The following is a 484369-nucleotide window of genomic DNA, read 5'->3' as shown; positions in this document are numbered from 1 at the left end:
GAAGAACAACTTCTGCTGCTTTGCAAAGATCATTGCCTGATGAGAAACTGAGTGTTTCTTACAGTTAGAAAAAGCTCTTTATAATGAATCAGAACTTGCAGATATTGCGAATGGCTTGTTTACGCTGCCTTACTGCTTCACAATATGATACATGGAAAGTGAAAGAATGGAATGACATCCTGTGTTGAGATGTATCCAGGAATGGGCAGCAAAACAGGAAAATATCTTACCAAAGCAGAACCAAGTTTCCTTCTGCTGGAGTTAAGAGATTAAAGAGTTACTTGCAGAAAAAAAAAACATAAAATAGCCAAGTGGCTCCAGATTGTCAGTGTTGTGCCAGAGGGCCTTTCAGAGCTTAGCGTAGTGGATGAAATCACAGATAAGGGATATTGTAACAGCACAAACCCCAAGATGGTGAAGTTTCCTCACTTCAGCTGCTAATATATGCTGTGATTGGCTTTATCATGGGTGTCAGTATTTGCTGCGACCTCTGCCCCTCTGGTCACAGCAGTGGCATCTGCTTGGGCACTGCATGTGGCCTTAGCCATGAATTGAGCGGAATGGAAATGAATGTGGCCAACAGCTGAAGTAGGCACATAGGCATTTTCCTGGATTTTTTTTTCCACAAGGGAAGTTGCCACAGATTTTCCTTGTGTGGGTATGGAAGGAGCTTGCTTGCCATGAGGGGAGGCCAGTGGGTGCACCCAGTTGATGTTGTCAGAGGAGTGAATGGCTAAGTGATGGATTCAGCCACCTGGGCATTGTCATGGTAATTGGCTATAACTCAGTCGTATGCAGTATGGATGACTGCAGTGTGCCTAAACCAGGCATTATGTTGAATAATTGCATAAGCAACAATAAGGAGATATCCTTCTTGGGGTGGATCAAGGAGGAACCTCTGTAATAGGTGAGTGTGAGGGGCCATACCAAGGTTGGAGGAGAGGGGAATTAGTATAATATGATAGGAACCTAAAGGTTGTGATAAAAGTTGTAACAGTATTGTTAAGCTTGCTAGTGTTTGTTGATGGATGGCTCTGCCATGCAACTTGTTTAGATAGGAGAAAGAGCTGTGTCTCTGAACCAAGGAGGTAAGCTCTGCTGAGTCTTTGTACCGGGGAAATAGGAGGACCTGCTTGGAATTGGTCATTAAATATGTAACAAACTTCTGGGAAAACTTGCATTTGTGACATAATTCTGAGAAACTTCTCTATTTATAGTGTAAGTAACGTATATAAACTGAAGATCTTTTGTGTAAGCTACATATGATAGGAGGATTACCCCCATGCATCCAGTGCTGCTATTAAAGAATGTCTGCTTTCCAACACGCCAACTTGAGTATTGGATAGTTTCCTGGTTGACCATCTTTCAGTATCAGTTGGATTCTGATTGTGAAGGTTGGAGTAAAGTGGAGACCCTGTGGCCAGGCTCTGTGATAATATCACGAGGTATTTTGGGTTGAAACAACCACGTTATACAACTTACTCATAAAAGAAGCGAGAATATATTTATTGACGCAATATAAAGTAGTGATTTAATAGCAACAAGATTTGAGATGGCTGGCTACACTTGATTATTTACTGCATAGATGGAAGAGTAAACACACATGTAGGAGACCTTCCCTCTGAGTCACAATATTCAGAGTGGACCCCCTTGCTTTCTAAATTCCTTGACTTATGGAACCAAGGAGCCTAGGTGCAGCCAGATCCACCTAATCCCAGACTTGGACAACGGTTTATGTCTAAGGGACTAAATGTGCACAATCAATCTAAAGTGCAATGTTAGTGAAGTTAACAAAGTCTAAAACAAACCCTCAGTTGTTTACTGAGGGTCTGCGTTGGCAAGATGTACAGGAACTCTGCTCACGTGTAACCTCAAGAGGCATCCCTACTCAAGGGGAGATCCTGTTAAGCAGCCCAAGAAGCCCTTTGAGCTCTCCTGCATGGCAGTGGCTGCACACTATTTCTGGGGTAAGGTGATTGATTGGCTTAGTCATAGTCTGCTTATCAGACCTGTGCTCAATTGGTCATCAGCTTTTGAACCAGGTGTCTGCTATCATCAGTTCTTTCAGCCTCCTCCAGCTAGAGGCAGATCTGTGGTCGTTATCATTACTGTTGCTTGCTGCCAGGTTGAGGTAGGCAGTTACGGAAAGGAGAGCACACTGTCACACAAGGATGGAGACTTGATACTATGGAACTGGTAAACTGCTGCCTTGTTGCCCTGAGCCATCGGTTTTCTGGTTCTCTGTCAGAAACATTCTCTGAGTAAACTTTACAAACTAGAGGTGTGTTTGTCTAGAGTCACTCAAGCGCCACTTGAAAGAAAGAAAATAGTATAATATAGTATAAGAGGAGAAAGGGGAGGAAAGGTATCTTTACTGACTTCTGAGATCAGCCATTGGGTTGAGCCTCTTTCCCTTCCTATAATTGCACTGGGAAAGACTTGTGCATGCAGTTATACCAAGTGCTTCCCTTGGAAACTTCAAATCTCTATAGAGTTATTCCATTGTTTAACACGTTTGTGATCAGTGGTATTACTCACATTATTGCTATTTACACATGCTCTGCAGGTGGTGTATTTATCATCTACAGTTCAGAAGAGTTTTGTTTCTGAAACTTCTTTTTCTACAGCATGTGACTGCCTCTCAAATTTCTCCTGGCACATCCTGCCTCCAGGGGGACTGTGTGGTGTTCTTACTACTCCAAAATAGCTTCAAGGCTTCTAACGTGGATGTTAGTGGAAATCTTATCAGTTACAGACAAAATGACCTGCTAGACTTGAGGTAATCCTTTTTGTTGGGATGACAACATTGGTCTTCAGCTATGTTGAAATGGAGCTCAGGATTTCTAAAACAAATAGGCAGGGTAACTTTCTCTTCATGTTTTATTTATTACTTCCTGTATTCAAAGTAGCAGAGGAAATGGAAGAGCTGAGGTAGTGGGCTAGAGGATGCAGGACTTAAAAGGTTAATAGCGTCGCTTAGTTTAGAGCAAGGCAATGCAATCAAAGCCCCTGAAGGGAAGTTTTCTCCAGTCAGCAGAAAAGGGACCAATGAGAGAACAGTGGAAAAGGGAACAAGCATGACAAGGAGTTGCAGGGGCATGCAAGATAGGGGAAGTGTTCTTATCTGGGACAAAGGTCAGAAGGACATAGCAATGAGGACTACTGACTTCATCCAAGAACGACCACCAGGTGGGGAGGAAGATGTTGAGCCTTCATCCAACAACAACCAGAGGAGGCTACCGCGCATCTGCCAGGGGGAGGAACAATATGTAAATGATCCCTTGGGAAAAAAAACATGCAAATGAGTTCTTGGAAATCTGATGAATATTTATGAGCTTGGCTCTTAAATATATAATGCATCTGCTTGCGGGAGTGCAAGTTGGGAGAAGCCATTCCCCTTGCACCCAGCGCGTGTGCAGTGCTGAAATAAACATACCTGCTTTGTAACCTTCTGTGGGTTATGGAGTCTTATTCTGCAAATCAGAGCTACTTCCTTTCATAAACAATCCGGCATCCACGAGCAGAGCAAGCTTCTGAAACAATTAGGGCTGCTCACAGCTTAAGCTAAAATTTAATACTCAGGCATGTGAAGGCTTGAATAAATCCAGTTACCAAGCCATGTCTGCTCTTCTGGGCTCTGTACTCAAAGCTTAAGAGGTCTGTTTGTTAGCGTGAAGAGCTGCCTTCTGATCCTGTGTGTATAATGTGAGGGAAGTGTTGGGATGCCTTGGTTACAGCATGGTGGACATCATGAAACATAACACATCTACTTTCTTTAGTAGCTGTTGCCTAAATCTACTACTACTATAAACTACTCTGTTGCAGAGTAGTTGATAGGAAAGTAACATTCTATGCCAAGTACCTTCATCTGTAATCTTACTGATTGTTGTTATGGACTTGCATAATTTTGTCTTGAAGTAGTTGATTAATTGTTATTAGAAAGCTTGATAAACTATCTTGTATTGTTCCTCTGAAGTAGCGCCAGGTTACATTGCAGAAGCAACTGCTGTCAAGCAGGGAGTGCCCTATTTGAAGGATTCCAGTGACTCGTCTTCCTTGCAACCCACCAAGTGAGATGGGACATCTGCTCTAGCGATGCCCTTACCATTTAGCCAAAATAGGTGCATTGATGTTAAGTTAGCAGTTTAGTTACTGCCGCATCTGATTATAGAAATAGTAAATATTTGCTCTGGTTTGGCAATTCAGTTACTGGTCTTTCTTGGCACAGAAGTTCCCATGCTGTGATTCTGGGGCCTCTTGCTGCATTTGTGTTAACTTAGTGATGTGTGAGATTTTTCAAAGGTCTTACATGTCATCAAACTACTACGTGCTTTCCCTGCATTTTCTCCGTTTAGGTGTTTTCTGGCTCCAGTTTGCAGGGCTACAGACTTCAAGTTATAACGTTCATCAAATGAAGTATTAAATCTTGGAATACCTTATTTGATTCAGTAGATCAAAACAGTAACTTTTTTTGTGTGTGTGTGTGTGCTTTAGGCTTCATTTACGAGAACTACTCTGAATGAAATACCTTGTTTTATTAGTTTGTGCCACAATGTCAGAGGCGGATGTTGATGGGATGGTGTTAGACCCCACCAATATCCTGTTGCATTTTGTAGTCTTGTGACTGATGGCAGCAGAGGGATGGTGTGACAAAATTGTGTCTGATGTGCAAGTGCATATGATGCAAAGGAATGTCATTGAATTCCTCTATGCAAAAAAAGTTGCACCTATTGACGCTTGTTGACACTTGTTAAATGTTTCTGGAGACCAAAGAGTGGATGTGAGCGCAGTGAGATGGTGGATGGTGTTTCAGCAGTGGTGACAGTGATAGTGGGTCACCTCTTCTGGTGCAGGTATTGACAAGTCAGGCATGCAGGCTCCTGTTCACGGCTGATGAAAATGCAGAACTAATGGTGGTGACTGTGTTGAAAAGCAGTGTGTTAGAGGAAATTCTCAGCTACATCAAATAGTGTTATTGTGGCTATTGTAGTTTTAATGGCAGTAAATAGGAGGCATTACTTTTGGAGTGATCTAAGTGTTTTTGGCTAGTGTTTTCTCCTAGGGAAGGATCTCCTAAGAATAAACAATAAGGAAAATTGCCAGTGGAAACTGATTTTTTTTTTTTTCCCCTTTTTAAATCATAAATAAACTTAGTGTGTAAACTAAGTTTAATAGCAAACCAAAGCAAACAGATTTCCACTGAGTGTATTCTTTTTCCTCTTGAACATTTCAACTTTAGTATAGAAACTCATTCCAATTCAACTTGGGAATTTGGGCCAACTATATAGAAAGCTCTCAGATCTCTCTGCAGGTGGAATGTGAGTTTTCCATGAAGAGTGATTCGGGGACATTGGTTAATGTGGAGACCAGAGGCACAATTCGGACTGAAAGATAAGTCTATGTGCAGGTACATCAGTTGCATAACAGGGAATTTAATGAAGACATGTTGCTGTTACTCCTCTGTTCACTGAGAATCTCTCCATTTCCTTTCTTTGTACCTTCACTGGAAAACTGGCATGAACCCATGTGTAATATTTGCTGATGATTTTGGAGGCTTGGGGTTCAGAAGAGAATATAGGAAGTGAATTGATGCAAGCACATTTGAGGAGACTTCTCTTTGTCTTCTGGAGTCTTGTTCTGATATAGATCTTATCAGACATTTTTCCTAAGGCACGTACTTTCTGCCAGATACCACTTTATAAATGGCATGTTTGGATATATTAAATTTACGTAATATTTTTAAGTTGTGGTCTGTTGTGGACTGAATGTTGTCATAATCCATCTAGCGAACATGAACCCAGTATTACTCATCTTGGTCTTGGCAGTGACAAGAACTCTTGACTAGGTTGTGCACTGCATGTAGTCAGTTTCTCCTGTTTCCTGCTCAGTGATGCCTTATTTTTGTTCACGCATCTGAATCGTGCTTGTTGTATTAAACAGCTTCAGCAGTATTCAAAGAAGTGGTTGTTTATCGTGTGATTATTTATCAGGAAATGTCCAGTTGGATGTTGTTGATCTGTAATCTTAGCTTGAGTACAGAAGCCTGTATTTTCACCTGAGCTGCATACCTTAGTGTAAACACTGCTTTAATACTGCTGTTAATCTTGAAGGATTTGTGCTGTTATAGTGTTTTTTTAGTTTCTTCTCATAAGCAGCTTTGTTTTCCAGTTTCATTTTGTACTGATGCCTTTTGAGAGCATGAAGTAAATGAGTGAAGAGCTTACAGCTATCTCTAAATCTTGAAAATAACACTTGGGTAGTTCAACTAGACAGTTCTTAACTTTCTGGCTTTTACAGACTGCATCTGACTTGTGCTTCAATTCTAAGATTGAAACTGGGAGAGACTTTTCAATCTCAGAGCCATGAAAAGAAAAAGTAGGGATAATGGTTGACCTCAAGGAAATTGTGTGAAATGTTTTGTGGAGAAATTCAGTCTAATACTCAGTGTTCTTGCCTGTGAGTTTCCTTTTTTTTTTTTTTTTTTGAGTATTTTTCTTTTGCTTTGGAGGTATTAGCTCTGACAGATTTGAATTTGTCATTCAGAGGTAACGGCTGTACCCAGATGGGCTTATTGATTATCATTATACGAGGACTGCTGTGAAAGCAATGCCTCGTTTTATTGTTCTGCCCTACCATGTCAGGTTGATGTTGGTGGTATGGCAGAAGAGGTTGAACTTTCCCACCAGTATCCTGTTAGGTTTTTTTGCCATGTGAGAGATGGCAGCAGAGGAGCAGGCTGACATGGAAGTGCAGCTGAAACAAAGGGGTGCCATTGAATTCCTTCGTGTGGAGAAAAAATTGTGCCCACTGACATTCATCAGTGCTTGCCGAACATTTCTGGAGATTAAACAGTGGATGTGAGTGCAGTGAAGTGTGGTGTGCTTCAGCAGTGGTGACAGCAAGAGTTTATCATCTCCACTGGTGTAGATTTCTGCGAGCATGGCATGCAGGTCTTGTACGTTGTCAGAAATGCATTGCTAATGGTGGTGACTGTTGAAAAGTAGTGTTTTGTAGTGTAGAATTTTCTCTATTAAATACTGTTATTGTGCTCTTTATATCTGCTGTAGTTTCCATGGGAATAAATCTGAAAAAAAAACCCTCTGAAAGCTACCTCCTATGTAAAATGAAGAGTTAGACTGTATCCTGTCACCTCCTGAATGCCTACTTGGCAACAGGAGTGATGATGTCTTGCTCACGCTTCATGCCTTCAAGCTTAGTAGGTGAATGGCTTAACTTCTTGAATTGAGGCTGTTTTCCTTGTAGGTACATGTGCTGTCAACAAGCGTTATAACTTGTATTTCTCCAATTGGTAACTGACTGCAGCATCAGAGAAGAGAAAATGACATGTGCAATGAAAACAAGCAGGGTACATTCTTACAAGAGATCTTTAATGAACCCATATCCATTTTCTCCTTTCTTTTGTCACATTTGAAGGAATAATTGAAGCTCAGTCTTGTATAGAAACTGACCAGTATTATATTCTGCAGGATCCTCTCCTCTTAAGCATTGCTTAGTGCATCTGCATGAGATGATACAGTATTTTTCCCATCAGATTTCAGTGTAAATATAGGAATATAGTATTACATTTTTAATTCCATTATTCAACCTTTCAGAATAATCTGAGGGTTGTTTTTTTTTTCATTAAACAATCAATACAATTGTTAACTGCTGCTCTGTCTCCTGTAACTTAACTGTGCTCTGGGAAATTATCTGTGCAGCTTGGCATAAATAATGCTGATGTCCACAGCATGTTCCAGTGGAGTTTCTGTTCTTTGTAGCAACTTAAGTTGAATGGTTCTGTTTGTTATGGATTTTAAATTCCTTCTTGGTAAGTTGATGTAGGTCTTGATAGATAAATTAAAGTTTTGTTCTTGTTTTTAGAATTTCAACTGTGGACTTCAGAAAAGGAAATCAAGAAAAGATGGACTGGAATGTAAGACCACTCCAGAATGCAGATGCGCAGAATAACCTGCAAAGTCAAGAATCCTGTTACACTCAAATGCTTTCTAATGCACAAGCTTTTCCTCAAACAAATGCACTTTCTTCTGAAAATGCATGCAATTATGTGGGAAATAACCAAGTGTATCTACCAACTGTTAATGCTGCTTTACCAGGAACATCTGTAGCCATAAAAAGTTTTCTTACCTCGGAATACTCAGTCAATCAGTCTCCACCATCCTATGTACCACCTGCACCGACACTTCCCAATCAGACATCACGTGCACAGGGGGAGATGACTCAGAGCTCTTGGCAAAACCCTGGTAGGCTTATTTCTTCCCACAGAAAGCTTCCTCTCCTGTCTTCTCAAATGAGCGGTGGAAACAGCGTGCCCAATGTGTTTCGAGGACCTCATTATGCCACCTCAAACAGTTATGCTGTTTGTTCACAAACGTCACAGCAGCGTTCTCTGAGAACTATGTTGCATCAAAGTAACCGTGAATGCATTAATTCTTCAAAGTTGGGGTGCGTCCCGCAGTATAACACAAATACCTCTGCTTCTTCTCAAAGCATTTCTGTACCTGTCAATCAGTCACCCGGTCAATATCTCCATTCCCAGAATAACTGTTTATCTTTTGGTACATCTGGGCAACATGTCCAAAACCAAATACATAATTCCGGTAATCAGATTCAGTTTTCACAGTCACTGAGTCAAAATACTGCCACAAATGTACAGTTGCCACAATATGTTCCAAGTCAGATGGGATCAGGAGCACCCAGTGGATGTTCTGCATCATCTTTGTTGCCTGCCAGCTATGAATCAAAAACTGTAGCGCAGCCTTTGCTAGGTGCACAGCAGGCAGTACACAGTGTGTTTAATAAATACCCTCTCCAGAGCTGCCCGTCAGACAAAAAAAATCCTTCTGGTTTTAACAGTGTTCAGCAATATTCACTGAAACATCAGCTGGGAGAAGTCAGTCAAGGGGTTAGGAATGGCTGTAATTCAAGTGGAAATGTGACAGTAAACCAGCTCTTTGACAAGTCTGCACCCCCCACCGACATCTCCTCAGAATTTTATGATATTATGCAAGGAGCAGTACCTTTTTCTTCAACGGATGCTTCGCAGCCACTGTGTGATCCTGTTTCAGTTCAAGAAAGGCAGACTACTAGTTCAGTGAATGTGCCTGCTAATTCTCAAACTTCTTCAGCAAGAGAAGATAAAAGAAAAATGACAGGTGACAATCTAGCTTGGGAAACTCAAAAACTGCAAGTTATTAAAAGAAAATGTGCTCTGCTTGAAAGGATGCACCAGTATAGAAGAAAATTTTTGACTTCAAAATGTGACAAAAGCACTTCTACGCTTCCTCCGAGTTACGAAAATGCACTCTCTAATCGTCTTCCTCAGATGCCCAAGCAAAGTGTAGTATCTTCCCTATCACAGGCAGTGAGGACAGACAGTCAGCAGCACTCTATTTTTGGATCTTCTCCTGAAGAAAGAAATGACAAAAACATAACTGGTGTTGACAACAGAAGGTTAGAAGGGACTCACGGTAATCATCAGGTAGAGCAGGGAAGCCTTTCGTCAGGGCCCCTTCCCATTCCTTCCCACAGTGAACTTACAGCTCTATTAAATAATCCAGAGAATTCTCCCATCTTGGAACAGAAGAGTGCCTTGGCCTCTTCTCAGAAAACGCTGACATCCTTGAATGATGCTTCATGTCACAGTCAACCAAATAGCTGTAGCAGAGATGCAACAACGAGTGTGGAAAGTTATCCTGAGAACTCAGCATTTCTTCAGTTCGTATTGAGCAGCACAAATATGTTAAAAGAGAAGAAAGCTGGCACTATTGCTGATAACATACTGACTAATCTCCTTTCTAATGAAAAACAGCAGGTAGATTCAACAGGCTTGGGTGGGAACTTATTAAAAGACACTAGTGAGAAAGGTGATTTGGTATCTACGGTCCACACACACACTCCTGTATCAGGAATGATGGAATCTAATGCAAATAAATTCAGTGGTGATGTAGCTCAGAAAAAAATGCAGTTTTCTGAAAATCCATGTTTTAAACAGAACAGTGGTAATTATTCTCTAGAGGAGCTAACTGCATGCCTGGGCTTATGGAAGAAACAAGGTTCAGAACCTGTGAGTGTTCAAAATAGCCAGTCAAATGAAAACATTGCAGCAAATCAGATCTCATCATTACCTCACAGCCAAAACACAACAAATAAGAGAGAACAAGGTGATCTTCTGGTTAGCACAGATGTAACAGTCTTGCCTTTAACAACCACTTCCATAGGACAAAAACATGACATGTTAAGTTGCAATTTGATAAAAGGTTTAGAACTCCAAATTGCAGTTGTCTCTCCTTTGGTGCTTTCTAATGAGAGAGCTCAGAGTGAACAGGTAAACAAGTGTCCAACATCTGCAGATAAAACCTATCCAGTGATTGACACGGGAAGCATACACAGCATGCAAGAAGAGGGAAAAAATGTGGTAAATACAGATAAAGGAACAATAGAAAGTGTTTCTTCATCATCTGATGACTGCATTCTGATACAGACGGACGACCCGTGTTTACAACAGACCAAATCAGCTGATGGAAAGAGAATAGTAGAAAACAGTATGAATGCAAATGATTCATGTGGTGAAAACAAAAGGAAACTCAGTCAAGCCATGAGAGATGCTGAAGAAAATCTACAGAACAAACTTCTTCCTGAATCGGGTCAGAGTTTTCCTAGTAAAATGTTCCAAGAATATATAAAAGACCATGATGGCAAGAAAGCAGTGCTAGGGACACAAAGTAATACTCCCTCAGCTGTGATAGAAGAACAGATGTTCCATATTGCTAGCGTATGTTCCCTTGTTGAAGGTGATAAATCATATAATCCGCAAATAGCGAGCATGTTCAGCTCAGTCCCTCAGACACGTGCACTGAACAGTGGTGCCCCATCAGAAGAAAATGCGTCTGACCCAAGGCAAAAGGAACAGCTGATGAAATTGAATAAAAATGACCTGAGGGAGAACACTCCGCAGCGAGAGACCTTGCTGCAAAAGGCACTGCGAGAATCATCATGCTACATTAGTGAAGTAGATGAGATTTTCAATAGTGCTATAACTAGCCATTCTAAGAAAGAAAGCAGTGGCAAGCTTGCTAGCACAGTTTCTACCTCAGAGCAAAAAAAGCCAGTAAATACATTTTTCAAGTATCCTGAAAATGACTTGGGAATTCTTGCTAGTATAAACCAGGAGTTAGCTAGAAATTCACTGGATTCCTTGGTAAGCGTTACTGCTGAAACAAATGCATTCACTGTTACAACATGCAGCAGAAAAGAAAATGTCACATCCTCTAAAAAGAGCGTAGAAGAGCTACACGTTTTTGGAGTAGAACCCATTACGTATCTAGATAATCAGCTTACTGAACTTATGAAAGAGTTTCCATTTGGCATTGAAGGGGCTGATATTCTGACAAAAGAACCAGCAAGAAACAATTCTGTGGCTGAGCAGAGGGAGAATCAAGCTCAAAAAGAGGCTCATGTTCCTGCCAAAAAAGCTGATTCAAAGAATCCAGTAGATCAGCTACAAATTGCACAGTTAAACTCTGGTCAGGTGCAGGAGTTACTTCCTGAAAAGAAGCCATGTTCCTCTACTGAAAACAGTGGAGTACTGAGTCAACTGTCTGAAAAGTCTTCAACCCATGAGGGCAGCCTTGAATGCAGTGTTCAGCCCAGTCAAAGTCTATGTAAGGAGAAAGAAAACCCACAATCCCCTTCCAGCTCTGGAAATAAAGAGGTTTGTAGTTTAACGGGTTGTCTGTCTGTGTCGGGTGAAATGTCACAGAGCTCCTGTAAACGTAGAACTTCTGTTTCAGATAAAAATGCCGAGCAACTTTCAGAAGCTGAAAACACTAACTCTGCAGGAAGACAAGAAAGCAACAGTAATTCTGATGCCATAATGAAGAACAACAGTGTGGGAGAAAACCCACCAACTTGTGAAAATGTTCAGAATAGCATTCAGAAGAATAAAAAAGATGTATGCAAATACACCTCTGTAACTAATGAAAAATCCAAGACGAACAACGAACACAAACCACTTTCACCACAACTGGAAAAAATTGGGCCACTTAATTCCTCTGCAAAACAAGATGTTAATCGTTCAAAAAGCAGTAATTTGAAGGAAGAGATGCAAGAGTCTAGAAGAGCTCCATCGTCAAAGAAAGAGTTTCATTGTGACAAAAAAGGTCATCATAAAGTTTCAGAAGGGGAGTTGTCAGAGAAAGCTGGTTGTAAAGATACAGATAATACGATGAAGTCATCAGAAAAGAAGGAGAGAATTTTCAAAATGAAGTCCCTTTCAAAAGATAAAACCAGAACAGATTTGGCCGTGAAATCCCAAAGAGACCTTCATAAATATACAAAGTCAGAGAATGTTGCAGTTAAGCACAGTGAAGACTGTAAAGGACAAAAAAGAAAAATCTGTGACAAGAACACGGGTAAAGAACAGAACTGCAAGAAACGAAATGTAGGAGTTAATACTGAAGGGAAAGCAAAGTTATCTCCAGAAATAAAACGTGAAAAGCTGAATAGTTATCAGGCAGAAGCTATGAAGTTCCCAAACTTTGGCATTAGAGACTTAAAGTCAAGCAACTATACATTTTCTCAGCATAAATCTGTAAAAGCTCATCCGCCACAGGAGGAGTCATACAAACGAAAGAGGAAGGACAATATGATTGGAAAAACAAGCTCTAAAAAAACAAAGGTGGAAGATGAAAGTCTGAAACAGTCTGAAACAAAGAACTCCAAGCGGCATTCATATGATCACAAGATAAATACCGACAAGGCTAAAAAGCTGAGTGGGGAAAATGTCTGGAAATCTAAGAATTCATTAGCAGATCGCTCTGTGCTTAAACTACAGAGAAGAAGGGGTCTATCTACCATCTCCAAAAACCACCTTTCTAACAAAGAGAGACATCTTGATGGTCAAAACAAAGACAAGTGTTCCGAGAAAATGTTTTCTGATAAAAACTTGCTATATTTAAACAGAAGAACAAACAGATTAAAACTACATCTTCAAAAGGAACCGAAAAAGCACTACCTAAATAGAGTTGCGTTTAAACGTACTGCTCAGGAACGCATCTTTCTGACAAAGTTGGAGACATCACCTGTCAGGCCTGTCTTGCATGTAAAGTCCAAAGTATCACAACGTAGTCTAGATTCAAAAAGAGATGCTTCTCTCTCTGAAAATGAGAAACCAGGGAAACGGCAAGTGCTTGAATTTAAGCTGTGTCCAGAGATACTGTTCAGAAATTCAGCCACTGATGATGAAAGCTTAGCTGCAAAGAATTTTCTGGAAAAAGAGAAAACTACTGTGGAAGGTATGATGAATATGCACCTCTTTTCCACTTCAAAAGGAATATATGTTTGTAGTTCAGATTAGGTTGAGAATCATGAGGTTTTTTTGACTGCTGCAGCATTTTCTTAGTCTTTGTAACTACTACCATATTTGCTACAAGTTGTCTTCCTCCTCCTACCTATCCCAATCTTTATGCATTTTAAGCAGTGCATAACATGTGAGGCATATATATGTCTAACGTGGAATTTGATTGTAAGCAAATAAAAACAAATCTCAGTTTGTACTTAGCAACTCTTGCAGTCATCTTTGTGCCCAAAGAAAATTTCCTTTTGCATGTGTAGTATATATGTTATAGCCTAATACTGAGTAGAGACCAATGTTTGTCAAAAAGGAACTTCAACAAAAAACCTTCTTAATTTTCTTCGTAGGTGTCAAGAGTAAAAAAGAAGATTGGTTAAAGTACGATTCAGTGAAGCAAAAAAAGTTGAAGGAGATCTTTACAGGTGAACTGGCTTTTGATTGTTGATTTTGAAATAAAAGTTGAATGCTCTCTGCTTGGTTTTAAGTGTTCCTTTAGAACAGCCATTTGTAATGAACTATTTCCATCGATTCCTTAGTAACTCTGCCACCAAAATGGGTGCTGTTGAGTAGACATCCAAGTTTCAAAGACTTGTGGAAATCTTTATTGTCACAAGAACACGTTGCTGGAGATAGTAGAATTTTCTAGTGTACATGTGTGCACTTGAGTCATAGGTAGCATTGGTGATGAGATTTACCTAGAGCTGTAAATTGTGGGCAAAACCCAAGCTGGCTGTTGGCATCTTTTGCTTTACCCTGCTTCTCTCCCTGTCTTTCAGCTGAGGACTGTATTCCACTTGATACAGCCATAGAAATACTGGAAGGAGATGACAAGGCTCTTCACATTCCGATGAAAGACTCCAAACAGATGTTTCAAACCTACAGGAAAATGTATCTGGAAAAAAAGATGGAAAAGCCTGGATAGCACTCCTGTATCATACATCACACTTGATACCACTGGAAAAAAAATGCTGACATTAGAATTCTTTTTCCGGTTTACTTCGTATTTTTGCATAAGTGTTCATATTTGTTCAGCAAGTTATCAGCAAGTTATTATTGCAAGTGGGAATTTATTTCATGTGTATTTATTGCACAATTAGGCTTTGGTGCTGAAAATGTCATTGTCAAATGTTGTACATCTTTTTGGCATATTTGACTTTTTTTTAAATACAGGAGATAGCAGAATCTTGGGGAAAAAAAAAAAAAAAAAAGAAAAAGAAAAATTAAAAAAAGACCCTCAAAGTCATTTAAGTAATCATGATCTGTTTTCTTTTCTGATTTTGGAAAAATTCAACTTCTGATACTTTCCATTGCTGGCAGTGGAAAAATATTTCTACTAGAAAGGGATTACAAGAATTCTCAGGCATTACATGTTTATTTTCTATTTATGCTAGTTTGATTTTTGTTCATCTAGCAAGGCTTTCAGTTATTTGTAGAAAATTTTTTTGGTAAACTTGGAATACAGATACAAAACCCTTAAGCATGAAGGTAAGGGAGTACCGTGAAGTGTTTATGCTGCTACTCGGTTTTCTTAAATATATTTTTGTAGAAATTGTAGAAGTTGAACTCTGAATTCTTCATCTGGATGCAGTGCTGTAAGCTCACAGCTCACTGAAGAATCTTCCCTACTTCCTTGCCTCTCTTTCTGCTTTCTTTATACGTGAACAAAAAGTACAGCGGTTGAAGTGCACGGAGTTTAAATTCACTTCTGTCTGACTGTGATGCTCATTTTGTCCAGACTGTAATTAGTTCTTTGTTTATAAAGTATTAGCTGATGTTTGACTAAGGATTCACTGTGACATAAGAATTATATTTGTTGTTGGATGTCTTTTTTAAAGTGCCTTTTCAGTGTTGTTCACAATTTTGAATTGTATTCTTTTTTTTTTTTATTTTAGAATTGTTCTAATTCTTTTTATCTGTTTAAGCCTTTGTACTGAAAGTAAAAATGCTATAGATATTTTACTGACTGACTTTTTAATACTTGAAATAAACTTTCAAAGGCTATGCCTAGTCTTTTTTTAGTTTAAGAAGTATATAGTTATATTTCTTACAGTTATCTAAATTAGCACTGTAGGTAATCTTGTAGATCAAACACAGCTTTAAAGTAAGTTTCATATCTTCCTCCTTTGAAAGGTTTCATAGTTAGAAACGAGAGCTGGACTTGAGTCCAAGCTTTTTGAATCAATGAAACTAAGAGAATGTACTTAGATTTCAGAAAACACAAGAATATTTTTCTGTTCAGTATTTTTTTCTTCCTTTTCTGTTCTGTTTTGAACTAGCATGAAAGAGCCTTCAGTGTTCAGTCATGAAGAGGCATGCTTGTAGGGATCTTGGGTATAATAATCCAGCAGAGCATGAACTGGGGAAAACAAACAAACAAAAAATACCTAAAGCAGCTCACTTGCTGTTTCTTCTGGTCCTTATACTGGTATACAAGCCATGGTAATAAAGCAAGTCCTTGATCTCAGTCAAGCAAGATGTTGAGATCCACTTAGATATGGCCACTATGAGAAAAACCAGTGCTCTGTTGTTTGAAGAAGATTGACACATGTGAACATGAGGGCATTCAACTTGCACTGAAAATACCCATTATGAATGTAATGCGTGGCTGTTGTCATATGTTTCCTGTACCTGAAAGAACATGTAATATGCATATCAGCAGTGGGGCTGTGTTGTGCAGATCATAGATCCTGTTATGTCTCTGGGAACACCAATAGACTTTGAGGGTCCTGCTTGTCCTTCTGTGAGCATCCACGCTCCTACTTGTGTGTCCAGGAATTCATGTAAGCTCCAGCCTGAGCCTTCAGTCCTTGCCTAAGTGATGTCCAGGAAGTACCTACCTCTAAGTCGTCTCTTTTAGCCCGTGCCTGGACATGGAAACTGCCCAGTGATCCACACTCTGACCCTTGACCTGTATTCCTGTGTGGACTCAGACATATGTTCTTACATTGAAGCTGCCTGTCAATCACTGGAGTATGTTTGACCCGTGATCTCCTTCACTGAGTCTGAACCTGGCCTGTGAATTGAGTTCATGGCTTTACCTTAGCCCTCCATCATCACAAGCTTGTCTGATGACCTGGCTTCACCCTGTTTGCCATCCCTGGCCTGTCTTGCTTGCCTTGCTTGGCTACTGGGGGAAGAGTGAGACTTCTGCCTTGCCAGTCATGGTTACTCACTTGGTTCTTAAGGAGCAGCTGATGCTTGTTGAGCCCTAGCAGATAAAGAACTGTAAGATGTGTGTGGGCAACATCCTAACCTGTTGGTATCTGTCTTCACTTCCCACTCCCTTTTAGGAAACTCAGTGTCAGTAGGCAGGGCTGCCAGTTCCACCATTCTTGCCTTTGTGCAGTAATTATTGACTTTGAAGATCACTGTTCAAGACATGGTGGTCTACAGTCTGGGAACCATTTTAGGCAGAAGAGTGTCAAGAGGGGCTCCCCTAAAAAGATAGGCAGTGAAAGGAAGAACAGTGAAAATGTGATCCTGCTGCTCAGTGTGCAGTGGGCCTAGTGATAAAGGACTTGGGAAATACCTGCTGTTTTTCTGTCTTTACTGTCAGATCTGTTGTCAGATCTCTCTCGTCACTGAGCCTGTGCAGAGCCTAGTCTGCAGGAGTGAAGAGCTACCTGTTAAAGGAAAACAGACCGCTCAAGCCCATTGTTTGTGCACATGTCCATGAAACAAGATGGGATACGCCCAAGGGTGATGGGATATCGGCCTAATACCATTGCTGGGTGGTTCTCTGTTACCTTGTATGGCTTGTGACAACTTTGCTGGATGGAGGTTCCTGATAGTAGAACAAAGCAAGTGACGTGTGTTACCTGCGTGTTACCCGTTTTCAAAGACAAGAAGGTGATCCAGGGAACTGCGGGAGCTTGGTCAGCATGACCTGTTTATTTGGGAAGATTATAGGACTATCCTTGATGCCACAACTACCTCAGCATGGTAAGGATAAAGGTATTTCAAATAGTCAACATGTATTCACAAAGGATAGATCACTCCTGACCAACCCATTGGTCTCCTATGATGGTATGAATTATTCTATGGGTAAGGGAAATGTAGAAAAATGTTTTTTAACGAGTGCTTCTTGACTTGGTTTCTCATTGTATTCTTGGAGCCAAGTTGAAAGGTGATTTGGAGAAGTGGCCTGCATCGTGGCTGGAAGATTAGCTCAACGTTTGGCTCAGAGAGATACTGTCTGTGATTAGTGCCACAGAGTCCAGCTGGCTGCTGATTATTACTGGCACTACTTAGCAATTGATACGGAGGCTGTAATTGCTCACCGCTTTAGTTAATGATTTGGAAAGCAGAATGTAACAAATCTTTGCAGGTTTACATGGAGAAATGGAGTTCGCAGGAGCCTCAAGAAGAACTGGCGGTGGAAGCTCAGGATTCCTCTCACTTCTAACAGGGGAAGCCATAGATATTTACAAGATCTGGCTTCTGATGGTGTAACGTGGTAGAAGCATGTAAGTTAGGCCTATTGAGGTACAGGCATTGGCTTGCTGAGGTATACAGCCATACAAAAACAGGCAAGGAAGAGACTACCAGGCTTGTCAGAGGCTGCAAACTGCTTGTTGGCAGTTGATGTTCTGCTAGTAGTGTGTATATATGTACAGACTGAGAGCACAACTGAAGAGCAGCCCTGCTGAGAGGGACTTAGAGGTCCTGGAAGATGAAAAACTTAACATGAGGCTGCAGTGAGCACTCGCAGCCTGGAAGGCCAACAGTACCCTGGTCTGCATCACCAGAGGGGTGGCCAGCAGGGAGAGGGAGGGGATTGTTCCTCTCAGCTCTGCCCTCATGAGGCCCCATCTGCAGTACTGCGCGCAGGCCTGGAGCGCCAGCACACAGGAAAGCCACGAGTGAGGTGCATTTGCAGTGGAAGTTTACTGTTGGTGTCCGAGGTAAGTCACATTTCACTCTTTCTCTCACATTCCTCAGAAAAATTAAACAATTTAACAGTGGGAAACTGTATGACTGAAGAGATTACCCTGTGGGACTTTAGTATCTAACACAATATTTTACAGGGGTCCTTGCAGGTGTTTAAGAGGTGTTGCTGAGGATATTAATGATCTGCTTGGCAGACAACTGGCACATAGAGCTGGACAAAAGGCCCAGTCAACTGTAGGCTAATATGTGTAAGTGCGCAAACTTTCTTATCTAGAGTGGGGGTGAATCACAAAGCAGGTTCCAAGGCAGGGTCTGTGAGCCGTAGGGCTCTCCCTGTGGCTGGTGTGTAATGGGCATCACGTTGTGGTGGTACTGCTGTGAGACATCCACACCAGTGTCTGCATCCATAAAGCCTGAAGTTTGCAATGAGCTTGGAGGTTTATCCCTTCAGTTCTCTATCTCGTCCAACACTTCCTGCTGACAAAAGAAGGTCTGGGCTTTTAATTGGTGTACTCAGATCAAAAAGATGATTGTAAATCAGACTTACAAAGCAAATGAAACTGTTAATTTATTGCAAGAGTCAAAATGCTCATGGTATTCTCACCACAGGACTCACCATATACTTTTTATCATCCTTTGCCTGATCTGCCTTGGGAAAATGACATGCTTACACAATTTTACACTTACATACAAAGCATGCATACAGTGGAGCAAAATTATAAGTCCATAGACATTTCTTAGCAGTGCGTGTCTTATTCCATTTGTACATTCTATTCATGTAACTTTGACTTGTCCAATTTGTTAGTGTTTTAAAAACTCAAATAACACTGGCAACCATAATGGACGTGGGTGATAGAACATTGTACTAAGGAGATAGTGATCCATGGAATGGCTCACTGCTGTGTGGAATGTTTGTCTACTAAATAACCTTGGCAGGTGAAGCACAGGCATGTCTGTGGTGCAGAGAAGGCAAGGGTATCTTTCTGCAGATCCCTGTGCACCTGAGGCTTTGGAAAGTAGCTTTTTTCACACACCAGCTGTCTTATTGTATACTCAGTCGTAGGGTTCCTGATCCTTTTGAACCTAGGACAGAGCCAGTCACTAAAAAAACATGTGAAAGAAAATATGCATGACAATGAGCTAAGCTGAGGAACTTGGAAGAACTTTACCAATGCACTTGGATTTGACAGTACTTTCCTTCCTGGGTGTTATAAGTAATCATTTTTCCTGCTGTTATCTCATTAGCTGAGGGCTAATTGGGTAAGTGCTCTGCTTTCCAATCAAATGTTTTTGATGTCAGGCAGGTGGGCTATAGCCAATTAGACTAGTATTTCCATTACATTCCCTTACCTGTTTGCTTTTCTTTCTAGAAAACATGCTTCCTGCTCACTTTTCTTTCTTTTTTTTTCCTTCTTTTTCTTCCTTCTTGGACTTGCTGAATTTTCAGCAGCTGTTGTGACCTTATTTCTTAAAATCTTCTTATCTTCCTAGGCTCTAATTTATTTTCCTCTGCCTTTGGGGCTTCCAGTCTATTTTTATTATAGCAGAACTCCTGGCTCCAGTGCTATCAGCTCAACCATGCAGATTGTACCTCATGTTTTTACTTCTGCATTTAATTCAATTGCTTTTCTTTCTTTTGATTCTTTCTCTCTCTTTCTCTCTTTCTTTTGATTCTTTCTCTTTCTCTCTCTGCGTTTGATGTCTGTTCATCAGCGCTGAGACTTGGCAGGGAAAAATGTTTCCCTACTTTCAGTCCATTGCGATGCAGGTTGACACAATGTAAGACGATTGATGATCAGTGTGTGTTTGAAGTTTGTGTTCTCATGGGCCAGTGCTTGGTGGTGTTAGTGGAGGCATGCAGTCATTTGGTGCAGGTCCATCTTCTGGACCATTAGTCCCACACAGACCATCACGCAGTGCTGTGCTTGATCTCACAGCAACATTGGAACACTTCAATGGCATTTCTCTCCTTCCAGTGATCCTGGAGACTCAGAGACTCAGAGTAATACAGATGTTTCAGAGCTACCAGGAGAGGAAGGTCTGCCCCCCAGGGCAAGATACAGGCTGTATTCCTATGCTGGGTCAACGCTTCGGCTTGCAGTGGGGGCATGCCCCAGCCGCCTGTACCACAGCCTTTGGCCAGATATCTGCAGCTGCATAACTATATCAAGCACAAAGGGGGGAGTTCTTATCTGCCATAGGGGCATGATGAGAGTTACCTTAGCAATGAAGACTAGAGTGTTGGCCACAATGTCAGTAGGCCATGTACCAATTACTGGAGGGACTACAAGCCTCCCACCTCCCCCAGAGTGCAAGTAGGTCACACCACTTCAGTCCTACATGCACCTTCCAAGGCCATTTCATTCTGTGGGTACCTGGTTCCAGATTCTCAGGGGCAGGGAGCAGAAGGTTATTTTCACTGCTGATTTGGGGTCTTACCTGATTATCGGTGCCTGTAATTCAGCTCCTAAGTGGGGAGGCACATGTTGTTTGTAGCGTTTTCAGGGCACTTGGTCTGCTGTCTCTAGGCCTTTCTTTCAGATCCTGCAGGGTCTCATAGAGTCTCTTTGTCCACCCCTGCAGGTCTGGGCACTATCCTCCTTTCTCTGATCATCAGCGCTTAGAGGATCTACTCATAAATATGCTCCCTTAAAATAACATCAAAAAATGAAGTAATCTTGCCATAGCAATCCTTGTGCAGTGAGCTACAATTTGGGAGCCAGAAACTCATCTTTGCAACAAAACAATCTCTCACTAAACTACCAGGTCTATTTCTTCAGATCAAAACATGACTATAGCTATTAAGGAGCAAAAATCTGCTCTGTATGTTAACTGACTCACGCTGCCTTTTTCTTACCTCCCTGTTAGATACTTGCTGTAAAGAAATTAGCCTGCCATTTTGATTTCAAACCGATAACTTCCATAACTTTTGACTCTGATGAGAATCAAGCATAAGCCAGTGAAGAGAATTTTCATTTTGTTTGAACTGAGAAAACTAATGAGTCCTTCCTTCCTCTCACACTGTGGTAAAGACAAGGAGAACTCAGCCTTCAGACAGCCCATAAATTGACAAATGTGGGTTCCCAATTAGCCACAAGAGATGATGTCTTGCACCCATCAGGGAGCAATGTGGGATACAGTTAGAGTGCAGAATTTGCACCTGAGAAAATATGGGTTTGAATAGGGAATACTGTAGAGGAGTCACTGATTGCAGAGGTGAGTGAATGTCTCTTTGGAGATGCTGGATGCACTTTGTTAATTCTATGCTACTTATATTGCTGTTTATACTGCTTTTCTGCCTGCCTGGTTTCAACTGCATTGATTTAAAAATGCTTTAGACATTCTGTTCTGAATCCAAGGCACTGCAGAAGCAAGATGCAGTGTCACCAGAAGCAAGTAGAATTCTAGGTAAGGAGACTTTATGGTAGAATACATCTTTAAACCAAAACAAAATTGTTTGGCATAGAGAGCCGCTTGCTTATGCTTGGAAGCATGAACGACTAGAATGGGCAGCACCAGCATAAGGCTTAAAGGCTTTGTTCAGTCAGTAGTGTTCTCACAGGAGGACTTCAGGGAAAAAAAGAGAACAGTACTGGATTGAAAAGAACGGCTATGATGCAATGGATATGAATGAAGTCTAAGATGAATGCCCTCCTTGTGCGTACAATCAGTCTGCAAGTGACAAGAAATAAAGAATGCTCTTCCTGGACCCTGGTGGGCGATACATTGTGGGTCACCCTGCAAATTCATTTTCTAGGACACATATTTGATGTTATTCTGTTTGACAGATGCAGCAGACATGCTATGTAGGGGATGGAAGTTTCCCTAGTACGAACCAGCAGACCCACAAAGTAGCTTGTGAGCAGATGGCACAAGTGTTCTCTAAAGTCTTGTTTTCAAAATTGTGACTAGGTCTGGCAGCACACTTCGTAAGAAATAGTTCACAAGAACTGTCCATAAATGTTAAAGTGTAAGAGGCTCATGTTCCTTGCTGTACCCAGTTCTTGGTGCTAGAGGAAAAGACAAATGCTATCTTCGCACGGTTATCAAGAATCTCTGTCAGAAAAACAGAAAATATAAACAATTATCAAAACATTAAAAAAGGAGAGTCAAAACCAAGACAATAATTTAATCATTTAAGGAAAAAACTGCTTTACTTATTTACTGTGCACTATCACAACTGGTTTGCTGAGGGATATTGACAAAGGGCAAATAGTATGATCTTATCAACATGGAATAATTAGTTCAGTGGCAGTTATCCTCAGGATATGTCAGAGTTGTTATGCATTTCTAATTTGTAAAGCTCTGCAAGCAAATGTCCTTCAGTGTAATTTGCAGTTTGGGCTCAATGATGCTGCATTCAGTGCAATTACTGTTATTTTACACTGCTCTATTCAGTTCCAGTCCCCAGTGTATTAACTTCGTAACACTTTGGCCAGTATTGGAATCTCTTTGAAAAATGGCTGGGACTGCTGAGTTGGCCACTGTCCATTCAAGCAGCTGTTCAGAGTGAAATAGCTGCAAGGAGCAGCATTATGGCTACAAGAAGCATCTACAGGGAGCTGCAGGAAAAACCTGAAAACCATCTGCTCCTTAAAGTAAGCAATCTGGAAATCCACAGAAATATCAAATGTTCACATCAAACCTCTTACTGTGGCCACACCAGCATGACCACAGACCTGTATAACAGAGGACTGAACATGACTGTCTCTGGTCCTGTCTCTTTTTCCTGTGGGCATCACCTGCAACTATGTACATTGCTCTGGAAGTACTGCCTCCTATTAATTTCTATTGGAACCACAACAGATACAAAGAGAGAGCAAATTCTCAGCTACAAAACACTTTTTTTCAGCACAGTTGTCACCATTAGCTCTGCGTTTTTGTCAGAGATGAAGAAGAGCCTGCATGCTGCCTTTGTAAATATCTGCACCAGAGGAGGTGACCCACTGTCGCTGTCATCCACTGCTGAAGTGCACCGCCTTGCTGTGCTCACATCAACAGTTCTGTTTCTGTAAATGTTTATCGAGTGTTGGGGAATGTCAGTGGGTGCCATTTTCTCCCCACGGAGGAATTCGATGGCACACCTTTGCTTAATGGACTTCCAGATCGGGCACCATTTTGCCAGGCTGCCCCTCTGCTGCCATCTGTCACATGGCAAGAAAACTTAATGGAACACTGTCAGGAAGGTTCGACTGCTGCTGCTGAACCACCAACATCCATTTCTGACATTATGGGCCAGTGTAGTGACATAGGAGGCATTACTTTTGGAGCAGCCCTCATACAATATGGGCAGCATGGCAGGAGAGCCATCAAGAAAATCTTTCTATAGGAAAACGTGATGTTGTTCTGCATTTCTGCCCTGCTTCTCACAGAGCTGACTATGGTTGAAACTGTTCAGAGGTATGAGTACTTCAAGGCAAATGTCATCTCTGATGTGACCTTCAGTAACAACAAACAAAACTTAATCATGCATGAGTCTTTAAACCTTACGTTTAAAAATGCTGTTACAACAAAGAGATATTCTCTGTATAGAAAAAGTGAGGGAAAGAGAGCATGAAGAAAGCGCAAAAATCTGGCATGACATAACATTGCAGGTAACTATATATATATACACACACATAAAAAAGGTTGGTTTTAAGGGGTTTTATGGTATTAATGTTGCAAAGCATCATTATGTTCTGCCATAAGAGTAGATATTCAGTTTAAGTCACCGTTGTCTCTACATAGACACAAATAGGGAGAGCTTCACCCTGACATAACAAGCAAGATGAAGGAGATATTTAATAATTGTGGTATCCCAAAGAGATTCGCACTAGATTCATTTGTGAACCCTTGGTCCACAGTGCTTTTGGCTTGTGTTAATTTAGCACTGAGGTGAGGTTTCCATCCATAATGTATAAAGGAAGGCTCTCAGGGAAAAAAACAGTAAGATGAGAAGTCCCACTGCTCTCTGTAGTGGGTGAGTGTGGGTGGCTTTAAGCATCTCTGTACTTCTGGAATGTTTTGTTCCAAGTGAAATAAGAATCTGTAGGGACTTTTTCTGCAATGTTTTGACAGCAGTCTCCCTTACTGCTTTGGCCCATGTGTTTGGAATGGCCAAATGTGTATGTTACAGTTGACAATGGCTCAATGTATGGATGCTCCCTCCTTGTGGCTGGTCAGAAGTAATTCTGGGATTCCATGTCCCAGTAGAAATGCCTGCTCTCTTTCTGCAGTCCTCTTTTGTGGTTAGTATGAGCATTCATGGGTCGTTCTGATGTGGATACAATTTGCAGAACATTGGCTGTGGCCTCCAGGTGAACCCATGCTAGATCTGGTGGTAGACAAACTGAGACATGTGCCCTTGGGCCATAGGGTTCAGGACAGGCCTCATGCGTGTTTCATGCAGAAATGAGTCCTGGAGTTCTGAGTCATCACAATCTTGTGTAATGCCAGCTAACCAAGGAGGAACTGAGTTAACTGCATGGGAGAATCCAGCATGTGATCTATGGAACAAACGGCAGCTGTGGTCAGTGGGGTGCCCACCAAAAAGTTCTGGGAGGAGAACCATAAGAGGAAAGGTGTGTCAAAAACAGGAAAACTGTGGATAAGGCAAGTGAGGTATCAGTATGCCTGAAGCAGCAAATCAAGTTCTGATTACAGAGTATCCTCCCGGCTCTGTGGTGACCATCTCCTTGCATAAAGGAGATCTTCTGCCATACATCTCTTTCCCAGGGAACTAAGTGAGAGATGCTGGTTGTGCCAGAGCCAACAGAAGGATGAGTGGAGCTCCAATTTAGTTTGTTGCAGGTACTTGATAACTTCTATATATTAATTTGAATAACAAACTTTCATTAGTAACTGAGGTAGCTGGATTAACAAAGTTTGTTGACTTAATTTTTTAGATTCTGCCGTTTTCAGTTACAATATCACATTACAATATATTACAATATTACAATAACTCATTAGCTTTGGTTAGCCCATACACATGCCAAAGAATCTGCAGCCCATTGAGGTCCCATGCTGGAGCGTAGGAAAAAGGTGGAGGGAAGGATCAGCAAAGAGGCACTGGTCTCACCCACCACACTGCTGGCTGCTTCACTGGAGGGACTGAGTGTGGTCTGTGGTGGCAATAAGCAGAGAGGAGAGGTGCCTGAGGTGACTGAGTGACTGAGTGAAGTTGAGCGTGAGAATGAGGGACAAAAAGTTTTTCCCTTATGTGTGGGTTTATTAGTTTATTTGTTGTTGTGTTCATTTGTTTCCTACACTACTCAATTATTTATATTAATTTGTAATAAATTATTTAAATTCCCCAAGGCAAGTCTGTTCTGCTTATGATTACAAACATTAGGTGATCTTACCAAGTTTTCTCATTCTCTTCTTTGCTCCTTCCTCCTCCATCCTGCAAATGGCTTAATGAGGAATGACTAAGCAGTTGTGTACCTTCAGCTGCTAGCCAGTCAACTCACTACAGGATTAAAGAGGAAAATAATTCCTCCCTAAGGGAGCAGTTAACTTTGCTGTAAGGGTAGTGCACACGGATGTAAAATCAACCCCTTGCCCATGGGCAGGATGTTGCATTACCATGTAGTCCATGTCCTCCAATCCTCAGCATGCAGTAGCTCCCAGGATGCCCAGACATTATGATACCAGTGATCAACATGGACTTATCTATAGCCATAGCAAAGAGGCTGATTTTTCCCCCAAAGGGAAAAGACAGAAGAAGCACAGAAAGAAAAATCCTCCATGGGATTGTTTCTGTTCAAGGGCTGTGAAACTTGTTTCACACACAGAGCTCATAAAGCCCCCAGTAACATCAGCTGTAGCTCCCACACTCTGAGCTGGTGTTTTCACGCCCTTGAGAGTCCGTGTCATGCAGCTCAGGAGAAACCCTCTAGCAGTGACAGGAGATGGCAGTTTCTATTTCACAGCTATCTGTCCCTTTTTCCAGCAAGCAAGGAATCTAAAAGAAATACCATTCCTTGGTTTTCTTCCAGGGCTGTGTTCAACACTCCTTACCCTTTTTTTTTTTTTTTTTTTTTGGCTGGTTCTCCTGCTCTCCTTCCCTCCTCTTCCCCTTCTCTTCCTGGCTTAGCGTGTAGCCCTCTTCCACTCACTCTCACACACACCTCTTTTGCAATTAATGCCAAGGAAACCTCTACCAGCTCATTAACATAGGCTTAAATGCCCTAATATTGCTGTGGTTGAGGTATCCTACTGCATTCTGCATCCCTGTGTGAAAAGCATTTATGTTTTTACTGTTATCATGCCTAAACCAGAAGGGTTTAATTTTGTTTTGGTTTTGTGGTGTAAGTAATGCCTGTGAGCTTAGTTTTTTTACAGTAGAGTGAGTTGGATGTTTAGAACTCTATTTATTATCATTATTACTTATGATATTTTATGGAGGTAATACTTTCACTCAATTAGACTAAATCATATCAGTAGGATAAAGCACAGCAAGACAGAGCTCAAAAATGGGACATATTAGAATTGAAAAGGACCAAGAGTGACCCACAAATATTGAAGTGTATCTGCTTGTTTAATTGGTGTCACAGTTTTTATGGGTTACCCTGACCACAGGCATGTACAGGATCACAACAGTGGGTTTGTAGGATTTTGCAATACACGACAACACAAAGGTTTTTGTTCCTTGAATTTCTTTATTCCAAACTGTTACAAATTATTACCAGTAAGTACACAGTTGTCATTATTTACTACAGGCACACATTATCATATTGAAGTATTATTGGTACGGCACTCAGCACAGTGCTCCAGGACTGGGGTTAATCACCAAAGGGAAGTCTGCATGGAGGGTCTGGAGTCAGCCAGATGTCTGTGGCAAGAATCTGGTGTGACTGGGGACCTTGTGCAGAGAAGCTTGCTGTGGGAAGATAGCAAGTTGCTTTTATATCTTTGGTGTCCATACGTAAACAGGCGTTGGAAACCATTTCCTTGAACAGTTGTTGCTGCCTTCAGCTTTCCTAGAAGGTCATTTCATTATAGCAGTTTCTTTCTTTGTTCTGCCCCTATCAAGGATGCCCTGAGCATCCAGCTAGGTAGATACCCTTCTCTGAGAATATGTTTCTGTTATGACCATGTTGCCTTTGTAGCTGTTCCATCTCTTAGAGACTTGGTTTTTGTATTCATGATAAAATTATGGAAGGAAAAATCTGTTCTGCAATATTTTTTCTTTCGACCTGAGCTCTCCTATTCTGGTGGTCCCTCCAAAAAAGAAAGGGTTTCTATTAAAAGCTCTGTGGTAGGCTGGGTTAGCCATTGTTTTCAGGAGTCCAGCCACCTGCCAGCAAGGCCAGCAAGACTCAATTTCCAACTGTCATTTGGAGCTCTGAAGTCATATCCAGCACACATATGTAGCATAGATTTCTGCATTCCTTATGTTCTTTATGCATTATGTCTTTCTTTACTAAAAGTAATCTGAATTCTTGAAAATCAGTTCCTGAAAAGGCCAGGTTTTGGTAGAGTGGATCGCCTGAATCTTGCACTCCCACATTAGTTTGGGAGCCAGTGTATCCAGCACTGTTTTTCCCAGATAGCTCAATCTTCATAGAATCACAGAATGGCTTGGTGTGGAAGAGATCTTAAAAATCATCTAGTTCCACCCCCTGCCATGGACAGAGCTGCAAACCACTAAATCAGTCACAGGAATTGATTGAACAGGGCTCAACCCATAGCCCGTCTTGTAGACTGTGGAACAGTCTTTTCTCAAGGTTTTTGGAAAGGATTATTAAAATGGCTATTTGATTGGGAATTTCTATTAAAAATAACTTTGGAATGGACTCACACAAAAGTTTTTGAGAGAGCCTCTGATGTGAACAGAGAAGTATATTTACAGAGAAGAAAAGCTCATCTAGACTTTCAGGTGATTATTTATAAAGCTGTTATCCTAAGCAACATGTAAGGTCTTTCTCTGTTGTATGTCAGTGGCTTCGCATTCCTCCTTTACAATTTCCAACAAGTAATTTTTCCTTCTTTCTCATCTTTGGTAAGAAAAAAATGCAAGCAAGGGAGGATCACAGGCCCTTGGTAAGCAAAATTAGGTGTTGAGACAAAATGGACAACTAATAAAATTGCAGAACCAGCATAAACATAATTAGCATTTCTTCCAATGAGACAGAAACTGGTCAAATCACTGACTTAGTGTAACTGTAAGTCTGTAATAGAATTGCTGGCCTGGCATTAATATATTTAGCTAATTGCTGACTTAACAACTAGCAGACTGTAGGGTGGATGTTGTACAATCGTTGTGCTTAAACCAGCTGCAGAGCAAGAGTGAAGGGACTGGATATCTCTGGGTCAGCATGGGGAGCTGGCTCCACAGGAAGGCGGCTGCAGGATGCAGATGGAGTGACAGTTAGTCTGCAGGATGGATTCAGAGCTGACTCCCCAGGGATGGTGAGCAAGCTGGCTGCATAGATTAGGAAATACTGAAGGCTGCAGGTCGCTGAAACTGAGAGGATAAAAGGGAAAATCAAAGACCAAGAGGTGGGCTCAGTAAAGAAGGATTAGCACTGTAAGACCCTGCTGTCTAGAAGTCAACAGCTAGAAAGGCAAACGTGTCTCACCTTGCGTCAGCCTGGCACGGAGAACAAGTATGGAGCTATGGTGTCATGAGCACAGACCCTAAGGACCAAGCCTTATTGAACTGAGAGGATTTGGGATTCTGGAAGAGCTTGACATGCTAACACCACCACTTTGCTAGCATTCATCTTATTTGTATTTTGCCAAGTTTATTATAGTTACATACTCATTGGGTTTTAGGCAAAAATAACTGGCATAATTGTATGCCATAAATTCCTTCCCTGTGTAGCGCTTGACTTTATTGGGCAGTTCCTCAGAGCAGAAGACTGCAAACAGTGTGGAGCTGGAGATGCAGAGATGTCGTGTGAGGTAAAAGAGAGGTACTGAGTGTGCGTATCACTTACAGAAAACCCATAAGGGCATTTATTCTGTCTTTCATGGACAAGAAAGTTACTCCTACCTTACTGTGAAGAAGTAGAACAGAGGGAAGAAGAGTTTCTGTAGTTAGTAGCTGGCAGTGGGGTTTGGAAATTACAGTAAGACAAAAAGGGATCGCTGTGCATTAAAATGGAGGGAGTGAGACTATCTTTAAAAGGTGATTCAGAAAGGAGCAATCCCAAATGAACTGGGTGGGAAAAGGCAGAAACCACACAAGAGTTAAAAATGAAGTATTTTTGTTACAGCATGTCCAGGGAAATTACAGTGTAATATTAAACCGAGCTCTGGATATCACAATTAAGTCCACTAGATGACAGTATGGAGGTTGCTTTCAGTGTTACTGAAAGATTCATTCTGTTCATCACAGCCCTATTTGGTGTTATTTCACTTCTGTGCTACAAAATACATGTTTGCATCGTGCTCATGCTCGTGCCTAGGGAGTTCATGTGTGTTCATGGAGGGAAGGAAGCCTTGGTTGGTGTTGACAATAAACATAACATTGGTATGAAAGAAGTGGCTGTCACCTTTCCAGCACTGGTGGATTTTTTCCCTAAGCACAGAGATCTGGTGGGTAGGATTAAACTGGGGCTTGATGAAGGAATGTGAGCTAAAGGACAGAGGGACAGCCATTGTGCTGCGCTTCTCAGCCTTGCAGAGAGCCACGCTGTTCCCTGCACTCTATGTGCTCTTCCCCTCCAAGCACTCCTGCAGCCTGCAGTGCCTGGCCCCATGGTCCCCCAGGAACCCCCTGGCTCAAAAAGCTGGAAGGAAGGGACCAGAAAGCAGCAGAGTGACAAGGACTAGGTGTACCTACAGTTCTGACTTCTGCAGTTTTTGGTTTTATGTGAGGTAGTGGGCAAAGCAAGGTAAGAACACACAGCACCACAGCAGGTTTCCTTCCATAGCACTGGTTTCTCCACAGAACCTCTTTCCATCTAAGACAAGGTATGACCCAGCATGCAGATGTTATCACTGTAGCTGTAGAATGAAGAACTACTAAAAGTAATGACTATTTAATACTCATCTGGGCTTTACCATACCAATTAAAAAAAACCAAAAAACCACATACAGAAAACAACATATTAGAACAGAGTGTATATGAAGCACAATCAGCACAGACTAAGTTGAAGTGAATAAAGATGAACAAGTGTAATGTCATTTTTTAAATTATTAAAACAGTTATGAAAATATACCATCAGTATTCAGGCAAGATATTTGTTGGTTGGTAGGATTAACTTTGTTTTAAGGCAATAGAACAGATCCTTACTGCTTCACCCTCTTAAATAGCCTTCATTTTGCTGGACACCACACATCTTCATCCCAAGGCTGTCCAGTCCCACAGGTGGCTCTCTATCCATATCTGGTAACATGAATGGCCTTCAGTCGTGCTGCCGCAGTCTCTTTCTCCAGTAGATGACTGTGACGTCCTCCTGTGCCTCCCTGGGGCAATAGTGCTGCTGGGGACTGCCATTTTGTGGCTGGGGTAGGGCTCAGATAGTCATCCCCTTTCCATTCCATCTCTTTCCTACTGAAAATGTCTTGGCTTGGGACATATTAAATATTGATCTGTTTTGTCATTTCTTGTGGTGCAGCTTACCATGCACTGGAATACCAGAATCCCTCAGTTCTGTCTTAGCTTGATATTTATGCTTTGAAACTGGCATTTTGTAGCTGTCCTGGTGATCTTATAACACAGAGTTTTAGAATTTTCCACTTGTTTGCTAGAGAAACTTGACCTTATATGGGATAATGTGAAATTCCTCAGGTAAAAATGAACAGATTTTCTTTTGCTCTACTTTTTCTTTCAGTTTAGGAGAAGATTTGTCAGTCCAAATTTCTTCACTATCCTTTCTGTGACATGAAAGAGGAAAAGAAATACTGTGAGAGATCTTGCCTAACAACTGCCGATCCGTGAGTCTTCTTGGTTTTTGGATCAGGCAGCTGTATGCAGGATCGAGGTGGAGATTCTTTTTCTTCCAAGTTAACTGCATAGAACAATTTCATGAACAATTATTTCAGTCTCTTTATCATTAAAGGCTGCTTTGAACATAAAACTATTAGGATGTCCTTTATTAGATAGGCTCACTGCAGCTCTCTTTCTAATGAAATTTTTGCTTTATGACTTGCCCATGGAGTTTGGGCTCTTACTTTAAATCATGAGATCGATTCGCTGTTTGAAGTCAGTTTATCGGACCGTATCTTCATGAAATTGCCTGCCAGCAGAGAAGCCTGCGCTATGAAAAATTAGGATTGAAAACAAAGTAACCTTGTAATTCTTCAGACTCAGAGATACTTAGGATTTTTTTTGTGCAGCCATTAAACTGATGGAGTGGGGTGGTGCAGCCCCTGGGCCACTTCGCAATCTCAAGATAAGCCGCTATTCGTGCTTTGATCTTTGCAAGGAGGGCAGTGAGTTGGGGCAGCCATGCCCTGTCTGGGAGTGGAATTCCTTCTCCTTGATCAGTGGCCTGGTCTGAGAAATATGGCAGTGGTACAGATTGGAGAGCACTGGAACTGCACCAATGGGAGTGTTCCAAGATTACCTCAACTAATGATCACCTCGCTAAGTGATTGCTTCGTTCAGCTGAGGCCAGAATGGGAAGTGTTCTGGCTGAAGTCAATTATCTTGAAGTCCTTAGGAAGCGAGAGGTACAAAGGCTACAGCTCAGTGAGCTGTCAGTGGTCTCAGGATCAGAAGCCAATTGCAGGCATGAAAACATCAACTGTCAGTTATACACCTGGGCTTCAGCTTGAAGGATGTTAAGAGGAATGGAAGGGAGGAACACTATGTAGGGAATGAGTACTAGGGCAGAAGATTTTCAAAGGCAGGAGCTGAGTGCTTCACACTTTTGATGAGGATCAGCAGTGTGACTTGGGGAATGACCCATCCTTATCTGCTAGGCTAGCATGGCCTGTGTGCACCTTGCATGGCAATGCTTGGTGTAGAGACATCTAGGAGAACGTTGGTCTGGGCGAACATATAGAAACAATACACTGCAGAGCTGTGTGGAGAAGCAAGCCAGGACCCATCTTTGGCTCCCAACGGTTGTCTACATGTGCTACCAGGAGTACATCTGTACCTTGCTCAGTTGTGTTTACTGAACTAAACCTCTTCCTAAAATACGTCTGCCAAAAGCAAGCAATGCTCTGGCTCCTCCTGAAAGGGGAAATGAGTGAAGGGGCTGATCTATAAGCAGCCTGGGATTGCCACAGCCTTCTTGAGAGATTCATCATATTGCAAGCTCTCCCTCCTCTTATTTTCCCAGTGAAGTGCCTGTAAATACCAACAATTGCATTTATTCTGTAAGTGGATTGTTCAGGGAATATGATAGGCCCAAAGTATGACACTATGAAGCAAGCCATTGTTACCAGTTTGTAATGGTGTGGGGAGTAATCAAGTCTGTCTTATAAAGTTATAGCATAAAAGGCTTTCTGTGTGTACAATTAGAATCAATTTAATAGGATTTTATAATTGAAATAATAATAAAAATAATCTTGGGATGATGTTATGATAGACGCTTTAGGAAAATTATTTGTCTTACTCTAACTCGCTTGATCTTACCCCCAGTGAAACAGGCATCATGCGAAGCCAGGGAAACCTCAGGGCCTTACACATTTGAACTGCTTTGAAAATGGAGCAGGCCATGCCTGTAGTCATGGCTTGCTTTACTCTTGTAAGCAAATACAATGCAGCAAACCTTAATTTACAGCTCTGTGATACTGTGCATGAAACATGTGGAGATGTCAAGGGTGTCTTTGCTCCACTCAGGACAGCAGTACTCACACAGAAGATGGGCAGGGAGTGTTTAAATGTGATAAAGACTTGACTTGTCAACAATCCAACAACAAAAGCAGGAAGAAACACTAAGCAAGAAGTGTGTTTTGGGATACACCCATCTCTTGTCACTGTGCACTTTGACAAGCAGCTCCCCAGCCTTGTGTTGGATAGTGGAAGCGTGAGTTGTGCTGCTGAGCTGTATGAGGGTAGTTTGGGATATCTGCAGTCCTACAGTAAAGGGTGAAGTAGGAGAATTTGACACGGTAAGAAAATTCTACACTGTAAAACCTCTTGGTGCTTGCAGTTCAAGAACTGTCACACTAAGTACTTCCTCAACGTGCTTAGAAGTATTTGAGTACTCTGACATTGCAAGGAATGTTTTATTGTAGTGCTTCAGAATGACAAATTTTGGGTTACTTGAAAAAATACTGAGCTTAACTTCAGCTTAAGTATATTCTTCCATGAATTTCACCAGTTCCATGTACAGTCACCAAGACTTTTTAACTACACAATATCGTCAAAAGAAGTTTTCATTTAGCAGTATATCATAAATGAGTATCCAGAAAATCTTGTTTTCCTGTATAAACATCTCACTTTAAATAGTCTTCTCTGAAGAAAAATAATTAATGTTAATTATGCATCAGCTCTTCATACAATATGTAGTCATCTTTTGTTTTCTTTTAATTTATCTGTAAATATATTGAAGTTTGTTTAATAATACTGCATATTCCTTGGTGCTGGACCAAGGTGAGGACCACTCTATTGTTGTTTATGGAAATAACTTTGTGAGCTACAGTAGAAATGGCAGTGATGCAAACTACATGAGACAAGCAGCACTGTAACACAGGAGTCCCCTAAGAGAATCATCTACCATAGAAAAGGCCATCAAGGTCACCAAGTCCAATTATCAATATGAAATACAAAGCTCCATCACAAAACTACGTCCTGTAAATATTCTAGTGAAAAGAAGACTATAGCTACTTGTGATCTCTACTTGTGAAAGGGCTGAAGGAATTTTTTCATTAGTGGTTCCTCTGAGACAAATTGCAGGCAGAAATGCTGATGCTCATCTAATCCAACTCACGTGGCAGGCTTCAAGAGAGTTGGGAGTAATTTACAGCTAGAGCTGGATGGAAAAGTAATCAAGAAAATGTAATAAAAAACAGCATTAGTTCTGTCCTAAACTGGAATGTAAGTAGAAAATATTTTCTCCCCAAGATTTTGATCTAGAAACATTAAAAATCTGCAACAATGCAAACCAGCCTAACATTCTTGAAATTTAATAGTTTGCTGTAGTGGATGTAGTAACACAGACTAAATTCTGGTGCAACATCACTTAAAATCAATTTGTTGTGACTGATCACAGATCTTGGCTCTATAACAAATGCAAATAATTTCATTGTTTAATAACCATGTGAATAACTTCAAGATTAAGTCATTTTACGAAAATAGGGCTTAATTTAAAAAATACACCTTTTCCAATATTTTGAATTACATCTTGGATGTTTCCTGGTCAGACATATTTTTCAGAGTGCTGTGAGAGTCCCGTGACCCATATAAAGCACCATACATGTTGTTAAAATAAAGACCACACTGAATTTTGCAGCACACACTGTGGCAGGGAAGCCAAACCATTAAGAAAAAATGGAGGCTTGCATTCTACACTGTGATTTGTGTTGTATAGCACAGTTGCAAGTTATTACAGAAGTGCTTCAGAATGAGAAATTTTGGATCACTTGAAAAAATACTGAGCTTGACTTCAGCTTAAATACGTTCTTCCATGAATTTCATCAGGCAATTATTTCATTTCAGGACTCTTACTGTAAACTGAAGATTTTCTTAATGGAATATTTTAGTTCTTCAAAAGTTGCTTTTATGTCAGGAAGTGAGTTAATTATTCATTGTCCAAAAAAAAAAAAAAAAAAAAAAAAAAAAGTCCAGTTAATTGCTCTTGTTGAAAATACGAGGCCTGCTGTAACAGTGTGCTCCCAGTCCAACTTTTATTTCTCCATAACTCTGGTCAAGTGATGACTACCACTGATAGTCCTGATGGATGTAGCTGGTCTTGATGGCTGCATCCAGTTCAAACTGTATTTGAAGGAAATGTGACAACACAATAGCCAGTTGTGATGGTCAATGTCCAGCTCATGCCAAATCTGGAAGAGTAAGATATGATTGAATCAATCAACTTACCCCATAAATAGTGAGCAGCCCAAGAGCCCATTGAGCTTTCCTATATGACAGGGGGCTTCACAACAGGATCTGCTCTCAAGTAGGGACAACTCTCAAGGTTATACCTGCTGCAGGGATTCCTTATACTTGGCATCAGGAGATTCCCTGTCAGGACAGATCCTAACAGAGTGGTCAGGCACTGGAATGGCTGCCCAGGGAGGTGATGGAGTCACCATTCCTGGCAGTGTTCAAGAGGCGTCTGGGTGAGGAGCTACGAGAGATGGTTTAGAGGCTTGTGGAAGCAATGGCAGTGGGAGGATGGTTGGACTAGATGATCTTGTAGGTTGCTTCCAACCTTGCGATTCCACGATTACATGATTCTATGATTCTGTGATTCTATGATTCTTGGTTAGCGACTAATAGCTTGCTAATTTTTCTAGGCTTTGAATCGTAGAATGGCTTAGGTTGGAGGGAACCTTAAAGATCATCTAGTTCTAATTCTCCTGCCATGGTCAGGGTTGCCAACCACTAGATCAAGCCGCCCAGAATCCCATCCAACCTGGTCTTGAATGATTGTTAATACTATATCTGTAATTGTGCACATACAATTCTTTAGACATAAGAAGTTGTCTGAGTCTGGAACTAGGAGTGGATTCAGCCACACCTAGGCTCCTTACCACTGTGGTTAAAAGGAATTTAGAAAGCAGGATAGTTCCCTGTGAACTTCATAATTCTACAGGAGAGTCTCCTCAGCCCTTAGACACAAACTGTTGACCAAGTCTAGGAATAGGTTTGGATGATCAAAGGGCTGCAGCACTTCCCTACAAGGACAAGATGAGAGCTGGGGCTCTTTGGACTAGAGAAGGGAAGGATCTGGGAGAACCTTATGGCAGCCTTCCAGTACTTGAAAGGAGCCTACTGAAAAGCTGGGGAGGGACTTTTTATAAAGGCATGTAGCGACAGGACAAGGGGAAATGGCTTTAAACAGGAAGAGGGTAAGTTTAGACTAGATATTAGGAAGACATTCTTTACTGTGATGGTGGAGAGACACTGGAACTGCTGCTCTCATATGAATGAATTATAAAATTCCATCTGCAACATCTGTTGTCTTTGACATTATTTAGGTTTCATCACAAAGAAGGAAACACATGTCCATGGCCGCTCTAAATTGTAATTAAACATTGTCCTTCAGTTGACCCAGTTAGCAGGAACTTCTCTGTGTGAACTGAAAAAATCAAAGTGTTTCAAGTCATGCATCTGAATTCAGAAACTTTCATGTTAACTATACTATTCTACTGGACCAAAGATATCAGAAATATGTTATTTGCAAAGCTGATTGTGCTTGATGAAAAAGATATACCAGCAAAACCATAAATGGATATAGTGAACTACTTTTAACTAGAACGTTAGGGTTTTCTGTTGTTAAAACTTCCTGAAGAGTAAATTAAAAAGAGTTGGTTCAACTAATCAGAATAATTTTGTCTTCTATTTGTAGAACCTATTAAATTATCTAAGATTGGAACAAGCACAGCATGATGTGGTAGGGGACAAAATTTCGTAAGGAAAGTCATCTGATAAAAGAAGATAGGGATTATTTTTAAAGGGAATTATTTGATGAGATAGTAAGAAGTCAGAACCTAGAATCAGGTAGAATAAAGCTGAAGAATGCTACCTAGAAAGGTGAGAAAGGCTGGGTAGGATGCTGAAAAAAGCTGAAGAAAGGAGGTTAGTGCAGGTCTTGATGTTTCTTCTTAATTCTGTGATCAGTCTGACTTTAAGAGTTATTCTTGTGTTTAAAGATTCCTCTGAAGACCCAATGAATAGCTTGCCCTATCATCTACTGATAAACAGACAAATGAGACATAGCCTGGGGTCTTCTCCAGCTGTGCAGAAGGTGCAGTGATTGTGTGGATTACCCAGTACTTGTTTTCTAGGTTGGACAGCTGACGTGTCTTGGACATCATGTTGGACGTGATGGACACAATGCCAAAGAAGAGACAGTGCTATTTGCACATGATATGAGACAATCAAAATTCAGGCTCAGCATGTAGCTTCTGCAGATCACCTGGGGCTTTACCAGTTGAATTAAAGTTTATTCATTTTGGTATGAAAATATGACAGTAGATGATAATTGGAAGAGGAGGCTGCAGATGGCAAAGAACTATTAAAATCCGCAAATCGTGCTCTGTGAGCCTGCTCTGAGTTTAAATATTTTACTGTAAATTAATTATGGTCTTGCCATCAAAGTGAGAAGATGGGAGTATTTATGGAAGGGAAGCAAAGTGATGTAATCTAAAAATAAAGTAGTTTAGGCTGAGTATAAGAAAAAAAAGGGGACAAAATCTTCCAGTAATCTAGCTCTAGCTTCCTCATCTTGATGATCATTTGACTCAGTTTGTTCTCCACTGCTGCAAAATATTATAAGATCAAAAAGCCTGACCTATATGGAAGTTTCTGTTGGAAAATGAGACGTGATCACGCAGCTTTTCTGATGCCAGAAAAGTTTAATGATAATCCAATCACAGAAACATAAAGAAATGGAATTGGAAAACAAACAAACAAACAAACAACGAAACCAAACCTCTTTGAGGAGATCTTCCCCCTTTCCCAGCCTGTCTTTCAAATATGACAATATCTGTTCTATTCTGGCAGTGTTCTATGCAGGCAGTGAGGCTATTGGTCTATGAGGGCAGGAGAATCCTTAGGGAAGAGGCTACTGGAATCTATTAGGATTCTCTGTAGAAGACTGTTAATAGTCCCACTCCCATGGAAATACACTGAAACAAATGAAATATCTACCACCTACTTCTAGGTTTAAGATACTGAAAGAATTTAAAGAAATGCAGACACTGAATGGAAGCCAATCTTTCCTCTGTAATTGGGTTAATAGACCTTCACACGTAGTAATCTCATTTAAGTTTCAGTAACATATGGAACAAAAGTGATAAACAATGGCTGTCTTTGAAGAATGACTGTCTGCAGTTGCAAGGCTCAGTGGGGTTATAAATAACCTCAGGTGTATATCTGCATAATTAAAAATTATTTTTAGATTAAAATAATAAATCCTAGGTGTCTCATGAAGACAAATGAATATTAAGGTATTTCCTAGGCATCCATTATTTGAAACATATTTTCTCTAAATCTGCTGTGGAGGCACTGAGGTACGACAGTATATTATTTTTGCTAAGGAAATAGATTTATCTTCCAGTAATACTAATTTCTTACAGTATCTATTTGTCAAGATGGTCCTCGTAATTACCATTCCTTATCACAATGGAAAACAGATCTCTCAATTGGTTTCCTCATACATCTTTGGCATTAGCTGGGACATGAGCTGAAAGGTAAGTTACATTTGAATACATAAGTTAGTACTTTGGTTTTAAGTCTCTTAAATTCCTTGGCACTGGGCTTGCCTGGCAAGGTTTTGGTAGCAGGGGCCTGCAGAGTGGCCTCTGTGAGCAGCCCAGCATTGCCCCATGTTAGATCAGAGCCAGCTCCAGCTGCTCCAAAAGGCACCTATTGCTGCCAGAGCTGAGACATGAGCACTGCTGAGTGTGTTCCGGGGACAGCAGCCCATGGAGAGGAGACCACAGTGGGGCACAAGGGCTGGGGGAGCTGCTGCCTGTGGGGATCTGTGCTGGAGCAGAGCCTGAAGGATAGGCCCTGTGGTATGGAGACATGTCAGAGCTGTGCTGGGAGAGCTGCAGCCTATGGGCAGCCCATGTGTAGTCAGTTTGGGAAAGATGGAATCCTGTGAGGGGGATCCCACATTGGAGCAGGTGCAGAGAGTGACCATAAAGGAGCAGCACACATGAGTTACGGACTGACCACAGCCCCCATTGCCTGCTCCCCTGTGTGCTTGGAGCGGGGGGATGCTGAAGAGAGTGAGGCTTGGTGGTTTTAGTTTGTTTTTAGTTCTCATTGCTCTAGTCTGCTAGTAATAGGCAGTGAACTACATTAATCTCCCTATATGAAATCTGTTTTGCTTATGATGGTGATCTTCCTGTCCTTATCTCAGCCCTGTATCAGTTTCCAGCAAGACTTTCTGATCTGAAGATTGTATCTACATCATCGTGTCCAGCTGCTTTTAACAGACCTTTCATCCATGAATCTGCCTAATGGCTTTGTAGTTTGCTTATACTTTGGGCCTTCAAAACAAAAAAGGATGTTATATCCTGCAATACAACTAGACACTGCATGTAAAAGTGTTTTTTTTCATTTGTCTTTGACCTGCATACTTGATTTCATTTAGTGCCCCATAATTCTTGCCTCAAGAAAAATAATGACTTATCAGTTCCTCGCCACTTTCTCCATTTGATGTATGGATTTCTAGACCTCTGTCTCATCCTCAGTCATCTCTTTTCCAACCTGAGGAAACCAACCAACCAAAATACAAATACCTCTTTTTCCTTTTTTTTTTTTTTTTTTTTTTTTTTGCCTCCCATACTGTTGGGCAAATCTTTTCCTCCAGTTGTAAGGCAAAGCCAGAGGCTTCAGAGAGGCATCCTGACAGTGGAATCTCCATCAGTGAAATCTTCAAGTGCAGGACAGCTGTAAGGAATGGCAGAACAACTCCTGTCTTGGGGAGCAGGTGCCTGTCTGAGACCTTCTTTAGTGCTATGACCATAGAATAACCTTAGGCTTAGGATCAACACATTCACAATGTTTCCTTGCTGATTTTGGCACTTTTCATTTTACTGAGTGAAAAATAGCTGTTCTCATCAGTATATAATTCTCTTATAGGTGCTTTTTTATGATGTGAATCTATCACATGCATGTTTTATCAGTGTTCTGCCAGCATATAGCAGCTGAACACATAATAATGTGATGACAGCATTGTTTACATTAGATTTATATATAGAAATGCTGCAAAATTTCTCTCTGTTAACAGGTTGGCTGGAGACAGACTTCTTGTCTTTTAATTGGTGTGGTATAAATATGAAAATAAATTATCTGAAGAAATATAGCTTAACTAGGACAACTTGGTGTTGCTGCTGGGATGACAGCAAGAGAGGCCAGAGGAAAACGGAGTGTAAAGGGGAGCAGAGAGGACAAAAAAAAGAGTGTCAAAGAGGGATTTAGGAAACAAAGTAGCTCAAAAACGAAACAAGCAGGTTTTTGTCTTTCAGGGAACTAAATGAAATTGCTGGGAAACAGCTGACATGTAAATCCACAAGGAAGAACAGAACACAAGAGAGTAAAGCACTGATGCTTACAGCAAATAATTAATTCAGTAGGTGTGAGCTGTCCTCACTGCTTCCACCTGTTAAGAAATGCCTGCAATGATGTCGTGGGAAGTGCAGAAACATCTGGAATTTATCATAGTAACATCCTCAGAAACTCACCTTCTCCATCTGAAAGAATAAGCACTCTCAATGGGTATTTTACATTTCCAGTGTCCCTGCATAGAAGCACGGAGCTGTTTTAGTGATTTGGATGATGAGATGTCATGTAGTTTGTGAATCAGTATTCGTTGATGTGTATCAGCAGGTATCCAAAATTCAGGGCAAAATATTGCTTAGAGAAATATTGCTTTATTTAAGATATGATTCCTAACTCACAAAACATTCACTATTAACACATTCAGTGAAAGCATCAGTTCTGCATGATGTGGAGAAAACAAGATGAGTGACTGCAGAGACTTTATCTTCAAAGGCTTTTTTAAAGTTCGTGCTCTCCTTCCATTCTTCACACTCCCATGGCCGGTTTAGTTGCACACAGGTTAGCTGCACTCAGAGGAGGCAGTTTAGCCACTCTAAATTAATACTGAATTGCAGCCATCAGGTTTGGGTGTGAGGGTACTGGGGAAGCAGCGTGTGCCTGCAGGGTCCCAGCTCCTGTCTCTGCAGCACCCCAGCAGTTTGTGGGGCCATGCACCAAGTAGTGTCAGGGAAGTGACTCACCAGCAAGTTTTGTCCACGTGAAATGTTTTCTTTTTGCTTTTCTCTTCAAGTGAATCACTGGTTAAAAAGAAAGTGAGTCCTAGAGCAGGCAATGTGACCTCTTCCTACATTTATTACTCTCAATCATTACAACCCACAGCTGATTAATAGAGATAGTTTAAAAGGAACTTTGCTTAATGGTGAGGTTTCTTTTCCCTTTAGGCTCCCAACAGCTTTCCTGTATATAGCCTCATTTTTCAACACCAAGTTTCATCCGCCAGACTGCCTGTAATAATACCTCTCACTTCATTTTTAGTGCTTAGTCACCTAAGTAAGTTTCCTCTTACTTCCTTGATATTTTAATTCAGTCCTCTCCACTGAGACAGTAGAATCTGGAGTTCTTGAAGCCCCAGACTAAGGTGAAAGCTGCATGTTGGAAAGGACTACTGAGCTGTAATACTAAACAGCTCACTTCCTCACTTCTGTTGCCTGTGAGAGTGGGAGCGCCTATACACTTTTAGCCACATTTCCTGAGCAAGGAAGGGAGGATCCACTTCATTCTTTGATCTCATCCCAAGACTTTGCTGACAAGGATCAGAGTGGCAGGTTGCCATTCCTGAAGGCTGCACTGGGTGAGTTAGTTCTTCCCACTCTCTGTGATGTGCTGATGATCACCTTCTCAACCAGGCAGTGAGGTCTCACATTACACCCTTGTATATGCGCTTTGGGCAGCAGCACTCAGCCTGATATCACCTCAATTCCAAGCAATATTGCACATCTTCAGAGCTATATCCTCCCTGAGACTCACTCTCTTCCTCTCTAGTGATGGAGGGTTTATAGCCAGATGTTGATAGAGGTCACCAGCCAAATCAGTCTATGATGATCTCACCTTCCCAGCAGTTTGAGGTATTGCTCTCCTGTCCACTTGTTGATCTCATCATACTCAGTTGTCTTCATTATTCTACAGGCTCATTATGTTCAATCATTCAACCTTTGATCAACGCAAAGTCATGATGCTCCTTTAACATCATTATGTATAAACAAATCCACGAGTAAGTGTGTGTGAGTAGTTGTTTAAATCTTGTCATTTATTTACCCAGCAACAAGTCTCAACAGCTTGTTGTGAAAAACAATGAAAAAACTATCTTGCTTGCCCTTTTCTCTGGTCAGCTGTGAAACATAAGCATGGGTGTGCATTTCTTTCAACTTTTCATGGGCTAGAGTCAAAGGATAACAGCTAATGCTTATATGAGGTCAGCCAAGAGATTCGCCTCCCCTGGCCATTCCTGTAAGGAATTGCTTGTTCACAACAAGTCTCTCATCCTGCTAATTCATTTTCAAAACCTGTTTCTACTCTGACAGATCGCTTGCAGAGAGAATCCCTGACAAGTTTGCAAATCAACCTCCCCTTCTGCAACTAACATCAGTAAATTGCCATATCTCCTAAAATGTAGTAGCTACCATTTTCTTATAATACTAAGCGGAGGGAATTCTCTTAAAAACAACATAGGAGGAGAGGTGGGTGTATTTGGTCTTCTTTCACCTGGATGCTTACATTATATTCCCCATAGTAGTTTATATTCTCATTGAGGGATGTTTCTTATGGCTTTGAGTGATTGTTGCCAGCTGGAAGTCAGGCAGAAGCAGGAGAGTGATCAGTTGCCCATGCTTATTTTCCCGTGGCTGTACAGATTGCTCCTAAATATTGTGTATCTTTCAGATAAGTTTGTAGCTCTCTCTGCAGAGATTGTTGCACTCATTTAATATACGTAGATGAGAAGGTAATAGCTGCCTGAGTTTTCAGACAGCCTGCAATACAGAAAGATTCATGAACTTTTTCATCTTAAAAGAAGTGATAAACAGTAATCATTAGGCATCAAAGCCAAATGCTATCAAGATATACTGCCTCTTTGCTCATCAAAGCAGACAGAGAAGACAGATGTGATCAGAGACGCCATCGGTGATAGGACTCAGTCTGCAGGACAGCATGATCCGGCTCCACAAATACAAAATAATCTTTGTACGAGCTTCAGTTGGTTTGTCAGAAAATGCTATCATTCATCTGTATTCAAGGTAGGACACTGGGAAGCAGTTGTTGTCCTATATAGCTGAGTCGTTCCTGCTTTTGACAAGCCTATTTTGGGACTTAGCAAGAGCTGAATGGAAATATATCTCCCCTTCTTGTTATGTTCCCTTCCATGAGCAGAATTACTCTCTCTTACGTCTTTTTCTATACAACCCACATTTACATTTGCCTTTCACAGGATGTCTCTGAAGCTTTTCCATATAGCATCTCCGGGAGATCATGGGCAAAGCTTTAGCAGATGGGTAGCTTGCATCAAAGGAATTACCATCTGTTATTTCTCTTCCCAATTTTGTGCAATGCTGGCAAAAGTTTGATTGTTTCTCCCAGTCCCTCTTGGTCCTTTGCTGCCCAGCTGGGCAAATATCAGCATCCCTCCAATCTTTTCCCCTCTAGGACTCCTCTAAGGAACTGTAGCATTCAACACCAAAAGGTGTTTGGTTATACTGCGCTGTACTCCACGTGCCAAGTTCCATCTGCTGTGCTTTCAGAAAACTCTAATCATCCAGGAAAGAATGGAAAAACCTCAAGAGACAACTTCACAGAAACTCCCAATTAACTTTATCACCCTCCTGAAAATGATGTTCAATACTGGGATGGGCTCTGGCACTTAGGGTTTGCTTTACTTTACTCTTACACTGTGCTGTTGTTTCCCAGCTGAATACATTCAGATAGATAGTGTTCAAATAAGACACCATGCCCTCCTACATTTGCTCATTGACAACACTCGCTTTTGAGAGAAATGTGCTCAACCTAAAATTTTGAATGTGTTCCCACCAGGCAAGCTCTAGCAATTCAGTCATGATTTCTGGTCTGTCAGGTCAGGATTGGCACCTGCTACATTCTCATTATGTCTCACTAATTTGCAGGTTTATTTACAGCCCATGTCTCTCGGGACTCAATAATTCACTGCTCTTGAATGTAAGGAAGAGATGGAAGTACGTACAAGACAGTTTTGGCTCCAGAAAGTACAGGGCCAATCAGCAAGGCTTAAACTAACTGCTAGCAAGACCTCTGTGGCAAAATAAACCTCTATTCCCTCTCCCAGAAAACAAATAACAAAAATTACCCTTCAGATTTTTAATGGAGTTTGGTTTTTTTAAGCAGTCAGATTTGACAGCAAAGAACACACATGAGATCTTTTTATGTGGTAGTTGTTTCAGCTATTCCAGTCCTAGGCTGTAGTGGCTAGGACTATTAGCTGTATGTAGCTATTGCATGGTGTATGGCAACTGCGGAGTCAGGGCCTGAACCTCTGATTGATCACCTGAGGCGAGCCATGAGTCAGCCAGAGGAGCACAGGTGGAGGCAATTCACTGTGCTGCCGGAAGGGATGGAGCCTGGCTGCACCCCTCCTAGAGCTATTGAAGAGCTGGCTACCAGAGGGGAAGGATCTCTTCTGGAGATCTGCTCTGCTGGAGTTTTGTGGGTGAGCCCAGGATAGGGGTAAGCCTTCTATTTATTCTCTTTTGTTATCATTGTCTGCTTTGCCTAACTCTCTTGCTTATTTTGTGATTATAACGTCCTAATGTTCTTTGATTATACACATGGTTATGAAAAGAAAAAAAGCATTGATAGAACAAATGAAGTTAATGAAGAAAAAAAATCTAGGGAAATTTAAAAATAGTTACTCTTGGGACACCCCGCTGTGTGAGTGCCTGACCGTTCCACCAAACTGATATCTTTCCCAAATGCTATACTCCATTGCAATAAACATATTATAATATATCCTGAGGTGAAACACCTCTCCTTTGAGGACAGACTGGGAGAGGTGGGGCTGTTCAGCCTGAAGAAGAGAAAGCTCTGGGGAGACCTGAGAGCAGCCTTTCAGTGTCTGTAAGGCACTGTAAGAAGGAATGGGGACAGACTCTTCAGTAGGGTATATGTGATAGGACAAGGAGGTATGGTTTCAGACTAAAAGAAGAAAGATTTAGATTGTATGTAAGGAAGGTTTTTATAGTCAGAGTGGTGAGGCACTGGCATGGGTCTGTCAAAAGCCCCATCCCTGGAGATACTGAAGGTCAGGCTGGATGTGGCTCTGAGCAACCTGATCTTGCTGTGGGTATCCTTGTTCACTGTAGGGGGGTTGGACCAGATGGTCTTTAAGGGTTCATTCCAACTCAGATGATTCTGTGATTCTGTATGCTTTTGTTTTTAGAATCTTGATGAGTTTTCCCCAATACTATCAATACAGCATTATAATTAAATCCTGCATAAAACTTCCAGTTTCTCTCTCAGATATTGCTGGAAATGTTTTTAGTCATTGAAGCATGATGAGGACTGCAAGGCAAATATCAGCTTTAGAAGAAATGAGTGCCTTTTGAATCTGTATTTAATAGATGCACTGCAGATACTAGACTTCAAGACAAGGCACGTTGCTGAATACAAATTATTTCCTCTCCCACACTGATCACTTATGAGGCAAGAATTATTTAAATGTGACTGTAAGTGGCAGTTTGGTCCTGATTTCAGTCAGCTTCTGTTTCAAGCACTATGTCTACCCAATCACCTGAGTTTGTTAGCTGCCTGTGCCACTGCTGCAGTGGCAGAAGACTTTGGCAGAGACTTGATATAATAAATGAAGCAGAAGTGTGGAGGATATAATATATGGCTTCATGTCACTTCCAAGAAAGACACTAAAAATGATTGAACAACTGATTTGTGAGTGTCTGGAAAACAATACATTTGGTTTAAAGAGTGCTAATGTAGAACTGCCAAGAAGAAAAGGATGTCAGCCCAGTCTCTTTATGCTTGAACAAGAGCAGATGGTAGTGGGATGAGAAGCATCAGGAGGTGTGGGGCCACACTGAGGGGCAGAAAGGTGTTTCTGTGAGGGAACTAGCTGCTCTGACTGACACAGAGACCTTCTATGTATTGTGTAGGTACACATCTTGGAACATTCTTACTGATGGTTTGATCATGGCAGGATGGTTTTAGATGAGGATGCTGGAGAGCAGTGCAGTGGGCTGCCCAGGGGCGATGGAGAGGACCATCAGATCCTGAGAGCACCAGTCTTAAGGTGCCAGTATATCCAAGCCTAGCTGGCCAGTGCCAGACATACTCATGGCCTCCAGGCTGGGGCTGAAGGCTGCTGTAGGAGGAAGGAAAGTAGCCACTATAGAGCAGAGAGATGTCAGGAAGGGCATGGCAAAGCAGGGAGGAGAAAGAAGGGGGAGGGGAAGGAGGAAGGAAAGGAAAATGGAAGGGAGGGGATGGAAAACCATTGTAATTTTTAACATTGTAGGAAGGAGTAGAAACTCTCCATGACATCGTGCTTTCTATGTAGTGCTGAGGGATGGCCAGCAATTGCAGGCCTTTTGGAGGAGGATATGCAAATGACCTTGAAATACTGCATAAGTAGAAGTAGTTCATCAAGAAGATGAACCTCAGCAAACATAAATGCAAAGGAGTATGTTGCTGGAAAAGCAGTAGGGCAAAAAAAAGATGCTAAAGTTACAGTAGACTGTAAAAAGTACATGCTAATTAATAATGTGATGTTGTTTCTTAAAACATTGGATGGACTACTGGGAGTGTCCACTGGCAATGTGGGAGATATCTGACTCATGTTAGTGAGGTAGTGGACCAGCCTTTACAGGATGGAGTATGATCAGCTTGGTAGAGCAGGAAAAAAGACTGTTCAGAGAAGGCCTTCCAGAGATTTAGAAAGGATTATTACTAAGGACAGTTTGAGGGTTTTGAAGAAAAGCTGGAAAACTGCTGGATGAAGAAGAGGACAAACTGAACGCTCTTCAGAGATTTTAAAGATGGGAGTAGATCATCTTGATATGTAGTGAGAAGAAGTTAAAATTCTTCATTAGTAGTTTCTATTTGTAATGGTGGTGGTGAGATATTGGAAAAGGCTTTGAGGCATATTGTAGAATATCTGCCTCTGAGGGTTTTGAGATCTTTATTTAATAACCCTTAACTGTGTACAATCCAGGTAAGCTTGATCCTACCTATGTGTGAGATTGGACTCAACAACCCTCTAAGATGTATTCTCGCCTGTGCTTCTCTGTTTCTAATGCAAAGCCAGAACAGCTCAAGGAGTGAGTGCAGAGGTGCTGGAGGGGGACCATAAAATGAAGAAGAAAGGGGCAGAGTGCAGCCAGCCAGCAGGGGAGATGTGCTGCTGCTCTGCTGAAGCTCAGAAAGGGGGAAGTGAAGCTGAATGAAATTGTTACTGCTGGAAGGGTTCATTCTCCCCAGCACAAGCTGTTCTGTCCTCTATGGGAGTAGCAGTAGGTGCCTGGCTTTCTGAGGCTCTGGCAAAAGTAAAAGGAAGTTTAAGATATGGTTATTTTGCCTTTCTCTTGTAATAATTTGCTGCCCCAAACAACCTGCCACATTGCAATTTGCCTAGGCTCTGACTATATTTGTTCCCTGAGCAAACAGCTTCTGCTGTTCATGTGAGATAAACTGTTCTCCCTCTTCTTTCTGCTTTTATGTCTGTCCAGTAAGAAACAGCTTGCAATATATGACACTGATTTATTGAGACAAAATGGCTGAGAAGCTGCTTGGACAAAACATTCTAAGTGGACAGCTATTCCTTGTGTCACAGGAAAGTGCCTTGCGGATTAAGCAGGCATAATAACCCTTCCTATGCTTTTTTTCAGTCATTTGTTTTGTACTTTAAGACCCAACATGGAGTGGAAGAGCTCTGTCATGGGTCCTGAGCCCACGGGCAATGCTGTCAATAAAAAGAATCAGCTGATGTCTGTGGAGATGAATCAAGACCCACGCAAAACATGTGATATGGTCTATAGCTCATTTTGCAGGAATTGAGCTGTTATTTCATTCTTCTGGGCTGTGTTTTCTAAATGTCCTTGCACTTAATTTTTTTGGTAGTTTTCTTATAAAAATCATTTTGTTTCTCTGACTTCTCCTTATTACATATGAAAAACTTCACCATCCATTTTTTTCCCTCAGTTTCATTATCTGAGTGTTCTATTTAGTTCTTTTTTTTTTTTTTTTTTTTTTTTTTTTTTTTTTTAATAAATAATATTTTTTTTTTAATCACTCTCCATTGCTGGTTTTCAACTCTTTCAGGTTTTGGGGTTCCAAAATTATTTTGGTTGATATAAAAGCTCCTACCCACCGAAATTAAGCCTACCAACATTTGCAGCTCCTTTAAAAAGGACTTAGAAAAGGCACTGCTATTTCAAAGCCTTCCTTTTTGAATACTGGCACTCATGTTAATCAGGATAACATCATTCTTTTGTTTCATTATATGCATTAATTTTTATTAACTTGTGTTTAGTTTCTCTTAAAACCTGTTACCATTTCTACTGTGCTGTGATGTCTAAATATCTTTTAAAATTTCATTTTCTTAGAGCCTTCCTTTTATCTCTTGGCTGGTCATTCATTACAAATACGTTGCTTATGTTCAGTGCTCGAGAAGGATGAAGCTTTGATAGTACAGCAGCCACTTGTTTATTTCCAAAACACAGGACAGCTATTATACTGGCTTCCTTCAGTGCTTTTTTTCCCTCTTTTCTCTTTCAGGAAATCAGTCCTATTCCTACTAATGATAGCAGATTGGTCCTCCTACCTTTTATTTTTTTTTTCCTTTGGGCACTCTGGCAAGCCTGCCAAGCACTGCTAATTAGCAGTTGTTAGATTTGAGCTCCAGTCCTGTGCGAAGCTCCATGCAAATGGGCTTGAAGTGATGTCTGTGCGTACTGTAGGTGCAATGATTCAGATATCTGTAACACAGTGCAGGGGGATTTCTACAGCTGCACTTCCAGTAAGGTGTAGGTCCAGTAGTTCATTTCACATAGGTCACTTCAGTGATTTGGAGTTTTGATGATGCTATCTTGAGCAAGATTTGAACTGCGTCATTTTGCCTGTCTTTGAATACCTGATTGACTCCAGGAATGCATAACCAGAATAGCATTTTTTGGTAGGGGAACCTACTGTCCTTATAAGAGTCTGCCAGTGTCCTGTGCCAGGAAGTCAAAGAGCAATTTCTGCCCGTGGAACAGATGCAATCATAAAGAAGCCCATTTTAGGAGGGTCTGTTGAGTGTCACTAAATGACTGTAGAGTGTTTTGAAATATTCATGTGAAAGGGGTGCAGCAGGGCAAAATGAAAGAGGAATAACAGTGCAGGGTGATATCACAGAATCATAGAATCGTTAAGGTCAGACAAGACCTCTAAGGTCACCTAGTCCAAATGTCAACCCATCGCCATCATGCCCACTAAATCACATCCCAATATGGAGCAGGCTTTTTGAGCTGGGAGAGGCAGAAAACGTAAAGCATTGTAGCAGGACTTAAACTAGCATGAGATGAATATTCACGTAGTGAAATTATTTAAAATATCTAGCTCATTGTTTAGGGCTATCTACATTGATAAATATACTCCCAAAAGTATCAGATCTGTTACTTGAAACCAACACCTTGCTGGCACCACAGTATAGTCACAGCCATCCCTACATTATTATAGGCAGTCCATAAAGCAAGACATCTCCATCAAAGGAGATTTCATTTGAGGTATTCACTAGAAAATGACCACCTTTGGGTCATGCTGTAGCACTTCCTTCTTTAATGCTGTCTTTCCCTATAGCTAAGATGCTATTCATAGTATTGTCCATCCTTTCTTATCCCCACAGGATGGGGATGAGATGACCCAAAGCCCCTTATTTTGATGAAAAGAGGGCATCCTTAGTAGTCCATAAAACATATATGAGGAAAAGTCTTGATAGTGTGGGTGCCAGTTCTAAGCTCTCAGTAAAGATATAGAAGGTGGGATTTGTGTAATTAAATGTGCAAGCTGGAAAGTATAGATCTGTGTCTGAGCTGCCACCCTAGATTCCCTGGTGTCAGAGGAGAAAGTGGAAGCTCTGGAGCATGAATCATTTCAGCCTAAAGAAGGCTTCAAAGCAGTAAACTTCTAGAACAATGACAAATCTCATCAAGGGAGCAGCATTTGGTGGTGCATACATATGGGAGGCATGATGCAGAATAAATGGATCCTAATGACAGCAAATCACAGGCATGCTGGGCATTTTCAATCTGGAGTAGCTTCAGGACCAGTCTCTGAGCACCTTGATCTAGCTGTGGCATCCCTCTTCACTGCAGAGGAGTTGGGCTAGATGGCCTTTAGAGGTCCCTTCCAACTCCCTTCCAACAGTTCTATGATTCTATGACTTACAGTTTATGAAAACCCTCCCCCAGCCACTGTGAGCTTCTGCACACTGCACAGTCACTGGACTTCACTCCTTTCAATTTTAAAAAGAAAGATTCTCCCTAACTTTCTTGTGAGGTACTGCAGAAAAATGACACATTTTACTGAGCCAGATTTCCTCTCCAGGGCACAGATGTTCAGACATGTGGTGCGATGGCCCTCTGGGTTATGAGTGAGATTGTCAGCTAAATGATGCACGTGGAGGTACACCAAGGACAGATTAGCTGTCAGCATCCTGTTGCTTCAGCCTGTCTTCAACCAACTGCTCATTTTCAGTACTGGCCTTAAGGTGTTTTCCAATCTATTCTTGAATGAATATTTACCAAAGGCTTGTTTTCACAACAGCAACAACAAAATTGCTCAAAAGCTGAAGATGGCTAACCAGGGACTTGCAAAAGCTCTCAAGAAAACATTTTGCTACCATTTTGGTTTGTCTGTTTTGCAAAGACTTGTGGACTCCCATCCTGTTTTAAGAAAAGAAAGCAGTCATTAGACACACAGTAGGAATCACAATTGGAATACAGTTTTTTTTCTCCCTGTTTTGGTATTCAGTGGTGAGGGCCGCTCACTCTCCTCATCTATTAATAGCCACGCTTGCTGCTTCCTTATTGATATTCACTCTTGTTTCTGCAATAGAATTTATTAAAAATGAGCATGTTGAGAAGTTGTTTTCAAGCTACAGAACTGACAGATCATCTGTTACTTTGCTTATTCCTCTGATCTCTTTCACGTGACCAGGGATAGAACTGAAGGGAATGGCATGAAGCTGCAACAGGGAAAGGTCAGGTTGGGTGTTAGGAAAAGGTTATTCACCTTTTCCTGTGGTGGTTGGGCATGGAACAGGCTCCCCAGGGCAGTGGTCATGGCACCGAACTTGCCAGAGTTCAAGGAGCATCTGGACAATGATTTCAGACACATGGTCTGATTTTTGGGTGGTGTTGTGTGGAGCCAGGAGTTGGATTTGACGATCCCTATGGGTCCCTTCCAACTCGGGATATTCTATGTTCTTTAGGCACCAAGGAGTAGTGTTTACACAGGCTACCCTACAATCCTTTAGTTACATGTCCATATCTAGATAGATGCTATACACCGTGTGCACATACTATGTGACTGGTGTTGGACCTTCCATTTACAGACCTCAAAGCACTCTGTGGAGGAACACAGATGTTTCTACCTCTTAGAATGGGATGAAGCTGGGGTTGGAAGGTGATGTGGTTTGTTTAAAACAAGTGAGGAAGGAAGGGAATTGATGTCTTAGATTTGCAATATAGCACTTCATTGGTGGACTGCAATATATGGCTTCCATATGTGGCATCATTTTTTAAACAAACCATCTTTCTTTCTCTGGAAATTCTAACTCGGTTGTTAAACTTCATCATTTAAAGCCCCGATATTGCTAGTATTAAAATAATAATAATGATAAATGTTTTCAAAGCATGAAAACCTGATCCTGGTGGTAGCTACAGTGAAACTTTGTTGAAAGCATTGGGATAAGACTGTTGTTTGCAGGCCATAGTTTTAAGAAACAGTGAATTTAGGTTTAAGATGTCTGGTACCAGGTCACAAAGGCTGTGACATGAAGCCCAATGCTATTGATCTAGTGTGAACTCGCTCTTCCAGGCCAGAGATGTAACAAGCCCTTAATCTGATGTGCGAAGTTTCACTGGCAGGCTTTGTGTGGGATCAGGGGCTGATTCTCCACACCACTCTCATTTCAAGCCAGACATTTTCATCTGTCTTTCTACAGCCAGCATAAAATAGACATAATCTATGCATTAGGTCCTCCAGTTAATTTGAAAGACAAACAATGGGGTGACCACAGCTGATCTGACTCGGATCAGTGCTGCTGTCTGATCTCAGGGGAGAATGAATCACTCTCTACAGTGACCTGAAAGGAGGTTTTAGTGAGATGGAGGTTGGCCTCTTCTCGCAAGTAACAATGACAGGGTAAGAGGGAATGGCCTCAAGCTGCCCCAGAGGATGTTCAGGTTGGATATTAGGAAACATTTCTTCTCAGAAAGAGTGGTGCTGCAGTGGCGCAGGCTGCCCAGGGAGGTGGTGGAGTCATCATCCCTGAAGGAATTCAATGACTGTGTGGATGTGGCACTGAGGGACGTGGTCAGTGGGCATGGTGAGAATGGGCTGGTGCTGAACTAGATGATCTTGGAGGTATTTTCCAATGATTATATAATTCTATGATCACTAGCACTGGCATCTCAGCCTGAGGTGCACCGGCCCCAGCTCAGCGCTGTGGTCCTTGCACGGGGACGGGAGCAGGCAGTGGTTCTCTCGCAGCTCCTTGGCAGCCAGCACTGCTCCTGCAGTCTCCTGGACCGCATCTCCTGTTCTATTTTTAACATCACCGCGGTGCCGCGGTCGTCACCACAACCCGCTGAGCCAAGTGAGAGGGCTCCCATCGCCCCGCATCCCCACCTCGTTCCGGGCCGGCGGACGGGACCGAACCCGACAGGCCGCCGTCATCTTGAAGAGCGCAGGGGAGGGACCGCGCTGTGGGGGCGGGGGTGCCGGCCCCGCGCGCAGAGGAGGGCACCGGCAGCTTCCCGGGAGCCGCCGCACCGACGCGCACTCCCGCCCGCCCCAATCGCCGCCCCGGCCTCCTGCGGGCCTCGGGGCCGCCGCAGGGCCGGGGGAGGCGAGAGCGGCGGCGGAGCTGGGGGCGCGACTGCGGCGGGGCGGCGCTCGGCGGCCCCATCTCCGCCCGCATCCCCGTCCCCATCCTCAGGTCGGCGGTGCCGGTGCCGCCCCTCGGCCGCGCCCGCCCCCTCGCTGCTTCGGCGGCGCGGCGACGCGGTGCGCGGCAGAGCCGGCGGGGCTATGGCTGCGGAGGAGGTGCTGCAGGGCGCGGACCATTACAAGAGCGAAATCGAGCGGCTGACCCGGGAGCTCTCCGAGACGACCCACGAGAAGATCCAGGCGGCGGAATATGGGCTGGTGGTGCTGGAGGAGAAGCTCACCCTCAAGCAGCAGTACGACGAGCTGGAGGCGGAGTATGACGGCCTCAAGCAGGAGCTGGAGCAGCTGAAGGAGGTGAGCCGGCCCGGGCTTTTGTCTCTCCCCGCCGGCTGCGGGGCTGCCCACGCGTGTCAGTGACGGGGGGGCCCCGCTCCGGCCCCCCGCGGGTGGGCGAGCCGACGTGTGGGCCACGGAAGCTGCGGGGAGCCGCGGGGAGGGGAGCGGGGATCCGCTGTAGCCGGGGCTAAAGACGGAGCCCCGGCTCGTGGCGGCAGACATCTGCGCCCCGGGGGGAGCTCGGGGCACGGCTGCGTCGGCTGCGGATGCTGAGAAGGGGAAATTAAACCGCGCGGAGCCGAGCGCTGAGCTAACGCTCGGACGTGGGAGCCGTGTAAACAGCTGTCTGCAGTGCCTGGGAAGGGAGACGATTCCTTCTGAAGTTATTTATAGTCTGGTTTCGTTCCGGCAGCCAGGGGAATCGCTGCCATCCGGGCAGAGAAAGTAGTCTTGAGGTCACCCCCACTCAGTGGAAATTAAAGTTCTGCGTCATGCTGAAAGGAGAAATGTTTGATACGAGGACTGGTTGGAGTTGGGCTTCCAAATGTGGTTTTGTAGCATCCAGAGCACACGGTAGGTGAGTGCTATACGGCACCTTTTGGCTCTGTTGGACATGACTGAGATATCATCACTCCTCTTGTGTTCATCATGAAGGGAAATGACCTGAGGTTGAGGCTGTGCACACACATGGGATCCCAGAAGGGGTATGTGCATACATTTACAGCACTGATAGCCCTACACTGCGGAGTGCTGCTGCGCGGTATTAGAATGTAAAGGATTCCCTCTTTCAAATAGGGAAGGGAAAGTACTGAACAGATTATTTTCCCCCAGATTTAAAAGGAATGTTTTGTTCTGCAAAAACATGTCACTGTATATAACATGCAGAAATTCTCTTCACTCAGTGATCAGGACCACATTCCGTATGTGGAGGGAATTGAGGGAAATCACTCAATGAATTTAGATCAGATACAAGTATTCTTTAGACCATCAGCTTTGCTGCACTTCTGGAAACATTTTAAATAAAATGAAGGTTTCACTTTACTTGCAGGTAAATATGTTATGCTACAGGGTTACCCCATGGACCACAAGAATTTAAAAATTATGTGTTAAAGAAGAAGAAAGGTGATTTTCAGGAAAACCTATTCAACTTGATAACTGCCTCCCTATCTGCTGAGTCTATGCAGTAGGCTTGGGACTCTGAAATCAATAGTCCACTGATGGAGATATGCAACTGGCAGGGACATGAAGGCACTAATGGAATGGATGACACATCGGTGCACATGGCCACAGGTAGAAGGGGTAGTACAGGGAACTGAGAGTGAATTCAGAAGCTAGAGGGATTAGTCAACGTGGTTAATTGAAATCAAAGATGGGCACAAATTCTCTTCCTGTTTACTTCCCCTTGAAGTCAATGGGATTGTGTGCTGTGCAGCTGTCCCACAGGGCTGTGCCTTCATGCTGTGCCAAGCGCAGCATGGATACGGAGATATCTATGGAAAAGGGAAGAGCAAAATTCTTGTAGGTTGCCTGATGCCAAGCCAGAGAGCAGCCACTCCTGTTTCCAGGTCAGGGTGTGGGCTTTCAGTTCCAGAGCTCTCCATCACTGCAGATGGGGCATTTGTCCTCCCTGTATTCTCCAGAAGATTTGTTCTTTCTTGATAGGAGAAACTGCACTGATTCTTGTCACACATGCAGCCCTGCAATGGAGAATTTGCTCATATCCCTTCCTGTCACTATAAAGTATTTTCTAATCTCTGTTAACACCAACTTTATGACTGATCTTTAAGTGCAGATCAGATTCCTGTCTGTGAGCAGAAGCAAATGATGCCTATGATGACATTAGTGAGGCAGGATTTGGTCTGAGCTGGTTTGGGCAACTGTGTTGTGGAGGTTTGGGGATGCAGATTTTTGGGTTGTAGGGTTCTGTCTGAAAGCTCTCAAGTAAATTGACAGAAGCAACCCAAAGCCAGCTTTTTTATTAAGGATTCCTTCAGAATGTGTGGAGAAAGTCTATGTGTGTTATCTCCAGCTGGTACTGCAGGTGATACCCCAGGCTGTGGCCTGCAAATGGGGACATCAGAGCACTGTGACTGCATAGGAAGCCAGCAACTTGCCTCGTATAGTCACAATCCTCACTGTGAGGATTTGTACTTCCACCCTGGCTTCTCTACATCTACAGCATCTCTGAAGTCAAAATGAAGTGTGGAAGTTGTGGATGCCCAGAGAACCTGTGGTGCCCCATGCCTGGAGGCATTCAAGCCCTGGTTGGATGGGGCCCTGGGCAGCCTGAGCTGCTGGATGGCAGCCCTGCCCACGGCTGGAAGTTGGAACTAGATAGGATTTATGGTCCCCTCCAACCCCAAACATTCTGTGATTCTATGAAATGAGGACTCAAGTGTGTACTGAAACAAATGGCTCATCCATTCAAGAGAAACAGTAGGTGCGATGGTGTGGGCAGAACTATGGTTAAGGCTATTAGCTCTTCTTGTGCAGACTTTCTCTGAACAGATTCATTTACCAGAGTCAAATCTTATCCTATTTTTTTATTGAGGCAAGTCTTCATTTTTACATTATTTTATTATTAGATTCTTGTGTTCTGTTCTAAGGAGCTCGCTGTATTTGTTGCTTCCTGTCTTTTCTTACTTCGCCATGGCTTAGACATCTAGGGTCTGAAGTCTTCTTCTCCATTCCTTTGCAGTTCAAAACTCAAGTGTACTTCAGTGGGGCTTTTTCCGTATAGGCTGCAATACAGAACTACAGCTATACCATAATTTCCATTGCTGGAGAGTGAGATGGGAACATAAAAGCATTATAGAATGTGAAAGCAAATTGCAATACATTACATCAAATATTAATTTTGTATATAGAATATATGCTACCCACCATGCAACATGAATTGTTCTAGTAACCTCTGCTGTTTCTTGTTGTTTGTTCACATGTTTCTCCTTTAGCCTAAGATTTGGATGTTCTGGGGCTGAAATTTTCAACAGTGACCTAACAAGGGCTTCTTCCAAAACAGAGCAGTTATTACATGCGTAAGCTGTTCAGAAAAGATGCAAAACATCTATCAGCTATTAACCTCATGTTTTTTAAAATGAAATGAACGGTAGGAATGTGGAAAGGTTCATTGTGTTGTGTTGACTATAGCAGCCTTCAGTGTTATGAGATGGAGCAGTGGTGGTCTGGTGGTCCTGCAGTCAAACAAGATTGTTGGACTAATGTTGAAAAAGGCATTCTTATTTTAAAGCTTCATTATTTTCTGCAGACTTATTTATTTATTCTTCATTTTTCACTCTGACAATGAAGTTTCCATGCCTTGTTTAATTATATCTCAAGCTGGTGGTATTTTGTCTCTGCAGTAAAAATGCTGTAGTTTTAGAGTTCTCGTTCAAAACGTTTTTTAGCAAATGTGCCTTTTAAACATGCAGTTAATAAGAGTTCAGAGAGGAACAGTCATGTGCATAAAGGTAACCTGCTTTACTGAGGTGGGGATTTCATTACCAGCATATTTTGTGAAAACCATTTTTCAGCATATTTCATATTTGTATTTATATTGCATTTGCTATAAGTACAATCTCTGCTGTTAGTTTTTTTTGTTCTTTTAATGATGTGTAGAAAGTCGTCATGGCTTTGCTGGGCAACCTGCTTAGCTGCCCTGCTTGAGCGAGGGGCTGGACAAGATGATCTTCCAACCTCAACCATCATGTGCTTCTATGATTAGTTGCTGTGTAGTAGGGGCCTGCAATATTTTTAGAGGGGAGAAATATCATTCACCTACAGTCATGATACAATGGGATTGAAAGCAGCTTTGGTGGCCAACTCTATGAGGCATTTAGGCCTGGGAAATCCTAAGCAGAGATTTCTTTTTGGAAATCAAATTATGGACATAGCAGCTAAACAGATGCTGAAGGGCCTCTCCTTGACTCCCTGTCTGACTAATTTAAACAGTTTCTCAGCTTCTTGGGTTTTATACATTTTATTCTAGGGGATCAAACTTCTCTGGATTATGGATAGAGCTGGCTATCTGATTTTTAGGTTGAGGGGGCAGGCTGGGGTCCCTAGTATTTGAAACCCAAGTATCCTTGGTAAAGTATTGGAAACCGGACTAGTGGTAAGCGGGGCTGTCTTTTGCAGATCCTAAATTTGTATTTTCCTTACCTCACAGAGGTGTTGCATCAATGGCTATTAAGTCTTTAGTTTAGTAATGTGGCTTCCACAAATAATTCTTTGTTTGTGACTGGAAAGAGCCTTGGGCGAGTAGAGCTGAAGCTATGTCTAGCAGCTTCTGTGCTGTTTGTTCTGCTCTTCCCTGCACCACTTTCATGACCCAAACTCCATCTCCTCACTCTCCTGACACAGTGCTGCCTCAACTAACTGACTCTTCTCCAAAGCCCTCCGCTTGCAGTTTCTTCTCTGCCTTCAATGAGGCTTTCTGGATCTGAAGAACAGCAGAAGGGAGGCTCCTTGTCCCAGAAACAGCCCTGTTAAATAGGTGATCCCTCCGCACACCTGTCTGCTGCACAGGATGCTTAGGAAAGTGCAGAGCGGCTCATAAATCCCAATGGGATGTTCTGAATTCAACCCAGAGATGAACATGTCCCAAATATGTAACTTGGGAGCTGTGAACTGATGCCATCTCAATATATATTTTGGCAACAGCGTACGTGGAATGAGGCTGAGCATTCCCAACACATCACCCTCATCTCAGCCCTTTGGAGCCTGCTCACACAGTGCCACCCACAAGGGCACAGCGAAGTCAGACAAAGCTTTGGGTGCTCCTCCAGCTCTTCATCCATTACTCCGTGCTTTCCTTCTAAGCACAGGCCTGCAACAAAATGGCCTGAGTTCAGCAGAGGACTGCAAGAGCTGTGAGGAGAGACTGAGGGAGCAGGGCCTGCTCAGCCTGGAGGAGAGAGGGTTCTGAGGAACCCTGCAGCAACCTGCCCAGTCCTGCAAGGGCATTCCTGAGAAGACAGAGCCAGCCTCTTCACAGCGGGGTGCGGGAGGACAAGAGAACTGGCAGTGGTTGAAACTAGAGAGGCTCGGGCTGGATTACAAGAGGAGCTGTTTTCCCATGAGGCCAGAAAGTGGCACAGGCTGCCCAGAGAGGTTGTGCTGTCTCCTGAGCTCAGAACTGACCCTGCTTTGAGCAGGAGGTGGGACTGGATGAGAAAGGAAGTAGGCAGCAGTGGGCCTGGAACACGCAAAGTCTCTGGGAGTACCCACTGTACCCAGTTCAATCCCAGCAGCAGCTTACTGTGCATTACCCAACACATAACAGCATGCTGCCTGGAAATAGTGACCATTAGCAGATACATAGCCTCGCTCCATGCCTGAATTTCACTTCTGGTTGTCATTGAGCCTGCATTGACCTCGGGTTAGTGAGGGAGCGTTTTGATGTGCTTTTCTCTCAGCAGGACAGCCCTGCGTTTCCCTTTGTCATTCCTACCCCTGTTCTGACTCTCAGATATGCAAATGTTTATACCGACCTCAATTAAAAATAACAGAGAAGGGGTCGGATGCTATCCGTAACCAGACTGGGTTATCAGTCTGGTTTTCATTATCAGACATGATATGGTTCACAATACGTTCCTGTAAGTTGCTATACCCGCACAGCCAAAAGTCAGTGTGGGGATAGGAATGAATGCCAAAGAAGCAGGGGAACAGAATGAGCTGCGTAAACAAGTACTGATGTTAAAAGAGATGCTCATCAAATTATGGTAGGATGGTTTCCTCTAAAAGGAAATGTATCCTGTGCATTAGCCTACAGAAAACGTAAGCAGCTGAAATAATGTTATGGGAAATTGCTGGAGCTTTGGCAGCATGCAAAGAAAAATGTAGATGATCTTTTTTTTTTTCTTTTCTTTTTGTCAGAGGGACCTGTATTGCCAGTTCCTCTCACTAATTGCATTGTGTCCTTATGAGCCAGTACAGATAAACATGTAATTTGTTAGCCAATCCTTAAACAATGATAGCTTTAAACAGTTGCAGCTCACATACTACCAAAATATATCTAAATAGAGTTCATTTTATTTTCTCCTCATAGTTAAATTGCTTTCTTACTTCCATTCTTCTAAGAAATTTTTAAGGAATCCCTCTTTTATCTGAGGATTTCAATTGTAGCACCCATGTGTTGAACTCTGAGATAACTAGGAGTTGGATTTTATGTCATGGAAAAGTTAATTTTCCTTAGATTTTCTATAAAATATTGAATTAGTACCGAATCTAAAATGACTGATTGCAGTGTTAATGGGGGAGCCAGGCATTGTTATTGTGAAATACTTCCTGTTTAAGATTTGAGAATGTAGAATGATGGCCGCTGAACAGACTTTAATCTAAAGGTCTGCATCTGTTTGGAATTAAGTCCTTTGTAATTAATTTAAAAAAATAATTCACTACCATCTTTTCACCCTCCTTTATGTGAAATATTTTTCCTTCCCTTCTGTATTGCGGTGTAGATTTTTCTTTTTGTGATGTGTGAGAGTGCAGTCTATAAGCAGAACAGGAGTCAGACTTAACACCTGGCTTTATGGAAAATGCAACTGGGGGAAAACAGTGCCGGAGAAAATAACATTTGGCATAAAACAGTAATTTATGAGCATTCATCAAGGTAAAATGAGGAGCACTGTCAAAGTCAGATGCATAGACTAAATTTGCACCTGGACAGTTTCTACATACCTTGTGCAATTAATTGCCACTTGGAAGAATTAGATGCAAGTTCTCATATATATATATATATATATATATATTTTTCTGCATTAAGGGATTCTAAAAAAAATCAATTTCTCAAGCTCAAATGTGTCCATTTGAGCACCTCATTTTTCTGTTACGTTTTTGCATTGGTGTCTTGTTCAGCCTATGGACAATGGAAATGAATTAGGAATCACTTGTGCTTCTGCATCTCTCATAGTTCTGTGATACTGTAAGGCTTTGCTAAGAAGTTGGCCTTGCCGTGGATTTCCCTTCCCAATTTGTCTGATACCTGAGAGGGTAATGTTTAATTCAGTACAATTCTATACAATCCATTTTTTCGGTGATTTTAATTTATAATGGCAGAGATGAAAAGCATGCATTCATTTCTGTTGAACTGCCTTGCATTTGTGGCATGACTTTCATTTCTTTCATCTTTCTTCATTTCCTTCAGAACTTCACAACATTGTATTTTATAGGGGAAGAGAGAGGACATATCCTTAATTTAGAGGAATTGCTATGGATGTTCCCTTTGTCCCTTTATTCAGGACTGCTTGCATTGCTAGCAGCAGATGACTATGAGGATAAAACAGCAATTTTTCATACTGTCCTGTAAAGGCAGTCCACAGTACAGACCAGATACAGATGGATGCCATTAGGACTATTCCAAAGGTAAAAAACACATCTCTGCAAGGGCAGGTGCCTAAAGCTGAAGTAAGCAGGTAGGAACTGAGCTAGACTGCAGGTTAGTGCTTTAATGGGAACTGTGCTTCCCTGTGGAGAGTTTTATTTAATAAAGATATCATGATTCTAATATTTACATTTCTGAATGTCTTTCAGTATCAAAATTTAACAACAAACTTAAAGGAAAAAGGAGATCTCTGTCCTAAACCTTTAGTTTATTATATTATATCATTTGCTAAGAATATCAATGCGAAAAGGCTTTTGCTAAGAGGAAGATTGGTCCATTCCCATTTTCTGCATATCTCCTGTGATTCCTCCCACTCTGTCTGTAGCCTTTCATTTTCTGCTGCTTATTCTGGTACAGTGTTCATCTCCAGTCCATGATGGTTTATGCTCTTTTTTATCTTCCCCTTTTCAGTCTCTGCCCTACATCTTAATTACTGTAGATTTGCGCCTCCACAAGAGACTGATTTTTTTATGTATATATATAAAACCCTTTTTTTCAATCTCTGAATGTAAGAAATGTGGCAGTCTAGACCTTCCATACTGTGTCCTGGTATTGCAATGACATGAGAGAATCATAAAAACACTTAGAAATGTTATTTTAATACAGGCTGAAAATGAAACAGCAGATTTGTCTGTTCTGCTTTGTAACAGCCTCGCCATTAAACCGATCCTTGGAAAGATGACTTCTAAGGCAATTTTAAAATTGATTGGCTGATGGAGTGCATGGGAGGATATCTTTTCCTAATGTTTTGCAAACAGCAAACCTATTTCTTTTTCTTTTTTTTTTTTTCTTCTTTTTTTCCTCATTGTTTGGTTTCTGGGGTTATTTATTTGACCCCAGATAAGAAAACTGATGCACAGTGAGATTAGCAGTGCACTCAAGTACTTGTAATCAGGGCTGGGAGTAGAACCGTTTACCCACACAGCCATGCCATACCTTTTCCTTCTTTTTTTTCTCCTTTAATCACATTTAATTTGTCCCCATGCTGTATGGCTATGTTAAACCCATCTGTGCAGTAGGTAGGTTTCCATTGCTAGGATTAATGCATATAACACAGTGCTTAACCAATTGGTAGAAAGAAGTCCTCAGTTACCAGTTAGTCACCTTTCACTTCAGTCAGTCACTTCTGGGGTCATTTCAATTGAATTATACAAACTCCAAACTCCATTCCTCCTTCCTGTTCCTTTTTTTTTTTTTTTTTTTTAAAATCTATTTGTTTATTTTTAATTTTGTGCTCTCAGAAATCGTGGATGGCACGTGGCAGAAGCAATGTTCTGCATTCAGCATCCACTCTGAGAAGGTTAGCCAACCCCGCACAGCCTTTCCTTGGTTTCCCTGGTTATTCTGAATCTGTTTAAATGTCACTGCGCTGAGAATAAACTGTAACATGCTCTCACCACTGACTGATGCTTACTTCCATGGAGGGAGGTTGAAAGCTGTTAACAGCTGCAGTTTTAACTTCTGTTTTGGATACGTGGAGGAGGAGAACCAGCTCCTATTCATTGTAAGTAGTTACAGGGGCTTGGAGCAACTGGTCTAGTGGGAGGTATTGCTGCCTATAGCAGGGGGATTGGAACCAAACCTGTGTGGTGTGGTCGACACACCTGTGAGATGGGATGTCATTCAGAGAGACCCAGGCAGGCTTGAGCAGTAGCCCAGGTGAACCTCATGAGGTTCAATAAATCCAAGTGCAAGGTCTTGCTCCTGGGTCATGGCAACCCCCACTGTTGGTACAGGCTGGGGGTGTAAGGATGGAGCACAGCCCTGCTGAAAAGGACTTGGGGTTATTGGTGAATGGCAAGCTGGGCATGAGCCAGCAATGTGCTCTTGCAGCCCAGAAAACCAACCATATCCTGGGCTGCATTAAACGAAATGTGGCCAGCAGGTTGAAGGAGGTGATCCTGCCCCTTTGCTCTGCCCTGGTGAGACCTCACCTGGAGTACTGCATTCAGATGTGGAGTCCTCAGTGCAGGAGAGATGTGGGCCTGTTGGAGTGCATCCAGAGGGGAGCCAGAAAAATGATCACAGTGGTGGAACACCTCTCCTATGAGGACAGACTGGGAGAGGTGGGAGCAGACTTTTAGTGTCTTTTAGCTGTAAGAAGGAAGAGGACACTCTTTAGCAGGATGTGTTGTGATAGGACAAGGGGAAGTGGTTTCAAACTAGAAAAGAAGAGGTTACATACAAAGAAGGTTTTTACAGTAAGGGTGGTGAGGCACTGGCGCAGGTTGCCCAGAGAGGTGGTGAATGCCCCATCCTTGGAGACACTCAGGATGAGTCTGGAGGGGCTCAGAGCATCCTGATCTACCTGTGTGGGTCCCTGTTCACTGCAGGGGGGTTGAACCAGGTGAGGACTATTGGAGGTCCTTTACAACTCAGAATATTCCAAGAATTTAAGAGTGTAGGTAGGAATTTGGGTCAGGCAAAAAGAACTGGTGGCGTGGTGGAATAATTTATTTATATAAGTTTGGCTTTTGGCCAGACATGAACACAGCATGATTTGGATTTAGTCTTGCTCAGAACTGGAGTCTTCTCTACTCACATCCTCATGGCAAGGTGCAGGATGCCAGATTCTAAGACCTGGCTTCAGATTTTTAGCAAGACAGAGAATTCAACCTTTGGCACTCCAGTGTTAAGAAAATTAGAATTAGGTATGTCTGTAGGTATGGGTACATGGAGAGTTCACAGTTGGGTTAAAACCTCTGTGAAGATGCAGCATCTGGTTCTCAATTTGATGACTAATCCAGGATCCTTAACAATTATTGCCCAACTTGAATAAAACATTTGCTCTCAATAGCTTGTACTTGTACTTTGTATAATTTGTAGCTTTAATAAAGACAACTTCTTTTCAAGTGGGTGGTAAAAGTTTTTCTTTCCCAGAATACCTCACAAAGCTTTTAAAATCTTTTTTAAAAAGTCACACTGTTCTGGATAAAACCAGGTTTCTGTACAATGATAGCAAACATGCAGAGTTGGTCTGAGTCTAGCTGAGGGGAATATTTGCATTCGTTCCTTTTCTTACTGATGCCTGTGATTCTCACCTACTGATAATTAGGGAAATTTTATTGAAGTATCTCTTGTGAAGTATGTCTAGCAATATACCTATGTTTGGAATTGCACCTCAGGATCATTTATAGTAGGTATGACTTGAAGACAAGGGTAAAATAAAGCAATAATTTTGAGCCTGTGCCCACCACCAGCTGGCAAAAAGCTCTGCCATCAAAATATCATTGATAAAAAATCTCAGTCTTATAAACTCAGAATTCACATTACCTCCCACCAAAGCAGGGAGAACTGGGATAGTTATAAATACTAGGTCTCCAATATGTGGGCCACAATGATGCTTCGAGGGCTAGAGCATCTCTCGTGCAAAGAAAGGCTGAGAGAGCTGGGTTTGTTCAGAGAGGAGAAGAGAAGCTTCTGGGAATGCCTCATTGCAGCCATTTGGTACTTAAAGGGAGCATATCAACAAGATGGTGAGTGACATTTTGTATGATCTGGTAGTGATAGGACAAGGGGGAATGGTTTTGAACTAAAAGAGGTTGGACGTCGGGTGGAAATTTTTTACTCAGAAGGTGGTGAGGCACTGGCACAGGCTGCCTGGAGAAGTTGTAGGTTCCCAATCCCTGGAGGTACTCAAGGCTAGGCTGATGAGGGTCCTGGGCAGTCTGATCTGCTCGGTGGCAGCCTTGCCCATGGCAGGAGGTTGGAACTGGGTAAGCTTTGAGGTCCCTTCCAGCTCAACCATTTTATGATTCTATGGTTCTGTGATCCTATTCTTGAATCTTAATAAATTGTTATAACCCAGGATCAATAACTGATCATGTGTGTGCACTTGGCTAGCTCCGAATGCGTTAAGGGCAAGGTAAAATAAAACCAAAATGCTAACAAAAAAAACCCAACAAAACAACCAGGCAGAAACCCGAAGAAATGAATTTTCTGCTGACACGCACCTTACATCTGCAGTGAGCTAAAAATGGGCACTAGATCGATTAGTTATGAATCCATAAAACTTGTCAGAAATCTAAATCCTTAGTCGCGGTGTTTTGAAGTGAAATGTAAAGATATGATCAGAAGGGAACTTTTAAAATAATGTGTATGGTATATGATTACATGTAAGAGAAGTGATAGTACAACTGGTATGCCTTTGTATGGTATGTCTTCGTATCTAAGAGGGATGAAGGCACACAAGGTTTGTTAGGAGTTCAGATCTTTGGACATTTGGTAATTCAGTTTCTTGGGCATTAGGTAAGTTCTTACTTTCTCTGCCAGTTTAGGCTGGTGCTGGCCATCTGGTGATAACAAAACTTTCCCTTAACATACTGTAAGCTCAACTGTGTAAAAATAGGAGCAAGACTTGGAACAACATTGGTGACTGATAACATTTTTCAAATGTGCTGAATTTGAAGTTACAGTGATGCTATGTATTCTTTGATGCTTCTTATTCCTAAAAAAAAAAACCCAACACATTGAAGTGATAGAAGTGAAGTATCAAACTCAGGTACGCAGAAGTTTGCACCATCAAATCTGTACTTCTGTTATCATGGAAAACACAGTTGGTTCTTTATTAAGCAGGCTGAGCAGGTTTGTACTGAGACCTGTGGCATCTTTTTACTCAATTACTTTGAAATTACAGATGCCATTTAGGTAGATTCCAGGATGCACCTTTAGGCCCCTGCATTAATTTATTTATTTCTTTATATTGCAATCTACTTAACACTGCTTTATGACTTGTGAGATTTGTGATTTTCTTTTTTTGCCTTCTTGCTTGCTCTAGAGTTCTGGAATGTATTCAAGATCAGGAAATGAAATGACAACTTGAGTCAGTTTGACAGTTGCTGTTTGAAAAATACTTCAATCACTGTTCCTTGGGCTGAGATTATACAGATTCAGAGTCATTCCTGTGTTGTTTTTTTGCTTTTATATCAGGTTAGAATGATGAGAAGAGCCTTAAATTGAAAGTGAGCATGTAAGCCTTCTTTGGGTATAAATAACTCCTTCCCTGGGTATAGCAAGCAGTAAGTACTGCAGTTGAAAATTGTGCTGTATATTCTTTGTGTGCTGCAACAATCCCTTAGTAGCAAGATTCTTCTTGATGGAGAGCCCCTGGTTTCTCTATCAGTTCAGGCAGGGCTAGGTATGGGTAGTTTCTTGCTGTTATTCAAGGATCCACTTGCTGTGTAATTAATTGCTAATTATTCCACACTGAAAACTTGTGTTTAAAAAATGGAAACTGGAATTCTGCCCCAAAAACCCATCAGAGAGACTTACTCCTGGCAGGTTCTTCAGCTGTTTCCTTTGGAATGCCATAGGTTAAGAATGAGAGGCCTCTATTTCAATGCACTATTTATTTTAACAGAAAGCAGTCCAGAATCTGATAAGCAACTTTTTTTCAGAGCTTGCAGCCCAGTGCTTTGTGCTATGTAGAGAGCTGTAGCTCTGTGAATGGCAATGTTTCCTGGTGCTGGAGGGAGCAAGGGAAGGGCAGAAGCAGTGAGTCAGCATGGTGCTGCCAGAGGGATGGATGGACGCCCGATGAGGCTGACACCAGTGGGGGTCCTCACCAGGAGTGAAGTGTGTGCGTCGGACAGGCAAAAGGGATGAGATATACATAGTGGTGATGAGAGAATGCATCAGCATAAAGAGATCTGTAGTGATTGAAAAGTAATTTTGTTAGTAAACATAAAAAAATAAATTGCCATGCTAAGAAAGAACAGGCAGCGCTCTGTCAAAGTGGAAACGTTATGAAAAATCAAAATACTGCTTGCTTCATGAGCTGCTGTTTTGTCCACTAGATCTCAGTGGGGTGGAATAAATTGTTATTTATTGCTTGCCGGTAGTACCTGGGGACTCTGGGATGCCTGGCACAATGAATTCAAGCATATAAATGAAAGGTTAGAGATTTGACTGTGGAAATAGCAAATCCCCATCAAGATTGTCTATTAAGGAATAATAAGGGGAATTTACAGATGAGAGTAAATGGAGGCCCAGAAGCTATGCAGAGACAGGTTGTTCCATAACTGCATAAGAAATCTATGGCTAAATAACAAAGAGAATAGAGATTTTCTCAGCTGTAATCCAATCATTTATCTTTTAAAAATTCATCCGTGTGAAAAGATTGATCAACCAGAAAGCCAGAGAAAACAGCAGCCTTGTTCTCACTGGCCAGCTTGTGCAGTAGCTTGCACTGGTGCCAGTGAGACCAGTAAGGCCAGTTAAGAATGATTGTGCTGGTAGTTTTGCTACTGTGATACAATCAAAACTGAAGGAAAAATGAGGATTAAAAACCTACGGAAACCCGTTTGGTTTCTTAATGAGTTAGTTGTCAGTGTTTCGGTGAGAAAGCCCTTGTCATTAGAGACAGTCAGCAGCTCCTCACTGGTACCCTATTGACTTGTGGGGCTGCCCCTTCACCCTCCCACCACTCCCAGTCCTTGTCCCATGTGCCGCAGTGATCCCAGCACACACTCAGGGTACCTGACATCCCCAGGTGTGACCCTGTCTCTCCTCCCAGCTGCTCTTTCACTTCTGCTCTTCTGCTTCTTCTTCCTCCTTTGGCCGCTGGCCATTTTGGGCTGCCTTTGTCATGCTTGTAGCAGCCTACTCCTTCCCACTCATTCCTTTCCAAAACACAACTCCTCTCAGCTGCAGTTTTTTGTTCTTTCCTGATTTTCAATTGTTCCTTGCAGGAGGAGATCAATTCCAGCCAGCTCCCTCTGTAAGGGATGCGCCATGCCTCTCCTCCTCCAGTGCTCTCACCACAGAGCGATGCTTTGTTGTCATTGCCGTATGTGGGAAGGTTATATGGCACGGGTTATTGTAGAGGGCCGGACACGTGGGCTGCCCTTTGTCATGGTGGTATGTGGGAAATGTCTGTGAGGCATGACCTTTGTAGTGGGCTGAGAGCTCAGGCCTGCCATAATCAGGCTTGAGCACTAAATTAGACTTCTTGCAGAACTGGCAGTAGCTAACGTGGAGCTTGGCCTGGGTTTCTGTAGGCAGCAAGCTCTGTGGGGCAAGGCCTGCCCTTTCCTGCCTGTTTGTATGGAGTGCAATACAGTGAGCGTCTTTTCTTGGCTGGGACAATGAGGTCCGATGGCAATATGAGTAATTAATAATAATAATGGGGCCTCTGATATGGATGGGTTATTAGAAATAATTTCTTTCTGCCAGTTGCTTCTATAGAACGTGGTTTTGAACTCAGAGACCCTGAAAGAGATAATCAAAACACAAGCAGCTGTCACAAACCTTTAGCTTCATTTATCTAGGCAGTGATGGAAATTCCTGCAACTGAATTGCCTGATACCTTACTGCTTTTTGTATGTTCTGTTGCAGCATGGAGGTCTTATGCAACTGACCCTCCTTCTGTTAAAGACCATTCTCAGTACCAAGTGCGTTTCAGCCATCTATTCTGAAGGAAAAAAAAGCAAGGTCATGCAAAGCAAACCAATGATCCTCTATTGCTTTGCACTCAGTTCACTTAGTGTGTGTGGTGTTGCTGAATAGAGCAAGCTGTGATGAGTACCATGGTACCCTGCTGCAGGGTGATCCCATAGCCACAAGAGGTGGGCTCTTGTCTGCAGATGTCATCTTTGAGGTGGTAGTAGCTTAGAATCCATGCAAGCAGATTGGGCCTAAAGGAAGGATAAAGCATTTGGTTGCTTTGCACACCTTCAGCAGCAGTTCTTACGGCTGTTCTTACTGCTGTCTCAGTAGGAGTGGCGTAGTGGCATCTACCCTACAGGTTGCTCTTTAAATGAACCTGGTGTATGATAGTGAAAGAAGGCCTGTAACATTGTTTGCCTGTCCACATGGCTCATGGGAGTCTGAAGGCTCCTTCTGTCCATCTTCTCCATATGCACAGGCCTTAAGAAAGCTACAACTTTCTTTGTAGCTTGTGTCAGAATTCTTCTAAAAAAGGTAATAGTGACTCCTGAACTTAAGGCTAGGTATCCAAAATATACTTTGTCCTTCCAATTTGTTCCATAATAATAAAAAAACATACTCATTCAATAAATGTAAATCTGATTTATTCAAGAAGCTGGTGACATGATGGTAAAGATGAGTGTGATTGGGAACGTCACATCATAATTCGTGCTTCTAGAGTACTGTGCTTCCAGTAAGCAAGCAAGAATGCAAGGCAGCCTCAGCAGATTATTACTAATGAAGAAGATAGTCATTTCAGAACTTATTTTTCAATCTCTGTTCTATTTCTATGCTATGGTAACCATAGCAATTACAGAACAGTTTCACTGTTTTAACCTTGCTATCATCAAAACCTCTTCTGGTGACTAGCATGTTACTATAAGGAACACACTGTGGCCTACAGCCAAAGCCACTGGTACTAATATAAAGTTAGATTTTATCTGTTCTCATAAGGTATGCAGAGCCAGGTACAGAAAGTATTTTTTCAAATTATTTTTTATAAACAGATTGGGCTACATGACAACACTGTGTGAATTATGATCTGAGTTCTCTGCTGCTGCAGCACTCCTAAATTATGCTAACAGAAGATTTGGCCCTCTGTAGCGTTAATTCACACAACTCTAATAGCAACTGTCATTACAATTTTCCCAGAACTACAGGGTGTTTTGATGGGAGGACCTGGCAGTAGAATGCAGGTGCTGATGACTCAATGGTCAGTGCTCTGTCTTCTGAGTCAGATGCGATCTATAGTTAGTAGTTTGGTATTTTGTATGATGCTGTTATGAGATATAAAGACATCAATTTTCATCAAATTATTCCTTTTTCTTTTCTTTTTTTTTCTTTTTTTTTTCAAGAAGACAAAGGAGGCAATTAGCATTCTGTTTACTTTTTTTGTAGATTTGGTGCCAAGGTGGTTACTTCTGATGATGGGTTCACTCTTTCTAGTATTGAACAGGATGGATCACTACTACGCTACTTTCTCCTCTGAGGGAAGAAGCAACTCAATTCTAGAATAAACAATTGAAGAAGGGGATTTGATGGTTGAGAAATAATTACGCTGTTTCCATTCAGTGTTGTCTGCATATTGTAAGGGTGAAGTGATTTCTGCTTTGAAAGAGCTGAGCAGATCCATGGGAGCCTGTATGGCCTCAGTGGGCGTGACAAATTCAAAGCAGCTTCCAGAACCAGGTCTATAATCTTCTGAGAAACCTTTGGGGAGAAGGTCCATATTGCTTTGTGCCAGTTCCCTGCTAGTTTGTCTCTAGCTAAGTACTTTTACAGAGCTGGTAGGAAAGATTAATCACATTCACGGTCTTTATATCTCAGTGAAACTTGGTCATAAATTGCCAACAGATTCTAAGTTATCAGAAAAGGTGAAACTTTAATTGCTCATAGGAAATGGGCTAAGACTTGCTGCCTCTTGTTTCTTATGCATAGCTAAGTCTAAATTTATGATACTAAACTTCCCACTTTCCATGCTCAAATGCATCCTAATGAGGCTTAAAATCAAGTTCCTTTCTCAAGCACCCTGTTGCAAGTTCTGAGATATTCTATAGATGTCAGTAGGAATCCACGTTTTTGTGGAGTTTTTCACATTTGGGATTTGTTTGCAGAAAGAAGATTTTCTTTCATGGTAGTTACACTTTAGCTGGGTTACGGAGCTTTTGCACTGGTGCAGCATGGAGTGAAAAGGGAATGTCAGCTTTTATAAGCCAGAAAGCCCCTTATGTTGGAATAGGTAAGAGAAGAAACTGGTCCTCACAGCTGATCTAAAAGTTGTAGCTTTTTGTGAATTTTAGCTGGAAATTTGGTCTGATATACTGGAGAAATTCCAGTGAACAAGCTGTTTGAATTACCACTCACTCTAAGTGTGACAGTCAAATACTTGACTGACCAAAGAATGAAATGTGGGCACACCGGTTCCCAGGTTAATCACCTACTCATTTGTTGCAGTGCATCTTTCAGAATCTGTTCAACAACTTGAATTAAGAGATCAGCAGAAACATTGTACAGCAGGACTTTTTCTATAACATCTATAGAGAGTATTACTATGAAAATACTCATTAAGAAGGCCTAATTTTAAGCTGTGCAATCTGGAGGAGGAGCTGCTAAGTAACTTTCATGTTATGTAGTTTATGAAAGATAAATTTGTGTCTGAAATCCATTTGACTTGCTGACTACAGAAGCAAATAAGTGAAAGAGTATGCTCTTAAGAGACCTACTTTACCCCTATAGGTCTCAAATAGACTAAAGTTCCCTTAGCAGTTGTATAGAAACAAGACTATTTAAAGCAATATGCAGTTAGCACATACTCCTGGGAAATCTGCTCTTGGTGCCCTTTCTTGAGCAGGGGGATGTATCAGATGGCCTTCAAAGGGCCCTTTTAGCTTCAATCATTCTGTGATCCTGTGACTCTAAGTAAATGAGTTCTTAAAACTGACTTTGAAACTTTGGGTGTAGTTGTGGAGGATCTTTCCTTCTCTATTTGAATTACCTTGATGCTTTCATAAAGTAAAGGAAAGCAAAGCAAGAGATCAGGTTTCCAGGATATGCGCCCCACAAAGGAAGGCTGCACATCAGATTTATCCAGTACTAGAATTAGCTTCGTAACCCTGTGGACAACATCCTGAGCTAGCTAGAACTGGAATGTAGATGCTGGATGAGCACATTAATTTGGCTTTGTTAGTTTCGTCTCAGTGCTCAAGGTCGCAGACTTTGTGTGACTATACTTTTGATGGAATGTACTGGATTTCTTATTTCTTTCTTGACTTTGTCCAGTAATGTGTATAATCCAGATGAGGAACCTTCTGCGTATGCAGAACTCTAATCTCACAGTAACAGTCAACATTAAGAGGTTAAAAAGATACTCATGGAAAAGTAGGTCCCCTAAAATGTACATTCTTTCCACCAAGCTGCTCAGGGTTGCATGTGTCATGTCTGCACACAGCGATCTACAGCATCTGTGAACAGCAACCTGCCAGGGCCAGAGACAAGGAAGACTGGCAATGCTGGTTCTTGTAATACCAGCATTAAAGAGCTCCAGCTGCAGAATTTCTCACTGGTTGGCCAGTGTATAAATGGTTTTTAAAATAACTACTAACGTGTGTTTTTATCCTGCATCTTTTTTTTACCGTATAACATGGGTGTAGAGTTTAAGGTGATGTTATCAACTCTTTCCCTCAAAAGCAGCCAACAACAAATAAACAGCAGCTCTCCTGTCCTCTCTGTGCCTGTGTGTAGGGATTTATATAAGTATACAAGCATCATTGGGAATTAGATGAGATGCTTCTCAAACCACAAATGTAAGTCTATTTTCAGCAATCACTTCATTTGTGATCACAATAACTTTGTGATGTAGAAACTAAACTTACATCTCTAACTGGCTGAAATGAAACAGCTTAATCAATTGAGATTAAAACAATTTAAAATAGCTTGCAGCCTTTCCTTTCAATTTCAGTGGAAGCCTGTTTTATTTCCTAGATACTGTCTCAATTTTATCTACATATCCATGTCATTCAGAGAAGGCAGTTTTTAACTTTGTAATGGAAGTACAAAGTAGTTTGAGAAAGCAGCAAGAAAAAGAGCTTGCACTTATTATTCATTTCAAAGTATAATATGAATTATATCTTCTGTAACTTTTTTTTGTTTATTTTGGCCATAATTGCATAAGATGTTAAGCATAGAATCATAAAGGTTGGAAAAGACTCTAAGATCATTTAGTTCAACCATCACTTCACTACCATACCACTAACCCATGTTCCTCAGTGCCACGTCCACACGTTTCTTGAAAACTTCAGAGATGGTGACTCCACCACTTCCATCCCATTTGCAACATATTTTTCCTTTCTGTAAATATTTTGTGACTTGTGAATTGAAGTGAACTGCTGCACAAGATTTTCTATTTCATGATAGTCCTCGTAAGAAGTGCAGGTAATCATGCTTTGTGTCTGCATCCAAAGGAGGACTAGAAAGATACTTGCAATTTATAACTGATAAACTCGACAGCCACTGATGACATAGAGAAAACAACACAATTTCTTTTTTATGCTATGGTTCTTGTCCAAAATAATCTCAACAGTTAAAGTAGACTTTGCGATATTGACATTTTTGTAAGGTATTTCTGTGCAAATATTACATTTCTGCATAGTGCTATATACCTATAATAATTACCCCTGCTTAAAGAAGCCTTGTTCATAATTTATGAATTACACTCACATTCCCACAAGCTCGGAATTTTTAAGTAGTTTATTATAGGTACACACAGACAGTCATGAAGAAGCTCATTTTTAATTCATATGGGATTCAGTATTGCATAAATTGACAGCTTTTAGTGTCAAACATACAATGAGATGACCTGGGGAATATTTCTACACGCATATATGAAATCTGATGGTGGGTACAGGTGCAACACTAAAAGCCTGTCAGGAAGTAAAGCCATTGGGGTGATGTTAGGTGTGGGCTATCTGTCTTTCTGATGAAGTGAAGTCTAGAGAGCCGTACAATTTTGATGGTACATTTTCCTAAAGAGAACACCTGAGGCAGATAAGAGGCTGGTTTGAAACATTTTAAGGAAGCCAGGCTGACCCAGATTTTCTGTGCAATTTGGGTTTGCAGGAATGAATTTACAGCAGTCCAAGGAGACCAGGTATTCTTGCTGTCCCTGAAATCCCATAGTGTGAGAACAGGGATGATTAAGCCTGCAGTCATATAAATTATTCCTGTTGTTGTCTTACCGGAATAAGGGATTATTGCCTTTACCTATTGATCTTCTCTCCTTTTCTTCTCATTACATTGCCCACTACTGATGGCCTGATTGCTCCTTAATGCATTTTTGGAGAACATGTGATGACAAGCAAAGTCTAAAGTCTTCAGTCATAGTGTTTTAGTAATATTACGAGGAAAAGAGAAATATTCTCTTTAGGATATAGGATATTCTTTTTTTTATTTTTTTTAATAGGTTTGGCATAGCTGTAGGATCAGATGAGAGAGAAAAGTAGAAGGGAAAGGAGGCAGGCCTTGAGGGATGGGGATGTTCCATGGTTATAACAGAAAAGCCACGTGGACTCTGAATTGGCTGAAAAGTTACAGATTGATCTTAATCAGTATTCCAGGAGCTATTTCTCTTTCTGAGCTTTCACGCTGGAGTTGGCTGTTACTCCTTTGATCTGGATGCTTCTATTCTATGCTAAATAAATGCATAGCAGTATCTGAGACCATTAGAGACTCTTTCTGATTCAGCCGTGTGTCCCTAAGGGCTGGGTCAGGTTGGTATAGGGCAGCTGATGGCACAGGAGCTGTAATGAAGGATGTGCTTCAAATTGGGGTCTGCTGTGTTTATTCTAGAGGTTTTTGATGCTGCAGGGAGCTTTAATAATTAAATAAACAATCCTGCCTTGTTTGCAGTCAAGAAATAAGACAGGCTAACTTCTATCTACCTGCTCTGCTCCTCTGCTGGATGCAAGCTCCTTAATGATGCTGTAATGGCAGGGATCATCCCTCCGCATTAGCTTCTCATGCAAGTGAAAATGGGCTTGTAATAATGCAGTGTTGTGAGTTTTGCTATCCCTTGCAGGGAAGGCTGCTGAGGCTGCGTGCTCCTGAAAAGGCTGTACTGCTTTATTATTGCCTGCAAAGGACAGTTTCTTTCCAAGAGAGGAAGAGAGGGAATCTAAGGAAAGTCGTCCTCGGTTTTGTTTGCAGCAGGGGGTTAGCTGGATGGGATGCATGTAGAGCAGCCTGGTGATCACTAGCTGAGGGATCTCTTCAGGGTTCTGGCTTGTGCTCACCTTGAGAAAGAATGTTTCAATTCTTTTGAATATATTTTTACAAATGTAGCTTGAAATCATTTTCAGTGTGGTCAGAATTATTCCACGTGCAAGCTTGAGAACTGTAGGAGCTGCCAGGCCACGAGTAGTGCTTCTCTCGGCTGTGGGTAAATGTGCTGCTTTTGCTGGTGTGTCCTGAAAGATATCAGAATCTTCTCAGTTTTGTTGAGGTTTCAAATAATGCTCTTTCTGCGTTTCTGTCATTTTAGTACCTCAGCTGTGGAAATATGCCTGAGGTAGGAACTGGGCTTCTGGAGTCCTTTTGGCTGAGTGTATGTGAGAAGTGGTGAACTCAGCATGGCTGAGTTTCTAATGGCAGCTGTTTGGGAGACACATTTAGAAAAGCCTTCAGGATTCTTTTTTCTTTTTTTCTTTCTTTTTTTTTTCTTTTAATTGTTTCCAGTGGATTTATTGTGAAATGCTGAGCATGAAAACCTAAAACGTCAGTTTTTGTCACTCCTCTTTTCTGAAGGGAGGACTGGTGACAGTGGATGATAATAACATTAAAAGAGATGCTCTGGGATGAAAAGTCTGTTATAGCCACAAAATAGTACAATTTCTATCTACCAACTTTCTATACCATGTGTTATATTGCTACATGTTTAATACATATAGGTGGGTAGAAACAAAGGTAGTAAAACTTACCTGCAGAGTAGCATGGGCTGATTAATCATGATTTCTGCAAAAGGTGGATCATTGACCACAGGTAGTTAGAGAGTTCTTACCCTGGTGCAAATCTCTGTCCTAGAAGCTCTGATTTAATGGAGAATATGGTTAGGAGACTGTTTTCTGCTATCAAATTTACATGCATTTTTATTAAAATAATAATTGTTGATTATACAGGATAGTTTTAATGGAAGTGGTACTACCAGTTTATGGCTTTGTCTCATGAGTCCCTAATTGAAGTTTTAAGTTACTCTATAGCAAAGCCTGAAACTCAAGTCCTGCCCTTATGTCTTGTTTACATGCACAAGGCTTTCATGGTCTTCACAAGGCTTTGGTCTGCAAACAGAAATGTGAAATGTGATTATTCTTCCAAATTATTGTTTAGACTGAAATGTCAGCGGGGACTATAAAGACACTACTTAAACTGAAGGCTTGAACTGAATGTGAATTCACCTTGTCTTCATTTCCATTGCAGCAAGTTTGGCTAAATAGTGTTTAGAAGAAATCGTAGGATTACAGGTTGGTCTCTGTAATCTCAGGTTTGCTAGTATTTCAGCAGTGTTTGATGTATTGTCTGCATTGCTTTCCAGTCTCTGAAAAGCTGAGCGGAGAGAGTGCAAAAACACAAAATACATTTGTAGCTTGAAAAGACTCAATGAAAAACTGTGTTTTTATTGAGTTTTGTTTATATTTTCTCAGTGTCCCATAACACAAGGAGTGGAATCAAAACATGCCCTCAAAACCAGGTATGCTGTGACTGCTAACCAGCTGGGGGAAGGAAAAACAAGCAAACAAAAAGAAACCAAAAGACCCAAAACTTCAGGTTCTAGACCTTGGTTCAGTCATCTCTTCTGGCCTAAGGATTGTGCATCTTTTTTCAAACTTGTAATGCCCTGTATGTGGCCTATAAAATTACCTCTGATGATTAAGAAATATTTATTATGCAGTTCTAAACTATAGATAGTTGCCTATAGGTATGTGTTATCTGTCTGTATTTCCTGCTGTGTTGCCTTGGTTTCTGGATTTCTTGTTTTTCTTTTCAGTGGCTCTGTCATCTATTTCCAATCACCAGGCTTTATTTTCCTGAGTGTTCAAAGTGAACATGAGGAGAACTGCACCATGTACAGCTGTCTAGGCTTTCCAAATATTTCTTTGGTTTGTATTCAGAGACTACAGTAGCATCAAATGAGCATGGGATTATTTTGGAAGAGAAAACATCTATTTGCTGGTGGTTTTTATATATGCAAAGGCATTTAAAATTGTATTTAGTTTGTAAGTTATGATAGAAATTAGTTCACTAAAGCGAGAAACAGTTGACAAAAGAAATCACAAGGCTTCTCTGGTTGGTGTTTTGTTGTTGTTGTTTTTTAATAAGTTTAAGAAAATCTTTTGTAGCAATTGAGCTGGAAATCTGGGCTACAGTGATAGCGCATCAGAAAATGAGCTGCCCCACTGCAACACCCCTGTGTGTGTGTGTGTGCGTATACGTATGTTCACTGCTGTGAATTATTTTCTATCAGGAAGCACTTCAGTTTAACTGTGCTCTGCTGTACATGTTAAATATTTAAGTCTAGCACTGAAAAAGAGATTGGACTTGCATGACAGTGAAGTACTATTTTTGCTTTAACGTATTATGCCTTGTAAGGTGAATTGACCTTGTGCATTTGGGAGAGATGCTCTGTAAACCTCTGAGGAATCTCCTTGTCTTCCTTTCAGTTGTTTTCACAGTTTTCCTTTGTCTGCAGGAACTCTTGGCTGCTTTTCTCTCCTCCCCTGTACCCTTGGTTACCTCTCTGCTGTTCCTTGTCTTAGACTGCATGCTCCTTGGTGAAGGGATTCTCTTCACTAAGGGCTCGTGGGCATTTGTGGCAGTGAGTGACATGATTAGCAGGTGCTGATGAGTTGATGGTTGAACTAGATGATCTTTTCCAGCCTTAATGATTCTGTGATTTCGTGGTTGACTAGAAGGTTGTTAGGTGCTACTGCCATACCGGTAACTCACCGCTGGGATCCAAGTCCTACATCTGCTGAAGTTAAAGGCAAATCTCCCCTTGGCTTAAGCCAAACTGGGATTTAATTCCCAGCATCTGAGTAACCAGTTGTTGTTGTTTTTGTCTTTAATAGCCTAACAGTGTAATGAAATGGATTTATCTTGCTGACAGTGTAGACTTCGGTGCTCCATTCTTACCTTGTATGGGGAGAGGGACAGACTAACAGACTGCAAGAGGACGCTTCTGAAAGAGCTAGCACTGACAGAAGCTACTGTAGATTGGACAACAAATTTCTGGATGGCTTGGTGTTAGGGAAGAGATCCTATCCAAAGTGCTTACAGCTCCATCATTCTGATTAGCATTTGGCTGGATGAGCAAATTTGTAGAGTTTAAGGCTAAAAGCATAGTTTGTGTAAGCTGACCTCGTGAATAAGCGCTAGAATATAAAACTCCTGTTTGCTCAACTCCACAGTTTGCATCTGGCTCATGGGTGTCCTTTGAGAAGGCATCCAGGCTGGATGTGAAGGCATGAAGAGGACTTTAACATTTCCTTAGTCATTAATTTTATTAATTAATTCCTTCTGTGATTAAAAATGTGTTCCTGACTTCATATTTGGTGTTTGGTTTTAAATTCCAGCAGTGTTTCTGTTTGTGCTTGTTTCTCCTTCAGGAAATAGCCCTAAGGACATGACAATTTCTGCCTGAGGTGATTTTTTTTCTTCTTAGTCAAGTCACCTGTCTATTGCCTTTCATCTGCTAACAAAATGAGCTGCTTACCTTCAGTGCAGAGTTTTCATACAACCTTGAGACGATATTGTAATTCTCACTAAATTTTCAGTATTGCATTCCCACTAAATTTTCAGTATCGCCAAAAAGAAACAGGCAATTGGAACTCTAAGTTAGTCCAGTATATGTGTAGCTAATACCTTACTAATGAGAAGAGGTATGTTTGTTCTCTGAATCCTTTCTGTACATCTGAGGATTGCATTTGTTCTTTTCTGACGTGGAATCGAACTGAGAATTGCACTGAGTGCTCATCCTCTTCCATGTTTCAGTTCTTCCCTGAGCTTTTGTAGTTCCCAAAAATACTCATAAGAATGTTGAATAGCATCAGACTTGGACTTTGTTAATTAGGAGCAACTTTTCATTTGAGTTAAAATTCTTCAAGTTTTGAACAACAAGAAAATGGTGGCATGTTTTATTTAAAAAGCATACCTGACCCTGTGTTTATGTATGTTGTAACAGAGCATAACTCCAGACAGATAACATCTGGATAATTTTCTGGAAATTAGGAAATAAGAAAGATTTTGACACTCAAGTTCTCAAAATTTAAAATTTCCCTTCAAAAGAAGAAAATTGAGATATTATATAGATACAGGTTGAGTTTATAAAAAATAGATTATAGAGAACTTTAAGGTTGTAAAGTTTCTTTTATGAAACCCTCACTGCAAGAAAGATATTGAGGCCCTGGAACGTGTTCAAAGGAGGGCAACAAAGCTGGTGAGGGGTCTGGAACACAGGCCATATGAGGAGAGGCTGAAGGAGCTGGGAATGTTCAGCCTGGAGAAGAGGAGGCTCAGGGGAGACCTTATTGCTCTCTATAACTTCCTGAAGGGAGGTTGTAGTGAGCTGGGGGTCGGCCTCTTCTCTTGTGTCATTAGTGATAGGACCAGGGGGAATGGTTTCAAGCTACGGCAGGGGAGATTCAGGCTGGACATGAGGAAGTATTACTTTTCAGAAAGGGTGGTCAGGCACTGCAATGGGCTGCCCAGGGAGGTGGTGGAGTCACCGACCCTGGGGGTGTTCAAGGAAAGGCTGGATGTTGTGTTGAGGGACATGGTTTAGTAGGAGCTATTGGGAATAGGTGAACGGTTGGACTGGGTGATCTTTTAGGTCTTTTCCAACCTTAGTGATTCTATGATTCTATGAAAGGTACTCGGTGAGTGTTACAAAACCATCAGCAGTATGTTTATCTTTAGTCGTATCACTCACAAATATTTCAAGATGCTTCTTGAAGCTCATGGGGAAACAGCTTTTTTGGTCCTAAGGTAACACTTGACCAAATCTGCTTTAAGATAGGAGTGCCTGTGTGTTAATATATTTGTATGTCAGCCTAAAATACCGAGAAGCAGCTAACTAGGGCTGTCTGTTTTGTGAATGCTGTAGGTTAAATTAAGGCAAGACTGAGCTTTCTTAGAGATAGAGAAGAGGTAATATAGTGGTTAAGTCATCTCCAGGGGATTCAAAAGGTTTGGAATGAAGCCTTCAGAATTTATCAAAGCGCCAGCTCTGTGAGTCAGTTTGCTCACAACAGAAATCCAGCACAGCTCATAAGATGCAAAACGCATATGAATCTGAACCTTATTTATTTCAGTAAAGTCTGCCAAAGCTGAAAACTATGATGTTTGAATGTGCAATTTCTGTAACAGCCATTTTCCATTGATCTGAAAAGGAATGAATGCTATCAAGACTTGTGTTAGGCTTGCATTGAATTTGTTCAATCTGAAGCCTCAGCATCTGGCTGTTAGTGTCAGAGCAATGCTGCTTTCAATCCTCCTTAACGACCTCAATCTGACAAACCTGGGGGACTTCAAATAAAAAGTAGCAGTAAGTAACCAAGATGACCAGTGGGATGTTAGTAGATTGAGTGGAGGACAATTGGGAATGTTACTGCGGAGTAGTAAGCTATCATTATACCTTTACCCAGTCAGTCTTGGAGTAAAAGCTCAGGAGTTCTTGTAGATTTACATATCACTTGGTGGGAATGATAAAGGACAGTAGTTAACAGCTGGTGAAGATGGCAGTCTGGATGGTGGCACCTTGCTCAGAGGCAGACCGCCTCTGAGGGTGCTGGTTCATGCGGTCTAATGACATTGCAGTGGTATGCATTGGCAGCTGGGTTACGGGATTGGCACTTGCTTTCTCACAGCTAAATGTGTTTGACAGCCCACAGCGGGGAGGGTGCAGGAGCTGCTCAGCCCACCACATTAGTTAAGTATTTGTGAGCTCAGGGTAGTCAGTCACTGAGGCTGATCACATTATTGCTGTAATGTTGGATCATAACCTCCCCAAGGAGATGCTGCTGCTGTTCGCTGGAGCTGTGCCAGCAGAATATCAACACCATGATAGGATATTTCTTTGTTGTTTGTGTGGAGGTTATCTAATGGAATGGTGGGTGATGGAGTGGGAGGTTACGCAGCTTTGCTGTAAGTTAGCACGTTTCCTTTCTAGTGTCTCCTTGGGAAGGTATATATTTTTATTGCTATCAGTCGCTGTTTGTATTGTTATGGCTCATCTGAGTCTTGGTAATGGAGTGGGACCTCACTGATATAAACATTGCACAGGACTGGAAGATCATATTTGTCCCTGAGATTTTATAACTGTTAACACATAGTATGATCTAGTAGTGAAAATTGGTGATGTAACTAGACTCGTGTTTGTCTTGTGTGTGAAAATGTGCATTTTTGGGAAATAATTGCACAGCTTGCACAATTATCTTTTAAAAGATAAAAATGTAATTTATTTGGAAACAAATTCAAATATACATTTGACTATAACAGAAAAAATATATTTGTACAGACAAGCACATTAGGTTTGGGATTTTCTGAAAATAAGCTTTCTTTCTTCTTTAAAATGACATTTTTGTTCCAGTTTATTACTTACTCCTTACCACTACCATCATCTAGCTGTAGTCATATTTGTTTGCTCCCAAGGAGTGAATGCAGAGCTCTCGGAGAATCACAATTACTTTCAAGTCAGGAGAAGTTTTTCTTGTTCTTACAAGAACTTCATCAAAATGCATTTAAGGGAAGGTTTTGTGGAGAGGAGTTGGATGAATTCATGGTATCTACTTGACATATAAAGCGAAGCACAAAGAAATCTGATGCAGGAGAAAGAAGGATGGGGAAATCTTCTGTAAGTTTAGAAAAACAGTTTTTCTAGGGTAAAAGGCTCATGGCAGTAATCACTGGCCAAGGTGTAAGTTTGCTTGGGCAAGCAGACAGCAAGCTGACTTGGGTTCTGGGAGTGTCCCATTCAGGTATGGTGAAGGCTTGAAACTCTATTGTACTTCCAGTCCAGGAATGGGCACAAAATGAAAGAAACAGTAGTGTGGACAAGGTCCACAGTCCAACTTGAGGAGAAATTGCCTGTAAAGGGTATAAGGTGAAACTGTTGATTGTAAAGTGCTGACAGCCCTTTGGGGAGATCTTTTCTAAGCAATTACTTGTATGAGAGCAATTGCTTTCCTGCTGGAGTTGCAGAATGGGGAGGAAGCAGAAAAGAAATATTGTTTATGAATCTATAACCGTTTTTTACCAGTTTGAATAACTAGTAATTATATGTTGGGACAGTTCTAGGAGGGAATCTGGCCAGCAGCTGGATAAGTATTTCCTCACTGAACATCTTATTTGCAAGTGAATGGGCTAAATGTAGTGGTTTATCACATTTTACAAATCCAGTGGGATTTATAATCCACTAAAAGCCAGTGTTGTTGGGGTGGTTGGACATCACCAGCACTACGCCTCACTTAGAGAATGTCAAACTGCACAGTTGTTCCCCACAAAATGCAGCCTGCTGATCTTAAGCACATCAGACTACCCTCTGTAATGGCAACCTTTGCTGTTTTGGACAGCATATTAAATTCAAAATACATTAAAATATTTTTAGGATGTTGTTCTGTTTTGAATCAAAATCGCTGCAGGTAATACCCGCTGGATTTATAATGTGGGTACAGTTTAGCTCATGAATCTGAGATAATTGCCTAATTTGATAACGTACACTGTGGAAACCTTGGTATGTTTAGATTGCTGTAGCTAATGAACTTTGCAATCAGACACCATAGCAGCTTAAATCTCGTAAGTAAGATGCCTTGTGGGTTTTTAGATTGTTTTGATTTTAATCTGATATTGAAATATATCACTGAATTAAACATTTTTAACTACAGTGCTGCTTATAGCCTGTTACTGATTATTTCATCTCAAATGAGATAAAATACTGCAGTTGTTTTGCTTAAGAGAGGATGAAAGCATTTTAATTGAAAAAGACTTAGTTATTAGTTTCTGTTGTCTTGTGCTGGTGATTGTCTAGATACCCAGAGCAGCTGTTTCTCTGTATTACTTCCTCGGGGTTAAGAATAGGTCACACAGAAACATACATTTTAGCTGCAGTAGTTCGGTGTTTTTTTTCCAGTGTACCACTTTGTTTTCTAAATGTCTTTTATAGATGTCCTGTGAATACGTTTAATTACACTTAAAAAAAAATATGTAAGCATAGAACAGACAAAAAATATTCTTTTCCTGTATGTGCATATTTATGAACCAGTTTGATTTAAAACAAAGCATCAAAGAGTTTTGCCGACAAGGCAAATGAGACGTTTTGATTTGTCTCTAACTTTTGTTTCAATAAACAGGACAGACATTCATTTTCTAAACCAAGGTTATCTCGAGTGGAAGTAGCACACTTCCTCTTCCAGTTTGGTTTAGCTGCGGCTAAAATTGTTTCTACCTTGTCTGCTTCAGGTTTGACAAAGCTGTAGTGTGTACTGGTTCAGTTTGGATTTGGGGAGATGTAATTGCACAAGCTTTTTGTAAATGTTTTCTTCTCTTGGGTGCCAGCTGTGACAGAGGGCATGTCTCAGATTGGTGCACGTGAGATGTAATGCTGCTGGATGTCATGACTGCTACCAAAAGATGTGGTTTTGCAAGGTGCAGTACTCCTTCAGTATTTCACATGCTTTGGTTTTTTGGCAGCTTGTCTATGGGGTGGTCCCTGTGATGCTCTCATTACCAATTCTGCAGTTAGCGTTATTCCTTCTTACAAGTTTTCTCTGTGTAGGCATGTTCTTACTATTGGTGCCATTGGCAACCTCCTCTCAGCTTAAGCTGTGTCACTCTAAAGAGCAAAAAAGGCAGAAAACGTACATTTTGAACAGGCTGGAAATTTGGTGGGTAAGGTCATAGCTTGCAGTCTGCCCCTCTACCATGCTGTGTGGTGCGCTCTGTGGTTACTAGTCCAAGGCAGCTATGGGTAAGGTCTGACATGCACAAGAGACGAGGAAGCCTAAAACGTTGGCTTAAATGTGCCTCCTCTCTAGGGTCCTGTTCCCAATAACAATTAGGAGGTAGTGCAGCCAGGGCCCAGAAGGACCTCAGGAGTGTGAAAGAAACAGTCCTGGCAGTGCTGAGATGTTTGACTAGCAGAAACAGAAAGGAAGTAGGCAACTGGGGTTGGAACTAGATGATCCTTGAGGTCCATCTGTGATTCTATGAACTGAAATTAGAGCTGCAGGTATTTGTGGTAATGTTCTTATCCATGTTGTATCTTGTTAAAAAATATAATGTTTGGTTATGTTTTGCAAGAATAGTTATATATTAATGGCATTGCTAATATGTTAGTTACCTCAAAAGTAGCAGTGCTGCAGCCTGGATCTTAACACGTTGCTAATGATTGGAAAGAGTGGCTGCATCTTTATACCTGAATTTCTAGATCATTAGTGCAACTGAAGACAGAAGACATTTAAAGCTTATTGCTTCCAAAAGCAGTAATTAGTTCCTTTCCAGCAGTTCATGGATATTTATTTATTCCGTATGATGTGCAGTCATTGATTTTTTTTTTCTTGCATTTACTGTCCCAGCAGTAAAAGATGGAAGTTAGGAAGAGACAGATGGCAATGCAGTATATTCTATTATTGTTACATAAAGCACGTTTGGTACTTCTTTGCTTGTATGGAAAAGCATTTTGGTTGTTAAATGATCCAATATGATTCTAAGTACAGAACTTAACTGTTTGCCAGGCTTTCATGGTTATGGATCATGATACGATGTCTTGCTAAGCAAAACTACCATGAGCTTATCCTTGCTTCCCTGCTGTGACAATGTGTGCACAGTAGTATTGCCAAGATGTCCACACAGTGCTGCAAGCTGTTGCATTAAGTTCTGCTGGGACTATTTATCTGCTTAAAAGTTGGCTTTTATTTTGGTGAGTGATGAATATACTCATGGCAGACTATAAGCCTATGGAAATAGAATTAAAGGAACTGCATGCAAAAATATGTGCTATAAACTACAAACACCCGTAGTCTGGAAAGCAAAAAGGGACTTTACTACTATGCAGTGGTGGATCATTTCAATGGAAATGCTGAGTCACAGCTTGGACCAGTGATTGAGCACCTGGTGGGAAGGCAGGGCCAACCCAGGGAAGCTCAGGTGCATGCAGTGCATCTGAGTGACTGGAAGGTGTGGAGCCAGGATCCATCCCTTCCCAGACCTCATTTAAGGGTTGGCAGAGGAAGCAAGGGTATCTTGCTGGAGATCCCTACACGCCTAAGGTTTTCTGAGGGTAAGCAGCTTCTTTACTTTACTTCTGTACCCATGACTGTTGCATTTGAGCAACTCCTCAGTTGCTGGTGACCTAGAACCTTACTGCTCTGCTGTCATTGCTGTGCTTTTTGTTGCGTTACAATCATGGAAGGGATTAAGCGTGAGTGTGGTGGTGGTGGCAGAATCTGTATTAGCAGGTTTGTTTGCTCTAGACCTTCATTCTTCAGGCTGTGGCTAAAACTAGCCTTTTTAAGCCCTGAGGACTGCGTGCAGTTGTCAGCATCATTTAGTGGGAGTCTTTCTTTTAGGAGAGTCTCTGCTCGTTGAGACTGGGCAGCCAGTGGCTGTTTTGTATGGTGCTGAGAATCAAGTCAACTTGAACGTAACTGGACCCAATGGTGAATGCTTTGACTGATTTACAGTTAGCTCCTGAATTGCAGCTGGTCATAAAAATGCTAGTTTTCTATTTTTGGGAGTGACACTAGGCTGTTATCGATCCTAGGCTGAAAGTTTTTATGTGGATGAAACAGTTTGTAGTGTGTACATCTCCAGCCAGATACTGGATTAATATGATGGAAGGGGAATTGCAGCACTGCGGGTTTGTTTGCATTTGTTATGGTGAAAACAATTTGCAACGTTGTTCTTTGAGATTAAGATTTCCCTTCTACCAAGATACGGAAGGCATGAGGAAAACATTATGTGGAGCTGTAACCTTGGCTAGTTATTTCTCATCTCTTCTTGTAGTTTAGCCCACATCAGGCACCTTTGTTAAGTGTAGGTGCTTTATTTCTGTGACTAAGGAGAAGAGGACAACTTCTTTTTGATCATGCAGTGTGGTTTCGTTTAATTGGCAAGCTGATAACTGGTGTGAGGGAAGTTATTTTCTCTCCTGAGGAGTGGAAACTGACACTCTCAGCAGCCCTGGTCCTGGCTGAAGGCAGAGCCATTCGATCTCCCTTTGGATGGAAGACTTGCTGTGCCTTTTACACAGGAGCTGTGTGAATTCTGGTGCTGCCCAGCTTCATGTCTTCCTGAGGAGGCCCTCATACATCTGGTGGCTATGTCTATGCATTAGACAGAAGGTGGTTCCTCTCCCTGGAGTTGGTGGAACACACCCCGTGGCACTTACCCCACGTCCCACGCCTGGGTATTGTGCAGTTTGCCAGGCTCTGAGGCTCTGCCTTGCTCTTCAGCTGGTCCTACTTTCCCCATGCTCCTCTTCTAGAGTTTGCTGCTTCCACCAACACATGGGCTCAGCTGTATGCATGCCTGCAGTTCCAGGGAGGCTCTGTGCAATGATCTTCCTTTTTCCATCTGTTCCCTGAGATTGTTACCTCCATCTCAGCAGGAGGAGTCCAACTTGCCTGGAGGAACTCCATACAACTTCATCTCCTCTGTAAAAGTGTACCTATTTCTGGCTGTGCCTTTGCAAATGGAATTGGAAGGATAAAATGGAAAGAATGGAAGATATAGCCTGAATGCATGAGAGACAGGAGCAAATCTGCCTACAGCTCTCTTAGGGAAGCTGCTGAAGACTGTGCTGGTGTCTGTGCTAGTGGTTTTGTATTTCCACATGGGGCTGCGGAAATGGAGGGTAAAGCAACCATGGCAGACTACCCAGTCTGTAGGTTTTCTATTTCTCTATTTCCTGGATCATTACGTAGCCCTGCCGGGATTTCTTTGCTCATCATCTGAACAGCTAATTTCCTGAAAACTCTTCATATTTGGTTCCAGCCTCCTCCAGCTTTTCGCTTGGTTATTTCTTGAGAAGAGCCATTCGCTGTGAACACACAGCAGTTACTTAAGGATCAGCCTTAGCAAGGTTTTGCTTGTTTCTGTCAGGTGAAGGGGCCAGCCCTGTAACATGCAAACCACGTCCTTCAGTCTATGGTATCCCACTTACTCTGATCCTGTTGTGTTAGCTAAGAGTGGTCACAAGGTAACACAGAAACAATACAGCTTCTGACACATTGCAGCAGCTTCTTCCATGCAGCATGTTCCCTCTCCTTTTGTAGGTTGGCTTCTTGTAAAGGAGAATTCAGAGAGCCTTCTTGTTTCCACTACTAACAAGAAGTATTTGTGTATCCAGTTATTTAAGCTATTTAGGAACAATCTGGTGAGCAAACTATTTAGATGAGGGTGATTAATGCATGCTAATCGCACTGTCCAGGTGAAGTTTTCTTACTGGGCTAAAATGTCAGCATTTATATGCTGATATCTTGGGAGGCTTGTATCTCTGTCTTCAGACAATGCAGAATACCAACAAGGCAGATGCACAAGGAGGCAAAGGACTTCTGAAGCTCACACCATCTCATCTGTATATAAGACTTCATATTTGTTATTCTGGGAAACAGTAAGTGAGTTGTTTTGTCACATTTTTCTGTTCATCATGTAGTGGGAATGCTCAATCACTGGTTCGAGCTGTGACTGAGAACCTGGTAGGAAGGCAGGGCCAATACAGGGGAGCTGTGCATGCAGTGCATCTGAGTGACTGGAAGGTGGGGAGCCAGGATCCATTCCTTCCCAGACCTCATTTAAGGGTTGGCAGTGGAGGCAAGGGGATCTCGCTGGAGATCCCTGTGTGCCCAAAGCCTTCTGAAGTCAGATTCCTTCCTTTATTTCTGTGCCAATGGCTGTTGCGTTTGAGCAAATCCTCACTTGCTGCAGCCCAGAACCTTGCTGCTCTGCTGTCACTGCTGTGCTTTCTATTGTGTTATGCACTTTCAAATGTCTTTATGCCACATCAACAGGTACATACCTGGGAAAGCTGGAAATAGATCTCATAGAGAAGGTACTGTGATGCCATTTGTAATCTCCAGGTAGGGAACGAATCTATTTAAAATAACAGGCAGTTCTTATGTACTTATGTCATATAGGGTCTGAAGTGAGGTGCCTGTCAGCACTTTACTAAACATTCCATCCAAAACTGAGGAGGTAGGAAGAAGGAGATGGAGGCAGGACAGAGCAGCTACAGTCTCCTTGTAGAGAGGAATGTATTTGAATGAGATGGTTTTTTTTGTTGTTGCTCTCTTCAGTAGCTTTGGTTGTGCAGTAGTGCTGGATAGCTCTATTTTATAATGAGAGAGTCTTTACTGTATAATACTCTCTAGGATACTTCTGAACAATAGTGATAGGAGATTTTAATAGGATTTTATAGGAATTAATAGGAGATATTAATGGCTTGTCTTTGTTGCTACTTTATCTTCTTTACAAAAACAGATTGTACTAGATATTTTAAATCCCAGTCACAGTCTAGCATGTTTTATTGTAGATATTGTCTAGAGAACAGATTATTTGTGCCTGGGGTTATTGCAGGCATATCTCCCAGACTGATCTGGAAGCCAGCATAAAGTTGTGTGGACGTAATGCTTGGTTGCTGTGAGAACTTTGTGATAAGGAGTTCTGAAAAAGAAAGCGAAGCATTGATACATTATGGTTGGTCTAACTTTAGTGTGTGCTGCTTTAGTGCCTTTGGTGCTGTTAACCCACAAACCTGTCCAAAAGCACAGAGAGAAGGGGTAATAACAGCTCAGTCAATGAAGTAATTTTAGAAAACCTGTCTTTCAGTGTGTTAGCTGTCAACAAAACCTTTGCCTTTCAGAAGTAGTTCTCAGCAGTCTTCCTGAATTGCCTCCTCAGACTATTTCTGAGGTTTCTGCTGCAGTTTTGTTCTACCTGTAGATAAGCATTTTGTGGTTGTGTAAGATAAGATTCAATGTCTTGAATATCAGCAGCTGATATTCCTTACACGCAGTAAGGAATCATGGAATCATTATGGTTGGAAAGAGAAGTAGATCATCTTGTCAATCCATCAACCCATGCCTGTAAGCGTTCTAGACCGTGTCTCTCAGTGCCACATCCAAACTTACTGAGGGGTGTGCTAAATCCTCCAACCTAGATCATCAATAAAGACATAAAACAAGGCCAGCCTCACTACTGACCCCTGGGGAGCACATCAATGGTCACTGGATGCCAGTTGGATTTAACTGCATTCACTCTCTGGGCACAGCCTTTCAGCAATTTAGGGGCATAAGTGGTGAGAACACCTGCATGTTTAACCAAGAGATTAATACTTTAAAGAAGGCTTTTATGTGTGATCTGTACTTCACTCTGAAGTGTACTTCACTGCTGAATATGAACATGTAATATCTGTGCATCAGAAAAGGGGCAAAAGCCCTAGAGCTGATGGCAACCTAGGGTTTAGGGTTTGCTGTCCAAATCTGAGTATTTGCAAAATCTGTGAATATTTGAATTTTGAGGTTTGATAAACACAGATATTTTGGTCTAAAAGGCACAGAAAACAGTGAAGAACTAAGAGAAAACATTCTAATTATGTAGTAAATCTGAAGCATGTGAATGTGACTAATCCATCCAAGACTTACATTTTTGGATTATTGCACAGTGACATTTAGGTTACTGAGTATTTGGAAAGAGTAAAGTTTTATGTTTTAATTTAGTACGTCTTTTAGTTTATGTATGAACTATTCCAAATCGGTAATCCCCCACCTTCCTTCTAACTTTCACTCTATTCATCTCTTTTTTTTTTTTTTTTTTTTTTTTTTTTTTTTTTTTGGGTGTGTGTGTGTGTTTTCTACATCAAGCAAATATCAGGTAATCTATCCTATTATGTATGGTAAACCATAATATTTGTTTGGACGTGCATTGATTTGTAGTAGCAGATGATGTGGTCCAATTGCACAGCTCAGTTATTTAGATTCAGTCATTTAGAAGTTTTTACAAAATTCATATTTTCATGATGGTGCTGCAAGGAAATTGCTGTTGGAAACCTTGGAAACTAAAGCTGATAAGTCTTAAAATCACACAAAAAAGTAATGCTTATGTTTCTAGAAGTAAATGGGTGTGCATGCTCTAGATTGTAACCATGTCCGATTAGATTTGGAAGCTACTTGAAACATAAGATCTTGCAACTTTCAGTAAAGTTTCAAATAAGACCATTACACTTACAGTGATACTAATAAATCTCCAATAAGTGAAGGTAAGGGAGAAATGTGATATTATTAGACCAAATGAGAAAGTAGTAAAAGCAGTCAAGCTTTTCAAGGCTTAGGCCTTTGCTCAAGCCTGCAACAGGAGCATTAAATTTGAGTGAACTACTGACTCAGGCCTTTTGTCTTTCTGTGTGTGTCATCTCTTAGTGTCCAGTTGCTTTGCAGCAGCATTACTGGCTTACGTGCTTACTACAAAAATGGAAGATGTTTGAAGTATTTGTCAATAGTTAGTGGTTGAACAAAACAAGGAGCTCCGCTCTGTAATGTAGAGTGCTTTCTCTTGGCATTGCAATTAATGATGGCACTGGCTAAACACCCACAGAACCTTTCTCACGTTTAACAACGCATAGATTTAATAAAGAAGAAACACTTCATGGCTATATATGATCATGGTTCTCTTAAGAGGATTGCAAAACAAAACACTTTGATGTATTTAAAAAAAAAAAGTAAATTCACATGTAACAAAGCATAGGTGTAATTGTAGCATGTGTTTCACAGATGCAAATAAAGTGCTTGAACAGCAGCCCTGGTTCATTCCTTCCATAGTCTTTGTGTTTAATGCATTAAGTTAAATGTATTTGTGACTGCTTGGCAGTGATAAAGGGCTTATTGGATCAGAAGTCTGGGATAAATCAATAATAAAACTCCTCCTTCACTGCACTTACATTTGCTGATACCTGGAGGGATATTACTGAATATCAGAGATGAAGGAAAGAAGTCCTAAACAACTGACAAATTCTGTTTTTATCAGATAGGCACGCAAGAGCTTTGGAGGAATTCAGAATTCATCTGAAGTAATTTAGATGTAAAGCAGGCCATGTAACAGCTATCAAAGAGTAATACCTCTTGCATATTTCCAGATGCAGGAGTTTGGAGCAGTTAGCAGAGACTGGAAAGTTCCTCATGCAAACAATTACCTGTGTCAGCACCTTCTTCTGCACTCAGTAATATGAATAATTTAGTTCTCTGCTAATGTCAGTATCGTAAGTTTCCCAAGGCCTCCTTTACTTTTTTTTTTTTTTTTTTTTTTTAATATTTGGGCTTCCCCCTTGCACCCCAGAATTGTGTATCTAGGCATCAAGCTGCACAGAAAGAAGCGTGTGTTGGTGAGTTGAATCCTGTTCCTAAATTTATTCTCTGCAATTTTTATGCTAACTGAAGGCCTTCCCTCCCCACCTTTTCTTTTTTAACATTGCTAGTCTAACATAGTCATTGCTAGTCTAACATTGCTTATGAAAAATGATCACCCCTTCAAATGTATATGAAAAGTTCTGTTGTTTGCAGTGTTGGAATGCTGCTCTAATTTCTGTGAAAGATTCAGAATAGGGTGTTAGGCAATTAATAGTACCAGCTGCCAGGCAAATGTAGGGATACTTAATCTGGTTCACATTCATGCTTTCCAGCTTTGTTGAAACAGTGGGAGATTTGCCGTGATTATAAAACAGTGCATAAAATGTTGTTACCAAAGTTCAGTGTTCCTCTTGGTGTAGGGAAAGGACAAGGAAGGGGAGGGTGTGGGGAGGAAAAAGCAGCTTTGTATTAATGGATGAGGATATTGCTGAAACTTGAGTTGTTAAGGAGGCAAACGTGCTGTTAATGAATCTTTCCATGCTCCCAAGCACAGAGAGCTGTGTTTGTACAGTGAAGGTTTTGAGCTGCAAAAATGTGACACCTGTCTCTAGCAGGGTTGTTTTACTAAGTGAATCTAGGTCACCTGTGGAGCTTACGTCAGGTCAATTGTCTTCCTTCTCAGTGTCTGAGGTTCGGGTAATTCTGCAGCTCAGAGACAATCCAACTGGAAAGCCTGCTGAATCCAGTTATGTTGCATGGACAGAGACCAGTAAATTCTCACTCTTTAGCACTGTGAATGAATTGTGAAAAATATAGTTAAAAGGACTATGCGGATGCAGACTAATCTTGAAGAATGCCCTTCAAATAAATGAAGTACAGACAGAGGTTTGCCAAGAGACAGACGTCCTTGGTTTCCTGCTCTGAGTTCCTGAAACATGGATTGCCTTTGCCTCTGAGAATGGCTGAGGCTGCTCTCTTCTGATATAAAGAAAGAAAGGATATGAAGGGGCTCACAGACACTGCAGTTACAGAGCAGGTTTGCTTTTAGCTGAGCAATGCTGGTGTTGCTGAAGGGGCAAAGATGACAGAGAGGCTCCATGAAGAGCCTCAAGAGGGCAGTCCCATCTCTAACCTAGGTGCCCCAGTCAAATGGCAGGAAGGCAGTGATATAGCAGTGAAGAAATCAGTTGCTGTAATGAGTCTTTCTCCTTGTAGTACATCCCATTGCACTGAACTTTGCATTTTGAAATGGGGAACTATTAAGCTACGAGGGGTATTTAAAAAGTGGTGGTGGTATTCAGGGGAAAGGAGAGGGCTCAGTCTGTAACCTTGTGTATCCTTAGCAGAGTGAATCCAGAGGTTCTGTAAACAAAATGCAGGTGGTAACTGCCCTGCTGTGATGGGCAGAAGATGACTTAGCAGCAGGTAGATGAGAAATAACAGGGAAGCGTGGGACCAAGTGGAATGCTATTAAATGTGGGCAGATTAAAAATAAATCAAACATGGCATACATATTTCTGCACTAATACTGGAGAATTGAGAAGCAAAATATGGGAACTAAATACTTATCTTAAGAAGATGATGTTGACATAATACCTATCTTAAAGTTAGTAGTACTATGACAACTGAGGGGGATAAGGCAGTATTAAAGTATAGGGGAAGACTGAGTAGGCTTAGCTGATGGAGAAACTGTGTTGCATGGTAAAGCTTAAAGTCAAGTCAGATTAGCAGTTTGTCATGAATAAGAAAACTCAGGATGAATTTAGCCAGTAGATACAGAAAAGAAAAAAAACCATAGTAGAAGGACCATATGATTAGTTTGGTTACCCCAGCAGTGATAGTGTGAGGAAGATGGCAGAAACTGCTGAGGGATGAGGTGCAACAGTTATGGGAGAGATCTTTTAGTGTCCATCTATGCTACATGTGTTGTATTGGGTTGGGAGCCTGAGCTTTGGGCACAGTGACAAATTCATAGATTCAGTAATGAGACAACTTACAGGAGGGCAAGGCAGTGTGTGGTTCCTGAGCTCCGTATGCAGAGAAGTTTCAAAATGTCACTGCAGAAAAGATGTCCTGCAATAGTAGCTACAGTATACATAAATCCAGCCTCTCTTCAGGACAGCAGTAGCTAGAAAACTCCTTTCAGAAACCAAAAACAACTGTAGTGAGAGCAGAAAAGGTGCTTGCTTGTGCATGTGTGTTTTGTCATGGTGAACAAAAGTTGTAAGTCACAGTTAAGGGACAAACACCTGTGATGATTCAAAGACTGTTTTAGAGGCTCCAAGCAAGAAATGTTGTCTGCTGAGATACAGAATAAAGGAAAAGGGAAATGATGTGGCTTTATAGCAAGGAAAAAGAGGGTGATGTAGACAGGAAAAAAAAAAAAAAAGGCAAACACTAAAAAATGTAACCCTTGAGGACTCCTTTGAAACGCTGAAGTTGGAATGTAAATAACAGAAACCTGGAAGGTCTTTAAACTTGCAAAAAGTGTAAATAAGCAATGATTTCTTTGCAAATGTGCTGGGAGTATTAATACTGTTTGTGATTTCTGAAGGGCCACTACAAAAATAAATAATAAAAAAAAAAAAAGTTGCCAAATCTTTTAAATCAAATTGGTAAAAGCAAAGTGTTTTGTTTATCCATATCTTCACAAAATAAAATGATGGAGACTTGCATACTACAATCCTTCTTTATGAGGGAAGGAATACTGAAGGATTTGCCTCTCTCTGTAGAAGAGGTGACAGGAGTAAAGGAGTAAAATAGATGGTAGCAAGTCATACTGATGATACAAAATGCAATGAAGAACCAAGAAGTTGATTGTTCCAAGGGGCCTCTTGCTTTAATATAATTCTGTACCAGGGGACTGAAACAATGGTAAGATGATGAGGAGGGGAGGCGGTGTTTCCAGGGAAGACCAGAATTTCCATTGTCTGTATGTGGGAGACTAACGGTGATCATTATCAAGAATAGAATTAACCTTTGGATAGACAGGATATGTAGCACAACAGTTGACATGGCTTTTGCAACAGGACGTTATGCCTCACCACCTTACTGGAGTTCTTTTGAGGCACGTGAGGAACATGTGAACAAAGATAACCCCTAGGTGATACGATATACATGACAAAATCCTGCAGCACTCTTCCTTTAAAAATATATAAAATGTAATTTCATAGCTATAATTGTCCTAAAGTTTAAATCTTTGTATAAATTAATAATAGATGAAAAGTTATGAGCTGCAGATATGAGTAAAATGAGCAAATCTCATGGGTAAAAGAAAGTATCAGTAAAATACTGCAGAGGTCTTTGCTGGATCCTGTACTGCTCAGTGCATTGATGAATGACTTGGAATGGTGAACAGGGAAGTGATCAAGTTGCTGATGATACTCAGGTAGTCATGGTAGTCAAACAGATCTTACACAGAAATTGCTGGCAGGCTTGATGAGTTTGTGCAACTGGGCAACAGAAGGGCAAATAAAAATCAATGCATTGATTAGAGCTGACACTTTCACTTGAGAGCTGACGTCTGAAGGTTATAAAAGACGTTCTCCTGAAAACAGCCTCTCAGTAGTGGTTTGAAAAAAGAAGAAAGAAAGAAATCAAACAATAGGAATTATTAGGGAGATAATAAGGAATGAGCAGAAATCTTCAGTGTTCCTGTACAGGTCAGTGATTCACCCATGTCTTGAATATGGTGTGCAGTCCTGGCCTCCTTTCTCTGCCACTTGTGAAATGGTGTAGTTCAGCAGGAGTAAGACAGACAGGAATAACATGGGTGATTAAAGAAGGATTTCTGAAAGTGGAATGACTAATTACAGTGTGATTCTTCAGGCTGAAAGAGAGCTACAATGGCAGAGATATGATGGAGGTCAGTGTGTGTGTGACTCTCAAGGAGGAGACACCTGGGGAACGACTGTTCACTGAGTCTTCCAGTGCAGGAATAAAGTGGCATCAAGAATAACTAGGAGGCTACGTGTTCAGAGCAAATAAAATAAATTCTTCTCTGTACAATGTGGTTTAAGCTGTAAAACTTGTCATGTGGCACTGCTTTATTTCACAGGGTGAAAGAACATGTTTCTGCTCATACCTGCTGAAGGCTGTGGCAGTGTCAGGTGTATGAGCTGGTGTCCCTTCTGTGGATATCTTACTGTCCTCAGCTTCTTCCTTCCACAGGACTGTTCTGTTGCTAGCTGTTGGAGATGGCAGTTCAGCCTCTGACTTGTACAGCCTTTATTACCTCCTTGGAAATAAGAAAAAAAAGGGAATGTAGGAACAACTATCTGTAACTTACAAACATCTTTCATAGATCTGTTTTTTATAACACACAGATAATTCCTTGTCATCCCTTCTCTTTGTAGAGCTGCTTTAGAGCTGTGAAATAACCAGGTGAGAACTCTGCTCCCAGAAAAGCTGGTGTGGCTCCAGGTTTTGCCAATTGAGCTCACTAAATTGTAGGCAGGATTACTGGTGATGTGAATGAAATGCTGTTTGGGGTTGTGTAACATGCTGGCTTTCTTGGTGTCCTGTGCTGCCTGTCAATGTGATAGCACTCATCCTAGTGCTGTCTGAAGTGGGAACGTGTGATAGGAGGAGGAGGCAGGACAGACAGGGAAGACTGTCTATGGAAGCAGCCCGTGCTTAGCTTGGAATACCTTGCGTTTCAGCCTATTCATATAAGTCTCGTGCACGTGGTCATTGCTTGACCATGTTGCATATATTTAATTATTTTTTTTCCTTTTTGAAAGCAGGTGTAGAGTCAGAGTTTGGTAAATCTGTTTGATCCTGCTAGCTAATAGCTAAGCTTGCACTAGCAAATAAAGTTTAAAATGCTGCAAGCTGAATTGCAATTAATGAGAAAAAATTTTACAGCACTTTTGCAATAGGATTATTTTTTCAAGTGATTTTTGCAAGTTAGGCTGCAGATTCTTTGTTCTGTTTGTATTACTGTGGGGCTCAGAAGCCTCAGGAAGGCTTTAGAAGTCTTTCATGGTCTTTCACTGAGAAGGTGACCCAGCAACCATTTAAAGAACTGGACTCTTTAAATGCTTTCTATTTGTGGTATTTGCAGGGCAGAACAGAAGAATTAGGCTGGCAGCAGGAAGTACAGGAAGAAACAAACCATTCATTCCTTGCAAAAATAGGTCAGTGCTCCCAACAGCCAGGGGTAAGCAAGGGGCAAGCTCCCCAGTGTTTGTATTAGCTGTCAATGGGATGGAGAGCATAAACTATGCATAACCCTCTTGGAGTAAGGCGTGAAGTGACTTAAAAGTAGGGAGGCTCTTCTGAGAATGAGCAGTGGATGGTGCATATTTGATGGTCAGCTGGAACTTCTAGAGAGCAATTGCACGATGTGCTGAACTCTATAGTGGCTGGAGGAAGTCCATACTTAGTTAACGTACAATTAAGCTGTCTGAGAAACAGTTTTAAATAACACAAATATTGCCAGACACTAATTAGAAATGATCTGTGTGGTTCTGTTTTAATAGCCAATTGTTTTTCGTTACTGCCTTGATAAGCATTGTGTTTTGTCGCAGTGGTAAAAGTCAGTTCCTGTTTCTGACTCTTTCTGAATATCAGTCAATACCTTTGCCTCTTGCTCTCTTCCTGTGGCGCATGAAAATTGGGGTTTATGGTCCCTACTGCTTTAAGGTGTGGGGAAGTGCTGAATTTAAACCATGTAAGTGCAAAAGTGTAACAATCCTATTTTTTGAACTCACCTAACAGTGATATTTTTTTAATGTGAAGGAAAATACAACACAATGTGTGCTTCAAAAAGAATAACTTTTTCAATTAAAAAAAAAAAAGTTGAGGACTTTTACTTAAAGACAGAGGTGACCTGCAGATGAAAATATAAGTTATCCAGGTTTAAAATGGTTGCTGTAGTTATTCGTAATGTTAATATTCTGAATAGTTAATGTTTAATTCTTAATGATTCTTAATGCGCTTAGTGCTTTTTCATTCATTTCCAAAGTCTAATTTTGTATATACTTAATTGAGATTGCACAGATACTTGATTTTTCTCTAATGAACTCTACCTGTGGTACAGTTCTGTGAAGCAGTTTACACTGGTTGGAATTTGAAGGTATTCTTTCCCTTTTCATATACTAGCCAGTTCCTTTAAAACTGCAGGGTGCATGAAAATCCATTCCTTGTGCCACAATGGATGTTTTGATTGAATTACTCTACTTACATTTCTGCTATGCAAGCTCTTTTGTTCTTTTTCAGCTGTCCTATGAAACTACTAGAGGTATTTTCAGGTAGTAGTTCAATATTTGTTTTTCTTTCTCTGTCAATGTGATTTTGATCTCGTGGTCACATGTAAAGAGTGTAGGGAAAGAAATGTAAAGGCTGTGTGGAATGAGCTACCTAATTGATGATAGTATTCACTTTCTTGTGCAAAAGGATGGAAATATCCTTCCCCAGCACTGTCCACAACAGCACTTCAGTAAGTTCATACCTTAAACTGTCACTGTGATTTAATAACTTGAGGGGATGCTGCTCCATGTTAAGCAAAACAGATGGACAAACTGTCCTTTTGGCTCCCAGCTGTTAGCACTGAAATCCTTACTCATAAATTAATAATCATAGAATGCCTGGGTTGAAAAGGACCACAATGGTCATCTAGTTTCAACCCCCCTGCTATGTGCAGGGTTGCCAGCCACCAGACCAGGCTGCCTAGAGCCAGATCCAGCCTGACGTTGAATGCCTCCAGGGATGGGGCATCCACAACCTCCTTGGGCAACCTTTTCTTCTGTTGTGTCAACCGTACCACGTACTTAACATCATCTGCAAACTTGCTGAGTGTGCCCTCAATCCCACTCTCTTTGCTGATGAAGTTACTGAAGAGCACTGGTTCCAGGACTTAACCCTGGAGGACACAACTTGAGACTGGTCTCCACATAGAGCTATTGACCATAAAGCTTCGGTTGTGGCTAGTCAATGAATTATTTTTCTATGGAGCAATCCATCCTTCAAATCCATCTCTCTCCAATTTAGAGGTAAGGATGAGGTATGGGACCATGTCAAAGGCTTTGCACAAATTGAGGTAGACAACATCAGTTGCCCTTCCTTTGTCCACTGATCCAATCACTCCATCATAGAAGGCCACCAAATTGGCCAGACACAGCCTGTCCTTGGTGAAGCAGTGCTAGCTGTCTCAGATCACCTCCTCATCTTGTATGCGCCTTAACGTCTTTTCCAGGAGGATCCACGATCTTCTGAGGCATAGATGTGAGGCTCACTGGCCTGCAGTTCCCCTGGGTCTTCCTTTCTCCCTTTCTTGAAAATGGGGATGATGATTCCCTTTATGATACATGCAATTATGATTTAGGTATTCAGATAGTGTTAAAATGGTGATGCAGATTTTTTTGTTGTGTTTTTGGTTTTCTAAAATGGAGCAAGTTTTCTTATGGTGGAAGCAGGATTCTTGTAAGCAATCATAGAAATTCCTGGGATTTCTGGAAATCTGATGTCCAGAAGGCTTTCTTTGTGAGAGCATCTCTTTTCTGTGATAATGCAAATTATACATTATGTATTTGAATACGTGTTACTTCGACTGTGCTTAAGTACTAGTGGTAAAAATTATTTTTCTGCATGAATATTTCTGAAGAAAATTGAGCAGCTCATGAATGGTGTCATTTTTTTTAATAGACCTTTAGTTTCTAGTAAAACTACATTTGTCCAATTAAGTTTCTTTAGAGGTGAGGTGTGTTTAAGCCAGTGTCTCCTGTGTTTTGGCCATCTGGCAGAAGTCCTTTTATGGACAGGTAATGAGTGTTATTTCCTTCTGTTTTTCTACCTGTTTGCAGGTGAATGGCACGCTAATAATACAAAGCAGTGCTCATGCATAGTGGGAGATCATCCAGAAATGAGGCATTCTGAGCAAGAGAACAAGGCAGTTTACAATTTTAGAAGAAATAAATCTGGCAGGAGGATTTTATCTGAAAGAAAATGGTATAGTTTCTATATAAAGTTCCCAGCTTTGCATACCTGACACATGGGGGAGTATGATTCATCTCATATTCTAACTATAGTTATAACATTTTGAAAGGCGTTTCATAATTTATTCACTGACACGAGTTCTCTCAGCTGTCTGCCTGGTGCAGTCTTTCACAGCACTTGAGAAGCAGGGCAGCTAGTTCTTCAAGTGGGATCTGGCTCAGGGATCAACTCTGGATTTGGAAAAATGGGGTAGATGGACCAAAGGTGCATTGCTCTTGCTTTTCGTGTTGAAGTAGGTATGACCTACTCTGTTCTTAGTGTTGGTAGTATTAGTGACGGTCTTGGAATGCAGGCTTTAAAAAATTTCTTGTTGCTCTTCTGAAAACAGGAGAAAACAAAACAAAAAGCTCTTTGTAATGATATTGGCTATTGTACTGCATGACCCTGAGTATAGTTTACTTTATAGCAAAGAGGTATTTTGCTCCCAGCTGTCAGCACGCAGAAACATTAGCAGAATCAATATCACATTAAAGATGCAGGCTCCATTAGGCTGATGTGACAGATGATTTTCTGCGAGTGCTGATGTCATGCTTGGTTATGTCCGTTTCTGGATCTCCACGAGGTAGCAATAAAGCTTACTCAGCCCTATGAAGGACTTCAGCCTCAGGAGAGCCTCCCGTGTGCCTCCTCCTGCGCTGCTGTCCCTCCTGGTGCAGTTGCCCGGTTGCCTTCGGGTGTTCGGGTGCTGCGGTCTCTCCTGGGCTGGGTGCTGGCTGGCATGCTGGATGCAGGCCTTGCAGGTCTTGCCAGGTGGCCAAGTCACCCAGAAGAGAAAGGTAGGTTGGAAGCTCCCAAAGGAAGGGTGCGATGCTGGGGAGGTCACTAGACGCGTAGATTTCTTCTCTGTCATTCCTGTAACTCTTTGCATGACTACGTGTGGTGCTATCGCAGGGTGCTGGATTAGCACTAAAAGGCCTCAGCTTTGCTTCTTGAGTTGTGTTATTGGCTCACTTTGTGGCCTTGGGCGATTTGCTCTCAACTTTCACCATAGGTAAATCAGGAAAATAACGCTTCTTTATCTTTTTATAGAAATTCCAGGTGCCCAATGAAAAGGTGGTAAGTACTGTTGTTCATGAGTTAGTTTGTTTTTTCCATTCCTTTTATGGTTTTTTGTACATTAAAATTAAATTATTACATATTGTACTCTGGAAAAAATAGTTTCTCACTTGGGGCAGATCTTGCTTGTTTGCTATGCTATTATTTTAATGAGTGCTATGCCATTGCTCTTCTGAAAAGGATACATTGAAGGAAAATGACAGCAGTTTGAATTTAATGATGTTACCTATATGGTGTAAAGTGGCTGGTAAGAAGGGGCTTTACTAGTTCAGTATTTGGCTGTGTTTGTAGGAAACTGTTGATCGTCAGTAACACAGTTCCATCAAAGCCCAGGAGTAAAAACTTGTGAAGTCATTCATGCAATTAAAGTTTTCATAATTACACTAGCAGGTCTTATAAAGCTTTATCAAGTAGAGAGGTAAGGCAGCAGTTTATGCAGCCACTTTACTAGCAGTGATTTAAGTTTCTGACCATAGTTTTTGACTATTGAACTCTATATTCTTGGTGTTTAATTTTGGGTACATCTTTCTAAAACATCATTATAAAATGTGATTTTTAAAATGTTTAATCAGCTATTTCTTCTTCAATTTGATTCTCCATCAATGCAGATTCTCATCTTTCCATCACTAATGGAGTAAATAAATCAATACAAATGACTCACAGTCATAAAGTCTACTGAATTATAAGCTTATGCAACACTATGAACTGTGCAGATGCACTGTGTTAGTGCTTCAGCTCTGGTTTACAAAGCAGCAAGTTTGACAGGAAAGCTAATATGACTGGCAAGGAAACTACCAAGACAATTTCTGTTCTGAAATGCTCCACTTTGGACTTTTTTTCTGCAGTTCTGTCTGGAATTTCTTTTCCCATAGGTTTTCCTGCCCCCCACCCCCTCCCCCAGTTCCTGTTAGGCTGTCAGCTGCCAAGGCCTCTGGGTCTGGTCACAGCACCTGTATGGCCTCCATCTCAGGGAAGTACCTGAAAGCCTTTATCCTGCCATAGCAGTGTTGTTGGGAGCTTGAAGCATTGCAGGGGCTTCCTTCTCCATCTTCTGGACTTTTCCATCATTTTCTATTTCTGCTACCCTTAGTGTTATTTTCTTTTAGAGAAGCAGTCACTTCTTTGCTGGAAATGGATTTAACTGGGAAGAAGCAGGTGACCAGCTACCATTTTATTTACCTACAGATGTCTGTGTATGCAAATACATTTACAAAATTCTATTTAAAACTACGTGTATGCAAAAATATGTACAGAGTGCATATGCACATGTATGGTTCTTACCATTTAATACCTGCATCTAAGAGATTTTAAGCCTCCTCAGATGAAGATGCACTCTGAATTTGGTGTAAGTTTCTCATTTTATTGTTACAGTTGAATTTATTTTTCACTGGAGCTCTCTGCAAGATGATGGCACTATGTAAAACACCTACTGCTATCTCTTCAAGACAGAAACTGAATAAGCTGAAGATAGAGGAGAAGGCAGGGGAAAAATACCTGGACTCTGCTGGCCTTTGATTTTTAACTATGTGTTAGCGTAGATAAAAAGCATTAGGTTGCCAAAATCAAGATATCAGGACTTGATGGTGTGCTATTATAACCTAACAGATGAGCTAACTAAACTACTCTGTTGACTGAATTTTGGGGTTCATAAAAATTAACTATTAGTTGTAGTGAAAGGAGTTTTTTCTATTTTTTTTTTTTAATTGAACCATTTTGTAAATATAGGAAAAAAAAATTGCATAGCTTTAGACAGCAGTACGATGCTTCACTGATACTTCTGTTTAAGATGAAATCAATTGGAATTAAATTGATGCGAATTATACAGTGCTCTGGGAAACTTGCAACTAGGGGTAATCAAGCAAGGATTTAATATCTTCCCAAGCAGAGCTGCACATTTGCATAGGAAGGTGATGCTGTGCTGGAGGCAGAACCCAGCAGTGAGGCTGTGGCAGTGCATGCTTTCATTCTGCCAACTAGTTAGTGACTAATTGAACTCAGATGGATTTCAAATTATGTCTAAATTGCATCAGTGGCAGAGCTGGGAAGGATCCTGAATAAACCTGAGTTAGTGAGATTGACTCATTTGACTGCTCATTCAGTTCTTTCCACGGTGCAACCCAGTTTGTAATAAAGACAGCTGTTCACACCCTTCTGTACCCTCCCTGGAAGTGAGACAGTTTTGGCAAATAACTGAAATTCCCCATCTCTTTTCTACGGGAATCCAAACCTGATAGAAGAATTGAACTGATTTACTGAACGCTGGTCAGCTCAGAGACATCATCTATCTGCCTCAGGTGACTCTCACCATCATAGTTACTGTGGAAGATGAAAGCTAACTCCATCCCAGCACATTATGGTACAATTAGTTCAAAGATAAAAATTACCCTCAATTTCCTATGAGGGTTGAGATGTTGATGCCATTTGTCATGCTGTCAAAATGTATTGTAACTGTGGATAGAAGATAGAAAGTCTTTTGCTTCTGTTGCTATCCATAGCAGAATTGGGGCAGATGAGATGTAAGAAATAGAGATGGTTCCATTTAGAGAAGGTAAACTTTGTACTTCTAACTTGCCAAGCGTGCAATTTTCATAGCTGGAATACTTTGGTCATTATTTCTGTCTTAGATACAAATTTTTCATTGCCAGAACTGAAGTGTTTACATGCAGCACATCTAATGAACAAATTTGATTCAGCTGACTTTTAAAATGAATTTTATGTGAACAGTTTCAGATGAAGGAGCTCTGTAACATCTTATTTAACACCAATTTAATTCACCAGGATGCAAGTTTGCCACGTGTATGCACATATTAAATAAAACCCAATTTTTTGGGGTATAATCTGTTCATGATAGTACCTAATATATTGTGTTTCAGCGACAGCTTTAATGGGACTGTTTCTATTCTTGAGTTCTCTGATGACTCTGGATATTACAGCTCTCTGCAGTGCTTTAACAAAGAAGTTACTCTTCTGTGGTCTTAGTTTGCTTCATTAGTTAGGCATTGGACACAGAGAAAACTGGAGCTTATTGATGCAGAGGATACAGTACTGTGTTCAGCAGCTGGATAAACATCTATTTTAGCTAACTCAAGATAATTATTCCTAAAATATGCCAAGATGTTGTTCTCACTTTTATCCTGTAAATTCCTGGAAAGGGAATTTTCATTAAGTTTCAGACACATAACATTAGTTCAGAGCTCATAAACTGAGTGTAGGGGGTGAATGTTTTTACTTGCTCTTGCAGATTTAACCTTGGTGTAAATCTGTCCTTCTGTAGGTAGTCTTAAATGCAGTAGGTATGGGATCTCACTATCTTCATCTGTTCTTTATGCACTTGTGTTTCTCTTTAGCTTTGTCTTCTTACACTGCACTGAACTGAATTGATAATTTTGTTAGTAAATAGCTGATTAAAACTCCTAAAGAGAAAACTGTTAGCTAGAAAAGGAAGTGGCTGAAGGGGTGAGAGAAAGGTGTATGAGCCTTCCTCCCAGGGATTTGCCACCTTGTCTTACCAGGGATGCAGATCAGGCTGATGCTCTGTGGATATGAGAACATTTTTTCTCCATCTACTCCTACTTTTCCTCACCTTTCCCTGTTATTCCCCTTCCGTGGTTTTCTATATAGGCAGTGAGGAGGGCGTCACAAGATTCTAATTCTTTTGGAAAGACAGATAGAGAAAAATTATGCACATTGTGGGCTGATAGCATTAGAAACTGTTTACAATAAGATTTCTTAAGCTAATATTCGTGTCTTGATGAAATAGGGGAAGATGTATCCCCACAAATCATGGCTGGTACTGAATGAGTGTTTCTATAATTCTCACTGGTGAAATGATTCTTCTTGCTTTTCTGCCATCTATGCTGTAATTATCATATCCTACCATGTGGTTAGTGGAAATCTGTTTTCATTTCAGTTTCATGAAGAAGTTTAATTTCTATTCCAAATTTAATATCCTTAGGAAAACATAAGCAGCTGTTCTTCCTGTAATTACAAGCTTTGAAAAATGCTAATCTCCCATGTTTTCATCTTCTTTTCTCTATGGTCAAATTCATTGCCATGATTCTTGGCTATTAACTGCCTTATTAGCAAGCTCACTGCATGCCCTTAATTATCTTCTAAGCAGAAACAGTCATTGATTTAAATCTGCAATGGCAAATAATAAGATCAATGGGAAGTCATTCCTTCTAAATGAAGATGCTTAGTAGCCTTGTTTAGATCTGTATAAAGTCTGGAATTGTGTATCTCTTTGGACAGGCAGTAATAATGCTATCACATGCTTTCAAGTAAGTTTGAGGGTCAGCTCAGGAAACAAAAATCCTGCCTGCTTTCCTCTCTTTCTCTTCTAACGCTGTAGGAGCACTAGGCAGGATGTGAGAAAAAGCACTGGCTGTGCCTCTGAGGACAGCTTCAGGTGACATGAAAGTGGTAAAGCATTCCATTCTGTCCTTTAGTTTGTCAGTTATGTTAGGATTAAAATACATCTATAACGTTCAGGAATTGCCTCTTTTCTTAAGATAGTGACAATACTCTTATGTTGAAAGGATTGATCAAGCCAGTCTGTCATCTCAGGTGTTGTTAAAACAGATGGAAGTGATTCTTTCAGGGAAAGCTGGAAATTTCAGGAGATGAACTGTAGGTCGGTAACAGGTTGGTATTCTTTAAAAATAAATTTCACTAAATACTGATTTCCATTACTGCCCAGTATTCCAATATCCAGAGTAGAACTTTCTGTTATTGGTATTCAGGATTTCCTATTTAATGCTCACCTGCTGTCTTGGGACGTTTGCAAATGGGTACAACACTGAGGACTTGGAGTCAAGATCCACTGAATTCAGTCAAAAGGCTCCAGCTGTCATCTTCAGTCTCTTGGTGAGGTAATTGCAAGTGCTGGTGGTGGAGGATGATGTGCTTCAGTTCTAATTGAAATTAGGGTTTTAGTGGCAATTTGATCTACGCCTTATTCTATAAGGCTGAAGATTGTTTTTGGTGTGAATGTGTGTATGTGTATATGAGTGGTGCTGTATGTCTGAATTCTTGCTGTGACTGGTTAAAAACATTTTGAGATTGAACAGGTGAGTTCCATGGGTCTATTTCAAAGTTTAGCTGAGCTTCCTTGATGAGTGAAAGAAGAAATATTTCATTACCACGGCCTTAAATTGCAAAAGTGAATCTCTTCTTCTAAAAATAAGCTAATTTATTTTCACTAAAAACACAGTATTGTGTTGGTTTCACTGAGCCCAAAGCTGATTTTCATCTCTTCTGCCTTTTTAAAACAAAATTATTTTTGCCTTGGTTCTATGGCAGTCATTTCTATACTGTGAATGACAAGTTGCTGAGGCTGAGACTATTTTGAAAAGCATTAAATGAAGTGGCAAAAGCACTTGAGATGTTGGCATACTGCATGAGAGAGAAGCTGGATAACTCAGGCAAGCTTGCAGGACAGGGCCCAAACTCACGCACAAGCTAATGTGCAGATGTGCAGGCAGCACAAAGAAATATTGGCAGTTTGGATAACAGTGAAGGCAAGGAAAGCCCTGAGTACCGTATGACTAAGAGGGCACAAGGGATACTTTTGTCCCTCTATCCAGGGATGCTCAGAACAGCAAAGCTGATGTTACTCAGGGGCTGCCAGCTCAAATTTGACCACTTGAAAAGATACTGTGCCTAGATTACTTTGTTGGAAGCCATCATTGCAGAGCCTTGGGAGCTAAAATTGGATTGGCATTTTGTCTTTAGGGATGTTGCAGGATTGCAATTGCTATGAATGTAAGGATTTCAAATAAGGGGCAGAATGTCTTGTATCTTGGACACAGAGATTGATGCCGAGAACAGCAGCTTAAGACATAAAAATAAGCTCAACCAAAGCATTATCTAAATAATGAAAAATGTAAATTTTTGCTTGATCTTCAAGATGGTTTTCTATGCTAGTGTTAGTAACTAATTAACCTTGTTAGTTGAAGGATCAAGGAAAGACTCTGCTAAAGCCAGGTGGAAGCCTGCCCATGTCATTGAGCAGTCCTTGGCAAAGCATTTTCACTTTCCTCAATCTGATTTTATATGCATCTAAGGGAAAGAATGCCAATACAATAAGAAAGAAGACATGATTTGGGGGGGAAAAAGTCTCTTAAGTGCCAGATCTATCATCTGCTTTATTAATGTTGCTTGCTGTGTTTGCTGAAAACTCCAGTCATGCCGGGCATTATCCATCTGATATGATGCATGTGCTGTGTGACCACTTTAAGCAAATCTGATTTTATCAACTCTGTTTGTGGCAAGAAAATAGTGTAGATTGCACCAAGGTCATTACTGAGAAGGTGAAGGTTAAGGCATACTCTGGAAACTTCATTCTGAAAAGATCTTTAGGATGAAAAAGAAATTTAAATCTCCTTGTCAGAGTGAGAGGAAAACCACGCTATCAGAACTGTAGCTAGTGCAAGTTCACGTGTTTCTGTCAGATAGATTAACTGAAAGAAGAAACATTAAAAGACTATGGTAAGAGAAAGGGCTCCATCTTCAGCTGAGTTGTAAGACATTTAATAGTGCAGTGGAAAGGATCATTTTAAGGAAAGGCAGGCTGTGAGTAATTTCTATGATCTGTGGCCATGGACTATACCTTAACAGAATAAAATTAGATAGACTGCTTCTCATCCCTAAAATAACTGAAATATAAAAGCAACATAGGAAGGATTTCTTAAAAAAAAAAAAAAAAATATATATATATATATGTATGTATTTATATATATTCTGACCTTAAAATTCTTGTCTACCCTACCCTGAGCACAAGCATTCAAGCACAGTCTTTCAACTTCAAGACAAATGAGTCTACAACCTACTTAAGGCAGAAGTTTATTCAAGAAACCACGTATGAGATTAGCTTGTCAGTACCATAATTATAGAAGTGAATCCCCTATTGATGAGCCATTCCAGTCACAATAGATCCGTCCCTTGGAGAGAGCCTGTGGGGCATCTTTCTTGTGTGAGCAGTTTTTTTAATAGTTCAAGATAACGCAAGGATTTTAGTTTGTGTTGTATAGCCCTTCCGTCTTGTTCTCTACGTGTGGATTTGTTGGATTGATTTAAGTTTCTGACGTATATGGCAGGCAACAGCTGTACAAATCTAACTGTAAAAACTTAAGTAACAGAAAAGCTCATTATTCAGTGTTTTATCTCCTGTTCATCCATACAGAAAGCACTAGGTATGAGTTCCTGGTCTGCATTTCCTGATGGCTTCGTCAGTCTTACAGCTTCAAATAAGATAGCTGCTTAAGCTAATTAAATCAAGCTCTATGCTTACATCTGGAAATGGGGAGTTGAAAACTAGAATAAAAATCTTTGCAAGATTGAGTTTTCGTCCTCATTTCTGTCTAGTGCTCAGAAACCTGGCAGGAACAGGATGCTCAATGCACTTGACCAGATTATCAGTAAAGATACTAAACAGGGCTGGCCGCATTACTGGCCTTTGGAAGGCACCCTGGTGACCAGTCACCAGCTGGATTCAGCAGCATGACTGCCAGCCTAGCAGTCCTTAAGATGCATTGAGTCAGGTTAGCTTGGGTGTCCTGCAGAAGAAGAAATTATTAGGCTGTTGTTCTCAGCTTGCTTTTGTAAAAAGCTGTTATCTACACAGTGGCACATCTGGGTGGTCATGTAGGCCATGACTCCATCCATGGCTGGGTTATGCTGAGCACTGAAATAGTGTTTGGCAGCTCCTGGAGTTAGGCTAGTAAAACTGACTTATGACTCACTCTTGATTTTGGCAAGCAGAATCATAGCTCAAGTGGAGGGTGCTTGTTCAGTTATCGTGTGGATGGATGTTGGACCATGGCAGCTTCAGAGCATCCTGAGCATCCCTGTTTCTTTGCAAGCGGGAAGCTTTCAGACAGCTGCCAAATACCTGATAATTTGAGAAACATAGAGGAGTTGAAGACTGTGTCATGTCAGGAAGTTATGCCTCTTCACTTCACTGAAGTGTCAGTGTTACTTCAGTGACACTTAAATGTCATGAATATGTTTATTCAGTTTAAGGTTTGGAGGGTGACTGCTCTGCTTAACGATGCAGAAATCTCATAGTCTTACTTCAGCTGCATGGATGTTTCACTCTGGACAGGATTCTAAAGATCACTTCTTTTCAATTTTCTCTTGTTTTGGAGTACTTTATCGTGTTGTAACTGTGAATTGTGGCTTAACCCCGCAGGTTATAACCACCATGCAGCCTTTTGCTCCCCAATAGTGGGATAGGGAAGAAAATTGAGCAGTGTGACAGCTCGTTGGTTGAGATAAGGACAATTTAATAGGAAAAAGAAAAAGGTGGGGAAGAGGGGAGAAAGGAAAGAAAAGGAAAGCCATCAAAATATGATAGCAAAAAGAATAAATCAAACAAATGATGCATGATGCAGTTTCTCACCACCTGCCAACTGTTGCCCAACTCGTGCCTGAGCAGTAGCAGCCAGCTCTCCTCATTTTGTCATCCAGCATGGCACCACACGGTATGGGATGTGTCTTTGGCCAGTCTGGATCAGCTGTCCTGGTTTAGTCACCTCCCAGGTCCTTGTGTAATACCAGTTTCCTCACTGGTAGGAGCTGAAATGTCCTGGATTTGTATCAGCACTGCTCAGCAACAAATAAAAACATCACTGTGAAGTCATTATCTTGAATCCAAAACACAGCACCATAACAGCCAGTAGGAACAAAATGAATATTCAAGCTGAAACCAATACACTGAAGAAGAAAGATACTTACAGGCAATCATGCAAATGAGGAGCATGAATCTCAATTAAGGTCATTGGTGGACTGAATTTATAATTGCAAAGAAGGAACTGTAGGTTAGAAATGGTTATGAAAGCTCTTGGTTAGGGAAACTGAAGAAATGTGGTAGATGCTCGTGCTCACCTATGGCTACATGTGGCTAATTTTAACGTGTTGTTTTTTTCCTACTTCAATACATTCTATTTCTCTTCTGAAGCGGTTGCTGCTACTGTTAGCCTTTGTCATTTTGAAGTTAAGGATTTATTTATTTTTTAGTTTCTTCTGGAAAAAGCCTTCAATTCCTTTTTCCTTGTGAAAGGTGTCAGTTACTTACACATCTCAAGAATGTCAGAATTCCACAATTTTTCATTGTGGTCAGTTTTAAATCAGCCTTTGCAGGATATAACCGTTATCGTATCTAATTATGACCAATTAGATTCCCCTATACCAGCCACGGTAGTAGAACTACTTGTGTATTAGTTGTGCTAACAATAACTGAATAAATTTGAAAAACATTCATCAGATTTCTATCACTTGCAATGATGAAGGATACAGGAATGTTTGAAGTAATACAATAGTATGCTCTTGGGAACATGCTGCTTCCAAATAGATGAAATATATGCATATATAGCAACTGCAGTTTTCTCATTGCTTGCTCTGGACTCTGGAATTAAAGATGCAAAATAATCTGCACGTGCCTCCTTGGAAATTAAGGAACATTGATTTATTAAGCGGTTTCTGAACAGACAGCTTTCGTATTTTGCTGCCATCAAAAGCATTCTGTCAGAAGCAATTAGCAAGAATTTGCTTTCATTTGTATATTTTGTTGCATTTTTAATAAGGGAGGAGGAAAGGGAAATCTCAGTATGTGCCAGAAGTATGTCCATTGGGTGGCACTCTGCCAGATGACCAAAGGCTTTCTCTGATCCTGCTGAATGTATATGGGTAAAATCAATGCAAATATTTTGTGTGTAATTCTCTTAGCCTCAAGTTCCGTAATTTAGCTGACTGTAACACCAATAAAACGTAGGGGAATCAATCGAATTCCTGTCTGGCAACATATGAGCCATTACAAAGCATGATGTGGTGGGGGGAAGAAATGTCTCATCAAGGGTAGGCATCAGGAACTGGGTGGAATAGTAGGAAGAATATTTAGCCTGTACTTCCCAGGCAGCAGCTATCCCATCTCTGTCCCATTCTCTACATCTCTGTACTCTTCATGATTCACAGAGATTTTTCATTTTCCCCGTTGTTCATTTTGAATCTGTTTTTTGATCTTTGTGAGAACTGAATGGATGGTTGTGCCAAGACAGGAGCTTGATTCTGTACATGGGGACTCTGTATCTTATTATGGGAGAACAGAAATTGCTATTATAGGATGCATATGAAAACCAACCTGAAGTTTGCTCTGAGATAAACAAGTTTGGTTAGCAGTAAAGCTATAAAATGTTAATTCAGCATATTAAATGTGGCTTTTATTCTAGGGTTTTATTTTAGGTCTGCTCAATAAAGACATAATAGATATTAAGTGCTCTTAATAGTGATGTCTGGGATTGTTGCTGTCAAATATGAAGCTTCAGATGTGTGGGCTTTTTCCTTGGGTTATCTACCTTTAAAACCATTTTTATTTGCTTTGCTATCACTAGGGGAAGGCTAGGTGATGGAAGTCTCAAAGTTGTTCTCTCAATTATTGAGAGCAAAGTATAGGGGCTGAAGCAGCCTTTTGTGCGTGTGAAGAAGCAAGCTATTCTAGGCTTTGCTTAAAATATAATTCCTCAGGAAAAAAAGACCTACAAACTTATTTTCCTGAGTCAGCAGTTAATAATAGAACTATAAGAGCCTGAAACCATGTATCTGAACCCGTGAAATGCATGGCTTAGAGATACGCTATGGAGAAAAGTATTGGTAGCCCCTGCTTTCTTGATAGGGGGATTTTGTGCCAGCCTGGCTTGATGCAGTTGATTATAGCATGTCACATAAGAATGGTGTTATTTTGTAGTTGTAGTCTGTTCATATTCACCTTGCTTTTCTATTCTTGGAGACCTTGTGTGTTGTGGTTTTATGATTGCTGTTATCAGCATTCCACATCGTAACATCATGTAGTGTACTGGGAGTTAAAGAGTTAATGCTGCAGTTCCATGGATTGTTGGTAGTTCTGGGTACCTGCTCTCAGAAGAGAAGAGATGAACTACAGCTCCCAGAAGACTTCATTATTCCATTTCCATTTTCAATTGAGAGGGAAAGAGAACAGACTTGGAGTCATGAGACTGCTCCTCTTTTTCTGTTCCTACTGCTTCTCTGGGCAACTTGTGCCCTGCTGCCCTCAGAGTAAAGAATTTCTTCCTCATGTCTAACCTAAATTTCTCTTCTTCTAGTTTAAAGCCTTCTCCTTGTCCTGTCGCTATTAAAAAGTAATTCCCCTCCTGCTTATAATCTCCTTTCCAGCACTGGAAGGCTTAATTGAGGTCTCCCCAGAACCTTCTCTTCACCAAGCTAAACAAGCACAGTTCTTTTGACCTTTTCTTGTAACAGCACTTGGCTTTGTCTATGATGCCCAGTAAGAATAGGTTGTTTGAGTAGAAAACTGAATGCATTTTTGCTAAGGACTGTGTGTTTTTGAATGCGTTGCTTTTCCAAGCAGCCAAGTTGATTTGTTTTGGACTTCTTACCTTTATACAACTTTAGTTTTTCATCCGAATGGAACTGGACTGAGTTACACCTTTGATTACTGCAGATTGCAAAAAACACTCTGAACACAGCTGAAAGAGATGCTGTAATCCTATGAGATCATCTAGTACCTTGGTGATGCTATTGAACTTGATTCTAATGAACACTGGAGTAGCAAAAGCAGAACCACAAAAAACAGATGATGTTTTCTGTCAAGCTTATGCTTCTAAGTATATTGCTGTGTGATACCAGTAATTCAATCCATCTTTAAAGAGATGTGTGTTATTGGTAGAAAAATATGAAAATGTCAGCCTTTGCTATGAAAACATGGGTAGCTGAAATAGATTCTGTTGTTCATGTGAAATAAATGCACGCAGCAGTGATTGAATTGTGATTCAGATTCATAACTCGGCAGGCCAAGCTGATCACCTGGATATTTACTTCCCAGTTTTACTAAGAGCATAGAGGGATTTTTGCTGTTAAAAAGCAGGTGTGAAATAATTTTTCTCTATTAAACTGAATCCTAAATGTCACTGGGGAAAACAGACTGAGAACCCAAATGCTCATTACTGTATTTTTCTTTCTACAGAAGGTAGTTGGAAGAGTCACTGTTTTGAAATAAAAATCAGATAATCATTTAACTTCCAAAATAAAAGCATGGGAGGTTAAATATAATACAAATAGCCAGAATATGCTACATCACATTTTATTTAATTGTTTTAAAATAGGTCATTTGTAGATGATCTTACTATTACTGCATATTTGAATTTTATGGAAGTTTCTCTGATAATTGAATGATAAGGAATTTTCAGTTTTATGACTGAAAGACAAACCCATAGTTTTGGCTGCTATGCTTGGGCATTTTAGTTCAGTTCATACAGTTCTCTGTGAATGTCCCAGACCTTATTCAGCCTGAAGTAATTGAGTAGCTGCAGGGAGAAAATAAGGGGTTCTGTTGTGATCCACTGAAACACCTTCTTTGTTATCAGTGCCATGGAAACCTGGGGGCCTGTTGACATGCTTAAGGTTATCACGTGCCTATGAGCTTTCTTGGATTTAGCCCTCTTTTGCATCTTTATTGAAAATCCACTTAAATAACCTCTGGATCAATCGTGCTTCAGTTTTAACTCCTAAACCACTGTTTGCAGTGCTGTTGCTTTCTTCTAGTAGTGCTGCATCTCTTCAGTGCTGCTTTAATTGCTCTTTGTGGCTTGAAGTGAGCCCAGTTTCTTCTCTAACTCCTCGTAACTGATGTGACAGGGTAAAATGCCTCTCTGGCATTGAAAAGACGATGATATTGATAATGTTGTCAGTGGTGGCAGTGTGGCTAGGAATATTTTACTCAGCAGTCCTAAGCCTGGAGTGCACTCCCACATCCTGCCTGTAGCTTAGCTGCTATCTGGTACCATTAACCTTACAACTGGTTTTGAATATCACGTTGATAGAGTGAGAGGTGGGAGAAAACTGGCATTTTCTGTAGAACAGGAATATCTGTAATGGAAAGCTGTCTGATGGGGATGTTTGTGGTTGCGCTGGTTTTTTTTGGTGCACGCACCCTTGGCAAAATACTAGTCATGCCTTAAGTTGTGTCACCTAATATTAGCAGCTGTTCATAGCCTAACTTTATTTCATGGCCACAAAGAGAAAGAGAAAATCTGGAACCCATTAACTTCAACCTTTGCATAAGAGTGTTTCAGCAAATCAATCTGCCTAGATGGGAGAGTGCGCGGCTCTCAGTGCATCATCCAGTAATGCCTAGCAGCTCTGAAAGGGCATTGCTTAAGGGCTGCATGAGAATAGTTGTAAGTGTTCTAGATTGAAGTATATACTTAATGTCAGAAGGCTTAAACTCACTTAACAGCACAGTTCTTCCAAGGATCAGGAAGAAGATGAAGGCGGGAAATCACTGGCATAGGAAGATTCATAGCAGGAATCTCTGGACCCTGTTTGTAAACCTATTCTAAGGTGGCAATAGAGAATATTAAAAATAGCCCTGAATGAGCAGTGAAGATACTTTAAAAATGAGCAGATGTTCTATTTTCTTGTCTGATGCAAGTTCATGTGACTGTGAAATCCATCTTTTGGCAGTGATATTTTCCCATACAAGGACAACAACTGCCTGACCGGCTTAATTTTCTTTATGTCTTGCATTTCTGCAACTAGTTGGAAACGATTTGTGTGGAATGTGATTACACTGTAAGAATTTAGTTCTCTTTTCTTTCCTTTTCACTACACTTCAGCTGCCCTCTGACATCTGGTATGTTAGGTGGCCAGATGCATTTCCTTTTATAAGATAGACACCTCCCAGTCCTTATACCTCTTACTCTGACCTCTGTAGTATTTTTTTTTTTGCTTGCTTGCTTCTCTGGAGTTGCTAAGCAGAAGGCTGATGAATTCCCTGCTGAATTTCCAGGACTGCTGAATGAATAAATTGTAGGGGAGTGAGTGGGAAGAGAAACACTTTTTTTTTTTTTTTTTTTTTTTTTTCCCCCATTTGAAGTGAAAGCAGTATTCTTTAAAATAGCCAGGCAAGTAAATTATAAAAGTGAGCAGCGCCAACAAGTACGATTAGTCTGAAATGTGCCAGGGTGTAACTTCTGAGTATGGTTGTTTTGTAGATAAGGCATATGATTATTTTCAGAAGACGCTAAAAGCAATTCATCTGTAATATATTCATGGAAAATAATCTTTGGTATTTCAGTAGGCTGCTTTGTATCACAGGCTGTCAACTTGGACTAAATCCAAAGCAGGGCAGAGAGTTTTTATAACAGTACTCACTTCCCTGCCAGCCCCAGCTACATAAACTCAATAGGCTACAAGATCTAACAATCTAAGTACTTGCTACTTTTGTTACACTATATAATAATTATGAAAAACAGGGATAATTATACTTATTTATTCACATATATTGGGATGTAAAAATACGGAAAGAGCTGCATCCCATTATCATCAAACAATTATTTATGGAGTTACAACTTGCTTATCCCATATACAAGAAAATATATCTGCAGACTCATCAATATTTGATGCTACTGTGATAATACAGGCTGCACAGGCATGAAATGTCCATGGAATAATAGACAAATGTTTTAAAGTAATTTGTTGGAAAGATTAAGTGATGGAAAACAGCTTGTTTGGTCTGATTCAATAAGATTCTGTGTCAGATCTTTATAGAAAATAAATAAAAACAAGTGAATAAAACCAGAGGGTACCCAGCAGATAAAATAAGATGTTTTCTGCCAGATAGAGTAAGTGGAGTAATTGGAAGCATACTTACTACAAAGCAGCCCAAAAGTATAATTGATGGGTCTCTAATTAGCTGCCAGAAAGGAAAGAAGAAGGGACAGTATGTGGAAAGCAGAATTATTGGAAGATTTTGTGTCAGTTAGAGATTTTGTTTAGTGTGAAAAAGATGTGTTGTAGGCTTGTTTGATGCTGTGGACATATGTTCTATGTGATGTTTTCTTTTTTTTTTTTTTTCAACTGATCCAGATATCTGAAGTCATCATGCACGAAGATGATAATATTTTGGAGGCTGTTTGTATTTTAGAGTTTGCTGTGAGATTCTAGAAGTAGATTGCAGTTACAAATAAAATCCTTGATGTGCCAAGGGGTTGTTTTCATAACTGAAAGCAGATAATGAGTTTATAACTGTTAGAAACATGTTTGAAATTTCAGAGCATCTCCTCTATTTACTTTTCCTCCCTTATGGTTTTAGAAATGATGTCCTTGGACTTTAGTTGAAACCTAGACATCCTGGAACCAGAATTTACTTTTAGTTGTCTGTATCAGTATCTCAGATGGTTACGAAGCTGCCTAATTCTCCATCTCAATGAAAAGATGAAGATAGCAATGTGGATAATGACATATGACTTGAAATGTTTGAGGTTCAATCTTTATTCCACTTAATATTAAAGAAAAAAAACCCAACCTTGTGTTATAGAGCATTCTGGCATTCTCAGCGTTGGTTGAAATTGTTTAGAAGAAGCAGTTCAGGTTGTTTCTTACAGATACATTAAAACAGGCATCAGCTTTGTTCTGTACAATTAATCAAGCTGTTAAAGATGCTCATGTATGCTGCTGTCTCTGTCCTGTTGGTAGATGAATTGCTCCTGCAGTACTATGGGTTCTGGGTGAGCAGGTCTCTTCTCATGAGATGAGTGCTGGATACATCGTTAGTGACAAAACAAGGAATGCAAATATGTGGCCTTTGTAAATTCCATGAACTGTTGTTTTTTCTGAAGTCCAAGCTTATTTGCGGTTCTCATGGTACCATATATTACACATGCTTGAAATTTAACCATCCTTACTTCAGAGCAGCTGTCACAGCAATAGGAATTTGGAAGATACAGAAGTGCCTCTATAGTGTTTGTCTTACAATGCTGAAATTATTTGTTTCTCCTGTTCCCTCTTGTCTCTTGAAGCATTTCCTGCTTGTTTGTCTATGGTCTTTGCTGGTACCTTATGTTACAGCCTCGCAGCTTGATTGCTTCTGTGCAACTTGGAGATCTGACTTCTGTCATGGACACACAAGCTGGGAAGAAACTTAGTCCAAAGTAATTGATCTTAGCTATCAAGAGACAGAAGCCACAAGTCAAAACCTACTTGCTTAGATGAGGAGCCTGCTTTTAAAAGGAATCAGTTATTCACAATCCTAGTGAAAAACATGATAGAAGTCTGTAGTTGCTACCCTTGGACCTGTCAATGGATTCAGGCTCTTGACAGTATATATAAAAGTTTGGGTACTGAAAATACTTTTTTTTCTTATCTAATTTCTATGATAAATAAGCTACCCGTGAAAAATAGCTGTGTAGAAACCAGTGGGACCACCCTGATGAAACAGAAATGCATCTATTCTGTCCCGTTCTACTAAGTTCATGGCCATTCTGAATGTCTATTTTTGCTTCAATTACTGATTGTACATGAATTTGTCTTTCTACGAGTTAAGTGGTCTGGGGAATCCTTGTTACTTCAGCATTGTCACAATAACCCCCATCTTGAGGATCACCACTACTGGCTATAAGTACACCGTTGTCTGCTGATCTTTCAGTGGTCATTTCAAGGTACTTTCAGAAGACTGATTCATGTTCCTTGTTGCGTGTAGTGTTTTATCTTAAAAAGCTTCTAGTAAAGTATTGTTATTAACATAAGGGTTTCTTTCTAGTTCAGCAAAAATAATAGGGCAAGCAGCTAGGCCATCGTTCACTGTCAGTGTTCTAACAGCTCAGAATCTAATTAGTTTATCTCAAAACTGTTGTTTGTAATAGGGATTTTCCAGTTTAAATTCTGAGTACAGAAATGCACTAAACTCTTTCAGTTTGAAGAATTGTCACTGTTGACAGTTATGGTACTTAGGGTGAAAGTGTGGATATTTTCTTCAAATCAGGAGGTTATCAGGAGGTTATTTCAGCAGCAGTAAAATTGACTGTAATTTTATGGTTGCGGTTTCTGTCTACTTGGGCCACAGTTGTTTTAATAAAGAATTATAGTAGCATTTCTGTCCTTCCTGCTATGTGATTTACCTTAAAACATTTATGCAGTCTTTCTAAAACACACTGACGAGTCTTTAAAAATACACCATTGCAACATCTAGTGATGATTTATGCATACACAAACTATTTTGAAGCTTTTTTTTTTTAAAGAGAGAAATAAGGAATGCAAAGTTTCTGACTTTTTAAGCTCAGTGTTTTCTGTCGTCTCACTAGTGAAGAGCACAGAACTGTTCTTCACAGTCTAAAAAAGTTGCAGTCTCTTGCCATTGCCAGGATTAGTGCTTATACTAACTGTCTTATTTTGTAGAATCATTAAGGTTGGAAAACATCATCCAGTCCAGTCATTAACCCATCACCACCATGCCCACTAACCATGTCCCTCAGTGTCACATCCAAAGGTTTCCTGAACACCTCCACGGTCTCCACCGCTTCCCTGGGGGTTTAAAAACAAAACAAAAGCTCTTCTTTCTTGACTGCCATTATCCAAAGTTCCTTATCAAATTTAAATCAACCAGTTAAAGACAGTAAGCATTAACAAATCCAATTTGATAATTTAAACAGAGGAATCAAAGTGTGATAAATTGTATCCCCTATTTCAAGACATGTGGAAATACTTCCTGTTTACACAGTCGTGTAGGAGTGTGGAGAAGGAATTTTGATTCCTTCCCTTTATCAAATCCTACACTCATTGCTTTTCAAATTGAAATTTTGTTACAGTTATTTATCTTAAATCTACAGAAGGCCTTCTGCTCCATTTTTGAGTGGAAACTAACTAGAATTCATCTTTCTAGGAAGCTTCAAAATAACATAAATAATTTACTTATGAATGCCTGATTTGAAACTAGGTTGCAAACAACTTGATGTTTCCAAAGACCTTGACCTCCTGCCTTTTAAAATTCAAAGAACTCTGAGGTGTAGAAATGTAGTTGCTTTATACCTGAGGCCCTTTGAACCAAACGGGCTATTTTCTTCAGTATTGGAAAACATTAGCAGGGTGATGTGATGATGTTAAAAAGCACGATCGCTGTAGTATCTGCTCTGCACATAAAACGAACGTTGATCCCTCCCCACCATCCTCCTGAGTACCATATTCCTGTCAGCATGCTATTATTTATTCATATTGAAAGTGGTACCTGTAAGTTTCAGCCACCTAAGAGAAAAATTGTCTTAGTTAACGAATAATTACCTTAGTTAAGTAGCAATAAGGTGTGTTGGTGCACGAAGATAGGTAAAGTGTAAGGAAAGTGGTAATATCGGAAGTTATTCTGAAGCTTACAAGATAGGCGTAAAAGAAACCAACAAACTAACTTGCAGCTCCTGTGTAACTTCTAGCTCTCCTCCTGATACATTTTGATGATATCTGATTTTATTTATTTTTTTTTTTTTCAGGAGTTATGTTAATATTGAAGATGAAATATAGACTTTTGAGGATGGTGACAGTGGTGGTCAGTGTAATTAAGATATTAAAACACTGCTTTCTGCTAACTGAAGTGAACTCAGTAGTTACCAGTATAACACTTTGTGTTAAATTTAGAGAAAGGTTAATGAGCTTCTTTTAAATGTGTTTTTAAAAGACTAAGAATTTTAAAAGCAGAATAAATCTGAAAGCCACAAGAGACCATTATATTAACTGTTTAATCTGCTGTAAAATGCAGTCTGTAAAATTGTAGCCACTTGTTGAACCTAAGATCTTGACTCACGTTGTTGTTGTATCCAAGCTTTACCATCAGTATTCTGACTGGTACCTGGCCTTCAGAAAACTTAGGCTGAATACTAGAAATACGTGTTTCTTTTCAGACTAATAGAACAATATGCAAGTGTTTATCAGTATAGACCAGGATGTCAGTATGTTGAAAACTACACAGGCAGTTCTGATGAAAAGGGGAAACCAAGTGGTGTATCTGACGTCTTGTTTGGGTACCTTAAAGGCAGCTCAGCTTCTTAGTCGAGATCTGATTTCCTGATTTCATTTTGTTTTCTTTCTTTGCTTTTGTATTTTGTATTATGATAGCCATAATGCCTCAGTGATAATTTATTCATTTTGGATTCCCAGATTTCTTAGAGAAGCTGGGAATTCATTTTACTTAGTAATGGTAAAAGGGCACATAAAGTATCTCTCTAAAGTCTCATTATCACCTAATTACAGCAATACTATTGGCACAGGCTTAAATTTGATTCTCTTCAGATTATGAGTTTCCACTTTAATAGTGACCTGTTCAGGTAACCATCATCTTGTGAGATGTAGGCTGTTTACTGCTATCATTCTCTTGATAGGGCTCTATTATATTATATTATTATATTATATTTGGAATGTTGTGGGCTTACCTTAGAAAGTATAGATATTTTTTCAGTGATGGACTGCAAATAACTTGCTACTATATACAAATGTTTCTATAAGACCCAAAATATTAGTTATAGAAGAAGTTGATTTTCTTTTAATCCAAAATTGACTCATGGTAAAGCTTGGATACAGCAACTACGTGAGTCAAGATCTTAGGTTCAACATAGCCATGTTCCCACAAATACCTGGACAGATGTGTGTTCAGGTGCTCTGTCAAGGTTTCCTTTTCCTTCTGCTTGCACAGAGAATGAAGAAGTAAAATTGTCATTGTGTCATTACTTTGGTAATGTGCTGGTTGAGATGAATGTTTTGTATCCTTTAGGAACTGCAGCTGTGATCAGTTGGGGTCATCCTAACTCTATTATATGAACAGCCCTTACATTGTTATTTGAGTGTCTTGGGTGCCAACCCTGTCTCTTTATCAAGCCATGAGGATCAAATCTTCTACCTTCCTGAATTACACATCTTGAAAAATGATGTGAAGATAATCTGATATCTTCTGGAATCTTCTGGTGTTCTCACACCCAGATATTACCATACATTCCCCTTTGCACCAACTTCAGTACTTCACTTATTTTAAAGTTCTCCACAGGTGTAGTTTAACAGGGTGGACACTTGTATACTTAATTGGCTTAGTTTTGCTTCTTGTAATATTCAAAAATGGGATTTCATAAAAACTTTTAAATACAGCACACTGCACAGACTCTTTGAAACTAATGAAAATGCAGGCTGTACAAGGAGCAGTGATTCTACTTGATTATATGCTAACACTTGAAACTTTCTTTTACTTAGTAAGAAAGTAAGAAACTTTCAGCTTAGCATTGGTTATTTACCCTAAATGGATTTAGGATCTTTACTAATTAATGGCTTGCTTGCACCTCTGAAACTTGATAAACAAAGTCTCTTTATCAGTTTTATTATATATCTCTACCTCTCAATTTTAATTTAGCTGTATCTCAGTCCACGGTGTGAGTATTCCTTGCCTGACACTCCTTCCTGATGAGCTGCTTGTAGACATTGGTTTGATGCAAATCAATTGCAGTTCCAAACTCTCTGCAGTGGTTTGAAGTAGTTGAGTTGTCACAAGAAACATCATCTTCCTGCTTGAGCAACTGCTTCATTTCATTATCTTGTGATGCTGAGTTTGTGTGGCTGCAGTACAGGGTCAACCCACCACTTCATGTACTGTAACAGGGAGATTAAAAAATATTCTGGGAGCTTTTGCTTCTTGCTACTCTGTCTCCAGTCTGCTTGAAAGGGATTTTTTTATGTGATACTATAAGTTCTGTTTTAAGCTACACACAATGAAGACTATTCCCTATTTGTCTGAATTTAAGAAGCAAGTTCAGACTAAATCTGAATTTGCAGGATGCAAAGATCTGTAAGTTCTTACCATCCAGTTAGACAATTTATTTTTAACCATCTTCAAATGTTAGGTAGGAATCACTGAGTTATCTGTAGGAGTATAATTGTAGCAATTGTGGATGAAGAGCAGGTGCATTCAGGAAAGCCTGTGACCTATTAATAAAGCAGTGCTGCTTCTCTTGGGACATCAAAGTGAACTTACAGCAGCATTATTCCACTAAGGGAACCGTAAAAATGAATTTGCTAAGTGATTTGCTGAACACCATTCGGCCCCTCCAATAATTGTAGCGTTTTTAGCTACAGCTGGAGATGGTGGAGTTCAAACATTTGGGGCTCATTCTATTGGATTTGGGACTATTCTGTGTATTTAGAATTCGGTCAGTTGTTTTGTTAGTGCTGCAGCAGACTGGAGAGCTGCAGATAATGCAAGACTGCTGTACACCTGTGTACACCTGTACACCTAATGCACGGTGATGTACACCTGCTGCTGACCTAAATTATTGGTTGTAAACATCAATTGCTCCTCAGCTTCTGCGAGATATATGTACTGGCTCTGTGGGATTATGGCTGGACCAGTAATAGGTGTTTTCATTCAGATATTCTCATTTTTAGTTTTTCTGGGCCAGACACTTATTGTCTAATATTGGTGAACCAAAGAAATCCAGTTACATTCAAACTTATTCACAGATATAATTTGGCTAAATCGGCACCAAATCACTATTCCTTGGAAACAAGCTACCCCATATATCTTGTTGTCTTCCTTTCAGTCCATCTTCATTTGAACATAGACAGTCCTTTTCTTTGCTATTTTCTTGCCCTTAACAGCTATAACACCTGGTCCTTCACATGTGCTTTTTATCTGTTCATGAATTGTATCTCTTATTTATGTAATTCTTCTGGTTGCTTCTGGTACTTAAGCCTGTTAAATACTGCTTACTCTTGCTTTGGAATTAATTAACCTAAAGGGGTGGTTTGGATTAGGATTTGTTGTTTTCCTGCCCTATTATTACAATTATATAACATTTACTGCTATATTAATCTGATCTCTTCATTATGCACTAATTTCACAGAATCACAGAATGGTTTGGAGTGGAAGAAACCTTAAAGCCCACTCAGTCCGAACCCCTTGCCATGGGTAGGGCTATCACCCAGCAGCTCAGCTGCCCAGGGCCCCATCCAACCTGGACCTGAATGCCTCCAGGGATGGGGCACCACAGCTTGTATGGGCAGCTGTGCCAGTGCTGGGTAAAGAGTTTCCTCATGACAACTTGTTTAGTTTAAAGCTCTTGTATGAGCCAGCAGGTTGAAAGCCAACTGTGTTCTGGGCTGCCTTAAAAAAAAAGGGGTGGCCAGCAGGTCTACCCTGAGGTCCCCCTCTACTTGGCTCTTGTGAGGCCCCATCTACAGTACTGTATCCAGATCTGGAGCCCCGCAGTACAGAAGAGGGCCACTAAGATGATCAGAGGGCTGGAGCACCTCTCCTATGAAGAAAGGGTGAGGAAACTGGGATTGTTTAGCTTGGAGAAGGCTCCAGGAAGGCCTCATTGCAGTCTTCCAGTACTTGAAGGGAGCATATAAGCAGGAGGGGTAATGGCTGTTTATGTGGGTGGATAGTGATAGGACGAGGGGGAGTGGTTTTAAACTGACACAGGGGAGGTTTAGGTTAGATATTAGGAGGAAGTTTTTCACACAGAGGGTGGTGACGCACTGGAACAGGTTGCCCAAGGAGGTTGTGGATGCCCCATCCCTGGAGAGGCATTCAAGGCCAGGCTGGATTCAAGGTCTGGTCTGGTAGCTGGTGACCCTGCACATAGCAGGGGGATTGAAACTGAATGATCACTGTGGTCCTTTTCAACCCGGGCCATTCTATGATATGATTCTATCACTATCTGTTTCTGTTAAAATTCAGTCTCCCTTCTAATTATAAACTCCTTTTGAGTACTGGAAGGCTTAAATGAGGGTTTCCCAGAGTCTTCTCCAAGCTTAACAAGCCCAACTCTCTCAGCCTTTCTTCATAGGAGAGGTGCTCCATCCTCTCCTATAATCTTTATGGCTCTCCTCTGGACCCAATCCAACTCCATATTTCTTACCTCAGCTGTATCTTCATCCCATTTATGTAAGTACTCCCAGACCCAATTCTGTTCCTTTGTTTTGTGCCGTTTAGAGTCTTCGTTTCTAGTATCCTTTAAAGTCATTCTCAGTCTTTTAATTCCAACTTGTGAGTTATCCATTTCTCTTTCTTATTGTTTCTTCCTCATCCTTAAATTTTGCTTGACTTTCTGGTCCTTCATTGTAATAGATTACCATTTAGATAGGCCCTTCTTCATCCTCATTAAAAAAGCATGCAGAACTTCATCTCTTTCTTCCTGTTAAATCATTCAACCCTTCAGATATTAGCTCACTCAGCCTAACTGCTGCTCTCTAGTGGAGACAGTAATCACCTTCAAGAGATGTCTTCATCCTTCATATTCTGTTTGAAGCTGCCTTCATTGTGACTCTATTCCTTCTTGTTCTTGAGCATAAATGCAGCTGCAGTTCTCTGCAGTGACTTTTGCGAAGAGCAATAAGAAAAAGAGAGATCTGAGGACCGTATAATATAAAGGCTATCTGATAATACAGTAAAGACCTTAAAGCACTGTAGGACTCATCAATTCCATCCTATTAGCTCATTTTTAGTTATTGGATTAGGTTGCATTTCTGAATTGAGCACAACCCTGTCATCTACTATTCTGCTTGATGAGCAATTTGATTTTGATCTATATTTTACCATTCCATTGCAAATCACTCATGTCTCCCTGCTCAAGGGCTTAATATAATTTGGTATGGTTCTAACTTGACTGGCATCTAATTTCATTTAAGTAATAATTTGTTCATTTCTGCTTCGCTTATGATCCACATCTCTCTCTGTTTAATGTGCTCTGGCACAAAGTTTTTGCGTTTGGTTTGTTTTGTTTCTAATGGAGTATTCACCATGTTCTTTAGGACTTGCAGAATGTCCTGCTAAATGAGCCATGCTGAATGTTTCCATTTCTAATGTCCCCACTTTCATGGCTGTTACTGGACCTATTCTTCCTGCCAACTTTCTGAAGCTGCTGTTTGTGCATTACTCAATATGTAATCACCGTTCCTGTGATTCCTCTTCTGTCTCTATCATGACTTGAACAGCAGCCTGTGCTTCAATTGTTTTTCTTTCTTTTTTTCTATTTCATTCTTGTGCCCTTTCTTTAAAAAAGATGGCTACCTGTCTGATCTGCTGAAGCTTCCCAGTTTTGAAAATGTCCTCAAGCAATTCCTCTTCCTTTTTTTCTGCTATAGTATTACATTGCATTGTGGCATTACACTACCAACCAAGCATGAACAGCAATATTTAGATCATATAATTGAAATTCATTTTCCTTTTAACTATGTTAGAGCAATACTTCTGTATACATGGAGAGACCAGGATATGAACGAAGAATTCTAGAAGCTCCTTCTGATGGACAAGGGCAATGTGTAGTCTCTTATGACCAGTGTCAATATTGCTCCATTTTTACCACCAGATGGTACAATGTGTGGTGTTTGTTTTCTTTTTATTGTGTTTGTTATACTTTCGCTCAAGAAGGTTCCTGCTTTCTGCAGCTTGCACTCCTGTTTATCAGCAAACCACTAGCAGTACATCCATGTGACTTATGCCTTGAGTGCAAGTAAGAGTTTGAGATTACCCAGCGCTTGGAGTAAGCACCCAACCTGCTGCAGCGTTGTGTGAAACAGATGTGTGTATAGTTGTGACTATTTTCAGTTTTATACTTTGGTTGCTCTCTTTAAAAAAATATTCTTAGTAAATGTATTTTAAAAAAAAATTCCTTTCTTACTTGTATAAATAAACTATGTTATATATCTGTGATGTGACCTGAGACAAAAGCCTTTCCCTCAGTGTGTCCCAGGCACGCCAAAGGTTGGACACCCATGCACTACACCATGTCCCTCAAGGACACTCATTTGAATAGCTCCAGGGAGCAGCTGTGTGCACATGGCAGTAGCAGCTGTGGTTTGGTTAAGAACGAGACTTTCTCAGTAGCGTATTCTTTAAAAATATATATATTTTGTGTTTTAAAAAGGAATGTAAGCCCGGCTAGAGGTGCCGGGGGGGGCGGCCTCTTGCAGGGCTGAGGAGCACGCTGGGTGCTGCCGGCCCTCCTCTTCTTGGGGCGCCGGGGCCCCCCAGCAGAGCGCTGCCTGCCCCGGCCTGGAGCGGAGCGGCTGCAGCTGCGGTGCTGGGCACTGGGCCCTGCTGCCTCGTGCCCCGGCTCCTCGTGGGGCTGCTGCTGCTCCCTGGGGCTGGCTGCGGCAGGGAGCTCGCCAGCGCCCCCGTGAAGGACTTGGCTGGATGTGCCGGGGAGCTCCTCGGCGTTGGGACCCTCGGAGCTGCTGGAGGGTGTGGCGCTGGGGCTGCGGGCTCTGCGTGGGGAGAAAGCCGTGCTGCTGTCCTCCTGCCCCCGGGCTGTGCTCTCATCTTCGAGGTCCAGCATACTCCGGGCGTCCCGGCCGCAGTAGCTGACGATGGTGTCAATGAGCCAGTGGATGATGGGCACGGCGCTGGGACCCACGCTGGGCTCTATGCACTGCACCATGGCATCCCTGTCCAGCCCCTGCTGACACAGGCAGCATAGGAACAGGCTCTCGGTAGACCTGACCTGCCACCACGGGAACCCGGGGATGGCGGAGAGCTTCTGGTGCAGGCCGGGCAGCACGGGGTTGAGGATGTGGCGTTGCTCCCTGAATACTACTGCCCACTGCTGCGGCAGGAGGCCGCCCACAGTCGCCCTCATCTCTGGCCCTGCAGCCCTGTGCTGCGGTGGCGCAGAGGATGGAGCGTGTGCCGCAGTGCCGTTGGGGTGGGTGATGCTGCCGTGGTGGAATTCGGCAGGGACTGGCACTGCGGGTGGGGAGACAACGCACTCGATGTGATGTTGGTCTCCCCACACGGAGACCTTGATGGTCTTCATGGCCATCCTGCAGAGCGGGCAGCTGGATTTCAGTATGGCCCACCGCTGGATGCAGCCGAGGCAGAACTGATGGTTGCATGGCATTGCGTACGCAACATCCTGTCGTGCCTCACAACAGATGGGACATGTCCATACCTCTGCTGCGGCCATGGTCTTCTGGCTGCTGCACGTGAGGAGAGCGTTGGGTGACGAACTGCCCTCCTTCACGGGTGCTGCAGCGCTGGTGTCACGCACTGTAAGAGGAAGAGAGGTCACAGTCACTCGTGGTCCCAGGGAGCGCCGAGGAAAGGCCCCGTTTCCTCAGCAGGAAGCCCTCCTGGCCTCGCAGCTGGGCTGTCTTGTGCTCCCCTGGTAGCACGGGGCCAGGCACGCCAGGGACGTGTCCCTGCACCACTCACCTCCGCTGCTGCGGGTACGTCCTGCGGGGCCCTGGCTGCCTGCACTGGGCAGGGCCAGGGAAACACAAACGATGCTGTGAGGACAGGCACTGGGAACTGCTGGATGCAGCCACAGGCACGGCCCAGCACAGCCAAATCCTTGCTCGCCTTCCAAACCTCGCAAAGCTGCTCAGCAGGAAGCCAGGAACGAGCCAGACTGAGGCAGGCTCTGCTAACGTCCGGATAGAAGCAGTGAAGGCCATGCAGTCACAATCTGTTGCCTGGTGATGGCTCAGCCCGCTTGCTCAGTGACATCATTTGGGTTGGAAAAGACCTCTGAGGTCATCAAAGCCAACCGTTAACCGAACTCTGCCAGGTCTGCCACTAAACCAGACGCATCCAACCCATGGCCTGGACAGCGAGTAGCGTGACCCCACTTGACTGCTAACCTTTAACACCTTTACTGTGTGATTTGTAGTGGTGTTTTTCATGAGCGAAACGCTCAAATGTTTTAATAAAAAATAAGCATAAAACTACGTTTTGTTATTTACGTACATTCACTGTTCTTCATTTGTACCAATCTTCTCTTAACTTCTGAGGAGTCTCTTAAAAACGGTTGGAAATCATGAAAACATTTGTAGAAGGCATCAGCATTGGGTTTCTGGTGCTGTAACTATGCCAATGGCCATTGTGCTTTCACTGAGCTCCATTACTCTGTAAGTTGGATGTTCTGAGGCACATGAAGGCTTCCTTTTAGTAAGGAAAGTTATGGCTTCCAATGCTGTGACAGATTTAGCTTGCAAGCTCAGCGCCCCCGTGCTGAACGGAGCCCTCTCCTGCCCGTGCTGCTGCTGCCATGCTCTTCAGGAGCGTGGCGGCCATTGTGGGAGTTAGGGAGCCTTTCTGTGCCATGGAAAGTGCTGTAGTGAAATGTAATGGTGGGACTGGACTATTGTCCCTTTCTTATATGAGGCTGGCACATAGTAGCCTGATCTGCTGCATTGACAGAAGTAGAAATCATCGAATGAGATCATATGAAAGAATGGTTTGGGTTGGAAGGGATCTCAAAGCTCACCCAGTTCTAACCCCCTGCCATGGGCAGGGCTGCCACCCAGCAGCAGCTCAGGCTGCCCAGGGCCCCTTCCAACACTGCTCTGAATGCAGTCAGGGTGGGGCACTCACAGCTTCTCTGGGCAGCTGTGCCAGAGCCTCACTGCCCTCTGGGTAAAGAATTTCCTCATGACATGTAATCTAAATCTTTGCTGTTTCAGTTTAAAACCGTTCCCCCCTGTCCTGTTGCCGTCAGATCACGTAACAAGGCTTTAACCATTATTTTTATAGGCTCGCATCAGGTACTGAACGCACTTATGTTAAACACAGACAATGCATGGTCTGCCTTCTTCTGTTCAAAACAGGTTGCTTCAGGCACCTGTGGTGTGACTGCAGGGCTACTCAGCGGAGTGCCAGTCTGCCATCTTGCACAAGTCTCTGTGTTAGATGAGTCCAGCGTACGAGCTGGCAGCTCTTCAGTGAAGCCTACCTTTGAAGAGAACTGAGTGTTTTGTAATTTGTGTTTCTTGTTCATACCTTTACATACCTTTGTTTGGAGTTTTTTTCCACCGGAAATTGGTAGTAGCTCATGTAAATGCCTGAAGCAGCAGAAATGTCTGAATATTCTTTCATCCTCTTTAAACATTGAGCGTAGAAATAATTGTTCTCAAAGCTAGCATGGTCCCACAGCAGCTTATGTATTTCAGATCCAGGAGCTGGAACATGCATCTCTTCCCTTGCACTCAGTTCTCTAATCCTGTTGTTCTGAGTCCAACTGTGGTTGCCACATGCTGACATTAAGTATGTTGTGTGACCAAAGGAGAGATTCTCATGAATGACCTGTCAGTCATTGACATATATACACTTGAACTATTGACATGGTCAGGACTGGGGTGCTGTCGATTTACAAATGGAATTGGAAGCCATAGAAATAGCAATAGAAATAACAAAGTAGAACAAAAGTAATAACATACAAATTAAAAACTTGAAGTGCTTGTGAAGTCATGGAGGCATCTGTGTAGACACTGGTGCAAATTTTTACGCTGTCTTATAGTTCATTAATAATCATTTTGTTAATAGAAATAATTTTATTATCGCCCAGACTCATTTTAAATGGAACTGCTTTTAAATTACTGGTGTAAAACTAATTAGTTGTGTTGTAGATAAGTGGTTTTGTTGCAAGCTTCCCTTTTCTTGTATTTTCTGTGCCTGGAGGGTATTCTTCGGAAGGGAATTTAAATCCTCATCTCGAGTGCTGTTGAAGGCATTTAAATGGAAATTCTTGTTCACCCTGCTTTTACTGGATTGCTGATGAACAATGGGGGCTAGTACTGAGTTTCATTTTCATGGTAGTGCTTTCTTCTTGTTGTCTGTAAGTGTTTCCTGACACATTTAAGAATAATTTCATTCCTTATTAAATAAAATAAAATAAAAATAGTATGGCTGCCTGCAGCCTCATACTGTGGCATATTGATTGAAATCAGCACAGTACGTACCAGCACTGCAGAAGGATGATCATGCTTGTAGCTGAGTTGAATGTAAATGCCATTTTCCCCAGGACTTTCAGAAGGCTTTGCTGATTGGTAACCAGTATAAGAATTTCTGCTGGCCTGTAGACGTCTGTGGCGTGCATGCTTTTACTCAAATCTTTCCTGGGAAAAAGGCCATGAATTGTTTACCTTTGTGCTACAGTTCTGCATGTGTAGCAGCCAGGGTATTACGTATGTTTTTCATGTGTCTGATCTCCTCAGTAGTTCAGACATAGATAAAACCTCTAGCACACTGGTGCACATATCTTTTTTGCAAGGTAAATACTTTATGCAGATATTAACTTATGTAACTTTACCATTGCACCAAAACTTGCATTACTTTTATTACATTAGGTAGTATGGATATACTGGTATCTGGGAATAAAATCAAATGCTTTTTGCCTTAATGAAATAAGAAAATAGCTTTTCAAGGTAGCATTTATCTTTGCTGTGCTCCTAACTATAACATACTGTTATATAGTTGTATGTGTGACTGTCTCAAGTCATGAATTGGTGCAGGATAACCATTCTGTTCACTGTATTGCAGATGCTTTCATCTGTGTTTTCAAATGGGAGGCTGAACAGTTTCCTGAAGAACACATCATATCTTTTCAGAAAAGCATACGCTGTCCTATAAAGTTTGGTTTTCACCCTTTTTATAAGGCTGTCCAATCTCATGAGGACATGTAGGGAAACCTCAATTAATCAGCTTACTTCAAAGTGTATATAAAACATTTAGCACTTTTTCTGCAAGATGAGCGTTTGGAATAGTAGGCATATTGTTAATTTTTATTTTCTCATTTTATTTATTTACTTTTTAAATAAAAATAAAAAGACAATATTGTGTGACATGGAGGCTAAAACCGATCATCTTCTTGAGTATTGAGATTAAGAAATGACCCATGCCTGGATGGTTGCTTGGCTATGATTGAATTCTGATCAGTTCTTTTGTATTCTTTGTTCATAGTTGAAAGAGAAATTAGTGATGGCATCCAGCATCTTTCTGTTTTGTGCCTGTCTGTAGGAGTGTTCAGCATCCTGCTTTCCTGAAAACAGGAGGAATTAGACAAATGGGATACTTCTGTAGCTGTAAAATGAGCTGTTTTCAGTTTACCTGACAAACCAAAAGTTCATTCTCTGTTGTTTCCCCCCTCTCCCTCCATGTGCCCATGCTGATTCAGCCTGTATTCTCAATCCATTTCCAAGTCTCCAATCTGCTTGCCTCTGTGGGCTGTCTGTTGTTGTGCATGTACTATCCTTACAATACCTATGAATTAATTCCCTAGTTCTTGCACCATTTTGACTAAATATACATCTGTGTTTGTTTTTATTGCAATATGCCTATTATTTGCTTTTCAGGACTTTCATCACTTCAGTATTAGATTCCAAAAGGAAACTTTTTGATCTCTGTCAGTTAAATGCACAGAAGAAGACATTCAAACTACATGAAGATTTAATCTGAAGTATGGATACATTTTAGTGGCATAGGACTTTCCCACTTTCTTAGCAAATGAATATAATGTGACATTGGTCAACCCATCAGTCACTTCTGGAAGCACATCATTATTTGTTCTTCACATTGCAAAGCTGCCAACACACACAAGTCAGGTTTGGGTTCTGCATTACCTGCTGTAATCTTCAAGGATAAATCATGATCCTTGTCCAAGATGCTGGACAATCCATGTATACAAAGAGCAAGGAGCACAGAGTAACAAATAGGCAAGTGATCAGAATCTAGCACTGAGCATGTGCCTGTGGGAAAGCCCATGGAAGAAATGTTCCCAGTAAGGCTGAATGCTGGTTTGGCTTTAGTAACTAAGAAACTGTTCCTTTCAGAATGACTGCTTCCAGCATTCAGATCACAGAATGACTGAGACTGGACAGGACCTCTGGAGGTCATCACTGAAACAGGTTGCCCAGAGGGGTGGTGGATGCCCTGTCCCCGCTGATACTCAAAGTCAGGCTGGACGGGGCTCTGAGCATCCTGATCTACCTGTGGGTGTCCCTATTCACTGCAGGGAATAGGGACAAGATAACCTTTTTGGACAAGATAACCTTTAAGGGATTCCTTCCAGCTCAAACAATTCTGTGATTCTGTGATCAGCCTCCCTGCTCAAGCAGGGGCACCCAGAGCAGGCTACCAAGATGAGCAGGGTGTGAAATACTGGAAGTAATTTTTAAAGAGAATTCATCTAAATGGAGCATCAGTGCATCTGCCACCACACTGCATCTTATGGAGTTGCATACCAGCTGATTTTGAAGAGCCTGCTTAGCTGCTTCATCTCTTTGTCCTGCTAAGCCTGGCATAGAGAGAATTTCAGTATAGGCCTCTCTCTGCAACTGATGGCTCCTTAGCAAAAAAATGGTACACAATCTTGAGCTTGGGTGAATGAATAGTGAAGAAAGATCTAAGATATATACTAAGCTTAAAAGATTATTATTTTTTTTTTTGAAAGACAGATGCAGAACTGCAGTGGATTAAGGAACTATTAAGTAGTAAGTGGGTTTTCGAGCGGTGCCACAAAGTGAGAGCTGTCCCCAAAAGTAACCCCAGGAAGGCTTCTCTAGCAAAGATTTCCACCTGTGTTATCAGACTGAAGTTTGCTTTCAAAATATGCTGCCCTCCCAACCTGCTTTCCCCTTGCTTTTGTGTTAGGGATGTGGAAATAACATAATGCATTTCACTTTGCCGCAAGTGAGCAGCTGAAACAGGTAATCATTTGAACAAGTTCAATGCTGCTGCATTATGTATCAGGGAAACTACATTAAGTGTCAAAGTCATACAGGTAGGCTGCCTGCTCATCCTGATAGCAGTCAAGTCATGTTTTGTTGCCTGCTAATCATCATACACCAGAAGGCTAAGTTTCTACACAGAATTCTTGCCTCAGGACATGGCTAGTAAAATTAAAAGTGAAACTCAGAAATAGCATCCTTCATTATATACTTCTGTTTTTAGCTGATTTTCTATGTAAGTGTTGCTTTCTACACCCAAATTAAACTTGTAGCTTCTCTTCTCCTCTCTTGCTTTTTTTTTTTTTTTTTTTTTTTGAAGTTCCACATGTAATTTTCATTGCACAGGGATCATTTCATCTCACTGACTATATACTAGCTATTTATTGCTGTTTATACTTGATGTAAATATTCTCTATGGTGTTTTGATCAGTTGGATTTTTCTATTGCCCTTTTATAAATCTGTGCCCATTTTATTTATTTCATGCCAGTTTGCTTCTGTCAGTGGAATTTCCATCTAGAATTGTCCTGAGTTCAATCACAGATGACCTTTTCCTCAGGCCTTTCTCTGTGAATCAGACTGACATCTTTCCTGTGCACATCCACTGCCATTATCCTTTATAATGCGCTCAAATGTTGAGCATTGCTTAAATCTCATCATTTCATAGTTGTCAAAGATCAAATTTTAAGAAGTCTCAGTTCTCCATATACACATAGTACAATTACATAATACAACTTTCAGGTCTAAGAGTAAAAATGGAGTGTTTAATGGCATATTGTAACTCAAATTTTATGATGATCTTGAAATAAGTGAATCTCCTAACTCAGTCAGTGGCATCCTTTCAAGCAAAGTCTTGAGAATTGTGATGGGAGTAGTGTGATATAAAATTCAGACTGTTAGGGTAGTCTTTGTCAGAATAAGCGTGCCTCAGTCTTTGTAGCTGACTTCAGTTGTTGAGCCTGTGCTGGGAAGAGGTTCTCCAGGGAATGGAAGCCATGAAGGGTTTTATGCATAGATCTATACAGCCTTGACCAGTCACAGTTCAAATTCGGGCGATGATGTGCTTTGTCAAAAAATGTGCCTTGTGATTGATGAAACTAAGAGCCAGCAAGGGACTAGTGGTAGCTTCTAAGTGGCTTTCATGAGGAGTCACACCAAGCAAGACAGCACCGTGCTAACAACTACTACAGTAATTAATCTGTGACATGCACTACAGTCCAAAAAAAAACCAGAAACAACACGAATGAATTAGCTGGGCACCACACCTGCCCAGGTATTGATAGTGATGGTGGGAGACTGCCGTGGCTGTGTCAGCTCTAAAGGCTACATTCATGCTGGATGGCTGGGCCCAGAGAGTTGTGGCCAATGGAATTAAATCCAGTTGGCGGCCAGTCATGAGCAGTGTCACCCAAGGCTCGGTACTGGGGCTACTTCTATTTAACATCTTTATTAATGATCTTGATGACGGGATTGAGTGCATTGAGTGCACCCTCAGGAAGTTTGCAGATGACACCAAGATGGGAGGGAGTGTTGATCTGCCTGAGAGCAGAAAGGCACTACAGAGGGACCTGGATAGACTGGGTCGATGGGCCAAAGTAAACTGTATGAGTTTCAATAAGGCCAAGTGTCAGGTCCTGCATTTTGGTCACCACAACCCCAGGCAACTCTACAGGCTTGGGGAGGAATGCCTGGAAAGCTGCCTGATGAAAAGGGACCTTGGTGTACTGATGGACAGTCGGCTGAATATGAGCCAGCAGTGTGCCCAAGTGGCCAAGAAGACCAAGCATCCTGGCTTGTATCAGAAATGGTGTGGTGAGCTGGACTAGGGAAGTAATCCTGTCCCTGAACTTGGCATTGGTGAGGTCTCACCTTGAATACTGTGCTCGGTTTTGGGCACCTCAGTACAGAAAGGACATGGAGGTGCTGGAGCAGGTCCAAAGAAGGGCAGCAAGGCTTGTGAAGGCCTTGGAGATATGCCCTATGAGGAGAGACTGAAGGAATTGGCGCTATTTAGTGTGGGGAAAAGGAGGCTGAAGGGAGACCTTAGTCTCTTCCAGTATCTGAGAGGTGCTTACAGAGAGAGCGGGGTTGGTCTCTTCTCACTGGTGACAGGTGACAGGACGAGAGGAAACGGCCTCAAGTTGCACCAGGGTAAGTTTATGTTGGATATCAGGAAACATTTCTTTACAGAAAAGGTTGTTAAGCCCTGGGATAGGCTCCCCAGGGAGCTGGTTGAGTCACCATCCCTGGATGTGTTTAAAACCATTTGGATGTAGTGCTCAGGGACATGGAGGGCTGTTAGGGTATTATGGTTAGGTTGTGGTCGGACTTGATGATCTTTGTGGTCTTTTCCAACGTGAATCATTCTATGGCTGCTCATGTGTGAGGTGTGCTGTCACATCCATGTCTGGTAACTGGTCCTCTTTGGAAGGCAGTTGTTTCTGTTAGAAAGCTGTTGACCTGGAAAGTTATTAAGGTGGCTAACTTTTCACACTGTGAAGATGCAGGGATTCCACCAGATGAGGAGTTGGACTTGATGATCCTTATGGGTCCCTTCCAACTTGGGATATTCTGTGATGGTTTCAGTGAAGTCAGTATGCACAGTAAATAGAAATATCTGTATCATAATAAGGCCATAAAGTTTTATAAATTAGTAAGCATATTAAACAAATTACTTAAATATAAAAATCAAAGTAGAGTAAATGTCTGGCTACTAGCTGAAAAATGCAAAAAAATATGCAACTGTGCAAAAAAACCCTATTGTTTTTTGCTTAACTTAAAAGGAAGGAATCTTGTGGATGTATACAAATGGATATGCGGGAAAGTTTAAACTTTTTGTCATTGTATACAGACCATGAAGAACAGAAGCAGCATTTGAATTAAAAGACACCTTGCGTTATTCTCCATGCTGCATGGATTTGCATAATTTCCATTGATATGTAAAAAGAACTGTGCTTTCTTCCTTTTCATCCTCAAACTTTTAACATATTGACAGCAATTTTATAAATAAACTGGATAATATAATATACAGTAATGTTCCATATGAGTTTCAGAGGAAAAATCTTTGATTTTTTAAAGCATTACGTACACAGTAGTTTTCTCTTAAACTAATGTAAATTGCATTTAAAATGTTGAGAATTCAGCGATGTTTTTATGCACTGTGTCGGTATTACAACTGCACTTTCTTCTTTATGTAAGGTTCATGTCTGTCAGAGGCAAAGATTCAGGGTGTGGGGTGAGAATGTACTTTGTAAGAGCAAATGCATAGCACACAGTGTGTTGTAGCATTGAAGTTCATCACAGAAGTACAAAACAGAGTCAGTTCGATTCATACTTGCTTTTTAGACTTTTTGCAGAACAGTTGATCAAATCAAATGATTTACCATAACTAAAAGAACAAATAGAAAGTTCTGATACTGTGCAAATGGAATACTGTGTATTTGCTAATCTGCTGGGAAGCTCGTGTGTTTTTGGCAGTCATTTGTTCTATCCTTCTTCTAGGAATACAGGTTTATTCTTAAGATTACAGGAAAAGAGAATTGGAGAACAATGCCTGGTTAATTACTGGTGTTTCCATTTCTCTGAGGCTCTATATGCTAATAGGAAAGCGTCCATAGTACTACTACACCATATGCCAAAGAAATGTTTTGATTTTCATGTATAGAATGTGGTTAAATAGTTGTCTAACTAAATCTTTTGCTGTCCTAAGTTCTGTTGGTGCCCCGAGCTGTTTAGTAAATGGAGCAGAAGATTTTATTTATTTTTTCAAATCAAAATGGAACATGGCCCAAAATAAAGACAAGTAGAATTTCTGAGAACTAGACATCCAGCCACCTTCCCCAATACCCGTATTCTTTTCCATTCTTAGACATTATGGATGCTAATGTACTCCCTCACTAAATTTGAGGAAAATGTAGTATGTGCCTGAAAGGTCATCAGTGATGTCTGCTGGTTTTTATCCATTTTTTTTTTTTTAACCATAGCCCACTGGTAGAAGGAGCTCCAACTCCCATTTCTTTGTGAGCTTCTCCAGCCCTGGCAATCTTACTTGCTGTTCTGTGCTTTGGTTTTTCCTTTGAATGCATGTCCTTTGCATTTGTCCCATAGGGTATCTATTATACTGCAACTTTTTGCTTAGGTCTCAAATTAATAACAGTGAGCCATTGAATATAATCATGTTTTGTAAGATAAAATTTATTAGCAGTGTTCCTGAAAGCCATCCTATGTTTACAGACAGGGTGACTGAATCAGTGTTTAAGAGTCTCATTAAATTCAATTTCTTGTTATTGGGAAAATCCTATTCAGCAAATTGCTGATGCTTGCTGTTTCAGTCACTTGCAGTCTTTGGAGAAGACAGCTGGGTTAATACATTATTGAATATTTTTAGAATCCTTTAATGCTGAGTTCACAGGAATCTCCAAGTAGACTAAATAGCAGGAAAGTTTTTTTGAACAGTTTTGCTTTGAAGTTTCTAAGGGGCTGCTGCAGTGCCAGTAAAACTTAGTTCTGAAGGCTATAAATAACAAGAAAACAATGATTTCCATTGGCAAGCAGATCTTAATGATGGGAAGGCAAAGGAGGCCCTGGGTACAGCAGGTGCAAACATGTACTAAACATTATGATTGACTGGATCTGGGCAGAAGTTAGATTTTCAGGGAGAATTTTCCTCTGAATGAAAAGATAATAGAGTGACTTACGAGACATAATACCTCCTGCATTGGAAAAAAAAAAAAGTCTTTCAATGCAAATACACTTTCTTTGAGTTAAGATAGATGAGAGACCTTTTTCCTGTGTTGGGCTAGATCCGGGATAGAAGATGCCTTGTTTTATTTTCTGAAATTGCCAGTTAGACCATATGGTTAATGAAGTTATAGGAAGCCTTTTTATTCATATTATGAGGTCAGCTACTCTCAGAAAAGAACACAGAAGATGGAAAATGATTGAGAAATTTGGAAAGACTTGAAGTTGTTTGGACTCTTTAAAACAAAACATGATTTATTTTGCAGAGTGAGAGAAGAAAGGAATTGACGAATACCAGTTGGCCTCATTTAGAACAGTTAAAATGGGCAGTAATTAACAGCTAGTTAGCTGTACACCATCTTGATCTCAGTGGAGGCTGCCTGGATAGGGGCCATAAATCCATACTGCAAATGAGAACTGCTTCAAGATGCTTCATTCAGCTAAATGAGATGGTAGCCCTCAGCTGCTAAGAAACTGTGAGGGCAGTATTTATTAGGTCAGAGTTTGGGACTCACCAATCTATTTCGTTCCCTCTGGCTATGCAGGTGTTCATTACTGTTGACAACTTTTTTAGAGCTTCAGTAGTTTAACAGTGTGCTCTGTTTTCCTTTTGTAGGCATTTGGACAGTCTTTCTCAATTCACCGCAAAGTAGCTGAAGATGGGGAAACACGAGAAGAGACTCTACTCCAGGAATCTGCATCAAAAGAAGCTTATTACCTGGGGAAGATTTTGGAGATGCAGAACGAGCTGAAGCAGAGCAAGGCGGTGGTCACCAATGTTCAGGCAGAGAATGAGAGACTCACTGCTATTGTCCAAGACTTGAAAGAGGTAAATGGGTGTGTGGAAGCAGCAAGGGAGTGATTTTCTTGGAGTTTCTTGCAATGATGGTTACTGAATCATGAAAATGCTACATAACATGAAAATATTCACTTTCCTACCAGCATGTGATCCTCCTGCAGGCCCGCCAGCTTGAGAGAGCTGTGGCATAGAAAGGGAAAAAAAGGAACTCTTATTATGATTTTTAAACAACAATACCCACTTCAGGCAGCTATAATTTTCTAAGTGCTCAGCATTTGGTTTGTATTTTATAGTGCCTACATGAAAGTGCAATTTATGTAGCTTTTTCTTAAAAAAAAAAAAACACCTTCTGATATTCATACAATTCCTTTTTTTTTTTTTCCTCACCACCTGTATTGTTACATGGGTATTTTTTGGAATTGCTTGCATTAGATAAAGCTTTCAGCAGTGTTCTTAAAAATCAAAATGCATGCATGCTCACATTCAGAAAATAGGCAACGCTGCACACTTTTCTTTTATTCATCAGCTTTCGCATCCATCCATCCACTCATTTAAGTCTAGATTGTTCTGTTGCGTACCTCTCCAGTTTCAGTTCTCTATGCCGAGCAGCAATGTGCTTGGGGGAAGGCAGCACTTGGTAGTAGCCCCACATCTTCCCTGTTTCCTTGTGAATACTTGGATACGGGGGCTCCACACTATTCAGCTGCAATAAAAGACTTTTCTTGGGCCATTTTGGAGGACTCTTCCTCCATGTGAACTTAACAAAGATTACATGTTTTCTATAGTTGAGTGGAGTGGCATCCTCTTAACTTACAGTAACCCCTTGGACTGGATCCTTTACTGTAGGTTTAAAGATTAGTGTACACAAAAGGATGAAGCATTCTTATTTAATTGTTGTACTCAAGTTGCACATAGTACAAGTTGGATTTCAGTAATAAATAAATACATGGTAATCAATACCATGTATTTATTTCCAATATTCAAGTGAAATATGTGATTATAATTGCTGTCTCAGTTGTTAACAAAAAAAAAAAGAAGGAAAATCAAGTTTATACTCACCCTAAAATCATATCCTACAAGATCTGTATGTGTAGCCAGCTATATGCTTACCATGCTTGGGTAAAGCTCAGAGGAGATCAGAATCCTTTTAAGCTGGCTTCAGTCACAAACAACCAAGTCAGAGGATATGTGTTTGTACTTGTTTCCTTCCTCAGGGGTCTCCTCCGGTTCCTTCAAATGCAAAACTCCCATTTTCTGACATGATTATTGATCTGTAAGTTATTCAGAAGGCAGTTTCAATACTTCTCCTCCCTAGAATATTGATTGTCCTCATCTCTTTGGAGATAACAGCAACCCTTAGTGTGAGACCAGCTGCAGTTATTTCCTGTTCCAGTGAAAAATAGAAACAAGCCCTGGTAGTTAATTAAAGTGTAGGGCAATAATTTGCTTGAATTTAAAACAGTCTGATAAACTATTCATTTATTTGTGATACTGGACTACAAGTATAAAGTCCTTTACTGTGCTGAACTTTGTATTTTGTGGGACTACAATCAAAGTATTTAAACATAAATGGGATTAGTGTCTTCATTACTGAGCTTACACCAGACACTGTTGATGATTAATTATTTCAATATAGTAATATATAGAAGGTGATTGATACTACCATGGGCTGTTAGGCATCTCATCACACTGAATTACATTTGTATTTCACCGTGTGTTCAGAGATGTTATCCTTGTACCAAGCTCAGTCCAATCATATAAATCCTAAGTCAGTAACATCCAAGTGGCCACAGGAAGGAGGTGCCCTTCTGAAATATGTCCACTTAGTTCTGAGTACTGCTAACAGGCAGTGCACAGCTTACTTCAAGTTTTGACAGCATTAAGATGGGGGAAAAAAAAACAACTAAAAAACCTTGATTTAAATGTCTGGAGCATTTTGGTGTAAACACAATTATTAGAGGATGCCACAGGATGATAGCTACAGTAAGAAAGTAATTTGTCTCTTTAGCAAGTTCATTTGACAATCTAGTTAGAGCAAAATAGGAAAGAAAAAAATGGTCTTTATGTGAGCAGCTCTACGGAGTGATGGAAAGATAGATTCTGGATTTAAGTTACTTGACTGTATCCAGTCTTCGTCTCCATGCCCCCAGCCCTCTCCCATCTCTAGTCTGTCCTGGGAGTTCTCTTTTGAAGATGTTCGGCTTTCTGAATTTGCTCAGAAATTCATAGTTATATAAAAGCCTGGGAGCATTTTCTGAGCCATTACAATACACTCACATGAATGCTGATAGCTTTTAGGAATCTTGGGAATTCCATAGCCCCAGAATTTAAAAATTCATGCATGTTTGCAAGTATGTGCTGCATAGTCACAGGTGTTATCTGCAGGGCAGCTTGACCTGGATCCCTCTTGTTATAATAGCCTCAGGTCTCTGGAGATTCTGCATCTCATTCTCAGAAAGCAAAGAAACTGATTTCAGTGCTCATCATTAGAAAAAAGACATGTTTTGGAAAAACTGAAGTATCTGTTTCACACTGAAGGTGGAGGATGAACGAGGGATCTATGTACCCAGATGGCTTTTTAGATCCATGTTGAAATGATCAGAAGAGCAAAACACTGGCAGCATCATTTATGATGTAATAAAACTCCGTCCCAAGAGTTTTGGATAGAAATATTATCTCCTAGGCAAATAAAATATGCGCCTTGGGAACTAGGTAGATTATTTTTTCATTCTTTTCCCCCACTTTAGATATGATAAGCAGAATGCTATTTGGAGATTTTTAACACTGTCATAAGCTGAACCAGCAAATGTCCTGATTTCAAAACTAATGCCAGTCTGAGACTAGATTTCATCTATTTTTTGTGCTGCAGGTGGATGGCCTCTTTGTGTGAAGAGATCAGTAGGGTTTTTCACCCATTTAACCTTTTCCAGCAGCATATGCAGTGCCTGTCTTTGTTCAGAAGGCCAAATGAAAAAACTTGCAGAAACATATTTTGAAAATATGATCTTTAATCATTTTCTAGTGGTTGCTTTTTCTTATTTAAAAACACTGTGTTTACTTACAGTCAGGAGATGACGGACTGTTTCTTCCATTTCTGCCACTGTGAAGTCTTTCGTTATGGTAACCATAAGCAGACTCTATAGGTGAATAGCAAGGATGAAATCACTTTGCTGAGAAGCTGATAACTTACTGTCAGAGGTGGCCACACAAGCACAAATGATGAAGCTCAGAGTCTGGAGCAGAAAGTTTTTGCAATGAAATCATGATCCTCCTCTGTAAGGAGGCTGAGTGCCTTGGAGCTGCATGTCAGCCTCTAAACTGGTGGAAATTGGAGGAGAAAATGCATGAGGTGATGAAGGGAAGCAGGGGAAGCTGTAAAAAATGAAGATGAAAGATGCTAATACAGTGTTAGTTTTGTAGGTTTTATGGACTAGGATTAGGATACGTGTGAGGTGAGTAGGTTAATGTTTTTGTGCTTGAAGAGTCTGGCTTGAAGAGGTGCTGCTCAGCTCCTCCCAGCACTCTTGCATTCATGAATGAAACAAGACTAGTGAAAAAGAGAAGAAATATACATAGGTGGGGAAGTGGAGAGTTAAACCTCCATAGTCTGTGCTGCTAAATGTCACTGTAGCAGCTGCTGGGCTTGCAGAAAGAAATCAGCACCTGGGTACCTGCAATCCAGGAGATAACGGATGAACAGGGACGTTTGTTGTGGCAGTGTTAATGAGCCATGGCAGCTACATACATCTGGGCTTCTGGAGAGCAAAACCAGGGATAAGAGCAGTGGAAAGTAGATAGGGAGGAAAAAAAAAAAATTGGTGAGGGATTATATGCTGAAACCAAGTGAAAAAAAAAATCTAAGATTAAGTTGTGTAGCCCCCCTGCCCTTGAAATCAACAGCAAAATTTTTATTCTCTTCAGTGGTACAAAGATCTTGTACTTCCTACTAATCAGTAAGGGCATGAGAGTAATGGCTTGGACTCTGAGGGGAATATGTATATGATGTGAAGTGTCAGCACTTGTTCTGGGTGAATTATTACAAGAAGTCTCCCTGCTAGCTATAGCCATTTCAGAAATGCAGTTTCATGCTCGTGGCTACACCTGCATTCTGAAGAATATGTACGTGAGAAATGGAAAAAGTGATATTTTATATTAAATGCAACTTCAAAAAATTGGTAGCTGGCTATTTCTGTTTTAAAAATGGTACTTCTTCAGTTTGAAGAATCAGAAGAATTTAAGGTTTTCTCTCTTTCTTGACAATTCAAAATAAAGCCTAAAAACTTTTTATGTCAGCACATGTCTAGTAAATACCCTCACCAATTTTGTGTTCTTTTGTTGCTGAAGGGCTAGACTATAACAGGAGTTGTGCACGTAGTGCTTCCTGCTTAATACAGGATGTAGTTACATCCAGAACAGATCCTTAGTGGACTCTTCCTGGAGGCTCCTTCTGTAAGTAGATGCCTCTGTTTCTACCTGTAGAATTTTCTGTCCATCTAGTGGTATGTTTGAGTCAAGTCCAGGAACACCTCTGGCTTGAACTCAAGTCTGCTACTACTCTTTTGCTGGATATTGAGAATTTGCTGTAGGATCTCCCAAGATGTTTCCCCATCTGACCTCATCTCTGGGTACTTTAGTGCTGACCTAGTTGAAGGAGAGAGAGTGCCAGTAATGTCCTATGCTTTGGTTTCACAACAGGACAAGGGGAGATTTAGATTGGTTGTAAGAAAAAATCTGTTTACAAGAAGCTGAAGCAGCTTGCCAGAGAGGTGGTGGGTGCCCCATCCCTGGAGGTACTCAAGTTCAGGCTGGATGGGGCGCTGAGCAACCTGATCTACCTGTGAGTGTCCCTGTTCACTGCAGGGGGTTGGATGAGATGCCCTGTAAATGTCCCTTCCAGCTCAATGATGATTTTTTGACTGTTGCAAGGTTTGGGACTCAGATGTCTTCTCTGACTGAGGGAATATGGATCCACTGCTTCAGCAGTCAGTGACAGGCTATTTTTAGGGTGAGATTCCTTTAGGTGAAGCTGTTCCACTTTGTTGAGGGGATAGTACTTTGTGGGTCAGAGTGAGCCAGCTCGTAATGAATGACTGTAGCCTAAGGGCTACACCCACTCAGCTGGGAATAGGGAACTAGTTCTAGTCTCTATTTCAATTAATGTTTAATAAGAAATACTTGAATATTAATTGAAGCAGAGACCAGAACCCCAGTCTCTCCTTCGTGAAGTTGGAGGGAGGCAGCTGCAGGTAGCAAATGAGGTAACTTTCTTCAGCTCTCTGTTGAATAAAGCTGGAAAAGGCAAGCAAGTCCAGGGGAGGAATCACTGCCATGAACTGTGCAGAGATATAAGACACTGCAGCGTTGACAGTCGCAATGCATGCAGCATCCTTCATGAGCTCACCTGGCTTCCTCCTGGTGTGACCCAGTACTTCCCAGCAGCTGCTTCCACAGAGCTATCCTGCTGAAGCATAGGAGTTTCTTTTGGCATTTTCACTGATTGACTGAAGCCTGCATTATGAATGTATTTATCGACTACTAACACTACGCAGGTATTCGCAGCAATGGTTTCATTTCTAGAGAAGAAAAAAGAAACAGTTGTGAAGTATTCAGTGCAGCTATCATTAATGGCGTCTTCATATTAATGCACCTCCATGCAAACACTGCTTTTTGCAAAGAAGCTGCAGAAATGTGATATGAGAGCAGGCTATGGAGGTTGCTATAGAGGTTAGAGCAGCCAGGAGTGACAGAGAGATAACAGAACTGTTTATCTTGTCGTAATTTAGGATAGTATTAGCATAGTCACTATATCTATATTTACATTCCTTTGATTTAGGAAGTTTTTTTCAGTTGAACTGGCTCTGAATTAGGCTCAGAATATAAATTTATTATTTTGCCAACTGGTAGGTGCCTTGCTTTCTCTTTTGTTTTTTTTGGAAAAGTCTGCTGAAGGGAGATTTTCCAGCTTGCTGGTGCCTAGCCACCCTCATAAATTCTTCTCCCTCCATTGATGGAAATGCTAATGTCTTAGCAAACTTTTCAACTTCTTGAGACTAAACAAAACAAAATGTGTTGTTTCCTTCAGCTTTCAGAAATTCTGTTCAGATAGGATGAGAGATAAGAACTTTACACTGCACCGGGGAGGTTCAGGTTGGATATGAGGAACAATTCCTTCTCAGAAAGAGCCCTGATGCACTGGCACAGGCTGCCCAGGGTGGTGACTGTCCTTGGAGGTGTTCAAGAACTACATGGATGTGGCACTGAGGGACATCATTAGTGGGCATGGTGGGGGTGAGCAGATGGTTGGACTAGATGACCTTAGAGGTCTCTTCCAATCTTAATGGTTCTATGATTTTATAGACCTTAATCCTAATTATTATATAACAGTGTAATGTTCTGTAACACATGCAACTTTATTCCTGGTTGTAGAGCTGCTAAAAATCACATTCCACTGTGCATGGGAGTTTCACCTGAATCTCAACAAAACCATGCTATGCAGGCAGCCAGGTGTTAGTGCTTTTCCTGTGAAGGCACTTGTTCGTCTGCACTCTATCCAGACAGGAGAGCTGCAGGGCCTCGTGGGGCTTTTCGCTGAGTGTGGTGGAGAGTGAGCCTGCCCCTGCTCTGAATTACTGTCCTCCTGATACAGTCTGCAGAAAATCAGCAGGGTATGTTTGAGGCAGCCTGGATGGGGCAGAGCTGTGGATTTCATCTTCAGTGGTGTTTGCAAACAAAGCTTTTTTAAAATAATTCTGACCTAGTTTGTGAAGCAGTTTTGTGAGGGCATTGTTTTGTGGACTTGTATACTGATACTCATTACTTTTCAATCACTGTCCCTGTTCTCTGAACTTTACTGGACTTCTTTCTGAAAAGACACAAAATGCCCTTCTTTAGCTTGGAGACAGAAAATAAATCAAGCTGTGATTTGTAATCCTACAAAACCTCTTCTGGTGCTGTGAGAGAAATACCCTGATAAACTGAGCTCAAAAGAACTCAAAACGTAGGCAGCAAGACTTGTCCAGGTATGAGTAGCCTGTGTTGACTGCTCCAGTGTACCCTTATCAATTGATAAATGTTTAATTATGAATCTACCATTCTACTTCATCTACTTCCTAGTTATCACTAAACACTTCCTTGTGGTTCCTGTTTCACACGTTGGCCAAGAAACCACTCGCTCCAGCAAGTGAAACCCAAGGTGGCCTTGTAAGATTTGCCTTCATATTTCCTGAAATGTCCTATAATTGCTCATAAATTTGCCATGTTTGCAAGCATGTACTCCTCATGAGCAAGAAGTACAACAAAATAGGAAGTTTACCAGTGTAGGCTAAATACATTTTGCTGTGTTGCTCTTTAATCAAGATGATCTTCAGCTCATTGTTCTGCTGGTTTCACATCCAGATATAGCTGCAGTCTACCCAAATCAGATTTGGTTGCTGGTGTTTCCTGTTAATGAGCCCAGAACAATGACCTAGGATGCAAACTTGTGATCTGACACATGCATGACACTATTTTCTTTGGCAGTGTTTGGGCATTTAGCTCTTCTATGAATAAAAGAGTCAAACAATGGACAGTAGGGAGGTCAAAAAAAGGCCAGGCAGGATAATAGAGCATTACCAAGGGACTGTTGCATAAATACAGAGTGCCTTGTTATAAACACTCTAATTCCCAGTTTCCTTCAGAAAGGGTCTTTTACAAGGCTTCAAATAGAAAATGAAAGAGTGTGTACCTTCATCTGTGCTCCGTAATCTCTAGGCACTGATTAATCAAGTCGGGACCTGGCAATGAACTGTTCTTACATAAGGTCTGGTGAAATAATGACCTCTTATTTGTGCTGAGGTAGCATCTGAAAGCCTTTTGTGTACCCCCATGGACAAGGTGTTCTGTGAGAACACACAGAAAAAAGCGGTGGAGGCCAGAGGTGAATGTGTTTAAAAAATAGTCAGACAGTCTTTACAGAGAATGGGACTGTCAGTGCTTCCTACACCTGCATGTCCAGCCCTAGTGCCCAGCTGGGAAATTTCCTCAACCCCGTGATGCTGGAGGGGATGCCAGGAAAAGCATCATCATATAGTGTCCCTATTTCTTGTGTTTTAGGCTCATGTGAGTGGCCACTGCCAAAGGCAGGATCTCAGAGTAGCAGCGCTCTGAACGAAGAAAGCGTTAGTTCTGTGCCTCCTCTTGTTTTGTTTCACTTTTAATACGTAACTTTGCTGACTTGTTTTTGTTTCTGGATGTTTCTCGTAAGACCTGCTAATGCTGCATCAGTCTTTCCAGTATTAATTTTCTGGTTATGAATAACTTGGGCTTTTGTCTGTTCAAGTGGTGTGGAGTAAGAGATTTTGGCAGCGTTCGGATTAGCTGTGTTGCCGGTTTTTAAAAATCCTTGCAATGTGATCTGGACTCTTCAGGAGCAATAGCCCAGGAGCAGTGCTGATCTGTACCTTGTGACTTCATTCATTTGCGTGGGATTAAGGGAGAATACTCCGGTTGCCAAACTTCCTGAAGCTCAAGGCCAGTGGCTTAAGCTCTGTTTGAGATAAACTCAGCGGGAGAAGGAGAAATTTTTGCTGAAAGTCTTCACCCCTTGGGTGCATGAGTAAGATGAGCGTAAGTCTGAGTAAGTGATAAAGAATATTAAACAAAGAAAGAAAATAAGTTTGTTGTCCCTTCTCCAATTAATTCCCTTTAGTGATAATATCCTGAGCAGTTTCCAATCTTACATAAAGGAGAAAAAAAGTTAAAGCTTCTTTGAGAGACTTACACTGTTCTTAGCAGCCCTTCAGCGTTAAAACTTAAGTGCCTGGCAATTGCTGAATGTTTTATGCCTTAAGGACTCCTTGGGGTCATACTCACAGTAAATATGATGTATTCCCAGCTATCGGTGCACAAACAGTGCAGTCACATTTCTTTTCTCCTGGGAGCCCCATGTGCACTGTAGCTCTGCCTGGCTTAACCTCCTGCTGTTGACTTTCTCCCCTTCACTGCATTCAGATGTATCACTTTTCTCCTAGCCTCCTTTCTCCCTAGCTTTTGACATGATTAAGCAGCACAGAACTGGGGTGGTTGATTCAGAGATGAGATACACCAAGCAAATCCAAAAAGTAGTTTTCAGTCTCTTTTGGAGCTGATGTTAGTACTTAGATCTGGAGAGAAACTCATCATGCTGATCACACTTGATCAGCAATTACCAGCTGGGGCACACTGCTACCACATCTGCTCTTAATTGTTCAAAACCCATATTTATTTTCAGTGATTTTTTTCTTGTCCTTTAATCAATACTGATTTATTTTTAAGACTTTCTCCTGAGACTTACTAGGTAATTTTGGAAAATGCTATTTACCTTTTCCTAGGGAAATGTCTTAAGATGTCATTAATATTAATATTGACCTTACCCTGGAGCTGGATGATCTGTTGGATGTAGAGTGAGGCTGAGCATGATGTACCTAATACAGATATTTGGATAATTGATGACTAGTAATAACTTCCTTGGCAAAAACAATACTAAGCAAAACAACCCCCCCCCCCAAAAAAGAGCAACAAAACCCCCAAACAAACAAACAAAACACATAGAAGCAAAGTCTATGAAACCCTGAAAAATAGGGGGGAGAGGGGTGGTGGTTTATATTGTTCGTGTTCTGTATGGTGGCATCTTCTATTTTGTATTCACTCAGCTTACATTACAGAAAATGGCACTCTGTCCTATGCAGCAACGTGACGCCACCTTTCAGCGTGGCCCTCTGTGGAGTAGGTTCTTGTGCTCAGATCCCTCTTCTGCCTTAAGCCCCCAAACTCATCACCAGTTTGGTACTGGTATAAATTGTTAATAAGTTCTTGGCTTTCACTATGCGTGCTAATTGTGCCTTCTGCAAGAAACTCGGTTCTCGAGGGGAACAATGTGAGAAAGATGACAGGACGGTGAACAGCAAGAAGCTCAAATATGCCCCTTCTTTTTCTCCGTTTGCCCTTATTATAGTATATGAGACAAGCTGGTTATTTTTAGTCATTCTCAGCAGTTAGTGACAGTCAGCATCCAGGAGGAGGGCAGTGAGTCAGGCAGAGGTCAGACAGTGTTATCACCCTTTCATTGTGATGGTCAAATCCACTTTTAAGCTACAGGATTGAGAGAAATGCACTTTTGCTGGCAAATGCTTTAGATGTGTACGTGCAGATGCTCATACATAATAAGAGCTTGTCTGCTGCTGTGACATGATTGTTTTAAAAACACATCAGATAGGTAGAAATAGACATGAGTCCAATTTTTGTCTTTGGTGCTCATTCTTTCTGGCTGGTGGACATTTGGCTCTTTCAGCCAAATGTGTCTTGAAGGCATCATAATAGATACGTGGTTTTCACTTCAGTGACAGGTCAGGATGTCTGCTCTGATTCTGGCTGTGAACTGTATGTGAGGAATCGCTGTGGCATTAGGGTGTCAGCATCAGAGTCGGGTAGGTTAAAAATGGGCCATGTCTCACCCATTGTGCGTATCTCTTCAAGAAAGTAAGACTTGAAGGCAATACAACACTGAGTTGTTACTAATCATACAGGGTAGTTACTATTTGTTGCTAATATTCCTTCCTGTCTCATTTTACCAAGGGAAGCAGCAACACAACAGCATTAAAAAGATTCCACATTTTGGGTTTGTGCTTAGTAGCCATACTTGATTAAAATTGCACAGGCAAAGCTCTGGTCAATATGGAGAAAGCAAAATGGATCTTTCCTAAATGGCTTTTCTCAAGTGGTATTCTTGTGTATCAGCTCTCAAGTGAGGCATGAACAGATCTGATGACAGATGAGAAGAGCAGGGAAGTAAGAGAGGAAGATCTAAACAATATGTGTAGATAGGGGTTGGTTTTTGAGTAAATACAAATATATCAAACAGAAAAATTTAGTATTTCCGCCTACATCAAGTCATCAGCAAGGCTCCATAACTTCATTCTGGCTTGGTTTGCTCCAAAAAACTGTCAGAAGGATGGCTTGGGTTTGTTGTCCAAGTCTTCAAATATAGACCTGCAGGCTTCAAATATACAAACACTTCACAAGATGAGAACTTTCAGTTCACAGAAAGATCTAAGCATGTTTTGAAGTGGAACAATGAAAAACGTCTAGGAAAACATTTGGATAGGCTTATTGACGATACTTTCAGATGTGTTCTTAGGCATCTTGTAGAGCTGGTACTCACCTTGTCTTGGCTGAAGTTCTAACAAACATTTTACTGTTTGACAGGCAAGAAATAGATGTAGACTTACATAATTAGTGTTTTTTTGACACTCATTTTGGAACTAGATGATCTTTGATGTTCCTTCCAACCAAAACCATTCTATGCCTCCAACAGTTTATTGTAGATCTTTGTGACATCATCAGAATTAATTTTTTTTGGAGGCTAGAAGATACAGCTGATTTTTTAATACATCTTCATCTGCCTATGCTCTATAAACATCACTAGTGATTTGAAGTTGATCCTCTGACAACTTTCCTGTATTTTTATGTAGATTTCTGTTTTTATCCCTTGCAAACACTTTTAAATAGCCAATTATTAATTTTCCATGGCACTTTTCTGGCACTCCAAAACTTCTGAAGGGGGCCTTCCTCCCAACCTGATTGCATAATTTCTTTTTATCATATTTGTTCTGAGATGCAATTATACTGGAAACTGCCATTTTTAAAAATAAACCATCTATAGACTGTGAGTGAAACTGAATCCTAAATTGCTGATGAAGTTTAAAAATGCTATTGTATGGTTTGTCCATATGAAATTGTATTGATACCCTCTAGGGAAAGAAATAGTGCATGTTCTGAAGTTTAAAAGGAAAAAACAAGCAAACAAAACTCATGTGGGTCTGGAAATTTAAAACAGGATATGTGCAAGCCTGATGATGCTTCTGCTTAGGAAACCCTCCTGTATGGGAACTGTTGAGTCACAGCCTGAACCACCGATTGATCGCCTGAGGCAAGGACTGTGTCAGCCATGGGAGCACAGGTGAAGGCAATTCACCTGTGTGAACGGGAGGGGTGGAACCTGGCTCCACCTCTCCTAAACCCATTTAGGGGCTGTCTGCCACTAAGGGAGGATCTCTTTGTGGAGATCCCTCCTTTGTGGAGCTTTTCATCATAAGCCTGCATCTTTGGATATGGGAGAGTATTCCTTCTGTGTTCCTTTGCTGTCTCACTACAATACTTATTCCAACTGTACTTTGTTGACTGTACACCTCCTCATTTTTGCATGTTATCAATAGCAGTAAGCTCTTTATGTATCATCAGCTGTGATATAGGACAGCTACGCTACCTGTCTCCTTCTAAATTCAAGCTGTAAATTGCATGAGTAACCTAGAGACTATTTTGCAGGAATGCAAAGAATACTCTTAGCTTCTTACTGCAGCAATCACAGAGGCAAAGCAAACTAACTGCCAGCTTAGCTCCAGCTGTACTTTGATAATAGATTAATCAGTCTTTCATGCCATTTACTTCTGGGAACCATATATCCTTTGGAGATACAACAAATGCATCATACAAACTGAAACTTTTAAGTGAGTTCTAAAATAGTCTTTGTTTTTGTTCTTAGCTGAACTCAGATGTATTACTGATTATTTTCAGAGTCATGTGCTACAGCCTCCATAACTTTGTGCCTTGAGGCAGGAGGAGCCATGATAATGTATTTAAAGCAGGAATAGTCAGCAAAAGTTGTTCTTGCACTAAAATTGGAATACCTCTTTCTTCCGAAGGTGGCATAATAATTGGAGATGCTTTTTCAGTCATGTTGCTATTTTATTAAAAACTGTGGTAATAACTTAATGTGAATTCAAAAGAGAATCTTTCTTTCCATCAGGAGCCAAATACAAAGATTGGATTATCTTTTGTTTCACTGACTTTTGGCTGTAAGCAAGCTCAGAACCATCAAAACAAAGAGGGTGGTTTATCATATTTTTTTCATCAGTACTTAAAGAAATTTAGCCCTGTTTCTATCCTGCCCACTACTGCAGCAAAATTCTAGTATGAGCCATGTCACCTTACAGTATCTGAAATGTAAAACCACACTCATTTTCATTACCTTTCACTTTTCCTTGAAGTGGTGAAGGCAGCTGAAGATATTGTCCCCATTCAAGGCCTTGAAGGTTAAGTTATATTTAAAGCTTATGCTGCTGCTTCAGACCCTATAATGGTGTCAGTCAGAGGTGTGGGAAAATAGGTTGTGAAAACAACAGTGAAGTAAAATAAACACATCACTTCCTCCACTGGAGCATGTAACTCAGCAACTTCTGGAGTCCTGGTGCAGAGCCATGTGCTGCCTTTTCCTCTGGCTTTTGGCTTTTAATCTCCTGCCTGTAATCCATTAGAAAAATTCATTATTTCACTGTGATTGGGGTTAGATTCTAAATGTGATTTATTGCTGCCTCCTCTTACAAATACACAGATAGAGCCTGTGTGTTCAGCTAAGACATTCTCCAGTTAAATTCAGATTTTCTTTGTTCCTGCAGTTTTCACTTCATAGTGTGGGGCTTTATTGTACAGAATTGATAGCCTATTAGTGTTCAGCTAAGGGTGGGGAAGAATAATTTGCTCTGGAGGAATTATATGAAGTCCACGCTTTGCCATTGGTTAGGAAATGATTTTCATGTTCTTCAGAACAAAAATTGATTTTCTTTTAATCGTTTTCCTTGAATTTTAGAGTTTTCATGTATTTTCTTTTGGAAGATAACAACAAGCACTGAACTGTTAATTTGGCCCTTCAGCAAAATGCATCTGCAACATGACATCTCCCACCTTTACTCAGTGCTGCAACTTCTCTTGATGTGCATGGTGCCTTGGTCTCACAGCTGGCCAGCAGGTCCATGCCATGCATCTATCTTGCTTTTTCACACACTTTAAAAGCTTCACTGGAAAATTCACTTCCGAGTGCGAAGTGCTGCACTGGGGTCGAAGCAATTCTGGACACAAGAACAGACTGGAAGAACTCATTGAAAGCAGCCCTACAGAGAAGGACTTTGGAGTCCTGACTGATGAAAAAAGCTGGGCACGAGGCAGCACTGTGAGCTTGCAGCCCAGAAGGCGAACTGTATCCTGGGCTGCATCAATAGAGAGGTGAGGGAGGTGATTGTCCATCTCTGCTCTGCCCTTGTGAGGCACTGTCTGCAGTACTCTGACCAAGACTGGGAGCCCCAGCATCAGGAAGATTTGGAGCTGTTGCAGTGGGTTTGGAGGAAGGCCATGAAGATTATCAGAGAGCTGAAGCATATCTGCTGTGTAGAAAGGCAGAGGGAGCTGGGCTTGTTCAACCTGGACAAGAGAAGGTTACAAGAAGATTTTATTGCAGCCTTTCAGTATTTAAAGGGAATGTATAAACAAGGTGGTGACAAACTCTTTATGATAGCAATAAGGACTGGGGGGAACAATTTAAAACTAAAATAAAGATTAGATATTAGAAGGAATTTCTTTAGTCAGAGGGTGATGAGGTTCTGGAACAGGTTGCCCGGCTGAATGGAGCTCTGGGCTGCCTAATCTCATGGGTAGCAACCCTGTCTGCAGTAGTGGGGTTAGAACTAGATGATCTTTAAGGTCCCTTCCAACCTAAGCCATTCTGTGATTCTATGATTCTGTGAAAATTCTGCTCCAGTGAGGCTCTTCTGGGAGCAGATGAGCAGGACAACAATAGTGTTAGAAGGGGGCCTGTGTGTAACAGAACGACCAAACCACTGATGGTGCATCTCCCTCATTAACGTAACGAACGGTGTGCAGTGCTACAGGTGGAGCATCATGAGAGTAGTATACAGGGGACAATCACCTCCCTCACCCTACTGGCCACCTCTCCTTTGATGCAGCCCAGAATATTGTTGGCCTTCTGAGCTACAAGTGCACACTGCTGGCTCATATGCAGCTTTCCATCCACCAGAACCTCCAAGTCCTTCTCTGTAGGGTTGCTCTCATTGAGTTCTCGCGCTCTGTACACCTGTCTGGGATTTCCTCAATCCAGATGCAACACCTTGTCCTTGGTCTGGTTGAAGCTCATTTGGTTCATATGAGCCCACTTCTCATGCTTGTCCAGATCCTCTGGATGACATCTTTCTTCTGTTGTATCAACTGCTTCATTCAGCTTGGAGTAAACTTGCTCAATCCTACTGTCTGTGTCATTGACAAAGACATGGAACACCGTTCCCAAGCTGAACCCTTGGTGTACACCACTCGTGATCAACCTGCAGTTGGGCATAAAGCCACTGACAATAACAGTCTGATTTTGAGCATCAAACTGATTCTTTATCCACTGAATAGTCCATATTTCTCCAATTTAAAGATCAGGTTGTAGTGTAAAACCACTTCAAAAGTCTTACAGAACCGCTAGTAATGCTGATGTCTAACCTGCCCATAATCTTCCATTCCAAGGGAGAAAAAAAGTAAGTTTCTGCCTCAACCATGGAGCATTGTATTTGATAGGTGAGTCATTTCATCATGTTACAGAAGTGATAAAGATCATCTGGATGGGCAAGGACTAGTGATTCCTGTTGTTACCTCAGTGGTGCTGCCATCTGTTCAGCTCCATGTGTACTTGGTGAGCTAGTTTTACCAATCTGTTCTTATAGTACACATTAATACCTTTCATAGAAGAGAGAAAATACTACCTAAATGCATTCTGTTTCCAGTAGGACTTTTTTTTTTTTTTTTTTTTTTTTTTGGAAAACTGTTGTGTTCTACAAATCCTCTACCTCTTTATGTATGTTTTGTTTCTCCAGTTAGTCAGATGCTCCCACTGTCTTCTAACCATGCTCTTAAGTTCTTAAAGTATATAATTTGTTCAGATTTACTGTAATCAACTGAGTTTTTTCACCTAATGGAGAAGTTAAGGTACAGAGGCTGAGTTTCCAAGTTTTAATAACTGTGTCCTCTTGCATTTGAAGGTTCACACATCAGAGATGTGTTTTGCAACCTGAAGCTCAGAAATTCCCAAGATTCTTTTTTCTCAGTGCTAAGTGAAATGCATGTTTCCAAGTGTTCTTGATTAGTTTTTAACTGTGCTAGTATGAATCTGTCAGGTCCTTCTTAATAATCCACAAGAGTTAATGCAAATTGTCATGCTGCAGCTTTCTTTAGTGTGAACTTCCTTCCTTTCTGGTTTTCTGTTTAAATTATAGGGACTTAAGACTGACTTTTTCGGGAAATTCCTTTTTCTGTATCTACTCCTTTCTTCTATTTCCCATTTGCTTTTGACGCTGTGTGCTGTTGCTGAACCAAGTTCCTAATTGAGATTCTTAGCAGGAAAAATCGCATCATTTGCTTTTGTTCTTCCATGAAAGCCTGTATTAATGGTAACTGCCTTATATAAAGCAGTCCTCTTTCACCTTTGAGAACAAAGAAGAGTTCCTGTCTGTGGCATTTCAGTGTTTTCAGAGAGCTGTGCTGAGCCAGGAGATGCTTTACCCAGAGTCTTGACTGTCCTTCTTATCAGTGCAGTGCACAGTCAGCACCAGTGATGGCCTGATGAACATGGTACACATATAGGAGCTGCATCTCTGAGACACTTCCCAGGGCAGGGAGAAGAGGAGCCCTTGGTCTTGCTCAGAGCCTGACAGAGAGCTGGTGTTTGACCTCAAGGCCACCATGAAACAGAGCTGAGCCGCAGGCTGGTGCACTCTTTGCGGTCTGCAGCTGTCTCAGAAATGTGGGGTCTGATCCAAAGCTCATCAAACTGACAATATTTTAAAATTTCCCATACAACTTGTAAGAGAAATGTTTAACGTAATTCTGTAGTGGGAAGAAAGTCAGACTGAGGTGTGGTTGGTCAAGCTCTGATTAACCTTGACTACTGCACTCTGTTTCAAGCAAACATTTGGGGCTTTATCAAACATATAAGAAAGAAAATACATTTTCTCAGGTATTAGCTGGTAAGTATTAAAATCCTTTTGGTAATACATGACGTTATTAACACCTAGTGAGGATGAACTCAGCCAAGTAACATGCATTCAATATGCATGCATATTATGATTTACTTTCTCTGTTGTACAGTTTAAACACATGCTAACTGAAGCACAAGCTAAAACATGCATTTTAACTCTAAGCAGTCATCCTGTTTGATATTTGAACTGTGCAGACAGAAATTCTTATCCATAATGTTCCTTAGCCTCTCTCTCTTTCACAAGCTGAGTCAAGAATATCTCAACTGCTTCACTGACTCTTGAATTTTCTTCTTCAAAATGTTGGGTTTGTTTTATTTTTCTTAATTAACTTTCCCTCATGAATGTGAAAGAGTGATTTTAAAACCAAGGAAGAACTTAGGAGGAAAAGAACAGAAAAAGATTTTGGCTGTCAGAAGATATGCTCAATTTCATAAAGCTCTTGGGGAAAACAGCATTGAGAGAGACCAGCCTCTCCCTCTGCCCACAACCCACTGGGAGAGATGGTTGCTGATTTTTGTTCTGGTTTTTGTCAACGTTTATTTGCATCACTGGATTACTGATGCACTTTGTTGATGAATGTTGGCAAATAAGCAGAATGCAAGATTGTTTTTCTTTTCTTGCCTCTTTAAATTTATCTATTATAGATGGTATTTGTGTGTCTTTCATTAGCTCCCGTTCAGCTGAAACAACAGATATTTGAGAGAAATTAGTCTTGGCTACACATTCAGTACATGCATGCCTCTAGATAAAGAAATGAAAATAAGGAGGAAGAATTGGAGAAGCAGAAAAAAATACTTATTTGTGGTCTTCTCCCCACAAATGGTAATGGACAGAAGAATTCCCCTGGAGATGGAATGGTTAGTCTTACTTACATCAGGGCAGGATGTTTATATTTCTGAACTCAGAACATGGAAGGGTGGGAGAAGCCATCAGTGTGGTGCTTACATTTGAAGCAAATTACTGGAAAAGATTCAGTGGGCATTATCTGCATCACCAAAAATGTTCTTTCAAGGGAAGAAAGAAGATGAAAATGTTTGAACAGCCTGTTTTCTTCTTCAAAATCTGTCTCCTCTGCTATGAGACGAGAATGTCTGCTCTTAAGTATGTCGTTTAGTTAAGCACCTCCTAAATAAAATTTCAACATGATTGGTATCAAGCAGCAGCCCAAAAGAATTGTGTTAGAGCAGTTGCAGTCCTGTAATGAGGCTGAGTGAAAGTTTAGGCTTTGTTCTACTTTTGTGTATGAGAGCAAGCAAAGAAGACTGTATCAGAAGGAGCTGTGATCCAGAGACGTGTTAGATGAATGCCAGAGAACACGTCTGAATTGTGCTTGGGTTCTCCTGAACCTCAGCTAATGTGATTTCTGAGGGACTCAGGAGTGTGGGGAAAACATTTAGAATTCAGTGGCTGGTATCTTCTTCATCCCTTTGTTGCTGTAGGAGAGCTGTTTCCAAAATCTTCCTTTTAGTGATGGTAGCTGGAAAAATCCACAGAGAAATAAAGTTCCTACTTCCTCAATACTCAAGCCAGAAGTGGGTTTCAAGCTCAAGTCTTTGAACTGCGCATAGAAGAAAGCCACACTTTACTGATAGCCAGTACCTCCTACACCTTTAACATCTCTGATCCCAAAGTGGGGATATTCTTTTCCTAAAGCAGCTCAGCTCCCTCCCCTGTGCTTGCTGCAGCTACGTGCTCCCAAAGTGATGTCAGCATGCTGCTAAGAAATGCTGGCTGTACTCTAGATCACCAAAATGGGTATTGTTTATATTCCACAGACTGGGCTCACACACTGCAGCAGAGCACAAGGAGCTTCTGCCAGCAGAGGCAGGATTGGGGCAAAGAACAGACACATGCAGTTGAGGGTCAGTTTTTCCTGTTGATGGCTGTAATCTGCCAAAGAGATGCAAGCTAAAGCAGAATTACATGTGCCACTGCTATGTGATTAAAGGCAGAAGGTAGAGGCTATTGAACAAGCATTCAGTGCCTGACAGAGGTCATGCTTTGCAGAAAATTATGATACCAGAAACTCCATTTGTGGAATTCTTCCCATTTTGCCCTTGTATGTCATGCACGGCAGTGCACAAAGAGCATGTTGCAGGCGTACGGGTATGATGCACATCCCACCTATCATATATGTATTTGTATGTGGACATGCAATGGTCAGGAAGAAGCAAAGTGAATTCTGTGCTTAGAACAAAGCCCAGTATCATCGTTAAGAGCACAGAGAATTGTTAGCAGCAGGGGTCATCTTCCATATAGACACTGTAGCAATATTTCAGAGATGAAAAATAGAATGGTCTGCAACTGTGTAGGTATGTGACAGGCAATATATTGATCAGTTAACGGAGGGAAGTTCATAAATCTCATCTTACTCCTCTAGCTTGTCTGAATCTTGACCTAGTTCAAGTGCAATGCTGATTTTCCCCCATGAGGATGGCTGTTGTTTCACTAGATTGATTATTCTGCTGTGTTTTTTGCAGCATATGAGTGAATTCAGTCATGCTGTATCAAGCCTGTAGAGCATGCAACAGAATAAGAACTGAAAAACTAGCTTTTAAACAGTTATTTGCTGAAACTGCTTTTGTATTACTATTAATAGTGTTACACCAACGTCTTGATTGAATTCTTTAAAAAATCAGGAAATTTTAGAGCAGTGTAATGAGCTTGGGGCCATCCTTCAATGTTCTATTTTATATTAAAATATGGAAAGAAAAAAAAAAAAGAAGCAAAGGCTATCAATCAGCCCTGGCCTGCTGGGATATTAGAAAATAGAGGGAGCACTTCAGACTGCAGTTCCTTACGCACAGGGACATTTCTTAGCTGGGGACACATTGAGGGGAGGAAGCTGCCCCTGTCACGTGGGTGGCTGAGTTGGTATCCCTGTTTTACCTGGAGATACCAGTTGGCTTTCAGACTTAGAATCTGGAGACAATGGTGCTGAGATACATAGAGATTAGATCTGTCTTTGAAAAAAAAAAAAACCTACACGTTTTCCTGTCTACTTGTGTGGGTCTGGATTTTTCTAAATCTGGAAAAAGAGTAGTTCTTGATTTATCAGTGTTCTTGAGCACAGCTTCAGCAGGAATAAAGGGGTGCTTTGCACTTCTGCTGAGCTGGGCACTCTGCAGTCCAAGGGCTGCTGAGTCCCTTTGCCCACAAGTTCTCTAGCCATTGTGGGGATGCTCAGTATTTGTCATACGATGCTCTCTTCCTCATGCCACAAGGTGCTCGTAGGCAGTTATCAGTGATATTGTGAATGCTGTCTTTGGGTGACCCCCCCAAAAAAGGGGGTGCTTTAAGGTTTTGAAGGCATTTCCAGTTCAGTTCTTTTAACCACGTCTTGATAATTCAATAATCCTTCTCAGAAGGTTCTGTTAGACCAATACCCATCATCAGTTGTATGGAAGTCAGTGGAAACAAAAGCTAAAAGGAAAACAGCAGTGCTTTTAGAGGGTGATACAAAAGAACAGGATGAATAGACAAATAGATAATTTCACTCTATTTTACTTCTTGAGTAAATACTGCGTTTTATGGCATTTTGTTCTTTTTTGATGCCTTGAAGGCACTGAGTGATATTCAGCGTTTATTCAATTTCCAAAAGAATAATTGAATTCTAAGGTGGTGCTGCCATGAACAACATGCTTGAGTAACTCTTGCAGAGCATGTCATTAATAGTCAGCTCTTGCACTGTTTTACATTTGTATTGCCATCCGTGCACCAAATAGCAAGGGCCTTGTTTGCTCAGCCTTTTATGGACTAGATAGAAAACTGTCAGTGTAAAAATTATTAATGCTGACTGTAATAGATACATGAAGTGGATCTGGGGAGTATCCAGTCTGTATTAAAATGAATAAAGGGAAGGGCAGATTCTAAAAGCCAAGATAAGCTGTCAAACCAATTCATGTTGAACTGTCAAGTTTACTACAGTGTTACAGAGACACTTTCTTGAGTACAGGTATTTTCACTGTCTGCATCAATAAATTCAAGTAACCTTTTGTGCAATGTACATGATCAAATCTTCCATGAATGCATTTGTATTCAAGAATTACCATGAATTAAGATTATGTGTAAAATTCAGTCCTAAAGGATACAGTTTATAGAGAGATGAATTGCTTATCCTTGTTTATGTTCACCACCTAAGTCACTCAAATATATTACCTAAAATAAAGATGCCAAGTCTTTGAGAAAAAAACAAAGGCATTAGTCATCAAGGCATTTTCATTCTTTTAATATTAATCAGCTACTGTTTCCAAACTGATGTTTCTGCTCCTGTCACAGAAAGTGTGTGGGGGTTGGTGGAGGTTCTGTACGCAAGGTCAAATGTGCTGCAGAGCGCTGTGCCTGGTTTAGCAGCAGATGGGTAATGTTACATGGATCTTAATTACTGAAATGAATCCTGACTTTTAGGAAATACTCTCCATATTAGTGACATAATTGGCCACATGATAACGCTTCAATTTTGTGGCACAGATGTGTTTATTTGAACGATTATTGTCCTTCCTCATTTTTGTCCTTCTGGAGAAGAATGAGAATCACTGAAGTTTTCTGTGCTTGTTGCTCCTCCTCTCTTAGAAACCTTTTATACAATATTGATGCTTTTCAAGGATAACTTGAAGTATTCTGTTGTCGTTGGGAGGAAGATGTGTGAACGTTTGCAAGTAGCTTTTAAAACACCTCTGCAGCTGGCAATCTGCAAGAATAATTTGAACAAGGGAAGCTGTGTTATAAGCCTGGGCTTTTACAGAGCTCCTTTGATGCTGAACGTTTGCAATTCCGCTGCAAGACAATAGAAAATGCAGCAGATGACTACTTGAAACATATAAATACAAATATATATATATACATAACCTGTGAATAGTATTTTATCTATTTATTCACACTAATTTCAAAAAGGTATTAATAGTTCCTTCTTTACTTCATTCAGCATATTCCTTCTCTCCCAATCCATAGTGAGGAACTGCACTAGAAGGAATGTAGAATGTTAATTGGGGTCTCCTTTCTTCTGTTATATTTAGTTACCTCTGTCATCTTCACCCGTGTCCCTACGTTCCTGCCATATTTCATGCAAGGGTATCTTATGAGTTTCCTCTGGAATCATAGAATCATTTGAGTTGGAAGGGACCCTTAAAGGCCATTTTGTCCAACCCCTCTGCAGTGAACAGGGACACCCACAGGTAGATCAGGTTGCTCAGAGCCCTGTCCAGCTTGACCTTGGTTGTTTCCAGGGATGGGGCATCCACCACCTCTGTGGGCAGCCTGTGCCAGTACCTCACTGCCCTTATTGTAAAAGTCTTTTTCCTTATATCCAATCTAAAATTCCTCTCTTTTAGTTTGTTTTTACTTGGCAATGTGTAAGATTTAGGTTTGTGAGAATCCTTCTTTGTTTTTTGGCTCAAAGCTTGCTTCCTGAGGTTTTTCTTGTGATAAGACTCTGAGTGACTTGTCAAGGAGGCAACTGATGGGTGCTAACTGTGTGACAATCGATATCGCTTTGGGAACATTTGAAAGCCCCTTCCCCCAGAGCTGCTTGCTCTGTAGAAGAGCGGATGAGAGTGCTCAGGAGTGTTCACTGGCGGAAGATCTGGCCTGTGACTAAACCGCTCCAGCTTAGTATGCAAGGCTGGGGGATGATACCATTGTATCCTGCGAAGGCAAGATACAAGTTGGTGCCTCCCTGCTTCCTCTTATCTGCTGGCAAGGCCAGAAAGATAAGAACAAAGGAGGTTCCTGCTGAGATCCCAGAGCCAGAAGCTGCCACCGCAAGGAGAACTGACTCAACCACCTTGGGTTTGAGCTGTCACTCAAAGGAGAGCTGATTCGACCACTTTGGATTTGAGCTGTCACTCCAAAGACAGCTGATTCAACCACTTTGAAAGCATTGAAAAGGGGCCATCATCGCCATGGTCGTTCGTCGCTGTGGTCGTCAACAGAACAACTCTGCCCCACGACCCATCACTACTGAGGATCAAAGACAGAACTACGAACCACACTGGATCCATGGTGGTGACTGTCTCCCTCTTGCTGCCTATAAAGACTCCTTGCTTCTTCTTCTCTATCTTTTCTATTGCCCTCCTTCCCTTCTCATTACCCTAATTCATGATAGTGTCTGTCTTCTCCTTCCCCATTTCCCTGATTAAGATTTGTAATAAACTGGTCAGACCAACATTTGAACCGTTACTTCTTAATCTCACACCGGGTATATAGATAATAAAAGAACCTCTTCTCCCTCCTATAAATTGGAGCGAGACAAGGTTCAGATTAAATATTCAAGAGAGTCTTCTGAGAAAGGCAAAAGTGAAGTCAGAAAACAACTTTCTGGGTAAGGTGATATATCCGTCACTGGAAGTGTTCAAGAAGAGATGAGATGCACACCAGGAATGAGGCAGGTGTAGTTGCTCCTATCTCAAAAAAAGACAAATGGAGTAGATGCTTCAAAGGGAATCCTGGAGATCCATTTTGCTATGGTTTTCTTGATTGTTTATGAGCTGAGAATCAGGATTAATTACCTGTCTGATTAGTTTGAACTCAACCCCTGAGAGCTTAGCTGCTCTCCCCAGGACTGGACTTGTCAGTGTTGCCCAGAGCTGGGTCTGTGTGTTGTCTTCCTGAGCTCTACACAGAAAATGTATAGCTCAACTGTAGAAGGCAGAGGCATTTGCCAGCAGTGTTGCAACGTTTAGCTGGTATTTGTAAGACTGAAGGTTGACTTGACATGCAGAGAAAAAAAAAAGCAGAGTTTGAACGGTACAGTATGGTACAGGATGGTAAGCTGAGAGCATGGGCCCTGCACATGCATCCCTCAGCAGCACAGCTGGGTTGCAGTGTGAGGAACGTGAGGAGTGTAGGATTAAGCTAGCAGAGAGCTGTAATTAAAATAGCTCCGAGTTGTAAGGAGGGGAGGTAGTTGCCATGGGGAGCAGGAAGCACACAAGGAGCATAGCTTCATGCCTGAAATATGGGAGTTTGAAGTTCTTGTCTGGTGTGTTGGAGACAGATTGCAGCAGAGAGCTCTGAAAACACCCCGACATCAGAAGTTAGGGCACTACAGCAGAGAGCAATGCAAAGCAAGCTGGGGCATATTTTTCTATACCAATCAAGCATAATGAATGTTAAAACAGTCAAAGTTGGCCCCCTTATTTATGTGCTTGTGTGTTGCTGCAGCTTCCTTTGTGTTTCCTCCTTCCATCCTCACAAACTCACTTTTACTGCTCTCTGCTACTCAGTATTTCAAGGTATACAGTAAAATCTTACTGCTGGAAGCTATATGAATTTTATGATTTTCATTCAGGGTTGCATCTGAATGAAGTTACAGATTTGTGGCTGAGCAGCAGGTGTATCCTAGAGATGTCACTGGTTTCTGTTCCCTATCTTCTGCTGGCACTTCTGTCTCTGTGTTCACCCTGTCAGCAGTGTCAGAGAGAAAGTGCTACTAAAACCAACTTTCTTTTGCTTTTTGGGGTGGCTTGCTGCCCCCTAGGTCTTGTTGATGCTGTGGAAGAGAGCTTTGGCCCAAGGGAGGCCAGGAGCAGGAGCAGCAGCCGTGCTGCTGCCAAGCTGGAGCAGAGCACAACTCTACACACTGTTAGCATAACTTGTCTTTTGTCCATCAGCCAGTGCCCCGTTGGGTCTGGAAGGAAGTTTGGCACTTTTCACCTGACAGATGGCCTCTCAAAAGGATGCTGTGACTGGCAGATGTCTCTCCCAAGAGATAGGTTCAGCTTTAGAACCAGCCGTGGGTTTCCTGAGCTTGAAAAGGCCTGTGTGAATTCTCCATCAAACAGGCTGCCCTGAGGCATTGTCATGCAGAATCACTTCTGTTGGTTTCTTAAATTGTGGGTAGAAAGTGGCAGCACTCACTGTTGCTGTAATTGACAAGAAAATAAAGAAAAAAGCCATTTAATCCCAAATGCCCTAGAATACCACTCTCCCTCCCCCACTCTTTTTTTTTTTTTTTTTTTTTTTTTTTTCCCTGAGCAATTTGTTTTCAATATATTTGTAATAATAGTCAGGCATGGGATAACAAGTGATACAGAGTGGGGCAACAGCCCCAGATCAAAGAGTTTGCAGACTTGACTATTAGTTGCTCAGCACTATTTAGTGCAATGGGAATAGCAGGGTACTGCTCCTTTCAGTACAGAAAGGACACTGAGGCCCAGGAGTATGTCCAGAAAAGGGCAACAAGTCTGTGAAGGGTCTGGAGCACAGAGCTTATGGGGAGTGGTGAGGGAACTGAGATTGTTCAGTCTGGAGAAGAGGAGGCTCAGGGGAGACCTTATCACTCTCTACTATTGCCTGAAGCAGGTTGTAGTGAGGTGGGGGTTATCCTCTTCTCCCATGTAAATAGATAAGAGAAGGAGGTTCAGGTTGGATATTAGGAGATATTTCTTCTCGGGAAGAGCGGTGCTGCAGTGGCACAGGCTGCCCAGGGAGGTGGTGGAGTCACCATCCCTGGAGGTGTTCAAGAACCGTGTGGATGTGGCAGTGAAGGATATGTTTAATGGGCATGATGGTGATGGGATGACAGTTGGACTAGCTGATCTTACTGGTCTTTTTGAACCTTAATGATTCCATGAAAATGTTCTAACTGAAGTGCACTGTTAGGAGTTTGTGCCCACCTTGTGCTCTTTGCTGAGCTTGGTGCAGCTTGGTGCCCAGGGCTCCTGCAGGGCAGTCCCGTTCCTCCAGTTCTGCTCTGGATAAACTGTAGCAGCAACAGGACCTGGAGGGAACAGGACTGGACCTTGGGCCATGGTTCATCCCTGTGTGGATGCAGTCCATCGGCACATGTAGAAGTTTGAAAACCAGAGTAGGCCAGAGGAGACTGTTGGTGTAGAGCTTGTGTCTGCTTGTTTTTACAAAACACGTCCATAAACTTGCTCCAGGACACAAGTATTTCATTGGCTTCCTTCTATGTCATCAATATGGCATTTGAAATAAATTCTCCCTCTTTTCAGAAATGTTTAATGTTGCCAGAGCTGCAGGAGACATGTGACTAGCAGAATTTTTCTTGAAACAAAATGACCTCCATTGAGTCCTTCTCATGTCAAAACTCTTTTTCCAGCTAATTGATATTTTAGTATTTGCAATGACTGTATTTTAATGCATGACTTCATTGTGCAGATATGTAGAAGGATCATATGAACCGAACTGTGCTGTAACCCTGGAGCCTGAATTCTCTCACACTGCTTTAATGCAGTTTTGTTCAGTGAAGCTTTTTCTTTGAAGGAATAGCGAGGAATGTTGCAGCAGTGCTTGTTACAGAGTGCTGATATAAAATATGGGTTGCTACTAATGCAGTCAAAATCAAACCATTATATATTTTTCATGTGTTCACCAGATAAATATATACGATTAGAGATTTATATTTCCTAATTTATATGAAATTCCTTGTAGCATGATGTGACAGTGCTATTCAGTGGGAAATGTAAATGCACAAAAAGAACATTAATTTGTTCTGTATTTTTATATGTACTTATATATATGAAAGTCAATAAAATAGGTTTTTTATGGGGATTTATATGTAATGGGATTTATGACATTGAACATTATTGGTTTCAAACTGTAGTAACTACATAAATAGGCCATTTAACTGCTTTTGATAGAAATTCACCTTTACTTCTTTAGATTTAGCTCTCCAATTAAATGTGTTGAGAATTTAAGATGATGAAATTATTAGGTGAATTGTAAAATACTTTATTAAAAAGCTATTGCTGGTGAAGCAACTTGAAACCTACATTATCTTAATCTGGTTTCTATTCAATATACTATAGGTAATATGTGGCTTTTTTCATCCTTGCTTCTGATACTGCTGTCATTGTACATAAGTAAATCCATAGAAGGGGAAGATGATAGGTGTTTGTTATTCTATTTTCTTTTTTTTTTTAGACAGTGAACTGTGTATCAAAAGCTAAGGAGATTGTTTTAATGTTAATCAAACATTAAAATCGGATGTGATACTCAAATAATGCCATCTGGATGAAACACTTTGAAGCATAAAATCAGACAAATTCAGATTGAAAATGAATCTGTGAAGTAGTTTATTTTGGGGTACAGAGTTATCCATATATTGAAAGGGAAAAAAAAAAGGTTCTGAACGAGATGCTCTGTCCCTGTTGTGCTAGGTTGTCTGCATCCATGAATCATTTGGAGGATCAGGGCTGCAAAGTCTACAAAATGATCAGGCTAGAACAGACAAGGTCATCCACAAAGTCCCATAATGATTTTTAATATACATGGAAACAGAAAATGTCACCACTTCAGTTCAAAGTGAGCATTCCTGCTTACAAACTAGGGAAGCTTTAAGGCAAGTATAGAGGACCTTGTCTGGGGACTGAAAGCAATTGATGGTAAATAGAAGAAAATGGTCACTGATCTTTTGTTCCCCTTTTTGTCCTCTCTTCTCTTGACTTCCCTTATCCCTTCTGAATGAAAAATCAGGTCATGCCAGGGGCAAGCTGGGTATCTCTGCAGACCAAGGCTGGCTTTCCAGCACTTTCAGATGCTTGGTAACCCTGCTGGCTCAGCCCACAAAGATAACAAGATTAACCCTGAGCCCTCCCCTCTCCTTACTACACAGCACCACTTCAGTGTCCCACCTGAGGCAGCATTTTTTCTTATGCCGTTTTCTCACTTGCTCTCTGTGCCACTTGAACCTTTCTGCTTTGCCTATATCCAGGATTTTCCAAGGTTACCTTTAGCCTCTATTACACTCAGGTAATGGACAGTAGAGTACATACTCTTACTTTGTTGGGAACCATTTTGAGGATGTGGAGATCTGCAGAGCTGTGCATCCCTGACATGGCAGATCTCTTTCTGGGTCTTTGCACTGTAATGTCTTCCTCTCTGGATCTGTCAGTCTGGAGGAAGGAGAAGGGTTGGCTTTACAGTGGTGTTCTCTCTGTTTCTGCTACACTGTGCTGGGTAGCAGGCTTCTCTGTCTGATGCAGAAATAGACTTTCTTACAGAAGACAAAGAAAAGAAAGTACCCATAATTCATGTTTGAGGCTTCTAAATAAGACAGATAATTGAGCAGTAAGTTTCTAAGTGCATATCCATATAAGCGAAAGGCAGCAAATTAAAGATTGAAACTTAGAGTATGGCTATCTTTTCCTCATTAATTTATTATTAATTTATGGTTTGATGTTGCCAAATAAATGCAAACAATATACATAACAAGGAGCCAAAACCATAAAGGGCTTGAAGAATATGCCCTACAAGGAGCGACTGAAGGAACTGGTGCTGTTTAGTGTGGGGAGGAGGAGGCTGAGGGGAGACCTTATTGCTGTCTTCCAATACTTGAAAGGTGATTGCAGCGAGAGCAGGGTTGGTCTCTTCTCACTGGTGACAGATGACAGGATGAGGGGAAATGGCTTCAAGTTGTGTCAAGGGAGGTTTAGGTTGGATATCAGGGAAAACTTCTTTACTGAAAAGGTTGTTAAGCCCTGGGATAGGCTCCCCAGGGAGATGGTTGAGTTTTTAAACACATCCTTGGATATGTTTAAAAACCATTTGGATGTGGTGCTCAGGGACGTGATTTAGCAGAGGGTTGTTAGTTAGGGTAGTACAGTTAGGTTGTGGTTGGACTTGATGATCTTTTCCAACTTGAACAATTCTATCTTTCTATGATTCTATGATGAATACTATTAATTTTTGATGGAATGATCCTGAAGGAAGTCCCAAACAAAATTTTGGCTGAAGTTATGCTGGTAGCACTCTAGGACCTTCCCCATGTATCGTTAACTTGTTCATAATTACATTTGAACCTCTGTTAAACCATATTTTCTATGATTTAACTATCATTGTTCTCCCCACAAAACACACCTTTTGTTTTCCTCTGCCAAGTAAAGTAAATAGGATGTGCAAATCTACAGTGAGATGTGTCAACAAGCGTGTCAGATCACAGATATTAGTCTAAGCATAAATTTTCTATTAGATTCAATTTACTGCTAGTGCAATAAAACTGTCATCAGATCAAATTATATTTTATATGCATCATCCATAACACAATGCCATTAAACTGGAAGTATATAATTTTTCCTTTGTTCTTGTACTCACGAGTTATGCAAACTATCAAGTAATGCACATCATCATGCTTCTGCTTGCATTTTTTTCAGTGGATAAATAATGATTTAGTCAGGGTACTTGGGGGCATCTAATTAGTTTCTGATTAGGAGGCTGTTCTGTAGAATGAAAAATAGTACACTTTACTGCGGTAAGGATCTGAAATCTTGTGAAAATCTGCAAAAAGAAATGTTGGGGAAAAGCCAAAAATCTAACTCTCCAAAGAGACAAAAAAAAACCCCCAAAGAACAAATCAACAACAAAACAAACCACCATCAGGAATAAAAAATGTACAGCAGGTCTGAAAAGATATCTAAGCTTTTGTGGATAGGTGAACTACATAGAATTTATTTCTGCTGGAGCCCTCTGTTCTTCATTTCTCATTATCTGTTGTGTTACATTAGACATGCATTGAGTGATGTGACTGACATCCTCCACAATTAGCTCTCACATACAATTAGATGCAATGCTGACAATGGCTCTGTGGCTTGCTATGATTTCACAAAAGGTCTTTCTGTTTTTTTGTTTGTTTTTTGTTTGTTTTGTTTTGTTTTGTTTTTTGACACATTAAATCCATTGCATCTTGTTCTGGGGTCAAAATAACTTTCAGCCACTAAAATATTAGTTGTGTATCATCAGCTTCACCTCTTGGGTTAAACTGTTTTTTATGCATCCAGGTTCTCAGAGAGAATACTCTCTGGAAGAATAAAACATACTGAGGATGTGCCCTTGCAAAGGTGCCTGGATCAATTGCCCTGTCCTGAAAGCTTAATGTTCAATGCTTACTACCAGTTAAATTTAATGATGACTTATTTTCCTGACGGGAGAATAATTTGAGTCATATTGTCCTCTAGTGGCTCACACAGATAACTGCCCTGCTGACAGAATCCTTTGCCTCGTGTTTTTGCATCCTCTGACTATGTCTTCATAGAAGTTCTTTCAGAAGAGGATTGGCACAGTGGTTAAATTGGCACCTTGATGACATTGTCTATAACTGTGAGTTGTCTGTTTGAGAAACATATATTTAAGATGATTCAAAATAACAAAGGACACTCGTGAGAAGACAGTATACTGAACCAGAGCATTTGCTGGAAATAAATAGATGCTACTTACTGCCAGTAACAAAGTATTGCCTCAGCATGAAATTCGGTGTACAGATGGAAGAAGAGCTCACTTCCACAAAACGCACACAGATTTCCTATGGATAAAGCAGAGCAGCACTCCTGCATTTCCTGGACTGCACACTTGTAAATCGTGACAACGGCTTTTGCACTGCAATGCCAAAGCATCACCTTTCTTACAAAGTGGTGAAAGAGTCATAGAATCACTAAAGTTGGAGAAGACCACTAAGATCACCTAGTCTGACCATCAGCTTATCCCCACCATGCCCACTGACTGTGTCCCCTAATTAAACCTTGTCCCTCAAAGCATCCGAGCACTTCATAGTTGGGCATCTGCTGGTGCGATGCAGGCATTTGCAAACAGGAAAAGGGATCCTGTGACAGGGAGAATAATGCTATGGTGTTTTCCGTGACAAAATGCACACCTTCCATTAGAGAATCTGTCCTGGTTCTTGTTTGACCGAATACTGAGAGTAACAAGAAATGGAGGAGGCTCTGTAGAGATAGCTTCTCTATATATAAAAGGAGCAGAAGTGCTGTAAGAATTTCATATTTCCTACTTCAGAGATGAAGTAGGAGAGGAAACTTAAAATGACGAAGAAATATGGTTTTGGTTGCTGTTTGCAATAAAGGAAAGACAAAATGAGTATCTGGATTTTAGAGTTACCTTCAGAGGCGTTTTGAAAATGATGTGCCATGTAATATGTACCCAAAGTAATATCAGGATTCAGTAAAAGTCTTCAGTTGGTGTCCTCCAACTCTGACTGCCTTTTCTCTTCCCCCCTGTTGAAGAATCCATTTTGACCTCCAACATTGATGGCAGACAGTGGGTGAGCTGCAGAGTAGCTTAATTCTGTTTGGCAGAGCAGAGCTGTGCAGTCAGTGGTGCCCACCAATTTAGTGTTCAATGCCCACCTCTGACTTGCTTATATCCTCACACCTAACAAGCACAGATAAATGCTGTCACTGAAGATGTGCCAGCAGAAACAGCATGTAGGACGGCAGCACTGTGGTGTAAAATGCCTTCATCTTGTGAAATCATCTGTGGTGCCATTTTTAGAGTTCACTCACAGGTTTGCTAAGTAGTGATGGATGCAAGAATATTTGCAGAGAGTTACTTTTATCTGATGCTCTGTGACTTCTCTGCTACTGGAGAGCCTGTAAACCAAAAGCACGCTTCCAGTCAAGATTTCACAGTGCATATTTGTTCTGAATCTATGGAACAGGAGCGATTCTTTATTTTTTCTTTAACAAAAAAGTTTAATTTTAAGCAGTTTTTGTTTGTCACCTTCTCAACTCTTGCATCAACTTTTTTTCTTCGTGCATGGTGATGTTATCTTCCAGTGCTTAATTACTGTTTATTTACTGGTGTTTATCCCCAGTTCAGACTTTGTGGGTTTATCTTTACACACTTGAGGGAGAGCTGTATGGCTGAATCTACTTACAGCTCATCAACTACGACTCCTGCTGTAATGACTTCTTAAATGTTCTGCATCTTCAGGTAGACAGAAGTCCAGATGTGTTGCCCTTCCTACACACAGACACCTTCCAGAGAAACTTGTTATGCTTCCCACATGCAAGTTTTCTGGCACCTTGGCAGAGAGAAGGGTCTGCCCCATCATTAAGGTACCAGCAATGCTTCCCTCCAGGAATGCTGTGTTGCTGCTGGAGGGAAGACAAAGCTGGGACCATTTACTCCTGTTCCTATTATTCAGAAGCAACCAGCTTCCCTGCACAGCAGAGGGCCAGACTGTTTCTGTGGCTGTGTTAACTCCACTATGCCATTGTGCATTTTCATCAGAGTAATGTCAACAGAGTCAGAGGCTTTCCAGAACAGCCACCTGACCTTTGATGTAAAAGACCTGGAATCTGTTGGAAGTGATTTTTTGCGCAACCAATCCTTTGTGCCCAGAGAAGCTGTGGGTGCCCCATCCCTGGAGATGCTCAAGGCCACGTTGGATGGGGTCCTGAGCAGCCTGAGCTGCCTGAGCTGCTGGGTGACAGCCCTGCCCATGACAGGGGTTTGGACTTGGATGATGGTTAAGATCCCTTCCAACCCAAGCCATTCTGTGATTCTGTCATTCTTTGATTCTCTCTCTGTCCAGGAATTGCATTTGCTAATAGGAAAATCAAAATGGTGACACTGTGTGTTCCAGACACCTTGCAATCCTGCCCCATGCAGCAAGACTTGGGTTGTTTTTGGGGCAGTGCTCTGCAGCCAACTGCATGCCAGGTCCCCCCTGTGCTTCTGACTAGTGCCTGCAGATACAAGTGTGCACATGGGTCTTGCTCAGTAGCAGCTGTCTTTGCAGAATAGATGCCGTTATTTACTGCTTTGCTGTATGAATGTAGAGAGTTTATTTTGGTGGAAATCGGATGGTAATTTTATTTAGATTCAACAGAGTCTCTGAGCAATGAAACTAATGAGATGATAAAGCTTTGCCAGGCTTACCATTTCAATAAACATCTAATCTGGAAAATGTTTTAATCAAGCTTCCTTATCAGATGTTCTCATTACTGTGCTGCCAGTGCTCGCCTGAAAGTTTGGTTTTACCCCAGATCAATTACAGATTTGATTTGCACATTGAAATCCTTTCTATTTGAGGTTTACTTTCTTGTTTGACTTTTTCTGAAGGCAGCTTCAGTCATTAAAAGGGCTGTGCACCAATGGTAATGCTCTTGCATTTTCTCTTGCCAGAATAATGAAATGGTGGAACTGCAGAGGATACGAATGAAGGATGAAATTAGAGAGTACAAGTTCCGAGAGGCAAGGCTCCTGCAGGACTACACTGAACTGGAAGAAGAAAATATCACTCTGCAGAAGCTGGTATCCACACTGAAACAGAACCAAGTAAGCATTGGGAGATACTAGGTGCTGTGCTGGAAAAGAGACCATTTTCTCAGGTTTCCATAATGTGATCCAGCAAAGCATTTTGATAGAAGTTTCTTTGTGTGGCGGTTTGTTGTTTTTCTTTGGTTAGATTTTTGCTTGACACTTATTCATTCTGCAGCAGTGCTACCGGCCATTTTTGACATATGGGGAGGCCCTTTCCTCATTTTTAGGAAAACTCTGAGGGACTATTTCTGTGCAGAACTTTGTAACAAGGGGATCATTGTTAACCACAGCCAAGGCTGCATCTCTTCCCTTCCTGTGTTTCCTGCCATCTCTCTCTGCACACTGACCTCTATGCCCAGCAGAAGAGATAGGTCAGCCCTCCATTTCCTCTCACTTTGTTTCCCTTGCTCTGCTTCCTCTCCTGAAGTGGAGAAAGGAGGACATTGTCTACTCCATTTTTTTCATTTTATTTTTTCCTGGGTTTTCCATTACCACTGTTCCTCTATGCTCAGCAATGCTAACCAACAAGTTTGACAAGCTCCAAAAATAGGCAAAGGGATGTCAGGTACTCCTAGTTTGTCTTTCATGTTTTCCCTGTGGCATTGAGGTGCAGCTGACAGCAAAGCAGTGTGCTGTGTTACTCGCTGCAGTGCAGAGCGTGCCCCCAGGAACCACCATAAATCACAGCCCCATTAAGTCAAGATGCAAAAAGCAGCTGGATCTGCCCTCTCTCCCTTACAAAGCACGGCTTCCTTTGCTGCTGGGTATAAACACTGCTGAGGAAGTCATAGCAAACACAGTTGTCTTTTAAATTGAACAGAAGAAATTTGTTCTCATGTCAGAAAACCGAGCTTGCCATGATAAATAAGTAAGTTGGAGGATGAAAGTTTCTTTTAGACACTTCCGAGACCAACATAACATCACATGCAGGAAGAGAATTTCCCCAACTTCCACCAAATTGCAGTAGCACTGCTCTGCAGCCCCTGTGTTACATCCCAGCCTTGCAAACAGTTCCATTAGGGCTTTTAACAAATAGCCAAGGCTGCCAGTTTCTTACTGCTTGTTAGCTTACTTATTCCTGCAGGAATATGCAGGAATATGCAGCACTATTTCATCTATCTTTGCTATTCTACCCTGCTAGCACAAATGCAATTGAAACGTTTAGAACAATGGAGCAGAGCCGCAGGGAATGCACAGGTAATGCAAGTGAGTATGGTGTTCCCTTATTTATGACCCAGGCTTTCATGCTCCTAGCACTGAATTTCTATCAGCTCATCTTTGTGTCAGTTGTTTACCAAGCCAGCAAATTCCCTCATGGAGGCATCTATTTTTTCCTTACCAAGCTCATAGGAGGCATTTTTGCAGGAAAAAAAAATAAAAACCACTTTACAGGCCATACTAGTTTCTGCCAGAATAAAGTCTGTTTGCCAGTGTTTGTATTTGTCATAATACTTCATTCTTAATGTAGTCAAATGCCGGAATATGGGGCAGAAAAAGAAGCACTTTTGCATTGAGAACGACTTAAAAAATCAGTCATTTTGTATCACAAACCCATGCACTTGTGATACCAGAACCAATTCTGACCTACAGGGTAAAATATCAAGAGCAATTTTGTACTATACTACTGCTGTTTACAAAATGATATGTTCCAAGTCATGTTGAGAAACTGTCATTATCTCCTTGTTGGTTTCTTTTCTGGGAGGGGTTGTTTGTTTATTTTTTTGTTTGGTAGCTTTTGTAGGAAAGCATCCATGAATTGGTTACTGTACAGACCTCCAGTTTTTCATGCCCTTAAATTATAAACATATCTATTTGATTGAATGTCACAATTTTTTAGATGGCCCTTTCCCTCCACTCGAATACACCAGGAAATGCAAATTTCAAAATACCCAGATTTCCCTTTTCTACTTAGCATCTCCCAACATAATTTATGAACTCCATTTGTTGTCTGAATCTTTTTCATTCTCTTTGTTTGAAGATTGGTGCTTTGTGTTTTAAGCTTTCCTTCCCAAAGGCTTCTAGCTTTAAAACTTTTGACAGGTTGGCAAACGTTCCACTCCAAAAGAAATGGTTGGTGTTTCTGTTTTCACCAGAATCTTAATATAGTTTGAAAATAAAAATATAAATGAGAAGCATTCTAGACAATGCCTTAAAATTGCACATAGTAATACATGTTAATGCATTATATTAGAAATGTGTCAACTGAAAAAAGATTTATTTATTTTTTAATAGAAGCATGAAAGTTCAACGTTTCTTCTTTCATGAAGCCATTACATTATTTCACCCAATAGGGGGAATTTTTGGTGTTTACAAATTAAAAAGTGGATCTTAGAGTTTAAAGGGATTGTATGAATAGTTTGCTGTTTAATTCTTAAAACGAAATACCTCTTGAATAAAGGATAATCTCATTTAACACAAAGAAGAGAGCTGAGACTATCCTGCAGTTTCTGTCCCTTCCTTCAATATTTTTGAATACTAGTAAGACACCCAGACACTTTAGAATATCCATGCCTGAGTGACTTTACATCTGGTAAATATTTAGATATGAAGTATTCTGCAGAACACTTGCCATTAATAAATCAGATTACGTTAACCTGAGATCTATACATACCATGATATACCAATGTTGCTTTTGGTAATTCGTAATAAAAACACATCTGCATGAAGTATGAGGGCTGCTCTGAAGGTAATGCCACATATTTTATTACGTTGGCCCATGATCTCAGGTGGTTGTTGTTGGTATAGCAGTAGAGATTGAACCTTACCAACAATATTCCATTACATTTTGTTGCTGTGTGACAGATGGCAGCAGAGGGGCAGTCTGGCAGAATGGCATCTGACATGGAAGTACATATAAAGCAAAAGTGTGCCACTGTATTCCTCAATGAGGAAAAAATGGCACTCACTGATATTCATCAATGCTTGCTGAATGTTTATGAACACCAAACAAGGGATGTGAGCACAGTGAAGGGATGTGTGGTGAGTTTCAGCAGTGGTGACAACAAAGTGAAAGATAAGCTGTGTTCTGGGTGGCTGTGCAGATATTTATGAGCTCAGTATGCAGACTCTTGTTCATTTCTGGCAAAAAAATGCACAGCTAACGGTGACGTCTGTGATGAAGGATAGTGTTTTGGAGCTGAGAATGTACTCTATCAAGTAGTGTTACTGTGCTCTTTGTATCCATTTTACTTTCCATGGAAATAAATAGGAGGCAGTACTTTTGGACCTACTTAAGTACATTGTTCATAGTCATAAGTTACTTGGAAAAAAATGCAATGTTCCTTGATTCTCCCCATGTTGAAAAAATGGGTGGTGGAATCTTCGACAGTGAGAGCTCCACATACATTTTCTATGGAGACAATTCTTTGCAGCTGCAGGCAATATGTGGTATTTCATGTTGCATTTCCTGTAGCACTTATTTCAATAGGGCTGATAAATGGCAGGTTTTCATGACTCAAGTTTTAGTATTATGAATGTTCTTTGTCTTGTCTAATTCAGGTTGAATACGAAGGCTTAAAGCATGAGATTAAACGATTTGAGGAGGAGACAGTATTACTTAATAGCCAGCTAGAAGATGCCATCCGGCTGAAGGAGATTGCTGAGCATCAGCTGGAGGAAGCTTTGGAAACTTTAAAAAATGAAAGGGAGCAAAAGAACAATCTGAGAAAGGAACTCTCCCAGTACATCAACCTCAATGATAGTATGTATAATAATCATATTAATATATCAGTAGATGGATTAAAGTTTGCAGAAGATACAAGTGAGCCCAACAATGATGACAAAATGAATGGACATATCCATGGGTCTCTTGTGAAACTTAACGGTGACTACCGAACTCCCACGAGTAGGAAAGGAGAATCTCTGCACCCCGTCTCTGATCTCTTCAGTGAGCTCAACATATCAGAAATACAGAAACTGAAGCAGCAACTCATGCAGGTAAGAGTTTCATTTAATGTCTTAAAGCTTTTGGACACACTTCATATGGACCCTGGTGCCAGCTTTTGCACTGTCCTCAACTTCTCTCAGTGATGTTCTGGACTATGTCACATCTCAGACTTTTTGTTCCACATTCAGGTTTTGCTAAAGATAACCCAAAAAGACATTCCTGTCTGCACAAAGTTGGTATAAGCTGAGCTGATGTTTAAGGGGAAGAGGAGGAAGTAATTTAGTTATTGTAGTTGCAGATAGTTGGATTCTCTTCTGTTTAATAAGCGGAGATGTCTCTGAGGTTGCAAGTGGAATCAAGTACTCTTCCGAATGACAAAGCTTTCTAGAAAAAGAAATAACACTGAAATACAGACAGACTTGCCAATAAATGCAGTTTGAGCAAGATTTGACCATCAAGAGAGAACAAAAGGATAGGAGCATTTATTTTAATACCTAGCATTAGAATAATAGAATATCCCAATTTGGAAGGGACCCACAAGGATCATCAAACTCAGCTCCTGGACCCACACGGCACCACCAAAGCATCTGCACAGCATCCAAACCCTATGTTTGACAGTACTGTCCAAACACTCCTTGAACTCTGGCACTCGGGGCCGTGCCCACTGCCCTGGGCAGCCTGTTCCATGCCCACCGCCCTCTGGTGCAGACCCTGTCCCTAACCCCCAGCTGCCAATCCCCGGGGCCCTGTTGCTGTCACACAGAGCAGAGCTCAGCGCTGCCCCTCCGCTCCCTGTGAGGAGCTGCAGCCGCCATCAGGCCTCCCCTCAGCTCCTCTGCTCTGCGCTGAGCAAACCCAGGGCTCTCAGCTGCTCCTCACACACTCTATCTTGCAGATGCTTCACCACCTAGGCAGCCCTCCTTTGGGCACTCTCTCAGAGTTTTATGTCCTCTTTTTACTGTGTCACCCAAACCTGCACCCAGTGCTCAAGGTAAAGCTGCACAGTGCAGAGGAGAGCAGGACAACCCCTTCCCTCGCCCGGTGTCAGTGCTGTTCCTGAGACATCCTAGGGCATTTAGGCTCTTTAGGCTGCCAGGGCACTCTGCTGACGCAGATGCAACTCGCCATCAGCCATAACCCCCAAAACCCCTTTCCACAGGGCTACTATCCAGCCTCTCATCCCCAAGTCGGTACATAGATCCCAGATTGCCCCTTCCCAGATGCAGAATCCTACACTTGCTCTTGCTAAATTTGTTGTGCTCTCCAGTTCAGCCCAGATATATCCAGAACAGGAGTTTATGGAATGAGGCAGATAAAAACTCAAGTTGACATCCCAGTGCTGACTTCATCTTAGATGGGATACAGTGCAGTGCAGTGAGGGGGTTCCCACTGCCCAAGCTGTTAAATAGCAGTTCTGCCAGTAGAGCTTTGAAAGGGTTTGGCACCTTCAGGGAAACATCCAGCGCTTTCTAGCTGGGGACTGTCAAAAGTACCCCTTCTACAGTGATGCCTACTTAAAATACAAGAGACTATTTGGAGGTAAAGGTGAAGAAGCCCAGTTTGCAGCTCTTGCTGAAGAACAATAAATCCCTACACAGGCTGCCCTATATTTGTTGAAGCATTAATTGTTTTATTTACTTCATTGCCAAACAGCATGGGAAGTTTTGATCTGAGCTTTGACATGGGAAATGTTGATGATATCTATTGCTTTGTGCAGATAGCTTTGATGCAGAAAGTGCATAATTTAACTAGAAAAGCTTGAAATTAGGAACTTCACTCCTGTGAAAAATTCTGGGGAGAGCTATTCCAGTATTACAATAGAATTTGTATGTTTATTTTGGTTATATATTCATTTGAATGAAGATTCATGTGTATGTATACATTTATGCATATGTTTTATGCACATGTTACAGGCATCTTTTGATTTCATTCAGAAATACAGTGCTAGGAAATACACAACTTCAGAAAAAAATCTTTGAAATATTCACATTTTAATATGTATCTCAATTATTTTCAAGCATAATTTACAATTAAGTAAATGCAAAATAAATACGTAACAAAAGATGTTTGAAAATGAAAAAATGCGACTTTTTGGCTGTATTTTGTCTTGATTTATTGAATATTGAGCATGATGAATCAGCAAACTTCTACTTGAAAGTTATTGCAAATGTTTTTGTCGCTTCTGATTTTAACATTGCTTATTTTTTGTACGCTTCTTAAACAAACAGTCGGCTTTCTGAGGCTCCCCAGCCAGAAACTGTCCTAGGACCCTAGAAGGAGCCTAGAAAATAAACATAACCATTTTTTGGTGTCAGTGGCTTTCTTGAGCCTGAGCAAACTTACGTAAGTTGCCTTCAACATCATTCAGCATTGTAGGGATGTTAAAAGGATTGAAAAAGAGAGACAGGCCTAGCAGGACACTTTTATTTAGATACTGGGACGGCTTGCTGCAAGCTGCTGACGTTTTCTCTTTTTAAAGCAATCATCTTCTCTGTTAGGTTGTCTCAACTCACTTTGAGTCACATAAATTAACTGTGTAAAATTCCTCCAAAATTTTTCTCCACAGTAAATGGGAGATTTAATTGGGTTCAAGCTGACAAAAGGTAATTCTTTAACAAAATTGTTTGTTTTTTTTTTCCTCCTTAGCAATGTCTTTGCCATGTGGCATTCAGACAGTTATATCTCAACATTTGGCATATGCTCCTCTCATTTACTCAAAGAAGATGTATTATGATAGAGCTGCTGAACATGACCCTCTCTTGGGAAGTATGCTTATGTGATTAGGACAGTGGGCTTGTTTTCTGAGAGAATGAAACTTCAGATTTCCCTTTTGTTACCTGTGTGTGGCAAGTTTTTCACTCTGCAATCTCAAAAAGAAACATGTACCAGAAGATCTAGCATGACAGGCAAAGTTCCTTTTGCAACTTTGGGATGCTAGCAGTATGTGTTCTGTGTTGGTTCCTAGAAGAGGTGAGAGATAAATAACAATGATAAAATTGGCTTTCATAACTGCAAACTATCAAACAGATTGCAAGGAAGTCTCATCCAGCTGAGATCTTTGAAAGGAAGAGTGCATTTCAAAATAGCTGCAACTGCTTTTGAATTGCTTTTATTTCCATTTTAAGATGATGGTATGGATAATTTCTGCAGCTACTAATTTTGTCAAAAACAAATGAACAGACTGAAACATGGGAGTCTATTCCCAAAAATTTGCTCTGTGTGGAAATAAAAATACGTTGCAAACAAGAAATACAATTTCTGTCCCTAAGAACAGCAGAGGTCTTACTATTCAGAAGGAGTACTCTAAGTGCAGTTGGAGCTTTGTTCTTTTTTCCTTGGAAGTAGGAGCACGTATTTTTCGTCAAACAGAAGTGGATTAGCTTCATCCATAATTACTGGACTAGGATGAATAAAATTCAGTAGGTCTGTGTATTTCATTTTACCTACTGTCCAAGCTGGCAGGTGGGTTTAAATTTGTGTGTTTTCTCTGGAAACAATCCTTTCTATTTGAAAGACATATTTGTTCCCAGAAGCCATTTATGTTCAGCAGAAGAATGACCATAGAAATATCTACTATCTCAGATACCATTTTTCTTCATGATGGCTGAGATCAATAATCCATCAGTATCAGTTCTGTCTGATGAAATTAGGCAGACACTCAACAGAGTGCCTCTAACACCACATTGCTTAATGGAAGGCCTGCTCTTTGGTAATGCATGTTAAAGACAGATGGGGGCAGCAAGCTGTATTGATGATGTACTCATTGCCCTCAGCTGTCCTCCTCTGGGCTACAGCACAGACTATGCAGTGCCTATGTAGAGCTCCCTTTATCTAAAGAGACTGATATTTTTTGGATCATAAAATAATGATGAGCTTTCACCCTGTTTTTTTTCCTTCTTGAGTCATCAGTCACCTGTGCATAAAAAAATGAGGCCAACTTTGAGATGTTTTCAACATGGCTTCTATTTTTGTCCTTACAATTTTTACCTGCAATCCATTGCAGGTAGTAATTGAAACTGTGTTTTGAAAGTCTGTCTGTAAAACCAAGGGATCATCATAAGTCTTAGTGCTTTGGTATTTTTGAGTAGCAGCCACTGTTTGAAAGCCTTGTTATGAGATAATAGGAGTCTGAACCACTGCTTGGAACATTTTGTGAGATGGCATTAATATCCTCAGAGTCTCTAAAAAGCTTTTCTTCTCCATCACTGAGTTTCACAGTGGCTCTTTTGACTCTTCCAAATGCTGCCTGGAGGGATGCTGATAGAGAAGGCAGTGCTTTTTGAAGGACCCTTCAGAAGGGACAGTGTTGGGTTCTCTGAATTAGTAATTCAGCCACTCACAACGTGGCTGAAGTGTGGAACACAACATTTTGTCTGCACAAAATGTAAACACTGGGCTGAAATACCACAGCAGTGAGAGAAAAAGAGCAGTCAGCCTAATAGGCTCTGGATCCTGCTGCAAAAGCCATGAGAGCAAGAAGCATTCTATATTATCTGCTTCCCATTCACAGCTCAGAAAAGGACAAAGGCTGATTAAAAAAAAAAGAAGTTGGAGTACTACACTAAAATTTAAAAATGAGATTCATTCACAGGTATCATCATAATAGTGAATATCTGAGCAGATAAAAACATCAAGTTTTTCTTGTTTGCTTGTTTTAAGATGCTGTGTATTAAAACTTCAAAAGAGTCCTCCAGGACCTCTTCTTCTTTTCAACTCCATATTTCTCTGTCAATATTCAGAAAGGAACTTACTAGGTCAGAATCAGTGGATTGTTAGTTATATTGTAAATCCCATTTTCTTCTGCACTGTCTTTAAAAGAGTGGATTTTGTTTACAGGGGACTGCTGGGAATGGGGATTCCTGGAAGATGCATGTGCTCAGGTTCCTGGTCTGTGTTACATTTGCATATGGTGCAAGTTATTTAATCTAATTGTGCAAATGTACACAGCTATTTGTTTACTGTATTTGCATTCAGAAATCATGCCCTCCTTCATGAAATTTTCAAAGATATAAATAAAAATCATGAAGGATAGTAAAGCTATTCATGGAAAATATAAACGTGTCAGTAAAATGTATCAGTGTAACATGTTATAAGTGGCAATGATGCAATTATGCCTATTAAATTTCACAGAACATGTGTGTTGATCACTCCAGTATCATTACTCTAGCTGACTACCCTTAGTGCTTGGGCACTAATTCTTCAGTGAGCAACGTGTAAAATTGTGACCTAGCAAAGCTGCAAATGGTAGCACACTTAATTTTATGGTTTAGGGGCATACACTTAATTTTATGGTTTCTGAAACCCCTCAAGATGTACATGTAGAATGTGGGAGTGGAAGTGGTGAATGGCTGCTTGGTGTTGAACAGAAGAGCACGGGTAGGACGAGATGCCAGGTGTTTTACTTTGACTCTGTTGCAGGTGGAAAGAGAAAAGGCCATTCTCCTGGCCAACCTGCAGGAATCTCAGACGCAGTTGGAGCACACCAAAGGAGCCCTGACCGAGCAACATGAGCGAGTCCACAGGCTCACGGAGCACGTCAATGCCATGAGGGGCCTGCAGAGCAACAAGGAGCTGAAAGCAGAGCATGACTGTGAGAAGGGGCGAGACCCCACCGAGGAAGCACATGACTATGAAGTGGACATCAATGGTTTGGAGATCCTAGAATGTAAATATAAAGTAGCTGTTACGGAAGTGATAGACCTTAAAGCAGAAATCAAAGCCTTAAAGGAGAAATATAATAATTATGTGGAAAACTACACTGAAGAAAAGGCCAAGTATGAGAGCAGAATCCAGACTTATGATGAACAGGTGACAAGCCTAGAGAAGTCAACCCAGGAAAGCCAGGAAAAGATGGTCCATATGGAAAAGGAGTTGCAAAGGATGACAAGCATAGCGAATGAAAACCACAATACCCTCAACACCGCCCAGGACGAGCTGGTGACATTTAGCGAGGAGCTGGCTCAGCTCTACCATCACGTCTGCCTGTGCAACAACGAGACACCTAACAGGGTCATGTTGGACTATTACAGGCAGAGCAGAGTTACCCGCAGTGGCAGCCTGAAAGGCCCAGATGACCCACGGGGTCTCCTTTCCCCTCGGCTTGCCAGAAGGGGAATGGCATCGCCTGTAGAAGCCAGGACTCCGACCGAGCAGGTGACAAAAGAGGCCCCAGAGCCTGGCAAGGAGCAGAGCCCAACGAAAACACCTACAATTTCCCCTGTCATCACTGCCCCTCCTTCCTCCCCAGTCTCTGACAGCAGTGACATTCGCAAAGAGCCGATGAACATCTACAACCTCAATGCCATAATAAGGGACCAAATCAAGCATTTGCAGAAAGCTGTAGATCGATCACTGCAGCTGTCGCGCCAACGTGCTGCAGCCCGGGAGCTGGCGCCCATGATTGATAAAGACAAGGAGGCCTTAATGGAAGAGATTCTGAAACTGAAATCCCTCCTGAGTACAAAGCGGGAGCAGATAGCAACCCTGAGAGCAGTGCTGAAAGCCAACAAGCAGGTAAGGTGCCAATAAAGCAGGAGGTCGGGAGTGTCTGTTATTTATACAGGTCGCTTGGCAAGCCTTCCCAAGAGGTTTTTTTAGTGGAGAGGTTTCACTCACAGGTTACTGAGCCTTTCACTCCATCACAGTGAGGGAAGGCCTTTCTGCCCTCCCACCCCTAAGCTTTTCAGCTCTGTGTTTTCTAGCACCCATTTTTGTTCTCTGTAGCACTCCACTAGCCACAAATCTTGAATACCCACTATCAAATTCAAGCATTTAAAATAAATGTTGCAAAGCTAAAGCACTCCTCAGGAGGAGAATGGCAGTTGTAAGAGTGCAAGCGGTCACTTTGTACTGTACAGGAGCTGGGCATCTCTGTGATAAAACACAGGGTGAAATGCAGAGTAATTTTCTTTACAGGTCATTGCAATTTTTAGAATGATTTTTGTTTTATTCTTATAACTTCTTCCATTGTTGTGTTTTTAATCCCTTAGGAAATTGAACTATTTTCTGTTTTGTTTTTAAGAAAACGGGTATCTCTGCATGAGAAAACTACCTGAAACAGTAACTGCCATTTTTTTTTAAAAGAAGGACTCATGATGGAGTTGTATTTTCTAAGAACAAAAAGACCTCATTATTTTGAAATTTTTGGTAGTTTAAACCATCTACAACCCACTTTATTATTGCTGTTACACCAATGTAATTAAGTTGAGAATTGGAACATTCTATTTAAAATGCAAAAAAGAACACCTCACAATGGTGTACTTTTCAAGAATACTCACAATTTTTTTTGCTTGCTATATCCTCGCAAACACTGTGTATCTAATAGATTCCGGGTCTGCAAGCAATTTAGAAGTTAAATATAAGCATGAAATTGTACTTACTACAGTTAGTCTCCTTATGCTCCAAATTAAGTCTGAATGTAAGAGGCTGCAAGGACAGAGTCGCTGTTCCAGATTGCCCAGGACTTTTTCCATCTTCAGTAATGCTGTGGTCACCACATGGGGGCATAAATGCTGGTTAATGGAATGGGATCCCATTCTCCAATGACAGTGATAGGATTTCTGTGTTACAATTCCCAATAGTCAGGTGATCTGAAGTTAAAATTCAAATTTAATTGTTGATTGGATCTGCAACTGCATTTCTAGGAACTGGGAATTCTTAAATTGCAGCTATATTTCAATATATGTTGAGTCTTTTATAGCATTTCTTCCCTCTCTGCAATACAACACGTTAAATATTAATTCAATTAATCAAGTACCATGCCTAGCAAAGCAATAATAGCCCTGAGCAATTATAGGAGGATTTTCCATGTAATTAAGATGTAATTGAAGTATATGGCTTTAGATTCCAAATTAAACACTTTTTCCATTAGCATAGAGCTATCATTTATTTAGTGATACTAGAAGAGAATGTGGCTAAGTCCTACTCTCCTATGTTTTTATTATCATTACTACTTTCAGAAATTGAGCATCTTAAATTGTGCTCAGAACTTTTAAAAGTACTTTTATAAGTATCAGCATAAATGTTGGCAACTGTTCAACTGTGTATCAACTCTTGCAGTGCTGTTCATGCAAGCCTAATAGTAATTTCCTCAAACTTTCAAGTTAAAAGACATGGTAATACAACAGAGATGTAGAAATTTAGAGAGATGGGAGGTTAGTACAACTGTGTTGTAGCAGTACTGCCAGCCTCTGGTGATGAGTGTGTCCCAAGAACCCAAAGCACATCTCATGTTCAGGAAACATGAGTCAAGATTAATTCCCTTGAGTTCCTCCCTTCAAAACAAAACTTTTAAGCAGAAATAGGTTGGGAATATTTTTCATCAATTCATTCTGTTTAGATGAGCCTACAGAGGACATCTGGTTCAGGTTTTTGCATTTTCTCTAGAACTTCAAAAGCTTCAGTTGTGATTGGCTTAGAGCATTGTAGAATCATGAAATCATAGAATCATCGAATGGCCTGGGTTGAAAAGGACCACAGTGATCATCAAGTTTCAACCACCCTGCTGTGTGCAGGGTCGCCAACCACCAGACCAGGCTGCCCAGAGCCACATCCAGCCTGGAAATGATTTGGGTTGGAAGGGACCTTAAAGCCCACCCAGCCTGAATCCCCTGCCATAGGCAGGGCTGCCACCCAGCAGCTCAGGCTGCCCAGGGCCCCATCCAGCCTAGCCCTGAATGTCTCCAGTGTTGGGGCATCTACAGCTCTCTGAGCAACTGTGCCAGGGCCTCACTGCCCTCTGAGTACAGCATTTCTTCCTAACATCTAACCTAAATGCCCCCTTTTTTAGTTCAGAGCCATTCCCCCTTGTCCTGTCATTATTAGTCTGTGCAAAAAGTCTCCATCCCGCTCATAAGATCCCTTCAAGAGCTGGAAGGCTGCAATGATCTCTCCCCAGAGCCTTCTCTTCTACAAACTAAACAAGCCCAGTGAAGCTGGTGTTGTTATGCAGTTATGTCTTTTCACACTGTATGTTGTGCAGAGGCACAGAGGCAGAGGAGCTGAATGTGTCCTCTCTCATCCCAGCTGTCACAGGTGCCAGCTCAGCTCCTGGCCTGCTTTGTGGAAATGCTGCCACAAATTGCTGTTGGTGGTGCAACCAGCAAGGATACTAAGGTGATTTTCTGGTTTAATAATGCCAGAAAGCAAAATGAGCACAATCAAATATATTGAAAAAATGGCAGTATCTTCCTAGAGCGTCCCACCGTTAAGATCTGGATGGGGAGACCAGACAGCAGAGCCCCGGATCTTGTATTCAGAGTTGGTTTTGGATAATGGAGTCGCACCCTTAATCAGGGAAGCATTGCTGCCATCTAGTGACCACCTCAAGTATTGCAGCATCACCTAAATGAACAGCCTTCCCGGCCACGTGCTTCATTGCTGGGTGCTGCCATCCTCTGTTACCTAGGCACAGGGGCACATGGTTCATCACAAGAGCAAAGCAACAAACTGTATTCACTTCTCTTTACAGTAAGTTACCTGATTGCAGGAAAGCACAGAAGGGCTCTCTGTTTCTCCTTCTCAGCAGGCCTGGCAGTGTGGCAGTGCAGTTAGAGCTTTTAAATCTTTAACAGCATGTGATAAATTTCTGTTTGAACCTGACAAGCCATTGCCTAGCTCAATCCATTTGGCAATATTTAATGCTAAAGTCTTTTTATTCTAGCTATGTTTTCTTTGAAAATATTTTCAAATCAACTTTTTAGTGTTAGACTGAGACAGAAATAGAAGACAGTGAACACTATAACCCAGAAAAGAAGATGAAATTTGCTGTAAGAATCTGCTCTAAACCTAAGACCAAGGAAATTGATTATTAAACAAATCAACAGTTTGAGATAGCAAGTTGTAATATCTTGTTGGCTTGCTTGCTTGATTTGATCATGATGTATGTGTCTGTTTGTAGCCATAATAGCTATGTCAGCACCAGTTTCATGGAGCAAAACCAAGTAGCTTTAGTATTAACAAGGAGAATAAATTGTAAAGTAATATGAAATGAATTATATAATACCTTTTAGGACCAGTTCAATAATGTTTTTGATTTTGGTCTCTAACAACAAACAGAAAGCAGAGCTGCCTGTGAGAGAAATGTAATTTAAATTCCAATTGAAAAATAATTGGTTGCTTTTGCAGGTAAATAGTTGCATGGGCAGGAACTGAGTCAGCAAAACCTTCTTATCTGTGTTGGCAGTAACTCTGATGCTTGCAGCTTCCATAAATGAGATACTGTAAAGTTCAGAAAACATAATTGAATAACCCCGGGTATGCAACATCTGATCCATAAACAAAAGCTCGGATGTTACACAGACATTGTGCAGTGGATTTTGTCCGGTGACACTGGTGGAAAGATTGAGTACCACGTAGGATTTCTGCACTAAAATGGCAGGTGGCCGTTCTCCTTTCTTGTACTTACCACTGTAGCAGCTAATATTTTTTCTGCAGCTTTTTTTTTTTTTTTAATTTGGTTTGTTTCTTTTACTTTTAATATAAAATAAATGAGATAAAGTCTTCCTAGGATATGGAATATCCTAGGATATGAAGTGTGTTCACAGATTTGTTGAGGGCAGCCTTTAGGAAGCTGAATTTGAGCACGCTTCTCTTCTGTAAGGATAAGGAAGGGCATAGAAACAACATCACCACTTCTGACATGTGTTCAGCTCGACTCTCCCCCTCTCCTCTCCCCCCCCAAACTCAACCTGCATTGCTGGATTCTGATGAACAGAGGTGCTAAGCATGGTGTGCCACATCTCTGCTGGCATTTCACACTGTCAGGAGACCAGGTTTTGGAGCTCTCTGCTCCTTCCTTGCCTTCTTCTCAGGCACCATTCTTTGGTGCACAGGCTGAGCAACCAAATTCACTTGTCCCACTCCTTGGCACTGGATGGTCTCCTGCCAGCACTGCTGTTAGCCCCTCTCCTGCTGCTTTACGTACTTCACCACAGAGTGTTCACATATTTTTCCCGTCTTCATCTTTTACTTGTGCTCTCCATTTCTCTGTGTGCTGCTCAGACACTGCATTTTGGTGTGGGGTAAAGTTCTCTAATTTCTCTGATACGTTTTTGTAATTCCCACCCACTTAAAGCCAAGTGCCTCAGAGTCATAGGATCATAGAATGGCTTCAAAGGGACCTTGAAGATCATCTAGCTTCAGCCCCATTGCTGTGGGCAGCCTTAGATCTGGCACTACATCAGGCTGCCCAGGGCCCCATCCAACCTGGCTTGAATGTCTCTAGGGATGGGGCATCTGCAGCTTCTCTGGGCAGCCTGTGCCAGTGCCTAATCACCCTTTGAGTGGAAAATTTCCCCCCAACACCTAATCTAAATCTCCTATCTTTTAGTTTAAAACCTTTCCCCCTTGTTCTGTCAATAGCAGACCATGTAAAAAGTCAGTCTCCCTCCTGATTAGAAGTTCTTTTTTAAGTACTGGAAGGCCACAATGAGGTCTCCCTGGAGCTTTCTCTTCTCCAGACCGAATGAGCCCAGCTCCCTTAGCCTTTCTTGCACTTGGCCTTGCTGAATCTCATTAGATTCTTCTGGGCACACTTTTCAAGCCTGATCTGGTCCCTCTGGATGGCATCTCTTCTTTCTATTGTATCAACTACACCACTCAGTGTGGTGCTGTTTACAAACTTGCAGAGAATGCACTCAATCCCACTGTCTAGGTTATTGATAAAGGCACTGAAGAACACCAGTCCCAAGATGGATCGCTGGGAGGACTTGTGACTAGATTCCACCTAGGCATAGAACTTCTGACCACAACCCCGTGGCTGCAATTATCTAAGTTGTTCTTTATCCACTGAATAGTCCACCCTTTAAATCCATATCTTTCCAATTCAGGAATGAGGATATGTATAAGGTCAAAGGCCGTATACAAGACCAGGTAGATGACATTAGTTGCCTTTCCTTGCTCCATCGATGCTGTCACTCTATCATAGAAGGCCACCAGATTGGTCAGGTGTGATCTGTCCTTAGTGAGCTGTGCTGGCTTCTTTGGATTCTCATCTTTCTTGTAACTGCTTACTTGTAACAGCTCTTCAGAAAGAGCAGTTAAAAGCAGTTGGGCCCTGGGTGCCTGCTTCCTTCTGGCACCCCTTGCTTGCACACATATACTTTTGTTTGCCCCATCCTCACTTTCAGAGAACTTTCCCCAGGTTTTTAATATCCTGGATTATTCCCCAGAACTGGTTCTTGGCACAGCCACACGATTCAGCTGACAGTCTTGGAGATTGGCAGTGAGGAAGGACAAACTCAGTTTTTAGGCTAGATTTGTTGCTGGAGGAAGCGCAGCATGAAGCTGTGTCTTCAGTTGGCCGTGTTCCTGAGCATGCTATCCATGGCACAGCCTAGTAGTGCAGTGGAGGGGACCAGATACTTGGGTACCTCTGAAAGAGGAGATCCAACTGCCTTTTCTCTCCTCATCTATTTCCCCATTGCACGTCCTGACTCTGAGGTACCTCAGGCTCATTTTCTGCCTGCTTGGCTCCCCAGACTGACTCACGGTAAGCAGAGAAGAAAACCATCCGGTGTGCAAAAGGTATGGTTGGGGAAAAGCTGGGTAATTAATCTTTCTGTGGCAGCTAGACAATATAAATTGACTTAGTTACCTTGCATCCTTAGAGCCGAGGAGTCTGATAGCAGTCAGCTTTGGTCAGCATCCAGGTCCGAAACTGATGAGCTCTGGGTAACCTGAGATGTGCACAGTCTGGAGCCCACCAGCTCTTGCAAGGACTGATGGAGGGAGATGAGCATTGCATGAAAGTGATGCCCTTCTGCTCCATTGGCCCTGGCTGCCTGGCTGCAGGTTTCTAGAAGAATTCCTCCCTGCTTCATCTTCCCTATTAAAAACACATTTTTCTTTGTTTTATTTACTTTGCTGATACTGAACTTGTGCCACCCAATCTTAGGAGACTTGCAGAGGGAGACCCTTGGCAGCCTGCAAAGGAGAGTGTCAAGAACTTGTCTGGTATATATAATGAGCATATAAGGAGCCTTTTAAAATAGTTAACAAAGAGAAAGAACTGTTGAAGTCTTTGTTGTTTTATGATGAAATGTGAATTTTGTCATATTTTACATGCTTTCATTTTTTATTATAACACAATTACTTTAAGACATTAATGATGGAAAAATACACTTTCACAAGGTTCTAACACCTGGAAAATAATTTTTCTACCCAGTAGCCTCAAGAAAGCTACTGGGTAGAAAATTGTTGATCGTCTACAGGAAAAGCAGAAGTCATTTATAAGCTTCATGCTTTCCAATTTCAAAATACTGAGATCGTGTTTTACTAATATTTTCAGAACAAAGGCAGTGATGAAACATTGCCAAGTTTGAAACCGCAGTGCTTATGCATTCCAGCTCACTTCTCTAGGAGTGTAAAATAGCCAGAGCAAACAGGTCATCTGGATTGTGGCCACTGAAACTTTGTTTTGCTCTATCAGCCTACCCAGCCAGAACACGCAGAGGAGATGCTCTTCATGAAATTCTCTGGTGCAGGATATTTTCCCCTTCAGTCTCTACTGGGACAGGGAGAGAATTTTGGTTGTGAAAAGTATCTGGAAGATTAAGATGGAAGGGGACTGATTGCCTTTAACTATTTCAGTCTAGTGCTTGCACGCAGTTTCCATGATATGTGGAACTATTGGGTTTACAGGGAATATGTATTCCCAATGCTAAGATAGTTAAACAATATTTTTGTTTTTGAGAAGTCTCACATTAGATGGAACAGAACATATCTTTAACTCATTTTCATTCCTAAGCAAAGGAAAAATCTTTACATTAATTCTGTTTGAACTGTCATATATAAAGGACAGTACGCTGGATTTCTCTTGCAGAACAAAGACCTTTGAATTCCAGCTTTGGGGCCAAACTCAGTTTGACCTGTAAATCCTAGCTCTGCTCTCATGAATCACTTCTGCCTCATTAGTGACCTGAGGATTCGTAAGTAAATCTGATTTAATCATGCTTGTTAAGCAGGAATTTGTCCCTCGACTCACCGTGTTCTAGATTTCCCTTCAAAAAAGAAGCTTTATTAAACATTATTCATCTTTCTTCTCCGTGTTAATTTACATGTACGTTTTAATCATGCCTGAAAACACAGAAAGCTCTGAAATCTGATGATTTCTGATTTGTCCTAACAAGGCACAGGGTGGTGTCAAGCATCCTGCATTATACAAAGCATGTCACTGGGATTGATAAAGCCACATTTATTTGAATATATCCCTGAGTGTTTTGTTTTGTTGTTGTTATTGGGGTTTTTTTGTTTGTTATTTTTTTAATCACTTGTTGAGGATTTCAACTTTGACATGGAAAATCTTTCAGCACATACCTATACAATTACAGGTAGTTGCTAGGGATTTTTTAAAATCTCTCAATGTAAGTTAGTGTGAAAGTGGAGATAACTTTATTGTTGAGTACACAATTGTGGAAAAAAAAAAAAAAAGGTAAAATTTTGGTGCTGCTGCTTGAAACTGTGCCATTTCCCCAAGTGCAAATTATTGTGTTTTAGCAGACATTAATATTTTGTTAAGAGACAATAGTGACAAATACAGCAAGTTCAGACAACTGACTTTAAAATAGGTTTCCAACTGTTTGATCATTAGCATTTATTGTCATGTTCCCTTGCTTGCTGCTTTAAAATAACGCTGTTCTACAGTTCTCTCCCCTTCTGATGGCTCAAGTACTCAAAGGGGAAAAGTAATTGCTGAAATGCTACAATTTATTCTGCTCTAAATGAAGCAAAAAAATAATGATAACCTCCCCACCCCTGCTAAAGGCAATGGAAACGTTTTTTCTTCATGTCATTCAATGGTAATAATTTAAACTGTCTCACAGCAGCAGTAGGTATAAAGATAATGTATACCTTTAAACATTTTGAATAATTTCAAAATGATACTAAACTTCATCAGTTCAACAAAAGATTCAACTCTTGCAAAAATGAAACAAATATAACTATTATAAGCAGTAGGACAGTAAAATAAAGCAAATTATTGGAGGAAATGGAAAAAACAGAAAGAAAGAAGGAAGCTGAGAAATTAAGGATTAGGTGGTTACAAATCCTTGCTTTACTTTTAAGTGAAAATTCTAATTTATCCTTTCTTTTTTCTTCTTTGTGGTTACTAAAGCTGCCAACATAATGTAGTTTCGCGCAACAGTAGGTATTGCCAGTGGTCAAATAAAGTACAACCTGCTACAGCCTAGCAGTCACCTCATGCAAAGAAAGCCGTGGCAGGGTGCATGAAGAAAACCACATCAGGCCAGCCCTCAGCTACAAAGGCTGAGTCTAACATGCCTTAGCAGCATGGTCAGACACACTTGGTGCTTTACTGCAAACCAGAAATGTGTTAGCAACTCCTCAAGCTGCAGTTACTTGATCACTTGTCTGAGCCCTCAGCATACAGCTGCATGGTTTTGCACAGAAATTTAAGGTTTCAAGTTGTAGACTGCTCATTAGGACTGGCTTTGTGCATTCAACTGCTTTCTCCTTTCCCTGGCTTCATGGAACTCAACATGGGCGTCCAACCTTTCAATGTGCCTGGGCTGCATTGAGAGGAGTTGTCTTGGGCTACATATCACATACATAATGTAGTTAATGTATACAACTAAGAAAACTTATTTTTTTAGATTTTTTAAGTAAAACATTGGAGAAGGAAAAAAAAAAAGCAAGATGAACATGGAACTAGTGGGATATTTGACCTTGTTCTTGTGAAAATAATACATTGGTCTGGTTCAATGGCAGTGGTTGTAATTCTTAGTGAGTTCTCAAGGTGCTCAGCGGAGATTTTTGGTGAAATTTTACTCTTCCCTAAAAGCAGTTGTTCACAAATGTACATAATGCCAAAAAGCGATGACATGAACAAGGTGTGAACATGAAGCGAGGGATATCTTTCTCTGGTGGGATAGGGCCTATAAAAGTTGAGTAGAGAGACATGATCAGATTTTTCTTTGATGTGAACATCTGATTGCAACTCAATACATTCCATTTCAAAATTTGCAGGTGATGTATTTATGTCTCTTGAAAACAGTCACAAATATACCAAAAATTTGATTATTTTTTCAGCACTCTTGAAACCTATTCTCATCTTCTATCAAAATGGAAAGCATGGCTGCATTTTGCTCACTGTTCACAGGACTGTGTTTAGCCAATGTATCGAAATGCATAAAATTATTTGCCATGACTTGAGTTAGTGCTGCACTGTGCCTTCCTCTTGCCCTGGTTTCAGCCCACACAGTGCCAATCAGACACCAATGTTTGGTTGTTGCTGAGCAGTGGGTGCATGCCTGGGGCTGAGCTGAGCCTCTTGGTGGGCAAGAGCCACTGCCATGATGGTGTGGGGCAGGGAGCAGCCACAGGATGGGCTGGGCCAGGCCATGTGCAGGCCACAGGCCGATGATTGGACACCCCTGGAGTACAACTTAAAGACAGCATGAAAGGGCACCATCTTAGCTGTTATCAGATGTCTGTGTGATAAGCAAATACCCTTGTCTATGTTTTCAGACAGCTGAAGTGGCATTAGCCAATCTGAAGAATAAGTACGAAAATGAAAAAGCTATGGTGACTGAAACCATGACCAAACTACGAAATGAGCTGAAGGCTTTGAAGGAGGATGCGGCAACCTTCTCATCCTTGAGAGCAATGTTTGCAACCAGGTAAGGGAAGTGATTTCACCGTCTGCCTCAACACTGTAAAAGTAAGTGTGCTAAATAGGAGCAGACTTAGCTATGGATGTTGGGTGCGTAAGAGGAGAAACAGAAATTATTTTTTGCAAGGTCAGGGATTTGCTGGATGAAGGTGAATGAGTCTTACAGTGCACGCTGTGAAAAACATGCAAGCTTTCAAGTGATACTGAGAAGCACGTCTTTGAAAATAGGGCTGGAGAATAGCAATGTCAATGCAACCTTGAATAAGGTGTTATAACTGCCAATATCAGTCTCCAGTCTATTTGCATTTATAGGGCTTTTTTAAGTGGAAATCAAACAGTAGATTTATATGGCTGATACTCATATTCAGAAGTATGCCATGATTCGATCGTGTAAAGCTGTCGTGTGGATAATGATGATCTTCAGAATCCTGTGTTTTCATTATCATGAGATTTATTACTTACCACTGGAAAAATCTATTTCATCAACCAGCCTGTGCTGTAATCCAGCGCTAATAATTCTAAGGCCATTGCAATTTCACATTCCAGCATGAACTCTTATTTTCTCCAGCTGTATTATTCAATTTATTAATTCTCTTCACAGGATCAAAGTTTCACTTATCTTCTGTAGCATAGTTCCTCCTGACAGGGCAGTAATTAATCATCTCTCTTCTTTCATTCTGCCACACTCAGAAGAGCCTTTGTTTTTAGCTGCTTTGTAAAAATTACCTACAAATAATTTGTATTTGAAGATCCGGTGATTCCATCAAAAAATTCTTAACACACAAATGAGATAGTAGTAACCTCAGAAAATTTTTCTGTTTATGTCATGATTTTTTTTCCCCATTATGATTAAATGCAGTGCAGATTTCTTGCTTGAACTTTAATCTCTAAGCAGTAAGACTTCGTGCCTCATGCCAACATCTCCCCAGCGCTCTCTTGTAGTACATAGGTGCCATCTCACCTCTTCCAGCCTTTTTTGGTCCTTTGTTGCTTGGTGACAGTAGCAGCAGCATCTGGGAGAGATGGAAAAATGGAGGAGGGGCCATTTGCATGCCATGACTTTGGTGCTGTGTACAAATTCATCATAGGTTCATCGTTGGAAGAGTACGTGTAGTGCCATAATGGAAATGAAGAACCAACTCATCAGGTGAAGTGAACCAAGGTAGCTCTGTTCATTTCATTGACATCTAGAGATTGTCTTCAGGAAAGCAAACTTCTGTGTGTGTTTTAAGAATATGTTTGTTGACTTTGTTTACAAACTCATTATTCTAAGAGTTACACAAATGTACTAACTTTGTACAACTACCTGGAGGGCTACTAAGCCCTGAGGAGAGAGCTAGCATCTTGAGCGTAACGCAAACAAGGGACTTATGTGGAGCCTATATCATTAACCTGCAAGATAAAACAAGTTTGGAAAGATCTGAAAGTTGTTACTTAAAGAGGATGTTAGGCTGTTGGTGTGCTGAATGCTTCTTATCCCATTTGGGCATCCTGACTGAACACTTTTGCCAGACAGAACACACATATCCTAAAGCTGGCAGGAGACAGTGTCTTATTTTCCATGAGAATGAAGCTTAAATAGTGCCATCCATCTATATGCCTATTCTAAATGTCTTATGTGGGCTGTAATTAAACTTCTGTTTCTCTTCTACAAACTATAAAGGGAATCTGAGTGACTTGCTGAGTTATTGATTTCCACTTTATAGGTGTCTAATATTAGTAGAGAAAAAACTCACACAAATTATCGACCGCTGTTTGTAAACTCCATGCAGTTGTGATTGAAAGCACACTGCATAGCCTATGGAATTTATCTCGGCCCTTGAGATCATAACTTTTGCACAGTGTTTTCTAGGGGCAGAGATGAAAAGTTACTCACTCATTGAAAAATATTGCACATCACTGGGATCCTATAGATTTTTCTATAAGATATTATAAAATATTACTTTTCCTTCCCTACTTTGTGATGTGTTCACCCTCATAACAAAATCAGTTTATCTAAATGTTCAAATCATTGGCTCATTCTGAATATTTCATTTGGAATATCATCTGTTTAAATGACAAAGCCATGATCTGCTGTAGATGTTCATTCAAGAAGATGAATCTGTTTGGAAATAGAAGAATGTAAGATTCTCCATGCAGTAACATTTGATTCAGTAGCAACATTCATTAAAAAACAAAACAGAAAAAAAAAACAGTTGTTTACTCTTGTTAAGTAAAACAGTTGTTTCCACGGTAATCTTACATCATGTAGTACTTACTTCTCAATTTTTGTTGTAGGGAGAACATCCCTCTGAGAATAGAGCTGTATTATAGATCTGAAAATGATTGTATATGCTGCTTGATTGACCAATGAAGGTTGATTACGAAACCTTCTGTTTAATAATCTCTTCCTTTCTGTTCATTTGACCCCTGAATGGATGTTCATTCTGGTGCTGAACTTTATGCTTTCTTCATCACATGCACTGAATGAAGTTCATGCCATGTTATAAGGAGAGAATAGCACAGATGACTGATTTGAATAACAAAGATTACAGTGTTCTCCAAAGCTTCATTATGTGGAGGGCAGGAGCATTCCTTTTTCCATGATTTTCCCTGATACTTGTACATTCTTCAATCTTTGAGTACTTTCTTCCTTTCTGCTCTTCCTCAACTCCAAAGTCATTCTGTCCAGCTTGTACCTCTTCTTTTGATCTTTTTATTTGCATGGACTGTTTGTTTCCTAATCCATGTCTCTGTGGTCCTGATCTCTACAGCTTCCTCCTTCTGTCTTCATTAGCCTTTATCCCTTTCTGAATTTACTTCAGAGCTGCCAAGGATGTCAAAGAGGTCCTCACCACAGTTCAAGCTCCCTTTTCCCCATACACTTCTCTTGAATCATGAAACCACATAAATTCAACAGACTTACAGGTGAAAGAGGGTCAGTTTTCTAGGCCCTTCTCGTAATCTATTTGGAAAGCTTAGAGACCTGGAGAAGGTTGAGATGTTGAAATTAACAGCAGAAATAAAATTTATCTTAGCTGAGAAGAACAGCTAATGTTACACTATAATTGTTCACTTTCAGGCATTATAAATATTTTGGTTTTTAAAGTCAACTGTGATACAGTTTTGGGGGCATGCAGTAGACTCCACTGATGGAGTCTCTTTCATATCAGCAGTTCCATTGGTGCATTTTAATGGTGTATTAACCCTGCTGCTGCAAATTCTGCTGTAGAAGTAATCTGCCGTGGCTGTGTGCTGGTGGGTTGTGTGGAGCTGGCAGAGCAGAGTTTAAATTCCTGCTTGATATGTGGGCAATATGTTGCCCATCAGACTCCCAGTCTGCTTATGTTCTGTGCTGTTTCTCCCACAACAGAAAAACTGTGTGAGCCTTTCCCGCTTTTCCTGTTGGGAGGGAATCGGAAGCTAATTTTACCAAGTCCCTACATAAATTTGTTTTCGCATCTTAGAGACTCTCTTAAAGAGAGAGCAAGAAATACGTCACACTCCTGATGCTGCATGCACTGATTTTATTCTCTGTCCATCAAGAGATTTTCTTATGATTTACAATTAGAGAAAACGTGTGCTTAAGAGATGGACTAGGAAGTATGGACAGATCCTAGAGCTATCCTGAAGGAGAAAGCATTTATAAGTAGAAGAGAATTATGCTTACATTGGCAGAGCAGAGATATGTCATTGACAGTGTCTCTGGGTTTAGCTGAAGCTCTGCTAAGATTTATGTGACCTCAATTATGCCTAGGCCTGACTCGTTATTCGGTTTACATTCCTCATGTGTTAGTTTATACGAAATAAGCAGGTCTATGCATTTGTCTGCTTCCTTTCTGAGACAAAAGAAGTGAGAAATAGAAGAAACCTTGACTTGTGTGCCCATGATAAGTAGACCAGCATACAAGACAACAGTGTTATTTACTAGTCAGTTGCATTTTACACCCATCACAGGACAAGGCACAAACTGGGAAAGAGCTCTGATGTGGGTGGTCCCTACCTGGAGGCATTCAAGGCCTGGCTGGATGGGGCTTTGAGCAACCTGGTCGAGTGGGAGGTGTCCTTGCAAGTGGCAAAGGAGTTGGAACAGGATGATATTAAGGCCTGTTCCAATCCAAACTGTTCTATGATTCTGTGTAGGAAGATGTAATGTAATTTCTGTTATTCACTATCTCTTGAGCTCTTTTAAAAGGCCCATTCAGAGCTCTGGAGCCCTGCCTGCTCTGCACTGCTCTGCACTGTGTCAGAAGTAATTTCTCTTAATAGCTCCTAACTTTTTCTTCCTCTTTATGACTTGAGACTTCACTAATGTTTATAAAATACATGGGGCAAAAGGCAATATGAACATGTAAAGTTTTTTTTCTTTTTAAATTGGAAACACTTCTATTTTTATCCCTTACTCGCGGGGATATAGCAGGGATTATTTTATTGCAGGGAAATGCCATGGCTGCAGGCAGTAGCTACCTCCCACTATATGGAATAACCTTTGTTGCTGCAGACTTCAAGGAGATCTCAGGCTGTTAATTCAATGGTTTCTAAAGTTAATTATGGCCTTCAGTTGTTTGATTTAGGTTTACCCTTTCTGAATGCTGTTTCTCAAAAAATATGTATTCTTGAGCAACCCGCACAGCGACAATGGCCCACATGTTTGGGCAAAATAATAGGAAACTTCGTGTCGTGGTGGAGGTCAGATGACTGGAACCACCCAAACACTGCAGTGAACTGCCAAGAATGCTGGATTGCTATTATGGGAAGACTTCTAGAAAGGGCATGCAGTTAATGAGAACAATTAGAATTAGAATTTTTTATTTACGGAATTGTTTTTATCTTGAGAGTAAGGCCAGCTAACAGCATTTAATTCATCCAGGTTTCTAAGGCCATCCTGTTAAGAGTTCACAGCAAGTTTGTCTAAGTCTGCTTCAGTACTGTCCATATTCATGGAAGTTATGTTAACTGTTCAGTTATGCTGTTTCGCAAAGCAGATTTCTAGATACAAGAACATCCTGAGGCCTGAGGAAAAAAACAGACCTCTTCCAAAAAGAAAAAAATTTTTAGGATGCTTCTGGGCATTCTAAAGCAAGGCAATTTGTTCCTCCAGTGGTACAGTGCTACAGGTGTTGTTGCAGATGTCACTTCTTTATTGTAATTCTCAACAGAAAATGTATTTGAAAAGAAGTGTCCTCTTGAAATAGAGGAAAGCAGGAGAGAATGAAAAATTGATACAGGATGATCCATTTGGTTACATGATTGAATCTTTAAAACTCTGACAGCTCAGACCTTATAGTAGTTCCTATTTCAAATGAATTTAATTTCCAGAATGTTTGTTTCATTTTCATGTTTCATCAACAACTCTGGCCAAGATCTCATAGCCTGCAACAGAAGTAGATGTGCAAGTGCACTTGAAGTCAAACAGTGTTTTAGAAATCTCTCTCTACCTCAGGGCTTATATACAGTCATGCTTGTTAAGGTCCTGTAGGAGAAAGGTAATACTGAAACTATAATTGAAATTACGGCTGGCATAACCATTTTTCTTTGAGTTAAAGTGCCTATGTTATTCAAAAGGAGAGTGCCATGTGTGTGTGCGTGTGACAAGGAGAAGTGTGAAGTTTTGCGTATGTTTTGCTTCTGTTTCCCAAAGAGAAGTTTAAGGTTACAAAAATAAATAAATAAATAAATAAATGCAATCACTCCATTTGCAATAATTCACAAAGTTTATTGGTTCACATATTCTGAGAAGTAAAACTAACACGCTTTTCTTTCCTTATTTTCTGTGAATGGTAATGATAAAGTTAAATCCTCATCCAGTATGTTGTGGTAATTACATAGGAAAGTTATTTAAATTTACACAGGTAAGATGTGGGGAGGAGATTTGATGAAAGATGCATTATTTCATATAAAAAGTCCTTAGATATTGCCACGACTGTCTGATGATCAGACAGTGTTGCTAGCTGCGAATCGTTTCACTGATGGCATGCATCTACCATTGTTATTGATTGGATGTTTCCAATTTTAATGAATTGTAACTATTTCACTTCAGAAAGTCACTAAGACCATTCTAAAATGCCTTGCTCTTCCTATTCATTTTACTGAATCAATGTTTAAAGCAGGACTAAACTGCATTTGATCCTAAATGCTAACGAAATTATAAGGAGGTGGTTTTGTTTCAAAATCTGTCTCAGAGATCCAATGTTTACCTAACTGATTAGAAACATATTACATTGTCATTATTATCATTATAGATACAGGTTTTACTGCTGATTGAGAAGTACTGGCGTTCAGATCCAAGTCCAAATTTATTCAGCAGGACAAGAATACAGGCTCTCTGCTTCCAGAATTTGGTTCAGCAAAAGCTTGGATCTGAATCTGCCTCTATAACTGAGGTCTGGAATTACGATCACTTTAGGGTTGGCTCTTGGATCAGCTCCCCAGATTTCTGCCTTGTTTGTTTTCCCAGGTGTGATGAGTACGTCACGCAGCTGGATGAGATGCAAAGGCAGCTGGCAGCTGCAGAGGATGAGAAGAAGACCCTAAACTCTCTGTTGCGCATGGCTATCCAGCAAAAACTTGCCCTTACCCAACGACTGGAAGATTTAGAGTTTGACCATGAGCAGTCCCGACGCAGCAAAGGCAAGCTTGGAAAGAGCAAGATCGGCAGCCCTAAAGTAAGTGAGGAGGCATCAGCCACCGTGCCAACCATAGACACTTTCCTCCTGCATAGTCAGGGCCCACAGCAGCCAAACTTACTGGTCAGCAGTGGCACTCAGAGGAAAAGGTATGCATGCAGTGATCTTTATAGTACAGTGCAGTGTCCAGACTTTCATTAAAGTCGTTCACTGAATTGTAAGCATTCTATTTTTGGTTTTCTTTTCTTTTTTATATTTGAGTGGGGAGAAGGAGGTGGGGAACATATGAATACAGAATTCAAAGCCTGGCAACATGTGGTTCTGGTCCACCTACTCACAATGTTATTTCCTCCTTCTTAATGCGGTGTTTTGCATTATATTGTGTTGGTGTCTCGGTGCATCTTGTGTGTCTTTAATATTAGTGTAAATATATTTTCTTTAACAACCCTTCCTTAAGTTTCCCTTAAGATTTTTCATAATGAGCATCTGAAATCTAAAAGAATTGTTCTGTATGAGCATTTCAGTGCTTAACACAAAAGAAGTTGCATCTCTTTGTTAAGCTCTGATGCTCACTTGCTTTTCATCAGTGCAAAAAGAATATGGATGTGTTCACTCTGATCAATTTTTCTGCATAGGAGCAAGCAACCTTTTGAAGGGGGATGGCTGCCATTCATAGCCTAATGCAAATATTTTGCTGCTTAAGCAGTGAGTTCTCGTCTTGTCTTGTGACTGTCCTGCCAAAGCTCTGTAGCTGTGGGAATCTCCATGGTTCTGAAGACAAAAAGGACTCTGCTAGAGAAGTCCTAGATAATTGTTCATTTTTCTTATATGTTCTAGTCACAATGCAAAAATAAGAGAACATTCTGGGAGCCTTGTATGTATCAACTCCGGGATGCTGAGATATAAGTCAACCTCATCTCCTCCTCCCCTAATTTGATTTCCAGTGCAGTCAAGGTGCTCTGCCATGGAAATGACACGGGATGGCAACAGTAGTTGGTTTTTACCTATTAAGCAAATTAACATAATATTGTCATTGATGAGGTTTTGAAAGGTAATTAAAGTAAAACTCTTTTGTTTCCATATGTATTTTTCTTGGATCTCCTGCAAGACTATTCTCACCTTCCCTTTGTGATCAGAGCCATCCCAGGACTTCAGGGACCTACCTCCAGAAATTATTAAGAGCCCCCCCTCATCCCGCCTCCACAGAATCATATCTTCTGAGGGGTCCCCCTTCCATGAGTGAATTCATCCATGGGCACCGTCTCAGCAAGGAAAAAAGGTTAACTGTGGCCACACCAGGTAAACATTTTTTCCTTGGGTGCATGTGGTGCTGAGTGGTTAGCAGAGCAGGGGACCCTCCCGGCACTGCAGATGCAATCTAATTTGGGTACCTTCTTGCGACTTGAACAGCAAAATGTCTTCTCCTGTGTCACCTGTAGCAGGAGCTGACATTCTGCCAGCTGTGGCCCAAACTGGTTCCAAATGCAGTGGGGGAAGTCCCACTGAGGAATACATGGGTGCAGTCCTGCTGGCATCCACAGAGGCTGCACCCTTGTGCTTAGGTGGTGCTTGGCTATGTTGATAGTCATCAAAGGAGACTCAGACTGAACAAGACAGAGAAGTCAGAGGGATGAGGACTAAGGATGGAGTTGCTGGCATTGTCCATCTCCTGCCCACACTGCAGTATTCAGTCAGGTTTTTCTAAGGTGTAATGTCAAACTCAGAAGATCTAGCTTATATAAACTGAGTTGTGAAGTGTTATCTTCGCAGGAAGCTTTTGCTCCTCCTTTCCTGCCAAACTGTAGTATCTGCTTAGAACAGTGTGCAAAAGGAAATCCAATCTGAAAGTCATTTCAAAGGTTGTGACATCTTTCTCCTGACAAAGTAATAACTACTTTTCTTCTGTGCCTGTGCAGAACTTTTAGCCTGCAACTATGCACATCTTTTTCATTTAGAGTTCTGAGATTTCTTATACACAAAAAGCAGAAGTAGAATATGTAAAAGCTAAAATCCATGAAGTGCTTTCTGCTAAAGTAAATACCTATTCCAGAAAGCTGAGCAATACCCTAGAGTATGTTATGTCTCAGTGCCATAAATATCATACCACCTTTGAGTAGTGCCATGCCGGTAATACTCGTAACACTCATAAGGACAAGTGTAAAACTGCAGTTACTGTTTCTGCTAAGGAGTGGTGCAATAAGTAAATTGAAGAGCTGGTTCCTGTGAGGAAAAGGGTGGGTAGGAAAAAGCAAAGACTTAAAAATTTGTAAAATAAAAGGTACAGAGCTTTTGTGAGGAAGTGGAAGGAAGTAGACCCTCAGATGGCAATCTTCTACCATATGTTTTACAAGACCTCTATTTCTAATTGTACTTCTAATGTACAATTTACAAGAGACCATCAGGCCAAGGAAAAATGGTGTTTAATCCAAGGACTTGATGACCTTTGTGTGAAGACATGTGACCTCTGTATCGGATCTGCTCTTTGATGGTTAGAAGAAGCAATGATTTAAAAAGAAGACTGCTCAACAGATAAGACAAATTATTTACTGTTCTGCAAAATTGTTAGTAATAAATATATAAATTTTACATTACATTGTAAAAGATGTGATCTTTGAATATGGAACTCTAGGTCCTGACTTTCTTTATGCATTAAATTTTTGTCCCCATTTTTGTGGACCACCATCTAATGTCTCTCAGAGCATCACAGATTCACAGGCCAACAGAGTGAGAAACACTGGCACAGTCTTTCTGACTTCTTGCGGTAACAGAGGCCAAGGGATAAAGCAGCTTGAAAAGTAGAATTGCCTTGAAAATATATTTGTTTAGAGTCTCATCTGACACCTTAGGTACATCTTTTTAAGTGAAGAGGCTTGAGACAGTGCTACTGATTTATGTCACAGTTTCCCTTGTGATCATAAAATAGTCAGCTTTCTGACTGCATTTGTCAAAACTGTATTCCATTACATGGACTTGGTCTCAGCCAGGCATCCTGACAGGTGAGCCTGACAGGTTCAAACCAGTGATTTATTTTGAGCACTCCAATTCCATTCTCAGCAAAGCCCATGTCAGAATCAGGATGAGGATCAGCATCAGTCTTGCCAATTCCTGGAAGGTTATTAAAAGACCAAAGGAGTAAGACACTAAGTAGGATTTTATGTGTTCTGTCTAGTTATCTTTTTTTCCTGAAGGTAAAAGGAACAGTAAAAGATGGTATTCTGCTGCCTTTAGGGAATGTTTAAAATGCCTGCTTGTAACAGAGAATTTATTTTTCCAGATGATATATGCAGTAAAACAAACAAGCAAAGTAACAACTCCCACCTTCTTGGGTGGGTTTTCTATGGCACTGAGGTTGCCAGAGTGCAAGAAACATCTGGACAATCCTTTCAGACAAATGGTCTAATTTTTGAGTGGTCCTGTCTGGAGCCAGGAGTTGGACTCAATGATCCTTACAAGTCTCTTCTAACTTAAGCTGTTCTATGATTCTTCTTCATCACAGAAATGGCAAAAGAACTATGTCCAAACTCATACGCTAGGAGTGGGAGGGAGAATGAATCAGGACAAAATTAATTGTGTTGGGTTTTAATTTTGTTTTTTAAAGCTGTGAAAGGTTTCCATCCTCTGAAGATTTCAGCCACACGATATGTGTGATTTGCTATCTTTTCATTAGCTCCTAGTACTGGGGACTGCAAGGCTGTAGGTGGGAATGCATTTGATGGAGACTAAGAGCCAGAAAGCTGCTTTCTTCAGAGGTAGATCCTGGCATGAAGAATCACTCATAAAGCCCTGAAGACTCACTACTGAAGCTAAACTAAGGGCCTTTCAAGAGAGTAATTTCTTACTTGATTTCCCCTTGACTGCCCTCAACTTTGAATCAGCACGTGTGTCCATCTGACATCAAGCTGTGGCAATATGACCTTATCTGGGCTGTCTAATTGAATTAATGGCTGCTAACCACTGTGGCTAAATATATCACTCATCCATTTCCAAAGTATCGCACTTCATTTCCTCTAGGTAATACCCTAGGTAATGGTATGCATATAGTTCTGCCGTGCATTTCTTTTTCCCTTCTGTTATTAACATGTATTTTTACACATCAAAATCTTTATTCTTCTGATAGAGAGATCCAGCCTGTATTTGTCCAACAGAATTCCAGCCTACTTTCGCACGTTGCTTTTTTCACGATTACCTGAAGAATTCAGGGCATAAAGAAAAAAGCTGGTTTTGGCATTGTTTAACACTGCATTAAAAATGACCTTTCATTGCAGTTGTATTCAAAATCTTTCCAAATTTTCGTATACAGGGCTTGAAAACAAAGTCAGTAGATATCTCCTATTATCTTACAGTCAGAAAAATGAAATACGCTTCTCCTGACTTCTTCAGCAAAAGAACAAGACAGAAAAAGACTACTATAAGTGCCTTGATACTAGTTAGTTGTTTTTTTTTCTTCTTTTTTTTCTATCTGTTACTTTAGGATGGGAATTCTCAAAGTTGAATTTAAAATTCCCCAATTCTGGTTGAAGATTTGTGTACAGTCCAATATTTTACTCTACGGAAGTAGAAAAAGAAAGAAAATGTGTGACACATTCCTCTCAAATCTATAGCCTATCTGAGTTCTCATGTTTGCTGACACAACCTGGTTTAGCCTATCAAGTTTCTACAGAACTATCTTGATTTACTTCAGTTTTTGTTCTGTAGGTTTTAGATTTTTTTAATTTTTTTTTCCATTTTTGCAAGACCATTTCATAGAATGGTGTTTCTAAAGCTTGTAAAAATAAAAGCCACTTTTAATGGCTTTTGACAGTAAATTTTGGAGAACTGTTCTTTCCATAAAACACATTAAACATGAAAGTTTGCTTGATTTTCAGATGTCTTTCAAGGCTGTTTTACAGAATAGCTTTTACTTCTCCTGAGAAGAGACTAATATGGGAGATAAAGACAGCTCAAGGAGTGCCATATAATAGTGCAACTGCTCAAGCACTCAGACCATCACTTCTTGTACTTAATTAAAAGTATATGTATATCTTAACAGAAAATCATCCAAGACTAATTTCCACTGTAGCTCTGTTATATTCAAATCAAAAATGATTAACAATTTGATACAAATAACTAGTTTTTACTTAATGGTTTGCATTCTTACCATCAAACTCAGCTGAATTTGTGTAATGCTGAAGGAAATTCCGATAGAGTGATACGATAATAAATGCTAATAGATTATCCAAGAACTAATTTGCACCATCTGAAGGTCGAAATTATTTCTTAAAGCTGAGAAGGAAAACAATGAAAGAAACTCAGTCATCCAATATGGAGGTCCTAGTAAGTCTCTCAGTTAAGTTTTTAATTTGAGACACAAGGGGAATTGCGTAAGAGTTGTCTTTGTTAACTGCCCTTTTACAGGTAGTGGTTTCACCTAAGAGGAGTAAGTTAGAAATCTGGGAATGCACAGTCTTACCAATACGAGGAGCAGTGGGTCTTCTGAGTAGAGCAGTCATTATAGGGAGTTATAGGAAATGCAAGGTGTTGTGTAACCTCTCCTGACAGAAGGATTGGGCAACACCCACTGCTGCTATTTTCATTTCTTCATACTATATGTTGAGCTCTTTCAAGGTGTAATTTTTTAGGAAAATGCTTTTTAAGAAATACTCTGTAGATTCACTGTGAAAACAAAAGTGCACAACCTTTCTCTTATATATGTCTTAAAATAACATTGTTGTGGAAGTTGTCACATGGGACAAGATTCTTGGCTTCTGTTTCTGCTTTTTCACATTGTTTAAGTAGTGGGAAGATACGGAAAATATGTTCAAAGAGAATATTATGGGTAGAAACTCTTGGTAGGAGACGAAGCTGGCTTTCCCTTCCCAGTTTGGATGCAGTGTTTGGGAAAATGATCAGGAGTGGTTCAGGCTGATGCTCAATGGAAGAGGCTGTCCACAGAGAAGACCCATGCACCCTACATAAATGGAAAGGCAGGGGGAAGGGGAAGATGTTTTTGATAGTAGTTTGTATCTTCTTTCAGTATGTGGTGAATAGGGCTTAAGCTCATGGTCTGTAGCTGTGTGCTTTGTTTTCTTGCTTAGAAATATTTCGCAAAAAATGGCTCTAGCTTTGCTTTAGAACTTAAATACCAGAATCACAACGCTTCTCAGACATTTCTGAACCATGCTACCATAAATACTACTTCAGTTACCTAAACTTTGCCTTTTTTAATACACTTCTTTCACTTTCGAAACAGTAGGACTGTTAGAACTCTGAACAGTGAAGAAAGCATGGCTTATTTAAAAATTATTATGGAAGAAGTTGTTTGAGGAATATTATCAGACGAGGCCTGAATTTTGTTAGGAGCATGCACTGAAGATCTCCATAACTGATCAGGTCATCCTGTGATCAGTTTTCAAAGCAGTTATTTACTTCCCCTAGTTGAGTTATCTCCGAGCTTGTATAATCAACTATGGCAAGGCTCATACAATATTGGTGTAACATGTCTCTGCTCTCCATAGAAAACAAATTTTATGTGACTTTTACCAGTGTTCTGAAAAGCTAGAGGGTTTTTTTGTTTGTTTGTTTTAATCTGAACATGATGCTCTTCACAGAAAGGATAATTCAGTCATTATTACCTGTGTTCCACTTTTTGTTCTGCATTGTTCTATTTTCTGTGACTTTTGTAAATATGACATATCTGTGTATATAAGTGTCCATTGTTTAATGAGTGTTATTAGTGCATATATACAGATATATGTATATACTTTCTTGCTCTTGGGGCCATGTCGTGCATCTGATATGCTCATTTAACAAAGCTTAATGAGCATTACATGTTTATGCCATTTCAAGCATGGTACATTGTCCTTGTGAAGGCCGTTTTGAATTTGAAGAAGAGTATCCTTGCCAAGGACATTAGTTGGCTGTAACTGATGAAGAAGTCAGCTAGCTAAATGTACTTTTACCTCTTGGTGCCACTGTGAACAGGACTTTTTTGCTCTATGCTTTTCCTCTCTTTCACTTAGCTTTCCAGTTGCCACAGATGAGACCAAAATCATTTCATGCTTATCAGTATAATTTAGCTACTTCAACGTAATTTAGCTGCTATGTCATGAATTCACTGCAATTCTGTGGGTTACATTGAATTCTTACTTTTATTTTTCCTTACATAAAAAGTGGATACAAAATAAAACCTCTTTTAATAGAAATCCAGATCTCTTTGTTAAAAGATTTGGGGAAAAAAAAAAAAAAAAAAGAAAAAGATTGCAGTGAAACCCATGCCTTACTGTTGCATATTTTCATCAAAAGGTTATTGACATTTTTCCTTCTATATCCAAGTTATGATCTCATTGTTAGCTGGAATATTAAATGTTAACATAATTTGCTGAAGTTCTCCAGTAAATCTTTATTAGACTCCTGATTATTTCTAACAATATGGGCATGCAGGTGATACATCATATGTTATAGGTGTGTTACCAGATATTTCTTGCTTTCTGTGAAAATTTTGGGCTTTGGAATCCAATGTTATCTATTAGCTAAAATAGCACTTCAAGTTTCTTGAAAATGTTGATAACAAAAATCATCTGTCTTTATCTTCTTTTATGACAAGGTTTAATGTGGTTTCACGACTTACTGATTTTTACCATCAAATATACAGGAATATTCAATATTGCGCTTCTCATCTCATAAAATAGGCAAAGCAGAAGTGAGTATCTGTTTAAATTAGACACACTGATATTTTAGCTCTCCGATAGAGCAGCTCCTTGGACTGTTGTGATGTATGGAGTAAGTTCACCAGAAATCTTTAACCAAATTGAGTATCTCTAATAATAAGTATCTTCCTGCCTGCATTTTTACGAAAACTTACAGTTGTACCTTATGTTGTTTCTTCCAAAGCCTATTTAAGCTGTTATTCCCATTAGCTTCAAGTTTTGGATCAGGCCCTTGTTTTCCTGCAAAATACTGCAAATATTTTTGGTTTAAATGTATTTGTGACCATCTGAAATATATTTCAGAAACTAAGGTTTCATAAAAAATGGATAATCATCTCAACAGAAATATGATTTATTTTAAGACCTTCCTTTTCCTCTTTTGCAATCTCTGAAATGTGTGTGTGTCTGTTAGTGAATAAGTATCTCATGATGCCTCAGATCTTTCTAAATGTGCTTTTTATGAACTGCGTATAAAAGAAACTGAATGTATTTATTGTTTCAGCTTCTACCCATTCCCATTTCTGCTGTTTTACTAACCCATTATTTAGCTTCTTGACAGATTTAATGAGGAATTATTTAAAGCATTAAAAGAAACCATTTGAAAAATGACATAAACTCATCGTGATATAAAAAGTGTGAATAAACCTACAGAGTTGACAATTAGTCTTTTAATGTTTTTAGTTTAAACTTGGAGAATAAATGTATCTCACACATTTTATTAATGAGTAAGAAAAAATCTTCTATTATTATTGCTGTTCTTAATATGAGCTCCAGTAAAGAGCAAGACTGGCATATAGCTTGGATATGTCAATATTGAAGCACATGGATTGATGGGAAACAGCTCTCAAGGCTGGGGATAATTTAGATCTAAAAATAAAGTAGAAGTCAAGTCATGCAAGGTAAGGGGGGAGAGAGTATTTTGTTACTGCTGCACAGATGAAAGAGCTCCAAGAATATAGCCAAGACACCCGACGTAGTATAGGAAGCCATTGAGTAAGAGATGTACTAAGCTATGTCTGTCAATGTCAACGTGTCACGTAGTGCACAGAGTTCTTAGTGATGCTCCATGGGTTTTATGGGTTTCATTGTGGAATTCAAATAAGGCAGATAGCACTTCTCTAAATGTTATAAGAAAATAGCTATGAAATACCCTGCCTGTTCCAACAGGCTCGATCATCTGGTCTTACTTCTGAGAAGCAGTTAGCTGGTGGCTTTCTGTGAGGTTTACTCTGAGACTATTCTGTCTGGCATAATCTGGAAGGCAAATGGGAGAAAAGAGGAGGAGCAGGTGTCAGAAGCTTGGGTGCGTAGAAACAGAGGGACATTCCTGGGCCACTTTGGAAGACAACAAGCAGAAGTAACAAGAGATGAAGATCAGTGTGCAAATAAGAGTTTAGCAGCAGGCTCACAACTCTTAACATTTATTCTTCAAATATTGAGAAGACTAAGAAATAGGTTGTGGAAGAATTCTTTTTTGTTGTTGTTGAAACATCTTCAACTAACAAAAATCATTAATTTCTCTGAATAGTAAGTTTAAGATATGAATTACTTGTTGTTTGTAAGGCTTGAAATAAAAATTTCATAGTATGTCATATTCACTATGAAGTAAGTCAGAACTCATACCTCATAGATAAATATGTCTATCTACAATCAACCTCTATCAACTATCCTTTTTTTTTTCCAGTTTAATGGAAGGATAGAACTGAGGGAAAAACCAAGGGAGCTGACTACTGAAAAATGTTTAAGAGCTAACTTACTACAGGTCATGTTTATGTGGAATGTTATAGCTGCCAGAAAAGGACTGGCTCTCACAGAGTTCTGCAGCATCTCTGTCTCTTGACTCAGGCCCCCTGGCACTGCTGGTTTTGCTCTGAGATCAGGACAACTAGAGTCAATCCTGCTGTAAGAGAGCTGAGATCTGTGAGGCTGGCTAGGCTCACGATGGCTCCACTGGAGTCCTCTCCTTCCAGGAATACCCTGCAGAAACACAGAGCTGCACTCACTTTGCTGCTGACAGGCTTCCCAGCTGGAACTTTTTACAGGGCAAAAGTGACTGCATTATTTCCAGACCCAAACTGACCCTGGAAGCAGGAGAAGGGAGAGACTTCTGACCTGTGACCTGTACCATTGTTCATGCCTTCTTCCTAAGGTGAACCATAGCTGTCCTCTCATCAGCTGTTTGTGATAACCATTAACACTGAAAGTACCTACCTCTTGGCCTTGAAGAAGGTCAAAGTTATCTTATAAAAGCAGAAATAAATGGTAAGTGAAACTAGCTAGTCAAATATTAGCCTAAACATCTTTTTTCATGAACTATGAAAGATAGGTAGATAGATAGATAGATAGATAGATAGACAGATAGATAAGAAGACATTTTTTTTCCTCTAGACATAAATAGACGTGTCTCATCCTATCAGACTGCAGTTTGAAAGCACCTCTACAAATCTCAACTCAGCAAGATGGGCATGTGTTTTACTAGCTTCTGCCCCATTCTCCTTGGCATATCACATTTGTCTTTTGAGTTTGGAAGTTCTCCTTGTTCCTTGCCTTCGAATAGAGGGGATTGATTCATTGTCTTCATAGGCCTCTGATGTGAGGCAATGTGTTTCTTGCCTTTGCACAGCCAGAAGACTCCTTGTTTGTTTTTTTTTGCCCAATACTTTTGACTCTTCCTTCATTCTTTTCTATTAAACTGTTGTCTCAGAGAATAAAATAATAAATTACCGTATAAATGGGGACAGCTTCTCTTTTCAAGTAAATTGTGAATTACATCTTCACAGATGTCAAATTCCTCAAAGTCAGTTGACATTGGATAGTGTGACACAAAGCTATAGATTCTCTAAAACATTTAGCTATTATAGAAAGGCTTTCAATTATCCTGGAGTGATTGATGACATATTCAAAAAATGTGTTTTAAAAGACTGAAAAAAGCCTCTATCTGTTTGTTTTTTTCCCCTTCCAATTAAAAATATATTTCCCTAGTGTTTTCCATATCAGAAATACCAAACTCTACCTGTTTAAAAAACAACAACAAAAACTTTGTTGATTGGCTCAGTTTAGTCCTTTGAGATAAAAGAGAAAACCTTCTCTAAAGATAGCTAGGCACAATTAAAACTGTTGTATATTAGTGATTCATTCCCAGCATCTCCAGTATGTTTCTCAGGATTCTTACTATTCTTGGTCTTAGTGATCTCTATAGAATGCTGTCAAATTTACTGAATGTCAAAAGGTATTGAAGTGTTCCACTGCATTCTATTGAGTCTTGAGCAGGTGGGACTAAAAATGCTTGCGCATAGAATATTCACCAGGGACATTGCTGATGTCAACAGAAGGCAAGACCATCTCTCAGATGCTAATAACCACATTTTGCAGCCCTGTGTTAATTAGAGTCATCCAGTTTATGGACTGGAGGGCAGAGCACACATTGTGACGTGAGGGAAATGCATTGTTTTGGTGGCTGAGTCAAAGGGAAGCACAGGAAAATATTTTTTTCTGAGATTTGCTCTCAACAAGTAATTTATAGTTGCACATGCAGTTCTCATATGAACAGATGTAGCTTCACTGAGCTTGTTATTTTAATGCTCTTACATCAGGAGCTGATTAGCCCAATTAAGACTGGGTTTTAGATTCCTAATGAAAATCAGCACTGCCTAATGTGTGAAAGAAAATCTCTGAGCCCTTCACATCCCCATTCCTAGCAAATGGCTAAAATGTTAAGAACTGAAAAGCCTGAACAAGCCAAACTTACAGTAGAATTCATGCCTCTGAAGCTCCAAAAGGTGCTGTGGTGATCTGATATTGCCATAGGACTCTATACTCACTTCACATCCTGCTGAACTCATTAAAAATTGATGTGTGCATTTTGTTTGTAGCATAGCTCCTCTTTGCTTTTTATGACTGAAATCATCACTGACTTGCATTTCTTTGTCACAGGTTCATGGAGTCATAAAAGCATTCTTAGGAGCTCAGCCAGCTCGTACCATGTCCCAGTCACTCACTGCCTCACAGCAAGTGGAAATGATAGGGAAATAAAGGAGTTTGTATTTAATAACTCAGTGCTTTTCTCTGAGGTCATGCCATATATAATCTGTTTCTGCTCCCCAAGTGTCTTCTACAAAAATGTCAACGTGTCCTTTCATTTAGTAGCTAGATTGATATTCCTACAGGCTTAAAAATAGGGAACAGACCTCTTCCAGTTTAACTTTTTTTTTGTTTTCATACAAGCATGTCTGACTTTCCTTGTCTTTGTGGCATGTGGCAGTAAAGGCATGTTTGAAACTATTAATCTTCAGTAGACTGTTTCAGAAGAAGGCATTCTTTTACTTGACAGAATCAGAAGTTCCATAGTAGAGCAGGAAGACCAAATGCTGTCTTCCAGTTTTCACCATTAAGCACAGTATAACAAGAAGTCATTTCACGACTGTCATGGCTTTAAATAATAGGGTTGCAAATCCTGCAGAACATTTAAAAGGATTAAACACAGAAGGAATAAAGTTAGCTCTGGCACAGCTGCTTGGATGTAAGTAGATGGGAGCCTCTTTGAATTTCAGATGTGTATGTGTAAGCCATACGCATTCTGCTTAACTATTTCCTAGCATAGTGCTCAGGTACTTCACTCTGAGGGAATGTAGAAGAACAATTCAGCCTTTTTAAGTCACATGGGCCACTAGTTACAGGTGTGACTGAGGTTGAGCCAGATTCTATGTATATTGCTGACACCAAGGAGAACTGCCGCCACGTGAAGTAGGGAGCTTGCTTTGTTGAACATTTCTTACCCAGGCTTCATGATGCCTGCAGAGTCTGGCTCTATGTTTGTGTGTTCTGCCAAGTCTAGCAGATGAAGAGGCTTCATAAAATGTTTGCAGGATGCTGAGATATTAGAATATGATCATAAATCAGGCATTTGCGTTATTCCTGGCAAACCCTGTTAGAACAGTTTCTTCTGTATCTATGAAATCTATCCACACCTTTTCTTCACACAGCATTCTGCTTTCTTCTTTTTCTCACTCTCCTGTAAGTTGTTGGAGAAAACTTCGCTTTGGACTTCAGCAAACTAGTTCATTTAGAATACAACATTAATTTTTTCTCTGGCCATCATTTTCCTTCTATAGTTACAGGCTTCTCTGTCTATCAGGCACCACTTTCCTTTCAGCTGAGCTTTGTGCTGAAGTGACGGACCCTTCTATTGGGGTCTATATGGGTTGTAAGCTCTTGCATTCCTGTGCTGCAAGGACCATAGTGGCCATCTTAGCATATGAGAGAATGGCACAATATCCTTTCTTCTTCTGCTTCTTCTTCCCGACACAATGGTACCTGCACTAGCTGTACATAAATATTTCTGAAGTAGTTATCTATGTACTTGAGAATATGTCCAAAACCCTCTCCTGCTATCTGAAGCAGGAAGAAACTAATGATTTGGTTATGCATGCTTCCACCCACTGGAGATCTGCACAGATGATGTGCTTGATGAGAAGCAAGGAGAAACATTCTGGTCTAGTACAAAAAGGAAATGTCATGGTGCTGGATTTGTTGCTCACTCTTTGTGGGAAGCTGTGTTGTTCTGTTATCATCCAGATTCCTGACAGTAGATTACTCACAGGTTCTTCCACTTGACTGAGACAAAGAGTAGAAATGCATTTCAGAGGCCATCAATATTGTAAAGGGAAAAGGTTACTGGTGTTGAGCTTTAATGGTGTTTAGCAGCAATTAGAAAATGAAATTCTTTCCTACCACATGAAGTTTGATCATCTCATTTTATGTAACTCCTTCCCACTGAACAGTTAGGTTGAGAACAATAGATCTCAAACTGCGCTAGAGACAAAAAGTGACCTCTGGCAGTTCTCCGGGTGGTCTGAGTTTCTCTAATGCTCAGAAGGATGCTGACGTGCGTGCTGTCTGACAATCTGAATCATGCAAGCCGTGGCCAGATTAATGTAGGGAAAACTTTTTTTGACACTTGTAAATCGTAGTAGAAAATAATGAGCCCCAAAGCAGATTTTTTTCATGTTCAGCTACTTCTCTTAACTCCTTCAAACATTATGGAGTACCTGCTGTATGAATTCCTCCCTTCCCTTCTCTACAAGAAGACATTCTCAAAAGCACTGTTTAGAAGTTGTGAAGACTTGCAGACTTCTCACAGATCATGATGAGATGGCAACTGTAATAACTGCTTTAGGGATAGAAGTTCTTTGGAGAAATTTTGTGTAGCTTTATTGACACTTTTTATATTACATGTAAGCAAAACGACTTTATCATCTGCAGAAGAATGATGGGTATAAGGTTTAAATTCACATCCTGAATCTAACCCACTGTGTGTTTAGAATAAAAAAATGTTAAGGGAAGACAAATGTAAATGTCTTCACTGCTTCTGAAAAGAAAAAAATAAAGGCAACAATTATTGTTACTGCTATCAAGAAAAAGGTGTTTCTGTCAGATAAGGAATCACACGAACATTCCTCACTAAATCTCTCCATCAGATGCACAGCCTGTGTATTGCTGTTACTAACCCCTTGCTCTGTAATCTCTCTGTATATATGTCTAATTTATCAGTTTCTTGTAGATTGTCAGCAGCCTGCTGCCTCCATACCGCCACACGGCTCACAACTAGCCAGGGGGCCAGATTGCCAGAATGTCAGGTAAACTGAACTAACTTTTCTCTTTGCACATAGCTGCATGCACGTCTGCAACTCCCCTTGTCTTCCTTGCTCAAATCTTCTTTGCTGCGGTTCTTCACTAACAGCAGCTTGAGCAGCAGTGATGATTTCTGCAGTGACAATACAAACACGAACCACAGATCCACACACTTACATTGAGGCGAAAATGTTAAAAGAAGGAGAAGCTGTACCTTGCAGCCCTCATTTGTTCTTTTCATACAGTTTCTCCATGTTGCCAAAACAGCAATGATTCTACTATGTTGCTAGGTAAATTTACTTAAATGGAGGACTTGATTTTTAGGGCTGGGCACAGATTTCCATTTTTGTAGGGTGGCATTTTAAAGGTACTTGTGAGATCTCAGCAACTTCAGAAAAAAAGAGATGACAGTGTGTTTTTTATATGTTCATAGTATGTGCTGTGCACAGTCACTTCTCATTTGAAACAATTTCCATTATTTTTAGACCTTACCCTGATCTATAGCAACCCAGCTGATCTACAGCCCTGTTTGTGATAAAACTACTTCCTACAGAACGCTAAACTTCATGTTCAGAAGCTTGCTGTAATAATGCAGACTGGTGGAGGGATGGGGTAGAGCTTTCAGGCTGCACATGAGGCACTGCTAAGCACTATTGCCAGCTCACAAGTCTGCCAACGGCCTTGGAACAGCCCCTTCATATGTACTTCTCTGTTATTCCTCCCCTAAATGCTAGCAAACTATTGCTTCTGCAGTTTTAAACGTCCTTCTCAGAAGGGAAAAGCTACATCACTTAACTCTGCTATGCACTTGTTGGCAAGCATTGCTTTGTTCAGCAGACTAACCTGCAGAAAGAGCACATTCCAAGGGAAAGCCTCAGGGCTTTCTGCATTATCCCGGAGTGCTTCCTCAGTTAGATCTCATTAGCTACAATCAGAACTGGATATATTGGTCAAGAAGTCATTTTTGGCATGTTTCCAAATAAAATCAGAGTATACAATGGCACATAAAATGGTTAATTTTGTAATATGGTTAATATTTTTGAAAATTAGATCGGTCATTTTACAAAGAAGACATACTGCTATACTTATCTGAACTACTGACCTCCAAAGGACTGTAATTTTTACCACTAGATTGGTACTCTTTTGATTAAGAAAAAGCACCGTAGTATTTTTTATATATCAACACTGATGCCTTCCTTGTCTTGGCCACATAGCTGTGTAGCCTTGTAAAGCAGTGAAGCATAACAGACCTGGTGCAAGAGAGTATGATGGTATGAGTTTGTGAATGCTTTAAATGGAATGATTGAGATCTGCAGTGAAAATTGCTGGCTTTTTAAGAACCAGCTATGTGAGTTTGTTCAGGTTTTCTATACCCAGGAGAGGAAGAAGGCAGCAGCTTGTGATGTCCTTCCTCCTCCTTTTAGAGTTCCTCCTGATGTAGCACAACTGCTTTCAGTCATACAGTGATGTCAGATGAGGAAGGTATTATGTTAAAGCTGTGTCCAGCCCTAAAGTCACCCATTTTAAGAGAGAGCTATGCTTGTTTTTTAAGTCTCTACCGTCATTCTTGCAGTCATGTGATATCTCAATGGCATTTCACCTAGGATCAAGAGATAGCTTGTAAAGAAACCTCCCACATCCTGCTATATGCCTAATGGTGTTCAAATTAGTTTGTTCTGAGGTAGCACAGGGGTCCGCTCTGAACTTTAACATTAAACACAGAGAGCTTTCCTCATCCAATATCTATGCTCAGTTTTAAATGGCGCTTGTGCATCTCTTGATTTTTCACAGTAGTTGTGAAAGTGTGCTGATTCCAGTCATCTAGTCACTTTGATTAGATGTACATCTGTCTGTCTTCTTGCTCATGCCTGCATGTTTCTGCTGAAACCTGATCTGGAAAATCTAGGAGAACCTTTTGTTAGAGGTTTTCAAAGGAAACTGATGAAGCAATGCGTGAGAATCTAAACTCTGCATTCCATGCCTCACCTCAGTTTCTGTGTCCAGAACTGTGGGCAGACAACCAGATGTAGGCCTACCCTGAAAAGTACTGGATGGTGTTCACCCCTTCCTAGCATCAGTAGCTGTCTGTTTGATGTATTATATTGCACAAGACTAAACTAATACTGTCATCCAATGTTTACAAGAATGTGTCTGTCTTTGGATCACATGCTGGACCCACGTTGTCTAAAAAACAATCAAAAACAAAAGTCCTGATCCTGAAATAAAAAATAGGGTTAATTGTTAAGAAAATAAGATTAAAGTTGAATAAGGAAAGATGTACATGAAAGGGTTGCATTCTGAATATATCACTGGTCTGTTTGTATTTTCCATTGCTGATTCATTACAGTTACAACCTATGCCAAAAAATATTGCATGTGAATGATGTCTTTAAGAAAACAACACAATATTTACTAACACCAAAGAGCATTGCATGATATTTTTCAATTGATTTTAGAACTATATGATGAGCTTTGTGAGTTTTGGGAGGGGAGGGAGCTGATTAAAAACAAATAATAGTAACATGAAAAATTACATGGGCCATATTCATCAACTGAATGGATATCTTCCCAAATGATGGCAGCCTTTAAAGAAAGGATTACAGAAATGTTTAAAAAGCAGCAGATATCCTTGGGCAGAAATGTAACAATATTCTTATTCTCACTTAGTAGCCAACAGCTTTAGGTTCTTCCATGTCTTTCTGTTGCTTCATGTTCCTAATCTCACCTGCCACCCTCTACTGCCTGTAACTGTCAATATGCCTGATAGCTGAGCTCCAGGACCTGCTGCCACCATCACCTGTCCTGCCATAAAAAGCACCCTGCATGCCATGTGTCACTTGCTGGTTCTGCTTGATGGATAATGCAATTTTTGTTTAGATAGTGCTGCAGTGATTTGCATAACCCAACTGGGTGTACTGTTCTCCTGAAAGGAGGATGGCACAGCAGTAGAGTGTTACGATGAGAGTCAAATCTACTAGGATTGTAAGTGATGGGTGTATATATGTTGCTGCAAAGGTACCTGTACTGATAACCTTGTAATTTTTTTTCTCTTCTCAATGCCCCTAATATTTATTATTGGTTGAAAAGGGAATGGTGAGACAAAGTTTTCAATTCCTTTTGTGGACAGAAGTATACTTGTATTTGAAAGTGAGAAGCCACACACAGTTACTGTGGAAAAAAAAGGATGTAATTCTAAGTATGGTACTTCCTAAAGAGAGCATATTCTGGAATAGTTTTTATTACAGTATTTGTAGTCAAGTTTGATTTTGTGCTGAAACTGATGCCAGAATGGTAATGAGACTGAATGTGTTTAGAGGAGAAGTCTACTTGTGTCAGAGGTCCTGTTTCAGGTCATTACTGCACATAACTAGTCTCAAGTATGGCTATTTTCTCACCAGTCCTCTCCCTTGAAGCAAAAACTTCTTATGTTGCTTATTTTTAAAGCTGGGAAGAAAGCCCCAAAAGACAAACATACCTCTGCTAATGAGAAAGGAAAACATTGAGTTTCTATTCCTTTCTGACAATTACAGTTATTTTGAGGAAAAAAAAAAAAAAAAAGAAGAAGAAAAAGAAAAAAAAAAGAAATGGGGCAGCAATGGAGGAGAGCAAGGCTGTCTTTCTAGAGTAACACAACCATCTTGTTTGCCTTCCCCGCATGTGCCATGTTAAAGCTTTTATTTCTCTGAAGGACTTAGTAGTGCTTTTTTAAAGACTACCTTGAAAGCTTAGGAGGTGCTGAAGCCTGGAGATGTCTCTTCATGAATGGATAGCTTCTAGAGTAAATACAGACCTTTTGGATCCATCTCCTGACACTCCTGAGGCAGACTCATTTGAGAAGAGTAGGAAAAGATCTCTCAGATCCCTCTTCAGATTCTCTGTCTGCATTGGTATGATGCAGAATGTGACAGAACAAACAGATGATTACAGCCGTGGAAATAAATACTTAGAGAACACTGGCTTGGTGTCTTCTCAGGGTGTTTGATTAAATAAGCTCACCTAGTAAGTTTCAAGAACATATTTTGACTGAATATTTATGCCTAGTTGGTTAGTTTTAGATGATATATGAACTGAGGAGTCATAGTTCTAAAAAGCAGTCAACTCTTTGGGACTGACTTACTCAGCCAACTTCAAAATGGAACCTATGAGGTCCTGAGCTCCTATAACTCACTCTCACCAGCCATTTTGTAATCAAGCAGCTCATCTTCAGGGGCAGGGACCTGCAAGTTTCTGATCTTCAAAGAGGACCAGAGGTGCAGGGGCTCCAAGTCCTGCTGAATTGCAATACCTATGGATTTTTGGGGCATAATCTCCTCAACGCCCTTGATTTAAAACCTGGACTTTGCCATCTCCTTTCTTAATGGCAGTAGTCCACACTTGTTTGTGTCTTCTGGGAAATGCAGCGCCGTTTCTTTGTTTCCTATATGTGGAACTGCAGACATTTTCAGTACTGCTGGCATTTCCAATGGCAGACTTTCAAATACCGCTGGCATTTCAAATTGATTTGTTTCCAGCAATAGACTAATTGCGTGCCTTCAGCCAGCACTCGATAGTCTGTACTGCAGAGATAATTTGCATGTTTTTTAAAGAAGGAAAGTGGAAAAAAAGCAGATATTCTTAAAGACGGGGCTGTGAATTGATTGTGATTCATCATATATCACACTGTTGAACTTGGAATAACTTCAAGACCATAGAACGTTTGAAGGATTAAGAAAAAAAAACCTACTCCCAGTCATATTTTTTGAATAAATTACATTTATTTGTATTCTGCTTTGGAATCTTGCTTTGCCATATGCTTACCTTGAAAGTTTAATGCCTGACACTTAGCTTGGCATCAGCTAGATGAGCTGAAGTTCACCTTCATAAAACAGGATGAGCCAAGGCTGAGGAATGATTTGGGGCTCACTTGAGCAGCATCTGCATTGCCCTCTGCTGCACAGTATACACTGCTGAGCTAAGTGAGCAAAGCTGTGTAGTTGAAGCTTTGCTTGAATGTTACGGAACTTTGCACCAAGGTGTGGGGGTGTGTTCATGTTAGCTGCCCCTTATCTTTGTGCTGCCACTAATAGACCACAACTCCACCCACGTCTGATTTATTGAAAGCTGGTTCAGACCCCTCTGTACCATATGACAGGGAACACTATAATTGCACACGTAGAGGCTTGAGGGATTAATGCTATCATTGGAACAGTTGTTCATGAAAAATAGTCAACAACGGAAAAAGACAGAACTGAAGAGAATTCAAACGCGTAAAACAAAAACTCTTGGAAAGTTTTAATTACAAAATACAGAATGTTGCCTGATGAGGAAGGTCAGACTGTAGTTATTTGAATGTCATAGTTCATAGCTCACATTCAGTAAAAGACAGTGTTTTCACAAAATGATGAAACCTGACTTCCACATTAGCACTCTCCTAGAGCAATTAATCATTTGTGTATAAATAAATAATTCTTAACCCTCATATAAAGAGTGTGTCTCGCCCTTCAAATTTGCTTCCCCCTTTCACAAATGCATTCATTTCTCTACAGAGCATTTTTCATCAGAGCATGCAAACGGCCGTATTGTGTGTGTACTGTGAACTGTCAAGCAGGCTGTGTACAGCATTTCATGTCATGCATCCAGGTGTCACTCAACGTGTGCATGCTGGGGATTTTCTTTATTTATGCTGTGTATCTAAGGATGCAGATTTAGAGATGAGTTTCCCTCACCTTTTAGAGTTTCTTTCCAGCCTTGAACAACTTACCTGCGCGTAAAACTTTGCCGTGTATTTTAAGCACTTGTTTTTCTTTCTGATTTTCAGTCCTAGTGCTCTTCCAGAAGAGCAGCCACATTCCAGCTCTCAGTGTGCCCCTCTCAACTGTCTCTCTAAGCCTCCTCCTTACCCCTAATCTTCATATGCCACGTAAGAGAAAACGCAAACAGAGTGGAGTTCATGCAACAAAGGTTTGGGTTGTTCCCAGCGAGCGGGTAGACAATCCTGCCTTGTTGCTGCATCGATAAGTCTGGATTCATATCCACTGCTCTGGCATCTGAGGGAAGGTTGAGAAGAAGAACACAAAGCACAGAGCCCAACCTATCAAGAAGACTTTTTATGGTTCCTCTGATTGTATTCAAACTTTACAACTAAAGTGTAGTGAAATTTAATATCTCAACAGAAATGTTCCTCCCAGCTGCTTGGCTTTACCTCTGAAATAATGAGAGACTTAAGCCAGTATTAATAAAGATAAAGTATGTTACTAAACCCTGCCCTCATAACCTCTGAGTTCAGCCATAGGAACCAGTTCACATTTTCTTTCGTCGCTAAGGGTGTGATATTTCCTTCTTACTTTATTTGCACCATAATTTTGTGTTTATAAAATGCAGTCTTTTTTGCACCAGTTGTATTCAATTATTATTATTTTTTTTTTAAACAAGCAGAAATAGCTGAAGTGAAGAATGACTGTGTTAATAGTAAAGAGAGGCTTGTTGTATTGGCCAGCACACGGCCAATTTTTATTGCACAAAAATGTTGGCAGTGGGGTGAATTGAAATGTTAGTGATGACTGTATATTTTGCTGCTGCACTGATATTGTTTATGCACTTGTTTTTTAATTCCTATTTCATTAGCTTCTGGTTTTGTTCGGGCTCTTCACTGGAAGATTACTATTTAGTTTAACAAGGAGATGAGAGGATGATGTATTGGTTTGTTTTCTGTTTTGCTGCATTGTAATTCTATTTTTGCATTTCAGACAAGCAGATGAATTGGTGCTGTTTTTTGGGGTTACTTTCTATTTGGTATCTGAGAAAAAAAAAAATAATCTAAAACAAGTATAATGTCGTGTGCTAATTAAAAACATTCTTTCTTCCTGCTCCCATATTCAGGATACTAGCTTGAGGCCTTACCCTGAAAGACTAGTATGAACAGTGAAGTTGCAGGTATTCTGTGTGAAATATTCTAAGGTGAAATAACTCCTGCAGGCAGACTTAATGGTGTGGATCAAAGCTAGCAGGACTTTAGTGCATTTTTTCCTTGCCAAAAATCAACAGATCCAGAACCTTAGCTCATGTCAGTTTATGACAAATACTCAGGTGATCTACACTACACAGACTCTATTGCAACAGTGCACAGTGCTCCTAGTTCAAGGTTCTCTCCTGTAAAAGCTGAATAATCGGTTGGGTTGTTCTTTTATTTATTTATTTTTTTTTAATAGCAAGTTTCAGAACAAAAGCAAGGATAGCAAAATTTACTTTGCACAGTACCTGACAGCAAGGTAAGCTGCTAAGGTGTAATGGTTCAGCACCTCTGGACTTCTCATCTAGTCATCACATAGGAGAAGTCTTCAGTGCTGCCTACTTGTCGGTAATTAGCAGTCCTTGTTCTGTCAGGTGGCCTTAATTTATTTACAGAACAAAGGCTTAGATATTTCCACGTTTTTATTCCTTCTCTGCAGTGTAAGTATGATTTACAAGTGGGAAACACAGCGCAGCCTAAGGTAGAGAGCAGCTGGACAAAAACTGCTGCAGATACGGTTGGAAAAATTTTTTCACATTCTACCTGAGTCTGAGAAAATGAACTCAGGCTTCTGTTAGAAACAGTGCTTACCAAATGTTATGATACACAAAACATCAGCAGAGGAAAGAATCGGTGACCAATCAGTGTGCCTAACAATTACTATTTCCATGGTACCAGTAATGAAGGTGCTGTAAATAGAAATATTCTCTGTAATCAACGGTGTGTGTCACTTGCAGCCTTGGCAAAGCAGCTGAGCTATTGTAACAAAACATTCAGAGTCGAAGGTGAAGAAAATAGGAACAAGTTGTCATCAAATTCTGATCAGATTGAACAGACAATTCTCGGCAATGTTCTGCTTAGGTTTACCATGCAGTTCACGTGGTTCTTCTTGTATGCATTTACATAACTATTTAGTGTCATACTTAACCTACATGTTGTCTTGTCAGAGAAAAGTCAAATAAAACTCATTCAGCTCAGTCACATTGTTTGATATGAATATTAGCTGCTATTTTGATTTTTACTAAAAAGTAAACGACGACAAAACCGTTTTTGTTGGAGGCAAATGGTGCCTCCCGTGAGCACCTCACAATTCCTGACCTTGCAGACTGGTGTAGGGTGTAGTTGTAGTTCTGAAACAGTGCTGATGCCTTTGGCCAATAAGGACAGCTATTACTGATGGTTAAGCAGAAAAAGAATTTGCATTGCACATTGAGTAGAGTTACTGCAGGCTGTACTTGGAATAGATTCTCCTATTTTCATATCCAAATCAAACATATTCCCTGAATTTTAGTTAAACAGGAATTCAGTGAAATGCATTTCTTTTCTATATAGATATGAATATACTGGAAAAAATGTTGTAGTGGAATGTTTGTTTGGTAATGTATTTGTTTCCAGTTGTGATTTGCAGAGCAACTTTGGGAAATTGAAACATGCCGGTATGTCCATGTCGATTAAGAGTTATGAAACAGCATTAAATGGTATAGAAATTGTGGCCCTGTTTTATAGAACTAAGTGGGTTTATTAAATTTTTTATCCTCTTAAGCTTTAAATTCTTCATTTCTAAGTTTTCAATTTACATTTTTTAATATGTAATAAAGCAAGTAAATGTTGGAAATTTAAGAGATCTAGAAACAAACCAATTTAAATGTACAAATGGCTGTAGTTACTGCATTGTAAGTTATAAAACTGTGTAGGTCCCCAGGGACAACTTTTGTCAGTTAACCAGTACAAAATAAAATGCATATCTTGAACTTGAGATGATAAACTCTTCTTTTTTTTATGTAGTGATTGATAGTAGGCAACTTTGTGAACCATTTTGTAGGAAATATTTGCATACAGACAAAAACAGACACAAAAGCCTTTTTTTTTTTTTTTTGAGTTGCAAAATATACTTTCTTTGCCCTTTGATTTATGGTGGGGTGTCATCTACACTGATTTTTAAATAGTAAGTAAAAAGGATACATATGTTTTCCACTGGTTGGTTGAGCGTGCTCAGAAATGCTGACATGTGTCCTGCACGGGAAGGAAGCAATTCAAATTCCGCTCTGATTTTCATATCTGAAATGAAGTTTTTGCTCTCCGTGACGGCTTTCAAATTTCTTTGGATTTGAAATGGCATTTTCATTTCTTCTTTAGTGAAACTTAACTTTTCATTGTTCAGAGAAATGGCACAATTCTGGAAATCCAGTTTGTAGGGGATGTATAGAAGTAGAAAAAAAAAGGGGGGTGGGAGATGAATAAATAAATATAAATTGTAAGATGTAATAGTATGGAAAATATATTTTCTATCAGAAGGTTATTGGAGGCTTTAACAGAAAGAGGAACTATTATCATTTCTCATGCTGATTGTGTGGATGTTTCTGGCTTCTAAGTGGAGGCAGTACTGGTATTCTTTCTGATTGATCTGATTGACAGGTTGGCACCTCTGTGCTTGCTCCATCCCCATTTCTCATAGTAAATGAGTATAAGCATAGCTATACAATAGGTTTCATAGGTAGAACTGTAATTAATGTAACACTGCAAGTTTTAATGCCAAGATGACCTTCGATTTATTTTGGATTAGAAAAGATTGTTAACATGTTTAAGCCATTTACCAAATTCAAGTGTTAAGAAAAAGACTGTTCTGAAATATAAACTTAGGAAATGTGACCTCGCCTGTGGAGGCTGCTCATGCTAGGTGTGTTGCAAATACTGCAGTGCAGCTGTTTGTAAAACACAGCCCAGTTCCCATCACACTGCTAAAGACACCTGCAAATCTGGGCCCTTATTTTGATACCAACCTTACTGTTCAGCGTGCAGTGCCAATGACAAGAGTTGTGCTGCCGTATCTGGATTGACCACCATCGTCATCATCATCAGATGTAGATTACAAGAGCCCTTCTGAGATCTGTTTCCCTGCTTTGATGGAGAATGCCCATCCACCTAGGAGATAGGAAATCTGTGTTTGAAAACAGCAGGCACTGATGTTTTAACTTTGAAGTATAATACTATTAATACCTCTTTAAGAATTCCAATTACTTTTCTTCAGTTTTCCTTTGCTGTGTGTAGAGTGAGTCTGAAAGGAATATCCAGCATTCAGGCTTTTCTAACCACTGAAGATTTTTTGTTATTCGTTTATTATTTTTGTTTAAGTATAATTAAGCATCCTACGGAAAAGAGAAAAAACAAAAAACAAAAATCCAAACCAACAATTGTCTTTCATCTTCAGGCACATAAAATATGTGTTTGAGATTCTTCACATCATGTAGCTTTTCCATATCCATAATTAAGCCAGAAGATTCTTATTTCTTCTCTGATCTACATACTCCTTGTGTTAAAAAGGCAAGGGGGCTACCAGCAGGACTTTATATTTCATTCTGAAGTATATGTCTTAAATCTGTATTGGATCTGTATGGGAACTGCTTAGTCACAGCCTGAACCAGTGATTGAGCACCTGGTGAGGGGACACAGCCAGCCCAGAGAACACAGTGGAAGTAATTCACCTGTGTGCCTGGAAGGGTTGGAGCCTGGCTCTACCCCTCCCTAACCTCATATAAGGGCTGGCTGCCACCAGGGAAGGATCTCTGCTTGGAGGTTCCTCCTTTTGTAGTAGTTAGCAAGCCGTGATTCTTGGGATGGGTAAGCAAATCTTTCTTTGACTGGATTGCAGCCATCATTCTTTTTTTTGTGCAATTTAGACCTGCTTATCTGCTATTGCTTTTCCATACAGGATTTTAATCTATTTCCTGTTCTTCAGAAGACCCTTATGAAATCTATTAAAAGCCATGTGACAAACTAACAAAATTAAAGGAAAAAACTGATGTTCTGTGACTGATGTCAACATGCAAGTAGACAGTAGGTGATCAGGCCCTGTGTTTCAAAATGTCTTTCCATGAAGCTCCACATTTGTTTAGTTTATCATTATTTACTGTTAAAGAAATAGCAGCGAAGAATATGTTGGTTTTTTCCTCAGCATTTGTAAATTAAATTATATACTGACTTGATTTGAAGAACACTTGGGGAATAATGAAAATGATTGATTAAAAATTTTTAGTAGACTAATTTGATAGCTGAATTGTTATTCAATCAGATGTGAATAAGAAAGAAGAGTTATCTAGCTTGTTGGTGTTTGTTTTTTTCCTGTTCACTGGTGTGTTATGCCAGTGGATAAACTAAGTCTATCTTATTAGTTATTTCCCCACTGATTTTCAACCCTATGGTTTGACTGTTAAAGGGTTAATGAACTTGATCCTTTATAAATAACTTAAAAAAAAATAAATAAAATGAAAACTGGTGTTTTGTGACTTTTGTAATCTATTGAATGTTATCATTTGCATGATGTTCTGTATCTAACGAACCATTCAGGTTGCTGTGTTCCTTTCACAAGAGTTTTAATGTTGGTGGAGTTTGTGACAAATACAGATTTGTATACTGTATGTTTACTGCAGTAATAACTCAGCTACTCCTACACTGAATTGGTGTTATGTTGCCCTGCCTTCTTGGGGTTAAATGATGGAGTGCTTCTAGGTGGTGAAGAATATAAAAGTATGTATGTTCATTTGCTGAAGACTGAGTATTGGAAACTCTTCTTGTTGCTACTTCTTGTTAAAAGGAAAAAAAAGAAAAAAGAAAAAAAAAAAACTAGTTAAATAATCCTTGTTTCTGAAAATGCATCATTTGTTTTTGAAAATTGAAGTAATTCCCATGTAACTCCTTGTAGACAATCCTAGATTAATGCCCTGTGAAGGATTCATAAAGTCTGTGCTTGTACATGTGTAATATGATCATGCAGCCAAATGGTTGGGAAAAACACTTTAATACTGAAGAAAATAATAATAATAATAAAAAAAAGCCAGTATGCTGATTCTTACATCTTTATGTTCCAATTAAAATTACAGTGTAATGCATAACTGTTCCAGTGAATAAACTGGCCATTTTTGTTCATTTACCTCCATGCTGTCTGGTCTACTTTTATTTCTGTCAGTTTGCAGTGTCTTGGCTTGTGCTTTTACATCGATTTATGTCTTGCAAGTCTGTAACTGTGAATGGAAAAGGTATTAGAATGAAAGGAAATGAAACTGGGAAAAGAAATAAATGCCAAAAAGAAATCAGAACTAAATCAGAGATGCTTCCTCTGTTTTCTGAGATAGAGGAGATAGTGAAGGCTTATTCACCTGATACGGTTTTCATCAGCCTTGACTATTCTCTAAAATGCTCCAACATCTGTAATGAGGTGTCAGTTACAAGAGTTTTGTGTAAGGTGCAAATCTCTACTGTCAGGGAATGGGTCAGCAAAGGAAGTGGTAAAGTTGAACCAGAAGTGGGCTGGGATTGCTGTGTGCAGTACAGCATATTGTGGCTGCAATTTTAAGGTCAGAAATACCTTCTTTGCTTGCCAAAGTGCCAGGCTTTGGGAGCAAGTGGGCCTGTGGCCCGCGCTCCATCAGCAGCCAGGACTGTGGTGTTTCATGTGCGAGACTGTGGTGGGCAGGTGGCTGCTGCAGCTCCTGCAATGACCCTCCATGCACATAGAGACCCTGAGAGGCAGCAAATGTGCAACTTCTAGAAACAGGTGTTGCAGAATCATCCTAGCAAAACTGTGATTGTTTGAGATAGAATTTTCAACTGCCACACATTCTTCTTCCCTCCTCCCCTTTATTTTTTTATTTTTTAATGAAAAGGTTTTCTAAGAATAAGTAAGAAAGTGGACTTTCCTTCCTGAGTGCATTTGTTCTGAAAGCAGTATCTCAGAGGGTTGCAACTTCTCTAAATGTTCTCATGGCGAAGTTGATTTGAGAAACTGCTCACGCTAGTTGCTCCTGCCCCTTTCTCTGAATCATCTTTTCAAGTGGTCCCGCACAGCTCTCGTGGAGGCAGCGCTATGAGTAAGGTCAATGAAATGGTCTGAGTTTACAAATGTATGTGTTTTTTAAATCTAAAAATACATCTTGAATTTCCAAAGAAAATGTCTGTATAATCTGTCCCTTGGGAAGCACCATTACCTCATGTTCTGAAGTGGGAGGTGACTTCTGACAAGTGAACTGCTGCATTTCCTGTAAAAATGTGCTGGATTATAATGGAGAAGATCCTGGAGCTCAAGTTCACCATTCCTACCACTGCATGTTCTTGTTCCTGGCTGAATCCTGCAGCTGTGCTCACAGAAATGTGGAGTACTCCCAATTGTGGCTCAAGACAGCAGGTTCTACGGTTCACCTCTCAGTGCTACAGACAACTGCCAGGCCACCAGCTCCTCAAGTTGGACTCTCAGAAATGGTGCATAATTCTGAGCAGTGTTAAAACCTGATTTCAAGAGACCATTAATAAGAATAAAGGTACTAATATTGGAGAGACACGTTGAAGAGCTTGACAGCCACTTCTTTTTTGCATTCTGAGACTGTGCAAACGAGTCTGTGGCTGGTTTTATCTATAGAACTAAATATAGAGGAAAAATGGAGCTAAAATAGATAATTTATGTATTCTGGGAAATTATTTGGAATAAAGCCAGATGTGCTAAAAGCACAGGCACAACTGCTTGCTTCTCAAAGGATGGTGTGAGTAATTGCCTGAAAAAGCTATTGTGTTTAGTGTGCATTTTCTATCCACCTACACTAGACTGATGTGCTTTGTTACAAAGATAGGAAAGCTCTTTCAGGGACCTACAGCTTCTGTAAGCTCAGATGATTTGAACGGATCCATCCAAGGGAGATTTTTCTCCTAACAGCTTATTAGTGTTCTAAGGTGAAGTGACATGGAGCTATCCTTCATGGCTCAATGGCTGCTACCATCGCGCATTAGAATACAGGAAAGTTACTTAAGAAGTCAGGTGGATTTTGAGCTGTGTCATTCCTAGCTGGTTGGGAAACTTGATTGCCTCAAGTGAACGGACATTGCTTCTATCTCGCTGCATTGAAATCTGAACTGAAGAGATCCTGAGGCTGGTGGAGAGCTTGCCTGGACTTGAGACGGCTCCATCTGGTTTTCAAGTACTCAGCTATCCAAAGGAAATCAGAGGATGATGGGCACAACATGTAGTACTTCGTGCAGTTTGAAGATGTGACTGAATAATGTTTTTCCAGCTAGTCTGTGACTCAAATTCGGTCAGGTCAAGTGTAAAATTCAAACAAAAGAATGTACTGTGTACAAATACCAGCAATCTCAATGTCCTGCGTTACTGAAAAAGGAAATGCCTCTGTGGAGGCACAACTGCTTTCAAAGGCTCTTGTTATCTAAGCCAAATGCAACCAGGTTCTTTTTATCTTCGGAGTATTCTGTGCATGTTAATTAATTCTTGAGACATCTTTGCAAAATGGGTACTGTTATCTCTCACAGGTAGAGAAATTGGGACTGAGAGGATAAAAAACGTCATCAGCGTTTAAGATGAGCCAAGTTTCTTTACACTTGACTCTCCACCTATCTGCGTATATCCACACTGCATACATATGAAGAGCGAGTGGTTTTTAGATGTGGTTACTAGATACTGTCAGCCAGTTTTAGACCCATGCAACAGAAGCTATATTGCTCTAGCTTCTGGGTTCATTCAGGGCTGGTTCCCTGTTCTCTGTAGTTCTTGGTATTAATAGAGCCTTACTATAAATAGCTCAAGTTCAACATCAACAGGCTTGTTTTAATATCCTTAGACCTACGCCTTCCTTCTGACTGTGTCAGGCCTATAAACTAAAAAGGCAATCTGACTCACTAAATCCAAGATGATAACACTGCCTAAACATGGGAAAACATTTCTTCCCCTAACAATGTCAGTGCAGTAGAATGTACATGTTCTTTTTCTGGTAGAGAATGTGGGCTTCCTGCAAGTTGACAGCATTCCCTTAAAGACTGTACTCAAAGTCATGAGCACATTATCTGTGTCTGAGCCCAAATTAAGGTTCTGGAGTTTTTGAATCATAGAATGGCTTGGATTGGAAGGGATCCCAAGGATAATCAAGTTCCAATCCCCCTGCCCCAGGCAGGGCCACCAACCTCAAGGACGGGTACTAGACCAGGCTGCCCAGGCCCCCATCCAATCTTGTATTTGAAGCTTCAGTCCATGCTCAAAGCACCCCTCACCCATGCAGTTACGCTTAGTTGTGTTTATGCTTGAATATAAAAACGTGGCACATTTCAGTATTGTAAAGATATGCCCATTTGCAGTCAATATAGCCTTGGAAGTATACTGCAGAACCTGAAGTACTGAGTTCCAAAATTAGGCATTGTTAGATCTCTGGAGGAAAGGTCTGTTTGTCCCATGTAGTTTCCCAATAATGTATTGAAAAGTCAAAGTATGAATGAAGTGCTATTTTTGACATTTGGTATGTAAAAGAGAATTTAAAAGTGGAAGAGGACCAACAAATGGTCAAATCTTTTTCAGAGTCTTTGCTCCAAATAATCTCATCTCAAGCCATGAAGATCCAAGGAGTCCATGAAATGTGGGATACAGCGAATGCACACAAAAGTTGGTGAAGGTAACAGAGGAGTCTTCAAATGCAGCAATAGTTTTAAAGTCTTTCCATTTAAAGTTATTATTAATTACTAAGAAGTGTGCTGAGACTCTTGTACATCTACCATATGCCTGATTAGCTGTAATCTTAAGTGCTTGGCAGCTTGTTTTTTAGACTTAGGGAAAGAAACAAAGCTCAGGGAGCATTGCAACACTGAGACAATTAAATTTTCTTCCAGATCTGGAACTAATAGTTCTACCTTTCTTTTTATGTTTGATCTGTCTGTTGCTCTCTAGGTGTTGACTTGCTAAGGAATCGAATAGGGAACCGAATCACTTTGATTTGCTGCTAAAGCATTCATAGAGGCAAGGACATATTTAATGTATAGAAAACTTTAACGGCATACGGCAACAGATTTGGGATGTGTGGTACAAAGAGCTGTCATTCTTGTCCTGAGAATTAGACACCATTCCAGTATCTCAAGTGAAGAACTTACACCATGGTGGGTTTTTTAAACACTCTTCATAGCAGCAGTCAAGTCTCACTGCAGAAGGAAACAGGAAACAGAAAGCATGATATTTTCTCAACCATAACTTGTTTTCTCTCTCCCTTTTGCTAAAATAAACTTCCAGAAGATTGTTTTCACTTGTAGTTAATCTAAATCAAAGCTAAAGTACTATTACTAATGGTATCTGAATATCTGATACTAATTGGATAATGGGAAATATATTTAATTAACCCATGGTGGTGATAATGAAGAATATTCTGAGACCTCTAAAAGCAATCAGTCTTGCTAAGGGCATGCCAGTATGAAAGATTTATCAAACAAAACTAATTAGATTGTAATTGCCCCTCTAAGCAGCAGTCCTTCCTTAGAATTAAGGGACATATGGGATACCCTTACCTCAGCAGCTTTTTTGTAAACTCCAAGAATTTGTTTACAATAGAAGACCTATTTCTGCACAGCAAAAGAAGAGGATAAGATGCAATTAGCATGGAAGCTGTATAGAGGAGGAATGTTTCTTCCTCTAATTGTCCCAGTGCTTCTCTCACAGAGCTACCTGTTAGCATTCACCTGGTTGTCTTCTGTATGGTAGAGAAGGAAACCCTGGCCGTAAGGGTTCAATAGATTTCTTAATTAAGGTGGCTGGAAGCTGACAAATCCTGCTGCTAGTTGGTCCCCAGTGACTACCTTTGCTAGGGCACCTGATGACAACAGGACAGTGTTGTGTTTCACACAATCAAATAGGACAAAACAGGAGAGATATATTAAGAATGTTAGTGACTGGGCTAAAATAAATTGTTTTGGCTTTTCTTCTGATGGCTACCTGCTCATCCTTTTTCTTTTTTTTTTTTTCCCTGCTCACACAGTAAATATCTAGGATTTGGCTAAAACTTCCTGGAGTTCTTGTTATGGCTTACTTCTCATGTGTGGCTGTTAATTCATGCTATTGACTCTGCAGCTGCTTCTCACATGGAAGTAAAACCAATCCCAAGAGATGGTGCGTACTGCAGTTTGTGCTGGGAGTAAATATTAAACAGCTGGATGTATTTTTTTGACATAAGCCAGCATAATGCTGTAAATCCAGTGTCCTCTTGTTCTGCCACATGCTGGGTGCTGCACAGGGAACAAACACAAGGTTGGAGTCCCTCTAATCTTTGTAAACCATTCCCCAGACTAAGACAGAGTCAACAGCCTCAGGCTGAAATTCACTTTGTCCTTGAAGGCTGGATTCTGTGTTTGCCTGCTGATTTAACTGAGGCTAAGTAACTCCCTCATGCTTACTTGCTTGTTCTGGGTATCTCTGTTGCACAGGCTGCAGCTACTTTGTGCATTATGCTGTTGTGGCTACCATCAGAGAAGAATTTTCATCTGGAATGTGCATGAGGTCCTGAAATGCATGAGATTCTTCTTTAATTAGTATCCTACTCTATCTTCTGGCATATCAGTTCTTGCCTTCGTTTTACTGCTGGCAGAACAGGTTTGAATCTTCAGTTCACAGAGGATGCAAAATACACTATGAGCTGTTCCTTGGATTAGGCAGGGAAGTATGTAAGTATGGCTTTTCTGTGTAATAGACTGCATTTTAATCATGGAATCATTAATGGTTTGGGTTGGAAGGAACCTTTAAGAACATCTAGTTCCAACCCCTGTGCTAGAGGTAAGGATACCTTCCTCTAGACTAGATTGCCCAAAGCCCCATCCAGTCTGGCCTTGAATGCTTCCAGGGAGGGGGCATCCACAACCTCGTGGGGCAACCTCTCTCACTGTAAAGAATTTCTTACTAATATCTAGACTAAATCTACCCTCTTCCAGTTTAAAACCATTTCCCCTTGTTCTGTCACTACCTGCCCTTATAAAAACTGCCTCCCCAGCTTTCCTGTAGGCTCCCTTCAGGTACTGGAAGGCTGCTATAAGGTGTCCACAGAGCCTTCTCATCTTACTGAAAAGCTGCAACTCTCTCATCCTGTCCTCACAGGGGAGGTGCCCCAGCCCTTTGATCATCTTAATGGCTCTTCTTTGGACCTGCTCTAACAACTCCATGTCCTTCTTGTGTTGGGGGCTCCAGAACTGGACACAGTACTCCATGAGAGGTCTCATGAGAGCAGAGTAGAGGGGCAGATTAATTTTTAGTTCACGTCCAACGGACAGTGGCATTTTTTTCTGTCAGACCTCAATGAAGGTACTGATCAGCCTTAAATAAGGTGCTCTGAGGTATGTGTAATGCTTTGAAACATACTGTCATTTCAGTGAGGTGCCAAGTTCATGCATTCTTTCTCAGGGTATAGATGAATGCTCTAAAAATGCTGCTACACAGACTTACTAAGAGTTACAGCATGAGGAAGTACTAAGAGAAACTAAAGCAGGAGAAGAGATAAACAGGTAAGCTAGACAAACAGATTTTTACTGTAATTCAGATGAAAAGAAAGGTAAACTCTAGCAGAAATAAGGAAAATGGACTGTACACAACAAAAGAAACAGTCTCACATGAGCAGCCAAATCGAGTATTCTGAAGGTTGTTTCCATTAGGAGAAGTAAAGGTTGGCACAAAGAGGGGGCGACATCTTGCATACAAATGAAGTATTTAATAAACTAAGGAAAAATTGCCTGTTTTCAAGAATGCTTTGGTGATCCAGCAGCATGAGATAAGTGATTTCAAGCCTTACATTTGCCAGAAGTGCTCTGTCATTGGTGTTTTTTTTTTGGTGGGGGGGTTGGGGGGGGAAGGAGAAGGGGGGAGGGCTAAAACTTGCCACCTTCTGCACCTCTGTGGACTTCCACAGGGTTCCTATTGTACCTCCTACATGCAAATAGAAGTAATTAAGTCTGTTTTCCACCACTGCATTTCTCACCACCCTCACAGAAAGATTTTGAGCCAGATGGCCTAGCTATAGCCCACACTCAAAAGTGGCTTAGCAGTGGCTTACTGGTTAACTCTGTTACCATACAGCAAAGGAATCTGTGATGCTTCCCACATGTTGTCTAGGATGGGTGGTACAATGCAGGCAGACCATTTAGCTGGGTTGTGTCATATATTTTAAGCAGAATTGGCAGCACTCTCTGTGGTTAAGCTAACCTAATGTTTTCTGTCCTCAGATCCTGTTTCCTATAGTCACTAAATTTTTCATCTTTCAGGGTGAAGTTTGTCAAGATAGCATTTGAAAAACTTTTGCTTAGAAAGGTGTTATTCCTGTTGCTGACACAGCCCCTCCATCTCTCCCCAGAGATGAAGAACACATGAAACTGAGAGGAAGAAGGAAGGGCATGCCAGGAGGGCAGGCCAGTTGTTGCCAAGTGAAAGCAGGCAGAACGGACGTGCTGCTGGCGTACAGCAGCTCAGAGCCAGCTTCAACCAGCTGGCCCAGGTCTGTGCTGCAGCTAACTGAAGGGAAGAGAGACAACCGGCTGCTGTGAGAAGCCTGCACTGAACTACAAATGCTCTAAAATTACCATGAATTCACTGTTAAGGTGACTTTCTTCTGTCATTGACTGTCACCTCACTGCTCAGTGTCCTGCTAAAGAACAGTTTTCTTGAGAACGTGAGCTTGTGGCTGATCTCCTCATGCTGCAGCGCAGTTACCGGGATTCTCCGTAGTGACCTTTGTTTTCCAGTGACATTGAAAGAAGTTACCACTCCCCGATAACATCATAGAAAACAAAATTAACGTAGTTCATGCTATTTGGGTAGGATTTCTGGAGTGGGTGTGTTTGTCCTTGCCTCCTTGGCTGTTCTCCTTCCACAAGCAGAACTCCATATTTAAAGATGCAAGTACAAGATTTAATAATAAGTGATAATTATGCCTCACTAACGGTTGGCTGTTGAGCAATTGGCAATACTTGGGTAGAGATCAGTTTAGCTGTTGTAAGTAGGAGAAGCAGAGAAAGGTCTTCCATTTTCAATCTTGCTTTCATTCCCATAGAGTACCGTTTTGTATTCTGTTGCTGTACTGCCATCTTGGACAACTTTGAACAAATAACTTCTCCCTTTAGTACCTCATTTCCTTCCCTGTCAAATAAGGCTGATCCTTGCCTCCTTGGTGAAGTGCTCTGGGAAATACTAATGAGAAATTCTCTGCCTCTCTTCCCTTGCCATGCTTTAATGAGTAGTTGTGAAGACCACTCAATGCTCAGTGTTCTGATGAAGACTTAAGTGTGTGCCAGCTTTCTTGAACAAGATTCTTATCTGAACAAGTTAATGATTGATCCAGGGCACATACTCAGTAACTGTACAGTTTAGAAAAATCTGTCACTCTCCTGTTGCAAGGAAGTCAGTCTGTGTACTTCCTGAAGAAATACTCTTCATAACATAGGTATATTCATCTCCTTATGCCCAGCCCGTGTCAGGTAACCGAAGTCAGGAAATAAATCAGTCTTTTACCTCTGAGTCATAGCTTTTCTTTATATGTTTGCAAAAGGAAAACGCGATGTTTACAAGAGCACAAAACCTGGAAGGTGATCTGACTACTTCATTTCTCTTGGGAATGAAGGAGGGGACTAACGGCTATTGACCTGCTTGTGGAAGAGAATGATGTCACTGAGACCAAAACACTGAACAAGCTGCTGACAGACCCTCATCCTGCACACAGCAGCCTGTGGTTCTCCAGTCACAGATGGCAAAAGTTCAGATATTTTTTTCTCCAAGAACCATGTCCCAGTTAAACAAACGAAGCCTTCCAGCATCATTGCTAGATAAGTGAACCTAAACCCAGGTCTCACAAAAACATAGCTGCTTTCAGATTGGATATTAGGAAACTTCTTCCCAGGAAGAGCGGTGCTGCAGTGGCACAGGCTGCCCAGGGAGGTGATGGAGTCACCGTCCCTGGAGGTGTTCCAGAACTGCATGGATGTGGCACTGAGGGATGTGGTCAGTGGGACGTGGTCACTTAGGGTTGGTCTAGATTATCTTAGTGGTCATTTCCAACCTTAATGATTCTATGATTCCTAATGCTTGTTTCAGCATTAATTAATATTTACAGTGGGAGGGAACAGCCCTGGCGTGAATGAGCCCCATTAGTTGGAATTAACTATTGATGCAAGGATTGCAGATCTGTCCCTGGCATCAAAACTTGCTTTTAAGTGATGTCTTTGAGAACATTCTCGTCAGAAGAAGGGTAATGTGTTCTGGCCAATTTCTTCCACGTTCACTGGTCAGTCCTACAGGCAATCCTAAGCCTCCTTACAGACAAAGCAGTTCAGAGTTGAAGGACGGCAGAAGGCAGCACGCGGTGAGGAGAAACGAACAGCGGTGACATGGGGAGGGGAGCCCTCAACTCGCTTGAGCAAGCGCTGCGCTCCCACACCAGCCGTGTCCGAGGGAACCCGGCCCTCCTGTGAACCCGCCGCCCTGAGGAAGCGGCGCCGGACCGGGGAAGGCCGGGAGGAAGCAGCGCAGGTGCAGCCGCCCGCCGCCCCAACTTCCTCGTGGGAGAACCGTGTGGAGGCAGCGGGCCAGGGGAAGTTTCCTCACAGCCCGGGCTGGGCGGCGGCCGCTGGCTCACCATGTCAACGGGGGTGCGGCGGGCGCCGGGCAGGTAGGGCAGGGCAGGGCAAAGAAAGGGAAGGAAAGGGGCGGGGAGCAGCGGGCAGGTGAGAGCTGGTGCTGGAGGCGGCCGGAGCCGCAGTGCGGACAGGGGACGCTCCCCCAGCGCGATGCGGGTCACGCCGGGCGCCGGGCGGGAGGGGCGCTGAGCTTCTCCTCACTCTGCCTTTTCTTTCTGCCTTCTCCCCCGCCCCAAGGATGAGCAGAGCCGACGGCATCAACTTCAGGCGGGCGGCCATCCGCAGGAAATCCACCCCGGGTCTCGGCCCCGTTCCCTACAGAGCGGCGCCCACCCTCCTCGCCGGCGCACCGCAGGGTAAGCCCGCCCGGAGCTTGTCCGCAGGTAACGACGGCTTCGGTCGTTCCGCAGGAGAGGGGTGGGGGCGGCGCGGGAACGTCGCGGCCCGGGATGAACGAATGGCGTTCGTTAAATCCTGCCAGCCTTCGGGCTGCGGGAGACGCAGAACCGTGTCCGCCCTGCCCCAGGGCCGCCACCTTCGCCCTGCGGCGGCTGCGAGGCGTGTCGTGCTCCGCAATCCGTTCGGACCGTGAGACGGTCGGCTGAGGTTGGTTGTGCGTCCCCTCGGCCTTAATGTCAAAAGAGGCTGTCGTTCACACCCGCACTTTCGGGAGTTTCATGAAGTTCTGGCTTAGGACGGAATTGATCCACGCAGCCGTTTGTATGAACCTTGTGGTTGTGTGATGCAGCAGCTGTGGGAGCTCAGCCAAAGTGATATGGGCTGTTTTGTGGGTGTAAGAGGCCGAAGTGGTCAAACCAGAGTCTGAAATCGCCAACAGACACTCGTTGTGAAGGCACCAGGTAAAACAGAGAAAAGGGATGCTGTCTCTTCATGAATCATAGAATCACTGAATGGCCTGGGTTGAAAAGGGCCACAACAGTCATCCAGTTTCAACCCTCCTGTTATATGCCGGGTCGCCAACCACCAGACCAGGCTGCCCAGAGCTACATCCAGCCTGGCCTTGAATGCCTCCAGGGATGGGGCATCCACAACCTCCCTGGGCAACCTGGCCCAGTGTGTCACCACCCTCTGTGTGGTGCCTCCTAATATATAACCTAAACCTCCCTTGTGTCAGTTTAAAACCCTTCCCCTTTGTCCTATTACTATCCACCCATGTAAACAGCCGTTCTCCCTCCTGTTTATATGCTCCCTTCAAGTACTGGAAGGTCCCTTCAAGTACTGGAATCCCCGTGTTGGTATGGATATGCACAAATAAGAAGAGGCTATCTTGGAGCTTTTTCACCATTAATGGGTAATGAAGTTGGCAATGTGCATAAATTTCTGTTTGTGGTGGGATTTTGTTTTGAAGGCTACAGCTACGTGTTTACATCTGGAAATAGGCGTTAACAGCTGTATTTGTAGTGTGAAGGCTTAATGGATTTCAGCCTCCTGTAACGTGGAAGGGAAATGGAACCCTGTGTTTTGTGTTAGTTCTTACTTCAATTTCACCAGGCTTTTGAATCACTGTCGTAGAATTGGTTGAGTTAGGAGGGACCCTAGACAAACCCCCCTGCAGTGAGCAGGGACACCCACAGGTAGATCAGGTTGCTCAGAGCCCCATCCAGCCAGGCCTTGAGTGTCTCCAGGGATGGGGCATCCACCACCTCTCAGGGCAACCTGTTCCTGTGTCTCACTGCCCTTACCATAAGAAACCTTTCAGTTTGAGCCTCTTTCCCCTTGTCCTGACCTTGCTGAAGAGTCTGTTCCTTTCTTTCTTATAGCCTACCTTTGGATACTGAAAGAGTCTTCCTGGAACCTTTAGCAGGCTGAATAGCCCCAGGTGTTTATCATTACCCCAGAGTCCTGGATAGCAATTTCACACTCATCTACAATCCTTTGTTGTTGCTCTTTTTGTCTGTGCACACACTAAACTAGCAGATGATTGGTATGTATTTAGTGTACACGCAATGCATGCATAGCTTGTTCAGGTTCATAGAAAGCTCTTGTGGCTTTTGGGTGGCAGCAAGGTTGTGAGGGTTATGACAAGAACAACATGCTGCTTATCAGGTATTCCTGCGTTTTGGTAACAAAATCATAGTACTTTCCTGAACTGTGATTGATAAATATAATTGTAGTGTGAAAAAAATCACAAAATGAAGATGAAGAAACAACATCTGAAAACATGGGAAATAAAAGGGGAGTCTCATTGATATTTTTTAGCTTTTCTCAGGTAAAATAAATAAATCCTCCCATTTTTATTTCATAATCCATAATCCACTTCTGCTAGAAAATGCTGTGAAGAAACCTTGTGTCTACAAGCAATTTCTTTTCTCTTAGTGGGTCGTTAGCATCTCTTATCTGCATTGTTAGTGGTGACCGCTGCAGCATGTGCTTCAGCACACTGTAGCCCTTGGGCAGTTTCTTAGCCTTGTTCTCTCTTTGTTGTCCAAATACGACCTGCTTCTGCTGCTGATAGAAGTGATTTATGATTCTTGCCTCGATTCTGCAAGTACAAACTTTAATTCCCTGGTGCAACATAAACCTGAGTGTGTTCTTTCTTCTGTCAAAACTGCAGTGATCACTGAGAATGATGGTTAGTGCTGTGTCAACTCCAGGAGTTGAATGCAGTGATCCTTATAGGTTCCTTCCAATAATTACAATTAAAAAAAAATAATATTAATCAAATGCTTAATTTTCTTTTCCACCTTATAAAACACAAAGTGGATTTTGAGGGGCCTTCTAATGCAGGAGTATGACTGACCTGCTTGAAATCCTTCCTAGGGGGAAGGAGTTCTTGTAGTCCATGCATCTCCTTTGCTCTGCCAAGTGTTGTGAAATACAAGTGTTACTTTTCTTATGCCTGAGGGCTGGACTCCTACAGTTGTTTCAAATCCTGATGTCTGATAAGCAACTGAAGAAACTAGTTGTATGACTTGAGTTACTTTTGCTTATAAATACATTAGAAAGAACTCTGGATTTTGTATATTGCAGACTTACCAGAGCTCTCTCAGAACAATAAATTCTGTGTTAATTAGTAAGAAGATTTAATAACCCCTAATGCAACTCCTTTATGTGCAAGAATTTCCTCAACAGCCCTTAACATTGGTGTGACAAAGAGGGGAATATTACGGGTTTTTCTTTTCTGGGAGGTAAGGTCTGGAAATACTTCTGTTCTTGGTCTTGTCTGAAACACTTTCACTATTGAAGTGGCCTACTTAAGTTGTATGTTATGGCATCAGGCTTGTGTTGCGTACTGCAGTCTAAATGTCCAATCTCTCCTGGTTATATCTTTCTCCTCTTCAGCATCCTAGGGTCCGAGTAATTTAGGTTCATTGTCACAGACAAAATTGCAATTGAATTCTACCGGTGTTGATTCTTGAAAAAGATTGGTGTGCTTCACTATCACAGGACTGAGTGAAAATGGCGTCCTTTTAGAAATTGACATCAGTTTAAAGGCCTGAACTAAAAAGTGCTTGAATCTTCAGAGATGCTTTGAGGTGGTTGTAAAATGTCAAGGCTGATATCTAGAGAGAGTTTATAGAAGAGCTTTCAATGGAATAGCATGATTAATAGTCCATTTTTGATGGGAATAACTAATGGGATTTTTTTTTTTCCTGCTGTGTTAGAATTCAGACTTGATACTAACTGGAGCAAATCTATACTTCAAAAGCAAGTGTGTACTTTAACTGCAAACCAGCTGTCTGCCAAGAGTTAGGCATAGGCTGCCACTTGCTTGCTCAGCACTTTTCACAAGCCAGTCACTCTTCAAAGTGAGAACCTGGCAGCACTTTGTTGCTGCATTGGATTGAACTGTGCTGGAGGGCTGTATATCCACGGAGTTACCTTCATTTAACCTTGTAAGGAAGGCAGTTCAGAACATGAGGGCACAGTAACTTGTGTTCATAGCAATAAGTAGCTGCTTTTCTGATATCAGCGTGTTTGCCTCTGTCCTTGCTACATATTGACTAGATTCATTTCCTATGAAATGCAAATCTTGTACTGGTTCCTTGGCTTTATTGAATTAAGTGCAAATTTACACCCTTTCCGGACTACTTTTCCCATTCCCTTTTATCTAAACACACAGCTGCTGGCACTACACTGCATGTTGGCAGTCTGGGGCACTGCAGCATGGGTCTCAGGGAGCTGAGGTAATTTGCATTCAGGACAGCATTCACTGCAGCAAGGTATCTGCAAAATCTGACAGGCAAAGGAGAAAAATTCCATGCTTCTGTTGTGTCTTTGCCTGTTAACTTGGTATTATTTTAAGGGATTGTGTTAACAGAACTATGTCAGTCTTTGGGGTTACCTTTCTGCACTGGGAGATAGCTAAATGAGAATGTGGTACCGTCCTATTCCAGTTCATGAAAGATACCTACTGTGTTCAGGTGCTCATTTTTTTTTTAAAGTTTGCCCTGCCTCATTGCCTTTGATTGTTGCTGGGTTTGTTCCATTTTGTTTTTGAAAATAATTAACTAATTAACTTTGGACTGTCATTCCCCTTGTTCCTGGCTGAGCGCTGAGTCTGTTGTTTACTCAGTCTGCAGTGACTGTACAGTGTTCAGGGAAAGCCTTTATGGTGGTGAGGGCTAATCTAAGCAGCATCTGGGATCCCTAGATGCGTTAGAGGTACATCTGTGAAGGAGAACTGATTGCCTTCCATGTTTTCCCATTAAGTGCAGGGTTCGTGAAAGTTATCTAATGTTGATATATCTTGAGGAGAGCTGATACTTGAAAATATTGACAACGGAAGGTAAATATTTAGGAATTTGCTTCTAAATAGTCCTCTTCCTTCAAAAAATGGGGGAAGGCGAAGTATAAAAACATTGCTTGAAGCAGAACTTCTGTGGAAATACATTAGCTATTAAATTTGCCTCTTTGCTGTTGTTAGACAGCTTCCTGTTTCTGCGGGCGAAGTTGATCCCACGTGCCTCCTATTGAAGAAGTGTGTTGTGTGGAAAGTGGCAGGAAATAGAACTTGGTTACTGAATATAATTTGCTGTTTTTCAATTCCTTTTTCCTTCTCCAAATATTTAGGATCACGATATCCCTTTGAGGCCACTAAGAGTGTGCTGTTGAGTTTGCAGACAGTTGGGAAAGTGGCTTATATGTGTGTTTTGTTTGGTTGGTGTGGCTCTGAAGCTCTTGCCAAGCAACGTCTGCTTTACCCAGGAATTGCTGGTCTCGTAATACTGACTTCATGGAGATCAGGATAGTGATTTTCTTAAATAAATTAGACCTCTAATTCACAGCTGCTTAAATAGCCAGTGACAAAAACAGCTTCAAAGAAGAATTTGACAAGGATTTGCTAAAAGTGTAAGTCTGCTTCTTGCTGGAGAGGCTTCTCTGCAGTGGGCCCCAAGAGGTGTAAATGCTGCAAATGCCACTCCTGAAGTCCGTGGAGGGGTAGCTGAAATTAAAAAAAGAATAGCTTGCACACATGATCCAAATTAGTCTGTTACACAGAAATCACAGGAACAGGTTGTTTTTCCAGCTAGCTGAATAAGCATAGTTGGGAGACTTTTGAATTGGTGGGGAATTTGCTCAGGGACTGTGTTACTTTTGGACAACCAGTAAAGCAAAAAATACTGAAAAAACAACCTGTTGGTACAGAAAAATAATGTTTGCCCTTTGGTTGTTATTTTGTCCTTTATGAGTATCTGTGCTTCTTAAAATTGCACTTGTCACCCTTTTCCCCCACTTTCATGGTGACAGACTATCTCATCTCTCAGCATTTCAGGAAAAAGTTGGCCAGTATTTTTATTTGAAGTTGTTTGTCAGTACATCTTGAGTACAGTGGGATCTGTGTCACAGCGTTTTAACTGCTGTGTTTTGCGCTGTTATGTCTTAAAGTAGTGTTAAGTATTTGCTGTATAGGACAAATTATCTTGCCAGGATGAAGAATGTGTCAGAGGGAAAGGAAAAATATGAATGAAATTTTAAAATAAGTTACTAATGCTTTGTATATTTATTTTTTCCCTCTTTCTTCTTCTACTCTTAATACTGAGTACATTTTCGTAAGAACATTATCATCAGTACAATTCTTTAACCAAATTACTGACTGCAAATCTTGTAGCTGATGTTCCTTCCCTGTGAGGAATGTAATGCATTCTGCTACAGAATGAGATACTGTATGTAATATTTCTCTTGGATATAAGTCAATTTAGGGTGTATAATTACACTTGTATGAGCAGAATGATTTCTTCTGTATTGCTAAATCTGGGAGGAGTGGTTGATGCACCAAAAGCTGCACTGCCATTCAGTGAGACCTGGATGGGCTGGAGAGTGTGGCGGAGAGGAACCTGATGAAGTTCAGTAAGGGCAAGTGTAGAGTCCTGTGCGTGAGGAAGAAGAACCATCTGTGTTGGTACAGGTGAGGGGCTGACCTGCTGGAAGGGAGCAGAGAAGGATCTGGGTGTCCTGGTGGGCAACGGGTTGACTGCGAGTCAACAGTGAGGCCGTATATGGAGTCTGTGTCCAGTTCTTGGGTACTCAGTTTAAGAAAGACAGGGAAATTCTAGAGAGAGCCCAGAGGAGGACCACAAGGATGGCTGGGGTCCTGGAGCATCTCCCTCATGAGGAAAGGTGGAGAGCCCTGGGACTGTTCAGCCTGGAGAAGAGATGGCTTAGGGGAAATCTTAACAGTGCTGGGTGGGAGTCAAATGTATGGGGCCAGGTTCTTTTCAGAGGTGGGTGGTGACAGGACAAGGAGCCATGGGCACAAACTGAAACACAGGAAGTTCCATCTGTACATAAGGGAAAACTTCTTTACTGTGAGGGTGACAGAGCACTGGAAAGGGCTGCCCAGAGAGACTGTGAAGTCTCCTTCTCTGGAGATATTTAAAACCTGCTTGGATGCTTTCCTTCATAACAAACTGTAGGGAATCTGATTTAGTGGAAGGGGTGGATCACTTGATTTCCAAAGGTCTCTTCCAACCCCTATAATTCTGAGGTTCTGTGAATAAGTATTGCCTCTTGATGGTAGAAGCATCTTAATCAAATGCATAGCTATGGACATCAACAAGCATGTGTACTTCTAACAAGTGGAGACAGAATTCTTTTTAGAGGGGATATCCCAGAGCTGTAGGTTCATCAAACACACAGGAAAGCAAAAAGAAGAAGCTGAAAGAGGAATTTCTAAAGTTTTTTTTTTTTGAAGCAGCTGCCTTGGAGGTAACAGAAGTGGCTGCAACGGAGTAAACTATTTTGAAATGAATGTGAAGAGGGAAGAGTGGGGCTTTGTTGAAATGTTGTTGAACAAAATAAAAATCAGAGTTGTCATCTCAGTGCATAAATGCACAACAGTAACACTGTATCAGGAGATACAGAGAAATGAGTCGAAGCAGAAAAGGAGACAAATTAATTGCTACAGTCTACAAAGCAAGACATGCAAAGAAAGATAAATATATTGTAATGACTGTCAAAGCAATTTACCTCTGATTACACTGAACTTAGTAAAATGAAATGTGAAATGGATTAAAATTGGAGGCAAAAGGTATGGACTTAGAAGGTGCAAAGCAGGGAGAATGTGTTAGATGTTAAGTATTAATGCTAAGCGTGTCACGGATGTTAATGTAAAATATGTAAAATAGCCTGGAAAGGCAGAAAAATGATGTGGAACTCTAATCTGAGACATAAAATCCTGTGATTTATTCCTGACTTCTGAACAAACGTCGTCTCAAAGCATAGATGATAACGCATCAGGATTACAGGTCTAGCCTTCTCCTCATTAATAAGGACAGGCACATTCCTCCCTCTCACACAGATGCCACTGTGCCCAGATGCTGATGAATGTTGAAGAGAGAAAATGTACACTAACAATTAAAAATAATTCAGTCTGATTTAGAGGCTGGATTTCTTCTGGCCTTTTTAAAACTTTGGCTTTTCAGAGTGGAGCATGTGATCTTTAATTCTGTTTGTCGCTGTTGTTACCAGGCTTTTCAGCTCTTGTAGCTGTATCCAGCCTTGAAGCTGTGTAATTACAATGTAACTGCATCCGGCTTCTGCATATTTGGAACCTATGAGATCTGAGAGGCCTCCTATTGTGGGTGCTGCACAATGAGGTCTGTCCTGGGATTGCTGCGGGCATTTGTCCTGCTTTTAACCTTTCCCTTCTCACTTAGAAGCTCTGCACCAATGAGATTTGATGGAGTTTCTCTGTGATTTCTTCAGGGACCTCACAACACTCAAAACAAAAACCAGTAGGTGATTTTCTAAAGACATCTTCAGTACATTTCTTCTATATATATGAGCTATGATAGATGTAGACTTGGACAAAACCTGAGTAGCCAGCAGGGCCAGGGAGGTGGTTGTCCTTCTCTATCTGCCCTTGTGAGGCCCTATCTGGAGTACTGTGTCCAGGTCTGTGGCTCCCAATACAAGAAGACAGAAAGCTGTTGGAGAGGGTCCAGAGGAGAGCCACAAAGACCATCAGGGGACTGGAGCACCTCTCCTATGAAGGCAGGCTGAGGGAGCTGGGCTTGTTCAGCCTGGAGAAAAGAAGGCTGCAGGGTGACCTCATTGCAGCCTTTCAGTACCTAAATGAAGCCTACAAACAGGAGGGGAATCAACTCTTTGAAAGGGTTGATAACAGCAGGACAAGGGGAAATGGTTTTAAGTTGAGTGAGGGGGGATTTAGGTTGGATGTCAGGGGGAAGTTCTTTACAGAGAGAGTGGTGAGGTGCTGGAACAGGCTGCCCAGAGAGGCTGTGGATGCCCCGTCCCTGGAGGTGTTCAAGGCCAGGTTGGATGGGGCCCTGGGCAGCCTGGTCTAGCATTAAATGGGGAGGTTGGTGGCCCTGCATGTGGAAGAGGGGTTGGAAATTCATGATCCTTGAGGTCCCTTCCAACTCAGGTCATTCTGTGATTCTGAGTGCAGCTCCTCCTTCTGGTACTCACTGAATTCTGGAGGTAGAAGAGGAAGGGAAGGAGTACAGAGCTCCTTCTCTCTGCTGTTCTTCTGGATGAGGATCCTGATCCACTGATCTCTTTTCCTTCTGGGGACTGCCTATTATTGAAGCACAGTCTGTATGCAGGAGAAGGGTGACTTCTTATTCAAATAATGGTAGTCTTTATTCTTCTTCTGGTCTGAGCCACTCAATTGCTAATGCCTTTTCAATCTCCTAGGCTCTCTTCTCTGGTGGAAAGCAGTATTTTAAATTGAAAATCGATATTGAGCCTACGAGAGATTTTGAAAAAAAGAGCTATAATGACTCAAATGTTATTACTGCTGAAGTTAATAATAGTATTTGAAGTCTCTCTTTTAATGTTTTGTCTGTATCAGGATTTATCAGCTTCTTACAGTGAATAATCAGACTGTTTTTCTTTCTTGTGCTCATATACTGCAATTCACTGTCTTGTCTGTGATGCTTCAGTTTCTTAGCTGAATATTAATATGCTCATTATTTGTGTTAACATCAGTTACCGAGTTAAGAAATGAAACTTACTGGCTAATTACATTCGTCTTCAGAACTGGGGATTTGAGAATCGAAACACAGACACTGATAGAGGAAAAATTATTTTTGTTAGAACTAGAAATCTTTTCAAGTTCTGTGCAATTGTACTGCTTGACCTTCTTCAGATACTCTTGTCACAATGCCCCAAATTTTAACGTAGGCATGCTTTGCATTCCTTTTATTCAGTCTAACACTAACCCTGGTCATTAAGAAATTACATTTTTTCCGTGAGAGTAAATTCGTTTTGCATTCTATCCATTATCTTATGGGCTAACAATACTACAGTATTCAAGCAAGTATGCAGGATGACAGATACCTGAGGATGATTTTCCAAAGTTGGACATCCTTTATTTGCTCTTTGGATGCCTTTGACTTTCTAGCTCTTAAAAAAGCAGGCTTTGATCTCTCTGAAACAAAAGCATAGAAATTCTCAGGTGAAAGTGGGATTTTAGGAGAGGTCTTACAAAACATGAGGTTTTGTGGTATGTGTACTAAAATGAGAACTACAATGCTCTGAAAGTACTGCCTCCTATTTTATTCTGCTGACCCATGACATCAGAGGTGGATGTTGGTGGTATGGAAGTAGAGGTTGAACCTTCCCACCAATATTCTGTCACATGTTGTTGCTGTGTGACAGATGGCAGCAGGGGGACAGTCTGACCAAATAGTGACTGGCATGAAAGCGTGGATGAAGCAAAGGTGTGTTCATTCAGTTCCTGCATGCAGAAAAAAATGGTACTCGCTGACATTCATCAGTGCTCGCTGAGTGTTCATGGAGCAAAGACAGTGGACATCATGGAGCACAGTGAGGCAGTAGTGGTAGGTTTCAGCAGCATCAATAACAGGTCACCTCCACTGGTGCAGATTTTTATGAATGCAGCATGCAGGTTCTTTTTCATTGCTGGTGAAAATGCAGAGCTAATGGTGGTGACTATGTTGAAAAATAGTGCTTTGTGTCTAAGAATTTGCTTTATCAAATAGGGCTATTGTTCTCCTTGTAGCTGTTGTAGATTCCATGGAAATAAATAGGAGGCAGTACTTTCAGAGGGGCCTATGCATTGTTAGAATGTAAAGTAATTTGCTTGTGCATATGCTTAGCAGTAAAAAATTTCTGTCCCTATTAGAAAACAGTGGTTACTATTGCAGAAGTTTGACTTTCATCAAGTTCTCCTGGTAATCTGAACCAAGTGTTAACTGATTACATTGCACTCTCTGGAATAATGAATAATAATGCAGTAAACAGTGTTCTTTATAATTTGTTAATCTATATCTGATCCAGTGGACAAATATGGTCCCCAGGCTTCCAAGTGAAGGACGTGCTGATAACTGAGCAGGCTGCTCATACACTAGTTAGAGCCTGCCAAGCTAGGCTAGGGAGCAGAAGTTAATGGCTGTAGAATGCTGGAGTGGCTTTTGTGGTTAGGTTGAATGGTAGGGTGCAAGCAAAGTTAAAACACAGCAGGAACACTGGCTGGTTTTGCACTTAACCTATTTCTAAACTTCCTTATATACATACCCTGACCCTCACCAAGCAGAGTAGATCTTCAGAATAAGACTCCTGCCATGCAGTCAAAGGAAGGGAATTAAAAAATCCATCCTGTCTGCTGGATATAGCCAGTAAGAGTCAGTGTTGGCATGGCTGTCATCAGTACTCGACTTCCATGTTGGGAATTACCCTTTTCAATTTTCATCTTATTGTCTGTGTAAGGGCTTTACTGCTTGTGCACAGGATGTGCTAAAAGGCTTTTGCTGATAGGATTGAGAACAATATTAGAATTCAGTGCCCTAATAAGAAAGTTGAAGGAACTTATAACCAAATGAACTAGCTGTCAAAGGGTTTTGATATAGCTGAAATAACCAAGTGCCTGTTCAGCTTAAGTGTGGATAATTACTATTTCCTAGTTCAAACAGCTGTTCATTTTCAAGTCTGATCTCTGCTTTTCTTACATACATTTGTATGAGCTTACTTTGGTTGTTTCCAGTAAATGCACTTGAGCTGCAGCAGAAATGTAGACTTATTTTAAAATCTGATTGTCAGCTGTGTGTTGAAATTTGGTACCTAATGAGAATCTTATCATTGCAAATATTGTGTACACTTTGCTTTTTAAATAGTACTCAGCAGTTGGGCTGGAATAGATACTTACTAAAACTATTTTTTCCCCTGTAACTTACAGGAAAAAGTTGAGATATGAAGGTGATCAATCCTGAATGAAAAAGATTTCACCATGCATGTTTTATGATCTGCTGGCATTAGCGTTGGCATCATTTAGGAAACCAAATATTATTTCTAAGGGTGTCCCATACATCCCAAATTGTCAGATTTCTTTTTTTTTTTGAACAGTGATGACTAAAGACATTTTGCACACCTGCACAGCATTGGTGAGAAATAGCATGTGGCATTTCGCAGCTCTGAGCTGGACCGCAATCCTCTGACATCACAAAGCTTTCACAGTCTTTTTAAGACTTATTTGACGCACATTATTCAGACTCTTATTTTGTAAAATCCATGGCATTCGCTATGGTTTTGTGAGAGCGTATTAACAGAAGCCTTTCAAAAACGAAAGTGATTTTAAAGCTGACATGTAGGAAAAAATTGCCAGTGTCAGCAAGATGTTTGGTAATGCTACTGAACTGTGTGCATGGGGGACAGACGAAGGGCACAGCAGTTTAACTTAACTGTTCTCCAGGTAACGCATCTGGGAGTGATGTGCTGAATAGAAAATATGCTTGAGGTACAGAATCCAAACCCTTGCTTGTAGAGGAATGAGTATACAGCACTGCAAATGCAAAATCAACTTATCTTGTTTATGCCTAATAAGTTTTGTAAGTGCCACTTTCCTTTCACCTGGAGGTGTTATTCCATGTATATATGCTATAGCTCAGTAACAAATTTCAGAAATTTTCCTTTAGAGTAACGTTGTGGAAATAGTTTGCTGAAGAAGGAACTTCAGCTTCACTCTGCTACCCTGGTGCAGAGTGCTGTTGTTCACACTGCTGCTGGGTTTCAAAAAAAAAAACCAAAAAAAAACCAAAACTAAAAACTATTTCCGACCCTTGGTCCCTGGGAAGGAGATTAGAGAACTGAGCAGAAGTAGGTGACTTTTGCTCTTTGAAGGCTGTGGGAGTGCCTATACTTAGTAGCTTTCCATCTTGCACAGTGCTCTGTTCAGATCTGTTTGCTAGTACACAAGTATGTGCAAGAAAAAAGGCATGTCTGTCCCTCTGCTTCCCATGCACTCAGTCTGAGGTAGCTCTTCATGTCACTGACATTTGAGCTGTGCACCTACATGCTACTCTGAATCTATCATTTGGCATGAAAATGGAGGAATTTCCTATTGTCTTCTCTTAAGAAATCAAAGTAGTTGTTTGCTGTCAAATATTAACTTCAGTTTCAGAAAGGAAAAATACTTTTTAAATATGAAAAGTGAGAATATCTCATGGTTGACAAGGACAGCATGCTTATTAAAGTTAGTGAAGTGTGAGTAAGGCTAGCAGAGCTGAAACTTGCAATACAAAGAGCTGAAGAATCTGTATTAAGGCTGGAAATTTTTTTGGTGCATGTGCAAGGGCAGGTTGTTTGAAGTTAAAATAGTCTTGTTTACAGTGACTAAGGGCGTAGAAGCAGGATCAGCTTTCTGATAAGGCTTTTTTTTTTTTTTTTTTTTTTCCAGGTATGGTACATAGGGGGTAAGAGAAACAGGAGCACTTTAATAACTGAAAGGAGGGAGAACAGTGAGCTGAGTACATTGTGCTGAAGGAACGTTTTATGCAAAGAATTTTTTTCTATTATTTTTCATGGTGCGTGGGCTTACACTGGAAGATCTTTCTGAGAGAAGGCAGGAGAATTCTGATAGCTGGTAAGCATGTTAAACTTCAAATGAAAACGTTTGAACAACTTTACAGCAGCTGCTAGCAAGCTGCGTGGAATAAAAAATAGAATAAAATCCAGTGCTTCTAAGAGGGACCACTGTTTTTAGCATAAACTCTTGTTTTCTTCAAGTAGGTAGAAAGGAATTAGATATAAAGGATATGAATTTTTCTACGATGCTTTATGAATTAATCTTTTATTTGTTTATTTTCCAAACAGCAGTGGGTCAGTGATTACCTATTTGGGAGATGAGGGCAATCGATGCAAATATTACCTAAAAGTTCCCAGAAAATAAGGAACACCTTTAAATAATTAAAGAAGAGAGTTGGGTACTAAAATCTACCATTAATAAAATAAAAACTTCTCTAAGAGAAAGGTGTCTAATGGTCAGTGTCTGCTGGCTCACAGTGCTCTTATTACATGGGCATCTTCAGTGAGCTGTCACACTGTTGTGCCAAGCAGAATGGCTTCCCCATGCATTTGCTCTGTCATGGTATTTTACCATATAGCAGTTTTTATAAGCAGCTTTTATTGTAGTCATAAAATACTCCCTATGTATAAAATAGTGGGCCATTGTAATCTTTAATGTGATTTGATGGACTGAACTTGATGTAGGCATTTGGATATGGTTGGATATGAATATCATTTCATTTTAGGCATTTGGATATGATCAATACCTTCAAGTATTAAACCTTCATTTGTATAATGTTATTTTTTCAGAGATTAAGCCTGACTTTCTGTTGCTCATATTAACAAATAAAGGTCAGGATCAGTGCCTCTTAGCCGCTGCTTTTTGTCTTTCGTTGGATATAACCATGTCTGCCATGTGGAGTTTATGGACCTAGGGAAAAGGACTGCACAAACTGAGATTATTCTTCAGGATTACGTGTCCTCATGTCTTAAAGGTCCCTTCCAACCCAAACCGTTCTATGAGTCTCTGTGTGTTTAAATAATGTTGCCTGCCTGCCCTGTTAACAAAGTGGCTGTTTTGCATGCGAGACCAAAGATATTGAACTGAGACAACAAAGCCACCGGTGTTTTATCATTGGCTTTGGAATACATTCTGTTGATGATAACATGAGAGACAGGCTGGTTTTATTTTAGATAGCATATTAATTTGAGTAGAAAATGTGCATATTTGTCTACTAGATGGAAACAGTGAATTTTGATACTGAAGATGATAGTTAATGCATATCTGGTATTGTAAGGTAACTCAATAGATTAAGGAAAGGTTTCTGGCAGTAAATTTTCCTATCCATTTTTATTCCTCCCCTCCATTAAAATTCAGAAGGGACTTGCATTTACCGTTGTCACAGAAATCAAATCTAGAAATGTATCAAGAACCTCAAATCTTTTCTAAAGTTGAAGCTTTTGAAATAACCCTTTGCAAATGGTTACTGTAACCTTGCTTATAACAGTTTAGGGCAGTACGCAGGTCTCCCTCTGGCTGATTGTTCTGTAGGTGCATTGTCCAACAGCATCTGTTGCCTTCCACAGTCTCAAGGAACCAGCATGTGATGCAGCATTTTTGCTGTGCTGGACCCTTTTCCACTGAGATTCTCCTTCTGTTCCTTTTTTTTTTTTTTTTTTTTTTTTTTTCCTTGCTCCAGTGCTGTGTAGGATGAAAACAAGCTCTTTCTGTTATGAACAAATGGAATAAATACTGAAAATATAAAATGAAAATGCAGAATGGTCAACTGTTGTTTTATATGTATGTTTGATGAGATCCAGGTACATCTGAGTACTCTGAAAATAAGCAAATTATTCACTGCCAAGTGCTTAATTTAGTAGAAGACTACCATGTTGTTCTGGTGTTGTGGTTACAGTGATTATGAATATAGTATAATGTATAAAACTTATGACAAGAATCTGATTTTTGAAATCTAAAGCTAAATTTTATTCAACTTCAATTAAGTTAATTTTATTTATAACAAAGTTAATGTTACAGCACTATAACCTGAGAAGCTCCTTAGAGATGGTAAGCTCTTTCTACATGGTAGGAGAGGCAGCCTGGTATCTGGGTTGGTGATATACAGTTCTTTTGACCATGTTGAGGAACACAGTGAGTTAAATGGAGCTTGTGTCTCCAAATGCTGCCCTTACCCTATCTGTTTGTTACCAAAGAAAACTGTTTTGCATACTTCCCTGTATCTTCTTTTTGTGTGTGTTTGTTCCAGTGAAGTGCCTCACTGAGCACTGCTTTTAACCAAACACAACACAGAGAGACATGAGGAAGATCTTCACCTGAAGGGAATGTTCATACGTTGACCTTGTTTGAACTTTTTTGAAATGCTTTAGGGCTGGTTTACAGTCAGTAATCCAGATTCTAATTTCACAGAATCACAGAATGGCCTGAGTTGGAAGGGACCTCAAGGATCATGAAGCTCCAACCCCCCTGCCACATGCAGGGCCACCAACCTCCACATTTAATGCTAGACCAGGCTGCCCAGGGCCCCATCCAACCTGGCCTTGAACACCTCCAGGGACGGGGCATCCACAGCCTCTCTGGGCAGCCTGTTCCAGCACCTCACCACTCTCTCTGTAAAGAACTTCCCCCTGACATCCAACTAAACTGACGTTTAGTTTAACTGTGAATCGTTTGCAAATATTCTGTGCCTGGTAATGCTATGGTTCAGTAGAGGTGATCGTGTTGACTAAATTGGCCATGTGATAAGAAAAGGTGAGGGGTTTAATACTTAATCAGCTGGATGACGCCCGGTCTTTTTTATGTTCAAGGTGAAAGAAATACGGACAGTCAGAAAGTACATTTGCTCCCTGTGGAATTCATTTTTCTTTTTGAAAGGTCTCCTTTTCACAGATTAATTAACTGTGTAGATGCTAAAGATCCTATTCATACCATAAATTGCCCACATTTAGCTGTAGCTCAGCATGTTCATTTTCTATCTTAGTTCAAAGCCTAGAATGAAAATGCACCAACTTACCTGCATACTTCTTTCTTTGTGAGTTGCGAACTTGGAGCTAGAAAGCAATGGTTAAAAATTGGAATTTGAGCTTAGGCAGTCAGTGGAAGTGGATAAAAATGATTACAGCTGGTGGAAGACCCTTACCCTTTTAGTGTCTGAAATTCCTTCTGCTGTAATCCCTGTACTGTTCTCTTCCCTTGGAGATTGCAGCTACTTATGCTGAATAGTGAAATAGTGGATGTCTTTACAAAAACAAAACAAAACAAAAAACCTAGTGCAAATGCATCCTTCTTGTTGTTTTCCCAGGTTTTAAGTCACTCAGTGCAGTCTCTGAAAGCTTAGTGAATCCTTTTCATGAAATGCTGATGGTTGGCAGAATAAATTTGTCTCAGCTTCCTCCTTACTCCTGAGCAGCATGAAAATGAATGAAACATGTTGATGGCTATATTTTTGAACGTAAGAAGCAGGTGTACCTGCTAAGCATGCTTGACTCTAAGTAGGAACAAACAGGCCAAACCAGTATGTTGTTTACTGAATCATGTCCAGTATTAGTTTAAAAAATAAAAGGAAGATTTAGTTGTTCAATTGTTACATGTGTCACTACACTAAAGCTACTTAAAAAGCATGCATCATCTATGCCAATATCTTGTTGCCCACCTGAAAACATTGACCTGACTGCTAAAGTTAATCCTAGTTCTACTAAATCATCACACTGAGTGATCAGCCATAGCCCTCAGCATGGTGACTGTAATTCTGAAGATGCCCTGGAGTTCTCAGAGATAAATGGTGTCACACAGTACTGCGTGCTGGGGGATATTGCTGGGCTGATGATTTCAGATAACTGAAGTCTTCTTTTCGTCCTCAGACAAACAGATGCAATTGCAGGCTGGCTGACTGCTGTGAAATTCCAGGGATATTAATTGAGAGTTGTGTTTTCAAATGAAATGGAAAAACTGTATATTTTAGGTTGCATTAAAATAAAAGCATCAATATTTTAACAGGAATTTATTCATGTTTTAAGCTTAAAAACAAACTACAAACACATCGTTGTAGGCATTTAGGATCTTGACCAGATAGTGGGTCTATTTTAAACACTCGAAATCTATGTTGACAGCATAATTTCTGAATTTTTATTTTATTCAAAAATAATTACCTGCTCTGTATAGCAGGCAATGCAATTTTGAAAGGATCAAGACTGTTAATAGCTTATTTATTCAAAATGGTAAACTTCCCTTTCAGTGTTTTTATTCATATATTTACTTTTCATCTCAGAAGCAAATCATAAGCCTTCAGAAGTTTTGCAGATTTGTCCTTTGAGAAAATATGTTTGACCTGTTTGTGGTTGTTTTATGACAGGTATTGTTTGCTTAGAAGACAATTCTGGAGGTAAAAGAAACCTGGAAGGGTCATTATCCCTCCCTCTTCATTCAAAAAAAACCCAGAAGAATGTTACTGTGTTTTATTTACCTGGTATCTCTGTTACTAGACAAATGGTCATTGAAAATTCACATTGCTGCATAAACCACTTCCACGGGGCATGGTGGACAAGATTAAATATGTATATAAATATATATATTTTCTCAGAGTATTTTCACACCGTAGGCTGTAAATTAGAGAAACCAGAACTACCTGAATAGTTGTTCCATTTAGGCTGCTCTTGCTTGTTTTGAGAAATCTTTAGCAGCATTGTGCTGAAAAGGCATCCTGTAAAAAGATTGGCCTTGTGTGCAATGAGAACAAAATATCTGAGCTGCAGGGCTTCTCCAAAACTTTTTGATACAATCTCACTACTCCAATACTTGTGAAACTGAGAAGTAGTAACTGGAAGTTGTGATAAGTCTGCCTGTCTCCTATGGAAATGACTTCCTCCTTCAGCCAAACAAGCAGAGTAAGATAAAGCATATTTGCAGTGTGTATTTGCAGTAGAGATGTGTTGTTTTACAGATAAACTGTCAGGGATCAGCTGTCTTTATAATAAAAGACTTTTTAAAATAAAGTCATCTGATGGTCCTCAGATGTAGGTTACACGAGAACTCTGTTTTTGATGTCAGTTGGCGTTTTCCCATAGAAACAATAGGCAAAACTCAGTAGGCAAATCACTCTTTAAGTTCTGACTAATAATACATTATTTGGTAGATGCAATAGCAAGCTTTCCATTCATCCAGACAGACTTTAATGACCACTTATGAGTCCACTTTCTGGAATATGTGTTGGTATATGTTAGACAGGCAGCAATGGGAAAGGGGAAGCGTTCTGATCTTTTGCTAAGCATTGGCATCTTCTTATATGTCTGTAGATCAGAGCAAATCAGTATGAGAGGATGCATCATAAGGTAGGAATAAAGTTCTCACTTTACAGTTGTTTTATGAATATGCTGTTTTTTTTCAAAAGTACCAAAGGTTTTTGTGAACAAAACCTCTCCCTCTTATTTTGGTCTTGAGAGCTACAAAAGGAAGTGAAACATGGGAGCCCTTCAGCATTAGGCTGTACAGCTTGCTTTCGTGTGTATATTGAGGATGTGCACAGGAAGCAAGCTTGATATAGAAAGAGCTGTGTTTAGAGCCAAGCAGAAGGAGTGAATCCATATTTTCTTAAATGCTCTTAGGTATCTTCTCGGGTAAGTTAATATATTACTGTGTTTATGTTAAAAAATGTTTCACAATAATATGAGTATAGTATAGGTGCCATTGTTTTCCATGGAGCTTCTTTTCTTAAGGCAGATATTTAACACAGTGAATATTTAAGTGAAAAGTAGTTGTGGATTTGTCTATTATGGAATATTAAGGGGCAAAAAGGAAAAAAAAAATTGTTTAAACTATTCTATTCTGCCAGCAATGCTATTCAGAATTAAAATGTCTTTTTAATTCCTGAGTGTAGTTTGTTAGAGTTGAGTATCTATATATAGTTATGCATAAGGAAAGCAGAAGTATTGCTCAGTGCGATTAATTAGAGATTTGAGGGCAGGGCAGAAATTATTCAGTTCTGTAGCCAGGATTTTCTGAACAAATTTAATAGTTAAATAGCCTGGTTTTCTGAGGAAATGAGTTCGAGCTCTTCTGAAAACCAGTTCACTAATTTACAAGGCTAAATACTGCATTGGTATTTTCTAACTTTAGGCATACAAACCAACAGATTCAGATGCATAATTTGAAAGATTAGCATCAGTAAGTATGTTCCTAAGTATTGTGGCTATTTCTGGAAATCTGACAAATAGAAAGTGTCTATTTAAAATAAAATAAAAATGATTGCTTGCCCACTAATGGAGTGTTAAATTTGCCAGTAAGAGTAAAACCTAAATAGGGTAAATGGCATCTGCAGACTGCTGAGGTTTGTAGTCTGGTGGAAATGTGATTTCTGGAATGCAGTAATTAGATGGGGTAGTCAATACTTGTTAATGAAGCCTGTGCTTGTGATCCATCTTTACAGGGAGAGAAAAGCAATACTGCCCTTCCTGTGGAGCCCTTATTGACCTGCAGCAGCAGCTGCTGTCCGCTCTTGCAGCTCTCCCACACAATGAGTAGCACGCTTCCCTTAAGAATAAATAGTCTGTCTTCCAAAAGTGATGGAAGTGTTTCAAGAAAACAGAATGAAATGCTGCTCATAGAGGATAAATGAAATATGGGGTGTTTGGCAGACAAATTGTAGACACTCTTCTCTGTGTGTTTTAAAAAATACCCTCTGAAAGACAGTCTGGTGCTGCTTAATTCCGCTCACTGTATGGGATGCCTACGCAATAGCCAGACATGTTACTGAACTTGAATGAGCATTTTGTCCGCTCTTTTATTTGTGCTTTTCCCATGAACTGTTTTTCAGAATTTTTTTTTTTTTTTTTCCCTGGGATGCCAACTTGTAGGAGGTGATCCGAATAGCGGGCTTATGGCAGCAACCTCTTCTTTATTGTAGCTGTCAAAGCAAGTTTGCCGGGATCAAAGGTAGTGGAATGGTTTCCCCTAGAACTGAGTCTTTGCATAGTGTTTCTTTGAAGGCTATTCTAAATCTGGCTTAGGACGTGGAATATGTCACTGAGGTCTTTGTCATTCCATTTATTTCTGCAGCTACAGGGGAAAGTACCAAGGTTTGGGAGCTGTTTGTTTTCCCATGATAGAGGAAAGCTATTTTTTATTTTGGAGTAAAATAAATTAAATTGTTAACTTTTGGAAATTCCTTTATAAAACATTGTAATCAGTTTTATTCAGGATTACTGCCCCACCACGAGCAAGAAAGCTAGTCAAAGCAACAAATTCTGTTTCTTCAATTTATCATGCTTGTTATGCTTAATAGCATGATTTGGTAGTGTTCAAGACTGATCTTAGAAACTTGTATAGCAGCCTATAAATATCAGTAGCTCGTTACACAGTTCAGTGCTCCCAGAGCATTTACATCTAAAGGAAGATGTCCCTTGCCTTTGCTGATCCTTGGGCTCACATTTTTCTCAATGCCTCTTCCAAGCTCACCACTGATACAGATGGATTCAGTTTTTGTTGTCCTTTAACAAAGCTTCAGATATTTAAAGTATTTTCTTTCTTAATTAATGCTGAGAACAACAACTGTTATTTTAATGAAACAAAGACTCCTTGAGAGTGAGTTTTGTCAGGACTGATCCAACTTTGTACTTGCAAGACATCATGGTGACAGACAGCTGATGCTAATGCTGATCTTTAGACTGTCAGCTTAATCTTACAGGCATTTAAGATTTCTTTGTATTTGTGTTTACAAGATACCAACATAAGCTTTAGCTGGTTGAGCTGCTAGCATGTTGAAATAAGTTCCAGGCTATTTATCAAATGCTTTGTTTGTGGTTGGTTTGTGTTCTGATGTTTGCAGACCTATACATTTTCTGTCCAAAAGTTAGTTAAGTGAGATACTTACTGATCTTTATGTAGAGGCAACTCCCAATAAGCCCAATAAGCCTTGTGGGCTTGTAGGTAAAGTTTATGAATTTGGCTAGGTTGGAACCATAGGAGAGGCAGTGTCTTTTGCACTGATATATGAGTGGGAGAGAAGAAGAAGTAGGAAGCCAAGCTTTTGAGTCTGCCGAATCACTGGGAGAGTTTAAACCAAAGTTGAAAGTTGCAGTTTAGACTTATTTTTTCCCTTCTGTCTGGTAAATCTTCATGCAGCACTAAACTTGAACTACAGCTGAGGCTTTATTGGTTAAATGTAATGTCAAAGTGCAAGTTTATACGATTAAGGAATGAGCTATATTGAGTCTGTTTGTACTGCTTGACAGATGAAAGGCCTTATTTAAATTTAGATGCGTCCTCTGTGTTGCCTTTATGGAACCATAAAGTTCTTCTTAGATGGGGCTCTGTGTGCTTTGAAGTAAAGAAGGAAGAAAGCAGTGCTTTAAACAAGGCATTTTTGGTGTTGTAGAAATTCTGGGAACACAGTGGAAAGAACTGATGTTCTGAGTAGAAAATACAATTTTCAAGGGAAAATATTTGCTTAGAAGAAAGTACATTAAAATTAAGTTGCTGATTTCAGTTCTGTAAGTTTCACAGAAGCCAGGCGTAGGGGGAGGAGAAGGAGTTCAGTTTTGTCTTTGCAAATTCAAAGAACAAAGCATAGTTGGCTTACATACTTATCATTGTTTCTAGATGAAGTGTTGTCTGTCACCCATTTAAAAGAAAAAAACAGAAAAAAACCAACAAACATGCACATATAAACCAGTGACACACACATAGAAAACCTCTGTTTGCCTAAGACCAAAACCGTATCACCTGAACTTCACCTAAAACAAGTCACTTGTTTTGTAAGCTTTATCAGGTAGGGATTTCTGAATCCTTTGTAAGAAGCACCTATTACGTATGTATGAATTTTGAGAGAGAAGAAGCTTGTAAATTGGGGCTCCTGCATTGCACTGGAGGTGATAGTGCTATTTGCAATTTGCAAAGCAAAACCTTCACAAGAGGTCTAGCTGTTGCTATTGCCGTATTTCTTCCACCCTTTCTTCCATGTGTCCAAATCACTGTCTTGTGGAGTTCGAGTCTCATGCTTCAAGCATGTTTACATACAATGCTGAGTAAAGGCATGTCCTGAAAAGTGTTGTTTTTAGACTTACAGCTCAGTGCCTTTCTATTTCTATACTTGGCCTCAGCTCTTAAAAAGCTTTTCCCCACACTACTGAAGAGTGCATGAATGCAGCCTTCCTGCTCATTCTACAGTGCTGCTGACAGATCTCTTCTCCCAGAGAAGGAATGGTGGCATCTTCTCCAGAAAGCCTGATCTAGTGAGGTGGTTCTTCCAAGAGCTTTGGGCCTAAAATATTAATTCTCAAAGTCCAAAGGCATGAAAAATGTGAATTCTTGTATAGCTTCTATTCAGAACAGAACAGAATGGCTTTTTTCTTTTCTCTTTTTATTTTTTTATTTAGTGATCTGCTTCAGGGCTTGCCAGCCACTGCTTTCTGCAAGGTGCTGACTGGCTTAAAACTTCATGTTCTCTCCTGGCTTCCTTGGATTTTTGGAAGTCCTTTTATCTAAGAGGACTTCTATCTGCACTGAAGTCCTAGTGCTGTATTCTTCGATCCACTGCTATGTTATATGTTATATTTTTTTGTTATTGGCTTTAGGATCCTGACATTGTCTTGAGATAGTTCCTGTAGTTCAAACTGCACCAAAACAGTGAGATTTATGGAGAAGAAAAACTGTAATACAGAACACTCCAACTGCAATGCAAAATACTTCTGATGAAACGCAGTCTTTATGTAGTGGATTGGTTGTCCTAGGTATCACAGGGAACAGCTTGTTCCTTTATGCAACTTAACGTGTTTTAAAAACAAAAACAAAACCCAAGAAAAAGTAAATGTTCCTCTCAGTAATAGTTTGTCTCCCTCTAATAGTCAAAATGAAACTGGTGATCCAATGGCAGTGCGTGCAATTGGGCTTATTTTTAAAACTTCCTTCTTGAATGTATTCCAAAGAAGTATTCTTATTTTCATACCTCAGGGAGGCACAGCCAGCATGTAACAGACACTGCTAAACTTGATAAACCTTCTTTGAAATTTTACTCATCTTGACACTTAAACTTTAAATATACCATTGGTGTAAATATACATGTACCAAAAGACAGGATTGACTTTTGTTAAGGAGGGTTGGTTTTTTTTTTTTTTTTTTTTTTTAATATTTATGTTACTAACTTGTACAATGTGAAAGTGTATATATTTAATATTAAAAGTTTGTTTAAAATGCTCTTGAATGTAGTCAAACTATACTTACGACAAGCCTCTCTGATTGCTTGTTTGGTCTTTAGTATCTTCTCTCTTTGGTGTCCCTTGATATGATTCTTGAGGCCCAAGTAGGATTTTGAGGTTCCTTTTTTATGGCCATGTTGGTTCTGTAAGTAGAAAGTACATGGCTGACCAACATCTTTTTCAACAGGAAGTGTATTTTGATTTGTCTGACTGTTACCAAAAGAGACAAGGATGCTGATTACTTGAAAAGAGCAGTGAAATATAATAATCATGATTTCATAGGGTCATAGAATGTCTTGGGTTGGAAGTGACCTTAAAGCCCACCCAGCCCCAGCCTCCTGCCATAGGCAGGGCTGCCAGCCAGCAGCTCAGGCTGCCAAGGGCCCCATCCAACCTGGACTTGAATGCCTCCAGGGATGGGGTACCCACAGTTTTAATTGCTTCTGCTGTCATAATGGTTTAATGCTTTAATGAATGGTTGAGTAGCAGTAGAATTCTGTCCTTTTTGGTGATAAAGTTGTGTGATTCCATTTTTTTAATCATGCTTGTTGCGTAGATTTTTCATTCTTCATAACAATACTTGTAGCTTTTGTTGAAACAATCACCTTTGATGTGGAGTAGCTTCCCCCCACCTCCTGCATACTGTGTACTGATCACCCTTGTAACTAAACAGGTACAAAATTACATCTTGTCAGTTCCCTCAAAACTGGTAAACTTTAGACCATTTGTTTGCTTCTGATTAAATAGAATGGGCTGCAGAACTTCTGGTTGTAATAAATATTTCCTTGTTGTTTGAGTGGTTAAAGTAAGTGACAGGTGACTCTGAGGGTGTTCAAGGATGTGACACAATGTTTGTGAATCTAATTTTCTTCCTGCATCTGTCTTGGCTACTTTTTTTTTTCCAGCTGAATCTGTATGTGACGTATTCAAAAACAAAGTGCAGATGTTTTATAATGAATCACTTTTGCCTTTGATTTGCACACCTTTATATCCTTCTTCCTTCATCATCTGTTTGTGAGGTTCCCAGTAAGCTCCCAGAAATATCACAAAAATGATATGTTCATCCTTTACATCACTTCTGATATCAATGTCATGTTTTACAAACTAATTTTTAATTAAAAAACAGAACAAAATCCTCCCAAACCAGAAAAAAGTTACAAGCACACTGTAGAAGAACAGTTGCTTTCACTTGGGTTCTTTTTGACCAGATTTAGCCCTTTTCAGTCCTTGAAAATATACTCATCGCCAGTGCTTCTCAAAAAATATTGAGATAGCACTGCTGACAGCCTTATACATGAATAATCTTAAAATACTGAGAGAAGTTTTGCATAGGCTCTCCTCCCAGGAGCGTCATGTGCTGCCCAATAAAAATAGATCTGTAGTGATATAGTAGCAGTTTAGAAGTAGTCTCCTTTGAGTGGGATGTGCAGAACTAAATTCAGACCAGCACATGGGGGACTGGCAACTCTTTAAGTAGGATGTGAGCAGGAAAAAAAGGAACTTCGGTAGCATTTTTGCAATAGTTGTTTTGATGCTGAACCTGGGAAATGGCAAGACGAATCTTAATCAAATTCCTAGGAATCCTGGTAATTCACTGCTTCATGGAATTTTTCCTTACAAGGTCTGTGTTTGAACTCCCTGGTTGTATTTTTCTAATACACTTTCAGAACAGCTAACTCTTTAAACTTGGCGTAGAGAGACAGCTGCAGCCTTAAAAGATCCTTGGCACTTTACTGCTTTCCCCAGCTGGCAAGTTTTCCTGTTGTTTTCCTTTTCCCTTTTGTGTAAGTTGGTTGATGATATTTGTTTGTTCTGTAATGGGGAAACAGTTTCCTCCATCTGATATTAGAACAAAGTCTGATTTTCATTTTGATTTCTGGATGACTCCTTATAAATATCATGTGTGCCATCCAGAACTGTGTGCTCATTTTTCTCAGTCTGTATTCCTTGCTTTAAAATGTCTGCATAACCAATAGTAATTAATGACTGTTTCCTCTTTGTCCCTTCATAGCCAGTGGCATTATTAATTCTGTAGTTACCCACATCTGTAGAGAGAAAGAAGGAATAAATTGAGGGCAGAAAAATTCTTTGTAGAGCTGAAGAACTAGAACTTAGATCTCTAAAAGTATTTCAGTTGCTTACCATCAGGCTTTTCTGTTTTGTCATGGAATTTTGTCATTTTAAATTCTCCATGCAGGTTATAACATAGTAATTCTCTCATTAATTCTTATTTGGATAGCAGTGTTTCCCACTATCTTTTGTTGTTTTTTTTTTCATGGATAACTTTGCTTTCTTGAAAGCAAATGCGAATTCTTTTAAAATTGTTTGTGCTCTTAAAAATGAGGAGGACAGAGTGGTGTAGTGAACTTCTTTGAAAAGAATTATCATGTCCTGTCTCAGAGAATGTGAAGCCACTTGCCTGAATTGAAGGATTTATTAAAATAACTTTTAATTCTTCTCTGTGTTATGGTCTCTATCTTTTCTGATCTCCTGCTTAAGCTTAATGTCTATTGCCCCAGATTAGTCACAGAAGTTATTTCTCCCTACCCCAAATAAACTATTTAGAAATATTTAGAGATAAGCAAAAATTCCAGGAAATTTGCTCATGACTTCAGCTAAGGTCCAAGGTTGGGGTGCGCATCATCCATGGAAAATGCCCTCAAACTTATTTTCTATAAATAATGATAAATTGATATTATTTAGGCTTTCCTGCTTCCTCTGTTCCCCACCCCTTCCACCACTGCATAGAAGCCAAAGACCCCAGACAAAATGTCAGTTTGACATTTAGTGAGTCTTTTTTCTTTTATTTTTTCTTCTTAGAAATAGTTGTTCAATGCCTTTGTATCCAAAAAATGTAAAAATCCTTGTCCTTCTGTGAGGTTACTGAATTCTAAAACTCCTCAAAGGATCCTTTGAGGAAAAAAAAAAAACAAACACCAAAACTATTTTGCAAAATTTTTCTTGTCTTTTTCTTGTTTGTTTTCTTTCTGTCGTATATATAAGCAATTTGCTCAGTGTTTAATTGTCACATTCAAGCTTGTAGGAGGAGCCACTTGATCCTGCTGTGCTTATGTTTCTTGGAATCTTCTCTTTGTGCAGGGAGGTTGTGGTAAGACAGGGGATTATTTTGGATTCCAAAGCAATTTTAGTTACTGGAGCACACTGTTCAATTGGTAGGCCAGTCAATTTACATGTATTGCCTGGAAGACAGGAAAAGAGCAATTCCTTGTTCTTGGGTTAATTCTAGAATTGACACTGCTTCAAATTTATAATGGTTAATTACCCGGACAGTGGGAAGGAGAGTATCCTCAGCAAATTTGCAGATGGTGCTGAATGGAGGCAGAGGATTTGGTATGGGTAGGGTATGCTATTCAAAAGGACCTTGCCAAGTTCGGTAAGTGGATTGACTGAAAACTCCTGCAGTTCATCACAAGCAAATCAGAATGTTACTATCTGAGCTAGAGCATCTCTGGGCAGTAGTACAAGCTGTTGTTTGGGGAACAGTACTGCAGAAAATGATATGGGGAGCTGGTGAATAAGTTGTATGTGATAGAGTGACCTCATGGTGAAGCGGAACCAACTGCAGCTGGTCAAGGAAAGTGATTCTTTCACTGACAGTTCTGAAGATGGAAAATTGTCAAACCGCGTGTCAAGACATACAGAAAAGATGAATTAAATCCCTGGAAAATGCAAAACTGACCCTTTTTTAAAAAAAAAAAAAATTTGAAGGCATGAAGGAACATGGTGCTCTTGTAGGCTGCAGTATTTCTTACATATGCATCTGATTTCACTGTCATGTTAAGGATGTCCTAAGACATAAAAAGACTAGGAAGCAATAAGAGTAGGAAAAATAAGTTGCAGTGTTTGCACTCTAATATAGTGAGCCATCATCATGGGTGTACATGGCTTGGCAAGAGGCAGGGCATTCGTTCAGAATTTTGCGCTGAAGGGACAAGGACTCAAATGAAGTTGGGTTTCTTTCTCTGATTCTGTCTTCCTTTGTTTCTTTCTTGTACTGATCATCAAAATACTTTGATATTTAAAGACATAAAAAAAATACCTGCCAATATTTTCTAAATAGTGATATTGATAATGTGAATGATTTCTGGAGTTATTTTCAGTTTTCTTGGCCCTTGCTACATGAAAAGGTTGTCTTGTCTGCTACAATTGATTCATATAATTTAGCATTTTAATTCAGGAGGATGCAAAGAAAATGTACAAGTGTAAGGGCAGCTAGATGGTGGCAACCAGGTATGACTTGAACATGATAAATAGTAACTGTGTAGAGCCTGGCTTGCTTACAAGCTTAAAAATAAATGAACACAGTCACCTCACCACCCCAAATAAAAGCAATATGAGAGGATTGAGTGTACCCTCAGTAAGTTTGCACATGACTCTAAATTGGGAGGAAGCATTCATCTGCTTGAGGGTAGGAGGCCCAACAGACGGATCGGGATAGGCTAGACTGATGGGTGAGGCCAGTTGTTTGAGGTTCAGCAAGACCAAATGCCAGATCATGCACTCTGGCCACAACACCCCATGCAACTCAAGGCTTGAGGCAGAGTGGCTGGAAAGGTGCGTGGTGGAAAAGGATCTGGGGGTTTTAGTTGGTAGTCAGCTGAACACGAGCGAGCAGTGTGCCCAGGAGGCCAAGAAGGCCAATGGCATCCTGATTTGTATCAGAAATACGGTAGCCAGCAGGAGCAGGGGATAGTCATCCCCCATATTCGGTACTGGTGAGGCTGCACCTTGAGTGTGCCTTTTTTGAGCCATTCACAACAGGAAATACATTGAGGCCTTTGAGTGTGTCCAGAGAAGGCCAACAAAGCTGTGAAGGATCTGGAACAAATCTTATGAGGAATGGCTGAAGGATCTGGGATTGTTTAGTCTGGAGGAGTCTCAGGGAGACCTGATCACTACTCTCTACATCTGAAAGGAGGCTGTGGTAAGGTGGAAGTTGGCCTCTTTATCTAGTTAACTAGTAATAGGATGAGAGATAATGGCCTCAAGTTGTGCCAGGGAAAGTCCAGGTTGGATGTTAGGAAACATTTATTTTCAGAAAGAATGTTAATATATTGGAACACATTGCCCAGAGGAGTTGGGAAGTCACTGTCCCTGGAAGTGTTCAAGAACTGCGTGGATGTGGCAGTGAGGGGCACAGTTAGTGAGTTAAGGTGGTGATGGGTTGACAGTTGGACTTCTTGATCTCAGAGATCTCTTCCAACCTTGATGATTCTATGGTTTCTGGACTCATAAGCATGTTTGTGTTTTCTAGTAGCTCCTCTTTTCCTTTAGCTTTCTTGTTTGTGAATCTACAAGCCATAAGATGCACTGGGAAAACTTTGAATGTTACCACATTTTCTCTTTTTTTTTTTTTTTTTTTTGAGGAGTTTGGTTGTCTTTCTTCTTGTTGGTTCTACTGAAATTGGATGCTGAGTAGATGACTCTAAAATTCTGTAAAGTTGCTGTTTACAGAATACCTGAAACTTTGTCTCTTAGTTATGAAGTAGTCCTCAAGGCAACAGAATCTAAAAAGAATTATTCATTCATCTTGGTTGCTTATTCAAATAAAAAAAGAGTTTGAGTATAATCAAACCTGGCTATTGTTTTCTCCCTGGAAATGCTGGAAATGGAAGAGAATGTGGTGTTAACTTGGAAAAATTCCTCGGTACAGTCATAACATTTTTGCTTATTTTTATTTAGTGGTTGATAGTCTTCTTAAAATGCAGTTCCTTGGCACACTAGTTTCAATATTCAGCGAAGATGTATGCTGTTGAAGGGGGAAGGGAAAATAGTGAGGATGTTTACCTACTGTAACTTATGTACTGTACTTATGTAGGCTTCCTGTGTGTCCTAAGAGAGCTTCTCAGATCTTTCTGCTCCCAACTCTAAACAACATAATCCCTCAAATCTCCAGAGACAGATGAGGAAGATAGTATGGCTTCTTGTGGTTTACAGTGTCCTCAGAGTCTAAATACTTATAACTGGAGCCTTTTTTGGCTTTAGCATTTCCTGCGTTCTTGGTGACGACAAAATTGTTGCATTTTCCTTTTTAAAATAAAACACTGAGCAATCTCTCCCTTTAGTTAACAAGCAGCAGAGATGTTTCTAACTCCAGCTGCTGCTTTATAGGAAGATGGCAGACATGTAGAATGCATTTATGTGCAGAGGACAGGGTCTTCCACCGCTTCTAAATTGTGTGGAGTCAAATGAAGGATTTACATCCTATTTTAGCATTGCTTTTGGTAAACCCCAAATGTGGATGCCTTTGGTCTGATGACAGAGTGTCTTAAGTTTGGATGTGCTGAATTTTCTCTGAATTGAGGAGTGGGTGCATTTTGGAGATAATTTGTTTTCCATCACGTAGTACTAAATTAAAAATCTAGTTTGGACTGCCCTGTCAGTCCTGCAGTTTCCAGATATGATGTCACAGCTTATTAAAGTCTCTGCTTGTTATAGAATAGATGGACTGATTAATAACTCAATCTGAAACCTGTTACGCAAGAGATTTCTCCATCTCATCATATTATGGGATAACATTAAAAAAGATGGTGATTGAAGCAATAGAAATAACATAGAAAAATCACTCTCAGGGTGTAGCCTTAATTATTGTTTGTTATTTAAAATTGCACTAAGCCTTCTATAAAATAATGAATGTTAAAATAAATGGCAGTATAGTGTGTGATGTAATGCCATTGTATTCTAGGTAACTGTGGCTCAGATGAATACATGCTCTTTGTAGACTGTCGGATGTAGTCATTCATTTGTTGATAGTAATCGCTCCTAATAGTGCTGAAATCAGATGTAGTCTTGCAAAATGCAAAGCAAAATTTTTTTATGGTGATCTCATTCATTTTTATTCAGAGACCATTTCTTTCTGTAATCTGAAATTGCACGAAGAAATAGAATGTAAGAATTCATTGTCTGCTATTAACGTGACAGGAGGTTGCTAGAAATAACGTGATCAAAAAGTGGTTACGATTTAGCTGCACTATAAAGGCGGTGGCTCTTCCCCATGAAGTGGCCCCAGGGCATGCAACCATTGCTCAGCAACAACCAAACTGTCAGTGTGCCCTTAGTGCTGTGTCTACTGAAACCAGGGCATGGCAGTGCTGTGCAGTGCTGACTCAAGCACTGGCAAATAACTGCTGGCAAATAACTGTATGCGTTTTGATACGCTGGCTGAAAACAGTGCACTGAACAGTAAAGAATATGCAGCCATGCTTTCCGTTTTGATAAAGGAGTTTGAGAATAAGTTTCAAGAGTGCCAAAAAAGCCCAGCACTTTATGTTTGCAACACCATTATCAGTTGTAAATACATGGCATACATTTTCAAATGGAATATATGGATTTGCAGTTGAACTCAAAAATCTGATCATGTCTCTCTACTAGACTTTTATAAGACCTCTTACCAGAGGAAAAATATCCTGTGCTTCACAACCACATCTTACTGATGTCATATCTGTCAGTATGCTCATTTGTGAACAGTTTTCAAGGATGAAGTATAGGAAGAATAAAATTTCAACAAAAGCCTTAGTGGAACACCTTGAGAACTCACCGAGAATGGCAACCACTGCCGTAGAACCAGCTTGATTTGGTAGTTTCACAAGAACAAGGTTAAATATCCCACTAGTTCAGTGTTTTTGGTTTTTTCTTTTTTTGAATGTTTTAAGAAAATGTTACAATTTAAAATGTTTTGTTAGTTATGTATTAAGGATACTGTATATTTTACAAAGACTGTTCTGAAAGTAATGCCTCCTGTTTTATTATGTTGGCCCATGATGTTAGAGGCAGCCGTTGCTGGAATGGCAGTAGAGGCTGAACCTTCCCACCAATATTCCATTACGTGTTGCCATGTGACAGATGGCAGCAGACGGGCAGTCTGACAAGACAATATCTGACATCCATAATCTCCCTGGGCAACCTGTTCCAGTGCATCACCATCCTCTGTGTGAAAAACTTCCTCCTAATATCTAACCTAAACCTCCCCTGTCTCAGTTTAAAACCATTCCCCCTTGTCCTATCACTATCCAGCCATGTAAACAGCCGTTCCCCCTCTTGCTTATACGCTCAGGTATAAATCTCAGCCCAGGTAGTAGTGGGGGAAAATGTTTGATTTGTTATTAGCATCAGATGGCTTTCTTAGTGAAGGTCCATTAAATAAATTCCCTGTCTGGTAGTGTTATGCTATTCTTTCTCTTCTGTTAGACTGATGTAGGTGTAGTACATGCATGTGATAATGTCGTGTTGTCATAACCGTATTCCCAGGATGAACTAGGCACACCAACTGTGCTTCATGGCAGAGCACTGGCCTGCATAGTCTCCTAGGTTTTCATCCATTCATGTATTTCTATAGCTGTCTCTCTTGCTGATCATTAAATGACAATTTTCTGAAATCTAAATTTTCACACTTCATTGAGCAGTGGTGCATTAGACACATGCCTAGCATTTTGTTTGAGCTGATAGTGCTTCTTGGTTTCAAAAATCTATTTGAGGTAGTGGCACTCCAGTGGATGTTACTGGTGTCCTTCTACTTCAGTCTTTCCTGAAATGCACTTCTTTGTGAGGCCCCTTCGTGTGTTTGGAGCAATTCCTTTTGCCTTCATAAGCATTTAACTATTTGGTTTTCTGCTTTGCCACGCGATCGTATCTAATTGTTGTGAAAGTGCAATAAGCCCTATGTAGTTTCTCAACAAATAAAGTTTTAGTTTTGCATCTACTCCATTTTTATATCTTTTTTATGATTTAAAATGTATCCCAGTATGAGAGCTGAGAAACTTTCATGTGGAACCTGTGATTTGCTTGGCTATTCTCCACTTCCCAGGAGCTGGAAATTCTAATATGTTGAGAAATGATGATACTACTATTTTTCAAATAATTCTTTACTACAGTTGAGTTGCGCTTATGAAAAGATTCACTCATTGCAACTTCAAAAGAAGAAGATCGTCTGAAAGAGGCAGTTAGCTGCACACAGTAGCTTAGATGACATCGCTTATACTTCATTTCTTTTGAAATCTGTTGAAATAGACTTTTCTTGCTGTATGTAATGTACCTGAAAGGCACTGGTGAGTATTTAATGGACCTGTAAAGAAAGCGTATGTAACAGATGGTGTGACAGGTGAGTATATGGCTGTCTAAGAGCACTTTGTAAAGAGAATTGCTGGCATCATCTGTCTAATTCTATAGGATTTTTTGTAATGGTTCATACTGTGGCACAATGGAAAATGTCGAGTCTTCTATTCTGCTTGAAAATTGTCTAGTACAACTTTGGTAATGTAATAGTCAACACAGAAAAGAGCTAGAAGGTTTTGGCAGTCACTGCTTATGTATTTCTGTGTTGAATTTTGCATGGCTTGAACATGTAAGCAGCAGAGAGCTTGGGCTTTCTGCTGAAGCTAGCTCAGTACAAATGTAGCACAGATAAAAGCCCAAAAGAAAAAAACACTAAATGCAAACGTTAAGATTGTGATGCTTGAGTTTTCTGGTACTGAAAGATATTAAATTCGAGGCATTTTAACACTATGAAAAGAGTAGTGAGACTACAGGTGGGAGCAACTTGCAGAAACTTTTTCTATTTATTCAGGTATTTCTAGTTCTTCACAAACTAAAACATAGAATTCCTTTTCACAGTGCGTGAGTCATTCTTCATTGCCAGTGTTGCCTATCATTTTCCTAACAAATGAGAGCTCTTAAAAGCAACTCAAGATGTAATTAGATTGCAGCTTGTATAAAGTGGTGTAAAACACAGCTATAGGATTGCCCTTATTGGTGGCACTAAGTAAATTTTGACCTGTAAGAATATTATTTATTTTTAAAGAAACATTTGCACTGACTTAAGTGCCCACTCCACAGTCTGCTGTTAGTATGTGTTGAAATATTTCTTGTTGCGTATTTCCTGAAATAGTGAGTTATGAAATTCAGAACTTCTCTTTCTTTATATAATGAGTCAATAATGCTTGTTTTATGAGCAGTTTAAAGACTGTCTCCTAGTCTGGTAGTTATTTGCACGAAAACATTGGAATGTAAGGAGTTCTGCTCACAGTAATTATATACCAATGTAAGGCATGGGTAGCTGTAAGTAGACCTCTCTTTATGCCCGTTTTTCTCCTTGCTTTGTTTTTAATTGTTTTTAATTTTAATTCATTGTTTCTGAAGTAAATTAATTAATTATTTACCTGTGGGAGTCTCTTTGAAATATTTGAAAATAAAGGTATATATTGTTATCTCATCCTGGAAGTAATATGGATATCTCTTAAAGAATTGGTATACAGCAGGAGTCAAATGAAGTCCTTATTAATCCGTGGTTAAGCTTCTCTAAGTAGGAGTGCAATCTGTAATCTAGACCTTTTTTTTTCCTGCTAACATCAACAAGAATGCTTTTTTCTTGCTGTCAGTGAGGAAGGAAAAGTCATCTATCAGTGTCTGAAAGCTTTGAAAACTAGGGCAGTGGCACTGAATTGAACTCTCATTGCATGGATGAGCAGCAATGGAAGCAGAGCATGAGTGCACTGATCAAAGGCAGATGTCACAGCAGTGAGAAGTAGAATCTTGTGACCTTCCTCTCAGCACACGATGGGTTTCTGTTTAAATGTGAGCCTGTTTTCTGACACTTTTATGGTTTCCCTTTCCTATTTTTCTGTTGCATGTAGCTTGAGAATAGTTGTTAAGACTGTGGACAGGAGTGGGAAGTGCATGCTCCTACAGCCCACCCACAACGTTAGGTAGCAGTGAGTCACCAAATAGGCTCTTCTCTTGGTAGCAAAATGTATCTACTGGTATGCCTATGTGCCTATGTTCTATCAATTTTAAATGTAAATATAGCAGTTTTATCAATTTAAAATGTAAATACTCTTTATCCAGTCTGTATATAGGCAGACTAGATGAAGAGTATTCTACTGTAGAGCTTATACACAAGTATCTATCTATACATATGTGTATATAAATACATGCATTGCATTTACACTGTGTTGTATTGTTTGTACAACAAAGGGACATAGAAATGCTGCCAGATATTCATTCCTGTCTGTACTGCATGGTCTTTTGACTCATAAGCTCATCAGTGTTTATAGCAAAGAGAGTAAAAACTTTGAACTAAAAAGTTTTGTTTTCAAAAACATTTCTAGTGAGCGAGGTCAGTTTTAGTTCTGCCCTATATGTGTCCCTATCAGTCACTTTATTTCTCAGAATGTATAGGTGGTTTGAGTTTTGGAGTCTTTCTTTATAAATACATCTCGATGGATGATTTTTCTTTCCAGATCTTTACATGTACTAAGCAATTTTGCAGTTAACGACGAATGATAAAAATTCTAGATCTTTCAAGAAGTTTCAGTGTCAATATCCTTTATCCCCCACATTTTAGCAAAAGGATAAAATCCTTGAAAGCTATGGCTTTATGTCTGTAGTAGTTTGTATTAATAGTAAAAATACAAACCTCTGTGATATCCTTGCTGCGAGATAATACTGTACAATAGGAGTCTATAGTAATCCTATAATAATAACCTGAAATGGGGGTGACTTATGTTTTCTTGCTGTATGCATCTAATGCTCTGTGTCTCTTAAGGGATCACCCAAAAAAACAGTGGTGATCAGATTTCCAGTATTCATCAGGCTTGTGTATGTAGTCTCTGCCAAATCCTGCACTTATTTTGCAGCTGTGAGTTTGCTGCTCATTCTTTTGGGAAGGCACAGGCAGCATGGGGAGCTTTGAGTCATTTGCGTACATGTGTAATAAAATCAGATAAATATTTGGGGTATCTCCAGTGTAAGACATGGCTGCTGCCAGCCTAAGAGGTATTGTGAAGTGGGACTGTTTAAAAATAGCTAACTCATTTGTGTAAAGTGGTATGGGATGTAGGTGGAATGGTTCGCATTCACCGGGTGGCTGTGACAGCTAGCAGTAAATCCTGCACTGCTGCTTTTCCTTCTGCTGGCAGTGGAGCCAGTACCTGCAGGCAGGGATGGGGCCTATTCCACTCCTGCCTGATCACATGCCACCAGAGAAGCTTCAGGTGAGGGGAAAGGAAGATGTTTTGTAAAACTAATCTGCTGCTTTGCCAGAGACCTGTTGTGGATTGCTCAGGGAAGTATTTGTGTTGGATCAAACGCAGGTGTTTCTACATCTTAGAAGGCTGTGTCAGAGCTGTGCCTGATGAGTTTGGAGAGGGATTTAAATTGAATCAATGTGTATTATATGAGTCGGTCTGCTAAATTCATTTTAAGATTGTTTTCTGAGTTCTTTGCCACTAATAGGTTAGCCACCTGTAATGGGCTAAAGTACAATATACTGAAATAAAATTTAGTGCAGCTCAACCACCACCACTCCAGCTGTACCTCAGATTACCTCTATGAAGTTCTGGAATTCTGACAGTATTTTTTCTTCCCAAGTTTAATTTTTAAAGAATGAGAATGTATTTTGTTGGGGCTTTTCCAAGATGCAGTACCCCAGCAGTCCTCCATTTCTAATCAGAGCCTCTCAGAAAGTCTTCAGTAAACCCTGAGGAGAGAGGAAAGCCCCGTGGCCATAGTTCCCACCCATGCACTACTTGGATCTTTCAGTGGGATCATAGCTGGTAAATAAAGAGCATGGGACAGAGTTCGTGGGGTCAGTCAGTCCCTTAGAGCTGCTTTTACTCCTGTATTGTTCAGAACTCTGTCCAAAGAGCTGCCTGTGATCTCTCTTGGAGCCTTGTATGTCTGAGTTTTGGCTGGCTCAGTTGTCAGACGCTGAATGTGTCAAACCAGAAGGCTGCTCCTTTTCCATGGAAACGCTCTGTGCAATTGCAGAAATAATCAGGCGGTTGCTGTGCCCTGTTGTTGGACATTTCCGTACTCTGACTTGAATTGTTCCACCTTGATAAAATAAGTTTTCAGCAAAAATCCAGCTCTTGTCATGTTTCTGTTGGTGTCACTGTTTATTCTGCTGTTGCAATATGGTGTTGGCTGTCCCATTTCTCTCTGCCCATGCACATCTTGCAAAAAAAAGCTGCAGTCCTCTTGCTTCTGGGTACCACTAATATAAGCTGTCCATGATCTGTATGTGCTAGACCTGAGCTGCTTACTGTACTCCCTGCAGGGAGGCTGTGCAGTCTTCTTTAAAAATTCTTCAGTACTTTCTACTGTTGATATGAAGTAATTCAGTTCTTTTTTTTTTTTTTTTTTTTTTTTTTTACAAAACAAACTTTATTAATGTAACTGTTTCTTTGTGCTCAGCAATTTTCATGAAAAAGGAATTCTGATCGTGGGGCTTTGAAGTGGTGGTATTTTTTGGAGTTATGTTTTACTTAATCTGCTTTCCACAATACTTTAATTAATTGTGTTTTGGCTAACTGTAGCTATGATTTGCAGTTGATTTTAAAGAAAAAAAACCCAGCATCCTTCCTTACAGGCATGATTAACTTGGAGAAACAACTGATACAGCTCAATAGGAAAGTTGCTATAAAGTACTTGGAAACTTAAGGAATTGCAAGTTATGGAATAAATGTTTCAGTTTATTGGGCCTGTGCTCCTCTAAGGTCTTTCTGAGACTTTGAAGTCTTGACATTACTCCTTCTGTAAGGAATTTAATTTCATAACTTGGAAGTTGTTCTGGAAGGGAGCCTGTGAAAGACGGATTGCTTTCAGACTTGTACACCAAATGCTTGTGGGTCACTAAGACAGCCTATCATGAGCTCTGACTGTGTTCCTTTGCTGTCCTTCAATAATTGCTGCCAGAAATAAACATCTACATAAACAGTTGTAGCCTTTAAAGAATGATTTGCTTCAGAGACTGGAGGCAGTCCGCGTCACTGAACTCCTGAGAAGGAGATAGCTTGTCTTCCTCTTGTGAATCCTACTTTTATAAGCAGTAAAGAGTTTGAAAGGGGAAGATTTATTACTCAGAGCGCTAACATCACTTAAACAGTAGCCTTAAGAAAAAATGGAAAAACATTCACTTCCTTTTCTCCCACATCCAACTTGCACATCTCTGACCCTGTGGGGCACAGTGTGGGAGAAGAAGAAACTCAGTAGTCTTGCTGCTCGTGTGGCTTTGAGGAACTGTGTGCTGGCTGAAAACAATTGGGGCTGAAAACATTTGGGAAGTAAGAGGAGCGCAGCCCATCCAAATGCCAGGTCTCCATTTGCTTTATATCTGTGGAAGTGCTGCTGATAAAGTACTTGCTCCCAGCAGGACTTATTTCATTGCTGTTTTGCTGCTGCAGTGTCCAGTGTTTTGCAACTTGGGAAAATGGCCAATTGAGATAGGACTGGAAGACCATCTCTGTAGTACAAGGGGATTTAAAAGGACTGGTCTGGAAGCCTTTCCCCTTCTGTGGTGATCTCAAAAAATGTTGAATCTTGGAAGTTTTTATATTGTAGATAAATAAGAGGAAAATTTGTTACAACTGCCTGCAGAATATTTGTTATACTCTTAAAAATTTAGACATCCTGTTTCCCTTAAGTTGAACTTCCTCAATACCAGATGCTGTCAACATAACATAAATACATACACGTTATGTTGAAGCTATTGCTCATATGATAATATACTTGGCTGTCTCAATTATATCTTTTGCTAGAGAAATTACTCTCCTTTTGAAACAGTGTGTGAGATTTTAAATTATTCTTATGGTTTTTAAAGTCATAGGTCACGTTCTGGTATAAATAATTTTTTTTTCCTTCTTTTTACTCCAACAGCACAAATGTTCATGAGTTGTACATTTGTGTTCCCCTGACTAGAGTTTTAATTACAAGAATAAGCTCATCTTGAGGAGTTAAAAATGATTTCTTTTTGGAAACAAGTGGTACTGTAATAGAGCAGATTAGTGTTCTATTGAAGCGGTTTATCTCTGGCATTAACTTACAGTTGATATGACTGCAAGAACTGCAGGGAGATTTTAGTACATCTCTGAGAGTAGGTATGAGAAATGCACTAAAGTTCAAAATCACATGCGTGTTAGGCCTGCCATTGGTTACCTGAATGCAATGGTTGGCTTTGTTAATAAAGCTTTTAAATCTTGCGCAGTGGATGGAGACTAACTTGTGTTTATATTTTTCTCAAAGTAATAGTATACGTTATTCTAAACTCAGGTAGTTGGTTTTAGATTAATAGATTTTTGGCCGTCATAAAAAAATTCAATTCAAATAACACGTGCTTCTAAAATCCAGTTCAGGTCTCCATCAACTTCAGTAAAATAGCAAAGCTTATGTCTAGCAACTGAGACTGGGAAAAGTTGAAGTACATGGTGCCATCATTATGAAAGAGCTCTCTTTTTGGGATTCCCTTCAATGGAATCAATTTAGGACACAGCATGTCAACTTGTTTATTTTTCATTGCTAGATTCTGTCTAAATCAGTTTATCCCTAAATATCTCTGGCTCAAATTGGGCCAAAGAACAAAGGAGATGGCTAAATTGCCTCTCTCTCCTCCATCTCTCCCTATAAGCATTTTGGGTGTGCTGTTTTCCCCTCTTGATTTCAAGCAGTTCAAATGAAATATTTGTCAAATATGTGAAGGGTGCTTTTTTAATGTTGCTCCACGTAACTCACTGCTTTTGCCAAAACTTGTAGTGTATCTCGTTACCCCTTTATGTCATGGCCGCTGCACATAGTTTGTTAAAGCCGTGTAAAATCAGACTTAAGAATGAAAGGAATCAAGAAAGTTAAATGGATTCTGATTGGTGTTGCCCTTCATTGTCATACAACTTGCGCATGTGGAATTACAGCTTGAGGGTTTTTGTCACTGTCTGGAACAGGTCTTCTGATGTTAAAATACTTTTAGAATTGAAGTTACTTTGTAGGAGGTCTCTTAACAGAGGAAAAAAGACTAAAACTGATCTGGAATTTTGAAGTCAATCTGTTTGCCAGCAATTGTAGTAGCTGCATTTTTTTTTTTTTTCCAGAAATGCATTAATACATAAAATTTACAAGTATATAAAGCTCATTTTTTAAGTTGTGTTCTTTACTTTTAAGAGAGAAAGCAACAAATGTTATCGATGTGTTTCATAATGCTTAAATGCACAAAAGTTTTTATTATTAACATTTGGCAAATTAAATAGGAAATCAGCTTCCTTCCTTATATTATTTTACCCTTGTGCTTGTGAATGAGTAAGTTTGGTGCCCGAGGGTGTTTAAGAAACTTTTGGGGATGTAAAAATGGCTGATTTAGAGGCAGAAACTGTGGAGAAGATTTTCTTCCTCATTTGACAATGTGAGACTAAATAACAATGACATACCCAGCCCTGAGTGCTCACTGTCGTGCCAGCAGGAGGAGGGGGCAGTGCTTCTCACTGAGCACTTGGATGAAGATGAACAGTGCGAAGCAGAGTGAGCCAATAGCCCTGGGGTGGGAAAATGCAGAAGTGCATTTTCCTCCATGCCTGTCACCAGCACTCAAGATCCTGTTTTGTGTAGGCAGTGCAGGTCCCTTCCTCAGGTCATGCCCTGCTCAGTTGCCAAGTGCTTTGTAGTGGGGACAGTCTCACGCAGCTCTCAGGAACAGCACCTCACCTACAGACATTGGCAGCACTCATCAGACGGGCTTCCAGTGCTGATGTGCTAGCGATTTAGTAGCGATGTATGAGAAAGACTGAGCTGCATTTGCTGTGAGACAAAGCTCACTTCCCTGTGCTGTGAGGTTGAGAGAAACTGAAAACTTAAGAGAGGAAGAAAATCACTGACCTCTGCCTGGGGTCACCCGAAGGAACAAGTGAGCTTTTTTGTCACGATGGGTTCCAGTGCAGGGTTTGTCATCCATCTATAAGATCCTTCTATAGGAGCCAATGCTGCTCTGCAGGACCAGCTACAAGGGGATCAGGGGTGAAGGAGGTAGGAAACCGTTTTCCCTTCCTCAAAAGATCAGTTTGCCGGACCTGATTTAGCATACAGGACTTTGAAATACAGATTTGGCTCAACTTTAAATAAAGTTACCCACAGATTTCTGACACACTGTTAGTCATACGCATTGCATGGCTTCAAGAGTAAGGGAAACAGACGTTGAATGCGTCAGCACATTCAGTCCATGAGCTACTGTGTTGTGTACTTCACATCCTGTGGTTAGGACCTTAAATGTACGAGGATGTGGTCCTGTGCAACTCATTATCTTAGAAAGGCTTAATATATTCTTCCCTGGCTCTTGTTTTCCAGACAAGACTGTTACTGGTTTCTCTTTAGAACTTACTGCTTCTCATTCCTAGCTGAGGTCAGTGGGAATCTGGCTGTGCTGAGCTGTTGCACACCGTTGCTGGAGGTGCATAGTGGTGCAGCACCTGGACCAGTGAGAGCTGTGGTTTCAGGTCCAGCTTTGATGCCAAAAATCCAAAAGCTTTTCCAGCCACACCCCCACCAGCAGCCTAACTGTACAGCAGAGAAACAGCAGCTTCTGCCTGCTGAATCAGCAGCAGTAGCAAGAGCAGGTAAGCCTCAAAGGAGGACCAAAAGTAAGGAATTAGTCCATTCCTGGTGAATAAAACCTGGACTGGGAGAAATTGGGACTGGGATGCTATTGGAGTGCAATTGCAGGGTCCAGAAGATAGAGAACAGGCAGCACATGTTCCATTAGTACTGAACTGAAACTCATTCAGGGAAAATAAGCCTTCCTTCAGAAAATAATTTTGCCAGGAGGGAGAAAACTGCTCTCAGCTTATTTCTCTGAACCCTTCTGTGCTTTAAAAACATTAAAAAAATTCTTGCTATCTCTACTTCCATCTTAGCATGTGCGTTACACCCCTTTTCCCCCCTGGAGAGACAGGTAGTAGCAGTGTCAAGGTTAAACCTGGTGGAAAGCTTTGTTAAAGGTGCTCCCAGCCTGCTGGCGAAGGCACGGCACCTGCTAGGCATGCCCAGTGCGCGCCCGCAGCCGGCTCTCCCTTTGGGAAGGATTTGCAAGGCTGAAGCACAAAGAGCGCTTGTTGCCCAGTCTCCGGTAGTCTCCCAGTGCTCCCACTAGCTGGGAAGGACTGGTTACCATGGAGGCTGCCATCTGTTCACTCCCCGCTGGAATGTGATTATCCGTGCTGGGTTGGGAACCGGCACGAGCAAGGGAGCGTGTGCTGGCTGCAATTATCTGCAATGGAGTGTGGTAATGGAAGGCTTGAATGAGCGAGCTGGAGCAGCACATAAAGGGATTTTACCAAAACTGTTAATGTTTTCTAGCCAAGAGGAGTAAACGTGGCTTTCTGTAAGGTCAGTGCTGAATTCGTAACGTGTGCAGGTGATTTTTAATGGGGTGATGTATTTATGATTTGAAGCCGGTAGCACCATGGCAATAATGCTTATTGTTAGGAGTGCAGCGGGGAGGAGGAGCAGTTGTATTTTAAAGATTTCTCTTTTGGTTCAAGCAGTTTAATTTGGGGTCATTAAAGCAGTAAGTCAGAACAACCACTGACCACTCTGACACAAATGGAGCAATTCATATCTCTTGTCTTTATGAAATGCTGTTCGCTGCCAAATCTGTTTGATTTATGTGCCTTTTCACATTGATTGCTTTTTGTCTGAGTGATATATACATATATATATATATATATACACACATATATGTGATATGTGCTTTGTTTTTCGTACTGTACTGAATGGTGAGATGGGGGGTAACGTTGAAATAGAGCCATCGATACAATAGATATTTTGGGTGTTTCATTCAGTTTGTACAGAGGAAGCTGTGTAAGGTAAGCAGAATGCAGTATCAGTTCTTTCACTCTTCACTCCCACCCTCTGCCCCTGTTTCCAGCTCACAAACTGACCAAACATTTTGGAGTAGCTTAATTGTACAGAGACTTTGCACAAGTTTTCAGGATGCCCTGCAGATATTGTGACTGTCTTGTTGGGAGGATGTCATGGAAAGGAAAAAAAAAAATTGGAAGTATATGCTTGTAAGGCTTTTGTGTCCTCTAAAAGACATTTTTGCTACCCTCCAGGAGAAGGCATATTAATTTTTTTTTTTTTTTTTTTTTTTTTTTTTTTTTTTCATAAGAAATGCACGGTAAACATTTGTTTGCAGTTTAAATCACTGTCATAAGGAGCACTAAAATGCATTCCTTCGAGTCCTGTTGTATGCCGAGTAGATAAAGATTTACACCGGCAAATGTTTTTAGTCATGTAGGGACTTTCCCTTTTTAAATAAAGCTCTTACTGCATCCCTTTTCCCAGGGCTGCCATTTTCATTAGCTACATGGAAGAATACTGTTAGAACCTTTTAATTAAAACTGTGTTGGTCCTAATTCTGCTCTCTGCTTCATACATGTAAAATGTCAGTGCATTGGAGTCTGGGAGAAAAGTTACCAGTGTGGTTAATTAGTCCCTATTGCAACATAGTTGACTGTGATCAATTTTTAACCTTGGAGAGGCTTTCCAAGTCTTATTGCCTATCCAAAGTGCAGGAGGGAAAGGAGTGGTTATTTCTTTGAATACTTACACTGCTGGTTGTACACCAGCTTTTCTTATTCTTCTTATGTCTGAAGTCTTTTCAGATATTAGGTTACTCTTCCAAGTTGGTGGAACAGGGTGAGTCTTCTCCACGGAAGCTTCGTTACCCTTGTAATTCAAAATGCTTCTTTTTAACCCCTTCCTTCTCCTTAATTTAAGCATTCTGTTGCCATTGAAGTGGGTAATCTGTGCAAGTGCAACGGGCTGCAGTGGACTTGTTCAGACACGGTTGCATGTCTGTAATTGCATCATTTAGAAAGAGCACAGGAGGCAGGTTGGCTTTTGTGCTTGGAAGGAGATCAGACTTCTACCCTTCAAACACAGCGCTGAAGCTTGCTGAGGGTGTTAGGAGGGAAGGGTAACCACCCTGAGGTCATCCTGAAGCTGATGTGGAATGCCTTTCTGTTCACTGATCCGCTTCTAGCAAGGCAGCTGTTGCCAGCAGAATTTCCCTCTCAGTGGGGATGGGAAATACTGAATCAGTGACAAGTCTTCACAGAAAGCAGCAATCATATTGACCTAAAGGTAATGTCTTGTATGTCCTCCTGGAAGTGATTATTCCTCATTGCTATTTAATGTGCTGGGAAGCTTGTTTTTCTACTGCCTTTGCTAAACCTGTTCCAAGGATAAGCAATGGGACTTTCCATTTGGCATTCTCTGGCTCTACTTATTTTATTCTCTGATGAGCAGAGGCCTGAGAAAAATATTATTTTTTAAATTATTATTTCCTTTTCAGAATGATCTCTATGTGGCTGTTAAATACACGTATTTTCTACAACTAAATTTTACTTTAGGTCACTAGGTCAGACTTCATTTGCAGATATGGGATTTAAAGACTAGGCACTCTTTAATCCATTTGAGCATCTGGCCTTTCATAGTAGGCATCCCATTTCCATCTAACAGAGCAACTGTTAAATGTCTGCTTGAAATTAATTATTTTTTAAAAGATACATTTTAGACTTTGGTGGATTATTATGGTCAGCTCTGATATTTATGCTTAATGCAAACAAATGAGGGTCAGTGCAATCTGCCACATGATCTCTTGAAGGAGATTTGTTCCAAAACACAGGCTTTGTGGGCCAGCAGACATTGTACTCAGTAGTGGGATTTTTTCTTAGGATAGCAAACTCAATTTGATATATCGCCTTAGAAAAAAGGCACTCTGAATGAACTCCCAACTAATTAGTGCCTAGAAAAACAGCCTGGTATACAGTGGGTTTTTCATAATCTTGTTCATAATATACATATATATATACACACACTGAGCTTTCAGTGAGAGCTGCTACTAAATGGTGAAATTCTGAGTCAATATACAGGAGGCTGGCTTGCATATAAACGATCACAATTGTTCTCTTCAAACAGACAAGTCTTTCTGCTTTTCATTCGACGCATGACTGTGGAATGCTGTTTGACATGACTTGCCTTTATTTATACATTGTCTTCAGGCTGCTACTTTGCAGAGTTTTTAAACACGCTCAGTTTTTGATTCACATTCTCTCCTGCCATTTACTAGTGCATTGTGAACATTAAAACAAAAATGCTGAGGGTCTGTACCGTTTCCTCATGGTAGCATGGCTATTGGGAGGTTAAAGCCTGCAGCTCCCTCTGCAGAGTTTGCTGTTTTGGGAAGTCTTGGTGGCTGTTTACAAACTGTTCCCTTTGCAACTCACACGGAATAATGGAGTCCTCGAGATGCTGTATGTGGGAGGACAAAGCTGCTGACACAGCACTGCTGCTGTTGGTCTGTCTGTAAGGCCTCACGTCTTCTATGGGTAAGGCCAAAATGCAGGCATTAACACTTCTTGGATGACACTAGGAATTGTTGTACCAGATTTTAGAAAACATGAAATTTGTTTGAAACTTCATGACTCTGTGAAATTGGTTCTAAAGCAGATCTTCTTACTAAGCCAATGCAGTGAGGTATTCGTGCATGACTAAATGTGAGAGACTGGCAGTGCGTGGAGTCATGACACACCTAGGAATCGTGGCAGGTTTTTTTTAGTCTATTCCAAGGGGAGCTGGAATGATTTCAGCAAACACTCCTTTCAGTTAATCATTGCTCAGTCTTCACAGTTAAGAGAACGGAGGAGGCAAATAACTGCAAGCCAAATAACAAATGTTTTGAAGAGACATTATTTCAGAGGTGTTTGGTTCATCCAGTTGTCTTATGTACAGTTTTGTGTACAGTGTTATGTACAGTACAACTGTACATAACAATTAGGTGTTGATTTTAAGTGCAAAAGTACTATTTGTTCTGATAAATACATGAGAATTGTTTATTTTGTAATGAATAACTAAGCATAGCAAATACTTGAGTACATTAAGAAAGTGGAGCTCAGAAATGGATAGTCGCTGGCAACCATGTGATTTATGTCTCATTTAGCTGTTCAATGGACTTCTCTTTCAGTACATAGATAATTACAGATTGTTACAGGCTATTGAAAACAAACAAACTTTAACCACAACTTTAAACTGTAGTAAATGACAAAAGCCAGTGCTACATTGTGCTTCAGAGACTGAGCAAGAAAGATCAAAATCTTTCAAATCAAAATTGGCTGTCATGAGAGTCTTGTTATCAGAACATTGAAGCAGACGCTTGACAATCAAATTCTACTTATCTACCCAGAGCCAATAGCCATGGCCAATCCTCAGTGCTTCACAGAACAGGGAATGGAGAACACAGATGTTTTGGATCAGAAGGAAGGGAAGTCGTCTGGTCTTGACAGTTGGCTAGTACGAATGGTATTCTAGCTGTTCATCTTCATAGGATTCTTCAGTGCAGTTTTTAATGCTAGTTCTTGACTACTAGCAGGCTTCTGTTAGCATGTATATCCTTTGGATTATACTTTACTATTATGGCTTCCTCACTCACCTTCATGAAGATCATACAGATGCAGCTAACTGTGCTATTCAATGTTATTCCATTTATGCTTACTCTTTGGGAAAACAAAAATTCCACATTCATCCCCAGTTAAATAGGAGCTGTGATTACAGCTCTGTGTTTCTGGTATGCATTTGGTAGCTGAGATTAAAAATATGTACCATTTGAGCCTTCTCAGCTGATGAACTCTGCCTAAACTGGGGACCGAGGCTTCAGAAGTCTTGAATTCCACTCTTTTTTCTAGTCAGAGGTTTTGTTTTGCAGACGCTCAGCTGTGTCACAGGCAGTGTGTTGTATTCCCTGGAGTGCTGGGTGGTAGAAGGAAGATGAGCTCAAAAGCTTTGAGTAACGGTTTGATTCTGTACTTAGTTATTTCTGCAGGGTAAGACTCAAACTTTCCTAACTGGTGTCTCCTCTGTCCCAGCATGACTTTCATTCTGCCACATTCCACTCCCAATTCTTACATGAATTAACATTTTCGTCTTCCTCTTCTTAAGGAGGTCACTGCTAAGGAAAATGAGTGAAAGCATGAAGTTTCTTTTCATTAATTCAAAATAGTTTATGATGGCTTTCCATATAATGCTTTCTGTAGTTACACTGAGACCGATATCTGTCACCTGGCAGAAATATCTTGATGCTGTCTTTACATGTGTTCAATGTGGTTGAGTATTGAACAGCTGTTAAGCTTGCCAAAATATTAAGATTTCATAGTTTATATAACTGCATTTTTCCTTGCCACTTTTCTTTTTAAGAATTCTCTGGCAGCTCTGTATGCCAAGTCAGCTTCCATGACTAATTTTGATGTCGATTCTCTTCAGTAGCTCTTGTTCATGCCATTGCTTGGAGCCCTATTTTGCTGTTATAACTTGGACACCCACTGTAAAGCAACTGGCAAGCTTTCTTGTCTTTTGGCTTGTCAAGATTTCCAATGTGTGAGTCAGTTTTAATTGTGGAAGCTGCTAGGAAATCTTAAAAATAGCTACTCAAAGTCAAAATGAAATGGAAAGCTTAGTGGTGGAATTAAAACTTTACCTGAAACTGAAAACACAACACAACCTAATCTGATGAAATATTCAGAGGTAAGTGTGTGAACGCTGTTTGTGCTCAGTGAAGTCAGCAGTGCTGCACTGTTCTGTCTGCTAGCATTGTGTTATTTTTGGTACATGCTCTTTAGAAAAACTCATCCAGCTTGCTGTAGGTAAAGCACAAGTTTTTACTCATTCTGCTGTTTGTTCTGCATGCTGTGGCCTTGCTGCTGGCATAAGAGTGTGATTGCTACTTTGTCGTGTTTTGTATTTATGTGTTTGTCTGCAAAGCTGCTCTTGTTAATTATAAAGTATGTTCTTTGTAAACAATCGACTTACATTTTCAAGACCCGTCTTGTTGCTGATATTAGCCTGGTATGACTGAGAATATTCCCAAATTTTCTTTCTGTTAAAAGATGCTGAAAATTGTAGAATGTTTTTTGCTTATTGTTTAACATAGGAATAGAACATCATTTGCTAGCTGAGAGGGGTTTTTTTTGCATATACGTGTGTGCTCTGTGTAAAATCTTCAGCATGTGTGAATGATCTACAAAGCTAACAGAAATGTGATCTGACTGCAATTTCATGTAGACATTTGCAGTGAAAAACAATGCATGGGACACAGTCATTATGGGAAGGAAATCCACTCAATCCAGTGTGATCTGCTTACAGTTATTTGATACTGGAATGTATTCATCATGCTTTGATTTATTAAGATTTTCTTTGTGGATCCCTGAGCACTGTTTCAATCCATGTTTGTTTCAAAATCGGGTGAAGTTTTAGAATCCATTTCCATAAGAAAGGCAACAATGACTTTTTACTATGTATGTTTTATAGCTGGCATTTTTTCTGATTCTGTGGTTGTGGGGATTTTTTTTGAGTTCGTATACAGCAGCAAAAGAACTGTGAGAAAAAGCTTATTCATTGTTTTTTTGTGTTAAAATAGATGATGAAAAGCTATTAGAGGCTGAGCTGATGAGGTTTGAGGTGTGGATAGTGGTAATTTAAAGGAAATTGTAGTTTCATTAGTGCTAATGCAGTCTCCATGAAGGCTGTGTTTAACTGTCAGTGTAACTTCACTATGTAAAATGGCCAGTCATGACTGTCACTGATCTTGCACCCATATTGTATCAAAAACTGAAATAAACTTCTAAATTATGTCATTTTTCCACCACATTCTGTTGTCATCACCTTCCTTTTCTGAAATAATTTTGTTTGGGGAATCCCTCTTGGTCATTTTCCTTTGGACACTTGAATTTAGCAAGGCTAGATCATAGAATCATGAAATTGTTTGCGTTGGAAGGGACCCTTAAAGGCCATCTGGTCCAACCCCCTGCAGTGAACAGGGACACCCACAGGTAGATCAGGTTGCTCAGAGCCCCGTCCAGCCTGACCTTGGATGTCTTCAGGGATGGGCACCCACCACCTCTCTGGTCAGCCTGTGCCAGTACTTCACCGCCCTGCCTGTAAAAACCTTCCTTATTTCCGATCTAAATCTCTTCCCTTTTAGTTTGAAGTTACAGACTGGAAAAAATAAAAGCAAAAATTAAAGAATCAGTAATATGTAGTAATGGCAGGAGCTAATAAGACTTAAAAAGACTCTGTAAAGAAGGTCCCAGTTTGCTGACTATCCCGTGAGTACTAGGTTGGGCTAGAGGACAAAGAGTCTAAAGCTGTTGGTTTGTATGTTTAAAGCAGAAGGAAATAGTCCCAATAGTGGAATTTTTTTAGTCACAAGATGTTCTTAGGAGCTGATGTGTTCTGGAGAAAGTTACCCTGATGTCTCACAGAATGTGATGGAGATGTTGGCAAAGTGTGGAAGGGAAAGGACAGCAGTACTGTGTTACCAACTTTCTCTTCTCCAGAAAGCACAGTCAGAGTAGGTTAAATGTGTTGAAAACACTTATACTATTTCATGTTCTGTACAAGAAATACAAGTGGGATTTGAGAAGAGACCAAACAAATCCATGGTGAATGTCTGTCAGCAGCTGTAAAATACAGTATGAATGCATCTGCTGACTCCAATCCCTAGACAAGAAATGCTGGAAGCCATGGGCATTGAGGGAAGAATCATTATGAGCTTCTGCTAGGTTACCTAAATATTTGCTACTTGTTCTTTTCAGCTATAGGATATTAGATTGAATGAATTTTTAGTTATTTTTTTTTCTTGACCACTTATTTTTATGTGCTTATCTACTCTGAAAGTGTACTGATGTCTCCCACTCAGGTGGTTATCATGAATCTTACATGTTGTTTTCTTGTTAACTCCAAACAAAAATAATTTATTTTATATTTACTATCTGACACTGCCCAAACTTATTTTTTGTTATTATTTCTATATAGAAACAGAATCACTCTCGCTGTGTTCTGACCTGTTGATCTGGTGAGTCTCTGGGTTTTTAACATGGCAGGGATAGTTTTAAAGCTGAGGATGCAGCTTTCCTCCTAATGGCTAAATGTAGAGAAAAGTCTGTGTGATTATTTTTCTAGTTTGGATTGCGTTGTTTGGTTTGGTTGCTGTTTTTTTGTTGTTATTGTTTTCCTGGCTTATTGTTGTTGTTTTCCCCCTCCTAAAATGAGCATGTTCTTTTTCACATGTAATGTGTAACCAAAAGCTAAATTAACCAGAAAAGGAGAGTCTGCGTTCTTCAGCTGTTTTGCAAAGTTGTTAAATGAGCAATACGTTGAATCTGCGGGTGAAGAAAGGCAGGTGGCACAGTGCTACCGGGATGGGTCCCAAACATCTCCCTCCCCTCTTCTCTTTTTTGGGCTCTCTGTAAAGGAAGCGCGTGGCTTTCCATCGTAGCAGCTACCACGTGGTTCTCACCTGATAAGCACCAGCCTGGCACCGCGGGGCTCTGGCATTATAGACTTGCATCCTGGCTGGCAGTGATAAGCGGCCTCCTTGAAGGTAATGGGGTCACTGGGGATGAAACAACACCTGCAGTGCAGGTAGGAGAGGTGGAGAAGTGGTTTTCTTCAAGGGAAGGTATGGGGAAGGGAAAGCATGAATACAACATGAGGAAAGGCAGAGCTGCCAGGCTGCAGAGTCTCTACTTGGTATTTATTTGCTCACTGTATGCTAGTGTAACAGAGGGGATAGCACTGTAGTCACTTCCTCTTCCCTAAATTGCAACATGAGACTTTTCTTTCAATTTTGTAGAAACTAGCCAGATTAAAAATATTAAGAACAGGAAGTGTAAGAATTAAGAACAGAAACAGAAAACTGTTGAGCTATTTTTTTATTTTTATTTTTACTGGACAATCAAACTCAGTTAATAAGGCAAAGCCTTTGTCCACTTCTATTTTAAATCAAAGTTCTTTTAGCAGTTGATGATCTTTCTACTAGAGAAGATTACTTGAACAATGAACCACAGTTTCCTGGATTTTTTGTAAATACGAGAAATAGTTGAAGTTACAGAAGCACGGCTTTATATGGTTAGGAGATGGCAGTCAAACAGGCTGCTCAAACATCTTCAGGAGACGTCCTTCATTTTTGTAGAACTATGAGCATTTAATTATTTCTTTGGAGGGCGTTGTGTTGCTTGTATGCTTCAAGTAAATTGCAGACACTGAGATTCGACAATGACAAATGCTGTGCAAACATAGGACAAAAAGGCAGACTTTTCCCTTAAGAACTCCTTTTACATGTCCTTCAGGCTTTTGTGCAGCTACTGGCTTTTCCTTTGGAGCATGTGTTACAGCTGAGCTGGAGGGGGGGAAAAAAGGATGGAAAAATACTGATGTTTGCTTTCGAATTGTGGCATGGCAACTACTCATCTCACCTTCCTTGGTACTGCTTGTTTCAAACCCAAATCCTTGCATGTGAGCCAGGAGAGCTGTGCCCCTGGCACAGGATGGGGAAAGCCACGGATGCGACAACAGGCAATGAGTTCATTGCCTCCCATGGCCGCATGGATCCGATGGAATAGTTTTTGTTCTCAGAACTGGAAGGGTAAGTGCCATTATAACACAATTGGTTTCTGTTATGCTGCAGATCCAGGATCTCTCATAATGTCTCTGACCCGTGGTGGCTGACTTATCTAGTTAAGGTCCTGTTGTTGGTTTTTGTTATGGTAGTCCTAAACACTCATTTCTAAATTGCCTTCACGCTCAGCCCGCTGCTGTCTGGATTTATCCTTGTTCATTTTAATCCTTGGTCACTTGTTTCTCTAGGTCACTTGCTGAATCTAGAAGTTTGTTCCCCATTTTATTTTTTGGTGGGTACGTGCAAAACTTGAGTTGTACCATTGCTTCTTCCCTCCTCACATGACTGGATGGCAAAGCCTCAGGAACGCAGTTTAATGAGACAGAATGTTACTAGGTTTGCTTACTGGAAGGAATTTGTCCTCTGTCTCCCTTTCTCCTTCTGTTGGCACTGAAGATAATCTGACCCCATAGGCCAGCTCAGCCTGCTAAGTTATCATACCAATCAAGGGAAAATTAGTATGTTTCTGGCAGATTAGTGATCTGAACTGGCTTTTGGCACTGCCAGAGAAGACTCTCAGCAAGGTGAGGAAGAGCAGCATGTCCCTTCATCAACCAGTAGCTTGACATAACCATCCTCTTGGGCTGCTCACTGATTATCTTGCCTTGCCTGTCCTGAGGATATTGGGCAATCATGCATGAATTTCACCCTTTGTGTACCCATTCAGGGCTTCCTGTTAACGCTTCACAGCTACTGCATTCAGTCATCATTAACCTCTGCAGTCACGGGCTGTCCCCCACTACTGCCCCCGGATGAGATGTCAGAGCTGAGTTAATGTGACAGGCTGGCACTGGTATGAGCACTTCTGTTCCTGCTGAGCTGTGCAGTGCTGTGATTTCCACTATGCACCTCACAGAGCTTGTCACCTTGTAGAAAGAACTGGTTCAGCTTGCTGACCTGAAAGAAAACTGTTTGCTTTGCTGATGGAGATTTTTCTGCTGGGTTACATTGGCTAATCTTGGGCTGATGTTTTGGTAACAGTGAATCTTGACTATAGCTGCAAGGGGGGAATGATGGGAGTACGATCAGTTCATGTACTAGAACCATTAGACTGAAACACATCTGTAACACAACCCACATCCTTGAGGGTATCTTCTCCCTTCTTTGGCAGAGAGGGGAAACTTCTGAACATCTGTGTGGTAGTTTTCCGCATATGCAGATCCTAACAGCTGGCTGCTTGACTTCTTAAGCCATTTATTTTGTTGCCACGCTCAGCTTCTGCAGTTTTACTGTCCATTTGTTGCACGGACTTCCTGCCTTTGATTGCCATGTACTGCGCTACTGACAACAGGAACCACAGAGCACCAGTGGTAGGACTGTTTTGGGCTTCTGCATTTGTCTGAAGCCTCAGTACACTAGGCAGTGCTCAGACAGCAAGCAGATGATAGCCTGCACATCAGCCCAGCAAGAAGGTGCAGCAGGAGGAGGAGAAAGCAGCTGCCCTTCAGCTAAGCATGCCTGGCAGTTGTTTGTATCCAGCATCCAGCATTGCATCACTTTTTACTGATCTTACACTATTCCAAGAACCAAGAAAAGGACAGCGCAAGGAAGGACTGACAGGAGAGTGGACTTCTTTGGGGTGAAGGTCTGCAGTACCTTGCCAGCTAATCCCATTACCTGATGAACAGTGAGGAGCCAAGCCAAACCCTCGCTGTAGATTATTGCAGAGGTTTTAAATCTGACTTTTAGCAGCACCTTGAAAGCTGTTATGGATTAGTGACAAAGCATGCCTTTGTTTTTACCCAGGACCAAATTGCCATGCTTTTGAAGAACTGGGGTAGAAAGGAAATGGGAGAAGGTTAGTAACAGTGTGGAACAACTGTATCTACCTTATAGGAGCCATGTAAAAGGTGCCTTTTAGTTGTTGCGGTTTTAAGTCTCTTCTTGGAGAGATACTTAAAGATCTGTCACAAAAAAAAAAAAAAGAGGGTGTGCTTTCAAGGTAGAGAGCGCTGATATTTTGGAATTCAGAAGTGCTTTCGCCAAGTTCTATACTAGAAGGCTCTTGGGTTACTGGTCATTCAGGTGGGACAAAAATCACTTTTTTTCCATCACCAGCTTGAAGAAACTTCATGTCATACTCTGATGCACTGTTCTCAGCAAAACTCTTCCAACACAGTGCTTGAAGTGGATCTGCGGTAGGAAGCCAGTTAAAGGCAGGCAGACTGAATGTTGGTCTGTGATTCACTGTCACATGAGCTGATTTGTTTCCAGGGGTGTGTGTCAGTGTGGAATGTTGCCCATGTAGCTCTTCAATACTTCGTTCAACTTTTCAGATTTCCTGAGTGCTCATGATCACATGACTTTCCTCAACTACAGCTTCATCAAATTCAGAATATTCCAAGAGGTAAATAATTTGTGCTTAGCTGCAAAGTGGGAGAAGTGCTAAGAGAGTTTGTAAAGTTTAGTTTCCAGAGTGCCTGGAGTTGGAAAACAGAGTAAATGTCCTGTATTTACTGCGAGATGTCTGTAAAAATGCTTTAGAACTGGAGTGTTGAAGTCCGATGATTTTGTGCTGAGAAAACTCAGTGTGGTAGAACGTCACTAATTTAGTGTGAACCAAACCCACAGTGGTTTTAGTTTGAATAGTTATTTTATTCGTATGTATTAAATGACATCAGCTATGCAGTGGTATGATTTTAATTACCTACTAATGAGAACATTTCATTTAACTAGCTATTCTCCATGCCCATTATCTGATTTTAAAGAAATTTAATAAAATTAACTTTATTCCTTAGTTTGTTTACTATAAAGTTCATAGGCATGTTTTAATGAAAGGTAAGACATAGCTGTGCCTCTTGACAATGTGCTGACAATTAATATGACGTTTGAGTGTAGGTTGTACTTTGTACTATCTCTCTGTTCTTGTGTAAGCAAAGCTGGATATAAAACTCATGTGAAACCAGGGGAATAGGTTAACAAGATGTCCCCATTGTATCTGTTCTAATCTTCCCTAAGTCCCCTTATCTGCTAGCTAGTCAAACAAAGATAAAACAATTAATCTTTTACCTTTTTTAAGATGGAGGAGCTTAGCATGTGTTTCGAAGTTATGTCTTGGAGATGCCTTCCTATCTGTTTTAACGTTGCTTCTTGAAATGAAATAAAATTCACAATTTCCTTCAACTTTGTAAAATTCTTTCTTTACTGGAGAAAATCAGTTGCTGTAGTTGCTCTTTTTGAGTTTGCTCTTTTTGCAAGTGATGGAGTTATTGAATGGGTAGAAGATGGGCCCTACGGAGCAGGTCAGAGCTCTGATCTGGTGTCTTCTGTGCTTTCCATCTCGGGGGTGTGCCTCTCACCTTAGACTTTTGAGGTATCAGCAGAACCTGACAGCTCAAATGTCATCCTTCCCACGCAGCTCGTGTGAAAGAGTTTGAAACAGTTGTGGTACCCACAAAAAGGAGAGTTGGTGGTTTTTTGCAGCACTGCTCTGATGACCCCTCACCTTTTCTTCCCTTATGGTGGTCAGTAACTCACATTTATATAATTGTTCTTGCTTTTAATATTATTTTGCAGCCATTTCTTTTAGTTTTCCAACCCACTGTGTTGCTTGTGTGAGTATGGAAAACTTTAATGCTGGATCCCATCTGCATTTAAAATCTGCCATCTACTTCTGTAACATACATTATCAGTGTCTGTCCTGGGTTAGAAAGGGTGCATCAGATTGTAGGAAGACTGGCAAAATCACTGGCAAGTGGACAAAACAGGCTGATGGGGAAAATGTGTTCTTTAAAATGTGGGAAACAAAGGAAAATGTTATCTTCTCTGCAAAGGCTTTTCTGGAGAGAAGCGGTGTTCTGTTGTAGGCTTCTTCCCTCTGGAAGCCCAAGTAAGGATGTGGTCTTTGAATTACTGGAGATGAACTTCGGAACAGACACATAACCATTGCATTGGGTTTCTTAATCTAGTCTCTTAGTCCGTTGTTTCATCAACTTTGTCATATAGTCACTTTTTGAGTTAATGGTGTATTGATGACCCAAGTTAGTGAAATCTGTGTCTTTAAAAGATCCTGGGACCCTAGGGTTACTGGCTAGGAGTGACAAGTATGACAAATTGCAGTTTCCACTTTTAGCTGTTAATAAAACACATGCCCACAACAAAAACAATACATGAGAGTCTGTGTCAAAGTGCTAAAAAAGGGTTCCATTTAGGTTTCATAGCTGTGTGCACAGAACTCGAGCCTCCTCGTCTTGAGAAGAAAAATGTGCCAAAGTTTTGAAGTCAGTAGGGAAAAACAGTTGTTTTCACTGGTTTTGGCAAAAATCCTTTTGCTCAACATCTGTAGTAGAAAGGAAATAATTAGCTGCCCTCATCCAGTGAGCTGTCTCTTCAGTGAAAAACAGATATTCATAACAGTGGATTGTTTTGCAAGTGCATTCCCTGTAACCCTTGGTAGTTGTCCTTCAAAGCAGTTCTGCAGAGGCTTGCTTGTGCATAGCCTTGAACATGAGGCTGAGGAGTGGATCTTGGAGGAAGGAGCTGCAGGGAGATATGGTTTGGAGCTGTGGTTGGAGCTGACCTCAGCTACAGTGAATGAAGAGCTGGTTGCTGTATTCTGATTCATATTATCCAAATTGATGGGGCTGGACTATAAATCCTAGTTTCTTTCTCCTCCTGGTATAACTGCGGGCCAGCCTGGGACCACGTGATAGGAGAGCTCACATGTGAGCAACAACAAAATGCTACTTGCTGTAACTTCTCTTTTCAGTCAGTCCTTTCACTTTTTGAACATTTGCATTTGCACAGTTCAGAATTCATTGTAATCTCTTTGTGTTGTACCCTTGGGCACAGGATCTAGTTTGTGCCATTTAAAAATTGATTTCAAGAGATTGCAGGGAGCTTTAATCTGTGCCAAATGGGATAGCATTTTTCATGAAAAGAAGAGTTTTCTGGTCACTGCATCAGCATCCTGCACATTGTGTTTACATTGTTCTAGGAATAAGTTTACATACACATTAAACAGGGAAAAATACTATTAGAAACATGCACGATGCTCTGTAAATGGAGAACAAAGTCCCAAGCACAGAATCACTACTTGTCCTTTAACCTTGACACTGCTTTATTTTCAAAGAGCAATGCAATTTATAGAGGCAAAACTTTCATAGCAGCAGCTGGGTCATTAGACAAAACAATTTACAGTCGTCCCTCCTCTCTCTCCTCCCTCTCCTCCCTTCTCCAGCAGTGTGTCGTTACATAAGCTGATTTCTTTGTTTTTCCTCTTTAATAGTGAGCAGGCTTTACTCCTTTCTCTGAGCTGACTGGCTTGCAAGCTTACGTTTTTCCTCTCAAAACAGGCTGGCCTTCAAAGAGGAGGAGCACAGTGTAATTGAAAGAGCTGGCCTGTAAACTGCCGGCGTACGCTGCAAGAAGCTCTTTCTGACAGCTCACAGTCGTGTAAATAGGATGCATGGGAGCGTGCCATAGGGTTATTACTGTTGTGAAAGCAATTCCTCGTGCAGTGTTACCGGAATAGATTAAAAAAATAATAATAATTTTTAAAAAATGTCTTCTGAACCAGGTAAGATTGAATGGGATGCTTCTGTTAAACCTTATCTCTTCAAGGCTTGGGGAATTTGGCCGGAGGCACGAGTCAGGTTTTCTAGAGGGGTGCCTTGTAGCAAATAAACATGTTAAAATCCAGCTGCTGTGAGGCAATACAACTGGAATGTGATGGTGTCTTTTTGCTCCTTTTCTGAGTAAATGAGATTGCAGTTGCTTGAGCTGCTTGCCCAGTAAATCTGCCACACGGGGAACTGTGTTACTTTTGGCTCATTCTGCAGTTGCTTTCACTAGCTAAAGACTTTCTAAAGCAAATCAGTTTTGTGATGTTTATTTCTACTTTTGACACATTTGCCAGGCTTATAGAGATCTCTTCATAGCTGCAAGGTTTCTATGGTGCACTTCTGTGAATCAGCAGTTGAAATCTCTCTCTTATTGTTTTAGCAAATAGGTGTACACTTCTGACATGCTTAGCTTTTCTTAGAGTGATCTTGCAATAATCCATTTAACTTGCACTTAGACTACTATTAATATACAGAATAGGATATTTTCTTATTCTTCTCGCACCCTTTGAAAGGTGTGAGGTTTTGCACTGCGAATGTGTTTCTAATTTCTAAGAATACTTTTGAAATTTCTGCCCTACATGTGAGTGCATTTTGCAGTTCTGAGAAAAGTTCAGCTTAGGGTAAGTTGAATTAGCAGGGCTTGTATTCAGCTCTAACAGCTACGTGTTTTTATTTCAGTTCTCCACAGAGCTACAGGTGAAATACGACTGTGGGAGGTTTGGGTTCAGCATGTTAGTTTCCCTCTGGAAAGCCTTCTGGGAGTGAATAGAGGAAATGAAATGATTGCATGGGTAAACTTAAGGGATTTGGTAGAGAAGCTTGGAGCAGATGCACGTAAATGCTCTCTGCTTCCTGACTTCATTGGTGGTGGGCATCTGATTTTTCATGCCTACAAAGAGCACTTGTTCTAAAATTTTATCCCGCTTCCTTATCTGTTTCATTACTCTTTTCCCTCTAGATATTGATGACCCCTTGACAGAATGGGAATCATACTTTTACTCTCGTTCTTTGTGTATCACTTTTCTGAAACCTGAGAAAATTGTACATATGGTTGTAGGAAGCTTTTTTTTATTCCCCTCCCCCCTAAATCTTAAGAACAGTTTTCTGGGATCTGTATGCGTATTCTCTTCCTGTAAATCCAACACATAACCCTGGTGGATTTTCAGGAAGCTCAATGGAGTGCCATGACTACTATTTCTGCTATTGCGACTTGTCCTTCTTTTTGCCCTTTGGTTTATATTTGGTGATTTCATCTGGCAGAGGCCTACACCATACTTACTTGTAACAGTGGCAGTCTGAATGTAAAGGACACTGGTCAAGCTGTGATCTCTGAGTATACCCAGAGATTGTGGCGTTTTTCAGGCAGTGTCTTTGCTTCAACTCTGATTATGAGTTATATTAAAGCAGTTAGGACAGTAGTGGACTGTCTTGGAAATACTTTGCTTGAAGGGCTAGCAGAAGGAGCTTCTAGCAGAAGGAGCTTCTAGCAGTTTGCTTTTAGAGCATGTAAGTATTTCATAGCATAACCTTTTCCAAATGGTATCAGGAGACCAAAGTACATAGACAGTATGCATAGAAAAGGTGATATGAAGTAGTTCCAGTCTGTGCAGGTTTGAAATCAAGCAAATATCCCTTGACATTCCTATATTGCATCAGAAAGACATCTGGAGTTACTGTTTCTGCTGTCTCTTGCTGGAGTGCTGTCTGCTTACAGTCAGAGGTAGGTGAGATGGAATCACTGAACCAGAAGGGATGCCTAGTCAGGGATGTAAATTCACACATCACTTTAATCACTTCTCCAGCAATGTCAAAAACATGCAGTTGAGAGCGTGTCCCATAGCCTAAGCAGAAGAATTCTTCAAAGTATTGAAGGCCAAATAGATGAATTTTGTAGAGCATACCTTTTCGCAAGCTCTGGTGTTTTGGAAGAAAGGATCTTTGTGGCTTTCTTCTTATTCACTATAAGGTGAAAGCATCACTGACAAACCGATCTCAGGCAAAGTGATTATGCAAAGTTCAATGACACTGTGACCCATAGAAGTCACCAGAGAGCTAGGTGTTCTCCTTAGCACCATCACTTCGCTTTGCTCTGCTACTGCAGCCCCCAGAGTCTTCTGCAAGTCTTTTCCATGCTAGGTGCTATGTAAACAGAGAAAGCCAGCCTGATGGTTTACGTCAGTGCTTGTAAACCTAGTGAAATTGTTGAGTCTTTACTAAAAATACGAACTAGCTATGGCATGCTTCTTTGCCCCTGTCCTTCCCGCCTGCTCTGTGCTTATGATCATTATAAGACAAAAGCATTAAAACCTTAAGGAGTGTAAATGTAGAGCCTGTGTTCCTAACAGTTGGACAGGCGATACTTGTCAGGGAGGAGAGCAGGCTGTTAGAAAGCACAATCTTTGCTTTATTTTGTTGTAAAAATATTTAACATATTGTGACTGCTCTCACTTGCTTGTGAAGAAGCCCGTACAAGAACAGCGTGTCACTTGGTTGGGAGGAGAGTGGAGAAAGGAAAAAGAAGGAGGGGAGCAACAACTGAGTAAGGTCATAAAAGGTGGAGAGGGCCTGGAGTGCTGCCAAAACTTGCACTGTGAAAGAAATGGAACGTTTAGTCTTAGACAAATGTTACGAGATTTATGTGGGTTGGTTTTTATGAGGATTAATTTAATAGATTTTGTTTGGAAGACTTTCTTCCCCAACAGCAAACTGGCAGGTTTTTCGTTTGTTTGTTTGGTTTGGTTTTAATGAATATTTTTATACTCTCTCCTGATGCTGTACACTGAGACTTAAAGGAAAATGATAAATATTGCATAGGAGTCCTTGTGGTAGGGCTGCAATTCTGTGAGCAGCTCACCTGATCAAATGGGAGAGTGCTGCCAAGGGGCTGCCCAGTCCTTCTTTTAGACTTTCTCAAGCCATTTCAGCTCACACACAGGAGAAAACGAGTATAATAAAAAGAGTGTATTGTTTTCTGCTGGGATTCCATTGGCCTGGAGTTAAATCCAAGAAGTATTAGAATTGGTAAGAAGTAAGTGGTGAGAATTCAGAGGATGGTGTGGGAACGAGGGGATAAAGTATCCTTGTCTTTTTTGGTCTGTCCAAAGACCATAAACATTTTCATTTTCAGAACGTGCACAAAGTGAAAAGTTGCATGGCCTTTAAATGTGCTGGACAGAACTTGAGCTCTTTTAAATTTGTATCTGTTCATGAAGTGCTGGTGGGCTTAATGTATTTTTTCTTCTGCATGACCTTTTCTTAAAGATTTCCTATCCATTTGCTCATTTGAAGATAGGGAAGTGATTTAAACAATCATCTGACTGTTGAACTTTTTGGAACAGAGTGGTAATATTCATCCCAGTCTTCATGAAGAAAAATACTGTAATTTTCCAAATTAAGTTTTATGAGATGACATTTTAAATTCATCATATACTTATTATTTTTTCAAATACATTTTAGATAGGATTCTGGAAAAGAGAAGATGGAGAAATAAATAAAATTGCTGTGAATTTGTTTATCTTGGCTATTTCATAGCATAAAATGTATGATGTTGAAGAGGTGATGGCACTGATGTGCAGGTCTGTTAAGCTGAAGGGAGCTCTGTGACCAGCAGCACAAGCATGAGTTATCTCTGGTAGTGTCAGGCTAAGGCTCTATTCCCCATTTGGATTCCAGGCAATATGCATTCTTCCATAGGGATAATTAGAAACTGGTAAGTTAGCATTATGATCTGTCTTCTTCTGTAGGCAAGATGCCACATACAAACTGTCATGATTGTGGTAGGTTCTGAGGAGATTGCACAAGGAAGGTCCTTCTTAAATAATTTCAAGAAGGCCCTAAGTGTACTTCAACCAGGCTTTTCATGGCTATTCTTACTTTTTTTTTTCCCCCCCCTAACCAGGTCAAAAGCAGGAAGTGCTTGAATTCTTGTGAAGTGTCCAGCTTTGGGTTCTTTATATTTCTGTTTTGGTTCAGTGAGCCATTCCCAGGGAGCTGCTTGTTTTTCTCTGTCTTGTAGATGATGGTTGTTAATTACTTGGCGAGGAAGACTGGAGTGCTCCAGGAGGCTGACAGCGGGCTGTGTGCCCCTCGCACAGGGGAGGAAAAGCATTCTCAGCTGAACAGCTGGAGCAGCATGCAGCTGCACTGCTGGTACTTATTTATGGGACTGCAGCCACATGTTTCACTCCATCCTCCCTTTGTCCTTTATCAAGTGCACAGTTTTAAGCATATTTTTAACCTTTCAAATAACGGAAAGTGTGCCTGGTATCCTGTTGTGGTGCTATTGTGCAGTTATCACCCTGCAGCCTGCTCTTTAATTACAGCATATTATTTCAAGTCTTGACTCACGTATTTTTAAAGAAGAGATTTTTGATTTTTGTTCCCTCTCCCTCCTGTTTCCTCCAACTGTAATGTCTGAGAAGTGATTCAGTAGAATTAACATTATCTAGTGGCTACTTTCCTCTGAGAAAGGAGCTTTGTTTTCCTTTCACATTTGCGTCCTTGCACAAGCTCCAGTGCATCTAAGGTGAATGAAAGAATGCGGAGGAGAGCTAGTTGCTGCTATTTTTCTACTGGGATTACATTGTTGATGGCTTAACCTTTCCAGACTGCATCCTGAAGCTAGATGCATGCCAGTACTGGTGCAAAGAAAGCGCTGGCAGCAGGCAGCTGGGAGGGAGGGGAGTGGGTAGAACAACTCATATCCAAGCAGGCTGGCTCTGGGATGGTTTTGGGCTGTCTCATCTGGCTTGACACACTGTGACCGCCTCAGCAGCTGGATATGGGAAGTACTTCCTGTCAGGGATAATTTTATTGGCTGGTATAGAATTAATGGACTTCTGTTTGGATCTTTGGCCGTTCTGCATTTCAGACAAAATACATATGTATTTATACCTTTAAATTGCTTGAATGCTGTTAGCGTGTATGCTTATAAACATGTGCTCAGATCTTCAGAAATAATAGATGCTAGTTATACTTTGAACCTACTGTAATTAGACTGTTTTTTTTTTTCCTGTGGGTCTGTGGTGTTCAGCATCCTGTTTCTAAAAATGTTTTCTGAGTAATTAATCCCTTAGAAACAGAACTAGCTGAATTTCTCTCAAAGCATATGTATGTTTTCTAAAATAACTCTAAGTTGAGATTAATATGAAATAACTGCACAGATAACTGGGCAGAGTAGAAGATGAAATCTCTGTGACTGAATTGCTAGAGAAGTCTTCTCAAGGAGGGTACATGATAAAAATGGTAGAATTTATATTTAGATCATAGTTAGAATCATAGAATCCTTAGAGCTGGAAGGGACTTCTAAAGGCCATCTACTTCAACAACCCTGCAACGAACAGGGACACCACAGCTAGATCAGGTTGCCCAGGGCCTGATCCAGCCTTGCCTTGAAAGTCATCAGGAGCAGGGCATCAACCGCAACACTACATAACCTGTTCCAGCTCCTCACCACTGTCACTGTAAAATATTTTTTCCGTATATCCAACCTAAATCTCCCCTCTTTGAGCTAGAAACCATTTCCCCTTGCTCTATCACAAAAAGGCCTGCTAAAATGTCCGTCCCTTTCTTTCCTGTAGCTCCTTTTAGACACTTCTGCTATCAGGTCGCCTTGCAGCCTTCTCCTCTCCAGGCTGAATAGCCCGAGCTCTCTGTCTGTCCTTGTAGGAGAGGTGTTCCACTCTGTGGATTGTTTCTGTGGCCCTTTTCTGGATGTGCTCCAGCAAGTCTATGTCAATCCTGTATTGAGGACTTTAGATCTGAATGCAGTATTCCAGAGCAGATCTCTCCAGTGCAGAGCAGAGGGGCAGGATCACCTCCCTCACCCTGCTGGCCAGCCTCTCATCTTTTGATGCAAACTATTTATCTTAAAAAAAAACCAAACTATTAATATTTGTCAAAAATCTAAATAATACTATTTCGTAATGGCTTGTAATTTACAGAAGGGGAAGACTTTTTCATTCTCTGAGTTTGTTATTGCTCTTGCAGAATATTTCAGTGTACAATCTTGAAAACTTCCAATGGTCTGTAGAAAATACAGATATCTGCATTTTTTCCTAACGTGACCCCAGTGCTGTAAGTGCTGTCCTTCATGTGAAGCGTTGGACTGTGCTGCTTAGCACAGCATCATGCTGGTTATCTTACATATGGTAACAGGAGGAAAATGTACCAGCTGGCAGAGGCTAGGCAGATCAAGCAAAAGAAACGTTTAGGGCTCAATGTTGCAATCCTCATTCAGACAAGTGATTCTTCAGTGATCAGTGAATCTGCATATGCAAATGGGGCATCTTATTAAGTAAGAGCTCAGGATATTTTAAAAAAATTAATGATTGCCATCTGTGTAGAATATGCTGATATCAGTTGAAAAGTCAGCAAAAAAATGTTACAGCTTAGTAAAGCAATTGCTGAGGAGACATTTCTCATCTCACAGTTCTGCAAAGAAAGATAAAAGGAAAAAACACTTCAGGGAAAACTCAGCAGAGATGCTTCTTGCTAACCTGTTGTGCAGGCAGAGTTCATGAAAATGGCTATTAATACAGAAGGAACTTGAGAAAGGCACACAAACCTTACTCAGCCCCTTCCTTACACAAACCTTACCCAGCCCCATCAAATACATGGGAAGTTGTAAAAAGATCACAAGAACAGGGATGGAAGGAAATGACCTTTAGAAAATGCTCACCAACTTTACCACAGTCGCTACAGGGAAGAGGTGGAAGCATGCAGTCAGTAAGTTCCCAGGACTGTAAAATATAACTGTGTGAGGAATTTCAATCTCGGTGTTGCTGTCATGTGTTGTGGGACTAGCAAAAGACCGTAGTAACAAGGAGAGAGAAACTGCCTAAAATTACCTGAGGTAGAGATGAGACAGTAACAGCAGTATAGCGGAATGTGGTTTCAGGATCAACTTATTCTGCATTAACCTGGGCTGATGAAATCGATGCAGATTAATAAATATGATTTCTTTTTTGATGTGTTGGGTTTTTTTTTTTTTTGTTTTTTTTTTTTTTTTGGTTTTTTTTTTTTGGTGTTCACTTGTGGTTGTCAGAAACTTTGGAAACCCTTGAATCTTAGAGATAACCTTTAAGACAAGAAAAAAAAAAATAGGGCCCACACTGCATAGACAAATATTCATACTATTTTCTGAAAATCAGATGATAAAAGAGTCTCTACACTGCTACATATTTTAAAGGTAAAAGAACACTGCTTTATGTTTTCTGAATGGATTTTGGACTTGATCCCATGTTCAAATAGAAAGTGAAAGCAAGAGTTTGAGGGATTGTTTCATAATACAGTCTGTGTATGTATGTGAAAGAGCAGTTCCTGATTCCTGTAAACAGAATTTATTTTGTTCCAAGCTCTGACTGAAGTTATACATTTTTCTGGAGTTTGCTGAAGAGTTGCTTCTCTCTGATAGTTGATTTATAATCGTTATCAGCAAAACCAGTGTCTGTAAGTAAATGTGACTCATAAGGACCTTAATGAAGCACATTCTGTGGTTTTGACCGAGGACTTCAGTTGCAAGCTGCTCCTCTGAAACCACAAGCTGTGCATCAGCAGCTTATTCTAAACCAATGGCATCCAGTCCAGGGAGTCCCAGAGTTGGTTACTTCTGCCTTCTCCCTCCAGCATTTCTGCTCTCTTTTGGAAGAAAGAGCAACAGATGCAGGTGTCTGGGGTCCTGCCTTCTGGAGCAGCTGCTCGGTCAGTAGCACAGCTCATGGACTTGCTACCTCCCATCCCTCTGATAGGGGAAGTCAGAGGAATAGAAAACCACAGCAGGCCAGGAGAAAGGTTTTAATGTTATCTCAGTGACTTGCAGCTTCTACAACCTTCCATCCCTGCGGCCATCAGTAACCTCAGCTCTAGCAGTCCTCCATTCCTAAGGTGCCTCAGCATCATTTTCATCAGTGGTATCCCCTAGTGACTGGGCAGTTAGACAGCAGAAGCATTGCTAGATTGTAGATAATGTTAGGAGAGTAGTGGTCCAGCAGGGAAAAGGTGCAGAAGGTGATGACTGCAAATGCTCATTCTCAGGGTTCTCATTTTTGGAAGCCACTCACTGTTTCTTTTACTGCTGTATTTTACACAAGGAGTTAGCATTGCTACTTGGACTTCTATCAAATTAACTTTTATTTTAAAGACTCTGCATGCTGAAAGTGGTTTTCTTGGCTTGCTTTGCATTCCCTTTCCTCTTGTTGCACCTCCGCATTCCTTATTTCAGAACATGTCCTTCTAATGAGGTTATATTGGAATCCCTGCATGTTGTATGAAGAAACTGTAATTTTTTTTCTGAAGAAATCAAATGGCTATTTCCTGGACTGAGCCCAGAAATGAAGTCTTGTACAGTGCCTTTCATTTTATTGGAAGAGCACCAGCAGTGAAAGTTACGTTATTGTGCTAATCCAAAATTTAGACAAATGTTAAGAGAGAGAGAGCCCCATTAATTGCTTGCTTATTCCTTTTACTAAAACCGCAGCAGATGCACAGGCCTGCTTTCATGGAAACTGCTTTAGATCAGAGCTCAAAGAACAGAGATCACAGCCAGACAGGGAGGCAGATCTACATCATGCTGAGTCTATCTGCGTTAGCCAGTGCTGGCAGAGCATCTGTATGGAATGTGAAATTCACCATTCAGCCCTTTAATTTGCGTGATATGCAGCATAGTGAGACTGAGATCGGGAGATTGTTGATGTTAAATCTTACTTCTTACATTTAGTGCTTCCTTTTAAAGGTCAGGCTCTAGATTCTTAGAGCAGGTGACCTATTAGAATGTGATGGCATTGATAGTTAATAGCCTGGCAATTATGAGCTGTTTAATAGGCAGTTACTGTAAGTACCTGTATAATCAATGAACACACAAGTGTTATAATTGAGAAATAGCAGGTCATTACACCAAAAAAGAGTAGAGAGCTTCCCCTTGTCCTGGACTTGCTGGAAAACTCCAAAAGGAGAGATCTAGGGAAAGAGATCCTTCCCTACTGATAGTCAGCTCTTAAATGTGTTCTAGGAGAGGTGGAGCCAGGCAGAATTGCCTTCACCTGTGCTCCTGTGGCTGACTCATTGCTTGCCTCAGGTGATCAAACAGAGGTTCAGGCCGTGATTCAGCAGTTCCCATACAGCACCCTGTTAGTCTAAAACTAAAAAAAAAAGTACTGTGGGAAAGACACATTGTTTCTCCCAACCAGAACAAGCATAAAATGTAAGAAAGCACAGGAAAGGCACTGAGGAGTGCTTGAGTCTCATCAACACCCACAAACTACACCAGTGCAATAACATGTCTTAGACCAAGCTGGTATGGGTGTGTACCTGCTTTGAATTGGGTTCTATTGTGAACACTCTGTATAAGCCACTTCAGTGAATCAGAAGTGGAATTATTTCAAAAGTCAAGTAAGTTTTTCTCATTAGAATACTGTTTTTGTGTGTTGCATGGTTGAACTTGCCGAAGTTTGTTTCTGTTCTCCTGTATTACTGCTCATCTGGTTGTAAGAGGCTGATGTACTTGGTGTTGTGCATACTGTAACGTGAGCTAATTCAAGCTAGAAAGAAGCTGAATAGTTTCTGATTCCCGAAAAGTATTGTGTGGCAAGTATGAGGGCTGCCTCCTATTTTGTTATGTTGGCCCACAATATCAGAGATGGGTGTTGGTGATATGGCAGTAGAGGTTGAAGCTTCCTGACAACATCTGTTACATTTTGTAGCTGTGTGACAGATGGCAGCAGAATGGCAGTATGACCAAATGGCATCTGACATGGAAGCGTATATGAAGAAAAGGTGTGTCATTGAATTCCTCCATGAGGAAAAAATAGCACCCAATGACATTTGCTGATGCTTGCTGAACAATTCTGAGACAAAACAGTGGTTGTGAGCACAGTGAGGCGGCGGGTGGTGCATTTCAGCAATGATGCCGTTGTAGCAGCTGTGAAGCAGTGGGTCACTGAAATGCAAAGGCTAATGGTGGTGCCCGTGTTGAAAAAAAAGCGTGTTTTGTAGCTGAGAATTTGCTCAGTCAAACAATGTTATTGTGCTCTTTGTATCTGTTTTAGTACAGATGGAAATAAATAGGAGGTATTACTTTTGGAGTGACCTATATATTTGGCGTCCAAGTTTTAAGTTCAGTAAGGATTCATCTCTTCAATTTCTTCATCAAATATTGTGAAGCATTCAGAGTTTATTAAGCAATACCAATACTTTTTTTTGCTATCTACAAGTAATACTTGTAGACTGATTTTCTCTTTGCAATAAATACTGTGAAAGTAGTAGTTAATCCTGGGAATGTCTCCATGCAGTGATATCAGAAATAAAAGCCTTAGTCTTGGAAAGTAATCTACATTTTTCTGTTGAACTTAGGATATTTCTTTTGCCTTTGTCTGGAGAACCGCTTTGCAAGAAAAATCTCTGTATTTTTCTATTTTGCAAGCATATATATCTGAACAACTCCTTTACTAAAACCTGATCTGTGTCCTAAGTTTTGCCAAGATTCCACTCTGCAAAGATAACTCTAAACCTTCTGATACTCAACCTTTATTATTTTTGACCAGCACCATATTGCAGAAAGAAAACACTTCTTCAACTCAACAGCCCTTCTGACTTCAGCTCAAGTTGTTTTTCTCTAACATTGTGTTATTAACCATCATTACAGCAGTAGCTCATCACAATAAATACTGACGTTTAACCTTTAGAGCTCATCAGCTCAGTACAGGATATTAATATGAAATTTTTGTCCAGTTCTAAAGCTGCAAAGCATTTACAACTCTATCATCACTTTGATGAGAAAGGAGAAAATGTATCCAAACTCATATGTGTAATTACTTTGAGAGGATAGCATTCAATAGAATTTGGCAAAAGGTTGTTTTTTGTTTTTGTTTCATGAGAGTAACTTAGACCTCCAGACTTCCTACTTTCTTCCATACTCCTAATGTACATAGTTTGGGTTAGTCTAAGCAGTTGTTCCTAAAACATGTTTGGGTGTGCAGTTAGTAGCATACATCTCGTTGTCTGGTATGTGTTCCTCACAAAGAGGACAAACCCATGAGTAGTAGGTACCACGTAAGTTCTTAGAAAATTATTTTTGAGGGCAGGTTTGGGCACAGCTGTGGGTAAAATCCATGGTCTGATTTACTAGATTTCCTGCTCAGGCCTCAACAAATTATTATAAGTTCCTGTGCAAGAGTTCTCTAGCTGCCTTCTTGTCTGTATTCAGAAAACTGCTCGTCTTCATACTGTCCTTGCTACAGTTCCGCAAGTGCTTAGTGAACAAGTGAAGGGTTGAATGAATCTGTTTTAGTATTAGTGCTACTTAGCGCTATTTTGAACTGACCAGGAGATTGTAAGACAAGATTACTGTGGCTAAACTGATGTTTTTGTTACAAGTTCAGTAGGGGGAATATTAGCTGCACCTCCATATGTGATGAGGGTGAGTAGCAAGGGTGAAGCTTTGCCTTGATGCTGCATGAGAAAGTGTGGCAATATTACATCAAGGATATGGCAGCTATCCTGAGAACTTAACACACTGGTTGCATATATAGTTACATCATTTGAAAAGAAATAAACCTGATTTTGAGACTTAAATTTGCCTCCAAACAGTCACAGGAGAATAACCCTTTCCCTCATAGGCTAGGGTTACATACAGAAGTGCTGCATTTCTTTCGTTCAGAATGTAAGAGTAAGATCACAGTGGAAGTAAAAAATTAAGTGGTGATGGATAAGTACAGATGGTAGGAGTAAAACAGATATGACAGAAAATCTAATGGTGTTTAGCCTGTCTTAGTGAAGCTGGGACTGCTGATAGAGGACCTATGCAATATCAAAATATTAGTTTAATCTCTTGTAAAAACAAATCAGCAATTTTTTCATGTTACTGGCATTTCAAGCTGGCTAAATATTCATGGCTTCCAGTTACTTTTAATTAAAATGCTCTGGAAAATTAGATAATGCTTCTTAGCTTCAAACATCTTCCAGTTTTCTTGCAAATTATGATGAAAACAATTAAGTGCTTATCAAATTTGGAGTGTTTATCTTTTCTGCCAGTTATTTATTACCTCTGCTTTATCACTTGCATTCTTGCTTGAACCCATTAAAAAGTTTTAAAATCTCTCCCTTCTCTTCACTTCAGGGTATCTAATCATTCCCAATTACAAGAGGCAGAATTAGTGAAGTATTGGTGAACGAACACAGGAATCGGCTAGTATTTTGTTGCTCATTGCATTTCTGAGTTCAATCAATATCTCAGTCATTGTAACACATATAACCACAGCAACACGTGAGTGCTTCTTTAATCAGATCAGAATCAACTACAGTAGGAACCTATTTCAGCTCAGCAGAATCTGTAAGCTTTTGCAGCATGTCTGGCATTTTATATATGTAATTGGATTTTAAGTTGCGCTTACAACTTTGTTGTTGCACTTCTAAAGTGTAGACTGTCTTACTTAAATGCTTGCTTAAATGGACAGAATTGGACAGCCCTACTGAAATATGAATGAGCTTTAACAAGATGAAGCGCTGGTCCTGCATTGGAACAGGCTGCCCAGGGAGGAGATGGAGTCACCATCACTGGAGGTGTTCAAGAAACATGTAGATTGTAGATATGGCATAAAGGGGCATGGTAGGTGGGCATGGTGTGGGGATAGGTTGGTGTTTGAACTAAATCTTTTTAACTGTACTCATCTTTTCCAACATCTATGATTCTATGAAATGCAGGCCACTGCTTGTGGAGCATTTGGTGTTTTTTGTATGCACTGAAATCAAGGTATTTGGAACTTTGCTTATAATATACTTCCAAGCCTTTGCTACTAGATGCATATCTGTAGTGAATATTCCTGTATTTTTGACAATTCTTTTTTGCCTACATCACCTGGAAGGTATTAACTTTCACTGACAAGAAACCAGGATTTAGATTGCCAGGGATGTTAATGCTTTTTGTCCAAAGAATGTAACTTCTTGATTTTGCTTAGAAGCACATTGTAGCTAGATTACCTTTTTCCATTCCAGCTTTCCATGTGAAGGAAGCTGAACATATTTTATTTATCCTGTTATGGCTATATTACTCTTCAAAATTGTTTGATTTGAGGATGTGAGATGGTTAACAGAATTACAAGTTCAGAATGTGTCTTAAATGTTTGTGGTGTGTCAGTCTGTAGCAAATATGCCTTCTAGATAGAGTGAATTGCTCGTATAATGGCTCACACAAACAAGAGTGAATTGAAGATAGTAAGTAAGGGCTGTTAAAGAAGGCCAGCTGTATTCCTGCCTCTTCCCTTATGCCAGCTAGCAGTGCTGGAGTGGCCATGGGTTCACTGACCCCATCTGTGTAATCCATCTTACTGTTGTATCATTTCTACTGCTTGTCTCACTGTGTAGTTGTACAAGTGCTGGTGCTCCCCTCCAAGCCTGGGGTGGGAAGTAGCCAGGAGAGGAAACCAGACTAAATGGTGACAAGGTGAGAAGCAGAGAACGGAATTGCCCTCTTTAGCAACTCTTTAGCTCTGTATCTGATTGTGAGTGTTAACTTAAAACAAGACAAAGCACTGTGATAAGTTTGTGTATGGAAAGAATATTCCCATTCTGACCCTGGCAGTACCTTGCTTTCTTAGAGAATCTTTTCAATAAATTACAAAGGTACAATTCTGATGGAGATTTCCAGCTTTGGCCTGGACAGTTAGCAATGCCCTTTTTACTGATCTGCAGTTGTAGAGCTTGAAGTCCTGAAGAAGTGTGTTATCTGTCAAATCTACAGTCTGAACAGTTTTCATAAAGCTCTAGGATGTCATGCAGAGTTAAAGCCTGATCTGAATGTAGATTTCTAACATATGTTCAATTGCCTACACAATGTGTGGGATGTACTGATCCTGCCAGGAGTTGTTGTTTCTTAAAATTGTTTCTAAATTGGAGATTTCCAAGTTAAAGTGTGAGCAGTTACAATATGATATGGGATTCTGTGGTGGAGAGAAATTCAACTCTTTGATGAGCATCAGGAGGACTTGCTCCTACATGGCTTGTGCCATCTCCTTTGTCTGTCCAAGAAATTTCAGTACTCCACTCTATGTAGAGAGGCAGGAATGGCACTTCAGGTGAATCCTCATGAAATGAGGAAAGATCTGGGACAGAGTTCCTATTGCTATAGTACAAGATGGCGTTTTGTGTATGGAGATACCCAAGGAAACAGAGCTGAAGAATTTCTGCCTGAGATCATGGGTGTCTGAGAAGTGTCCACATGCAGTGGGCCTCATTAAATAATTATTCTGGCACCAGCCACCTTTACTTTCGGGAGATGGCATTGCTTACTGAATGATGGAAGAGGGAGTGATGCCATGTTGCAGCCACAGATGTCCTGTGCATGTTGTGATATGAGTACCAGCGCCTTGGCTGGGTGGGTTGTTGATCTCAGCAAAAACTTCCGCAAGTCTCTGTGTTTGCAAAAGCAGCTTCTTGGTGCAGTGCTACTTCAGCGTTTAAAAAGAAATTAAGCTTCTAAGAAATAAAACATAAGTACTTTAAAATATTGTTGCAATCTACATGGTGCTGAAGAGCCTTTAAACAGTGGTAAGCAATAGCTCTGGAATCTCTTTCCGCTGCTTTTTAATGAGTGTGCTTGGCTGTTGCTGGGAATGGCTTGATATAATGGATTTTGCCTTGGGATAGGAAGATGCATTAGATCAGTGCTTCCAGACTCTGCAGATCAGTTGTTTAGAAGACAGAAGAGGATTGCCTTATGAAATGAATGGTTGGCTGGGTTTTGAATTTGTTTTTTTTTGGAAATGAGTAAACAAAACCCCGACTATACTTGCATTTCTGTCAATAGAAGCAAGCAAAGATAAAGATAAAAATGATGGCAAAGGAAAATAATAAATGTAAGTGTTCGAAGTCTACCATAGTTGTTTGGTTTTTTTTAATGAAAATAATCAAGGCAACACTGCAATAAATGAGAAGTGGATGTTTCTCCCATCCCTTGTTCCTCCCCACAAACAAAGTTGTGGGTTTATTTGAGTTAGAGATGAAGGAATATTAACTTAATTGAGATATCAAGTTCCTTCACAGTAGTATTTTAAACCTTTTAATTACATTTAGAATGAAAAACTTCCACACACACACACATCCAAAAGTGCATAGTCTAGGCCCATGTGAGTACATTCTAATACATGCTTTTACTACAATTTCTGTCATTCAGATATATTTTCCTTTATTTGTTCATCCAGTTTTCTTACAAATGGCATCGTATTAGCCTTCTCAGGTAAAATAAACTCCACTCTGCTAAGACAAAATGAAATAGAAATGTCAACTGTCTTTTTGCTTTGCTTTCATTTTTAATGGTGTAATTAGTAGCTCTTGAAAAGAAAGAAAAAGAAACGTTTTGAATGTACAGTATTTTGTGAATACTCTGAGTACACAAATTGAATGGCTGAACAAAAATGCTATTTTTTCAGTGGTTCTTCTCCTAAACAAGCCTGTTGATAATAAAGATAGCAAGAAGTCAGTTAGAGATCGTAAGCTTTCTCTAGAATAACCTGGGATAGGTTTTTATATATTTTTTTATATATACTGAGATTTAAACAATGTAATGCATCTCAGTGGAAGGCAGTCTCTGTTTTTACAATGGGATGCTTCAAAGTGAAGACAAGCATTCTAATTTTCTCTGTAGGGAGGCAGTAGCACTTAATATACGTGTATATAATCATTTTACCATGCATTTAATTCTGTTTCTAACTCACTTTTTGAATATATTTTTCAGGCAACAGCGTCTGTACGAAATCCTTAATATTGTCTAGATCTTGTCCAGCAAGTGCCACAACCAGGCTAGTTGAGCAGAATGTACACAATGAAGCGGCTCAGGGAATAAATGGAAGTGTGCCAGTCAAACAGTCCCCACGTTCAGCCTCAAATCCAAAGCCACAAGGTAAGTAGTCTGAAATACTTTGGTGAGGTAATTTGTGCTTCAGCTCATGCTTTCATAGAAATTGAACATTTTGAAAGAACTGTGCTTCTCACAGAGAAAACAGTGGGGTAAAAGATGGCCGCAGAAATACAAATGTCCTGTGAATGTTTTGAATCTGATAAATTAATATTTCACTGAAAAAGGTTCTTAGAAGAAAGGTTAGGCTTAGTAACTACTGTGGTTTTAAAAAGAACAACTGGTATAGATATACCTCTGTACTTGCATCACAATTGTCTAGCAATCTGCTGTGTGCTTACTGCCAGGTAAATAATGTGAAATTCTTTCTGTGCCCAAGATGTGAGAACACATGTAAGTCTCTTGTTTGTATTAAGCTATTGTCTGGCTGACTTCATGACAGGAAGGAAATTCAGAACTTCTGGGATTGCAGCTAAGTTCATCTGCAGTCTTCTAGTGGGACAATGTGTAAAGAGATGAGAACTCAGCACTTGACTTGCACAGTAAAAGCTCTCCAGTATGTCTGCAGAGTAGTTGATTTCCCTTCTTCCTGTACATAAATAGTATTTTTAATATTACAAGGTGGATAGATTTCTGACCTACACATCGAGATTATATATCTAAACCTCAAACAATTCTTATCTGGTCTCCTGAATAATACTGATGATTCTGCTGAGGTTGGTCATAACAAAGGGCCTATATGTTCTGGAAATCTTGAATTCTAGTCTGGTGTCTTTTAGGAGTGATGTACAGTAGAAGCTTCATTCATCTCAAAAGGTAAAAAAGAGACAGTTTTGAAGACTAATATGATGGTTCTACTCAACAAATTGGATTCTGAGACACAGTGCTGATATGGTGTAAGCTAGAGACTTACAGAAAACTGGGTCACATCTAAGTCATGTATAGAGATGAAAATTATGTAGAACTTTCACGTAGGGGATAAAAATATCTGTCTATCAATCTGTGGGAAAATTCATCTTGAAAAAGTTTGTATTAGTTCTTAATTCATCTTAAAGGAGGGAAAGAAATTTTGCTGGGGTGCCAGAAAAGCTTTGTTTACTTATAGTGAATGAAAGCAAAATAAATGTGTATTTCTTGTTCTTTTTGTTTTTATTAAACCTTTGATATAACGTTTCAGTCTAATGAACAATACTGGCAGTTATATATAAACACCGCTTATCTGAAGTGGTCTTTCTGACCATTTCCCAGGGCTCTTAAAAGCAGTTACCTAAACATAAGTTAGTAAAGGAGCACATGCTTTTCCCAATAAAAATATTTTAAAAGAAAATTGGGCAATGAATGAAAAGACTTAAACTTTTCAAAACTAAAACCAGTCCACTTACTGTAAGTTTTAGCTGTTAGATAAATTAGAAGCTGGAAAATATTGGACCATATTCATTCATTCAAGTCTTTATGCTGCTTTTGTTGCTGTTCTGTAGCCATGACTATTTTGTTCATCAAAAAGCAATGTAGGTAGAAATCATGCAGTAGACTAAGAAATGCAGCTGCTGAGATTTTATACAATAATAATTAGTTTGTGCGTGCCCTGTTCCTGGGTCTGTGCCTTTCCTTGGTTGTCCCTACTAAGGGCGTGCAGCATATCAAAGTTATAGATAGTATTTTGTGAACACTTTGAATATACAGATTGAATGGCTGAACAAAAATGCTACTTTTTCAATGGTTCTTCTCCAGAGCAAACCTGTTGGTAATAAAGATAGCAAGAAAACAGTTACTATAGAGTATTTATTAGCATTTTGTTTAATTGAAGCAAAGCAAAACAGACCAAATGAAACCAGCTTTTCGGAGAACAAAAAAAAATCAAAGGTGTTTTTTTTTCTTCTTTTTTTTTTTAACAATTATTTAGGTACAATTGCACAGCAATTTCAGTTTTATATTAGCAAGAAATGATTTTCCAAATTGTTGTTCTATTCATGCAAATACTAAATATCATTTTGTAATACAAGGAAATAAGATTACAGACCTGAATTGCAATGCCCATATGTTTGATTGTAGATGAACTGCAAAATGGTTTTCAAAACATTGTATACAATCAAAATGAGAGAAATAAAGACCACTTTGCATTATAAGCAAAGTATGGGCATTTTTAATAAGGTTGACTTCTACATAGAGGAAGAATTTCCAAAATCTTGCACTTGAAGTGAACTGCAGACTCTGACCTTGTTTTGGCCTCTACTTGGTTACTGAGAAGTAGTTTGAAAACAGATCACTTGTGGCAGTTAGAGCAAGTGAATACATTTCTGCAGAGAATCCAATATGAAATTCTTTATTTTATTTTTTTTTTTTTTCCTGGCATTTAGAGGAGAAAACAAACTAGCTGTGTGATACGCTGACAATGAAAGAGCAATTTTTGTTCCTTAATAATTCCTTCCATCAACAATTTAGCAATTCACGTGTTGAAATTCTTTGAGTGTTGGTTGTTTTGTGAAAGTCTGCAAATTTGGAGCAAAGACAGAGAATGAATAACAATTGGTGATGAAGTTTAGCAAGGAAACTGTGTCTGCAGAGAAGTGCAGTCTGTAGCAGCTGTGACATAAGGTGCTTTGCCATCGCTTCCCTATGGTGTGTTGCCTGATAAAAGGACTGATCCAGACTGGAGGTAGTCAGTGGAAAGAGCAAAATATGCTAATGTCTTCTGAGGCAAATGTGATGTGTGAGAAATGAAACAAACTGCTAAAAAAAAAAATAAAATGAAATTTGCACTTACAAATACTTGGGCAATGATCAGAACCTAACTATAGCAGGCTGCATGTGGAGTGACGTGAACAAAGTAATTGTTTTTCCTATATTCTTCTATTTCCTATGTTTAGAACCTCTTGTATGGGTTTTATATGATGTCCAATTACTAAGTATTAGGCACTAAAAGTACTGTCTGTAGCTGCCAGTTTTATTGTGGGGTGGAAAATATGTTGAAATGTTAACGCTTCCTTAAAGCAGAGAAGTGACTTGTCAGTTGAAGACTGCAACTGCATCAGTTTAGATTTTTTTAATGAGCACTGAAGAGTACTTGTGAATCTCTTACTGATGCCAGAGACATGTTTGTTAGTGCTGGAGATGATGTGCCACTTCAGAAGATGGCCTGCTCTGTTCTATTATGAAATGGCATAGACATATCTCCAGCACTTAGTTAACTGAAACCAACTGCTGTAGTACATCTACTCAGGAGCATCAGTCCTGCCCTCCTTTCTCAAATAATTATAAATTTATCCATGTTTTTTGAGGTATTCAGTGTCCTGGGCCCATAAAAGCTGAAAACCTCTCACAGGTCTGCAGTGTAGACTATTTCTCTCGCAAATGAAACTTCTACAGTTAAAGGTGAACTGAATTGAATCTGAGAGCTGTTTCTGGCTAGATTTCTCAAAATATACAGTGATTTAAGAAACCTGTAGCAATATCTCTCTTAGCAACAAAAATGCTCGATCTCAAATATTATTTACAGAAAGAGGATAAATGAGAGAAGAAAGCACGCTTGATTATAATTGACCTTATTTCTTACTATGTAATTGAAAGATATTTGTTACATAAAAAAGTGGAAATGCATATCCTAAATAAGAGCTGTCTTTTTTACCATCTTCTGCTGAGCCTAGGTTACTGGTTACTTTGTACTTTTCTTGCTGGTGTCAGTCTTTGGCGTCTGTCCAGTTGCACTTATTTGGTCCACATGTAAGTGACAGAGCATGAAAAAGACAATGCAGGATGATTGAGACAGAATAGCTGCAATTACTTATCACAGAAACTTTTGGCTTTGTATTTTCACTAAATTAAAATTTAACAGCATTTTAACCATCATAGTTTAAATGCATAGAGGGGTAATGAATAGGTGTTTTCCAAGAGAAGTGATAAATGGCTTTTGATAACATACCTTGACACCGGCTGAAGCTGTTGCACCTATTTGGTGCAACATTTAGGTGTGTCTAAAATTACCTTCCATTTCCTTATGCGTGTACAGAGTTGAATGCATGTTAGGGACTACAACTTAAACCTTAATTGCACATTTTGGCTAGCATGTTACAGTAGTAGCTACCTGAATATACTGAAGGGTTTTCTCTAGGCAGAATATGCTGTTCAGACTTCCTAATAAGCTCAAAATTCTACAGCAGAGAGACAAGAGTATTTATAGACTTGAACAGAGCTCTGTATTATACAGTGTATTACAATGCTCCAGTCTTCTCTCATTTTTTTTCTTTAAGATCCTTGCCGTGTGCACACTGAAAAATAATCTGATTAAAACAAAGCACTTCAGAAGTACATTGAGGGAAGTATTAATGCAATTTGTTTTCCATAATCCCTGTTAACAATGTTGACCTTACAGAAGGGTTACAAGGGCTTTTTATACTACTGATGCTTTTCTTTTCCTTGATCTTGTGACTGTCTTTTTCCCACTGCTCTATTTCTAAAACCAACAGCAGCTATAGCAGCAGCTGATTAGGGGGAAATCCTGCCTGATAGATGGTAATAGAAAAACAAAAAGAATATAACTTAAACTCAGGATTTGATATGGCTGTTTGGTTTGTGGTTCTCTTCTGAAGATCTCAAAGGAATTTTCAATATACTGGTGTAATCCAGTTTGACTGGAGGTTCCTTGTGCTTGCAGTACTGAATTGCTATTACTTTGGTGGTTCTTTTCTTTCCTTTTTTTTATTAGTAATGGATACAAAAGTGTGCAGCCCTTCTATGGAATGTCTTAGAATTTAATTTTTGTCCCAGTGGATTCGGTGCAAAAATAGCTTTGAACTAATTCTTTCTCCTTAATTAGTAGATGTGAACTCCCTCAAGTTTAGTAGTTTTAATAGATCCTTGTGTGGATATGAATTCTTGTGAGATGTACGAAAGAACTGATATAAGAGTCCATCAAGTAAGAACACACAGAACCACAGGCCCTGCCCAGTGTATTGCAAGAGCCAGAAGCCAGTCCACTGCTGATCAGTAAATCCACCCGATGTCCTGTTTCCCATCTGTCTCCCACCCTGAGGGAATGGCAATGCCTACACTCAGTTACGTGGCCTGCTTTTCCCAGGCCGCTTGTCTCGCGTTTTTCAGCTGTCCCGCTGCCTTTGTCAGTGCAGTAACCTATTCAGCACTTTGACAGCTCGGTGATGCTCGTTGCCCTAATTCTGCCAGGAGTTCTCAGGGCTCCCTAGGAAGACAGAGTGTAGGAGAAACTGCTCCACAATATTGCAGCTGCAGCTGAACAAATGCACACAGCTCCATCAGAAAGGCTTCTGTTGGCATACTGCAGCACTTAGACAATTTTATGTTCTGCTTGTTTCGGTATTGCTTTGTAACTATTTGAAAATAACAACACTTTCAGTTTTGTTTCTGCACTGCATCCTTTTCCAGACTTCCTTTTTCATTGTGTTAACAAATACAAAGAAAGTTGGAAAGAAACAAAGATACACGCGCTTACATTAAAGCATTTGAACTATAATGTTTTCCTTTCACAGCATCACAGAATGGCCCAGTTTGGAAGGGATCTCAAGGATCATGAATCTCCAACCCCCCCTGCCACAGGCAGGGCCACCAACTTCCACATTTAATATTAGACCAGGCAGCTCAGGGCCCCATCCAACCTGGCCTTGAACACCTTTCTTCTCTCTCATTTGTAGTTAATACAGTTGAAATGTGTTACATTAATTTCTTCATTGTGCCTCTCATGATACTTTTCAGAATGCAGCTATCACTGCAGTCTCTAAGTACAATTTGGTTATTGGAAGCACTGACAAATATTGCTTCCTATAAATTTAATCTAAGATATGGATGAAAAGTCATCCTAAATCAAGCATTCCATCAACATCATACGTCCATGTCATAATCTGTGATAGTATATTTGCAATAACCTTTTTTATTACCACTTTCAAATTTTGGTTGGCAGGGTTTAACCTAACTCCTATGGTGCATAGGTATTACAGGCTAGGTCAGGAAGCTTATCTTGGGTCAGTGATACGACAGATATGGCCTTTTCACATCCATCTGTTGAGCATCCTTTATCAGTGCTAATTCTGCTGCCATGTGAGATCATACCTGCTGGGGGGAAGTTGCAAGCTCTGCAACGCACCTCTGTGCTGCCTGTGGAGCTCAAGGAGCTGTTACTGCCACAGGCAATGACTTGTCTTCTAGTCACAGAATCACAGAATTGTCTTCTAGTCATTACCCTGTTAAACAAGGGCTGATTGTTAACAATGTAACAAGAGTTTATAGTCAAGATACCTGAAAAGAAGAAAGAAAAAAATATTTTGGGGGACTCAGATTTTCAGCAGTATACACAGACAAAGATTGAAGCTGAAGGCAAATCTTTCTTTTCCACTGACAATCATTTTTGAAGTAGTGAGGGAGAAGATAATGAGGGAACCAGAGTGGAGCAGCAGTTTAAGTCTCTCCTGAGGAAAGATTCGTGACTTCCACAACATGGTTGGATCTTATGCTCAGTGCTTTTTTAGGATAAAATCTGCATTTGTGGAGGCCACATATGAGTTTACTACAGAACACCAAAGGGGAAAAAGAAAAAGAAAATGGAAGGGAGAGTGATCCTAATACTTTAGCTTCAGTAGCATGTGGTTTGGCTTTTATATAATTTAATAATATAAGAAGATGCTTGATACAACACAGCACATAAAAGCTTACATGAAGTTCCTGAATTCATAAAGCAATTTAAAGCTAGGTACATCAAATAAATAGTTACTGTGATAACTTCTTACGCTAAAGATCTCATGTTTTCTGACAGTTTAAAGAAACAATTGCCAACTGGCTGATCACTCTTACTGTTTGCAGTGCCTCCAAAGCCACTTCATCTGCAGAAGCTATCACCTGTTACATACCAAACCTCTAGGCATAAAGCTTTATCAAGTTCGAAGCCAAGAATGGAGGAAGATACACCTACTCCTGTTTCTAGTGTCACAAAAGAAAAGTCCAGTAAAGTGTCAGATCTCATCCACCGTTTTGAGGGATGCAGGTATGTGATGTAATTTTAATTGTTTCGTGGTTCTGTAGGAAGAAGGATATTGTGGTAGTGCTCAAACCTGTCTCTGCCAGAGGAGCTGACGACAAAACAGCATGTTTTGAAACGATGCAGTTGTGTATTTGGTCTGCACAGGCCTGTTCATTTTAATGAGGCGCCAATCTGAATTTTGCTTTTAAGCAAGCAAATAACAGAAAAACAAAAACCAACCCCAAAACACACGCTACTTGCAGCATTTTTAAAACATCCTGGAAAACATCAGCAATTTGATTTTGGAATGAAACTTTTGAGTGAATCCTAAATTCTTTTGTTCTTGCAGGAAAAAAACAAAAAAAAAAAAAAACAAAAAAAAAACACCCACATTTCTCTATTTACCTATAAAAAGGAAAGTCCTGACTTGCCTTTTATACTGACCTAAAGTCTTCAGATTATTCATGTGAAGCAAGTTAGATGTACTGATGTGGCATGTATCCATGAAACTGTTTGCATTGTAGTACTTGGTGATCTTAGTCAAATGTATGAATCTTCCTTACTTTTTATACTACATTTTACAAGAAAGACTTGGAGAAACACGAGATACAGTTAGTTCACAAAGTAGTACTTCTTGTGTGCCTTTTAATTGGATGCATATGACAAGGATTATAAGCTCTGAAACAGAAGTTCTGAATACATCTGTTCTGTATAAAGAGAGTGACGTTCCAGAAATCCCATGACAGAGAAACAGTTCAGGAAACAGTCCAGTGGCACTGGAGTTTTACAAGTATTGGACATTGCTTCATTCTGTTTCTTCGGGATACCGATGTTTTGAGGCTCATACAGGGCTGAATGTGTGATGTACAACAGAGCAGGTCCTAACAAAACTGTTGAGAGTTAAGATTTTCACTGAAAGAATTCCTCCTTGAGATGGAGGAAACTTAATTTTTTATGCAGAGACAGCTGAGTGCTGCATAAATAGGTTTGTTTAATGGAACAGAAATAATTTCAGAGCTTCATCTACAAGAAACTTCCATCATTTTGCACAGGCTTAATTTCATTTGCTGTCATGGCAACTACAGAAAAGTGGGGAAAAAAAAACCTGTAAGGCAGCACTGAAGGTCCTGTGAATTAAACTAGTTTGAGTCCCTAGTCTTGTTAGCAGTGTTTCTTGTTCTTCCTCCAAAACATTGTCCAAGTCTTTTTAATGCTGTAGTGACCCTAGAAAAACATTCTTACTTCTTTGATCCCTCTTTCTAGTAGTTGTTAACTAACGAAAAGTTCTCAAATAAGATACGATACTGTGTGCTTTTAGTTTTTTTGTTTGGTTGGTTATGAGCTTTAAGACTGAGCAGTTAGCTTTTGATTGCATTTGTGGAGGTGGAGAATAAGAAGCATAAAAAAGAATTTCCCTAAAATTCTGCCTTTGACAAATAAAGACCAATATAAAGACATCAAGATGTCCTGTCCTGAAGGATGTGAGCTGCTGCTTGGAATCTCCCTGTCCATAGAAACACTGCCTTCTGTGATTTTGTTTTTCTGAAAGAGTGTTCCACAAGTCCATTGTGCCCTCATGCCACTAAGCCCTACATTTCTTCCTATTATCCAAACCTGCTGGATTGGACTGGCCCTCTTAAAATAGTATGCAAATAAACTCAACAAGAAAGCTGCAAAAACTTTCTTTCTTGTAGAGCATAAGGGCTTTTTGCGGGGAGTTAGGTGTGGGAGAAGCTGAATGGCTATTTTGGCTAATGTTATTCATTAAGTACACCAAAGAATATCTGTCTACTGATAAATTCTCTTCAAAACTCTGCTCTCTGCTGTTGAGAAACTTTCCTAAGTAGCATGCCTAGTGTCCTGCTGTGCCTGGGTGCACATTTTTAAAATAACCTTACCTCGCAGACTGAGTTTTCCATGAAGGTGAACTTCACTTGTAATTATTGCTTTTCAAATGTCTAAGTAGTGTGTTCATGAAGTGCAAACTCTGACTGCCAATTATGATGTTTTCATTAGTCTGTATAGTCCACAAGAAAAAAAACAAAAACAACCAGGTAATTAAACCACTGTGCCATATGCATGCAGTGGAAAAACGTGAATGAATTTCATAGTTAAGTTTCTCAGTGTTCTGAGAGTTGATTTCTAATGGTACAGTTTTTACACAATTAAGTAAGAAATTATTTACTTCCTTTGTTATATGAGTATATATTTTTTGTCTTAAATGTATAAAAGTTCAGAATATGCTTGCAGTGTTTGTGTAAACCATCCTATAAATAAGGAGTAAATATACAGTTTATAACTAATCATCAACTTCTTTGTAGATTAATAGTCCATACTAAGAACTGTGTTAGAGCACAGTCATGTTTCTATTTTTCAGGTTGAATATGGTTTGATAAATGTACTTAAAATCCAAATGCTCAAGTTTTATTGTGGTTTCAGTGAATTTTTTTCTATTTGCTGTAATAGAGCCAAACATTTCTACAGAGTGGGCTAACATGTATATTATCTTAAAATTCAAACTCTCAAAAATCTGACAGAAAGAGACAGTGAAAGGTACAAATGAGGGATAACATATGTTCAAAGCTGACATAAAATATGCAGGGGAAAAGCCTTCAGAAGAGATGCATCTTGAAGGAAATATAAGGAAAACTGGGGAAAGAAATGGGATAGTAACCAGAAGCTCTGCCTTTAATATGCTGATTTAAGGGAAGGGATGCTAAGTGTTCTCTGATGTTTTTCATGCATTCTTAGCAGGCAGTTAGGAAACAGGCTCCCTGTTTAGGCATTGGACTAGAATCTGGCAGACAAAAATGCTTTCCCCATTTCTGCTACTAGTCTTCTGGGATAGTTGGGGCAGGTTGTGTTCCTCATCTCCTGCATGTAGTCAATGATACTGCCTTTCATTTTAAAAACTGAGATACAGGAGAGATGAGGATGGAGTGAATCAATACGGATACCACTGCAGCTTTTCTGGGAGGAGATACATTTTTGTATTTTAATAGAAAAGTTTGAGTATTGATGGAATGAACTTCCTGGTATTAATGCTGGAAGAAATAGTTTGGAGGAACTGTTTATATGGTCTAGCTGTCCTCCTCCCCATAACAGGGGTTTTCTGTAACACTGTTTAACTTTTTTTTCCTGTGTTTTGCTTGTTTGGTATTTTTAGCCCATTCAGTCCTATTGACTTGAAGAAAGATTCCTCTGCTCTCAATGTCTCTAAATCTCACGGAAGATATGGGTCAACGCCACCACCTCAGCCAAAACTCCCCTCCCAACACCCACTGCTAAAACAGGGAAACAGTAATACCGACAAAACTCAGGTTGCACAGACACACACGGCCAATGGAGTAGTAGCACAAGACCAGGAATGTGAGGACAGAAGGATACTTGGCAGAGATTCTACTGTGTCCATCCTGGTTCCAGATAATTCCATCAACAGCAGCTTGATAAATGGAGAAAGAATAAGCACATCCAGAGATTCTCTGGAAACTACAACTTCCTATGAAGGATCAGTACTTAACAGCTGCTACAGGACTCCAAGCAGTGATACACTGCTCCCATCTGACAATGAAATTAATACTAATGTGGAGGAAGAACCGAATGAGGAAATGATCAAACAAGACCAACCTGCAGAAACAAAGGTAAAGAGAGAAGTTGTTTTTCTTGCAATATTGCTACTCTGTGTATATTTTCCAGATTTCTATTTACAAAGGTAAGCTTTGTGGAGCAAATCAGAAAGCTGAAAATCTTCTGATGATTTTTCCTCTAAAACTTAAAATTTATTACCTTTATTAAATAGTGGTTATTTAAAAGAAAGCAACAAATTTGTCTGAAACTACAAAAAGAGATCTGAAAGCCTGACTATCCAGTGGCAATTCAGTGATGTGCTTCTGAAGTAAGCTAGTAAAAAGAAAATTGTGGTGTGGTGCAATTTTCTTGGTTTAGGCAATGCCACCAAAAATATATTGATGTTTCAAATGTGTTCATCATGAATTTAAGGAAAAAACAAAACAAGGAAAATGCTAAACTGCGAGGAAGATGTAGTAGTGTATGTAAAACAGAATTTCATATGTAGTAAAGTACAGCAACAGCACTTCGGGCAGAACTGCTGTGTGGATCTTTATCTTGGATGTAGTTGTCAAGTCAAAGATGGAAAGGCAGTGGTAATATGCTAGCTATTAGATAGTTCAGAAAATATGAAATATGTGCCTTGTTATCAAGAGCTGTAACATGATGAATTTGAGCCTCCTTATAAGGAAAGTTTTAAATAATTAAGGGAAATAAGTAGGTGGAAGAAAATCTGTCTTGGAAAAATTAATTGCTGAGAAAATCATGCGTATTTCCCTTTCTAAAAGTTTGATTATGCAGTTTGCCTTCCTGAATCCTGAAGTATTCATGGCCCACTGGCATCATCAATAGTTTCAGTCCATCTTTGCTATGTGAGTCACTGCAGGGGGTTGGGCGAGCACTCTCCATGCCCTCCTCTTCACCACACAGCCAAAGGGCTGAGCGGCTGGTCAGAAGTCATTCTGTGTGTTGCTGAGCACTGCTAAAACTGTTCCCCAGTTGGCAGGTATACACTTGCATCAGCTAACAACAAAACTTCAAAGTGATTCTGGAGCTGGAAATAGAGGATTTCATAGATTCTGATAGTGTTTCTGTATCTCCACAGAATCATAAAATGGTTTGCTTTAGAAGGGATTTTTAATGACCATATAGTTCCAATCACTCAGCCATGGGCAGAAATACCTTCCATTAGATCGAGTTGTTCAAAGTCCCATCCAACCGGCCTTTAGCATTTCCAGGGATGGGGCATCCATAACCTCTCTAGGCAATCTATTCTAGTGCTTCATGGCAAAGAATTTCTTCCTAATATCTAATTTAAACCTGCCCTCTTAGTTTAAAAAGATTTCACTTTGTGCTATTGATACACTTCCTGATAAAGAATCCCTCCCCATCTTTCCCTTAAGTCCTTTTTAAGTACTGGAATGCCACCCACAAGGTCTCTCTGGGGCCTTCTCCAGGCTAAATAAATCCAGCTCTCAGCCTTTCTTCACCAGAGAGATGCTACAGATCACCTTTGTGGCCCTCCTGTAGACTTCCTCCAACAGATCCATGACTGTCTTATGCTTGAGGCCCCAGACCTCTATACAGTGGTCTATACAGTTTATACAGACTTCTGGTGGAGTCTCATGATAGCAGAGTAGAGGAATAGAATCACATCCTTTGACTTGCTGGTCACAGTTCTTTTGATGCAACCCAGAACATGATTGGCTTTCTGGTCTATCAGTGCACGTTGCTGGCTCTTACTCATTTTTTCATCTATCACTACACCAAAGTCCTTTTCATGGCTGCTATCAGTCTACTAATTGTCCAGTCTGTATTCATGTTTGGGATTTCCCCAACCCAAGTGCTTAACCTTGCACTTGGCCTTGTTGAACTTCATGAGGTTTGCATGGGTCTCCCTCTCAAGCATGTCCAGCTATGTCTGGATGGCATCCCTTCCCTCCATTGTGTCAGTTGCACCACTCAGCTTAGTGTCATCTGTAAACTTGCTTACTGCATTCAGTCTCACTGTCCATGTCACTGACAAAGATGTTTGGTAATAATACCAGTCCCAATGTAGACTCCCGAGGGAAATCACCTATCATTGGTCTCCACCTGAGCATCAAGCCATTGCCTATGACTCTTTGGATGTGAACATCCAGCCAATTCCTTGCCCACAGGTTGGTCCATCTGTCAACTCAGTGCCTCTCTGTTTTATAGATAAGAATATTGTGCATGACTGTGTCAAATGCTTCGCACAAGTCTGGGTATATGACATTGCTTGGTCTTATTTTTGCACATCAGTGCTGTAAGTCTATTGTAGAAAGCCTCCACATTTGTCAAACACGATTTGCCCCTAGTGAAGCTCTGCTGGCTGTCACCAATCACCCCACAGCTTTCTATATACCTTAGCATAGTTTCCAGAAGATTCTGCTTCATGATCTTTTTCTTACACAGCTACACTGGTGTTTTCAGTCACAAAACAGCACCATCTCTCCAAGCCCTTGTGTATGATTAACTAGAGATCCTGTATGTACACATGGATGTTAATTTCATTAACTAGGAAAGACGGATCTCATGTATTACAAGATAAAATATAATGGGTCATGCCAAGAAAGTGCTAGTATGTGTGTAATTGTTTTGTTGATTTGTTTTGAGGATTTGTTTTTGGCATTAATGTATAAACACTGTTTTCTATCTAAATGTAATTCCAGTGGTGATCCAGCGTGCCTTTAGCCTGCCATACCTCTCATTATGTTTCTGTCTTCTGTTCAGTAATGTGTGCTTCCCCTCTGCGCCAATAAAAGTGCTGACTACTACACTGACAATGCTAAGCTTGCATCCAAGTTACACAGTAAGGTGCTGGCAGCATTCTTCAGGAAAAGGCAGAAATGGGAAGCAGTTGTATCGTCAAATCCAGGAAGGAACTGGGCCAGTGCTTTGAGAAAATGTGGCTGGGAGCAATCTCATTAAAATGCCTTTGGCCTGCTGAGTGGCTAATATATGTTATCTGGCTTGTACTGACCAAGATCCAAAGTGAGAGGTGTGTTGCAGTCTTACTAGATGTACTTGTTGCTGGTGCTAGAAGGATGAAAAATGAAATAGAATAAGTCCATGCAAGTTAACATTGGAGACAGACATTGGAGTGCAGTGCAGTGGAGAACTGAATCTGTAAAAACTGAATTGGATGACAGCAACAGTTTCTGAGATCACAGAATCACACAGAATCACAGAATTGTAGGGGTTGGAAGGGACCTCCAGAGATCATCGAGTTCAACCCCCCTGCCAAAGCAGGTTCCCTACAGCAGGTCGCACAGGTAGGCATCCAGGCAGGTCTTGAACATCTCCAGAGAAGGAGACTCCACCACCTCCCTGGGCAGCCTGTTCCAGTGCTCCGTCACCTCACTGTAAAGAAGTTCTTGCGCATGTTTGTGCGGAACTTCCTATGCTCCAGTTTCTGGCCATTTCCCCTTGTCCTGTCTCCACTCACCACTGAAAAGAGTCCGGCCTCGCCATTCTGCCCCCCACACCTTAGATATTTATAGACCTGGATCAGGTCCCCTCTCAGTCTTCTTTTCTCAAGGCTGAACAGACCCAGTTCACTCAGCCTTTCCTCATAGGGGAGATGCTCCAGGCCCTTCACCATCTTCGTGGCCCTCCGCTGGACTCTTTCCAAGAGATCCCTGTCTTTTTTGTACTGGGGAGCCCAGAACTGGACGCAGTACTCCAGATGAGGTCTTACCAGGGCAGAGTAGAGGGGGAGGATCACCTCCTTTGACCTGCTGGCCACGCTCTTTTTGATGCACCCCAGTAAGCCATTGGCCTTTTTGGCCACAAGGGCACACTGCTGGCTCATGGCCAACCTGTCATCCACCAGGACACCCAGGTCCCTTTCCGCAGAGCTCCTCTCCAGCAGCTCATCCCCCAACCTGTACTGGTGCATGGAATTATTCCTCCCCAGATGCAAGACTCTACACTTGCTTTTGTTAAACCTCATCCGGTTTTTTTCTGCCCAGCTCTCCAGCCTATCCAGGTCTTGCTGAATGGCAACACAGCCTTCAGGCGTGTCAGCCAATTCTCCCAACTTTGTATCATCGGCAAACTTGCTGAGGGTGGCCATTATCCCCTCATCAAGGTCATTGATGAAGATGTTGAACAAGACCGGACCCAGCACAGACCCCTGAGGAACACCGCTGGTTACAGGCCTCCAACCGGACTCTGCACCAACAACAACGACCCTCTGTGCTCTGCCAGTCAGCCAGTTCTCAACCCACCTCACTGTCCACTCATCTATCCCACACTTTCTCAGCTTTGTTATAAGGACGTCATGGGGGACAGTATCAAATGCCTTGCTGAAATCAAGGTAGACTACATCCACTGCTCTCCCCCTATCCACCCAGCCAGAGACAACATCATAGAAGGCTACCAGGTTGGTCAAGCACGACCTCCCCCTTGTGAACCCGTGCTGACTACTCCTGATAACCTCCTCTTCTTCCAGTTGTCTGGAGATGACATCCAGTACAAGCTGTTCCATCACCTTTCCAGGGACAGAGGTGAGGCTGACTGGCCTATAATTGCCTGGGTCTTCCTTCTTGCCTTTTTTGAAGACCGGGGTGACATTGGCTATCTTCCAGTCTTCAGGCACCTTCCCCGTCTTCCAAGACTTCTCAAAGATGACCGAAAGCGGTTCAGCAATCACCTCTGCCAGCTCCTTCAGCACCCGTGGATGAATCCCATCAGATTCATCCCAACAGATGCCAGTGAGCTTGTGGTATAGCATCTCCTTTAGTAACATTAAGAATCACATCTACCGTAGATTGATCTAAAAGCTATACTTTACAAAATAAAACACTGATTTAGATTAGGGTAGTGCAATCTATAGATTGAAATCATCTCCATCAAAGTAGCTGTTGCCGTGCCATCTGTAGTAAGAGGAAGGATGGTGAGGAACAGGAGAGGCCTGACAGAGCCTTAAGCTGTTACTGCAAGTGGGCAGTTTGTAGATTCTGCTAAGCACTCCCATAGTCAGTAAAGGATCTTAAAACTCGTATGCATTAATGTTGAAATTGTGTTGCACTCAGTAACAGCACTCTCAGCATCCTTTTCCATTAAGCAGGCATAGGTACAAATGAGTAAAAGCAATAGGAGTAGACAGGGCCCAAGGGAATGGCATGGAGCTGTGTCAGGGGAGGGCAGCTGGGGATTAGGGACAGGGTCTGCACTGCAAGGCGGTGGGCATGGAACTGGCTGCCCAGGGCAGCGGGCATGGCCCTGAGTGCAGCAGTTTGAGGGGCACTGGGACACCACTCTCAGACACAGGTTTTGGGTTTTGGGTGGTGCTGTATGGAACCAGAAGTTGGATTTGATGACCCTTTTGGGTCCTTTCCAAATCAGGGAAGTCTGTGTTTCTGTTAGCCCACTGCTGGAAAGCGTAAATTAAACCGATGCAAAACCTGAGCAGAAAGTGTTTTTTGGACCTAAAAGAGAAAATTTATTTTGAAGTAACGTTACTCATAAGTTTTCCACCCCACCTCCTTGTCACTGAAGTCAGATTCTTACATGTTCTGGAAAAGTTTAAGCAACTAGATTTTATTTCTCTTATTTACTCGATTAGATAGTCTGAAAGTCACTAACCACAAATACCACAAGGAAGAAGACAATTAAAACTTAACTTTTCTGCCTTCCAGCAGAAGCACCTTCTGTCATATTTTTTTTTTTTTCCAAAATGCGGAGGATGAAGAGTACAAGAACATCCCAATCAATTAGTATCCTGGAAAACATCTTGTGAGAAATCTGGTACTGGACTTAATTGCAGGCAAGATCACAAACACTTATGTGTTTGTTGTGAGGTTTGGTAGCAGGATACTTCACGTATGCTGGAGATGGAGAAGAATCCATTGCGCATCTTTAATAAAGTAATTACCTGATGTTTCCTTTTAATGGCCATGCTGGGGACTCTGGTGTTTCAGGGTGAAAACCATGTATTTCTAAATGCAAGGTGAAATTTTGATTCAAATTCAATGAAACTTTCATGCTAATTTAACTTTCTCCCAAGATATGCTTAACTGTTGCAATGCTACATGAAGAAAGGAAGTGAAAACTCCTGTTTTTACAGTTTTATGTTCTTCCTTAGCAGAATTAAATCATGAACAAAGCTGTGTATTTTTAGCACCCAATGTTAATATTCAAAAATATTCTTTAGGGACACTAGGATCTTCAATGTTTTTCTTTGTTACTGTGAAGAAACTCTCCAATTGCCTGTGTAATGAACTGTTGCATAGAGTTAACTTGGCAGAGATGTGATAGCATCCAGTGGGTCAAGCATAATTGAGTGCTTACCTCAATTTCAGAAACTAAATTAAGTCTTAAATTCTCTTGGACATTTACATTTATATTCCTAATACTTACAGAACGAAGTTTCAGATCAGGAGGTAACAATGCCACAAATGTTTTTCAAAAAGGAAAAGCTCACTCTGTTAATTTAGACCAAACTTAGCATTTAAATCAAAACCAAAATCCCACAGTGTAGATTAAATTGTATTTGCTTGTATTTTACATCTCTCGCTCTATCTGTGTTCCTTTATATATTACTGCAGTGTTCTTGAGTCAAGAGCTATGATAAAAGTAAATCATACTGTATCACTGTTATGTTGGTAGGTATATTTTTCTTGATGGGAAGATGGTTCTTGTTTGGTTTGGGTAATATGTGATGATTGTATTGGAATTTTGTTTATATAAAGTTTGCTTTAAATTAGTGTAGTTTGACCAAAATTAGGAGAGTGGAAAAACACTGTTAGGAGAAAACATAAGCATGGATCAAAGAGTTCATATCCTCAATTGCATTTTACATACCTCATCTTAACTTCAGAGTTCAGTTTGGGTAAAAATTATGTTTATAGAATCATAGAATGGTTTGGGTTGGAATGGACCTTAAAGACCATCTAGTTCCAACCCCCTGCCATAAACAGGGCCCCTACTGCTATATCAAGATGTTCAAGGCCCCATTTAAACTAACCTTGAACACTTCCAAGGATGAAGCATCTACAGTTTTAATTTCTGAAGCATCTGTAGTAACACAATAATACTAAGGATGCAATGCTTTGTGCTAAAGAGTATGCAATTAAATCAAGATAAAATATTTAGTTTAAATGTACTATCTAAAGATACAGATTTGGAGTTCTGCCTGCATGAACCTTGTCAAATATTTGGACAGAATGGAAAGTATGGTTTGCTTCAAATTATTAATTTTGAAATACTTTAGCTAATAAATGATTCAACCAGAAAAAATGTCTGTTTTGAGTCATTAGGGAACCTAGTTTAAAGATACGTAAGTAAAAATTGTCTAAAACTGCAATTTTCAAAGATTAGCATCTACAGGTCAGATCAGATTTGAAACAATTGTTCTTTAGGAAAGCATTGAAGCTCATGGCAGATTAATATTAACTTTATGTTTTCCATGCCTGTTTTTTTCTAAAGTTTCTTCTTTTAAGCTTTTTTTCTCCAGTTGTCTCTGTGAGCTTTTTCAAGGCTGTTTTGCTGAACCGCTGTAATAAACCAGCAGCTCTGTGTTGTTCTTACTGTTGCAAAATATTATTCAGGATTTATTTCCAAATTATATTGCAAGACTTCTTTTCTGCTACTCAGAATAGCCTCGTGCAGATCTGCAGATCCTGTTCTTCATCTCCTTCTCTGTCTGCCCTGAGCCCTGGCTGTGCCCTCTCCAAGCAGGTGTGGGTGTTCAAGCCGGGGGCAGAGATACAGCATGAGTTTTGCATATCATTCCACATTGCATGGTGGTCTTTCCTTAGTATAGGAAGACCTAAAACCTATATATCTGGACCTGTTTCACCCCTTGTGTTCACGACAAGCAGCTCCAATTCCATCAAAAAAGCTCTAAAAGAGGTGGATGCCACTGTCAACAAAATAGCCTGAAATTTCTTGTTTCCAACTGGAAGGAAGCTGGAGTGACCTCATGGAATCCAGACAGTTTCTTTTAGATAGGGTACTGGGAAGGTGAGGATGTGAGAGTATGAGAAGGGGTGAAGATGGAGCTAGAAGTAGAAAACAGTTGGGAGTTGTAAAATGTAGGCAGATATTGAGATGATATAGCAGGAAACTGAGGACTTCTCTGAAAAAAACAAACCATCAGCAATCAAATTTTATGTTATTCTTGCACCGATCTAACCCCGTGGGCAGATGTTCCTATGCTGGAATAAGAGCATGCCACTGTGATTAAAAGATAATATCCTTGGTGGATGTTTTTTCCCACATAGATGATTCCTGAGTCAAGTACTGACTGTAGAAAGGAGACCGAAGTTCTAGAATTAGGGAGATGTGTAAGGGAGATACTTAAAGAATGGAAAAGCAGGGGGTTGGGGCACAGTGGAAGAGCAAGGGTTTTGCCTTGGCTCAGGGGTGAGGATTGAATGCTTTTTCTGAATTGCTCATTTTAAATACTGTTTTTTTCAACGCGCTGCGCATGATTTTCCCTCTCCTATTTAGTTGAAGTGATATTCTGAAAACCGTACATCAGTTCTGTAGCAGTGCTTCAGGGAAGTGGGGACTTTTAGCAAACAAACAAACAAAAAACAAAGAAAAATTGAAAAATAAAACAAATCTGAAATGTATTTGAGGAAGAACCAATAGCCTCTGTGTTATTTGTGCCTCTGGCAAGTCCGTATGTGAGATTCTTTGTAAATGACTGCGCTAAACAGCATGCTGGGGCTGTAACAGCTAAGCCTTCAGCTCTCTGCAATGTCTCCTGACAGCACTTAAAATGCTGTTCCATAGGTTGCTGTGGTTGCTATGTTGATTGAAATAGATTTAATGAACGGCTTTGAAGTCAGTATTGAAAGCCTGTGTTTAGGGAGGGGACTTCCTATGTAGCAGTGTGAATGTTAACACTGAAGATCAGAATTGTAAAGTGTTCATATCTGGAAGACCTGCTAAAAACTGAAAGGGGAAAGAACACACTTTGGTCCTTTACATGAAAGCTCTGTTCTTTATCGCTCACTTTTTTGGCAGTGTGTACAACTATATGTACTTGCAAATATTCATCTTGCAGAAAGCAGTAGGCAGTTTGAAATCAGAAATAACTCTATCAGGCTCTTCTCTTTATTTATTTTAATGGAAGGTTTCCAAAATTTGTCTAAAAAAATTCCCACTTTCCCATAAGCTCCATTTGGACATAGACTAGCACTTCCTTAGGACTCAGATGTCATTAAATGTCAGTACTTTTCAGCACAGCTACTGAATCCCAAAGAAAATCTTACAGTGGAAGAGCCATTTTGTTGAATATGACACTTCTGAGCATGAGACTTTTATTTACTATTTTGGAAGGGCGCACTTTAATTGCTTTGAAATAACACATAATTTTCAATTCCAACATATTAAATTTAATATTGAAATTTGAACAAATGCTTTAAGTTTTACATTTAGCAGAAGAATAAAAAATAAGGTTTTTTTTTTTGTGGAATGAAAGACTTTAAAGTGAAAAATTCCGTAAGAAACAAAAATGACTTATGTGAAAAACTAGTGAGGGAATATTCTAATTGCAGTCAACCGTGTATCAGCAATGATTGTATTGATGAACATAACACATTTTTTATGATATTTTGCAATGGTTCTGTTATGCAAAGAACAGTCAGTTCAAATAACTTTCAGAACGGGGGCGAGGGAGAACACCGACTAATTCCATCTGTTACATTTTGCTCTGTAAATGAGTTCTTCCAGCACTGAAAGGTTGATAGTACTTGGTTACTGGGATGGAGCTGAGCTGTTCAGTAGGGAGCTGGGGCTTTGGCAAAGATTCCTATACAAACTGAGAAATAATAAATGGGGTAGGCTTTGGCATTTGCTCTGTAGTTTTAGTGATTTTTTTTCTTTTTCTTTCTTTCTTTTAATCCTCCTCTGAGTTTTGTTTTTGTTGATTAAATTGGCAGAAAGCTTGTATTTTCCAAAATAGGTTGACATTTCATATTTGCTAAATGTGAAAGTTGGTTTTCAGATGCTTTTTGGACTCTGAGGTAATTGTGTATCTTTTTAACTTTTTTTTTTTTTTCCCTCCTACTTTATTGTTATGTTTTCTCTAGTATTTTAAGAGCTCTCCTTCTTCTCCCTTAGGAGACAGATGAACAGAAACGTCACAAAATTGCCAGTGAACTTCTGCAAACAGAAAAAGCCTATGTTAGCCGCCTTGGCCTCCTAGATCAAGTATGTTTCTCTTGAATTTTTCTTTCCTTTCTTTTAGTTCATGAAAATGGCTGCGTGCACATGTAAATTATGTAAAGGAGGTTGTATGTTTTTTATGTGTCACCAACCTTTACAGTCAGTCATTTGTGGTTGCTGCATAAATTTGCCTTTTTTTTTTTCTAATTTAAGAACACTGCATTTTTTTAAGAAGTGTTTTAGAGTGTTGTATTAATGCAAATCTTCTGAGTGCATGAGTAGAGTTCATCATAAGCAACAGTAGTGCAAAATCCATACCAGTAACCAATTCAATAAAAGGGATGGATAAACTACGCTTACTCATTTATTGGCTTCTCTTGAGTTGGGCAAGAAGTGTCATTTTATAGTACTGAAGTTGCCTGCCCACTAGCAAATCAGCCACATGAATAGCAATTCTCTTCAGTGCTAAGGAACATAAGAAGATGCCCATTCTAAACCCTACGTGCCCTGTTTTCCCATTGTACATTTAGACTAGATCCTGTTAAAGTGAACAAAAATTACTTCTCCTGCAAGAGAAGAGTCAGGTTCTTGTGCTCTGTAGAGTTAAACTGATAGTTCTTAAATTCGAACATCTGTAGTTCTTAGTATTTTCTTATTTACTTGTCACAGAATGCCTATATCCATTTTATCTGAGTACTTATAGCTATGCATTGCCTTACTCCACAGTATTTTTCTTGATATCACTGTTTAAACTTCTCAGGCCTAATGCATAAGTCTTGTACACGTTGCTGAGGAAAAAAATAAGAAGCCTCAACTGACAGAATAATTGTTTGGATTCCTTGGGGAATCAAAGTAACTGTCCTTAAAAGTAGTGAGAGGAAAAAAAATCTGATTTGATTGGGAAAAAAAACAGTACCTATTTATTTAATGTATGACTTTTACTGACAGGTAATGTACAAGTATTGTCCTTGATTCAATCATGCATAGATTACTCTATGACTTTACCAAATATTAGCTGGACAGAGTTGTGAAAAATGGTTGCAAGCACAGCTGCTCAACTACTGATAATGTGAGGGAAGTGGATTGTTTGTGGCCACTGTGCTTCTAACTGGGCTTAAAAGTATGTAGCCTTTATAGTCTTTGAAGAAATTTATCCAAATTTTCTAATTGTCCTCTCAGAGATGCAGCAAAGTGAGTGTGTTTTACAATATAAATGAAAATGAGACAGTGAAAGTGAGATATGGACTGTGTGAGACGTAGCTCCCTATGAGCACTGGTTTATGTGATGTGCATGTTAAGAGTGACGTGTCTCTACTCATTTACAAGTCAGGTAGAACAACTGATGGGGAAATAATGCTTTTCTTTTTTTTGTTCTAGAGACTACGGTAGTATTAAAGTCTTTTGCACTTTAAATGGTATAGTCTGTTTAGTCTGGTATAGTCTGTCAGTTACTTGACATTTTAAGGATAAGGGGCTATAGCTTACAGACTATTGGGCTAATGGTAATCAGAAATCATGCTCACTGAAGAGAAAGTGAGAATGGAAAACATGACTGGAGAGCTGGGAAAGCTGAGAAGATCTAACTGTTAAAACAGACAGGATATTGGACTCAGACTAGAATGGCACTCCTTCACTTTGGCTTTCCTTATGTCTGCTCAGTCTACAGCACTTTTATGGCTCAAAAGAAGCTAGGTGTAACAGGAGGAGTAGCTTTTAACTTCTGAGAAAGGAAACAATTTCTGTGATTATCTGCCTATGTTACTGAAACATTAGTTTTGTCATGATTGGAGTGGGAAGGAGAGGGGATGGCTCTTCATCCAGTGATAAAAGATAAAAGGCTAATAGGTTTGGGGTTCTTTTTCTGCGTTGCAGGTATTTTACTCCAGACTCCTTGAAGAAGCCAACAGAGGTTCTTTTCCAGCTGAAGTGATTAACAAAATCTTTTCTAATATTTCATCAATAAATGCCTTCCACAGTAAATTTTTACTTCCCGAACTTGAGAAAAGAATGCAAGAATGGTAAGAGATGATTCACTGACTAGTAATTTACTAAAACAGTGCCTGTAGAAGCTGTTACAGGGTTAAGGTAGGGAAGATACTTTCATAATTAAATGCTCCAATACAAGGAAACACTGTGGGTAGGAGAACATCTGCTCTTCTACTCTTCATCAGGATCTGTCTCAGCAAAAGACTTTCATCATTAGCTCAAACTAAGACATCTATCTTACCGAAGCCAGTGAGATTACTCATGACTAAAAGCCTTTCTGAATTAGGGAATCAAACTGAAATTGTGCATCCTGATGAATTCAGTGCACATAATAAAAAATTGAGACAGAGTGGATTTATTTGTTTCGTGCTACCCTTGCAGTACAGAAATAAGAATAGAATAGTTCAGTTGCAAGGGACCTTCAAAGATCTAGTCCAACTGCCTGACCACTTCGGGGCTGACTAGATGTTACAGTACCACTAAGGATGTTATCCAAATGTGTCTTGAACGTTGACAGCCAGGGGACATCAAGCACCTCACCAGGGAGCCTCTTCCAGTATTTTGATCACCCTCACAGTAAAACAGTTTCTCCTGATATCCAGTCTGAATCACGCCTGTTGCAGCTCAGTGTGGTTTCCTTACATTCTGTCATTGGTCTCCAACACAGTAATCTTTCTTATTATTGCTTTTAGTACTAAAATGGAATACATTATAATTTGTGTTTGGGGTTTTAATTTCGAACAGAAAACTAAGTCAAGAATATTTGCAGCAAGGAAGATATGTAAATATAGTCCTTAATGTACTCATTTACTGTTGTATCTTTATCCTTCCTTGGTATATGGGATTCTGGAGATACCAAAATATGGCCATGTGTTTCTGGTCTACCTTATGAAATTATTAAAAAAATTCTTTAAGGTAGGAGTAGTTACCATGCACAAACTATGGTAGCCCTGAACAGTCTGTAATACAGGAAAGTAAGTAAAACCTGAGTATCGTGAAATACAACAAAGTTTAAGCCTTTTTCTTATGTTCCTTGCAGAATAACAAAACAAACCCATTCTCTTCATCTTTTGATGAAGACAATCATCAATTGAAGAATTGAAAAAAAATCCAATAGGAAATACATTGCATAATCATGAGATGTAGAGTTTAACTTACAGTATGCTTAATAAGCAGCATACACTACATTTTGTCAGTATGTATTTGAAATTAATTTTGTGACGAATTCTCAAGATCTTGCTCTAGATTCAGCACAGAAGATGGATCCCGCTAGTTTTGCAAAATGCTAAATTGCATGCTGATTATGTGTATATAATTACATAGCCTTAAAGGTTTAATAGCATTTTTTTGCAGGTGAGCTACAACTATTGGTGAAAAATTACTAAGTTGCATTGTAAGCAGCTGCTTGGAAAAAACTTCTGTGCTGTGTGTGAGACACATTATTTGAAAGCCCTAAAAACATTTTGCTTTTGGGAGAAGATGGAAGAAAGGATGTGGCTTAAGAAAATTATTTCTGATCATTGTTGGAATTGCCTGGCACAACAGCCTCTGCCAGATAGAGAATTTGCTTTTCCCAGCAGTTCTGTAATTAATAGAAATATTGAAGTACTGATACTTGTATGCACTACTTCTATTTAAAATTCCCATAAAGATTCCGATGCCTTCCCTGAGCTTTGGTTGGTTTTGAACACTTAAAGTGAAAGTCACAGAATCACAGAATTGAAGCAGTTGGAAGGGACCTCAATGTCGAGTTCTTGAAATTGGGAAAGAGAGCAGAAGCAGATTCTTCTTTTAGAATAAAACACCATGTGTGCTTAAACTTATCCAGTGGAAATGGTTTGGTAATGGCATATTGAATGAGCTGAGCAACAGCTGGAGCTGAATATCTCTTACAGCATATGGCTTGAAATCAGTGCAGTATATTTCCCATGGAAAGAGCAAAACAGAGCATATCAATTTCAAGTCAAAATACAAATCTAAATGCTTTTTTGTTGTACCCAAGGAAGTCCAATAGCAATTACCTGTGAAGAATATAAAAAAACCAATGTGATATCCTCTGGATTTTTTGTGGTCTTCTTGGGGACAAATTATTCAACACAATGTTTTTCTGTAGCATTCTTTGGCAATTTCAGAACTGACCTGCTGATGTGATTTTTGCTTTAATTTGGAACTACAAATTTCAATTTCATTTGGATGTCTGTTAGCTTATATATTGTAATCACCTTGGCTGTGTGAATTTTTACAGACTTTTGCTTAACTTCCACAATCAGAAATTCTCAGCTATTTAATTTTAGAATTTTTTAGAATGCTTAGGTGTGGTCTGATACTACCAAAATACCACTGTGGTCTGATAATACCAAAATAGGAAGTGTTTCTGTACCTACAAACAGCATGAAATCCTATTTCTTGAGCTTGCCAGTGTTTGCTGTTCAAGTAACTTTCCCTTCTGAACAGCTTTTGAAGTAGTGGTGTGTCAGAGTATGATGCTGATGTAATTGCAAAAGATTGCTTCTCTTCAGACCACTACAGTATGTTGATTTTTGACTTTGTAGAATCATAGAACCATTGGAAAGTTGGAAAAGACTCTAATAACATCTAGTCCAACCCCAACCCATCACTACCATGCTTGCTAGCCATGTCCCTCAGTGCCACATCCACATGTTTCTTGAACGCCTTCAGGAATGGTGACTCCACCACTTCTCTGGGCAGCCTATTACAGTGCTTCACCACTCCTTCTGAGAACAAATCGTTCCTAATATCCAACCTGAACATCTCCTTGTACAAATTGAGGCCATTATCACCAGTTTCCTGGGAGAAGAGAGCCCACCTTGCTACAATGTCCTTTCAAGTAGTTGTAGAGTTTTTCAGAGTAATAGAAATACAGAATGACTTAGGTTGGAAGGGATCTTGAAGATCATCCTCCCTTAAAGTCGCAACCCAGCTACCATAGGCAGCTGCCACACACTAGATCAAGTTGCCCAAGGCCCAATCCAACCTACTGAATTCCAGAGATAATGGATTACTGAATGAGTGCTTGAAAACAAAATATGAAACACATTTTATATTGCAGTTCTGAGAGATACATGTGTGCTGTAATGCTTTCTGTGCACACAGAGTACAGTTTCTCTGTGCCTGTCCTTCAGTTAGTTTCTGTACTATTCTGATTTGTTTTAAGATGCTCTCAGTAATTGGGAAGAACGTGGGAAAGTTACCACAAAGTCTGGAATCCCAGGTATTCTCACTACTCTATCCATTTTGTCAGATAAATAATAAGTTTTTTTAAAGTTGTAAATGCATGTATTTATACTGAGTACTGAAGGGAAGCTCTATAGTATGAATTTAGTCCTCGAACAAAACCACAGGTTTTTACTGAGGGTAAAGTATGTCCACAGAAGTAAAAGATGATATAATACTTCTGAGGAACTGCAGGTAAAAGAATTTAGGTTGTGTTTTGCAAAAAAAGACTTTCAAGCTTTTCGCTGTAAATAGCTTTCTTCCTTCAGTGTTTCATTTAGTCTGTAATGCTCATACATCACCAAAGAGAATGCAGAAGCTCTTTCCATGTTAATTCAGTTCCTCTTTGACAGTTGTGTTGAAACTCTACACAAGGTGATTCCAAGCAGAAGGATTCTCTGTTAAGTGCTTGAAACTTTTTGATAACCATGTGTGACGTTCTTCTTTTCTGTCTGCTCTGAGATTCCACTCTCTTACTTTGCAGGTCTACCACCCCCAGAATTGGAGATATTCTGCAGAAATTAGCTCCTTTTCTCAAGATGTACGGAGAGTACGTGAAGAATTTTGATAATGCAATGGAATTGGTGAAAACATGGACTGAACGGTCACCTCAATTCAAATTCATCATTCAAGATATTCAGGTAATGTGGAGAATAATGTAGAGCTGCAAGTAGTACAAGCATGTATAAAGGTGTTTGTGATGTGATTTTAGGAGAAAAAAGAATAAAACAGAACATTACAGAATCCTCTAGAAGTAAGGTTTTCTTTTCTCCACTTCATGCTGCAGTTTTTCTTCTCTTTCTCTCTTCACATGTGCATAAATACCCACATAAATCCAAACTTTCCACTGCATCACAGAGGGCCAATGTGTAAAGCTTGAAAAATGGGAAGACTAAATATATTTTTGTCATTGATACTGAGAGTAAATAGTTTTAGGATAAAATCGTGCATCAGTGCAGCTATAGATCTTCGTGCTGAATCTGCAGGTGTTCTGTTGGCTCACACCAGTGCTGTTTATGCAGAACACTTAGCTTTGGAAGTAGGTCTGAAATACAATATGCTGAGCTGTAAAAGGTGAAAGGAGTCTTGACAGCAGCACACTGTTCTTCCAGAGTGTGTTTCATATGCTGTAGTGCTCCCTGTAGGTTTCTCCATGAAAGGCAGGTATGTATCTTTGTCCTGCACACCCAACATCTTGAAATACTGCAAGATATTTCTGCTTAAATTTCATTGCAATAAAGAGCATCTTGATTCTAAACCAAGGAAGGCAATTATGTGTATTTTAATGTAATCTTTTAATTACATCTAAGCTTATGGAAAAGAATATGCATCTTAAAACGATACAACATCCCCAAGTATGAATAAAACTCTAAGAAAGTTAGAGTTTCTCACCTCAAAGAGATAAAATAGACCTTTATTGCTCATTTAAGAGACTTTTTCTAACACATGATCCTGACCTGTTCATATGAACTCAGTGCTCCTTGTCTGATTCTCAGAGTTATTACAAAAAGAATGGTAAAGTATACTGGTGCTGGGGAGTTTTTTTGGTAGGGCTTCCTTTTATACATTCTGCTGAATATTTAGAATATTATTTTTACAATTACATTTAGGAAAGTACTTCTAAATATTTGTCTTGTTAAAGTAAGTTTTGTAATTTTTTTTCAGAAGGTCTGTCATGCATGTTTCTAAAATACATTATTTGTTTTATCTATTATAATTTTTATTCTACTGAATCCTTGTAAAGTAGTATTTTTGCTTACCACACTGAAATATGTTTGCAATTTTTTAGAAGGAAAAAGTGTGTGGAAGTTTGACATTACAACATCACATGCTAGAGCCTGTACAACGCATTCCACGCTATGAGATGCTTCTAAAGGACTACCTAAGGAAATTGCCTCAGGACTCCCTAGACTGGAAAGATGCTGAAAGTAAATATCTACTAGTCGATAAAATAGCGGTAATAAGCTTTTAGTAAGGGGATGCTGTAAATTAAAACTATTTGTAGGGAAAAAAGTGAAAAGAAAAAGACTGCAGACAGAGTGGTAGCATTTATTGAGTGGAATAGTAGGATTCTTTGGAAAAATATTTGAAAAGTAGATGAAATTAGTATAGGAACTGTAAAGCCTTTAGTGATTCTAGTAGAGTATGTTAGTTTTGCTTTAATTTTGGAATTGCGCTCAAGTTTTTTTTTTTGTTTGCTTTTACTCATCAGATTATTTTTTTAATGCACATGTATTTTATTTTATTTGGAAAAAAAAAGAGGAAGATTTAGACTGTTTTGGTTTGAAACTCTTACAGGGAAAAAGAAAAATCAATTTTCAATGTTTTTCCTCTTTGTATTTCATTATTAGTAATCAATATTAGTAATATGAGGTGTCTGAACTAAAAAAAAAAAATATTGTGTGACATTCTGGAGTTCTTTGTGAAAAGAGGTGAGAGAATCGTGACTGTTCCTATCACAAAAGTGTGATTCTAAGTATTGAAGCTCACCTTAAGGTAAACTACAATAATTCTCTTCTGATTTTTCCTGATTATTATTTCCATTTGGTTGCTAAATTTCTTGTGTTGTCCACTTTACCTTTGTTAGTTTTCATTGATAATGTAATGAATTTATCATAGTGTGTAATTTGTGTAAAAATTACAAACATAGTTTTGTAGAAATTTTTCTGTGCAATAGAAATACACATGAAAATGCAGCTTTTTGTTTTGCTTTTCTTTCTTTCTTTTTTTTTTTTCCTTTTATCTAGAGTCCCTGGAAATTATATCCACTGCAGCAAGCCACTCAAATAGTGCAATAAGAAAAATGGTAAATTATTCTTGTTTTACTGTTCATTTTTAAAAACATTGTGTTTGAGTATTTAGTGAAGCTAAGAGTGTGAATTGAACATTTTCCCTAAAAGGGAAAACCATTACTGCCTGTGTCCAAGTGATTGCTTCTACTCGCTGTGTTTATATGTTCCTGGAGATGATAAACAGAATTTGACAGTGTACCTAACCTGCAAGTTCCAGGTTCAAATATCTTGGACTCTTAACCTTGTTGCATCCGTTTCTGTTGGTGAAAAAATAATGTTTGTAAAAAATAGTTACCGTTTCCCTACTGTTATCAGACTGACATGATAGGTATACATTATGTATTCTGAATACTTAATTAGTATTTTGAAATTTTGGACAATAAATTATGCATGCTCTATATATACCAATATTTTTAAAGACTATCATAATGTTTCTTAAAGCTGTATCAACTTGATTAATCAGTCTGCATGGTTGACTATGTATACCAGCTATATATCTATATAAATATATAAATATATATATATAAATATATATATATATATATAAATATTTGTTACAGAACTAACATTTCCAGACTGACACAAGCTCCTGGCATTTCCTTTAAAATGCATTAAGATCAGTGCTGTTAATTCATCAGCTTTGTAATTGTGTTTTCTGTGAACAGGAGAATCTAAAGAAATTGTTAGAGATATATGAGATGCTGGGAGAAGAGGAAGACATTGTGAACCCTTCAAATGAACTGATAAAAGAAGGCCAGATCCTTAAACTTGCTGCTCGCAATACATCTGCTCAAGAACGGCACCTTTTCCTTGTGAGTATGATGCAAGGGTGGCTGTATGTCTTTCTAGACTTGAAAGATCTGCGAAAGAGAGAGGCAAATTCTCTTCTAGTTGATGTCAATGAGTAACCTTTCCTCTAATGATATTTGAGCTTCAGCAAACCCTATGCTGCTTATAGAAGGGCATGAGAATACTGTTCAGAACTGAACCAGCACCTAACAACTCATTGTTAAAAAATATCTGCTGATGTTAAATGCAGGTCCAACCCACTCGTTTTATGTTTTAATATTAAACAGTAAAAAATAAAAAACCGTTACTTACATACAATAACTGTATTATATAGTTTATGTGCAGCCCATGACAATTCATCTTCACTCAGTGCAGTCCAGGCAAACCAAAAGGTTGGACACTTGTGTTCTAGAGCATGGGAACTTTGTAGTTCTCATAAAACAGAAATGTAGATGCTCGGGATTTCAGTCCTGATAGATTGTGTGTCTTGGTGCTCGTGTAAGCCTCACGGTCCTGTGGAAACGTTGTTATGGCAATTCATCCTCTTGACAGGAGCCCGTTTCTTCTCTTAGGAATAACAGACTACAGCATGTGCCCTTAAAGCTCCCTTGGAAAAGGTGCGATGCAGTTCATTGCTTAACACGAAAGGTGACAAGTTCAAAAGGGATTTGAGTATCTCTTTTTAAAAAATACAGAGAAAATGTGAGGAAAGATATGAGAGAACTAAATGCACTAGAGCTTATTTAAGAAATATATTCCTTGTCTGGAAGTTTGGACATTTACATAAGAATGTAAATGTTCTAGTCTTTAATAAAGGAATATATATTTGTCCTGCTCATGTATTTTTTTTTTCCACGTGATATTGAGGTTTTCTGAAAACTGAAACTGTAAAATGTTTCTGAAAACTGTAAGACCAGAGTATTCATTTCTTTTGGAGGAATGACCCATATCCTTGTCTAATAGTAGTAGTTGCAGATTCTACAATACTACGTTATTTGGTAGAGGGTGAAAATGAATTTATACAGAAGAGCAGAGTTCTTATTGTGCAATTTATAATAGTTTCTGCAGAACTGAGGCATGTGAATATTACAATGGCATAAAATATCCAGTTGGAGCATAGAATCATAGGAAGGGACCTTTAAGATCGTGTAGTTCCGGCCCCTCTGTTATAGACAGGGACATCTCCCTGTAGCCCAGGTTCCTCAAAGCCCCATCCAGACTGGCCTTGAATGCTTCCAGGCAGGGAGCATCCACAGTGTATCTGGGCAGCCTGTTCCAGTGTCTCACCACCCTCACTGTAAAGAACTTCTTCTTAGTATTTAGTCTAAAACGACCCTCTTCCAGTTCACATCCAATTGCCCTTGTCCTGTTGCTAAGCATAGTAGATAACAAACATTATGACGACTGCTGTATATACAGAGCAATTATTCTGATAGCTGTTGGGCCTGGCCTTAAATTTTATTTCTAAATCCCATAAAAATATTAGAAAAAAGATGTCTTGCATTACAGTTTTGGTCTCTGCATGTATCAGCTAAGCAGAAAAGAACCCGCTTTCCATCTATTTAGTTTAGCTTGTGATATTGTCCAGTTCTCAGTAGGAACTGGCTGTTTTCTGTGTTTTTGTTAATGTAAAGCTATGTACCTATTTTTCTCCCCAGTTTAACAATATGTTGCTCTACTGCGTCCCCAAATTCAGCTTGGTAGGATCAAAGTTCTCAGTTCGAACCAGAGTTGGCATAGATGGTATGAAGATTATAGAAACTCATAATGAAGAATACCCACACACTTTTCAAGTGTCTGGAAAAGAGCGAACGCTGGAGTTGCAGGCCAGGTAAGAGAAGTCTTTTGGCTTTTTATGGAGGATTAACTTTATACATACATAAATCAATCTGATAGATTTGAAAGAAGATAGAATGTGTTTCATCGTAATAGCAGTGTTTTAAAAATAACATAGGCAGCAAAATGCATAAATTGTCATTCTGAAATTCTCTTGGAGTGGAAGATGCAGCTACAGGATGTATAGTGTGTTGCCTTTCCTTGCTGAAATACCCAAGACAGTTGTGAGTGAGCTGCCTGGAAAATTGAGATCAGTGTATGCAAAGGTGAACTGTCTGGCTTCATCAGGAGTTTTGAGACACTGAGTATTAATCTGGGCAGCGCTGCTGCCTCTGGTACCTGAACCACTTTGGTACAAATGGATCAGTTCAACTCAGGGTTCATCCATCCAACAAAACAATCTGGTGGGGGTATGTCTCCAGAATGTAGCTCTGTATAGTGGTAGATGGATGGGTACCTACTTTCCTCCATTTTCAGATCTGTTTATTTTCCTCTGATTCCAGAGATCAATCTGAAAGACAAGTTCTTTTATTTCTTGGCTCCTTTCCTTCCAATTGCACTCTTCTAAATGGCACTCTTCCTCGCTTTATTATTAGTCCTCTCATCTCTTTCTCGCTGGGTTACCTTTCTGTTGCTTCTTTTTGCATTGCTAAGACTAAATTTTCCCTGTCTATGCTACCTCAAATAAAGTAGGGCAAGTTTAACATCCACCTAACTGTTGGAGCTTCTTTAAGGTCTTATTCATAGTAATCAGGATGTAATTGCAACTTGATAAGGATATCTATGGTGATACAGTTCTGTGTCTACACCATACATTTGGGGACAGACTATAACTTGCTATCAAATTAAAAACTGCAGGTTATTTTTCTTCATGGAAAAATACTTAAGAGTAACAGAAGTGAATACACAAGTGTAACAGCACACAACAATTGGCCTACTGTATAATTTAATTTGAAATTCAATACAATAATAAATACTCGTTTTCAAAAATGGCAGGAAAAAGCTTTCCATTCAAATCTAGAAGACTTCTGGAATAAAATTGTTTTTCCTCTCAGTCACTTCCATTATCAATTGATGCATGGTTTTTTGCTAAGTATTCGCCAAGCAGTTATGCCACATATCTACTTCAGTGGTATAAAATGGCATCTTGTACCAGTTGTGAAGTACTTTTTATTTGGAAGAAGAAGGCTACAACAAAGTAAGATTATCTTGGTATGTTTCCCAAATTATCAGTAATTTAGGTTATTGCATTAGTTTGAGAAGTACCCATCTTTATGTTTTGTTTTATGAACATTTTTAGAATGCATTAAATCTGTACAAAATTATGGAGAAAAAAAAAGTACTGACTGAAATCTTATTAAAGTAGATTATTCAAGTCTTGGTTAATATATGATTATTTTGTGTACTCTATGCCTTAATATCCCCAATTCAGGAGTTTCTATTAACTTTGTTATGATTAGTTTACCCTTGGAATTTTCTTTACTAGTATGCTTTTATTTATTTTTCAGAATACTATTTGAGGGTACTTTCCATCAGTAGCTTTAAATAGCTGGTAAATTATTTCTTTGAGAGGTTGCTAATCTGGTTTGATGTTCAATAGCTCGGCTTTTGTTTTTTTTAGCATAAGCAGGGAAGGAGAACTATTTTGTCTAAGACAGTTTTTCTACCTGATGTATGGATGGTAGGTGGAAATGGGAAATACTTGTTAAGCATTCTACTACCTAACAAATTGCAGTAATATTGGAAAACAATGTGTGAATGAAGAATCATTTTTATTGAGGTGTTGTTAAAGTTGTCTTTCGCGTCTTTCGTAGCAATCCATTACAAACTGAAATTTTGCACATCAGACATGATATGTCTACAGCAGTATTTTTTCCACATTGTTGCCCAGGTTGACCATCACTTTCAAAGAGAGAGATATATTTTGGTGCTAATTCTTATCTTTATGACTTAAAGCTTGCAGATAAACTGTATTGGTTACTATCACTGTCCAGCAGTTTCTAATGGCGCTACTATTTTAAAATAAGTAACTTTTCTAAAGATTTGAATGTCAAAGTCCTATTGATGTATTTTAAAGAGAAATCTATCATGCAGGGTTGGAGTTTAATGTATTTCCTCTATCTAATCTGTTTCATCTATATATTCTATCTGTACTTACTATTAAGTCATCTGTAGTCCATCTAAACGTTAAAAAGTCAGTGATCTGGTTCATAACCTTGAAGAGTTTTCCATTTATTTCAATTGGATATTTTTATTGCCACTGTAGGAAAATTTAAACAAAGCAACAAAAGCAGTAAGAAAATTATTTTCTAAAAGGATAAAATCTGGTAGATAGGTAGATATACAGGAGAAACGTGTGTTGATGTGGACTCAGTAGTGCACGAAATGAGAGAATAAAATACACCTACACCTATAGTTTACATTTTCCTCCCTTCCTTTCTGTCCTGCTCTTTAAAAAACAAAAGAAGTAATCAACAATGGGAATACTACTATTTGTGAGTTGTTCTGTTTGTCTGCTTTAGTTAATTAGCAGTGTTGTCTGATTTTGAATTAATGAAAATTAATTCAGATTCTTGGCTTTTGCAGGAAGTTGCTGATAGTGAAATAATGTTTTCTGAACTAGTTTTGGACTAACGTGTCAAATATTTCTTTTAGTTCTGAACAAGACAAGGAAGAATGGATAAAGGTAAATCCTTCTACATTTGTTTGTTTGTTTGTTTTTGTTTTTTTTTAGATGCATTTTCACTGAAGCAATCAAAAAGCAATATTCGTATTTTCTGGCTGTAGTTTCTTTCTGCTAATCAATAAATGGTCAGAATGCAGACTGTCCATTAGAAGTGTAGTATACTTCAGAAGTTTTTCCATTGTTTCCCTAGGCGCTTCAGAATACCATAGAAGCTTTTCAGCAGAGAAATGAAACTTTCAGAAATGCTATTGCTAAGGAATATGAAGACATGCCCGTGGAGGTTTCTGTAAGTTGCTTTTATTCCTTTGTAACCCTGTTGTTACCCATTTTGTTCTTCAATAGCTGGAAAAAAAATAATAAATCAGAAGCAGCTTTATTTTCCAACTAATTATCCTTAGAGCAAAAGAAATACAAAGTAGTCATTTTGCTTGTAATTAATGCCAAATCTTATAAACGAGTCTTTTTTTTATTTTTCCCCTTGAAATGCATAACAGAGTATCCTTTCATTCGTGCATAATTGTTTTTGACTGTGTTCTTTGTTATTTCTTGTATAGATTTCAAAATGCATCTAGAACGGTGTTTTGCCATTTCCGTTCCAGAGGAAGAGAATAATAATTTTCTGTATTAAAATTTCTGTACAACTGTTTGTTTGTGTTTTTTTTTTTTCCTTCCATCCTTCCCCTGCCCTCTTCAGAACGCTGAGCTTGGGAAAAGGGCGCCAAGGTGGATCCGAGACAATGAAGTAACCATGTGCATGAAATGCAAGGAGCCCTTCAATGCACTGACAAGAAGGCGGCACCACTGCCGAGCGTGTGGACACGTAAGTACGAAACTGCTGTAGGTGAGCTGGCTGAGACATGGCTCTGAGCGCTCAGCTGACTTCTGGTGGCTGTCTGTTATACTGCAGTTTGTTACTGCGCTTGTGACTGAGATGAGAATCTGTGGATAGCACCACAAAGAATCTTCTGTCCAAGTTAGTTGGCACAGCAAATTTGAAAGTAATTTGCAGCAGAGGAAGATGTGCATTTGTGGAAAACATCCTGAGTGCCTCTACAAACTGTGCTGTGTTACTTCTGAGTGGCCTCCGCTGATCTCAACAGGTTGAAGATTGTTTAAATAGCATAAACCTGCATTACCTCTGACAGTGCTGGCTGCCTCCTGTTCCCATTTTGTACCACCTCTCTCTTATTTGCAAGCAGATCATGAAGCGGAGCTGTTAAAACATTGTCTTTGGGTAGTCTTAGAACTTTTACCAGCTGATTTCAGTGTTCAGTTCTGTGAACATCTGAAGCATAAGAGAAGGATAAGGTGGGAAGAAGAGAGTATTTTCCATACATGAGGCTACAATAGCACATCACATTAAAGTAATTAAACAACAGTAGTATGACATAAGAGTTTTCAGAAGTTAATAAAAGAGCAAACATCCTGTGCTTGTTTTTTCTTTTTTTTCTTGCTAGTCAGCATCTGTTCCTTTCTCCAGTAGATGGTAGTGCAAGCCCAGGTTTCATTTTTTTTTATATAGGTTGTCTCATATGGCTTCTTTCTAATGTTCATATGTCATGTGAAGGCTTATTGCATTCACAGCTCTGCTTTTGTTCTTTGCTGAACACTAAAGACTTATTCAGAAGCTCGAAATCATTGATTACACAGTCATCATCTGTTTTATTGCTATCCAAATTGTTCTATTTTAACACTCCTCCATAATCTGAAGATCACAGCTTTACCCTTATTTCTCTTCTGGAGTTTGGACTCCTACTTGAGTTCTATCGCATCTCCTTCCATTTTAATTTTAGAATACATTTCTATTGGGAATTATTTTGGGTCAGTGAGAGTGTCTTTCCGGAAGTGAATAACAGGAAACAAAACCGAGTGTTCTCTATGGATACTGGCTGAAGGTAGTTAGCTAGGTTACTACTACAGATCCTTGGCTCTTCATAAAAGAGCCAGTCTTTTGTTCCAGTCTTTGGGTTGCTCAAGTCACTGATCTACCTTACTTTACTGAAATGGCTCTTCTCACTGTTTTATGCAGGGCATCTTTTTCAGCTGAAAGAACGTTCCTGTAGGAAAATATTTCTAATGAAAGAACTTCCTTCAGATCTTTTTGCATTTCAATTTTCTAAAATATTTCTTAGAAAGAAATATCAGCAGTGTAACATGTACTTACTTATGAATTTACTTATTATTTATTGTTATTAGTATTACTTATTACTCATGCACAGATTCTGCAACTGTAAGTTCAGTGTTTATTAACAGGTTAAAAATTTAGACAGTTCTGATGAATTTTAATTTTTTTCTCTCTTAAAGTACATCCCAGTTATGCATTTCTGGGGTTATGTGGAAAACAAAATGGTGACTGCACCTTTTCAGGTTGATATGTAAAGAAAATGGGAGACTCTCTTCCTGCAGCATAGCTTGTCCTATCTTCTAATTCTATTCCTATCTTTAGTTTACAGTTATAATTGAAAGACTAATAGGATTTTGTACAGAGTAGTAATGTAAATAGTGAAGAACACTTCTAGTTAAGAATCAGTGGCACAAATTTGGAAAAATACTATTTTCAATTAAACTATGACATAATAGCCATTATCTTTTTCTTCATAATTGAACAATACGTTGCTATTAGATATAATAATATGAACTTCTAATTAAATTGTTTTCATGAAATTTTATAAATACTTACAATTTATATGTCTGCTTATCTTTTTTGTTTTGTTTGTTTCTAAGGTGGTTTGCTGGAAATGTTCTGATTATAAGGCACATCTTGAGTACGATGGCAATAAATTGAATAAAGTTTGTAAGGACTGCTATCATGTTATAATTGGTTGTACTGACAGTGAGGAAAAGAAGAAGAAAGGCATCCTGGAGGTATGTAATTTAAAAAATATCACATGTGGTATTATTCTTGTGGGGCTTTTTTGTGTTTGAGGGACATAAAAGACACATGGAACAAATTCATCTCATCTGACGGATTATTTGTTTCACCATTCATCTGTCACAATTCTGCTACAGGACTCCACTAGTGCACTAAATTGTCAAGGGAGTGCTGTTTCTTGGCACGGTGGCTTTTTAAGGTAGCTGAAGAAACAGCTGTGCATGCTGTTTCTCATGACAACGAAGTGATTGACTACCTTGTGGCAGCACTCAGACTGCATCACTACTGGGTGGGAAAGGAATAGAGCTAAGGAAGTATTAGCATGTAGTCATTTTGTGCTCTTCCTATTCCTCTTGGCATCAACATTTAACCTGAGAAGCGTGTCATCCTGCCCTCAGAGTTTGAGCAATTCACCTAATGTTCTGTCTAGAATTAGTGCTTGCTTTCTTATGTTACCTTTAGAATGCATTTGCATTAGATCTTGTCATAGCATTTTGTTGCTGAAATAAAATGGTTGTCCTATTGGATAGTCAGTAGCATTTCAATGCCTCACATGAAGTTACCTTAGAAATAAAACCTTGTTGCGGATACTAAAATACAGAGAAAGGCTGCAGTAGGAGGAAAAATATTTAGCCATCTAAAAGTGTGCAATCCAAAATTACTGGTGAAAGAAGGAACAGATTTATGTGCATTAGAGAGTACATTTTGTGACCCTGTGTATGTAACACTTATATAATCTCCCTAGTCAGGTCATTCATTCATTATCTTACTTGCTCAAGCTCTTTTGCTGATATTATCCAAGCTGTGTTATGACTAGTAGTGTATTTCAGCCTTTCTGTTCTGTGGGTTTTAGCCTTTATTAATGAAAGCTTACCTTCCTCTTTATGCTTTATGCTATCCTAGATCGAATCTGCTGAAGTCTCTGGAAATAGTGTCATATGTAGCTTTCTTCAGTACATGGAAAAATCAAAGCCCTGGCAGAAAGCATGGTGTGTTATACCTAAACAGGAAGCTGTTGTCCTGTACATGTATGGTGCTCCACAGGTAAGCCAAGAGAGGAAATAGAAAAGCTTTTAGTAATTATTAACATTGACATCTGAGGAAGAGAAATCAGATACCTTGGTAATGGAGGAAAGATGCAAGTGTTTTTATCAGCTGGTGTAGTAAATGAAACGCAGCAGGCAGGCAAATTAATTGGCTGTTTCTAATCAGGTACTTCTCCTTCTTAGGATGTTAAAGCTCTGGCTACCATTCCACTTCTGGGCTATACAGTGGATGACACCCCAAGAAGTGCTGACCTCCCACACAGCTTCAAACTGACCCAGTCGAAGTCTGTGCACAGCTTTGCTGCAGACAATGAGGAACTAAAACAGAAATGGTTAAAAGTTATCCATTTAGCTGTCAAAGGTGAGACATCAGAATGTCAAAATGAACTGCAAGTGAATTTAGAAGAACAACCCGAACCTTCTAAAACGTCTGAATGCTGAAGCTCAAGAACACGTGGTGTTTTTAAAAAATTCAATTGAATTTGTGGTTAACCTTTGAGGAAGGCTAAGCTCTTAACCTTTCTTTGCTCAATCAAACAAAAAGAAAAAAACAAAAACAGAACTTCTTACTACCATATATGTCTTAGCACTTTATGTTTGGGAAAAATTCTGGTCTTTCTTAGGGATTTCTTTCGTATATTTATGTTCTGTCAAGAAGAGTGATGTACAGGTCCACTTCAGAGACTTTTAAAAAATGTGAATACTATTAAGAATACCTACTAACTTTACCATTCTACTTGTTGATTGTGATGCAGATTTTCTTTTTGGAAGTTGCTATTTGATTCATGTTTGCTACTATCATCATGAGTGCAAATACTGAAGCTTCCTGCTTACGTATTAGGAGTTGCAACAGGATAAAAGATATACCTCCACATTGCCAAAATAGATCTGTAGTTAAATATACAGGGATAGTTTGGTTTAATGTAAGTAGTTTGTAGGCTGAATTCCACAGATCTGTACATATGTTGTATTCATTTGTTTCTTTTTAATTAAAGTAATGTAAATTGCTTTTACAGGTATACTGGCTTTTAAAGTTTCAGTTTATCAAGAAAACAATATAATGATTTTCAGTCTAGAAAGGAATACATAAAAGATGAGAAGTATATAATATATGTACAGTGTTAAAATGTACAATATTCAATTTGTGCTCTTATTTCCTGAGACTGGGTTCCTGTTAATGAATAATTTATTTAAAAAGCATGTTTTCTATTTGAAATTAAACTGTCCTAAATTAGCAAATACTGTTCAGTGATTTGTTTTAATAGCTGACACTTAATGATCTTGATATTTTTATGCATTAAAAAAAATAGCAGTAACATAAGTGGCATGCAATGGACAAATAAGTTCCAGTTGTGTTTAAAGGAGTAGTCATTTTTCTTCAGTGTCCTACCACTGTTATCTTATAAGAGTGCAGCAGTTCATTACTAAAATGCAGTATGCAGATTGAGATAATCAACAGATTCTGTTAATCTTCTGGGAACAGGTATTTTTGTTATTACAAAACAAATAACATTTTGAACCTAAGCATTGTGATTTTTTGCAGAAAACTAGATACTATACTACTTATTTATGACAGCAGTCTCCAACGATCACTGTTGTAATATGGAGACTGCTTTGTATGCATTTAGTATGAAATATGAGCCTGCAAATCTTGAGGAAGGGAATTACGTAAGTTCTACACTCAGCTTATCATGAGAGCATCCAGAAGTGTTACTTCTCAGTATAACTGCTGTCCATATTTTAAAACATAAGAAGATGAAGAGCTCAGGTTTAAGTCCAGTTTTGTTGGTAACATGAGGGCAGATTTCAGTTACCACTTTTTATAATGAAATTTCCAAATGAAGTGTTGACTAAACTCCTACTTCACTCTTTTCTTCAACACTAGAAAAAAATGCTTATTTTACTTAGCACTTAACAAAGGATTGTTACAGTAAACGCTGTTTTTAGCATTGTACATACCTGAGTACACAGCACTTGCCATTTTTCAGTAAGAAAGTCACAACTTCATGTTAGTAGGCTGGATTTTGCTCTCACCTGCACAAATCCAAAATTTACAATGGCTTTTAGACTTCAAAGCTTTACACTAGCGTTGGTAATAGCCAAGGCATGGCATTGCAGGGCGCTAATTCTGCTGCTTACTGTGCATGTCAGTTCTGAATTCTTCCTTGGGTGCTCCACCTGTTCAGATTACTATGTTTGTAAGCCTAGTACTGCTTTTATCTGAAATGCAAGCTCTTCTGTAATTCTTTGCGAGGTGATAAGTTACTTCTACTTCCAGCTGTATTCACCTGTAGTTATGGGCAGCTTAAGGTGTTTAGGGTTTGCGTTGTTAAGTTCCATCAAATCTTCACTCGGGTCTGTGTAGCAACGTGCTGTGTCATGTGTGTGCCTTGGCAAGAGAGAGGGTAACATTCAGACAGACAGAGAGAGCTCTCTTAGAAAGGGGGGTATCTCCTGGAAGAGTCTCCAGTGCACATGTGGGATCTGCGGGGTCACCTTTTTATACAACCTCATGTATAAAAACATCACTTCCTACATTCAAGTTGTGGAGGGGTGAATCTACCTGAAAAGAGACCCTTGCCTTAAAAGATAAGACGGACTGAATGGTACTCAAAGTGGTGAAACAGTTGCAATCATTTACTACATTCTGTATTCTGAGATCTTGCAAATTTAATTCTGAGCCAAATAGGAAGACCCATTTCCAGCGAAATAATTAGGAGAACATTAGAAGCAGCAATTTCTGGGCTGCTTTATTTTTATGGTGGTATTGACTATCTGAAGCTGCTTCAGTGGTTTCAACATATCCTAGATTAAGCTCTGCATGTGGACATAATGTGGAATTAAATTAGCATTGTTATTATATTATTAGCAGTAGTTACTTATTTGGATTTTAGCTTCATGTTCTATTTCAACAATTAAAGTTTATACAGTGGAATATTTTATTTACCCTAGCAAAAACTCATTCATGTTCTCTTAATTGCTTGGTCAGAATTACTACATTCTGACTGAGAAGATAACGGCACACAAATGGGTGGTTCTCTGTGTATGAGAAGTTGCTTCTAGATTTAACCACCTTAGCAGTTTTATGCCATTCTCCACAGGTCAGCTCCCTCCCTATGGTATCCAAAGCTTGTTCTTATAACTGCAAAGGGAAACATATTAAGTAGTAAGCGCTGTGGCTTAAGTGTCATGACCAAAGCAGTCAAAGCCATCGTTCTGATACGGTGTAGGCTGTTCCCATTTCAGCTGGTTGTTATTTTTTTAAGTATTTATTAGCATGAAACTATGTGTGTGAGGAAAACAAAACATAACTGAGCATTCATTCATAATACATGAATGTATGTGAGTCGCTCTGCTGCATTATTTAAACTGAGTTTCAATTCTCGTGTTCAGGAAATGCTCACTTCTACCTAAGACTGATCAGCCTACAGTGCAATTTGAAACAGATGAAGAAACTCTGTATGATTTGTCTGTGTTCAAACACAAATTTTTACCATGATTTTTGTTCGGAGCATATTATATTTTCAAAATGATACGATATTTTTTGCCCTGTTATGGAAAGATAATATATTATGATGTCTACATCATTCTTCCGGGTCCTATAAAAGTTGTTTTTGGTATCAGGCAGTTGTGCTTAGTTGAAGAGCTGCTGTAAAACTGCTAGCATCTAGTACTTTCAGATCACTTTACATTGAATAGTTCTGTTTATTCCAAAAGGTGTTCAATTTTTATGTATAAAACAGATATTGAGAATAAAAAACATTATCTTCTATTTGGAGCAGAATATTAAACTGTTTAAATGCATGTAATATAGTGGCACCTTTTTTTATGCAAAACCATCTTGAAGTGCTTTATTAGTCTTCTCTAAATCCCTTTTATATAAAAGAGGCTTATTATTCTTCACATTTAAAATATGGATGAAACCAAGGCATGGATTAAATGTAGAATAAATACACTATCACTTGCATAAGTTTTAGTTGAGGTTAAGAATAGATGTATATTCTGAAGAGCTCTGAGTGGAGTCGAGAGAAAAAAAAGATAAATATATATACATTTTAAAATGTCTGGAAAGGATGTGGAAGCATCTGACAGGTTCTTGGGGACTCAGGGGATTCACTGTGTTTTTCGTTTTTTGTTTCTTCTTTTAAGTACTTCTCACCATACAACTAGTATAAAAACTGGGCTGCTTTTCATATCGTGATTAAATAAAATGAACAAATGGCTGTGGTTCCTTATACTGAAGAAAGGGGATTTCAAGAAAACAATCAGGCATTTCATGTAGAAATAATTTCTGAGTAATTAAAAACGAGCTTTATCTGTAGATATATTTTGAAATCCTTAACAGCTGTAAACTACCTTATACCTGCTAGACTTAAATACACATGGAATCTACCTTACATTTTATAAAGACATGGGTGGAAAATCAGTATTACTCTGCTTTAAGATCTGCTGACTTTCTGTGTCTCATCTGGAATCACAGTGCTCAGCTGAACTTCTGAGGGGTTTCACTTGGAGACAGTTGGTGTAGGAGTGAGTGGAGACAGATGATAATCTGAAAGTGATTGGAGTAAAGAAAGAATTTTGTGGCAGACCTAACTATCCTTAAGATAAATCCATCAATAAAAGGGGGGTCAGTCTTAAACTGTGGTGTACTCTTATTTGGAATTTGAACCAAGATATATGGAGTGGTGTTTTTTCTTCATTCTGTGGCCCTATTGGTATGAGGAATGCACCCACAGCTGACTTATAGGGCTGTAGTGAAGCATGTGTATTGGATGAGTTTTAATCTGCTAGTCAGATTGCTTCTTAAATTCCTTTTCCGCCAACAGATCATAATTGTAACTTCTTGTCTATGGATGTATACATGCATACACATATGTATCTGTGTGTATGTATATATATGTGTATGTGTCTGTAATGACTGAGACTATTGTTCATAGGACCTGCTTCAAGGAGTATTTTACAATCAGAAACACACTGTGCTGCATTTGAAGTATAATTGACTGTATTGATTGTGTTGAGCATGCTTTTCGGGAGAAAGAATTAACAAAATTAGACCTCCTTCTATGGCACGATTACTATTTCCAACTACATAAAACCAAAACAGACTTAAATCCAGTAATGCATTCAGGCTGCTTCCTGTAAAACTTCGTGGTTATAATTAGGCCCAGATTCATCCATGGCATTTTGCTTTCATCCCTTCATCCTAACACAAGAGAATGTAGAACTTATTTTCTCTGTACTAAAATTTCAGCAGGTTTCCATCAACAAAACATATTTTCAGCCCCTGTATAACACCAACCTACTTTGCTTTGTAGTTCATCCTTTGTAGATTCATTAACTATGGTAAAAGCATTCAGAAAAAGTGGGGGAATTGTGTCAAAGCATTTTTGCAATAATGTGCCCTAAGAATTCTAAGAAAGAAGGCAGATTTGTTGGATGCAGGCAATTGTTTGCAATAGAAATACTGTTGTTGTGTTTTGTTTTTTTTTTCAATTAGCACATTCCCTATTCTGCAGCCTTCAAGGCAGATTAATACATTAATTTTAGTAGGAGTTGGATCAGCTATAATGTGACATCAGAATTACAGGCTATGCACTGTAATTCCCCTTTATTACGAAAACATTATTTCTGGTTTTAATTAAGAAACACTTTTTGTTTGTAAAATAGTAATATTTGGAAGAGGTGTAAATTTATTCTGGTTTTGCAAATAAACTGAAGGATATTTAAAAGGTGAGATTTAAATGACGTTCGAAGTTGTGTAAATGTAAGTGGTCATTTTTATGGTCAAAAATATATGAATGTAAAATAATTGCAGATATTGTATATACTTTCTGTAATATATGTATATTTGGTTTTAAGGTGGGTGGAGAATTGTAAAAAGTAAGCACTTTAATTTCCATTGAATACTTAGAAAAAAAAAATCCTGTAAAATAAAAGCATCATTCAATAAGTATTGTTGGCTGATTCTTTTTTGTTGTTCTCGTGGTTGGTTGCTTTTGTCCACCTACTGTTTATTTTTCCTGCTGATGAAAATAGCATTTCCAGTTGTGCAAGTGATGGTGAGGAGCTATGTTTGGGAACAGCGTTACCTAATGTGCCAAAATACAACCAAGGGAGTGGAAGATATATTCCAAATATACAAAGGGCTGCGTATAATCCTATGACGTTTTAGACCAGGAAGACAAAGATGTTGCCTCAGCAATCCTTTAGAGTTTACATCCAAAGTTGTTTAATGGCAATAATAATGTTCTTTTCTATGATGCTTTGAGAGTACTTTATGAGCAACCCAGTACAGAAAAGTTCAGTGTGGCCCCATAGCACTCTTAGCGTTTCTCAAGCCCTGATCTGAACAAAAGGGAGAAAGAAGGCATTGAGCAGTTGTTCAGTGTAACCTCTTGGGCACTGAGTTCAAGTAGAGTGAGGCAAAAGCAATCCATTAATTAGCAGGATGATGATCCTAAGCACAGACAACTTAGATTCTTTGAATTCTCTCGCTGGCTGAGCACACATTCTGCCAGCTGAAGGCCTATTTAACCTCAGCTGCTTCTTTTCGAAGAGTGACTTAACAGAACCATCTGTTGTAGCCTCCATTTCCATTATCTGTGTGCACACTGAACCTTGTTCTGATTGCATCTGATTCATTGCTGGAGTGCAGTTGGGTACAGTGGTTCAGAAAGATTTCCCTCAAAATAAAGTGGAATGTTAATGGTGTTAATTTGTTAGTTCCTGTCTGGAATGGGTTGAGCACAAGAATTTGTTTAGCCTCTGTTTTTTCTTCTGTTTGCAAACACCAGAAACAAATTCATATTTGAACCGCCTCAGGTAAGCCTTCCCTCTCTACTTACATATTTTTATCAGTAATTTCTCTGACTTCCTGTTTCTTTGTGATTAACTCTGCTTCAAAACCACTGTGTTCCTCGAGTTAAACAGAATGCAGTGTGTTCTACAGGGAGACAAAAAGAACACAATTTTCCTTAAAATGTACTTTAGTGAGAAAATAATGATAACATTCAGATAAGAGGAAAACCACAATCACAACTCCTAATGAATTCCTTTATATCGACAGGCTTAATAAGCACTGATATGTCTACTTCATAGTAAATTGTTCAGGAGTCTTATCAAGCACAGGGTCAGTATGGACAGCAGACGTTGTCTCCCCTGAGTCAAGGTAAGAGCTTGACCCGTACTGCCTCAGTCCCAAGAAAGTTTGGTGGGAATGTGAGTGCTTCCTGACATGGGAGCCTCTGGTAAACAGAATACTTGAAACTGTTTTTCATTTTGAAGAGATTGGTCTGAAAGGTGTTGTGGTGTCTCTAATGAGCAAGAGGAAGGACCTTATGATTAACGCTCTCACATCTGCCTCCTTGGCACTAAGCACCAGACAACTCTGACAGTATTTTTTCCCTGTCAGACCCAGTTCATGTGGTAAACCAGGATACATCCAACAGAGTTTGTTTGCCTAAGATCTAGTCCATGATTGTATTGCCATATCTGTTTTAAAACATGGTGTTCAGGTGTCATGAGCAGACTTGTTGTCTATCTCAGACTCTCACATGTCTTTGTGCTACAGCATTGATGGAAAAGTCACATCTACCTTGGTAGATGAAAGCCTGGGCCTAGATCCCCAAACTCCCCATGTGAAATTTCCTCTGCACCATCCTACATAACTGGAAGACTCCAGACTTGTCTAGGTTTGGTTGGCCCGTTTGTGATATTAACGTAGCCAACAATTTAAGAAACAGAAATGGCCTTGGGAGCAGAACCTAGGATTACTCTCTCTCTGTTCTCTGGTCTTGCATAGCCTTATGTTCTCAACTGCTCCTTATCAAAGGCAGACGATCTCAGCAATCTTGCATGGGGAACATGGAAATGAACTCTCCCTTGGATCTTCAGACTGGGCTTTGGACTGGTTTCTACTGCATGCAGAAGCCTTTCCACTCTGTGAAATTTAATGAATGGCCCAGTGATGGAAGAAGATAAGATTACAATCGTAATTCAGTTTAGACCTACAGCATAACTATGTAGAACTACCTGCTTTGCCTGTTCCGGCTTATTGGCGTGCTTCTCAGCTTGTAAAAGGGAATACAAATCTTTTAGCTCAAGGCCAGCAGCACTTACAAAAGAAACTATGTTATATTCTGGAATTCAATTTCAGGCGGGCAATTAGCTGGCCCTATTGACTAAATGTTCTTCTGTTTCATATGAAAAGGCTTTCATTGATGCAAACCAATACAACTCTTTGGTACTGAAGCATGGCAGGTAAAGATATTGGGTCCACTTCAGAATTACAAATCTGTCCTGACTGAAAAGCTGAGGTTGATCATAGAGTCATAGAATCACTTGGATTGGAAGAGACCTCAAAGACCATCACGTTCCAGCCCTCCTGCTGCAGGCAGGGTTGCCAACCACCAAATCAGGCTCTAGAGGTATCTATGAGTCTCATACACAGACTGTGATGACATAAACCACATGCATTCCATCATTATATTTTCAGTTTAAAATAGTGCCAATCACAATATAAGAAGGAGTATGCATAAAAAAGTTTGTATTGTAATAGATAAATAGAGAGAGTGTTCTTTTTGGCATACTATATTATCTTAACATATGGCCAAAAAAGACCACAGGAGACAGTCTTCTTAAAATAACAGAAGCAGAAATAGAAGTTACAAGGCTCTAGTGCTCCTGAATGCCAGCAAATCTGTTGCATCTTAATTCTTCGATGGGGTATATTTTTCCTTTCCTTTCTAGTTATATTTGTATAGTTGAAAGCTAACCAAGTGTGCGCTGTATTTTTCAATCAAGGAAAATTCTGTTTGCTATTCCCTAAAGTCTGGCCACCCCAACTGAGGTAGGGATGTAGGGGGGAAAGCTCTGGTACAGCAGTCTAGACTGATAAGGAGATTATTTTTATCACCAGCCAAAACTGTTTCCTCTCACTGGCCTTTTCAGAAATGCTGATGTCCTACAATACTTATCAGAATACTCCGCCTTTGTCATTGATTAATCAAACTCTGAATGCTTGGTTTGCCCCCTGGCTCTTGGTTTCTGCTCCCTGTCCCCTCCTTAACATAAAAGCTGCTATCATTTTTGCAACCATGTTTTGAGAGGCTGAGTGATGTCTCAAATATTCCATGTATTTAGATATATAAATTCCCTGTAGATATAGCGAAGAATAAAAGGAACAATCAGTTGTTTACTGCTTACAGTTTGTCTGGCAAAGATGCCTTTCTGCCCCAGAATTATTTTGTTTTGCAAGAGACTGAGTCTCACTATGGATTGCACATAACTCAGCAATTGTATCAGCATTGTGACCTTCTTATCATTGGATGAAGTGTGAGGGTGAGCTTGCCTTGCCAAATCAGCAGAACCCCTGGACAAGAGATTGGAAAATTCAGGTTTCAGACTCTTCTGGAAGAAAAAAAATTTCAAAGGTGTTAGCCTGGGCAATCCATGTAGAACACCCCACAAGGGTCAGCAAAGGAGTTCAGGAATTCATTTCTTGTAATGGCAATCGCTGTGCAGATGCCTGGTGCAAGTGCTATCAATAATTATTGCATGAGGGTGGCTCTGAAAGTGATGCCTCCTATTTTATTATGTTGGCCCACAACGTTGGAGGCAGATGTTGGTGGTATGGCAGAAGAGGTTGAACCTTCTCACCAATATTCCATTCATTACATTTTGTTGCAGTGTGACAGATGGCAGCAGAGGGGCAGTCTGACTAAATGGTGTCTGACATGGAAGTACATATGAAGCAAAGCGATATTATTGAATTCTTGTGCAGAAAAAATGGCACCCATGGTCATTCATTGAGGCTTGTTGAACGTGTATGGAGCCCAAACAGTGGGTGTGAGGACAGTGAGGCAGTGGATGGTACGTTTCAGCGGTGGTGACAGTGATGTGAAAGGCAAGCCATGTTCCATACATCCATGCACAGCTGTCATGTCATGAAATGAAGACTGTCTCAATCAGCTGATCCGCACAGATCAACAGATTACAAGCAGGGAACTCTGTGCAGAGCTGAATATCAATTTCATTGCATTGGAAATCATGGTGGCAACATTGGAATATTACAAATTTTGTGCCAAGTGGGTAATATAAACCAATAAGAGGCTGAAGGTGACAGTTTCCAGGATCATATCACTAACAATGACAGAAAGTGGTGTCATCACTGTGAGCTGGTCAGAACAGCAGGTCATGGAGAGCTGACAAAATGGAAATTCTCCATCAAAGCAGAAGTTCAAGATGCATTACTTAGATGGTAGAATTATGTGTGCTGTCTTTTGAGATGGGAAAAGGGTGATCCTTCTGGATTTCCTGGAACTCATACAAGCCATCAACTCTGAACTACTACATTAGTACACTGACTAAGTTGAACGCTCAAACTTCCAGAGTCAGGCCAGGAAGGAAGATAGCTTTTCCTTTGCAATACCATAACGCCAGGTGACATACCAGTACGAAGATCACATTGTCAACCTTGGTTGGACTCTCTTACCGCATCCAACATATAGTCCAGATTTGGCACCTTCTGATTTCCATCTGTTTGGACCAATGGAAGATGGACTGTATGGGCAACGTTTTCCTAGCAACTACACTGTCATAGCAGCTGTGAAGTCATAGCAGCTGTGAAACAGAGGCTCACTTCCACCGATGAGTGTAGCATACAGGCCTTTATTTATTGCTTGCAAAAACGTGTAGCTCATGGTGGTACCTATGTTGAAAAGTAGTGTTTTGTACTGAGAATTTGCTCTATCATATAGAGTTCTTGTGCTCTCTGTTTCTGTTGTAGTTTCCATGGAAATAAGTAAGAGGCATTACTTTCATGGTGTTCTATGTAGTTACAGCTGTGGTGAAGTGACTCAGAAGGACACAAAAACATAATTCAATTTCACTTCGCATAAAAATCAGGCTCTGCTGGACCCATATAATCTCTATATTGCATGATTACAAAAGGTGCAAATGTTACATTAGATCACTGAAACTTTAAAATGTGGTTATCAAATATTTCTTTCTCTAGACAGATATGACAGCAAGGAAGTAAGCTTTACTGCCACAGCTTGTGGTTTTCTTGTCTGCCATGAAGTCACTTAATAGCAGATGAGTTGTCCGCTCTTCTCAGAATGTCAGTATAAGGAGATTCCCGCTGTCTGAGTTAAAAGAAGCAGCTGATGATGCAAAACTGTATAAGGAAATTCATACCATGGAAAAGAAGGACTGGAAATTTTGTTAATTTTATTCTGATTTCAGACATGAAAACAAGCAAGCTTATAATGAAATTAGGACACAAGAATTTCAAAGCTGATACCAATTTTTTGTTTGTTTGTTTTTCAATATGCATAATTAGGTCATAAAATTTACTCTCACAGGATGTTGCTGCAGCCAAGAATTTTACTCGATAGCACACAAAAAAATATTATATGATACATTGCAAATAAAACAATCTGGTTTCAAGTAACATTGATAAGACATATTGATCTGTCTACTTCAGATTGTATAGACAAAATCAAAATCATTTAATACACAGGATTGCGATCAGAAGATCTTATTACTGTATTTTTATAATTTTCCCAGAAATGCTGGTGCTTAGCATTCTTAGAGATGACATTCTGATATAGATTTATATCAGGTCAGATTCGGTGTGGCAGTTCCTGTTTTCTTATGTTAATTAACCTTTAGTAAAAACCAGTCTGTCTACTACTGCCTTTTATCTGATCTTTGAATTTCTTGCTCTGTACAATGTAAGTCTATTAAGGAAATTAGATAATTAGAGCTAGAGATGGCCACTGCTTGCTAAAATGATTATTGCTTTGGTGCAGTTGCTGGATTTGGTAAGTTGGTAATAGACACAACATTTTATAGTAGACATATTTCCAGAACCCACTTTTTAGCCAGAAACAGACAATATGGTAAGATTTCCTTTCTCGTGTTTCCTGATCTTATGTCTTCTTTAGTCCTTTCTTCTTCCTTCTCTTCTGTTCATTAATTCATTTCCTCCATTTAAGTTGTGTTTCTCCATGTGGGTATAGTGTCCTTGATGGTATTTTTGACATCTCTGCTGGGAAGGTTAAGTTATCTCTACGCATTTTGGCAAATTATATTTTCACTGTGTTCTTCATGAAATATTACACTGATTAAATTCTAAGAACAGCCATACTAAAGGGAAAGCACGGAGTGCTTTTGCTTGATACTTGCCCAGCTTCCAACCGCTAGTAGCTCAGAAACATCCAGAGCTAGGTTTAATTGCCACATACTTACATATTTATATGCAATCCATTGTATTAATTATCCTAACAAAAAATTGTAATTAATTATCCTAATTGCTCTGAGAGCAATTGGCTTCAGCACATCTAAAGCTGAACCTTCTAGATAATTGTGACTGCATGACTATGATAAGAGCCCATCCTGCTTTCCTCTTGCCACCAGGATGATCATTCTCATCCTTCTGTATATATTTTTACATGTGTTAATCATCTCTCTCTGTGCTGAATACACTCGTATTTTGAATGTTACTGTCTGCTTAGCCATCTTTTTGCTTTTATCATGAAATACCAGTCCTGTAGCAAGCAGTATGAAAATTCCTGGGTAAGAATACAAAACTCTGTTGTAAAGATGTATGAATAAAAATATATTCCTTTTGTATGTTGTTTCTTTCAACATTTGAGGGTTTTAAGAAATGAAGACTAGAAAAGACTTATTTGTATACGTACAAATACAAGTTCTAAATTCATCCAGAATTTAAAATTTTGAGAAGCATTTGTATTCTGTTGGCTTACAAGAGAGGACAAAGCTGCTTCACAATTCAGTGCTAGCTTACTCACAATTCAGTTTTGAGACAATGCATTCTCAGGGAAGACCTTTAAAGATCAGACAGCTTTATTTGTTGTGATCTTGCATTGCAAATCATTATCTGGTTTTATTCTACCTTTTTGTACAAAGTAGCTGAGTGTTAGATCTCCCAGTGATCCACCTCCCACACCTCAGCAGACACCTTATCCAACTCTTCTACTATCTATACTAGGTAAAAAATTTCAGATGAAGAGATGAGCTGACTCACAGCACAAACAAAAATACTTATACCACAGACACACACACAAACACACATACACAAAAGAGCAAATAGAAGAAATGTAATATCTTTAAAACTGCCCACTGCAGTTCTTGGTATGTGAAGAGGATTAGGAAAATATTCCTTCTGCTGCATATTTTAGAGGAGCTGAGCTTCTGTTGGTTTTTTGCCTCCCCTTCAGCTGATGCTTTTTCTCTGTTCCCATCAGCACTGTTTTCCTGCTCGCTTGGCTCTGTGAGGTGGGCTGCTGCCTGACTTGGTTGTTTCCCATTGGGCACCTCGTTGCATTTGGGCACGTGTTGGGCATGCTTTCCTGCTTTTTGAGGGTTTTCAGGGATCTTCTAAACAGAACCCAGTGGAAGTCCACAAAGATGATGTGGGCCTGAAGGATCGCAGCTGCGTGAGGAAGGGTGGAAAGCCATGGAACAGTTCAGCCTGGGGAAGAGATGTTTGAGGGGAGATCTTATCACAGTTCATGACTATCTAAAGGGCAGGTGTCCAGTGGTTGGGGCCAGGCTCTTTTTGGCGGTGCCCACTGACAGATGAAGGGGGAATGGATGCAAAGAGGAACATGGGAAGTTCCATGTGAACACAAGGAAAAGTTTCTTTTCTGAGGCTGACAGAGCACTGGAACAGGCTGCCCAGAGAGACTGTGGTCTGGTCTCCTTCTCTGGAGATACTCAAAACCTGCCTGGATGCTTTCCTGTGTAACAAACTGTAGGGAACCCTCTTTAGTCCGGGGTTGGACTATGCGATCCCCAGAGGTCCCTTCCGATCCCAGCGACTCTGCGGTTCAAAGCCCAGTGTCCCGAATGAACGTGGTGGGTGTGCTGCTTACTGAGAACTGCCTCCAGTGGGCTGAGGCAGGGCCTCGGCCCGCGGGCCGCAAGGCTGCTGGTGACGAGAATCAGCTTTATTGCATGAAAAGATTAAAATCCGAGCCGGAGCTGCGACGCGATACCACAGCAGACGCGCTGGGCGACCCGCAAACGCCTTCGGCCCCGGACAGGAGGCCCGAGCGGTCTCCCTCCAGCACTACAACTCCCGTGATGCCCCGCGGCACTCAGCCCGCACTGCCCGCTGGGGGCCGCGCCGTGCGCGGGGGCCGGCGCCAATGGCGGCAGGCGGAGGAGGCGGCTGACGGGAGCCGCTGCCCGTCGCGCCATTCATCGCCGACGCCTTCCCCCGGCTTTCTCTCTTCCCCCGGCTCCGCCGGGCTGCCTGCCGCCGCCGCCGCCGCCATGGAGGCGCTGATCCCGGTGATCAACAAGCTGCAAGACGTCTTCAACACGGTGGGGGCCGACATCATCCAGCTGCCGCAGATCGTGGTGGTGGGCACTCAGGTGAGGCGGGGGAGGGACGGGACGGCGGGCGCGGCCGGGTCTCGCTGCCCCGGGCTGCGGTCGGGGCGTCCCCCGTTCCTCCTGGGCCGCCGACCCGCCGTCTCCGTTTCCAAGGGCACGGGGGGAGGAGGGCGGCCGGGACGCCCTCAGCTGTGCCCGCGGCCCCCCCGTTCCGCTGGGAGTGCCACTGCCGCCGCCCTCCTTCCCCCGGCTGCCCGGGAGCGGTTCTAACGGCCGCGGCTCTCTCCGGGGCTTCCCCCGGCCCTAAGGGCCGCCGGGCGCAGGGATGGAGAGCGGAGGGACGGGCGTCAGCCGTGCTGCGGGGTCGCTGAGCTGTTTTTCCGCCTTTGGGACCTCTTTGTCTCGGCTAATGGTTGGCAGTGAAAGCGGCTTGACTTGGCGTTATAGTCAAGGGACTTGACTGTGGCCGTGTGTCCCAGCCCTCTAAAGCTGTGAAGCTGAACGAGCAGCTCCAGACCCTTCAGATGTGTCCGAACGGGACGCTGTTCCTCAGCAGAACTTCTGGCAACACAGCGTGCTGGAGGGGAGCAGTGGCAGCTGTGGAGAAGTGAAAATGAAACATTAAGCACAACCAAAACTTGGCGTTAATACACCATCTTTTTATTTATTGAATGTATGCCATTACTCAACAATAGCAGGCTGTTGTCAAGAGAATTGTGCTAGCTGCTCTGCAGCCAGATATCATTATGTGGCTTTGAAGACACCAACTGTAAGCTTAAAGCTGAAGTATGGCAGAGCTTTCCTTAAAGCCAGTCATAGTGCAGGACTGGTTGTAAGGCAGTGAGCTCTTCCTTTGCTTAGCCAACATCAGTCAGGTGGTTCAGAGACTGTGTCAGCTGCCTTAGAAAAGAGGTCCAGAGCACTGGTACTGAGGAGGAGACTTTGCGCTGGTTGGTTATATCAGGTCCTTGGTTTCTGGAGAGCACAGGAGCCCATCACTTTATAGAAACTTCCAATCTAATTTACATTAACAGTAATGTCAGTAAGTTGGTTTTGTTGTTGTCGGTGCTGTTTTTGTTTATTTTTCTATCAGAAAGGTGTGAGGCAGAGGTGTGGCATTTTTATATGTGGAATTCATGGGAGTATTCTTTTCTGCTTCATTCTGAGGTGCTGAAGTCTCTTGTATCAACCTTATTCTAGTTAACTTTTCAAAAGTACATGGAGTATGTAAGAATATATTCACATATGAAGGCTACTTTGAAAGTAATGCTCCAATTTTATCTAGCATCAGAGGTGGATGTAAGTAAGATGGCAGTAGAGGTTGAACCTTCCCACCAGTATTCCATTCATTACATTTTGTTGCAGTGTGACAGATGGCAGCAGAGGGGCAGTCTGACTAAATGGTGTCTGACATGGAAGTACATATGAAGCAAAGTGATATTATTGAATTCTTGTGCAGAAAAAATGGCACCCATTGTCATTCACTGAGGCTTGTTGAACGTGTATGGAGCCCAAACAGCGGATGTGAGGACAGTGAGGCAGTGGATGGTACGTTTCAGCAGTGGTGACAGTGATGTGAAAGGCAAGCCATGTTCCATACATGCATGCACAGCTGTCATATCATGAAATGAAGGCCGTCTCAATCAGCTGATCCGCACAGATCAACAGATTACAAGCAGGGAACTGTGCGCAGAGCTGAATATCGACTGGAATATGCATTGGAAATCATGGTGGCAACACTGGAATATCACAAATTTTGTATCAGGTGGGTTCCATGAGTTCTGACACAGCAACAGAAAGAACAGCATATGCAAGTTTGTCAGGACCTTTTGAACCAGTATGAGGTGACAGTTTCCGTATCGAGTCGTTACCACTGGTGGGACATGGTGTCAACACTGAGAACCAAAGTTAAAATGGCAGACCATGGAGTGGTGACATGAACCTTTTCAATGGGAATTTAACAGGATGCAGCCCTTAGCGGGTAAGGTGATGCACGTTGTCTTTTAGGATGGGAAAAGGGTAATCCTTCTGGGTCTCCTGAAACCCGGACAAACCTTCAACTCTGACTACTTCATCGCAACACTGACTAAGCTGAAGCTTCAAACTTGCAGTCAGGCCAGGAAAGAAGACAATTTTTCTCTTGCAACACCATAACATCCAGCCTCATACCAGTTGGAAGATCGTGGAGCTCGTTGCCATTCTATGCCTAACTTTCCTACAGTACTCGCAGTATAGTCTGGATATGGCTTCTTCTGACTTCCATCTGTTTAGGCCAATGGAAGACGGACTGTATGGGCAACATTTTCCTAGCAACTACACTGTCATAGCAGCTGTGAAACAGAGGCTCACTTCCACTGGTGCAGATTTTCATGAGTGTAGCATGCAGGCCTTTATTTATTGCTGGCGAAAACGTGTAGCTTATGGTGGTACCTATGTTGAAAAGTAGTGTTTTGTACTGCGAATTTGCTCTATCGTATAGAGTTCTTGTGCTCTTTGTTTCTGTTGTAGTTTCCATGGAAACAAATGGGAGGTATTATTTTCATAGAGACCTATGTATATTTGACTTGAGTGGCCTACCCTTCAGTATTAATACCCCTTTGGTGTCCAGAATGGTAAGGTATACTGATACTGTATCTTTTAGGAAACCAGCTTGAATGCTTTTATATACCTTAGGAGAACATGTAGCAAGATGTATGGGAAATCGTATCCTAATTTTGTTCTTTTGTTTTAGTCAGGGTTCCTGGAAAATGTAATTGTCTTCATGGGTGTAGGGATTCTGTAGTTATTTTATGCAATTATTTTATAGTTAAGATTGTATTGTTTTAGTCATTTCAATCTAGTTTATGGCAGACCAGATTTCTGGAGATGTCTCACATGCGTCCTTAGACCTGACAGTTTTGCTGCAGGGAGTTGGCTTCCATGTGTTTTTGAAACTTGCCTTTTAACAATGTTCCTTATGATATTTTTGGCTAAGTGCTGTATGACTCAAAGCTTTTTCCATAGTTGATTTCTTCGTGGCCTCAGGCATATGCAGTCTCTACTTTTTCTCCTTTTTGTAACACTCACAAACAGTTTTGAATTTCACTCCTCCGTTTTCCTTTGTGGAAGCAAGTGCAGTTGGTTAAGGTTTCTATTGCTCTCTGATTTCTCCTGCTGTTTTTCTTTGTTTCCCTGTTGCTTTTCCTGAATGACATGTCTACATATTCAGCAAAGAAAAGTAAAATGTAGATTTTTGTTGTTCCTTATTCTTAGCTATGTTCTGTACCTCTTTACTATACTTCTGTTGTGTTTTGTGCTTACGTCTGCCTTCAGTTCTCATCAAAGTACCCCACTTTAATTCTTCCTTTTCTAGCTGTTGTAGAGTTAGTAACTATGTATAATCCTTCCTTTCTTTGAGAGGGTTTTTCCTGTATCAACTTGCCCCTAGGATTCATTTTGTGCAGTCCCTCTGTTTTGAATGAATGACATATCCTAGTTTTTCCTTTTTCTGGATAGGTTTGGATGCTGATTACAAAGCGTTCCCCCACAAATGTTAGACATTTAATGACCTCTTGCCCTTTTTTGAGTGGTGCTCCTATGACTCGGTCACCTGAGAATTCCATCTTGTTTTCCACACAAAAATTGTAAAAGTCATCTCTGTGCCCTGGTATGGAATCTGTTAAGAAAAGGGTGGACTGCTGCTGATAGGATTTGCAGGACATCCTTACACTGCCAACTTTTTATTGCTATTTTAGGGTTTTGCTGTCCTTCCCAGATACGTGTGCTATTTTTCCTGATTGAGTATTTCAGTTGCCACCTTACAGCTGTGTTGTTGAAATGCAAAACGGTGTACAGGCTGGGAATAGTATACAAATGGTATTGTGACCTTATGATGTGCTTTATGCCAGTGCTTTGCTTTGTGATCCGTGTAAGGGTTAAGGAGGTTGTGTTGAGGTGTGAACACATAAATACTAGAGTTAAAATGAGGTGCAGGGAAGAACAACTGAGTATGGCCTTTTATGTGTTAAGGACGTGTAGGTATTATAATAGAAATACCTACATTACAGAAGAGAGTATGACTTTTAGAATAAACATCAACAGAATCTGTGTCTTGAGTTGTGTAGAAGTGAATTCCCTTTTTCTTTTTTTTTTTTTTTTTTTTCCAGGTCTTTAATTCTTGGCATCTCTTTTGGGTTTCTAGAAGTCATTGACCTAGATACGTACTAACATTAGTGCTAGATCTGTGACAAAGGATTCTCCTAATACCAGTGTTATTTTAGAAAGGAAAAAGTTGTGCTTTGCAGTGGTGATCATAATAGAGACTTCATGATGAAATTGCTTGAGTAACCAGCTGCAATTCATGAAGGGATTTTGAAAAGACCTTTCAAGTGGACATTTATGTGTAACTGAAGACTGCGTGACAGTAAATGCTATTTTGGGACTTACAGTGTTGAAGTATATCTTACAGCACTTACTGTAGTTTGGTCTGTTGGTTGCTGCCATCCAAAGGAGCTGTTTCTTAAGGCTCTGTGATTGCCTCATAGATGAGCATGACATTTTTATTTTGCACAGTTTCAATTTTTTTCATTTTTATTTTTGCATTTTATTTGATGCTGCACAGAGCTTCAGTGCCCTTCCCTGCAGAGGGAACTTGGGCACTTGGTTCATCCAACAGCACATCCTAATCCGTTGTCGGCAAAAAGACAGTTCTGAGTGAAGGAAACTCGAGGTTGTGCCAAGCAACTGGGAAGCTCTGTGCAAACCCATGACACGATTGGGCATCCTCCCTCTTCATTTTTTTGGACAAGCAATATTTCTTGGGTTTTCAGTGCAGTTGTCTTTAGATCCCTTTTACCTTTGTGATGGGGTGGATGGATCTGCAGCGTAACTTTAGTGCTGTCTCTATTGCCTGGGGAGAACTTGTTTTTGCTCCTGGGTTTTGCAAGCTTTCTGTGTTATTTAATTTAATTTTTGAGTGTCTTTGTGTTTCGATATAATTCCCTGTATCTAGTTACAGGCATAACTGTTTTCCCCTTTGCCATCCCTTCCTTCTGTCAGATCATGCCCTGACTGTTCTGGTGAGTGTTTCAAATGAGCAGCAAAATGAAGCTGACATTAATTAGGTGTTTTCTTATGCCAGGCATAACAAACTTTGCTGCTAAAGTGAAATAGTGCAGTAATTTTGTGTGCTCGATGCCAGGGTTCTCTTCTTATGATTGGTAGCAGTTTTTCTTTGAAAAACTGTATTGTAATTAAAATGGACGGATCCTATATCTTTCCCTCAGGAGACAGCACAAGGAAAACATGTTTTCAGGAAAACTAAGAGAATCTGTAATGAAAGGAACAAGCCTTGGCAAGTGTGTTTTGGGATCTGGAGAGAAAACAGCTGTGTAGGTCTTGGAGAAGATTTCCTTGTATTGGTAGCCAGGAGGTTCACCGGCTTCCTCTCAAAAAGTCAAGAAGTGTCTCAGTTGTTTAGGGCTTCTTACATTTGGAAATACAACTTGGCTTTGTTTTGCTTTCCTTGATTGAAAAAAAAAAAAAAACAACCAAGAATGATATAAGTGATAATATGTAAGGGCGATCTTTCATGCTTTGAAATGTGGATCATTAAACATCACATTTCCGTGAAATAACCGGTACTGGTTGATTCTAATTAAATGAGGTATTTTTGTCTCAAGTGAAGTATCAGAGGACCTTGGGAATTGATGTATTGAGAAAGGATAGAACTGCAAATCTTCTGTGTATCTGTTAGAGTTTGGCCTGCATTTCTTTTTAAGTGTGTTGCGAATACAGGATTCCAGAACAACTCAGAGGGAGCTCTGTACGGTCTGGCTTTTCTCGCTGCTCATACATGAGCTGTCTTTTGTGAAGAGACTCCCCATGGATACCAGTCAGGAAGAAACCCTGACTGAAGTACCCACATAGATGCTTTAAAAAGAAGGTAATGTTCCTGTGGACTGTGCCTCAGTGAAAACATGTGAAAACAGTGAAAATATAAGCATCAGCTTATATTTCCCAGTAACAAAATTAGAGTTGAGTAAGCTGTACACATATTCATTGCTAAGAGATGGTTTAGCTTGCGGGGCCTTTCTCATCGTTTCTTGTGTGACAGAAGTTGCAGGATTTCCGCCATTTTGTCTCAGATGTCAAAGTAGACACATTGCTTATCTGAAGAAAATTCTTCAGGAGCTGTGTCACAGAGAAGCAAAACCTCTCCTATTCGCCATTCCGATCACTCTCAAATGTTTCTTTATTATTATTATTATTGCATTCTTATTTTCTTGTGCTGTCCTGTAGTAAGTCTGTATTCTGTTTTGGGAGTTCTTTACAATTGTTTTTTTTCTGTACAATTTATTTATTTATTTATTTATTTTGCTGTTATGATTAGATAATTAAACATTTATTTGGTCCACTTGAAAGGAATGATGATAGAACAAGGGGAAATGCCTTCAAGCTCAGGGTGGGTAGATTTAGGTTCGATATAAGGAGAAAAATCTTCTACAGTGAGAGTAGTGAGGCACTGGACCAGCTTACCTAGTGATGTGGATGATGCTCCTTCCCTGGAGACTTTCAGGGTGAGGCTGGATCAGGCTCTGAGCAACCTGATCTAGCTGTGGTGTCCCTGTTCATTGCAGGGGAGTTGGACTAGATGCCCCCCTCAAAGGTCCCTTCCAATTTTAAGGATTCTGTGATGAAGAAAACTTACCCCCACTTGAACCAGTTTTTGTTGGAAATTCCACAGGACATCTTTCCCAAACATTAGGAAGGCAATGGATTCTTATAAGATGACTTAAAATGTGTGCAGCCAAGCCCATTATTACTTTAATCACACTTGAAATATGCAACCTATGACTGTAAATTCTAATGGTGCTTGTGCATCAGTGAGTCTCATGGTGGGTCTGCGCATTACCTTCTTACAGCATGGGCTCCCTAGGAGCAGGCTGGCTTATCCCCTGAGCTGCTTGTTGAGGTCCTGTGAGACACAGGGAAGTGAAGCTCAAAAGAGTTGGCATGACCTTAAGGACAGCCTCCTCTTAGCATGTTGCTAATGGTGACTAATGATTTAGTGACAAAGGACACAGGCAAGACTGAGGTATGCATTGTCTTCTTTGCCTTTATCTTCACCAAGAGGATGTTGTAGACCTTTCTGCCTCTAACTGAGACTCAAAATGGAGAGGAAATGTCAGTAGCAGGAGAGAGTTGAGTCAGTGCTCTTTTGGACATGGAGAATGCACCTTGGCAGTCTGTATATGGGGAGCAAGGCTTCTAAAACTGGGACTGCTAATTAGGTCACTGCGGACTTGGAAATAGAATAAGAAAGCTGGAAAGGTGAATGTTGGGATAAGTTGTATTTATGCACTTTGGGTTCATTGTAGCACTTCTTCAAAATTTTCAATGCAGAATGTTTTCCATTTGCCATGTCAGCAACCCTGAAGAGTTTCTGAAAATAAAATCTTGTTGCAAAGGAAGCTGGGCAAAGTCATGTCCTATCCACCACTTCAGAATTCCTGAGAAGTGTGGCTGGTAATTCAGCTGGTTGCAAAGGAAATTATTTTCATAAGAATTAGTGTAATGGATGGGAGCGTATGTGTACTGATACTTAGAAGAGCACACAGGTGAAATAAGCAGGGACATGTAAATATGGAAGGTAGCATGAGGATGTAAAGCAGGGTCACAAGGATGTTTAATGAGTAGAAATGCTGTTTGTTTGTTTGTTTGTTTTTTGTCACAGTTCTAACAGATCTCAGCTTTGTAATTTTTGAGAGAAGTGCCCCACTGTTTCCCTGTTACTGTCCTTCATCCTTGATTCTTTTAGATTAATCTGAAAAAGATGTTTACAGTGATGAAAACATAACTCTTTATGCACCAATAAGAAACTGGTAAGATTTACATCATACGTACTGTGTATTGAAATAAAACATTTAAGTTCAGTCCCTGTGCGTATCTTCCCTTCTTTTTTTAGTACTTCTATTTGTACTTCTAAAATTGTTTTGCTGTCCACTGAACTTGGTGAGACAGATGGGTAACAGAGCAGAGCATTAAACACTTATTTCTGAGCAGTTTATAAGAGGTTCCTGTGGTCATTACGGCTTGCAGATATGCCAAATTAGGATCAGGGTCCAGAGGAAAACCTGACTGATTAGCCACAGAAGATTGGAATGTGTTGATGCTTTTCTGGAATTGGTATTTCAGTCCTTGCTTCAAATCATGACAGTAGTTCCAAGGAGATGATAAAATAAGCATGATGGTGCTGCAAATTTAACCCCTCAAATTCACTGGTACTCTTACTCCTAAGTAGTAGTTAGTCCCTGCCTACAATGATATGAAAAGTTGTCTGAACTGAATTTGTATTCTGAACAGACTCCATGTCTTTCAATTCTTCCCCCTGGCAGAGAAAGATCAGTTTTGTTTTTACTGCTCCTCTTGTTGTGCTTCCAGATAATTGTTGGTAATGGATGTATATGGGACCCAGATTAAGGAGTGCATTATTAGATAGTGTATCATGTTCCAAAAGCAGATTGCTTCAGTAAGGAAACCTAATGCAATTAGAAACAAATTTCCTGATGTGTGGAGTATTGCAATGTCTCATCAAATATGACTTCACATTTGCCATTTATTAAACCACTGCAAAGGATTCAGATAATTCCTTTTACGTCTGAAAATACCTGGGCTGTGGGAGTGATGTAGGATATAGTGTTCTAGTTCCGTGTGTAATTTAGTATAGAATCATAGAATGGTTTGTGTTGAAAGAGGCATTTGCAAATCATCTAGTTCCAGTCTGCCTGTTGTGCATAGGGACATCTCTAGATCATGTTGCCCAAAACCCCAATCAGCCTGGCCTTGGACACCTCCAGGGATGGGGCATCTACAGCTACAGTCTGCTCTAGTACCTCACAACATTCATTGTGAACAATTTCTGCCTTACATGTAATCTCAACCTACCCTCTTTAAGCTTAAAGCCATAATCCTTTATCCTGTCACTGCGTAATCTTATAAAAAGTTGTTCTCCATCTTGTTTATAGGCTTCCTTCAAGTTCTGGAAGGGTGTAATGAGGTAATGGGCAGCCTGGTCTAGTACTGAATGTGGAGGTTGATGGCCCTGCATGGGACAAGGGGATTGGAGATTCATGATTCTTGAGGTCCTTTCCAACCCTGGCCATTCTGTGATTCTCTGGAACCCTCTCTTGTCCAGTGCAAACAAGCCCAGCTCCCTCAGCCTTTCTTCATAGGAGGGGTGCTCCAGCCTTCTAAGCATCTTCATGGCCCTCCTCTGGATCCATTCCAACAGCTCCACATCTTTCTTGCACTGGGGGGGGGCCCAGGCCTGGACGCAGTACTGCAGATGGGGCCTCATGAGGGCAGAACAGAGATGGACAATCCCCTTCATCCTGCTGGCCACCCCTCTGTAGATACAGCCCAGGATGCAGTTGGCCTTCTCACTCACACACTGCTGACTCATATTCAGATTTTCATCTGCTGATATACCCAAGGCTTTCTCTTCAGGGCTGTTCTCATTTCCTTCAGACTGTATTTGTGTCAGGGATTGCCCTGACCCAGGTGTAACACCTTGCACTTGGTCTTGTTGAACCTCATTAGGTTCACCTGGGCCTAGTTTTCAAGCCTGTCTACGTGCCTGGGATTGCACCTCTTCCTTTCAATTCACTACCATGGACTTTGATGTAGATTTATTTGGAAAAATGTATACAATCTGTGTTGTTTTGCTATTCATCCATTAAAACAAATGATATTGATAAGTAATTGTTTGGTAAGATGATTCATATAGTAGCAACTCCTAACTGACTACTGTGATTGTCAGGGCAGGTTTTCTTATGACGTGCCCATGTTGACTTATTAACTACAGAAAACAGGAAGAATTGAATACTTATGCAATATTAATGTAATATTAAAAACAAAACACCACCCTCAGAATCTTAGTGGTCAGATTTTCAAACTACTATGGTGACATAACTGTGTCTATTATTAATTGTTAGTTTTAACATGATAGTAATCTTGAACCACTCCTACAACCCATGTGTTCACATTTTCTTATTGGACTGTGTAGCCTAATTTGATGTTTTGTGAGAGATTTTACAGAATGCTTTGAATGTAGGTGCTTAAAGAGAGTTTAGAATTTCCCAACTTCTAAGCATTTCACAGCTTCTTACAGATTGTTATTCTGTGGATAGATGTTTGCAGCCATTCAGTAGTAAATATGTGTGTATATACATACACACACACATGCAGAGGAGGAAAAACAATGTAAAACAACTTCTGTTCATATGTTTAGATTATAAAACATCATTTGTACTAATGAAGCCAATGTAATATAGTATCTATGAATAATAATAAAAAACTACTAGAAGTACAGGATTGTCTTGGTTTGATGGACTCAATTGTATATAGTTACTGTTTTCTGTTTGATGCTCCTGCTTTTATTAGTGTTGGATTGCAGAGTTAAGTGTTACTGCAAGATGTTAGAAAATGACATAGATTTATTTTTACTTGTTTAATTTAGCTTTAAAAAATAGAAGATGCATCTATCACCATGGCTTTTAAATGTCAAGGTCAAGTTTAGAAATTTACTGTTTTATAGCAGATTTGTCCTTTATTGCCTATGTGGTATGGTATCCCTATTAGATATAACTAGTCTGTTGAATGCTCCATATAACTGTATAGCAGAGGATAGCTGAACGCTGTTTAAGGGAGTGAAAACAAACTAAAACTGATACACTGGCAGCATTTTGTTGTTCAAGAAGGTCATGTAACTGTATTCCAATTTTCAGAGCAGTGGAAAGAGTTCAGTGTTGGAGAGCCTTGTGGGGAGGGATCTGCTCCCACGAGGTACCGGAGTTGTGACCCGAAGACCCCTCATTCTGCAGCTGGTGCATGTTTCCCCAGAGGATGGTCGGAAAACAGCTGGAGATGAAAATGGTAAGTGTGATCCAAGAGTGTGTTTGTTCTAGCAGGAAGTAGACTTCTAATTTTCTGGTGTATTTTACTGTAAAATCAGTTGTTGTAATCTTAAAACACTTTTTTTTTTTTTTTTTTTTTTTTTTTTTAAATAAGTTTCCTTGGAAGAAAAGACTGCCATTGTCACAACTGCGATGTCCATAAAGCAAACGTCATGACATCAAAAGCTTTTGTGTATTTAGAATATATTTAATGTTTTAAGCATTCCTGTTTGTTCTTAGCAAGTGCCTTTGAGAAAATCAGGCCAAAGGAAGCATTTCAGTTTCGATAACGATTGTCAATTTTGATAATGAAGCATCAAGAACATGATTTCCTTGTGTGTGCTTTTCTCCCCCTTCTCTTTTGCTGTTTAAATAAGACCTTTCCTTGAAGTTATGAGTGTGTGACTTTTTAGAAGGAGGTGAAGAGATGGATAAGCTCTGGACTAAGCAGTAGGAGAACCAAAACCAAAGAAAGCTGTGGCAGACGTGAGGAGAATTGGATGTGTTCTTGTAGCTTACAGTTACTAATTGATTGAGCTACTCCGAGAGATTTTAAGCACGTCAAGAACGATGCTTTAAGTTGTCTGAAGGTGTACCTTGAAGCTTTTGTCTTCTGTGATGCTTCATTATTACCTTGCCGCAGATGAAGAAAGTCATCTCAGTGGTCCCTTGGAAGTTTGAACACTCCTGTTGCTCTTGCTCTTTCACAAGAGCACCAGTGGCATAGCCACTTACTGATTGTCTCACACACACACACACACACACACACACACACACACACACACACACATTTAATTTAGATAGTAAAGGTACACAGACTTTTGATGGTGTGATAATTTTGGGCTTATAGTTATTATTTCTCAGTGTGTCTAAATTATTCGGAACTGATTTCTAGGAATAGTAAGTTAGGGTATCAAGTTCTTTGCAGTGTAATATTTGTAATTGTTGGTCTGTTCAGCCCAAGGAAAAAGAGACTGAGAGGGGAACTGATTAATGTTTGTAAATATCTCAAGGAGGGTGGGAAGCAAAAGCATGAGGCCTGGCTCTTCTCGGTGGTGCGTAGCAATAGGACAAGGAGCAGTGGCCTAAAGCCTGAACATGAAAAGTTCCATACAAACATGCAGAAGGACTTCTTTACAGTAAGGGTGATGGAGCACTGGAACAGGTTGCCCGGAGAGGTTTCCTTCTATGGAGATATTCAAGACTTGTCTGGATGCCTACCTGTGCTGCCTGTTATAGGGAAACCTGCATTGGCAGTGCAGTTGGACTCACTGATCTGTTGAGGACCCTTCCAACCCCTGTGATTCTGAAAAACAGTTACTAAAGTTGGGCAGCTGAAAGGTTAAAGCTTCCATTTTCAATATTGCTGCAAGCAGAAAACACAATTCTGATTCATAACAATTAAGTGCTTTTAGCATGCATGACTCAGTGTACAATCCAGGCAGTGCTTGATTGTGAAGAGATCATAGAATAATTCAGAATGGAAATGATCTCAGGGAGGTCTGAAGTCCAGTATTCTGCTCAAAATAGGGCTGGCTTTGAGCTCAAGACCAGATTGCTCAGGTCTTCATCCATTTGGGCCTTGAAATCCTTCAAAGATAGGAAATGCATAGACTCTCTTGCCTATTGTTTAAGAATGGCACGTTGGATTTCTTTCTAAGTGGCTTCATGCTAATGGCTTTGCACAATACATGAATTTTGGTACTTTAAAAAAAAAAAACAAAAAAAAAACAACCTTTGACTTTGGGTTGTTGCATAAAACAGGATTTTGTTATTCTCTGTGACTTTACAGGTATACAAGATAATTTTGTAATGAAAGGAATTCCGAGTCAAGGCAGAGGTTTTCTGCTGTAGGTTGCATTTGATCCAGGGATTTGAATTTTAAATTGGAAGTGGGATCATTATGTTACTGCACTAGGATGTTGGGCTGAATTAATATTTATAAGGTCCATTTAGACTTTTAGAGAAAAACATCAATATTTAAGACATAATTTCTTCTGAACGTTCCTTTGAGAGAAATGTGGGCTTGTTTGTTAAGAACAGACAAACTTCTGTAACTTTCACCAGTTGCATTTGACTTGCCTCTCTTTTCCCTCAAAAATTCAGGCAAATCAATGATTTTGTCATTGATGTGGTTTAGTTTATGCACAGGTTATCTTGTTTCATCTGAAAACATGGGATCAAGCTTGGAAAAAAACAGATGGCAGCCTGTTATACTGACAGATACAGATGTTACCTTTATTATGACTTGCATGTTGAGGTACAGCTTGAATGTTATAAATTTTGTAGAGGGAAGACTTGTGGGTAAGACCTTGTTGGTGTGAATGGTTTATCCACGAAATCTTGGACAAGAGATCATCAGCCTTAGTGTGTTGCTTTCTGAATGTGCTTGTGAACTCTTTGCATGACCAGATACTTCAGTGCAACTGCCTTATTGCTTTGTGATTCCTTGTGATTTGTAATTTCTGTTTTGTCACATTTATCAATCCTTTCCTCCTTGCCTTGAGAATCCTTACTTTCAGAGTCCTGATGCGAATCCTTCCTCCTTTCCTAAAAACTCAAATGCATTAAATTAAAGCCATTGGGAATTTTTATTTTTTTTCAAATGTCAAAGATGTGTGTATCATCATAGACTTCAGGTGAGTGAGGTGAAAGATTCCCACTGTATAAAATGAAACTTCTAGGGTGAATTAAACTTACATTTGCACCTAATGAGACCTGCTGTACGTCTTGGGACGTTGCATTTATTCCTTTTTTTTTTTTCTCTCCATGTGCTCTGAGGCTGAGGTTAAGACTAAGCCATTTATCACAGGTTCAATCTTCTCTTGTGTTATATATAGCAAGGAAAACTTGTATCTTGTTAAAGCTTTAAAAAAGACCCTCTCATTAGATCCATGGATGTTAACAGGTTAAAATGTAATACTTCTCAATAAGCTGCATTGTTGTGTTTTTTTTTTTTGTATCTATTTTTAAAATCTGTTGGTTGATATTAAAAAAAAAAAAAAAAGCCCCAAAAAATTATGCATGGGACTAAATCTAGCAGCAAATTTCTGTGCTGCCAGAAAGCCAGTAATTTAAGACTGAAACAGCATGTCCAACATCATCTCCCTGAGAAGAAGATAACAAAGGAGTGCTTGCTCCATTTCTTTCAAATTGTGGTGGTGGCAATATCTTGCTGTATCTTCTGGTTCTGTGCCCATCATCTTTCTCTCAGTTCTTAAGAGGGGATGAGTAATACAACTTTGAAAGTACTGTAGTTTTTTTCCTTAATGTGCATTTTGCTGTAGTTCCTTTATACAGTAAATAGGTTAAACCTGTTTAATGATGTGAAATTAATAAGCCCTTTCATTTTACACTTTCTTTGAGGTGGAGGCTGGTATGTGATTTTGTTGATTTATCAGCCAATACAAAAAAAAAAAAAGCTGCCTCTTAACAATGACTTTCCTTTATGCCTGTGGTTGTTCATTAACTCTAATAAAGCAGTGAGGACAGAAGTATATTTAATAATTTTGTTTTTTTTTAATAGATCCAGTTCATCTAAATCGGTGTATTTCAACTGAAAAAGTTCTGACTTATCCACAAGTGCAAGACATCAGAATTAACTCCCCAGATCTGGCAAGCTTTCCAAAATGATGAGCCAGTTGTTGCTGTGCTCCTTGCATTTTGTGCCAAACAAGCCAGCATGCAACAAAAAAAGGTCTTCCCTGGTTTGTTTTGTTCTTGCACTTCCATGAAGCTCTACTGGTGTCACAGAAAAATACAGTCATAAACTCATCAACCCTTCAATGAACTTTGAACTTTTTGTTTGTTTTTGTGATGGGGTTTATATAGGTGAGAAACTCTCACAAAGCTGAGAATGGTGATAGCTAATGTTGTCTCTTCTTAAATCTGTCTCAGAATTGCTGTAACTGGTTCTTTTAATCTGCATAGATTTATTTTCGTCATTTAAAAAGATGGATGCAAAACTCAGGTTTCTTTCCTTTGCAGTAATATTATCTCCAGTGACACTAAATATGTACCTGATTTTTCTCATTCTTGCCATGAGTAAATGATGACAAATGTATTTTGCCAAAGAAGTTCAGCTTTGCAGAACCAAGTGTTGCTTTTCTCTGTCCTCAGACAAAAATATTGTAAAGTGTTGGAATCGGATGAGCAGCAATAGTAAAGAGATCATCAAGTAAACTTTGTGATATGGAATATCTGATTAATACTCATCATTTATCGGTGCTAAGATCTTACTGCTGTGCATATTGTTAATGTTACACATTCTCATCAGTAGTGGACTAGCATGCACATCTGTCTGCATGCATTTGTGAATCTTTGTAATATAATCTCGTGGTGAAGGGTTAATAAAATGCTAAATATGTTAAATATGATGAAAAATTTTAAACATCATTCACTGCTGTTTCTCTTTAACTGCAGACCCTGCTACATGGAAAAATCCAAGACACCTTTCTAAAGGTTGCCTTTATCCGTTTGCTTTTTCTCCCTGCACATGAAGTGCATGCCTGTATACACTAACCACGTCCATTTCATGCCACTTTATTGGTGATCACTCTTTTACACATTGGCTACTATGTTGATTATTTTGCTAAGTCTTGTGATTTAGGTTTGGTTTGTTTTCTTTTTTTTAGCTTTCTGACCTTGTTGCTTTAGAATGAGATGACTTTTGCTTTTCTATGTGGTTGCTGCCTCATAGAACTTTCTGCACTTTTAATTCCCAAATCCTTTAAAAGATCTCTGTTGATTGAAGTACCTTGAAATTCGCTTTGAGTGAAAAAATGTTTTGAATGCTGACTTAATGTTAGGTAAGCATTGTGTTTGTTAAGCTGTGAAATTTCTTGTAGGCTATTTTTCTAGAGCAGATTGCTCGTTGAGTAGCAGAGGGGAAAGGATCACAAACTGAAAAATTCTATGTGCAACTCTTGGTATTTGGAAACCCAGTTGTGGAACTGGGAACATCTGCAGCATGACTCTGCCTGCTGCCTACACCACAGAGCAGGAGTTGATCAAACCTTCTGGGATTGCTCTTGAAGAGCCCCCAAGTAATTTCAGGCACCTGTGGTGATTAAGATGTTTGGTCCATGACAGATTTGGGAAGAGACATGCTTTCCTAAGACTTCATTGTTATGTAAAATACTTATGTATTTTCTGTTTGTTTGTTTTGGTTCTACAGGTTTTTCTAACTTTTTCTTTCAGCTGCAATTTGATCTCATTTGCATGGTAAAAGAAAAGTTGCTATAAGCTGATGAATATTTTTTTCAGGGTATTTTTTTTTAAGCTGTTGCTAATAATTATTTTGTTTTCTGTTGCAAGCTGATTTTTTAATGAACTCAGACCTTTTCCAAAGAATGGTAGGACAGCTGATTGGCTCAGTTCACAATCATGAAGGCAGACGTTGTGTAAGAGAGACAAATTAAAGATGCTGTGCTTAAATAAGCAGAATCATAAATGTATTTGTACTGAGCCATTTAATGTCTAATAGCAGAAAGTGAACTAATTCTTGCTGCTTGAAAAAAAAATCACGTTCTAGTCTTCAACAAACAAACTCAGAAAAATGTGATTGGAAAATCTGCTTCCTCTTCCTCATGTACCAATCCTCATGTACCAATTCTTTGTTTCAGAGATAGATGCTGAAGAGTGGGGTAAATTTCTTCACACCAAAAATAAGGTACGTTTGCTCTGGTTACAGAGCAGCCTTTCCCAAGCAAGAGAACCATTCTGCTATATTGCATGCCAGAGTATTCAGGTTTTTCTGTTTGTAAGAGTAGAAGATTAACCAAAGCCTTAGTTACTTGCCAGTAACTATGTGGATCATTGATTCCGCTGAGTTATTTATCTTGACCCTAAAAATGTTGTTTTGCTGCTTTTTTTTTCTTTTGTGTATGAATTAAATTGCAAAGACAATTGTATACACAAGTATACAATTGTGATATACGCAATTGTATATCACAAGTTGTTTCAGTCCACTGAAGAATTGACTACTTTAGAGGTATATTACAAAGGTGTGAAAAGGAAGTGTCGAATACTTAGCAAGGAAAGAGAAACAGGGATGGCTGAGGATTTCAAGTTAAGAATTAGGCTTTGATTGTCTTTGCCACCTGCAAAACTCCTTGTTGGCAGATGTTTTACTAGTTTAAACTGATTTCCTCACTTTGTAGGTAGTACTGGAAGTTGAAGAGATCTTTAAGAGGAACACAGAGGAAACGTGTGGATGGGGTAGCTTGGTGGTGGCTTCTTTTCATTGATGGAAAGAGGACACAGTAAACAAGAATGTAAAAAGGAAATGATAGGCTGTGTTCTTTGTCTCTTCCCAGGATGTGAAGGAGTAGAAGCTTGATGTTGTTCATCAATTTCAAAAGCTTGTAACTAGACTAGAGGTAGAATTAAATGTGAAATTCTCTGTAGGTGAATGCAATTTGTTTTCTACCTTGTCTGATATTGTTGTAAGCGCTAGCAACTGCCATCAGATTCTGATTCCTTTAATTCTGAGCACTGATGGTTGTTGTCACAGCAGTAGCTTTTGCAGTAGCTATTACTCACTCTTCCTTTCTTCCCCCTCACCTTCTGTATACATAGTTAGATAATTTTTCACTGTCTCTTGGAGAAACAGGCACTATTTCACTATTAGATGTTTGTGAATAAATGGCTATCTACATAATCTTTCTTTTTTGTACTTCAGATCTATACAGATTTTGATGAAATTCGTCAGGAAATAGAAAATGAAACAGAAAGGATTTCAGGAAATAACAAGGTAAATACTGAACTGTCTATTTTTGTCTTGGTGTAGATTCTCTTGCTACTGAAAGCTTTCTTAACCTGTTCTGACATCTAAAAGTGAAAAGCACTGAACTGTTCTAAAGAAGAGATAGCAAGCAACATTACTGTGTCTAATGATTTTTTACTGTGTTCATGAGTCAAGTCACTAAAGCTAAAAGAAAACACAGAGAATTGTTGTTGCTTTACTTCAAAACTTCCACAATAATCCTGCAAAAAATAATATTAAACTTGCTTCCACTGTTTCCATATGCATTCCTTCATGTGTGATTATAAAATTAAGTATTGTGTTACTGAATATCTGTGTAATTATTTGGGTTAGGGCAATCCCAGGTATTTATACAAACTGGGAGAAGAACTCCTTGAGAGCAGCCCTGCGGAGAAGGACTGAGTGGATACAACTGTTTGTGAGGGTGGATAGTGATAGGACAAGGGGGAATGGTCTTAAAGTGAGACAGGGGAGGTTTAGGTTAGATATTAGGAGGCAGTTTTTCACACAGAGGGTGGTGACACACTGGAACAGGTTGCCCAGGGAGGCTGTGGATGCCCCATCCCTGGAGGCATTCAAGGCCAGGCTGGATGTGGCTCTGGGCAGCCTGGTCTGGTGGTTGGCGACCCTGCACACAGCAGGGGGTTGAAACCAAATGATCATTGTGGTCCTTTTCAACCCAGGCCTTTCTGTGATTCTATGATTATTATATGAAATAAAGCCTTTTATGCATTATATTGAGGGGATAACAAGGCAACTGCTAAATACAAAGAAGTTGGTTGGCACATGTGGCTTTCTTTTTTCTTCTACCAAACAGATAAGATGCATGATGGAAGAAATGTGTTCTTTTGTTTATATATGTATTATTACAGAACTTCAGATTTGACTTTCCAAAGTGTCATTTAAGTAATTTGGTACAGTGATTAACTTTATTGTACTGTGAATACATTTCTAGGGTATCAGTCCTGAACCAATTCATCTTAAGATTTTTTCATCTAATGTTGTGAATCTGACTCTTGTGGATTTACCAGGAATGACAAAGGTAAGATATGAAATGCTCTCCTTCTGAAAGCACTGTGTTTTGTAACAAGGAGCTTTTGTTTGATCTTAAGCTTTGTTTTGTATTGTTAGATTAGTGTTTCAGTTCTTAAAAGTTGTTTACATCTTCCTTCAGATAAAGTAGTTGGCTATATACGTTTGAGATGTCACCATCTTCTGGTGTAGGATTTAGGTTTCTGGTGCTATTCACTGTTATAGTGACCTTTTTTCATTCTTTTTTTTTTTTTTTTTCTTTTCTCCTTTCTTTCCCTCTCTCTTTTCTTTTCCTCTTTCTCTCTTTCTCTCACTTTCCTCTTTCTTTTCTCCCCAGAGGGAAAGGGAAGAGCTGAAAACTTTAGTTAGTGTTCTAACATGGGAATAAATGTATAGTTTTGAGTAGTTGTGCTCTATATTTTTTTCCCCCTAGGTGCCTGTTGGTGATCAGCCCAAAGATATTGAACTTCAAATAAGAGAACTAATCCTTCAATTCATCAGCAACCCAAATTCAATTATTCTGGCAGTCACAGCAGCAAACACAGACATGGCCACTTCAGAAGCACTTAAAATTGCACGGGAAGTGGATCCAGATGGTAAGCAGCAAGAAAAAGTAGATCTTGTAATTCAGCTTCAGCTTTATTTTAGGATTTAATTAAAAAACAAGCAAACAAACAAAAAAACAAAACAGAAGTTGTTTGAGCAAAAAGAAGTAAGGAAAATGTTACTTAATTTCCTGGAAAATACAATTATTATATTTGCTTGAAGATTTCCAGTTTCAGCCTCTGCAACTCAGGAAAAAATTGTGATCAATTAATATCTTAAGAGCTTTTTGACTCAAACAGATCAGAAAACTATTTTAATAGTCCTACAAGCCACATCTGTTTTCAGAGCAACAAAATGGCATTACAGAATATTAGTGGTTTTGAGATTTTTAGTAGTGTAATCTGTTAGGATGACTTCATGCTTTATTGTCAAATATTTTTGCTTTTGTAAGAGAAAATATGTCATCCTGCAGTAGTAATTATCTGTTCAGATGTTACTTTAATGACTTGTGGTGAGAATACAATTAATATATCTTCTTAGTATCCATTTTAGTGTTCCACATTTGTATGACAGGACTGCTTTGTTTTAATCTAAAAAGGATAACTTTTATATTTACCTAATGACTTTGAAACAAAGCTGAAGCTGCTATTTACTAATAAATGGTACTGTGTAATTTGAAGGACTATCAAAGTGTATACTCTGAACATAGGTATATTGAAATTAGGGAAAAATTTTGTGTTGGTATGCTTTCCCATCAAATTCTTCTCATAGAAATAGTATTTCTTACTGGCTTTCAAACTACAGGTCAGCTTTGTGTCCACAGCTTCGAGGGAGAATCTCTTCCCTTGGTTTTCTCTTTAGTCAGATTGTCCTGGTTCCAGCCAGCAGAGCTTTTCTTTTTCATTTATTCCTGTAAAAGTGATCAGCTGTGTTTTTTGGATCACTTCCCAAAATTCTAAACTTTAAAGATCTGAAGTTTCAGGTCATGTTGCAAGCTTTGTAGTAGTATGCAAAGAGAATTTGAGGGACTGTTTCTCCCACAGTATCTAATACAAAGTTGTTTTCACTCAGAAAACGTTAAGTTACATATTTGACAAAAATCTTCATTAATCTCATGCTGCTTCTTCAGACTCTTGGTACTTTTGAGAATGTGTTTGATGCACAGTGACTGAAGTGGTCCTGTTACCTCCTCTGGCAGCTTCTCCAGCAGTAGAAGTGCTTCAAAAATAGTTTCATTATGTGAATTGCCATGATGTGTTACATATATCCTAGAAACGTGTTCAGTTTGCTCACACTTACAGGTCCCCTGCCTATTTGCCTTAAGTCTTCTTCATAAATGCTTTACAGCAACCTCACGTACTATTCAAAAATATTTATTACATTTAGCAATTATACAATTTCAAACTGCATGTTTCCTAAATCTTTAACCACTTACGCATGGGGAGCAATACGTGCTAAATGGTTATTTTTCTATGCTTTTGTTAATAAAAGGCCCCAGGTAGACAAGCACCACACATTCTTGTGCTGGTCTCTGCTGGTTTGATCTATTACATTTTATGCAATTGTATGAGAAACTTTGTGAATGCTGAGCTTTGATGAAGACAAAACATCCCTGTGAGTGAGTTGTCCTTTTGATAGGTCGAAGAACCCTTGCTGTTATCACAAAGCTGGATCTCATGGATGCGGGCACTGATGCTATGGATGTGCTCATGGGCAGAGTGATTCCAGTAAAACTTGGCATCATTGGAGTAGTGAACAGGTCTGTCTGGGCACATTTACACTATTTTTTGACTTGTTTAGCCATAGGTATGAATTCTAAGAGTAAGGTGACTTGACATTGAAATAAGCAACCAACAAACCTGTTGCTTACTTTTCAAAAATCTCTGTTGTTCTTCCCATCAACCAACTGCTAATTTAGAAGAAATGTCTTTATTCCTTTCTAGAAGAACTGTAGCGTTATTTCTTCCCACTATTGATTGTTTGTTTTTTCTTCCCAATATTGATTGTTTTTTTTTTTTTTTTAGCTTGAGGGATGTTTCTGATCAGCTATTCACATTATTGCTAATTCAGCACTAATAGATACTATATATTAGGGCTAAGCAACTGCTAACAGCACAGTACTGTCTTTAGTACGTGTTCACTCTGATCTTTTGCATCAGCTAGATCTAATCTCATATACTATAAAGTTTTTTGCTTAGTCCGTGTATGACTGCTACCTGTACTGATTTACTACCTGTGCTCCATGGGGTAGTAGATGAACCCCTTCTTTATTGACCAAGAAATAGGAACAGTTGTCTTTTTTCTTGTCTAAAGCAAAACTCTGCTGGTTAATTGTCCTGTCAGGCAAAAAAGCAGCGTGAATTGTTTTTTGAATGTTAACTAGCGTGAAATTATGTCTTTTAACTTCAGGAGTCAGCTGGATATTAACAATAAGAAGAGTGTAGCCGATTCTATTCGTGATGAATATGGTTTTCTTCAAAAGAAGTATCCCTCCCTAGCCAATCGAAATGGAACTAAGTATCTTGCTAGAACACTGAACAGGTATTATATTAAAACAAACAAACAATTGTGTGTGCTTTTCAAGGTATGTTGAAATGTAGATTGATATATGATATATGTAATCATTTATATTTACCTTTCCTTTTTACTTTGGTATTGTACAGTGGAACAATAAGGAAAGCTCTGTTTGGTTCCAAATTCAATTTCTGAATTTACTGTAATTTCCCTGAGCAAATGTTTTCCTTTGTTGGTTATTTTCTGTCTCATCTCTCTTTTGATGGAGATAACACTGAAATTCCTTCCCTCTCACAAAGGTCTGTTTTTTATTTTTAGACTACTCATGCATCATATCAGGGACTGCTTGCCAGAACTGAAAACCAGAATCAATGTTTTAGCTGCTCAGTACCAGTCTCTGCTTAACAGCTATGGGGAACCTGTTGAGGACAAAAGTGCCACTTTATTGCAACTTATTACCAAATTTGCTACAGAATATTGCAATACTATTGAAGGAACAGCAAAATACATAGAGACTTCTGAGCTGTGAGTAATAAATGGTTTTCTGAAACTTTGACTATGTGTTTAGATTGAGCCTGTAACTCTTGCTGACTTACACTGGCAGTAATAGTACACTAGAGTATAATATAGTAAAAAATATATATATATATTGTTTGAATGCAAGTAATCGTAAAAAAGTTCATAATGAGAGCTTTTTTTCTTCTTTACTAATTTCAGTTACTTTGCTGTTTCAGATGTGGTGGAGCCAGAATCTGTTACATCTTTCATGAGACCTTCGGACGAACCTTAGAATCTGTTGACCCTCTAGGTGGCCTTAACACAATTGATATCCTGACTGCCATTAGAAATGCTACTGTGAGTGTTACTCTGCAGTTCTAAGTGCTGTTCCTGTATATACTGGATTCAAAATAAGATCTCAACTAATTCATGCTGCTTCAGGGCTTAACAACAACTGAATGAGTTTGTGTGAATACGCTGAATCCTCCTTTTTGTTATTTCAAGAGAAAAGTACAACATTCAGATTTGCAGCCTTTATCAGATATGGAATAAGTTTAAGGGAAGTGCTTGCTTGTTTCTGTTGTGAATAGGCTGAAATTAAGCTTAGGCCCAACTTTGGCAACCCTGTACTGTTACTTGTATGAGAAAGTGTGATGAAGGACTGCTTATGCACTTGTTTTGCATGAAGCACTTCTGTGTTAGCTATGAAGACTCAGTGTGTGATCTGCAGGCTAGGACATGTTCAGATATTTTCATTTTCTATAAAAGCTGTGACTCTTTAGTAGTTTAGTATTTACATGATTGGTTTTGTTGTCAATGTGGGAATTGATATTGCTAAGAATTCACTGTAAGTTTACTTTTAAATGTTGCAGTACAAAGAATGGTCACTCCTTAGAACTTGACTGAACAAACAAGTCAGCTTTTATATTGCGTTTTGATTGGTGCAGTCAGATGGATGTGTTTTGTGGTCAGTAATTATTTAGACTTGGAATACATCGGATACTTGCAGCAATGAAATGTGTGCATGCTGCTGTCCTGCAAATCTAACACAGGATTTAGTGGCTGATAAATTGTATTGATCTGCAAGGTCAGCATTAGGGATAATTTAATTTATGACACAGTGACACTGCACCCAAGTATATTTAAAAGCAAACCCAGCTGTCATCCAGTGAGAATTGTATGGCCCCTAAACTGTGGTACTTCTCCTGTCTGCTGAAAATTAGGAAGAGAATGTTTTAGTCTTTGTTATAAATTTTATTTAAACTTGGATCCATAAACCTGAAAATAATTATAAGATCAGGTAGAAATGCTCAAGATTTGACAAGGGTGCTGGTTAATCATTATTTAACACTAAATCAGTCTTACAGGCATTTTCTATATGTCTTTAGTCTGTAAACCTTTTTTTGTTTCAGTATTCTTATAGCAGGTATTACTCTTACATTGGCAAGGCCTGTTCTGAGTGTTCTTCTGGGTGTGAACACCGTGACCTGATTTGTTATGGGCTTCACCAGAAACTCCTGAATATAAATACCTCGTTTTAACATACAATTTCACAACTTTTACCATCCTTTTAAACTAGGGTCCCCGTCCTGCCTTGTTTGTTCCTGAAGTTTCATTTGAATTGCTGGTTAAAAGGCAAATCAAACGTTTAGAAGAGCCCAGCCTTCGCTGTGTGGAGCTGGTTCATGAAGAAATGCAAAGAATTATACAACATTGTAGTAATTACAGTACACAGGTAAAAATAACGTGTTTGAATTATATTCTAAATTATTGGGCATTTCCCACCCTTCTTTCCCTCCTCTCCCCATCCCCCAACCCCCCAAAAAACCCAGTGTCTTATCAGTAAATGTTTGTTTTTAGGAGTTGCTGAGGTTTCCCAAGTTACACGATGCCATAGTTGAAGTTGTAACCTGTCTTCTGCGTAGAAGGCTTCCTGTCACAAATGAAATGGTAATTTTTCATGTTTTATAATGTTGCTGGAAAAAGTGTTTTCTGGACTTTTCCTTGATGCTTCTATCTGCTTTGTAATGTCTGGAACCCAAATTTTTAAAAGAATCACAACTCATAATGGTGAACTATTTAATAGCTACATTGTTTGAAGCTTGTAGTACAGAAGAAGATAGATAAAAAGCAAAAGGATCATGGTAGGGTTGTGTTTCATTTTTTTCAAGAAGGTCAAGGTAAAGTGTTGTTTTCACTTTTAATGGCTTTTGGCAAATGAGAGCTGATTATTCAATTTCTGATATGCTGCTTGTTGGAGATCAAGCATACACACATGTACAAAGTATCTTTATGTGAAAAGCAAACTAAACTTTTATGTGCAAATAGTGCAGTGTTTCTCACTGTGGCTTGTGACTATGTTGTTTACACTCCTTAAATTGCTGAGTTTATTTATTTCTTGCTGGAGGGTGGTTAGCTTAATAAAGCTAACAAGTTAAACTGATACATATTTCAAGAAAAGCTGAATATCTGAGTGTGTTGCAGTGGTAGACTGAATTCCTTTCTTGCTTTCTTCAAGGTCAGAACTTCATGTCTTTGGGGCAGTAAGAACAATCTTTGGCTAAGGACAGTTACAATGTATTGTACTCTAGGCAATTAGAATATCAGTGTAAGTCATTTTTCTTTGCTACCATTAGACTCACTGAATTTCTGTGAATATCATTTCGTTGCAGGTTCACAATTTAGTGGCTATTGAGTTAGCCTATATCAATACCAAACATCCAGATTTTGCTGATGCCTGTGGGTTAATGAATAACAACATAGAGGTAAGAAAATACATCTTCATCAAAAATAAGTTCAATATGCTTAGTGAAAAGTGGATAAGTTGAAGGATTTTCTATGATCACAGGTTATATCTTGCTTCAATCTGTCTTATCTTTTGACTTTTCAAATGAGAATCTAAATAGCTAGTGACAGAACAGACTTGTCAATTTTTCTATGAAGCATAGTTGAATGTTTTGAAGTATGGAGGTTTGGTTATATTCCAATGGAGTGTACACTTTGTGATCAGCTGATGTATTAGACTTATAATGCATGTTATGTTCAGAACCAGTGGTTGATATTTTACTGGAAACAGTTCTGCTTCTGTGTCTTTCTGAAAAATAAGATAGGCATCAGATAAGTGGCTATTAAATGAAATGTTTGGAAGAGAGACTTTAAAGAAATATAGTTTTACTCTTACAATTTCTGTAGCCTTTCTGTTTTGCACACTCAATTTTGATAGGTAATCTCTGTTGCTATCATAATCCTATAGAAGCAGTTGCTGTACAAGTGTGGTAGATGGAATTCTTTCCCAAAGTCCTATTTTCATTGCAGTATTTCATCCATCCGCATGAGAGCTTGCTAATATTCTTGTGTTCACTTGTTAATCCAACACATTTTTCCACAGTTACGTTCTTTTTTTTAAATGCTTATATTGTCATTTCTGATGGGTGGTTCTAACCTCTTGCTTTCTATTATATATTTTGTATTGACTGGTTATGCAATTGATTGAAGAGCAGTCTACCAAGGTAAATTCTAGTTCAGGTACAGTGTCTGCACAAACTGCTGTGAGTATGAGAATTAGGACTCTGTCAAGTTGAACGTATGAAATTATTGTTCTATTGTGTGTTAGCTAAATTAGTTCTTTTTCCAACATCTTCCTGAACAGGACGTTGAACGTTTTGAAGAAACAGAGCATGTAAAACATCTTATCTTTATTCAGTGGAGAATCAATTACTAATTTCAAGAAAAATCAGATTTTAGTTTAATCTGATCGCTTCAAATTCTGTTTTGTTGTGAAGTCAATGTTTCCTTTTTGGCTAATCAGAGTAAACTATGCTGGATGTGAAATTAAATCCTTCCAGCTAATTTTGAAGATTTAATGCTTACTGAAGGTCGTAGGGAATCTATGCTGAGCCAAACTGCTTAGCTTTGATCCTGTTTTTTAAAGGCTCTGGTCTTGATTATGAAGAGTGTTGCAAAAAGTTTTGCAGAAGCTTTTTATGTTGAAAATTTACTTTTGATCTGATAATTGGAGTGGTTTTATCCAAACTGAGGCTTTTATAGGATCGTAGTATAGTTACAAAGCACTAGCTGAAATTCAAGTATCAGTGTTTGTCTTTAAAATTTGGAGTCATCCGTAACATATGAATGTTGGATGTGTATTGAGACAGAGCGATGCATAATTGAAGTCTTGCTGGATTATTTTTAAAGGAACAACGGCGTAACAGGTTAGCCCGGGAATTGCCTTCTTCTGTGCCACGAGACAAGGTGAGTAAATGTTGATTTTTTTGTTTATTTTCAGTGTAATGCATTCTCCTTTGATCTAATCTAAATGCTGGAAGCTTTGATGTGCAGCCCTAGTAACACGCTGGGAAGCTTCCAAGTATTGACTTTTTTTCTTTTGATTTCCTGAGATTGAAATAGAATGCTTTTTCTTCTTCCAAAGATGCAGATTTTTGGGTTTTAAATCAAGGGTTTCTGAGGACTTACCTATAAATCTATATTAATATTACACACATTACTTGAATGTCATTCCAGATGAGGCCTCATGTTTGCAGATAGTAAAGATGAAGTCAAACGTGAATGCTTGTATTTAAGGCTGTGACATTGATACCAAAAGATAAACAACTGATTTAAAATATTTATTGTGCCAGCATAGTGACTTGTTTTTTAAAGTCACTCTTAAGACTGCAATTTTAGTGCAGCCTTATTTTCTTTGGGAGCAGATAGAGGAGATAAAGTTGTTAGTGGATTGTCATAATCCAGTTGTGTACAATCTTTGGAGCTTGGATACCAAGCATCATGAAAATGGTGCCTTGTGGAAATAAGTCTGACAATCAGTTAGGATTTCAGACAGTCGTGCATTTAGTATTATGTGAAGTATTTCACATTTGAATGCACAGAATATGGTTTAAGCTTATCTTTATAATAAGTGTTAGTGGAGCAGATAGAAATCGATTCTTTAAGTTCCTTAGCTTAATAAGTATGATGAAAGTCTCAGAGCAGACTTCAGTATTACTGTCTCTAGTCTGCAGAAGGCAGCTGTGATGGATTAACCAAGAAGGTTAAGGCAGCTGTCTAGAAATTGCTTTCAGTACTGTTTGTTCTTCTTTTAGTTGACTTCATATTTAAATTATCAGTGTAAGAGCTGAAATGAAATTGAAGAACAAGATAAAGCAGAAGTCCCTTACCTGTCTTGAACATGCTTTTTTCTCCATTTACATTATTGTTTTCTTTTCTGGATTATTAAAAAAAAAAACCCAACACATAAATATAGAAGCTAAAAGTGCATGAATGTGCTAGGTAGATTTGGTGGTCTTCAGTTGAATTTTTTTTTTCCCTGCATTTTTTTTTACCTTCTTTAGTCTACTAAAGCTCCAGGTGCATTGCCACCTGCTTCCCAGGAGACTGTTACTGCTGCTTCTGCTGAGGCTGATGGCAAGGTCTGTCTTGATTTTTCCTATAAGCACTGCATGCCAATTGATGTTGTGGTGCACTTCAGGTACTCCAGGAAGCAGTCTGTGTTTAGTTCTCTGTCCCTAATAACAAGCTGGGTGTAGACTACATTACATTTCATGACTTTAGTATGCACAACAGTGGGTAAAGTTGTGCAACTAGTTGGCAGAGCCACTGCTTTCTGTTTAAACTCTTGGTTGTAATATGTTGTTGTCAATTGCTTGTTTGGTGCAATGGTACTGTGATCCAAGTTTTTCAGCATGGTTGTTAAACTGCATGTTTTTGATGTGTTGACAGTTAAAGAAGAACAGAAGATAAACTAAAAATGTGAGTTTCCTGCTTTCTGCAGGGAATCCTTACAGGCTTTGTTAAAACTTGAGCCCCCTTGTTGTCTGACCTTAACTGTTCACTTCTATGTGTGAAATGTATTCTGCAGTGGCTTTTTGCACTTCAGACCTGTTGCCATGTAAAATAACAGCTAAGTGCTGTAAAGACTTCCTTGCTAATTGCTTTCGTTGGAGTCACAGAAGATGGAGTGTCACAAATTTGTGTAGTAGGAGTAACTAAGGAGACTCAGGCTTTCTGCTTTACTGTGTATTTATGTTCTGCTTCTAGTGCATAGCTGTCATTTCTGTCCTCATCAAAGTGGTTAAGTCAAAATCTAGACATTAGTAGAACTTTAACTATGATTTTGGTCAAAGTTTTATTGGTTCTGATATGCTGCAAACAACTAAAAATAAATCGGGATCTGTAATGAAGTTAGTGTTGTGACTGCAGAAGTTGCAGGAAACTGCCAAATTTGGTTTGTGTTTCCCACAAAGCTTCTTCTTTATTAAGTGGTGTATATTCTGGTGCTCTGTTTCTTATGAAAGAATGTAGCTTTCTGAAACTGCTTTGGAGATAAAGCATGCTCCACAGTAATACTGGATGGGAGAGGTATAGGGATTTTTGCCACTTTAAATAGCTGTTTTAAAATCAGAAAAAAAGTAATGGAGCTTTCCTTATCAATGGCCATCTGTTATTAATAGAGGTTCATTTGAATTCTTATAATCTATTTTGTATTTCTCTGAAGAGCAGTGCAATTTTATTAAGACTACTTATGTGCACGTTTCAGTTGGGTTTCTTCCTCATGTGTACTTCCTTTGCCATTCCCTCACTCTTCAGACCCAAGATCAGCCTGTAGGGGTGGTTTAGTTATAAACACAATAGATGGTTCTACCTCAACTCCTCCTATTTCTGAAGGAAATTGTAAGTAGTAGGTTCAGAGCCTTTAATGACCAGCACTGAGATTACCTTGTTTTTTTTACTGTATGTAGTAAATAGAAAAGCTGCTAGGCTTATGGGAAGGTGCAAAACAAAAATTAACACTGTTCCACATGAAAATAATTTCTTTTTTCTTTTAATACTGATCTAATGTGTACAATCTACTAATATTTTTCTCCCATGTTTTCTAATCTGTAAGAACTGAGTATTACATCCTCTTCTCAGAAGAAGAAAGTCATTCTTTCCCTGGAATGGAAACTTTACTTCCCAGACAGTGCTATCTTTGCTTCCAGAAGATGGAGATTTTTCTTTTATTCGTTTGGTACCAAAAAGCTTTCTGTAACATGAGATCTGGCCACACAAATACATTCATAGCTTTGGTACCTGGAAACATAAGCATGCATATATTTCATTTATTTAATGAGCTGTTACTGTAAGGAACTTTGGTTTCTATACAAAGACTTCAAATACACTGAGATCTTTCAAGACCTTGTGGTGAATCTTGAATCTTAATATGTGTATGTGGTTTCTGAATCATCCTGATAGTGTAGGCTACATTACTCTAAGGATATGTGGTAAAAGCCAATAGATTTAGGAAGACTGTGTTTCAGCAGTGATCTGTAAATGGTGAAGCTTATTTGTGCAAGAGATTTCATACCATTTTTAGGAAGAATGCGAGTTTAAAAAGTCTTTCATCTTAGGGATGTTTTACTCTCATTAATGGATTGAAAGTATCCTTCTAATTGGTCTCCCACAGGGAAAACAAAAGTGGGGGCTGAGAAGAGCAGAATATGGAAATAAAAATACACACATGAAAATCTTTTATTGAGTCTTTCTTACCAGTAGCTTACTAATAACAAATTTGATCTTGTTTGTAGTGTTCAAGTTTTAACTCTGACGTTTTTCTCTGATGTGTTGTTTGTGCAGGCTGCTGCTGGAGCAGGAGATGTATCTCAGGAGTCTGGAACGGGCAACTGGAGAGGAATGCTGAAAACCTCAAAAGCAGAGGAGGGATCAGCAGAGGAAAAACCAAAACCTGCTGCAGCTCTTCCTGCTAGTCCTCAAAAAGGACATGCTGTAAACCTATTAGATGTGGTGAGTGTGATGGAAAGATGCATACTTCCTCTTTGCAGTTAAGGCTCGGGAAGTAAAATATATGAATTATTTATGTTGTGACTTTGCTACTAATGTATATCTTCATGAATAATGGCCACTATAGAAAAAGGGAGCTCTGGCCTCTCTCTTCTCCCTTTGTTAACCTTTCTAGTTTCAGCCTACAATTTGGGATAATTGGCTTTCTTTCACAGAAATTTCAATTTCTATGAAGTAAAATCCTTATCTAGATCACTTCTAAAACAGAAGCAAATCTCAGCTCATCTCAATTCAACTGCCTGTTCATTTTTGCTGAAGTTGACATTTTTCATACCAGAGGAAAATTTAATGATTTAAATTTAAAACAAAACAAAACAAAAACAGATGAAGATTCTTAAAGTCTCGGCAGAACTGACTTCCTTTCGTGAGCTTTAAAAACTAAATTGGTTGGTGCCATCTGACCTTTCAGTTTCAGAGATCTGGATTTTGACGTCTCTAGGTCAATACTAGGGTAGTGTTGCAAGACAGATGACGTGTATCAAATTATCAGACTAAAAGAGCAATCGTTTGTTTTGGTCTCCCCCAGGGTAAGTTTTATTTATCTATACAAATAAGCAGAATTTAACTTGAGGTTTCTTTTTTTTTTTTACATAGCCTGTACCTGTTGCACGCAAACTTTCTGCCCGTGAGCAGCGAGATTGTGAAGTGATTGAACGACTCATTAAATCTTACTTCCTTATTGTCAGAAAGAATATTCAGGACAGGTAAAACATAACCTAGATGTGTTTAAACCATACAAATGTTGTGATATCTCAAGCATCATATAATAATCTTGCTTTTCTATAAAACTCACTCCTCACAGCATTAAGAAGGCTGAAGTGGTACTTGTTGTTTTTTCTAACAGTTTTAATTCTCTGTTACATTGATGTATGAGGTTCAGTTAGGTCTACTTAGGAGGTGGCAGTTTTTCTAAAGGATGATGAAGAATTCAGGTGGATGATTTTCAGCAAATAACTGGAATGAACTCTGGGTGTTATGTAGCAGTGGCAGAACTTAGCTTTGTTGTCCTTTTTGTTTCAAATAGGGACTGCTGTGGCTAACCCTTTACATTCTTTGCAGTAAATATGCAGCAAAAATGCTATGCCAAGTATTGCAAATTTGATGCATTAAAACATCCTGACCTACTTCAGAAATATTTTTAAGAAATGTTTTAAGGACTGTACTCATGTCCATCTCACATTGCACTTGCAAAACTATTCATTCTCTTATTTGGAAGATTCAGAGCTCTGCTTTCACTCTTAGCCAGGCGACTCCCAAAATATTTTAGATTTCTTAAGTTCTTCTTTTAGTAGAATTTCAAATGCATCGGCTTGAAAAGAGGATGCAAAATTAATTATTTTACTATTAATAGACCTATGTAGTCTCATCATGATTTCCCAGAAGTCACTCCACAGCTGAGCAGTAAAGAGCCTAAAAGCAGTAGAGCATAGTGGGGAAAATTCCCAACCGAATGTGGGAGTATGATTCCAATGATGTATGATTGGATTTAGCAGTGTGGGCACGTGAGATCACATGGAATTACTGCTCAGTGAGTCATTACTGACTGTATGTCAGATCCCAGACTATTCTAGTTGTAAAATATTACTTACAGTGTTGCATCAACAAAATGGTTGTTTAAACTGGTATTTTTTTATTTATCAATTGGGAAGGACAATTGATATTTTCATTGTCAGCTGCTGCTATTCTGATGAAATAAACCAAGGGGCAGTAATTTGACTTTTGATCCTCCATTTATGTCCTTAGATTCTTGCACTGTTCTAGTGTAGTGATTTTACTTCCACCTTTTCAGACAAGTACTCCTACACATACCTTAAGACCCCAAGAAGATCAGGTGCCAGGAGTTTCAGTATTTGTATTTATTTTTTTCCCAGGAATTTTAGCAGCATGGAAATCCAGAGCTAAAACCATGGTTTCATTGGGGGGGTATTGTAGCCCAACATAGAACTGAAAAATGTTGCTTTACAGATTCTGTACCCTTTTCCTGAAGGATTGTTCTTGAATTGCATTGATTGCTTGCTTCCATTCTAAATAACACATTTTGCACACTTCAAATCCATTTGCTGTTGTAAATTGCCCTTATGCTGTGTTGTCTGGTATTTGAACAGGGATCCTGAAGTCAGTATTGTATTAAGATCAGATATATCAATCCTTTCCTTGATTCTTTCCTTTTGCATTTTCACGTAAGGTTGATTCTAGGGTGACATAGCCTTTTTGTCATGCCTAGCATAGTGGAGATTTGGTTTCTGGTCCTTTGTGGGGAAAAAAAGTAACTTATTTTTCATGTACTTTCTACACTATATATTTATACACAATACAGCCATCTCATGTGGAAGACATGAGATGTTTAAATTGCACAGGATACTTTACTGGAGATAGAAAGCTTTTATATATGTCAGTGGTAGATTCATGGTAGTTTGAGCCAAGGTTCTGTCGCTGCTTGCTTATGTTGTGAATTCTTTGATGTAGGCCTGGTTTTATTATGTCCTGAAGAAACAATCTTTGTGTGCTTGCAGTGTGCCAAAGGCAGTGATGCATTTTCTGGTGAACCATGTGAAAGACACTCTTCAGAGTGAGCTGGTGGGCCAGCTGTACAAATCCTTGCTGTTGGATGACCTTCTGACGGAATCTGAAGACATGGCGCAGCGCAGAAAAGAGGCAGCTGACATGCTAAAGGTATTTTAAAAAGGAAAAAAAAGACAGAAAAAGGTCAGGGCCTTATGGGAATAGTTGATGAAGCTGAAGCCGTGTCAATGTAATGTAATGGTAGATTTTGTTCCTGATCACTTGCTCTTATTTAACTTTCTCTATTGTGATCAGTAGTTCTTTTCTGGGAAATTGATTACAGTCTTTTAACTATTGTTCCCATCTTCACACAGTCTACAGGCCAGTGGCTAGTGGATCTAGAGTTCCATATAGTATAAGCAGAGGAAATGTTGAGACTCAGTTATTGTGACCACCGTGTATGTCTGTATCAATGAATTTGGGACATACTGGTGTTTAAAAAAAAACCTCCTCATCTCTTCATTATTTAGTTACGTGACGTATTAGTCTGCTACAGCTGAAATGCTCCTTAGGACTGACCTATTTAGAAAAGAAAGCCTCTCAGGTAACAGTGCAGCTTCGCTAAAGTAGCAAGAGGTGTTTCTCTCTTGTGAACAGCACAATCTGTTCAAACAGTGCACATTTGAGAGATCAGATGCCCTGAGATACTGTTTACCCAAGATGCCTGTAGCAAGTTTAGTCTTTGCAACTGTATGATAAAAGTACTTGAATGAGGAGGGAAAGTGTCTTAACTGTAAGCTTCATTGGACCAAAATTATGATCAGTATTAGTTGGTATTGAGCTTAAACCAAAACAGTTTAAATTTCTGAAGTTCAGCAGGCTAGACTGTAGAGGCTGCACTGAAATACAGAAGTAATAGAAGTGCAGTTTCCCCCTCTGTTTTATGGGGGATATTCAAAGCATTAAAATTGTGTATGGTGAAAAGATCTGCTCTTCTTGAGAATTTATGTATGTATACAGATATGAATCATTAACATAAGCATGTTACTGGGAACACTTGAGCATCTTAATGTTGCTCAGAACGGCAGTGAATTCTTTTCACTTATAACCAGAAATGCAGTTTTAAAATAACTCAATTCTCTTATCTGTAGAGAGACAATTTAGTTATACCTTTGCTGAAGTCTTAGCACTATCTTCTGTTTCGTAGTAGTTCTCACTTGCATGATCTTTGCAGATGCGAGGTTCCGTAGTATTTATCAATGTCCTTTCAGGTTATCACCACAAATGAAAACGACTGGCTTTGATTTGAATACTAACATCACGCTTTCTGACTGCCATCCTTGCTTCCTTCAGAAATCTCTTCAGAAATACCGATTAACATTGGTGTTTTTGTTTCTCCATGCACAGGCCTTGCAGCGAGCCAGTCAAATCATTGCAGAGATTCGGGAGACACATCTTTGGTGAAGACTGTACCAGCCACGCTATTTATATGCGTTGGAGGTTACACTGACTTCAGAATTGCTAGGCATGGTATACGGAGTAGAATTTTTATTTATGAACTCTTATCTGTGTACTGCAACTGTGTAAATCTGCTCATGTAAAGACAGTTGGTTTGATTTGCAAACAGAAAAATACGCTGTATTTTGCAAAATAAGTCGTATTTAATCCACATAATAAATGGCTCTAAATGTTTCCTTACCAGCTTTCTGGTGCAAATTAAAGCAGACCAAGTCTACTGTCTCAGTGACAGGCTCATTTGAACTTGGGGAAAAACACTGAAGTTCCAGTGCCTGACTTGCTAAACAGGTTGCCTGTGGTTAAGATGGACAGTGTAGTCTTGTGGCATAGTTTTAAGCTGCTTTTACAATAGAAGTTTAAATACTGTGAAGAGGAGAGAGCACCAAGTATTTTCTTTCATGACTATATTGCATGCACTATGACAGATGGAGGTGTCAATTTTATAGCACAGTAGAGATGTCTACCGTATTGCTACGTGTGTGTCCCCATTTCTTTCCAAATGTTAAAAACTGCAGACAAAATTCTGAACTTCATTTAATGGAGGAGTATCATGTAGGATGAATCAGCCTGGAGCTTGCAAACAAGTAACGGCCTACTGACAAGTGGCTGCCAAGTTGTTGATGTGCACTGGAGCTTGCATAAAAATGCTGGGGGTTACAATCAGGTACAAGAACACCTTCCCCTTTCTTCCCCTTGGGACCAAGGCCCTGGACCATCCAATAGTAAATTTGTTCTGGCACAACTGAAAAAAAAAATAAAATAAAATAAAAATGGATTTCAAAACTGTTACAGGATAACAAGTGTTTTTTTCAAAACCAGATAAAGTTGGCCAGGGAGAAGGGGATCCCCACAACACAGTACCAAACTTTGGAAGATAGGACAGTATGAAAGAAAGCCTGTGAGATTGGAATATTTATACTAGAGATCACAGTTACTTGTAAGGAAAATTGTACTGTTAGTAGTTTTTTTCTTTTTTTTTTTTTTTTAAGGACAATCACATTAGGAAACCTTAAGTTGGAAGTTGAGTTACTTTCTTCTGATTGTAATTCATGCAGTCAAACACTGTTCACGCTAACCTTTAAAGGATAAGCATTTTAATTTTTATGAATAAAAAAATTATTTAAATTCCAGCCAGCACACTTGCATGTACTTTTCAAACAGATCTACTTTTTTGTATACAGTAAAAAATGTGTACAGTGGTTGCTGATACTTTATCTTTAACATGACTTGCATTTGAAAAATGAGAGAAAGCTGTTAACAGCCATGGTCTTCTTTTAGGATGTTGGGCCAGTACCGTGAGGCTTTTATTCCTCTATTCAGTTCCTCTCTCATTTCATCAATTAACAGAAACTGAACTCCTGCTGTAAGCTGCTAAAAATTAAAAATTAAAAAACTGTTAAGGTCTCAGTTTCTGACAAGATCTGTTTTAAAAATTTATTCTTTCACATAATAATTTTGAGTTTGGCACCACTATAAACACAAGGAGTTAAGTCTCACGTGCAATTCTTGTTATTTTATGTGTTACCTGAAGTAGTTCACACAGGACATAGAAATGTAATCTGTATTTTTAAACAGCTTAAAAAGTCACAATGTTTATGTTACGTATAATGAATATAAAGGAAGTAATTGTAACTTATCACTTCTTATTCAGGGATGGTAGTTCTCAGATGTAAGAAATGCAAGTGTAATGAAGTGCAAGCCACTTCTCAAGTGAATTTTAGCCAACAGTGAAAGCTTTTAAGAATTTGGTCAAAAGCATTACATTTGTAGTTGGAATTCCCCTGGCATCTCCTTCCCTTGTACTTTTGGCATCTAAGAAATGCTTTCAACAAAACAGAACTGTCCCTAAGTGAACCTATGTTTTAACTCCCAAATGTCAATCAGCAGTCTGTTGTCAAGGGATATTCTGAATTACAAAGTTTTCAAGTGCTACATAAAGCAGATGAGTTCTATTTATTTAAGAATGTCTTGCAAGTGATAACTGGCTCTGTAATGTCATGTGAAGTCTCCAAAGTGTTTATCTGTGGCTTTTTTTTTTTTTTTTGAAATGTTAATTTTTTTAATTTTTTTTTGCTTTATAAACATTTTTAATTTGGTAATGTTTGAGTGCCAAGAAATGAACTTGTCAACCTCAGTGCAAATCTTGAAAAATCCATGCTGTACCAGCCCTGTTATTAAATAAACAGATACTATACAAAATGAATGATCCCAGAAATAAAGTTTTGAACTCACTTGTAGTTCAGGTGGCAGGACTGTATACCCTTACAGGTTTGGGGGATAGCTAAGAATGCTTTTACAGCCTTAAGTTTGCAGTTGCCCTCCTGCAATTCATCATCTTTATTTCTTATAACAGTTACTGCAGTTATGTAAGTAATAGGGTTGATAGGCAACTGGTGGCCATTAATTGTTTTATGGATTGTCTGAAACAGAACTAAGTGCTATTGTTGCTGCCACCCTTAGAAGAAATACTGGGCAGCTGGTGAGAAGTCTCACTAGATTAGATGATGCATCTCTTACAGTCAACCTCACTTAATTTAAACCTGAAATATTTCTGTCATCAATGATCAACTTTCAGTTTAATTAAAAAAACAAACCAACCAACCAACTTCTATCCTGTGAAGCAATCACAGAGAGAACAACTTCTGTAGCCAAGTTTAGACTAGTAAATGTTTGACATTTAATACCTGACCTGTGTGTGGTAGTACTGTAAATAAAACACAGTATCTGTGTGAAAAGTTTGTCAATAAATTTTGTGAGTCTTTTAGTAGTCAGTTTTGAACTTCACTTGGTGGGTAAGGGGAGTGTCTGTCTGCTTCAAACTGTATTCTGAAGTAAAATGCATCAAAACTGAAGTGAAACTCATTTTTAACCTCTGTGGTATGGCGGACTAAATATGAGAGATGCTAAATTGGACACCCTGCAAACTCAGGTCCCTGCTTTATGGAACTGCAGCAGGGGAAAAAACTTATCAGTCTGCTGTTTCTGTTTCAAAATTGCATAATTTTGTGTATTTTTTTTCCCTTCAATTAAATCCTTCAGTTATGCAAGCAGACTAACAGTGTTTTCTGCAGATACTGAAGTTCTCAAATGCACGTTTTTTTAACTTGTTGCCAGTCAAATTCTGCATTTGGAGGTGAGAGAATTGGACGATTAATTCTTTGAAGTTAAAAAAGAGTAGACCAACTGTGTATTATGTCCAAATAGTTACATCTTTTAAACTGCTGAAGGTGTTTTTATGTTCAGATAGCTTCTTTTTTATTCGCTGCAGGCCCTCTCACCTCCTACCACCTTTACAAATAGAAGTGCTACTTGAAAGCAGCCACCACTTACTGCTGGCTGCCACAATATTGGAGTCCTTTGGTTTGTGCTGTCTCCTGCTGCTAAGCAGATGGTTGTTTTTCTTTTCATGTTGTTGTTCTTTTTAAATCTCTGACCCAAAAATACTGCTTTTCTTCCTATACTTGCAAATCACACATTTGCACACGCAGTAAATACTTCATAGTCTATTTCCACTTGTTCATCTCTGAACGAGCTCTGTCTCTGAATGATCACTTGAACATACCTGATTTGAGTATATTTTGGTATCTGAGGAATAAAAACAGCCCAAGAAAGAATACTGGGTTTTTAAGTTGTCTTTGATTCTTGGCCTAACTGTTGTAACACTCAGGTGTACAGGGTGTGTGTGACATGTAGTGGTTGCATCCAGCCACCTCTTAGAAAGAATCAGGGAAGGGTTTGGATTACTAGGAGCTGGTTAGAAAGAAGCACAGAATAAAGCTCTTGGAGTTGATGGATCTTATTATAAATCTTGTATACAGAGAATTTAACTTTTTCAATTTTGTATTTGTAAAAACAAATAAAATCCTTTTAATACTTATGAAAGTGGGTGCTAATGCTTTAAAAAATAAATTGAAATTTGAGGATATATGAGGATCTGTGGATACAGAGGGGAAAAAGGCAGGAGGAGATTAGGTATGAAAAATGACTTAATCTACTCTGAGGAGTTTTATCTGCAAGCAGAAAGTAGCTGTTAACTCCTATTTGTGTTTATTTGGAGCTTAATATGGGTGTGCACTGGTGTATTTTGTTCTCGGGTGCAGATTTTTGCATTGCTGCAATGCTTCTACCAAGTAAGGAACAAGATAAATACAAAAGCACACAAAGTAGATCTTCGAGGAAAGCAAGAACTGCTTAGTTTCTCTTGCTGTTCTTCTATCATTTTCCCATCAGAAGTGTGTTTGGTTTTTTGGATTTGTATGTGTAGGAGAGCTCTGATCATCATTGCAGCACAGAGCAAAATTGCAAGAAACGCAAACTGGTCTTGAAAACTGACAGGAGATGTATAGGTTGTTTTTTTTTTTCTTTTCAAGGAAGGAATAACTTAAGTACTTTTTTTGTCTTCATATAGCTATAGAATATACACGATATTGTTGTATACTGTTGTATATTACAGATAGTAAAATAACATATAGGACGTGGATATCTCAATAAGTAATTGGGATCTTAGGCTGAAAATAACTCCATGTAGTGAAGCACCACCATGTTACAGCTTAATCTGAAAAATAAGCCCTGGTGTATAAGCAGTAAGCCACCATAACTTGTTATTACTGAAATCTTGGTTGACAATGCAGATAAAACCACCACCAAGTTGATTGAGCAAAAACAAAAACCACTACTCCCCTCCTCTCCCGTCCTGAAAGATAGAGAATATTAGGGGTCCTAGAGAAGTGTTAGAATTTCTTGTAGTTATTTCCCAATTCTTATGTATCAGATGGTTTTGAAGCAGCTGAAATACCATGACTTATTCCAACAGTGTAAGAGATGATGATTAAATACCACTATCTAGACAGCAGAGTTTAGGGTCAGTCTCCTTGCAGCTGCTATGACTGTGAAACTGTAAGATGATACAGTTTGACAGACTAGGAAAGCATTTCCCCCCAGCAAGGATTAACTGAATCTTTGCAAACTGCACTGCAGTCAGTGCCCAAAGCAATCAATTTATAAATCCAAGAGGATTTCATATTTGTTTACACTGGGGAAGGAAGGAAGGGTCCCTTCAGAAATGAACAAAAAAACAACACTGGAGTTTGAGCCAGACTGCTAAATTACTGTAATTTGCAGTCAGTTATCCAGTTCTATGTTATTTTAGTATCAACTTTTACTGCTAATATTTTTGGTAACCATGTGTAGCTTTGTGTTGTTTACGTTGCAGGACTGTGAATAATGTGGGACCAATGTTCCATAAGCAACACCAACGCAGGAAGGGAAAAGTTTGAAGATAGCAAGGCTCTGTACAGATTTTAGGTGTGTAAGCAGTATCAGCATCCAGCAGTGAAGGTGTTTTTTTCAGAACAATGAATAAAACACCACTGCCTTTGAACGTAATGTTCCATCTACTCCCTGAAGTATGTCCTCACCTCTGTGCTGGTCTTACAAGGGAACTGGGAAGCTGTGCTCCCAAATGTTAGCAAGGCCATAAGCACTAGAACGATTCTGTGTTCTGTAATGAAAAGGTGCTGCTTTTGCATGTTGCCCTGTCTGAAGGGCTGGATTTTAATTGCAAAAACACTTATCTATCTCCCCTCCCATTTCAAGAAGTGAATCAGTGCTGTATTACCACAATAAAGCTGCAAAGCTCATACGCGTTATGCTCCCATACAAAACCAATAATAAGCTTACTTATCAGGACTTAACTGTTTCACTTATTTATTGTGAATCTTCTGCAGCTTTAAACCAAACCTGTTAAGAAAAAAAAATACAAAAAACTGTTGATAGTAGGTTGTTTGTCCTTACCCACTTATCCTGATTTTCTATGTTAGGATGAAGTCAAAAGTCAACAGCAGCATTCATCTTGTTAGGAAAGGTTTCAAGTATCCCTTTGCACATCTTGCTGTGAATTGTTCTGTAGCATATCTGGTGACCATTGCCCCTCCCACCTACAATACAGTAGTTGGAAGAGAGTTTCCATCTTGGTTCCTTGAAATGGATCTTTTCATCTTCTCATGCATATTCTTTTATGAATGGTGCTTGAAATCTCTCTTCATCGGTGTAACTTCTAAGAGCTGCATGTGACAGTTTTCCAGTTCTGTACTTCAGTGGTACCTGTTTCCAAAGCAATTTCAAACACTCCTTTTTGGTATTTTAGATCTGTATCTTATACTTTAGTGGAGAGAGCACATCACATGAATCAGTACTCTTCATGGGCAACAGCTGATACTGACAGCCACTGCATTAACTTAAAAAGGAGTAAGTTAAGAAAAAGCCCAGCTGTAACAAATTATAATGCATAACCTTAGTGGAGTTAAAAAATCCAGTGTAGGTGTGCAACTGCTATAATATAGCATGCAGCTTTTTCTGCTATGTGCAATCTGTGGCCTACGTGAAGTGTGATCATTGTGAAGGAATGAGATGGACAGCAGATGAGGAAAAAATCTGGTATGGATTTCTATCATTTTCTGGTTCAGTGATTCACTTCCAGAGCTAAAACATGAAATCATACATGTTTAGAATCTCAGCTGCCTTTATTTGAACTCTGTTGATGTATTCTGAAAACTGAAACTATGCTATTAGGCAGTTTGTGAGCTGCACAGTATAGAAACGTCTTCAATTACATTCTTCAAGCAACAGAGTTGAAGTGGTGTCTAATTTTAGGAAGATATTCTTCTTGTCACAATGTGAGCCATTTTATAATGTAGTAGTTTTTCTTTCCAATCCTAAGCAATGATACTCCATTCTTGAGAATATGCTGTCCAAGAATAAGAACAGTCTCAGGATTGGTTATACGAATCCCATTTACTGAAACTCCACCGTCTGTAATTTTCTGGTACCTTAAAAAAAAGAAACCAACAACAAAAACAATGAGTAATTGCAAGAGGAAGATACCTGTTGCTGGTAAGTACTGAAAGATCAGTTAAGAGTTATTTCAGATGCTTCTTTGGTTTAATTTGTAACTGAATAAATTTTAAGTCTTGTACACATCCTCTACTCCTGAGAGGGATAAAGGGAACGTAATCTGTTGCTGTCTCTTTCTCAGCTGTATATTTTACAGCTATGGTACATGACACTGCATTATCCTACACTTTCTCTTCAAAATGCAATGAGTCCTCCCCTCTCAGCCTGGTCACGTGGTTGGTGACCCTGCACATAGCAGGAGGATTGAAACTAGATGATCATTATAGTCCTTTTCAAGCCAAGACATTCTATGATTCTATAACATGCAGGTAACTTACACTTTACTGTTTTAGTTATTCTGACCTCTTGTTAAAGTGAGCACGCCACTTCCACCCATTCAAGTGAGGTACTACTGAAGAGTGGGGCTGATAACATACCCACTAGGTCCATGTGGAATGGCATTTGCTTTGCGACACAGGTCAAGCAGAGTCATTCCAGGTTCAAGCATCAATTCAGCCGAAGGAGCCTGTCTAAAAAGTTCCTGTAACTCCTGGTCAGACATAGCTTCCAGTGCCTCCACACTGCTGTGATAAAGGGCTTTGGTGCACCTGTGAGAACAAAAATCATTCAGAATCAGTTCTAGTCTCATCTTTGGACAAAGCACAGTTCAACTGAAAAGATTCCCCTCCCCAATTTCTTCTGATGCTCCGCACAGTAACAAAAGAATTTAGGAGCTACCCTTCTAACTTTGAATTCGTGGGTTTTTTTGGACTCCATTCTCTTGCAATTTTAAGATAGTTTATGTATCTCTTAAGTCTAGAGCATTGCTATATAATTCTCTTAATAGCAAAGTCTCAGCTAACTCCATTAAAACAGTCCCTGAAAAGCTACACATAACTAAACTACCATCAGATATATCTGAAAGAGAAATGCTCAACAAAATGAACTTCACCTCTTAGCAGATTCCAGCCCCTCTCTGCCATGAACAAGTTTTGTTACTTCTGCAGCAAGTCGCTTTTGAGGGCCCCATTTTTCAGGCTCTCTGGCATGCATTTCCATGATGTGGTCAATCTCCTCAAGAGGAAGAAAGGTGAAGAGTTTCAGGTATCTGTGAGCAGGGAAAAAAAAATTATTTTGTCTATAAAAACGTTACAGATTTCCTGTCCTTGTCATTCAAACTTCATTAACTGCACTAAAATGATTCTTATTTCTTTAAGAAATCCATGTTACAGCTATTCTTTCAAACAACTCTTTGTTTTTGCCCACATACTTAAATTTAAAATGGTAACTCGTGTTTTATTTACCATTTTATTAAGGGTAATGCGTACAGAAATAAAACAGCTCCAAAAGCTTTTATGAAGCTTGTATTACAATCAGGAATTTACTTTTCTAATGAAATGTACTTTATAGAACGTACTGCAATTGTGTGTCTACTTGGGAGGTTCTAACTTACATCCTTAGTAGTTACACAGTATATTAATGCAAAGCCATGCAGCTATGCTGATCACCAGACAGAATTACGCTGTGCATTGATGACTGTGTATCTTGCAGAAGATTATTTAGGATCATCAACAATTTAAAGGTGCATATCAGAAGTATACTCTTTACAACAAGGTTTATTTAAATGGGCATGCAGCTGTGTGGAATTCAGTGTATTAATGAAGGTACTTCCATGATTACAAAGTCTGAAAGCATTAAACATTTTGATGTTAAATATCCACACAGCCTTTTTTCAGTCTGAAAAGTGCTGTTGATGCAGAACCTCCATATAGGAATCAAGCCAAGTTATGAGAGATGTTTGTACTGCAGTTACACTATTAAACCTTAGCATGGGGTGCTGATTATTACTTGCTTTGAGAAGGCTCAAGCAATTAGCAATTTGACCAGGTATGTGAACTTTGATGGTTCTGTTTCGCCCCTCTGCCTTTGTTTTTACTTTCAACAATGACTTAAAATTGAATTCTGAAAACCTCTGCCTTGTAGATAAACTTATATTGTCTGCCATGGACTTAAAAAAGTGTTGTTCTCTCCTCTTCAATTGTGCTACTGCTGCAGTGTAACTGTCGACTACGTGTATCTTTATGTAGGCCAGTGGTGTCCCAAGTGGAGTGCAATCAGCCCAAAAACTATGCAAGATGATCCACTATGTAGATATAAATACGTGTGCATGTACTGGAAGTACATCCACATGCAACAGTTACAGAGAACCATCAGGATGTAGTTTCATAAACAAAGCCAGGAAGACAGATGAAGAAAAACTACTTACTTCTCAACTATGTCATCTTGTTGTCTAACAAAAAACTGATACAGCTCAAACGGAGAAGTCTTATCTCTGTTTAGCCAAACTGCATTGCCAGCAGTCTTTCCCAGTTTATCTCCAGTAGTACTGGTAATAAGAGGCACTGTAATTCCAAACACATCTGTTCCTGTCATCCTGTGAGGATTAGAGAAGACGAAAAATCACATTTTGGTCATCGTTAAGAAAACTCAGGCATCCTGTAAGATACTATCCCTTAGCAATTACACAGCTGTTAGCAAAGTAATTCAGAACTGTTTTATGAAGAGTGCTTTAGGGGAAAAAAAAAAAAAAAAAAAAAAAGAAGGAATTAAAAAAATTAAGTTCTTTGTGCAATGAAGTTTAAGTATGTAAAATAGCTTTGTGAGCAGTAGCGCTAGCAAGTTAACGTGACATGTACTTCTGTCTTCTGCTCTGAATAGTAACTGAGGCTGCCTGTTAGGATTAGGTTATAGGATAGGGTTAGGATACCTATGATGGTTTTTTTCTGTTCTGAGCGTCTTGTCAAGCACACACGCAAGGCCAAACTTTGCCACCTACAACCAGCAGTGCCTCTGAATTATGCAAGACTGGCACCTAACTTGGGGATAAGCAAAGGTTCAGCAGCAGCTTTCACTGTGTTTCTGGGGGAAGCACTGCAGCCATCTCTAGGCACATACTACACCTTCACTTTGGTGCAATTACACCTTGATAGTATTTGGCAGCAGCAGATCTGTCTGCATGCTGTTATTCAAGATGTTTGAATCATGGAGTCATTAAGGTCAGAAAAGATATCTAAGATTGTCTAGGTCGACACCAACCCATCCCCACCATGCCCACTGACCACGTCCCTCAGTGCCACATCCACACAGTTACTGAAACCTTCAGGGACAATGATTCCACCACCTCCCTGGGCAGCCTGTGCCACTGCAGCACCACTCTTGCTGAGAAGAAATGTTTCCCAATATCCAACCTGTACCTCCTCTGGTACAACTTGAGGCCATTGCCGTCCTATCACTGCTAGCTGGGAGAAGAGGCCGACCCCCACCACACCACAACCTCCTTTCAGGCATTCATAGTGATGAAGTATCCCCTCAGCTCCTCTTCTCCCGACTGAACAATCTCAGTTCCCTCAGCCGCTCCCCGCAAGCCCAGCGCTCCAGACCCCTTACAGCTTCACTGCCCTTTCGTGCACACGCTCCAGGGCACCAGTCTCTTTCTTGCACTGAAGGACCCAGAACTGAACACAGCACTCGAGATGCGGTCCCACAGCGCCGGGTACAGAGGGACGATCACCTCCCTGCTCCCGCTGGCTGCGCTACTTCTGATCCAACCCGGGATGCCGCCGGCTCTACCGCCCACCCGGACGACCCGCAGGTCCCCAAGCACGGCCACCGTCCACCGCAGCCCCGCCCCACGTACTTGGTGACGAGCTCGTATCCGGACATGATGTTGCCCATCTGGTCGGCGCCGCCCAGCTGCACGCGGCAGCCGTGGTGCCGGTGGAGGTGCAAGAAGTCGTAGGCCTGCAGGGCGGGGTACAGGAACTCGGCCAGACTCATGCCCTCGGCGCTGCGCAGCCGCGCTTGGCAGGCCTGCCGGCTTAGCAACGTGCCCATGCGGAGGCGGCCGCCGGCGCCGCATAGGAAGTCGAGCAGTGGCTCGCGGCCCAGCCACCACGCGTTGTCCAGGAGTTCCGCCCGGCCCAGGGGCCGCCCTCCGCCCGCCGCCCAGAACAGCGCGCGGTGGTTCTCCAGCAGCCGCCCCAGCCCCTCGCGCAGCCCCCGCGCGTGGGCCCGCACTTTCTCGGCCTCCAGCGGCTCCCGCGCGCGTTCGCGGCCGCTGGGGTCTCCCAGCCGCGCCGTCGCGCCGCCCACCACAGCCAGGACGGTGTGTCCGGCGCGCTGGAAATGCAACAGCGCCATGACGGCCGGCAGGTGCCCGACGTGCAGCGAGTCCGCCGTCGGGTCGAAACCGCAGTAAACGGCGACGGGCGGGCGGCCCGGCTCCAGCAGCGCTTCCAGCTGCTCGTCCGCGCCCTGCGCCGGGAACACCTCCTGGAAGAGGCCGCGCTCGAACTGCGCCGCCAGCAGCCCCTTGGCGCCGCGGGCCCACTGCGGCCGCTCGTGGACGTGCCGCGTTCCCGGTGGCCGGGCCCGCCGCAGGGCGCCAAATAACTCCGCCGCGCGGCAACAGCGCCGCGACAGCGTGGGCGCCGCCATCTTGTGCGAGGCACGCCGCGATGCGGCGGGGCGGAGCCGGCGTGGGGAGGTGCCGCGTTACTGCCCGACCCGGCCGTCCGGAGAGGCTGTGGTGAATCACAGAATCGCGGAATGGCAGGGTTGGAAGGGGCCTCAAGCATCATGAAGCTCCAACCCCCGTGCCACATGCGGGGCCACCAGCCTCCACAGTTAATACGAGACCAGGCTGCCCAGCAGCCCGCGTGGGAGCGTTGTGTCTCCCACGGTAGCGAAGAAAATGAGTGCAGAAATAACGATGCCTTGGTTCATCCTTCATTTTTCATTCAAGTTTTCTGTGATCATTGTTTATAAGCATTATTTTTCATTTCATTCAAAGGAACTTATATTTCTGGGAACAAGGACAAATGATACTTGCAGGCAAAAAAGACTATCATTTTCTGAAACTTCACATACCATACTGATGAATGATTAGGATCCACAATCAGTCATTTTGAAATAGAGATCTGCATAAGTGTTCCCAAACATCCGTCAAAACTTAGAATCACACAGGAATTCTCACTGAAGATTTAACAGCTTATAGCAGTTAGATTGGGCTGTAAATAACTGGAGCTGCCATAAGAAAATTCCCTTTTTGCTCCTGTCCATAAGTTGCCCTGGGCTATGATGGATATCCAAAAGGGGAAGCAAATTGTTTTCCAAGACGGCAGAGGTTGGTTTAGACCAGTGTGCAGTTGTGTGTGCAGAAGCTAATGCAGTTGTTGTGAGGTAGGAACTCATTAAATATTTAAAGAAATTAAACAAAGAAAGTCTTGGTGCTGCATTTATCTCTCTGACTCATCTAACATGGGAATTTCCAATGCCCAGAAAGAAGTGATGTTATGTAGCACGGAAAGATATTTAGTCTCCTAAGGCACTGGGGGCAGTGGTTTGTCAGAGGTCTGGGTCTGTGTGTTCTTGTGTTCGAATACATCCAGCAAACTTCTGTGGTGGTGTCTCAGAGCTTCCTGCTAGTCCCCTGTCTGTGACCTTATGTAAGCCCAGTTTCCACTTGTAGTCATGGGCAGAGGTCTTCATGTGTACTGGAGGCAGAAGTAGCCAGCACAGAGCTGAGACTGCTGTGTGGGCTCTGATGTTATTGGAGCCATTAGAAATGCAAGGCATCAAAGCTGGGTGGCTAGCTTAGACTACATTCTTTGATACACACAGAGTGAGTTTCTTGTGGTTTCCTACCTGTGGGAAATTTCTCTACATAATGACTGCTGTTGCAAATGTCTGTGTTTATGTTCTTAATTGATTGCTCCTCTTGACTGGACATGAGAGCTATCACCTACTCCCATATTCAGGAGATCATGGTTTAATGGTGAAATGATCTCTGAAAACATATTACATTAACAAGAGTATTTGTCTTTATGGTGCTGTGAGTACATAAACAGCAAGTAGATCCATCTCCAGAGCTGACAAGATCATGGTACGTACTCTATGTATTCACTTGTCGTAGTGACTTACTCTCCTGTCTCAGCTAATGATAAAAGACAAAAGAGAAAGGAATCCACTGTAGATTCCAAGGGAAATAATTCTCTCCCAGCACACACACCTCATTTGTAACTATGATAATTCTGCATTTTTGCAGTCCTGAGAGAAACCTGAGTAATGCTGAACTTCATCACCACGCGTAACCCTTGCAGTGACTGTATGAAACTGACTCAAAGGAGATGGCAAAAGTCATTTTGCTAAAGCTATGTGGAAATAATTGTAGGTGATATTAGATATGGTTAAAAGCTATGTGCTGCAGTTCAAAGCTTGCTGTTCCTTTGTCCTTCTCTGAGGGTGTCTTTCCTAAAGCCATGTACTTTCCCTTGGGAGAGGTTTGCACACTTTTCACTTTTTCAGGCTGGGCCTTGTGTGCCACGTTTGAGCTTGATTGACTGCCAAGGAAACAATACTTCTCACAGGAGTATGCATGGGAAAATTTGCTGCTCCCACAGTAGAAGGGAAGAGGATTTGATGACAGGTAGTGCTTACAAGCTATTCTTCAGGATCAGCAGGTAGGAAGGTCCTGGGGTAACAAACCAAGGCACATAGACTGTAAATGGAGCTTCATTTCCTTGAATGATGCACAGTTTCAGATAAATGAGGAAGGACCACCCTATCTTCCTGCCTCCCAGATCAGGCTCTGCTCTCTTGTCCACTACCACAGGGTCAATGTTACTTATAGCAGTTCTTCCCTCCTTTTGAAGACGTGCTCTGCTGAAGGTGTGTACAGCTCCCTAGAAATCCAGGGTCTACATGCTTGTCTGTCTTGCCATCTAAATATCCTGGCAATGACAGCTCAAACTTACAAGATTGTGGTAAGGACTTTATTTATAGTTAAAATCTTTGTCATCTAAGGACATTATTTTCCAATAGAAAAGTAATATACTATTTCAAGTAGTCAAACAAACATTGCAGGAAATACAAGTTTGGGTTTATACTGGCCTTAAAGCATTTCATGTCTTTGAGTCTACATGAACACAACTGTATTTAATGAACAGAGTGTCCTGGGACTAGTAATGGCTTTCATGGACTCTTGCAATTCTTACAAAGAGTTGTCTCCCTGGATAATATGTGCACAGAAACCTCTGTGGACCTAAGACTTTATTGATGTTAGATACTGTTAATGGAGTCATACTGGATAAAAGTGTAGCTCATTAATACAAGTTATTTTTAATAAGTTTGATTTTGCAGAGCTTTTCAGCACAAGAATATTGTACATCCTAGTTAGTTTTTTATTTATTTTAAAAGAAGCCCATCAAAATATGAAATATGAAATCAGAAAACTATTTTACAAAGTCTTTCCCGTTAGCTGTGTGTACTATACACTTCTCTGTCACTGTGGTAGTGGTGCTTTTTTTTTTTATCAGCAAGCTGGAGGATTAATAGATGATCCTTTGGTATTGATCACCAGATAACAGCAAATATGAAAAGGACAAATCCTAATAGTTTTTAGCTACAATTCTGAGTGGCTCTGAAATATGACCATGTCTGAGCAGTAGTGATGGTAATGAAATGGAGTGAGGTCATGGCATGGGCGAAGTGTGAGAGCAGGACATGAGTGCTCTGATTACATAGACAGTGGGGAGAGGGCTGTTAGAACAGGGACAGCTCACACAGACTTGAATGTGGCAAAGACACAGTGGTTGCATCAGTCTGCATATGTTGTGCTGCATAGGGTTTGCTTCTGCCTGTGGCTCAAGGTTGAAAAATATTTTGTTTTTCATGTACCTCTAAGAGGTGCTCTCTGATTGGCACATATCTGTTTTTAAAAATTTGTTTGTTTCTTTGTTTTTGTGCCATGTTGATAATATTTTGAACTGAGTTTGATTTGCCAGTCCTTGAAGCCGGACCAATTAATGTGGAACATGCTTTCATGTTCAGGCTCAATCATTTAAATCATTTAGTTTTGAGCCAGGGTTTTGCAGACTATGATGCTGACAACTGCTTTTTTGCTTACTTTTAGATTCCCCCCAGCTGTAACACTGATTCTCTAGGGATTCTCTAGGGTGACCCTAGACCAGAATAATCTTTGTAAACTTTCTTTATCTTTAAAATGCCATTATGAGAATGCTGTTATTTGTGCCTTGGTGGCTTTCAGTAATCATTTCTTTTGCACAGCCTCTGTAGAGGAATGCTGAAGTGTTTTTCATGAGATTAAATTGAAGGTTTTGTCACCTTCAAAAAATGAAACTGTTTGCACTTTTCCATGTATCACATGTTTATGTTCCTTTTGGAGATGGCAAGCCTCTTTTTTTCATTTCACCCTTGACTTCTGTTATTTGATCTGGAAATACATGTGGTCTTTCTGTTTGGTCTGGAGGCTGAGAAAGCAACAGCATAAAAAGTATTTTGGCATGGGTTAGCGTAGAAATAGCCTGTTGTTTATGTGTGTGCAAACACATATGTGCCATGGGGACTGGGGGAATTCCTAAGGATGTCATACAGTATGACAAAGCCATGCTATAGGCATCCTGTAAGAGGAACTTTGCAAAACTAAATACTGTACATAAAAGAGAGTGATAGTATGGTGAATCCATAATCTCTCCAGACTCCATAAGCAACTGTGAATAGACTTCCTTGTAAGAAGATAGCAGAGTCTTAGGACAAAAGTGCAAGGTCCTGCACCTGGGTTGAGGCAATCCCAAGCACAGATACAGATTGGGTGGAGAATGGCTTGAGAGCAGCCCTGAGGAGAAGGATTTGGGAGTGTCAGTTGATGAAAGATTCGGTGTGAGCTGGCAATGGGCTTGCATCCTAGCAGGCCAACCGTAGCCAGGGTTGCATCAAAAGAAGTGTGACCAGTTCAAGGGAGGTGATTCTGCCCCTCTACTCTGCTCTTGTGAGACCCCACCTGGAGTACTGCATCCAGTTCTGGATCCCCAAACATAAGGACATGGAGCTGTTGGAGCAGGTCCAGAGGAGGGCAACAAAGATGATCAAAGGGTTGGAAGACCTTCCCTACAAGGACAGTCTGAGAGAGCTGGAGCTATTCAGCCTAGAGGAGGGAAGGATCTGGGGGGACCTTATAGCAGCCTTCCAGTACCTGAAGGAGCCTACAGGAAAGCTGAGGAGGGACTTTTTATAAGGACATGTATTGATGGGACAAGGGGAAATGGCTTTAAACTGGAAGAGGGTAGATTTGGACTAGATATTAGGAAGAAATTGTTTACTATGAGACTGGTGAGACACTGGAACAAATTGCCCAAAGAGGTTGTGGATGCCTCCTCCCTGAAAGCATTCAAGGCCAGGCTGGTTGAGGCTTTGAGCAACATGGTCTAGTGGGAGATGTCCCTGCCTATAGCACGAGTTGGAACTAGGTGATCTTAACAGAATCTTCAACAGAAACCATGCTATTATTCTATGCAAAGTTATATATTTCTCCTTTTAACTACTGCATTTCCTCTTGGGTCATGCACAAACCCACAAAACAATCACAAACATAATCACACTGTAGTTATGACCCTGTCTGCTAAGTGCATACCTGTCATTCTGGCAGAGATGGAACAAAAACTTGTGTAGGAGAAATCTGTAAAGAGTGCTGCACTTCTGAAGAGGCTTCTTCCAGCCAACGTTGTCAGACTTTCCTGTCAGAGTCAATGCTTATAAACGCCAGATGCCAGCCTTTTTTAATCACTGAATTGTGTATATGTGTATGTGTATAATGTATAATTTAAAAAGTTAATGACATTGAAATCTAAGTAATTACACAGTGTCTATATGCAGATACTATATTTTTTTCCTCCTCGACACTTACAAGTTGGTATTGATTGCTAACAAAATATTTGCTTGCAGCATTAGAGAGAGATCTTTGGTGACCTTTTCACCACTCACGACATGGTACCTGTCAAACTACTTGTTCTAAGATTTATTCCCTTAAGAGAACAAGGCAAAGCCTAGGGGGGTATCTCTTGACTGTATTATGGCATCCCAGTAATGTAACAAGAAGGAAATGTTCAAGACTGAGTCCTGTTAAAAGACGAGCTGAGCCTAAGTTGAAACATGGGTACAGTTAGAGCTGATCAAAGTGCTGAGCCTTTTTAGTGTAAATCATCATGTCTTTGTGTGATCTTCCCATAAATTATAAAGCCATTTATCTTAACCTTGTAAGAAAATGATTTTTTTGCATTTTATGAGCACTTGCACAAAAAAGTATAGAATTGATTGTAAAAGCTTAGCCTTTCTTGTGATAAATAGGATGAAAAGATAATTGTTTTCATGGGAACACACTTGGGCAGATAATGCAGATTAGTGTAAGAACTAACAAGAGCTAATAGTGAGAATTAGGATTTTATTTTTCCAACTGATTTGTTCCAGCATGAATCCTTTATCCCATCTGTCCGATGCTGACACTGATGGGAAGGAGTACCAGCAGTACTATGAAATTGTGTATGAAAGCAGAGGCACCCAGTGCTTGCCAGCTCATGTATGCAAGCACCCTGTGGTGTGATGGAAATTTCTTGGAGAGTCCAGGGAACTGCTATATGAAATTGAAGTAACTGAACTGATGTCACTGACTTTCAAGTGCTCCCTTCTTCTTGTGTTTTCCTCCTCATTCTGTATGGGGCCCATAGGGCCTTTGCCTTTCCTTGCTCTATGGGCATAGTCAAACTTGGCCACCACAGTGCTGTGGGATCTAGTTCTCAAAAGAATCTCTTATTTGCCATAAAACACAATCATTTGTCCCTACTGAGTTTCACACTGGCCAGAAGCTTTGGAAACTATTACAGGAGTTAATCAGAAGGAAAGCCAACATGTCACACCAATTGTGGTAACTTCTTTTCTCACTTCACACTTAAATTTTTACTTAGTACATCTTTGTTGAGGAGAAGAGTGTCATTCAATTGAGAAATATCATGGTTAAGGGCATGCTTAACTGCAATTTAAAATGCTATTTTGACTTATACTGGCATTTATTAGATCGCTGTGCAGTATGAAGGATTCTGTATCGCCTCTACTCCTCTCACCAAAGTGAAGTTATACGTTCTTTAGCCACGAGGTGGCAATACAAGAGCTCAATATATTAAATTGTGTTCGTATTTGTAGCACTCAATGCAGATCAGGCTTTGCAGTATTAGCTAAGTAAACATATTTGCAGCGTTACTATGGGATGACTTTTTGTTTGCTAGTATGGGATATGTGCCTCACAGCTGCATGACTGACTTCATGTAAGAGCTAAGGAAGACAAAGCTGACATTCTGGCTCAAGAGTTCATGACTTTTATGATGCTATTAATTGTTATTAGCAACATTGTATTTCAGAGGCTCAGTAGTACACAAGAGATGTTTTCTAGGAACTCAGCTGCTGTCAAAAGCAAAATATCTCAAGAAAGGAGATGTGCTGAGTAGATGCTGCTGTCCCACCATGCTCCTCTCTTGGCCAGGAGGTGTCCTGGCTTTCTTGAGGCTCAAAGGACCTGGAGGCCCTGTGGTTGTAGACTGCCTCCTGTGGATCTGATTTTTTCACTGCCTTCAATTCTGCTTCTACCATCCAGTTGTTTTGTTCACTTCTCAGCATGGCTGCTGCTTTTTTTTCCTATATTATCGGTGAGTTGAAAGTGGTGCCAGATGGAAATAGTTCAAGGTCAGACACTGGAGTGTGCTGCCCAAGGAGGTGGTTGAGTCACTGTCCGTGTATGCGTTCAAGAAATGTGCAGATATTGTAATAAGGGACATGGTTTAATGGGCATTATTGGTGGTTGGTGGACGGTTGGACTGCTTGATCTCAGAGGTCTTTTCCAACCTTAATGATTCTGTTATTTCCATACTTTGTTGTAATCAGAGGTGTCATTTGCAGGCATACATAAAATGATAATGGCTCTACTATTCTCTGCATGGAGTTCCAAGGACTCACGCTGCAGTGGAGAAAGTATTTTAAGACATTTTCTTCAGCATTGCTTCTTTCAACATGGACTTTCAGAAGTCCAACCTTCAACTTTACGGAAGTTGTTCTGTTTTTTTTTTTGTTTTTCTCTTCCCTCATTCAAGTAAGGTAGACTTAAACAGCCCATAGCATAAGAAACAAAGTATGGGTTTGGAAGTGTTTTACATTATTACGTTCATGTTCCTCATGTCACATATTTGGACATGAGGAGTTGTTGTGGATGTGCAATTAGTTATTTTACACCAAAGGGATAACAGCCTGCTGCTATCTTCTGTTGGCATGGTATCAGTTTTCCTCTAAGCGCGTTATGGGAAATTTTATTTTCAGTCAGGTAATGCAGTGTGAAGTCCGTGTGCTAAATCATAAATCTTTCAAACCAGATCTGCGGCTCAGTAAGCAGGCAGCAATGTAAAGGAGAGGAACACCATGAGCCGCCTTGAAAAATTCAGTAGCTTTTGAGAAGTCCCTTGGGTGGATTGGAAGTGAAAATTAGTGAGCCACGGCTGGGGCTCTCTGATCTGCTGGGGACATGTCTGCTGTGGCTGCCGCGTTCTTCAGAGCTTGAAGAATCATCTGGCTTTGCTTAGCACTGACGGCAGTGTTTAACAATGAACATGATCAGGGACTGGTGTCTGGGAGGTACATGCTTCTGAGGGGGGCTGTGCTGTATCTCTGACCCTATCTGCAAACGCCAAAGCCACCTGCTCAGCCAGATGATAAACAAGCTTCGTCTTCAAAGCTGACAGCAGATGCTTTCTTCTGGGAGAACGTGTGATCCCTCAAGCCACTTCTGTGTCTGGAGATTGTTTGCATGCATATATCATCTCTCTTGTTGGCACACTGTACAGCCTGCAGACAGAAGCTCTAAAAGCAAGCTTTGGGATGTGGTCTTTGAGGAGCTATTACAGCTTTCCCCTACAGCTTTCCCCCACTGTACTTGCCAGCCCGTGGGTGAGGTATTAGACATAAACTCCAGTGCCAGACATTTCTTAGAGACCACATACTTGGCTTCATGAGCAGAAGGTTAATGAGGCTCACTGTCACAGCAAAAACTATTCAGGTAGTATTTCTGTACCCCTCATTTTTTTCTGTAGTGTCAAACGAAGAAGATGATAATTTCATTCTTTTAGCCCATTGTTTTGGGGCATGACCCTTGTGAGTGTGATCATATAGAATAACAGATATGCTTGCAAAGGGAGAATTTAAAAGAGGAAGAGAGCAATAGAATGTGACTAATAACCTTAAAGTACAGTGCTGCAGAGAGAGACTACACACCATGTACTTCCAGAAGAAAAGTGATTCTTTTCTGTCCTGTAACTTCTTCTCTGTGAGTGAGCACTTCTGTTGTAATGCTTCCTTTTACAGTTACTTTTTTCTTTCCTGTGTTTTGGTTCTCATTAGTGTGAGCAGGATATGATGAAGACAGAGAGAAGGAAGCTTTGGAGGCAATCACAGGGAGCTCCTTCCTTGCTTTGACTGAAATGCTTTTGCTCTTTTGCCAGGCACAACCTGGAAAGTCTTCCTGGAATCTCTAAAATCTTGAAGGACAATTCCAGGGATTTTAGCTTTTTTTTTTTTTTTTTATGAATGTAATTCTACTTCCATTCCTTCAGACTGTGTTCTGCATTTGCTGAGCTGAGAGTCAGCTTTTGGTGAGGTCAGAGGATAGGCTTTAACCAACTTAAAAAAAATAAATCCCACTAAAGCACAGATTGCATTTACCTAATAACAGGAGATGTCATTCTGCTTTTACTTCTACCTCAAGTACCATGTTAACTTTTAGGCCCTTCACTACAAGGAAGACATTCAAGGCCCTGGAGACATCCAGGGAAGAGCAACAAAGCCATGAAGGGTCTGGAGCACAAGTCTTGTGAGGAGTAGTTGAGGGAGGTGGAATTTTTCAGTCTGAAGAAGAGGCGGCTCAGGGAAGACCTCATTGCTCCCTACAAAGACTGAAAAGGGTGTTGTGGTGAGGTGAGAGTCAGCCTCTTCTTCCAGGTAACAGTGATAGGATGAGAGGGAATAGCCTCATGTTTCCCCAGGGGAGGTTCAGGTTGGATATTAAGAAGCATTTCTTCTCAGAAAGAGTGGTGCTGCAGTGGCGCAGGCTGCCCAGGGAGGTGGTGGAGTCATCATCCCTGAAGGTATTCAGTAACTGTGTGGATGTGGCACTGAGGGATGTGATCAGTGGGCATGGTGAGGATGGGCTGATGTTTGGGACTAGATCTTAGTGATCTTTTCCAACCTAAGTAATACTGTGATTCTGTGACTTGTCACATGAAAACCTTCAGCGAGATGGATGAGAATATCTCCTTTAAGATACTGTATAGATGATAAAATGTCACTTTTCCCACCAACCTCCTTTCCCCTTCCTTTCTTTCACATCTCAAAATGTCCTTTCCAAACTCTAAGAAAACTGGTTTTCAAACATAGTAAACTTTAGAAATAGCATCTCTCTATATTTCTATGAGATGCTTAGGACATTTTGTTGCACTTGGTGTTGATATGTAAGACAGTGATGCTATATCTTCTCTTAGCATGCAGTTCATTTTTCTTGTGTGCATGTTGACATGGATTCTGAGCATCTGTTGTATTGCACTTTTCTGTTTCTCATTTAAGGTGTTCAGTAGACATTTACATCAAGAACAGGAATCTGGTGACCACATAAGCAAGTAATGACATAGAATGTTCAACGGACCACGGTGCCAGCTTTCATTAGAGATCGGCAGCAGGTAATTGTTGTTATTTTACTGACATTGCATCACATATATAAGTAGTTGTCTTTGATGCTTACATATGATTAATGTGATGGCTTTGTGGCGTGACAGCTAATAATTTACATTCTTGCTCTACTCCTGGGATATGCTCTTCTCTCTTCCCAGGAATTGTTAGTCAGTGTGCTCCTTTCAATCTGTTCATTCCCTATGGCTTCGTATTGCTGTGTGGTAAGGGCAGTTTCTACCTGAAATCTTCTGGCCCTGACAGTGTTCCCCTAGCATGTCATAGACTTCTCCAGATACAGCATAAGGCATGCTGCAAATAGAGATAAAAGGCAGGAAAAAAAATTCTTTTTTTTCAGAGTAGGGATGAAAGCCACTAAGGATCTACACTGGGCTCTGCTGTTTAAAATGCTCGTAAACAATTTGGAAATGTAGGTGGCTAGTGGGTGGCTGATGGGGAGGAGAGATATCAGATTCCAAAGGCATTTCAGGATGCTCCAATCTAATTACGTGTGGGGATTTGCTCTGTATCAAGGTGCTATTGTATCTAATCTGGCTTGTCAGACATCATGGAGACATCACAATGTGGACAAATGTGGTTCAGGAGAAACCTTAAAACTTATGTTTCTGACAGGCTTGTATGAAAAATTCCTTGCTCCAAGAGCAGGATCCACTCAGAGGAAATTTTTTTTTTAATAGAAATGACAGTGTTTTTTGCAATAGCAGTGCCAGAAGGGGGTGAGGGTTTTGCACAGTACCAGACTTCTTTCTGCACAGATGCAATGTTTAACTACTCTTATCAGCTGAGGCTTAAAAAATGCTTTAAATTCCTATTGTAAATCCGTGTGTTTATGCCAAAAAGCTCAAGCATGGGAAAACTGATACCAGTGCAAGTACTGTGTCTATCCTTCCTGTAGAATGAAGTTGTTGTAGAAGTAAAGTCCTATACAGCACTTGCATGTGGTGCTGGTAACAATTTATAGACCGCACTCACCATGTTTCTGAGAGGCAGCAGGCTTTGCTGACTGCGGGTTGCTGTGAGTGTCAGGGTGAAGTATCTGTCAGCCCAAAAGCCTTGTTGGAGCTGTGAAGGCATGATGTTGGTCAGGCCAGGCCAGTAGAGACTGCAGAGCAGCCAGACATGCCAGCTCCCAGCAGCGACTCAGTCCAGATGATAACGTCTGCCATCAGTGTGAGCAGCCAGCCACTGCCAGTGCTCTCATTATCAGCTGGATGGATGGCTGTGTTCCTATGTGTCCCCAGAGCTGCAGTGCAGTGGGGTCTGGCTGATTGTCACCTTTCCTTTGCCTCCAGTACTATGCAGCAATTGCAAGCTGGAAATCAAAGCTGCTCCATTGTGGTTTGTGTAATAGAGATTTCCTTGGCCTGCTGGAACAGGTCATGGCAGTAGGCAATCCTCCTCATTTCTCTGGGATATTAAAAACCAGGCCCCTGCATTTCCCAATCTGCAATGAGTCAGTTATTCTTGCAAGCAAGGATGGAGGCTGTTCCTCAGCACAATGTGCATCTTACCATTATGGCTTGCACTAGGTTGCTGATAGTGGTTTACAGTGCTTAACTTTAATGTCAAACAAGACAAACTGTTTCAGAGCCCAGGATAACTCTCTCTGCCAAATAGGAGGGAAGCAGTCCAGGTGCAGCTGTGTAAGCAGTTTGATTTTTGTGTGAACCTCGAATAACCCTGAGGAATACATTATTCCATCTTTACCATCAGCACACAAACAAAGATGCTCACTATAAATAGCAGTTTCATTATTGGAGTAGGCAGAGGAGCTTCCTGCCTGTGTGGCTTAGACACTGAGGTTACACACAAGCAGCCTATCATTTTTAACACCTATTATATATAATAATGTAATAACCACGATTAATATAGAACAACCTCTTAGGTTGTATCTGTATACACATATGAAAGTTTTTAATAAAAGTTTGTATCTAAAAATAAGTATACACATACACATGTATGCGTATACATAAACACAACCTTCTAATCCTTTTAAAAAGACTGAAGCTCATGTGAAGAGAAAAGGAGCAAAGCCTGAGGAGATGAATTCCCCACATGGCTCACACCAATGCAGCTGGTTCTTGCTCTCTCTCTTCCTGAGACCTGGACTGTGGCGTGTGGCCTCCTGACATTTCTTAAATCCAACACATCTCAGAAAAAGAGGAACAGTAACTTCAGGAGCCTTCTTTCAAAAAAAAAAAAACAACAAACAAAAACAGCAGAGCAACAAACCCAAGAGGGTGCTGCTCACACTAGGCACAGGAAGTTTTGGCAGCTGTCAGGATGGTCCCTCAAGCACTGCTGAAGCCTTGGTAATTCAGAGCATCTCTTAGTTACCTCCAAAGTCTGCCCAAATGTTTACTGGAGTGTGAAAAATGTTTAAGACCACCTTCTCTTTTCTTGTAGTTGCTGCTTTTGGTTCCTTATAGCTCTCCATTTCAGGCCTCTTCTCGCTGCTGCCTCAGAAAAACTCTCTGCCCCCTCTCTTTCTCCAGCTGAGAAGTGGAGATTTTTGGAGCCGTGTGCTCACAGTGAAGGATGGCTTCAGCTCAAACCAAGGGCAAGCAGTGGGAACAAAAAGGTCAGTGCTGGGGAACGGGAAGAAGGCCGAAGAACCAAATGGGCTGGAGAGAAGATGACAGCTGGAGAAAAGAAACTTCAAGGAAACTTTCTTCACCTGAGAGATTGAAGAAAAGAGGTCTTTATCCCACTCAGAGCTCTTCACCCTTTTGTCACAATCATTTTTTTCCTTTGTGTGCCAATGGTCCAATGGTAAAAACACTGAAAAAGAAAGGAAAGCAAGTTTGCTGATGACACCAAGCTGAGTGGTGCGGTTGACATGGTTGAAAGAAGGAATGCCATTCTGAAGGACCTCAACAGCTAGAAAGGTGGGCCCAGGTGAACCCGATGAGGTTCAACATGGCAAAATGCAGAGTTTTGCACTTGGGCTGGAGGAATCCCAGGCATCCATACAGACTGGAAGGAGCGGTCCTTGAGAGCAGCCCTGTGGAAAAGGACCCGGGGGTCTTGATAGATGAGAAACTTAACATGAGCCAGCGATGTACCCTTGCAGATCGGAAGGCAAATGATATCCTGGGCTCTATAAGAAGAGGGGTGGCCAGCAGGGGCAGGGAGATGATTGTCTCCCTCTACTCTGCTCTTGTGAGACCCCATCTGGAGTACTGCATCCAAGTGTGGAGCCCCCAGTACAAAAAAGACAGGGAGCTGTTGGAGAGGGTCCAGAGGAGGGCCACTAGGATGATCAGGGGACTGGAGCACCTCCCCTATGAAGACAGGCTGAGGGAGCTGGGCTTGTTCAGCCTGGAGAAAAGAAGGCTGCGGGGTGACCTCATTGCAGCCTTTCAGTACCTAAATGAAGCCTACAAACAGGAGGGGAATCAACTCTTTGAAAGGGTAGATAACTGCAGGACGAGGGGAAATGGTTTTAAGTTGAGGGAGGGGAGATTTAGGTTGGATGTCAGGGGGAAGTTCTTTACAAAGAGAGTGGTGAGGTGATGGAACAGGCTGCCCAGAGAGGTTGTGGATGCCCCGTCCCTGGAGGTGTTCAAGGCCAGGTTGGATGGGGCCCTGGGCAGCCTGGTCTGGTATGAAATGGGGAGGTTGGTGGCCCTGCATGTGGAAGAGGGGTTGGAAATTCATGATCCTTGAGGTCCCTTCCAATCCTGGCCATTCTGTGATTCTGAGAGAGCTTTTCTGTTCTCTGAAGTCCCTTGCCTAGATGCCTAGGTATGGTAATGTTTGTCTCTCACACTATGCAGAGAAGTGTCCCTGCTTTATTCCTACAGCCAAACTTTGGTGTTGATCTGAATGACAGATAGCCAAGCAGAATTGAACAACATACTGATAAATGATCAGGATCAAAAGGATTTTAATCCAACCATTCAAAGATAAATGGCAAATCCACTGAATATAATCAGAAGTATTAGACTGTAAATCTGTTGCAAAAGCTGCAGTGAAGCACTTGCTCAAGACACTGCGCAGAGCCACTGGGGCGATGCACGTGCTTAGAAATATCAGCAGTCATTATCTCAGAGTCACTCCTGTTTGCCATGTACTGCACAATACTGGCATTTTGTCATAGTGAAATTTCTTTTATTTCTTTTATTTTATTTGAAGGAGATAAGCCATCATATTTCCCAGGCAGCATTTTTTTCATAACACTACGCTTTAACCATTGGAAACCTTTCTGCTTTTTGATCATTCATATTCCACTCACTTTTTCCAGATTACAAAGAGATTTCCATGTCAGGACCTGCACCCAGCCACATCTCCTGATGCTCAAAAGCACAACCACTACTGTAGCAGCCTTCCTTTCTGCATGGCCTCTTCTCCCTGGTGGCCTTGTGGCCTTTGGGCATACCCCATGCTGCAGAAGCAGAGGCCCAAATGCCCTTTTGATGGTTGTTTTCTTCTATTTTCTTTTCCCTTTGCAGCAGTTACATACCAGGAATTAATTTAGCTTTGGCACATAGAAGTTCCACTGTGTTCCTTTGTGCTGAGCAGCATGATTTTTGTTTGGTTGTTTAATAATGCCTGATCTGTTGCACTGCAGTAGATGATTAATCTTTACCAGTTGTGTTATCGAGCAGTTCCTACCAGCTATGAATTCAAATGTCTGCACTTCCCATTCTCCCTGGATAGAGAGGCTGGGCACATGGTGCATTTCACTTCTAATTACGTATGTTAGGATGAATTATGTGCTATTACTCAAAATAAATTATCCTTTGATGTAAGTTCAACACATGAACGGACGGTTATAATTACACCGAGTTGAAACAGAAATCAGACTCATTGTGCCTAGTCCAAAATAATTGTATGTGTTTTGAAATAGAATAAAATCAGCAATTTTCTATTATTTCTCAGTTCAACTGAGTGGTCATTGTGAAAGCATTTTTCCTTTGTGTGTTTGAACTGCAAATGCAAGAGGCAAGTGATAGCACTGACAGAGGCAAAGGGAAAGTGAACCTTTCTCTTTGTCTCTGGTTTCCATATCACTTCAAAGTGAGTGGCTGCTGCACTCTTGCTTCAAGAGAAGGAATTTTACCCTTCTCTTGGGAACATGCCGAAGTCCCAGTGTATGTTCCAGTATATTTCATAGAATCATAGAATCATTTGAGTTGGAAGGGGGTCTTAAAATCCCACCACATCTTTGGGCAATCTGTTCCAGTGCTTCATCAACCTTATTGTAAAATACTTCTTCCTTATATCCAACATAAATCTCCCCTCTTATAGTTCGAAACCATTTTCTCTTGTCCTATCACCACAGACCCTGCTAAAGAATCTGTGCCCTCTTTTCTTACAGCCCCACTTCAGATACTGAAATGCTGCTCTCAGGTCTCCCTGGAGCCTCTCTCAGCCTTGTAGGAGGTGTGTTTCATCCCTGACATCATTTTTGTGGTCCTCTTCTGGATGCACTCCAACAGATCCACATCTCTCCTGTACTGAGGACTCCACATCAGCACACAGACATTTTCTTAGGTACACACCAATTCCTTGTCCTGGCTGCTCTGTGCAGTACATGAAACAGAGCGTGTGCAGTTTAAGGTAGAGGAAGAAAGAGGAGAGAACACACGCTATTTTCAGGCTTTTAAAGATAGCACTGATCCCATACCACATTGGACAATGTCCTCTGGAGACATCAAGCAATTGCTTTTAACATAAACTCAGGATATATTTTATATATATATATATATATATATATATATATATATATAAATGAGAAGACATTCTGTGTGTCAGGACTTAACTACAAGGGGTTTGGTTGATTTGATTAATTTGATTAATTAGCTAGTACCCGTATTGTGCTGGGTGGGATTTGTTATCAGCACAGCCAGGTGCAGCACCAGGGCTGTGTGGAGCTGTGAGGTTCTCTAGCAATCATAATCATGCAGTTGGCTGCCTGTTTCACAGGAGTGTGTGTGCATGTGCGTGCTCCATTTTGGCTTTAATTATTGGTGGTAAATATGCTTAAAGAGTGAAATGTGTTTAATCAGGAGAACTCTGGAAGTGCTTTCTCAGGAGAAAAATAATTAGAAAGGTTAATGCAATCCACTCTGCAAAAGGCTTTAATCTCATTTGCTTGGAGATGCGAAGCAGATGCTTTGTTCACATAACTATATTAAATTAGCCCTGGGGGGGGGTCTGACTACTATTTCTGAAGTGTAGGAAAAACACCAAATAAAATATAAGTCAATTTTAAATATTGAAGATAAACTCTGCTTGCAAACATGTACAGCACCTCATCCAAACCACCATTATTTTACTGTGTGCTTTGTTTCTCACAGCCCTTAGGATAGTGAAATTTGGAATTGCCACTGGTCTGTATTAAAGCTATGGGTCTCCTTGGGCAGGTGATCTCAAGAGGACAGCAGAATTGATGCCCCAAGCTGCAAGCCAGGTTCTGGCAACAAACACTGACCGGAGCTGAGAACAATTTCCTTTTGAGGCTCACAGACTGAGTAGATGTGTTGACTGCCCTTAGGACTGTCAACCCAATGTTCCAACCAGAGTAGACAGAGCCTTGTCGTTGCCAGAAGAAATAGCCAAGATAATACTTTTTAAGTAAGTATTCTAAAGCCACATTGATTGTGCTGCTTATGAAACAGCCATAGTCTCCCATCAGTGAGAAGCATTGGTTGTACAGATTTTGCTTCTTTCTGTAATCCAGAAAGGAAAGAAATGCTAAAGCACTAAAAAAGCTCATTCAGAGAGAGGCGTGAACCTCTTTTTTTGTTTGTTTGTTTGTTTCCCCATTGTCAGAGCTAATACGGGATGGATTGCTGAGATGAGGATTCGAATGGGAAATTTTAAGCTCCGTGAATTTCTTTCTTTTGAGGCTAGTAGTCTGTCATTTAAATTACAGTGGGTTTGTTATCTCTGCAAATAATTTTTCACAGCCATTCATCTGAAGGGATTAAGACAGAAATTTGCATTGAACAGATATAACTTTGGGGCTAAAATAAGAGAAGCTGTTTCTCAGGAAAGCACTTGAGAGGAATTAATGCTGCTCAATCTGTTTCTCAGTTGTTACTTGAGCAAAGTTCTTTTACATTTTCACAGGCTGATGGAACAAAAATATAAACCTTCTGCATTTTAATCCTCTGTTCTATGCTCTCAAATTTATTACTTCCCCTTTGTCTGGCTAAACTCAAATATATGTGATATAGGAAAAGCTACTTGGCATAAATACAGAAACACAGTTCAGTCTGAAGCACAGTGAGAACAACTGCAGAGGCTGATTTCTTAATAGAAGGTGAATTTTTCATGTTATTGCTTCAATTCTACCCAGATCATTTGTCCTAGTGACTCTATGAGCAATTCTTTAAGCACAACAAAGCATTCCCCACAGGTGTGCTGCTGAAGGTCTTAGCCTTAAGCACTCCCTCATGGAACAGGGAATTACTAACAAGATGACTGCCCGGTAGCTTCCCATTGTTTTGTCTTTCTCCAGCTGATGAAATTATGATTGTGCTGAATAGAGATGCCCTTTCCAGTATCTTTGTTTGGCCATCCTTCCAAGGTTTGAGACCAAGCAAACTTACTGCAGCTTGAGAAAGAGGAAACCTTGCCCTCCCAATCCTAATCTCTCCAGCTGTCCCAATGGGGAAATGGGAATCGTCCTCCGTGAACTTGATGTGGGTTACCCAGCCATGACCTGCCTGCTGTAGCCCCAAGTCCTGCTAGCAGTAGCTAGTTCTTTGGCACTTTGTTCTAGATCAAAGGTTACATAAAATTTCACCAAAAAATAGCTCCAAATTCTGCGTAACTGAAATGAAAGTTTCCCTGGGCCGTTAATTTGGTATTCCCTCCCTTACCAATAAGTTCTGGGGAAGGGAGTATTAGCATTCAGTTGCAATCTGATCTGGAGATCATCAAAAGGTTTCAGAAGCTGGTTTCTTGACTTTGGGAGACTGGGCACCTGGCTTGCTACCAGCAGCCTGTCTGCATTGCCATGTGTGCTGATACCAGCTTGGCCTGTTCATGTGCAGTCATCTGAAAAGAGACAGGAAAGAGCCAACAAGTGGCTTGAGCTGGGCTACCGTATTTGAAGCCACCTTATAATGGTATTCTGCAGGTGCTTGTCAGAAGATTATCTTGTTTGTGTTTTAAAGTCAAATGAAGACAAAATAAAATTATATGATTCACACCACTGTCAAGCTTTGGCTGTGGCACCTCCGCAGGCTGTGTGTAACCATAAGCTTCAGTTGTGTAGTTGTAGACCTGACTTCTCCTGGGTCTTTGGACTTCTACACCACTGTCAGGTGTTTTCACTTAAGCTAAAAGATGTTCTCCAACGAAGAGACCTTTCGGCTTCAGCTAACTCGCTTGTGGTGTGTGAACCTGGAATTGCCATTTGGTCCCAGAATATTCCTCACCATCTTGCTCTTATTTCTTGATCTGTCCTACTCCCTCTCTTTATTTTTAACCCAACATTGTTTTACCTGCCCAATGTGGCTCTACCAGAACTGCTACAAGGCACTAAAACCATGCCTTTAAAAACCTGGTTACTGGTATGAGGGAGGAAGTTTTTAGCTAAACTTTGTGAGAAGTAATGTTGCAAATTTCAGGGTCAAAATTTATTTTATTCCAGCTTAATTTTCTCCTTATTGGTGGGGATTATTTGTTTTGTTCTGTAGGAAACAGGAAAATGTTCCAGAAGCAGCAGCACCAACTTTGTCTTATTCCCCACAGTGTCTCAAATGCTCAATGCCATCTGAAAGGACTGCCAAGCTGTCACAGAAAGTTCTACTACCAAATCTACTACCAAAAGAATAAGAGCATTCAGGTAAAAGTATGCTCGCCCCATTAGACTGAATACTTTTTTTGCTTTTTTTTTTTTTTTAATGGCAGTTTTCCCAATTGGGATAGGGGTTGTTACACGCAAAACTGCAGATAATTCTTCTTAACTTCTGATCGTTAAACAGTGAATTTATTGTCATAAGTACTCCTGCTTTACTTGGATGTCTTTTTATCAAGATCTGAGGCCATGGCAAGACCCTAATACGATACTCTTACTTTGTTATGTGATAGGTTGACAGTTTTTATTTCCTAAATATGTTTCACATTAGATCCACACCCTAAATGCCTTCAGAATTTTGATTGTATTGTGATGGGTCTACTAATCTAGATTTTATGATGCTCTGGGGTCAAGATTATATTCACTGAAAGTTCCTTATTTGGCTTTATGATTTCTTGCTACATTCCTGGGAAAGTGATGAATACATTGGCAATTAGGAAAGTACACACTGAAAAAACTGAGACCAGTTCAAGGAAAGGTGGGGTTAGTGAAGCCCGAAGGCAACATTAAAAATAAGCTGTTATCTCTGGCAATTTGTTACTGATAACTGCCCCAGGGAAATTACTTCCTTCAACATTATCTTACTTATAACATAGGTGTTCAATTTTTTTGCTTGCCCATTTACTCCATTGAGTGAAGTGGAAACGTCTTGAGCCATGTATCAAAAATGTAATACAGCAGATACACATAAGTAACAAAACTATATAGTTTCATATATATTTTTAAACTGAAACATGAAAAAGAGGGCAAAAAAACCATAAATCTAGTGGGACATTTAACCCTGTTTTTGTGAAACTAATTCATCAGTGTCTGGTTTGATGGAAATGGCTGCAATTCTTAGTGAGCTCTCAAAGTGCTCATCAGCTATTTTTGATCTTACTTTTCTCTTCCAGTACTTTATCACTGAAAACAAAAAAGTATGCAGTGCCAAAAAAAAGCTGAAAAGAGTAAGGCATGATTGTGAAGTGAGGTATATTTTTCTCTGGTAAGAGACATTGGCCTTCTCCATTATACTCCATTGTTACCCATATAGACTGTACTCAAGCTGCATGCAATCAACTCTTGAAAAATATTGCTAAAAATCACATAATAATGTTAAAAGTTTATGCTATGCATGTGGCCTGTGGACATCACAGGTTGGACATGCCTGATTTACAACTTCATTGCAACAAGACCCAGGCTGCCTGTGTGCTTCCTGAGAGTTCTTTTGAGACATTTAGTCTTGTTTTGTTACCTTGGGCCAAAGTATTTGTAGCATCAACAGTGAAAGGAGGTTGACTTCTCTAATCATACTGCATAGTTGAAGGACATGCTGGAGTTCATTACATGGTTTGTAGATTAAACAGGAAGAAAGATTTAACTGCCGTTCTCCCACACCAGGGATGTGTTAAACCTAAAAATGCTAGGGACTTTTGCATACCTGTGGTCTATTTTATTTTATTGTAATGCTCCACTTCCTTTTCTTTTGGTAACGCAGAAAAGAAAAAGCTAGAAGTAGAAACGTATTTTGTTCAAGTATAACTTTTCACCCCCAACTGATAAATACATTTTTCTTGGAAATCTCAACTGAAACCTTTTCTAAAATGATGCTTTCTTACCTGGTGCTATTGACACTTAGATTTTAAGAGAAATCACTGTGCTTTCCCTTCCAGAGCAAACGGGCTGATATTACCAGGGATACATTTGTTAGCAGCAACACACCTAGCAAGCAAGTAAAATTACAGAGGGTAGTGGGTGCGGCTTTTCTGCCTAGAGTTCAGTTGGCCAGTTGTAAATGAAATAGCTGCAACAGCCTTGTGTTCCTATGAGTAATCAAATATTGCTCATCAAGGGTGGATACACTGTGGTTCACAGTATTAAACCCTAGCTGCAGAAAAGGGCTCTGTAATACTCTGCTAGGCAGTTTCCCACTTGATACAGACGTGCAAATATTGACTGCTCTCCTTGCTCAGGCAGCCATGGAGCAAATAGAGCCATGGCACCTGAAGTCCTGCTCCAAATGTGGGCCCTTGTTTCTCTGCAGAAATTACCTCATGAGTTCTGAAGGCAGCTAATGAGTTCCCTTCTTGACAAGGTCAGCTTTTGACTTGGACATCTCCACTTTGCACATCTTGTTTCAGGCACAAAGATTCTCAGTCAGCTCCTTCTCTAGATCCTGTTAGCTTGTGTGGGTTGACTGCGGACCATCAGCTCATGGCCTGCTAGTAGCTGAGATGCTGTATCTTCTTGGCATCTAATGTGTCTACTTTCCAATGTAGAAGTCGTCAGCTAATGAGCAGCTTGCTTTGGACAGTTGTCCACAAAAACACGTTGAGTTGCTAAGTGATATTTACACAGCTTACGTCTGTAGGTTGTGCACAATGAATTCTGTTGCAGCTCTTCCAAGGTTAATGAAATGATGGACTATGATATGTATCTTTATGACTTGTTTAGTGGTTGTGCTTCTGACTGAGTGGGCAGTCTAAGAGGATGGTTCCTGAAATTAATTACTTCTGGGGCATTTAACGTCATTCATGATCCTGAAACACTGCAAGCCACAAGACTTCTGGTTTTTCTCATCTCCCCAAGGAAGAACAGATCTGGGACTTGAATCAATTAACTTTAAGCAAGAGGAGACTTGAAACAAGTAAGATGACTCCTCTTGTCCTTTGAAGGAGAGAAGAAGCTCTTTTCTCACTCTAGGGTACAAGGTTATGACCCACTTTCCTGCTTCACCAGTATAAATGGGGCATGCTTGCAACCATTAAGATAATCCCTTCCTAGAGTGCTTGTCTTCTGAATAGCTTCCACTATGCTTCATGGGATCTAGCTCACTATCATTCTTTGTAAGCCCTGTCCTGAAGCAATGTGACTGGCTGGAAACCTGTGACAGGTCTTGGGGACCTCACAGAAATGCACATATAATTCAACTGCATAAAACAGCAATAAATGAATAGATAAGAGATCCGGTTACTTTCATTATGGTCTTGATTTCTCTTGAGGTCTTGGCAAGTCTTCTGAAGAGCAAGATGCCCATCAGGTGTTGCATATCCATGCCATGATAGCCAAGGTGTGATCACAGCCACCCTGCCCCAGTGCCACATTGCATGGCACTCAGGCACACCTGGGAGGAAGCAGCAACCACTTTGGGTGGTTTGAACTATTGTAAAACTGCTTTCAGAGCCAGCAGTGGCATCCAGGTCAAAACACAGGATTTCCCTGTCCTATTTGATGGTATTGTGGCTCTTTGCCTTTACTTTGCTGTCCACAGTAAATTTCTTTGAAGCAAGCATCAGGCTTTTAAGTGCTCCATGAAAGTGCTGAATCGTGAGTCAAATAACCTCAGTAAGGAAGCTTTGCAAATACATGCTCTTTACAACTAGCTGAAAACTAGTCAGCAACTAGATCAGACTGAAAAGGTATTCTTTTATATGGAGTCAGGTACAATTAACTTAATATCTTCAGGCAATCTCTCTTTGGTTTCACAGATATATATATTTTTTCTTTCTTTCAGTTCAATTCAAAGTCAATTATATCTCAGCTTAAATCACAAAACACCCTTTTGCTTTATGTCAGTCTTTTTTCTTTGAGCTTGTGTGAAGAAACACTGGTAATAGCAAATTAGGGAGTCTATTTCCCTACAATTGCTCCAGCTTAATTTCAATGGAAGAAGCATTTTTCAAATTTGAGTGACAGAAACTGTTGTGAGACCATCCAGGAAATCTGTAGCAGGCAGAACCTTGGGCGCAACAAGTCTCTGTCCGTATCCGTTGTCAGAACAGAACTTTGTTTATCTTACCAGAGATTGGGCTGGTTGGTTTGCTGTGTAAATTCCCAGCTCTCCTCTTTTATGGATAATTGTTATATTGCCATTCTGCGGTCCTCTTGAACCTCACCACTTGTGCTGGAGATTATCTTCAGAGATGATTTCAGTCTAATGATTTCAAGAATATGTTATACTAGACCCTGAGAACAATAATGTGTATTTTATTAGGCTAGCAGTTAACTTGGTTTTGGCCTATAACAGCCCATGCTTCCATTTCCTTGTTAATCTTAGCAAGATATTGCATGTAGCTCTGTGGGACTCTTAAAGCACTGTCTAATCTACTTGGTAAAGTGAAAATGAGCTTAGGCATCTGAATTGGCTGATTCTAATATTCCATTGAGAATAATATGAAAGAAGACTACAGATGAATAATATGTAGAAGACTACAGATAACTTAGTAAGGGTAAAGCTTTTTAGATGGGCACAGAGCTGGACATCCTACAGGTCTTACTATAAGATCAATTTTCTTCATTTGATCCTTATTTATTTAGAAGAGAAAAAGAAAAACATAAAAAGATGATATACAAGCATCAGGACTGATTGTATTAGCGTAAACACCAAGATGAACACTCTCAGTGAAAAGAAAGTTACTTTCCTAACAAGAAATCTGGGTAGATCTAAGCTTCTGCAAAATATTTGCTGCAGAGCTGAAATACAAAATGTTATGCAGTATCTGAAAATCTGGTAATTTTAATTAAGCCATCTACTTTCGTTCTGGCCATAGGAGAAGTAATTTTCTCAAATGCTTAGAGCATGTTTTCAGTATTGCTGTCAGATGAACTAAACTTGCACAAAGCCTTTTATGCTCTGAGCATAAACTGGGAGAAGTGTTTGGTTAGAACCTCTATATAGTTCTTAAAAACAGTCAAATCCTGTCTTCTCTGGCTCTGTGCTACCACGGATTGGCAGCAGCACTGATGAGCACTCACTTTGCGGATAGTGCAGTTTGACATGGGTACTGCAGGGATGGCCCCCAGCCTGTCTTCCTAAATGTGCACTAACTTCAGCATTTCACAATGCTAAATAAGCCAATTCTCACACATTTCTGATTCAGGCAAAATCATAGAATCGCTATGGTTGGAAAGATCATTAAGAACATCTAGTCCAACCATCAGCCCATGCCTGTGACTTCTCTAGACCTTGTCACTAAGTGTCACGTTTACCCTTTCCTTGAACATCTCTAGTAACTCCAACATCTCCCTGAGCAGCCTGTTCCAATGCATCACCACTCGTTTCTGAGAAGAAATGTTTCCTAATATCCAACTTGAACATCCTCCGGTGCAACTTGGGGTATGATTATCTTTCTCAGAAGAGTATTCTGAAGCACAAAGGATTTGTTTATCACAAGGACTTCCTTGCCCCAAACCGGACTATGAAATCCAGCTGTTCTAGTTCACCTGTGCTGTCCTTTCAGCTCTCACCTAGATTTTTCTTTGCAGTGTCAGACAAGTCTTGTTTTGCTGCATTTGTATTTTTTTTAAATGCCAGGTGAATTTGCAGAGCTGCTAGTTAGGTAAGTCGCTGCAACTCTTGTCTTTGCAGAAAGGATTTAGAAGTGATAATATAAAAATGCCTCTATTCTTACTTTTCTACGGTGTACTTTGGCATAGGAGCTCAATTTATGGTTGTACATGCATTGCATACATGGTCTAATGGCAAGACTCAAACTGTAGGAAAAGCTTGTATCTAGATTTGGCACTGAGTCACCTCTTTCCAGAACTGTGGGGATGGGTTGCCAAAGAACATCTTCTTAAACATTTATCTATGCATCTGGCCCTCTCTTGGCATGGGCTGGGCCTGTACAGTGGGAAACGAAGCTACAACTTCAGCATATGTTGAAATGTAATAATTACCTGGAGTGGTTTTGAATGTTGCTGGGGAAAATGAAGCACACTAGTTGACCTGCTGCCAATACACAGCTGGCATCCATGCATTTCAATCATGTGAAATTTCAGGGAGCACTGAAGCAAGGTCAAAAACTGCTAATGCAAGGCTGGTGTACTTGCAGAGTACCATGAATTGTTGTGGTTATAGACATAAGACTATCATTTTGATTGTAATTAAATTACAACATTTAACTCTTCTTCTCTGTTCCCATGCCTTCAGTGTTTGACCTTTCTCCCTCAGTCCCGAGGACAGTGTTTTTATAACCAATGTGCAAAAAATTGTACAGACACCTGCACAGATGTACGTATGTATGAGAGACACTGGAATTAATTGCACCTGAAGAGATTTCATGTGCTTGTAGACATAACCCAGGTGATATGAAAGCTGTCTTGGCAAAAGTGTGCCCTTAAGCTAGTGTGTTGCATGAGGTAGCTACTACAATGCGTGTGGGAGTTGTTAAATACATATAATCTACAGTTGCCTGTCAGAAATAATGCATTTCAGCAACAACAAAATAGTGGAGAGCTGTTGGGCCTTGAAGCAACGCCTGAACTGGCTGTGTTTGCAGCAGTCAGCATGCTCACAAATGCAGGTAGTGTTGCTCACAACTTGGGGCTCTGTTTAACACTGGAACTGATTTGCCTGAATGAGGAGAAGAAAGCTCTTCATGTGAAGCGCGTGCTTTAAGTTCAGTATACAAAATTTCCAAAAAATGAACTGGACAAAAAAAAATAAACTGTGTTTCTGTTCACTGCCACCTTTGAGAAATGGTACAGCGCTGCTAAGCTTCACCGTCCTGCAAAAACCATCATGTGTTCGGTCTCCTAAGTCAGAGCAGCTTGATGATCAAAATCACCAAGTGCACTCAAACTGACAGAAAGCGATAGGTGATAGGTGCACCTACATCCTTCCTGGTCTCTGGAAAAGATTTCTCTTTGGTCCCATGGCTGAAATGCAATGGTGTGATTTTCTCCTAATCTTACTGCAGGCTAGAATCTGGGCTGCGGGACTCTTTGTACCACGCTGGTTTATTCAGCTGAGTGCAGGCTTGGTAAGCTGTAGCATGGACTGATCATCTGCACATTCTGAAACATGTTCCGATTTTTTTTATAGTAGGCATGAAACTTTTTATTTGAAAAAATACTAGAACAATACATTTCTGTCTTAGCTAATGCCTGCCTGTCCTATAGCCATAAGATACACAGACCTTCCATTTCTTGTCTGTTTCAGCAAGGATGGGAAGGTGATGCATGGACTCAAAACCACGTTAGGCTCCTCAGTGGCCACTGCTGCTAGAAGTCCTCAACAAAGAACAGCCCCTTTCTAAAGTGATAGATATACTGAAATCAGGCAAGACTATTTGAAGTAAATAACTAAACAAAGCAACAGCAGATTTTCAGGTTAGTATAGGATCCTACAGCTGTAAACTTTTTAATGAAATGATTTAATCAATAGTGTTATTGCCTCTGGCTCCACAGGGGTAACTACTGCCAGGAGTAGGGATTGTTTTGTTTCTAATTTTCAGACTGCTCTATTGACTTGCTACAAGTATTCCCATTGCCCTAAAGAGTAGTTTTGGTATCTTAGGCCTTTTTATTTTTTATTGAATACAGCTCTGTACATTCATTACTTACGTGTGTGGAGTCCCAGCAGACTTTCCACCTGGTGGCAAAGTTGTCTTTTGAAAGACTTTTCAGAGTGTTAAAATGTAACTGCATCAACAGCAAACTGCAATTTCAGTACTTTGCTGAGGAATTGGCATGGATTGTGACTGGAGAGCAACCTGAGGTGGATATTTTAGGGCAGAATGGAGTGTTTGAGATGCAAAAGGTGAGGTTAATTCAGCCGCTGCTCTTCCAGACTATGCCAGCACAGTCTGGTTGTTTTGAATGGGTTCATAATAGGTTTTACTGATGCCAAGAGCCTTTCATTGATCTGACAGGTGAGCAGTAATGAATAGAATGCCTTTCAATGTGGGAACCCAGTAAAGTCTTCAGGAACAGGTAAAACCTGTTGTTCTTTTCCTGACGCGCATTCTGAACTGTAATGTTTGTACAGATAATAAGTTTTGAGCAGTGTTCTGGTTGCTTCCTCCACTTGTTTGTGTCTGCTGAGGTTTAGCTACGCAATGCTGCAGCACAATTCCATAACCCCATATGGCATGACAGCATTTTTTAAATTAAAGTGAATACGTGCTTGAGGAATAAAAATCCCAGTTTTATATGTGATTCTGAGGGCACAGAGGCTTTGTAATTCCTCAAATTTCTTGGAAGGAAGACTCCAGGGTACAGTTTTCCTAAGTGGAGAGGTCTTGGCTGGTTCCTAAGCCATTGCATCCACTCACACAACTGCCTTGTATTTGGAATCTGTGCTTGGGCTCTTCAGAGGCTCTTGCATGCCCTGTTTGTTACGGTCAGGACTAGCTCCTCTATTAGTAGACAGTGCCAACTAATTCCTATATTTAGACAGAACTATAACTGAGTTTGGCCAATGTCGTTGCAGTCTGGATTTTAGCGTGTTTTTTTTCCTTAAGAACAATCAGCAGAATGATGACCCAGAAACAAAAAATAATCCATACTTGCAAGTCCTAGTGCTATAACTAATGATAACCTTTAATACCTTTGCATATTATATGTGGTAATTTGCATCTACAGTTACTACTGAGAAAAAGTAATGGCACATTATAGAAATATTTACACTGAGGGCCCAAAATTTGAATCTGGAAGCCATCTATTGACTATAGGAGGTGAAGGCAGCTAACAAAGAAGATTAGGTTTCCTCCTTGTCTGAGACCTTTTTCACAGCTGACTGCATTGCTCTTTCAGCACCTAGGCAAGCCTCCAAGTCCTTTAAGAGATCGAACTTCTTCCTGATGCATGGCTCATGTATAAGCTCTTGATTAGTGAGTTGATTAAAGGAATTTCCCAAGCTGGCCTGGTCTGACTAATGATGGCTTTTATAGCTGTAATGTGAGAGTTTTACTGAAAGGAAATGATAAAAGTATAGCAAAAGAAGCTGCTGGTGTTGTGAAAAATCAAAGCTTGAGCACAAGTACAGTAGTTTCTGACAACAAATACGGAGAAGCTCTTTTGTTGTGACGATTTTGAGATTTACTTCAGGAAAATCTGTGAGTTATTGTTGTGTTTTTGGTTTTTTTTTCCCCTCAGCATTTGTTTTTCCTCTAAGGTGAGGATTATATGAAATATCATGGAAGCAAAGCTGTTGATTTGATTACAACAACAGGATTTGATTCCAACAAGAAGTTAATGCTAACATTAGCTGGAACAAATGTTTCTCTGGTTTGGTTTTTCCACCTAGGCAGGGCTACAGGGAGCTTGAGTCCTGCATGACTGGATGGGACTGCCTTCAACTGGAAAACATTTCTTACTATTAAGCTGCGGTTAACTGAAAGAAACTATGGAATATTTGCTGTCATTCCTGTGAAGATGGAAGATTGGAGTGGGGCACTGCTTGTAAGCAGGTCTGGGTCTGCAGGTGAAGGAAAGGAATAATTTTGTTGGTGACACCCTTAGCCAACAGGAAAATGTCTTTTAGCCCAAGCTGTGAATCATGAGTGTTTTAATAAGAATTCTGTTAGAAGATTTCTCTAGCTTGTGCTGTTACACTGATTTTTAATGCATTGGACCTGCATGCCTCTGGAGAAAAGTTCTAGTCACAGCCTTACAACCAGGCTGCATGAAAGGCAACAGTGACAGTGCAACACGTGCATCTTCTGTAGGTGGCTGGTGTAAGCACGCTAAAGTTGACAAACATTGTCCATGACTTCACTCTGTTTACCTGACTCTCCTGGCTGGGCATCAACCTGCTGCTATTTGCTAACTTTAACAGAGAACCTGAGAGTGGAGAAGCCTTTTCCAAGCATTTTGCCAAACATCAGTCACACAAGTGTTTTACTGATGCTGCTAAGAGCATTTTTCCCAAGGAGTAAGAACCCACAATACCAGCAGAAAGCAGCCTCTGTGCTGCCCAAATCTCTTCCATGTTATGATGCTGTGCTTGTCTCAAATGTTGTTCAAATAACAAAGCCATTTGTTACTTTTGCTTGCCAAAGCATCCATCCATGCCATGGGCTACATATCAGCTCCGTGAAATGCCCCATGGGGCTCTTTGCCACCTGGCACTCTGCCCCACACCATTAGAGTGGATGCTGGTGGGGAGCTAGCCACTTGCTCAGCTGAAGGCACTGCTTCTGCTGTGGCAGTGGGGAAATACCAGGTGCCTGCTTGTGACCATGTGCAGGCAGTTAATGCTTTGCATGGATGGGCTGGGGTGACTGTCATGAGCTGGGTTTCTCTGTAGAGAATCAGTCTTGGGGACTGATGGGCTGCTTCTTTGCTCTCTGAGTCAGAACAGGAGGACATCAAAACACCTTTCCGTGGAAGAATGCACAAAATGGCAACAGCAGGGCCTAGCTTTTAAATCTGCTTATAAACACCTCAATTCAGATCACCTCTTGTTCTTATGCTTTCTTTTCCCCCTTTTCTTATGTCACTTCAACAAATCACACCTATAGTCACTGCATTGGATGCAAAGAACAGAAAGCTGCAGCAAAGCACACATCCTTATCTTTTGTGAGTGTACTGTACTGAATACTTTTATAAAGTTATCTGTAGGCTACCAAATGTCCTATTTGCTATCCACAATTACCTCCACAAAACCCATAAGCCCAGGTAATGGTGAATGTGCCTGTGTTCTTCCTCAAAGCAGTAAATGCCTGATCTAATGAGAGAAAACCTCAGTGGAGGGACAGCACCTTTTGGTTACTCAGTTAAGCCCTCAACTGGTCAGGTGCTGGCTGTATCCAGCAGGTTGGAAATTAGGAAAAATTTATTCTTGGAAAGAGTGGTGATGCACTGGCACAGGGTGCCCAGGCAGGTGGTGAAGTCACTCCAACAGGTCCCTGTCTCTCCTTACTGAGGTCTCCACATCTGGATGTAGTGAGGTCTCACCACTGCAGAATAGAAAGGCCAGAACACCTCCCTTACCCGTTGGCCATGTTTCTTTTGATGCAGCCCAGGATATGGTTGGCTTCCTGGTCCGAGAGGGCACATTGCTGGCTCATGCCCCGTTTGCTATCCACCAATATCCCCAAGTCTTTTTCAGCAGGATTGTGCTTCATCCTTACATTCCCCAGCCTGTACTGACATTGGAGGTTGCCACAACCCAGGTGCCAACGTTGGTTGGTTTTGTTGAAGCTCATGAGGTTCTCCTGGGCTGCTCAAGCTTATCTAGGTTTCTCTGGATGGCATCCCATTCCTCAGGTGTGTCAACCACACCACACAGCTTGGTTATTTCAAGGCTGTAAGAGTCATAGGTTTAGAGCAGATTTTTTCCTAACACTATGTAAGGAGAACCATCTTCAGGATCCTGGTTTTAATTTCCAAAAGGACAGACTAAAATTCCTAAAATCCCAGCTTAGATGTTAGGCTGAGGGCAGGACCCAGATAACACACCTGGTTTTATATGCTAGTATAGAGTAAGCTGACAGTCTGCATGGCCGCCCCATCGCTGCCCAAGGGTAAAGGTCATCTCTGAAAGCCTGCACTGTTCTCCCTGCAGCACGCTGTGTGTTCCAGTCATAACTGCTATGCAAATAGAAAGGTAACCGCAGTACAAATGCATCATAAAACCCCTCCCTATGCTGCCAAGCAAAGCTTCTAATGCAAAGGAAAAGTTTTATGATGAAAAAGCATATTTCCTCTTTATTTCCTTTTCACTATCGTCAGCTTTTATCTAACAGGATCTGTTTTAATCTCAGCTACAGCTCATTCACCCTATGTGCCATATTCAGGATTCTCTAGCCTTCAAAAGCCATATGGAGTTTAAGCTGTTGCTGCATTTTTAATTGGGTCAAGCCTAGTATCCAGTGTTTTGAGATAAACTAAAATCTGCTCATATATATTGAAGCACTCTTCCAGGAAGAGTTCAGTACTTGTTTTACAACAGTACTGACTTATTTTGTTATTACTCCAAGCCAAACACAGATATTTTGCCTGAGGCCATTATATTATGACCTTCATGGGCTTCAGAACTTTCTGAAAGATATTGCTGTCTTAACCAGCAGCTACGCTTACCCTGAAAAAAGCCTTCTTTTCTTTCTTTTTTTTTTTTTTTGGTCAACAGCCAGGGGCTCAAGCTCTGCTATTTGTATTTGTAGTGAACACGTGGGCTGAAGGTACCATCTAGGCAGTCTTTTGGTTTCTTCTGTCGATGACTGTGATCTTGTTTCTGAGCAAAGCAAGAGGAGCACCATGTTTTCATTCAAAGCTCTCTCCAATATTTGGAGTATCCATTAATGACCCTTTCGCTTGCAGTGTCACATAGGAAATGCTAGTTACAGCTTTAATGTGAAGGTAGCCAGCTCTCAGCTCACTGCAGTGCTGCCACTATCCCTCTCCTCCATCAAATACTCCAGTTGTTTACTTAGTTCTTGTTTGAGGGTTCACCAGCAATTCTAGGATGCCCTCCGGCCTTGATTTATACCTACAGCACCAGACTCTTGGGTGTCTTGACTCATGCTGGGAACCTGTTCATTGGTCTCACTGGCTGGATCCTGGTCATCTGCATCTCAAAAGGAAGCTGAACCAGATGGCTGCTCAGGGTGCTGCCAGGCTCACTTTCTCCCACCTCATGCCTCTTGCTGAGGTGATCTTTTCTTTGCAGCACCCTGAAAACCTCTAGGAGTAAAGCACTCCCTTTGGGGCTGCCAGTGGTGGAGTAGGAACTCTTGGTTCCTCCTCTCTGAGCTATGCGCTTCACAGGCAAAACAAACAGTAATGGATTTCTGAGGGTCACACACAATGCACTTAAATCTCACAAAAGATGGAGGGAGGCCTGAAATCATATTTAAGTTGTAGACACTCCCAGATGTCTGGCTACATTTGAGGTCATAGTGGTTTCCTTCTGAGCCCCAGGAAGCAAGGGCAGCCTGGAGCCTACTGAGGACAACACCTTTCAAGGTTTTGTTGTGGGCAGTTCCACCCACAGTCCTACATCTGAGTACAGCTTGCAGATCAAAAAATAGAGGCGTAAGAGAGAACCTCATGCAATTTCAGAAGAATTTATGGTCAGCACAACCTAATGAACAGCACTGTATTTGACAGCTGGTTCTGATGTCCCCATTCCCTTGCACAGTCACAGTGCTGCCTGCACTGTGAGCAGAAGCATATGCTTGTTCAGAAGGCCCTGAGACCTTGTGGGGATTTGCAGTATCAGCTGTTTACTACGGATGATAAGGATGTTTAAAGCATATCTTTTTCATGTATGTGGATATTTAAACTGGTCTGGAAGAGAGGGAAATTAGTAAAAATAATAGAATGCAAATAGAGGAATGTAAGTTTAGGGTGGATAGTTTTTTTTTTAGCAAATGTTAAGTTCCTAAATGTGAATTGTTTACAGTTGCCATCACTCAGACATGCAGCTGAAGAAAGGAATTAATCAAACTCTGACTTCTGATCCTGAGCTGATGATACCTCTGCTTGTGAATGATAAAATATATTTAGCTCAGAATTTGTGAATTAAGATAAAATGGATTTATTTGCTTATCATAAGAAAATCTGCTAAAACATCTGAAGTATGATTGCAGAGAATGGCACACCTCTGGTCTACAAATAGATCTAAACTGTATGCTCATGATTACATATGAATGTCTGATTCTTCGAGTACTTGTCCTTGATGCACTGTGATGCTGAGTACAAACTTGCCTTTTCTGCAGTCTGATTTCTGGCATGACTTCCAGATGTTTTGCTTGTAGCAGGCCTTAAGGTTGATATCTTGCCCATGAACTGCATCTGGGGTTGAGTCAAGGATGTCAACAGAGATCTTAATTAGCAGCAGTAACAGTAAAAAAGAATGGAAGGACAGCTGCTGGAGTTGAAACTTCCATAGCTTTTGTGTGATTCACATGGTGTCTGCTCATTTACTTATCTCAAGAACCCTTCCAAAGAGAGCTATGGAGTGATAATGTCAGGTGTTTTGGTCCTGAATGCTAAAGAAAGGAAAATTTAAGGCCAGCTTAAGCCCAAACAAGCAAACTGGAAGCCTGAGTTACAATTCCTCAGCTTTAATAAGAGCCTGGGATTCTTTTATCATGGCTCATAATGGTGCCAGTTTATCTTATCTGCATGGCCCAGAAGGGAGAGTTAGCTTTCCTAATATGTGGCATGTTCCTGCACAAAAGAAAAAACATAAAAACCAGCAAGTAATATAATGCTATGTTCATGCACAGTGTACTACAGTATTTTACATAGACCAGTTCTACTTGGCAAGTGAGGGAGAAGGCCCTAATATTTAGAAATTATGACATCAGAAAAAAGGTAAGAGGATGCTGCATTCCAGCAATTTGTTTCACTAGTAACAATGAAGACCAACAACAGATATTTCTGTTAGTGTACACTTTATTATTTCTCTTACATTCATTGCCTTCTCTGGCATCCTGCTGAAATGTTTTTGATTGTCTACAAGCAGGAGATCAGTTGTCATAAGGTGAGTCACTGTTCCTCATCCCTGTTTACAGCTTTCAGCTGCTGCCAGGCCTCACATTCCTCTTTGTGACTTCTGAATGCTGCTGTGATTTTAAAGAGACACTATCAACAGAAACAGTCCCGGAAGTTTGTAATTACCCTCGTTCTTAATTACCTCCCACTAAAAATTAGTCTAAGCAGAACTTCTACAAATGCACAGCATTGTTTTATTATTGTGACTTTCACAGAATAAAACCAGTTCTTGATTATTTCTAAAAGTCTCCTCCCTGATTTTCAGACTGCAGTTCTTCATTTCAGTGCCACTCTGTCTTCATGTTTGCTCTTTGTGTATCAGTTTTCACTACCACTACTTTTGGGGCAGTGAAAGTAGATTTATCCAGTCTTCCAGGTGTTTATTCATTCATGGTACATGCAGCATCACTTGGGTTAACAAGTTGAAAGAAAAAGTTAGACTTTAATTGCCCATTTTCTGTCATATTTAAAAAACTTATAAAAACATTGTCCCCCACATGATGTGCTGTAAGTTCCCTTCCCCTGTGTTGTTTTTGGACTTTTGGAGTATTTTGGAAATGATCTCTTAAAAGACAATAGTATTTTTAAAACCTCCTACAGGAACACATTTGATTTGAGTTACTCAAAGCAAACGTGAAGGACCAACAGACCTGTGAAAATGACCTCTGCTGGAAAAACAGGGTTGGTTGTTTAACTTCCAGGCTGTTTTGTTCTGAATGCATGTGTGTGACTTCCTGGCAACTCTGCAAGAACTGTGTGCATCTCCAAGCATAATTTAGCTCCAATATCCAGAAATATATTTGGACACAATGCAACGTCACAGTCTGCTGGTTCTACGTTTCTGGTAGGGATTAAACCTTTGAGCAGAAGTGTTGAAATGAGCGGACCTCTCCTCTGTGAGGTCTTAAAGGATTGCACATCCCTTTCTGGGTTAGAACAGCTGCAAAAGCTCCTGAGCCAGCAGTTTGTGGTGGGGGACACCACACAGGTTCCATTCTTGCAGGAGGGCTTGCGAATGCATATGCCAGTTGTGGGTGCCATCAACATAGCTTAGCTCCTCTGGTTTGTAGAATAATGGCAGATCATGTCAACTCGGAATCCAAACCACACGGCTGTATGTATTTATGTATTTATTTCCAATTGGTTTATCTGGACAATCTAAATGCTGGTTTGTTGAGATGAATATTGTATAGCAAAGAGTTTTAATGCTTCCTTTTCATCTCCTAGGATCATATCATAGGAACAGTCTTCATGTGCTTAGGAATTTGTCTCCTGTTACCTATTCCCACATGTGCAGACATAATCCTTCTGTTATCACACTGCAGGTATTTGCTGTAGGGAGGATGATGATTTTAACAGGGAGAGTATGAAGCAGGATCAGATGCATTCCTTAAGCAGCAGTGTTCCTAATTTCATGTATTTTTCTCTTCAAAAATAAAGACAAGACTCCACTCCTTTTACAACATTTAATCAACAGGATTGTTTTGAAAATGTGATTTTCTTGAAATAATCACTGAATCACCAGCAATTAGCAAAAAGTGACGGATCAGCCCAGAGTGTCTGACATACCGTATCTAGATAAAACCCTTTTTGGACACAGTTATCAATTCCAACAGCCAGATAAAGGAGCATGATGAGAGCCAGGCATAACCAGATCTATGTAAAATCAATTTTATTGCTGTTGCTAATGAGATCTCGAAAGAAAGAGGCTTAAGAACCAGTGAGCACATGAATACAAGTAATATAAAAATACTCATTTTAACTCCCTTAGTGCTTTTATAATGCAGGTAGTGAAACAGCTTCTTGTGCATACTCACAGGGTCTGGAGATTCTTGTTTAGCATATGTGAAAAAAACAAAAGGGTGAAAAATTACTATGTCCTGAGCAGTGCAATTGATGCTTACCCTCTGTTGAAAACAACCTGTATAAAACATTCTGAAAAGTATTTGCTGCCAATCAGCATTTTAAACCTCTGTGTATAAATGTCTGCTAGACTAAAGGCAGTCTTCTGAAACTCCGAGTAGTGGTAAACCTAGATGAAATGTCACCTCAAATGTCCCGAGGAATCCATTTTTGGTTATTCATATACTGATCTATGGTGACAACAATGTGGTGAAAATTACAAACACAGGACAGCTATCACAAGTCATTCAAGTCTACAAATCAGCCTCTTTTTTCCAAGATACTTCTCGATTCACAGGAATACCAGCCACATGAGAACAGTTACACTAATCAGTATATGTCTTCTGTGATGTTACGATCTGATTCAATCTCTAAGTGAGTTATAGGCTTTTGTGGTCCGGGTATTGACAAAATCTGTCTTCTTAAAATCAGCCTTTGGAATAAAAGAAAGAATAATTCATTATCTTCAGTGTCGACACTGCAAGGGTTCACCTGCCTAAAAGATAGGTCTTGAGTCATAGCAAGGGTCTAGGTAGAGTCTTCTGCAGTCAACAGAGACTGAAGAGATATCTCCCAAGAGTAACTCAGTTCAGTCTAAGATGAGCGAGGGGGTATTCTACACATTCCTTGTGAGAGGAGTGGAGGGGCAAACACTGATCTCTTCTTTCTGGTGACAGTGGCAGGAGCTGAGGGAATGGCATGGAGCTGTGTCAGATGAAGGTCAGGTTGGGGATTAGGAAAAGGTTCTGCACCAGAGGTCAGTGGGCATGGAACAGGCTGCCAGAATTCAGGAAGCATTTGGACAACACTATCAGACACAGGGTTTGGATTTTGGGTGGTCCTTGTGGAGGCAGGAGTTATACTCAGTGATCTTTTTAAGTCTCCTCCAATCTGGAATAGCCCTATGATACTATGAATCACTGCCAGGAGTTTCTTAACTCTTTCTGCTGCCCATTCCTCTGGCTCCAGCTCTACAGACTCATAACTCTTAGATGACTAATGTCAGTTGAGATTAACCCTATACAAATGAAGAGTATAGGACAATGCCATAATGCCTCATAATTGTATCAATCTCACTTGATCAAGTAATTTCTGTTGCTTATTAGATTGACTTTTCAAAAACATCTAGACATTAGGTGGCTTGCAGCTTTCAGTGCTACACTTGGTATCTCTTTGGGTACTGATTTACAGGGAAACAGCAAGTAATCAGCATTTTTTAAAAATAAGATTGGACAAATATGTCTTTTATCTACATCCAAAATAACAAAGGCTTCAGAAAATTCCTGCCATCATGAATTACTGCATGATTCAAGCACCCTTATTCTTGAATACAGTCTTCTTGTTTGTAAGGCAACATACTGCTGAGTATGATGAAAGACTGTAAAGAGATAATAAGCTAAGTAATTTTCTTGATCAAATTTCAAACAAAAAATCTACAGTTCTTACTGTTGTGCTTTTTTTCTTATTCTTTTTTTTTGAATCCAGGAGACTTCAGTTTCATTGTTCCTCTGTTAAGAAGCAAACTGGCTAACATACATATGCTAAAAGCAAGAGCCTGAAAATAGCATAGTTTTAGGTTATTGGGAATTCTAGGTGACAGATACCCTGTGCTGCAGGTAAATAAGGAATGAAAACAGTTTGAAATACAGGCTGGAGACAAGTTGAAGTCAACCCAGCTGTGCCTGGAAAAAGGAGCTACAGAGCCTCAAAAGGAAAGAAACAAGCTGTTTTGTTGGTTTTGGCTGACTCACGCTGGTCATTTTTTGTTTGATTTTGACTATGACAGATATGTTTGCCACACCTTCCCCTGGCTGTACCTTTCTGCTTGAATGTAACTGACACGTGGGCTTACAGACGGCACAGAGAACAAGGAGAATAAGACTGGGTTTAAAATAAGAAGCTGTTCTGCCCTTCCTTTGCTTTTTCTGGCAACTTATGCCCTCTGTGTCAGACTGGTTTGGTCAGTGGTGGGTACGTATCTACTAAGCATCATTTCTCACTATCTGACTGCTCTAGCAGGAAGCAACACTATTCTTCATGAAATTTGCTAGTGCATACAAAACCAGAAAGGGAGAGAATACAAACACTGGTAAGCAAATTGAAGAGCATTCATTGCTTGTGCAGCATTATCACAGAATCATAGAATGGTTTGGGTTGGAAGAGATCTTAAAGATCATCCAACTCCCAACCCCTGCCATAGGCAAGGGATACCTACTGTTAGATCAGGTTGCCTAGGGCCCCATCCAACCTGGCCTTGAACACCTCCAGGGATGAGCGTGTTCTCTGGCAATTCTGGTGCCTCGCCACCCTCTGAGTGAAGAACTTCTCCCTAATATCTAATCTAAATATATCCTCTTTTAATTTAAAAGTGTTATCCCTTGTACAATTACTACTCTTCCCAACAATGTCTCTTCCAGATTCCCCGTAGGCTCTCTTTAGGTACTAGAAGGCTGCAATGCGATCTCTTCTCAAGCTGAACAACCCCTACTCTCTCAGCACATATTCATAGGAGAGGTTCTCCAAGACTCTCATCATCCTTGTTCATCTCTGGGCCTGATTCAATGGGTCCACGTCCCTTGTAAGCTGAGGGCCCCAGAACTGAATGCAGTATTGCAGGTGGGATCCCTTCAAAGCAGAGTAGAAAGGGAGAAATATCTCCCCTGACCTGCTGGCCCTGCTACACACAAGTAAGAGAAGTGCCAAATTCAGTCACCCCTTGAAATCTTATCAGGAAACACTGTAGAAGTGCTAAGGGCCCCAGGGAACAAATGAGAGGGATCTACAACTGAAATGACAAATTAAATGTCTTTGCTATAAGACAGGTCTTACCTTTTTGTAAGCATTGTGGAGATCAGTATGTGACCACAAGAAGTAGAGGAGGACTGAAGCAGCCTTACTAGCTTTGCTGAACATGTTACTGAAATTTTGTAAAAAGAATGATAAAATACGGTTAAATTCCCACTTCTTAAACACAGTGTATGTAGAGACTTAAGATATTATAACCTCATAGATTTTTCTGTCTCTGTCCTTCCAAATGATGCTTTCTTGCTCTTTAGGTATTCTAGCAATCTCACGCTGTCCTGATTACTACAGAAAATGAAACATACATTTCCACTTCATTTATTCATCAAAATTAGAGAGAAATTAAGTACTCTATAGACTTAAACTTGCAGCACATGTCATAGTATTCAAATTCAGTTGAGAAATTGCACCTCAGAATAATTCTGAATGATCTTCCCAGCAGTTAAAATGTCTCAGTTAGACAAAATTAGGCCTCCTTTACTGAGATGAATTTCTTCTTTCTTTATGTAAAAAGAGAAGAAGGCAAACAGAATAATTACTCCTATTCATAAATCATTATTCTATTTTGATTAAATGTTGGTTGCATGTGATTAAATATTAAAGAATTATTAAAGAAAATTCAGGACTTATACCTATAATGAAACTCTATACATAATTTTTACATACAGCTCTATCTTTCCTACAAAATGTACTCCCGTGCTGAAGTTTAAAAGTTGTCTGAGCTGTGTTACAAAGGACAGGAAATACACAAACTGTTTTGGGGACAGATACAATCTGATAGCCTGGCACTATATATATGAGAATATAGGTAACGTGCCTTCATCTTGGGAGATCATATTTAAGGAACTGGAACACAGCACATTCCTTTGTGGATGGAACAGATGTTACAAGATATTTTTCTTTGTTTTCTAATATATGTAATTCTGTTCATACTGCCATCACTTTCAATCTATCCTGTACCTTAAGATGCAGTATTTTCCTCCCAAGTGGAAAAGGTTGCATTTTCTTTCTTTTTTTTCATTTTTTTTCCTGAAGGAAAGGAGGGAGGAGAGGGGAAGGCTTCTCAACCATCTTACCTGTCGTTCATGCTGATGGCAATGATCTTTGGCAGGCCACCAGAATTTAGGAGAAGCCGTGCATTGTGAGAACTGCTCTGTGTCAAGTTGTATAAGGTGTAGCAGACTGAAGCTGTGGTTTCACAAGCAATATCAGACCCTGGGACGTAGTCAGGAAGTATCGAGACCAAATCTGGCAAAACTTCTCTAGCTAGAAGTTGGAAGACAGAAAACTCCGTTACTTACTGTCTGTTAGTAACATTACTACATTACTACTTACCTAGGACTCCTATGAGACATTAGTCCTCCCATTACTATCTATCACAGTGCTGTGTGCTCCCCGAAAAGAGTAATGATTTCATAGCTGCATTATATCCCCCCAGTTAGGTAACTGCATCCACATGAAATTGTACAGTGTATGTTTTGCTTCTTATGCACAATACATTAATACTTAGTGTACTGCAATGAAGTCCTTAGGTGTGTGAAAGCAGGAGGCTACCACCTCCTGAGGAAATGTGTGTGTCTGTAGGTAAACATGGATTTAGTAGTACACCACAAACTGAGAAAGGCGTTGATTTTAATGTTGCATTTGACAATTATAGGCTATAGGAGGATGCACACATTGAACCTAAGTTATTTATATTTAAGAAGAATGTCATACTTGGAAGTCTCCTCCTACTCAAAGAACACTTCATTATTTTGACCACACTGTATATGACTCTACCAGCCATACATATTGTGTATGTTGTATGCATATTGTGAGGACTGGGACAATGTGGAAGACTATGCCATATGGAGTGGTCCATGTTCAGAGTTGATGGAAAAGACTACAGCAGTCAGCAACAGGCTGCAGGCAGCTGCTTCTGATGTAAGAAGCAGCACTGGGAATTAGCTGCAAGCATTTGGGGAAGGAATTATTCAGCGTGAGGCCATACTGGCCCTCTACGCTCAGCATGCCTCTTGTACTGAGAATGTTTTCCTCACTCTGACTTCTGTTCTTTCCACTAGGTTGTGACAAAGTTAGTTTACAGTGAGATTAAATTACATACATTTAAGATAAAGACTTCTTTAAAACTGAGTAAGCCACCTGCTATGATAAATATCAGACAAAGCAATTATGTCCAACATGATAGTCCATTTTTTTTTTCTGTTGGTAAATCAAGTAAGGAGGTTTTCAGGAAATCTGAAAATCATTTTATTTCCAGATATGTTTTATATGAAACTTATCTCAATTTGAAATCAAACATTAATTTTGCTTGCTGAAAAGAATCGCTTTTATCTAGGAAAATTATGTCCTTCCTTTCCTTTGGCCAAAATGATTGGAGAGTTTGACTTGAATCCACACGTCAGTCAAAAAGAACTCCTTTTCACTGAGGAAAGGTTCATCTGAAATTCCCCCCATTTTCATTACTGTGGGTAAAGCAATAAACAACAGTGAAGTTTAAGCACCTTTCTCCAGAGCTTCACGCTATTCTGCCTTTTCCACGTTCTTTCACAGATTGTTTTTCCCTAAGAAAAACCTGACCTCTTCCTCTCAGGCTAATTCCTATGTTTCTGGAGGATTCAACACTTGTAATTTTTAGCATCCCATGCATTATCCTCTTGAAATCAGTCTAACAACATATTGATATATTTTCATTAATAAGGAACGCTCTCTAAGGATTAATCAGTGACCAGAAGACTGTTCTGCAGAACTCTGGATGCTAATTCATTCCATAAATCAGCTCTATGCCTGTCGTTTCCTCTTCTCTCTTCAGCAGGAATACAGAAGAGGACAATGAATGATGTGAATTCACTTTACCCTATCAGTAGGAAGAATATTCAAATATAAATTAAGTAGAAATGAAAATACTTGGAACAGAAATGGCTTCTGATGTGAAAATAATTATAACATTTTATAAATAATACCCTCCAGAAATAATTGGTTGTTTTCTCTGTAGAATCTTCTAACTTCTCAAAAAAGTTATGCAGAGAAACTGTGGAAGCAGTAGCTTGCAAAGTTTTATGTCTACAAGAAGAAAGAAGAATGTCTACAAGAAGATCTTTACTAGAATGACTCGAGATGTTCTATTACATAGCTGTGGCAGCACAGAACTCTGCATTTTCTTACCTTTACCCTATTTTAAGTGGAAGAAAACCTTTGTTCAAATCTATGCATATTTTACTACTTTGAATGTAACATCACTGGAAGTATCTGATGAGGAATACGCAGTGTTGAAAAACCTTGAGGTTAGAGTCATTTTTAGACAAAACCTTTATTTTCAATCCCATATAATAAATCAATCAACCTAAATTACTGTTAAAATTCACGTACCAGTTTTTTTGTAAATTTTTTTTTTTTTAAAGAAGGAAAGGTTGAAGTAAGGAAAGCCGAGAAAGAAAGCCCAGGAGACAACATTAGTCTTTGCTCACCTATGTCATTTTGCAGGGAGGTGTTGCGAGACAAGTTCCTGAGCAGCGAGACTGCTGTCTTCTTTACTGCTGGGTGGCTTACATGCAGCATATTTCGAATACTTGGAAGGCCATTTGCCTTCCGAACAACAGTCTGGGCCACTGAAAACGGCATCTGTTATAAAGGCATTTGGCAAGAATGTGTCATTACCGTGAATATACAGCCTCAGACACGACAGCAGTAGGCTCTTTGCATTTAAGGCAGTTTAGATCTGGAGCTAGGTAGGAGTTGAAACAGAAGAGGAAGGTGATATAAAAGAAATTCAAGCCTACTATTTCCCACATGCTGTTTGGGCAGTTCCTCATTCAGAACATAATATAGGTCATCAATTTCTAAACCATGAAAGGGATGTGTAACAGTGCCAGAGAATTCCTCTCTCCATGGGACTGATTTTGTTCCACAAATCCACTTTTTTTCCCCACTCTTTTAGCATCAACTTATCCTCACTGTGCAACGAATTAGCAAATTCCAGATGTGGACACAAAGTAAAAAGAAGTGATCCTCCTCCTATCTGCCAAGCAGGAAATATCTGCAGTGCTGGTTATGATTTTCTCCTCAATGTTCTTTGATTTCATTGATTGTGTCTGGAAGCCAGTGATTTGCCTGTAGTTATCAGCTCCATGCTGTGAGCACGTTGCAACCACAGCCCTAAATTCTATGCATTTACATCAAGAACTATTTAAGGAAAAGAAAAAAGCTGACTTACTGGTCCAGTACCAGCTGTGAGGTTCTGAAGAGCTCCCAGGGATGCTTCCTGGGTATAGTTTCTGGTACTCTTTGCTATCAAGGAGAGATATATTCTAATCAGTGTGGAATGCCAGAGTGATTCCACACCTCTGGGATTGCTCTTTTCCTCGGGTAGCGGGGTGTCCTGCTGCTTCTAAACATGTGAACAGATCAGCTGTTACAATCAGTAATGACATAATGCATCACAATCTAAACAAGCAATTTTGTAACTCTGTGACAGATGACTCTGCATGGCTCACTAGAGAGAATTTTCATGAGAATGAATGTGAACATTATTTTAAGACAGACATTTATTGTTTTATTATCACTGATATTTTAATAATCAAATTAAATAAATTAAAAGCTGATTCAAGTTCTTTTTTCTAAGATAAATATTTATTTCCTTGTTTTCATTACCATTTTTGTTAGCTAGATCAAGGACTGCATTTGAAAGTAAAGAATACTTTCATTTTTACTGTCATATGTTAGGATATTGGTTAAAAAGTACTTGTACATAGTATCCCAAGATCTATTATCAATCACATGAGTTGAAACATGGCAACTGGAAGGTCATGATGGAACAAGAATTTTTACCAATCGGCTCATGTGTGAGAACATTTCTTATCTTTGATGATTCAGGGAATGAATCTGAAGTAATCTGATGTGGAGAAATAGGGATGTATTCTCTAGGAGAGATGATCCTGGTATTTGATAACACATAGCCAAGAGCACTCACATTCACAGCACTACAGTCTTCTTATCATAGGAATATGGATCTGTTTGATGACTGATTAAAGTATGTTTAATTTGCAATAATTACATTTTCCCTAACATTCATAGTCTAAGAACAGATCTGATTTTATTGCATGAATTGAAATTATGCTACTGATGACTACAAGATCCATGTTCACACTCTTTTCAGTTTTAAGCTCCTCAGCAAGTATCAAGTTGTGAACAGTAAAGGCAACCTGTAAAATTCTAGTATTTAACTGTACTGAACATTCAATCTGAAAATGGGAGATAGGTGAAGGGGAAGATGCTTTCCATCTTTAGCTATTGACATTGGGGGCTGAGCTGAAGGAGAAATAGTATGCTAAAGCTGCACTCTGGATGGAACAGGAGAAAGAATAGACTCCAGGAAAAATCATGGATGGGGGAGAAGCACAAATCCTTTTATTTCCCTTTCGCCATCCCTGGTACCTGTTTTTCTCTTTAGCAATTCCATTTGCCAGAATATTTGGATCTGAACCACACAGCATCAAAATAAGAAGTCTGAAAGCCAGCAAGCCACAGAGGAGGCAAATCACCGTGTGCTAATTCCATTTGTGAAACTGCCACAATATCCAGTCATTGGTAGGACACTTGCACAATTGCTGAACGTGGTGCAGACACCAGTTAGGTCCATCAGGTAATGAAGCTGAGAGGCACTGTTTCTCAACTAATGAAACGGAATTGTTTTGTCATTTGTTCCATCAGACATCTAATAAGATAATGGATGTCAGAAAAGGCTATTGATAACTCTACATTTTGAGGGTGAGTGTCACATTACCAGATGCGTCACCAACAGAGAAGCAATCTAATTAGATCACAGCCTTATATTCTGCAGAAGTTGCTACAACTGATGAAGAAAATGAGATGTAATAAAGCATGTGCTTTACCTCTTTCACTTTTCTGCTCCGTGTTCCAAAACAGCCTGGTGTTCTATCATTGGTAGAAATATTTCTTCTTTGTACATAGATGCTCTGGGCATAGTTTTCAGGAAGTTCTACCTCTAGTTGGTAGGAAAGATTGTGAAGAATGCACACACAGTTTTCTGTGGCCTAAAATAACAAAAGAATAGAGAATTTGGAAGCAATGGCATGTGTTGAAGGGACATGTATAGACAAGGAACTTCATTTTTGGATCTTAAACAATTAACTGCAGAGTTTATAATGGTTTAAAGAAGAGCCAGTTTTCATGCCACAAGACTGCTTTTACACTGAGAAATTAAACATGTCCTGAGATGTTCCTAAGCACTCAGGCCAACTGGCACACAAGGCTTGCATTCAGAGCACGGTGCGTATCTGTTGGAAATGATCCTGGGACATTATAATTCCTGAATGTACCTGGGATTTGTTTGGGCACGTGCTGTTTGGTACAGACCAGAAGAGTGCCAAGGAATGCACAGAAGCTTAAGAGCAGTGATGAACACATATACACCTAGTCAATGTCAGCAAAAGGAAAGCTTTGTATCTTTCCAAAGGATACAGCACATGTTTTTTGTGTGTGGTAGGATGCCATTAAAAAAAAAAAAGAAAAAAATTAGATGTGCCTTTCTGGAGGTGGCTCGGGGCAGTCTGGTCTAGCGGTTGGCGACCCTGTGCATGGCTTAGTGGTTGAAACTAGGCGATCTTTGAGGTCCTTTTCAACACAGGCCATTCTATGATTCTATGATTCTACGATTCTACGATTCTGTGATACTAAGCATGACCGAGGTCAGGTTGACAATTTCTGAATGATGAGTTCAGTGGCAAATAGTTTCATTACCAGTTCTTCACTTTTTGAAAGTAAAAAAGAGGATGAATGGTTTTAGGACAAAATGCAGCAGGGAGCTCTTGACACAAGTGTTATGTGCTGGATTCTCCCTGGAGCTACTGGCTCTGAATGCAAGGAGATAGAGAAGATCAAGTAACTAATCCCAGGAAAGAGCTACAAATACACAGTAATTACCACTACACAGCACAAGTTATAGCAGGCACATCAGAAGTGCCTCACAGGCTACGGTTAACCTCGTAAGTGGCTGCTGGTCTTCTCACCTAACTTCACCCAGCTAAAAGACAAACATCTAGTCTAAGCAATGTTCATCTGCAGTCAGCACTGGCAGGAAGAGAAGGAGAAAACCTGTCTTTTGGAATTGTCCACGTCCTTGCAGTTACTGGCATAGGCTGAATGCTTAATGTACAAAAAAATGTAGGAAAATTAATTCTATTCTAAGTGACGTAAACTTCTAATTACTTTGCCAGGCAGATTTAGGTTCCGCATTTCTTAAGAGACATATAGCATTTCCTATTTAGGAAAGTACTCAGATATTGATTCTTTAAAACTTCTAGCTAGCTAGCTCCCTTAGACAAGCAAAAAAAGTAATATCTGAACCTTTAAAAGTTTCTAGTTCTCTGTGGTGAGAGATCCTTAAGACTGTTTTCCTAAAGCCAAGGTATGTTGTTATTTTAGACAGCAGGATAAAAAACACTTTCAAAAGCTTCTTTTTGAACATTCACATTTGGTAGCAGTTCTAAAAGCATTGGAAATAAGTATAAATTTGGCAGCTACATCACAACTCTTTCTGAACACTGGTTTTAAAACAAAAACTTGCTTTCAGTGATTTCCCATAGGAAAAGTGTCTTGAAGAATACCTTGTCATTAGGCTCGTGGTCTGCAATAGCTCCTTGAATATAATACACAAGAGAATCAATCAGACCGTCACACTCTCTCATCTTTTTCCTTCCTTCTGGGCCAGCAGAGCTCATGTTTCTGTGAGGAAGAAATACACTGGTAAGAAGAAGTTTACTTGAAGATATTTTCTAGTGCCTCTCTGACAAACTTTTCCAGATAAACCTTAAAATAGCAAAGTTAAGGATGACTGCTTCTTTTCTGTAGGGCTGTACAATAATATGAGACTGTTAAATAAAACTTCAATTTTAGTGCATTCCCAGACAATAATAAATAACAAATTAAAACAAGCTGTTGTGTTTAGATGGATAAGGCATGCCTCCATTCCAGTCTTCATCTCGATGTAATCTCTAAACAAACAAACTGAACGTTTTCTTCCCCCAGATATTCCACTTTAAGCTGTGTTTTTAATATCTGTGACATTGGCTATGTCAAACTACCAGACGAAAAGTACTTGTGAAAACTTCCTTTCAAAAAAAAGTCTTCTTTTAACATTTACCTAAACCAAGTCAATCTTGATCACCCACCAACAGACGTAAGTTCTAAGAGTTTTAGCAACATCTACACACAAGTTATAACATTTCTGGAAAACAGGAAACAGCTGTTTCTTTATTGCCTACGTTCATTTTTGTGCTTGTAAACTAACCGCAGAGTAAACCCAACTTTCTCAACTTGAAGATGATTGATTTCAGCCACGGGACCAAAATCGCCAGACACCCCATGTGCTGCTAGAAGGAAGGGAAAGAAAAGCTGAGCCTGCAGATTGAGCTCAAGGCGAGCAGACAAGTAATGCATCGCAAGGTGTCCAGTGACTGTAGTCACTGCCAGCTGAGCAGTGTGCGAATACTGAATCTTCTACTGCCAGTGGGGAGCTCTTAGAGTCACAGAATGGTTTGGGCTGTAAGGGATCAGCTGCCCAAGGCCACATTCAGACTGGCCTTGAACACCTCCGCGGATGGGGCAGCCTGTGGCAGGGCCTCATCACCCTCTGAGTAAGGAATTTCTTCCTAACATCTAACCCCTCTTTTAGTTTAAAACCACTCCCCCTTGTCCTATCACTGTCAGTCCACGTATGAAGTCATTCTCCCATCTTGTTTATAAGCTCCCTTTAACGTACTGGAAGATCTCAATGAGATCTCCCCAGAAGTTTCCCCAGGCTGAACGAATTCCCCTCTTCATAGGAAAGGCGCTTCTCTTTTCTGCTTTCCTTCATTTCTCTGAGGGTCCACATAGTGGCTGAGCACCCTTCCTCAGTTTGCTCTTTTGCCATTGTGTCTCACATTCTCATGAGGACAGTAGACCTGTTACTACTGATACTTGTTTTCTGTTACCTGCAGAAAAAAGCATGTAGAAAGGATGGGAAAGAGCATGTCTTCTGAAGAGTTCTATCCAATCTTTCTAATTCTCTGTCAAATGTTTTCTCATGCACATGTGGAGATACTTGGGTTCTCCTAGCAGTGAATAGTTTCCCCACCCAGCTAAAAACACAGTCTCAGTGCAGTGCCTCTGCTACCCATGTGCCTCCTGTTGCTCCTGCAGTGTTCAGCAGAGGAGATGTGAAGGGACAAAGGAGAAACATACTGCACTCTGCTGCTTCTGAGAGCATTCTTCTGGCTGCTGGCACCTAGGAAGACAAAGCTGAAGCCACTAGAAACTGCTCAGTCCAAGAGAGGGAAATGCCAGATGCTCTCTGCTGATGCTTTCTGCTATTCTACAATGGCTCAGGCACTGCTGCATATGCTGTCTGCCTCCTCCAGACTCAAAAGAAGACACTGTATGTTCTGCTTTCTGCTCACATTTCTGTGCTTTGTGGTAACCTGAGTGCAACTTGAAAATGAATTATGAAAGCCATTTGAAAACCCTTGAAAAGCTAAGGACACGCTTCCTGCTTGAAGTTTGGCTCAAAATAAGCTACTGATTATCAGGGAAGTAACAACACTTCATTTTGAGGTATAATTATTTTTATAACTGAATGGCCTCTGAATTATGGAATGCTGGAGTTATAAATCTCGACCTCATTATTCTGGCCTCCTGCTGCTCCACTGGCCCAAAGGCTGACTACAGTATCACATTCCTGCTTTGTTTGAAATAACATTAAATCCAGCTCAGTGTTAGTATCCACCACAAAGAAGGTCATGTTCTTTAAATAATTTCAGGGAGTTTACTTTACCCTCTTATTTACCCACTGGAAAACACAACAGTTTAAAATGTTATTAGTGACAGAGCCTGAAAGGCACAGCTTTAAACTTTCCCGTGGCTTATGATAATAAAATACACGTGATATTTTCTACATAGTGCCAATGCAGTTTTATCCCCTCCTCCTGGGAAGCACATATTTAGTTTAAATATTAACGCACTGCAATTACAGCTTTACTTTAGGTCACACTGTTAATAAGGTTCCTATTTATGAGTTCATTCATGCTCTTGTGGAATTATATATCACAGAATTAATATTCAGATTCCTCAATATGGCAACACTTTGGAATTCAATTTTACCTACATAAGTCACATTTGAGTCATGTCGTCCTTTCAACAGTTTATGGCTATGCTGACAGACATGTACGTGCTACAGCTCTTCTAGTGCATAGCACAAATAGTTTCTGAGGTGCACAGACTAAAAATACCATTAAAAGATAAGTGTGGAATTTCCCCCACTGAAGACCTTCAGCTGATATGGCACTTCATCTTGTCACAGCACAAAAATCACTGAACTTTAGACAACTATCATCATTCTGAATGGTTGTGCAAGGAAAAACCATCACTCGTACTTGCCATCTAGCATGACTATGGGTTGGCAAACAGCTTTATAGCTCAGGAAGCAGAACATGAAGTTGAGGCACTGCCCTGTTCTGCAAAGGAAATGAATCACTGAACTGCTTTCCTTGAGTTTCTGGCACTCAACTGTTTATCCAGACAGAGACACCACTATGTGTGTCGGCATGGCCGTGCTGTGCTCCACTTCCCTCTTTCCCTTTATTACCACAATGTGAACTGGGAAGAGCACCTACTTTCCAGATTGTCCAATTACAGTTGCAACCACTTTGAATGGGGTCAGATTTTATTTTCAGGATTGGGTAGCATCATATAGGAGTAAATTCATATTAAAAAAAAAATCTTTTTGAAACAATGGCAATATTTTTCTTAGAAAAGTTCAAAATTGACTTAATCTTGCCTTCCCAAGATTTGAGGCTCCTGACAAATGTAGCACCTTCCTCTGAGCTCAGGAGTTTAACTCTCTCCCTGTGGAGCTCCTGGAGGCCTTGAAATATCCACCACTTGAGTGAATGGGCAATTGCCATTCCGGGCTGGGCTGGCTCAGAACTGCAGCTCTTGGCAATCTCATGCTGAGATCCCAGGGCTACCTAGAAATCTTAAAGTTTGCTATGCAAGTTTGTTTTCCCTGAGCTTCATCGGAGTATACTGAAACAAATACATCTGTGGAAAAAAAGAATTGGAGTCAAGATCAGACATACTGTTGTAGAAAACCTCTTGTGCTACATAATTCCTAACACCTCTGCCTCGCATCAGTACTGAATAGTTAGGAACGTGCAACATGAGAGAGAGAGCTGCTGATTGTAGGAATGCTCTCCTTTGAGTGACTGACAACTTAAGTTTTGATATAATTTAGGCATTAAGCATCTCTGACTTTTGGCATGCTTAAATATGCCAATCCTGGTGACATGCCCGAACTATACTGCATACTAAAGTGGATGCATGTAACTATCTGCAGGCCTCATTCATCTCACACCATGCACGGTGTAACCGTATCTGTGACTGACACAGCCATCTTCCCATGTTTCAGTGTCTTTTATGGAGGATCAGCTAGTACCCTACTGGGAAATATTTTATGATCCAGGTGAGGTAAGTATCAAGAATTTTAACATAGTAAAATCAAACATGATTTTCACAGAAACAGAATGATAGCACGTTCAATTACGTTGCAAATTGAACCAAATGAAAGGGATTTTCCCTTTAAGCCAGCACTGAGTCACACACTGGCAGACATCAGAAGAGGCTTTTGCATTGCTGTGAGTGATCCACACTACTGATAAGAAGGTGGCTTTTGCTCCTGGGACTCATTCTGCCAAACTGGTAATTTGAATTTAACTCAATTATGTGACAACGATCTCCTGAACTGCTTCATGATGTTCCTGAATTACTTCAGGAAATTGTATTCCCTTCATGCCTTACACAATTTAAAATTGCAACAAGGAAGGAAAGGAATCTACAGATTTACACAGTAATGCTAGGCACCAGGCTGCAAGCTGCTTTCTGGAAATAACAAAATTCCTTCCAGGACCTGGGGGAGCAGACAGACTAATGAATAGACACAAGATAAGAATGGATGGAAATAAACCTAAAGGAGTGGCAATGCTGTGCAAAAGGCTTTGCTTCAAAGGCTTGTTATCGTTAGCCCTTTGTTTTATAACTTCAGTTAGAATCTTCCATTACTAGCTTGAGCTGCCATTACAGTTTCAACCAATAGTAAGAGCTTTGGCCTTAGTTATCTCTGATTAAATAAAATGAGATGGTTATGCAGCCTCCTCGTCTAAAGTACAGTGATAGCACTTCCTCAGTCTACAGCTTTCCAATCTCTATGAGTCACTGTCAAAGGTAAAATAGAGCTTGGACAGACCACAGAACAACAGTGATGAAAAATGAAGTGTTGTATCTATTTTACTTCCTGAGGAACCATGAGCAATGGTTAGCTGACTTTTCTGAAAATGGCTGTCTGAGAAGTTTTGAAGAATTAGGGTACATAGGGCCACAGAAAAGTCCAGTTACAGAGCAGTTTTAAAGGAGGACTCCAATGAAACTCAGCAATTGTAATCATTAGCTCCAACTTTGAAGGAAGAAGTGCAACCTGTAAACCTGTAAAGTTCAGTCCTTTAGGACAACACCCAGGATAATGTTCCCATCAGCTTCAGCAGATCACGTTCTGTCCCTGAATAACGGAAATATCTTGCACTGCAAAACTTCTGGAACAGGTATTTCAAGGAAAAAACACAACAAGATCACTATCAGTATTCAAAGTATAATAGAAAGCCTTCTACTAAGCCTTCCTTTTAATTCACAGGAAAAGTCATCCCAAACATTTGTATAATAATATTCAAAACCATATATCCCGCACGCTCTTGGCATCTTGCACTTTCAGACTTGGAGGAAGCATATGGAAGAGGAGGCTAAATATCTCCACTTAGCCAATCCATTCCTATTGAAACAGGAGACAGTACTGTTATGCAAAAAAACAGCAAGAGTTATCTTGTCTACGAAAAGTTTTACTTAATTGGCTTTTGTCAGATATCCAGAGAAGTCTTTCCATTTGCTTTACTCCACCTGCTCAGGGCACAGTGATTTTTATCACATTTCAGGACTGAATAAAACCATCATTTATTCTAACTGTCAGTGCTAAATGTTGTGTTGTACGCAGCTTCATTTTGAATCTCTAAAGTTTTGTGACCTACAGTTTCTGTGAAACTGTCAGAAGCAAAGCTGTAGGACAAAAAGCAGATCTAGAGAATGGGATTAACAAATCCGTCCAGCTCCTTATCAGTAAGTGAATGTACAGACCCAGGCTGCTGAAGTTTGGGATTCCACAGTATGTCTTGCAGTTACTGGTTAGTAGAATGAGGAGTGTTCTGGTTGTTCACTCATTCCGATTCCAGCTTCTGCAATATTATCTGCTAGATGTAGATTCCCTTTCTGTCCTGAAATGCTATTAAAGAGAGCTATAATCTACAAGTTGGTAAGTATGTGGCACTCTGTCAGATGACAGTGATAGAGTTGGACTGTGGCTGACTGTCAGGCAACTTTTTGAAAAGAAATTCTGGCATTCTTCTCTACCTAAGCACTATGCTATGCATGATGTACGTACTCCAAAGTTCTATTTTTACTCTGCAATAGAAGCTGCAGGCTATAAACTTTATCAACGTGCACAACAAATGTTAGCATTACAAAAGGGAAGACTAATTACAGATTTATACTCTGGCACATTAATCTACTCTTTAAGCACCTTTATTATAATCATAATTCCCTCTGTGCACAGTTGTTTTTTTGTTTGTTTTTTTAATATGCTGTTCTTATGGATTTTGTGCAAATATATTATTTTGAAATAGTATGTAAGTAAAGAATACTTCTGGTGGTATTCTGGGAATAAAGAGAAGCAAATTATTCCATACAAAAATCCTAGATTTCTGGTCTGCGCAAATATAAGCCTCATTAAAATCCATTCGCTGCAAGAAAGTATGTTGACAATCCTACAGATCAACTTTACCTGTGAATTTTCAAGGTTTTATTCTCCTCTCAGTTACAATTCACAGTGTTTGATCATTTAAAAATGACAAGGACTGGAAGATGGACACAGTATCTTTGGGCAAAGGTCAGTTTGAGAGACTTTCATTAAGGCTATTGAACCATTTGCAGCTTTAGAACAGCCCTACTCACTTTCTTTACAGAGTTAGGTATATTCAGAATTTACTTTTCTTTGATTTAAAATAACCCAGCTACTGTTACTCATTATTTGTCATATACCAAGTGGTGTCAAATTGCTACAACAACCTCAGAAAGAGTAATACCACATAAAAACTAAGAATAATTCTGTGACCCTATATGCTAGTTTGTTCAGAAGAGACGGCTCTGGAGTCCAAAGCAGGAGCAGGTATAAAGTGGCATATCCAACCAGACTAGTTTATGTACAAAACAGCTCGAGCAAATTCATATGAAAAAAATATGATCTACTTCATTTCACAGACAACACCACTAGCCAGAGTGATTTTATTATGGGTAGTTAATGTTTCTCTGTATTTGTTTTTGAGTTATTAAAGAAAGATAAAAGTTAATTATTATTTAAACCTGAAGTTATTTGGTAGTTGGTGGGCAGACAGAACCTTACTGATGTGTATTTTCTATCGCTAACAACTCTTTTGTCCTCTGAAATCACTCATGAGTCAGACACAGGACTATTTACCCTGTACAAATTCATACCTTACCAACACAACTACTCTGTTGCAGGACACGTTAGCAAAACAGTTATGTACAAGGCAAAACCAGGCAGTTTCCCAAGCATCTAAATTTTGAACTTAATTCCTCGTACTTTACTAAAAAGAGTTTAACTTAGTCCATGCCTTGTCACTTGTACCATTACTCTTTACTTTTTTCAAACTTTGTTCTTTCATGTAAACAAAAGACATATTTCTGATACAATAATTGCTTTTATTTAAAGTGCAATGACTTTGAACTCACAAGAGATACAAAGGGCCACACTTTAATAGGTTGTTATTTTTAAAGGTGTATCCCGTTTTAAAGACATGACTTTTATACTTCTGTCATTTAGGGGTGGGTCTACCTTAGTAGTCTTTTGTACTATGCTTCTCTGTTCTAATCACTACCGTGTTCATGAGGCTGACTGCAGTAGTAGATGCACAAATGCAATTCTATTCGTCAACCCCATGGCTGCAGCCTGGCCTTAATAGATCTGAATTTGTGCAAAAAGTTGGATGTGGATAATTTTGATTCAAAAATGACTTTTTTCCTAATTTAGTTATTTACCAACCTGTATGCAAACTCTTCTCTTGGTGCCATCTCAGTTCAGAGTAAGCAAGAAAACGCATGTGTGCAGGCCTGTTTTAACATCACTTTATTTTAGGTACTTTTGAACTGAGTGCTCACCTCAGGCATCCTGTGGCATTGTAGAAGATATCAGGGTCAGGTAAAACACTTGACTTGGGGTAATCTCGATCTGGCCAGCCAGAGCAAGGGATGAGAACAGCTTCTGTCAGGATATGTAGGGCTTCTTTAACCAACAGGTGCTTCAGCTGGTCATTGGAAGACAAATTCCACAACAAACCTGCAATATCCAAAATAAAATCAGAGTGGCAAAGGATTCCCCCACAGTTTGAAAGACCTAATCTCACAGTTCTTGAAGTTAATCAGTAAAAGAGCTTGTCTGGCTCTTGACATCCTCAAGAGGAGCAGAAGGACTTGATCAGAGTTCACCAGCCACCATGACACAACACTGCACAACACCCTCCCAGATGTGATTGCACACTGCTCAGTCTTCAGAGTCTCCAGTGAGAATGTGGAAGCATTTTTATTTCCTCCCATGAGATAAGTATAATGGCATTCAGTCATATGTGGACTAAATTAATGTGCTCTCTTCCTTTAGCCTGAGCTGCTGCAATTAGCCATAGTAAGTACGTCTAAGAAGCTCTACAGTGTCAAAAAAAGAATCTCAACTACACTGTGGAGTCTAAAGTGCTTAAATTTAGCATTGCTGAAGTGTGAAATGGGTGCCTATAGATTCAGGTCTTCTCTCTGGAGATATGGAAAAAACAGGAAAAAATTAATGAATGTACAAGGAATTTGATTTCCTATGTCCTTCCATTGAGCAGGTAAGTGACAGAGCTTTTGGACATACTGTCACATACTTTCATGACTAGAAAGTGCAGCATAAGGTTTACTTCACACTGAAAAGATAAATAAATAAAAAAGATAAAGCTCTGAAGGTTCACTATTGCATCACTTATTAATTTTGACCATGTCCCGCAGCTGTATGAGGTTCACAAAGAGAGCAGTTCCTAACATAAAGCTCCCCTCACGGAGGATGCAGATAGCTGTCTGACACAGGAAAACATGTAGGTACATTCACGGCAATGTACTGCAACTCTGGGAGTGAACTTTTCCTGAGTGACAGGACTTTGATCCAAGAGAAAGTGGCACTGAAAAGGGATGTACTCATGTCTGTATTAGAGGCAGAGCTCTATATAGTCTAATGTCTGACTGAAAAGAACAGCTTTCCACTGCTCTGCACATCACTGCCAATTTGCAGCTATCTCAGTCACCAAAGTAACACAAATGAAACTTATAAGAACCTCCAATGCCTATGATCATTTACATATAGGAATATACATATAAATTTACATATAGGAATTCATCCCTATTAGATGCCTGGCAGACTGGCTGCACTTTTAAGTACCATCAAGATGCTGGATAATAAACTTAAAAGGGGAGTAAATGTGAGGTACAAACAGTGAGTTTATACGTCTTTGGGAATCTGCTGGAAGATGGGAGATGCCCATTACCATGTTTCTCGAATGCTTGATAGCAAAATTCCTCATAGAAGGGAAAAATTAAGCTTGATCACTGGTTGGCTGTTACTGTCCGCATATTTGTCACCAAAACAAACAATTAAATAACAATGCACACTTTGTTTACTTACAATGTACAAACACTGAAACAAATAACCAATATTGTAAAATTGATTAGCTCTGCTTCTGTTCTATTCCAACAGATGAAAAATCTTTTTAAGGTAGTTTTTCCCTAGACATGTATTTCTGCTTTTCACTTACAAAGGCATTCATTGTTTCCCCCACTTGCCGCTCTAAGTTTCACATACCTCCTCCTCCAAACACTGGCAGGGTATTAGTGAACGTTCCTTTCATCAGCTCACAACAAAAAATGTTTCTTTTGTCTCTCCTTACACTTTGAATTTAATTACAGCTATCGTGAGCAATAGTAAAATCAAAACAAAACCCAGCCAGAAGCAGCCATTCCTTCTTCTGGGATCAGCTCTCTAACCTCTGAATTAGGGGATAAAAAGAAGAATGTACTTTCCTGAGGGATAAGTAAGGCTTACAGGAAATCAGACATGCAGTCCAAAGGGCATTGGTGAGGGAAGCATGTTAAGACAGAACAGCACAAATGTGTAGGCACAAGGACAGAATATCATATTAGAAGAAACATGTGCATTCTGAATTATAGATGGATACCTAGAATAGAGGTCAGAATTGTCAGAACAGAATCTGAATATTGCTTACATTGTAAATTTTCTGACAAATCCTGCCTTTGCCCGCAGGCACTGTCTCACTGAGGTCAGGAGGATTCTCTCAGTGGCATTCTGGTTTTGAACAAATTTGTTCACCTCTAAAAATATCTTTAAAAGTGGGCTCTCTTCTTGCAGCCATATGCTGTAATGTATTTATAGTGGCATATTTTTCCTTTGGATGGTTATTTGGGAAAATGGGTGGGGTACACTTTGAAATTCATTTTTCTTTTTATGACAGATCTGTTTGTGCAGTGATCTTCCCTGCAGAAAGAATTTTCTTTCAATTCTTAGACTTGCACTGCGTGATAACAAGATCAAGAGGTTAGGTACTCCCTAGAGGCTCATCTGGCTTACCTTCAAAAGTTGATCTTTTTTTGTTCATGCCTCAACCATTTTCCTTTCTGATCCTCAGTGTGCTCACTAAATTCTAAAAAGTGGCATTCCTCTCTTGGCTCCTGCTCTGTCTCAAAGTGACATCTCTCATTGCTCAGGAGTAACCTCATTCCTTTTGTAAAAGATATGCAAGAAGTCTGTATATCAAAGGACAAAGCCTGTAGCTCCTTTACTTTAGTTGCATCAATGACTTTAAGAAACTAGCAAACCCAGTCAACTCAATCTTGTGGAAGATTTGTTCTCCCTAAGAATAAAGTACAGAATTTGCATGGAGAAACATGCAAATTTCTTTTCTGCAGATAGGCATTAGGTAAACTAGTCCATGGCAGTGTTCAGACTGTCAGAAGCACAGCACTTTGATGGTTATACTAGTTTGGTGCTTTTTGTGCATTCTCCTGGGATGCACAGACTATGGCAAGACACAGCACTTGCTATCATCAGCATTTACCTCCATGTATTTTCATTCAAAAGGCTTTCAGTCTTTTCACAGCACAAAACAAGGCATGCTACATGATTGTGCTCAGGCTGTTTACTTCAGCCTAAGAGTTTGCTTGCACCAGCATTTCTGACGTTCACATGGGAGCATACACAGTGAAGAGAAGCTGCAGGTTCATACATATGATGGAGTCAACACAAAGGAGTCAGATTTTTGATCTTGAGATCTTCTCTTTATAGTGAAAGAGAGAACAGGAGGAAAAGCCAGGCCAGAAGAAAACACAGGTCTTTAAAATATTCTTTGAGGTATACTGAATATGATATAGCTTACTATTGGGCAGAGGCACACTGGTATCAACTCTGCTGCTACTAATTAGCCACTGACCTTAAAGATAAGCTTCTAAGGCTGAAGTATAAGATCATATTGCTTATTTTTTAAAGGCCAGGCTTCCTACACAGTAGTGGAAACAAAAAGCTTCCATCTTCTGAGCTTAGACATCTTTATTAATACTTTTTATTAATGAGTATCGCATGCTTTCTATCCTTGGACAGGAATCTCTCACGAGACTTTAGCATGTTATTATCACATACCAAGATCATTTTACTGATCTAACTGGGGAAGACATTCAGCTAGTTATCATACCATATTTTTGGAAGTCTTTAATTTATAGGCAACTAATAGGTATGATGTGGAAAGACAGGTAATGAATCTCTAAGACGCTACATCTATATTTTCCTGGAAGCATATTGTTATAATACTGTTGTGCAATTGCATGCATAGCTATGATATTCTTCTAGTCTCAAGAGAAGACAAAGGCAATAAACAGGCAACAAAATTTGCAGGTGAGTTACCAACTATCCAAGGAAACTGCTGTTCAGTGGGGTTTACCCACTCAGAGGTTTGCACTGGCTTGGAAAAGCCTTCTGACAGCCCTTAGAGGATTGTAATTCCAGTGTTTCTTAAATATCACTGTACATGCCAAGAGCATCTGGAAGTATATGCACTTCAGTAAGCACATGATTAACAATGATTGCCTACTTGCTGTCTGCAGCCTGCTCCTTGCCTGTCGTCAAGGGGTGGGAAAGAAATGTGGCTGGAAGCAACATTGAGAAAATCATCAGAGAAAACCATTCAACAAGGCTGCCCTCCAATCTGTGGTCTCCTTGCAGCTTCCTAGGAAGCCTGAAGAATTTCTCAAGTAATGACAGAAAATCTGCTGTAGTGCCATTTTCACCAAGAGACCCACTGTACTTCTTCCTGACTGCACATTTGGTCTAGAACATAGCAGAGTTTTTCTCCTGTCTTTTATTTTTAAAGCCATGCTTTGCATCTTATAGGCATGAAATTACATCAGAATATTTTGGCTTATGATAGCCAAAACAGCCTGCTCAATACTATTTAAATATTTTGTTGGTGTCTTGAGTGCTTCATACATAAAGGTCATGCTCAATGACAGCAGTAATTGCAGAAAAAAAGGTACCTCTCCATCCATTTCCATGGATGAAGGGAAAGTAACATTCAAAGTGCCTATATCCATATAAGTCCTCCTGCAAGAACAGTCAGAGGTCCTATAAGAAATGATGAAATGGCAAGCAAGAAATAAGCAAAGCTTCCTGTTCACTGTGTTGTCTTTATCACTGCTCCCCTCTCTGGTGTGTAAATGCACAAAGAGACAATGCACTATGCAATAAACTACTTAATGACCCAATTCTGTATGTGATGAATGTGAAAAACTCTAAGACATTTGAAAGATGCATAGCAATAGAACACTGCCAAAAGAGCCAACAATACAAAACTTTGTTCTACAGCTTAGGGAGTACAGTTCAAATACTTTGAAGAATGCAGAATTACAGAAGGTCTCAACATGCATTTGCTTCAAGGCAGGGCTGCTTGACACCTGTATCTTTTTAAGCTCTGTTATTTTAATAGCTTCTGTTCCTGTTGCCTTTAAAGAACACTTAAAGTATATCCCCATTCATTCATTCATAATATTTTCTTATAGTTATATAATATAAGCCAGCTCTTCCCTTGCATACTAAAATGAATGTGGGTCACAAGTAGCTGATTTCCTCCAAACAGGAGGGCAGGGATGAAGGAGTAGGCATTTCTTAACTAGTTGCTGCAAAACTAACAGGGCAGTAATCACAGTTTTCTTGTGAGAAGTGGTAACCATTTCCCCCCAGCATTCCTAATGCTACAGTGATGCACAAGAGATGTAATATGGGGTTTCTCTTCCAAAGGGCTCTTCCTCCAAAATCTCAATGGGCCATACTCATTTTTAAGAGTTCCTCATGGAAGATGGAACCAAAAGGATGAGGATATAACCCTCACAAAAACTGATTTATAAATGTAGGTCCTCGACTGATTGTGTCCTATTATCTTTACAATCAAATGGTTGTAAAGCAATTCTCTCTCTTGCACACGAAGCATGATGTGCCTGTGGTAGTGTTTTCTTGTCACCCATCTGAGAAGATAGATTCTGGGGTACAAACAGCTACAAGTGTGTGAATTTAAATAAAGAAGCAGTGCAACTGCACTCTTTACCCAATGCTTGACAGTTCTGGGGGACAGATCCAACACAGACTCCAGAAGGGAACTCCCAGAACCACAGAAAGGGCTAAGCTGCTGTTGAGGGCAAAAAGTATGGTTCCAGGCATCTATGGGACTGCTGAGAGCAATGTTCATCAACATGGTTTGACAGAATTTGCTATTCTTTTCTAGAATGTTAAGAAAGTTCATTCCACAAACACGCAGACACGTCTTTTCTGAAGAAGCTTTGAGAGGGAAAGTTGCAGTTCCTCGTCTGTTCTTGCTGTTGGTCTTGAGTAATGAATAATCTTACCTTAAGAGAAGAATTTAGAATAGGTGACAGTGCTCTTGTATTAGTCACCAAACACTTGCCTAACTAAGGAATTGGGCACCTATGTATTACTTAGAGCACTTCATGAACGAATGAACAGAATGAACAGAAAACACTACCTGTTATTTGCTTTTTAGTTTCTACATCCTTGGTATATTGGAGTAAATGGAGCAAGACAGGGATCCCTTTCTGCTCTGACACTTCCAGTTTGTTGTCATTGTCTTCAAACACCAAGTTTCTCAAAGCACCACACACTGCTCGCTGAATATCCTCGTTCTGAACATCAAGAAGCTGTATAAGTCTGGGGATACCACCAAGGGAGAAAACCTGTGAAGAAAAGAAAACAGCAGAGAATGGTTAGATAATGATAATGACAAATTCTTCCACTCCACCTCTCCCTTGACAAAAGTTTAAGCATTGTTGTAGGGTCTTTTTTTTTTTTTTTTCATTTTCTCATTTGAAACACTTAAAGCATAGAGCATTAATCACTTGGGCATGATGCTAACCTCGGGGCTTTTGTATGACTCATAGTTAAATCCATAACTAAGGGAGGGAGGCATCATATTTTAGTAATTAATGCAAGAGAATGAAACTAAATCACTTCCAGCTCTGCCACAGATTTGACTTTCTGACAAGACATTCAATTGCTCTGTATTTTAGCTTCTATGTTGGTGAGATGGATATTTGAGATTTAACTCTGGAACATTCATAAACTGCTTTGAGATTTCTGGATGTAATGCGCTCCTGATGTGCCAAATTGTTTTTTTCTTTCTCAGAAGCCAGACTGGTGGGAAAATAATATTTTTCCCTGTCAACTTCTGTACATGTGGTGAATGCATATTAAGTAAAAATGCATTTTACTTAGTACTTATCTGTGGCATACTGAGAAAAGAATAGCTAACTTCAAAATGTAAACAATTAAATGTAAGCTAGTCAACCACTGAATCCCACATGTAACAAAGACTACTCTTCAGTGTCTAATTTTCAGAAAATAGGGTTTTGGCCCCAAATGAATGAAGAATTAAGATGTTATTTTACAGCAGCTATAAGGAGGAAACAAATAGTTTCCAAGTTCTACATGTTGTAGCAAATGATAAATTCAGCATGAGCTGTGATGTGGTATAAGCAAGCCTTGGCTCATTTAGGAATGAGTTTACTATAGAAAATACCTTACTTTCATGTAACATTAAGGACTGCTTCCTCCAGCATCTGAAAATGCCATGTGATTTTGTGGACAAACACATACTTGTGTAGAACTGACAGCATGTGGAAGACTCAGAAACCTAATACAACTGTTTTGAGCAGTCCAGAGCTTAACGATAAGAGGAATTCAATATGACTGACAGGTTTTGGGAACTGGAAGAAGTGAACTACAACAAAGCCTTTTGTTCTTCATGCCCTGACAAACTACACTGAATGTCCACCTTTCCCTGATTCTGTTATACAAAAGGCACAGTTTCTTGCTATGGCATTGCCGACAATCTATTTTGCTTTCACCCAACAACCATCTATGTTCTAATGGAAATAAATACAGAAATCTGTATCTAAAGGTAAATGGAGCCTAAAACACTTTGAAGGCACATCTGACCGTTTTATTTCAGTAGATAAGTCAGTTTGACACAGATACACAGATAGGGTTTTTTTTGCTTGTTTGTTTTTTATTGTAAAGATTTATGCAGACTTTCTGTTGGTAGTTTGAAGTTTAGTTGCAGCTGTTACAAGGTAAGTAGTGTTATTTGGACCCCATGTGCAGAGAAGAATTTACAAAAGTTGTTGATTGACACCTGTCTTACTCTCTGGTAAACAAAGTCCACCAAAATACTGTAAGACCACACGTTTAAAAGCAAAAAAAAAAAAAAAAAAAAGCCACTAGACCCACTAGAATTACAAACTATCAGGTAACAGGAAACAAAGCATTAAGAGAAAAAGAACTCATGCTGAACATGCAAACAAGAGAACAAGAAAAGGTCTGATGGGCACCAAATACAAAGCTCAGCTAGAGTATGTGAGACAGACAGCAAACCCAAACAGGGCTTCAGGCTGACTGATACAATTTGAATTTTTTAAACTCATCCAGTTGATTTTCAAGGAAGCTGCTTTGGAGAGTTCTGAATGATAAATCACCCTCAAACATTCAGTTCTGAAGCTCCGTTCTAAAACTGAAGTTAAAGCTGCTAATTACACAGGTGTTTTTTTTCCTGAAACAGTCTGACCCACTGTGAAGCAAGTCATATTTACTAAAGGACTGAGGGATGTTTGGCTGAACTGGACTGCATATACATGAATACTGAGCTAAGACAGAGATTACATATAAGTAATACTGGGCAAATTACGGAACAAAGAAATTTAAAACAAATGATTTAAAATGGTTAAAATAAAATAAACAACCATCACACAGTGCAGAATAAAGGCTGAAAGAATTATTTTCATTTTACTCTGAAAAAAGCAGTTTAGCAGCCTTAAATCATACAAAAAATCATTATAAAAGGGACAGAAGAATAGAAATTTTTTTCCATATCCATCAAGATAAGATAGAAACTAATGAACTTAGTTTGCAAAGAGAGATTTAATTATACTTTACAAATAACTGGTATGGATACAGTAAATCTTCTTGATTGTCCTTGGGAGCTTGTGGTGTCCTTTTTTAAAAAGTTGATCAGAAACACCTGCAATTGCAAATGGTTGATGTCTCTTCTTACTCTCCATTTCCATGTTTCCTATCACAAAATGCTGAAGACCGAACTTTTGGTAGCACTGACCAGTGTTACTCTATTGATTACCTGCTGCAAAAAGCATCAGCATATTTAAGGGAAAATATTCAACATCAGTATCCTGCAGTGTTTCTTGGAATGCTCTTTCTCGTGTTGGTACAGTACAGTTATTTGTTCTGACTAAAACTTGTATAAAAGCAATCACTTACTTTTCTTCTGGCTTCTGCTTTCTGGAAGCATTCGTGCTGTATGAAAGTCACTGCAGCAAGTATCCTAGGTGTTGACTGTGTATTTTCACTCTTCAAGATGCTCACTGCACGCTCTAGAGTCATCTCTACTTCTGGGCTCCTTAAAAGTATAATTAGAGAAAATACAGTGAAGAGAGACTAGAAAAATCGTTTAGCCTGTGAACTACGTTATAACAGCAGGCTATTCATTTTTTAATTAGCTTTTCTTAGAAATCTGTTTCCTTACCAATATTGTAAATGTTTTAGGAGATATTGATACTCTGGGGAACAAGCAAATCATAAATTGAATTATTGCAGCAATGAGACATTCTGGACAAAACAAGTCATGCTTGAAATTATAAAGACAATATGGAAACATCAGCAGGTGGAAGGATTAATCAAGGAGGGCCAAAGCCGAGTTACATTGTGACTTTTATGAAGATATCTTGATGTTTTTCTCAGCAATGTGACTGTAATTTTTTTCTGTTTGTTTTCATGCCTTTCTTCAGATTTTCACATCTCAGTCTATGTAAATGCAGAGTTCAGTCCCTCACTTTCTTTAAACGTGCAGATGTTGCTTTAGTTTAAAACAAATGGCCAAAGACTTTTTCAAGCAAAAGGAAATAAAACCACTCATTAAATTAAGTAAGCACATCACATCTGATAGGATTAAAAATATGCGTGTCCATTTTCTTCTTAATTGCCAATATGTTAGCTTCAGTAACTATTATGTTAGAGAACCATACCAAAATTGGAAATAGGTCATCACTCCCATTCCTTCCTAATAAAGGAAACAAAGCAATTCATGGTACTATCAGGTGCATTAGTCCTAGGATAGGCAAGATGTACTGGTTTCAAACACCCCACTCAGAAGGAAATAAATGTATTTTTTTAACAAAAATAGTTTATAGAACCAGATCAGGGACTGTACAAACAGGGCCAAATAGGCATTTTGTGAACCATGGTGAAGGGAGTACATTTCATGATAATCATTTAAGTACATTTAAAATTAGAAACTGTGATACAATTCATTTCTTTGGTAAAACAAGTGTTTGGAAAATAAAATCGACTAAGAGGAGATGTTGAATAATAAATCATGCTCAGATTAGAAATGTTTTAACATAAAGAAAAGAAACACTACTATAGCATATGTCTGTGGACTGCACCAGGAGTCACTGGGTTCTTCATCTCTGTTCATCTCTATCTCAGTGACAGACTAGCAGGAGTGAAAACTTGGAAGCATAGGCTTGCCCTGAACAAGTGGTGGAGGGGTTAGGTAGGGAAGCAGAAATCAGGTATGCAGAAATCAGGAAGAACTCTCACAGATGATCTTTCCACAAATGCATTCAATCAGACCAAGATATTTATGACAAAATTCTGAGCTCCGACACAAAAAAAGAAAAAAAAGAATTGTGTTTGATTTTTGTTTCCTCTATCTACCTTATAAATCACAGGGCAGAACACAATTAGTATGGCTGCAAGAACAATTAAGAGATGAAGAACAATTTTGATGCACCTGTTCCAGATGAAATTGTATTCCAGTGCCTTGAGGTTTCCACTTGCCTTTACATTTCCATTTAGTATAAATCATGTTATTTTCACCCTCCTCTCTGTTGGTGCTTTGAGCAAATATGCTACCTATACAGATGCTGACATAAGCTTGTGCAAGATAAATATGAAATGAAGGGGACAGCTTGTTGACAATGTCAATGGAGAGGTTAAATCAGAATGCAGATAGTGTTCTGGGCTCTACTCTGACAATGCTTACATCTTCCAGATTTTCACTTACTTCAGCTCTGATTTAAAATAAAGTAGCTATTAAATTACTTCTCATTACAAGTTGGATACACTGTTCAGAAACCTACTTAAAAATCATCACCAGTGAGTAGTGGAAAAAAGGTAGATCATGTTTCTTGTTCTTAGTCTCTTCAAAGAGGAACAGAAAAAACAGGCTTTTCAATCATGGGTTTTAGCCAGTCTTCTTAAACTAACAAGGTTTTCATGGCCATATGTTATGCACAGGCAAGAAAGCTTACCTGCATGTTAGTCACTGTAATAACTTTACAGCCCTTTGACTCCTACAAGAGGGTAATGCTCCTCCAAAAGCAGTAGCCAGAATCTCTCTCTCATGTTGCATGCTGCCAGAGTAGGACTGCTTTCCACTGGATGAAAATAACCTTTGCATTCACTGGTTTTATCTGACAATAACATAATCTTTCACTCTCAAAAGTATTCTACAAATTGCAGCACCCCAACTTTTGTCAAAATAGAATTTGATGAAATTATTCTATCCTATCCTCAAAACAGTTACAGGCAAACCTAAAAGCCACGTGGCTAATTAGCTGATGACAAATGGAAGGATGTTCAAGGAATGGTTGTTAAACAGAACAATGATTTGACAAGTTGTGGCCTCATCTTAATTATGAGGATATTAGAAAGTTTTTAACTGTTCCTCTCTACCAGAAGATGCAGAGATAGCATCTCTATATTCTGTTTCTTCTACTCTGACTTCACAGCACGAGCTATTCTTCTAAGGAAAGTCTGCAAATGCCTTTCTGTATTATATATGTAATTTTAAATTCTGTACAGAGGTAGTCCAAGGCTTCTTCTTGATCTTCCAAAACTATTTTACATCCTCTTAATTATTAAGCCTTACCCTTGGAAAGTCCTACATTGTGATTTGCATTAAAAAGTGTGAATTTATGGAAAAATCAAATTGCTTTGAAAATGAGCTAATCTTTTCTTGTCCTTTCCATTATTAAAGGAGCAACAGATAAGAGAGCAATACATCACATAATGCAACCTTAAAATCAAAAAGAATGGGAAATGACAAGAAATGCAAAAGTCATTAATAACATTTTAGACTGAGAAGTCTTGATGGAAGAACTGTACTTCTGGTGGAATGATGAACTAAGGTGAAATATCTCTAATGTGACAGCAGCGTATACTCCAACGCAAAATTTGGTCTATTATGTTTTAAATACTTCTGCATTAAATTGTACAGTACCTGGAAGTGGATGAACTAAAATGTACTATAACCAATGCAAGACTTCAGTGTTAAGCCTGTGCAGCAATGAGAATTGCAGTGCATCCTATTAAACACGTATTTTAGACATCTGGAAAGTGTATGATATCCACATACATTATTACATGTCATTGCATAAGATAATAAACATCAACCTTGGTCAGTAAAATGACTATAGTTTTATCCCTTGTAAGAGTCTAGTGATCCAGTTCTCCTGGGGAATTATCTTGCACACTGATATTCACCAGCCTCTCACTAAGATAAGCTGTTGTTATATTTTACAGAAGCCTTATTAAACTCTGAGTAAACTAAAAAGCCCCCACATTCTCCACAAAAACTAGCTCTGAATCCAAAGTAAAACTAGTTTATTTGAAAATTAAATAAATTACATACGAGTAAATGAAATAAAAGTACTGAGATAAATGAAATCTGTAAAGATTTGCAAAAGGGACTTCAGAAACTTTCAAAAGCACTTCAAATCATTTTCATCTGTAGCTTCCAGCAGAAGTTAAGCTGAAAAATTGGCACTTAAGCAGCTACACTGTCAAATAGATTTCCATTAGGTCGCGAATCTACCACACGGAGTTCAGCATGGTCCCAAGCAAATCATGACTGAAGATAAATGTTTACATCTGAAGGCACAAAAAATTTTGGCTGACATTTCTGCAAGCAGACAACTAGATTCCAATGTCTGTACCTACAAAAGAACAACCAAGACTGCTTGTACAAAAGATTGAATATCAAAATAGCTGTCTGTGATGAAGTTACCTGGTTTCTTAGGAGCCCAATATTTGCCAATACATTACACTGTATTGTTATTTAGGTTGTAAACTTCTCAGCATCTACTCCATGTCTCCTTAGATGTATGATTACCTCTTAGCAAAAGGTGGTCCCAAGCCTGAGCGAGCAGTGTGGACCCTGTAGTATATATAAACACACACTTTTTCCCTCCCTTTTCTCTGTTGCACTAGAAGTGGATTTTTACACCGTGTTAGCAGTCAGTTTACTTTCCTTTCTCAAACAAATCTGTTCTTTTTACTTATGACATTGAGGCAAGAATTCTTTGTTGGGCTTACCCTAGCTGAGATCCATTGATGGTGGCTTGTTCACTCTGCAGGAAACTGTTTCTCCCCGCTGCTGCCATAGCGGCTGTCAGTGTCATCCTCTTACCATCTGGTTCTGCAGCAACAGTGATTACTGAAGCTGGCTGGGAAGCTTCCCTCCTGGTCTGTGTGCTTCTGAGAGTAGTTTGGTGCCAGCTGGACCTTAAAGATTGCCTGTTCTGAGATCCAAAATGGGAAGCGGTTGGTGATCTCACTTGTCCCATTGCACTGCCTGAAGTCAGGTAGTTTTCTTTTTCTAAAAGGTTGGTCATACTGCGACTGTTGCCTGCTTGATGGTACCTCTGTACAGGGCGGCTAAGAGGGACACTATCAGGGATGGTGTCAGTAATAGCCCCCAAATGGGAGTGTCTTTTAAGAGAGTTTCCCTTGCTCACTGTATCACGAATTGTGTAACCAACAATCTCAGACCGAGCATATCTTGGTGGGACAGTCCCATTGGATCTCCTGTAATTTCCATGCCGTGGGGAGAATCCAGTTGAAAACACTCTGTCATAGTGAAAATCATTGGACACATATGCCAATCTTTTGGGACCTCGTTGGGGTGAAACCTCTAATCTCCTCAGAGGTTGTCTTTGAGCTCTTTCTTCCATTGCCCTGTAAGCAGTTCTTGTCCCCCAGCCATTTGTGTAAGAGGATGGCGACGCAACCTGTCCAAGAGTGCATAAGAGAAAAGCAATCATGGTAAGAGCATCGCATTTAGGATTAACAGCAAAGAAACCAAACCAGAAAAGATAAAAATGTTAAGGTCTACTATAAGAATAAGAAAACAAAATTTGAACATTACTAAAACTGGATATTAAATGAGATTCTGCAACGCTTCTTCATATCTGCATTACAAACATAGGAACAAGTATGATGTAAATATTAGGAGACGAGTCTAATCTGCCCTCATTAACTCAAAAGAGGAATCAGTTACACTTGGTAGAGAGAAGTCTGCTTGTTAATGGAGATTTTAGTTTCAGTTTCAAACTCCTTGAGGATTAACATTCACATCAGCTACTGAAATGAAATTCAAGGCTGTCTGATAGAAGATAATTTATCAGTCAGATACTAAAATAATATAATAAAATTATTGTATATTGTTACAATGTACAGCTAGAAAGAAAACTGAGAGGTTATTTATCTCTCCTGTTCACTTCGTGGTAGCACCTACTAAAAAAAAAAGAGATTTCCTTCACTGTTTGTCTGGCCTCTTCTTAAAAATGAAGAAGATCCCATAACATTGCAAGGAAGCAAAAAATGATTATTTTAATTCTGGTGCGTGAGAATGATAATTTGTTATCCTCTTGTTTTCCAGTTTTCTCTTAACTCAATAAACTCAATTCCTTCAACTGCTGTTTGTAGGATGTGTCTTCAAACTCTTTACTGTTCAGATGACGTATGGGTTCTCCCCATTTTTTCTGCCTTTTTGTTAAACTGTTATGGTCTAATTGGACTATTCAAGACTTTCCAGAACTAGATCAACTTGGTAGACTATCTGCTTGACACAGAGGAGTGATGGCCAATACTTTAATTTTTTATTTTGTTTTAATCAGCCAGTGTAGCAGCATCCAGCTGTAAACCAAAGCCCCACACATTTTATTTTCAAGTTGTATTTAAGTACTATATTATCCCAGGTATTTTTAAGGTAAAAGTGAAGTTACACAGAAGTTATTAATTGAAGGGCTAGAGCTTAACAGATACTGATTAAAACCCCTTTCCTTCAATGTTGAGTTGTTACTGAAGGTGATAATTGAAGGACAAATGATTGATGAATCTAATAGGCTGAGGCTAGGATCATTGGATACATCTGTTTATTCTGCAGGAATTATGCAAGTATATTTTTATGTCTTCACTGAGGTAAGGAAATGAATACTTTATGAAATACTAGACCTTGTGGATTTTTCTGGCTTGCATGGCTGCATGGCAGAACAAATTGTCCTATTTCCTTTTTTTTTTTTCCCCTTTCTTCCATGAAAACTGTTGTGGGAACAACCACATAATAAGTGCTCCCATATAATAACTGGTTATGAGCAGAGTCAAAAACCTTGAAGAAAATCAACTACTTCCCTTAGCGTTTAGGCCACAAACCCAAGCAAAGAAAGTCAAAATAAGAAGTGAAGCTGTAATTAGACAGCTTAGAAATATTATTGTATTATGAGGACTGCTGAAATTCTTATAATACTAGAACAGGTTACAGCAGGACTGCTTAAAATGATAAGGAACACTCTATGTGTCACTGTGAAACTAACGTAATCTGTTTTGCTGTGGCTTTGGATGCTTAATTCTCTAACATCTTTCACCACATTCCCAGCCCCTATTCATGTCACTCTTTATGCTGCAGAATCATGGAACTCCCTCCAGCAACTTCTAACTGTTTTGCTGTGTGCATGGCATTGTGGCTTCTGGCCACTTTGGGCTATGCATGTGCTGATTGACTGGCAGCATGGTGAGAGAGATAAAGGTCTGACTTGTAACAACCTTTGTATTAATGGTGTGCTAATATGAATTTATTTCCTAATCTTATGCCATTTCTCATAAAACCAAGATGGTTGCAGAAAGCCTGCTTATCATACTGAGCTGAGTTTAGTCACTGAGCTCAGAAGTCACAAGAGAAAAAAAAACATTAACTCAGTTACAAAAACCTCCTTTTCTAGAAATCAGGTTTTAAAATGTGAAGAAGCAAGCATGCAAACCTTGAAATACCATCTACATGCTATTATTTGTGCTAATAAAATAAATAAACTATGCATGGTAATACATTTGTTTCCTGTTTGTTGTGTTTTCCTCACCTGGTTTGACTGATAATATGAGAAACCATACTGAGATCTTGGTGAAAAATCATTTTCAACAATCCCCATGTTATACACACGTTCTGGGACACTGGAAGCACGGTGTAAACTGCCTGTAAACAAAGACTAGTATTAGTAAGATTTTAACAACATCCAGGATTACTATAAAGGACTATTTCCAGTACTAGGGAAGTGGCTCATTCTATGTTGTCAATAATATTTATTAGCTGAAAATCAGGCACGGATAAGATGGAAAGATGTTTGCATTCAGTGTAGCACATTCAAAACATAATTCTGAGGTCATGGTTCATATTTTCAGTTTCCCTTTTATTTTACTTAAGACATATTTGTCATCTTTTAGAAGTCTTACTGTTATTCATCTTCTCCACAAAAAACATTTTATCACAGCAAGGTGATATTTTTAATATCCCAGATAATGACAAATGATTAAGTACTGTGAAAGTGTATCGCCTTACAGCTACTGAGAATGTTTATTTCACTGTAACCACTTTAAATATGCATGTCTTACCTGATAGTCCCGCTCTAACAAACACAGCACGCATGACTGAAGCTAAAATATTGCAGCTGTAGATTACAACTGAGAAAACTGGGTTTATGTGTATACTTTTGTTCCTGAGTGCCCTAGAGACACAGTTTTCACGATTGCTAAAGAAGTACAATAACTGAATATGGACTATTTACATCATAGCTGTCTGCTAACGTCTGTTCTCCCTCAGGCAATAGTTTAATGATAATATACTGAAACAAGCAGTGCTGCACTAATCTTACTATTTCACCCAAAGAACATGAAGAGTCCACAAACACATTCTGTGGCTTATGGAGGTACGTGGTGTATGGTGCTAAAAAAGAAGGGGAGTTTAATGATGCTTTAAAACTGTACCTGTAAGGCTCACTAATCCAACAAATAATGTAGAAGACCCACAGTATATCTGCTTCGATAGATTCTTTCCACAGCTCAGCTTTGAAAATGGAACAGTGCACTGTGATTATTTCCTTCACTACCTTAGGCTTTGTAATAGATACAGATGAAGTAATTGTTTATGAGATTGCAGTGTTACTATGAGAATCTGTGTACAGGAATATAACAAACACAGGTGTAAAGAGGTGAAACAGAAGCTGAAAGCTAAAGGCAAGATATACCTCAAATCTGTCATAAATGGAGTCAGTGTGGGTTGCAGAAGTTTAGGCTGAAAAGATGACAATGACTAATAAAGAAACTGGCCATGAATTTTCAATATAGCAGATATTGTCTGAGATACTAAAGGAAATAAATCTGCAGAAGAAAATCATTAACTTAGCCAAACTGATGGAAGTCTCTGCTTCTTTAAACATTAGGAGCCATATGCACAAAGGAATTCAGATACCAAAAACAAGCAGGCAAGTGACTGCCTAGATTTTTGAAAGCAGCTTGTGTACCCGTGTCAAACTGCTGAGGCTTTTGGTTTGTGCCATTAGTCGCATGGATGAATTAGGTGCATGTGGGCATCCCTAGGAACCTCAGTATGACTGCATCTTTCATCATTACTGCATGTAGTCAGTAAAAACTTGGTGAAAAGAAACAAGACACTCATGTAACAGGAACAACTTGTGAATGATTCTTTTTAGCATGTATCTACCTGGATAAATCCAAATTTGTGTATAATATGTAAGTTAATGCAATCATTTGAGGTTTTATGGAGGTATTTTCCAGCTATTTAATCATACTTTCCAATTCTTGTGCTTTGACTATACAAAACAGATTTGAACATGTACTAGGTGATTTGTTAAGACATATTCATGCTAACTTTGCATCAATGAGAGTGGAGTCATGCAGCCCAGTCAAACTCATCATTTGGACTGTACTAATTCCTTCATGACATATAAGGCTGTCACAGCCCAAGGGTTACCCAACTACATGACAAAGCAGTTATCAGGAGACTGTTATTTTCATACTGCATAAATTTCCTGCCAATTTGCACTGACATATAAAATCTGAGAATTCACATAAATCTCTCATTTTTATGATATAATTAACATACAATTTCAGGTGCCTGGTAAGATCATGTCTTACCATACTGCCCACGTTTGCCTTTTAAAGATTACCTTTATTCATTGCTACCTATTAAAGTACTGTCATATAATCAGCCTTTAAATAGACACTCTAGAAACAGGACTGTTTCTTTACAGTTAGTATTTTTTGTCTAGTCTCCTTAATGAGCAATTATTGTTATTTATCTTCTTCAAACATAAAGATCCCCTGAGTGAGTCATTTTGGCATGTTTTAGTTAACTCTGAATTCTCCGTCTTTATTAAACAAACAAAATAATCTTGATAAAATAAGAACAATAAATCCGTCCATGAACCAGCATAGGGTAAACAGCTACCCTCTTTGTAAAAGCAAAAACACATTCAACCACGAATTGCAACACTCAGTTATCTCCAGCTTTAAGTGGCTTCAAGCAGTCCTCTGTTTTTTAACCTTCAGTCTCCCTGTGAAACCATCCACCAGTAAACAAAACATTTTTCTCAGTCAGAGATAAACATAGTAAATGTTAACTTGAGGAATTTCACTTTGCATTTTTGTACCTCTTGTTTGTTTGCTCTTACCATACCAATAAACTATTCTGTCAGCATTTTACCCGAAGATTTATTAGGGAGACATAAAATGTAGATTGTGAGATGGGCTGTCTATTTGTGTCAGAAGCTAAGTGTGCTAAAAGAAAAAGTGGAAACTAAAATGCTGTGCCTTTCCATTAGTTATGAGATGCAGGATAGGTCATCTAGTCAAAACTTGCTTCTGTCAGAGAGAGTTCCTCCAGCTAAGGTTTCACCACTTCACAAAATTTTATGTTTTTTGCACCTCTCAGATTTGCTCATATTCAAAAGTCATCAGGGAGTCCTTCTATACTCAGTGAACCAGTTAAGAAAAAGACACAAAGGATGCTTCTTTTTCTTTTAAATATTATGGATTTGTGGAATTTACATGTTCTAACTATGAGAATCAGTGCTTTAAGCCTCATAGAAACTCTCCAGAAAATATGAAATCAGGATGCTTGACTGCATGTGATTTCCAGCAGTCAAGGAACGGATGGCTTTCCTACAGGCCCTATGTCCCATCTGTCAGCCAATGTGAATTTATTAGACAGGCATCTCAAAGGCATCTCAAAGAGCAGTCATGTGTAGGTAATTGAATGGAACCTTTTGTGATGGCCTCCCTTTCTTCGTTCAGACTGAACTAAAGAAGCTCAAGAACACTGGCGCGATGGATGTGGCCAGTGGAGGAGGAACACTCAAGCTCTTCACTCTCCTCCACACACAAAATGAAAACTGTACAGAAATCATCTAATTTCACAACAGCTATGATAAAATTTTGAGATCTGGCAAAATAATTACACTATCAGGAAGAAGACTGAATAGTTAACTGAGAAAACAGTCCTATTCATCTTCATGGTGGCTCTTTTGAAGCCCCCTTATGTGGTTTGGTTCAACATTTCTAAAGGCCTGGAAAGTTCCTCCCCATTAATTGCTGGCTATCGCTGCAGACAAATCAATCTCCTATGTGCCTGCCCTTGGAAAAGAACAACAAGATACATCTCGAAGACACATGACGTTCAAAAAAGATGATTACCTGTTAAGGAATTAGGTGTAGGATTCCTTTTGAATCATATGCATTGTTACCTCTCAGTTGCGAGTCTTTTTCAGCACTTTGTACTTGAATGATTACTGTGAAAGCCAGATTTTGGCTTTAAACCCTCTACTGCCGGACATAACGAATCCATATCCTGTGCAAACAAGTCTATTGAGGACTGTGGTATTTTCACACAGACTAAGTGCCCACCTGCTGAATATCTCTTGCCCATCAATTCTCGGGTGGGAGGGAGATTATATCCTTGACAGATACTTGTAGCGTTCCTGGTTTGTCATCTTTTAATCCTTTTTTTACTTCACCACTCACAATGGACTGAGCTAGTGGCATTTAGGAAAAGCACATCAAAAACTTCTCTGAACCACGTCACGCAGAGAAGAAAGAACCTTTTTGACTATTCCTTTTCATCATAGTGCCAGGGCATGCCTGGTCCCAAGTGACATTCCAACATTTTTTACTCTTCACTGGTCATTACATTCACATAAATGCTCAAATGTAAGACTTACTTTTTTCCTTCTGGCTCAAAAATTAGCAGTGAGGAATAAGCAAGGCAATAAGAAGTGTAAGTCACCAACAGGGCAATTTTTCTCTATTTCCCTTTTCCACGAAGATACAAAAAGAAAATCACTATGAAGCATGGTCAGAAAACTACAAATCCCTAAAGCAAGGTAAAGAAAATTACTATCAAGAATTTTAGAAGTGAAGAAATGTAAGGAAAAAATAGGGTTCTGATTGTAATTATCTAACACTGTTGGTTTAGAAATCATATAAGTTTAAACCCTCTTTTCAAATAAACATTCCATAGTTATAAAACCATGTGTTAGAGGATGCATCTTTACATAGATCACCGAGCCATCTGATCTTGTGTGGCATACTACTAAATTCTGTGGTCCTCTGTTACAGCAAAACTGGCAAGGATGTAAAGGATGGAGGACTTTGGTCCAGAGACTACACTAGAGAAACAGAAATACCACTGATGAATTTAAAAAGCCAATCAAAGTCCAAATTGAACAAGATTACAGGAAAGTAGAATCATAAACAGAAATGCACAAGGTATAGTCAATACAATAACAAACACCAGTCATTAACATAAAGGGCCTTTTTTTTTTTAATAAGGCTGAACTCTCTACCGTAACATTTCCATTTTTAAACATTAGGAAATTTCACATGGCTGCTTTTCAGTGCAACATAATCTTTAATTTGCAAAGGTGCAGCAAACTGGAAAATTACAGCTGTTGTTAAACTACTGCTTGGAAAGCCACTAGCAATGTTTGAGAATGTTTTAAAAAGAGTTGAGACGGTTCATAGTTTCAACAATTTTGCAGCAGGAGGAATTCACAGATCTGGTGATGATCTGAATTTCTATTATAAAATAAAAAAACTGTAAAGATATCCTTAATAGGGTATGCAGGTAAGGGCATAAAGCAGCAAGCAAGATGGAGGTAGAAGGCAAAAATATGTTTTTCCACTTGAAGATAATGTTGGAGGCCAAATCTTTAATCTGAAACTTCAAGGAGAAATTATGTTGCCTGACAGTGTACTTCTTGAGGCTTCAAAGATTCTAGTATAGTAAGTGGAAAATCAGCACGCATGGATGACACTTGCTAAGACCTTTACTGCCACTCATTTTTCATACCCCTTTGTTCTGTCCCTGGCTAATTTTAGGCATGCATGTGAATGCTCTGGTTAGGTATGTGGTAAGTACCTTGCTGAACAGAGTCTGAAATACAGATAGGACAGTTATATCACAGGGAACTTCATCTGATGCTTTAAAAACTATTCTCTTCCTTGAAACTCCAAACAATATGAGATACTTAATACATCTTGAAAACTGTACTGTTCAGTGAAGCGGGTACTTTTTTGCATGTTAAATAGCGCATATTTTCAGAAGTAGTTTCCATTCAAAAATGTCTTTCAAAGCATAGTAAAATGTTGTGCAAGTCTTCTATGAAAAAATCACAACGGGACATACACACACATATTTTTCAGGTAAGACATTTTAAATGTATTATAGGCATTTGATATGCATTCTAAGTATTTTTATATAGTACATGAAATGTATTCTGATTCCATTTTTTTTTTTTTTTTGAGCTTTGCATAGGAACAAAATTTGCATGGTGAGCTGGGCACCAGAATATGTTTGAAAGAAGAGAAGTTCATTTCATGCACAAACAATCCATCTAACAAAACGATATTTGCCATGTCTGATCTTGAAGCTTAGTTTTGGAGCCTCAGAAATGCAAAGTATTCAAACACTTGATCTTTATAAAAACAAAGCAGACAAAGAAAATTATCCTAAATCATTCAGAGAAGTTAAGATGAGCTGGAAAGATGAGAACTCTGTCTTCATAGTTTTATCACTGTTTAGATATACGATGTTAGATTCACAAAACCATTTCGTTTGTTAGTCAATGCTTTAAAATGCCCTCTCCACGTTGTGCCTCTCTATTGAGAAAAAAAGAAATGAAATTACTCTAAAAACTGTTTAGAAACCTTACTGAGGAGTGCTGCCAGGCTAGGGACTTACAGGTATAGATAGCTGCATACTGCGCAGCTGTGGGTACCTGTTTATGTGAACTTTGTGTGCCTCATTTGTCAGAGTATATCTGCATCTGCATTGGATTCTTTTAGCAGTGAGGCCTTTTTCAGATGGAAGTCAGAAGTGTAAGGAAACCTGTAAATCCATCATATCATATCACAGAATTATAGAATCATTATGGTTGGAAATTATCTCTGAGATCATCCAGTCCAACCACCAACCCATCCACACCATGCCCCCTGACCACATCCCTCAGTGCCACATCCACACAGTTACTGAACACCCCAGGGTCGGTGACTCCACCACCTCCCTGGGCAGCCTGTGCCACTGCAGCACCACTCTTGCTGAGAAGAAATGCTTCCTAACATCCAACCTGAACATCCTCTGGTGCTACTTGGAGGCACTCTTGTCCCGCTGCTGTTAACTGGGAGAAGAGGCTCCCCTCCATTCAGACAGCTGTAGAGAGCAATAAGGTCTCTCCTGAGTCTCCTCTTTTCCAGTCTAAACTCAGGAATATCTGAGTGAAAACAGGATTAGAAGGATTAAAAGTTTTCATCACTTATTTTGGGCCCGGTTCTGCAGAGTGCCGTGGGGCTCAATGTTTGCCATCCACGCCTTTCTCAAAGGTACTTTGCCAAACCTCCTTTTTGCACATTTGCTTTTACTTAGAGGTGAAACCAGGAAAGCCATTTCCGACTCTACTCCCCAGCTCATTCTGCAAACAAGGCCAGGCTGCTGGAACAAGCACAACCAGAGGAGAACTCTGGCACCCTCCATCTCTCCGGCAGCAGTAAATCCCGAGCAACTCCCGCGTCTCACAAGTTGCAGTAGCTGGGAGGGAGAAACTTCCCTCTACGGAGACGGGCACTGTGAGAGAGCAGCGCTGCTACAACCCCGCAGCCGGGGCTCGCACCGGGGCTGCCCCAGCGACTCGGGACGCCCAGAGCCACGCACGGCGCAGGCGAGCACTCACCGTTGTGCAGAGAGCCTCGGCTCTTCCTGGCCAGCGTCTGCTGGACCTGCCGGTGGATCCGAAGCGCCTTCTCCTCCCCGCCCGACAGCTTGAGGCCGGCCTCGGAGGGCAGCGCCAGGCTGGAGCTGTCCAGCTCGCCCAGTATCTGCTGGCCCAGCACGGTGCGGATGTAGCCCTGGTCGCCGCCGGGGCCGCGGCCGGCCATGGGTGCGCGCGGTGGCGGCACGGGGCCGGGGCCGCGCCTCACGGAAACCTGTTGCGCCGCCGCTCCACCGCCGGAGCTCGGACTGCTGCTGAAGGACGGGAGGGGCCGGAGCGGGACGCGCCCCGCGCTCAGTGCGGCCCCAGGCCCTGCCCCGCCCGCCGCGCAGGTGCCGGGCACGGCCGCGTCCCTCCGCCTCCCGCCTGTTTCCTGCCTCCTGCACGGTCTCCGCTCCTCTCGTCCCCTCCCCTCGCCGGGGTGAGGGACGCGGCGTGGCGGCCCGGCCCAGCTTTAGGCAGCGCGGAGCGGTGTCAGCCAGCCGCCCACGGCTCCGGCCGTGAATTTGGCAGCCGACAGCGGCCCCGAGGCCGTACAGCCGAGGAGAAGCTGACAGACGGGAACATGTTCTAAACGCGTGTACGTTCACACATCTTACACTAGCATTGAAGTACTTATGTGGTTTACACATAGCTTACAGACAACACGCATTTTGCATACGCGTCTGTTCCAATTTGGACACGTAAGATGCGAAACTGCTTCACAGTCTCCGGATGTGAGGCAAAATCTTTTGGGTGGGATAGTGTTAGTGTGTGTGTAGGGAGGTTTCCCTGCTGCGGGGTCACCAGACTGTCTTGAGACTTCCCAGGGAGCTGAATGGAAGCACTCTGCTGTTTCTTTGTGAAGGGGTGCTGAGGGAATTCCGCAATTAAAGGCTGGAGAAGAACCAACAGGCAAACCTGCCTGTGTTTACCATCCGGAGTGGTTTTGTGCAGCAGAAACAGAGCTCGAGGAATAGGAGCAGCACAGAGGCCTCAGTTGTTCCTCTACCTTGGGACATGACGTGGATCTGCTGGCTTAACAAGCTCTGTGACTGCGTGGATCTAAAAGGAGGAGGCAAAGCCTTGTGAACAGGAAAGCACAGGCTGTCACACTGCAGTTAGAAAACAAGATAGAAGGGCCAGAGTTGTTTGATATAAAAACAAATAAACAAACTGAAAACAAACCAAACCAAAACACCACCAAGAAGCTAAATGTAAAAGCTTAAGTTTTTCCTAAAAGAAAATGAAAGATGAATATAGCTTTTAACATCACTTGTTGCTGTTTCAGAGAGCCATTGAGACTCCAAATGAATCAGCATGGTTGTACAATGGTGAGGGCACAGAGAGGCTGGAGGGAAACTGGCACTGCGATGATCCCTGCTTAAGAATAATGCAAGGAACTGCCCCTTTTCACTTCCAGAAAAATCAGGCTGGGGGAAGTACTGACCCCATGCATAGAAGTCCCACTTGCAGCAGCAAAATCCTTTTGCCTTTGATTTACTTTTTGTCTCTCTCCCATTTTTCTTTAAGAAGAGGAGGGGGCTCTGTCCTGGCTTGTCACTGGTCTGGTTAATGTCATCCCCTTTGCTCTCATGTAGTGTATCACAGGATTTTTGCAGGATATACAAAAATAGTTTCACTAGTTAAGAGAGCTGTAGTGACACATTCCTCGTTAAGGTAACATACAGAAGCAGAGAGGCTGGAGATAAGCTGTGGGGTACCTGTTGGGAAAGGAAAACAGGAATTCGTGAAGAGGAAGAAGCTGAAGGTATGTGGCTGAACTGTAATGGGCAAGTCTAAAAATGTAACAGAGAACTGGAAGGATAAAAAAATGGAAGAATGGGAAGGACAAGGCAGGAAAAACAATGGGGAGGACACATCACAGCTCAGAAGGAATGTAAACTATGCTAGAAACTGTTAGACCCTCTTAGTACAACACAGTCACAAAGGCATCTCCAGTAAATAATAGATACTGTGTTCTAGTTGGTTGTTTAGAACAGGCAGGCACAGATGAGAGAGAACTGCTGAGGAGATTAAAAAACAGGTTTAAAAATGTGAAACATTTCCTTTCCTCCTCCTTTTTCTTGCCCTCTTCTCCTTTCCTGAGTTTCAGGACAAACACAGTTTTTATAGTTGACACTAATTTGGTTTCATACATAAAATACACTTCAAATAGGTTCAGGATTTAGAAAACAATCCCCTAGAGTGTGTCTTCAAATGCTGCTGAATATTCAGTGAGATTTCTGAGACAGGTTTCTTCTGAAATGCTAAATGGAAAGGTTTTTGTGGTGTGTTTTTTGCTTATTTGCTTTTGAGGGGGCACTACATTTTCTTTCCTAGCCATTCGAAAAAATGCTTAGGCAAGAACTGAAATAAAGATGAATTAAGGCACTTTCTACTCAAGGAAAATAATGAGATTCCATGTAACCAACTGCTCCACCAATACCACTTCTTTGAAGCTGACTTTTGCTTTTTGAGAGCGGAAGAATTTATCAGTGCCATTAGTAGAATCAGAGCACTGTAGCTGGTGTTGTCATTGAATGTGAGGCAACATGTGAGGGATGCTTGGTCTTAAGTTTTTTGAAAAAGAGATTTAATTATGATGCATGCAGTGGCTACAGGGGAAAGTACCACATACAACAGTACCCCAGAAAGAACATTTACGTTAGAGCTGTGGTAGTTGGTCTTTTCACACTTCTTTCTCTTCCTTCCTCTCTCTCCCTGCAAAATGACTGATAGAGCAAACTGGTTTTGAGGGCACACTGAAAACAGATTAATTCAGAAAACTTGGAGGAAACTGGTTTAATTATGAATATTGATGTGTTCTGTTTAGCTTTGAAAGCGCCGAACAACACAGTCTTAATTTTAAAGACAAACAAAATTCCTATGTAAATCTCTAGGATCACCTGGAGAATGAAATGTCATTCGCCCGGCACTTTTTTGTCTTTGTTATTTATGCAGAGCTTTGGATACCATGGTTGGAGGTGTCGTATGCAAGTGCAGGCTAGTCAGGAATAGCTGGGTTGTTTCTACAGCTGGCCTGTTCGCTTGAATAACCCTGCTGAGAGAAAGCGAACCCGTTCCTGCCTGTCAGCAAAACCCCTGAGAGGATGAAGCGGCCGCACTGCCACCGCGCGTTTCCTGCCTGGAACAGCACGACCCTGAGCCCTGCTGCTTTTCCTCCGCGGGTTACCGCCTACCAAGAGGGTGTGTAGCGGGCTGGGGGTTAAGCCCGTGCTTAGAGACCTGCGATCGGTGTTTTATTGCATTTATATTTGTCGGAAGGGTTAAAGCTGAAGTTAAATCCAACTGTCTTTTGCAGGAGATACAGGTAACCTACGCTTTTATGGAAACATTTCTTTAATCTTCACATATCTTTTGAAAGTAGAGGAATGGAATATCACATATTTTTTTGTCCTAGAAGATAAGTTAAGGTTTTGTTTGTTTGTTTTTCCTGAGACACAAAGGGGAGAAGTGCTACTCCTTCATTACTAAAATGAGTGTGATAACAGTTCTCTGCCTGACAGATGACAGTAAAAGCATTGAGATTTGTCACAGAATCATAAAATCATAGAATCACTCAGGTTGGAAAAGACCTTAAAGATCACCAAGTCCAACCGTGACCTAAAACATACTTATCCTAACTAACAACCCTCCTCTAAATCATGTCCCTGAGCATCACATCCAAACGGTTTTTAAACACATCCAGGGATGGTGACTCAACCACCTCCCTGGGGAGCCTATTCCAGTGTTTAACAACCCCATCTGTAAAGAAGTGTTTCCTAATATCCAACCTAAACTTACCATGGAGCAATCTGAAAACATTAAATCGTAATTACTGAACAACCCAAGTTGAAAGGGCTGCATAAAGTTTTGATGGGTACTCTTTCTGAGCTGACAGCGTTCAGGGGAGTGGAAGTCTTCCTGAAGAAGGAAAGTGCCCACTCATGCACATACAAGATGATGATGATCTGCAGTTCCTTGCACATCACGAACTTTCCCTTGCTCTGCACTTCGCTGACATTCATGTGCAAGTGCTGGTGCTGGAAATACAGCCTGCAGCCTAGAACTGGTTGATCTTCCTGACTTTTGGAAGGTCGGGTAGAACTGCTAAATCACCATGAACTTTGTTTTATGTCTTAAGGTGGCAAGAATTTGGGGTGGTCCTGGAACTGTAGATAACAGTGCCCCCTCAGGTGTATGGCTTTTTGATAATTCACTAGGGCCTAATTTGTGTTATGACCTGGGGGGCAAAGCCATGTTCATTTCAGCATTCCTGTCTTTTTTCTTTGTTCGTTTTCTCCTGTGACTGATAATGCCTAGGTCTCCTGTTCCCTACTGGGAAGAGACAGACATACAGTGAGCAGGACAGGAGGTAGAGTTATTCCAGGGTTAGAAGCAACATCATCTGCACCCTGTGGCCTGGAGTGAGAAGGAAGAAAGTTTTAAAGGAATGTGGTAAAGCCCATTTTTTCCCGTCCTGTGAATGTCTAGTGTGTAACATTCCATTGATTGCTCTCTTCTGTGATTCATCAGAGCTGGCTTCAAGCTTGCCAGAAGCAGGCAGTGCTGATGATATTGCATTGAAGGACTGACAAAGTAAGGGCACGACTTGTCCCTGCATGGGACTGTTTTGTGCCTGTGCCCAGCATTTGTGCTCATTTCTTTTTGTTTTATGTCACTCTGTTCTCTCAGTTTTATCCTTTCATTCCTCTCTTCTTCTTCTTCTTCTTCTTTCTTCTTTTTTCTTCTTTCTTCTTTCTTAAAGTAACCAAATGTAATAATTTAAAAGTGTGATTTTTTTTCACTTTCATTCTAGGCCCAGAGCCACACATAACCATTTACCAGAACAAAAGCTGTGCTCTGCATCTGTCAGTTCTTAAGTGATCTGGGCACTGGGGAAGCAGCTAGAAAAGATGCAGGAAGGCATAATCAAATAATCTTATCAGATGCTGCCCTAAAAGGAGCAGATGTATGATGTGACTTGTTTGCAAGGTTTGGAATGAAAGGAATGAAGCAGAGCTAATTTCAGTAAGCTGCAGTCAATACTGTGAGTAACAGTTGTCTCAAGTGGTAGTTGTTCTTCCACACATTAGCATTTTGGTCCCTGCAGTAAAAGTATATGCTTGTACAAATACTTTTAAGGTGTTGACACAGGAGCACACCACCAGCGCTTACTGAAGTCCTTACTGCATGCAGTATCACTGAGAGTCTCTAAGTTTATCAGGGTCCTTTTGCTGGGTTGTGCATGTAATGAAAGGGTTTTTTCTTCATATATCCAAATGACTAATGTGTCATCTCATACATGTCAGAAATTGAGGAGTTAAATGCTATTCCTGAGAAATGCTGAAAACCAGACATTTAAAAACTTTTTATTGTTCTGCGGCTGATTTAGAATTGTTTGAAATTTGGGTATCCAGTACACAATAAAGCAATATTTAAAAATAATATTTTTTCCTAATGTTATTATAAAGGTTTTTACTGATCATATTTTTTGCATCAAAGCATCTATTGAGCTAAAACTAAAATTTTGTGGAAATTCTTTGGATCAAATTATTAGTTTCATGAAACTATCCACATATCTTTTTTCAGTATAGTGAAATTGAGAGACTTAGAAGAACATCTACTTATCTCTTGTAAAGTAAGATTAACTGCATATATGACATAACAAATACCTAATCTGCTTTTAATATGTTTTTTAAAGCACAACGGGATACTATTTCTGTGTGATACTGCTTTTCGACAGCCTGAGGATGCACACATGAAAAGTCTGTTATACTAGACACTCATCTGCATAATACCACAGTGCTGCATCCAAATCAGTTACCATAAGAACATAACAGAAAGGACTGAAACATGCTGGAGATTAAGTTGGAAGAAAAACAGTGTGCGCATGCATATTCATTTTGGGCTGGATTCTTAACTCTTCTTCAGCAGCTTCGTGCAGAAAGCAGTCACATACCTTCCTACTCTGTTTCTTTGGGAAAAGGAAGTCTCAGATAGGCTCCAGCTGCCAGAATAGTTTATAATTGATTTGTGTGTAAATGAGCAGGTCCAGCTGGCCAGCGAGAAATGCTGTTGAGAGCTGCTCTATGAAAACAGCGATTTCCTAATGGATTCTTCCTTCCTTCCTTCCTTCCTTCCTTCCTTCCTTCCTTCCTTCCTT

At 40.1% G+C, this 484369-nt stretch overlaps 6 protein-coding genes and 1 long non-coding RNA gene across 27 annotated transcripts in view; 5 read left to right on the top strand and 2 right to left on the bottom strand.

The window, feature by feature from the left end:
- The window catches only part of RESF1 (retroelement silencing factor 1), a 26419-nt gene extending 12067 nt beyond the window's left edge, over positions 1-14352 (top strand). The window contains exons 2-4 of the mRNA XM_042890240.1: positions 7882-13313; positions 13720-13794; positions 14149-14352. Coding sequence (XP_042746174.1) covers positions 7922-13313; positions 13720-13794; positions 14149-14294 — 5613 coding nt within the window. The 5' untranslated portion in view covers positions 7882-7921 and the 3' untranslated portion in view covers positions 14295-14352. The remainder of the gene's footprint in view (positions 1-7881; positions 13314-13719; positions 13795-14148) is intronic.
- A 38773-nt stretch (positions 14353-53125) lies between these two features.
- BICD1 (BICD cargo adaptor 1) lies at positions 53126-222652 on the top strand. 6 transcript variants are annotated; one of them, XM_042889739.1, is made up of 10 exons: positions 53126-53366; positions 136226-136438; positions 169165-169317; positions 172801-173238; positions 178607-179701; positions 189674-189825; positions 196255-196572; positions 197532-197722; positions 210668-210743; positions 216535-216720. In XM_042889739.1, exons 1-10 carry the CDS (start codon positions 53154-53156, stop codon positions 216620-216622), a joined length of 2937 nt encoding a protein of 978 aa, XP_042745673.1. In that variant the 5' UTR covers positions 53126-53153; the 3' UTR covers positions 216623-216720. The 6 variants fall into 6 exon arrangements, with proteins under 6 accessions (XP_042745673.1, XP_042745674.1, XP_042745672.1 ...); XM_042889740.1 differs by lacking the exon at positions 210668-210743 and having other exon boundaries at positions 196255-196462; positions 197560-197722; positions 216535-222652; XM_042889738.1 differs by lacking the exon at positions 210668-210743 and having other exon boundaries at positions 216535-222652.
- A 9707-nt stretch (positions 222653-232359) lies between these two features.
- Positions 232360-343320, top strand: FGD4 (FYVE, RhoGEF and PH domain containing 4). Of its 6 annotated transcripts, none has more exons than XM_042890212.1 (17): positions 232403-232496; positions 304151-304315; positions 311096-311276; positions 314419-314893; positions 324921-325010; positions 326838-326983; positions 330670-330826; positions 331975-332113; positions 332933-332991; positions 333643-333789; positions 335425-335597; positions 338258-338288; positions 338479-338574; positions 338983-339108; positions 341013-341153; positions 342064-342204; positions 342390-343320. In XM_042890212.1, the coding sequence occupies exons 3-17, from the start codon at positions 311185-311187 to the stop codon at positions 342645-342647; spliced, it is 2271 nt and encodes a 756-aa protein (XP_042746146.1). In that variant the 5' UTR covers positions 232403-232496; positions 304151-304315; positions 311096-311184; the 3' UTR covers positions 342648-343320. The 6 variants fall into 6 exon arrangements, with proteins under 6 accessions (XP_042746152.1, XP_042746146.1, XP_042746149.1 ...); XM_042890215.1 differs by lacking the exon at positions 232403-232496 and adding an exon at positions 233391-233452; XM_042890213.1 differs by lacking the exon at positions 232403-232496 and adding an exon at positions 245323-245449.
- Positions 343321-356388: 13068 nt separating this feature from the next.
- Positions 356389-393507, top strand: DNM1L (dynamin 1 like). 4 transcript variants are annotated; one of them, XM_042890511.1, is made up of 20 exons: positions 356389-356615; positions 367343-367490; positions 371933-371971; positions 373135-373181; positions 374193-374264; positions 375232-375318; positions 375742-375904; positions 377493-377613; positions 378264-378395; positions 378687-378893; positions 379103-379223; positions 380446-380601; positions 380727-380816; positions 381539-381631; positions 383061-383117; positions 384215-384292; positions 386496-386663; positions 387315-387424; positions 389234-389393; positions 390630-393507. In XM_042890511.1, exons 1-20 carry the CDS (start codon positions 356514-356516, stop codon positions 390684-390686), a joined length of 2208 nt encoding a protein of 735 aa, XP_042746445.1. In that variant the 5' UTR covers positions 356389-356513; the 3' UTR covers positions 390687-393507. The 4 variants fall into 4 exon arrangements, with proteins under 4 accessions (XP_042746445.1, XP_042746446.1, XP_042746447.1 ...); XM_042890512.1 differs by lacking the exon at positions 371933-371971; XM_042890513.1 differs by lacking the exon at positions 384215-384292.
- Positions 393508-396429: 2922 nt separating this feature from the next.
- YARS2 (tyrosyl-tRNA synthetase 2) lies at positions 396430-402128 on the bottom strand. Its single transcript, XM_042889962.1, has 5 exons — positions 401329-402128; positions 399898-400065; positions 398584-398739; positions 398069-398239; positions 396430-397567 (listed from the first exon to the last, which is right to left on the bottom strand). The coding sequence occupies exons 1-5, from the start codon at positions 402126-402128 to the stop codon at positions 397408-397410; spliced, it is 1455 nt and encodes a 484-aa protein (XP_042745896.1). The 3' UTR covers positions 396430-397407.
- A 34612-nt stretch (positions 402129-436740) lies between these two features.
- Positions 436741-478883, bottom strand: PKP2 (plakophilin 2). The gene is given in 14 exon segments (XM_042889529.1): positions 436741-437623; positions 440020-440107; positions 441069-441258; positions 443460-443613; positions 444206-444379; positions 445884-446045; positions 447618-447735; positions 455323-455500; positions 461286-461493; positions 464087-464225; positions 468206-468900; positions 471025-471137; positions 478183-478594; positions 478596-478883. Coding segments are annotated over 14 exon segments (2958 nt in total). The 5' UTR covers positions 478854-478883; the 3' UTR covers positions 436741-437554.
- LOC122189962 overlaps positions 478716-484369 on the top strand; it is a 19540-nt gene continuing 13886 nt past the window's right edge. For 2 of the 8 annotated variants that reach the window (XR_006182049.1, XR_006182044.1), the window contains exons 1-2: positions 478716-479971; positions 481165-481534. This is a non-coding gene — a long non-coding RNA (uncharacterized LOC122189962). The remainder of the gene's footprint in view (positions 479972-481164; positions 481535-484369) is intronic. The other 6 variants (XR_006182050.1, XR_006182048.1, XR_006182046.1 and 3 more) reach the window with 5 other exon arrangements.

Source organism: Lagopus leucura, unplaced genomic scaffold (assembly GCF_019238085.1).
Source record: "Lagopus leucura isolate 7727_CA_CO unplaced genomic scaffold, USGS_WTPT01 Super-Scaffold_100159, whole genome shotgun sequence".
Classification (NCBI taxonomy): Eukaryota; Metazoa; Chordata; class Aves; order Galliformes; family Phasianidae; genus Lagopus; species Lagopus leucura.
The sequence above is the reverse complement of the archived record's forward strand: the minus strand, read 5'-3'. Positions and strand labels throughout refer to the sequence as shown.

What these genes read in the sequence shown, in the direction of transcription:
- FGD4 (XM_042890213.1), top strand. Translation starts at nt 245,359, where the DNA reads ATGCAAAGAATTTTTTTCTATTATTTTTCATGGTGCGTGGGCTTACAC. An exon ending in GCCTTGGCCTCCTAGATCAA is followed by an intron (nt 325,011 to 326,837) that starts GTATGTTTCTCT and finishes TCTGCGTTGCAG; the next exon opens with GTATTTTACTCCAGACTCCT. An exon ending in ACGCTGGAGTTGCAGGCCAG is followed by an intron (nt 335,598 to 338,257) that starts GTAAGAGAAGTC and finishes TATTTCTTTTAG; the next exon opens with TTCTGAACAAGACAAGGAAG.
- BICD1 (XM_042889738.1), top strand. Translation starts at nt 53,154, where the DNA reads ATGGCTGCGGAGGAGGTGCTGCAGGGCGCGGACCATTACAAGAGCGAA. An exon ending in AGCTGGAGCAGCTGAAGGAG is followed by an intron (nt 53,367 to 136,225) that starts GTGAGCCGGCCC and finishes TTCCTTTTGTAG; the next exon opens with GCATTTGGACAGTCTTTCTC. An exon ending in CCACACTGAAACAGAACCAA is followed by an intron (nt 169,318 to 172,800) that starts GTAAGCATTGGG and finishes TGTCTAATTCAG; the next exon opens with GTTGAATACGAAGGCTTAAA.
- YARS2 (XM_042889962.1), bottom strand. Translation starts at nt 402,128, where the DNA reads ATGGCGGCGCCCACGCTGTCGCGGCGCTGTTGCCGCGCGGCGGAGTTA. An exon ending in GGATACGAGCTCGTCACCAA is followed by an intron (nt 400,066 to 401,328) that starts GTACGTGGGGCG and finishes TAATCCTCACAG; the next exon opens with GATGACAGGAACAGATGTGT. An exon ending in GGGCTGGAATCTGCTAAGAG is followed by an intron (nt 398,240 to 398,583) that starts GTGAAGTTCATT and finishes TTGTTCTCACAG; the next exon opens with GTGCACCAAAGCCCTTTATC.
- DNM1L (XM_042890511.1), top strand. Translation starts at nt 356,514, where the DNA reads ATGGAGGCGCTGATCCCGGTGATCAACAAGCTGCAAGACGTCTTCAAC. An exon ending in ACGGGAAGTGGATCCAGATG is followed by an intron (nt 375,905 to 377,492) that starts GTAAGCAGCAAG and finishes TCCTTTTGATAG; the next exon opens with GTCGAAGAACCCTTGCTGTT. An exon ending in CTGTAAACCTATTAGATGTG is followed by an intron (nt 386,664 to 387,314) that starts GTGAGTGTGATG and finishes TTTTTTACATAG; the next exon opens with CCTGTACCTGTTGCACGCAA.